The 576,716-nt window shown below is 38.9% G+C and overlaps 14 protein-coding genes and 1 pseudogene across 26 annotated transcripts; 10 read left to right on the top strand and 5 right to left on the bottom strand.

Moving 5' to 3' along the window:
- Nucleotides 1-126,637: 126,637 nt before the first annotated feature.
- slc8a1b (solute carrier family 8 member 1b) lies at nt 126,638-260,965 on the top strand. Of its 2 annotated transcripts, none has more exons than XM_072390638.1 (11): nt 126,638-127,161; nt 138,038-138,957; nt 139,763-139,927; nt 141,953-142,743; nt 214,523-214,629; nt 229,152-229,297; nt 233,763-233,862; nt 247,147-247,332; nt 247,474-247,563; nt 254,039-254,142; nt 254,311-260,965. In XM_072390638.1, exons 2-11 carry the CDS (start codon nt 138,082-138,084, stop codon nt 254,581-254,583), a joined length of 2,838 nt encoding a protein of 945 aa, XP_072246739.1. In that variant the 5' UTR covers nt 126,638-127,161; nt 138,038-138,081; the 3' UTR covers nt 254,584-260,965. The 2 variants fall into 2 exon arrangements, with proteins under 2 accessions (XP_072246739.1, XP_072246738.1); XM_072390637.1 differs by lacking the exon at nt 214,523-214,629 and adding an exon at nt 214,953-215,062 and having other exon boundaries at nt 126,643-127,161.
- Nucleotides 260,966-272,511: 11,546 nt separating this feature from the next.
- Nucleotides 272,512-277,135, bottom strand: LOC140312550 (uncharacterized). Of its 2 annotated transcripts, none has more exons than XM_072390334.1 (7): nt 277,063-277,135; nt 276,598-276,848; nt 274,935-275,129; nt 274,326-274,495; nt 274,002-274,151; nt 273,180-273,352; nt 272,512-273,094 (listed from the first exon to the last, which is right to left on the bottom strand). In XM_072390334.1, exons 2-7 carry the CDS (start codon nt 276,781-276,783, stop codon nt 272,736-272,738), a joined length of 1,233 nt encoding a protein of 410 aa, XP_072246435.1. In that variant the 5' UTR covers nt 276,784-276,848; nt 277,063-277,135; the 3' UTR covers nt 272,512-272,735. The 2 variants fall into 2 exon arrangements, with proteins under 2 accessions (XP_072246435.1, XP_072246436.1); XM_072390335.1 differs by having other exon boundaries at nt 276,598-276,797; nt 277,063-277,083.
- A 5,478-nt stretch (nt 277,136-282,613) lies between these two features.
- thumpd2 (THUMP domain containing 2) lies at nt 282,614-288,065 on the top strand. 2 transcript variants are annotated; one of them, XM_072390635.1, is made up of 11 exons: nt 282,614-282,823; nt 283,810-283,948; nt 284,048-284,614; nt 284,708-284,766; nt 284,930-285,007; nt 285,197-285,249; nt 285,595-285,682; nt 286,060-286,131; nt 286,461-286,575; nt 287,322-287,442; nt 287,584-288,065. In XM_072390635.1, the coding sequence occupies exons 1-11, from the start codon at nt 282,713-282,715 to the stop codon at nt 287,918-287,920; spliced, it is 1,740 nt and encodes a 579-aa protein (XP_072246736.1). In that variant the 5' UTR covers nt 282,614-282,712; the 3' UTR covers nt 287,921-288,065. The 2 variants fall into 2 exon arrangements, with proteins under 2 accessions (XP_072246736.1, XP_072246737.1); XM_072390636.1 differs by having other exon boundaries at nt 287,322-287,429; nt 287,584-287,690.
- A 1,813-nt stretch (nt 288,066-289,878) lies between these two features.
- LOC140312810 (mitogen-activated protein kinase kinase kinase kinase 3-like) lies at nt 289,879-331,360 on the top strand. 8 transcript variants are annotated; one of them, XM_072390632.1, is made up of 35 exons: nt 289,879-290,113; nt 300,164-300,221; nt 300,488-300,578; nt 300,766-300,830; nt 300,964-301,019; nt 301,859-301,906; nt 302,100-302,142; nt 302,272-302,344; nt 302,679-302,810; nt 303,702-303,764; nt 303,941-304,022; nt 304,646-304,762; nt 307,336-307,414; nt 307,515-307,573; nt 309,923-309,985; nt 312,299-312,351; nt 313,719-313,757; nt 315,411-315,485; nt 318,388-318,439; nt 318,531-318,726; nt 320,448-320,554; nt 320,866-320,907; nt 321,154-321,238; nt 321,407-321,486; nt 321,680-321,740; nt 321,835-321,952; nt 322,149-322,207; nt 323,388-323,491; nt 324,181-324,352; nt 324,457-324,525; nt 324,637-324,729; nt 324,927-324,997; nt 325,838-325,893; nt 326,027-326,080; nt 326,724-331,360. In XM_072390632.1, exons 1-35 carry the CDS (start codon nt 290,018-290,020, stop codon nt 326,809-326,811), a joined length of 2,799 nt encoding a protein of 932 aa, XP_072246733.1. In that variant the 5' UTR covers nt 289,879-290,017; the 3' UTR covers nt 326,812-331,360. The 8 variants fall into 8 exon arrangements, with proteins under 8 accessions (XP_072246733.1, XP_072246729.1, XP_072246728.1 ...); XM_072390628.1 differs by having other exon boundaries at nt 318,531-318,891; nt 320,869-320,907; XM_072390627.1 differs by having other exon boundaries at nt 318,531-318,891.
- Nucleotides 331,361-332,402: 1,042 nt separating this feature from the next.
- arhgef33 (Rho guanine nucleotide exchange factor (GEF) 33) lies at nt 332,403-348,121 on the bottom strand. The gene is made up of 17 exons (XM_072390333.1): nt 347,914-348,121; nt 343,787-343,830; nt 342,144-342,308; nt 341,527-341,648; nt 341,230-341,378; nt 341,009-341,125; nt 340,349-340,475; nt 338,326-338,458; nt 336,924-337,031; nt 336,684-336,776; nt 335,711-335,859; nt 335,502-335,594; nt 335,208-335,383; nt 333,738-334,192; nt 333,433-333,636; nt 333,186-333,325; nt 332,403-333,075 (listed from the first exon to the last, which is right to left on the bottom strand). Exons 1-17 carry the CDS (start codon nt 347,963-347,965, stop codon nt 332,946-332,948), a joined length of 2,457 nt encoding a protein of 818 aa, XP_072246434.1. The 5' UTR covers nt 347,966-348,121; the 3' UTR covers nt 332,403-332,945.
- A 3,794-nt stretch (nt 348,122-351,915) lies between these two features.
- slc17a5 (solute carrier family 17 member 5) lies at nt 351,916-360,724 on the top strand. The gene is made up of 11 exons (XM_072390626.1): nt 351,916-352,090; nt 353,006-353,202; nt 354,390-354,623; nt 354,750-354,837; nt 355,544-355,630; nt 355,943-356,061; nt 357,624-357,785; nt 357,900-358,032; nt 358,115-358,262; nt 358,369-358,459; nt 359,403-360,724. The coding sequence occupies exons 1-11, from the start codon at nt 352,009-352,011 to the stop codon at nt 359,538-359,540; spliced, it is 1,479 nt and encodes a 492-aa protein (XP_072246727.1). The 5' UTR covers nt 351,916-352,008; the 3' UTR covers nt 359,541-360,724.
- Nucleotides 360,725-362,145: 1,421 nt separating this feature from the next.
- On the top strand, nt 362,146-367,001 carry LOC140312808 (elongation factor 1-alpha, somatic form). Of its 3 annotated transcripts, none has more exons than XM_072390623.1 (8): nt 362,146-362,251; nt 363,448-363,634; nt 363,761-363,940; nt 364,285-364,581; nt 365,031-365,181; nt 365,327-365,583; nt 365,861-366,095; nt 366,212-367,001. In XM_072390623.1, the coding sequence occupies exons 2-8, from the start codon at nt 363,491-363,493 to the stop codon at nt 366,334-366,336; spliced, it is 1,389 nt and encodes a 462-aa protein (XP_072246724.1). In that variant the 5' UTR covers nt 362,146-362,251; nt 363,448-363,490; the 3' UTR covers nt 366,337-367,001. The 3 variants fall into 3 exon arrangements, with proteins under 3 accessions (XP_072246724.1, XP_072246726.1, XP_072246725.1); XM_072390625.1 differs by having other exon boundaries at nt 362,148-362,251; nt 363,475-363,634; XM_072390624.1 differs by having other exon boundaries at nt 362,180-362,251; nt 363,454-363,634.
- Nucleotides 367,002-367,344: 343 nt separating this feature from the next.
- Nucleotides 367,345-370,438, top strand: cgasa (cyclic GMP-AMP synthase a). The gene is made up of 5 exons (XM_072390332.1): nt 367,345-368,238; nt 368,354-368,567; nt 368,757-369,014; nt 369,205-369,304; nt 370,041-370,438. Exons 1-5 carry the CDS (start codon nt 367,348-367,350, stop codon nt 370,390-370,392), a joined length of 1,815 nt encoding a protein of 604 aa, XP_072246433.1. The 5' UTR covers nt 367,345-367,347; the 3' UTR covers nt 370,393-370,438.
- A 1,597-nt stretch (nt 370,439-372,035) lies between these two features.
- On the bottom strand, nt 372,036-383,187 carry ddx43 (DEAD (Asp-Glu-Ala-Asp) box polypeptide 43). The gene is made up of 16 exons (XM_072391555.1): nt 382,875-383,187; nt 382,573-382,628; nt 382,108-382,225; nt 380,386-380,556; nt 379,963-380,044; nt 378,119-378,278; nt 375,784-375,902; nt 375,558-375,668; nt 375,338-375,479; nt 375,025-375,125; nt 373,939-374,026; nt 373,211-373,338; nt 372,960-373,069; nt 372,666-372,804; nt 372,490-372,577; nt 372,036-372,270 (listed from the first exon to the last, which is right to left on the bottom strand). The coding sequence occupies exons 1-16, from the start codon at nt 383,185-383,187 to the stop codon at nt 372,097-372,099; spliced, it is 2,100 nt and encodes a 699-aa protein (XP_072247656.1). The 3' UTR covers nt 372,036-372,096.
- A 657-nt stretch (nt 383,188-383,844) lies between these two features.
- Nucleotides 383,845-489,308, bottom strand: LOC140312807 (potassium voltage-gated channel subfamily KQT member 5-like; annotated as a pseudogene).
- A 3,779-nt stretch (nt 489,309-493,087) lies between these two features.
- Nucleotides 493,088-500,019, top strand: cnrip1b (cannabinoid receptor interacting protein 1b). The gene is made up of 3 exons (XM_072390331.1): nt 493,088-493,606; nt 494,687-494,831; nt 498,195-500,019. The coding sequence occupies exons 1-3, from the start codon at nt 493,428-493,430 to the stop codon at nt 498,357-498,359; spliced, it is 489 nt and encodes a 162-aa protein (XP_072246432.1). The 5' UTR covers nt 493,088-493,427; the 3' UTR covers nt 498,360-500,019.
- Nucleotides 500,020-501,225: 1,206 nt separating this feature from the next.
- Nucleotides 501,226-530,048, top strand: ppp3r1a (protein phosphatase 3, regulatory subunit B, alpha a). The gene is made up of 6 exons (XM_072390622.1): nt 501,226-501,533; nt 514,981-515,020; nt 525,276-525,452; nt 526,048-526,107; nt 526,416-526,600; nt 528,400-530,048. The coding sequence occupies exons 1-6, from the start codon at nt 501,531-501,533 to the stop codon at nt 528,445-528,447; spliced, it is 513 nt and encodes a 170-aa protein (XP_072246723.1). The 5' UTR covers nt 501,226-501,530; the 3' UTR covers nt 528,448-530,048.
- Nucleotides 530,049-532,292: 2,244 nt separating this feature from the next.
- On the bottom strand, nt 532,293-535,301 carry pno1 (partner of NOB1 homolog). The gene is made up of 7 exons (XM_072390621.1): nt 535,012-535,301; nt 533,589-533,735; nt 533,403-533,486; nt 533,087-533,147; nt 532,880-532,997; nt 532,667-532,737; nt 532,293-532,549 (listed from the first exon to the last, which is right to left on the bottom strand). The coding sequence occupies exons 1-7, from the start codon at nt 535,207-535,209 to the stop codon at nt 532,482-532,484; spliced, it is 747 nt and encodes a 248-aa protein (XP_072246722.1). The 5' UTR covers nt 535,210-535,301; the 3' UTR covers nt 532,293-532,481.
- A 244-nt stretch (nt 535,302-535,545) lies between these two features.
- Nucleotides 535,546-540,895, top strand: dnaaf10 (dynein axonemal assembly factor 10). Its single transcript, XM_072390619.1, has 8 exons — nt 535,546-535,815; nt 536,208-536,304; nt 536,502-536,632; nt 536,748-536,849; nt 537,843-537,958; nt 538,206-538,340; nt 539,216-539,313; nt 539,410-540,895. The coding sequence occupies exons 1-8, from the start codon at nt 535,626-535,628 to the stop codon at nt 539,615-539,617; spliced, it is 1,077 nt and encodes a 358-aa protein (XP_072246720.1). The 5' UTR covers nt 535,546-535,625; the 3' UTR covers nt 539,618-540,895.
- A 12,708-nt stretch (nt 540,896-553,603) lies between these two features.
- c1d (C1D nuclear receptor corepressor) lies at nt 553,604-558,059 on the top strand. The gene is made up of 5 exons (XM_072390618.1): nt 553,604-553,657; nt 553,935-554,076; nt 555,193-555,259; nt 556,738-556,793; nt 556,872-558,059. The coding sequence occupies exons 2-5, from the start codon at nt 553,939-553,941 to the stop codon at nt 557,076-557,078; spliced, it is 468 nt and encodes a 155-aa protein (XP_072246719.1). The 5' UTR covers nt 553,604-553,657; nt 553,935-553,938; the 3' UTR covers nt 557,079-558,059.
- Nucleotides 558,060-576,716: the final 18,657 nt, after the last annotated feature.

Genomic DNA, 576,716 nt, shown 5'->3' with positions numbered 1-576,716 from the left:
CACAAATTTTACCTGTAAATACCTAAACCGAGGGGCAGTGATGGCTCTGGCAAGTTCATTCCCATTATATAGAAGAGGACATTAAAGGGTTAAGTTGTCTTCTTGGAAAAAAAAAAGAGAAAAAGGAGAAAGCATTTGAGGATTCATTTTGACATCGAGTTGAACCATCATCATGATCAAGCATGGCATTAAAGCATTAATTATTTCTTTTTTTTCTTTGTGCCTAATGAAGACTTTATTTTCGCTGTATGTTCAGAGCAAAATGGGTAGGTTTTGGAAGCTATTTGACATTGTAACACAAAAGATCTACATGATATAGACTCTGGATGTTTTATTAATTTAATTTAATTTAATTAATTGAATTTTTTATTCTTAAGGCAAGATGTGCCAAACCAATAGCAAAGGAGCACTAAGCAAGACCTGATCTTCAACTCCTAAAATAGCTAAACATTTTATGTTTAGATCCACATGCACATTCACAATGTGTTACAGCATAATCTTATACGGTTTCTGTGCAGCCCATTTTATGTTGCTGCCATCTCTCTATTTGGAGATGTATGTTGCAATCAGTAGAGGGCAGAAGACAGCTGTAGAATACACACAAATGTACACCCACTTACACTAAGATGCACAAACAAATGGCCGGTTCAACTCACACACATCTCATCCATAGCTTTCCTTGCTCATGCAGAGAATAGGCTGAGGGCTGCTGCCGTCACAGGTTGTGTTTACCATCTGACTTTGCTCATAACACTGTAAATGATAAGAGAGTCAGAGTTCTGAAACTGGATGCTGTCTGCTATGCCTGCTTCAGTCAATGTGGGATCAACTTATTTCACAGCTAAGCACCCTGACTGACTGTGTGCATGATTGGTTAAAAAGTGCACGATCACCACCTCCTGTACAAACAGGGTGCACCAGAAAGTTTGTTGAGATTATTGAGACATGACAACAAACACGATTTGCATCTTTATTTAATCAACCACCTCTAACAAATCTGTAGAGGGACTTTAAAAGCATATATGACATGTTTGTCCAAAGTATTTTCTTTTTCTTTTTACCATTAGCAAATTAAGCAGAAATGTAGTTGTTTGCACATCTTATATAATATCTGTATAAAGGGAAGGATAGTATGTGTAACTAAGGGAAAAAGGAAGAAGATGCCAGATCTATTTGATTAAAGCATGAGAGTATGAAATCTTTTTAGCCAGAGAAAGTTAGCACTACCATCGTAGAACAGAACAGAAATAGAACTGTGAAAAAGACGAGTGATTCTGAAAGACTGAGCAACCAATCATTTAGTTTGCAGTGGAGTATCTGCAGGATATCCTTTAATTTATTTAGACTGTTGCTTGTTTTTAATCATTTTAATTATTTTATTTCTTTCTCTTTATATTCTTTTATGTTTTTTAATGCTTTTTCCGCTCCCCGCTGCAATGCTTTTATTTGATTTAAAGCACTTTGAATTGTTTTGTACATTAAATGTGCTATACAAATTAATTTGACTTGACATGACTTGGAAATGGACATCATAGACAAACAGACTAAGTGAAAGAAGAGAAAGGTAAGAACCCAGGAACGAGTCCTGTGGAGCTCCTATTGGAGTGATCTGGAGTGTTTGCTCACAAAATGTCACCAGACAGAACTAATCCACCTGGTAGGCTCCTAACAGTGTTTTACCTGAATACACACTGAATACACACATTGTGTGTATTCTGTGGAATTTTCGACCACGGTCTTGTTCTGTTGTCTTATAGATTTCTATGTTCTTTATTCTGGTGCAAAGACACTGTCACCGAGCTTTAAGTCACAAACTTAAGATTTTGCGAAGACTCGAGGTCTTGCAGGGTCACTATTTGCAAGAGCAGAGTTAGATCTTTCTGAGATTATTTCCCATTGTGACCCTGGTGGAAATTTTGAATTCGAAGTCCACTGATAAGCAGCTTTTAGCCACAGCTAGAGCTTCCCCTGCAGAATACGTCATTGAACAGCACAGTTTGCATAAAGCAAGACTAAATGCCTACGATAATATTAGACAAATTTGATTTAGTCACCTCAAGATGTAAGAAAGACAATAGCAAAATAGCATGGATGGAGTTTTACGACCACCTGACACCAAATGACAGTGTACCACTCCTCTCGACAGATTCTTCTGTGGGAGAGCAGAGCCTTGACACTGCTCAATCCACATATTATGTCTTGACACTGCCCGAATAACATGTTGTTTAAGGTCAGAATGAACCCTGTCTAGATAATGACGAAGATGCAGTAGCGTCCTCAGACAGTAGGCGCCGAATAGAGATTGGGTTTGGGGCACGTACACACTGAATTATATAGAAAGGTATAAAGAGGATATCACAAACTGAGGTCATTGGGAACTTCCGTGCATACTGAAATGTACATGTCGCTGTGACGGTCTGTTCAATAAATTCCCCATAAGAGGCTGACTACGACAAGTCCGACGACTCTTTTCTCCACAACAGTTCCTAATTTTATTCTGAGACCGGAAAATTAAGAACAAGTTTGAAATAGCTTCAGAAGTGGTCAGCTTTAGTTAACTATGCTTTCTGTTTTGTTTTGTAAAACTTACCCTTCGAAGTGTTCTGTTGAGTTTAACTTCATGTCTGCTTTCACACCAGGTTTTGGTTGCTTTGGTTACGATCTGCCCTCAGTTGATCTACACTGAGTTTTACTTTGTCTTTTTCCAGAGTTTTCTACTTCTTGTACTGTGTGTTTCTCATGTCAATTTTATTTGGCTTTTGCTACACTCAGCTCTTTTACTGGATCATGGTTCTTTGGACTCGCTCCTTACACAGCACCTTCTGTTTCGTTAAATGAAAGTTTATTTACTTTACAGGTGGTGTCAGGATCTGGAGCTTTGCCTGCATTTAAGTCCTCCACTTAACACTTAACCCAACCGCTTGAAATCCTGGACTTTTATATATACATCCTGCTGCAGTAGTGCACAGTTACATAATATAAACTGCCAGACCAGCAGTGACTTTGGTCAAACCAAATGGGATTTGTTTGATGTCATTAAGTTTGCAGGGTAGCAGCAGTAACAAGTCAATTCATGGGAGGTTACTAGATAAATTTACATTAAGGCTGTATTCTAAAAAATGTGTGTTTGTAAAAAAAAACAGATATTTGTATGTGTGTGTGTGGACTAAAAATCAAATTAAGGTTACATAAAAGGTTTAAGCAATGCATTACATGAAATTATTCACAAATGTATAAGTAAAATTGTTTGTGGGTGTAGTAGGACATTACAAGTAAACATTACTTTCATTTAAATGTATGACTATGTTTCAACTGTGTTTACTTGTGCATGAATTTCAATCAATTAGTTTATGCATACGCATGGAAATGTTGAGTTCAAATGTATAAATGGTCATATGAATTTAAAACCATGTAAATGAGCCAAGTGTGTCTGTGCATACACATATTCCTCTCGGTGTACAGTAACGGAGGCCACTGGGGCGGAATCTGTGACCAAAAAAGGAATGCTGATTAATATCTAACACAGAACCTCATTATTATTATAATCTCTTAGACTTCGTCTCAACGGTTTCCAGAGAGGAAAGATTTACATTTGCATTTAAAAGTTTTTGGTAGGTAGCAGAGATTGAATTAATTTTCCAAAAGTGAACTTGCAACGTTTAAGTTCTATACCCAGAGTCAGCACTTGTGTAAATATGTATATATTTCATAAAGTTGTCCTTTGGACTTTTTTAAAGGGCATGAAAAACTAATTTAATTTTCAATATTCTTTATTTGACATTACTTTTTTCCTTCCTGTCTGTTTATTGCAGTTATTAATTTAATTAAGTCCTCATAAAGATGCTTTTTATGAAGAACAAACCATTCATGATTGCAGGTTTAAATAATTTTCGATTGCATTTCTCTACTAGTACAGAATTTGTAGATCTGACAAGGACATCCACTCCAGTCACCAGGGGTTCAACTGGGATTTGTCCAGTTGTTAGCTTTTCACAAGCTGGCTTACAGATATCTGATGTAATCATATATATTACATATGTGTAAAAAAGTTTTTTTTTTTTTTTTTAATCATATTAATTGATTCTTAGATTATTACATCAGTTTCCATTTTATTATGAAGTTACATAAAATCACAAATCTGTGGTGGTGAGTGCAATCTGCTTGGGAGCAATCTGTTTGGGCAGCAGCATCAGAGCCAGTGACTAAGTGAATAAACTGAAAAAGAAGGCTGGCCGTGGGCTGGGGACTGCTTTGGAGACCGTGGAGCTGATTGTGCAAAGAACAATGCTGCACAAGCTGCTAACCATCATGGATAATAATGTGTGTCCTCTGCACAACGCAGTGTTGAATCAAAGAATGGCACAGGAGGTCATTCTTGCAAGCAGCAATAGCCATTTACATAGAATGAGTTGATTACTGCCGAAAAAAAACAAAAACGTATAGCAGATTTATAATTTCCCTTAATGAAATCTACTGGCATTCCCAAAATGCCAGGAGATGTAAGTTCAATGTGACAAGAGCTCTAGTCATATCCATCCACTCAACCAATGAAACCAATTCCTAACTTGTTTTCCTCATTTCTTCGCTAGATTAAGCACAAAAATAAAAATGTTCATTGGATGCAGGCTGGTAATGGAACAGTGATCAGTTTCATTACTCATGTTGGTGGATTTCCTCTGATTGCTACTTGTCATCAACAGATTTTAATCATTTAACAACAAAGGCAAAAGCAGAACACTCAGACACATCAGTGTAGGTAAAAATGAATCCATCAGTTTTCATCTCTGGGAAGATTAGAAAGCATATGGCGGAACAATCATGCTTTTCCTTGAATGCGGAGTGGAATACTGAAACAAATCACCGTAAGATTCAACTGTTTGTGTGGCTGTTTGCCTATAAAATTAGATATTGATTTTCCTGGTTGGATCGCTGTCATTCATTGGCTTTCCTTCTTAAAGCCCTTGCCTTCTCTTCATTGCTATTAATTATTAAAATAATTAAACCATTTATTTGAAGTTTCTTATTTTGTATAACACTAAACATGCAAAAAGTAGGAGACAAAAGCCCTTTATGAATAACACATTCTCGGATTTGCTTGCTTCTCATGACAGCCATGCTTGATTTATATCACATTCCAAGTTGGTTGCCCTACTTTTGGGAAACCAATGCAAACAAAAAAGAAACGCAGACAGAACGTTTTGTATTCTATAAAGTCATTATGCATGATACCTGAGGGCAGATGCTGCATATTTTCTTATTTGCAGGTAATGGGGTAGTTCTTCTCTTTGTGTGCAAATCAGCAGAACATATGAGGTGGCAACTGTTTTGCAGGAAAAGTTGCAAACTTCCCTCCCTTTGTTGGCTTGAGTAAATGGTACCTCTGTATGGTACCGTAGTGTCTCAGTGATACAATTTTGCAAGACAGAACCACAGAACCTCAGTACTTTGTACAAGTGATGACTTCATTGTATTCCTTTCAGACCTTTTTTGTCAGTCACAAATGCTTTCTTCTTCCCTCCATATTTTCTTTCAGCCTTTCTTTTCACTTGACTCATACCTTCTAAATCTACGCTTGAACAGTCTTGGATTCTTTCTGTGATTATACATAGATTCTGCATAATACTCCTTCAGTAGTGCATCATTCGCCTAAGTTCCATTGATAGTGTTTTTTTCAGCTGTCTGTCAGGTGTTGTGCGTGTGACCATTGAGTAAATCAAAGTGTTGTTTTTAAGCATGCTTCCTCACTTCACAGTCACATGACCCATTTGCACAAACACTCATACTATCATTACCTTAACTCTCTGGCAGCTGTGTGTCTTAAAAATACATACATGTATATAAAGACTATCTTAATCTGTCAGGCGAGTCTGACAGGCCTATTCCGACAGGAATAGGAGATGTTAATGGTTTAGGGGATTTCAAAAAGCAGCCTCAAATTGACATATCCATGTTATTCTCCAGCCTACATCCCTAACCATTTCAATACAGGGGCCCAACATTACACCATATCCTCTCCTTTATCTTTGACATTGTATTAAATCCACTTTGACTGCTACCTGTTTTTTAAAAAAGTAATCAAATATGAGCTACTCGGACTAAATACTGCAAGGGAAACAATAGTTCTGTTGGATCAGCAATATGCAACTTTATGAATCGAACTAGGAATTGCATTGGTGGGCTGTCCTGGCCCCCATTGATCAGTCATACCCGAGTATTTGTCAGTCTTTGGAGGGTGACGTAAAGTCTGATGTTTATGTAAACAGCATTTGTAATTTAACAGACTGCTAATAAAGTACATAATAAATACATATGTCAGTTTAAGAATAATGTATATGTTTGGTTGTTTTTATTCACTGTGTCAAAGATCTGCATAATACATGGAAGCAAAACACTACATAGCTTAGTCTCATGTCTATTTCTGGGATAACCCTTATTCAATTGCTTATTCAAGTTTTGATGAAAATTTGCATCATGAACTATTTGTATGCTTAATGTATCACATTGAATAGCTGCAGGTAGAAGGAAAAAAAAACTTTTGGGACATGGGAGAAACCTGAGTTATGCTCCATATCATGACAGATATGGATATAATGAGGGCTTTAGAAAGGTAAAATATTGCAATTGCACAGTGGGATGTGGGATGAAATTATGAATGCAATTTCCGATATGCAGCTCATGTAAACACTATAATTATAATATTGTCTTATTTAGAAAAAAGGCCGATGGTTGGAATATTTCTGTGCATGTACACATAGACATTGTTAATGTACTTTATTACACCTGTGCTATTTATGCTGTTATGCTGAAAATCATTTATTCATTAAATCATTAATTTATTAGCTGTGTGCAGCTGTCTGGAGAAAGACACCAATATCTATTAAATTCTTAGTGCCAAACTCTAAAACAATGATTATAATTTTTTAACCGGAGCTTGTAGTATTTAAATCTGTCTAAGAAAGCCTGTTTGATCATGTTCAACAGTGACAGCCAAATCCAGAAAATTTGTTAACTACAAGGTGTAAAATGGGCACTCAAAAGGTAGAGGTTAATGATGATTGTTTTTTTTTTAGCATTCTATCAACTTGGCTCATCAAAAATATCAATTCATTGAGGGTATGGGTCATGTGTCATGCCCACCAGCTCCTCTTTCCCCTAGATAAACATTTGTCTCTCCCTTCCTTCCTCCTTTCTCTTCTGCTTAATTTTCAGATGGATGCCTGGTGTGCGAGTTTCAAGCTTCACCTGCAAGACATATCCAATCAGCTCTGCTAATTATACAGATCTTTTTCCTTCCAGACGCCTTTATACTCATAGGTTCACTTACACCAGCCAGTCTTGATCAGCTTTGTCCACCAAGTTATTGCTCTTTACCAGAGTTTACAGGTGTTTCTCAGATCTCTGGACTCACCCACTGCCTCTTGCTCCTCAGTCTGCCATCAGTTGAATTTCAATCTCATGAAAACATCTGAATAACAGTGAACTCTGCAGTAAACCAGATTTTACTCTCTGTGTCTACATTTTGGGTTCAATCATTGCTATGGTCTTTAACAGTGTAATTTTGGTGCTATGAGTAGATGCTCTACCCTGCTGCCTCAAAATCCAGCTCCTGCATGAGGATGGCAGCATAGGTAGCTTGCTGGATGACATATACATAGCTTAATGATATGATTACCCAGTTAGATGCTAAAGTGATTTTAACAACTCTTTATGGTGTTGAGAAAATACAACTTAACTGCATCATTATAATTTCTGGCCTGCTCATAAAACCTGAATATAAAACTTCAAGATCAGTCTCTTGATGATTAATTCAAGTCATCTCTGAAACTGTATATGAAATTTGTATATTTGATTATTCAACTAATTCAACTAACAGGGGATACATTTGTTATCTTGGCAGTTTTTAACTGTACTTTATTCATTACTGGATTCCAGAAGATCAAAAAGAAAACAACAGTAAGTGAGATTAAAAAAAACAAACTAAACATTGGATCCTGAATTTTCCATTATGTAGCTAGTAACATTCTTTGTTAAATCCTCCTCAGCCTTTACATTTCCACTTTTAATACAGAAACTTTACATTTTCTTTAAATAAACTGGGCTTGCTGGCAGTTAAAGCTTTGTCTGACCTCTTACAAGATGGTCCCTGAATAGTGGTTATATAACAACTAATGTAGTCAGCTGGTTTAAATATAACTGCTAAATGTGGCTGTGGATTATCATCTTAATGAGCCTTCACGATTTGCTAAAGTTCATCTTGGCTCAACTGGATGCTCTGCCTTTTACCTCTTCATTTGTATGTATATTAATTTGAGATTATAGCCATTACATAAGCTTGCAGTGCTCTAATGAAGCCATCAATGCAAGCCAGCACTTAATTATGGTGACCAGTTTCTCGTTAAATAGGGATTTAGTCATTTGCTTTGTAGCTTTGTTTTATCAAAGTTGCATACAAATACAGTTTCCTCCTCTATCAGTAAATGTAGCAATTAATCAACCAAAATAGAGCCACTACAGATAAAGTCTCTTAGCAACTCTTTTACAATCATAACCTCCTTCTACATGGTAGTGCACAACATCTTTTTGTCTTATTGCTCCCTTTTACAGCTGATTCTCCTCTTTGTCTCAGCATCTGGAAATTATGAAGTTGAAATAAAAGCTGCACTGGCACTGCCTTGAGGACACACATTCCACCGCTGCTGTTTTCAAGGCCAAACATATAAAACACAGTGTCCCCAGAAATTGGATTTCTCTCCCACCTCCCCTCATTTCTATGTCTCAGCTGGCATCACTGGAATCAAAATTTTAGACAACATTACAGGGAACATCTTTATTAGTGAATTTAGTGAAAATGGCTTGAATGGAAGGGTAAATGTGAAGAACAGTGACTTGGTCTCATCGAAACAGCAGGACCGGAAGAGCAATCAGCATTTAAGTCAAATATGTCACTTTGATGAACAAAAAAAAGAATAGTATGAAATCTTTATGGAACTACTTCCTAGATCTCATTAAAACATGATGAGGAATTCTCAAAATTCACTTCTGTTTTTTCAAAACAGTTGTAAAATTGTAAATTTGTAAAATTGCAGCGATTTGTGCGGTGGACCAACATTTCACGTTACATCATGAGATTGGGTAGACCTAGAGAAAATATACACAAACAAATATACACAAAATCAATTAAATTCTGTGATTATTTCACAGCCATGATGTCATATTTGTCACTTTAAAGCCTTGGAAATAAGAGCATCCATCGTGGTACCTCGTCATGTTCCTACACAAGCGAGGGCAGAATGTCTCACAACAAGTTTGAAACATATACGGTTATAAAAGTCCTCACCAGCAGCATTCAGTGTCCAAGCCATATGCTCCTACAAAGAAGCTTCATTTGCTTTGCTGTGACATTTTCTGACACATGACTAGTTTTCTTCTGTTTTCTTGGTTGCCAACATGATGAGTTCCTCCCATATGAGGGATTGACTGAAAAGACAGTAACAACCGGGCCTTATGGAAAAGTCGATAGATGTTAAAGTAGAAGTGCTGGAATTGTCCACACACACACCGCACACAAACATACACAAAAAGCCAAGTGACCTGGAAAAAGATGCAGGGTGCAGCATTTTTTCTCTGGCCAGCTGCACACTCTTTCTCCTGCTTGGAATTAACTAAAGATAGACCTTTGCACCCAGATCATGATGACAGCAATAGAAATTATATTGATAATTTAAAAAAACCTTTGATAATTATTCTACCATTAGAAATATATTCTTTACTGTAAAACCACCAGGTTTCTGAAACATTTACACTTTTCTAAATTCATACATTTCCAGTCCTGTTAAAAGTTCATGTTTGAAAAAGTACAAGAACCTGTTATTTTTATATCCTGCAGCTGCTTTGTGTTTATTCATTCATTTAGTTTCCATACCTGCTTTATCCTGTTCAGGGCTGCAGAAGAATGGAGTTTATCCCAGCTGTCACAGGGGTGGAGAAGTGGGGCAATCCAGTGCAACACAGGGTCAACACTCGCACAGATTAACTCACACATGCACACTCATTTAAAAATAACCAGATACCCTAACATGCATGATTTAGGACAGTGGGATGAAGTCAGAATACCCAGAGGAAAAACCCCTGCTGGCACAAGTCCACACAGAAAGGCCCCAGATGAGGTTCAGTGTTGGAACCGTGTTGCCCTGAGGCAACAGTGGTAGCCACCACTCCACCAGCACAATGTCTTCATGCTGCTGATATTTATTTTGTATCTTGGATTTTGCAGTTTTGTGATTAACTCTAACTAACCCATGTTAAAAAAAAATCTTGTTGTATGCCCTCAAGTTGAATCTCATCTGTCGACTCGCTGCCGTTTTGCCATATTCAAGTGGCAAGTGGCAGCCTGTTGTCATGGCTCTTATCATATGGTCTTTCTCTGCATCTACCTGAGATTTTTTTTCCTTTTTTGTCTGTGAAAACAGATTTTTCTACACTTGTTTGGATCCTGGGTTGCTAAAGAGGTTTCTGCTGGCACTACTCACACTTTTTAATATCTGTTGTGAGTAACAATGCCAATGGACGTGGGAGCAGCTGAATGAGCGTTTAAGAGCCAGCTTGTGTGTGTGTGTCAAACACTTCTTTGGAGAAGGCAGAAGATGTTTTTTTAAATCTTTTTTTTTTTGATAATTTGTCTAAAATTTGTCTAGAGGTCAGATGCACACAGCTGATTTTCATGGTCAAAGAGTTTGAGTCTGTGTCCTGTCATCACTTTACATCCCGTATCCTGTAAATTTTATCCTTCAAAATGTGCCTGCAGATACACTTTACACGTCAGAAAGGCCACCACATGGTTACACGAAGGGCAGGGATGAAATCTCTTCATGTAATTTAACAAATTTCAACCATCAGCAGAGAAGAAAAATTGCTGTAAGGACATTACAAGAATTACAAGAAGCTTAGTTTGTACTAGGGCTGTCAAGATAACATATTTTTTACAGGATTTGACCAAAAATAGTTTGAAATTAATAGAAAACTTATAATATATTACTTTGAACCTAATTCAATTTTGTTCTTAGTGTTTTGTTTCCTTTTTAGGCAGCTGAATTACACAAAAATAGGAGGTTTAGAGAGTATGTCATCTTAATGTGAATACATTAAATACATTTATTGAAAAGTACATGTATCTTCAGTTAATGATACTGTGCCTTTATAAAACTTGTATCAAATCATTGTATTCGTATTACTGATGTGATAATGATTGAATTTTAAGAAATATTACGATTACCTTCAATACCATCCTTCCATTTTCTATACTGAATCTCCTTAAGCTTAATCCAACTCAGGGTGGCGAGGGGCTGGAGCCTATCCCAGCTGCCATTGGGCGAGAGGCAAGGTACACCCTGGACGGGTGTACCAGTCCCCCACAGGACCACACGGACACAGACAACCAGACAACCATTCAAGCTCACACTCACCAGTTAACCTGACATGCATATTTTTGGGCAGTGGGAGGAAGCCAGAGTATCCAGAGAGAACCCGTGCATACACGGGGAGAACATGCAAACTTCACACAGAGTCGAACCAGGAACCCGCTTGCTGTGAGGCAACGGTGCTACCTGTATATCACAATCCTCAAGGTCTGGTTTGTGCAATTTGTATAAACAGTGTGGAAAGAGACATTTTCTGCACATGCAGAATTATTTACCTGTGAAACCAACCCTACTCACACATAAAGCTGTGTGTTTGACCCCTCGGCTTTAAATAATTCCCTGTTGTGCATTGAAAGCAACAGAAGAAAATGGGAAAGTGATCTATAGATTGAGTGTGTGTGTGCAAATCAATAAAGCTCTTAAGGACAGCAGTCTGGTCTTAGATTGAGCGTGTGGGCGTATGTGAGAGAGTCAGAATAATTACAACTCTATAAATATTGTACCACTCAGTGTATACTCTGATGAACGACACTGATGAGCTGTCTCTTAAGCTCCTGTAGGAGCCACAAACACGCTGCTGGCTTTGATTTAATCTTGTGACTCAATAGACAATTAGACTGACAGTGAACTGGAAGGATACATTATTGATCCTTATGTTGGTTGTTTGCTTCAGCAGACCTCAGAACTGACCACTGTACTAGATTATGAAATATAGATACCTGACTGATATGATAATATTGCACAGTCTTGATGAGAAAAGCAACCTCCCACCTCCACACACTCCCACAGACACACATTTGACTTCCTCGGCCAAATACCAATCATGCAAATAAGGCCTGCCAATATCTTATATTAGAAAATATCATAGGGGCAGTGTGGGCGTCTCGGTGTTAGCATCCGGGTGCAACCTGGCTTCAGGTGGGAGGAAGGAGGAAGCTTAGAAGATCAAATGAACCCAGAATATGAGATGATGATGCTTGTGAATTTAGTTTCCTTTGGTTGTTTGATGTTTTTTGATTGGTGTAGAAATTTTTCTGTTTAAGGAAACTCTGATGATGAAGCGGAACTTAAATGTCAGGGAAACTGACATTTCCACACTATTAGACAATATACAGTCAAATCAAGACTTCAGCAGTTTGCATTGGTCAAGACATCTGTTTTGAAAGATCTCGATCTGTGTGTGATGAAGGAGAGTTATTTAAATGACTAAACACTGTAGCAGAAAATATATATTTGCCACACCATCCTGTCTTTATTAGATATATTAATAACACACCAAGTCATGTCGCTTGTCATTACATTTTGCATTATATACACATCGTTTCATGCTGTGAAGGGATTATACCCTGCCGCCTGCTATCCTAAGGTAGCATAATGCACCGGTGTTATTTGATGCTGTGACGGCATGACACCCTGCCCTGTACTCCTACCTCCACCTGATTAATTCGGAAACACTTAAAATGCATACAAATGTCACTCAAAGGTGTGTCCAAAGTGGCTTGCTATTTATCGACACCGCTAATGCGATAACGTTAGCTAGAGCGTTATTTGAAAAAACTGTCATTTTAACAGTGTACACCAAACAGAATTACATTTTTGTAGTATGCTCAAAATGTGTAAATGAAAAAATAAATAAACAAATTTCTGCAACTGCACTTAAATAAAAGTCCAAAAAACATGTTTCATTTATGCCTTTAAGTGAAAATATTTTCTACTTTTATCTCATTTACCATCTCTAAAACCTTTCCAGTCATTGAGTCATCGAAGTAAGCAAATGCAATTTTAAGGTGACTTATATATTTTCTAGAAATGTTATACAGATTTGACATTCATTTTATGTTATTCACTTAACAGTTTTGTAAGAAAGTATTTAATTTGATAACCGACCAATAATTTCTAACTACCGGTACAACCTCATGTCATGGCTCAGTATTGATGCTATGCTAAAAAGAAGCTGAATATATGTTTTATTTGGGGTGGTTCTATTCATACAGCTGCAAGTCCATCTCGATGTTTTTCTGTGCTTTTGGAAAGTTAAAAGCTAGATGGAAAACACAGGAAAAAAAAACTCAGATCACTAAAAAGCTGAGAAATTTAAATTAAAAACAGCTTAAGTCACATGATTTACAAATGCACAGGGTAGTTAACAGAAATGTGCATAAGAGAGGAAAATACAGACATCTGCATCTCATTCTGAAGATGTTTTTTGAAAATCAGGTTAAATCTTGCAATACATTGAAATAGAAATGTCACAGCCTGATGTGAAACACATGCTCATATATGACCTGCTTATGTACAACAGTGAAATGCCCGTCCCCCTACACTTTATCCAGCATAAATCTTGAAAACTTGGATCAGTGATGCCCACATCTGCTTCTCAATGGCCACTGTCCTGCAGGTTTTAGATGTTTCCCTGCTTCAATACACCTAATTAAGATCAAGGCATCATTAGCAGTCTTGAGCAGAACTCAACAATCTTTTGAAGAGATCCATTTCATCTGAATTCATCTAAAACCTGCAGGATAGCGGCCCTTGAGGACTGACTTTGGACATCCCTGACCTAGATCCTTTTTTGGCTGCTGATAATTGATAATTTTCATGAATTGAATATCAAAGTGGTGTGGTGTGGTCTTCTACTCAGTTAATGTGAAATGAATGTGATCTGTGTGCACTCAGACATATTTATAACATCAGTTCAGTATGTCAGCCCCTGTCAGTTCCTCCAGACATGTAGAATTCTGCATCACCTGAATGCTTGAAAAAGTATTAACAGGCAAATTACAATTTTAAAGAGGATGACTAACTCACTTAATCTGAAACACAATAAGTCCACTTTTGCTGCAGGACAGACAGATGGAATTTTATACCAATGCGTAACCAGTAACTCGGTTTTATAGAGCTGCGTTACCAAGTAGTGATGCGCACACACATCTCACATTCGGTAGTGCCTCACATTGGGCAGTGACAAACCTGTCTATCTAATATTGAATATGAAAAAAAAGAGGGGGTGTCAGAGTTTGAATGTTTATACAAAAAAAGGACCACTTCAGATTTAGAACAGAGATTTTAGAAAGAAAGGAATTAAGAAAACAGATGAATTTCATGCAATGAGGAGATTCAGCCCGTGGTGTGAGCCACTGGTTTAGAAACTGATTGAAACTGGCTTTGTGCCTCTCTCTTTTCATCCGTTTTCCATCAGGGAACCAGCATATTTACAGTCAGCAGTGTGGCTTCAGCCAAGGTCAAATGGTAACTCCTCAGTATGTGTAAGTGTATGTATGTGTATGTGTGATTTAAGCCTCCCATGGGTGGAAACTTAAGTGTTGATGGGAGGGGTGGTGCCTCTATGTGATTGTCTGTGTGTGTGTGTGTGTGTGTGTGTGTGTATGTTTGCATAGGTGATAACAAGTGTCACATTAACACACTGAACTGTCACTTTCCATTTAGAAAATCTATGGCACAGATGGATCAGCTCTTTCCATTCCTGCAGATTAGATGTGAACGTGCTGATTACATTTTCTCATCAATCATTTATTTCAGACTTTGATTTACCAAGTATATCATGTTAATGATGCTATAATGACAATATTTTGAGTTAGTATTGGGTGATAAAATCAAAACATTATTGACTGAAAATGTTAGTTTTTGTATAGTTTTACAGTTGCTTATCTTCAAAGAGGCCCAAATAATCTAAATCATATCAATTGGTTGCAATATTTACTTTTCTTGAGTTTTCTTTTGATATTGTAATATCTTTATTGTGACTGCTGTTGGTTGACACAACCATGTGGTGAAATTCTGATATTGTTAAAGCTTCACTTCAGTTTTTCTCGGCCTCTTACTCACCACTGCCAGTACAATAAATGTTTCTATCTCTGTGTGTATTTGTGTGTTTGCCTACAAGGATCTGCACCCAAGTAATCTTTAATGTAGTTTCTAAACCTCCTGTAATATCCATCCAGTCTCACATAAAAATAAAAAGTGATTTTTTTTTTCAATCCAACTTTGAAGGGACATTCTACAGGTGTCATTCATACCTGGTTAAGCCCTCAATGTGTTGCCAGTGAAGATGACAGACTTTGCTATATTTGCCTCAAGATGTCACTTAATACCATTATGCATAAAAAGACAGATTGAGACACTTTGTTTGCATAAATCTGTCCAGCAGTAATGTCTCATCATAAAGTGTATGATGATTCTTCAGAGACCTGAGAGCTCTTAAACCTTGTCTTTGTGTGTGTAGCACAGACTCTGCTGTGCCGAAAAAATTGTAGACAACCATGTGCTGTGCAAAAGATATAAAACTCATGGACATAATCTTCACACGATTAGGGGTAATTTAGTGATGCTGATTTTTTTTCAAGGCGCACAGCCAAAAATTATTTTTTTTACCTGTAATTACAATTTGATTGCTTTGCTTTCTTGCGACTTACACCACCATGATCAAAGGCCCGAAACGAGAAAGACTGGCTGAACGATTATTAAACTTCTCAGGTGCTTTACTTCTACCTGTAGCTGCCTGTATGGTTGAACTGGTCACTCATGATGAGTATCAATTGGTTGTTAGAGATCTTGAGGCAAACAGCAGTCGGTTCGTTTATAACAGATCCATGTTGGTTTTGTGCAGTGATTTCATGATGAAATTCATCATGTTACCCAGAAGTTTTTATGACTTTTTTTTTTTTGTCCTGACAGTTATAGACACAATCACATCTTTAGAGGGTTACTGTCAGTTCACAATTTCACAAAAATTTAATTAAGGACAATTTGATGACTTATAAAAGAAAAGATTTACTACACATATAAACTAGTGGATTTGTGACATTGTAAGGACTATCAAGAGAAGTAGTCATAAGGAAATATTTGAATGCTTTATTCTCATTTCTAAGTTGGTAAGTTCAGTTTTCTGAAGAAATGTAAGACTTTGTGAGTGTCACAATCCATGTGTTTTTTCTGGCTAGTCTCTGCCATTTCTTCGTCTTTCCTTAGTTCCCTCCTGCCAGTCGTCAGCTCCACTCCCTTCACCTGTGCTCATTATCCTCAGCTGTACCTTCTCACCAATCACTCTCCCCACAGTATTTAGTCTCCCAGTTCTCTTCATTCTTTGTCAGATCTTCTGTCAGAATACCCATGGTATTCCCTGTCTAGCTTATTCCTGTTCCTCGTATTGTACAGTCTGGTTTTTGTTATTTCTCTTAGGTGTTTGTTGTTTTGCTACTCCAGCGCTGTGATTTTTATTGTTGTTCACGAATATACAGACTTTAAGTTTCCTCCTGGCTCCTGTCCCGTATCTGCATCTGGGTCCTTCTTCGCTTCCACCTCCAAACTGTGACAGTTATGACACTGATCCATTTGATACTGATGCAGCATAGAGTATTACTTAGATCTGATGTGTGTCTCAAGAACTTTGATATTCATTGTACTAAAGAGTATCTTTGACCGATTCAATCATGCATCCAGATGCCACGCTGTAGTTTTCTGTCTTTGTGTGTCTCCTGTTGTTTTTTTGTCACTGGTATTTTTGATTCGGTTTTGTTCATTTTTGTCATATTTCTGTCCCTCTGATTATTTTGTTGCTCTTTGTTGTTATATTATGACATTTTGTTGTTGTTGCTGAATGTGTCATTCGGTCACTTAGAGGTAATTATGCATATTTGTTGTCATTTTGTGGTTTTGTAACCACATTGTACTGTATATGTATTTACTGTAGAAGAGGCGCATCTTACTTCCCAGTTATTTAGCAGTTCTTTTTTCTTTCATTTTTGTCTCATTTTCCTTTTTTTCTGGCTCAATGTGCCTGTATGTTCCTTAGTGGTTACAGACTGTTAAATCTTTTGTTCTTTGAAAGGAAAGAAATGTGACGCTGAACTAATTAACACATTCAACTTATAGTTGGTGTATTGTGATTCACTGTCTGTATGGATTAATATCATCTCTTTTTTCTTTTTTTTTTTGATTTAACCAAAACTAAAATAAGACAAATTTAACACTAATTATCAATCGTGGGCAGTAAAAAAACATCTTTCACCCCCATTCTCTTCCCCTAAATCACAAGTCTGATGAATAACTTTTCTAACTAAAATAAGAAAAAAAAAACAAAAGTAATCTGATTTTTAGACATAGTATAAGAAATAGATCAACAAAAAAAAATTCCGTCCATAAACTGAAATTATTGTCCGAATAGCAATGTATTAGTGTTATTGATTCTTGAAATTTGACCTGTGTGGATTTAGCCAGAGATTAATTCAGATAACTCATTCATAACAGAACACCTCTATCCTCTCAGAAAGATTTATGAAGCTGCAACAGTTAAACCCTTCAGAAGATATTATTATTTAATAGAATTTAATTATTAATTAATAGATTTATTATGTTTCTTTATCAAAGAAAGGGTTCAGTTTGTAAGACTGTGCAAGATGAATAATGACGAGTAGAAATTAGGTTTGGTTTCCCCCTAAACTATCTGCATTGCATTTTTCTGAAGATGCCTTTATCCAGAGAGATTTGGAAGTGAGAAACAGTGGAGGGCACAGTGGATAAGTCGGGGATCAAACCAGCAACTTTTTTTGATTGAAAGACAACCACATTGTCTCTGAAGCTACAGTCATATACTCGTTTATGTCCAAAAAACACTTAAATGCTCCAGGTGATTGAGATGAAGCATGAGCAAACAAGAACCCCTCATATTCACTAATACAAACTCAATCATATATTCAGTATATGCACACTGTTGTCACCACATTTTGTATCACGTTTTGATGCCACATGACCAATGTTTTATTTCAGGTGCACATAATGGCAAAGGAGATATGTACAAAAGAAATAAGATCTTTAACCTCTCAGATGGTTTTCATTCCATCCATTTTACGTGAGAATTGAAGGTGTTCTTATGAAAGTCTTGTCATATACCTCTGAGCTCATTTCATGCGCCACAGTTGTAAAAAATTAAAGATTTTTGTGACCAGGGCATGTGATTACTTTGAGCTTTGGGATGTAGGTTCATAAAATTAGACCCCCCCCAGGACTCTGGCCTTTGGTCTAGATAGATATGAAATATTATGAAAAAATATTAATTAGGCCGTATTATCTTTGTCCCTTTAAAAACTACTAAAAATAGATACATTAGATATGCTTTATTGTTGACATCACAACAATATTGTCACTCAAGTTCCATAAAAATGCTATCTTGTCGTCAGAAATAAAATTTTCAGGAAGGTATGGTTTTAATGATTCCACTCAATTCATCCATCGTATTGCGCCTTGTGCAATAACTGCATGACTGCATGTTTCCCTGTAGGATCCAGAGTTTTAATAGAGAAAATAGTCATTTAATGAAAAGGTAATTTTGTTAAAGTCCTTGTAACTTGAAAAAAACAGAATCTGTATAAATGAACTGTCAGTCATTGCTGTTTGTTCAGTTCATTATTATTAAATTCTGAAAAAAATTAAGAGAGTTACCACACAATAGACTATCTATACCATGTGTCTAATCATTAAAAGAAGCCTGACAATTTATCAAAAAACAAACAGAGTGGAGAGAGCATCTCCTGCTGAGTGTATCTGTGTGTCTGCTGAAGTATCTTAATGTGTGTGCTGTACATTTTTGTTTATTTGATCTCTGGAATGTGACTGCATCGTATGTCTCTGTCTCTTTTCAGCCATGCTGTGTCGCAGTTAGTGGTCTTTACTGTTGGATATTTGATGAAATTAGACGAGGCAAAGAAAGTAATGCACACATCACAGCATGCAGTGTGTTTTTACACACATCGGGCCAATTATCGGACATCTACCATCTGTCTGCTGTCAGTGTAAGAACATCAGTGTTCTTTATAGACATACCAGTTATACAGCTCTTCAGGTACAGATACCACACACACACACCTAATTCAGAGCACTGTCAAAGTTCAGAAACCTCTCTTTAACCTCCAGTGTCCCTTCTTTCAACTGAGTCTGCCCTATGTGTCCAAATTGGATCTAACAGCTAAAAACAAGGGATCTATCTGATCTATATGCTCAATCAGTCATGAGAAATGCAGTCAGTTCAGCTCATTTACTGTAGATCTTTATAATATTTTCTAAACCGCCAACAAAATGAGTTAAAGCCATGATAAAAAGGCCAGCAAGGCCAGATATGACTAAAAGATATGAATAGGACCATAGAGATATATACAGACACAAACCGAAACAGATAGAAACATAGACAAAGATGGAGACAGAGACAGATGTGCATAGAGAGATAGATATAGATACAGAGACCTACATTTTGATAGTCATAGATTGATACATATATGTACATAAATTAAGAGATATAGAGACAAAGGTAGGGACATAGAGACATAGATACAGATATAAACAGATATTGACACAGAGAGATAGACATCGAAATATAGAGACACAGATAGGGGCATAGAGACAAAGAGAGACACGTATAGATATAAAGATATACATAGACATTATTAGAGACATAGATATAGATACAGAGAGACATAGATAAAGGCAAATATAAAGACAGGGCTATAGAGACAGATATGGACATAGAGACATCGATAGAAACAGATATAGACATATACATAGATGGAGAGATACAGAGACAAAGATATAGCGACAGAGACATAGATGGAGACATGGATACAGATATAGACATAGAGATGTAGAGGCATAGATGAAAAAACCAGAGACAAAGATAGAGGGTGAGAGACAGAAAGATGGCTTAATTTTTTTAAGCAAAAGAATGTCCATCTTTTATGCCTAGTTACTGAAGAATTATACTAAGATTTCTTAAGTAGTATCCTTTGGTTTATACAGGTTTCAAGGCAGTAGACCTTCTGCAGCCATGTAAATTCCATGATTTATACAACAGCTATGAGCTGAGTCTCACAAAATAGGACAAAACTGTGTGACTTGAGACAAAGAGTGGGGAAGCAGGCAACACTCTTCAGATAAAGTTTGATTGAGGACACTTATCAACCCCCACACACAATCTCTCGGTCCTCTGAAATAACACTCACAGCATCATCAAAGCAGCTCAGGTATGCTTTCAGCCACAGACAAGAAGAGCAAAATGTTGGAGAAGTCTCAGATGAGAGCTTTCCATTTAGTGTTCATCAACTGAGGATGCCCAAACCTCAGCCTTTGGTATTGCTGCGTAAATACTGCTGTAAAAACTGAAAAACAATATTCTTGTAATAAGGAGAAGACTGGTTTTGATACAGTTATATATATATGTCTTTTTTTTAGCTTACATCGGCTGGTCCTGATAATGAAGCTGAAGTCCAAGCATCTATTGTCATAATCTCAGACTTCTCTTAACATATCAGAAAGAAATCTGTCAGTGTTAAAAAAGCTGATATTCAATTTAAAAACAGACCAATTTAGAATTAAAATGGGGTGAAATAATGGACCTTTTCATCTTCAACCTTTTAAATGTATGAGCTAACTGTCCACCAGAAATGATTCAGTTGTAAACACTACTCATATATTGTGTTTGCATCAGTCTAAACTAATAAGAAACAAAAATAGCTAACGATCGAATGTGAGCGTACATAATTGAATGAGTGCAATAATGTGACAACACAGTATCAGAAATTGTTAACACTAAAACTAAAGTTGTATATAGAGAAACATTCACTGGAAACTTAATTGCATTATCGGAAATCTATAAGTCAGCATTCCTCAAACAGATTTCATATTTTTGTACACTTGTTTTCATTTTGTCTTCAAGTATTTTATAAGATTACCCTTTCATTCGTTTGGAATGCTTCAAAATGTTGTTATTTCGCTGTCTCTAATGCACTATACTCCACAAGAAGCAGTGTTTGGTGTAAGTATGAGTGTGTGTGTTGCCAAACTGCTGATGTGATGAACAGGAAATCTATTTCCACGCTGTCAGTGGAGGGGCTCAGTGGGACCTGTACCATTACCAGCTCTATTCTGTCTAAATATATTGCCTACAGCCACACGTTTTTAAAAACAGTTTCTTGAGGCTACACAAAAACACACACAGTTACAAATAACTGAATTAATCACACAGACGCACTTTGTGACATCAGCTTAATGGCAAACAAGACCCTGGGTTTACAGATACACAATCACAAATCTTCAAAACATTTGGAAATAAACGTGCTTACAGTATAATTTATAAAACAATATCCAACATTCTAAATGCTCTCTGTTCGTGGAAAGGCTTTGTCTCATTTTTAAATGGCAGCCTTCATTCTTTAAAGCAACACATCCGCTTTACTTCCAAAAATAATCTTTAGGCTTCTGGGTGCATGATGAGCTTTATGTGGATGTAGTCTGACTGGCGCCAGGAGACACCATGATTAAAAGCTCAATCAGTTGAATAATTCATCAAGTCAGTGGCCGTTCTTTGACATCAATGATTGGTTTGTAACATGTCAGCTCTCGTTAAGTTTCTCGCCTATAAGTGAGGTAGTTTCCTTTACCCTTTTTATCACTTTTAAACTTAACAAAACATAACAAAATAATGGAGCTTGCTTTGCTGTGTTGGTTAAAGAAATTCAAACAAGTTTAGAAATGACATAAAGAGGATGCATCTAATTTAAGCTATAGCCTTGTGTCTTGTTTCAAAATCCGAAAATGGAATCATTGATTTACAGACCATTTTTTCATTGCTTTGTCGAGACCCCTTTGGAAATTTTCTCAGGTAAGTATAATATTCTCTTATTTTAATCCTGCGCTGGAAACTTATATATAATTTATAAGATCATGAAAAACCAATCTACATTCTGCTACTCAAAGACAGATGGTTATTTGTCCTCTGATATAGGTGCTATATTATTTCATTTATTTATTTCCACTTTCCCTTCACCTTCCTTGACCACTTCTGCTTTATTCATGGATGAAGTATTGGATGACTGGCCTCTAGGCATAAATACATCTGGAGCCCCCACCATCTGTGACCGCAGAGCTCAGCAGCTCCATGATTTCTTTCAGTATATTTACATAAATTATGTTGCATGTTGTCACTGTCAGTGGTGAAAAACAACTAAGCACATGTATTCAAGTTTGCTTCTTTATTACATTTTTGAATTATGGTACTTTGAATATTTCCATTTATTCCTCTGCGGCTGAAAACAAAGCCTGTACTCTCTGGACCTTACAAAGCAACCGATACGATGTTTTAACACTGCATTACATTGTGGAAGCATTTATCACCAAGGAAATCTTATTTCCATGATCGCGGTTATGAAAAACCTGCACCAGGCAAGGTAGCAACTATAGTCATCAATTAGCAAAAGTGCGGGTGCACCTTATGTCACCCCCTCAGCATGTACCTGCATAAGATGGAAGGGAATTCACTGTCTGTCCTTTTCGCAAAAACCACAAAGTGACACCTCCCACAATTTTCATTTATTTATTTTTTTGCCAAGAGCCGCTCATTTAAGTTAAATAATATCTTTGTAAACCATCGGTTGCTGTATGTCATATGATGACCCTCTTCACCTGATTTCATATGTGACCATTTTATGTGCTCACCTATAAGATGAAATTAATGTCCATCATAAAAATAACTGTTTATTTAACTTCTACTGTTTTTGAGAGTGCCAACATGCAAATTCAACACAGAAACAGAATGTCCGTTTCATCTCACATCTTTTCAAGAAACCTAGGATTTTACTTTCCTTACTTAACCTTAATTCAGAGGAAAAAGTAGAGGCCTACTATTGCATTCTACTACATTTGAATGAACACAATAACAAAGAAAGAAGTTGGGGAGAAAGTCAAAGAATTGTGGAACTAAAGGACAATGGGACAATGTGGTGAGCACAGAAAGGTTGGAATGAATTAATGCTACCTCAGTTGTAATGCTTGCTAGGTGGGAATGACAGATTGAAATAGAGTACAATAGATCGGAGAGGGACCTTTGACCTGAACCATGATGTATGCTGCATTAATGTAGCATAAATTAGATAATAAAAACAGGGTGCTGTGAAATGGTTTTGGGAGTGTTCTTTTCAACGGACCTCTGTGAGCCTTTATTTTGTACACCCACCTCTTGTAATCCATCCAAGGTAAAGTTCAGAGAAAGTCTCAACTTGATTCATTCAGGTGGAAATAGTTTTGTAACCAATGACTTTATGATGTGTTACTTCCAGCCGAGAAAAAGCAAATATCTGAACCCTTCTTCTACCTGATATTAGATCAGCTTCTGCTGCTGTGGGTGTAGAAATAAATGTTTCAGCGTGTATTACTTTATATCTCAAAGAAGCATTTTCTGACTGAACCAGAAAAACTGACTCCAAAAAGTCACTGATATTTGGATAATCAAATCCACCCCTCTGGCTTACCCAGAGTTCATCACTGCTTTGATCCAACTTCTAACACAGGCACACAAATTAGATTCCAGTAAACCCTGGGCGAACATATATAAACACTGATAACCAATCACTTTAATTACCTGTAGTTCTCCAAATAGAAAAATATCATTTTTTTTGTTGTTTTTCACGCATTTATTACCCTTCTGTAAGCAGAATGCAAATAAATAATCAGCAGTGGAAAAAATATATATATACATTTGCAGCTGCTATGTGTACAGTCAAAGTAATTTTGCATATACAAGGTACATTTTTTTGTATAATCAATCATATTCAAAGACTAATGTTTTGACTGCATACTGTAAACTCTACAATTAGTTTACTTTTTTCTTGGTTAAATAATTTTAATTCATAGCAAGAATATCAGAGTTAATGAATTTAGCCGCGCATGACTTCCACAAAATCAAATTATGTGTATATTGCTGATTTTTGATCACCAGGAAAGATCTGTGGATGAATATTCATTGAATTCTAGCCTAAGAATTATGTAGCCAAGAACAAACAAAGAACGACAATTGTTTATGTCATTCACAGATAATTAAATGGAATATGCTGCTGAGTTGCAGTTTGTAACTCGGGAATGAAACAACTCATGGAATTATTTTTCTTTCCTTCATTACTCTTTGTTCTTTAAAAACTCATTATAATCTTTATTTGTTTTCTCCTTCTTTCCTCTTTTCACTCATAGTAATTTCCCCCTCACATTTTTTTCTTTTTCCTCATAATAATCCTTCCATCTGCCCTTTTTTTGATAATCAATCCCTGCTTTCCTCCAGCTCTGTGTTCTTCCTCCTCCCTTCATTCCTCCATTCATTGATATTCTGTACACCACCAACCACAAGAATGTAACCTGAGGCACAAAATGGCTTCTCATAGTGTATGTATGTGTGTGTGTCTCCTGACATGTATGCAAATACTTGCATGTGTGCCTGTGTGTTAAGGTAAAGTGGCTGATTTAAGCTTTGTGTTTTAGCAGTGTGGGGCTGCATCCTGTGTACATTTTGATGTTGCACTGAATGGCTACAACACAGCAATCCTTCTTCTTTAGCTGTAGTCCGTTAAGTGTCCACCTTCTTTGTCTGCAGAGTGCGTTTGTGTGTGCGCACTTTATGACAAATGCACTTTACTGCTGTGAAGGTAGGAGGACAATTGGACCGAAGGGTGCAATTGTTTGTTTGCTGGCGCATGAGCGCAAATGTACTCAGACAGGTGGTGTGTGTTCCTTCTGGTGCACTGAGGTATATTTTATGAACAGACAAGTATTTTTTGCAGCATTTGGACACCCTGTTCCTTTTTTTTAAAGGAATAGGGTGTACAGGAAAAAAACTTCCTGCAAAACCATTAAATATATTTACATCTTTTTGCATTATAAACTGTTTCCTACAGCAGCTGTTACAATAACATGGATAAAGGTCAACACCAAGTTATATGCTTATGGATTAGTAATTAAAAATAATTTGCCTTTGAAAAGTAAATCTGCCTCTGTGGAGTTTTTAAATGTGGGAGAGCTGCGTCCAGGGCAAAGGAACAAGGTAAAAAAGTAACTTTCAGGACATTCTACTGGTCTTTGTTAGCATCATATTTACTCTACAGATACTTTAAATTACTTTTTTTTTTAAAAATCAACAATAATGACACCAAACATAATTGTTGTTTTCAGAATCAATGCCTCAAATTTTTCTTTATACATGGAAATTGTTCCTACAATTATCAAAAATTATGAAGTGTGAGCTGTTTGTGTTACGATGCAAGCCTTTAACACAGTGAATGAAACAACATGAATAAATAGGCAGAGTAATCCGTTACACAAGTTTGTCTGGTGATAGATAATAACTTAAAGCAGCCCCCTGGCCTCTGTTCTGGTATAAAGACATGCATAATGAAGCATAAAGAATTATCAGTATGCATGAGCAATAATGTTTCGAGCAAGTGTTCCTTGTATAACTTTGAAAGGCTTATTGGCATTGACTTAAGTAAAAATGTACTCTTCAATAAGGGTATAGCACTGTTGGCAGTAATTTTGTTTGTCCATTTGTGTTTGGTTCTCCAGCTAAAATGACAGATTTTGGAAATACTGTAACTTTGATAACTGATTTGGGTTTAAGAAAGTTGTTAATTTGAAGTAACATACCATACCTATATGTTTAAGTTTTTTAAAAGGTGATGAGCTGGACTTTTGCTCTGGTAGAAGTTTGTCAGAGTAGTGGTAAAACTAATGAGGTCCCCAAACATACATGAATCAGTGAGAATGATGAAGCTAAGGACCTGACAATCTCTGTGACCCTAAAGCTGTGTCACGCTGACTTTAGGCCTGCATGAAAATACAACTCTCTCATTAATTTAAAAGTGGATCAGTATACAGTAAGGGAGCAATTAGCAAATGTGTTGAAGTTGAGACAAAAAGAGTCCAAAGCTGCTTGTGTGTAGCACTTTGCTTTTGGTTGGACTGTTTCCCACCGTAGCAGCCTGAATCCGCTTTCAGCTTTGGACTCTTAACCATAAAGCAAACTGAGAATTAGTTTAATTCACTTTGACTTCTTTAAGCTCCCGTTGGTGGAGCTCAGAAGCCGAAGGCTTTTAAATCACTGAAACCCTGGACTTAAAGAGTCTCACACTGACTGACTTACTGTAGATTTGCTCTATTTACTGGATAAATTCCCTGCCCTGAAGGTAGTCATTTAAACTTTAAAAGTATCTAACACAAACTGTCTCAAACAGCAACTAGAGAGTGCTTCAGTCAGAGAAATCTGGCAAGATATCTTATCCCTCTCTTCTCTCTGATGTAAAAAGTCTAAATGTTTAAGCATGTAAATATTTAAAGAAAAAAACATGACATTTTTTCTAGCTCACAAAATTTTCACAATTTAATATGTTAATCATTTGAGCTGTAAATGTGTTGGAATGTAATAGAAATATGGAATTCACCCATGACGCTTTGATTCATCTTGATCAGAATCTCCCATGACTTTATCAGCAATCAAGGTATATTAGTGTGTTAAATCTACTCATAAAATACCATCAACAGCAGTAGAGTGGATTTTGTTGACACATTCAGTGTTTCCTCTAAATTATGAGTGCACTGCAATTTTGGTAAGGTGTGTGTCTCTGCTGTCTGTTTGAATGCAATACACACGTAAAAATATGAAAAACTGTCACTTTGTCAGATAAAAGCAAACATGCAAACAAAAAAAAAGCTTCTCCGCCAGTGACAGCACTTAAATCACATTATGGCTTCTCTGCTTTGTGTCTGTTCTGGTTTATCTGATATGAAACAGATGACAGCTGTAAAAGTAATCAGGAGGAAAATAATGTGTGTTGTTTGTGAGTTTTTAAGTTCTGTTTATGCCTTCAGCCACTCAGTTCTACTTGTGCATGAGTGTGCATGTTTCTGTCATGCGTGAATGTTCGACCACATCATGGGAAACGGTAAAGAAATGCAGCATTTGGCTTTATATGCAGCTGGGATTTTCTTTAATGTAGGAAATGTCTCATGACTTTACTTGCTGGTGATAACCTGTGGAACTATTGTTGGGGCATTGCTGTATAACAGTAAGCTAAACCTGACACATTGCAGTTATTAAAACATTAAATGGGGATTAAAATAAATGAACACTTACAGAAAATTGGCTTAAAGAATTGCTTGAAAAAAAACAACTATTTTGTTTAAACAACAAAGGTAGCTGCTCTGGGTAGCCAAACATGAAGTTGGGCCAAAAGCCCTGCTGTCATAGCGAATGATGCAACACAATGAGTCACACAAATGGAAACAACAGCAGGTGACAACAACTGTACTTCAAAACAGCATCTCTCTCTAACCTCCTTCACAGTCGTTTACAGTCACTAATTTTGATCATTCAGGGAAAGTACCAAATGCCCTGTAGATATGCAGTGATAAAGCACATCTTGATGGGAATGGAAGCATGAAAAATGATCAGTTGCAATGGACTATAGGACTCAATAGGAGATGAGGGCTGCTCATGTATTTTGGACAGATCTTGAATAAAGTGGTGCTTTATAATTATATGTCAGATATTCACAGTTAAAACAGGATACATACACCCCAGATCTGATGTAGATAACACAATTTGCTGTTTTCTGGTTGAGAACATGATGTACCCAATATCTCTCTCCACAACACTGATAAAAAAGTTTATGACTTGTTTTCATAATCACTTACACATGCATTGACTGCGGCTGTAACTACATTATAATCTTCAATACACTGATGATAACTTGATATTACCCACAAGTAGCAATAAATATGTAAAAACTAAAAGGTTGGTAAACAAGTGTTTTCGGAGCCATGGCGACCCATTGTTGTAGCTTACAGGCAAATATTTCAAAAGTGAGATACATTACATCTCAACCCGTTGTGTGCCATCCAGGCAGCAAAACTGGTTGGCAGTCATAGAATTGTAATTAACTTCTTTTATAAACATATATTCATGTCATTGTTTATACATTTCTACTGAATTAATAATTGAATAGCTCAATCACAAACTGGTGGAAAATGTAAGCTCACAATATTTTTAATTGATCGTAACTGAGTTGTCAACATTGGTTGTGTCTCTGCTCCTCTTATGTGTAAGATCAAATACTGATGAATGATAAACAATGATAATGATGTCAGTTTCCCTGTACTCAACATAAAATAATGTTCATGACAAAGTTAGACTTCACAACCTGCAGAATGACCTGAATATCACCTCAAACCAGTCATTGTCAGGAATAGCATTGTGCTGGATTTAAATTTCACAGAAAATTTGATCCAAGATTACTTTTTGCCACTATACAAAGTATAGCAAAATTTCAAAGCAGTCCATGATGACAGATTTATTCAAGGAGCAATCCAAGGTAACGGTTTAATCAGTTCCAGCCACTGTCCCAGACTGAGCTAGCTACCATCTATCTGAGCGAGTAATTGTGTAGCCTGATACCCATGGATAAGAATGCCAATTCACTTGACTTTTGATGAATTTGGCGGAGGTTTCATTACGTGAATTCTCAGATGACTTTAGCTAGTGTTGAGTTCTAATACACCAAAGAGACAGCAGCAGCAAGGAAAGGCTCCCTGTTGCATCTTCCTCATGGAAGAAATTGGGCAAAAAAAAAAAATAGCACTTGGTCATGCTGCAAGAGTTATCTGATCATTTTAAATGAAAATTTGAATGAAATAGGTAAGAGAGGAGGGCATAAGACAGTGAACCTTTTTAAAGAAGCTCTGATGAATATATAACTGACTGCTGACTCCATCAGCTGTCATTTACTTGATTAAAAACTAGCTATTTACTTATCGGTCTGTACACTTTCTTCTTTTTATTTCTGTGTGTTGTTAAGTTGATGGACGCTTTTCCAGAAGATGGATTAATGATCTCACCAAGAAGACAGAGAGAACCCAAAAACTCCATCTTGATTCACTCCAAATGCAGACATGGACCAGTGAAACAGCCGAGGTGCAGTCTCGATGAAGTGAGTGGCTTTTTTGTGTTAACCTTCTGAGACTTAGTTATGGCAATTTCTGGAATAACTTCCAGAGGGAAGAGTAAATAGGAGACAATGTCCAGTTGTATTTTAAACAGTAGAAAATTCAGTGCTCCATTCCAATACCCAAACAGCAGTAAACACACAAATCCTTACCGCTATCGATTGTTTGTTTCTTGATTAATCCTTAATAATTGAATAAATACAGAGTTTTATTGTCCTCTCTACTTAATCCGTCTTTCTTAAACTATATTATTACCTCTCCTGTTGGTCTGAGCTTATACCTCATACAATCCTTCTTGCAGAAACAGCAACTCTGCAATTCCATTTAGCCTCTGGCCACTTCTAAACGTCCAATCCTCCCACTCTGCTGCCCTGCATGAATTCATTTTTATATTTCAATCGTTCACTTTTTATTTTTTTTCCACTCAGTCTGCTTTTCCCTCCCATTCATGCTCTCTCACTGTATAAATCTTTCCATACTGAAAACCAATTTCTCCTAAAGCTGTTTCTTCCCAGATAGTCTTTATAGCATCCTATCCTTCTTTTCTGCTTGCTGTCGATGATCATCATTGGGGGGTTTACTTACTTCTTCCTCTCCATCAGTCTATCTGTAATGAAAATAAACCATAAGACAACACACACCGTTTTCACCATAATGTTTCAGTCCTCACTTTTTAAATTTTTTTTAGGGAAACCAACCAAACATGTTTTGGAAAATGTTGTGCATTTTCTGTCAGAGATAGTGAAATAGCCTAAAGACATGGGAAGAGAGCAAGGAAATCGCATGTGATGGTCCAGTTAGTCATAGCTTGAACAAGCTGCTCAGGGTGCATGATTGATGCATGAGTGAAGACCGATTTGTGATGTTTTCAGGAGCCTGGAAAAACAATCTATTTGTAAAATTTTATTTATTTTTACCAACTGTACATCTCTGCAGCACCACTTGTACACTTTTATTCAAAGTGCTCCACTTTAGCTCTCATCTCATGCAATTAAGCTACTCTTAAAAAGAGTAACTAAGCCAAGCATATGATTTTGGATAATTTAGGTCATTTTTATTTTTGTACACAAAGTGATTTTCTTTGCCCCATATCTTGACATTAGACACTACAAGTGTTTCACTGGGAAATTATGACACCACTGCCACAATTATTTACATCAGGCAAACAAAAATACTTGGAACCCACTGTCACAAGCTAGCTCTTCATAGCCACTTTGTACCAAGTTCTATTCTTTGTTTAATACGTTGTATCACATTGTGGGTCTATATAGAATTCCTTGGACTTGATATACACAAAATCTCAATTCAGATAGTTCCATTATTACTTTCTTTAGTGCATTGTGCTAAAGCACTGCACAAGATCTTCTATTTTTCCTAATTCCATTCCCCTCGTTACAGTGCAGCCCTAGAGTGAAACGTGTCACAAAAGTGATGTTATTCACGCCCAAATAATAATTAAAAATGTAATGGTTGGAAACATCCTCCCAACTTTCTTTCTGCTTTTAGTCTGAGTGAATCACCTCGCTTTGCATTTAAACTTTAAAGTCCTGCTTTAATTTTCCCCTCAACTTTGTTTATTCCACCAACATTAAAGCTAGTTAAAACAGGAACTTTTGTAACTGCCGTACCCACAGGTTATTGATAGTTTTCTCCACTTGTAGCAATGTTAAAACCATCCACTCCTGTGACATTTGTGTTGGGACTTGTGGGATTCTGTTGCCAAAAAAGTCTTTTATACCCTTTTTAAATGAAATACATCTCTGACCAGACTGTTGCCCCCGCAGCCCAGTTGGATGGATGGATGACTGCTTGCAGTTGTCACACTAGCTGACAGATCTTACAAACATATATAACTTAATGAGCTTTAATTCTTCTGCAGTGTAGCTGACAAACATACATTAACAGCAGAAAAAACACAACACATGTAACCTCAATGCCTGGTTAATGTTGTGCTACAAGTAGTTTACTTGCCAATTACAACTGGCATCTTGGTGACTACATAATTTCTTTCTGGTGGCTATGCAGTCCCCGTCCTTCAATACACAAAAAGAAGAGTGGGTTGGAAAGTACACAGCCTTCCTCACTAAACACCATTCAGGTATGAGTTCCCTGAACACAGCTGTACTCGTCTTGACACTGTCATGCTCAACATAACAAGTATAAATTCAGAATTGATTTGAGACATGGCATTAGTTTTTGACTTGACTATTGTGTGATCTTCTATGCACAGGTGTGAGTGTGTACTTTTCTAATCTCTGTCCAATCAATTCAATTTGCCACAGGTGGGCTGAGGTTTCAGGCGCCTTCAAGATTCTTAAAGCAAACAAGATGCACCTGACTGCAATCAAGCTTAATGCTTTTGTAATTAAGTTTTCTGTTTTTTAAGTTTTTAGCAAAGATTTAAAGAATCTCCAGTCCAACACAGACTGTGAAGAAGGGAAAAAGAGTGAAGAGCAACACAAAGAAAGGCAACACAACACGGAATCTGTGTGTGTTTTTTTTCCCCCCTCTGAGTTAGCCAGGTGAGGATGAGGGATAGTCCCTTCACTGACCTTAGCTTCACTAACGCAGCTGCCAAACCAAGCAAATGACTGGCCTCATCCTGTAAACACTGGCATCAGTTTCCTCTAAATGTAATCACTTAGCAGGAGCTGCAGATCATGCAATGCTCTTAAACTATTCTGATCAAAACATTTAACCTTTATGATTTCCCTAAAATTAATTCCAACTAAAAGTATTTTGCAGATCCAATAAATAGTTGTTTGTGGCTGTTTTAAGATGATTTTCCTCAAATATTTAGTCCTGATTGGAAAAGGCCCTCATGCAAAATATATGATACAAATACTATGTTAAACTTTTGAAAAGTAGATTTATTTTCTAGAATATAGTTTTAAAAAAGGTCTCTTACAATTGCTAAGATATAGTGGTACCACAAATCAAGAAAGAGCATGCAAGCATTGTTTTAAGTAAGCTTATTTGTAATATAATGGTACTACTTTAAGGATATAAATGAAATGAAACAGTTTTTATTTTTATTTTCATGTTACTACATCCTACATTAAACGTACTCAGCATTGACATGACAGTACAAAAAGGCAATTTGTCAGTCACAATGAAAACCACCATTAGACAAACATTGTTAATAACATTTCTCACCCTTTTAATTATGGGATTGGGAACTCGTTTACCTCTTTGTTAAATCATTTGCTGTATTAAAAAAAAAAAAAAAGTATTCCATTCTCGCTTGATATAGGATTTTTGCTGAACTGTTCAGCCATCTGCATGGATTTAAGTTTTATTGCAGGTTTTAGTATGTAGCTTCATGTGTGTCACAACTTTCCAACAGTTTGGATTATATTGTGTTCTAAGGGACATTAACTCATTGTGGACAGGAGACAGGGAAGCAGGTGGATGGCAGCAAAGGGCTGCATCAGAACTCAAATCAAGGTTGACCCAGTCAGCAGTTGACCAGTCTAACAAGCTGGAGATGCAAAAGTATGTTGTGTCCAGCTTTGTCTATGCAGAGGCCTCCCTTAAAAAAAATTGTAGCTGACAGGTAATTTCATAATCTTCTGCTTGTAAATGCTTTGAGTCTTCCTGTGTGTGCTGTGCCAATGGTCAGAATTTTGTCAGGATATGAATCTGAAATCTGATTTCAGGGTCTAGACTTAAATTATTTAGTACAGGTTCATTTCCAACAGCAATTTCAATCCACCTACCCGTATTGGAATTCAGTCTGACAACATGGCTGTCATGGTTGTACGTTTGAGGCAAAGGTTGTTTTTTTTTTGGTGAAATTTGGTATTTTAATTATATTTGTTTGGCTGAGTGTTCAGTTTTATTTGTACCTTTTTGAAAGGCTGCAATTCAAACTGACATTTCCATGAATCTGGAGGTCATGTGCTTCAATACAGCACTCTGTTCAGGGATGCAAAAAGACTGAGCTGGAAAGGATCAAAAATCAAAATTCAGGGAGAACAAGTTTTAAAAGGTACATTTTCAGTCAAGTTTAAAAAAAACAGTTCACGCCACATATTTGTGATTGTCATTATTCTCACAATCTGAAAGCAGTAATTGTTTTAGTGGTTCAACTTTCAACTAAGCCAGTTTGATACATCCCTTAATTTTTTTCTCTTTACAAATTTATGTAGAAATTAAATTTTTCAGTGTCCAGGGGCCATGTGCACAAACAATGCATCCAAACAAATAAAACCACCTTTTCTGGCACAGAAACGGTTTTCTTAGAGAAAGAATGTGAGGTGCTCACTTCATGCCTTCTGGCCATGTGTGCAAACATTTTTATTGCGATGAAACCCTGATATGATGTGGAAATGAGAAAAGAGGCTACTTAAATTACTATAAAACGATAAGTGTTTTCTTAATTTGTTACTCATCATCAGTTTCATAATGTACTCTTATTTACAGTATTTTAGGTGCTTTAAATGTGGAAGAACTAAACAAAATAGATCATCTTCAAGCAAAACTGAAACTTTAAAGGTGAATATTTAAAATAATACATCTGCTTTTTGTCAGGATAACATGCTATTAACATGTTATTTTTGCGTTTTTTATCTTACAATTTATTTATTCATGTATGACTTTTGCATTATAGCCGCTGAAACATTTACCAGAACAACAATCAACCACAGAGAATTACTAGTCTGTAGCTCCCAAGGTCATTCACAGAACAAACGCATTCAGACTGGAGCGTGTTGGCCAATGACGGCTCCACGGAGAGAGCATGTGGCCTCATGTCTTTCTTTCCTGGCCTCTCTGTTGCTCTTGTTTTACCTCCTTCATTTCCATATTATCCGATACCTCTCTCTCACTTTCATTTTGCAAAGCTGTCTTCAAGGCTGTGAGTGTCAGGCACCACTAAGCGGCCTGCCACCAAGCAGCGCTCCCTTGTCACTGAAGCTTACCATGATGAATGAGAAAGATACAGAGTCAAGTAAGAAAGGGTGGAGGAAGGACAAGGAGGGTTGTCGGTTTGCTGAAAAAATGAGAGGGACATCAGAGCATGACGAATTAGAGTGAGAGAGAGATGTAACTGGAATGGGTGATGGGACGGACGAAAATCACACATTCATAGATATGCGTAAATACGGTTCAGCTGTAAAGTATCCAACAGGGGGAGCAGTAGGCTGCTGGTTGGCTTTTTCCTGCTGTCTTTAACAGACATTATTCATGAGGACATTAAAATGAATCAAAAGCAGAAATGCAGGGTTGAAGTACATCAGATTTTTTAATAGTGTTTTCTGTAACAAGCTAGTTTAGGATTGTGTTTAAAGCACAAACTGATAAGATGTAAGTTGTTCAGACATTTGAGAGTAGATGCTTTTTTTTACTAAAACAAATCACATCTCTTAGCTTGTTAAAGACTGACCTTTAACTTGCTTCTTTCCTTCCATTATTAGACTCGTTTAGTTTACTCTACTGAGTGGCAGTTCTGCAGATGGACTGATTGATGCTGACTGGTCAGGGAAGAATGACCAGACTCACATAAGCTAAACTGAAGGCTATGGTAACCCTTTACAACTGTGCCGAGCAAGAAAACACAGCAAAATACACATCAAGTCAAACTGCAAAATCTGTGGTCTACACAGGCAGAGGAACAGACTCACCAAAAGCAGTAAGAGCAGAAGGTGGGCTCGTAATTTAGTGTCAGCAACATGCATTCGTGGTCGGAACTTGTCTTTCATAAACATCCAGGCTCCTCATGGTGTTAAAGGTGTTTTTATGCCTTTATACCAGTCAGTCATGAATGCCACAGCCTGTCCAAATATTGTCATTTACCTCTCTTTTATAGGAACAGTTTATCATCTTCTAATTGCTATTTCCAAAACAATAATGAGGCCGTGTCATAAAGCAAGCGCCTAAGTTGCCATCTGAATTCAGTACATAATAAAGCATTAATGTGCTACGAAGTATTGTTTCTTACACCGTGTTGAATCTGTGAAACACAGAACTGATGCTGTTTTGAGGAAAGCAGATTCCTATAGAACTACTTTGAGATTGAATGCATCTTTTGATTGCAGAAAAAATTAATTTTAACACACACTTGTATAAGCACTATAAAATAAATGGATAAAACAGTTGACAGTATGCTGTTATTCATTTGTGCCAATACTGTAAATGTCTCATGTTTCTCCTGCCAGTATCACTCAAACAGGGATTCATACTAATAAAAATTCAAATTAGCATCACTGCTGTCTAATCCATCGCAGTAGAAAATTGACTCTCAATAAAAAGAGGCCATTGACAAAATGAATAGCCACGAATTCCAGGTAAAACTGAAAAATCAAATTAAAAGCTGAAATGAAAACTAACAGATAATGGACAAATGAGTGTTAGTGAGCTCCTCCATCTGCCGAACTAATATCCTATTTATAGTCCACACTCTGTTCAGTACTGCACGCAAATACACATGTTGTCATGTTTTAGGTTTTGATTCATGTCTTGTCTCATCATTTCCTGTTTTATTTTGAAATATTAACTTCCCTCTTGTTTCAGGTACCTTGCCTTTCCTCCTGTGTCAAGTATCTGATTGTCTTCCCTGATTCCAAAGTGTTTCCACCTGTTCCCCATGGCTCAGGCCCTTGTGCTCAAATAGTCTGCGTCTCCCTCGTCTTGTGCCAGTGTATTGCAACCTGTTACGTGTCTCACTCTAGCGGCCTTGTCCCACAGTAAACCACAGCCTTGAATCCAAGACCCTGTAGTTGAGTGATCCTCCTACAGTGCTATCTTTTGTTCTAAGTTTTTCCCATAGCCTTAGTTTAGCCACGGTAAGTTCCGTAGCCTGTTTTGATTTTGATTTTCATGAAGGTTTCATAGAACCTCCGATAGTTGAGTGTTACGTTTTTGATTTATTGTTATTGTTTCTTAGAGCCTCAATTAAAATGAGGGAGTTTTTGTTTCTTATAAAGTTTCATAGTGCCTCTGTTTTAGAGAGAGTGTCTTTTGTTTGGTCCGCCTCATTAGGAGAGTGTGTAAAGTTAATTTGTATTCTTTAATAGCCTTTTCTGTTTTCCTCCTAGAGTGGAGAGAGTTTTTGGTTTTTGATAAGTTTCATAGCTGCACCCTTCTAAACATAGTTATTGAGGAGAATGCCTCAGGATTTTCATAGCCCTTTGTTTTGCCCTGTTTTGGAGATCCTCAACTTGTTTATTTCAAATAAACCTTGCCATGAAATCGACCCTGCATCTGTGTCCTGTGGTCCGTGACACATGCAAAACACAAGGACACTCACTCACTCACTTATACAACGACGTAATTTATTTCTTTTCATAAGGAAAAAAAAAATAGACACGACTTAACCAACAGCAACAAATATGATGCACTGAACAAACGCAACCGTTGAGCATATTGTTACAAAAAATGTTCTGCCGACAAAACTTGTTTCCTGTCATTTATGTGGATATTACTTTGAAGCAAAGCACTTGCTCTAAAATTGCTGCAGACCTAATACCGGACACAGATGATTTGAGACACGATTTCCAAAGAGTTTACCTGGAAATCTCCTAAAACTAACAGCGTTTAACAGTTTATTCATTAGTTTGTTTATTCATCGTGGCTGTAAAATTGTGAAACAAAGGCAGTGAGACGTTACAGAGCCACAAAGTCCCCACTGTGCAGAGGTGAATGGATGACTTGAAATAATATTGAACTTCAACATTTCTGCTGAGGATTATGTTCTTATGACCTATATGATTGTTATGTTGGGCAGCTTGCTAATCTGATATGAATAAACTTCAAGTTGGAACAAAACTGCAGGTCAAATGTCGCTGATATTCACACATCCACATATGCACCCACACACACAAGAAAGAGAAGGTACAGGTTAGAAAAAAAACACTGCAAAGTAATGACCTCTGCTCTTCTCTTTTACACCATCTGTTTTCCCGCTGGGCTCTCAGTTTCAAAGAGGAACAGTTTCATTAAAATCTCCCACCATACCATCAAATATAATTGGCCTCCTTGCTTCCTGCTGGCCTCACCTCATCACCAAAGCCCTCAGTAAGAAAGCACCCACAGCCCATAGCACATATCATTCACTTCAGTTCCCCTTTCTGTGCCCAGTAGGGTAAAAAAAAAACAAATTCACCTAACATTTTGAAACAATGAAAAATTTACTTTACCTCGTTCTGGATTGCATTACGGGATCAGTTGCATTATCAGTCAGGTTGGTATCTCCTCACTTACTTTATCACCTATGAACAGATGTGTAATGGCAGTGTTTATCCATGAAATCACTGCTATTTAGTTATTTTTATAGGCAAATTATATTAAAGGGTGTGACAACACCAACAGCTCCCTCACTGTGGTCCAAACCAAACTGGGTGAACTGTGCTGCAGTTGGTAAGGTACATAAAAGCCAAAATGAAATGATAAGCAAACCAGAATTCATTAAATACAATAGTCGCATGACTCAAAGACTTATTTGACTTCAGCAGTCCAACAATGAATAAGACAAAGGACCCACAGCATAGGTAGCATGTAAGCTGATTGAGAACGCCCAATCAGAGGTCACGATAGAACCAGCAACAATTACATGTCTCGCATTTGTTGTAGTATAAAATTCAATAAGGAAAAGGGCGTCTTTCTGTATATCCATCTATTCAAAAACACCTATAATGAGTTTTCATTATAATTTTCAGCCTATAAAACAGATTTCCCACACTGTGATCCATACATAAGTTATTCTCACGAAGCAAACCTTTATTTAATTTCATGTCATCATTTCCCTTCTCTGGAAAAAAATGTTATTTTAGTTATTTTTGCTGATATTGTCTCACTAAACAGATTTGTTTATATTTTTTGTGAGTGCGATCTACAACGTCAGTGTTTGGGTTTTGCGTGCCATAACTGTGAAAAATAATTTTCTCTTGAGGACATCTAACTTTATAGAATAGAAATGAAATATCTGCACGTGCAAAATACACACACACACAAAAGGCTGCTCTACTCTGAAGTAATAAACCTACTTTGTACAGAGCTAATAATAGCAGGTTTTAATTGCTTTCAGGCTTTAAAGTGTATGTATGCTGCCAGTCTCTCTCTGTTTCTGGCCATTACTTCACAGATATAACACTAGCCAAAAGTTGTGTGTGTTTACCCATTTGGGTAAATGGATGAGTGTGCCTGTAGAAAAGGAGAAGGTGACTGTGCTACTAATGAGTTTTAGTTTAATTTGTTAAATGCTGTGAATCAAATTAGACAAAACTGAACCAGTGCAGTGCACTTACCCTGTTTACATCCACAACCTCTCTCCACATTTTCCTTGCTTCTCATCCATTTCTTTTCTGTGAACATGAATTGTGTGGCCTGAATATAAAAATGTGTCATAAAATGTTTAACCTTGTACGTTTTTGTAACTGTGGCAACTGTGGTTCTGAATATGTAGAGCTAAGCATGTACATTGATGCTGCCCCTGAGAAATATGTATTTTTAAAACCTAATCCTGAACATTTGTGGGTGAGAAGCAGGAAATCATTTTTTGAGCCTTTATTGTGAAGCTGTCACATTTTGCGCCTATGAGATTGAGCTGGTAAAGGGCAATATACTTGCAATATGATATTCATCACTATGCCTAAATTATTGTATAACTGTGAGAAAACCAGAATTGTTGTCAATCATTTCCCCTTAGAACAAGTTGCAGCAAGCAATTTACCTATAAAGACATTGGAAGTCATCGTAATAGCTTCTTGGCCATGTTGGTATAGTAAGCTTGGTACAAATCAAGCACTGCTTTATAGCAGGACTTGTACATTTTTTTACAGCTACCATAGTTTTTAAAGATAGATAGGTTGTATTCAGTTGTTTGCAATAAGCAGTTCTGATCACCAATGACTAATTGCTATTACATCCCAGACAATGAAACTTTAAAGTCAGTTTGAAGTACAAACATGACTAGATTAAGGTGAATAAAGTTATGATATGAGAGGATCAAAGTCAGCATTTTTTTTTTGCAGCTGGCCTGAACCCCGTCATGCAGTCTAGAGTGAGAACAGGCTTTCCTTCAGTGGGTTAAATAAACCATTTATTTCAGATATCAAGCGCCCCATAAGGAGAAGGCGAAGAATACCATCAACTGTGGCTGTTTTGCCAGACAGAAAAAAAGATCTAAAAGCTGGTTGAATTCAGGGATGTATGATAAGTTTTCTGCTCGGGTCCACAGCTACAGCTAGCTCTTTAGCCTCAAAGTGTTCTGTGTACAGCACTTTCGTTTTCCTTTGTGCTGTAAAATGAATTTAGAAAAAATTCCTAAAAAGGCAGTGAAGAAATCCTAATGTTTAAAGGGAGAAGAACAAAATAAATATGAATCATCGAGATGTTGGTAAAATTGTTTAACCAAACTGTCTTTTGCCAGAAAAGTAGTGAAAGAGCATTTTTAACCAAGGCAGCAGACTTTTGAAGAGATCAATGGAGAGTGTGTGTGTGTGAGATTCTAAAGTGAAAGACCAACACTGCTGATGAAATACATAAACGACTCACTGCATCTTCTCTTTTCGCTCCTGTAGTATAGTTTGATGAGTGAGAAAAAGAGCAAACAAGCATAAGAGGTGAAAAGGAAAGGAAGAGAAAGCAAGAAGGAATGGAAGGGGCCATGATTGAGACTCAAAGTATGACAGTAACATTGAGAACAGAAAAACACTGGAAAGGACCTACGAATCTGTGTCAACACAGAATCAAATTAGAGTTCAGCTGTATTGTACCGATGCTAAAACCTTGACAATAATTGCATAGCTGATGCGACAAAGTGAGACACATTAGTGACATTTTAAAATGTCAGTGTGGTTTACAGCCTGATTGACAATTATCCGGACATGGCATTTCACTTTGCAATGCTAAAAGTGGAAGAAAGAAAATTGGACTTTTATGAGCATTTCAACATCAGAGAAGACATCAGACAGCTAAGCGATTTCAACCGAGCCTTTGTGTGACGTGAGTTTAGGATTAACATTTACCATCAATAACATGACAGCACTTACACATTTTTGTCAGTTCTTGGTTGGATTTCTAACATTACTTGGTTTGGATTAGAAAAAGGTTATGTTTAGGCTATGTTTAGACTGTCCCTTACAGTCTTTTCACAAAGGGAACCTCACCGCCATAGAGACATCGTTCTGCAGGCTGCCTTGATTTCATGTAAACAAAACACATCACAACAACACATTGTTACTCTCTGGTTGGCTTTACAAGATGACTGGCTGCACTATTACAGCACTATTACCACATGCACCAACAGTAAGATACCTGTCCTCCAGCAGCCTCCCTGAAATTGCTCAGAGACAGTCTTTTATACCATCTACACTTAACAGGTTCAACCCATTTTCCTCATAAGGGAATGTTCGCTTTTCTCAATATCTTTAAAACAAAAAGTATTTTTATAAACTGGTTATCATCTACACATATATAAATAAACCTCCCAAAATACTAATCTAATCTACAATATTAACGAAAATGTAACCCAATGTTACCACACATATAAAAGTTAAGATACTTCAACCCTGCCTTTCTCATCCCATGGTTTCTCCCGGAACCTTTAAATGGTGTTCGGACCCCTGGGGAAATTTTTGCTTGAAACACCCTGGAGAAAACAAGAGAAGAAGTTAACACAGTTAACTTTTACACTTCTTGCACTCATAACTAATCACAGACATTCTCTAATGAATATTAACTTGTCTTTAGAGGTAGCTGTCAGCCATCAGCTGCAAAACCTTGGACAACCACATGCAAACCACCACCCTACATTGCAATAAATACTTGATCCTAAAAGTCTGCCAATGGTTTCCTTCTTCTGTGGAAATCTATGCGTTATTTAAAGTGCAAAGTATTTAAAATGCAACATACCCAATTAAAGTGCCAAAGTGCCTCACCACTACAAACATTCAGTAACGAAGAGCTTGCTATCTTTACCTTATGCTTTATTTGTCTGCTGTTTTGTTGAGGTATACTTGTTTATGCAGCGCTGCAGAGTGCAGTCAGAGAAGCAATCATCTACTTTAGCAGTAGCCTGCATGTTTAATGTGTTTACCCTAGCCTTAAGGATAATACTTAGAACAGCACAAGATCTTGACCTCTTCTTGAATAACATATTTTTGTGTGTTATCTTAAGTCATGGTTTTGAGCTAGTTTAAATTGGGAAGGGGTATATTTTGAGAATATGCTGTATGAAATTTTACTAATTTTCACTTCAGAAATAACATTTAAGTTCTGAGTGTTGATGATGATTTTGAAGAAGCAGCAAAGGTCTGCATAATGAAGCAGAATGGTGGGTTTCCATTGCATCACATCTGTCTGAAAGGTTTCAGTGCTCTTTGATCTCTCATACATATGTTCCTGTCTCCTACGAAAGGGAGATCTTTCTTATCTGTTTGATCATTTTACCTTACTGTTCACAGTTGTGGCATTTTATGTATGCATGTGTGTGCAAATTTGTCAGACACAGAAGGGAGTTGTTTAAAGGCTGCCTTCTACACTATATTTGCTGAATGTTCGTAAAAACGCTTATGCTAAACAAAAGGTAAAAGCTACATTACATGTCGTAAACTGCAAACTAAAGACATGCACTTGTACTAATTCCAAAGACAGATGTGTCATACATCTTTTTCCCCTGAAAAAAATGACATAAGAAAACAAATAAATGTTAAAAAGCAAAAACTACCAAACAAGGATAAGACATATTTATTCATATTTAACAGGCACCTTAATAGTAAGCAGGTTTACTTTTGAATATAGAAGTCTCAGGCTACATATATTCAGGTTCAGGTGGGTGGTCATTTAGTTGATAATCTGTATTCTTCTCCTTCTGGCTCATTATGCTTCAGATGAGAGAGCAGTGTCCAGCTAACAGCACTTAGTCGAATTGGATGTCTTAGATCACACACACTCCAGTGCCCACACACACATACCAACTTCTCCTACTGCCTACGTCTAATCTCTTCATCTATTTATGAAACGTTCCTTCTCCTTTGTCCTGTTTCAGGAGTTTTAGCATTCCTTTCCACATTTTTCATTCACCGTCTCCAGTTTTATAAATTATATGTAATTCAAACCTGACATATTTTCTAAAATAATTAAAGACACTTAGAACTTTATTTTTCAATTTGTATCAGTTTTCCTTTTCAATCCTTAAAACCTTGTCAGAACATGTTATCTTGTAAGGCAGATAGATTCTCGTGAGATTCACAATCACAGTCACAAGAGAATCCATCTACTCAGGCTCAAAAAGCTACATGTCCCATTCAGTGAGTTATACTGGAAACTACAGGGAGGTTTTATGTGTCTCAATAGAAAACAGTATAGCTCCTGAAGAATTTGATGCTAGTATAGCATCAGTTTTATCTGAAGAGATATTTTTGTTTGTCTCCCGACTGTCTTTGGCAAGACTTTGATTTATGACTGACTTCACTGGTGGTGTTGTTTGATTTTGAATTGGTGACATTTGTGGATGATGGAGACTGACAGATGGTTCAAGAATTTCTTGAGTGACTGCTCTTTTTTAAGATGTTTTTCACAGAGGACTTTGCAGATTGTGTGAGAAACTGCTCTGGTTATAAATCAGAAGTAATGTATATGCATACCTTTTCCTCACTCTTGTATAGCCTTTAGATCAGTCTGCATCCATGTCTGTTTGCTGATGGATGTTTGCATCTGATGTCACTCAAAAACAGCTGTCCATTTTTCTGTGTATTTCTAGAAATTTACATTTTAGTATCACTTAAAGACATCTTGGGCAGCGGATCTTTCAAATCATCATCTTTCATGATATTGAATGTAACGAATTAGGGTGAAGAATGTATTTCGCCACAACCTGCTGCAAGCCCAGCTCTTGGCTTGCATTTAAAGCTTCCTCTTATAAAGATACAGATCAGTTTTCTAAGCTTTACTGTCAACTTCACAAAATCTTAAAAACAATAACATTTCAATAAACATTTTTTGATGAAATGGGTCAAAATGAAAGCTTGGTTTTCTATACTGTTTATGAGGTGGCTAATGTTGGAAAAAGGTTGTTTTATTTTGGGCAAAAAAAAAAATATCCCAAGAAGACACAACTATAGATATAATGTCATATTCTTGAGAGTTGAGTTGTATATGGTTATAATGTGAGTTTTGTGGTGTTTTTTGCTTTGTTCTCTTATAGATTCTCCTATCAAAATAACTGAAAACTGCCTACGAGTGGACATCTATTCTCGTCAAAGCTAAACTCAGAAATCACTGCGCAACAAGCTGAATTAATCCTCCGTGAATTCTTTGACTTGCCTTTCACCTAGAACATATTTGCAATGGAAGACCCTAACAATGCCCCTAAACTAATCCTCCTAACAATACACCTACAAGCACCACAGCAAGCAAACCTAGTTTGGCTAGAGTTATTCAAAGTGGCTAACTTAGGATTGTCATATATTTAGTCTATTTTTCCCTTTTCCCTGTCGTTTGGCTCCTGTCATCGATTAGCTCTTCTCACTCGGTATACCTTGAGGCAATAGTGATCGGATGGGGAAGTGTAATGGAGAATGTGACTGAGGCAGGGAGGGAATCATTAAGGCTGCAGTCAACAGATAAAACCATATTGAAAGATTTGCTTTTGAAGTAATTAGAGAAGAAATAAAATATCTGAATACCACAGGCTAAAATGATTATAGACATTCAAAGTAAAAAATGTTGATAGTCGACTTAAGATCTAATGTTCCGCTTTGAGACCTCAAGTCCTTGCACTCATGTGGATGCTACTTTGACACATACAATCCATTTCAACACTGCTGTATACCAAGCACAACTCAAGTCTCCCAGAAGGCACTGACCTGACATCCAAACTTGCGGGACCCCAATGTCATTGAGCATTCATGAGAAGAGCAAGAATAAATCAGATCTAAAGTGGCTGAACACACTTCAGAACTCAAAGGACCCAGTGGTGCAGTGCCAAAGACCACATGACACCTCCCAAAGGCCCAATGTTCACCTGTCTTTAACAGATGGAAACTGTTTTGGCAGCACGAGGGGCACCTACACGATATGAGGTATGTGGTTTCATAGTTACAGTTTATATATACTTGTTGATGGATTGGGCATATAGTCTTAATATTAAGGCAGAGTTGTTTCTTTATTTTATGAAACACAAAATTGTTATTTCCTTTGTGCAAAATTCTTTTTAACAAGGACAAAACTTGCTTTGAAAATATAAATGAGAAAGATATTTCCAAGAATTATGACATGCTTTAAAGTTCCTCTTTGTACCCAGATGGAGGTTATGAATCATGGTAGAGTCATTAAACCATCTGTGCTGTTTCTATGGATAACACCTCTGGTATAATAATAACAGCAGATCTGATGCATCATCAGTGCAGACACCTGCAGAAAAAAAGAGTTCCATTTATCAATTATCTGCAGAATGCTTTCCATATAGTCGGCTGAGGTGTTCTGTTGGACACATGTTCACAATAAAATATCAAATAGCTTCTCCTCATCTATCAACATCGATTCAAAGTGGTTTGATAGCCATGGGAGTACTTTGAAATCAGTGTATGTGATGCGCAATATTCAAAAAGGGTTCCAACAGCTTAGAAATGGTTTACACAAGCTTCAAAAGGTTTACAATTTAGAGTTTATATTTTTACCGACCAAAGACCTAAATAAGTTGAACTAAGAAAGTGTTTGCATCAATTTAAAAACTGTAGACTTGATATATACACACTGTCAACACACTTTTGAGTCTTTTGCAGATGCACAATCCTACTTAAAGTGTGGCTAATTATAAAGCTGCAAGTTAAAATGTTCTGGACATTTACAGCCTGAACAAGACTGAATTTCCTACATGCTCGGCCATCCCAAATCTGATGTCTTTCCGCCCATATACTAAAACCTTGTGTTTTGATTCGAGATTCAAGTCTGTTTGACATTTATGGAGAAGCTTATCATATATTAATACTTTATGTCTGTATATGTGCAGTAATGCAATAATAACCATACCAGAGCTGGATGCAAGTCAGTTTATCACTGAATGTGAATTGAAAAAATAAATTGAAAATCCAACCATGTCTGTGGTTAACTTTCTCAGTTTGGCAGTTTTTTATGACAAAGGAACCTCTGGTTCCTTTAGCTCCACTGTAAGATTATTAGTTATGGGTTTCAGTAAAATTTTTAAACATTTTTTTATCTTTTGAACAAGGATATATGCCAAATTTCACATTTAAACACATCACAAACTTTTGCTGTGTAAGGCTCTCTTGCCATCAACCTGACAAGGTTTTTGGTGCTTTTTTCTCCCCCAGTGTGCAAGTGCTGTGATATGATAAACCAAACTACGATCTTTCCCTATTGCAGTATTCCCATGAGATTAGCCCCTGTTGTGAGTATTGTCATGTTACTAAACTGTGGCTTACTTAACTTGAGTCTTTTTTTTAAACTCCAACTCTTACATATTTCTCATTGCCCATTACAAGTCAGCCGCAGGCAGTTGAAACCTCAGCAGCAGAGCAGACACATGGAAGGGCAAACGGGCAGATAAAAGACAGATAGGAAGCTGGTAAGGGAGACACGGGAGGCATGAGCAGCACAGTTGGTACAACCCTGACCAAGATGCTGTGAGCCATAAAAGTAGATGGATGTCCATATAGTTGGCAAACACTATGAGTCTTTCTTATGTTAGCCAGTAAAAGTTGAAGACTTTGAGGTCTATATACATTTACAGGTTTAGGTTTGGATTAGAGGTAGAGTTAAGAATTATGATCATACAAGTAATGCCTGTTATGGTTGGGCTGAGTCTTCAGGAAATAAAACAACTTTGTCATCCTCTCAAACAATGCAGACTATATATTGTATAGAGTATGTGGGTACTTTCAGCAACAGAGAGACAGTTATTCTCACTTAAGAGAAATATTTTCATTTCATGTGAATTCCCTTGAGGTCATGAAAAAGACTATATTCACTGTTTGGGGGAGGGGGCGGCTTGGGGGATCCTATAAACATTATATAGAATGCTGGTAATGACTTTTTAGGCAATAGCCTGAATGTTATCTTTGCTGTTTTCTTCCCTTTTTCTATCTGCCTACTAGCTAATAGCTTTACCCATCTCACATTATCGAAAAATGCTCCTCACCATCAATGCCTCATCAACAGACAGCTTCAAATGTCAGAATAAACTCATTGGTGCACATATAGCCACAAGACCCATTTGAGGAGTTTATGCAATGTTATTGAATAATTCATTTAACACTCATTTAATATAATCAAGAATAATGAAATGCACTACGTTACTGACGTGACAATTGATGCAATTCTTTTAACTTTCCAGATAAACACAGCATTCGAGTATTTTTTATTGTACGTGATATTTACCAAAAATTAAAGACACAAAAACTAACCAGTGATTACTGACAACAGTAAAACCTGTAATTAATTGCATTGTATTCTTTTATGACAGCATCTGGAAAACTTCAAATGAGGAACCTTTATTTGGCAGACACTACTTCCCCTGTGGAAGTGCACAGTGACTTATAAATGTAGCAATTTATGCTGGTAATCTGATGAAATAATATTATCATGACTGCTATAGGCCAGCAGGGCTATTAGCAACCACAGACACATAAATGTTAGTCTGAGTTTGATGGAAGCTTCTAAATTAAGCTTTAGAGCTTTGGCTCAGGTGTTGGCTGGTAGGTGGGGTTTTATGCTCAGAGAAGTGGCATCAGCTGTGCCAACTCTTAAAAGCCTAGTTTTCCTTGAGCTTCAGGTTCATTTTGTTATTAGTGCTTGGGTACAACACTTAGTCTTGCTTTAAGTGTGTGAATGTGAAAGCTTTTTGCTGGAAGCTCACTTATTTATTTTTTTCAATTCATCTCCTTTTAACTTAAGCTTCTTATGTTTGCTATTATCACTTATATGATTTGTGGCTATTTGTGTTTACAACCACAGTGAGTAAAATGAAATTTGAGTAAAATTTGGGTAAAGTTTCTCTTTGATGAGAATCAAAGTAGATTTTTGGTAACACATTCATTAGGGCATCGAGTTTGATGCATGAAATCTTAACATTTTGAAACTTTATAACGGCTGCAGTCATTTTTTCCGTAAGGTTTTTCCTATGAAAGCATCTCTGTCTTCACCCATTAACTAACTGTAACTGACCTCTTAGCTCATTTCCCAATATGCACACAATCCATTTCTCCACCTTTTTCTGCATCTTAGACTGTCCAAAAAGAGATGCGAGCTGAAGAGACGTGTACAGACTCAAGGAGAGAGAAGGTGAGGTGATAAGCATTTAACAAAATCTCTTCTCCAGTGCTCTAATGCGACCGTTTTACTTCAGAGAGTCATTTGCAACAGACACAGCTGCATCATCTCACCATTATTTAGTGGCATGTCAACATTTTATTTGATTATTTCTGTCAGATGAGCTTTAAATCTGTCTGTGCAAAAGTATAAACTTACTTTTAATTCCATTTAAAGTGCGGTTATAATGTGCCACACTCCCTTCAGACAATGCTGGTGCCAGAACAAATGTCCATAAAGGATACACTGCAGTAGCCTCACTTATAGCTCCTCTGGCAATTTTCCTTTCTCATTGATCCTCACTCCTCTGGGTGCATTTTACCACTTGAGACAGCCTTCAAAATATTTTGCTGTGAACAAATTCCCAGTGACAAGCAGGAAAACAAAGAAGTCATGAGTTGAAGAGGCTCAAATTAGACAAATGAGATGAACTTTGCAGATGCAAAGGTCCCACATGGACATACATTGTGATGCCTCTGTTCTTTTGAGTAGTAGGGCTGTCACTGTAAACTTATGTACAACCATATAAAAAGTCATGTTAGTGCCAGCACTGTTGCCTTGTTAACAAATGACATAATGATGCACATTCTGATGTCAAACCATATTCTGCCTTTAAAGAGGAGGAAAAGGGGTTACGAGACTAACTGTAGGGCTGAAGTCCAGAGAGGGAAAGTTGTTGTACTGTAAACTGAGCTCGGTGTAAAGCTGGAAGTCCACCAGTCAAAGTATTTGCCTTCACCTATGCTCATCTACTTTGTAATTAGGAGGAGACAGTGAGACTTGAGTATCTCTCTTCCTCCTGTAGCAACCATAACTCTGAGATGCACAAATCCTTTAAGATCATGGAAGCATTTCATCATAACCCACAAAAGGCTTACTTGTGGCTCCACATTCTACTTCATAAGAGTGCTAAACCTGCTATGTGTGCTGCAACAACAAACAAGCATTGCTCAAACACAACTCTTAAGTCTTTTAAGTTCAACAAGAGACTATACTATACATACAGCAGTTGTTAAAGACATGTCACACTTGGCATTAATCAAGTGTTTAAGATAAATGCATTCATAATTGTTGAAGTCATCACACCAATATACAGTAACACAACTAGTCCTGTTTAAGATGGACCCCCTAGCACCTCATTAAAGACAAAATATGCCTCTTTCTTCTGAAGAGCCAGACATTATCCACTCTTAAAAATAAGAGTAAATAGTTGTCTGGAGTCTGAAAGAAAAACTTGATTCACCTCTCCTTGGACTTTGATGTTAACACTGTAGAATCTCGTTACTAATCCTGCCATGCCATGGGAAAATCATTTCTTTATGAATGTGTGTGCTCCGCAGGCCTGTGTGTGTCTTTTTTGTTTTTGATATGCCTATGCAGCAACGTCTTGTGTGTTTACAGTCTAAACTGTTTCCTTTTATTGTTACTGTGTCTGCAGATCTTACACCGGTCCTTCTGGCTTAACCCTGCCCTCTTTGTACTCCTCAAAATAATACTTTTATTGGTAATGGTCTATTCATTTAAATCACATACACACCCCCACACACTTTCATACAAATTACAGGATCTAATCATGAGTTAAACAATGTTTCCATCAATATTTCCATTAGTTGTGCAGGCTCTCTGGGGGAGCGGCTGTAATAATGTTTTGTGGCAGAAGGATATCAGTGCAAGTCATGCAGTGGTGTTTATTTTCTGGTCTGGTAAGCCTTGAGCTTAGTCTCTTTATCACAACCACCCAACAACCCCCTACTTCGCAAAGACTGGTTTTTATACACAAATTCAAGAATACTCAAAATGGGAACATATCTGCCATAACTATCATAAAAATACAATTAACATTGTTTTTGCTTTGTTTCTATCTCTTCTTTTATTTTTTTAATTGCCATTCATGACACATTCACTGAAGACACTATCTTTAACAGCTATGCTTAATTTCTATTGCATCATCCTCGGTAGAGTTGAAGTTGATCATTTTCAGAGCACATATTTATGTTTTTAATGCCCTAAATTACAAATTTTCATTGGTGAGCTGATGTGTAAGATTTTCAGGACACACTGAACCCAATTGAAGTCTGTTAACTGTACACAGAAAACTCACTCGTGGCAGCTGTGTCTCAAATCAGAAAATTTGATAGCTTTGTGGGTTTACAGTAGAGAGCTATACAGGCTTGAGATTCCACAGTACTCGATGCAAATCTCTCAAGAGTGGATACATCTGCATAGATTTGTCGGTTGTTACTTGCAAAGGTGGAAAATAATTGGGCTTTTTTTGGCTGATACAATCTAAAACACATAAAAGAGAAGGTTTCACAAAGAACAAAACCAATAAAACTACAGTGTGAATAGTCAGAATGTTTGCAGTGCAGGCTGGGGAAAAAGACACATGTCAGAGGGAATTAAGAAAACAGCCCCACACAGGACACAAGTCTACAGGACAAAAATATCAGTTCTATAACAGAAATGGTAAAATAGTGACATGCCAACACCACCCTGGGAACCAAAAAAAAAATCGAAAATGAAGCTTTCCAATATGTGTTAAATGTTGTCAGTCTCTATTTGAACCAAAGCAACTTAATCCAAAATAAGTTCAGGTACTTAATACCAACTGCAAAAAAAAAAAAAAAACACAGGAAGAAGAAAAAAGAGAAGGAAACTGAAATTCGTGAGACATGGGCACATGTCAATATCTACGGGCAAAAGTTGGTTATCCATGGATACATAGCTGAGTGTGTAATGTTTATTTAACATGTTTAACTGTTCATCTGGAAATTTTATTGTTCGTTCTGATCTTATCTAGCACGGCTACAGTGTAATGTAGTGAACAAGCAAATATCAAGCATAAATCACCAATATCAGAACAGTACCATTAAGAACCATTAATGGTTAACCATTAATCATAAAGACACTTTTGAATGAGTTGTGGCCTGACATTTCATTTCATCTCCATGGACACATGAGGTATTCGAGCACTTCCTCATAATGTATTTTACCCATAGTGGTCCAGCACACTTGCAGTTTTGACACAAAGATGAACATATACAGATGACAAAGACATATTATAGCTCTTTTGGCATTTTTTGGAGGTGGAGCTTACAATTTAGCCTTTTATGACTAAATGTAAGGAATTTGTACTATTTTTGAACTGGTTTTACAATGAAAAGATATCAACAGAAACAGATATCTAAACAGTGATCAGCATGTATCTCAGAACAAGCTTTTTGAAATTTATTCTCATTTATATACATTCTCAGCTCTGATTTATGTTATATATGTATTCCATATTCATCTTGATATAAAACACAAGAGGTTCTGAACTTTTACTGCTTCCCCTTGAGGCTAAATCCTCAGATGATATTTTGTGAGTTCCCAGACTGGACAGGGCCAGACATCTCCTTGTGAATACCTTTTTTTAAAACTAGATGTTCTTAGTAACCATTTGTTTGCATTTCATGTTAAACCCTTCACTCTTAGACATCTGACCTCTTATAGAAGATGCCATCATTTTGAAGGTCTTTCAAAGCACAAATACACAAACTTTCTCAACCTACTAAAGGTGAGGTAATTGTGGTTACCTTGTGGATTGTGACTGCAGGGCATCAATTTTGAGCTTACCTATAATCCTCTTCTCTTCTAAGGAGCTTCCATCATGAGTTCAAGTAATGTCCATTCATTTCAGTCCTCCTTCCCTCCGGTGTTCCGGTATATGTTTCCCAACCGTGATCAAGAAAACACATCTTTTAAGTTCAACTTTCAACTTTTTGAAATCATGGAGGCATCTATTTGCCATAAGATTAAAATACAACTTTAGTGGCATCAACAAGCAAACTATGATGTCCAACTGTTGTACATGGGTTCATCAGTACTGCTTTACTCAGACCTTAAGTATCAAGAACTGTAAAATGTGCATTTGTTTGAGTTTGGAATACATACTAACATTTTGTCTTAAGTGGACAGTTAGTAGAGGTATTTCTCCTCCCCATATATCAGTCTTTTTCTCTGTAACTTAGTAATAAATGGCTTTCTGAACAGTAGTGAGGAGTTGCCAAGGTGGGCCAATGTCATTAAGCTTTTTTGGAAGGTTTGTATAACTCAGCTTCACCAGCTCAAGGATCCTGGTTCTCTACATTTTCCTCTTATGAGATTCACACCATTCTTTCCTGTTTCCACCACAGAGAAGTGTGAGAACAGAAGAACTGCTGTTGCTAATCAAAGCTCTGCTGCTCTGATGTTTGCTCACCAAAGGCTGCACAATGTGCCTGGGCATGATGTCTGGACGTGTTGGTTGTTGCCTGGAAACTGCAAGATTTTGTACACCCTCTGTAAGAGTCTGTAACAGCACTCAAACAGCTGAACTGTGGATCTCATGGAGTAGCTTGGCTTGTATGAACATACAGGGACGTACACTTGTGTTTGTAAATGTCTGCATAATGCCAGAGTCAAAGCAGTCACACAGGAAGCAAAATGGGGACACAGTTGTTTGCTCATCAGAAACAAAAAGTAACAAACTACATGTTTAGTTTGCAATCTACCAGTAGCCACGGTTATAAGTAAATATTTTATGTGCCTGCACATTCATCATGTCCCCTCTAACATACCTCAAACACACAAAATACTCCACACTGTGTGGCCTTGGCCTTGACATGACATGCCACCACTGTGTATGTTCAGCAGAGCAAAAGTGTACATTATGAAAAACAGCTTTTTAGCCTCTACAGCAATTGTGCTTTCAGCTCCATGGTTAATACACTGACTAAACAGTTTCAGCTTCCGATAAAGAAGATACTGTTGTTTTAAAAGCATCACAAGATAGGGGTGCAAAGACAATATCAAAGTCAAAGATAAGAGATAATGTAGATAAGCAGAACACAGCTGAGTCCCAAGTGTTTTGGTGTGTTGCTAAATATACACATGGAAAGAACTGCTGAGACCTTTTATGTACTTGGTTTATGGCAATGTTGGAACCTGCCCCACAAAGGCTGAAAACAAACTGCCAAATTGTAACTACTAAATATTTGTGAAATTACTTTTAAAGTGATAAGATTAGTGAGCTAAGGTTATGAAATGTGCAACAAAGAATACAAAACATTAATCTATGAAACAGATCTTGAGTCAATTGTCAGATAAAATTGGAGCCACCGAAAAGACCAATATAAACATCAAAGAGCAAGTCTTAGCCTTCCTAAGAGAAGGAGAGCTTTGTTAAATTTGATTGCTAATGTTACTTTAGACCTTGGAAGTCCTGCATTTAAAACAAAGAAGGACATAAAATGCCATGAAAAAACATTGAAAATAATCAGCCAATGCAATGGTTCTTAATAATTTCCCTTACAATCAACAGGGTGCCAAATTGACTGATCTGCTTTGGCATAAAACCTTCTTCCAAGCATCAGCTCTCTCTTTAGGGCACACAAAGGACACATTTCATGTGATCACCAATCAGCGGAAAATAATTACCCATGTACACCTGAGAGAAAAGCCTCAGTTAGACGAACAACGAAAACATAGATTAAAAAGATCAATACAAGAGTTTATGGAGTACCTACTTTACAGGATTCAACAGATTTACCTTCAACAAATTCAACCAACTCACCATGACTGAACTTTATCAGTGAGATTATGTCTGTGAGTCTTTGTACATATCGTTCCTATCTTAAGCTCCTTGAATACAGCTTTATTATTACAGCCTTCATGTCCTGATGCTGCTACATCCTCAACAACCTTCTGTTTCTGACAGCTTAAAAATAAGCTTCTCCCTTCACACATCTGAATCTCTAATCTTTCATCAGGATGACGGAGTGGATATAGACATCTAAAATCTACAGCCCATTGTTATAACAGGATCAGCCGTCTGTTTGCTACAGTTTTGCTTGTGCATTTAAATGTTGCTCATTTAAACATATTCCTTCTTATATAGCAGGGCTACACATGTAATTTACAGCTAGCATGTGAACAAAGCCCTAATAATGCTGTAATGATATAATCATTTTCACTACCTGGAGTGTTTAGAAAAATTCTGTGAAAGACATATTCTACATCTTTCTTCATTCTTGCCTGGTGAGTGAATCAAGAGTATCAATTATCTTGGTGTATTATCCTAAAGTCAACAAAAAATGCACTTTGGTATCAACCATTTTTACTGTTTGATCCCTGTCTCTGAATGCACATAGTTACATACTATTCAAAATGTTAAGATGCACTTGGGGAAAGGGCTGTTGTTTTTGATTGAGAAAGAACAGAAGCTAAGAACAGCAGTGCCTGGAAGTATTAAATCTAATGGGATTATCTCAAAATCATATTCTCATTATGTCAAGAAAGCAGCCTTTATTTTATTTAGATGAAATTAGTCTTCCCATTTTCAGGAATCAAAATTATTTTAACCCTGAGATTATGGGATAGCTTTGGAGAATATAGAAATAAGTGCCTGGTTCATTTAATCAAAATTGATTTTCACAACTTTCATAAACAGCGACACTTTGTTTTTTGTTTGTTTGTTTGTTTCCAGTTATTAGACATTATTAACAAATGTGTTATAGTAGGCTAAGAAAAGACTGACCCAGACCTTTGTGCTTCAGACAGTTTTCAGACAGACAATTCACTGCTGAATAATTGCAAAAGCATTTTGGTCGGGTTCATGCTTACTCCAGATCTTTTTACCTCAGTTTTTCTCAACCTGATTGTTGTGAGTGTAGCTAAAAATGCAAGTAAGAAGTTCTTTATAACGCTGAAGGCTCAACCAGCTTCAACATACAGAAAAGGAGTATTTTCCACTAATCTCGTCTATCGGTATATTGCAAAAGCACCTGGGCCGACAACACGCTAACATGGATTTTTATGGTAATATGTCTTGTTGTTGTAGTTTTAACAGTATAAAAGCTTGTTATTATACCTCAGTTAAAGTGTATTTCTGTATAGTAATATTTCCATTGCTCCTACAAGTAACCAATGATCTGAATTGTGCTTTATCTTAAGCATGACTGTTCTAGATTTCTATGATAAAATGACCAGGGATGCTTCTTTTGGATGTCTCTCTGCTTGTCAAGACATCCATCCATTCATCCATTTTTGATACTCACTTTATCCAGTTCACAGCCCATCCAGGGTGTATCCCAGCTCTCGACCATTGGCAGCTGGGCTGAGATGGCTGAGATGGATAGACTTTATCCAGCTGAAGCCTATCCCAGCTGCCATTGGAGGTGAGCCAGGGTACACCCTGGACAGGCCAAACACAGGGCCAACACAAAGACAAAGAAACATCACATTCACTACTATTATCAATTTAGAATCACCAATTAACCTAACAAGTGCATTATTTGACATGGGAGGAAGCTGGAGAGAACCCACAGATGCATAGGGAGAACAAACAACCTTCCTGCTGTGAGGCAACAGCGCTAACCACCACACTACCATACAGACTCACGTCAGGACATGACATTTTGAATAACAGTGAACATATTTAACTGTCAAACTACATGGTCACTAAGAGACTGCCGTCTTTCACCAAGGGCAGTGATTTCTCTCTTTCTTTTCTGATAGTGATATATGCACCAAAATTCAATCAGTTCTTCCTTTGACCTAGTTCCTCCTTGTTACCAAGTTTCATAAAATTCAACATGTTAGCATTTTGCTCAATCTGTCTCACAAAAACACAAAACAAACAATTCGATAAGCATATCTCCATCCTGGGCAGAGGAATCGGACTCCCTACTGTACTCACACACAACACAGTTTCTTTTTACAAATACATCTATCTCTTTAGAGGCATATTAGAGGCAGCTAAAACTGGATTTCTGACCTATACCAAGTCTGTCTAGGTGCCCCAAAGACTACTTTCCTCTAACCTTACTTCAAGGACAGGATTTAGGGAGAAAGATCTGATGAAAGCAAAAAAAAGACAGCTCAATGCTTCCCAACTGGCTCTTTGAGCCTAATACCCCACCAACCCTCATCCAATATTAAACATAGCTAATGTCATCTCAACATAGCTAAATTTAGTAGATGTTGACATGCAAGAGGAGGAACACTTTCTTTTCAGCTGTTTCAATCATAATGAAACTCTTTGATGATAAGCTATGGGTCACATAATCACATTTATCATATGCATTCCCAGTTCTTTATATGGAAATGTATCATTAAAAACAAAATAATGACACGCATGCATTATGACATTTAGTTCACATGAAATTATATTGTGATTAATGTTGACAAATGTTCCAGTCACAGAATGAACATATACATTTAGTTCACAGTAGGCAATTTAGCTGTACACAAATTGTATAATGTGTCCCACAACAAGCAAATTATTCATTACTCACACACTCAAAAACACACAAGCATAGATCATACTGGCCAATTTCGTTTTTCGCCTTATGCATGACAGGAAGACAGAATGAACAAACCTTACATTTGTTTTCGCAGCTGACAGAATCGATCTCCCTCTCATACATCATGCTGTACTAATCTGACAGGCTGTCAGCTTCTTTGATCAACACATACATACCTAAAACACACATCAGAAACACACAATCTCTTTTTCTGAAGATATATCCAGACCATATTACATTATAATACAACATACCTCTGCTCAGCACATATTTGCTTATGGCAGCTATTGTATGCTCTGTGAGCTCTGATGAACGTACCAATAGAATAACATTATAATAACATTGCTTTAGCATTGCGCTTTCCATTACACAAGACAGAAAAAACCTATGTCTGTGTGTTTGTAGCTGACCTCTTTTGGATTTGCAAATGTGAAAGTGTTTATTAGCTTGAGCCACAAAGAGAGTCAATAAAACTTTATTTGTACTGCACCTTTAATATAGATTAGTGCTTCGCAGAAGAATGATATACAAATCTTAAGACAGAACAAGTGTTAACAGAACCTAATGAAATAACAAGCTGAAAATAAATCAAGTAGAATAGAATTTTACAAAATAGAATAAAAAATATCTGAATGAACTAAGGTAATTTCTTTAAATCTTACTTAAAGTGGAAGTTTTTTTTTTTTTTAAACCTGGACCTTTTTTTCTGGCATAAAATACGTTCATCTACTCATCGATAACATTTTGGTGAAAGTCGGCATCCTTTGGACGCTATTTAGATCACTCGGGATCTGCGTATATCCATATAACGGGAGTGAATGGGGCATAGACAATACAGGTCCTAAATAAGGCATTATCTGTCTTCAATTCACCAATACTTTAAGACGAATCAATGAATGAGTCGTCGTCCACGTTGTCAAAATCTGATAAATATTCTGCCATGTTGCACAAAACTAGCCTGTGCTGTCTATTTGGTTGGCAGACATATAGTTTATGGTGATAAAGACAGACAGAAAGTGGAAGCTATGAAATCTAAACCTGAGTATTAGTCCATATTCAGTCTTGTCTTTTAGTCTTGTTTCCCCACTGAAGTTTTTTTCTATGTTTAACAACACCAAGTAATGCACTCCTTGGTTAGGCCCACAGACACATATACTGTGTGTGTATATATATATATATATATATATATATACATATATATAGACTTTATCCATTAATCACAAATGATTAATCTAAATCTAGAGTTAGTCAAAAAAAGATTAATTTAAAATCAGATTTCTTTTTGTCCTCTGCTTTTAACCCATCGTGGGTCGCACCTGTTGACACACACAGGCACAGGGTCACACACTCATAGAGACAGATGCCATACAGTGGAGCGGTGGGCAGCCATTCACACTGGGCACCCAGGGAGCATGGGGGTACTGTGCTCAAGGGCACTTCAGCTGTGACAAGGAGATGGACTGACACCACTCCAGCTGTCAGTTCAATCTTTCTGAGTTGTTGGACGACCCACTCTAACCACAATAATTCATATAGATTTTTTTTCTCTTTGTCTCTTTAGGTATGATGCTACGTTTTTTTCCAACAATAACTTCTGCTTTAATGAATGCCATCTTACCAGACGATGGATGTGTAGATTTGTCAGAATTAACTGTTTGTCTTTTATCAATCTAGCTCTATGTAGATATAGAAATCGACATTTATCATAGAAAGACTAAAAGCTTTAAACTTTTTCCGTGGAGGTCATGTTAACAGTATATTACTCCCGTGCCAGTTGATTTAATGCTACAACTAACAGGCTAAGGTTAAAGTGACCATGGGGCTTGTGTGGGAGGCAATCTGATGGTGCAGTATATGAAACTTCAGTGCAAACCCCTCTGCAACTGAATTAGTCAGATTTCTATTTTCCGAGGTCAGTCTGCCCGTGTTGTCTGAGAAATGTCTGTGACCTTTGCTCCTTCAAAAATATATTTCTTGAAATCAAATTCCTCCTGGGCTAAAATCTCATCAACTGGAAGTCGTTTCCACAATAGAAAGAAGCTGTTGGAGCAGAGTCGTTCTGCTTTCACAGCCGACCTGTATTAAAGCTGAAATGCCTTCAGTTTTATTGTGACATTTTGTTTCCTCTTGCACACTTTTGGGAGAAGAGTTGCCTTATATTATCGATATATTTTTTTTATTTTGGCCCCCTGTGTACTTATAGAACTCTCTCCTTTAGCAAACTTATAAAAATTCTAACAGTGGCTTTATTAGTCCATATAAAATCCATCAGTGTTTGACATTTAATCCAGACATTGTTTATACTAATATGCCTATAAAAACAGTGCCATCAAAAGATGTTAAAATGCCTCTAAAACAGTTCACTTGTCTTGTACAATCCTATTAATGTTGCTTTTCAAAATAGGGTCTATGGGAACAGTTTGTCTTAAAAAGGGACATTTAAAAAAAAAAGGAGCTTAAAGGTGGAGCAAAGGAAATGATTTTAAAGTGGTTCAGACCAAATGATCAGCAGAAACATTTTAGTTCTTACAATGAAGATAACAGGTCCATCACAATGAATATGAGTCATGTTGCATCACCTTCAATGAATGAGGTGACTTGCCATGTGCACAGCTCATGCTATGTTGCCATCAGAGTGAGAAAGAGTTTGTTTAACTATTCTACTAAAGTCAGGTATGTGTGTAAAAGTACTTCAGCCATTTATAATGATGGATGGATATCCAGCCGTAGTGCTGTAAAACTGACTGAAAGGAAGGACAGTACAAAATGAGAGTGATTTATGTGACATGTATGTTTTACAATGTAAGTGAAAAAATGTATTCGTTTATGAAATTTTGTGCTTTATTAGAATATTTTTTCTACCAAAATCTTACCAAAGAATACATTTGTGCACTGTTACACCCTTAATGATGAAGTTCTTGTTCTTTACAACATGTGGTGAGAAAATTGTCTACATGTATGTTTCCATCTGCCTAAAAATGTTCGGATTCTCAACTATCATATCATGTTTATGTTTATGCATTTGGTAGACGGTTTTATCCAAAGCAACCTACACTTATATCCCAAGTAGGCAGGTAGCGTAAGGGGGTCTTGCCTAAGGGCCCCAACTGGAGGTAGTACATTTCATGTGAGGGGCGTCAGGATTAGACCTCCGGCCACCCCACTACACTATCCAGTCACATATGATGTATCAAACATCTCATACCTCATATGAACCGCTGTGCATATGTATTAATGTACATGTGTGAATGTTTTTTATTTACTGTAAGAGAAGGGGAAGTTTCACATATGCAGAGATATGTGAGTGTGTGCAGCTATATACTTTAACATCATCATTGTCTCTCATGGGGGGGGGGGGGGGGGGGGGGGGGGGGGGGTTGCAGTCTATACTGTGGTTAAAAACCTGAAAACTTTGCATCACAAACACATGCATACCCGTTGTTTGACACCACATTAACACAGCTGTTGTACAATCTGTAGCCTGTGTGATTGTGAGAGTGTGTGCTTAGCTCTTGTGCTTAGGCTATCAGCAACGGCAACATGCAGTTAATTCAGCTCGAACATCTTAATGTGCAGCATCAAGATATGATGGTGGGGTGAGGGGACGACCCAGGGCAGCGACTCATGTAACAGTGTACAATTTCCCACAGTAAATCCATGATCTCATCCCTCTGACAGATGCAGATTTTTATCTCTTCCACTCATCCCTGTTCTTTGAACCTGTTTCTCTCACATCAGACTTCCAGTCAATTTGTTTCCTTTAAGATAAGCTGTTGTTTTTTCGGGAAAGTAAAACATAATCAAAATTACCTTGAAATTGACAGTCTGCAGTGTCAATTTCCATAGTGTGAAAGAATTCCTATTATTAACCTGTGTTGATGTATGTTTTCCTTTTCTTCTACAGCCAAGTTGGCTGAGATGGACCTTACTCTTGTCATCTTGTCCATTTCTTGTGTTTTCTTTATATCATTTAAACTGTTCCATGTTTTCTATATAACATCCACCATATGCCACCCTCCCTCTGCTTCACCTTTATCCCTCTTTCTTTGCACTATCATCACTCTCACCGCATCAGGCCAGCAGGTCAAATGAGTGCTGCTGAGCTGTGACACATACAATTCATAACTACATACATACAGTAGGTGTGGAGAGAGATTGGTGTGACTGCCAAAGACTGTAAAATAGAGGTACCACACAGAGCAAAACAATAATATATAGGAACAAGAGGAAACACTTGAGCTAGGGAGGTCAAGCTTGAAATGAAGAAACAAAGAGAAGGCCAGAGGTCAATCTTTGAGAAAGCCTCCCCTTACCTTCACAGCATGGAAGATGACAACAGAAAAGCATTTGATGCAGGATTTATCTAATGAAACCCTATTGGATTGTCCAAAAGTGTTATCAAAGATTTCTGATTAAAATTGAGCATATCAATAAAACAGTAAAATATATAACACATATGCAAACAAAGATCCCTCCTCTAAATCTCCAAACTGTGGATTTTCAAGCTTTTCTGCTTCCATTCTCCCTCTCAAATCATTACCTTTATGGACTCTCACTTGTGCTCAAATACAAGGTTGTAGTTGGAATAATACACATATTTACAGGTTATACATTTTGATACTCACGGGTCATTGTTCATGCATGTGACACTGTCTTGGCAATCTTTTGCCATCTCACAATTTCTTAATCTTGATCATTACACAACTAAATTTTTCACTAATGTCCATATTACATGTTTTTTGTGTGACTTGGTTGCATGAGAAGAGCAGTGCTTACAAGATCGCCCAAGAATGTCAAGGGACTACAAAACAGAAGCCGATGGGTGAAAAAGAGCTGAAAGACTCCTGGCTGGCGACTTGCCAAACTGTAACGTTGTTTCATTTGCCCATAACTAAACTTATTGCAGTTTGACATTAAATATTATATAATAACAACTATTTCAAGCCTTGAAAACGTCCCTATACTTGCTTTTGAAAGTGAATAAAAACAGTCAGTGTTTGTTACGTCTAACGTGCCCAGGCAGTGATGGTTGGCAGTTTGAAGCTGCAACTGTCATGCTTTATGGGAACATGAGTTTGAGCCCCATCTCAGCCAGCATTTTACACTCATCTTTTTCTTCTTCTCTACTTTGCTAACACTTAAAACTTTTTTGTTTTTAAAAATATACAGTTAGGGTTACAGATGTTAAAAGTGAATGGTTTCTGTTTGCCATCATGAAGAGGTAAACTGAAAGTTTGTCATTTTAGAGCCTTTATTGTAACAAAACATTTTTTCACACTGGACATTCATAGTTTAATACATGTTCTCAAGTTAGACTGAGTAGCCATGTTAGTGTTTCCAAACATCTTTTCCCTTTTCTTTCTATTTTGAAGGCATGAATTATGGGATACAAGTAATCTTGCATAAAATAGGAATTTGTCTTTTTTAATCTAATAACCTTTAAATCACCTCTGCAAAAACTTCTCTGATGCCTGTAAACCCTTTCAAGCATCCTCTCCTCTAGCTGGGTCACGGCAGTAATGAGACAATACTGATGAACAGTTTTACCACATCTCATTAAACGGCTGGTGACAGGAAACACAAACAGATGGCCTTTATGAGTTTGGTTATTTCCCAGAGGTCTTGGTCGTACTGAGAGGAGCATGATATGAAATTCCTTTTATCACAACCTTTATGTGTATGTTTGTGTGCAACATCTCTTGTGAAGAATGATAACAACATCTCAGCTCCTATCAGCAGAGCATTCTGTCATTGATGCAATAGACATTAATCTTAAAATGCCAGACATGTTAATTTTGTAAATCCTATTGAAATTGACTTTTTAAAGCAGTTCAAAGCCATTTCTTTTCTCAGAATGATACCTGAGAGGTTGTTCATCACCATAATCATATAGACTTAGACAACGGATGTAAGATGTAGGAGAGTATCATTTTGATCATCCTCAAGGGCATTTGCAACTATCAGCAAAGTTGTTTTGTTCAATAAAAAGCCTGAAGAGATGTCTCTCACTAACTTTCTTTCCTGCAGTGGCAGGGAATAATTCACAGTCGTGTTCCCTATTATATGAACACATATTTGACCATTTCAAATGCTTGAGATTGGATTTTTATGTGCCTGCAGGCATCTATCAGGATGTGTGACAAACTGTGATTTTATTCCTTTCACTGGTGTGCTGTGTCTTGTTTCCACTGCTCGGACTGCTCTCAAAGCTTTGTCCTCTCTTTGGTTTTCCTCCTGGTCCCCGCTCTGATGTCATTCCAGCAGAGAGACTTCCAGGAAGCCCCGACTGTCCCAGAGGCAGCCCCAGGCACAGTGGTGACAGCTGGTCAACTCTGCCAGCTAGCAAGCCCTCCTTGTGAGAGTTGAATGCACTGTACACGTAGATACAGTTATAAATAAAAATAAATATATCTATATAAAACACTCGGCTTGATTTCATAAGATTTCATAAGTATTAAATATGAGGGTTTTATTAGATATGAGCTCTTTAGCATCTGTCCTGTTTGCTCTTGACATTTGGACAATGAAATTAACGATGAAACAATCATGGCAAAATGGTCTCAGTCTGGGTCAAACTACTACAGCTGCATTGGTTTTGCTGTGAAAGTTGAGAACCTGTACATCATGATGCCATCAATGCCTGAGAGAGTTTTAAATCTAATCTGGGTCCATATTTAGTACAATTATCTCAATGACCTGACCCAATGCAGGAGAAACTTTGTTATGAGCTGGCTTGGAAATAGCATCTGTTTACACATTATTACAAATGGCCTGTTTAAGCAGGACAGGCAGAACTGAGATCCTCTATTTCTCTTTTATTACACTTTCCATTTTTCCGACCATCTAAAGTTTGCTGTGAATTCTGCAAGTTACTGAGTTACCCTGACCTCACAAGATTTCCATAACAGTCATCATCCAATGCATGTGAATGATAATAGCGCACCGTGGAGTACTCTCTGAAAGTTCAGTTAAGCTCTACTTTTATAAAACTCTTTAAACTCATTTGTATGCAAATCCCAGTTACATTCTTACTAGCAATGCAATGTATATTAATTATGCATTAATATGACTTAGTTTTTTTTTCTTTTCTTTTAAGGTGACCACTTGGCTGCCTTTGGCAAGACATGGCTCAGAACATGCTTTAGAGGATAAATGTATTCACCTTGAGAACACAACACCTTTGAAGAAGAGTGAGAACTCTTACTGGCTGATCTGTATTTGTGCCATTACTTTACCATTTGTTAAGTGCATTAAGGACTTCTTTGCTAAAGCCCTCAAGAAGCATCCAATCATAGACTCCTCATATTGCACTTTAGTTGTTGGACCAGCACCATTGTGTGCATATACTGTATGTGTACCTGATGGCATATCAGGTCCTACCATAAATGCAAGTTTTCAGCAACAAAATGAGCCTCTGCTCTTACTGTAATGAGCAAAAGTCTTGATCCACCCGTTATTTCTTCATATTTTTAATCCAAGCAGCCAGACTTTGTCATGTTATGTTAAAATGGTCTTGAGTAACATTTCTCCTTTCTGAAGGTTTTTAAAAGGTTTTATTTGGTTTTATTTTTTCCCCCAGTCCTTGTACCTGATCATTTTCAGAGAAATTTGTTAAGCTACCTGACACTGACCTATGACTCATTCAAGTTTAAAAAAGGCAACTTACTCAGGGGAGGAACACATAACAGATTTAGCCTAGAAAATGACAAAGACAGCAGTTTGGTATTTTTGCAGCAACAATATGCAAACATCTTATATCTCAGCATGGTGTACAGGGTGTCCTTAAAAATGAGGAATCTGGAGAAGTGTCAGACAAAAGAAGAGTGTCAGGCCTTAAAAAATACCTGAAAGTGATGTCCTAAAATTTATATGAAAAAGATCCAGCAAAGGCCTCATTACAATACTCATCAGAAATATACCTGAACATGTGGCTGTCAAGAAGCCATTCTTATGGAAGAGAAACAGGGAGAAAAGGCTGAGCTATGCCAAATGACACAAGAAGTGCACTGAAAATCAGTGGCAACAGCTCCAACTTACGGAGGGATGAATCCTCCTCAGAGCCCGGACCTCAACATTATTGAAGCAGTGTGGGATCATCTGACAGAGAACGGAACAGAAGGCAGCCAACATCCGAAGACGAGCTTTGGGATGTCCTTCAAGAAGCCTGGAGAACTATTCCTGAAGACTCCTTAAAGAAATGACAGAAAGCTTGTCTGAGAGGGTTCAGACTGTGTTGAAGAATAAAGGAGCTCAGATAAAGTCTCACATTCCAACTTCCCTCTAATATCACATTTACATTTATATTAGCACATTCTTAAAGAGAAATCATCTATTCTATTCTATCTAATCTATTTTCTGTTTCTGGTAGTATATAAATAAATGAGCGGTGGCTCAATACTATTGCAATGTACTGTAACTCATCAGTTAAAAAAAGAAAAATGAATCATCCTATCTGTGTTCATTCACAGTCAGAACATTTTCTATTTCTCACCTCAATAACCTTAAAGTTTGCTGTTAGCTTTGTTATCAGCTGCAAACAAACTTCAAGTTTAAGTGGCTGATCTTTCAGTGAGAGTCTAACTCAGATCTAACAAATCAAATTACACGGGGATTAATTACTCACCAATATACTCCAAACAATTTTTGTGGCTCCAGTTTGTTGAGCTTCACTGATTTTGTTGAGAGGTGCTGGTGTAGCTCTTGATTGTATATTGTCCAAGTTCATTCAAACCGTATTTTGTCGGAGTTCGAACTTTTTCAAGTTTAATACCAGATTAAACCATTTAAACTGTTTCACAGTCCCAGCGGCAACACTGACATGACACTAAAAATCCCACCACATCCTATTCCACATTAACCTCAGGAGGCTCTGGGCTTTTATCTTTTCCTTTACATGATCTTTGGAGAGTCGCAGGAATATTATCGAGGCGCCGTGTCTTTTGACCTCCTGCTTTTGATGACTTTTAACAGCAGTTTGAGGAGCTCTAACAACTTTAAATTGAAAAATGTAAAATCAAATTTCTTACTTATTTTAAGTTTTATAAGGAAAAGGAAAGTTCCTATTCCTAACCAGAAAATCTTGTAGTTTTAGCTGCCAATCGTATGAGTTATGAAGGGCAATTTTTAACCTCCCTGAGAATTAACACTTGTGTGCTGTGTCACTGCTTGCTCAGCATTAGTTGGTATATTTGTGTCCACATGAAAGTACTGAAATATGCTGATGGCATCTCAGATTCAGTAAGACAAGCATGAGTGGAAAGGCAATATTGGCAGAAAAGAAAGGCACAGAAACTCATTTAAAATTAATTTCACAAGACAGGTTTAACAGTTATCAGGAAATTATTTCCAATTGTTTTGTAGGTCTCTCAAAAGCTGTCTGACTATTTTGAATCTATTCATACTAGCAGCTGACTAAACATATGTCCTGATTTCAACCCGGTGCTAAAACAACGGTATGGAAAGATGGAGATAAAAAATATGAGGGGCTGGGGGCTTTGACAGCTCTAAGATGCTGATGCGAACAGGGACAACGCTAAAGAATGGAAATGAGCATTTATGTACACAAACAAACAAATTGATGTCTCATCTAATAACTTCACCTTTACATTTCAATGTCAAGGGAATGAACCGACTGAAGTAGTTCTAATTGTAATCGTGTTGAAAATTTGCGTAGCTTTGCGTGAGTTTTTTCTCCTACTTACTTTTTTGCTTTTTTTGTGCTTCTCAAAAAAATTTATTATTTTCATACATCACTATTTGTGATGAACTATAAACAATCAGAAAAGAAAGTATGTAACTGACTCTGAATGGATGCAGAATGGCAGGAAAAAGTCTGCATTACAACCCTCATGCACTTCATGCTTTGATTCAAACAGCTGTGAGCAGTGGAATAAACTATTTTCTTATCGCAATCAAGTCATAGTGGCCATTATAAGCAAAAATAATCTGTTTAGAAGGTGATGCATTGCTGTACAACACACAAAAGAATGTATGCATTGGTGTGCTGAGCTGAGCAGATCTGCCTCCACTCCACAGATCGATAGCTTTCTGAGCTGTGCACCTCTCTGTTTAAATCTACTACTGACACCACTGACTGACATCAAACACTTTAAACTAATGTCTATTGATAACACAACACAGAGAGGCAGTGTGAGGGAAAAAGTCCTGGATATGGGGTTAAGGCCCAAAAATAAGACGGATATGCTACAAATCGACTCAGTTGGAAGACCTTGAGTCAGAGAGGGGAGGAAATTGGAGCACAAAAGCAGTAAGAAAATGTGAACCGAATAAAAAAATATCTCATGAACTAAACTCTATTTTCATATGGACAGAAATAACAGAAACTGAATGATATTTCTTATTCGAGTGGCGAGGATGGGAAACATAGAAGTGCAGCAATAATTCAACAGAAAATGGAGGATTAAAGAGAGAAAGAAAAGACAAAAGCAGATTGAAAATACTTATTAATGAAAAACGAAGAACTAGAGAAGCCATTGAGAAACAGCTGGCATGCAAATTCATGTCTAATGTCTCTGTTGTGTTTGAATTTTGTGTCAGCTGTACGTCTCCTCACCCATCAGGGGTGTTTGATCTCATCATTACAGACCGGTGTTCCGAAACAACTCTGAACTCTGAAAGCCCATACTTAGCCTAAAAATTTAATTTCTCCCAAAACTGCTTTCATGTAACTCTGTGCCCCCATTAAATCTGTGTCAGTCCTTCTCCTCTGTGCCTTTTGCATTGTTAATTCTCATTGTGACTGTCTGGCATTTAAATTGTATTAAGTTCTGCATCAAAACATCAAATAAAAATGTAAGCATATTTGTTCATTGAAGATAATTACTGAAGTATGAAGACACATTTAAAAGAGTGTCCTCCCAATAAAAACTGTTAATATGCCTAACAGTTGTCCATACATCCATTTTAAAAACCCACTTTATCCAATTTAGGTTAACCTCAAAGGTTATTAAATAGTGAAAAGTCAACTCTTTTATCAATGGACCCCAAACAGAGGAAATGCATCTCTGTTTTTTATAACTATTTATGGTCAGCTACCTTTAACACTAATAAAGACAGCATGGGAGGGTGACCTGAACATGAAATTAATAAACTGACAATGAGAAACAGCTTTAAATTTCCCATGTGCCAAACTTGAATTAATCTAAGTCCGCCTCAAAATCCACTATGTAAATGCTAAATTAGCCAGACGTTACCCTGCGGTTAGTGATGCTACAGCAGTGAAACAATCTCCTGACAACCATATTCATGTTTTGTTCTTGCCCCAAACCGGTGACATTTTGGAGTGTTTTCAATATGAAGCAAATGTCAGTCATCACTTCCAATCCATTATCAGACATTTTTTACATCCCTCCTGACACAGACAAAACAAAGCAGGGTTTAGACATCACAACCCCCCCAAGGTAAGAGACCAATTCTCCTTGAGTGGAAGCTTACCAACAAATTGTTTTTTGTTGTTAATATTATTTGCTCATTGTTCAAAATACCCAACAAAAGGGGAAAATGTAAATATAGGTCATATCTGACAGTAGGGAGCAAAGCCTGGAAATCAATGTACACTTATACAATATGCTATTTTAAACAGTCAGCTATCAACTTTAATGGTAGGGTTTTCACATACAAATTGGGAGAAGGGTTTATGTTTTTGAGCTAATGTTCTTTTCGTCTCAGAATGTATCAAACAGTTAGCAAGGATCCTCTAATGTTGCTGACACCACTGATTGATTGGTTTTCTGTATTCATCCAGCTTTTTTTACTTGTTTAAGAGTTTCTTTGATTGCATGTTGTTGGTCACAGAAAAAAATTTTCTTAACAACAACAAAAAAAAACTTTTTTCCCACTGAAAGGCTGAAGCTTGAACAAACAGTATTGAAAAATACACATATACATGAAAAAGGATTGTTTGATTTAAGTAGAAATGTTAGAATAGCACTTTTTTTCATTTAAAAAATTGTTCATGTTTTGCCAGGTATTTAATTATTATGAGTGTTATTCCTCTAAAATCTGAAACAGGCTATATATCAAATTGTAAAATACGGATAGTTACAAGTACAAAAGTACAAAAAAGTACAAGCAGTGTCGCTGCTGCAACAGACACAAGATAATGCGATAAAATAACAATTTTAATTCCCCAAATTGTTGTATATTTCTATACAATAAGTATATATTTATATATAATAGGTAATAAGGAATAAACATTCCTATAAGTTGCCTTTGTAATACAAAAACATGGAAAACATACATTGATATTGTTCTTTTAAAACATGTTCAAATCATAAGCTGTACTTGAATGTTTTATTCATTTACTACAGATGCACATAAAACATAAACCATGAATGAATTACCATGGAGCCTGATGTTTCGGATCTATCTGAATATTCCAACAAAATTCCATCCCTCATTAAGCTCACTGATGCGATGAAATGACCTGGAAACCTTTGTGCCTTCCTGTTATCTATCACGTATACAATCTGCACACAATGTGATGTGCCTTAACAATATCAGCAAGATGAAAGTATCACAGGTTCTCAACATTTAAAAAAAAATGGGTTCTCTCTATATGTTTCTGATTCCATTAAATGCTAGCAGGTATTTCAATAACCAACCACTGTACTAATAGCATCATCACCTGTGTGCATCCCATATAGCCTGAGATATCTCCCCTCAAATCATTTAGATCTACAATTTATTACTGGAAACATTGTATCAGTGAATTTTGTAGAAAATCAAGTCTTGGCTTTATAGTAACATCACTTGAGTTTGAACTTCATCCATGTATCAACATTTATTCCATTTATGTGCAACATTTTCAGCGGCTCTCTTGTGATGAAAGCTATAAGCTTGTTATTGATCCAGACACCCTCTCTTTGTGTCTTCTCCTTGATTCTCATCTTTAAATGATTTATCGTCAGTTTAATCAAAATCTAGGCAGAAGATTGGGTGCATTTTGTTTGTGCTGCTGCCAAATACACTTCACATGCCCATTTAATGCTCAGCACTGCTTTTTTGTCTGTGAAATACCTTGCCAATGTGGTTTTCCTGTCACCGGGCCTGACTACATACCCTCTTTTTAGTATATGATACACAAGCTCACTGTGGCTCACATCAAAGAAACAGTTAAAAAAACGTGGATTTCAATGAACAGGGACTTCACTGAGCAAAGACTTTGATGAACAAACATTGTGTAAAAAGTGTTTAACTAATAAATTAAGCAATTTTCTCTGTTGATCTATGAGTAATAATAGCCCATAAGTTAAATGCTGAATTTGCAGATGTCCACACCTCTCATCACAAAGAGGTGTAATGAGCAATAAATGATCAGTTCTTTCAAATGATTAAGAGGGTAATGAAAATAATGAATAGCTGCTAAAATGAAACAATCTTATGTGGGTTGCCTGTGCCCACCCATCAACACACACACATACACACACAACTCTTTTCCTGAAGTGACACTTTAATTGGTCCTGAGTCACAGTGAGGAGGAAGGCCAACATGACACTTTGGCTAATGGCAGTCTGTCCTGTTGAGGAGATGGACACGCACTCTAATGAGGAACATGGATCCTGTCTAAAATCAGACGTGCAATCAAAGCAGTAAAGTTTCACGGAAATGGGACTTTGTCCATTCATATTGTTTAATTTGTAAAACGGTGTGTGAGCGTGTGTGTGCATATGAATACATAGAGAGTCAAAATCCTTTCATATATGCGGCACCAGAACTTAGTTTAATTCAATAAAAAAAAGGAGTTTAATCAAACTCAGTATAATCTGAAAACATTTTTTTTTAATCACAGTGCACGTCTACTACCATGTGTCTTCAACAATATTATGGTTTATTGTTTCTTTTTCACTTGTAGTTAAGAATAAAGGGAAAATGCAGTGTTAGACTCCAGTGATAATCCAGATTCAGGACTCAAATGAAAAGAACAGGAGCAGGTTAAAGTTAAAAAAATAAAATATGTTAATTAAACAAGCAAACAGCAAAAAGGGGGAAAAACATAGAGAAACTAAAGGATAACAAAAATAAGCAAAACAATACATAAATATGATCATATAAATATTCTTGGAAGAGCACAACACACAACTATGACTAAAACCCTACTAATGTGCTTTGACTTAAATTGGTATACCTTCCAGAAAGATCCACAGAACTTTATTGAATCAAATCATGCAGTGTAATTCTGCTCTCTGCGCTTTCATGCAAAATAAAATTATTTACCTATAAAGTGTTTCATAGTGTACAATAAGTTTTCCTTAATGCACAAATGGCTCTACATCTCTGTTTGTGATGTGTTAATGAGGTAAGATTTTATTTTTAGAGCCAAACTTGCTGTCCCACCTTAGCCTAGATTTCCATTTTTTTATGTTGACTCTTCAGATATGTGGAAATTCCATGTCCTTGTATTAGGCTAATTTCACAAGCGAAATGTTATATTTTTTCATGGATTTTAGGTTTAAAATTTCCAAAATAGCACAGCCATTGGAACCAACTCTGAATTTGGTGTCTTGGTCATTAAAGCTGTGGCACACAGAGGAGAGCTAAATCAGTTAATTTGTTATCATTACTCAAGGAGATTGTTATCCTGCTGAAACAATTGGGGCAATTGATGAGCAGTGTAAAATTATTTTGATTTTCAGAAAGTGTAGACTGACTGTAATATTCTACTGTGGAAACAAAAAACTCAGATTGTGTGTGGAGGAGTCCACCTTTTCCTTCACACTAAGCACCCATACGGCCTATGTTATAATATAGGGGCACAGAATAACCACTAAGGTAGCAGCAGTACATTTAACATATCAACATACACTACACTGACGGCACGGATGATACACCTAAAATTTAAATTAGACATTCACTTTGATTTTTTTTGTTCCCCGTTGTTTAACACTGAATAACAAAAACATAGCAAACTATTCATTATGAGACTTGATAAACTTCATAACTTCCTAATTTGTAAACTAAACTAATATAGTGAAAATGGCTCTTTTTCCATGTAATCTCTCCTAAAGCTCTCTCTGTGTCCTCCACACAAAATGACAAATAGGTTGTTTGTTCATACCCTTAATTACGACCCATAGGGGAGTCTTCTAAACTTCTTCTAAACTACTTACACACATCAGGAAGGAAATATGATCCATCTGAATGTTTCCACATCCCAGCAAATGTCATTCTCAACTGTTTCTTTTATTAAGTCACAGAGACATTTTTGTCACCTTCTGGTTGGGTTTAGGCAATAACATTTGCTTGGTTAGACCACTGAACAAAGTAACAACGTCATAGTTAAAGGTTGACGAGCGTAAGAAAGAAGGGAGTGGCACGGGATCAGTGGAAAAGCCTGAGTGGCAAGAAAGAGTGAATAAAATGGATCAGATAACCCTTATTGAACTTTGGCCAAAGCTTTATTTCCTCAGTTTTTGGTTGGGTTTAGGCAATACCTTTGTTTGGTGAGAGTGAGAAATCAAAAATGACTTGTTTAGTGTCTGCATGGTTGGGACCAAAATACATTCTTTTTGCTATGCATCCATCACCATTTTGTTGTCACTGATGCCAATTTGACGGTTCACATACTGCTTCTGTCACAACAACTAAAGGTTAGATATTATTTGAACGTGCAGTAATAATAGGTCGTTCTTGCATGCATGAACAAACGACTCATGTGACTCCTTTTTCCATATGGACGATATTTTTTAAGCCTGTGTTTGCTCTTAGCTGTCTGAAAAGTTATGTACACTCAGTCTCTTCCAGTTCTTTCACAATAAAAGCTATAAAAGACTGTAATCAGCCTTTGAGGACTGACCTTTGAAGTCTGTTATTTCCTTCTCTCTACTGAATATTTGTTTTTTCTCTCTAAAGTACTGACTGTTCATCTTTTTACCTTTCTCCTCTTTCTATCTTCTCTTCTATTCTCTCCTCACCTCTATGGTCTGAATTCATTCACTCTTCTTTGATGACTCACTCGCTGTTGCATTTTGCTGTGTTCAGCAAAAGGGTGGGCATTCATTCACAAATCCTATGCTTCTCCGGTATGTAACTCTATTACTGATTAGCTGCACCTGAGTCTGAAACCAGAGGAATTACAGTACCTGGGCTTTGTGTTTTCCTTGTTTCACATTTTTCTATCAAACACTCTCATGTGATTAATTATAGCCCATATTCCCTTTTTGCTTTCCTAGCCAATGTGTTGGGCCAATATGCTTGTTGTATTGTAATGTTCCTCTAAAAATGTTTTCAACATCAATGTAATCAGTCTTTCACCTTAGCTGATTTAAATCAGTGTTTTACTTGCACCCTTCATTGTCTCATCCCAACAGTGGATATGAAAAACTTTTCAATTCACATGGGAAATAATTGCCTGTAAGTACAGTAACTACATTATTTATTTCAACAGTGAAGGGCGTTATGGCTGTTAAGAGTGCAAATTTCCTCTTTGAAATCCTCTCAGCACAAAGGCATCCAAATTCATTGAGCTAATGTAGGGCTTTGCAGAATATTCTGGTAGATATATTTAAAATTTTGGTGCTATATCAACACTCATGTCAGCAGCTTTAACATGGCAGTGACTAAGCTATCCGCTTCTCCCAGCCACATGTCAGAATGGTAAATGAAAATGCTTTGTGTGTTTGCATTTAATTCTATTGCATCCCCCTACGTCTGCTGGCGCCATACACTTCTCTTTTTACTCACAGATCAAAGACAATGCTGTGTCCTAGAAATTATTTTTACATGCTACTAATCTAACACAGCAAATGCATTGTGGGAGAAATATCCTACTGCCTCCTATGCTATTTACCAACAGTGTGCTGAAACATTGTTTGATAACATATTTTTCTTCTAAACATAACAGTAAAAAAAAAATGTAATTGTTTTCTGGCAACATTGGCTACTTCTATGATTCTGTTCTTAGAAAATGAACAGACAGCTTTAAAAAATCTGCTCCACAAAGATATCTACAACAATGAAAAAAGGAAGGTTGTGTTGAATCACAGCCCAGTCTGACCAGATCTTGTAAAACATTGACTTTTGTCCACATGTCCAATACATTGTAGTCTTACAATCCCAGCATGGAGACTGTGAGAACTGTGCCGACTTATTTTTTCAGGCAACAATTTTGTATTGGAGAGCATTGCCTCACATGAAGGAAATTGCTAATATCTAATAATAAATATAATTTTCCTAATTCTAACTAACTAGTTACCCTAACCATGTACTTTGAATTCCTGCTTTTTGGGGTTGTCAATTTCTTTTAGATGTCTTTTTGTTTCTGAGATGTTCTGTATCTTAGTTTCCTTTCAGTTTTATTTGCTTAACATTCTTTGGGTGATTGTGTTAGTTTAACTTCCTACATTTAAACCCCCCCCCGTGTAGTTGTGTAAATGCTCCAGAGCTCTGTTTCATCAGTTGATTAACTCTCCCTGTGTATACTCTCTTCAGTCATCTTTGTTCTCTGCCAAAACATTGTCATCTTTGCTAGTTGGTTCCTGCTTTGTTTGTTCATTCTCCCTGCTCGATTTATGTTTTAGACTTAATTTTAGACATCTCTTAATGCATTGCCGTGCAGGGGCATTACGATTGATTGGATTTCTTCTATCAAATAGTTTCACATGTCTGTACCTCATAGCCAGTTAACTATAGAACACTTGGGTTTGTCCCATTTCTTTCTCACACCAATTTAGGCTCTTCACTTACCTCTCTGTTCTAATAATAACAATTAAAAAAAATCTAAACAAATTGCCTAATGTCAAATTAGGCTGCCACGTATTGGATGTTGGCTGCAGCTGCAGACTAATCCTGTCATTTTCAGGGAGGAGTCAGTACAATTTAAGATAAAGATCAACTACTGCCATCGATTTCTGTTTTAAAAAGTAGCCCTCTACGTTGTACTCTATATAGTCGCATAATTATATTTAAGTGTGCTGTAACAAATTCCTTAGCCATCTTTTTGTCCCCTTATGGTGTCATTTCACTGGTTGTGCTCACTTCTGTCTGTTAATGGTTGTATATATCAGACTGAAAAAAATAGATCCAGTTTTAAAGACGATTAAACATGTTTATTGTTGGATTTATGAAAAACATGAGGAGATATTGTATTGTTCGAAATTATTATTCCAACAATTGTTTTTGGGAGCAACAAGCACTGTTACAACATAAACTTACCATAGTTCAAAGCCCTTAAACCCACATAGAAGCACAAGCAAACACACACAGATAATCTAAATACATCTTTCGCCAGTTTATTTTATTACAAAACAAAGATCCTTTTATTTCTTATATGTCTTCTTGGTTTTCTCAGCATAAAGCAAACAACAGATGTGTGCATGTGTGTTTCACACAGTAATGCAGGTTTGCCAGTTCCTTGTCCTGACACTTGAGTTTATTCTTAGACATTTGGTGGCAGGAAGTCACAAGAACCTGGAGGGAGCCTGGACACACATTCTCACACACAAAACAAACCCACACAGACTGACAAAGACATGTACACACGAATGTGCATGAAGTCAGCGTTGTCTGTCAAATCATTTTTTTAATTGCAACACAGCTGCCTTAGTCAACCCGAGGTCTCATAACGCAAGGTCAAACATGCACACATTCACATATACAGTATAAACTCACATTCTTTTGAACAGTTTTAATCTACCAGCAGACCTTTGATTCCTTTAGTCACTGTTCACTTACTGTGTTTTTTTTTTAGATTCTTTAAAAAATGTCATTCTGAAATTTGTGTAATTTTCTTTCTTTGGCAGGCATCTGCTTTTTCTGATGTTCTTACAGATTCACAATATTACCATGTCACGAAGCCCAATTTGTGACATGGTAATAGCTGTGGGGCACAACACAGAAAGCGTTTTTGATTTAAATTAATACTGCTGTGTCAGTCAGCCTTGGAGCAGACATAATCAGAATCAACGCTTTTTTCACAAAAAAGTTAGGGTGACACTTTATGGTAAAAGTATGACATTTTGAAAAAGTAATGACATAACACATACTTTCTTTTAGCATTACACACCTAAACCCAATTTTGGAGATAGTCTGTCTTCCACTAATCTTTGATAATAGCACAGTCAGTGTAAAATGTGCTCTGCCAAAGGATAAAGCAGGATGTTAAAGGGTTAAATGTACACCCATTGCATGGAAATAAACAGTTATTACATGTAATTATATATATATTGGTGGCGTTATTCTGTATGTGCACCCCATCACCATTGCTGTCCACTGAAATCTTCTTTCCTTCCTCGTCATTTTCATTCCTTTACTGATGATGTTTTTGTCTTTTGTTTATTCTCCATTTGTAACTCCATTAGTTTTTTTTCTAAATTTTTCTTGATGCAAGGTATTTATCAAGTCTTTAACTCTTTTTCCACCCACCCAAAAACTTCATATGTGTGCAGCCGTGATATAAATGTCCGACAGCAATCCAAACAGCAAATATCCCTGAACAGACACAGCTCATTGTGGTCATATGAGGACACTAATTTGACAACTGCTTAACAAAAACATCACATCTGCAGGGTTTTAGAGTTCGTTCAGACAGGAAGTAATTAAAATCATGCATCATACAGTCCATCTGAACCAACCTCAGGCTCGACTGAAATACTGCAAATTACATTTAGTGACAGGGTTTGTTTTATTGCTACCGACTGAGGAAGAGTCACAGGGTAGATGATGTCATCAGCCAGTCATCAGAGCCTCAGAGCTAACATTGCATAAGATGTTTTTTTTTTTTTAAGAAAGGAACTGTACTTTTTTCTTATGTAACTTTGAGTTTGACAAATATTCTAATCTAAGCAACTGTAGGTCTACGACACTTTGTAATTAACAACGTATTGGCTAGTGGGATGTGTTTTGTCTTGGTAAGTAAAGCTGCTAAAGGATGAAAAATACTATCACAATTAAACAAGACTTTGAGTAGCTATTTGCAAATAATTGCAAAAGTACTTATTTTCATGTATTTCAATTTGTATCAGAATGAAAAATTTATCTGTAATGACATTATATTAAATGTGAGATATACAATCTTAGGAATCTCGCTCAAGATGCGCTGGAGGGAAATTGTCATCACCAGGGAACACTGTCACTCTTATCCTCTTTTATCCTCTCTTATCCATAGTGTCTCTCGTGCCCTACAAAGTGGTTAAAAGGTTTCAAGTTAGATTTCAGTTGCAATTTCTGCAAGAGGTGCTCTGATGCAACGTGCAGTGCTGCATTGCACCTTTATGAAAAAGGGACACAAAGGTTTCCTTTTATTCTTAAATTTAGAAAATATGTCACCACAAAAGTGTGATAGAACAATTTATTGAAAGAAATAGGTTTTAAAATATTGAAGCATGTTGCTGCTACAGTGGCTCTTTTTTCCTTTTAGTAACAATGTTAAAGTAAGTCAGAATGCCTTCTATATCTCAGAAAATGTTACTATAAGCTGAAAAATGTTCATCAGCTAGTAGATATTACTCTTGCAAGAATATTAGCCTGTATAACTGTGACAAATGTAAAAATGACTAAAATATGTTCAATAACTAGTTTGGTGGTACACTAATGTTCAGTTAAAATATTAAAGAGCAGATTGTTTTTGTTTCACTTCATGAACAACAATAAGTAATATTTTTATCCAAAGTGGTTTCATGTTTGTGAGGATAAACAAAATGTCAAATAACACATTTCTTTAGATGAGCGGTTTGATTAAGAAGTCATTAAAACATGCCTTTTTGGTTAAGAGAAGGATAGCTGTAGCAAGAGGTTAAGACTATTAGATTTTATTTTTGTTTCTTTGTTTAATTTATCTTTAATCAAGTGTTGTGGAATTCACTGCAAAGGAAAAATGGTGATGAATAGGAAAAGTAAATGAGACCAGCACTGATGGAACAAACAGCATCCTGCTGACGAGACAAACATTGTGTGTGTGTGGGGTTTCATGATGATTGAAGGGGAAACAAGTGGAAGAACAAAAAGCTTGTTTTAGTTTGGTTTGTCAGCATAATGATGGCTGTGACAGATTATAAAGTGATTATGATTATGGAAAACTTTAGGTTTTGTGTTGTATGTGGGGCATGTGGTCGCTGCATCTGCATAAGATGGATCGGGGTTGGGTGTCAGGGTTTGTGAGACATGATGAACTTTTAATGAAGTTTAGTAGTGGTTATGAGGTGAAACGTTCTGAATAAAAATGTATTTCAGCTAACTAGAACAGATTAATATATAGTGAGTTATTTAACCAGTGTGTAAACAGTCAGAATCAACTTGGTTATTTAGTTATCTACTGATTCATCACGCACCTGCAGTTCCTGATAAAGAATTATTTGCTAAATTCCCCATCTTCTCAGTTAACAGGCCTACTCAAATACAATTTGGATAAAGAAATTGTTGAGCAGCTTAAACCCCTCCTGTCCTTTCAGTTGCTCAGCTGTTTATCTAGCTTGGCGTTTCTCTGCAGGCATCCATGTGGCCAGCTGTCTCTGACAAACCCAGATCCTTCAGCTACAATATCCAGAGGAGTCACAAGATCAAAGGAAGGCTGTTTTTTCACTCTTCTCTTTCTCTCAGGGTACAGTGTGCTATTCTATCCTTCCATTCAAGGTCACTACACAGTCACATCCTGAAGTTCTGCAGTTTTTTTTGAGTCAGAACATATTATACATTTTAAGGAAACATATTCATGTTACTGGCAGACCATGTGAATAGCCTGAATCCTGTATGATCTTCCTCTAAGACTAGAATTAAAGACAAGGATGAGTCACTCAATGCAGAACAAATAAGGCCATGTTACCTTCCAAAGATATTTTTATGGGAAAAATGTTCATACCGTATTTACACCAACACAGATACATCTGATTGATTAAAGCCTTTTCCATTGCATGTAGCAGCACTTCTAAAAGATAAAACTTACCAATCCAGTATGCCTGTATCTCCCAAGGGACATGCCTGTCCTTAGACAACACAAAGAGACGGCATTACACTGTATTCTATAGACTGTGATCATTAATAAGAGATCACTGATAATGTCAAATGTTCATAAAACCTAACTATATACATACATTTTAATGCAATGCATGTTGTCTATCTGAGCAAACTGATCTGTTTAGGAGGAACATTTCATTCAACTGGTCACCCTGCATGTCATGATCCATGGGATTTTGTGTTTACTATATGCTGGTTTTCCTTTGTCATATTTTGACGTTTCCTGTATTATTTTGGTAAGATCCTGTCCTTTGGTTAATTTCTGTTGTCTTTACTGCAGTTTTCTAACCTTGGCTAATTGCCTCACCTGGTCTTCCAGTAGTCCTGTGTTTGGGTCCAACCACAAGGAAACACTTATCCTTACTCCATATGCTATATACTAGGAATTTATTACACAAACGACAACAGAGAAAACGAAGAACTGAACTGTTGGAAGGATTTGACGAAATTAGCAGAATGGACAACAAACACAGCAACATGGAAGTAAATACATGTTCACAAATCTGTTCAGAAATAGAGAACTCAATAGAGAATTCAGAAACACAATTATTCTATTCAAACCTTGAATTTGGAACTTTTGTTCTCGCAGAGTGCAAAATGTTCTGGTACACTCATGCTGTGTCCTTACAGATGAATAATCCACACTCAGAAGTGCAGTTCCTTCTTCTAAATAATAATCTAGCAGGAAAAACTGAATGAATTTTTCCCAGCAACTATATTGCCCACTTTAAACTGCATTGACACAGTAGTTGTGCCAATACACATACCAGAATGGGTTTGCAGTAGATGTAATAAGACACTGAATCTGTTTTGAGTTAAGAGCTGCATGTTGTGTACTTCATACACTGAGTATTTGGACAGAAACACATCTGTATAAGTTATAAAAAAAATTCAAAACAAAATCAAACCTAATTTTAAATGAATGAGAAGAAAGGTAATTGAATATACAAGATATATTGTGCTAAATATCAGTTGTGTTATTAGAGGTGGAAATACTTTATGTAAAATTAGGGATAACGTTAAATAGCAAAGCATTTTCTTTTTCTGGATACTGAATTCAGCACACTTACACATAATTTTCCCATTAACTACAATTCTAAAACAATCCCATCAACATAAATCTGCAGCTTAACTTACATCGTCTAACTGCAAGTGCAGAGCCTGTAGTTCTGATAATTTATTCAAACTTTTCACACAGAAGCTTCCTCCAAGGAGAGTGGAAGGGAAGGGTGTGAGAGAAAGATGTTGAGACACATAAGAAGATGATATGAAGAATATATAGTTTTTACAGCCCATCTATTGTTTGAGGTAGCAGTGCTTTCTCCAAAATCCTGAAGTCGGAATGTGATAATGTGATAAATCTATCAACCAACCATAACTAAAATATTGAGTAAAAATTCAAACACAAAATCAGCTGTATTAGTGAATTTACTAACATCTTCAGCTTTTAAAACAGAACTCGGCATGATATCTTGACTATTTAATTTGGTTGTGAGTGTTTTGAATGCAGTGTGCTAATGAGATGCATTCTCACTCCCAACTTGTAACAAACTTCCACTTGGTCTGGAACCCATTACACTGATTGAGGATGCAAGGACACGTCGTCATGGCAATGTGTAAAATGTCAGCGAAACACAATGAAATATCCATATAGTCCACATAGTCCTTGTATGAGACAGAATTATGGAGTGAACACATCTATGTGCAAACATGGTGTTAGAGATGCAATTAGATAACTAGTGATATGCAGCTGTAGAGGAGTTTCCTGAGAGTGAATGACGGTAAAGGCGCTGAATTGAAAACTGATGCAAAGGTCTCTCGGCCAACTGTCAGTATGTGATGAGTTGGGAACGTGAGATGTTTTAGCTTATGCAGTCAGACTCATCACAGTTCTTTAGGCTCTGAAAAAAACATTTATCTTCTGTTACTTTCTTCTTCTGACACATCTAGGCCTACAATATTTTATAATTTGTCAGCGTTTTGGTCGAAGCCAGAAATGTTGACCTATGTTGACCTTGTGAGTATTTCTCATCTTGTAGTTTTTCATGTCTGGTTTTATTTACAGCCTTTTCCCCTCCATTGTGATTGCTCATTAGTTTCACCTGTTTTCTATTAGACCATGTACTTATGGTTTAGTGCTTCCCCACCCAGCTGTCAGTCTATGATCAATGCCTTTGTTCCTCATGGTTTTTCGACACCCCATGTTGCTGCGGTCAGTGGTTTCTCTTATAGACCTTTTTCTTTTCCTGGATACTCCAGTTGCTATCTTGATTTTCAGAAATTAGTTAGTTTGAGATAAGTAGTTATTCTAAGTGTGGTTCCCTGAGGCCAAAACAAACTGATGCAATAATATTACCTAAGAATTCTTGCTGTCATGGACCAGAAATTGCTTTCTTTGTGCCTTTTTGGACTGACAACACATAAAATACTGTATTTGTTGTTTACACAGGATTGCTTCTTTTTATTCAAAGCTAAATTTCACATTTTAAAAGATACTTCTCTGAGTGATAAGAAGTAGAATATTTGTGCTGTTCCAGATTACAATGAAGAAGACTAAAAGTTATTTATATAAAAATATTACATAATATCCACTCAAGCAAGGCACTGGCAAAGCAGATGAGAAGACCCCCTCCTGTTGGGCCATCTGCCAGGTGAAAGAAACTCAGTTGTGTCATTAAGAAGCGAGAGCAAGAGAGGAAGACACTGGCAGAGAGCTTGTAAGCTTGTAGAAGTGTTTTGGCAAAGAGTAACCTGTATGTGTGATTCAAAGGCTCACACTCTCTTTCACCTTTGCTTCTCCTTTACCAATCAGTCGATGATACCCACGCTCTTCTTCTTGATCTTTCTTAATTAAGTAATTGATATTTTTTTCTTGTTGTCTTTCCAAAGTCTTACTGCAGTACATAGCACTGATCTGCTGTATTTTTCAACTTTTCTCCAATCTGTGTATCTGAAATGATGAGTATAGTGCTACCGCAGCAGGGATTTGGACAGTCATGGAGATTAAGGAGGTTATTGGCAAACTGGACTGTTTTCTTTTCTTTGGGAGAGTGGCTTGATTTTAATTTGTGCTAAGCTTTGTTTGATTTGAACCTTTGTCAGCTGTCATTAGGTATTTCATCTTACTCTATCAACCTACTTTTCAGGCTGTACATGAATGGGTTTATTATTGCTTTGTCCTAATAATCCCTTATAATCATCCATCCATCTATCCAGCTAGCCATTCGTTGTTTCATCTGAATAATTACACATTTAACAACTTAATAAAAAGGCCTTTTTCAATAATTTATTTTCTGCTTTTCCATCAAAATATGTTTTGTAGTACCCAGCGATGGACTTTGGAGTTTTCAAATTTTGCCCCTTTTACATTGAATTTTCTTTGTCACTTTGTCACAAAATACATATTAAACACTGACAATTTTTTTTCTTAGATTATATGACGTCAGTCGCTGCAGTAGTGTTGACATCACAGCTTTGTGAAAAAAGCCTGGGTTTTAATGTACCTCATACATGTCACTACAAACTCAAGTGCACATTATTTCTCTTGTGACCAAACTGATATCTGTACTTAAACTTGAATAATTTTGATGCATAAACTCAACAAGTCCATCGAGAGGGAGTTGGATGACGAGTTGCAGGCAGCGCTTTCAGTCATCAATTTTCTTCATTCAATCTAATAACCATGTGTGTAAGACCAACATATGACAACTCTTAGAACGCAACTGTTACCTTGATGGACACCATTTTGATAAATGTCTTGGTTACCCATAAGAAAATGAGTTGGAATTGAAATTGTTTCACTTCCTGATAGTTTTCAGGCGATTACACCACTTGTTCAGGGTTAGAAATTAAAAATACTTGGTAAGGGGTCAGAAAACGATCATTGTTACGACTAAAATGCATTTCTTTTACAACACGACCATCACACTCATGGACATAATTTTTACATTTCATGCAGTGTCTATCACAATGATGAGAGTTTGCATATTCTTCAAATGTAATTATAGGTCATATCTTTTGCCATAAACTTAACCAAACAGTAACAGTAAAGGAAGGTATCCTAATGATAGACTAAAATCTCTAACAAGGGAACAAAATTTTGAACAATTATTTCTACACAGCACATTAACTGTATTTTATTGGGTGAAAGCTCTACATTGCCTACATTGCCACGTTACAACCAAATCTCAGGCTGCAGAGTTTTGTATGTTTATATGTAACTTAACAAGCATACCAGAGAATTCTAGTGTCTACCATTTTTTTATTTTGTTTGTTTTTAAAAGAGACAATCACTCCAACGGAAATCATTCCATATAATTGCTGTTTTGTTGACATCTGTATACCCAAACTAGCACACGCCTACACTTAAGCACACCAAGACATGTTTACATTATTTTTTTATTCTATTAAAACTCAAGTGGACGAACGCATGACGATGTATTCATCCAATAAAATTAATCTGTATTACTTTGAAGAATTTGTAACAGCAACATGGGCTATGTTGTTGCAAATGTATAGTGATGTGAATGAGTCACACCCACACACTCCTATACATGCTCAGCAGTGGAAAGTGCTTTGTATTGAAGCAGAGGTAGGGTGCCCTGTGTTGCTTTGGTGTTATGAACAGGAACTCACACCTTCAGAAATACTCAGCACAGATCATAATCCTGCTGATTTGGCTCTGATAAAATGGACAGTGTCTAGCTGTGACAGATGTGCAGCATTTTACTGCTAAAAGAACTTGCTTATTTTCTAATGAAAATAGTTGTTGGCACAGTATATTTAGTGTGTACAAATGAGTCCCATGCAGGTTTGAAGTAATATAATTTTCAGTGTAAAAACAATAGCAACAGCACAAAAATAGTGATACAAAGTAAAATTATTTAATTGAACTGGACTACAAGGCTGCAGTGTATTTATGAAAAGCATAACGACAATACATTGGACTGTGTATGCTCCATGATATACTTTATGTATATTTTAGATTAAAATCTATTTTGATCAGAATTGTTCAATGATGTACTGTTCCTATATGTTGCAAAGATGTCAGAAATCCTCTTATATTCTTTGCAAACCAAGATAAGAACTTTGTTCCTCTGCATCTTTTTCTCAGTGTTTGTCTCTGATAAGAGAAGTAACCTTGAAATGCTTTTGATGTCTCCTCAGTAATGTCCTTTTCTCATACCTGAGCATCCTGATGTTAAGCCAACATGAGTGTATGTGTGTGAGCGCATTTCCCAGATAAATGGAAACAAAACATGTTTGTTTGTTTTTAATTTAGAAGCATTTACAGTACAGAAAGAGAAATTAGAGATAGCACAGAGAAAGAACAAACAAGAGGATATCAGGCTATCCTCCCTGCTCAGCACCATGGTAACAGTGTCTGTGACAGCTATAGTGATGTAAATAATTGGAAAGGTGGAACTGGAACTCTCTCCGGGTCGGGAATGAGATCCTTCCCCAAGTGGAGGAGTTCAAGTATCTCGGGGTCTTGTTCACGAGTGAGGGACGAATGGAGCGGGAGATTGACGGGCGGATCGGTGCGGCGTCTGCAGTGTTGCGGGCTCTGCACCGACCCGTCGTTGTGAAGAGGGAGCTGAGCCAGAAGGCGAAGCTCTCTACTTACTGGTCAATCTACGTTCCCATCCTCACCTATGGTCACGAGTTGTGGGTAGTGACCGAAAGAACAAGATCGCGAATACAAGCGGCCGAAATGGGTTTCCTCCGCAGGGTGTCTGGGCTCTCCCTTAGAGATAGGGTGAGAAGCTCAGTCATCCGGGAGGGGCTCGGAGTAGAACCGCTGCTCCTCCGCATTGAGAGGAGTCAGATGAGGTGGCTCGGGCATCTGGTTAGGATGCCCCCTGGGCGCCTCCCTGGGGAGGTGTTCCGGGCACGTCCCACTGGGAGGAGACCCCGGGGAAGACCCAGGACACGCTAGAGAGACTATGTCTCTCGGCTGGCCTGGGAACGCCTCGGGGTCCCCCCGGAAGAGCTGGAAGAAGTGGCCGGGGACAGAGACGTCTGGGTTTCTCTGCTCAAGCTGCTGCCCCCGCGACCCGACCCCCGGATAAGCGGCAGATGATGGAGGTGGAAAGTTCTTGAAATGAATTCCTGAAGGTTTCTTTTTTTTTCAACTATTATCTCTTAAGGTTATTAAACCTTAGAATACTGCTCTCTCCCCATCCTTCCGCCCCCTTGAGAGCTCCTGACGATGAGTGGTTGCCAAGGTCACCAATCCAGAGGATCTTGTATCCTCTTCTTCCCGGTTCTCAGTAATTTGACCTCATATTGTTAAGGGCAGCAGCTCTTGTGTGCTTTGCTGTGACATGGAAGTCAGGTCATGAATTGAAATGGGCTCTTAGTGACACAAAAAGTCATGTAGTTAATCCCAAGGTGGTGCTGGTATCAGTCTGCACAGAACAAACAGGCTATCAGAAAACATACACACTCATCCTTAAAAAGGCAGTGGTATGTAAAGTCACCTGCTGATTTAAGGTTTATTTCCAGTACTCTGTATCTTCACTCGAGGAGCATATCTGGTCAACTACTTTGCATTTTTATTGCTATGTTGACATCAACATGTCAGATAATTAACGTGCATTCAATTAACAAAGGTCATCAACGAGCCTCATAGACACAGGACTCCATTAACACATCCCAAATGTCACTTTAAGCTGATGAATGCAAGAAACTTTGACCAATACAAACAGATGTCATCACAGTGTGATGCTCAGGTAAAGCAGACAGTAAGGACAGTGGGGGGGGGAGGAGGCAGCATGTAAAATTAATTTACTTCCTCGATGCTGCATGTTCCCTTGCTTGCAATCATTTGGTCGTTATATATGTAGCTGCCAACTTTATTGGAACAGTGTGAAGCAATTTGAAAGTCACTTTCATGTTCTGCCCCATGTTAATGAACTAGATAAGCACTCAAAATAAAACAGCTTCATATTGCTAACAGAGTTCGAAAAAACTTCACAGAAATCTTCACAACAGAAGGTTTCACAGGTCTGCAACTTATTTCCAAACCTGAAGAGACAAAAAATAATAAAAAAAAGGAGTGGTGACAAGAAATTAGGGTGAGGAGGACCTGGGATTTAAGTTCATAAGGCTCTAGATTAAGAATATTAGATACACTTAAAAAGAAATGAGTAGCTCCCAAGCATTTACATGGTCATTGCTGTTGTGAAACAGCAATTCACAGAAACTGGACATATTATTATATATTTACAGGACTGTCACATGAGATCAATAAGAACATGATCATCTTCATTTAGCTATGACCTCAGCATCTCTACCTCTGGGATCTGGCAGTTCAACCCTGTGATTCACTATATCTTAATTGGATGAGAACGAGTATTGAAATTGCTTTTCCCACTGGATTCCTTTAGTCGAGAACAGCGTGAAGACCTGTCCTCTTCAATATGTTGAGTCAATACCACCCAGTTCCTAAAGGCCATGGAGACCAATAGCAATTTAATATGAATCAGGTATCAAGGGAACGTCTAAGTTTTAGAAATAACTGAAGAGTCTCAGAACTATTTAAAAAGTTGTTCCAACATTAGAATTAGGATATTAAAGGGAAGAAGGGCTCTATAGATATTTTTTTAAAAAAAACATAGGCTTGAGGATTTCACCTATAGCATGGCATATCCACTCTCAGCATTGGGTGTTTATTTCTACATACCAATTAGCATGTATGTTTTTGTGTCACTATTTATAACAAATGGCAGAAAAAGCATTATGTAAGGCTCAAAATAAAAACAATCACATAACAATCATCAGCAAAGTTATGAATTAAGTGAACAGTACAGAAACCAGAGAGAGTACAGAGACTAAAATGTCTCTTGTAATGTCTCTGTTGATTACATTAAAGTTTCTGCTTCAACAAAGGCAAGTGGATAATCTTTTTACACATGAATGCTTTAATTTAATTGCATTATTTTACCACCTACCTATTAAGCTGTTGTGTTGGGAGTATTTGATGATTATGTTTACTTATTTTCTTTGCCTTTCTCCCAAGTGGGAAAACAGAAGAATGACCTTGTGAGGCCCATTGATTCAGACCAGTATCTTTGTCTGGAGGTATTCCTTTTATCATTCCTACTGTAGCGTCTGATATGACACAAGTTCATCACAAACAGATAGTAAACAAGCTGGGAGTCACTTTCCTTATCTTGTTGTGTTATTGATGGTTTTTTTAGATAGTAATCAGTCTAACTATTCATCAAATTTGCATTTGAGGATTAAATCCAGTATCTTCTGCCTACTTTTGTAAGACAATCTGTGTTACAACAACTGCTGCAGAGACATTGTTAAAGGGGCCGTGCTGTGTGTTGCAACATGGACATCCTCTGGGGAAGAAAAAGTGACAAAGTATATAACTTTCTGACACAAAACTGACAGTTAAAAATCCACAACATAGTATTTGCTCAAACTGCGTAGAAATTTTGAAGTTTGGGTTGTTTCACACAGTGAGAGATTCTCCTCTCCCTTGCCTTTTCTAACAAGTCGTTATATTCCCCTGTCAAAATTCCTCACAGCTTCTCCAAACTGAGAGTGCTCTGACTGCTGTGTACTGTAGGTAAGACACTGAATGCTGATAGGTACTTCACATAAAGCCTCTTAATTTATGAAATGAAGCAAAGAGGATATCTCTCTAATCAAGGAAAACACAACCATGCATGTTGTTTAATGTTGTGGATACACCAATAAGACTGACTTAAAATTAAAAAGCTGATTTGTTTCTAAAAGAATGTTAACATTCATGAGATTAAGATAAGGATGAGTAAATAAATGTTTTGAGTGGTGCTTTTGCATTCCAAGAAACACAAAAAGTGATCTGTTCAGCATCTGTCTGCATTAAAAGATAAAGTTTTTTGTATGAGACCAGAGCATCCTAATTGGCTGGAAAAAAATTGTTTCTGAAAGAACTATTATTCTTTTGGCATTGAGAGGAGGTTGTGAGAAGGAATGTTTCAGCAGCAACAGAAATAAGGCTTGAAGTGAATTCCAATTGTACTTCTGTCTCTGAACAAGCTGCTACTTGCAGGAACTTTACCTACAGCTCAATATCCATTTGAAGAACACAGGCAATACGAAATAATTGATTTTACAAGTCGTTTTTTTTTTCTTAGTTTCATATTTGTCTCCCTCCAGCAAGACGTCCTCTTGTGCAGCTACAACACTGAGATGATATAACTGCAAACGTGAAAAGATTAAATACCTCAAAGACAACTTGATTGATCTATTTTTTTGCCTGAAGCAGCTGAAAGTTCAGATAGATGAGACACAAGCCTAACTAAGACACCCATAATCTCTGATTTCTCAGATGGGAACAGCAGTCATTCATCAATAGCTGATTAACTACATGGGTAAGGGATTACTATGGGGAACCTTTGTGAAGTACCATAATATGTTGTTACTTTAACAGATTCCACTTAAAACTTCACTGTGCAAAGACAGACAAAAAAAGAAAGAAAGAAGTAACGATCATCACAGAGTGGAACTGTGTATTGTGGTCAGATCAGTCAGCGTTTTTTCTTTAATGTGAATCATTAACTCTACAAAATCTACATTTTGCACACATCATAAAGTCATGGATATGAAAAAAGAAGTAATTTGCACTGGCCTGATGAAGAATATGTGGAAAATTTCTAAACAAACATTGGACCCTGTACTGTTACAGAGGTGTTTTTGAAGAAATGTCCAAATAACACCTGAAATGCTTCATATGGTACACTCATTGCCAAAACATCCTTTAAGTGTTGTTAGAAGGAATTGCATCATTGCAAAATAATCCAATTTTTACCACTGCAGCTTTATTTATTCATTTTGTTTGGAATATGTTGCAGACCTGAAAAGCAAAAATCAATTCATATTACTGAATGAAGGGAAGTTGACAAAGCGTAACATGAAATAACTGGGGTTAGAATGAAATAAAAGCCAAAATGAATGTAATAATCCTCCTTTTTAGTGAACATTTCCACACAGTCCTAACTTTCTCTGATTTTGGGTAGTTTCATGGACGTTATCTATCTATCTATCTATCTATCTATCTATCTATCTATCTATCTATCTATCTATCTATCCATCTATCCATCTATCCATCTATCCATCTATCCATCTATCCATCTATCCATCCATCCATCCATCCATCCATCCATCCATCCATCCATCCATCCATCCATCCATCCATCCATCATTCATATACAGATGTCTATTTATGCTGATTAGGGATCTAGTAGTTTAATTAAATAATGTTAAAGAAACTTTATGATCGATGAGCTGTTTTAGAAGATGTAGTGCCATTATGTAAGTGCCCTCACATATACCTTACAGTTGAGGCTAATGTTGGCTTCAACAATGATACCCTAATCCTTTCTAGCTTTCACACTTTGAATCGTCAACCTCAGATTTAATTACATTAAAGTCTGGAGGGTAGACAGGAAAAATAGGTTTGATATATAGCTAAAGTTTATATTTCAGTAACTGCATTAATAATGTATTGCTGGAGCAGGTACAGCTTAAATTGCGAACTGTCTTTGCCTGCAAAGATGAGTCACATAGTCCCTTTTTAGGGTTCACTTACATCTCTAGTCCCCACACCAGACACACTCTGCAACTTGTGCTGTGTGTTACTTTTTCCCTTTGGAAGAAAACTTGGAATAGTGTTTAAACTGATTTAAAGAATAGAAAAGCAAATAATATTTGTAGAAACTAACACCCAGCAGATCTCGATATACAGTGTCTAATTTTGACTCGAGCTTTGAGTGTGTATGCTCCATCATGAGTGTGAGCGTGCACACATCCAAACCACCGACTGGCAACCTGTGCACAGTGTAACCTGCCTCTTCTCTGATGGTTGCTGGATTAAGAAGGTGTGTAAAATGAATGAATGAATTTAATTTATTTACAATATCCAGTTTCAATCAGACTACATTTGTCTGAATGTGCACAATGTTATAATCCACTTATTGTGGTAACTGACCACTGCTGACAACTCTTAAATTACTAGAGATTTACTTGGCCTTTATCAAGCACTCCGATTTACCAGGTCAATAAAATGAGCTACCTTAGCAACTGATAGCTCTTCCTCTGGAAAAATTAGTTTGTATTTCTCTTCACCTGACTGGCTCATATACTTAAGCTGACATCACATCAAACTTTCTCCAGCTTCGTTCTCTGCCATAGTTTCTCCAATTTGCACACAGGGACTGCTATAAGCAATAATATGGCAGTAATCCCAAGAAAAATGTATTGTTTTTACCGGAAGGCAAATTCTTATGAAACAATTTCTCATTAGAATTTTTCTAAAATTTTCTCAAGCCATTTTTCAGCTCACTCAGGAATATGCAAAACTCATCAATATTTGATTTAATTTTACTGTTAAATATATAATTACCACGCATTGGTATCAAAACCATGCATTACTTTTTTCTACCAACATCACCACACCAAATTTACGTTGATAAATTTGGCTCATGACCAAATTTGTCCCACTTATCCTGCTGTATGATGTTTGATGTCACAAATTGCCCCATGACTAAGTGAGAGAACCTAGTGGCAGATGGTGAGCAGTATGCTTTGGAGACAATTTCTGTCTCACAATCTATCCATGTTTAAATGCTTTTCCATTGCCATCTGTATTTGTATAGTCTTTTCTTTTTACTGGTGGAATATGTTCTTTGTAAAGTGCCATTTTCTCTTTTTGCAGCTGTCAGGCTAGCTGATACAACGCTGACAGGCAGCGCTTCTCATTGGCTGTAAATTCCTGGAATTGTGGCTACTAAATCAAAATGAGCTTTGCCATCTGAAAACATTCTGAAATTCTTTCTAAAGTCATAAACCCACACATTTTATTTATCAAACAAATCAAAGTTGGACCATAGTGATTTAAAGTAGGCAGTCTTACTAATTTAATGATTAGCCAGAATTTGTAAAACATTTGGCTGTTAAATATCAAATTAAGGCCTCAACTATACGTCTCCAGACATTTTTTAAAATCAATATTATCTCTTCAGTCTGAAAAATTATCACCGTCTAGACTAGAAAGCAGAAATTCCTACAGATGGTGGGCAGGGCCAATAGGCGGCAATGATATCAACGTTAACATCATGTCATAATACAAGAGAAGAACATTCTGAGCATACCTAGTGAGCTGATGCCCCTTTAAAAGATTTCAGAACTGAAACAGTGGTTTGTGCAGTAGCAAAACCAAAAGACAAATGTTATTCAAGAGTGTGGACAGATGATGAAGTCAAGTAGCAGGAAAACATTAACTAGGGTTTTGGTATGCAAAATATTGAGATCTTGGTTTAATTTAAGTAACAGCTTTCTGATATAAAGCGTGGAAACAGTCTCATCATTCAAAAGCCACCAATATCGACCAAGCTCAAAGCCATCCTGACAAAGTACCATGACACAATACAATACAAGACACCAAAGTGGACACGGTCAAGTGGTGCTGTTTTCTTTGAGCTTTGTCAGCAAATCTGGGGTGGCTCACCTGCAACCAGCTTCATTTCTGCAGGCATTGAATTGGGGAATATTAAAGAGACCTCATATGGCAGCCATTGACAGTTGGACGCTGCGACCCAAGTAATATTTTGAAAGGCAGACATCTGTGAGTTTAGTAATATGAATGCAGAAAAATGAGAAAAGGGACTGAAGTAATAATGTGGGGTCAACAGTTTCCTAAATGTTTTTACTGGCTAACAGTCGAGTTGAATGTTATTCTAACACTTTGAAGGATATTGGGAACCTATAGTCTATTCTTTGAACTTATAAACACCTTCTTTAATGCCAGACATCAATGAAAACAGCTGAACAATCGCACACACTTCGCACAGGAACTGGTCAGTTGAACTGAGGTGAGAAAACTGAACTTCTCTCTCTGTCTGCAGAAACAAATGATTTTCCTTTTTGTATGACTGGACTGAAGATTGTTACACTTTCTATCTGTGAGAATGCCTGGCTGTTTGCTTCTCTGGCTAGGGATTGGTCAGGCTTGTTTGTATTCTATCTGCCAACTTCTTCTCCTTGCTTGTCTGCCTACCTGCCATCTGTCTTCTTCACTGCTGTGTACTGAAAAAAAAAAGAAATAATGTCAGTAAATGTCATTATCATTCTTGACAAATACTGTAATCCTGTAACGCAGCTTTTTTTGTCTCTGCCATCCTTTAATATCTTCATTTAGATTAACATGTGGCTCCTCATCCTTAGGTCTTACTTTTTTCTCTCCCTCTAATTGGTTGTTAAAGTTGCTGAGTGGCAAAGTTTTGAGTCAAAATTTAGAGATTTACATGACAATACGTCACATCTGTTAGACAATATTTGCTTTTATATTTGTTTTTGTCTTTATGTTAAAAGACTGAGAACTATGTTGTGCTAAATTGTGGAGTTAAGCAGATGAAATATAGAGGTACCTGGTTCCACAACATTGCTACATGTAGTATTCAAGGTGAACAAATTTAATCACTGCATTATAATCTTATAACCTGGTTTGTATTTGACTCGCCAACAATGCCTTCACCTTTACCAGTGTCAATGAAAACTAGCTACAGCTCAGATAATCAGATTTTTACTCTTGGGATCGAAGGGCTAAGTTAACAGTTTCCCACTGCAGTTATTAGGGGACTTGGTGTGCACATTTTTAATGAAGTTACACACCGTGGATTAATTTTGTCAAGAGCCAGCTCTGCACTATGGAAGTTATAGAGACATGCACCAGCTACTCAGAGAGTCATAGTTACATGAGTAAATATTGTAAACGGACACTCTGTGGATTGATTTTTGTGCAGAGCCATAGTTGGTAGAAGATCACCACCAATACCAGCAAAATTCTTCACCAGGCAGTTTTACAATTTTTTTTTTTTACCTGATAGCTGGGATTAAATGATGGACCACTACCACAATTTATCAAAGCTGGAATTACTCTCCCTCCCCATCAGCATGTTCACAGTGTGCCAGCAGGAAATGTTCATCTGTGAGTGTAAATTCAACAGTTTAAGGGCGTTGGTTACTTAGTCCACAGCTGGTAAGTGACCAAAACATTAATCCTATATATCTGCAGTATGGGTATGGGATTTCCCAACTAAGGAGTTTGGCTTGGTCTTAAAAAACTCGACTCAATTTTGCCCACAGAGGACAAATTATTGAACATCTGGGTCACGTGGTTTTATCACTTACTTTTATTCCACACTCTTATTGTGTCAACCAGTCATCTGTCTGTGTCTTTGTCCATTTCTCTTTCAGTGGATGACAGCTAAATCATAAAGAGTAATTGCAGTTCTAAATATTCATAATGTAATAACATTGAAGATGTTGTTATAAAACAGGTCTGCTTCACAAATAGACATACTGACATCTTCCTGGAAAGGTAAAATGGGTCAGTAAAGCAAGAGAATAATAATTATTCTGTAAAAGCCAGAAGGTCAGTGTTGGTCTATAAAATCTTTGTAGAAAGAAAAATCTTCCTGTATAATGTGAAATGCTTACAAATGGTCTGAAATTGTGTCTATGAGTGAATGTGAATGAAAATTAAATTGCTTATATTAACAAGTCTGCTCATGTGCAGTGACGCTGCTCAGAACTGTAGTCAATGTTTGTTCTTGTTTTGAAGCAGCAGCGGTAGCACTGTCACAAAATGTCAGCTTCATTATGAATGGATGCATGCTCTACTACAAATCACATGCAATACATACATGCACATACTCCCCTGGATATGAACATGAAAGGAGCGTGCAATAAGCAAACCAGTGATTGCTGGATACGTGTGCACGACACATAAACACTAAGCATATACAATCTCCTGAAGCCTATCACATTGCAAATGGGTTTCTGTTAAGAAGTGGGTTGAACAGGTTCGGCATGCCTATGCACTTGTGTCGGCTGCGCCTTTGCAACTTGTGAATTCATCACATTATTAGTGTGGTTTGGATCATACAGCAGTTATGAGTTAATATTTTATGGCATTCCCACTATCACAGACTTTAGTGAGGTATCAAGTCTGCCACAAGCTGACAAGTAACATCCAGCTATTTTCATACAGGGATGATAGAAGTTTGTCAGTCACTAACTCTCCCTGTCATTACTGTAGGCCATTAGCATCGAGGGGTGGAAATGAATGGCATTAATGATGAAGTGAGCAATGTATGATGATTACATTTAGCAGTTTCACCATCATGGTTGAAGTAATTTTACACGTTTTCTTACTGTTGGAGTCCTGAATGGAAAAATGCTGGGAAAAAAAAAGTTGGTTTGTTCTGTGACAGCCATTCCCAGTGATTCCTGCCATCAGTCATCACTTGATTCCAGCATGTTAACCAACTATAAGCATCCAACACATAGGTCAGTGACAGTTCCATGTCAGGGTCTCCATTGCACATTCTTATGCAATGTTTTGCAAAGTTGACCTGCTTCTGATAAACTTCTTAGTCAGCAAGGGAGGTGGTAACACAGGTGAAATAGGTTAGTAAGGGCAAGCCCGTATTGAGGAACACACCACCCTAACTTCACACGGTGCAGTCACTATGCTGATACTGCAATGTGAGGGCACACTGATTCGGGGCTGAGCCACTTCTGTTTGGTTTGTGTGGCTTAATGAGGTAATTTATTTGCACTAATGAGCCACAATCGATATGTGAAAAAGGCTGCAGTTTTCCCATCTGGACTGACTATTCTTGAACAAAAATTGAAGTGAAACATCAACACAATAAGCTTTTGCTTTCACTGGTCGAGGTTTGACTCCTTATCTATTGACTCATGTCCAAATACATGAATTTATCTTTCACTGTCATTATTTCATTCAATTTTTTCTGTTGTTGGATGACACAAAAATACCTTCTTGATAAAAGTAAGCTAGCACAAACAACTTGGTTAAGGTTAGGTTAACATCATAGCTTGCACTAAAACAGACAATTATGATTACAAATCACATCAAAATATCTTTTTCTTGAACTTTTCTGTCCTCTGACTCCCAACCACAGTGAAGGATTACAATTGTCCAACCGGGACATAATGGGCAAATGGATTACTTTCTCCAAATCTTTTCTGGGCAGATAGAGCAGCTTTGAAAGTAAAACACACTGAGTAGCAGCAAGATGATTGTCTGCAACAACCAAAAAAATTGAAGCACAAATGTGAAACTTAGTATCATCTGGCATTGGCAGCCTGATAAACCCACTTACTTCTTAAAAACAAACCTGTCACCTGCCCAAGGTAAATATTGTAAGAAAATGCAATCTCCTGCACCATCTATCTCTGCTGATTTGAAAGCATGGCAGCCCCCACCGATTTTATCTCATTGACTGAAATTTTCCCATTGCAGCTGCTGTTTCTCATCTCTCTATAATATTTTCATTTTTCTTGTCTGTGATAGATTTGGGCTGTTGTCAACAACAGCATGGCTCGGACAGAAAAGTAGTCAGGAGAATCAAGGATAGAACATAAGCTGAACACACCCACAGCAGATCAATGTGTTCACAACAACAAAATAATCTTAGAAGTCTTATTTGTAAGAAAAGGGTGAAAATTGCTTTAATTAAATACCTAACTGATAGGTGAAGACCATCAGGGTCAGAAAATGGTGCAGACATGACCAGAAATGTGCAGTGAAAGGGGAACACAACACAAGTCCCTGGAAGAACCATGCATGTGACATTTTGCTGCACCTGTCCTTAGACAGAGCTGGATAGATGAGTGGCGTACATATTTAGTTTTCAGTCTGGAACATGTACTTCTGTGAAATGAAATGAAAGCCAATGAAATTAAATTGAGATATGTAAACAATTCTGAAGTGGAAGCTATTGCTGCAAATTTGAGGGTGACATTTACATCTGGCACTGAGACATTGAGAGGGACAAGAAAGTCTAGATGGCCTGCTTTTGCGGTTTTAGCAATTATTGCTAGCAGTGCTGTAGTTGTGCTACAATCATGTTGCATAGTATCAGATTTATATCAGACCAAGGACCACTTACAGAACTGACACAAGTTGGATTTGAAAAAAATCAAATTGTACCACTGTGTCCACAGAGCCCTAGAAATAATTTAAATGAGTCACATCAACAAACAGCAACAGTTCACGTAGCCCTCGTCATTTAACAGATAATCAAGGAACATCATTCAAGTTTCTGTACAGTTGAAAAAAAAAGAAAAATTTGTTCTGTTAACTGCATTGTGTATAAAGTGGCAAAAATGATGTAATCACATATAGCCCCAGGAAAATATATAGTTTGGGTTCATTTTAAAACACTTTGATGTAGGATAAATGTGAGCATAAGCATTGATAAATGTAATTGTTTAAAGCTAAAGTTTACATGTGAGCCATCCAGCTCCAGGTCTGTCTTTCCTTTCGTTTCATAGTGTTTGTGTGTCTGATTGTCTAGCCCTGTTTGTCTCAGTATGTGTGCAGGTGTGAGCATGGCTCTCGCTCTGTCCAGCAGGGTTCCTGACACAGCTGCTTCTCATCATCTTGTCAGTCTGGTGGTATACACTCTTCAGTTGAACCAACACTTCATGCTATGTTGTTCTCACCAGTGGGGAATCCTGCCTGGCTGTAAACTGCTTGGCACACTCACCCATCAACTTGTCTGTTAGCCTGTCTGCTTCACCGACAACTTAATTAGACATTCATTGGGAAACTCTTCTGCTCACCTGCCCTCATCAACTTACGTCTCCAGCTTGTATTGCCATCTGTTTCAAGAAGGACTCCCTCTCTGGCCAGGATATCCTGATTTTCTGAGCGAAGAAATAAATAAAAAATATTGGTTGATAAATCATATTTAGATTTTACATGTTTTCAGTCTGCTTGTGGGTCCTGGTGTCTCTATCAAGACTAAAATTGGCGGGGAAGATATCTGGGTGTGATTTAAATGCCTGAAAAAGGATCTCTGTCCATCAATGCAAAAATCCCCTCTTCCCCTCTTCCACTTACCTGGATGTCTCCCTACTCTGTCTCTGTTGCGAGGACGGTCTGCTGAATCAGTGAGCAACACTGCAGATGCTTGTCCTTTTTTATGTGGGAAAGAGAAGCCCACCGCTTGATTTGTCAATCAAGTATAGAGAGGACTGTGATTTCGTAGGTAAACACAGTGTTGGTTTCTCATGGTAGTAGTAGTAGGGTGTCTTCACTGAAGCCAGAGGCTTAGCTTATTTGCTAATCGTAAATGTATATGCATATGCATGAACCTGATTTCCACTCCAGTTTTTAACCATGAATGGATGCGGATACTCTCCTACTTTGTCATGCACATATCAAGACAGCCTTTGCACCACTACTAAACAGATATAACAGTAAAAGCAAAGAGAAAATAAAGAAAGAAACATATTAAAGGCAAAAAAGTGGATCCGTTCATGAAAGGACAACATATCAGGGCTACATGCAGGGAACATGCAGCAAAGGATGAACACACAGATAAGATCAGAAGTAAGGCACACATTTACTTGTGGATCCTGGTATTTTGGTTGTTGTATTAAACAGCTTTTAGAAGCCTAAATGAAGTTATGAGCCAATATTATGCCAGAAAATCACAAAAATGGCCAAAGTTATTGAAAGTGTCGGTCTAGTTTTATGTTCAATTCTTTTGCACTTTTTCCAGTTTCCCACTCTTTGTTCATTAATGCTCTGAAAATCTGAAATGTGTGTATGCTTGATCTGAGAAATGCATGAGGTGTATATTGCACATTATTTCTTTACGTACGTAAAAAGGTGTACGTATTGTTTTTGCATTTTGCCTCTGTTCTATTATTACATTTCTGAGACACTAAATAGGGAGAACAACATCAGGATTCTTTTTTTTTTTTGGAGTATGGCCCAATCTATACACTTTATGAGTGATTATGACTAATCTGTCTACATGTATTCCTCACCTGCAGAATGTGTTCTGCTCTATCCTTCCACCAATTATTCACTGAGTCCCCTAAACAACTAGGCTTTGTCCCATTTAGGTTACTAACAATGGAGTCTTCTTAACAGTAAAGACTTGGCTGGTTATAGTACATTTGCATGGAGCACATACATTAAAAATCGTAATTCTATGATTTTTAAAGATTCGTGACATACCTATTTACAAAATGTCCATCTCTGTTTTTCTCTCAGTTCTCTGATTTTGCCTAATATTAAAAAGATTTACATGTTAGATTATGTGGTGATTCTAAATTGCGAACATAGAGCATTAGCCAACACGCTTGTCTGTCTCCATGTCGTAACTCTGCAGTTAACTAACAACTCCATGGTCTCCCTTCCTCTTGCCCAATGTGCACAAATGATTCAAGCTATAAAATAGTTTCCTGGATATTAATATGCACACACATAGCTCTAAAAGGAATGTTTTCATGACTCCTAGAACTAAGTACCTAAAGAACGTCCTCAGTTCTGAAGCTAAATTTCCTTCCCTCACATTTAGCAGACAGTGTTCAATTTGGTGTATAGTCATTTATTTGGATGATGATGTCACCCATCAGTGCTATAAATTGTATTCACGCAAATTTCATATGCGCATAGATGACGTTAAAATAGCCCTTTTCAGAGCTCATGAACATGAATAGCTCATCTATGGTGTAGTTGTATTTTAGCAGAACTGAAAAGGCTTCATTTCATGGTGCATTCAGAGTCTTGCTGAGATTCATGAAATAATATCCCTACTTTGCATATTGTATTGAGGAAATTTAGAGACAAATTTATGTTGATTGCTTAGTTTAAAAAAATTAATCATAACTGCTGAAATTGAGCTGAAGTGAAACAAGCACAAGGGATCCTTGCTTTTGGATGCACTGGAACAAGTGCTTGTATGAACTAAAGTCACTTTAGATTAATGAAACATGAAGCTGTCGGTCTTCTTGTTGTTGATTTAATTTGTTGATGCGTTATTCTAATCTAATTTAGATATATTCTAATCTTTTTTTTGGACGACAGTAGGTCATAATATACAGGAATTCCAGCTAGATTTGGAATAGCCGAAGTAACATACCCACACATGCACATCCAGAGGAACACATTAATGCTGGGAGACGCTCAGCTTGACCTAACAAATTATCAGCTTGATGTGACAAATCATACTTTCCCAAGAATTGGAATGACATTCTGGAGTTATGAAGCTTTACTAATTACTGTATCTAAAGAGAGATTGTCACAATGTATCCTTCTGTCGTTGTGCAACTCATCTTACTCATTTGTTCTTCTCATCTCTCTAGGAAAAGTCTTTGCATTTGACAGATGCAGCTGGAAATTAAGTTCAACACACACACAGAGTTACGAACACGCTTTCTTTGTCTTTTTCTCTCATTTCAAACATCATGGGAATTATACCAGCGGTTCTCTTAAGTTGCACATACCATGTCCCATCGAAATGAGCCATAAGGGAGCACAGCAACAGTCACGTTGCTGAACATGCAGTTCTGCCAACAGTCATCCTGTGAAGAATACACATTAACACATCTTTATCCACACTTCTAAAAGCTGTGTGTGTTTAAAGCATAAGTATGAATCTTTATGTATCTGAATGCCTCTGTCTGCATGTATGATCCTCTGTCCTGTCCCTGTACTGTATGTTCCTCCACCACTTCTCATGTTATCTTAAAATGTTTTTTGTTGGAGCTGCATGTGTATGTATGATAATTCATGTTTATCTGTGTGCAATGTTGAACGCTAGTTATTATGAGAGCCCAGGCTGCCAAGCAATGTTTGGCAATTAATATTGGATTATCTGACTCCAGAGGAGGAGCCAACACCCTGTAACCTGATGAGTGCAAAATCAAGGGAACAGCATGCTTCCCAGAATCTTTCATGTAGGTCTAGCAATGATTAGTTTGCTTTTTTCAATAGCTCTTCAGATTATGTACACTTCTGGTACATGATGGTTTTGTCTTTGTTTTTTTGTTTTCTTTTTTTGTGAAATTTGCATTTTTAGAACTAATGTTATGCAAATCTCTTCAAGCAGCAGTGCGCCAGAAGCTCTGAACAGAGGCCTGAATATAACAGGTAGTGTAGTTCTTATAAAAGTACAAGAACACATGCATACACCAATGTCTTTGACAGTGACTACAGGCAAAGTCCTTAGCGCTGAGAGTTAGTGACAGTTTTGCCCAATGCAAGCTAAGACTCCTTCACATCTGCTCTCATGCTCAGACACACAAACACACACACACACACGCACACACACTCACACACTGAGGGGTGATTACAGTCAGTGACAGAATGCAAGCAAAGCCTTTTCTCTTTCATCTCTCTCTCTCTCTCCCATTGCTAGCTACTCCGTCACCCAGAAGTGCTCAGGGTCAGTGACAGGGGCCCCTAAGGGCCAGAAGTCTGTTGGACACTGACAACTGACAGTTGACAATCTGTCCCAAAGGTACAATCACACAACTCTGTCCCTTCCCTGTCAAGGATCCTGCTTTTCTTTGCCTCTTTTGCCTTCCTTCCCTTTGTTTTCTCACTTTGCCTTCATCTTTCTAGACTTCTTCTCTTTTAAACTGCTGACCCAGGAAGGTCCTTTAGTTCTAGTTAGTTAGAACTAGTTAGAACTTGAGTTCTAAAGGACCTTCCAGTCAGCCCCGAGTTCCCCTCATAGGCCCATGGCTGGCAGTTTACTCTGGGGAGCTCAACAGTACTGATTGCTCCAGAGGCCCTGCAGGTTTAAGAGGATGCAGGTTGCTGCATTAGGGGAGTGTTGTCCTAAAGTTCCATTTGAAGAATAGAAAAGCTTGATCATTGAAATACTAGAGTTCATGTAATGTTATGAAAGTCTAGAAAGCTCTTCACATCATAATCAGGAAATAGCACTTTTTTCAGCCTAATCCTAACCAGGAACCATATTAGGTCATTTCCATGCCTACATCTAACCAAACAGCAAGTAAAAGTAAACAGCAAACTGTTCCAAACCTGTATCAAACTTAGGTCTCACTATTCAAAGCTCTGTGACGTACCGCCTCCTTCAAAGGCACTTTTGCCATTTGTTCATAACTAAACACTTCTGAATACTGGAACTTTTGTCGTAGGCATCTTATATGTTTGCAACCTTTGCATCAGACCACTCTCGCCAAAGGACACATTGAGCATATCTCATATACCAAAAGTTTTGACAGAGCTACAGTACTTTAAGCCCAGAGATGACCATGTTTTGCTAAAATATAAATAAACCTAAGCTACCAAATAATCTGTTAAGTTTGCTACATTGATGCTTGTTTATTTAAAAAAGCTCATCCATGTTCAAAATGCCCCTCACATTCCCAAACCATGCTCCACAAATAAGAAGAAAGCAGACCAAAAATAGCCATTTCCAGTTACTGTCAGACAAGGATGTCTATGCCATTGAGATTATTAGATATTCAAAATTAGTAATAAATCTAATGGAAGCCTATTCAATACGTAAAACATTGCAAGAATAAATGCATATGTAAAATATCATGGTGGGAAAAATGCTTTACCATCCTTTTTTATGAAAAAGCTGTTAAAAAAGAGATTAAACAAACAACCTTTTTGCTGGGGCTGGACTTACATAACCTCCAAAATGGACTGCACAGCATAGCGAAACCTTTCTGCATTAAACAGCTTATGCATCTAATAAAAGTCAGAACGGTATTGAACAGATCAGAAGAGATAAAAACTTCAGCAGAATGTTTTCGATCCTTGTTATTTGATAGGACGTAAATATAAAAGAGATAAGAGTAAGCGACATTCTGATCTCTCCTTTACTGTAACTCCCTAAATGGATCATGAATCATTAATAATTTGCAAGATTTAGACAATCAGTTGATCCAGTGTAATATTTAATGTACGTAAACAAAGATTTACATCAATAAATGTTGAATAGCAGTTTCAAGCAGCGCTGTGTATAAGAAATGCTCATAAATTATACAATAATTTCTACTAACTACTTTTGTGGGAATTCTGCAAAATGGGCACAGAGAGATACTTTAAAGTTCATACTCCTGTATTTAACCATGGTAGAAAAAAAAAGCACATGAAAAGGTTTGTTACTGCAGAAGCAAATTAACACATTTCATCAATACAGTTATTAGCATAGTAATCTTTATCATTTGCGAACGGCACACACTGATAGCTCTGCTTTTTAAATGCCTAGCTGAAGCCAGCATTAATAAGAGTATCTGATCTGATGTGAAGACAAAGGGTGCACCCGCAGTGCAGGTCTTCATTCTGAATGATGGCTCATATCAGATTTTTCTGCATGACTGTTCTTATCTATTCTTGGATGTGACTCAGTTCTGATACCAATACGAACTGACAGCAACATGGAAAAGACATGTGCACAACACAGCAATAACAAAAAATATCGCCGACCCTATTGTCACGCTCCCAAAACCTCACACCAGCTGTGCACTTCAAGTCAAGTGTTTTTCTTTTTTTCTCTTAATTGTCATCTTGTCCTGCCTGAAAACTTTTGTTCAAACTTTTTCTGGCTTCTGTCATCCTTTACTTTCAGTTTCATTCATTTGCTTAGGTTTAGACATTCATTGTCATCACTGATGCGATTTGTCATGTTTGCTGTTTCATGATCTGCATGTTTTTGTTAATTACTTTCTTGACTTGTTGTGACCATGTCTCTTGGTTTTGGGGTTTTCAGTTGTAGTCAGTATAATCTGTCCCTCTGCTCCTACTTTAGATTTACTTCCTGATTTATTTAGTAAGATTTTGATCCTTTGTGCCTTTTGTTTAGTTTTGCTTCATGCCCTGGTCTTACATCTGGAGTCTATACTATGAAGGAGGTCTAACGTATCCAGGATATCTTTAAAAGATCTGGCTAATTAACTCTAACAATGGCAATCTTGCAAAGCTGTACTGTGGTTATCAACTGGAAAAGTCAACCCAGGATTTCTGACTCCGGATATGCGCTTTCTGATGTAAAATACTTGGCATCAGATGACAATGGCTTGATTGCATATTTCCAGCAAGTTTAAAAGTAATGCTGCAGCCAAAGCAGGAAGGAGAGCTGACAAAAGAAAAAGAATGCCAGCTACGTGAATGTGTCACTGTTTAATATCCCTTCCACGTCACTGAAGCACATGTAGATCTGAAGATTTACACTTGTATATTACATCAAATGAATGTGCGACAATTGTATTCTTGAGGCATGTGAGAAAGTTTGTAATAATCAATGCAACTAATGCTATATAGAATTCTCGTTGTGTTATATGAAGATCAAAGAGAAAAGTGGTTCAGACCAGTCATTGGACTTGATATGAAAGTTGAAGTTAATTTTCTATTATCCAGGCTCTAACATACTAAAAAATCACCAGTTGTCCACTGATTTTAGTTTGGCAAACTTGATACGCTGCACACTCAGACACTGAATGAGAAAACAGCATGAAATCTATCATTGTTATTAATGTTACTTCCAAATCTTTGAAAGTCAGTGAAAACAGGTTTTGGAGTAATCTGTCTTTGGTTGAGAATACGTAGATTTTCCCATCTGGTGACTTATCTCTCTTGAAGATGCTTCTCAGTGAAAGTCAAACCCTGTCACTGTCCATGCACCAAAATCTTTATTTTTTCATTTTCTAAGAGAGCTGATTGGTCAGGAGGCAGTACATGTATTAATCTCTTAGCTTGAAACCTAACCGGCTCTGGAGCCAGTTCCTGCTCTAGTTGACTGCTTTGATGACTCATTGTATTACTGAATTCTGTTTTTGTTGGACTTGTTGGAATAACTGCTCCCACAGCACCTTGAGTTCTTTCCAGTAGTATTTTCAGTTTATTTTTGGTTTTCACTCAAAGAAAAGCAAAAAGTAACAAGTTAAAACCAGTAATAGGCACAAGTTAAGGTTCCCAGAGGTGTTGACTTAGTTCAAGACTCTTGTCCAAATTGTGTTTTGCTTCAGTGGGAATGCAAAATCATTCATCTTTTTTATTTTACTTGGCGAAAAGTAGGTTTTACTCAGGCCAAAGTGCTACCCTTCTGATTTTATTTTTAAAAAAGCACTGTTTTCTTCACATGCTCAGTACTGCTGAAGCCTTAAAATATCAGAAACACAATATCCCGAAGCTGGCAAGGTACCATGCACCTTGCACCGAGGTTTATTTTTCTACTTTTTCTTGAGATTTCCTGCTGGCATTTCTGACCACGGGTTGAAAACCGCGGGCAATTTAAGTCCAAAGCGTGTGGGTGATGAGCCCCATAAGTGCCTTCAGTCTGCCAGCACAGTGTATTATTGCTGAGGTCTGAGCCAACAGTAGCAGTTAGCTGAGCCTTTATTTATAAAAGGGGGATTTGCTTTCCTCAAATTAAGTATCTGGCAGAACAGCAGCCAAAGCAAATCACTAATACTTCTCTCCTCTTTCCCCTCCTCCTCCCTCCTACTGTCAGCTGTAGGAACTTCAGGACACTCATACCACCTTCGTATGGTTTTATGTTGCTGTCCTAATATAGTTATATTATAAAACACATCCATATTCTTCCCAGTACTCGAGGTTTGGAAACTTTCCTGTTGGACGGCTTCACAGTATTTTTCTCTCTGAAACAAAATAGGCTGATTAAGCTCAACTATTATCCTTTTAGTTAATTTGCAATAAAAATGTGCATTTCTGTTTCCACACCTGTGACACTGTACCTCCAAATGGCAATAGATCAGATTAATGCTACCACCTTAGAGAATTTTTCTCTTTCATTCACTCAGGACTCTTATTATTGGTCAGTGAACTATCAAGCTTCATATTGTCAACCTGTTGCCAAGAAAAATGTTGAATCACACAAATTTGCTCAAATTTCATTTTAAGAAAAAGATTTTTAAAAATACCTTCAAAGATGTTGACAACAGATTACCTTATATGGAATTAAATGACCCCTTAACTCTTTTGGTGCTCCTGAGCAGCTTTTTATCCTGAGATAGCTTTTTACCCCAAATTTGCCACAAAGGGGCAACAACTACTGAGGTGACCGGATAATATCATGAGCAATATATATACAATCCCAAATTAGAAAAAAATGGAAAATCATGGGGAAAAAATGTGTAATTTTTACACTTTGATTTCTATCTAATTGCAGACAGTAAGAACCCGAGATATTGTGCTTTGAGATGACATTTGTTGTACTTTGGCGCTATATAAATACAACTGAATTGAACTGATATTTCATATTGTTGTCTCATCCACTTAATGTGATTCATTACTACACATCAAATTTGGCTTTTCAGGCCGTCAACACATTCCAGATTCTTGTGGTTATCACTCCAGGTGATGTCCTCAACAGGTCAGCAGGTTATTCAAATTAAGATTTGGCACAAAAGAGCAAAGATGGACAGAGTTTAGAAGGATGGACCAATTTAGAAAATAACCAAAATGTTTAAAAACTATTGTCATGAAAGAAAGAATGGAAGGGGTTTGTATATTTCTTTAATTATATCCTTAAATTATTCAATGACTGTGGAGGAATTTCAATGTATAAAAGGCTAAGTTAGACACTTGTGAACTTTCATCCCTCAGATGGTAATATTTATTTTATTTTAATTCAATTTTAATTTAAAGCTTACCTTCAAAAAGGAAGCTTTGTGTTAAACTAGTCCCGAGGAGGCATCAACCTCTCTGGGCTCCGAGGCATCTGGGATGCATCAGTGTCCGACCTGTATTCTGGTGTGTTGTCTCTCAGTTGCAGACACGGCAGTCAGAGATACAAAGTGCATCTCCCTTTTTATTCGTGAAATGATGCAGTATTCCTGTGAGTCAGGCAAGCGTACACAGAGGTGGGAAGAGACAAATAAGGGCACACATCACAGAAGATTGCTCAATAGGAGCTAAGAAACGCTCTCACCAAAGTCTTTGGATGTTTTGGTAATCCCCAGGATGCCTTGCTTTTTGACCTACTGCTGAACCAAGCCCGATTCGGAGGGAGACTGTAGTATGAAGCCTACAGTTCGGGCTGAAGCAAAGGGATTTATTTAAGCCCTTCAGAAGAATGATTCTATCTTCACTGCTTAAACATTCCTCTCAATTTTTGAGCATACATGAGCATGGCATGGCATTGCTGGCATGCTCAGCATTACAAGCTATCAAAGGAGCAGGTGAAACATGGACTGCAGTGATCTATTGGTGCAGACTACACTTTCAAAAAAACATCTCGTGGAAAAAAAAAACACCCAGAAGAGTTTTTTAGAAACCTACGAAAGGGCTTCAAAGAATTATACCACTTTCCACCAACATGAATTTCCTCCCAGGTATTACGTTGGTGCTAGGTTGGAATTGATTAAACTTGTGAACCCTTTAGGAATCAGTTTGATAGGTAGTGAGACATCATGGATCAATGTTTTTTTCTCTTAGCTTAGTTTATGCTTTATTTATTTCACGGACCACAGTGCAAGGTGGCAGTTTCTCTCCTCTACCATTATCATCATGTTTTTCTTTTTTTTTTGCTATTTGATGTTTTATTACACATTTTATTATATGTTTTATATACGACTATACATTTATAGTCATCAAAAATGCTTGAGCAAACAGTACCTGCCTTTATTAACAGGGCTTATTGGCTCCATTGCAACTCCAACTGGCACAAGTAAACCCATTGAGTTTAGCAACTGAGTCAATAAAAACTAAAAAAATAAATAAAATAAAAATAACTAAATAATAAAACTAAATAAAAAACTGAAATTGTCTGTATATGCCGTAGCAAATGATGCTTGTGTCTGATATTGACAAGCTAAAACACTGACATGATTAAAAAATTACCCAATTGTTTTTACACTGCTCACTTAATTTTACATCCAAATTTACTAAAACTCTGCCTTAATTTCCTACTTGGTTGTATTTGTTTGCTTTATCCTGCGCTGTCAATGAAAGAGGCCCAATCTCATGATTTTTGCTCATATGTGAAATATACGTGCACATGTATTTGACATTTTTAAGGGTAGCAGTAAAACTGATCAGACACAGGTTGTATTTTTTCAGATGGGACTTCGCTTTGGACATCATTGTCTGTGAGACACTTATCGTTAGACTGTAGGGGCCGCTTTCAGCAGGCAAACACAAATGACAGCTTTGATGGAGCCAGTCAGTAGAGTAATGGCGAGGTCCAACACCTCAAAAGTACTTGGACTGACACTTCTCTGCAAGCCAAGCTTTGGGGCTCATATTGTTACACTCTGGGCTTTAGGGTGTAGCAAACAAAATGGCAGTCAGGGGCCACAAACAGACCTGGCTGCAGTTAATGAAAAGTGAAAAGTTAAATAAGCAAGAGACTTTAACCAACCCTTTGACCTACACCTCGCGGGAACAGAGCAGCTGTGATTTGGATGGCAATTTGGGTAAATTACCCTGCTTTTTCTTTTACACTTTGGGTAACCTTATCCTCTTTGTACTGCCTGCTGAGACACACTTCCTCCATTCCTAAGTATGTACTACAGCCCCCCCTCATTTGCCAGCAAGTTGGATGTCACATAGTTGTTATGTTGTATTATGACACGTGGTCATACATGCAGTGATCTCTCTTCCTGATGTACGGTGGTGCTGGCATGTTTTGAGTATGTGCCCCTGTGGATCTTCTCCATAGTCTTGACTAGTGATTGGACTGGGCACTGATGGCCAGTATACAGTATGCACTGGCTTTTGGCCCCGCCTCCTTACTGGCTCCCAACCTGACCATGCTGAGCTAAATAGTGTCATATTTTGCTCTGTTATGCTAAAGGCTCTACTGTGTGATGTACAAGTAGAATCTCTTGTTATATGAACATTTAACGTTTTGTAAGAGTAAGCTGACTGTAGAAGTGAGAGGCCTGTTTATTTCAGTGAATAATTTTTTTCTTGTTTATGTTTGGGAAGTAGATAATGTAGTTTTTATTGAACATTATATTGTTTTGTTTCCTGTTTCTGCCATGCTTATCCTGACATTTAATTTGCTTATTTATTTTTTTCAAACATCCCACAATGGACTGCAGAACCTGATGTGACACTGGCCGTACATGTGAGTGAAGGATGAAGGGTTGATTCAGACTAGTGTTTCATCAAGTGAACAAGTGAACTCGTCTTGGAGTTGAAACCACTTAGTTGACGATTGGCTCCATTCTGGCCCTTAACAGTACAAGAGAAAAAAACAGCAGGTAAGTGCAGTGACAAGCTCCAGCTCAAAGCTTTAATGTGACTTATTCCCATTGTTTCTCTTCCTCACACTACTATTTTAGGTGTTGTCAAAATTATAATGAACTGGTATTCATCCACACCTGAAAACACCTCTGCACTTTTCAGAGCTGGAATTCTGATCTCGCTCATATCCATTTTGAGCTGTTTCTGGAAGCTAAATCTTATTTCAATAAGCAATTGGTCAAAGTCTTATCGGCACATTGACTGAGAATGTCTTCTTATTAGAATTGTCATCCCGGTGGAATATTTGTAGGATGCCATGTCTGCACACATCCAATCTTTTTTTGTTGGAGCTGCTGTGATTTCAACTTTGCACTGTCTTGCTCGACCGATCACTTAGCTGTTGGGATGTATGCGCGTGGCTGAAGGGCAGGTCAATAGTAGTTATTGACTGCAGTTGCTGTACATTCAGTCCACCCACTCAGATTTTCTTCTCATGAAATCCAGTAGACAAGACAACCACAAGCCTAAAAAAAAGGAACAAGTTTGTGTACGATATATTTGTATAGGTGAAAATGTTGGATACTTGGCCTTATAGTAAGCAATATTCAGTCAAAAATCAATCTATCATAAAAAAACTGAGGAGATCAATTTCTGCAGCAGCATTGACTTAAAGACAAGAGCGCAATGCAGCTAAAAGTTAAAGCAAATTTTATAAATGACTAAGAAAGGTCTATTGCAGTAGACTGATATTATGTTAATAATGAATCAATATTTCTTTTCTTGACCCTTACAGTATGAACTTCCAGAGGTTTTACTCTCAGATGGTCATTGACAGACGCTTCAGATCACCATCAGCATACAGAAAAGCAAGAAACCATCAATGAAACTCATTCATTCCACAAATAGCTTAATAATAACCAGAATGTCTATGTCTTCCACATGGTAATTAGGTCAACTCCAAGTTAATTCTGAGATATGTACCCTGTCACCCCACTAAAATGATGACACCACAGTTGTTTTCTGTTGCAGAGAAAGGCCTTCAGCATCTTTATCTGCTGAAATTACTTTGGCATCTAAACTGGTGAAAACAAAAGGTTTTGTCTTTCTCTCTCAAGGCCGATAAAAGCTTTAGAGGCGATTCTTAGAAAAGGCCATCATCTTTTTTATGTTTCTTTGTCTGGCTGACATTTAAGCAGAACTGAAAGCAGGCATTCAAACGTACAGGATGTGAATGTGCTTAACATTCATGTGCAGACATACACAATCATGCACAAAACCACGACAGTCAAGCTCAGTGGAACGACATTTGATTTCATGGCGCGTTTAAAACCTAATGTAAAGCAGTGTTTTTCACATCCCAGGTGTATGAAAAATCTAATTTTTTCATGTACAGCTCATTGACTAATGTGATGCTCTTTTGATAACTGAAATCAGTCTTTGTATGTAAGCATAACAGCGTGCCTGCATGATTTCTATTAACTTTTGTGTTTATTCAGTGTGTGGGAGCTGCTTATAGCAGAAAATCATATTCACATGAATTTATTGTAATGTAATGAGCCTCTTGTACCTAAGAGTTCACTCTCTGTAGGAGAGTTCCTGGTTCGAATCCTAGCTGGGGCCTTTCTGTGTGCATGCGTGTTAGGTTAATTGGTGACTCTAAATTGTCCCTAGGAGGGAATGTGAGTGTGTCTTGTTTGTCTCTATGTGGCCCTGTGATGGACTAGCAACCTGTCCAGGGTGTACCCCTCCTCTCGCCCAACTGGGATAGGATCCAGCCTCCCTGCAACCCTGTGTGTGATTAAGAGGATATAGAAAATGGATGGATGGTTTCTAATGTTATGTTATGTGAGTTTTGGGGTTGTCATTGCTTTGTTTTACTCCTGTTTGGTAGTGAGTTTTGTCCTGTTTTCATGTTCTGTGTCACACCTTGTTTCTTTTTCTTATTTCTCTCATCTGTTGTTTATTTCTGATTGAGTTGTGTTACTTGTTAGTTTTCTGTTTGGGATTTTGCTATTCCTGTTTATTCAGAATGTCATCACATTTTTCTTCAACTTTTTTCAGCCTCTTCCTCATGTAAGTCCTGCATTTGGATCCTTCCTTTCCTCACTTAAATCAATTTTGAAAACAAAAGAGATGTAACAGAACAGTCTCCATTTTGCAACAAAAAATACAGTTCAACACGTTGAATGACATTATGCAATCAAGTTGTGGTTTGTCATGCCTCTACATTTAGCAAGCAAGTCTATTTGCAAAAAATATGGTAAACATAACAGTAGCATTAGCTGCAATATCTCCTAGAATATATCTCCGAGACTATGCGCACATGCTACTATATGTTGTCCAGGCATATCTGGTCTCCTTTCACCTTCCTTATTATATCTGCCTCTTGTTTCCTGTCCTCCTTCTTCCTCATTGTTCCTCATTTACTGGCAGAAAAGAAGTGTGAAAGGCAACACTATCTCGCCTTTCTGTTTTGCCTTTGTTTTCATTTGGCTGGCTTTTTTGCACAGTAATATTCTGTTGCCTGTTAATGTAGCAACATAGAATTGATGGAGCAGTTGACTGTGTTCTGCCATCTCAGCAACATCAAAGATGCTCCATAAAGGAGATGAGCATCGGTCTACACTGAAGATTATGTGTCTGTGAAAACTGAGAATGAAGGGACAGATGAAAGAAAAATGTCTTAAATCTTTATCAAATCATAAGTTTAATAGGAATTGCATTTAAGATTTGACTGATGAAGGAACAGAGGAGTGTACTGTGGTGAGAATGGGGCAGTAGTCTACTGGGCTTTGATAAAATGCTAAAATGAAAATGTGAGTGGAAATAAGTGCTGCATGTTCAAGTCAGTTTGTTTTCACCTGCTATCTGAGAACATCCATTGCTGCTTCTTTATGTACTCTACCCACACACTTTACTGGCTAGTCTTTATCTAGCAGGCACACCTTTGCCTGCTGATTTTCAGCAGCAGCAAGTGAGTGAGCAAGTGTGAAAGTTGTTGAAATTACAACAAACATGGAGTCAAAGGTTAGGACTAAGAAACATGAATAGGTGTTCTGTAATTCATGGTATATTGCTTGCTGTTTCTCTCCTACTGGGTACGGTTAAGGTCTAAAAAGCAGCCAACTTATTTTTTACGATGCAGTTTGTCTTTTGTTCTCAGGCTTTGAAAAGTAGGACAGCTCTACATGAGCACTGCAGAAGGGAGACAGTTTGCTGGCCAAGTCTACTTCAACATTTCATTTCCAGATAGCATGCCTGCTTATACATGTTGTTAATAAGAATTTTCTACAAAGTGAGATGTTGTTTCACAAAAAATATGTGAGGCTGTAAAGAGCACATGCACATCTTCTCAGCTTTCAATTGCAGCCTGCAGAGGTGGACATTTTGTTAGATTTCTTGTGGCTTAAAATGCACATTAGATTATGAACACCATAGATCTTAAATGTATTTTTAAATCTATGTTGCCATTCTGGCAAGTGCTGGAACTTGCATGAAGACACACTTTCATTTACCTGATGCATCAACATGTCATGTATGAGTGAACGTCGGATGCTTTTCCAAAGCAGTCGCCACAGCAGTCTGACTTGTTCAGACCAAATAACTTTGCTTATCACTTTAAACATGGCACATCATTTCACATCATGACTTTCTCTACCCAATCCTAAGCCTGCTAAATCAGCAGGAAAGCCTATACTTAATGTTGTCTGGCATTTTTGCTCTTTTTGCTCTCCTCTCTGCCACCCAACATTTTTTGATATTATAAAGTTTTTTATTCAACTTTAAGTATTGTGCCAAGTCTAACATCATTATAAGATTCATATTACAGTTCAGTATTCAATTCCTGTTGCCAAAATGTTTAACTAAGTGTGAACTGTGATCAGTCTAACCGTCATAGAACTGTAAACTTATTGCCTGGATACTGTAGTGGTATGATTGCCACCTTCCATGTGGGAGACCTGAGTTCAAAGACCCCTGTATGAAAGGTACTACCTCCAGTCAGGGTCCTTAGGCAAGACCCCCTTACCCTACATGCCTACCCGTAAGTCGCTTTGGATAAATGCGTCTGCTAAATACATAAACATAACTTATTAGGGTGCAGAACTTAATTCAGGCTCTTTCAGTGAAATCAGGATGAGTATCTGAGTTTTTAATAGAGGCCCATAGACCCTGAAGAAAGTTTTGTTGTAATGGAAATGGAGAAAAAAGGTTTTTAATATCATTCTTAAGGGCTCATGTGGTGTAATGGATATCCCTAGCTAATGTTCTTGTACACTCTCGTGAGTTGGAATAAAAACATAAAATATAAGAAAAATGCTTCAGTCAACTTGTAACAGAGAGTCTCTATAACTATATAAAACAGATGATTCCTTTTGTTGAAATTATGCACTTTGAAATAAGAAATATAAGGAATCTATTAAAACTGCAAATATATAAAGCTGAATAACTGTTATCGGGACTGTCTAAATCACAGCTGATAAACAAGATATATTTTTGACAGCTATTCTAATTATTTTTGTCTTCGGGATCCCTACTAGATGTTTGATGCTGACAAGGCTTGGTGCAGAGGGGTTTAGCAGGTTTGTCAGTGAATAAGACAACTTACTGTGGGTAAAGTTCATGCTATCACAACAGCAAGAATATAGACATATGCAATGAAATTAACTGAAACCATGACATCTTTTTAATTGATAACACATTGACTGCATGTTATTAAGTTAATTAGCATACTGAGAAATAATTCAGTACTGTGTGTATGCTAAACCATAAAAAACACAAATTATGGGCAACTCCTACTAACATGTCCAAAGAAAGAACAAACTGCCTGAAAATGCCACACAGGGAGGACTGCAGCTGTCAAACAATAAGAAAATTCCATTGTTCCTTATTTAACCTTTTCCTTACAAGTGGCCTCATCTTCTGTCCTTGAGATGCATATGACAAGATGAGGGCTTCTCATCCAATCGCCTGTAAATAAATTCATTTGGAGAAATATATAAGTACATCCTTGAAAGTAAAGGACCCGTATATGGAGCATTATGTAATGGTGCTCAGCAAAAGCTTGGCCAAGTGCTACTCATGTAACACGAAATTTAGCGCTGCATTTGTCATTTGTCATAAGAATGATGTAAGAAATAATTCGTATTGCTGTAAATGTGACTTACTTCAGTGAAAAACCTCTTAATCTCAGCCAATAATCATTTTATGCCATTTACTCCAGCTACTCTGGGCTCTTTTTCACTCACTTTTCAGATTCATTTATGCACAGTGTTTTGAATTACTTTAATGTTCCCTTCAGATCCAAACAAAACCTTTAATTTAAGACCACAAAATGTTTCATGGAAGATTAGTCACTTATAGGTCCCTGACTGACTATAAAAGCAAGAAAGGGGACTGTGTGGACTCTCTTAGGAGCTAAATCCTGGTACTCAAATAAAGCAGCTTATTCTCGTCTCTTTTAACAGACTTCCTCAGTAAACAGCTTGAAAAGGCTGTGGTTGTTTTAAGGGCCTGGTAGGTATGAATGAGTAGAACTGGATGAAAGCTATTAAGAAAGAAAAGAAGTTTTGGTGATCTCAACTGCTAGTCTTTGGATGAATTTTAATTAATATTTTTCTTTGAAGACATAAGTGGAAAACATGTCATTTTGCATTGTAATTTGCTAAATGAGTTCAAACTGTAATTTGATTACTTTCTCTTCAAGCAAAACTAATCTTAAATTACTTCTTCTGCTTTAGGACAATACATAAATGCCAAGTTGGGGCCCAGCCTCCCTGACCATATTAGTACTGTTAGAATTACTTCCATTCAGAGCACAAATGGATTGAACACTGAAAGCAGTTTCTTGAACTAACAATGGACAGCTTTTACTGTCATACCAGTGAACAAAAATATAAGACAGAAAAACTGATAAAAAACGTCAATTTTTACGTAATGAAAGTTAGGGGGGTTGCGTTGGGGCTTTTTCAGCAGTGTTTTGTGATAGAAATGTCTTTGAAAATCGCAAACTTAAGGCCAATAATTATTGATTTTGGCAGGAACAGTTCTTGTTGTTACAAAAGAGTTAGTTGTTGTATGAGTTTATGATTAATTTAGTAGTAAATACAAACTAAACTAAATACAAACTTAATTAAATCAATCTAACCTACAAGGCATCATTTGCATTACCATTACAATTTGTTTTTTGCATGTTTCCAAAATGCACATTAAAATAGCTGGATGATGTTTATGTGCTGAGAGGTGGAAGAAATTGGTGTATTGATAAAAATAATATGATAAAAAATGTGTATCCTTTGCAAAGTGCTGCTAAATCGTGAAGAAATCCTTTAACTGCATCCACCGTGATGGATAGGGGGATTTACTGGGAACAATGCTGTATATTCATAGCTATGTTTCCATTATTATAGACTTGTATAAAATAAGAATTGTTGTACTTTTGTTTCATCATCTTTTTACAATTATTTAATGGCCTGTCATGTTTTCTGGGACAGTTTGTATAGTTTCTCTTACTGGAGACAGAGTGGGGGGCTGTTTATTCAGTCGGTAACTATCTGCACATTTCTTCATAGATATCACTTAATACTACACGCTGCTTTGTTAAATTTAATCATTTAGTTCCAAAGCTTCATTGAACACATCTATATGAACTTACTATGCAGTTCAGGGAAAGCTGCTTGATTTTAATCCCACATGCCAGTCACTGACCTTGCTGTGTGTGTGTGTGTGTTTAAGTTTTAAAGTATCCGTCTGAGGACATTTTGGATAAGTGAGGACATCTTAGGCTCTTACATTTTAAAAGTCTTTCTGAGGGTTGAGACCAGGTTCTAGGTTGAGGTTAGAATAAGGTTTAGGTTAACTGATAAAGTAAAGGTAGGCTTTGGGCACACAGTTGTGATTAGTAAGGTTCTGGGAAGGGGTGAAGGCATACATTGCAGTATGCCCTCACAACGATAGCTATTTAAACTTGTTAGTGAGTGCGCATGTGTGTGGTTTTTTCAAATTTATCGGAAACACTACAGAGACGTGTCCAGTGTGATTAGCACTTGTGTAAATGTCAACCTTGTTTGTCGTGCAGATAATGAACAAAGGGAGAGAAATACAGAATGAGAGGGAGACAGGAGATAAAAGATATGGAAATGCAGAGATACAGCAAGAAGAGAAAAATATTTAGAGCAAAGAATTACCAAATGGTGAGACAAGAGCAGAAATGTAGGAGTGAAGAGAGAAGTGAAGAAAGGGAGGATGAGGATGGAACAGATGCAGACAAGAAGGATAAAGAAGTTGATGAGGACAAGATGACGAGAAAGCTTCAAACTGCAACCAGAAACAAGGGATGAAGAGAGAGTACATAGTAATATAAAAAAAAGATAAAAATAAAATAAGATAAAAAATATATAAATGAAGATGTAAATGTTAGTCAAAATGAAGAATAGAAGAAAGTGAAGAAGTGAAGAACAGGAGAATGATAATCTTAAAAAAACCTAACCCAAAGCAAATTATTCCAAACTACTTTTGGGAAATATCTGTCATCTGTTGGAACCTATCTATTAGATTCTATTATATTTGGTGGTTGGACAGTTAAAACAGTTTTTATTTTACTTTTTCTATTCCACACATATCTGTACTGTCTTTGAAACGTATTATGTACTTCCTGTAAAACTTTATCTATTGTCATTTTCTCAGTAACAAAGCACACGGTTCAGAAGACTGCACAAAGTGTAGAAGCTCTGTGTTAACATCGCAATTTGCTTGCACAGTGAGCAACATAATGTGACCCTCACAATCCATAGTGCCAGCTATTAAATCAGTGAATCCCATCTCAGAGGCTTGCTACTATTTTATGCCCCCCACAATGCCTGTTGATGTTCTTAGGCTGGAAAGAACATCAGTTAATGTGCAACAATATGATTTATTAAAGGTCATCTATTTTTTAGTTGATTCATTTCTCAGTTAATGTGACTCTTGCAGATAAGCCAAAAAAACTTTCTTTGGACTCCAATTAATTAAATCAGTCTAGCATAAAAGCATTATATGAATGGCTAAAATGTTCTGTTTCACTCTGATACAGGATGCTGCTAATTTTGAAAATACTACATAGGCAAAAGAATAATTCATTAAGGTGTATGAAGGAGTTAAATGTGTTTGCAAATGTAAAAGCCATTGATGACTTGGACACCATATATGAGATTTTTAGGGGACAAAAGAAGAAAGAAACGGTTTGAGTACGGGTGGATCCGAATGTCTTGCTTACTTCTTTGCTCCGTTTGTGTTTAGTTTAATTCTGGTCTTTTATTGCATGATTCTAGTTTACTATACAAATATCTAATGTTTTATTAATATGTGTATTAGTGTGGACATCTTCTCTGTTTTGCCATTGCTTATTTTAATGATATGAATGTGATGCAGTACTCTGCATTACATTTACAATATTAGTACTATTTCATTTTGCACTGCTCTGTTTTTACTGGAGCCCAGGGCTATTGGAAAGGAGATGAGAGGAGAAAGGAAGGAGGAGGAGAAGAGAAAGAGGAGCCCAAGGCTATTTTTTTCTAGTGCAACCCCCTACCACTCCCCAAAAATAGTTTCTTATTTTAGGCTGTCCCCAATAACAGAATAATGGCTGCAGGTGTGAGAGAAAAAAATGTGGACTTGACTGTTCTTTCCTGGGCATCAACACACTACAACATCGGCCTGGATAAGTGCATCATCATAGAAAACACATATAAATGTATATGTGTGTGTGTATGTGCGTGTGTGTGTGTGGATATACTGTATATCTATATAAAAAATATATATATATATATATATATATATTTATTTTATCTTTTTTACAAAGTTTAGATACAGTATCTTGTCTCCAGCATGTCAGATGTAAAAATGGGATTGTGAATGAGTTGTGGTGCATCTAAACTCAGGGACCTTGACACACATGCTTGTACCTGTGTGCAGCAATAACCTCTGTGTCGCTTTATAAAGACTAAACCTTGACCGTTCTGTGGGTCAATTAGCTTTTGTAGACATAATGCGGATGGGAGAATAGGTGAGTTTGTCTTTGTCTTTACTGTTGTCGTCTGTCTGAGGTCTACTGCACCCATTAAAAGTTAAATCATTAAAACTTAAGTTTTTCTCACACTGTGGTGGGATGACCCAGGTGACTGTGACTGTCTGATGTCTCAGCCTGCTGAGTCACAAAGCTGATATGCTTTTATGTCTAGCCTTCAATGTATGGTTGGATGTCTGCTGACCAGCAGCTTGTCTTGGCAGCTTTTCTCTTAGGCAATGAGAAAACGATGAGTATACATTGTATGCAGAAGGTTGTGTGTGTGTGTGTGTTTATGTGTGTTCTCTGTCAGTAGACCGCAGGCTGGTCTCTCCTCACAGCTGATGTCTAATTCTCTCCCCTCTTTTATTTCACCTCTGTTACAGTGTTTCCCATGCTGACATTTCAGACTAATCCAGTTTGGCCGACTGATCATCGCCACCCTGCAGAAACCTTCTCACTCTCCAAGGGCAACCTTTCAATAAATCTGCTGATTTCTCTCATGAATTCCAGTTATTTTTGGTTATACTTCTGTTTTCAGTGTTGTGCATTTGATGATTCTCAGACATTTATGATTTTATGTTAGACAAAAACCATAAAACTCTCTTGGTGTGATCATTTATCAAAATGTATTCAAAAACAAATCCTTTATGACCCTCAGATGGATGGATGGAGAACATCAGAATTCTAGGCCACTACGTCAGGGACAGTTTTTTGTCTTTGTTCTACAGCTAAGATTAGACACCGTGGTAGAAATGCCACAGTGTTTGTAAGCGTATGTTTTGTGCCCTTCCTGAGCCAATTATCCTACCTCTGATTATTCAACACCACTCATGGCACACACGCACACACACAACACAATTCACACACACAATAAATGTCCTATTAACCAGAGGATGCCACTTTGAAACTTACACTCTGAAAATAACTTCTGGGTTACATTCAGTCAATAAAATGTCTAGACTTTCCTAAGACACTTTTAACATTTTCTAGTTGGGTTTAGGCAGCTACGTGCTTGCTTAGGGCCAGAAACCACTTGGTTAATGTTTTAAAATACATCATGGTTAGAACTAAAAAATCTTCTTTGTACAACTCAACCATCATTTACATGAACTTCATTTTGACACTTAGTGGGTTTTTTTATCTTTTTTGGAGGACAGTCTTCAGAAAACAGAGGGTAGGAGAAACATTGAGAAAGAGACTGAGGGGCAGAAAAATTTGAATAATGGTTGTTGGATTTGATAACCACAAAGATCAGGTAAAACAAGTTTGCAGCAAAGAAACTTTTATCATAAGATGTTTCTCGTGGCATTGGGAAACAAACAACAATGAAGAAAAATATGGACTACATCTTGCAGGGTTTTAAGAGATGAACATTTATTGGTAACTTAATATAACTGTCAAATACTTGTAAAGTTGAAGGGAAAGAAAATCTTCCAGTTTACTTTATTACTTACTTGATCCTGTGCAGTATGGTGATGCAGTACTTAGCACTGTTGCATCACAGCGAGAGCGTCCCTGATTCAAACCTCAGCTGGGCCTGTCTGTGTGGGATTTGCATGTTCTACCTGTGTCAAAAGACAGGCATGTTAAGTTAAGCGAGGCATGGTTGTTTATCGAGCTTTGAGCCCTGTGATGGACTGGCAGCCTGTCCCGGCTCCTTCCCGCCTCTTGCCTAATGCCTGATGTCAGCTTGGATTGCCTCCAGCCCTCTGTGACCCTGAACAGAGTGAATTGTGTGTACAAAAAGGATATATGACACAGTTATCGTTTACATTAGATTTAGAAATTTAACAGATGTTTTTATCCAACGTGATTTACAAGTGATTCGTAAACTGATGGGTGCGTCGGAGGAAATTCTTAATTAAGTAGGCATCTACCCCTTAAATATATTACCACATGCTGAAGGACAGTTCGGACTAAAACTAATGCAAGTTTCAAACAAATAGAAACCAGTGTTCAAACAGACGTAGACGCTGATGTAATGACAAGGCTCTGAGATGGCACTCTGGCTAATTGAAGTGCATACTGATTCCTGGAAGGTTTGCAAACAGCTCCGAACTGTTTTTAGCTTAGATCTGGCACCTGTTTCATGTTGTTCAAAAAGGGGTCTCAGAGTTGCCAATGTTCAGGCCTGTTAGAGTCACAGGGGCAAAATCATTTAAAGTGGAGCTTTTATCTAGTTTGTAGATGGATAATTAAGGCTATACTTAATTAAGTTAATGGTGTAGAGGCAAAACATCAACTATCAGATCCACAGAGAGCATCATTATTTGATTACTTACGTCCTGCCATTTGTTGACTGCATTTTCACCTGTTTAAAGCTTCTGAGAAGGGTTTATTCCATCACTTTTTACCGTTGTACTTATATTATATTATGTGGGGAATTGGTTCAATTAAAACAGTGCATCACAACAACCAAACAAAATAATAAACACATCACATTTAATGTAGATAAAATATGCCTTTTAACTAGTTGAAATATTACAGCGTAGCATGCCATTTTAACAACAACATTTCACGACTTACTCTGATTGTTGTTGCATCTCATTCCCACCACATCCCATTCTCTCTCTGCCCACTTCCCTGTCTAGCAGCTTTCATACAAAGGCCACGTTTGCCCTGAACATCCTTTAAAAAAAGAAAGGTGATAGTTGACTCATGTGTTCCCACAGGCCGCTTTTCTTGAGCTGTATGAGAAATTAGGTCCCCTGTAGCTCTGATGCTGTCTGAGTTTGGGGTGATGCACTTTTTGCCTCTTGTGTACAATCTGACTATATATTTTGTACATCTGCATGGTCCTTTGCACTGAACTTCGAGAGTTGATAGTTTCTGTTATGTTTCTTTTCATTCAGCAGTTTTTATTCTGTTTGTGATCCCAGAACTGAGACCACCCAATAAAATAGATGAAACTGATAAGCGTTTCTATGTCAGATTCTATAACATTTAGCTTCTTATTTCCTGTTACCTTTTCGTCATGTATATTATCTGTAGTGGAAGTTATATTTCTATATACAAATGTTAGATTAAGGGAGTGTCTGCAACCGTTCATGGCCAAAGATTCAAGGCTTGTGTATGTGGGTACAATCCACAGTGTCCGAGATATGTAGCCACAGTGCAATAAATCTGTCGAAAAGTATGCTTATGCCCATTTATGCTTTTCTGTGTCTTTTATATTGTCAGCTTGGGTAAAGAACAGCACCAGCTGTTTCTACATTTAGCAGAGTTGGAGGTGGGATGTTTTCAGGTAGGGATGTGAACAAATGGAATGATCAGTCCCTTAACAGTTCTCCATTTAATGATGCATGCAGAAAAACTGTCTAATGATTGCATATATCACCAAGTGAAAATCCTTTTTTTTTTGCTCTCCGGCTGTAAGAAACTGTTTTATGAGAAACATTATGTTTCTCTTTTACTAAATGAAGTGCCCTGGGAGGTCTTAATTTGTAATTCAGCACAAAATAAATTGAAACCATCACTTAAGATTTTGACCTCTCTTTACTGATAATTTAATGAAGCACTCTGCTTTTGTTTTGGTGGTAATCTAACTTTAACTCTCCATAAATAAACACTAATATGTTATATAGCAGTTTGACAAACAAGCCATTTGTGGCTATTTAGTTTGACTGCAGGTGACCAGAAGAATTAAAGCTTTAAGGTTTGTTCTGAGCTGTACGCTGTACTTGGAGCACTGCATCCTATCAAGGCAGAATATTTCTTCCACAGGCTTTTGGTTCATACACGCAGGTGTGAGTGTGTGCTTGTTAGTCTGTGACATGCATAGGTTTGGGCACTTTGGCTCATCCTTCCCAACAAAAGGCATCTAGTTCTGTGAGATTCATGGGCTACTCTTTTTAGGTCAATTCACAGATTTCTGGTTATCTTTATAAATTAAGGGGACTGCGAAACCTCAAAACCCTTATTTAGTTTAGGGTTAGGGTTTAGTTTCCAGTGTCATTAGATGTACCTTTCCCTCTAAACATGACTTAAAGTTCTCTTTTAACTTTGATCACAGATATTGTTTCCAAAACAGACTCTTCCATATGTTCATTTGCGTAGTTCTGAATATTAAAAGGTTGAAGCAGGAAAGGTTTTTTTGCAGCCCCTGAGGCTGGTGAACAGTCTGTACCGGCAGGTAGAATTGGCAGGATCTTGGCTTGTCATCTTTTGGGGACATAAACTATTGGTCCCTTTAGATCCAGTAGAAGGTTCCTTGTGACTTTTAATGTACTTATCAGCCTCCCTGTCTATCATTTAGTCTGACAACTCTTTGTTTGGTGGATCAGGCTCTTTAATATCCACAACATAATATTCAGTTCCTCTGACTTTTTTCAGTTTTTTTTTATTTTCTAATGCCTCTGACATGTACTTTGCCCTTTGATCCTCAGTTGTGTAACCTTCATTCTGTCCTAGTCGTTTTACATCTGTCACTGTTTGAATTAGCTCAGAGCCTCCGGCTGCTATTCTGTTTTGCTCTTATGTCTTAATGTGACCCTGTCTGCAAATTCAAACGCTCTCCAGTTTCTCATTTGTACATTTGTACAGTGTCTGGAGAATTTTCTTAAGAACCAAGTGACAAAGTTCTCCTGAGGTGTCGGCAGCTGGTGGTGGAAAGTCATAAGAATCACAAACATGGTACAGCTTTTCTTATTCACATTATTGACTCTCTGTTAGGTTTAGGAACAAAAACAACTTGGTTAGGTTTAGGAATAGATTGTTGTTAAGTTTGTTGTGAAGCTGTTTGGTTAAAAAGTGTATACACAACATGCTGTGGAGTTTGAAAAAGTTATGAATCAATTTAATCTAACTCATGAGACCTAAATGCAAAAATTTAAAAGAATTAGAAATAACTTTGAACAGTTTTTCCAAAACCCAGTTATTTCCCACCTTTACGTCATTTTTTGTAACATGGGGTAGTGTTTTTTTCTTTAACACTGTGAACAGTAGAATTAACAGTGAGGTTTTTTTGTAGCTATAATAAAGTTATTTGTGATTTGACTGTAACAATAAACACAACTGTGTTCTCTACTCATTGAGGGGATTGTGTAATCACATCATTTATGGAGTTCTAGATAGTATTTAGGAGCCAGAATTGCATGTAACAGATAGCAGATAGAGGTTCACTCTGTGCAGCCTCTTCTACTGTGTCTCATTCACTGGTGAATGAGACCGTGGGACCCAAAGTGATGGCACACTGAAATAGAGCCTGACAGAGACAGGAACTGTTCACTCTTAATATCATTTTTTAATTAAATATTCTGTCTCTTATTTCTCTCTTGATTTACCGTTCTGCTCCCATGTCACTGGCATTGTGAAACATGTTTTTGCTTGGTTAAACAGTGTGTGATATGGCAATGACTAATAGCCTTTCAGCTGATCTCTGTGTATAAGATTCTATTTTTGGTCCTGTTTAAAATCCCACTAGTAAACAGCTACACTTTTTTTTTATTACTTTTTGACATGTGATGGCAAACTTTCCTGTGCTGTAACACAACATTAGCGATCATTGACTAATGTTGGTAACCCAGCAGCACACCAGCTAAGTTCTTGGCTGGTTCTCCTCACACAACAAATTGAATCACACTGGATGGTATTTTGTCCTTTCTTGGTCTTTTAATGCCTATGAGGTTCATATATACATAAAAGGTTTGTCATGTGCATGTTAGTTTCCAGTTTTTAATCTCTTCATAATCAATACTCTTGTCTGAATTGATATTTCCTGTCATTAAACTCATCCTAGCTGTTCTCCCTAATACTATGTCACTGCCAAACTGTGTTTTTTTTTTTTTTTAAGGTGCATAAAACTTTTAAAGTAAACCAGCTCTTAATGTCATTGTCAGGCACTTATAGACATATTTCTTTCAGAAACCTAGTTTTTATTACATGTTCCTGCACTGAGGTTGTGTAATATCCAAAGTGTGTCTATTTGTTTGTTCAGGTCTCTGTTTGAAGGCCCATAGGATTTAAATCCCTTAAACCAATGCCAAATTGTTTCTTTGTAGTGAAGCCTCTGGTTCAATGATTGTCTAAACACAATCATGTTGGACCGCCAAATTAGCTGCTCTTCCAGTAAACAGGACTTTCTTCGGCACTATAGTCATAGCTCATGTTCACTAGAGAAAACTCAGTCATTGTGATAGTCTGACCACAACCCAAATTTTTAAATATTGTGGTGAGCTTGCATTGGATTAGATAATGATATGAAGAATTTCATTTCACTTCACACATGCTCCAAAACGTAATTTTTCCCTTAATTGTTTTTGTAAAACAGTAAAGTGTAAGTATACCATTACAGCCAAATTCCCACTAAATCTGGGATTCACATTTTTTCTGTTTCTTTCTCAGACAGCGAAATGTGTCAGATATACAATATGGGTTTGACTACAAAACAGACCATTAAAAACCACATGTCAACTCAAAGGATTTCAGGATTGTTTCTCTGCTCCAATAAAATCCAGATTTTTATAACCACAGTGTCACCTGACAAAATTCCCCATTCAAGTAACTAATAAGCAGTGGAATTGGTGTTCTACATGTACCGTATGATAAGTGTCAGACTTCAGTGAATAACTCAATTGCCTTGCTGTGCATTTACACTGGGACAAGGATGGGAATCCATTTAAATGGCCCTTTTGAGCCGTAAACATAGCTCAACTTAAATGTGCATGTAACCTTACTGGTTGGGTGTGTGTTTGTGCCCCCCGTTCAACATGCTGACACCCCTTCTCTTTTAAGCCAGGAATTGTCAGTTTCATAAAACTCCCCAAGAATGAACTGAAGCAGTTCTTTGATGCCTGGCTTGTCTGTGTAATTCCAGTTGTCAACACTATTTGGCATTCTTGCTTTATACTTCAGTAGTTTTGCCATCATTGCCTATTTCTTATTTATTCAGTCTCAGTGTGGATTTTAAAAGGCTAGCGTGCCTCCTCACTTTCCCCTCTTTTCAGTCTTCCTCAGGTATTACCACCCTCAGGGTCTCTCTCCTTATCTGTGCGTGTGTTCAGGAACTTCCCATTTTCATGATGTGTTTCATAATGCAAATATATGCTGCCCCACATCCTCTCTCCTTCCACAGCCTGAAATCATTCTTCTGTCTTGCAGCGTGAAGAAGTGGGGCCTCTGAACAGCTTAAAGTGAGTAAATGAAGGTGTCGCCTTCCACTCATTACACCATCACATTCTCCCCAGGAGGAGCTGAGATGCCAGAGAGTGAACCAACGAGACACATTAGCATAAAGAAACTACCACATGTAATGCTGCAAACGTATTTGCCTGTACTGAGACTGTGTTCAGATAATCCAATCGTTTACAACATCAACATGAATCAGTCATTGTGTAATGTTCAAAGTCTTAACTGTAATTTTCATCAATACCATAGTGAATGCAACATTATTCAACATGGAATCACATGTGTGATGGCATGTTTCTCTGCTGTGTATTAGGCACTAATGATGGCTACTAAATAATGTCATTTGTTTTACTCACTGAAATCTGTGCTGTGATTTGTGTCCTCATGTTCACTAAAACACCATCACAATATTTCTAGATGTTTGTAAGTCAATTCTTTGCATTTTATTTTGTTTTGTTATCATATTAATATACATTTAATATATGGACCTACAGTGTATCATACATTTACTCTTTCATCTCCATCATGGTTGTGTTAGTGGATGAATTAAATCAAAGTGTGTATAATGTAGAAAAACTTGTGTCAGAAGTTTTGTGTCCTTGTTGTGTTGTGGAAGATGTAAAAAACAGTATGTATTACATGTCTAAAAATGGCAACACTTGTGTCAATGTAAACAAATAACTGAGAGACTGAGATAATTACAAGCATCTGGTACATAATTATGAAGAAATGTAATATCCAAATGGTGTCCAGGATATGTTAACAGCTGTTTTCCTTCATCTTTTAGTGAGTCTGCTATGTAGCAAACACCATGTAGTGGGTGAGGGAGTGAAGAAGTTGACAGTCTGAAAACATTTAGAGTTTCCCTCCTTTCTACCTAGGTCACATGACCCTGTCACCTGCAACCCCAGCTGTTCTTCATTTACAATGAATTAGTTTTCAGGCAGGTTTTACTAGACTGTCTACGCCACTGGGAGGTAGCTGAACCAGTTCTGCTTGCATGTTTCTGCCTTCTAGTGTTACAGATTTTGGTTTTCCATTGCAAAATTGAGCTTTTGGGAAATTCTCTGACTGTTTTTGTTTCTCCATTTGTATTTCAGAAGCTGTCCTTTAGTGGGTGAGTCTCACTGTTTGTTTTTGAGGTGTTATGCCCGAAAACAGCAAGATGAATTCTAAAAGTAGAAAATAATTTAAAACACACTTTTTGTGTACAAATGACATTTTAAAAAGGAAATGTTTAAAATATGCAATAACTCTTTATACATAAAACACAAAGGTTATGTTTTTAGATTTAAAACTTTCCTTTACTTTCTATGAGTTTGAAGGAAGATGCACAGAATAATTCCTAAGGACTTAAGAAAAGGCAACTGCAGTTCTAAGAGCATCTCATTTCAACATCAACACTTGATTTTATTCTGTTTTGGCTATATACAGTGGAAACCCTGTCATATTACTTCATAGTTACAGTGGAAAATAAATTAACAGAACTGTTTTCATTTCATACTGAAAAAGGGGGTAAAATATGGACTCCAAGAGCACAGTTGTACTGAAAGTGGAGTGTATTAGATGGTCGCAGATGTGTGTTACATGAATTGACTTTTAGTCTCGGCGAGTTTGTTCCCAAAAGCTGAATCTCATGAATGAATTGAGGTACATAGTGATTTTTTTTTCTTTTGTGAACGTTGTTCCAGCATACAGCTGCTACAGGAGACAACCTAGGCAGAATTCAAGCACCTATTCTTTAATCAGATGCACCAGATGGTTTGTTGAACAGAACCATCTGGGGAAACAGTTTGAGAAAGGGCAGACAATTTAATTAAATATCTGGTAAGTTATTGAATTAGCCATTTATAAGGGGCAAAGTTGAGTTAGATTAAAGGATTGGAAACTCCGTTGGTAAGATCACATTTTCAAGAAGTAAGTCCCAAGCTTTTTCCCAAGCTTTCCTTTGGTCAGCTGTAGCTCAGGGTGGTCATCTTCCAACTAGAAGTCCAACTAGTTTAATCCCATGGGTGTCTTTGGACAAAATTCTTCACCCTGTTTTTAATCACTGAGAGGAAACGCACTGAATACCATGTCTGGGTGAATGATAAACACATAACAAAATGTTTTGTAGTATCCAGACCAGGTTTAAAAAAATCTATATAAAAAAAAAAAAAGTGCTAAATGATTGCAGAGCGTTTACTATCGAACTGATGCTGGATCCAGGCCCACCTTCTTCAGAGCCTCCTGTTGTCACACATAAGCCCTGCCTGTAACTGCAAACATGCCTTGCCTGCATACTCATAGCTTGGAGCCTCTATAATAGGATACTGCCCTCAAAGGTAACCTTAGCATTTAGGGAATTTGATGAGCTCTTATCGTGGTAACCACTTTCATACTTCCAGACCATTTCACTCAGTTAGAAACCTTGGTTTACAAAAATTCTGACTGCAACAAAACAAAAATTGGGGGAAGCTAATTAGCAACACGCTCAGATAGGTTTCAGAATCGTTTTATTTTTGGCCAGTCAGCACACTAATGTTTGTAAAATTTGCCAAGGTTTTATATTTCTGATTTTTGTGCCAGCTCAGGTCAAATATTGGCACATTTAGCCACATCTGGACATACAGTAGATCGTGTCTGGAGACCTGAATTTTGGCAACTCACAGACCAGGCACCTGATTCATAAAATAGATATGTAATGTGATTTTTCTTAGTGTTACTTAAACAGAACATCGTGTAGATGTAGTTAATTCTAAAACTATACTTTGAGTCCATTCTAATAGTCTCTTTGCTTTGCAATTGTAACCTTAAAAGCAAAGCATCTATTCATGTAATTAGTTATTAGGACAGGTGGAGAGCAGACAGTGGCAATATCTTTCACTTTTATGAACCTTTAACATAAAACTGCATTAAACAAAGTACAACATGTAAACCACCTTTTGCAAAAAATGTTTTGAGCATCTTTAGTGTCATTACTACAGACCAACATTACAGTTCAGTGAAGGTGTAGTACTGCTGCTTTTCCTAAGTTCCTATGAATTTCTTTCACATCTTTCCTGAATCCCAAGATGATTTAAGTCAAGGAAAATAGCAACGAAAACAGATAATTGACTTTGAATTTTTATCTATGGTTTTTAAGCTATAATGTCTTATGAATTGGACTCGAGTACATTGTTGGAATGGATTTAAGTTTAACTGAAATTAATGTCGCTGTAGTTCTTGGTTGTCTGGAATAATCTGGAGACCTGTCTTTGCATGGTCATCTGACTACTGGAGCTAAACTTTTGGAGTGTTTAAATTAGGAGTGACACGCCCTTTAATTATCTTTATTTTTAGCCTTGGGTTGCTTTGTCAATGTGACCCCAGTTTTACAAGAGCTAACCTTTCTCGCAATCAGGGTTTTGATATCACAACTTAAGAAATGAATAGCCACCTGCCAACCAATCAGGAGAGTAACGTCGGTGCTAATAATAATGCATTTGGCTGTGAGACACTCTTCGGGACAGAGGAGCAGACATGAAGCCAAGAAAGTGTGTTGGGACGTGTTTAGGGAGGAGGGGGGGCACACAACCGAGCCGAGAAGTGAGGGAGACGCGCGCTCACCCAGCAGGGGGAGGAGGAGGGCGGAGGGCGAGCTGATCCTCAGTCGGTGTGTGAGGGAACAGACGAAGGAGCGACCTGCTCACGCGCGGACACTCGCTCACTCACTCACTACACTCTTGCTCTCTTTCTCTCTTGCGCTTTCACGGAGCGAGGGGGGGAAACAGGGAAGGGAAGAATGAGGAAGAGGTCCGCTGTGCTGCGCGCTTCGTCTCAGCAAATGCGGGTTTGCTGATGAAGCACCGCTCCGGTCATCCGATCATACGGGTCACACAGGTCGCGCTGCATGGAAACGAGAAGTAGGCAACCGTAGAAGACAATAGCAACAAATAATAATAATAAAAAAAAGTGTCTGTGCATGGGAATCCGGACTACTCTTCCCTCCTTTTGTGCGTCTCGGTCAGTGGGTACGCCGTCTTGGCTGGCGTATAAGAGCTCTCTGCGTCTCCATTGCTATTCTCCACTACTGGCTTACCTCTTCTAACACTCCTCCTCTTACTACTCCTTCTACTTGCTAGTATTACAAAAAGAGCTGTAGTGCTGACGGGCATCTCAGGATTGAGGATAGTCGTACGATTGAAAAAGGTAGGACATTCTACAGTTTCCTTGGTGCTTTTAATTATGTTAATAGTGATCAATGCGGGGATCTTTGCCTTATTTTCGCTGCATTGTCTGGTGCAAGCAAGTTTATTTTTTTGGATAGAGGGAGGTGGTGTGAATGGGATGCAAGTGGGGGTAGTATCTTCTCTCGGAGCCCCAAATTGAGACTTGGAAGCACCATGCGTCGGATAGGTTTGGATGAGATGTGGAGACGTTTCCTCATCCCATCCTCGCCCACCACGCTTTCCACACTGCGCTTTTCATCCTCCGTGATTTGGAGATATACAAAGAGTGGACCATTGGTTTAGAAATCAATGGGCAGCCTGCGATGGGAGGCGTTTTTCCTTTTAAAATGAGCAGCCGGAGAGGACGGTAGATGCTGTTTCCTTTTGCTTGGGGGGGTTCGCCCTTCATTACCATCCTCCTTCCCCGCTCATTTCTTCCTTCTTTGCATGTTTAAGTCAAACCGCCTGTCTTTCCTATTTATATGGGAGCGATGGTTAGGGATTCAGAGCACGTTCAGATAACCAATCTCCCCTTTTTATAGGCGTTCAGTGTGGAAGTTGGGTGGCCAACGTGCGCGGTACTGGTTTAATGATCCCTTATGTAAATCTTTGTAAAGGATGAGTACGCATTGAAAGGCAAATTTGCGCAGTTCTGCAGCTCCCACATCCTTTGCGCCAAATAGTGCAGTACGGGTTTTGATGGAGTGCCTCTGCGCGCCAGTGCAGAGCGCATTTGGATGAAAATCTGGACTGGGTTTGAAAACTAGAAACTGGTCAGTCTGAAATCTCAGGATACAACCTCACTTATTTGCCAAATGTAGTTTTTTTTTTGTTGTTGTTTTATTTTTTGGAATAAATAAATGCAAATGTAGCAGTAGCAGAGCTTCACATCAGTTGCCTGTGAATCTGTCAAACATACTATTGGAGGTGGCAGACGGCAGCTTTTCCTTTCTCTGATATGACATTACAGATCTTCCTCTTGTGATGAGTGCTGGGCACATCAGGAAGGTACCATTGCAGCTTTTCAAGCAGTTCTTTTCCAGTTGATTTCAGTTGGGATTTTATGGGCATGACACAGAACTGTAGCACATCCACTGTGGATTGTGAAATATTTATTTATGACAATGGAAAAAAAAAATGTTGCCATGGTCCTTTACAGCAGCAAAGCTGTTGAAATTTAAGATATTTTGATGCAGTGATGCTTAATTGTAGGCATCACCATGACCTAGGTTCAGATTTACTCTAAATGATGTATTTTATAATAAAAACTTGACTTATTCCACCTAAGGTCACATTCAGATGTAGTGAGACTGCAGCAAGCCGGCCTGTCCTTAACTTAGTTGAGTGCATTGCACACACAATGGTACACAACTTTGTTGAAGCTTGTAGCCACTGCAGTGTAACAACTGCTGGGACAGTTTTGAATAAATCGGTGGCAAATGGGTGAGAGGAGTTTGAGCTTCATCCTGGTGAGTAGGTGCAGCGCTGTATGTGATATATAGGATTATCAGTGCAATTAGTAACAATTTTTTTTTTTTTCCAAATTGTCAAAGGTCAGAATGCTGTATGAGCATTTCTCTCGCCATCATTAAAACACATCCGTGTCTGCCAGACACATGGCTCAGAAGTTCTTATATGCTTATGCCTTTTGTGTTTTAGGTCTTTGATTATTAGGCCTCCCACCCCCTCAAAATTATGATGCTGTTGTAAACTTATTTCCATCCTGATTTTATTCCCACACACCAGATTTGTTCTGCTTCTTCATACAAAAAAAAGACCCTGTTCATTATTGTTTACAGTAAACATAATCCTCTGATAAGAATACTGCTGTCAAGTAATGTTCCTGCTGATGCAAAGTAAACTGAAAAGGGATAAGAAACTAACTTTTTTTTTATCCTGCTACATATCAACCAGCTGATCTAAGCTTTTCTTTTTATACCTGTACATTAGATAAAGAATATTGAAATGCTGGGATTATTTGCTTCACAGGGCAACAGGCTAACAGATCGATACTTGTTTCAAATGATTTGTTGCATATAACACATTCGCACAAACCAAACCGAATTTCCTGCACTTCACTTTTTTTTCTTCCTCCTGTGACATGGTAGAAAACTTCTCAAGTGCATACTGTCTATATAGTTCATTGTAAACCGGTAGCCCCAGTAGGCTACAATACTAATGCAAAGGAACCAGTCATGTTAATCTTAGTAAAAGCATTGTAAACAAATAATGAAATAATCTTGAAGACTAACAGCCTTAGTTCACCAGTGCACTATATTACATTATATTACTACAAGCCCTTTTCAGTTTCAGAAGCAGAAATGACTGAAGTCTAAACCAGGCTAAACCAAGCAATGCTTAAACCTGTCATGTGTTTTACATTCATGTTAAATATGGTCAGTGGTAACCTTACCCTCATGAAAGACTGAATTTTTTTTTTTTTTAAACTGGAAAGAATTCCTTTACTGATTTCACAGCCTTATGTCACGAGGACCATGAAAGGTTGTGGTGTAAACTAAATGGTCTTCTCCTGTATTAATTACATTGATTAACAAATACAATAGTCATTCAAAGTTTATATTGAACCATAAACCTGGATTTAACAAAAAAATGAATTTAGGATTATCTCATATCTTCCTTCCTCTGACCCCAAAATCATGCACAGCCAGATATATTTACGAGAAAACTCTGTTCCTAAAATGCACCTAGAAGAGTGAGGATCGAGGGGAGATGAGGCTTGCTAATGGAGCTATAAGTAAGGATATACTAGTTTATCCTTTGCACAAACCATTTTGGCATCTGTGACATCCAAAAGGGGGCGTGTCATTTTAATCCCACATTATAAATGGCATTAAAAGTATATGTATACTGTCAGGCAGAGATTTAATAGTTGTCTGTCAGAAATGAGTAATTACAGCAATAGGCTGCTACAAAACTATGTTTTGATGATACAGCTGTGTCACGCATTATATGTAATTGATTTTTCTTTTTTTTTTCCCTACTCTGAAATTTCCTCGTTTAATGTCCTTGAGTCTTCTGCTCACATACAGTAACTGTTGAGAGAGACAAAGAAACAATGGGACGAACTAAGTGTGTGCGATCTCAGAAATGTGATGTGGTGTCTTTGTCAATGGTAAATGTGGACAATTATTTAGAGCTGTGCGGACTGATTTGGCTGATAAATTAGAGAAAAACATCCCCGTATACTTTTTAACAAGATCAAGTGTAACTATTCAACATCTTTTTTTTTTTTTTTTTTTTTTTTTTTTTTTTTTAATAAATATTCTGTGACCAATAAAGGCACTCTTCTTCTCCAGCTCAGTTGCTGCTTTGCATGCTGTCATTGTAGATAGGTGGATGGATAAATACTTCATTGATCCCGAAAGAAAATTTGGACTCAGCAGCCCTTGAATCATTAAAAGAAAACATCAGTTAAAAGCAAAAGTAGTATCAGGATAACATGAGTACACGTCCTACATATTGAATACAGGTCCTACAATATGAAGGTCCTCCATTCACACACCCACATATTGTCCATAGCGCTACCTGTAGTGCAGTAATGCCTCCGTCCCTCTGCAGAGTGCTGTCATACAGTCGGTGTCATACCAACATTATCGGCCACACATAGGTATACTTTGCGAAAAACGGCATGTTGAATCTTTGGGCAAAAGATTCCTGGTAGCAGTGCTTTAGTACCACCACAAGTGGCAGTAACATACAGAGCTGTATGCCAAAAACTTTCAAACAACTTTAAAAAAATATATACTTTACTGTTACCAGGCTCAACTACAGTGTGCTTGGCACTGTGAACTGATAAAGTCCAAAAAACAAACATGTAAAGCCAAAAAACAACAGTTGAGTGTGAAACTCCTTCAAAAAACTAACAAATTAGGTTCAGTGCAAAATCTGCCTGGGAATGCTATCACGTGTACTACAGCTATGCACTATCTACTTTAAATGCACATCCCCTATTTCGAAGGGGCCTAGTGGTTATCTAAAGGATTTGAATTAGAGGACATCAGAGATGGAACATTGTCTTTCACAAAGATCATGACCTTATTTAATGTTGTGAACTTTTTTTCCAAGCCATTACTCAATGCTGTCCTCCATGAAATTCAAGTTACAGAGTTTATTTCAAGTCAGACTAACTTGTAGGTAAAGATGAGACCCCAACCCCAACCCCCGCCACCTCCACCCCTCACCTTCTGAGGTGTCTGTCAATCGGTGAGCCAGTTAGAAACTCATCCGATCCATCATTTCGTCTGTCAAACCTCTCTTCAGGTGATTTGTGACCCAGTCATACTGCTTCCACCTCTGAATCGCTAAATGTAATAACTCAATCATTTTAGGTAGGAATCCTAAAAAGTGTTTTCACTCGAAGGATAACAAGGGTCCTGCATATAGCGGCTCGATTATAAACCATTTTGTGCATGCAGACAGTAAAAATTCAAATCAAATGAAAATGGTTGAATACTTGAAGCAATCAAGTTTGTATGGTTGGGTTTTGGATACTGTGCAGCTGATGTCAAAATCAACTTCTTCCTAATAATGTGCATTTAGTGAGCAGCTGAAACACACTTGTCTGTTAGTTCTCACTTGAATGACTTGAGACCTAGATAAGGGAAGTGATTTGACTTTTCTGCTCTTGCTAATTTTTGTTTCCTATTGTTCACTCACGATTGCCCTCCCACATCAACATGTCTTATCAGATTCCATTAGATGTGCAAACAGATAATGTCAATGCATTGACCAAAATGAAGACGAGCAGTAGGGAATCATTATGTGTACGAGTGTGCTCGTTTGACAATTTACTCTTCTCCAAGTGTAAGACTATGAGAAGACATCTTGACTTGAGGAATGGCTGCTGGGCAGATCCAGACAAAAAGAGCTTCACATCACTCTAATGACAGCAAATGTGGATCGTTAATCTTCAGTTATTTGGGGGCTGTTGTGTATGTGTTTCTATTGCGGCAGCCTTCTCTTTAACAGTGTTGAATTTTCTTGAGGTTTCTATTAATTACAATAGACACAGGTTGATTATGTTTGCCCTTTTCTTAGTCTTAGTTTTCAATCTTAATGTTTTCTACATTTGCATCCATCTCCTTCAGCTTTAATAACCTGTTGTTTTTTTTAGTTTTCCCATATTTGTCTGTCACACACATATTTTAAATATTTTATAATCACCTGTTGTGCCTTTGCAAGGGAAAATACATTTCACACCGCTGAAGCATTTAAGTGTTCTTCAGCATGTCGTTAATTTTCATTGGCATACTCATGGTTGGCATCCTCTTTTCTTAAGGTTCTTTAACGACTACATCACTTGCAGTGATGGCAGTTTTTATGCAGGACTTATTTTCGAAACATTCGTGGTTAATGCAGGAAGTCTTCATCTCTTATGCAAATCTCTTGTTTTCTCTTTCTGTGTGTATCTTATGGTCTAATCAACTGTTTCTCACACTTTTGTGTGCTGTCTTCAGGGGTGTATAAGAATTGACAGAGAAGGAACAGCTTGCCTCATTACGCAACACATGGTTTTAGTTCCTCTTTTTTGTCTTCTGTTGTCTTCCTCTTGAATTGGAGGTTCTAAGGTCATGATACCTGGGAAAACCATTGTGGGATATTCTGAAAACTGATATTCCAATTACCAAATCCAAATGGCAGCCAGTGTTCAGTTTCAAAGTGCCTCCTGTGTCAACAGTGGTAATATGAACACCCTTGAGTTTGTTGCTGATAATATTGAGAGCATTTTTCTGCCATTGTTCATTCCAGCAGGTTATATTTTGCAGTCTTACAGCAAACCTGGAACTGTAAACAAAAGGTTTACTAAAGTATAATCTGCTCGTGTACAGCTGAGAAACTAATGCTAAAGGTTAATAATTGAGCTGTATTAGTTATGGTATGTCAGGTTGTTATAATGCCTTATGTTAAAACCTGTGCATGTTTTAACATTTATCATTTTGTAGTAAAAGGCTGATGGTGGAGCTTACAGGCAGGAAAAAAAGGGAACACTTGTAAATGCAGAATGACTAAACCAGCTGCAAAACAAAATATTCAACTAATGCAGCAGATTGTACTTTTTAAGATTGGTTAATCTTCATTTTGAATTTTGGCAGTTGCAGTGGTATTGCCATATCTTCTCCTGTTTATCCAAGCCAACAACACAGGCCCATAAAATTAGTCACCCTTTGATCATCATTTAGATAGTTACAGAACAAACGATGGGGTAATGAGCGGAAATGTTGGGGTAATGTTTTTCATGACCTGGTTTTAACATTACTGTACCCCTTCAGAAGTAGAATTTATACATGCACATTATGACAGATTGTGAACCACCACCCATACCGTTTCAATTTGTATTGTTCTCATTCTCAAGAAAACTGTAGTTTATTACGAAGTAATGACTTTTTCATTTTCACATACTTTGATTAATTTCAACCAATTTACCAATTTCCACTTTACTTTAAGTAACATCAAGGTCACCTCCATTATTATTCTTATTATAGCTTTAAATGGTATCTAGTTATGATGTACTCAGTACTTGAGTTAATGCGATTGTCTTTGACAGTTTACATTTGCTACAAAATTCGTCATATTAAATCATGTCCTGTTAGACTTGGTGCACTCCCTCAGCAGAGGTCGGCATTCTTCTGGGGAAAAAAAACTTTTGACAGACTTCTGAAGACCACAATGACTATAAGCTTGACTTCCTCAAGTTTAAACTGACCACATGTGACCAGTGCTACTTGCATGATTGTAATTTGCATTAGCATAGAGTAAATGTTTCTTGCACAAACGGATGCTTGCTTTTTCAAACATGATGAAATGAAATTTTTTGCTGTTATGAAATACATCACACTTCTTGGACATGTATGTCAGGGCAGGGCTCCGTGCGTATCTGTGATCTATGATGCGCATAAACCTTTAGTGTTTTAATTTCTACAAACAAATTAGAGTGCGTATCTTCTTAAAGCATCGGTATTAATATAATGGATTAATAAAATTATTAATGGCAATGTATTGTGATACCGTAACACTAATGGATCTATATTTATGCTGTCCTGTTTTTGTTCTTATAGCCAGATAAAGTTCTTCTTTTCATTCACATTTTCTGTTGCCTGTGCATATTAAGATGTTGTATGTGCAAACGGTTAACAAATCAAAAATACTTGGACTGAGCTTCAGTAGACTGCCTGGTTTCAGCGTTGGTGCTAAGCTAAGATGGTCAGTGAATGGTTGCAGCTTCATATCCGTCTTTCTATTACCATAGCAGGAAAAATGCTGCTGTCCTCGTGTAAAACTTCTCCAGTCACAAAACGTATAGCTTCAGTGATGCATAAATTCCCTCATTTGAAGGCAGGGTAAGGATTTTTTTTCTTTTTCTTTTCATGTTTGTTTCAACATCATGAAGGGCACAGAGAACAGCAAGAGCTTAAGCTAACTGTTCAAAAATCAATGACAGCCTGTGTGTTCATTCTCTTTAAGCTGCTGCGTGGATGATATGACTCAAAAGAAAAAATAGGACCCCGTCTGGTACCACATTTCATTGTAATGTGTTTTTTTTCTTTGGTATGAAAACTGTGGCATTCCAGTTGTTGAGGGCACGTCGGATGACCTGTCAAAGGTTGGAGGAGTTGTCACTGACAACTAATTCAGAAGTCTGGCATAATTTATCTTTCATGTTACCTTGTTAAAAATGGAGCTTGAATTTTTTTTTTTCATGACTCTAATGCCACATTTGTTTTCTACCTAGAGTATTTGACTGTTAACTATTGCAGCTATTTCAGTTTCATTGATCTCACAACAAAATGATTATCATTGGGATTCCAACTATTTCAATATTAAATGTAACACTGCTTATCAAAGCAACTCTCCATAAGTCAGCGCTTCTCTAATCTTTGTCGTCTTCCCAAATCTGCAAAGCATAGAGGTAAATGAATAATTTAAACATAAAAATCTTCGCATATGCACTTATGTTTTGACTCAAAAGTCCCAGTTGGTCACACTGGAAAAACCTGCATAAACTTTGCAACCTAAATGGATCTGGAAGGCCAAGTTCATAGCTACTCTGTGCCTCTACTGGAATAGTGAAGCTGCATAAAACACCCTTGATTACGTAGAGATCTGCTGGTATAGGGAATTTTTATTTATTCATTTTTGGTACTATTTTTTTTGGTACTAGTAAGTCTGTTAGGAAAACACCCAAATCCTAGTGCATTATATATCACTTGGAACTGCCACGTAAAGCTTTGAGCGACCACACAACGTGGCATAAAGCACTTAGGTTCTTATTAAGAACCTGCAAACTTCTAATAATCACAAGGAAAATGTTTGGTTGTGATTTTGGTAAATTCTAGGTGAATTACATCGATGCGATTGTTTTGAATTTCCTAACATCTGAGCAGAATGCTCTCACATCACAGCTGAGCCCACATCAGGACAGCAACATTTTCACACCTGGTTTATTCAACCCAAATATTTAAAATCATGAAGCAAAGCAGTTGTGAAGCAAATACTTGTCAATGCCATTTGGCTGAGAACTTGACTTCACTTAAATTAACATTTTATGCACTGATTATGTTCCTGGTGGATTCTGCCATCAGGAACATAATCAGATTCTCATTTGGCTTTAAATAGTATAACTCATGTAATATGTGGATTTTCAGCCTCATGAGTGTTGCAGTAGGAAAGCACTGATGTAACTATTGATGGCTGGTAAATTGTGCTGTGTCTGCATGTAAGGGTGAGAACAGTTAATTATAGGGAAATGGATGCTGGCACGCAGGAAGGTGGAGGAAGGCAGCTGATTTGAGGAGATCTTTGGTTCCTGCTCGATCTTTGAAAGGATTACTGCTTGTGAACGCACAGCAGAGCTTTCGTCTTGCGATCTACAAAGTGGTAAAGTTTGTTCCTGTAAAACTATTGACATAGATGCGAGTGACTTGAGAACCATTTTGCCAGTTGCTGAATGTAAGCTGGAAGACTGCTGTCTGTGGAAAAGGTTCTTATGTTTTTTGCTGCTGCACAGCTAGAATATTGACGGATGTGTAAAAATACTTTGTTTAAAGTCAATGCCCATATCCACTGTAGTGATTTAAGTTTGATAAATCGATTACAATTGAATGAAATATTGACATTTTCTGAACTAAAGTAAACAAATGTAATGTAATAAAACTAATAAACATGGGTAATATTACACCATAGAAGCTCTTCTTTATACATTTTAAGGATCAGTTTACAAAATTAGGCTCAATATAAATGTGCAGAGCCATACGCTGTATATTGTACTACATAGTTTAGTCCGACTAGATCTTTGGGGAATTACTTTTAATTTAAAATTTCAATTAAAGCACTTGAATTGCCATGTGAAGGAAATGTGCTATACAAATAAACTTGCCTCTACATGCTTTAGACAAATGTGAAAATTATGTGTAGTCATCCCTTTCTTGTTATTTATTTACTTTTAACCTAACATGGGTGCGTGTCTGTCTCTTCAGAATTTTACACACATTTAGAATAAACAACCATCTACATTTCCTGTGACTTCAGATTCCTGCTCCATTTATACTCATCAAGCTCAAGCAGTGACGCACGGGTCCTTTGGCAAGTGCTCACATAATCATTACCCAACCTTGGTGCCACGTTGCCACTAAATTGCATCAGCAAATATCTTTTATAAGAGATATAATGCTATCTGGGACAATATAATTGATGAAATAATGGTGTTTTTCTTTTCTTTTTCTGTCAAGCACTTTGGAATTGTGAATAGAATAAAGCTACAAAAAGTTTGATAAGTCTGCCTGTTTGAATACATAGTTTGTATTTATTAAGCAATTAGCTTGTTATATGGTGACTGTGTTGAATATGAGGTGGGTCGGGCTATAGGGACATGTTTGCTTCACTTAAATTGATTCCTGGCAATTTTTTATAATTCTTACTTTCAATTTTACCTCGGTTCATGTGAGAGCCGTTTAGCTAAAATCTAATTACTGGTTTGAATTCTCAGTGTTGAACTGTGCAATAAAAATCTCTTGATTGTACATAAAATCCTGTTAACTCAATAATATGTATGCTCATACATTTTGTAAATGTAACTTTTAGGAAGTTAAGAGGAAATCCATTATATCGCCAAAATGATTGAAGTATATTGAAATTGGAAAATATCTTAAATCACTAGATGAACACAGGAAAACTGTTCTAAAATGAATAATCATTTTAGTCAACAGCTTTGGCTGTTTAATGGCCTATTGAAAGAAAATTCCTATTTTACAGCTGAGTATTTAACTGAAGTTAAGCAGACTGTTCTTAGAAAAGGCATTTCTGATTATGTTACATTAGGGCAATACAGAGTATTAGTGCTGCAGGATTGAAGTGGGGAGATTTTGGAAGCTGCTTGGAAATCGTTGGTGCAGAGTTCAGGAGTTGAGATTGAGATTTATCTTCTGTGTGATTATTTGAATAGACAGCTTTCCAAACATTTCACTTGAAACATGTTTTTATGGATATTAATGTCTCCATGTGAACCGTGCTGCTGTTTTAACTTTGTTTCATGTAGTGAACAAGCTCAGTGCTCATAAGTCTGTACAGTTGGCATGAGTGTCAGTTGGATTTTTTTTTTACAGATGCAGGTCTGATCTTTTGCTCTTTCGATGTTTACCTGAAGTTGAACAAATCTAGAAACCAAAGCTGTTCCCATCAAAGTTTTTCCACTGCAGTAACATGTTGAAGTGAGAATTTCTTATTGAAGGGAACAGTGACAATGGAATAACCTTCTACCAAATGTCACTATGCTGCACAACATTTCTCTGATTTATGACGTATAACAATAATCTGAATTCCCTTTTATTCTCTTTTTAAAGGTTGAACGTCTTCATTGTCAACCGACAATCGTGATCTTGTCATCATGGGTTGCTGGGTTCACTCCTCCCTCCTGTCACCTGCCATGAGGTTAACGGTTGTTATGGTGATTGTGTTCCTGAAACTCAATCCATCATTGGCTGGCGCCCCCCCTGAGCAGAACTTGGGAGGCTCAGTTTCAGCAGTGTCCACTAATAAGACTGAATGCAGCAAGCCTGAACAGTGTTCAAAGGGGGTGCTCTTACCTATTTGGGAGCCCCGAAACCCATCATTTGGTGACAAGGTCGCCCGGGCAACAGTTTATTTTGTTGCTCTGGTCTACATGTTCCTGGGTGTGTCAATCATCGCAGACCGTTTCATGGCATCTATAGAGGTTATCACATCACAGGAAAAGGAGATCACTATTAAGAAGCCCAATGGGGAGACTACAACAACTACAGTCCGGATCTGGAATGAGACCGTATCCAATCTTACCCTCATGGCTCTAGGCTCATCTGCTCCTGAAATCCTCCTGTCCGTCATTGAAGTTATAGGTCATGGGTTTAATGCTGGCACACTGGGACCATCCACTATTGTGGGTTCTGCAGCATTCAACATGTTCGTCATCATCGGGATCTGTGTGTATGTTGTGCCAGATGGTGAGACGAGGAAAGTGAAGCACCTCCGCGTCTTTTTCGTGACGGCCACCTGGAGTATCTTTGCCTATATTTGGCTCTACCTGATCTTGTCAGTGATCTCTCCTGGCGTTGTGCAGGTGTGGGAGGGTCTGCTTACTTTCTTCTTCTTTCCCATCTGTGTTTTGTTTGCCTGGGTGGCTGACCGGCGCCTGCTGTTTTACAAGTATGTGTACAAGCGCTACCGCACTGGCAAGCAGCGTGGCATGATCATTGAAACAGAGGGCGACCGACCACTTCCTTCCAAGGTAAGCTCATACGAAATGACAGGCCTTCTGTCTCCACTACCGTTACTACAGTCAACACTTGCGCTAATTTTCTCAGTTGTTAATGCTTCGTACTATAAACCATTTCTGATATTATTAATTTATACTTTGGTGTTAACGTTTTGAACTTTTGGGTACGCTGCTAGGATCGAGGGAATAGAATAGGCTGATGTTAACCAAAATGTTGTATGAATTAAATATTTGGTGACGGAGGGGATGTAATGGCGAGATGAAGAAAGTAATCTTCCCTCATTCCTGTTATAGTCATCGGCAGTGGATGAAGGGATAATCTGTTTGTCCAACCTTAGCACATGTATTCAAAAAGATTGTCACATAATGCAAGCAGGCAGTCAAAGGATTTAAACATTTTTATTTTTTTTTTTACCCGCATATTTTTTTGTCCTAGTCATCTAACACAGAACCAATGAAAAAGCTGGAGAAAATTTAAAACTATAAAATATTATTTTCTTATTCATGGTCCAAACACAACTCAAAATGCCTTTTATTTTTAAGGACATCTCACATTTTATAAAGTGATGGTTCCATTATCACAGTACAGCAATTATCCACAACAAACCATGCTGAGATTGAAGGGCACCAGGGGACAGCTCAATGAAATCAAGGAATGCTTTTGTACTGAATTCAGGCAACGCAAAGAAAAGTACAAAAATTTAGTGAATTTTGAAAGCTAATGATGTAATATGTATGCACTTTGTAGTTGAATCTATATGTTGTTCCGAAATCTTCTGTTGGATGCGCTGACTTGTTTCTGTTTCTCATTTTAAAGGTGGACATTGAGATGGACGGGAAGATGCTGAACTCCCATGGTGTTGACTTCCTGGATGGTCCACTCGGCTTAGATATTGACGAGAAGGATCTGGATGAGGAGGAGACCCGCAAAGACATGGCTAAGATACTGAAGGAGCTCAAACAGAAGCATCCGGACAAGGAGGTTGGTAACAAAGTGAAAATGATGTATTGTCACTGCTTGGGGTTGCTTTTCCTCAGCCTTATTTCCTCTGCAGGAAATGAGATGATAAAATAATCAGCAACAGATGATGCACCTAATACTCTCCTCTGTTATGACAGTGCTTATAGTGTACAGCTATCGTCTCATCACAGCTTCTTAGATGCATGTGATAAAAGTACATCGAGAAGGAAGTTACAAAGAAACTGAACACTCATAGCAACCATAACTTTGTATAACAATAAGTCTGGAAAATCAGTTATAATATTAATCAACCCTTGGACATTAAGCAGTTGGAAGCTGTCTTTCTATCTCACTAACAATTGAGCCCCATTACTGAAGTATTTTTAAATGTCCCTATAGTGTAGTTATAGGTTCTTGCATCTGTGCACATCTGTGGATTAAGAATGAGGCTGTGGAACAAAGTGATCATAAAGGCTTTCTTTGTATTTGACAAAATTTGATATGGCGTGCTTTGACAATACACGTCTTACTGTATTTTTAATGTGGGGCCCGTATTGGTTGCAGTATACATGGTCAGTCATAAATTTATACCTAATTTTAGTTAATTACCAACCTTAATCCTCATTTATTTTTTCTACAAACCACTGGTCTGAAATTACTACTTCTTTTCCACTGTTTGTGGAAAGATAAGCTTATTGGAATGTTGGACAGAAAGAAAATACATTTTAACCATGTTAAAGTCTTTAATGTCATAAACTAAGCTGAATAATGAATGAATAATTAGCCCACCTGATCATCCTTTGTAATAATTTTTTTATCTACAGTACACCACCTTGGTTATGGATGCTGATTTACAAAGAAGCCCATTTCAATTTATAGCCAAAATAACAATTCCGATTATTTTGATCAGTTTTGAGATCACAATTATGCACTTTTTCTTTTTGTGTGTGGGGAAAAAAAAAGTTATGGGAACCCAACTACATTCCTGCTAATGTACAAATCTTGTTTTCTTATTAGAATAAAACTGGTGATCCTCATTCAACTAAATTCAGTGCATCTCTTGGAGGAAAATTTTGAATAAAAAGAATGGCACTAAAACTTTGAGCAAAATGAATCAACAGGGCACTGCTTTCACTTTGACATTGTGTTTAAATAATTGAAATACCTTGAAAACAAATAAGGAGCTGATTGATGTTGAACCATTCACAACAGTTGGTTTTTCTTTGCCTTCATACATTCATCATACTGTAGTTTTTTGTTTTTCAGATAGTTAGATTAGTTATTAGTTAGTTACTTGATTGGTAATGATGTTTGATGAATTGCTGAGAAACTTCATGGTATGCTTCACTTTAATTTAGGGAAGACAAAAAGAATAACAAATTTTTCACGGTACGTGGTGCGAGAAGGGAGAACCCAGATGTGGACTTAAAAAAAAAACCCTGATTTATTTACAAACAAAAAAGGCACAAGGCAAGAACCAAGGACTTGGTTGAGCCGGATATCAAAATTTAACTGTAAAATTATGACTATGTCTTAATTAAACAAACAAGACAAGACTATGGGGCAAAAACTTGACCTGACAAGACAGAACAAATGTGGCGTGAACATGAAGATAAGGTGAGGATTTCGCAATAACTTTGAGTAAACCTGGAAACTAAATACTGTGGGGAGGTGATTGGTGACGAGGTGCAGCTGTGGAACAGAAACGGGTGACTTGAGTGAAACTAAGTGACAGGGGAAAAAACATGCCCAGAAAATAAACCAAAAACCTGAACACAAAACAAAACTCAAAACGTGACATAATGTTGATGTAATTGATCATGGGAATGTAGTTACCGTTTTGTTCTGCCCCAGCAGAACTGTGGAAAAACAGTTTTTGAAAAGTGTCTTTTACATGGAGGATATTAATTTAGCAGCCTGAGGATCAATATTTTAGATGGATTTTTCATGGGGTCAACAATTTAAAACCACAGCCATGCCCATTAACCCTGCAGGAGAGCATGTTTTAACACCACCTGTGTCTTTTTTGATATTTTCTCTTATCAGATGGAACAACTCATTGAGCTTGCCAACTACCAAGTCCTGAGCCAGCAGCAGAAGAGCCGAGCTTTCTATCGATGCCAGGCCACCAGGCTGATGACAGGTGCTGGCAACATCCTGAAAAAACATGCCGCTGATCAGGCACGAAAGGCCGTCAGCATGCACGAGGTTCGCTCTGATGCTGGTGATAATGATCCAATCTCCAAGATCTTCTTTGAGCCTGGTTCTTACCAGTGTCTTGAGAACTGCGGCACAGTGGCTGTGAACGTGGTGCGGCGAGGCGGCGATCTGGGCAAAACGGTTTCTGTGGACTACCGGACAGAAGATGGCACAGCCAACGCTGGCTCCGACTACGAGTTTACAGAGGGCGTGGTGGTGTTCAAGCCTTGTGAGACGTTGAAGGAGATCCGTGTGGGCATCATTGATGATGACATCTTTGAGGAGGATGAAAACTTCCTAATTCACCTTTCCAATGTCAAGGTGTTGACATCAGAAGGTGAAGAGCCAGAGGAAGGCGAATCAGCGAATCACGTGGACTCTGTGGCTTGCCTTGGCTTGCCATCCACAGCAACCGTTACCATATTTGATGATGACCATGCCGGTATCTTTACGTTTGAGGAGCCCGTTTGCCACGTCAGCGAGAGTGTTGGTACCATGGAGGTGAAGGTGCTGAGAACGTCTGGGGCTCGCGGCGTGGTTATGCTGCCATACAAGACGGTGGAGGGAACAGCTCGAGGTGGTGGTGAGGACTTTGAAGACATTCATGGCGTCCTCGAGTTTCAAAACGACGAAATCTTGTAAGTAGCCATGACTCTTTCTTCTTTTTTTAAAGTCTGAATCATTAGAACGGTGTAGTCTTAATGAGTATACAGACATCAGCTTAACTGTCATCATCTTTATATTTTTCATGATTAATTTTTATGGTCTGTCAGTGTAATTTTATTGCTGATAATTGTGAGAAAGCCAGGATGTTGGAGTGATGTGGTGGTCACAGTGAGCTGAGTGGCGGACTGCTCACAACCAAAGATCCCCAATCTCTGTTCTTTATCTCTCTCTTCATTTTCTATTTTGACTCATTCACCTCAATTTCTGTTCATCAGCCTGTTCACTTTTTCATTAGCGATTCTGTCATGCTGCTGTTGTAGTCCCCTGTGGGTTTTATTGACTTCTTAACGCTGTATTCCTGTACACTCAGCACAGCAGGTTAAAGGAGCCCTTACGCTAGAAATCTGGATTATTGGTTTGATGGTCAGTAGTTTCAATTTTAAGCAGACAGAATATCAGATTATCGAAATTGAATGACAAGAGTTGAATTTCTTTGAAGACTGTGTAATGGAAAATGGAGCGTAGGTGTTTGCTGGAAATGGTTCAAGAATTTAAACGGCAGGATATCAGAAAATGTTAAACAGAACATCCATTTGGTCAACTTAATTTGGATGCACAAAAGAAAAATCTAGTTACCCTTTCTCTTGGCATTATACTGCATGAGAGCATCCCAGAGAAACCATTTGCAGCCAGCTGGAGGCTTTTTGCTGAATTTCTTTGGTTAGGAGGGCTTGAAACTTAATTTAAGAATCCCAGCTGTGCAGTGATGTAGGCTCAGTACAATGCTTTTCTTAAGCAACCAACACTTATTTGATGGTGACTCATGAGGGTTGTGATTGCTATTTGACCACATTTCAGGAGACCTTTTGACTCGCTGGTTGTTTTGCCCACATTCATCAGCTGTGTCCTTTATCTTGACCTGAGTGTGGGAAGTTAGCTCCAGCTATCGGCGAGATGTTTGTACAGCGGTTCCCCTGTGGGGAAATAAACTGCATTTCGATTTTAATTATTATTATTTATTTATTTTTTTAAATGTATTTATCCCTTTTGGCTACACTCATTTATATGGCACAATAACTCAGGTGTTGACCTTTGGCAGTAATCTAGAATTGATTGGGTAAAGATAAATGTTGGTATTTTAGTGGTTTATAGTGGTTCATAGACATGTCCTATTAAAAGCTTTGGCATATTTGAGTTTCATATGAATCTGATCTGTTTTGAGTCTTGCTTCATTAACTGCCAAATGGAATTGAAGTGACTGTGATGGACTGGCGACCTGTCCAGGGTGTACCCTGCCTTTCGCCCAATGACTGCTGGGATAGGCTCCAGCCCACCCGCTACCCGACTGTCGGATTGACGGTATAGGAAATGGATGGATGGATGGAATTGAAGTGAAGGGTTTTTTTTGTTTGTTTTTTGTTTGTTTGTTTTTGAATGGCTGAAATGCTTTTAACGTGGAGACGCGCATATGTGCACTCACACATGCGTAACACCGAATACTGTCTTTATGTGGTGATGCTTTCCTAATGGAAGAAGTTACTTTTCCTCCCAGAACCCCCAATAAAGGGGAGCACTTTTATTCAAATGATTGTTTTGGTGGGAATACTCTTTTCTTCTCACACACACACACGCACGCTGTGGGTGTGTCCAAGGTTTCACCACAAATTACTGTTTGCAGCCAAGTCTTCTTGTGGTGGCCTGTAAGGTAGCTGGGCTTGCAGTTTTAGTAAGAATACAGTAAACTTTACTCTAAATATTAAAGCCTTGTGCTGGTAAGGTTTGAGCAACTTTGAATGACTCAAAATATTTTATTTATGAAGTTTAATAGACTTTCATTGCAGTCATTTAAATATGATCTTGTACTATACTAAAACAGGTTTTAAGACAGACCATGGAAAACTTGTACTGTTTTGGACTTGCAAAGATCATAAAGATGTACCATTTTAGATGAGAATATAAAGGTTTAATGATAAGCTCACAATGGGAAGGTGATGTAGACTGGTTGTTTTCAGCTGATGGGCTACAGTTGATTTCAAAGACTTGCAAGACTCTTGTATACATCTGTTTGAGATGGAAGAAATATTGCAGTGGTATAAAATAAAGTGTGCTTTTATGAATGAGTGGAAGAGATGCTGTATTAGTAACCGTGGTCTGAAACTCTCGTTCTTAGCTTCATCTGCGTTTGTTCAGATTTGAAGCAGATGTCTGCATGGCTAACTTTTTCAGCCTGTGGCAGACTGCATACTTTCCATGACTTATAGCTTAGCAGCCAAGACTAAGTGGATTTTAATAACACTTTGTCCAAATGAAATGATGGACTGTCCTTCCGGTTGTCTTGGTTGCAGTGTGCATGGTTGTGTGAATGTGTGTGTTTATACAGGAGAAGAACCTGTAGTGGCTATTACTCTTTCTGAAGGGAAATGTATCTCAGCAACATAAATGAAAAGAGTCCATTTTGTAACCAGAAAAAGTTTGATTTTTACAGGATCTTTGATGATCATATGCATCAAAATAATGGCCATCAGCAATACCCTAATGGATGATATAAAACAACAGCAATCTGGTAAAACATCAGCTGTTGTATGGCTTATCCTCTGGGGGCAATGGTCAATGTTTTGTGGTATCCGGTGTAGCTAGCAGGTAAGTATATTATGGATATCTGTACCATATTGATACAGATACAATTCTATAAATTATGTAAATATTTTGTATTATTTACATGCAGCCAAAGCCCACTCAAATCTAATGTATCATTGCCACTAGAACTACAAATGGGAACAGAAATCAGAAAGCTCCTGGTTGTAAAACCTGTATCTCTTCATTCAGGTATGGATTCATTATATCATGTCAGTATCAGTGTCTGCTCTACTGTCATCCTCGTTTGTTTCAAATATCTAATTTTCAACACATTCACAGACCTGCTCCTTTGATAAGACATGACCTGAGAATATCTATGCCTTGTGGGACATGGCAAATGTTAAATCTACCAAAAAGGTTGTTTAGATAATGCTAATGTCATAAAAGCCTTGTAAAAACTATTTGGTTTTACAGTTGCCTATTAAACATATCAGCCAGTCAAGACAACATGGCTAACAAAATTGGGGACATTTGGTAAATGTATCGGGGTTTAGGATAGCTTGCTTTTATAGTCCTGGTTCTGCCTTACAGTTTGACCTGGAATAAACTTGCTTTTGATTAAATGTTTGCATGTGTATGATGGCTATATCTGCATATGCATTGGTTTTGAGCGTTAATTGCAGCCCTGAAAATGAATGCAATGCCTTTTACAAGATGACAGATGCCTCAAAAACCATGTACAATGCTATATTCATTTAAATTTTCTTGCTGTGGTGGGTATATTCTGTTTGAGATAGAAATTACTCTCCTTAAAGGATCTTCTAGTTTTCAGAGCCTTACAATCAGTAAGGCAAGGCAAGTTTATTTGTAGAGCACAATTTGTACACAAGGCAATTCGAAGTGCACAGTAAGCATAAAGGAGAAGAAAAGTAAAAGTAGTCTGGATAAAATTTCACACAAATAGCTGCTGTTAATGAAAACCAGAGACTTTGTTGTAGATACAAAAACTGATAGTGTAAGTACCACAAAGTATTTTCCAATATCATTGCCCCAAAGTGCAAATGACTGGAGCATGGGCATTGCACTTTGATAAAAAGTGTTCCTGTTGCAGAAAAGAGGAATGAATGTTTGAATGATTTGGTTTGCCAGTTATTTGGGTAATTTATTTGCTACTATAGATACTAATTGACATAGGCCGATTATTGCTGGTGCCATTGCTTGGGCCACCAGTTGCCTCGGGCCATGCTTTTGGTTTTGGTTTTAAAATTTGCGCATGGCAGGTAAAGTGCAGAATAGATCAACTTAAGTGACAAAAGTATTGAATAAATACTTGAGTTCAGTAAAGTCTTATAGATTCTATTAAATTGTTCTTTATTAGATTAAAAAATCAGCCAAACAGGCGTTATTTTTATTTAATTTCTGCCACGACTACCCTATTCTCAAAAGGATCTGCACTCATTTGGGTTGGAAAAACCCATATTTGTCGTCCCCTAAAAGGAATTACTAAAGCTGATATAAATAAGATTGCCTGCAGGCTGACTCTACCCGTATTATTTTTCTTTAATAGAGAAGGAGAGATGGAATTAAATGTGTACAGGAAAGAATGATGGACTGAATGGAAGGGGATGAAAAAGAAATGTTTTTGCCCTTCAAAAGTTTTGAAAATTTTCCTTCCCTTCTATCACGACTTCTTCTCTATCCCCTTACGTCTTCATCTATCTGTAAAGGGCCCTGTGTGCAGTTTGTCTTCAGAATAGTTTTTAAAGGCTTGTCTGGCTTTCTGGGAATAATGGAAGGGTGCATGTGTGTGGCACCAATAAAAGTGACAGAATCTGACAGGTTTAACTGTTTAAGTAAATCCAAGTACTGCTGCTGTTATGGTTATTGCATAAATCTTTAACTCCCATTTTTATTCCTTTAACTAGTACTGCTATTGTCACAACATTTGCCATTGACTCCAGCTACTCTAAACCTGCTTTAATTGCATATTTGCCTGATTGCAGTTATTTGAGCAGACTGTCATTTTTATGCAATCACTAAAATTGTTTCTTTTAAACTTCTTTTTGCACCAATTTGAATGAATCATATTTGCAATATAAAACTGAAATTTATTGAGCACATTTATTTGACTTTAACAAATTTCCACTGGTTGCAAAATCCAATACTAAAATGTTGTTTTAGGAACAGTTTAGTTTTAAGCCAGATAAAAGTGGAGCGACCAGTAACTGAGGAAGCAGATTATTGGATTTGCTGCAAGAAGGTAGCAGCAAAGATAATTGAATCATCAGTTGTTTTATGACATTTTATCGTTCGTTAAAATTATGTCATCATGACAGCCCCAACTGTTGGCACGACACTAACTGCAGCCATTACATGTTATTGCAGCCTTGGTGCTGCCTTCCTCTTACACTTTTAAAACTTAGTCCTAATTAGTCATTCAACAAGGAGATGTTGCATTTTTAATTAACTGTTTTGTGGATTTTAAGACTGTAATCCAGATCCATGCCTAAATTTCTTGGTCGAAGTTTTTTTTTAAATTATTTTTTTTTAATTTATTTAATCCGACTAACAGAGATATAAAGAGCAAGTTTTTTTTGTTTTGTTTCATCGTTGCTCATTGATAATTTAGATCCACTTCTATGAACTGGTGTCATCATCTGTCATATGTTGACCTGCTCTAACCAGAGCACCTCCTGTCACCCTAAGTGGCTCCATTTTTGTTATGGGTGGTCCGGATGGAATTAGCAGACCACTTAATTCAAAATGGGCCAGCAATTCAGTTTTTCCCCCTCAAGCTGTTGTGTTGGCACAGTGGAGAGGACAGACAGGTGGGATATTTTCATTGGATGAAATCATCTGATAAACTTGACACATTAGGTATAGACGACACAACATTTTAGAAAGGACGAAGACCTATTAATGGCAAAAAAAAATCAACAAAACAGCAAAGATGATGCACACGAAAACACTTGTGTTCTGACACTACTTTTCAGACAGCCACACAGTGGATGCTGACACATTCAGAAACCAGCATTATCCACGTCACAAAAGCATCCATTTTGACAAGCACTTTCCGACCCTCTGAGGTAGCAAATCCAAACAACCGCACTAATTATACAACTTCTATAAACAGGCAGCCAGTGGAGAAACATGGTACAGTTGAATCAAATTGGGCTCCCTCCTACACACGCAGCACACACACAGCGAGCAGACTGGGACTTCACACTCCAATAACCAGCACAGATTGGCCATTTGAGATGCATGCTTAGAAAAGCTATAGGAATGTGGGATGTTTGTGTGTGGTGTGAGCAATCATGAATCTGAGTTTCTCTTTCAGTATCTCAGATTGTTTAGTGACAACTGGCGGCGATGTTTAGCAGAAGAAAACAATCAAAACACATCTATCTAGAACCTTTGTCACTTTTCTGTAGAGTCAGGCATGGGTTCGTTTACTAACCAGCTGTTACTGAAAGCCAGATCATGCTCAAAATGGCTCAGTATGTAGCCTTTAGGATGTTTCCAATCTTGGAATGCATGGCTGTTTCAGATGACCACACTCAAAGGCGTGGTGAAAAGCTGGTCTTCATTGGAAGGTCTTGATATGATAATTGTTTCAGTATGGAATGATGGCTTACAGTTTCACTCCATCTTTCCTGGAAGGTATTCAAGCTGTTGTACACCAAAAGTGACAAAAGTGGAAAAAAAAAGAAAACTTGGTAGAGATATTTAAACCAAGCTCACTTTCACACCTCCACTCAGCTGGCTACTCGCTGCATGAAGCAGCTGTGCATGTCAGATTGTTAGTTTCAAGTTACAAAAACCTGTCAGATGTAGCCTTTCCAATTCTTAAGTCATGGCTGAGTGGAAGGAGGGGGTTTTTGGACGGTTCAGGCATTCAAGAGGAACGTCAGACAGTGGAAGTGTTGTTTTTAAAAAAAAAAAAAAAAAAAAAGGGACTAAAAATACACACAATTGAGGGAAAATTTTCTCATCTTTCCTTTATGGTTTGTACAGACTATGTCTAGAATCTAAAATATTTGTTATCGCTTTGATTTAAACATGCAGATGCCTTAAAACACTCGTACAGAAGCAAAAGAGACCAACGCAAACACATCGCGTGCACACCTCCTTGAACACTGTGCATGCTCAATTCAGTCCAGCATTAGTGACTTAATGAGGCTTGATGAGGTTTGTAGGTCACACACACACACACACACACACACACTATCTCTGCAATGGCAGTATCATTACTAAAAAAATGCTGAATTAATTAGCAGAAGAGGATAACAAGTGTTGTGGCAGAGCCACATTTTTCTTTTACAAAAGAGAGATAATTAAAGCTGTGCACTGTGTTGGCCCTGGTTGTGTAGTGTCTTTGATTTGCATTTGTTTTAATACGTTCTTTTGTGTCACTGAGGAATAAAGCAAAGCGTAAAACAATATCAGCTTGAAGCACAGACACACAAACCCGCACAGTCCGTAATATGAGAACACAACCTTCACACCTCATAAAGCACAGAGAACATTGTAATAACACTTCTTTTGGACAGAGACTCACACCTGTTACTGTGCATGTACGTCTGTGCTTTTCAGATGGCATATCAGCAACTGCATTTTACTGCTTAAACGACTTTCATAGTCAACTGACTAACGCAAACCAGCTCTTACTCTAAAGATTGAATAATTCCTGTAGGAATCTTGTACAATTTCCTGGTATAGGCTTTGCCCTGACTGTACTTCAGAAAATCAAATTGTTTAACTGATGAAAAAAGATCAGACACTAATGAATAAAGGCTGTGACAGTCATGTGAAGAAGCAAGAGGTAAGAAAGTTTATCATGTGGTACTTTGTGAGAAAGGATTATCTTAACTGGCACCATATAATGTAATTTCTCACTCCACCTTCCACAAAAGTCAGCTTTCATCTCAGGCAGTCCTCATTTTTTTTTCTTCTCCTGAAGAAGAGGGCAATCAGCTTCAAAATCCCTCATCGGGATCATAATGCAAATCCAGATGCAGCTGTTTTGTTTACTGCATACAGCATATTACTCAAAAAGAAAAATAAATTCAGCCTGTATTTAATGGATGACTAGACAGTGTTGAAATGTCTTTTTTTTGTTGTTTGGATACAAATGTGTGAAAATTAGCCTCTTCAGTCCTTTTTGATATGCTAAATAAATAAAAAGGAGGAAGAGAAAGCAGAGTAGGGAGGGCAGGTCAGCAGCCTGACAAATGAGCCCTAACCAGCTGCCTCCACAAAACACTATCGCCTTGGCAACTGCTGTGATAGACGGAGAAGGAGTCCCTCAGAAAATGACACACAGGGACACAGAAAGCGAGAGGGGGGGTTAAAGAGTTTGAGAGGAGAGGAAAACCTACCGGGATGGGAAGCTATATTATACCTTTTTTTTTTTTTTCTTACTGTTGCCAGATGTGCTTCCTAATTGTGGTGTTTGCTGATTTCAATCTATCAGTATGAACTAGGGGGCTTTGCAATAATGAAATGAGGATTCTTATTGATGCTTGACAAGCACTTAATATACTTGCAAACACACAGTTTATGAATCTGACTCTTTGTTTTAGTGTACAGGATGTGATTATGTTTCTCTTCATTTTCAAAGAAAATTCATGAGTAGAATTCAGCATCACATTACTGCTATTATTTATCTGCTGGCACAAAATTGTTTTTCTGCCTCTCTTCTAACTTTCATTTCCCTTCTGGCAAAGACGATGCTGATAAATTCCTGTTACTAATTGTATAACATTACCAGGGGATGAATTAGGACCGAGCTCTCACACATGCTTTGTCATCTGGGACACACAACTTTGCATACTCTCAGTAATGTATATATTATAACATTTTTCGCAAGTCAACAGCGATATTTGATCACAGTTTTCCATTACAGTTGGTAAACAACACTGCCAGCAGCTGTCCGAAGTATCGCGGATCAAAGCACTAAGTCAGAGAAATAACACCTTCTTTCCAATTGATTCACAGCAACGCTGTAAAGCACCCAGGAACATCCCGACAATCTATTTTTCAGTCTGTGGGTTTACCGAGCAGCCCGGCGTCCTCAGTCACTTGTCATTCAGAGTTGTGGTATTCCAATGTCCCTCAGCAGTGACGCTTCACAGATCCACATGTACCTGTAACATTTTGCTGGTACAATAAAAAGGTGGAGAGAAAATATTAAATGTTTAAGCTCAGGTCTTGCTATATAAGGCCATTTGGAAACTGATGAGTTTGTTCTATCTCTTCCCTCCATTTATGGTAGCTATAGGTTATAGTTGATGCAGATACACGAGAGCATGCTAACAGAAAGATCAGCTTTGCAGTCTGCCAACCAGATGAATGTCCTATTGTTTTATTTTGTTTGTCAAACAATTTCAGGTTATGTGCACACACCTTAAAACCTCAGAGCTCCCACAAAAAAAAAAAAAATCCCAGTTCAACCCCTGAGCTTCTCCCAGTCAGAAGTTTATCATTTAGTCCATTCAACTATGCCATCAAAGAGCCGCACCCATTCCCGGTACTGACTCAGTTTGCTATTCCTTAGATGGGGAACTCGGGCACTGAATCATGTATGAGCAGTTGAACAAGCTAAAGGTTGTTGATTTTTTTTTTTTTCTTTGACCTTATGCGTTTTGTTGTTAGCTTGTCTGTTTAATCTCAGGGACACCTTCAGCACACTTATGTTTAACCAATAGTGCAGAGAGTTAGTGTCATGGTTGTAGACAAGGCTTCAAACATGAATGATGCTGAAAACAAGCCACACGCTTCTAAATAACGGATTATCGTTTTTCGATCGGTGGCACCAAATCAGTATTCATGAAACCGCAATCTTCTCTTCTGTTCCCATCTTGTTGTGTTAAGGAACAGGCAGAAACTGAGCTGTATCTTCTCCAGTTCAAATCAGTCTTTCTGTGATCCAATATTGATTGAAGGGGGGGGGGATCTTTTAATAATATTAATAATTAATAATATTCCACGTAGCATTTCCCACAAACGCTTTATCCCACAATGCTTCCTCCCATGCATGATTATGTTTTTATTCAGTGTGCCTCTTTGTGAATGATCCAATATTCAGTTCATGCATGGACAGGACTGGATGTGTGCAAGAGCAGAAACATTAATCAATGAGCAGCACACAGCTCTACAATGAAGTAAAACGAGACTGCGAGGGAGAGAACACTGAGTGGGTCACTAAATACACAAGGACTGCTCTTTATAAGCATTGGTTGGCCATTTACTGTAGATAAAGTCCATCTTGGTCTTCACTTTGTATGATTTCTGTCTTAACGGACATGGATATCAACTGTAATCTAACTAGTCGGTGGAGGCGGACCTTCAGCAGGTGATAATCTGCTTGGTTCCTTGGAGCTGTAGGTCTTTCTCACTAAGACTTGTAGAGAGGATGGTGGGAATGCTAAAAACAAGGCGATGGGTATAAATCTCTGACAAGTTTTCAAACCAAGCATAAAAGGCTGATGGGGTCGTGTTTCTCATACAAAGACGCTGCAAGTCAGTGGCAGTTTTACAAAGATTTTTAGGAGGATGTGAGCCTTGATGAATTATGCAACAATTGGGCCCTCACTTTTTTTGAGGCAAACTTCAGTGAACGACTCTGCTTTTATTCATGTACCAAGAACACACTGATTGTCTGTCTCAAACCTTTCTTTTGCACTTTTTTGCACACAGTGTCTTGCAGCTCCACATTTTTTACATGGTTGAAGGCAGAAATAAGTCAGATTTAAACATGTAGCATCAACATATCACTTGCATATCTGTGTGGTTGTTGCCATCAAAATATCAGCATGCTGGTGTGTTTTCTGGTCTAACTCTGCCCCATGTAGTTTTAATGGATGACTCTGAATGTCACCAGGTTATTATCCCCCACGTTGGTAACAGAGAAGCCACAGAGGCAGGAAGACTGCCAAATGTTTGACTGAGTATTCATGTGAAATTGGCAGGTTAAGTGAAACGGATTATTGTTTATACTCATTTCACCTATGCGTTAAGCTTTGTGTCTGCGTTCTGCTACCTGAACTGTAATACTTTGTCAGGTCCCACCACACTCTGTTCTGGTTTATTTAAAGGCTGACGCAGAAGTCATAGTCACATTTGTGATATTTGTATTATATTCTCTCTTCATGTCAGGTATTTTTGAACATAAAACAGGTCATGACAAGTAGGAAAGGCCTCGGTAATAACTTGGAAAGCTAATGGTCCTAACAAGTACTCTATTAGGAACCAAAATGTTGCCAAATTCTCTAATTATACAAGTATAACGGTATAACACTCATGACCATGTATCATACTTGAGTTTGTTCTGGGTTATGACTATTTGAAAAAGTTTAACTGTGGAAAGCAGTTTGCCACCGCTGTTTATTGGAATTGGAGAAGTTTCTGCTCAGTAAAGAATGATAGCGTGCTGAAATGCAATACTTGTAATAGTTATGTTCTATGGATGTACATTATGAGAAATGCTTTGTATATCCAAAGCAATTGTACCTTTTATAACTGAATCAGTTCAGATTAAAGTCTCAATTTTAGCAGTATGATTTTGGGTGCTTATATCTGGATTAAGGCTGGTTTTAGGTCTTAGATTGACGTCTGTGCCATTGGGTGTACAGTTAAGTATGTAATGGGGTTAAGAGGGCAAGGCAGATCATATTTGTCATACAAAGTCAGGACTGCATTTCCTGCAGACGAACTCTAGTATGTGTCTGTGTTAATTCACGTATGTCTCTGGTTTATTTAATAACACATGCTCCGCATGCAGAACACTCTGGTTTGACTGTTCTTTTTCCCTCAAAATGCCATTCCATTAGCGCACTGTTGCTGCGGGTAACCGCGGCAATGGCTGGTGCAGTATGCGGTCAAATACTGGCAGTTGTAGTAAAAGCACAGACTATTTCATGCTCTGATGGACCTCTCTATTGCGCTCATTTTGGCTGCTGCTTATTGTGCTGCAGAGTGAGGGAGTGAAGTGTGAAGAGGAAAGGAAAGAGGGAGCTAGAAATCAATAGATATAAAAGAAAAAAAAGTTGAATAATAAGGCTGAAGAAATGAATGGCAGAGAGTGAGGGGAAAGTGGAAGTAGAGCTGAGAGACAAATAAGAAATGAGACCACACAGAGACGGACAAACAGAAAAAACAAATACACTTCAACCAAATCAGAGAAACAGCTGGCTACTCTGTTTTTCCAAGATCTATGTACAGAGTTCTTTCATCCTTTTCATCCTCATCCCTCTATTTGCTGTACTCCATAATCCACAACCATTGTCATTCCTTTCTACACTTACTATATCAGTAATCTTTTGCACCTATATACTGTAAGTATCCATATATCATTCATGCCAAATTAACGAAAACCTAAACAAATAGGACATTTACGAGAAGCTAATAAGTCTCTAAGGTTCTATTTCCCTCACAGTGGTAAAATGATGGGGATTCTGTGATGTTGAGTAGTTTTAGAAACATGAACTTATGATCACATGGTCTGTCTCAAACTTTGGTGCAGAATGAAACACTTGATTTATGATTTTGATGATTTTTTTGTGCAGGCATTACTGCATCCCGAGAGGATGGATTGTAATGGCTGTTGTTGTTATCCTTAATTTTAAGTAAAGATTAGATTCATGACAATCATTGGAGGCACCGACATTATGTAAAGGCATGTGAAGTTCCCAGGGGATTAATCATGATCAATCCCTGTTTTCAGCTCTCTCTATTCATTTCTTTCATTTTGATTAATGGAGCTTGCAGGCAGATCCAGCAGCGCTAATGTCCACTGCAATGTAATCACACATGATAAATGATGGATTGGACCACTTAGCTGGAATTCTGCTTTGGCTGACTTTGTACATTTTACCTTTCTTTTTCTGTAGAGATTCTCAAGCCATCCCTGTGACTGAGTGTCAAGCAGTACTTCTAATCTGTCTAAAAGCCTGAAAGCATTTCTCTTGCCTTTCACCTCCCCCTCATGCACATTGTGTGACCATTTTGTGTTTACAACATGTAAACATAGCCTGCATAGTTTTGGTCAGATGGAAACAAGGGAAACGTTTCCAAAAAAGGATTTGACCAAGTTTGGCCACATTGGACCATTACTGATGCAGATGAGGTAGATCTGTAAGGAGCTCAGAGTGAGGCAGCAGACTCCCTGAGGGGAGGATTGCTTTTTCCACTTGATCACGCTTTCAAAACATAGCAAGGTGCAATTTGTTTAAGATTCAAGGTATACATTTGCTGTTTCAACTTGTATAAAGTGTGACTGCATCTTCACCGACCATTTAACATCTAGTTTGAATAAATAATTTCAGGACTGAATGAGACAATTCCAAAGCTAGAAGACTCATGGTCCATGACTAAAGGTTTCTTCATTTTTAGGGTTTGCAGGTCAAACCATTGTATGAGCTGGGGAAATGTTTAATTCATGAAAGTGTACCTCACAAACAGCTGTTGACAAAATGGTCAAGGGGGGGTGCTTTCCCAACATGTCTTTAATACACAAAGTTATAAAACTCCATTGAGAGTATTATACATCACAATTAATTTATTTTGTTTATCAAAGATTAGTTTCATAATGAACTATCTCATTGCTGCAATGGAACTTAACATTCATCTCATTTTTCACTCTAGCTCATCATGTAGTATTATGTTAATGAGTGCAGCAGAGTAAAACTCAGCAATGCTAATGAACAACAAGCAGAAAATGGAAAGTGGGATAAAATACTGCATATTTGTACTTAATGAACATTACTCAGTATATTAAGACATTGGTATAGCAAACAGCAACTTTCATTAGTTTTTTTTTTCTTTTTGAGCAATCTAAGCTCATCCAGTTAAATTGCCAGTAATCTCATATTCCCTGCAATAATCAGGGAGGAAATATATTAGACTTCTTTTTCCTCACTCTGTTTTTCTCCTTCATTGTATCCTTGACATCTCCTCTTCAACCTATCTGGATTTAGGGTCTTATTCTGGGCATTACTTGGACTTTTGAAGGCTCACTTAGCGACTCCCACATGTAAACAACTTTTTTCTGTTGGCATGGTAACTAATCATCAGAGATGTTTAAAAGTACCAGCATAAATCACTGCAAGAGCACAAGATTTTTCTTTTCAATTTTTGTTGTAAAAATGTATAAAAGGATTTGTATGATACTGCCAATTCTAAAGAATAGTTTGATAGGATACAGTTCCATTAAGGCAAAGCCTCTTACTGCATTATTTGTTTGCGGATCTCATTAAGCCTGCATGAGCATACTCAAATACTAGCAGTGTACACCAAGAGCATCCTGTACTCTTGGTCATCATCATATAGTTAGAAATTATTTACATGTTTCTCTTCACATGTTAGGAAGACAGAATTAAAATATTGTGACCCTCTGTGTGATTCAGGTGAACAAAAAATGTCTGTGGATAAACTGTAGGGTGAGCCAAGAGCTGTGATTACCAAGTGGAAGTTAAACTGATTTGCAGCGCTTAGTGGCCCATATCACGGCAATGGATTTGATGCAAAAGAATGAGGTTTGTTTGGAGCTTATAGCAGTGATATATATCTGAAAGTAGTCACACAGGACCTGATTTTGCACACACACACATACAACCTCAGCCCATGCTTTTCTCTGATAGCAGCACTGCTTGCTGCATGGAGAGGAAAGACGCACACCATGCCCCCTGGATAAGTGCAGCACAGGACAGAAGACACACAAACACACACATATATATACACACACACTTGCTGCAGCGACTGCAGTGAAAGCTAATCTGTACAAGCTCCACTGTGTAGAATCTTGGTCTTACAGAGCTCTGACACCATTTCATCAGTCTCCCTTTTTCATCTCTTCCCTCTATTATTTACATTATATTACATCTGGATTCTCTCTGATAGAAAGGGACTGATCAGGGGAATCTATGCTCTGATCTGTTAAAGATTTCATCAATAAAATCCACTTTAAGGCATGAAGAGGATCTGGATAAAGGGAAGGACAAAGCTTGGAGATTTTTAAAGCTACAGGGATGCAAAATCTGATTCTTCAGAGGTCATGTTACCTTTTCAGACTCAAATCCTGGATTGCAACTGAAGCACAGCACCATTTCCACCCTCTGCAGGATGCCCCTGTGGTCTGCATTTAAATTTTTAAAAAAAACACCCACACCCACACCCTTATGGTTTGGCAGAAGCATTGTTGTACGCCAGTCCTGGATTGCAGGTTTAAGAAGTAATATTCTGCAGTGCTGTAAAAGCCTTGTCATACCATGAGATGAATTTTCCATTTAATCTATGATGACTAGATGTCCCAGTTTGCCAAGGATTCTGTTTCTATTTCAATCCAAGCCAGGGACTGTACTAAATCTAATGTCCTTTTTATCTCTTCTGTCCTTTTCCAAAAGTTTTGAAACTTCACTTCTGAATTAACTAAATTAAGTTTCTGAAAGAGATGAGAGCTTGGGAAGTTAAAATCATATTACAAAGACTTGTATATGTCCTGGATTTTAAATAAAAACAACATGCAAAAACAAGCTATTCAAATGACTGTTCACTGGTAATAGCACGCACATTTTCACAAACTCCTTGAATGATGATTTATATTTCTTGTATTCACACAACATGCCTTTGAGTACCTTGAAAAAAGAAACTGAAATGCATAAAACATATCTTCATGGGAGAAGAAATATCGTAACCCCTTTAAACCTAAATTTAGAGCTTAAATAGACCTAAGATGACGACTGAATGACTAAGTATAATGTATATATGTATAATACATGTGTGTGTCTGTGTACTAATGCAGCAGATAAATTATACATAGCTCTTCATGTCAGTTTGGATCCTGTGGGATCTGACCCCACTAGTTCTCCCGCGATCCCAGGAATAAGAGTGTAATTTGGGAATTCCAGCTGGGATTTCCCTTGCAGCCTTGATAGTAGAGATTCAGTCGCGGGTTGTACACATGCGTGTGTGAGCTCTACCTTCGTGTTCTCTCGTCGAGGAGGTGCCATCTGTTATCATTATGGGGTTGCCATAGGAATTAAACCCAGGTTTAAGTCGCATAGTTTATAATTTAGACAGTTCATTGTGTGTGGTCTTAAATCTGGATCTTCAGCCCTCGCAGTGCTACAGTAGAAGTTGTTTTGGTTCAGGTGTTGTCGTGGAAGAATTAGGTGTTGTCTGAGGCAGAAAATTAGAGGGAAAATGGTGACAGAAAGAAACTGTATCTGTCACTTTAAGAAATTGTAATCACTACTTCCAGAACAGATCACCTTATTTAGCTTTAGGAGTTTATGACAGAAAATTCAGAAATAAATATATCAACTAACTTTTCAGTGGAAAACATTTTGCCTCAGGGGTACAACTACAAAACTCATCTCCTGAGAATTAAATTTTCCCTCCACTTCCAGAAAAATTTGGAGTAGCAAACTCATGCACCTTACATGGACCTATATGACATACTATGGGCCATCACTACTCACAAAGCTATAAATATGTACATGTTTGGAATCATGTGACCAGATTTAAAGACTTCAGCACTTGGACGAAACTGAAGATGCTTCTCTATACCGATAAGACTGATTTTCTTTGACATTTGATTAAATCTAAAATCATTTACAAGTTATTACTAGATTCTGATCTTCGAGAGTCCAAAAAGGAGAAACTTTCCCCCTTCACTCAGCTTGTTTAAGGATAGATTTTTTTCATCTCTTCACTGTTTTATTTTTTTTGTCCCATCTTAAAAAATACAGAGTTGGGGCAATAGTTGCAGCATCTCAAAGAAGCCAATCATACAGCTGAATTGATGTGTGTGAAAGTGAAAATCAGCTTCCTCTAAACTTTTAGTTGGACATTAGCTCTGTCAAGATATCATTTACTAGCTTTGGATTTTTATCAGCAGTTACTTATCATAATTCTTGTTCTATGTATGTAGCCCCTTTAGCTAAGTCTGTAAAAGAGGAATGCCATCTGTAAAAGCAGGACCTTGAGCAAATCTTGTAGGCTGAGAAGGGCCTTCATTGACAAATTGGCTGAAAGCACAAATTGGAGCTTCTACTCTTGTTTGGCTCCGTGTGAATGAGTAAAGATGAGCAAAGGCAGCGCAATAAGTGAGTTTTTGTTACATTATTATAGTAATTTCCTGACAACTTAACCTCTGCTAACTTATCTCTGCTCGCAAGTGATGCAAAATAAGATGTTTTTGGTTTAAACTGAAATGAGTTCAACTGTAACAGGAAAGGTTTCAGCTTACTGTTTTCAGTGTTCATCCAATTGTTATATCTATTCCTAATATTTTCTTTCACACCTTGTTTCACTTGCTCTGTGCTGGCTCTACTGTAGAGAAGGTGGGTCTGTCTGTAAGTTTAAGATTAATTGCAGGTCTTTAATAAGATAAATGGTAACTGTAAGTTCAGTGGTTGGCTGAGGGCAGCTCAGCTAATTAAGAGTAATGAGGTTATAGTGAGTTTACTGATTATAAATGATCTTTGAGAAGAGAAATGGAGAAGCTGCTGACACTTTTTCTTTTCTCTTGTCAGGATTGAATAGCCCTATAAGGGTAATAAAAATTCTTACCAAACCTCTCCATGGAAATGCAGGCTTCTGAAATTCTTTTAGCATTAGGAGCTCTTAAGGCCGAAGGATCCACCAGACACATTATATAATCATAGGAAACTGACAATTTACGTATAATTTAAGTATAATGTAACAAATTGGACCTATTAATATTGAGGCTTTAAAGCAAGTAAATATCAATGCTCATAGTTTTTATACAGAATTGAACCCCAAAATGAGCGGGGAAACAGCTAGAGGAGCAATGGAAAAGATTCAGGAGGGAGCTTGAAAACATGTTGAATAAAATGAAAAGAGATTCAGATTGGGAGAGGAAAATAAATTCTCTCTCACATCTATCAGCAATGGCAGGTTGTCTATATGTTAGAGGACTGAGCTATCTCACTTTGCCCTGGTGGCCATGCTGCCCGTCTCCGTGGTGACAGGCATCTCCCCAGTGAGCCATGATTGGATGAACGGACTGTCAGTGGGGAAAGGCCCTGAATGTCTGAGCGCAGAAGGATTTATGACTTCACATACTGACAGTGAGAAACACTCTTGTGTGTGCTTCGCACTTTAGTCCAGCCCTCTCTCTCTCACACACACACACTGAAACAAATGGTGGTAGCTTAACACATGCAGGTTAATCACCAGGGCTTGACAGAAGAGCCCAGTCAAGTCTTTGAAAAATTCTGAGTCTTAAATGTGACAGTAGAGAGAGTATTGATGGATATCACGTGGCAATGAGATGTAGCACACAGTTGTGGTGATGCATTTTATCCAGTGCTGGATAAAAACATTTATTTTTGTTCAATACATTGTTGTTTAGCCCTTAGAAATGAATCATTTAGCACTTTAAAAGTTCTGTTGTAATAGATACTTTTTAATATTAGATTGTAGCCAAATTATTGCAGGTGGTCTTCCAGCAAAGCCTAGTCTTACAGAACAAATGGATAATGAGTCTGTTTGTCCACATGTGAACACAAAATTGGTGTCAAGTACTCTGAACTAGTGTCTCAAAGGTTCAGAAATGTTACTTTACCTGTTGTAAAGTGCTGCATCCACTCCACGTAATGCTAGCCTTTGGTTATGTATTTAATAATATTCAAGCCAAATTGTATGCTTTTTGTCTTTGTTCTAGTTAGTTATCATGTATTTCATTTCTAACCCTAACCTTTTTCTATTTTTAAGATGGCTAACTACAACCAACCTTGACAGCCATTTTTAAACAAATAATAATCGGATAGATCTCGATCTTGTAACAATCCTTCCGACCTCCTTACATGTTTTTTAGCATGTCGTAAATGTGCAACATTAGTTTTGCGATAGTTTCACGTCATGCAGATTGTGAGCATGTTTGTATTTGCAAATTAAATTGTAGCCATTGATATTTTTGGAGACTTAGAAATGTAATTTTAGAATATTTTATCATGGATGGCATTTTGATGAATAGCATAGGCTTATTCCTTCTTTCTGAGCTCAAAAAGCATCAGAATCTTTTATTTTTTTTGTGTACAACTGCAACATAGTATAGTGGAGCAAAGTAGCCATTATAAATTCAGAAGTGAGACATTGTCTAACAGTGAAACATGCAAACACACAAAGATATTTGAAACATTTCCAAAGCCGGATGTTGTTGACATGATATTGTGTTTGGAATTACAGTAACAGTCAAACTTTTGTGCATACCTGCCTGTTAGGTGTGTCTTAATGTTTGACTGGTACTGCTGTACATTTGGAACTGAAAATAAAAATGTTGGAGGATACTTTTACTTGAAGGAAGAAAAAGTATAGTTTTTCCCTAAACTAATGTAAAAGCCTTTAAAATGTCTTAGGGATGAATTTAGTTTATGTTTTAGCTTTGGTAATGAAGAAAAACTCAATTTTTCTTGTTAGAATATTGTTTTAAAAAACAAGGCTGAGCTGTCGCATGTGGGATATCAGCTGACTGTTTCTAATGTAGCACACTGACTCCCATGATGCTGTGGAAAACTAAAGGGGGGGGGGTGGACAAAGGCCTCCGGCTCTCCTTCCTTTTTCTTCTCTCATAGTGCTCTCCTCTATCACACTTTTACCCTAATTCTAACTTTCTCTCAAGGATAGTTAGTCTTTCATCACTTAACTTGCATGCAGTATGGACTTGAATTTTCTCCAGAACCAGGAGATTGTTCTCTGACTTGTTAATGCATTTAACTGATTGATCCTACATTAACATTTCTAACAGGCTTTGCATTGGTGCTCCATAACAATCAAAGGTATCGTCTGCAGTCTTTTTAACGCATTCATTATACACTACATGGATTCCTGTTTGATCTGCATTTGAGAGTAATGTGCCAACAAATGTAACATTGCACCTCGTTAAGCAGTGAAGAAGGCTGCTAGTAAGAAATCATGAATATACTGTATGATTTCATGTATTATATGAAGGCAGAATAAGCTAAATATACAAAAGAGAAACCTCATTACTGTGGCCAACTCCTACTTGCAGTTTGTAAAAGTGTATCTACTTGCAGTGCTTCATCTATTAGTTCTTTGTTTTTCTTTTTTAACCTATATGCAGTTAAAGCTGTTATAGTGAGAACTACAAAAGAAGGATGGGGCTATGGGGAGGAATTAGGATTTGGCCTTAGTGTTGCACTTTATTTTGATCGTTCCCTTATTCCTTTTGAAGCTGAGTTTAGAGGTAGTGGTTGAAATATTCCTGAAATGGGACATTTAAAGTTGATATTTAACTTAAAAAGACAACAAGATTTGTTAGAATCCTGGCATGCAGTCGTCAGCTGTTGTAGATCAGTTTGTGGTGTGTTTGAGAAACTATTAGTTATATTACAGTGTGCATGCATTATGTTACTGACTTCTGTTTTGCTTAAACTGAATTGTTGTACACAGATGATGTGTCCAGTTAATTGAACTGTGTGTTGATGACAGTCCTTGTGCAGGGAGCCATATCACGTCACCCTCCACTGCACATATTTTTGATCTATAGCTGCAATACATTTTCACATGAACCCCAATAAGCATTCTGGTTTGGTTATGGCAGTGTACTTTTGTGGATTTAGTCAACTTGGAAATTACAGTTTTTCTTTTTGGATAACCCTCAGTTCATTTGCTTGTTATTAAATGAAGCATTTATTTTAAGTTGCTTCTGTTTTTTCCAGTATCAAAAATAATTAGTCCCCCCTTGCCTAGGGTAAGGTGATACGAGCAAGGGCTGAAAGGGGTTTAAGCCTTGTCTGAGTGGGATACGGTTGTGTGATTGACTCAAAGCCTGGTCTCACTCATTGAAGTGTATGCTTACACTAACGGCTGTCTAACTGTAGCACATGGGTAGGGATACATATTAAAGGGGCTCATAGTGAAAATTAAACAAATCCAGGAAATGCTTCTCAAGTTGAAACTGAGTGGGCAAAAAAACTATTGAATTCAAGATCACACTGTTTTGTATTTCACCCTTGAACAATTTATTTTCATCAGATATTCGTGTGTCAGCCGGACTACTGTCCCCCATGGATGAGTGTAGGTGGTTTGTGGGAGTGTTAATATTTTCATGTTCTGCCTCAGAATTTTGCTGAAATTTGATTCCAAAACAACCAGCCTGAAGCACTTTGAATAGTTGGCACCACTCAGTGAGCTAGTGGGAGTAAATGACAATCAATACTATCCACTGCATCAACAAAGGATTAAACAACCAACATGGTATTAAAAGAACTGAATGAAGGGGAGGTAGAATAAGTGGTTGACGATGGAGTCTTCTGGGAAGGTCTGACAGTATCCAGCAATGGAAAATAAGTTAATATTAATTTTAATGCTAAATAAGGTCTCTTTGAACAATGATGTTTTAACTGTCCATTATTTTAACAAATTATACTTGATCAATCAGGTGATAGACTGCAACCCATTTTAAAATCATAGCTTAATCCATCTCTTTTATTCTGTTTATAAATGCTTAGATATGCTGACAAGCTGATTAGCATGTGAGAGCCAGACAGCAGGTAGTGTAGGGCAGTAAATGGTTTAGATGCAAACATTAAAATACAGACTTCACACACACACTGCCCTTCTGTCTGTATGTCACACAGAGAACAAACAGGGACACACAGACACTAGCCATGCCCTGCTGTTTAGAAACGGATCAGTGTGTGTGTTATGTCCCCTGCTGTTTGGCAGTCTGATCAACAGTATCCGTAAGTGTTTCTCTGCTATCTGGGTTTTTCCTCTGGCACATTTGGAGTAAAGACATTAACTTTCCAAGTCTGTGTATGCATGTGTCACTTTGTGTCACCTCTGAGCCTTTAAAAATCCTCCATTACATACTCTTCCTACCCCCTCTGCTTACTGTAAAACCAAACTTTTTATGACCAGCCCACACACACACAGTGTACTGCCAGCCTTATGTCCTCTTTTCCAAAGATTTCAGGCTGCGGTACTTCAGATTAGTCACATACTGCTGGAAAAGTGCTTGCTGATCAGCTTGTTCCTATAGAGAAACATTTATTAGCTGACACAAGGTTTTAAACGTGTGTACTACATTTATTCGTTAACTGCTAGTTCACCTGAAATGTTCTGTGAAAGCATATAACTCCAAGATGACACATAATCATCGTGGTGTGATTGTGTCCAATAGAAATTAACTTAACAGTTAAAGAATAAATCTTTTTGTTGAGTATGCAAATTAGGCTATGCCTAGCTTAAAAAAAGGGGAAGTAAAGCTAATTTGCATACATTTGTTGAACAAGAATCTGAATATGGGATGAAGCCAGGTTTGAAACTGTTTTCATTATTATGAATCAAGCATTGTGGAGTCCAAGTCAAAGTGTCTGCGTCTTTCTTGTATGTATTTAATTAACTATGCACAAGAAATTCTAACTGTTGTGGATGGTAGTGCATGAGTGCTGTTTCCAGCTTATGTCATTATTGGAGTCCCCTCACACAGCATCACTGTGCGTGGCAAGGCTGCAATCGAGCTCTGCACCATGTAAATTATTGAGTTCTATCCTAAGAGGCTTTTCACATTCATACACTTGCATGTCATGCAGTTATACTTAAATAATAAAGGACACAAGCAAAGAGTACCATACAACGTACAATTTTGCCATTTCGTGCTACATTTTGCATATGGCTGTACGTGTGCACAAACACACAAGCATACGGTACTGCGTACAAACATACTTTGTAGAAATGCTTGAATTAATGTGAACTGAGAAGGCGAACAAGAGTTAGAGGTGCTGTGGGCAAATGAAAAAGAAGTGGAAAGAAAGACCGAACAGAAAAATCCTGTTTCCATTGCTTCACACTGAGGAGGAGAGAGGAAGCCATAAGGAGGATGGCAAAGTGACAAACGTCTGGCCATAAACTGAAGCCAAGAGGAGACCGGTCTAAAGAGGGAGGGATAAAGGAAGGGAGAGCAGAAGATGTAATTAAAGCTGTGATTACTGGGGTCTGAAATCATTTCTCCCAGTCAGTTCTGTTGGACTTGGCTCCAAATGACCTCAGTCATTTTATTGAATGGGTGTGTATGCATATGCATCAAAATACAGTATTTTCCCAAGGTTACTGTTTAGCTTGAGTTGAGTCAAACATGCATGGCTTTAGACAGTACATTGTATGGATTGTGTATTTGGTGTTATTCAGTTAAGTTTCCCTCAGTGAAAATTTACAGTGGATCAATAGAAACCTCTGACCCTCTTGGTGAGGAAAAGAAAGCGACGCAGAGATAGGGGTCAGCGATAGCTGCTGATGTGAGACGAGATATTGTTGAACCCCTCACAGTTTGATGCACTGATCCAAGACCAGCTACTTCATGGCTTCATCCCACATGTGGGACTTAGTGTCCTCTTCAGTGTCTGTCAGTTTAGTTGTGACAGGTGACATTGGCATGGCTGTCAGTGGAGACAGTGAATCATCACATTTGTACCACTTTATGGACAAATAACAAGTCGTACTGTATCAGAAGGGCTTAAGACTAAATCATATGATTTTAACAATCGGTTGAAGAAACAAGCTTATTTCAAAATGTATAGAGAGTATATAGATCTTTACATACTCTTTGATTATTTTATTTTAAATTATTTCTACAGGAGTAGAAATTTACTTTACTTTAAAATATAAAATTATTTAAGTTATTTTCAATCCAAAAGAATACTATAGAACATTTAGACTTTAATGAAAGAAGAGACTGCCAGTCTGTTTTTATGGTCTTGATAGCTTTAGTTTTAGCAATTGTCCTCAGTAGCTTCTTGAACATGCTCAGCAGTGGGCATAACGGTGTCAGGTTGGATATACTGAACTGATTTTTGCGGTTCCCCTTCAGCCTATTTTGGCCTACACAGGTAGTGAATATTTTTGTTGAATCTCTTGTGAGTGCTGTGCTTCAAGTGCCCTGTGCACTTGTCTTACATCTGGCTGCACACAGATGGGTTTTATCCACCCAGCACAGAGAAGGCTTGGTTTCATTAAAAGCAGTCATTGTCCCTCTTGATACTGCTTGAAAAATGTGCATCTTAAGAATGATTTGTTGATGTAGTTTCTTTGATTTATTTATTTATTTTTTGGAAAGCAGGTGCAGTGCACCTCATGCTTTGGGATAACAGGCTGCTGATCTTGTCTCTGTGTGTACAGATTTTCTTTGTCCCCGTGGATTACTTAGAAAAACAGAGCAAACTTCAAGCGTTGTGTCTCAGAGGGAAGAATGTCAGAATCCCAAATATGAGAGACTGTTCAGCTGGTGACTAGTCTTGTATGAAAACTGTCTGATTCTGTTCATTGGCTGATCCGTGTATCTCTTAACATGATCTAACATCTGATAGAACCTGAATTTTGTCTCCACTTTTTAATCATGTGAATTTTACCATGACGAATACTGAAATATCACTATTCTTCTGTCTTTCATTGCCCTTTCCCTCTGCTTTCATGCTTCGTCTTTCTCTTCCTCCCACCATCCTCCCCTTACTTTGCCATGCATTCAATCAACCCCCTTTGTGTTTCACTAGCATCTGGTGTGGATTGATGTGTCCCTTAACAGAAAAAAGGCCCTTCACCTTTCTCTCCTTTCAAAACATTTTTCTGACAAAAGATGCTCATAAAACGTAGCCGTACACACAGACTGCTTCATACCACAAACTCATGCAGATGTTCGATTAGTAATACAGAATGTAATTATCGCTTTAACTTTCCATAGATGACAAAAAAGACCTCACTGATTTCCACTGGTTCTTTGAGTGTGTGCATGTGTTTTGCATGCAAGTACTTTCCACCATGCCAACTCTATTTTAAGACTAGTGCTGACATGAAAAGGAATATAAGACCCAAAAAAACCCCAGAAAAACAATCATATTGAACGACGAGAGAACAAGAAGGTGGTGGAATTTAAATGAGGTCATTCTTAATCTGCATCAGTAAGAAAATGGACAGGGTAGACCTACACATACTGTAAGACTGCTATAGATTCCTGTCCCACTCCCCTTTTCCGTCTACTTTCCATCCCACTTTCCCTCTCTCTCTGGGGACTCTCTAACAGGAATGTTTCCATTCCCAAGCATTCAAAAAAAGATGAAGTTGCAGGGGTCAGTGTGTTCTTGTATAAATGTGTGTGTGTGTGTTAGCCTTTGTGGAGATTCCAGTGTGTGGAGTGCAACAGTGAAAAAGAGCTTTTGTGTCCTTGCATGTGTGTGTGTCTGTTGTTATTGATCAGGTCTCTCCTCCATCATTGGTTATCGGAGACGGCAGCAGGCCCAGCACGTTGCTTCACATTACTCAGTGTCCACATGCACACACTGGTTCTCCCTCTAATAGCATTTAACATATTCAAAAAAGCCAAATCAAAGTATGCTTTGTGAATCCACTTCATTGAAAGTATTCAAATTTCATGTTGAAACATGGAGCTAGTTTTAGGCCAACCTCATTCATCATGCTTTATAAGACAAATAACATGCTTTTATCCAACAAGTCCTCAAACTATTTGTTTGGTTTGTTCTCCAGGAAATATCTGTCAAGTGATCTGGTGTGCAAATCCCCCCCCCACACACACACACACACACACACAGTGCTACCAGACTGTTGCATCCACTGTAGAGACTTTTGTGGCTCCCTATTTGAAGAATTAATGCTAAAATTTATTATTTTTGCTATGCCACATGAAGGTGATGGTGACACTTCACCTGCAAATCTGTCACAACTGAAAGGTTGCTTATTATTTGAATGTATAAGCCTTTGAGAGCAAATGACGCATGGGGTTGTTTCTGGGATGATAATCTCTTCCTTCCTACTTTGCCCCCCCCCCCCCCCCCCCACACACACACACACACACACACACACACCCCATGCCTTAACTAAGCTGTCGGTAACGGAATTCTTAAACCGTATTTATATTGATGGATATGCACCTTATTTACCAGAATAACATCAAGGCCATATGATAACATCACACTGTAGTGAAATGTATCTTTTATACCCTTAAGCAGCTCATCCTATAGCTCACATGATCCTGCCAAATATATCCCGTCTCCCCACTTGTCCCTGGTGTCAGTCAGACCCCTTGTTATGCTCTTCAATTTTCCTGGAGATATGAAGTGGATTTAAAGTGGAAATCAATGACAGGCTGCAGCATTCTTCTGCACTCACCTCTCGTGATTGTCAGATGGAGAGCAACACGTACGTGCTGTTGATCACACACCAGAGAATTAAACGGAACCAAACACTTCACTCATCAGAACCAAGTTTAGCTCTCTCAAGTGAAGCTTTATCAATGCAATGATATTAAAGAAACAGGCAGAAATTTGGGTAACCGTCACAAAGGATGCCTATTGTTCAGGAATATATTCATGGATGTTAAAAATCTGTTAAAGCTCTAAGAGTATGGTGAGGACCCTGTTTATCATTCAGTCTGTGATGTGTGATTGAATTCTGTATGTTATAGACAAGCTGCTACCGTTTGGTTGAGTTTATGGAGTTTAGTGAACAGTTTTGGAAAATGATGCAGATAGCAGCAGCTTCTGTCAGTATGTACTCCAAAAGCAGCTCAAGGTTCTGTTTTTCACTAGTGTTATATGATAAAGCAGTATGTTCAGTTGCTTTGGAGAAGCTATGAAGACCAGGAGCTCTATACTTTGTAGATACAGAAGAGCCAGAAGTTTTAACTTTAAGTTGATGCAGTCTTCAGAGACAGACACATGTTCTGAAGATCTATATTCTCTCTGGAAACTGTAGATGATTGTAACTTTTTATGGTCCCCATGCAGAGAGCTGAAGCCTCTTCTTTTAGGAGACTCTTTGCAGACAGCTGTCCTTTACTAAACTCAATGAAGACCAGAACAGAACATTCAATTTTTTTATTGGTACAGCAGGAGGTTGTCTACATTTGTGATAGCAGGTGGTTTTACTTTCTAGTAGACTCTGTGGAGACAGTAGTCCAAATGATTTAGTATACGCTGTAGAGACAACCGAAGGTTGTTATTGAGACAGCACAAGCTAAATTTCTTAACATTTGAGAATATAGCTAATTCAAATAGACTGGAAAAGCAATCTCAACTTCTTTGTAAGCTGTTCTAAAAACAGGATGTTCTAATGTTTTGTAGACTCTTTAGTTACAGCTGTGAGCACGCTAATAGTGCACTTCCTTCAGACAACAGATTGTCTAACAGTCGATAAAACAGAATGTACTTTTCAGTGAAACTGTGATTCTCATGTTTAGCAGACTGTATGCGAGGGGAGTTAGAAGTCTAGTATGATGATGACGGTTGAGTTGTGATGGTTGTCTATATATTTTTTCTGTGAATAATTAATCACTGTACCACAGGAAGACTGGGCCAGAAAACAAGATATTTGTCTTGGTTTTGAAGACTCTATGGAGACCATTCGAGGTTTCAGTGGTCCAATAAAGTTAATTTGTCTCTGAGAATGCATGAACATCTGATATAGAATCTCCGGAGTCGGCTGACTTCTCTTTTAATGAGTTCATGTCCTGGGACATGAGGCCAAACTGTTCATGTCTGTACTGACTTGGGAGTGAATGCACTTTGAGTTTGGCCTCATTATAATGCATAGTCAGAAGGTCCTGTTTGGTCTCTCAAGTGGTTTCAGAATGAATTAGACTCAGACTTCCATTAAATACAATAGAGTTCATAGGTTAACATTAAATACACACACACTAGCTCTGTGTCTCTGACTGTCTCTCTTTGTCCCCCAGATCAGTTTAACTTATATCAAGACAACTTTGTGAACAAAGACTTGCTCATTCTCTGGACTTGAACTTTTAGCTTAAGGTGACAGCACACTGCTGAACATTTAAGTGCCTAAAATTAAAAGTTGTTCGAGTGCTTCCAGGCTCCAGTAATACAGTATCAAGAGCTGTGATTTCCTCCTTTTTCTAATATGCTGTGACTGGCATTTTAACATGAAAATAGGTACAAGATGTGTCCTCATTGTTTCTTTCAAGGTGGCTTTTCACAGGCCTAAACGGGTCATGTGCACAAGCAATGGGTTTGTATTTATTATTCCACCAGCAGTCCCCAGTGTTTTAAAAGTGTCTTTTATCAGAGGCTGAATGTCAAGAGGCCTTCCTAATGAACTTTAAGCTTTTCCTCTGCTGTGAAACAGCATGGTACAACATCTGTCATAACACACATCCAGTATACACACACAGGCACACAGGGAGACAGAAAGAGCAGGGCAACAGGTGTGTTTTCTATTGAAGTTTATGAACTCCATCCTTTCCTTACTATATTCCTCTCTCTCAAAATCCCATCTTGTCTCCTTCTTGATATACAGTTTTACCTCCTTTTACCATGCAATCCTTTCTTCTACATGTCATCTTTTCCATCTCTGTCATTATGCTAGTTTTCTCTTTTCCCATTTTTAAACTATGTTTAGACAGTTTTTTAGCTTGTGTGGATTGTTGGTGTTTACATAACCCAAATGACAACTTCTTGGCCTAAAAATTAAGCTGATGCTGTAATATCATCTTAAAGTGGCTGCTTTGGACTCAGTCTTTTTATGTAAGCTACTGCAGCAGAAATTTACATATTTACAGCCTGGTTCAAAGTTTTTAGGAGGCTATGAAAGCTATAATATGGTTTACGGTAACTTAAAAAAAAAGCTTAAAAAAAATTAAAATAAAAGAAGAATTTGTCAATGTAGAGAGTAATTGCATCAGGTGGGAATGATGTAGGTGGGAATGATGTTATGTACCTGTCATTATTGCACTGAACGGAAGAAACCAATAGCTGAAGAAACCTCTGACTGAAGACACTCGATTAGTATGCTGAGTAAATGATGTGCAGTGTAAGTAAGTAAATTGCATTAAGACTCGATGTACTCCAATATTACATGTCGGGTGCTGCTTTGTGAAACGGATGAATGCCATAGTCATTCAAAGCAGCAGTCAAACACATGGCTGTCATCAAAGTGGCAATACACCTCTTTGAAATGTGTCTTTTATTGTATTATCAACAGTAAGGCTGCTAACACAACCTACACTGTGTTCACAACTGTTGCTCAATTTCAACTGTTGGCCATTTTTGTCTTGTGAGTGAAGCCCCAAACAATTGGGTTGTTTTTTCATTATCTGAAGACAAAAATTGTTGAACTGAAAAGTTATTCGGCCGAATTGTCAGATCAGAGACTAGATTATTGATGTAACTTATCTGATATGTGTATGTCATAGAATTTCTCAAAGAGTGAGCGTTCTTCCCATTTGTTATTCCCATAGGTCATTCCCGCTGACGTTCCCAGCAGTATACTAGTTAAAACAGGGGCAGCGATCTGTTTCCCTGTGGATACCGGCCTGCTTCCATTCCCCACTTCCATTGTCCTGGTTCAGCCACTTATTAATAGCATCTACCTACAGTGATGTCTGCATGCGTGTGTGTTGCATCCTTTTAAGCCAGTTAGTGGTTGTAAATTGGAATGAATTTGAAAAGAATTGCTATAGCAAATGCAGCTTTGCAATCACAACATTCAAATATGAATGTTTTGTAACAAAATAAACTGTCTTCTCTGCTTCTATTAGTGAATTTGCATTATATTATTCAGTGTGATTGAACATCCTTTAAGAAAAAGTTAATCATTTTAGCCACAAGCTAGCCACTTAATAACTGTCTGTGGTTTACAGAGCATGTGTGTTGGGAATGGATTTCATATTTGTGTGTGCTATGCGTGTATGTCTGATGCAATAGGGGCATCATCAACAAGGGACAGCATCACAGTTGCACAGAGACACACTCGGTTTTCTCTCGACATGAAACTGAAGATCAGTTTGTGTAACAGGGATTTGACCTCTAACGTGCTATGTGTTCACCAGATGCATACATGTTTTTATAAGCAAAACTGAAAAACCACTAATGGCAAATCTTTATCAAGAAAAGTGATGCTCAGCACATTTCAAGCACCCACATGATCACATCGTTACATGCGTCTCATTCCCTGTAAATAAGAGAGCTGTTGAAAAGTAAAAATAAACACTGCCATGTCTGACATACTTCACAGATCCTTGTGTAAATGCATGTAATGCACATGCCACCATTAACTGAAAAGGAATATAGTTTTTTCCACAGAAAGAAGCACAAGGATGAAGGTGATCTGTGGATCTGACATTTTTATCTATGCCATCTCTTTGTTTCTTTTGGTTTGTAAATTTTTTTTTTCTCTATCAGCTGTTCACGTAAATGCCACTGAATTCAGAGATCCAAAACGGCAAACCAAGTTTAAAACTAAACCATACACGAGTCATGTGTAATTTGATTTAATAATCACTACAGTGGAACAAGCACAGTGTAATTGCAAAGCTAGCCTCTGGGTAGATTATTTCTCATTACAGCCCAGTTGAAGATGTTGTCAAACTGTTTTGACTGGTTTCTGCCCCATTTATTGAGGTTCACTGCAGAAAACTGGCTTTTTAGCAGCCGACATGGATCCTTCTGTCAGATGCATAGAATATCTACTAAATCTGATGTCTTCTCGTGTGTAGATTCTTGTTTATTTCACTCTCCCTCCTGCGTCTGCTTTAACATATTCATAGGTAATAATCTTCAACCACTGGCTTGCATAATGCACTACATGTTGCAGCTTGGAACTTAAAGCTAAATGAGAGAAAAGGTACCTCTGGATGGATGACAAACATAAAAAGAGTAAAAAATCTTAATGCTTACTCACTCAATCTGCAGTGAGTAGGAACGTCTGATTTATTTTATGAGGCTTAGCTCTATCTGAGCTTTGTGTTACCCATGAATGATATTAAACCAAGCTAAAATTTACAAATGCGTCTCATTAATGGCTTCACATTATCCAACCCTTTACACATTGTATGGCCTGTGCAATGATCACTGATCTGATAAGATATATCCAGTTTGAACAATGTACCAGAAACTGCAGAGAAACAGATTGTTTTATTTATTTTTTACTGATAACAGCATCGGGCAGATTTAATGGGAATTCAGAACGAGGAAAGAAAATGTCCCGAGAATTAGGATTTCCCAGCTGGGAACTGGGGTGAAGTTTCTCAAGCTGAAATAAGAATTTACGTCTCTTAACTTCACAATTCATATCAGTCATTAGCAATGACATGAGAAGTGACTAGTAATGGATCCTACTCTTGTTTTAGTGTAATAAGTCAGCACAATAACATCGGCAAAGTCTTTATTTTCCCTACAAAAATCTAATTCATTTAACTTGACCTCAGTATATTTCCTCGCTTATCATCCATTTCTCACCACTGCATTAGTGATAACTGCTCCTGACAGCAGTACTGTTAGCCATATTGAGTGACTTCCAGCCTTTCTTTACCCTTCCCTTTAATCACGCTACTGAAATATCAGCAGTCAACTGTTGAATGTTAATTTTTCTCAACCTGTAGTATGCATAAAGGCTCAGCTGCAGGTTACAGGTGCAAAGAATCATGGGAAGGTAATTACACAGAGCACTTTGATGTCAGTTTGACTGCTTTGCATTGACATGAGGCAAGATTATATAGTTTTTCCCACATATTGTGTGCACAGTTGCTAAACAAATTGTCCATATCAAGTATAGTAGATCACATGTAAACATGGTGTGGCACTGATTTCAGCCCACGCAGAATGAATATATTTGCTTACTGAAAAACAGAAGGAAGGAATATCTGAAAGTAGGGATGGCAAATCGTAGGCTCTCATGACTGTGACCTCTTCAGTGTCTCTTCCTCAGTCATTTATCTGACTCTTGCCCAAATAAAATCTTTACTCTGATTCTGGTGTGAATGGACACCGATGCAACATGGGATCTGTTATTAGAGGGAATTCTTTTTTTTTAACATCTTGTAGAAAGTTTGGAGTAACTATTAGACATTTTGTATACATTTGCTAACAGCTGCCTGGTTATGCATATGATTGTTTAAATGAAAACAATGAAGCATTCCTTATGTATGTGTATTTTGACTTTTATATACTCTCTAAGTGAGATTGTTTGACATAATTGTGTTTCTGTAAATATGATTCATTAAAATTTATTCAAATTCAGACTTGAAAAAAAACAATATTACTACCCTCCAAAGTGGTTAAGAATTGTAATTCCTCTTTTTTTCTTTGCCTTTAGTCTTTCACCTCGTCTTCCTGCAGCCTGCTGTGCTCCCTGAAACTCACAAACGTTATTGCTTTTTGCTGACTCAGCATTGGAAGGCCTCGCTGCATGATTCTCCCCCGTGACATTTCTGAACGTCTCATTTCCTCTTTCTCTCTCTCTCATTGTAAAACTTCTGGCAGCTATCAAAGCAGCATTTGAACAGAGATGTTGCAGCAGCTCTGCAGCGCCACCTGTCACATACATACATAAACAAAATATAAACTGGAAATGCGCTCAATCATGGATGCAAACATCCTGTCGCACACATGCTAATGTCTGCAGGATACCAGGTTACCATTGAACTATGACAGGTGTAGACGAGCAGGGGGCTGTGTTTTTGTATGTTTCACTCACTTTAAATCCTCAGTGTCACAGTGATAAGTGTGCTGTCCTCCAATAAGGAGGCTTAAAGTCACAAAAGCTGGAGATTAAATGTAAGTAAGTAAATATTGGCTAATTGTGTTGGGGAAACTTACCATGTCTAAGCTCTCAACAAGCTCTTCTCAGTGATGCTACACTTAAATTTAGGCCATTAATTTATATTTTACCCTGTATGATTGGTGCTCTTTGTACCTACACAGGACCAAACCTTAACACAGCTTAATGAGGACGGATCCGCTGTATATTTTAATCCAAGATAAAGCCACCATAAGTATTGGAAAACCCCATTTGGCTCTGTTTAAGAACACTGAAGTAAAGCATAATTAGTTCTCTGTGGCCTTGTTGCAGAAACAAGGCTAAAATATGCCTCCTTGCTAACTTTGCTGTTGGTCAAATATTTTCACCCAAGCTGTTAAGTAAGGGTTGCTTGTTTTGTTCTTCAGTGGAACAATTTTCCAATAAGTGACCAGTAAGGAAGCACAAAAAAAAAAACTCGGACCAGATGTAATCAAAATGTCAGAGCAAATCCATACAGGCATGAAACCAAGATAAAGTAGGCGTGGGTGTGAGCTTGTTATGTGAGGTCATTCCTTAGACATAGATCAGCTGTCTCCTGTGTCTTTCTGCCTACTTGTGTGTAATGGTGTGTGCGCTGCTTGGCATGTTTGCAAACATATGTAATTTCCCTGTAGGAAAAGGACCATAGTCGAAGCAAAGTCATTTGTCTAATTGAATAACTTGACAGACTTCAGACCTGTGTGTAAGTGTGTGTGTTAGTGGTATGTGCATGTTGGAAATAACTTTGTCTGGACAGAGTTGTGTAAGTTGCAGCACAATCCAAACACACACACAGTGACATAAGAGGCCCACAGTTTCCACTCGCTGATTCTTCACACACAATTTCTATGAAACATAAAACTTTATGAACCCTCTGGTTAAAAAAAAAAAAATGCTCTTATTGTTCCTGGTCAGGTGGAAGATGAACTGATCTCCAAAAAAATAACAAGTTGAACGTGAATACTTTTTAAAATTTAAAGCAACTTCAGTGTCTTCCCAAGAAGTTTATACATCCCACTTATGGCTTTGGGTTATTCACAATTCTCATTAGAAAAGGCAATGTATCAATGCAAATATCAAAGATGCTCAGACTTCAGAAGCCATGGGCTCCAGTAAGCAGTGCAAACCACATTGAATATACAGTATAGCCGACAATACAAGTTGAGAAATTGGTTAATGGGAGCAGTGGAAATCAAGAGGTCTGCATGATTTATAGAAATGTGGGAATCTACCTCCACTGCCTGCAGAATCACATACACATATGCAAAGATTACATTATGTAAACATTTTGATTATTTATAGTCAAATTATTATTTATTGATTATACATATATACAAAAAAAAAAATCTCTGGAGCTCTGACAAAGAATGAAACTTCTGATAATCCCTAGTGATTTATTTATTTATTTTTTAAATAATGGTCATAACAAACATGTTCAACTTTTCTGAACACAGAAAAACTCTCCAGACATGAAAACTCAAACAAGGTATGATTCAGAACTTTCAATTCTTACAAAGTAGGAAGAAAAGCTTCACATAATCTAGTTTTGATTTTTTGGCTCATTATTTTTTCCGTTTTGGTAAATGATCAAACCCTAAACCATTGTGCCAGACTGCAAAAAAAAAATGCACACATTCTAATGCGAAGCACTCAGTTATTTTTAATGCAAATCTTAATAAATGTGTGTTTAGCTGGATTCACAACTTTAGCTGCAAAGAGTCGGTGTCTTACAGTGTGATGTGACACACCACAGTAAATCAGGATTATAACTTTATTACTTTCTCAGTTTTAATGAAAGACATTATTTCTCCACTTGTGTTTATCATTTACAACTGTGTGTTGTTGTTGTTTACAACTGTGTGTTGTAAACAAAAATAAAGAAGTGTACAAAATAAGAATTTATTTTGTACACTTCTTTATTCATTTTTGCTTTTGATATTTACCCCTCATGGCAGCCCAAAAATGTCCCCACATGGATTTAACTAAGCTAATGGGTAAGATCTTCCTGATGGCTTGGGCATATTCCAATCCAGGATCACACGAGTCCAGAACTTAATCCCACTGAGAATCTCTGGGATAAGCTGGGATAAGACGTAAGACACAGCAGGCTGACTCTATCATCACTGATACAATATCTATAAGAAACTGATACCACTTTGGATAGAAATCTGCTTATGACGTTGTGTATCGAAATTATGCCACAGTGAAAGCAAAAGGTGGTTCAACAGAATGAGTGTGGGGGTTTTCTGATTTCTATTGGCCTGGCAGTGTATTACTTCCTTCTGTACCAGCTTCATCTGCCACACAAAATCGTAAATTAATTAATTCACTTATCTGTAAACGTCAAATTGCCTCTGCATAATAAATGTTCAATAGTGCAGACACACACATAGAGCCATTAGTGATATTTAACAGTAGAGTTCTCTACAGTTAAGCAGGTGCATCACTTTCGCTCTCCGAAGGGTTTATATTTTTATTTGACCCATACTGTAGGCAGAGAAATGGATTCTTTTAGGATCAGGGTGCCCTGCCGTTGATCATTTTTACATAGAGCAGCCCCAAGCTTCTTCTACTGTGTACCAGATGGGTCCATCTGCCTCATTGAGGTTTACATGGAGTTGTGCAGGATTACTCTGATATGACAGCAATGAGAGCAAAAATACTTAAGCTTAAAATCAGCTGTTATTATCGACTCTGGTGAAATGTGATATTGACAGTGACAGTCTGAAAAACCTCAGAGGCTGTTCAACAATATTCACCACAGTTGGTAAGGTAGTTAGTTACTCTGGCTGATTCTAATCAATGCTAAAAATCAGTGCTTAATGTAATCGCGTAAAGATGCAAACAAAAATGCTCCCTGACAAGAAACTGCAGTTTTTTTAACTAGGTTTTCCACATTGGTGGAGTGGACAGTAGACTTGAAGGCACACACAAACTTGCAATTGAAGAGGAAAATGTACAGCTTGGCCTCTGGCATTCACAGATTCTTCTGATCAGCTGCGCATGAAGCTTTGCTACCCGTCTGCCAGGCAGGCTGGAGCAGAGGGTTAGAGGCATAATGTAGATGGGCTGCGTTCTGACATTTCCCCATAAACATGGAGAGAAAGAGGAAATCCCGGCTAAGATCTGATTTTACTTGTGTGTGACAGTGCAGGTCCCTCCGCACTGCCTACGCTGTCATATTTTATTCATCTGCCACTCTCAGAATTCATATTTCATATCCACAGTGGTGTGAAGATTTGTGTGTGGAGAGAGCACTGCTGTGGAGAGAGTTTTAGAGGCTAGAAGGTTTCTACCTTCGTGTGTTGAAGCTGAAGATGTTTGTTGGGGGGATTTTGTGCGTCTGTCTATGACATCAGCGTCCCACTTCCACACATTCCACAACTATACGCTGCTCATGCGGTGTTTGGGTACAGCTGGTTTTCCACACTTTGTAGTCATTTTGTGCACAGACTCGTTGCTTTCAGAATTTTTAGAGGGACAGATGTTTGTGTGACAGACGGGTAAAGTGCCATTCATTACTGCTTGAGTAATTTAATGTTTCAACACTTGTTAGGTGAAACACGAAAACACGTGTTTGTGCACGTGTGTTTGGAGTAAGATAAATGACCGTGGTGCAGTGCTAATCGCTTAAAACTGGATGGTTTAATTTAGTGACCACTGAGAACGATCGATAGAGAACCAATTAGCTACAAACCAGCTCAACTGTCAAGTGTGTGTGCTTGCATGTGAACCATAGAGAGATTGTGTGTGTGTGTGTGTGTTTAATGAGGTTAAATGCTACTTTTGGAAAGCGGAGCACTTGGATAAATGACTACAACTTCTTGATTGCTTGATAAAATTTTTAATAGATAAAGTGTGTGTGAGTGTGTGCACATCCAGAATCACACTATGTCCAATTAGCTTCATGATTAGTGTTTGACAGCTTCTGTATTAAACCAGTCTGACAGAGGCAGGCATTTGATTAACCTTCCATCACATAAGCGCCCAAATAAGTAGACTTTTTTTTTGTTTGTTTGTTTTTTAATGTAATTTGTTTGAGGGCACAAAGATTATCTGAAACATCTTGACCCACCTTTTCTTCCTGCCTTACATGTACATTATATTTGACCTCACCTGTTTTAGGAAAAAGTGGCACATGCTAATGTTGTGGCCTGAGCTCTCAGATTTGCTGAAATTGACACATCCATCTTCAAAATATGCCCCCGTTCACAGCTTTTAAATGATGGACGGCTTGGGGAGAGATGCGGTGGGTGTAATGAATGTTTCAAAGGTTTTTTTTTTCCAAACTGGTGTTTACAGAATAGTACTATATTTGAGAGGAAGAACGAGATCACCTGACATAAAGTAATTTACTATGTCCTTAATGTGTCTGTCATCCACTCTCATTTTCTCAGTCTGTAGAGTGTAATGAAGATTTTAGTCCAAGTTCCTCCTCGTGAATATTACGTTTGGTGTCTGCCCTCAGTCTCAGATGCCATCAGATGTAGAAAATGGGAAGAATTCTGAGTGCTTAACGCTTTGATGGTAATAAAACATCCAGGGGGAAATTAGGCAGTAAAACAGCTGCAGTTCTGTCTATTTGGATGATTTGTAGGGCTTTGATTAGTTGAACTGCTCACAATGCTGAAAGTATAGCTTTGTTCTCATTATGTCCACTGACGGAAGCTGTTTGAGGTGGATTTATAGCTAAGTTATTAAACTTTTCTTACCCAGAGGTCTGTGCTTGTTGGAGATCAGCAACATTACAAGTTACATGACGAATTAAATTGTAGCAGACCATTTCAAGATTTTGTGGGTTCCAAGAGGCTTTTATTTATAGTGGAGTGAAGATGGTAATGTGGGTACAGAGAGGGGGCTGAAATGCAGCAGAGGTCCTAGGATGAGTCCATTCACATAGAGTAAGCAGTCTACTCATTCTCAAATCCGACTGGCTTAGAGCGCAGGGACCTGAGGAGTGAGTTCCGCAGATGAACTCTTCTCAAATTATCCGAAACCCAAAGGAAAAGAGGAACAAAGCAGTAAGCGGGATGCGGGAAATTAAAGGGAGAAAAAGATGCTGAGAAAGGGATAAAACTTGAGATATCCCAGATGTGGAATATAGAAAATGAGGGAATGGAGAAGAGAAATTTATAGGATCAATAATGATGAAGTTGGGGAAGAGAATAGAGGATACAACAGAAGCTGAGGTGTAAGTGGAAGAAACCATCTGAAGCATTGCTGCGCTGGGATTGTTCATTACTCCCAGCTCATTTCAGCCTCCGTTTTACTTCTTTTTTATAAATCATTAGAATTTGTCTAACCATGGTTTTGTGATGTGTATTACAAACATTCATGGTTGTAATAGAATATTTGAATGTACAGTCCCTTTAATCTAGTTCAGTCTTGTGGCTTTAAAAAGAGCCATTTTACAATAACCAGACACGCAGTTGAGCACCTGTCTTGTGAAAGTTGAACCAAAATTTCAAATTATGGTCTAATATGATAAAAAAAAAAAAAAAGTAACTACATAGCTTACTTCCCCCTTGATTTTTGTTTACCTTTTATCTTTATTTTTTGTTTTTTAGAAACTGTTGGGAGATGTTAATGTGAAATAAGCTAAAGTTGAGTTTGTTTGTAAAGCCGAGACCATTTTAACTTGTGTTGAAATCCAATTGGCTCAAAGTACTGAAGCCTAAGAAGGGATTTTCTGCACTTTGAATAACTGAATCTCTTTTCCTTCTGTTTTCATTTTTCTCGCTTTGAATAAATCTTGATTTTGTTGTTGATGCCTGCAAACTTTTTTTCTTCTCTGCCCCTTGGCCTGTCAGCTTGGCTTCGTCTTGTTGCTCTTCGTCTCTCCTGCTTCTGTCATTTCTTGTTTTGCTCTCCTCTGTCCTTCAGACAGCACCGCCTGGTTCCTTTATTTAATCAGACTCTAATCTCTGTTTTGCCAAAAGCTTTCGCCCTTTCCTTTTCCCTTCAATGCTATCGTGTAATCTGTAACAACTAATTTTTCTTTCGGTCTGTCGTTACTCATTAATTCCATCCATCCAGTCCTTCAGTTTTTGTTCCTTTCTTAGCTGTAATTTTCATCCTTCTCCTTTCATCCTCTTTTCCTCTCCACTTCTCAACTTCCCTCTGATCACTTAGCTGATCCCACTGTCTCACTCCTTTCCATTCCCTCAGATAATTCTATCTTGTGTTCTCATCTGTCCCTTCACCCTTTTTGGTCTTAGGTTTTGAGGCTTGCCTCACTCCCTTCCCTCGTTTCTTTCCTCCTGTCCGAACATTTTATCTTAAGAACAGTGAGTAATGCCTTCCACCTCTCTCCAGTTCCCTTCTTCTTCTTTTTTTTTTTTCAAGGCATCAAGTTAATGTTGATTTTTCTCCCTCCACTACCCTTCTTTTGGTTCCTTTTACATCAACACCTTGCTCCTTGCTTCATCTTATCTAGCTCCTTTTCATTATCTTGCCCAACACCCCTCCACCATGCCGATCAAAGATTGGATGAGGAGTGGGAACAACTGTCAGTCGAGGTCTCTATCTTTGTCTCACTCTCCGAAAAGCTAAGGAATTTAAGAAGCATCATATTGATAGGCCCTTCAAGGCAGTGTTTGAGGAATGGTGGGTGTGTCTGTGTGGACCATTGGAATCAAATACTGCTACTGCAGGATTATGTTCATACCCTGTAATGCTTTATGGTCAGTGTGTTTTTGTACCGCTGTGCCCTCGCCATGAAGTGCACTGTGCATGTTTGTGTCAATATGATATGCAGAAGCTCTTCCATTATTCTGAATGAGGCCGTAGTCATCCATCAAGCGCTGAAATAAAATACAGAACAGTAGTTGCTTTTCGATATTTTATTTACATTACAGTAGAAACAAAGTTACATTTCTGAAGATGCAAAGATGCTTTTTATGTCTGGTTTTACAGGGACTCTAATATCCCACCAATGATCAAAACAATACAGAATCCCACATGTCCTCACCTTAACCGAGGAAGGATTGAAAAGGGGTGCTTTGAACTCTGACTCTTTTTTGACTGAATGCTTAATCGGATTGTTCCTCTTTGGTAGGAATACATTACCCCCAAACAGGAGTATGACTGGACAACAGAAATGGTCATCCTCTCCATTTGTATGCTTAATTTCATAAACAGCTGCCATTTCATTTGTAAATTTTGAAAACTCAGTGGGAATAATCTCCCACATCAATATTTTTCTTTTTACTTTGCTTTAGTATGTAAACTTGAATAGTCAAATTAATTACTTTCTGTGCTTCTTCCCTAAACACTTTTCCTTTACCTCAGTGGAAAATGTTATGAAGTCTAGAAAATTGTGCGTTAATTGAGCATTAAGAATTAGTGGAAACTGTTCCTGTTGCTAGTAACAAGAAAAAAACTGAGGTCTATATCGGCTTTAAAATCAGATTTAGTATTGTAATATGTACCACTGGGCTGTCTCCTAGCCTTTCTGTGTTGGCTCATGTGTTATCAGTGTAGCAAAGGGACCGTTTTCCAGCCTGTGCTGCCTACTGTGTGCTTTTAACAATTTTTTACTGTAGGAAACGAATAATCTTCTGCTGTCGTCTGTTAGCTTGTTCAACGTGTTTAATGTCTTCTTCCCCCTCTCTATCACACTCTCATCTATCGTCTTCCATCTATAGCTTTCTCCATGCCATGAGTAGGCGGACACTGTCGGAGGTGAGAAGTTTTAGAGCCAGTGTGTCCCGTAACTATAGCAACCCTGTCCTAATTGGCCAATGGCCTAGCAGGATGGTTGGCAGTTGTTGTGAGTGAAGGCTGTTCATGCAGACAGACAGCCGGGTTGGACGGCCCCAGATGGGCTCTTCAGATGCGAGGAGAAGAGCAAAAAGAATTTATTTTCTCCATTTGCAGCTTGGAAAAAATCATTTCTTGGGAAATTGAAGCACTTGTTAGAGTGTCTGAGCAGTTAGTGTGTGTGTTTTGCATCTCAGGTGTGAGCTTCTGTATTTCGGCCATTTACTCTGTGTTTGAAGGAAACAAAAACAGTATCTGTAACTCTACAAAAAAACATTTTTATTTTCTATATACTCGTAGGAGCTGCTGGAAGTATGACTGGTCACAATCTGCAAACTTTGGTGTTAGATGTTGCTAAATCATATATATATAATATACTGTTCCTTAAAAGAAAAACATTAGAGCCCTGTATTTCTCACATTGAGTTTTATTAATCGACTCGTGACAGCTGTTTAGAACTTCTCCAATTCATAGCTACCTACTGTACCTACATTACTAATGTATATTCTTGAGGTTTTTAGAGGTTTGATCCTATTTTATCCAGGTATGTTGCAATATACTGATAATGGTGATAATTGTGATATTAGAAATAATGTCATCCAAACCACATCAAGGGTACTCAAACCTTAAACAACTATCGCACACCTACCAGGGCTGTTATGATAACCAAACCCAGTTTTTGCAACAAAAAAAAAACAGTTTTGGAGCGCTCAAACAAGCTATCCTTTAATCTTAGAGGGCATTGACAAATTACATGTTATTTTTAAGACTTGTAAAGAAAAAACAATATGCATGCAAGACAAAGGACAAATGAAAATTTTTGTTCTCAAACGTGTTGATAAGAGTTATTTTTGTATCTTGATGGATTTCTCTGCCTCTTACTGAGCTTACATGTGACAGATGTTATGCAGCTGAGATAAGACAGTCCCGCTCACACAAAGTGCTGAAAATGACCTTTACAGTTGTGAAGCACGTACGTTTGTTTTACAGAGTCTTACACGGGCTGTTGAAGGTGTGGAAATGTTAAAACACGACTGGCGCTCTTTTCCTGGTCTTTTTGCTGACTAACACTGGCCCCCTGAAACACACATACAAACGGAAATATGATTTTCCAGCCAAGGAAGGGCAGACTGAGCCGATAAAATGTTATTCTCTTCATCACTTTCCTTTCTCCTTCTCTTCCTCTGACTCACCATTTTTTCCCTTCACCACTTCACACACACACACTTTTCTAACTCTTTCTCTCTCTCCCACACTCACTCTCTGTAGGTCTCACTGTTTAGAGAACCAGGGTAAACTAGCTGCATATTTTCCATGACTTCAAGCTCTTACTGCAGAACAACCTGCCAGAGTAGTCTGCACAAATAATGTACACACGTGTAAGTGTATGTTCACACACTCAAGCACAGAGTCGCAGTACATGAAGCAAATCAGCTTTATAGAATTAAAGACTAAGGTTCTAATGCCTACAGTTCACTTACATGTTGCCGTTGCAAGTCGACCATAACATTCTTGTCATGTGATATCACAGGCTGGGATTTTACTTGTTCACAGCTATTGGGAGAAACTCCATGTTTTGTTGAACAGCTGCTGGATAATGCCGGGGAGAATGAGAGGAGGTGGTCTGATAGTTTTGTATCTTAGACGTAATGTAAATGCACTATCTTGGCATCAACTCAACTACTTTTAATGTATTTTGAGGCTTAAGCTATATTCACACCTGAGCAAACACATTCAAATCAAATTATGCTCATACCTTCTGTTAAAAATCTATTGGTGCCTTTGGGGGGAAATAAAAACAGAGTATGTAGACCTGCTACACCCATGTTTAACCCCTGGATTACATTGGAGATGGCTGCATTTCACCTGTGGCACATTTGCTAAGAATGATTTCACCCACTGCTTGCGATTTCAGTCACATATTTATCATAAGAGTTCCACAGCAGCCTCTCAGCTCCACTCCACTCAAAATATGTGCCCGACTTAGTGTCGAGTAGATCAGTCAGGGAGGAAGCTAGACATAAACGGAGGGAGAATATGGTCAATTTGCTGCCTTTCCATGCTCCCAATTGTACTTAACATCATTATTTTAGCAGGTGACAACAGGTCAGAAATCAACAACTTTTCACCAGACAGATTACAGATTACAAGAGGTTTGGTTGTTGAGAAATAAAAGGCACTTTTTTTACAGGGCATGGAAATGGAGACGTTCTGGGAGTAGAAGGCAAATTTTGTAGACTTTAAGACACCACAAAAGTGCATGGTAGTCTGAGTGCAGCTCGTGCAGTCAAGCAGCAGAAAAGGTCCTAGTGTGATGTGTGGATGACAAAACAAAAATTCATCAGTGGTGAGACTTTGCAGAGCCACACCTGGTGGAATCCTGAGGTCACTTTTATTTATAGATGAGAGACTGCATGTAAACCACGTTGTTTTTAAACTGCAGCAATTGGGAAACCAGATCTCATGACAAAATCTAAAATGGCTACCTCTTCCCATGGTGCAAAACATTGTCTTACAATAAAGGCTCAACAATTGTACAATCACTAGATTTCCCTTATTCTGTTCCCAACACAGATGAAACTCAATGTCAGTTTGTCAGTACGTCAAGGTCCTATGTCTCCATACGTGTTTCAGTGTTAGGACATACCCACATCTTTCTAGTGTTTGCTTGGCCACAAATGCTTATAAGAAGGGTTTAAAGGGATTGCAGGAGGTGTTTATCCGCAGCCTTTTGTGACAGTTTGAATAGTATTGTGTAAGACATCACTGGTTCAAGGCTCGTCCTGCACTACGTTTTCACTCATAATTCCTTTCTTTTCTAATGCACTTTCACCTGGAAAAGTGTGCATTTACATCATATAATAAGAACATGGTTGAGGGTTAGAATTTATATCCACGACTAGGTTTATGTGTCACACGATAGGTAGTTAGACTGTTACAAAATCTATATGGCTATGGCTTACATGTTTTTATATTCATGCATTGTTATCCGATGTCTTGTGAAAGCTACCCAGAAGAAACCAGCCTGGGGATGTGTTGCCATCTCATTATTCATATCCATAGGTTGTGACATTTTTGTCATACGGACAAGAAAACAAATGTACATATTCCACTTTCCTGATGAGGCTGTGATGTATAAGTATAACTATAAGTTGAATCACTGTGTAATCACTGATTGACAGTGAGGTGTGCTGATGTAAGAAAACAGCAGAGAAGGTTGAGGTACAGAAGAGTGCTTTCTTCTGCAGAGGACGCGTTTCATATCAGAATATCACAGCTGTTATACTGTATAGTATCTAAAGATGTAGAGTGGTAGGTTGTGGGTTAAACTAAAAGGTTAAAGGGAATTTACCTATTCAGGTGTGTGAAGCACAACTAAAGGTGACACAGTATCCAAACTATGAAAGTAAGATGAAAGATGTAAACTCCATGTTTGCATTAAAAACCTGTGTATTGACTAAATGGATAGTAGAATGGACAGTTATTTAAAACAAAATGTCTGTATTTTTATCCACTAAAACATTCAATTTATCATGCAAAGTTTAAAAACTCTGTGCATTGCCACAGTAACAAGTACAGTCATTTCTGGCATAAATGGCACACGTGTCTGCGCTGAGACACGCAACTCATCCCTGCAGTGTTTTGTTGTGCTGTTAAAAAGCTTGTATCTGGCTCTTTCTCCGCTCTGCTTCGCTTTGATGTGGAACTGGTGCAACACCACATCAGGGAGCATTAATATTATATCACCACACATGCCTTTGAGGAGACTCAGTGGCATGCAGACACGAGCTCATTTCCCTATCACACGTGCTGCATGCTGAGACTGCTGCATCACTTCACTGCAGCAAAATCTCTGCTGCGCATGTCTTTGTCCATCTGACTGACATAAGAAATTAAGATGATTTGAGCAGTCGTACAGTAACGGAATGAGAGCAGCTCCTAGAAGTTGTTTTTTTGCTGTTTCCATATTTTATGTGTGTGTATTGTACTAGCTTATTGTGTTATTTGGCTGCATTTTGCAGTTTTTAAGTCACAGCCTACTCCCATTTCCACCGCAAAGTTGAGATCTGTGCATGTGCTTTCATATTACCCGTTACCCATGCACACACACACATTTACAGGCAAAGATAACTTTGGTGTAAATAATGGCACAGATTTCCCTTTGTCCTCTTTTCTGTATGTCATCATTCAGCTCCTTGTCATAACTCCCTCTTTTTGTTTTTACCTTTTCCTTCTCTGTTTTCATTTGTTCTGCTTTCCATCCATATGAATAAATAAAGAGGCTGGTTTGTGGTGATTAAAGCTACCAGGTTAAGTGCATAGATGGGCCCACTTATATTTAACCCTTGTTTACTCTTTGAGTTAGATTGTTTTCCACTGTAGTCCTCAACGTAAATTGAATTAAACGTGGACAAAGAGAGCAGCAGGAAGACAATCAAAGGGAGTTTAGTGTGTGTGTGCACAAAAAATAGAGGAAAGGTTGAAAAGGGAATCCCTCACTAAGTCAAATGAAAATAAACCACTAGCTTATCTCATCTTCCCCTCAGTCTTTTGCGCATGTGTGTGTGTATGTGCAGTAATAACATGTAAAGTGCTTCCATATGGGACTTTCACTTGTATTCACAGACACACAGGGGAGTGAAAAAGTTTCCATGTTTAGCTTTAGCATGACAGATGTTGATTGTTTCTGTAGTAATGTAACTTACTGCGTTCCTGTGCACATGCACATGCTATTTTTACCATTTTTATGACTTTGTGAACAAAAAGCGCTAAAAGACACTCGCAGCTATTTAAAGATGGAAAAAAGGACACATTTACACACATATAAACAAAGGATTTTCTCTCTGGTAGTAAATTTTACAGTGTTTTTCATCGAGCTTGCGCCCCCTTCTTTGATCATTTGCAGCAGCTGCACAACAGTTATTTCAGTGTTTCATGTTTAAACTTTAGGCGACAAAAGATTATTTTGGTTTCTTAGAAAAATCTTTTAAAACAAAATCTGTTATACTCCGTAAATGCAACAGAAATACTGGAGTGGACTGATCAGATTTATTGCATATTGAGCTGAGTAGATTGTTAATTCAGCTTATTGAAATTCTGATCCAGTCAGGAGCTTTCCTGACTACAAGCTTCAGTGTTGATTTTATTGCCAATTTGTAACTACGTTTTTATAGTAGAAGCTATATCTTGTACAATAAACACACTGACAGACCAAAATTGTAAAACTGTCTTCCTCTTTCCCCATCATGTATATTTCTTGAGATATTGACAAATACACCAAACGGCTTGTGTTAATGTTGAAGCTCTGCAGCAGGTGCGTGCTGTGGAAAGCTTTACTGATGCTGCCTCAAAAGCTGTTCTTCATGGGAAACCTGCGCTAGATCTGCTAAGACAGATTGGGGTTAATGTTTTCCTTTAGGATTTTGTAACGAAAGCTGCTGCAACACAGTAAAAGAAATGCAACCAGAGTTTGACGTGAGCGTGGAATTCAGCATGGATGCAGGAGTGAGGAGTGCAAATATTTAACCGCACTCACAGGCAGAGACCCTGTTGACACATTCACAGGGACACTGAGACAATACTGTGACTTAATGTGTAGAAAAACATCCACCTTAACGGATAGATGTATTCAGGCAAAACATATATACTCCACAAGAACTCTGACCTGTTCAGCCCCAAGAGTCTTTCTGGGGTTTCAGCTTGAAACTGTCTGTGCCCAAAATGAATTGAGTATTTCTCTGCAATTACAAACTCTGTGTAAACAATCTTGGTATCACAATTAAGCTAACACATGTGTGACTTAATCGGAGCTGGATCAAACCAGATGTTCCCCTCCCGTGGGTTGAAGAGGTTAAATCCAAGAGCAAAACTGTCTCCACTGCCATAACAGCCAGAGGTTTTCTTTTTCGAATGTTGTTTTTGTTTTCTTGTTGCATCACTCTGTGTGGCTTGTGAATTACAAAAAAAGCTGTGGCTGAATTATTACAATTTTAATTACATATTATTATACCCAGCAGCGTATACACGGAGCATCGGCAAGCATGTCCTTGTGATGAAGAGCATAATAATAACCACTATGCTGCTGGCCAGTCTACAATTTGAGGACAAATCTAACAGCCGTTAGTTAATTGCAGATTTCTTTGTAATAGTTTGTTTGCATGCTTTAAAGCAACACAGTTGTAACCTGCAATGCTAAAAAACAGGAGGAAAAATAAACTTTTGCTGGTTGCTTGAACTGCAGTTCAGGTCAGATGGTGGTATCCTCAAGTGACTTCACCTCTGAAGTTCTTGTTCCAATCTTTTACAAGATTTTTCCTCTTTCTTTGCTCTTTCTCTAACCATTTCTTTTGTTTCAAGTGTCTCAAAGCATGCATGCATCCTTTCTTTTACTTGATTATCTCCCTCTCCTTCCATCTCTCTTACTGTGTCTCATTTTATCGGTCAGATTGCGTCACAGACCTTCACCATCTGTGCCAAATAGCAGGCTCCTTAAGACTTCTTTCAAGGCTTGGATTTTAATCTGCATCCATCCACCCTAAAACAAATCCTCCTCAATACCCCTCTGTGGCTGCATTAGTTTTTGTTTTTGTGTTTTCATTTTTTTTCAAATATCTAACAATATAAAAGGTACATCATGAACACAAATCCCTTTACTGATCAGGCAAATGAAGAACTCTAACTCTCAACCGGAGTATTAATCTTGAGGCAAGATGACAACAGAAAGAAGGAAAAAGATCAAGGAAGTGTGAAAAATGGCCCTGAGCAGAAACAGTTAGTAGTATTGTTGTTTAGAATAAAGAGTTAATGCCTTTTTTTCTTTTTTGTGTTTTTGGTAACAAATGTGAACCAACTTCAATGCTGAATGGTCTATTTTTGTTTCTGAAGTACAATGGTAGTAGTATGATAGTATTCTGTATTTCAACAAATCTTATCGTATATTGTATAGGACAACAAATCCCATGTGAATACCAAGACCCGAAACAAAACCTGTAATGTACAATCATTTTCATCATTTGGGCTATAAAACTTTAATATGGTTTAGAAAATATTAAAAACACATCAGTGAGCCACACCCCCACACAGGATAACATTTATTTTGTCAGAAAGACGTGTGTCTGTAAATATGCACACAAAGTTTATATTAATTTGGGGATGAAAAAAAGTAGCATGAAGTTAGCTTCCAATATTTCCATTGTAAAAGTCTAATGAATGGCCACAGAGAGACAAAAATATGACTGAGTAGACACAAGATTGCTACAGCGACTTAAATTACTGCAGTTGGATATTCAATTACAACAAATATTTGTTACAAAATAACAGACGAACAGCGATACAGGCAGAATTATCTCAAAGATGCACTGAATTATTACAAAGACCCACAAAACCACCACAAAGAACAGAAGTGACAGTTGCAAAAAATACAGCTAGAAACCACAAAAAAAATTTCAAAAAGCAGTAGCAGGACTGAAAGTATATTCAAATTAAAAGTCGTCACAAAACAATTTAAGTCAAAGAAAGTAAACCCACAGGGAGACTCAAAACTGTGTTTGTGGTTGTTTGGAATGGTTGAAGCCTTTCATAAAGTCTGTCTGCTGTCTCACAGTCAATCTGTGGATCGAAGGAAGGTATGCGTTACTGGACATGCTGTAATAAAAATATCTCTACCGGATAAAACACAATAGATCGTATTTCATCTTGTTAACTCACAGCCCCACATCAAAGTACCTCAACAGACACATTAGCCCACAAGCTCCCATTTCATCAGATGCTTTTTGTTGCTGATTCACAGTTTGAATTATACATGGAGGCCCAGGAGGTAATCATACTGTGTCTACTTTTCTAAAAATGCACTCACTGGTTTAGTTTTCTAAATAAGCAATTTGTTGTGAAATTAAAGTAGAGTTAATGCTGCTGTGGATCTCCCTCTATGCTCACTGTGAGGACTTAAACACCTAAAATACCCAATTCATGCTTCGAAGAGTCAATTTGAATCTATTAATGAGCTTTTGGACAGATGAGAAGTCCTGACTGATATGGAATGGTACAGCCTTTTAGAGCCCTGCAAAACACAAGATGAATAAAACATTCAAATTCATAAAGTATAATAGCTGCAGTAAAGCCTGTCATATGTGCTCATAATACAACATGCTATAGACAAAGTGACAGCATTACATAATATGTTATAACTGTGGAGAGAAGTTTAGCAGCTCAGATAATGTTTGCTTTTCAGTAATGTCAAACTAGTATCTGATGTCTGTTTTAAAACAAAAAAATGTGGTGTGCTCCTGGGAAATTCAGTCTCAAAACAGCAAAGTTCAATGCGTATGCAGGACTTTGTTTGGGGGAAATGTCCACTGGTGTTATGCCCTCTTTCTCTCTCTCTCTTTCTCTGTCCATCTGTATTGTGCCTCCTGTGCCTGAGGCAACCTGAAACCCAACTCTGTAAATGTCAGAGAAAGCAGAGGCTATCTGTCTCACTGTGGTGTAAATACTGGCTGCTGTTTATCAAAGGTCACACCCGGCTGGGGTCACAGTAGAAAATAGTAGATCTTTCTGTTAGTGCAACCCTTGTAGTTCTTCCAGAAGTCAACATTCAAACCAGAGCAGCTACTTCAAACTGGAGCAGCTTCTTGGAGATATGTTGTCATTATAACGCCACACGCTTTGATTGTGTTTGCCTTTCACTCTCTCATGGTTTAGTGTAGTAATTGTAATGCAAAGCATAACTTGGTTATTTGTAAGATTATGATGAATGTTATATAGTGGCTCCTAAGATTATATATAATAGAACAAAGTTATTATGAATATATCGGCAGCAGTGTTTGAATGAAACTCTTCAAGGAGCTCTGTGATCTCTCTAAAACGTTCATGAATTACACTAAATTTACTGTCTCTGAGTGGGTGGGTGTCAGCCTATAATGGGTTGTAATTTCCAAGATTCCGAGGGAGAAGCAGGAGGCCATTTTGGCTCTGAATGACAGTCACTTGGAGAACCTAAAGCAATCCAGTAGGCCCTTAGAAGTAGAGAGGTGTGTGTGTGTGTAAATCCCTTAGGTCTTGCATGATCCAGTAGGCCCAGACTGGAGGTCATTGATCCCTCACCAGTAAGCTCAGCACACATAATACAGCATCGATTGTCAGAGAATCTGGTTTTTATCCCACAGTCGGCCAGACCTGAACACCAGTGTTCTATCCTTTTTTTTCCTACATTTTCTTGAATAATGGGAACATTTAAGGTATGGTACCCCGCTGCATTAGTACGACCAGAAATAGACCTGTCACTGGCCCTGTGTTTTCGAAACCAGAGAAGAAGTGCCACACAACATGGAACTTAAGTTGAGCTCTATGATTAATTATGAATCTATTTATTAGAAACTAAATGCTTTTAAAAAATTTAATGTATAGATGTATTGAAACTGAACTGTAAAAATAGCTCCTGTGTAACTATTGTTAAAAAAGTGCACGGGCTAAAAGTGTTTTCATTGCTTTTAAACCGTTCCACTGAACGAGGGGGTTCATTACGAAACATTACATTTTTGTTTAGTCAGATGTTTGTCACTGTGAGACACTTACACACTCCCAGAGATGCCACATTGTGTTTTTTTGACAAAAAATTTTTTGTCCACACTGATGAAAATAGTTTGCTGTCTTGCAGGAAATAACATGCAGTGTGACGACTGCTATTGTTCACATGGGAAAACTCGGATTACTTTCTTTTCTTTGCTCTGCTGGTGTCTCGTGACTTCTTTTGTGCCACATTAAGAGGAGAGGTGGGGTCGACGGTGTGGCAGTGCTTCACCTGCACATTTTCTACACAACTTATTCAGATTCCAAAAGCTTATGTTTTGTGTGCTATTTGTTCAACCAGCTGACCTGTGATCTCAGACAAAAGTTATATTTCAGCTTTGACATCAATGCTAGGGATACAGAATAAAGATTAAGTGGTTCTATGTGGCTCTATAATTCATGAAGGTTATTAACATATACTGAAGGCCTTTCCATTGCTCCTGTGAATCCTTTTTTTTTTTACATCCATTTGAAAACAACAGGTATCTGTAAATCTTAAGTGGAGTGATGATATGTGCAACACCTGGTAGGGTTGTCCAATAAGTGGTAGATTATTATAGGATAGCAGTAAACTTAGACATATGTGCAGGTTTGATCAATTATTCCCAGGCATGTCGGATGTTGTCCCACTCAAAATGTCTTATGAGAAACCATAAATCAGTGGAAACTTGCTGATAATTCCTCCAGGACTGTCGGCTCATGTCAAAACTCTGGGTAACCTAAGCAACGGCTGCACCTCATTTTCTGCTTAGCATGATCGTGAAAGTGCCACCTGGAGCTTTGCATTTTAATTTACAGCACAGGGAGGTGTGACTGTGATGAGCATCATGATGTGATGTAAAAATTCTTCCACACAGCTGTAAACGTTATGATGGTGGTAAACATGAAACTAACTGTGCCTCCTAATTTATTTGTAAGTCATTACCTTGAACATTTTGATACAATATGAGGGTTCATCAGAAACGGCGGCTTTTTCAGGTTCCTGGAAATCATTTTTGCATGTAGATTGTCAAAAAGAAATTAACTTTGTATAAAAACTTTCTTAAAGGCCGGTGATCATTTTGTAAATCTTTTTGATGAGGCTTATGAATGTTAAGAAGCTAAAAAATTATTTTGTTTTTTATGGCGAAAGGAGCTCAGTTGACCCTGCCTGGATAACAAAATGCCAAAAGTGTTGGCCATGCTTCTGATGCTGGTGTGTTTAGTCTTGTTTCCTTTTTATGGTGTTTAAGGTTTGACAATGACAGATTGATGCTAGACCTTTAAGTCAACACCCTTTCACACATGTGGAGTCACTGTCAGGGGATTTATAGTTGAAAACTCACAATCTCTAACCTAACCTACATGGTTGAATTTCTTGCCAGAATGGTAGCATGGCTTCAGTTAGACTGGCATCCACATGAGATTTGGATTAAAAGCCCTCATCTGTTGATATAGAGCCACACAGGTCCATCACTCTGCTGCAACACTCAGGATAAAACTGTTGAGGTTTGACGAGTGAAACCTGAGATATTTGATGCTTCATTGGTGACTTGGGCAGTTTCAGCATTGTGTGTGCTAAATGTAATGCTGTTTTGCAGTTGTAAGGAGCCATTTCCAGCTTCTTGCCAATGTGTCTGCACGTTTATTCTCAACATGTGCAGTATAATGGTAAAGGGTTGATGTATGTATACATAACTGTATAAAGAACGAGAATGTGTCTGTAATCACACTAGTACCTGTTTCATATACTGTCTTTATATACATGCAAACATGCACCTACAGACCTGATACACACTTTTTCACACATGCACAGCAGGGTTGACACTGTGTTCCAAATGTAATTTTCGAACCAATTAGCAGCATCATTGCATTGTTGGTTTTAGAGCACATTTAGTATCTAACCAGTCTGGGAATGGAGACGGATGCTGAGCTTTGCTCCCACCGGGCATTCACCTGTTCTTTTCATCCTACACACTTTACAAAAGCAGTTGTCTCATGTTTCTCCATCTCTCTCTGAGTGTTTTAAGCTTAGTTTTTATTTTATTTGATCAAGAGAAATAGCAAATGTACATCAATTGTACACATTCTAGCATACAAAGATGCAAATACACTCAGAGAAATGCTTGGATTTCAAATTATGTACATTTCTCCTTCTTTACATGTTGTACAGTATAACTCAATGTCATTTATTTAATTGCTATGATCATGTGATTTCAATATTTGAAACATCCAGCTCTTCTACTATTAAATGATTCATGACTAATTAGCTTTTTTTGTATGCCAGGTGCTGTATCTGTCTGGAATGAGTTTAGCATTTTTGTGCTGAAAGAGTTTTTGTGCTGAAAACAAAGTTAAAAGACATAGCACGGGAGAACTACAGTTTCATTTTGGATATGTTCCTACAACTCTTAGAATATCAAAATGAGGGGCGAGAAGGGAGGGCTACAACGTTCAGTGTTTAACACCATCAGCCTCACTACTTTAATTTATCCGGCTGTTGGTTTGATGATAAATACCAATTTACCTGCTTCCCATACGTCAGCAAGTTAACCGCAGGCTAAGGAGGATAGAGTGACTTTACTGAAACATCAGACAACTAAAGAGTATTACCAGCTTATATTAACATGGTGACAGTTTGAGCAGTGGCTTTATATGAATTGCTGCATCACTAAAGATTGCTCCTGGCTATGTTTTAGGAATCTTTGTATCTAGCGAAGTGAAACAGGAACTCATTGAGCAGATGGGTTGATAATGATGGCATTGCTAATGAAACAGAACAAAGGGGAAACAATTTCTCAGTTGGTTGCCCATTTAAACTCCTCCACAGCCACAAACATGCTAAATAAACCACACATATACGCACGCGCACCTTGGTTTGGTTTGTGGTTAGTCACACACACCTTCAATTAGAAAGTTAAGATGCTTGTGAGATTTTCAACATGCAGCACTTATTATTTTTAAATGTTACTTGATTTGCATAAACCGTCTGCATTCTCCAAGCAAGTGCGTTAGACAAAGCTTGGCATGGCAGACAAATGGATTCAGTGAGTGTAACTGAATACTACTTTTAGGGAATCCTACATCAAATTCAGCCAGACCAAACCATATAGGGAAAGATATGAAAGAACCCGCATGGAGAGGAAATTAGTCTGGATGCTAGGAGTCATCTTGTTGTGTTTTTCAGGTTTATCTGCTTAAGTGGGACATGATTTGAGTCCTGTCATCTAACAGCATGGGTGTTTCTAGGCTAAACAAGCAAAAACTAGACAGTGGGAGGTGTGTGCGTGCGCGTGTGTGTGTGTGTGTGTGTGTGTGTGTGTGTGTGTGTGTGTGCGCACACGTTTGTCTGTGTGTAAATACACTGGGAAAGAGAAGTTGCCAAGTCACGAGTTGTTTACCTTCTAGGCAAGGTCAAAGACTCTCTGGATGTCGGTCTCTGTGTTTCTCAGTCTTTCACAATACCACACAGGCATATTACATAATTACAATCTACACACATCTAACAAGCAATCACAGTGGTGTGATCTGTTCCTTCTTGCTGGTCTTAGCAGCATCATTGCATTCTTATTTTACTTGTGATACTATTTAAACTTATATTAAATTAAATAAAAGCTAAACACTGGCTAGATTGATCTGTCAAATCAGTCCTAAGTCTGATGTATTGTTTTACTGAATGAACTTTATGAGCCTGAATGTAAACTGCAAATGTTCAGCGCTTTTGTAGAAAAAGTGAGAAATATTAACTCCATGCAAAACCTTAGAAGTTCAATAATACTACTATGCATAAAAGTTTTGAAAGACTCAAAGTTAAATGGTGTGGTTTAAATAATTTTTTTTTTGTTTCACTTGTAGCTTCAGATTTTAATCACCTGCATCATACATATTTCAACACTCAGATTTTGAGCATATATGAAATCTAATGAGGTCCATGTGTCACCTCAGATGTCATCATTTGGGCTATATGAGTTGGATGAGTTGACATGGTATGTTTCAGGGTATGTCACTTTTACCTTTAGCAAAGTGTAATAATAGGAGACATTCGACCCCGGTAACCGGTAATGTGTTGGGGAGACTGCAGCCCCTCTGCCAGGTTAGTGTTGTGCTGTGACAGACAGGTGTCCAGAGACATCAGGGATAAAACTATTCCTTTGTCACAACAGGCTCTCCTCACTGTCACAAAAAGATAGTTTCTCATATCATACATTATATGCTGCGTCAATGTTTGCAAATTACCGTTAGCTGGTTATCAATGGGTTTAGTCATTTGCGACCCCTTTTTGGTAGTTTGCACAGAACTGGTGTGCGGTCAGGTCTGAAAAGAGCAGTGCTAAGAATATTAAAATGGCACCTCAACCTAATTTGTCTGATGTTGTAAATCTGGTCCTTGGGAATCCAAACTAAACTGTTATAATGGGCTATTTGTGACAAGTACAAATATAGAGTTAAACTTGAAATAATTTTGGTTTACATCCAATTTACAATGGCACACCTGAGCGGACTTTGAATTTAACCTAACAATCAATGGAGATGTCTTTTTTTCTTTTAATTCATTAAAATGGTTCATCTGAATATGAAAGCCTAGTGAGTCTAATCAATGCATTTTTTCTTGATCAATACAAGAGTCTAATCTCTTAGCAGGGGCAGCTGAGGGATTTACTGCCTGTCAGGACTGACATTTAATGACAAGAAGAAAGCCGGAGCCTCCAGCTGGAATTTACTTTTATTGACAATCTCTGTTGATGGTCATGTGCTGAGCCAGCAGTCTTAACAGACAGTGATCCATGAGCGGGCCAACACACACATGCACACATTTAACAACCACACACAGATCTATGAGTCAGACTTCATGTATATGAAACATACTCGTTCAAAGGCATAACTGTATGTGGCCTGTTCTTACCCACATGCACATCGCCTACCACAACACTTGCCCTTTGACTAATGAGCCTGTCAGAGAAGTCAGATGGCAAAAGTCAATCAATCTTTAATCTCAAGGCCTAATGAAACTTGAAATTAAACTCACACCCTGGATGAGTGTTCAATGCTTACAGGGTCAGCAAAGAGGCAATCCACTGTAAATGTAAATTCAAACCATGCTAACCTCAGTTCACTTGTTTGAACCAGTGGGCACTGAGTATTTGTCTTTAAACAAAGATGCCACACTTACTGTTAAGCTGTGTGTGTGTGTGTGTTTGTATTTGGTTTGTTTTAGCCACTTGCTTTCTATTCATTTTTATTGATTATAGGGATACAAATTCATTACTTTCTGCACAAAAAATTTAGAAAGGTAGTGTATTTCCAAAAGATTTTGCCCCACATCCATTTCCTTTTTGCTGTAGTATTTCTGTTTACCTGTATTAAATCCTTATTTTCTGCTACATTTGTTGCGTATAATATACACAGGTGCTTGCATTTAGAAATGTTATTTCTCATCCATGACTGATGAAGTCATTGGGCTCACTCGCGTATAATAGAATAGAATTTGCTATGGATTGGACTTTTAAGTTGCATTACTTTTGTGTACAGAAATTATTTGTCAGGGATACTAGTCTCATTTTTTTATTTTTTTTTTTTAGAAAAAAAATTACTTCTAAGTGACATTAAAGGCTACTATGACAATCCTTTTTGATCGCTATCTGGCGTACTGATTATGTCCCATTTGTATGTTTTTTTTTCTACCCCTTTCACTGTATATCGACAAAACATTCCATTCAGTGGGGTTCTTTCCTTGATGTGATTTATGTCCACCATCTGTGACACACTAACTGTACAGTCTGTGTGCTGTCTCAGGCAGTGCTACAATCAATCCTTTCTCGAGGGAAACAACAGTTGCCGACTGAGGTCAACTGTGAGTGTGTGTGTGTGTGTGTGTGTGTGTGTGTGTGTGTGTGTGTGTGTGTGTGTGTGTGTATGTGTGTGTGGAGAAAGAGGTAAGTTCTGTCTATCAAATGGGCTTAAGCCAAAAGGCAGAAAATGTTGAGCAGAATGCAAAACATTTGGTTTGGATACTGAGTGTCTCTTGGTACTTTTTCTCAAAATTTCTAGCTTCTAGCTAAAAAATTAAACGCAGCTGAATTCCTTGGATCAAGCAAAAATCAAAGCATCACGTAACATTAGTTTGTGCTGTAAAGTGTTTTTTCTAAGTTTTTCCTTTTCAAAATCTTCAAGTTGAAGTAACCTCTAATCAAATCCTGTGCCAAAGCAACCCTAAAGAAAGTGATGTTATCTCAGCATTTTGATCCTTGGTGCACTGACTCAAGGCCCATCTTTAATTAAGTTTTCAAAACTGACTTTTAAATAGGCATTGATGCATGTGTTTTGTCATGGATCATTCAAGACTTGAGATATGTCCACTTGTCAATTCAACCTGATCTTTTTATTTCCCCCATTTCATCCAGACTATGCATGGAAGAGTGGGCTTTCAGAGATTTGCTCTGAGTGTCAAACTACTTTTTTGTTGCCATGGTGATATATTTAATTGTTTTATACAGGCAGTGATTTTCCCTGCTGGAGATCTGGCCAACACTAAAATGCTGCATTGCCAGGCTTTCAGTGTGACTCTGAAATATGCAACACAGAAAATGTGTGATGAAAGTTTTTTTTTTTTCTTTTCTTGTATTTTGTCAGTTCGTATGAAAATAATTAAACCAAGTGGCAAGACGAGGATAGTAGAGAGAAAAAAAGTTGGTTGTGGAGTTTTCCTATATAATATTGATCCATTGAAAGATGATAGGTCCAGTCATCTTTCAGCCTTTAGCTCATTCAGCCATCAGGAAAAGCACAGAATTAGATATAAGGATTGTTTTATTAAGATATCCGTCATTACTGCTACCAATTTAATTAAATTTCTTAGTTCCAATTTCATTAAATTTCTTAGTATTCAGAGTTGACAGCTGGTGGGTCCAGTTTTAGTTCAGTTTTTTTTTCTGTTTGCTTGATAGAATAGAATACAATAGCGACAATCATGGATTACCTCACACAACTGTCCACAAGGTCTCCATGATTCACTGGGGCAAGGTTTTTCCTGCCTCCTATGTCTTTCTGTTGGTCTTAGTGTGGGGAAATGTATCTGCATGCCCCAACAAATGGGAAGATGAGCAGCAACTGATTTGTATTCTGCTCAGCTTCAAAAGGTATTTGAAGCTATCATATCAGCAAAGCTGTTCACTGCTGTGGCTGACTGATAACAGACTTTGATTTCTTAAATGTGTAGCCAGCTGAGAGTAGTTTCTGAGATGTGAATCTGAAAAAGTTTGTGCCTTGGATATAATGGAGCCAAAATACCTGTGATGGACACAGCCTTTGCACACAGCGTCTCATCTGTCAAGAGATGTTTCCCGCTTTAGATTGACATACCTGTCAGCTCTACTAGTTTCTCTTATAACATCTGAACCAAAACGGTAGATAGGGGGATTACTTCAGATCCATTAAATTACTAAATGTCTCTTATCTTCCTTCATCCTCTGCTCTGATTTCTCCCTCTAGATCAGCAATAGATACAGTACGGCTTTAGGTATTTTGTATGCCAGCTTTGACAGCGTGTTAATCACATTCCAACATATTGAATCAGTCATGCAGGTCCCAAGAAGTGACTTACCATGAATTCTCAATTAAGTTTTACCCCAACCATTTAACAAGATTACTATGGCATCTTGTGATAACAGAACATTTGACAGGCTTCTTCTTATTCAACTAATAATAATTTTTCACACATTGGCAAGGATTCACTTCATATTTTGGATATGCCCTAGAAAGCTCTGTGCTATGTCTCCCTGCAGAGTACAATTAAAAACAGACACAAACACCAGCTGTTTATGTTGGTGTTTAAATGCAAGTCTGTGATTGGTTGACTTTTCCCCAAAGCCCAGCCACATACATGCTCCTTCAGGGGCAATTTCAGCAAGCTAACCTTTGTTTACCTTTGTCAATCCTTTCCTGTCTTTAGATTAGTCAACTAAAGATGTATCTCCAGGAGTCTTGTCGGTTGAATCTCTTCTTTTTCCACTTTATAAAAATATTTGACACATTAGCTGTGACAGAGCAAATACTTCTTTCTATTGCTCATTAGGTTAGAAAATATATTATTGTGATGAAGAAGAGCTTTATGCTCTCATCTTTCTGTACCGTTTGATCTTTCTCAGTCTTTTCTATTATTTACTATTTACAATTCTGACCTGCAAAAGTGGCTGTTAGAAATAGAGTGTGTGTGTGTGTGTGTGTGTGTAGGTCAGTTTTCCTTTTATTAGGTCGACAGTAAAGTAATGTTGAGCGTTTCACTGCCTGTTGCCTGGCTTGTCTTTTTGTATCGAATGTCTTTTCTGTTTTATTGTAGATTCAAATGGTGTGTGCATTCAAACTTTGTTACCTCATTAGGATATTTTCTTGTTTAATCACTGACCAAAGTTCAGTCTTGATGAAGGCAAAGAGAAATTTTTGAGGCTTTGCTTAGAGTGAGCACTAGAATAGACATGTGCTGGTAATAATGAAGGTCAGGGTTTGAATAAAGCTGGCCACAATGAAAGTGCAATGACCTGATGTAAAGGCTTGTGTGTGAATGGAAAATAAGAGGGACATGGCGAGAAGGCAAAAAAGTAAAATATGTACATAAACAGAAGTTTAAATCATACAGGGTGCACTTAACACTGTGATAAGATACACATGGTAACACTTAAGGTCAAATGTGTGGCTGCTTTGTGTGTGAGAGACTCAGCAGTGGCCGGTTAACTATGCCTCCTCAGTGGAAGAGATATGTTTCACCTGGTCTGACAGCATCAAAGAGAATACCTTCAACAACGTGTCATTCTAGGAAGAAATTCCTGACCGCTGAACTATCTAATGCCCAGACTAAGATTAGACTGGTGTCACTGCAACAAGAGAGATAAACTGATGGATAATCAGAAGGACAGATGCACTTAAAACCCAAAAGATGAATTTGAAAAGCATTTCCTTATTCACATTGATACATATTGGTACATATCTTATCTCTGATGCACTAAGATTTTGTTTTCTTTCCAAGGGTAGCATGAATTTGTCCATAACATTTTGGTTTAAATGGTTCTCAAAAGTAGTTTCCATCCAAAAATACTGTGCAAGAATATATTTGTCTGTATGAATAGGAACTCAATCAGTTTTCCATTGCGGAATGTTATTTGTTGATTTTTACACTCTGCGTGTCTCAACCATGTTTGGCTAAAAAGATGACAAGGAGGGGAGGATGTAGAAAAATCCAAGTATGACGGTGCCTGGGACATCGGGTTGTGAGTTTGAGAGTTGTGTACATTTGTTCATGTATACACAACCTTATAAGGAGAGGTCAAAAGTTCACTTGTGTGAATGTACTAGTCATATATGGGCATAGCAGAAAGTTATTTTACTGTACAGTATGTTGAAGAGCTGGATTTATGCAGTATACAGTGTCTTTCATTCATATTTAGTTATGTTGTAAGAGCACAAGCATGTTCTTAAGTATTTTTCATACTTAAAAATGATTGACGCCATAAAATTTGCAACATATTGTTTCCTTGTTTCCTATATTTGATGCTCCAGCCTATGAAAAAACTTTCTCAGCTGGTTGTTGGATCATATCTCACATATACAAGTCCACCGGGATGGACACCTGACCAGGAACCGTGGTCAGATGCTGTCCAAATTATTCTTGATCTAATCAAGAAGCGGAAATGGGGTGGGGGAAAAGTTGTTGCTCTCTCATTCTGTTATCATTTTCCTCTCTGTGTATCTTACACTTTCCTCTTTTTAAATATCCTGTCCTGCCCCGAGGCATCCGTAAGCTAAGCCATTTAGGAGAAACTGGCAGGAGAGCAATTACACTGCCTTGGAAACGGTGTCACACTGGCCATGTGTAACTATAGCAACAATCCAGCCCATCTTCTTGTTCCCACCACAGTGCAAAGGAGAACAGTAAACTGGCTATAAGTAACTGAACTTATGGTTTCTAATTAAATTGTGGGCTCTAAGCCCAGATGGATTCACGTTTGTGCTAATGATGAATAGTAAAGGGAAAACAAGGGATGAGATGGGAGGAAGGAAAGAAAAGGCTTCAGAGAAAAGGGGCAAAGGTTACTGAAGACATATAAAGACAAATGAGGAAATAAATTAATGACATTCATATTTAATTCTCGCCATTTAAGGTTTATACAGTTGGGCTGGTCAATTTAAAATTTATTGTTAGCTTTTTGTTGAGCTTGGCCAAAAAAGCCATTTCATTGATGAATAGAGGGACACAACAAAAATGTATAAGAGGGGAAGGGAAGAGAAAGTGAGTTATTGTCAATGAATCCGGCCAATAAAGCTGTCTGAAGTGAACTCAAAAACAAAAACACAGAGCTGGTGGGGGGCAGAGGTGAATGGGCCTCCTCACTTCATGCCAGGAAAATCCATTTGAAAATTGGAGGAGAAATTGAGGAGAGTTGGAGTCTGTGTTGAAGTGGCAGCGAGAGAGGCTGGCACTGCCAACTGGACTAGTGTGCCACTGTTAAACCTAATGTGACAACAACAGGAAGAGGAGGAGTACAAGGAGGAAGAAGGACAGTTGTATTAGACAGAGTGAAGAGAGACCACAGAATTTCTATACTGACAGGAAATGTCAGCAAAGGAAAGACGACAGAAAGGAGTTTTTTTTCCACCCGTTGAAAGTTTGTAAAGTGAAATGGCAAAGACCAAGTAGTTGAAAGAAAGACAGTGAGGTTTATTGTGTGGTTTCCATCCGGTTGAATAGCCTTGCCATTTGCTTTCCCATGCTCCCTTTTGTGTGGTCAGATTCAGCACTGGCAAACGGTTCAAACTGCTGTTTCCTGGTAACAAATTAGAGCTCAATACCGCACGTGTTCACAGTAGTGTTTTTATAAAGCTGCTTCCTCAAAGGGGAAATGTCCAAAAGTGCCATAGTTGTCTAAATATTAGTTTTTTTCATATTGCTGATTCGTTTTAACAAGTTAGTCTGAAAATAGTTAATCATCTGGTCATCAAAGACTATGGTTATTTTTCTTTACTTTCACTGAGTGCTGATTTGCTGATTTACACTTGATTTGCTGTTCAAGGTTATTGTGCTGTGTCACAGCAAAGGGGGACCAAGGGGCCAACTCCATGGCATGTCCCCTTCTTATATTGTCCATTGTATCTTTTTCAGTCACTCTAATCTATTCTGCAATAAAACAGGTAATCATAAAATGAATTAAATCGCCCAGCAACAAGAGCTTCAGAAGTACAGCAATAATTGAAAAGAAAAAGAAGGAACTTTAAATTCACCTCCTTAATGCCTGAGTATCAAACGAATATATGAATTTAAACTGCTCGCTTAATGCAGTTTTGTGCGTGTCCTGATCAATCTCAAAGTATTCTGTTTTTTTTCTAATCCTGGTTTTATCAGTTGCTTGCTTTTATGGTCTGCAATATATTTACCTGCATTTCCTTCCATACACTCTTTTGCACACACATCCACCTTCTTGCTGACTTGCACAGTGTTTGATTGAGCATGTAATCAAAGGAAAGAAGAGGAGGAAATAAGAGGGAAAATGGGAAGACTGGCAAACGCACCACAGGAGCATACATCAAACATGAACACAGAGGTGAAATGGGAGTAAAACAGGTCAAATGAAGATTGAGGAGTGAAATGGTGTCTTGGTTTTTCAATGTTCAATGAAGTAAATCATGAAAGCAATAAGGAAGTAAGTGGAGAGAGCTGTAGTCTCTTCTACCTATTCTTTACAGTTGGTACTAAGTTTACTTTTTCATCACTGACAACCTTAACCAGGTTTTATGACCATGGAACAGCTCAAATGATAAAGTATAGCATCTATATATTGTGACCTTTTCTTTTTTCCACTTATTGTACAATACATGTACAGAATATATTTAGGTTGGATTTGATTAACATCTGAGATTTACAGTGAGATGGAAACAGAAACAAAAGTGTGTTTGAGTAAAGACATTCCTGATTTCTAGATCTAAAAAAAAAAACTAAAGTAAAATCTCTTTCAGAAAAATTTGTATGAGAGCTTGTTAATGCTACATTAACAAGCTCTCATACTTAATAAAGTGGTGGCAAATTTTTCCCTGTAGCAGCTATGGGTCTTTTTGTTTTGGATCAATTCAGCCTTTCCTTCTACAGTGTGAGTGACAATGCACAACTTTCAGCTTGTTTCTTTAGGTAATCACTTTGGATTCAGAATCATGTTTTGGATCATTAACTTTTTAGTCAAAACCAACCTTTTATCTTGAGCTTTTTTCATATGCATTGTGAGATGTCCCTCTTGCCACTGGCTGAAACTCAAGCTCACAGCATGTCTGTTAAAGGACCACTGTGCTTCATTCACTGCAGCCAAAGAGTTCTTGTTTAACCTCACTAGTCCACAGGATTTGTTTCTGAAGGACATCATGTTTGTTTGGACAATAATGTGAAAAGATCTGATGAAAAAGTTTTTTTGAGGAGGAGTTGAGTTGCTTAGCAACTGATTAAAGGAACCTAAACCTGCTGACCTTGGTTAAATTTTGATGAAACTTTAAAGTTTGGTCTTCAACAAACTAAAGAAGCCATAATACTAACAAGCAAATGAAAATCTAATAACTCGATAAAACCTTAAATTCCATGGTAGAATCCACATTTTTGCACAGCATTCTTCACTTTTAAAAGATACTACACAAACATAACACGCTTACTGTGCTTAAAATCAAAAGAATGCTCCATCTTTAGCTTTGTGTCTTTGTACGTCAGTGTGTCTGTCTTTATCCGCTGTGTGGGTCTGCTTCGTACTCTTTATACTATCTTATTATTCAAAGAGGAGGAAAAGGCTGTTCCGAGAGGCAAAATGCTAAAGATAACCATGATGGAGGCGGTCAACGTAGGAAGAGGGATAGGGTTTAACATGAGAAGGAAAAAAATCATGGTGGGAGATCCATTTTGGATTCAAGTGAATGAAATATAGATTTTGAAGGCAGCTGTAGAAAAATGCAGTGCTGCTGGTGGCTTTTGAAGCTAAAAGTAAAAAGCAAGTTTAATTTAAATGCTGTATAGAATTAGATTTAAGCTGCATAAATAATACAGATTTTAGAAGACAGAACATTGCTGTTGCAAGTCCTTGTTTGAACTCCCGTTCTGCAAGGTGGTTGTGTGTGTTTAGGAAGTCAGGATGCTCATCTTACGTGACACTCTAGTAGAACTCTCTAGTACTCTAATATGCCATCCAAACTGAAGCAAAGGCCTGATGTATGTCAAATTGTGCATCTAAACCCAACTTGTGCTTTTTGTGCTTTGCAGTTTTTCATTTTTCAAACCTGTACCTCCAGTTGAAAAGTGATGATGGCTGAGTATCTGAAAGCAATTAAAAAGGAATAATAAATGAAAGGCATATACACGCATACTGTCCTGAGATCTTCAAACAGACATTAAACAATTATAAAAGACAAAATACTCTTATGGACAAAACTAAAGTATAGAGTCGAATAAGAGAGTCGTAAAGAGAGATGGAACCAAAGAAAATGCAAATGTTGTCTGTTTCACTGAGGACAACCATCAAGTAAATGGTTTTATCAAAAGATTGGAACCAGACACAGTCTGTCAAACATTTTGACACTGGTGTCGTTGTTTACTAAGATAAGGAATCAGAGCCCACACACTAGAGGGGGGCTGTTATTTCAGTCCAGTCTGGGGTGAAAGTGTTCTCATCTCACATGCATAAACAAGTATAAAACCTTCACTCAAATGTTGGGAATCTTTTCATTGCCACAAAGTTTGTTTCAAAATCCTCCACGACGAAGACAGTTTATGTATTTACTTCTGATATCTGGTTTCCATCTACTTCAGCATTCATAAGACAGTAGCTAAGTAGGAAAACAAAAGATGGAAGCTTACATATTTAGAAAACTCTTGGATATGGATCATGACACAATGTAAGACTCATTGGGAATGTAGTCTGGGATGATGTTAGATCAACGCAACATTGGCGCAGTTTTGTAAAATCTAAAATGAACCTGAACATTGAAGCCAAACTTGATCACCACAAAAACTTTCTAACAGCAAACATACGAACATACACTGTAGTAAAAAGTGCAGTCATTTTTTATTTAATTGCAAGAAATGTTGAAAAAAAGAATGACAGGAAAAGATAACGTACAACATATGTTGTTTTAAAACGTTCTGGCAGTAGAATTAAAAGGATTTTTACATTGTAGTCTATCTGAGACTAAAAAAAATAAATGCTGAACTATACTTTGTTGAATTCGAGCTTGTCTGTGTGAAGGCACAGTTGGTAGAAACAATGTGTTTTCTGTGCCTCAATTGTGGCTCACGGCTCCAGAGGCTACTTAGTCCACTTGACACTGCGTCACTCTCAATGAACGCTGCTCCCATCATGCAGCTTAGATCTCATAACTGGCCTGGAAATCATGGAACACTGCAGCTGGTTTGGCAGCATTGGCTGATTAGCATTCATATCCTCTCTTGCCTGTTGTGCTGCACACACACACACTGTCCCCATCTCATTATGTTGGGGTTCCTGTTGATATAGAACTTGATACATGTGCTATATTTACACACCTTTTTGTTCCGTGGCCTCGCCATCTGTCACTCCTTGGCCTTTAATAAGCTCTTACTACTTGCTTTCTGTAATTGCAATTATAAGCTATAGTTTGTGTGCATGTGTACGTGCGTGTGTGCGTGCGTGTGTGCACAGAAGTGTGCATGAGTTTGGATGTGAGCTTTCGGTATTTGCAAGATGCTGAGCTCAGCACTCTGTTAATCCTGACTGGAATAACTAAACAAAAATACTTAACTGAAAGAGAGGAAATAGCCTGAGGGCAGTGAAACTTACACACACACACACTTTTCCATCACCTCAGACGACAACTTTTACAGCAAACCAGATTTTAACACAAAGATTTATGTTATGGGTACTTGCTTTTTGTCTCCAAGAAGGGAGGCAAGTCCCCACAATGTAACTTTGCAAACAGATTTATGTCATCACAACATAAGTACACACACTCGCACACACTCATTTATGTTTTTTCAGTCAGATTTACAAGCTCCTCTGAGACATTTCCTGTGTAAAGCTGTGTGTGTGTGTCTGTTAGGGCGTCCAATGGATTTTCCGAACTCCTTATTTGGTTAACAAGATACAGTATACTGCAGATAGGAATGAAGGGGAGCGAGATAGCCAGACATAATGTGGAGAGATTCGGTGAGAAGATGGGGAAACTCCCTGTGATGATAGAAAATAGTTTAAATGACGCAGAGGAGGATTTGATGTTAGCACACACGGAATCTGTTAGACAGTCCAACACGCTCTCACTAGTTGGACAAAACTGGAGAGTTGCTGCCGTTTATGGCTTTGTCAACTGTTTTGTATAGTGCTGTCCAATAAAAATGACCATGACTATAAACGTTATTTTAACTTCCCTGTTCTGTATCAGACTGCTGATATGGCTCTGAACAGAGAAAACAAGTCACTGTGGTTTCTTGGCAAAGTTTTTCAAAGGAAGCAGAAAACAGATTATGAGGGTTAATGTTTTTTTTCTTTTTTTATAATGCATGTATTCAGAGGCACTCGGCTTATGTAAGGTTTGTTTTTCTCTTGTCGGAAATTAAACCTGCAAAGGCTTGGAAATTGTTGTCATCAGTTAGCATTTTATCAATCTATTTCCGCTGTTTTCCAGTGTCATATTAGTGATGCAGTCATGAGCAAAAGGCTTTGGCATCTCGGGTCTGAGAGATGGTTGTGAAAGAGACTCTGAAAATATAACATTTATATATTACATTGACTTAACAATAATCAGAGAGGTGTTTAAAATCCACAAATTTAGTTGTTAAATGTGGGGAAACAAAGGTGGTTCTTTAAATATTCCAAGTTGTTAAGCATTTTAGATTATTGAAACCTATTCTTACTCACAACTCGGTACCAATTTAGTGTAATTTTTCCAGTATACAGGAGCCATATGTCTGAAACGTCTGAAATTAATGACACAAGTCTGTTGTCAGATATGCTGTTTTGGTGGCACCACTATTTCTGGATTTGCAACTATGGTAACTTTGGGTAAATAAAGAATAGGCTTCTTTCAGAAAGAAAGAGAACCATGTGTTTGATTTCCAATGGGTGTATTATACTAAGTACTAAGATGTTTTTTCTGAATATAACCAAACAGTACCCAAAACAAATTGTGTAAAATTAAAGGCTTGTGATGGAACTCTAGCCTCCTGGGTGAAAGTTGAGGTTTAATTGTCCACCAGTATTTCAACATCTAAATATTAACTTTGTTGGTTTTGAATGTCCTCACCCATCAGGCTTCAGTTGCAGAACACTACCCTGCACATTGAAATGTGATGGTAAATACTTATTCTGCATTCAGATGTGATTCCAGGAGCTCCTGACAGATGTCAATACAATATGAGTTGAGTTGTGTGGTTTTGGTCTTTATTAGCTCTGGATCATTTGAACATTCATCTACCAAAGATTTAAATCCAAGTAGTATTCATATTGCAATGGTTGAAGTTAATATATTTAAAACCCATTTGATTTGATAGCTTTTCCTGAAGCACTTGGCCTACAAATTCCTAAAAAAGGCAATGTAGCAATAATTGAATAATATATATTTTAATGGAAGATGTGACACCTGGCACCGAATGAACTAACAGATTCCACTGTCTGCGTTTTCCATAGGAAACAGCTACTACACTGACTTAGAAACGAAACATTTTCCTCGTAAAATATCAGACATTCATAACCAAAGGGACACTTACAGAAAAAAAACTGATCCATGAAGGATCAACTGCAATCCTGTCACAGGTGTGTGTCTGCGTTTTGTGTTTCCATTTGCCTCTATAAATCAAGATTATGTGTATTAGTGAGCAGACTGTATCTTATTAGTGGAGGCCTGCCTGAGTGCTGCCGGCCTATTGTTGTGGTTTCCCGCAGTGGGCAGAATCATTATCAGCTTTGTCGTATAAAACATTGCATAATGGTACACGCACGCACCCGCTCATTGCTCTAATTTGTAAAGCTGTGCTGCACATACATTCTTGCTAATTAAATCACACTCTGCTGTCACTGTCACAATCACATTTATGACTACACTAGCTGTATGTTTGAGGCCCTTTGTGTAGAAGCTGAATTCACACAACTTTACACACACAATCAGGAACCCGTGCTTACTCTTTTCATGTCCACCCACACAGAGAAGTATTGCGTACATACAGTATGAACACACGCGCATCTTTTTAATCTGTGACTGAAATCCACCCACCAGAAATCTTTTCCACACAAACAAGTTTAGTCTGAAAGGTCAGTTCTTTACAAAAACACAACCCAGTTTCCAAAAGGTTTGGACAGTTTACACACAAAAAGAGATCGTGCTCATAATTTTTAAGACACTTGACATGTTTTTAATCACAGCTATACCCACTGAAAGAGACAACCATGCAGGTTTGATGTATCAGTGCAGTGTATCCACAACTCATCTTCCTCAAGCCATCCTCACATATATAAACACACACTCCAACCAGCACAGCAGCAGCATTTTCCACTTGAAACTTAAAATAAGGTGGTGATTCCCAATCCCAAATTTTCTAATCCAAAACCGTCGCTATGACAGTTTTCCTTGGCAACGCACAATTACACACTAACAAGTTTTAGTGCACAACAGGCAGTGGTACGGGTCACTCCCCTCTCCTCAGCAACCCGTTTTGTTAGTGTCGGACATGTATCGTGCATCAGGAGGGATCGATGGATAACTACAACTTGGTTCTTTTTGCAGCTTTTGATGGTGCAAACAGACCAAAGTTTCAATGCTGCCATTACTCCCGTAAGACACAATAGTGTCAAAGTTTGCTGTCCTTAATCTGTGAGGGATCAGACTCAGCTGCATGCTGCTGGGAGATGTGTGGAGATTCCTGTTTTTATTCACTATTGTTTCGAGTTTGTGCTCTTGAAATGGCATATGAAAGGGCTTTTACTTATCATACTTTAAACTGGAGTACGTTACAGAAAACAACTCAGCAGATTGAATAACATTTTAGTGATGAAAACACAACGGTTGCAGAAATGTCCTTTTTTAAAAATAATTTTTTTTTTTATTAAAAGCGCATCAAGTTGTCATATGTGAATCAACCAAAGAAAGATAGAAACTACACACACACTCTGGTCACCCACTGACAAAAGTGTATTTGTAGTTTGAGTCGGGTAATCTGTAGGCTGTTTACTTCACTATGTCCCTTTTATCTGGCCAGTCCTCGGGAGCTTTCTCTATTTAAGTTTTTCAGTGAAATGTTTTATAGATCCTGACTGAAATCTTGTATGTGAAAGATCAATGTGTGGAACCATAGTTAAAACATAGGTAACAAGCTGGATGCATGGGATGGAGAAGCACTTCAATGGTGATTTGTCACAGCTGCTCAGACGCTCACTTGTTTTTATGCTTTTTAGCAAAGTCAGAGGGAGAACATCTGTGGAAGGACAGATGTACACACATCGTGGTCCTTGGAATAAAGTGTGTGTGTGTGTTGTTGCGCGTGCATATTTCAATTCCTGCAGCCCAAATTCCTTTAGTGTGCTCGTGTGTGGATGTGAAAGCACGCTTCTGTGAAAAATTTTTCATGTAAGTGCGATTACCCCCTCTGTCTGAGAGTGTGCCATCGTATTTTTATCCTTGTCGGCCCTTAGAGAATGATGACGTGTTTTTAAAATTGAGGATGTTTTTCTCTCAGATGATTGTTCAGTCACTGAGGGTCCTCCCAATGATGCACATTTTACCCAACAAATGTAAAAAGCTTGTTTATTTTCAGCACAGGTCATTCTTTTATAGACAGTTGTCACATGACAAGCTCACCAACATAGAGAAGTATTTGCTCCCACTACTCTTACTTTGAACATAATTAGTAGATTATTACATGATCAAATACAAATGCACAACAAAGCATGTACAGTGTAAACGGTGAAATATCAATATGTCACACACATTTTTACACACACATCCACCCACACCGATGGATACAAATTGGTAAAGTGAGCATGCAGCATGTGTCCTCTTTCTCAAACACACTCATCAGTACACACACACACACACACATACACACACCACTGCTCTGGAAACAATCTTCTCCACCCCTGTTAGTTACCCAAACAAAGTGTCGCCATGGCAATGGGACAGCGCGCTGTACAGCCAGCTGCTTGTCATGCAGCAGGATGCGTGTGCGTATGTATGTGTTTGTGTGAGCGGACCTAGATCAGGGCGCCGATCAAGATGATAAATCCAGTCCATTACAGATGAATTATGTCTGCGCTGATGCACTGTCTGGATATTCTGCTTTGACTGTGCAATCATACAGGAATCACTGTCGAAGTTTGTGCGTTTCCCAGCAAATTCATCTGTGAGTCTCTGCAAAAATATGTTATTGTCATTTTAGACATATATGGCCACTTGGATATAACTTTTTATTCTCCGTTCTCACGTTCACTGCAGTTGATCTGATTAAAATGGTCTTGTGATTTTTTTGAGAGAAAAGTGGCCAAAAGGTTTTGTGCTTACCTGCCCTGTCTGTAATTTGAAAATACAGGCGTCAAAAATCAGCAATTTGCTGTTGTCTTGAGAATGATGTAGAGAATCCGCAATGAATTGTCTGAAAGCGATATGGAAGACCCATTTTCTGAAATTTTAACAATCTGATGGCACCATGGAATCTGTACTAGACACAAATATGAGGTATTAAAATCATATAAATGTACATCTTCCCAATGCTTTTTATTCATTCAAGTAGATGCAGCAGAAGTTATATGCCCAGAGAGAATGTAAACATAACCCAAACATCTCCATCACATCGGCTGAGAGGTTAAGAAACACACTCGAGCGCTCCACCTTGAGGCAGAGGAGGGTTTAACTCCATCACCTCTTTGGCTGCTGTGCGAGTGTCAGCCTGGTAGATGTGAACTTCTCTGCAGCTGAAGGTGAAATCTGCTCTCCATCTGCTGTTTTGGAACACGGTTAAGTGGACTAATCCCTCTAGTGTAATGAGCTAAATTCTCAGATTTGCATTTGTATGTTAATGGTCACATGTCATATTTTAATGGGTTAACCTTTACACTCTTTGTATGATGCAGCTGAGATATTAACCCGCGATGTTACGGTGCATAATTGAAAGATCAGTCGGAAGAACTAATTTGATTTAACAGCTACTATTTTTGAACACTCTTTAATTACATAAACAAAACTTATAAACCTTTAGCTCACTGAGCTGATAGTATTCACTGTGGGTATGATTTTTTTTAACTTTTTTTTTTTCTTATGCAATTCAGAGTCTTTGTTAGAGACAGATGTTTGTGTGCATTTCTGCAAGAATAAGTTGATTGTGTATAAACAGCCGTTTTGAATGCATGGATTCAAATGTAATTGAGCTGACACGATGCTGGAGGACGATTAAACACAGGTTGCAGGCTTATGATCAGAGATAACACTTATATAAGGTGTGTTTATGTGTGAGTGTTCCCATTTGCTGCCCTCTAGGCCAGATTATGAGAATTCTCTCAGCTGTCTTTGTTATTGCCTGTAGTGGATTTGGATCAGAATAAGGGGTTTGTTCCAGACTGGAAACACAAGATAAACACACATCCACAGGCGCTCATTCACACACACAAACACACACTGCACGCACCGTGCCCCGTGTCATAGCCCTGTGACTTGGAATATGAACTGGCGTGCCAAATATGACCGAGGCCAACTGCCACAATAAATACTCAGTCACACATGCTCTCTATACTCTGAGGCATTTGGTTGGTCAATACTTGCTGTTACACTTATTGGTTTATCGGTTGAAAATTCTTGCTCGGACAAAGAAATGATTGTCTCGTCTTTTTGAATTGGCAGAATGCTGTAACAGTTGGGTTCATTGCTGTCGTGTCACAATATATCAGACACTGAAAGGTTTAGATGTAGGGCAACTTGGTAATATGTGTGTCACAGATGTAGATGTTATCTAACATTTTTTTTGTGTGAGGGAAGAGACTAAGTGGAAGAATTGATTTGTATAATCCAAGTAGGTTGCAGAACAAATTGGTGCCAGTCTTTACTTCTCTTTGAGATGTTCACTTAAGGGGCTGATAGCAGCAGCAGCAGCAGACTCTATTTTGTAGAGGAAAAAAAAAATCTTACTTTCATGCTCTATCTGTCCTTCCACTAAAACTGAACTGCTTCTTATTGCTCTGTCTGACTTGCCTATATACTCATCTGTTGAACTTTTAACTGTTTTGTTTCACTTTGAATTCAGTCAAGAAATGTGAAGAGAACCACTAGCACACATACATATCTTCCATACTGTTTTACTGAAAACTGATATCTTGAATTGGCTACAATGATAATTAATTGTTCTAATTCTCCACAGGCGTCAGTGCAAAAAACAACTGAATGCAAAAACAAAAAAAAAACACCTTCATCTTTTGCTTAGATGCTTTTATGTAGGTCTTGCTGAGACAGCTCTGATAAGATTTGGGTGGGGGTGGGCTTTAATGCCTTCTGGCACAGATTTGTAGCATGTTTGGGTCCGTGGATTGCAGGCTTCCATAGATCAGGATTTTTCTGAGGAATCCCACAGATGCTCAATTGCATTGGGATCTGGGGAGTTTGGAGGCCTGAGAAACATCCCAGGCTCTTTGTTGCATTTCTCAAGCCAATCCTGAGCAGTTTTAGTGATGGTTGCAGAGGGAGGCCACTTCATGGGGGGAAAATGTTTGTGGGCAGTCAGTAACAATGTAGGTAGCACGCTTCCACCTGAACTGGGTCACTTTTGTCTTAGGTCTTAGAATGCGTTCTAAAATATTGAATTTATATTGAGAATCTGCTGGAGATTCCAATTTGATTAACTATGCAACACATTTAGGATTTTGATTGCTTACTTACATATGACTAAGGGAGGATGCAGCCACTGCCACACTTCATTGTGTCTTTAACATTCAAATTTTCTCTTAATAATGGGCCTGATTTCAAACTTAAGCAGATGATTGAATTGAGCTTTGATGAGGCTGCAGGGTGGCTGTGAAAAATCTTTGAGATCAGTCTTGTCACCTTGATGTGAGCTGCTCTGATAACATAAAAGATTAATCTGACGTCAGAGATGGAAATATCAAAACTTACAAGTCTTAAGGGCAAAACGACCTCAAACAGTCTCCTGACATTTGCTTTTGGAAAAATGCATCTTTTTTTCTGCTTCCTCTTTGTTTCCCAGTTTCCAGCCTGTCCTGTCCTCACTGTTCTTTCTTCTCTTTTTCCCTTTTCCTGTTGTCCTTTTTCCTACCCTCCTTCAGTAAAATCATCAAGGTGAAAATAATTGACGACGAGGAGTACGAGAAGAACAAAACCTTCTACATAGAGATTGCGGAGCCTCGCCTGGTGGAGAGCAATGATACCAAAGGTCAGGAAGAGTGTGAGCCTGTGAATGTTGACTCTTGATCCCAGAGCGTCCGCCACACTGCAAAAGCTGCATGTTCTCAACACAAGGAGGCACACGGGAGGAGATTTAACTTTAAATCTTCTGCCTTTTTTACTCCTGTTGCTCTCCTGCTGATGTGTCCTGACAGTGAACATGCAGCAGGCTGTGGGTCACCTCATCTCACCACATCCGCAGCTCCACTTTGTGTTGTTTTTGTTGTGTATATACTTTGCCATGCCGTTTGTTTGCCATGCATGCATTCACCTCCTCCCTGTGTGTGTGTGTACGTGTGTTGTCCCATACAGGAAGAGCATAACCATTAGGATCTTAGACCGGGAGGAGTACAATAAGCAATCCTCCTTCTACATTCTGCTTGAAACCCCTCAATGGAGACGCAGCAGCAAGGAACGGACAGGTGTGACAGCCAATCGGCACTGAGAATGTACTTTGAGGTTTCAGTGAATCGGGCCATTCCCAGAATAAAATCTCAGTATTTTTTAGCACTCATTTATTAAAACACAACATCAAGGAATATTTTATGAAAGGAATATAAATCATATACTTAGATAATCCTAAACTAATGCATGATTCATGATTATGTAATGCCTGAATTAATGCAGAATGTTTCACAAAGGGTTGTTGCTCTTATCAATTTGTTGCCAAATGAAAAGATCATCAGATTTTTAATGATGATTTAATTACTTCATACTTGAATCGGTCTATAGCTAATTAAATGGATTTCAGTCATTGAACTTTGTTGCAGACCAGTATATTTGCTTATCTTCTCTGAAAGCAGAACACTACCTATTCACATGAGCATGAATAAAGGTGCATGATTACACTTTTAAGAAAGAAACTCAGTTTACATTAAATTCATTGGCATCTGTTTCAACTGATAAAACTTGAATTAAGTAACTGTAAATTAACGTCTTTTAACTGATTAATCTGTCTGTTAACTAATTAAATCAGTAAGTTAATAATTGATGGTCAGCAGAAGAACTTAATGATGCATCCTGCATTTATTCATGCACTGAATCTCCACAAGTCGTGAATTAGTGAAGCATTATTTAAATACATGATATGTAGTTAACTGCTGCAAATTTTCCTTTTCAAGATAAGTTGTTCTGTGTTTAAATCCAACTTCACAATCATAACCAATGTGGTTGCACAGAGAACGAGTGTCATGATCTTGTACTTTACTGTCATGATTACTGCTGTGTTCATACTGGGGAAAAAGATTCTAAATGAAAACTTGATTACTGAGTCTTACAGTCTTACTGCTACAGGAAAAAACACAAGAAACTGTTGGAGCAGCTTCCAGCTGGAAATGATGATATATTGTGGGTGGTGGTGAAACGGCTCCAAACAGCAGACTCGGAAAAAAATCAATTTAAAAGGCATTTTTGGAGAGAATATTCTCTTACTTCTCTCAGTTTTTAGTGGGTTGGGTTCTAATGATGATCTAACAACTATTTGATCTCTGAATCAAAAATATTTGTTTGTGTTGCTGGATTCAAGTAATTATCAAATTTTTGTTAACAATAAGAGCAGCAAATCCTCAATTTTTGACTCAAAATAATAGCAGCTGAAACAGCTGATCTAACTGGGATTAATTTCTGCCAACTGACTCCTCATTTGTTTGCTCTGTATTTTACCAGGAATGCCCCATTTAGATGTGAGATTGTTCTTACTGAAAGTCCTGGTCAAGATGGCAGCTAAGGATAAATAAGCAATTTCATTCAAGTATTCATTCAAACGCTAGTAAACTGTGAAATGATAGGAACGGAAAGGGAAAAAAGGCAGGGCCATACCAGCTAAATCCAATCTATTTATCAGCAACAGCTTTCCTTCAGGGCAGTCCTTAGAGGACCCTTAAAAGTCAAGTAACAAACTGATGCAGGATTACAACCGTGTAATAAATGCAGATGAAATATAGTATAAATGTATGCATTATAAATTGTGCAGAGTTATGTAGTGTGGCATTTTGAAATGATCATTTTTCCAACTCCTTCAACTGGCTTACCCGAGTTACAGGAAATGAAGAGACCCCAGATAAAAGCACTGTCTTGTTTTTTAAAATTATAGCCCAGACAATAACACTTTACAACTGGAAAGGGAAAAAACCTCTTGGCTACAAACTACAAGAAATAAGTGAAAGCAGCAGTTGCACTTGTACCGTATGTCTGTCTTAAGTGACAAAACACAGAGCTGCTTTCTCATGTTCAGTCATGTTCTAACAGGCTTGTTGATCTGGGAGTCGTTCCAAACTCACACTGGAGAGATGCTGCTGCTCCCTTCCTTATATTTCAGTTTTTTTCTTTTCTTTTTTTCCTTTTAGTTTTTCTCCTCTGCTTCACAGATACAAGTGGAAGTCACACCTGTCCCTTCCTTTACTTTCCTCTTCTTTCCTTTTTCTGTTCTTTGCCATTTCCCTCCTCATTTAGGCAGGCATTCTTCATTAATTAAGGTCTGTCCTGTTCTGTGCTGATGTTTGAAAATGTTACAGCTCCCTTCAATTACTCTAACACAGCTGGATATAGATTGTTGGGGACAAAAATATATACAGAGGTAATGTTCCGAGGATGTTTATTGCAGGTTTGACACTCATGTGGATGACATTCATAGACAGCTTACCTTCCCTCTCTCTATCCATCATCCATTTTCTATACCCGTTTAATACGACATACACATACACAAAGAGCCTATCCAAGCTGTCATTGGGCAAGAGGCAGGGTACATCCTGGACAAGTCCACATTGACTCAAAGGAGACAAACAACCTTCCACATTCACACTCGCTCCTAGGAACAATTTTAGAGTCACCAATTAACCTGACATGCATGTTATTGGGCGGTGGGAGGAAGCCGACGTACGTGAGAGGCGACGGTGCTAACCACCACACCATCGTGCAGCCCCCACTCTCTAGTAAAGGCTAAAATTTTAAGTTTGTTTCACCCTACAGAGACAAAAGAACACATCATATAACAGACATATCATAGCAAGAAATGAGTCTCTGTCTGTAGCCAAATATTAAAAAGAAAATTTGAGTTGTAGTTTACAACAAAGGAAATCTTGACTGATCATCATTGGAGATCACATAAATGTTTCGTGAAATGAAATAACAAGAAAATCTACAGCAGATCTCACAACAATGTTTAATAGTGAAAGTGAAAGCATTTCCACTCACACAATGTGAAAGGGAACTGAAGGTATTTGAACTAAACAGCTATGTAGCCTCAAAACAACACAGTGAGAATAAATGGGAAAAGGCTTCAATTAGCTAAGTAGCTTGAACTCTAGAGCAGAGAAAAAAGATGATGTGGTCTGAGTCCAGTTTTATCCTGTTTCAGAGTAATGGGCACATCAAGGTAAAGAGAGTGGTGGATGCAGTGCTGCACCCATCATGCCTACTGCCAAACTGTACAAACCTGTGGGGAAAGTGCTATGATCAGGAAGTTTATCAGTTTGTCAGGCCCAAGTTCAGCAGCATTATATGCCAAAAATTAGGTTTGCTGACTGTCTGAATATACTGAATGACTGATGTTTTAGATCAATAGATCTTTTCTTCCCTGATGGCATGAATATATACCGGTGTGACAACCTCAGGACTCATTGGGCTGAAATTGCTAAGTGGTTCAGGGAGCATGAGACATCATTTTCACACATTGATTTTCCACCACAGAGTCCAGACCTTAACCCACTGAGTATTTTGGGAATCTGCAGTCAAACTGCCCCATCATCAGTCCAAGATTAGATTAAATAAATACAATTATGGACATAAATGAATAGTTTGACATTGCATAACCCTGATGAAACTATGCGATGGGGGATTATTGCCATAATCAAAGCTAAAGGTTTTTGGGGTTTTTTTTGGCCAGGCAGTGTATTTTTATTTACACACCCTGTCCTCATTTCTGACCAAAGTTTTTGCCCATGATTGTGGCTGTCCACAAAGAAGGCAACAAATTCAGGCTGCAGGCAGTTCCAAAACATTTGGAACACCTCAGGAAAAATAATTGTTGCACTGCTACAGTCCAATAAGCTGCTGTGTGGCTGTAGTTAATGCTTCATGTGAGCCCAGATTTGATGTGATGGACAGTGACTCTCACAATAATACAATAATTAAGCCATCCAAATGGCAAGCTGACATACTCCCTGCTCACATCATGCTCACAAGTCTGAAGCAGTCAACACATACAGACATAAAAATCTTGAATTCATTATTCATGTTTGTGTGTTTTCACATTAAAATAATTTTCTTTCTTTTCTAATGCCATGTATTATAAATGTTACACTAAAAACAAGATAATTTTTTACTTATTTGTTAACTTTACACAAAAAAAACAATATTTTCTTTATAAATTTTAGCTCAATTGGCCGAACCCCAAGGAAAGAATGAGATTTTTATCAAGAGTGATCCACAAATCAAAAGCATGTTGATTAGTTAAATTAGGTAAATCAGCTCATCAGTGTGTTCAGGTTGCCGTCCAAAAGGAGATTTATGCCATTCAACGTACTTCAGCTCTTCTGGGTACACTCATTAAAATCAGCTCTCTCTGTCCCACACACGTGCACACTTACACACAGCAGTGCTATCAGTGTGTTAATGGCACTGTGTGTTTATCAGTGTGTTTACCAGCCGTCAGCAGTGGTTATAGTGATCAAAGACAAAGGCTGGATATCACATTATCCCAGTAAGGAGATCAAACACACCTCCGGGACACATAGACACACGCGGTTTAGGGGCTGCAGTTGGTTTGTGTGTTTAATGAGTGTTTTATGAACCAATGGGGGGGTTCTCTGTGCTAAATGAGCCCTACTCAGATCTTTATGGCTTTGGCCTATTTCTTTGTGTGCATTTTTGTCTGAATTTTTTATTTTATGTCCATTTCTAATTGAAATCATTTTGTATTTGATCAATTTTGAGATATTAATTAACTACTTTTCATATAGATTAGTGGAAATGTTATGTTGAAATACACGAGAGCATTAAAGAGTATTCCAATTTTTTTGTTTATCCAAAACAGCATGTGATGTATTTAAATTATTTATATATTTAAACATTAGTTTTCAGAATGCTTTTAATCTATAAACAACTATTATAAGTGCTCAAGTGGTTAAGCTTCACAATTGTATATTAATGTTTTATCATTCAAAATAAATATTGTTCATGCTCTTAGGGCCAGATTTACTAAGCAAATTAGCATGAGGTTCCAATTCAGAAACGACATAGGTGGCAGCATATTTCTGCATGTGACATTGTAACATTGTGCTGATGAATCAACTCCTACTTACACATGGGTGTTGTAAGACTCTTCTGTTTACCTACGTTAAGATTAGTTTTCTTTAGGATTCAAAATCAAACAGCACACATGCGTTAGGAAGAGTCATCGATGCCTAAGATATGAAAAGAATAAAGAAACCTTTTTGATCAAAAGACAGCTATCATCATAGACTTAATTTTATCCTTGAGACAGCTGTATGCATTTTTCAAGAAAACATAGATATTAATATAAACTTGCCAGTGTATTGCTGCCATTTGGTAACATTACACCAATAGTTTTTCAAAGTCTCATATGTGAGTCCTTGCCTCAGATAAATTTAAACTTAAAGTATTTTAGTCTCGTGCACTTATTAGTTTCTGACTTTGTGGAAGTTATTATTTTTATAACTCCCTTCACAGCCTCACCTGAAACTGTTAGGAGCCCACCAGAGAAGGCCCACCACACACATTTTTAAAATCTGTGTTTGGCTATATTCCTCTACACTCAGGGACAATGTAAGTCAGAATGTGTGCGTTGACTTTTCAGCGATTAAAGTTATGGTGCGTTTTAACATGCAAAACAATCTGTACAGTACTAACTTGGCATGGCATCTTTTTTAATGCCAAAGGAAGGTTTGAACCAGACATATACCATTAATAAATCTTCCCCTTAATGTTTAAAAAGTCAAGTATAGATGGATCCATAGTGCTTACAAGTACTTTACATGAATAGAATGTACATGTGATCCAGTATGCATGTCACAAACCAACCTTTGTAACTAGTTGTAACCGTCTGCAAAGAGAACATTATTGAATCAGCTGTGGCTAAGATCATAATATTATCCAAGTTTAGTGCTTTTCCAATGCCTTGTATTTAGAATTAAAGTAAAATTTTGAATTACTTCAGTATTTGTACACTCCAGGTTTAATTCGGCAAAATTACCAACAGAAGCTCATGACCTTTTTGCCCTCCGTCTTACATTTGAGTTTTATCAAATTTAGTTAATAGTCTGTCCCATTGGACAAATTTATATATTCCATGCTATAAATTTGCATTTTTTAATAAAAGCAGATTATGTTGTGAAAATATACTCGGGTCCAGGCTTCTCTGTCCCTAGTTCCCAGTTAGTAATTACACGGGCTGTTCTTTTAGTAAATTAACTCAGAGAGTACTAAAGAGACTCTTGAATGTCAAATAGATTTTACTCGAACACTCGAACATAGTTTTTTAAATAAGCTTTTAAGTATCCTTCCCCAGAGACGGCATCTAAAAACAGACCAAAACAGCCACGTTTACTCCACAGTGTAGATTAGTGTGTGATTCTTGCCTTCAGATTGTCTTATCACAACAGCAGTGTAAGATTGAGGGAACGGCTCTTCATATTGGAATCCAGTCAAGTTTGATCTTTCAGCAAACCAGAGTTTATATATTAGTAAAGCACCTTTGAGCCAAAGATAAAAGCCTGGCTCTCTTCCTTTGTTTTACTCCTATTTAGCTCTTTCGCTGTAAACTTGACAGGATTAATGCGCTGACTGAACAAGCACTCCGTCTCACATTTTCTAAACCGACGCAAAGAGCTATACATCATGCAGAGTTATAAAAATGAAAAGGGAGACAGGCTGTTCAAATGAACATACATCATGTGAAAAACCATTTGGACACTCCTGACCAATAATAGAAGTAAAAGCATTGTAATATGCTTTAATTCATTGCACCGGTCTTTCAGTCCCAGTCCGCTTCCAGTTTATGCTGCTGTTGCTCATTTTTTGAAAAAAATGAAAAGCGGTTTGTTTTTCCATAAATTATTTAATCCTCTTCTATTTCTGGCCCAATTTTCCCTCAAGCCTCTTTCAGCAACCTTTAGAGAGCAGGCGTAAACTTGTATCCACCACTGGTTTGTTTGTGCAGGTGAAGCTAGGTAATCTGACACCTTCTGATTGAGCTTAAGGGTGATCATTGCTTTAGAAGTTTAGGTATGAATATTGCAGGCCCTTCATTTGGTCCGGGGGAGCCTTAGGACAGAGGGAGGCAGAGGAGAGTTCCCAGCAGTCTGTGAACCTCAGTTGGTCATATGGGTGGGAGAAAGTGAAGCATGAGGGAGAAGTAATGCTGAGAAGGAAAACAGCTGAAAACACATGCACCCTGTAGAGGGTGTTGACCCCATGTCCTAATACACTTACACACACACAGTGCCAAACATGCACGGGCACACACGATATACACTGCCACGTGTCTCTGGACAAATCTAATATGGCATCATTGTTGTCCTCTCCTCATCTTCCTCTTACCTTCTCCTTCTCTCTGTACCCTGTGTACGCAGTCACATTATGGGGACAAAATGCAAGTTTCAGTCACATAAAACCTTAAATTTGAAGTTAAAGGCTACAGGTTCAATGAGCAATAGTTATGATTACGGTTAGAAAAAGCCTCCAGAAAATTAATTTAAATGTTAATTCCTTCTGAAATCAGGGAAATGTTACTGTGTTGGTATGTTTATCAGTATCTGCCCATGTTTTTAATTATGCAGTTGTACAGAACACCATTATTAACTCAGCATTAAATAAGATGGTGTCAAAACTACATAAAATAATTGAGATACGATGCTGTTTTATGATGTCAGTGTATGTGTTCACCAGCATCTCTCTATATTTAGTTTGATCATTAGTATCCACAAACTGTGATTTGTCTTACTATAGTAAACAACATTAGACAGACATTTTAATGGGGTACTGCGAAATAGTGTCATTTACTCTGCCATTGTTAGGACAAGGCACCAGGCTATGTAAATGAATTTGTCTTCATTGTAGTAATCTGCAGTTGATAGTGAGAAACCTTCACATTATCAATGATTAATGATCTTTGGATACTAATACAGCTGATGTATTTTACTAATAGAATATGCAATTATAATTTTTGTATATGCAGTAATAAATACTTTAGGAAACTCGATATGAATTTAGATAAACTTATAGATGAGTTGGATCAAATGCATTGTAGGCCTATCTAATAAAGCCTGAAGATGGTGGATTGCTTTTGAGATTGTTTAAACTGGAAAAATCTATTAATCGATTACAAATTCATTCACACGAGTCAGACTAAAAGTACTTTACAAGCAGGTCTCCAGTAACTTTAGACACTATATGTATAGAGTCATTATTAGCTCATAAACTGATTAGATGCATTGTATGTGCGAGAATGAGGAGAGATGCACATGTCACAGAAGGCTTAACCTCTCAAATGGATTTTATTTCATCTTTCTATCTGCCTCAGAGGCTGGACATAAACAAAATTTACTTTTCCACTAAACCCTCAGGTTTTAGAAGGCTTTTTTAAAACCAAGTCATAGCGAGTAATCTTGGTTTTTGGTATCTAACATTGGTAACTAACACCTCATTTAAGCATGTTTTAATGCCACAAGACAGCTCAAAAACCTTTCTGTACGGAACAAATAGTGCTTTTATTAAGTGCTTAAGCTTCGTACATAAAAAAAAATAACAGCATTGACATCACAATGTACAAAGCTACAGGGCCCCTTAAGGGAAGGGTCACAGCAAATCTTTGCAAAAAGGTCATTACTCAGTTATGAATGACATACACTGGCCTTCACAGGAGTATAGAAGCAAAGAGGACAGGTATACATAACTATGGAGCTGCAGTCCACTCTATTGAGGCTAACCACCTGAATCTGTTTACCTGAAAGCAAAGACGGGGGGAAAAATCAACTGAGTATCAAACTCCCATTAAGACAGAAAAGCAAACCAACCTCAAATGTCAAGTGCATGGAATTATCTACCATAATGTAACGGCTGAATGTCAAACTGTAATTACTCATCAAAGAAAAGAGTAATCGCAATAACATTCACAAAACAGCTATAATAAGAAAACCCATCAAGAGGCAGTTTCTCAATAAGGGTTTTTGAGTTGTAGATAGATTTTGCCTCACACGGCTGAGAAACGATGGGTGTAACAGTCCTTTGAGCAGTTAGTCTACTGTATTGTATTATTGTCAGTTTTGGTTGTTGGCAAACGAATGATCTGCTGAAGAGCACAGCACATCACCATGTTTACTTGTTCCCTTGTAGTCGGTAGTGAAAGCTAATTATCACCGTCATCTCTTCAGTCATGTGCTGGCTATTTGGTATATGTAAAATCCCACTCATTGCATTGTGGATGGGCACTGTAAAGGAATTCCCACGCTTAGGACTCAGATGCTCCTTCTCCTCATCCTCTCAACCTGCTCTTTATGATTTTCCTGTTTCTTTACAACTTTCTTCTATTCTTCTTTCCCTCCTCCCCCTAAACAGTGCTGCATGTCAAAGTCATGCATTTGTGGTCATTTGTTTGAGTAGATTTGATTAAGGGAGATAATTTGCTTCCCGAATACACTGATCGTGTTTTTTCCGATTTAAGGAAGCTATACAATATATGTGACTGTTTTTCCTCTTCCCCGTTTTCTTATTCAAGATTCCCTTCCACTGTTTTACTACTTTTTTTACCCTAATGTTCATCTTCTTCTTCCTACTTAATGTTCTTTTCAACCTTGCACTTGACACTTTGTGTTATATTTCTATTGGTTCATGTTTCTTTTCATCTGATGGACTGCATTTCCTCATACCCTCCTCTGCTCCCTTCATCTTTCTCTCACTCTCTTCTTTTCCTTCTCCGTGGACAAACTTGTCAGGCTTGTGCAAGTCTGTCAAGTCTACTTATCCTGCTACTTGTCAACTTCTTTCTGAGACTCCCAAAAAGTGACAGTGCAACAACATATTCTTTAGCCTTCTCCTTCTTGTCGCCTTGTCTATGCCCCCGTTTGTACTGTTTAATCCTGTCAAAGACCTTGTCCTGTCTCATATCCTACACGTCTTCTTCCTTCTACCATCTACCAATCCCCTCGTTGAGACAGCACAGAAATGTCTCTTCTCTACTTATCCTCTTGTTTTTTTATAAGTTGACAGTCTGCAATGATACACCCCCAACTCTTCCTTCATCTTCCTCTGATGAAACCTGAATGCATCACACATGAAAATCCCTCAATTTTCCTCCACCTGTAGAGCCTCTCCCTTAGTCTATCTTCCTCCTCTTCCTGTTGTCTTCCATCACTTCTGTTGAACTACAGACTCCATCAAAATATGGCAAGGTGTGAAGTTTAACATAAATAATTAACACAGGCCACCTCCTGTCATCACATATTGGCCTAAGTTGAATCCAGACAGAGAAAAACATATCCTACACTAAGTTATTTTGAAAAATTGGTTTTGTAATGTCTATATTCTATACCTCAGTTGTCTCATCTGTTTTAAACTCAGTAATTAATACAGGCTTTAACCAGGCACATGAAATAATCAGCTGGTACAATGTTTCTACTGACCATGTTGGAGGGAGAAGTTCCTTTAACTGCAAATAAGAAATTTCAAATAGCCACTTTCAAAGGCTGGGTCAGAACCCAAATGTGCTGATTTGGATAATGGCTCATTTTAATGGCTCTCCTGAGAGGCTTTCATAGGTTTGTGCAGGGTTCCACACACTCATAGAGCTAGAAATAGTTTATTAAAAAACCTTGCCTTCGAACTCAGTCTCTTCATAAAGACTTGCAGTCCACGAACAATGAACAGAATAGGTCTGATCAGGTAAAATGGAAACACAATCATTGTTACATTGTGGCTGTCACAGCCCTCAACAAAAGCACTTTAAACCTATAGAAGCAAAGCCTTGTGGCTAATAGAAATCTAATGGGCGACCGAGGAGTCAAAAAACACATGCAATTCTATAAAACAGCAAAGAAAAAATAATGTAAGAAACAAAACAGCAGACACTATAGAAACAAAAAGGACAAAGAGTAAAAAGTAGAGACATGACTGTTACGGAAGAAAACACAAGAAAAGCAAATGGGAATATCAAAAATGACAGAAATCCAAAAAAAAAGTAAGTAAAACTTGACATAAGAAGGAAAGAATGCTATAAAAAGACGCATAAAAGCAGACACAAACAACCAGAGGAGGAAGAAGAAGAAAAAAATGTAAACACAAAGAAGATTATTGTCCATTCAGGAGTACTTGACAAGAAAAAGTAAAATGCATCATAATCCTCTTTTTATGGAGGAGAAGTAGATTATGAAAAATATGCTGTGCTGTATTTTTAAAAGAACTAGCACTAATGACAGTGCTAATGCAGGGCAAGAGATGTTACCAATTTTTCCTACGTGGTCTTATCTGTTCAAAAAGCAGTATTGATATGACAGCTGTACTGTCAATGGCTTTAAGTGCATAAGTAATAGAGAGAGGCAAAGAAGGAGAATAATGAAATGGGAGGCTTTAATTGTGAGAAGAGGATACATAAAAAGGAAAATAAAGATTAAGACTAGAAATGGTTATGTAACAAAATGCAGATATTTAAGGATACCACAGAGATTATAACCTCATCTTCTATGTAAGCTTATTTAAAGACACAGTACACACAGAATAATGAATACCGAGAAGCAAAATTATACCCAATTTGAAAGCGATTTTAAAGCTCTTCAATGCAGAATCCCCAGTGTATTTCAACACTTCAGCAATATCTGTGGTTCCGCTTTGGCTCAAAAGCAGATTAACTTGTATTTATTCCAGAGAGGTGTGTGTGGGGTCAGGGGGGTGGGTGCCCAAATGATAAACGGTACAGACGGCAACTTCGACACCAAGCATCTTGCCCTGGAACATTCAACGTCTGTCAGGGCCATTTACACTTACAGACACACAGAGGGAGAGTTGCTAACGAGGACACTGCCGGGTCATCTTCGTCTCACACAAGGTTTAGTGCTGGCTGTTAATTGAGTTCATTAAATCACCATTACTCAGTGCGTAAGAGTGTGTCTTTGAGCATGTGTGTACTTATCATTGTAAATTCTGGCTTACCTAAAAGAAAACCTTGAAGGGCATGTAGGACATAATTGTCATCAAGTGGATTCAATGAAAAGGTCACTTTGGAATTGACTTTCAAAGAAAACTATTAACCTCTGATAAAAACTTTCATAATTAGGTATTTTTTAGGCAGGCTGTCCTCCCATTTCAAAAAAGTCTCCACAGCTAATTTGTGGGAGCAACTTATTACATCCAGTAGTTGCATATCAAATTGAACATGCTTTTCCATCCATCTGTTTTCTCTACCCACTTAATCCAATTGAGGGTGGCAGGGAGCTGGAACCTGAATGGGCCGCCAGTTCATCACAGGTGAACGTGGTTTTTCATAATTAAAGTATCATAGGCAGGAGCAAAACGGGTGGCAGAAGCTCTTCATCCACTGATGGAATATTTTCTGTTGTAGCAGGCTGCAGGGTAGCCCCTGCAAGATGTAATTGAAATGTCGTCAGCGCAGGGAGTGTAATCCTAGTGCTCCTGAAGGTGTAAAGGGGTCTGTAGCCTTAGTGGGTGAACCAGTGTTTCATTAAGCTGCCTATAGTGCATTTTGAGTGAAAATGGTTAGTTAAAGCCACAAAATGCATCTAACTTAAAGGTCTGAGTTAACACATTGGACAACAAAATGATCATCTTTAAAACAGTAGGCCGCTGGGTCATTATTGTAGCTGTGTGAGGATGATTAGCCATGTGTCACATTGTTTTTAAATATGTATTATTAAATGGTGTAGTAGTAAAAAAAAAAGGCACTTAAAAAAAATAAAACTGGATAAAGGAAGATGGAAAGACTTTTTGCGAACATTGTAGCTATGACTCACATGAGCTACCAAATGTTTTTGCTTCGATAAACATGGCCATCAGAGTCATCCATCAGTCATGGCATCTCGCTTTAATTCCAACTTAAAGAGAAAAACAATGTTTGCCAGTGTTGCCAATTTAGCAGATTTGCTAAACTTTTCAGACCCCCTCAACAAGTTTTTCTCAAAAAAATCACCTAACGACAAATCTGTTGACCTTTGGACAAACTTTAACGACATAGTAAAGAGCATGGTAAACATTGCTTTGCAAGGACAAGGATCCAGTTGTCTGCTGTATGAGCCAGGCATTCTCGTGAGTGAGTAGCAGAAGGCAGGCTTGATCACACTCGTTCAGCCACCGGCATGACACAGCAGAGGAAATGGAACAGCAGCTGACAGCTGTCCGTAATATAGAGAGAGCATTAAAGTCATTCTGTCATTTATAACTTTATATCTGAGTCATCAAAGTCCATGCAATTAACACCAAAATCACTGCACAGATATTGTTCCATGTAAACTGTGAAATGGAACACAACTTTGGTCACTTCATCTTCTATGCTGCACCTTTAACAACTGGATGGAAACAACTGTTATCTGCATTTTATCTACCAGATTGTAAAATGGAGACAAAGTAAACAAATCTGGACTCCAGCTAAAGGAAGACAGCAGAGTTGGCAGTGGTTCCAAAATGCAAGGAGCATAAAAGCATCTAAACTGACTAAACAGATGGGTCATTATGTGCTAGTAGAATAATAAGCTTTTTCTATGTGCTACAACTAGCTAATTGGCCTGTTATTGCAGGGCAACTACCTTGAATTGTAAGCTGCATCAAGAAAATAACCAATTACTGGTGCTGCAGGTTCTGTTTTGGTTTCTCTACCTTCAGCATACAGGGAGACACATAGTGCCTGTTATGTTAGAGGACAAGTTTAACAAAAGTCCTCCTTGCATAAATTTGCATGACTGTTTGTGAGAGTGAGCTTATACGCTCCATGCACTAACCCAACTGAGGGGAACAAATGACCAAGGAGTTCATGTAGACCCACAATGCTCTGCAGTATAATGGAAGGCAATTGCATGCGTAACCGTTCCCCCATGGAAAATTAGATCATAGCCATTCTCTGTGCTCCCTCAACCTTTTGATCCTCGCAGTGAGTTCTGTCTCTACTGTGAATCTCAATTACTGACACAGACCACAAAGACGGAGAAAAGACAAGAGAGGGGCTGGTGTGTTAGAGACCGAGTGTCAAGGTTAATGAGACAAAAGATGAGTTTTCCATATAGTGAAGCTATTAAAATGACTGAAAAAGTCTAAACCAGACACATCTAGATATTAATTTAGCCCAAAAGTAAAAATTAGTAATCACTTTGTTAATTTTCACGCTTTGCTTTTTTTTTTTTTACCAGTAAGTACATTGGACAGATGGTATCTGTCCATAAAATATCTCAAAACAGCTGCTTTCTATTTTATTTTTACTACATCATCAAAACTAGGCTGACCTGATGCTGCTCTTTTCTAACTTTGGCATTGGTTGTTGTCTTGTGATATTCTTAGAGGAAAAGCAGAAGGAAGAGGTGGAGGAAGAAGAGGCACTGACAGGAAAAGATGAAGAGGAACGACGCATCGCAGAAATGGGCCGTCCCATGCTGGGAGATCATGTCAAACTGGAGATCATTATCGAGGAATCATATGAGTTCAAGGTAAGACTGGTTGTGTGTCCTTGTGTGGTTGGAGAAGGAGTTGCAGGTCTAATATGAGGAAAATAAATCAGATGTATGACTTAGCTCAGTCATGTCAGCCCGCATTACTGTAAAAGCTTTAGGTAATTCTCTTGACACATGCATTTCTTAACCTGTCTGTATTTTAGTGCCACTTTTTTGATAAATTCACCATAATCCTACAAAACACTCAAGCACACAAAAACTCCTGCTGGATTAAAGCAGTTCTGTGGTTCCGGTTTCTTTTTTAATTTAGAAAATCCCACATGAAAGCATATAGTCCAAACTGTGATGCTGTCCTTGTTTTTATATTAACTGTCACAAATAAATTTACCTTCCATATTATTAGATATGTGACCTGTGTTTGTGGTGATGTACGCTCCACCCTGTCTGCTTCTGTGCAAAAGCTAATTAATGAAATAAGTGCCAGGCTCGCACATGACCATGAACAAATAAGATGATTTCATTACACATAGTTAGTGTTGAGTTGGTCTTATAAAATCGGACACCATTATTGATCATTACTGGGAGTTGGCACTGAAACACCATTAAGTTACAGAACACATCAAGAACAGTGCTGACTTTAGCTGCAGTTGTCAGTATCATAAATTGTGTTCTTAAAATTAAGTATTGAATTGCTTTGAAGCATTTGTCCACCGTTCGATATGACAACAGTTGCTGATCAAACTCTGCATTGTATGCTTGAGTTAAATATGAAGGAATGTTTTATACCAGAGCAAGAGTGATCCTGCCGCTTTTATTGTTGTTTGCAGCATCAATAATGAATGGCTACTTTCAGTCAGAACACTGTCAGAACTGATCAGGTGTGTCTGGCAGTGAAACAGCACAAGTGATACCTGGAAATCTTATTCTAAAGTTTGAAAAATGAGTTCACTTTCACTCTGAGAACAGGAGGCCTTACACTATACTGTTTTCACAGAAACCACTAATCGGTGCAGAGGAAAGCAGATTCTTTTCTTTTCACAAAAGTTTAATGTCATGAAATGGTGTCTTTCCATTACATTAAACCTGACAGATTAATATGTATCTATGTATGTATGTTCTTACCCTGACAAAATTGTTTAGGTACCTAACCCTAACAAACTAGTTTTTTAGTGCATGGATCTTAATATTATTTGACTGGGCCTAACAAAGTAGCTTTAATGCCTAAATCTAAACAGATGGCAAGTGAAAGAGATGGTAAATGCAGAATGAAAAGGAAACATAGTCTCCATCTAGCCCTAAATTCATGTCTCTTAAAGTCACCTTTCAATCAGCCTTTAAAGTAAGACTTTGTTTGTTCATAGTTGACACCAATGCCAAATGAGACCTCTGAAGTATTTCAAAGCCTTTTCAAATAAAGCTTGCACAATTGGTGCAAGAGTACATCCCCTTTAAGCTGTTGCTCATCTCCTTTGGTCATTTATACTGACCTCTTGCGAAGAGGAGCTGTAGTAGTCAGGATCAGTGTGTGCTTTCAAATAGCTGGTGTCACAAAATCAGTTGAGTGACAAAAGCATGTCTGTTAGAGTGGTGTTTTCTGGCGTACCTTACACACACACACACACACACACACACACACACACACACACACACACACACACACATATACCAGTTCAGCTCGATGACTACCACTGCGGCTGCCTCATAGGCACATCAACTTCTTCCTTGTCCAAAGTAACGACAGAGTCCATTAAGTTTTTGAAAAAGGAAGACAATGAAAATCACATCCTATATCCACAACCAACACAGCACCTTTGTAATACTAGTGTTTGGGCTGTTTTGCATTGAAATCTAAAATGTATTGCACAAATACACATATGCTCACAAAAACTGCACAAAACCACCTCCCACATATGTTGTATACTCACCAGCCCTTCTGATGCACACAGGAAATGACTGTAATGTGTGTGTGTATTGTTTCCTTGCTTTCCTTCTCCTACGCAGACTTTTAAGACGAGCTTAAATGTAATTACAATCCATGTTACATATTCTATGTCTGCGTGTACTAATGCAAGTTCTTTACTGCCCCTCCACCTACACGCTCACTGCAGACGGACGATTAATAACTCCCAGTAATAGCTTGCCACTTGACAGAATACCATACTTTGTCAAGTGCTTCAGTGCATGAAATTATGCTTTTGTGTGCCTCTGTTTGGAAGTGGATCCTATAGTTTTCTGAAGTGGTGGAGTGCAATATTGTTTGATATTAGACTAAAAGAGAAAAGAAGAGGTATAAAGTTATAGCAGTGGAAAGTTTACTTGGAGATTGGAGAAAACATCCGATTTGAGTCTTAGATAAGATCGTGTTTAATTGATAGATAAAGGCTCATAATGAAAGAAAGGGCATCCGAACATATCTGTTTCGCCAGCTCATACAAAAACGTGTTGATATTATTTATAGGGAGAGAAGCTGTTTTTTATTTGACTGTAAAGAACCATTTTTGACTTAAGATGTTCTTCCTCGTTTCAATTTCTATCTTTTTTAATACAGCTATATTGTGCATTAAATTTTTCAAATTACATTTCTGTTATCAATACACTATAAACATATTTACTCATCACAATATGGTTAAAAATCTGAGTACGAAGATTAGAATGGTGGATTCAAGGTAGATTTGACAGCTTTGGCCTTCAAAAAATATGACCACAAGGAAGCAGAGTTTTACCAGACATTTCCATTTCCTATTCAAAATTCATAGCATAGTACATTGGTGTTTTTATAAAATGTCATCCGTATTCAAATTCTGTTGAACCATAGTTGATTTTTTTTTTTAAATATTTCTTCTACAAATGGAGCATTTCAAAGTGCAGTGAATTATATAAAAGTGTCAGGTTGACATTCTGTTTACTCTTAACTGTATTATCACAGGTTTGTAGCACCACATAATGGTAATGGGAAGCTACAGACATGCATATTCATTTTACAGCAGTGAAGCTGAGTTTTCAGTAATAATCCAAGGGAAGCACTGAGAACCAACGCAAGCAAGATGAAAAAACAGCTGTACAAAAACCTAGCTGGGCATGGTTAAGTAAACACTCCACATACAAAGATAGAAGAATAAAGCTGGGTATGTATGTGTGGGTCGACAGCAGCAGCAAGGATTTTGCTCCATTCAAGACATTCCAATTTCTCTCTGAAGTGCAGAAAAAGAGAGCGATCACCGACTGCGCCGCTTGTTGATGTGTGATGGGTTTATGTGCATGCTGAAGTGTTTTCATTTTTTTTAATCTGTCATAGTTTCTTCCTTTTGAAGAAAACAACAAAGAAAATATGGATACTAGGAAGAGTGACAAAGAAGGTAGCAAAGGAAGGAGAAAGAAAGGAAGAGCAATGTTGTAAAAGTAATATTTTTATTTTTATGGAAAGCTGCTGAAACAAATTCAAACAATTTCAAAGATTATTAACACCAAAGATTATTATTTCAACCGGACTAATCAATGTTACGATGTATGGAAAGTTTGATAATTGATCAGTTCAACCCATATTCAGTATATCTTATATTTTGGCTGCCAGCCAGAATAACCTAACGATATACATATGACCAAACATTAGTCAAGTCTAGAAGATTGTTTTGAATCCCACCTGAGGTTAAGACCTTGGCTGACTTTTGAGTTTCATTTCTTTTCTTCTGGCACCAGAGATTTTAAGAACTGGTACGTTTTCTACGAAAAAATAGTGAGTCACTCCTATTCTACACCATAAGGTAATTAGCAGATTTCTCATCCCACATGATTAGCAAATGACTAATTCTCACAGAAAAAAATATGATTTATCATTGCAAAGCGCATTGCTCAACGTAAGGACAGTAGAGTAATGATACCATCTGTATTTAAATTGGTTCCCTAAGCCTCGCTTCACCTTGCATCTAAATCTGCCAACAGGTACAGGAAATTAAATGAAACCTTGTTATACTGTCAAAAGAAGTAGATTGTTTTTTCATGCAAGCTATTGGTAGCTTTGCCATGGTAACTGCAATGGTGGATGTTGGAGCAACTGGAGAATTGTAAAGGGGAAAAATATGGTAAAGGAGAATCATTTAGACTGAGGTTGAACCAAGAGAGAAATGACTTGATGGACTTGAGAGGGTTCAGAACCCATCACTCATTTGGCATAATTTCTACTGGATCAGTAACAACCCATTTCTTTTTTTTTTTATCATCGCACTGGGAAACCGTCTCTTGATTTAGACTGTAGCCAATTTTAGTTGACCGCTTTAGTGTTCATTCTGCTTTTTTTTTCTCCTCCCATTTTCAAATAAATTTTGATTGTTTATTTTCTGCCTAGCTGATAGATAAAAAGCCTCTGAGGGAAATGATTGTTCTCTGTTACAGCAGCACAAACTGTAATTCTGTCTTGAAGAGTTGACTGGGGAGGGAATTGAAATGTCTGTTTTTATTTTAGATACTCAGTGAAGACACTAATTGTCTGTATGTCTTTTGGCAGAACACAGTGGACAAGCTCATAAAGAAAACCAACCTGGCTCTGCTGGTGGGAACCAACAGCTGGAGAGACCAGTTCATAGAAGCCATCACTGTAAGCGCAGGTAAGGCCAATGGAGGGATGTGCCATCAGTGTTCGTGTGTGTTAATTCAGAGCGTCTGTATCCAGCTCTGAATTTAACTGGAGACAGTCAAGGTACTTTATGAAGCGAATGTGTCTGCGGCTTATTAATTTATTTTAATATAAACGGGTGCAGTTTTATAGTTTGCTGAGGTGTCATCAGCTCATGTTAACCATCATTCTAACCTAAAACATCAGAAATCTCATGCATGATTAAATGAAGTGGTGTGATTTCATGGCTCCATGGAGTCATTTAGATGTCTGTTACTGGATCATGCACTGGCTTTCGATTGTCTGGACAGACAAACACTGGCCAGATGGGAGATAATGTTGAGCACAATTTGTGGGAGTAACTGTGCTTCAGCTCTCACAAAGTGGTTGTTGTGGGATTTAAAGACAGAAGTTTTGTTGTGATGAAAAGAATACAATGATAGTTTACCTCCCAACATCTTTATAGAGCATCCCAAACTGTCCAGATGATTAAATCCGCCCTGAAAATCATCCCACTTGCACTTATTTATGACCCTTTAGCTTCTCTATCAGAGCTTGCAGATGCAGGTTGAATCTAAACAAATACTTACTCATTCCTATTTATTTCAGGATTTTTAGGTCCATGTAAAGACAGATACTATTCCTTTTTTTCTTTTCTTTTTTGGAGGTTGCTGGTTTGTTTCTTTTTTGGCCAGGTACGAACTGTGGCCTTCTATGGTATGTTTTTCTTCTTCTTTTTGTTTTTCCAATTGTTAAGATGCACAGTTCATAACTAAATTCCACATGGAGACAAAGCTTGTCTTGATCTTGATCTGAGAAGACAGGAATATTTCGAATTAATGTCACATCACTGTCTAAATCAGCTCCAAGCCAAGATGATGCAAATGTCACATGAAGAGAGAGAAAGAGCAGTAGGGAATATTGTGCGCAAACAGACACTGATGGAGAAAGAGAGCATTCATTCAGTATGAAAAAGCCAGAGAATAATACAGTGTGGAAAAGAAAATATAATAAAGCATAATAAAATTAAACCATGTGGAAAGATACAGTATAAGTACACAATGAAGGGTGGAACAAATCAGCAGGTTCGTCAGCAACAGAGGAGAAAAGAAAAAAGGAGAAGAAAACGGGTGAGAGAAGTGTGAAAAGAGAAAGCCGAAACTTCTAATTAGATCCACTGCACAATCTTCTCGGCTACAGGCTGACGGGGAGTTGGGGCTTTTGGCTGAACAAGCCGGAAGCTGTCAAGCTGTCACATCATGTGAGAGCTCGCAGCTCTAGACCAAGAGCCGTGAGTCAGAAGTTGTACATTTCTTTCAATGTTGAAAGTAAAATTAAAGTGAATACATTACCATTCTGGTGCTTGCACTTGCATGTGACCTTGTACGATTTAACTTGACCTTTTTGAGAACCACTCACTGGTTCAAACATGTACAGCTGAATTACCCTAATATCATTCCTGGCCAGTGCTTAGCATAGTGGACAGAGTAGACAGGGTGGCCCTGTGTCAGCTGCTGGCAGGTTGAAATGTGGGCAGGGTCCAATTTGACATATTCAAAAACCTATTCTCTGGGAAAAGGTGTCGTCATACCCTAGCCATTTGAAGGCAATTAAAGTATTTTGTTTTGTGTAGCAAAAACTTCAAAGTGTCAAACTTTAAGGTCATGAAGGTGGATTTTAGGTGCTCGATGCTAAAAATAAATAAATAAATAAATAAATAATCAACCGTTTCACGGTTACCTTGGTGTTTTTCATGTCTGACAAAAGGATGAGGAGGGAGGATGTTGTCCTCTTGTTCCTACAGGGACAAGCAAGACCTGTTCTGTTTTGTGATTGAATATCCCAAAGATGTTAAACTACAGTAGAAGTGGATTCATTTCATTATGAGATATTGCAGTTTAGCATCTAAAATAAACAGCTGTGTTTTGCCACAAAACTAATTCTAAAGTTTGACTTTGTTTCAAACATATATGAGAGACACCACGAGTACGAACAGGCATGTAAGTCTACATCTTTCCATGTCTTTCCTCTCAAGACACTGGAGCAGATACACTCCACAGACCAAAGTTTTTTTGTTTTGTTTTTTCCTCTCTGTCCCACTCATTTTCAATTCATGCAGCTGAAAAAGAAATCTACAGGCTACCAGCAGTCTAATCACAAGCAGACTGTATTTTTAGGCTGTTTGCACCATTTCTCTGGGAAAACACACCATATCTGTGGCACATGCTTAAAAAAACCCACAGAGAAGCAGGTTTTTCTTGGGTAGGTGGCTTTGTACCGTGTCAGACTTCCCTTACATCTGCCTCTCGAGTGATGGACCCTGGGCAGACAGGCTCATGCAGCTGAACTGGTGTGTCAATAAAAATTAAGTACAAGTTGTTGCTGCCTCTGTTGTGAAAAACCCATGATTCTGGTGCTCTGTATGTAGGAGTTAACAGCCCTGATCAGTATAGCTGTTGTTTGTTCTTTACAATATGAGCGAAGTCAGAGGAGACATTAAGGGAGTGCTGAGAGGCAGAGATGTGGGTGGAGCTTATTGGCATATGCATAAATATCCACTCACTGAATGAGGAGGGAGTTTTGCCCCATCCAATACTAAGGTCATGAGAGCTTTCTTTTTCTGGCAAAAGCTTCAAATTGTACCGTTTTCAGGAAAACAAATGACTTGTTATAAGATTAGGAACTGCTGGAGCTGGAGGATTTTAATGCCAGTTGTTAAGCTATGAGTTTGTATTACAGCACATGTCACTGCTCTCCTCAGACTGTTTGTTCCCATCTGATGCTCCTGCTCATGAAGTAATTCTAAGTGTAAGGATGTTCGTTGTGAACTGAATGTGAGCAAAGCGCTAGTGTTTATATCAAGAAAATGTGTGACGATCTAATGACTCTGATAAAGACTATTCTATTTCCCACACAGAAGTTGGTCTGAATTTAAGGTTGTATTGTACAAGCTGTACACAAGTAGAATAACAATCAGAAAGAAGCCAGTTAACACGATTAACATTGTTTGGTGCTTGAAAAGGGTGAAAATAATCCCTGGCCTCATCAAAATGCATAGTTGAATAAAAATTTTAAAAAATCTATTTGCAGCTGTATTCTAAAATATGTTTCTTCAGGAACATTACTTGGTCCTGTGTATGTGCATTTGTGTTTGTGCTCTAGCAAGTCCTTGTTGGTGAGCAGATCCCATTTAATGAAAAAGCTTGTCTTTGCTCTCTTATCTGGGATTAGCTCATCTTGGCTGACAGAGTTCTGTGTTTGGTAGTGTTAGAGAGAACTGTATAAAAGTAGTGAATGCAGTTTCCCCCCAAATAAAAGGCTTTTATTATGAGGCACACTCCTGCTTTCTCTTGTACTCATACTGTATAGCTTAATGATATTGTATCCACACACTGATTGAATGTAGCAGGGTTTGTACTTGATGATTCAATCACTTCTATGCCTTTGGGGCAACCCTAACACACATACACACACAAATACGCAGAGTTGGCAGGAAAATGAGATTCACAACCAAACTGGAGGTTTTTTTCTGCACATCTAAACCTTACGATGGTTGAATTGTGAGAATCCAAAGTGTCTGAGATAGAAAACTGATTGAATGCTTGCAGTTCTAAGCAGCTGTTTGCATCCAGCTGTGAAAAAATGCATAAGAGCTGTGAAGGAGGCAAGGGAACAAAACTAAGCTAAAAGAGCTGATGAGACAAATCAACTTCATGCTGATTGGATTAAAGTAGAAAAATGCAGATGTATCTTTTCATCTGTGCTATGATGGTTGGTATACATTACACAGTGTACAGTATTAAAGTGTCATGAATATCTAGCTGGAGCTGCAGGAACAGAACTGCATATTTAGTTATTGTCACCATCTTCCACTACAGTACCAAGGTTTTATTTCATTACACAAAGACCCATCAGGGCTTTAACTGTTTTGAATCAGGGGTATTTCCTCTTTTAGCTCAGTTAATAAGGTAACGTTAGAATGTTGCAAATGTGTGTGGCATCAAACCTCACAAGACTCTCCTCTTTCCTGGAGGAAACAGATTTAAAAGCAACATTACCTACCTGAATGTCTGATACTAATTTTCCTATTAATGAGTTTCTTAATAGTTGGGTCACCATAAAACTAAAATCTCAGATGTGTTTGCCTCTTAGATAGAGGTGCAGTGGACTTTTGGCATTTTTAGATGTTTCTAAAAATTATTAAACCTTCAATGACTTCCGCACATGAGCATCATACATGGGAGAAAGGTCAAAGGTTAATTACTTTAACCCGTGGTATTGAAAACATGAATTCATGATGCAGGTATAGGGAGGAAATGAGGGGAACCTGGCTGTGGCATAAGGCAGTCCAGGTCACATATCCAGGCTTTAGATCTCGATGGATGGGTAGATGAATTAATGAGTGGGTGGGCAAGTATAATTTTTAGAAAAGAGAAGTGGAAGCTTGAAGGTGGAGGGGAAGGGGGGTGGATGAAGGGTGAGATGAAACTAAAAAAAACAAAGGCTCAGTTAACACTGCATTGATGATTGAACCTTGTGGATCATTAGCAATTAATTTGTTTGCCTTTTAACTTACCAAAACTGGTCTTGTGACACCCCTAATTCTAAGTGTGGACCCATTAAAATTCTAGTAGCATAGCATACGATTTACGGTAAAATTTGTGAGCCATCAGAGGGTGCTCAGCTTCACCTATTTCATGTCTTATTGACCTACACATATCGGTGGTTTAATGGTATGCTGCCTACACTAGCAAACAATCACCAAGGATCTGAGAAGCATTTCACTGATATTATAGGCTCTATACCACGGATGGTGTTGAACAACAAAAAGGCTCTAAGTCATCTCTGTGGAAACCATCTGTTTTTCACTACAATAAATCTGCCTACTTGCCTTCTAGCACCAAAGTTAGATAACTTTGTCACCACAAATAAATTGACGTTCTCAGCCTTGTCTGACAGCCTACTGTTTGACTCATTCAGCTTCACCAGGGGCTTGTAATGTCATTGCCTACACCAGAAACTTCTGTGCACTGTGACTAAATGTTCTTTTGGGCTGGAATGTTACAGATAAAAAGAGAGCTTGATCCCATTAGATGGGTGCTGCTAACAACATTAATTCTTTGGAATTGCTCTTGTTTTTTGGAAAAAGCTACATCCCTGGCACACATACCATACACACTCTATGCAACATACCCAAATGGAGACGTGCTTTAACTTGGCGGATCATCCGTTTAGACACACACCACAGGTCAAAGGGTTTATAGAAGTTGAGAGCTGCTTTCGCTGATACTGTGGTGGAGTTGACACATCAATAAACCTCGTCTAATCTCATCTCTCTATTTCTGCGCCTTATTTTCTCTCTTCTCTGATACAACCTCACATTATCTTATCCCCTCTCAAAGAGTTTAGACTGAAATAAAGATGAATCACTTTAAACAAGTATCAAATATGCCTTTAAATCTTATTGTCTCTCATCCTCAGGTCTAAAGATCTGGTGATCTTATTTTTGCCAAAAGTCTGCGTAAGATTGTAGATTTGAAACAGCCTTTCTGTTAAAATTGCAGGCTTTAAACAACACTTAGGATCTGCTAACATTGGATCTTGAGGTCACCACTTCATAACATGAGTTAGGCACGCGTGCACAGTTGTGCACAAGCACAAAATGTTTTTAAGATCATGACATTCATCTCAAAGCAAGGAACCTGCATTTAGCAGGCCTTTAAAGTGCCCTGAAATGTCACCCTGCTGCTGTTGTGGGTCTGCATGAGTGTACGCAGACCTGTTTTCCCTTTTTGTAAGAATTTTTGTGTGTGTTGAGTGGCTAATGGAGACTGTTCCTAAGATAAGCTAGAAAGGAGAGACAGACAGAAATTGAGTGCATTCATCATTGTGCACATGCTGGATGTGACAAATGCACAAGTCAGAGCGGCCTGATAGTTGAATCCTGGATGTATTTGTTGTCATTTACAAATCCGTGTTTGTTTGTGTCATATACAGCTTTCCTTCCATTTGATAAATAAGCTCTGACTCTTCTCATTTGCATCTTAAAGAAAAAGGCTGTGTGTTGAAATAGTTGTTAGTTACTGTCATTCATCTGACCTCGTCCATATTGTTTGTAAACCAAATACAATTGGAGACAAAAAGGGAAAATATACCTTGTTTTTTACTAAATTAACCAATCATTTTGGGCACCAGCATTGGCCAAATCATGGATTTTATTATGAGAAAATAATGTGTGTGTTAAGCAGAAGTAACGTGGAATTATTTGTTCACCCTGGAACAATTAGATATTCTAGCTATTCAAAATCGTCACTGTCCAAACATACCCTGTTCTGATATATCCTGACCTGTCAAGAAATAAGGAGAAAAAACGTGAACAAAAATCATTCATTAAAGGGGAACTCCGGTATTTTTAAACCTAGACCTTATTTCTGGCATGAAATAGTTCATCTACTCACCGAGAACAGTTTGGTGAAAGTTGTCATCCTTCGGAAGATATTTAGAGTCCTCGAGATCCACATAACGAAGTGAACGGGGGCATTGACAATACAGCCTATAAATAAGACATTATCTGTCTTTATTTCACCAATTCTTTAAGACGAATGAATGAATGAATGTGTACTATTGCACTGTTAGCTTATAGCTGCAATGTTGTTGTTATTGGCAGCTATCGGGGGGCTTATACAGGGCTTTCTACACACTCGTCTACTGGGATGACGTCATCGCCGCCTGCTGCTGCAGCACCAAAAATCCCCAAAAAATCCCCTGCTTCCACGAAATGGCTCTGTTCCACCTGGAAACATTGACGGGACACAGTGATGTAAATTGAGGTCACCCACGAGGGGGCAGTAATGGCGGTTATTTCATTGCCAAGTCAAATGCAAAGTAGCTGCGAAGTAGCTGCGAAGTAGCTGCGAAGTAGCTGCGAAGTAGCTGCAAAGTAGCGCAAGTACATCGTCCATATTGGAAAAGAAGGAATACCGCTCTTAAATCACAAATTAACACTGTCCCATATAAGTTACTTCACATTATCAAACACAATTCTATCCTGTTTTTAGCCAAATCACAAAAAATCCATTTGGTTATTAGAATTTTCAGGGTTTGTTTTTTAAAGACCATGAACAAGGCAACAACAAAGGGACAACAGGAAGGGGGAGAAGAATCAATGAAAAGGGAATCAAGGTGAAAAGGGGGATTGTTAGGAAAGAGAATGAAAGAAAGTAAGGGATGGATGTCTGACCACTCCACACTCCACTGCCCTCTAATTACTAAGTCCACACCAGGTTGTTCAATCACTACTCCCCTGTGTAGGTGTGTTATTTATGGAGGCATGTCTGTGTGTCCACGCTCAAGGGAAATGCAGGTAATGTGCCATTCTTGGAAAAACAAAAAAGAAAAATAAAGAGAAAGGGCCTTTGTCATCCCAACAAAGAGAATGACTATACCGACAGAGAATTTATTGTATTGCATTCATCCATCTGATATTTCTTACTGTCTGGTATTTTCATCAGCATTCAGAAATTAAAACAAAGACTTTTTGTATGTCAGCACTTGACTGCTCTATGCACAAACTGTTATTTGCTATTTGTAAATGACGAATAATGATGGCCGGGTGACTCACTCAATGACTGATTATTTAATTGATTTGTTATTTGTTGACTGTCTCTCGAAGAAAGGCTTAGTGGCTCATTCACTGACAAAGCATGTGACAACAGCTCAAAACGTTTGACAGAACACACATAAAACAAATTCAAATGGATTTTCATGGATGGAAGGAGTCACTTCTGAGCAATATGAAAAACTGGATCATCAAATGTTTCGAACTGTAAAGTTAAGTTAGTCGTTTCATGCACCGAGGAAAGATTCAGCCTCGTTAAATTGTCAACTGTCTGCTTGTGGCCCTCTGGTGACTCTGTGTGTGCTGTAGACAGACAGACAGGATGACGGGACCAGTGGAACATGAATATAAACATGAGCATATCAGCAGGAATTCTGACAGACACACATACACGTAATTAGTCACAGCTGTCACACTGCACTACAGTAAAAGACAGTGCTTGTTAGATTAAAGTAAGGTGGTTTTTGTTTGCTCAAAATTAAATAGTTCAAATGGACAAGACAGAAGAGGCTTTGAAGTTTGTGGTCAAGTCTTCAGAAATACATTGAGGTTTAGCCCCAGAGGATCTTTCAAAATGTGACTTCTACTTATTTTTGACAACGGACTTATTTCTGTCTCGTCTACAATACTCATCACTAAATAAACATTAAGGAGGACAAATCCGGGGGGGCTATATTTGAAAAATGCATGCACAAATGACAGGCCATGTGTAAGTGCGATATTTCCTGCAGTGCACGGCATGTGTGACCTGCTTACCTCAGTTTGGGATTCTGAACTTTCACTGCTTATGCAGGAATGTCTTCTGTATTCCTCTGTGTATTGATATCCTGCTTTCTAGATGTGTCCTTTTTCTTTTGATCGTACAACCATGCAGGCAGATGTATGAAGCCTGACATGAATTATTCCACATCTCCTCTTCTCTTGTAGTGGGATGTGATTGAAGAGTATTTTTTTTATTTGCAGTTCCAAGGTTTTCTGCACACAAGCTTGTTTGGCCACAGCAGTTTCAAACCCTGGAGTACATGTGTGCACGTTTGGATGGGTGAATTTGTGTAAACAGACTGTGCCATAAGATTCCCATAAATCTCAGACCATAGAGCTCAGACCATATCATTTAAACATACTCATGAACACACACACACTTCGCTTGGCTAGCAGCCTGTGGAGAGGAGCTACAGTCCATCATCTGTCAGACCTGTGAGAATGCAGTTTCTGGGCACGCTCAGTGAGCTGCAACAGATAAGAGCAATATACTACTTCTGTAGGGCAATAGAAAATGTGATATGTGTGGCAGATGAGATATTTCTATGTCAGATGTGATGAGATACTAATCACTGTGCACCCAAATTATTTGGTTTTGTTGCTGCTTGGGACACATCTTTGACTATTTTGCTGTTCTCATTTTACAGTGTTTGGTCGTCTTTTATAGTTTTCTTGTTCTGCCTTTTGTTTGTGCACTACTGTGATTTTAGAATAGCATTTCATCTTGTTTAATAACATTTATGTCAAAGAACAGCAACACGTTTGTGGAAGCTAATTAGGTTCCAAGTACATAAGAGAGAATTTCGCTTGAATATTGCACACATCCAGAAATGTGTGGATAGATTGGCTGTGGCATTTAGAGAGTGACAGAAGGTTGCAAAGGGATAAAGGATGAAGTGGCAAAGTCACAGGAATTCAATTAAATAAAAGATTTATAAGCAAAATGTGACCGAGATTGAGTAGAGTGAGGAAGATTGATGAGAAGTTAAAAAAAAAATAGGTCTAGCTGAGAATAGACATGAAGAGATGAGGAGAAAAGATGGTTTGTAATTTAGCTATGGAAAAAAACAAGGTAGATGGAGGGATGGAGCAAATGAAAGAACCAAATAGGTCAATAGAGGCATTGGGGTGTAGGGACCATGAAGTTCAACAAATGTATGAGAAGGTACATCATCATCCAGATTCCAGATGAATAGTTGAACTCGTTGAAAATCCCTGTTTCAGAAACACCTTTGCTGTGGACACAAGTGCAACACGCAGTAAGAAAACTGAGATTGTTTTGATAAGATTGATCCAAAACGTGTCACAATATGTTGAACACAGTAGGAGAAAACTATGCAAACAGCAACCAAAACTTATGGCAGCTCACCCACAAAGCCTTCCAATAATAGGCTGATTGATATATTTCCAACAAAAGGTGGTATTTTTTTCATTGATTAGGGTCCCAACAATGTTAAGCCCAGAAAAAAAAAGCTTTCTCACTATATTCTCTCACTATTCTGGTTTGATTTGATGTCCGTGTTGATGTTTGTGTAGCTCTCAATGACAAAAGCCCTGCGTAAAGGAGTGTTGTGTGCGTTCATACCGGAGGAGTATTATGGACAGCTTTTTAGAGCTTTAAGGTTTGAAATATGGCAGAATGGACATCAAACTGATTCTACACGTCAGGAAATAGTGGCCACATGGGGTCGTTAGGACCGTGAACCTGGCTGTGAACCATGTAGAGCCGTCTTTGGAGAGCACCTGATCATACCTTTTGAAATATTTGTGCTTTTACTATCAAATTTGGACTAGGACTTCTTATGGCATAATAATTCATAAGATGTAGTCATCTATAGGCAAAAAACCTGAGGGGGGGGCAACCTTTCACTCGGTAGTTAACATATAATCATCAACTACTCTTGCTCTTTAATAAGTATGCAGTAAATGGGCATTTTAGTTTTTTTTTACACAGCTCTAATAAGAGCGATGGCTTTAACTGTCACCTGTGATACTGTTAGCATGATTAACAAGACATGCAGGATGCTCATATTGATTGTTCAGACTTGGTGTCACATCAGCAGTTCTCTACGTCTGGTTGAGGTGCTCCATTCACTTCAGCAGCCTCTGTCTTATTTCATTAACATCTCTAATTCCAAAACACTTTTTCCACAGTCACAAATTAGATATTATACAGATTACTTACAAGGAATTAGTTTGTTTGTTGCTATTTACTGCCATATTCTTGTTCTGGGATGCAACACCCAGTACAAGACAGAATCAGGAGCTGAACATCAAAACCTTGTAGTGAGTTAATAATAACGGCTGTTGATTTAGCTGGCATTTAAAGCTCATGGCCTTTACAATATATCAACCACTCTAAATGCAAACTGGATCTTCATAGGGCAATGTTTGCTCAGTGTGGTGACAAATGACGCATACAGGGACAGAAAATGAAAAGAAAGAAGAAAAGAGAGGTAAAGGCAGTGATAACAGAAATGGGTGCGAAATGGCTTCATTCAGCCATGACAGACTGTGTGGGAGGGAGGGAGAGCTGCTGACAGTAAAAAGTGACATAACTCAGGTAAAAGGACTTTTATAATTCATTAAGTGTGTCTGTGCCTGTTGTGAACCTTTATAGTGGCTGAGCTATTGCTCTCTGCACTGACCTCCTGCTATTCGTTCATAGTTGATGACTTGAAACATTTATTTTTAATTATCTTAAACAAGCTTTCTGGCCCCTGTTGAAGCTCTTGGCTCAACTTTAAATTAAGATGCATCAATATTTGTGTTTAAAATCTTTGATCGTTTAAAATCTAATTTCACTATACACCGCCTGAGTCTGACTCAGTTTGTCTATTGACTCGGATCTTAAGTAATCTTGTAACCTAAATTAGAAGATTACTGCTCAAGTTTCAAGGTTTAGGACAAAGACAATATCTTTGTTTGCAAAAGCCCCGAAATATATTGAGTCATAGCAGTCATTGCTGTAAATGGAACAAAGAAAACTCCACTTCCAGAACCCCCTAAGCAACTTAAACATTGGGCTGCAATAGCCCGAAAAATAGTTAACAAATCATAAAAATGGGCCTTTTTTTAACATAAGCTGTTTATAAAACATGGTGGTTCATTAAATAGCATTGTGCTTTGCAGTCAGTCATATTGAACCGATGTCTCAACGTCTGCTGAAGATAAATGTTTTTATTAGGCTATGAGTCCTGTAGCCGTGCAGACTCACTTTGATTTCACTTATGTTGGCATAAATTCTTTAAATGAAAGGAACAGGTTGTCTCAGGCTTTTTATAAAGCACGGTGTACATTCAGTTATTCAGAGTTGATGTGAATGTCTGTGTGACTCTAAAGTCAGAATGCCTTCATCTGTTACTCCAAACGTTTGTGACTGTGGATAAAAAAATTTAAAATAAATTTTATTGGGCATAAACAGAAATGCTGTGCATTACTGAGTACTGGTTTCAAATTTTCTCCAAAATTCCTTAAAGCTCAGCATTTACTTTGTTATAAAGATGCATTTTTATGCAACCCCAACTCTGGCGCACTATCAGTGTCCCACTCGGAGGGAAACCAGCTGCATTTATCTGACACTTTTAGTTTTGTGTAACTGTATGAGATTAAGATTTTGGAACCCCAAAAGAATAAATCAGACGGTGTATGAATCAACGACCTGAAACAGCCAGTTGATTAATCATTTATTTTATCAGAAAATTGGCAGCTGTTTTGGTAATCATTCTGGGCAACCTCATTTCAGTATTTCTGTAATTTTATTAAATTAATCAGTTAATGAAAGTAGGAGGCAGATTAATCCATAAAGGAAATAGTTCTGACTTGCAGCTGGATTAAAAATGATCAAAATTAGCTCCACCCTGTGCAACTACAGCAATGAAAATCTCAATTTCCCCTCATACATGATGATGATCTGGAATAAGTGTGTAAGGATCTGCTTACTTCATCCACCTTTTGTTTAACTGGTTGGTTTTTTTATGCAACGGCACCTTTTTTTAAAGAAAAGTATGAAGTGAGTGAATGACACGGCTGAAATCAATGGGAGGCTCCTCTCTTAATGTTGTTTCACTGAGTCACCAGGTAGTTTACTCTGCTGTTTATTAATTTATTCCGATTATCTAAAAATGAAGCAGAACAACTTTGTTTAGTGTCATTATTTAAGCAGGGAAAGTCATTTCAATTTTGTCTGCCAGCTGCTCCCTCATTTCATTAGTCATCATCACTTAAACAGGACCTGACACAGCAATGAGCTCATGTCCCAAGGCAATGATTTGTCTCTAACACTGACATCACACTCTCACACACACACACCTGTCAAGTAAGAGTGTCAAAAGTTCTGTCTGTCAGATCGAGTCCTTTTTTTTACTATTATTATTATCCAGTAATAACAAAGGATTGCACTTCAGTGATTCTTTTTGATACAGTGAAAGAAAGATTTTAATTTTTCACATGCAGTTGAGCAACATTTTTATAAACTTTGGGTGTTTAATGTGCTGCATGGTTACATTCAGAATAATTTATTAAGGTGTCCTCTTTTTTAGCCACTGTGACAACATTCATCTGATCTGTACACCGAACACCTCTCCGAGGTTTAGGTGCAATCTGTTGGTTTCTTTAATGAGGAAATAGTTTTTTGAATTGGCTTTGTATGTATGAATTAGACCATTTTTTCAATTTAATGAACTGGACTTTAATTGGACGATATCATTTAAGTGCCTTGAGATGACATTTGTTGTGATTTGGCTCTATATAAATAAACTGAATTGAACTTGTTTTTCATGCATGTGGCCATATCAGTACTTCACTCAAGAACTCTGCAAGTGAGAAGTTCAAGGGATCAAACCTAGTCACTGAGCTCAGCATGCCTCCTATATAATCTCCCCTCTCTCCTTCCAGGCGAAGATGACGATGATGAAGAGTGCGGGGAGGAAAAACTGCCGTCGTGTTTTGACTACGTCATGCACTTTCTCACCGTGTTCTGGAAGGTTCTGTTCGCCTTCGTCCCACCCACTGATTACTGGAGCGGCTGGGCCTGCTTTGTTGTCTCCATCTGCATGATCGGACTGCTCACTGCAGTCATTGGTGAGAATTTAAACTACAACATAAATGATTTACTATACAGATTAATGAAAGTAAGCATGTTCAATGTTTAAGATTTGATGATCAGATTTGAGCTAATTTTCTTAAGATATTAAGTACTGTGATGCTTTGACATTATTACAGGGGACCTTGCCTGTCATTTTGGCTGCACAGTGGGCCTGAAAGACTCCGTCACAGCAGTTGTATTTGTTGCGTTGGGAACCTCTGTGCCAGGTGAGCATGCTTTTGATATATGAGATATATGACATCTGTGCTCAAAGATTAATTCAACACCCTTGTTTTAAGTATGTTAAAGGTTTGATAAACCATGCTGGATAAAGACTTGTTGCACCTGACTAGCTGCTCTGGAGTCCTGGGTTTTCTTTGTCATATTTTGTGTTTCATGATGCAGGTCTGGACTGCAGGCAGGTCAGTCCAGCACCCAGACCCTTTTACCATGACGCCTTGCTGTTGTAACAGATGCAGTATGTGGTTTAGAATTGTCTAGCTGAAATATTCAAGGTTTTCCCATATAAAAATGCTGTCTGTTGATCTCAAACCCATCTATACCTTTCAGCACAGATGGTGCCAGTTGTGCGAGCTGCCAGTTCCGTGAGCACAAATGCATCATCATACCGTCAGGGATGCACACTTTTAAACTGAGCTCAGATAACAGGCTGGCTGTTCTCTCTTCTCTTCTGTCCTTAGGACATAGTATCCACATTTTCCTAAAATAATTTCAAATATTGATTTCCTGGCCACAGAACAGTTTTCAACTTTGCTTCACTCCACTTTAAAAGAGCGTTGGCTCCGAGAAGAGGGTTGCATTTCTTGATAGTGTTTCACAAATGGCTTCATCTTTTGATGACTTTATGTATTGTAGATAATGGAATATCCAAAGATTCCACAGAATCAAATGGAGGACCATTATTCTAATACATTTTATTTTAGGTTTTAAACACTGTTCCAACTTTTTTGGAACTGGGGTGATATTTAGTATTTCATCCTCTGAGTTCATTCAATTATGTAAAATTATTCACCGCCTGGTTGAATGATGATATGTTAATAAGTTAATTCAACTTTGATAAAGAGGACGACACTCAGTCAATTCATCCAAACATAATGATCCCACTTACTCTGGCTATACAGATGTCATTATACAAACATGATCACAAACATTAAAACCTGTTGTTGCTGTTAAGGATACGTTTTAATACCATTGTCAAGGTTTTATACATTAGACCGGAGTGCTTACACATGCACTTCTCTCATCAGGCAGCGGCTCAAATCTGATTGTGACAGCAGGGACTTGGCAACAACATGAATAACTGAGTGACGTGCCCAAAGTACATTCTGGAGAGCTGTAAGAAAACTTGTGTGTTGTGCTGTCTACAACATCCATTTCAGTTTGTTGTTGAGCAGAATACCAAGGTGTCTGTTGCTATCCAACAGTGACACTCTGAGCTGTCATTCTCTTTCGGTTTGTACTTGGTTCTGTACTTGTTAGTAGTTGCACAAGATTATAGTCCAGCATACATACAGCTTAAATTGGGCAGAAGCCTACAATGGTTGATGAAAATCCCAACAATTTAGCTGGTTATTTTTAGACATAGCAGAACTGTTGAACAGACCAACCTCTGCATAGTTTGCATCATTCAGGTCTTTCAACTCTTCCCTCTGAAATTCTCACTGTGATTGTGGCTCTTTGCCTTCGTCTGCTCGCAATTTTCAAATCTTGTTCTTTCCATCTTCTGCTCTGGCTTTTTCTCTGCCATTTCTCCTTCCAAATTAGATTATTTTTTTGTGGAGTTTAACACTTCAGCAAATACATTCACTGTCCCGTCTAAGGCCTTTGCAGACAAAGTACATATTTTTTGTCTGATATTCTTGTAAGTACAAAATTCTTATGTAGGAACATTATGTTTATAGACACCCAAACCTATTTTTTCCTTCGACAATTCAGTTGCCTTTTGAGTTATTTGACCAGTGAGTGTGTGTGTGTGTGTGTGTATGTGTGTGTGTGTGTGTGTGTGTATATATATATACATGCATATATATATATATATATATATATAGCTATAGCAGGAAATTTAAGCTTTGAAGGTTTGGTGCAAACAAAGAGAAACACAGCAACATGACTTGAAGTGTTAGTACTCCAATGGAAAATTTGGTCGTGTTAGACCACAGACAGAAATTATTATGTTTTAGGACAAACTCCATGTTATCGATTTGTCAACCAATTTTACCACTACTTGAAAATGATAGTTGCAATTCTGGTATATATTTCAAATCTGCTTTTGTCTTTATTAAACGGATACATTTCCCTGATGAAACTGAGAAACTGGTCAGTGAAATATCCAAAGAAAAGCACATAATTAAAATGAATAGAAATAAGAAGAACGCCACTTGCATTTTTTTTACATGATGTAGTAGTTTCCAGTCTTTACATCAGTTTACAGTTTGGTGCCTATTTAACAAGGAAGTGCAGACTGTAGCATGGAGCATCTTCACATCTCCATTTGCACACACACAAACACATGTTAGAGTGATAGATATTCAAGCTAAAACGTATACATAAACAGCTTTGCAGCAGATGGGAGGGAGATGCACTTATAACATGAGAAACATTTTGCAAATGTGCATACTTTTACTGTGAGCTCCAAGAATAGGTCCATTTATCATGTCATGCCCAGTTGGTCCCTGTCCTCCTATTTAGGGTGCTGGGGATAAACATAATGCATTAGATGCTATTTTACACTCACAAATACACACATGTACACAAGAAAAATGTCCACACACTTGAAGAAAAATGTACACTTGCCATCAGCTGCAATTATGGACAAATACAGCTGCTTGGAAAAAAATCATTAAAAAACAGACGTTCACAAAATGTTTAGAACTGTCGAATGGAAACAAAGTGCTTCAGCCTCTCTGAGCCTCTCAGCCTTATTAGCAGAACCTACATGGGCTCTTGCACACAAACAAACAGAAACACTCACACAAAGAAACCGAGCTCCAGTACAATGGCTATTACAGTTAATAAAACCCCATCCTGTGCTGCGGTTCCATGATGATTAACCTCGTTTATCATAGTTAGCCCAGTACAAACACACACACACTCACACCCTCAGTGAGAGGGAGATGTGCAGAAAGCAATGGAAGAGAAGCTGTTAACAGAGAATTACAAACTCAAACCTAGATTTGTGGTTTTGACGATTCGGCTAAAACCTCAGTTTATGACTATACGTAGTATTTTAAGTATGCCTTCTATCGTCTCGTATTCGCCCCAGGAATTTTTGTCAATGCATTTAAAAGCAGATAAATGCGCATAGTTTCTTGTGGGACAATAAAAAGTTGCTTAAGGAAGACAGTACTGAAATGCTGTGTAAAAAATGTTTGGACAGGACAGCAAAGCATCAGCTTTACATGGCAGCTTAACAAGCTCAAAGAAAACGGCATGACACATCGTTGCCATTGAACAATAGGGAGGGAAATGTAACACCTATTTTTAATTATTGAAATGAATGAATTAAAAAGAATGCCAAACAATCAGGACAGAAAAAGTTAAATTAATCAACCTATTTTGGGGGAAATGTTTTATTTTCTTTAATCAGTTGTGGTCCCAAATGCAGTCATCATTGGAGTATTGTCCAACTCCCTGACAAGTACAGATTAATGGATATATACACCAAACTAATATCAAATACCAGCAGCTAGGAAAAAACATCTTCTATGCCTTCTCATGTCATCAGTGCCTGGGCAAACAAAATTGTACTTGAACTCACCGCCAGGTCATACAGACTGGGAGCTGTTGTGCACACATCATATAATAAGAGAAACTGGAAGATCTTGATTTTTAAAAATAACATGAACATAGCAATGTGTGCTTTGTGTTTTTCGGAACTGTCGTACAGTTCTGCTCTCTATAAGTCTGTATAGTCAGTTGGACTAAAGTTCTGAAGATGAAAAATGAGAGATTGTATTTGACATGCTAAGTTAAACTACTATATATATTACATGTATAAATATAGTAGAGTAGTAGAGCAGTGGAAGTCAAAATAAAGAGAGAATCAAAGGTGGTGAGAAATGGTCGTCTCAATTCTCAAGGTCATGCTTGGAGTTGGGGTGTTTATCTCTCTCTTTCGACTTCTTTATGCAGTCAGTGTTACTTGTTGATAAGCGAGCACTATTGAATGTTTTATTGTTGCTTTTTTATTGTTTTTACAGCTGGTACATCACTTACTGCCGCAGATGCGTTCATGGCATTATTCATTATTTCCCTCAAATTTTCCACGTATATACAGTTTTTGTTTGTTTTCTTTTTCTTCTTCATGCCAGCTTAACAAAAAAAATTGCACATGATGGAGAATTTAACTGATTAAGCACATTAGTAACTCCCAACATGCCCCCAAATTTCAAGAGACAGTGGAGAACAGAGGAGGAGAAGAGGAGGATGAGGACGTGATAGCGAGGGAAACAGGCACTGGTTGATTGACAAAGAGATCGAGGAAAAGGGCAGAAAGCTCTCTGGGGAGACATACTGTCACAGAAGGAGCTGCTGAGTGGAACCTGTTTCATACAAACGGGCAGGCATCTACTGAACATACAGGCACCCACGCACTCTCCCACTCAATCAGGCACTCAGAGAGCAACTGAAGCACAGACATGCACTCCTTTGCCAGCTGGTGGAGACACGGCCTCTGATTGGGCCCAGGTGGCATTGTTCACAATCACACACACAGTGTACACCCGGGAACTTTGTAGAGAAACTCCTACACATTCAGCCTTAAGGGCTAACAGAATTTGAGCCTTTACAAAAACATACACACTTTAACACAGCGTGACAGCCTTCAGAGCTTTAAGGTATATATGGTTTGTACTCTTTTATTGGTCCATTCTCTCAACCACCCTCCTCTCTTTCCTTTCTTCTTACTGTCTTCCTTTTCAGTCATCCTTTACATCCTTTGTGTCAGTTTGGCAGACATTTCTTTCAAGCTTGCTCTAATTTTTTTCATCTCCTCTCGCAGTGTGTGGCACATAAAAACAAGTTGACTTCACTTGCAAAGAGAGAATGGCCAGCAAATTAGCCAGAGAAGAGAGTGCTGACCATTTGGCTATTTGTTCACTGAAACGCCTATTGTTGAGATCTGGCAGCATGTTCAATGCTTCTGTCAGTACAGTGAGGAGGAGTGTCCCTTTGGAGCTGCTGTAGTTTGGCAAGCATGAAACCAGGGGGAAATCTTTGGGACAAAGCAGAACAATGCAGTTTAGTGGCCAGGCCAAAACTCATTTGTCCCTGCATATGGAGATTCAGTCTTGTGAATTATTGATCTTGGACCATATCCTACATGTGCTGAATGCCAAGGAATGAACACTGTAGCAGGATTAAAGTGTGATTTCTAATTAATGGTCTGTCTAAATGAGGACAAATGTAACTGTTCTGTTTTAATAAGGGTTGTGCATTTATCAAGTGTGTCTTTAAATCTAGAAAATCACACATTGAGGTTAAAAGTGTAACTACAAACTCTGAGTCTTTTCTAACTCCACCTAGCTAAACATTTAGGAGGATGCTAAAAAGGTTGGATATACAAGGAAAGATTTACTCACTGAAACAATTCCCAAGTGGCAGAAAGATGAGCAGTGACAAGTCACAAGACACCTAAGCCATAAAGCTCTTTTGATATTGAAGACTTTGTGTCTGGACATTAAATTCATGTCACAATGCTCTGATCAGACAAACAGGTTTAAACAGGTGTTTATAAAACAATTACTTTTATATTACTACATGTATTATTAAAAAAAATGCATGTATGTACACGTATATAATGCATAACACTTGATCCATAGAAATATTTACAGCTCCATTCAGACATTTCCTACTAGGAAATATACCTCTGTAATGACAGGATCATGGGTTTCAATAAAATTTGGCCAGATAGTTGCAGTAGAGAGAGAGTAGGTCACTTTCACACAATGCAATATGCATGAGTTTCTTTTGAGGTGGTTTCTTCTGTAAAAGTCCGTTTTACATCACATTATCTAACTGGAGGGGCACTGACACACCCCCTTTCCAATCAGATTAGCTCTGGTTCTTGAAATGGTTCTGTTCAGTATCTTAAGTGCTATCTCACAAGTCAGCCAGTGATCTCACCAGTGTTGAGCAAAATCAAGTAGGAATGTCTCACATATGAATGTGTTTCAAATCCAAGCAGCAGAATGTGACGTGTTTGTGCATACTTAAAATCCTCCAAAGAATTCTGAATTAAATGCACATAATGGAACGGAACCTTTTCCACATTGGTGGAAATGGCTTACAGAGCTCATTCTCTGACGAGGCCAATTCCTTAGTTTGCTAAATCATCTTGATTTACGCCGTTCCTCCTAGTTCTATGAAATTCAGCTCAATGGCTTTTGCATATACTTGCTGACTACGGGGCAAATGGTTGGCAATGCTCAAATACAGAGCAGACTTGTTTCATCTTCTATCTTCACACTCTTGTCAATGGACATTTCCACCAAATAGATGTTTTTTATTTTCTAAACATGTTTGGCACATCAGCCTGTTGACGTGTTGTGGCGAAGATGAATAAAAACCTGACAAGTGCCGTGAAACCGAAACTAATTAGTGGAGATGGACATGAAGATAGTCAGGCGGGCTGATGTCTTGCTCAAATCTGATTTCTCTCCCTCTTTTTATCTCTCCATCCAGATACATTTGCCAGTAAGGTAGCTGCTATCCAAGATCAGTATGCAGATGCATCCATTGGTAATGTGACGGGCTCCAATGCTGTCAATGTTTTCCTGGGCATTGGGGTGAGTCCAGTTGAATTAATTAATGTATAAATGATTGACAGTACACTTTGGTAGTTATTGTACTAATTATCATAGTGTCATAACTTTAATTCTGCATCAACAACTGTGTGATTGTTACTACCGTCTGTGGCCAAAGTTACTCAGTTCTGTTGTGCTGATGCTTGACAGGTGGCGTGGTCCATTGCTGCCATCTATCATAAGAGCAGAGGGCAAGAGTTCAAAGTGGATCCTGGCACACTGGCTTTCTCCGTCACACTCTTCACCATCTTTGCCTTTATCTGTGTCGCCACTCTGATGTACCGACGGCGGCCAGAGATCGGTGGAGAGCTTGGCGGCCCCCGGACTGCGAAGGTCTTGACCACCATGCTATTCATCAGCCTGTGGCTCCTCTACATTCTTTTCTCCTCACTGGAGGCCTACTGCCACATCCAAGGCTTTTAAGATGATGGGAGATGAAGAAAGGTGGAACAGAAGCAGGACAAGGAGAAAGAAACCAGGGGGAGATGGATGAATGGGTGGATTTTGAAATGAAGGCTGTCCCATTGATCTTTCACTCCCTCCCTTTTTTGCAATATGTAGAACAACAAATGAAGGGATGGATGTACAGATGAAGGACTTAAAGATGCATTAAGACAGAGAGGAAGGAGGGACAGGTGCATGGTAGAACGACAATAAACACGAGAATCATAGCAGCTTGAGAAATCACTTGATGGGAAAAGGAATAAACAAAGGAATTCATTTTTTGCCTCCCTCCTCAAATCCAGACCCATCAAGTTGTCTTAAACCAATCTTAAATTGATAAAACAGATCCCTTAAGTTGCAAACACACAGTATTAAACACACAAAGTGTTCCAGCTGGTTCAACTATACAGAAATCCAAATCAGTCTTGACATAAGGAGAGGAAGATTAAAACAGACCATCAGAGCTCCATGCCTGGGAGTTGGCTTCAAAAATATCACCTGAAGCCTCCTGTAGTTGGAGTTATACATCTCTGTGTTATGAAAATATCAATATGTACATGCATGACCAGACAATACTGAAAACACAATCAGAAGAAACGGGATTCATTGCCACCGCCGTTTAATGACAACAAACTGTATGCGTGCTGGTGTGTGACGGTGTGTGTTTTTGTGCTTGTGTGTTGTAGGAAGATGGTTGAGTACTGTGAAAAAACAAAAAAAACGCTCTCATTTTTGCTGTTGCTGCGTGAGACTAAACGCTTTCATCGTCGAGGTTCTCTCGACTCGCGCTCTCCCAGCTTGTAGAAATGCTGAGTCGGACTCTTCTGTGGGAGGGCACATTCAGTGAGGCAAAAGCTTTTGAACATCGTTGAAGTCAGACATGTATATACAAGAGCTGAACATACAATACAGCTCCACTGATTTTCTTCTGAATGTCTTGGTTTTGCCATGCGCTCCTGAACGGACCTTCGTTCTGTTGCTTTATACTGTAGATGTAAATGATTTTAAGGTCTTAATTGAATCAATAAAAAGGGATAGTGTGCTTTTACCTTTAATAAGGCCATGTCTGTGAAGGCAGACTGGCCACATTACCGTTAAAAACTGTTATAGAAACTATAGTCATTACATTAATATCAAAGTTAATCTTATGTGTGTTTGGGTTTTAACTTTGGAATCTAGTTTTCCACAAATGAAATTACCATCAACATTTTTTAATCATACCATTGTCCTACGCTATAAAAAATGCAGGCACAGCCCTCTGTGCTACCCGATACACGTTTTGTTAATCATGTCTGCTGTTATCTCACTTTGACACAGCCCAGTTCATTCAACGGCTTCAGTCAATATCCCTGTGTGTCTTAAGCACCTCTCTCCCTGGCTGGTCAGTGGACCAATCAAAATCCTCAAGGGCTTTGTTACAACCACTAATCCCCAATCCTGACCCTTGATTTATAATTCTTAGCATAGATTGGTCATCAGGGAGCTATTTACAGGGGGCTCGTATTTCTAAACCTCATCATTGGTCTTACTTGATAGCACTTTTCATCATTATGGCATCAAAAGATAGACTACATAAAATGACTACATATCCTCTCTAAACGCCATCAGATTAAGTTTCCAGAATTGTGTAAATATTGGTCAAATAAATTTGCAGGTCCAAAGTATAAAACCAGATGAGGCATGAGCAATTTTTGGTGGGAGCAATTCCCAGCTGCCTATAAATTCCATTCAGCTTTATTCCAAAATAGGACTTTTGATGCTATGTTTATTCTCAGGCCGCCTCCACTCATAATAGTGTCTAAATATGCTTCTCTTCAAGCTGGACTGTGCAGGCCTTGATTCAAAGGAAACACTTAACATCTGACTTTTTCTTTTTGGCTAAATATCTGCTCTTGAATAAAGAGCCATAATGTAATCTGTGTGATTCACTCCATCATGACATACATGCGAAACAAGCGCCATCAATTCACATCAGCATCCAGTATTCAGTCTTAATATAAAAGCCAGATAAAGCAAAAGCTGATGCACAGTATTTGCTGTTGATGCAGATGTCAGTTTACACACAGATAGGAAAAAATACCATAGAACGAGATACTTGTAATCTCAACCAGCCTCGGTTTGAAAAAGGGGTTTGAAGAAAATGACGCAGGATAAGGATATTAAGATTCCATTTGATCCAATTTAATATCATGTTTGTAAGATTATACCCATCCCCAGAAACCTGTGGACACCTGTCACAGGTCCTGTTTCTGGATTAAAAATGGTACAAAATAATCAATTAAAAAAATTAAAATGCAAGGTGGGACAGGGATTCAACTGCAGTTTTATTTGACTTGGCAGACACTCAAAAGAACACTGGAGATTGTGAAAACACTACATGTGCAGTTTCTGCGCACTAGCTACCATGGTCTCAAGTGACAGCCGAGCCTTTTTAAATAGACACTAGAACAATAAACAATCAATGAGATGTAAAATTAACATTTAGCTGCTAAAGCATAAGACTGACAACCTGACATCAACTGAAAAAGGATCCGCAAGGCAAATAAATCTTCAAACCCACTTTGAGTGTGACAGAAGTGTAGACTTCAGACTGTTAAGAACTTAGATAATTAAGATTAAACTACAGAGATGTCAGTGTACACAAACTTACTATATCGACACTGAATGGCACTACTGTATGTAATTGAATTGGCCAGAATTCCCCAGCTGATGTTTTTATTTACTTAATGTGTAATATAGCTTGTATTTTGAATTTCATCTGTGAAGTCAGTAGTCTTGAACTAGATGTAATTAATTGCATTGTAAACTTAGCAGTAATCTTATCACAGACAGGTCTCAAACCCAATAAGAACAGAACTGAGCAGAGCCCTGCATTGGATAGATGTGATAAATACAGAGTGTCTTGAAGATTTTTATAAAACGGATTGACCAGAAGACTCGGATACACCAAGATGAAATTTATTAGGTGATGCATCATGGAGGTCCCGCAGCTTGGCTCACAACCCTTAAATATATTTGATCGCTGCATACATTTGTTGAATTACTATAGTTGCACAATTTAGAAACAACTGAAAAAATTTAAAATTTATGAAAGCTCTTACTGAATAATCATTTGAGATCCAAATGACAGAAAATATAAATCAGATGCTGCATTGCATTCGCCTAACTCTGCAAAATGTATGGTTCTACATTAGAGTTCTCGTACGAAGGCCTTGGAGTGGCAGTTTACCCCTGTTTTGCCAAAGGGAAATCTTTCTATTATCAACTTCATACTTGCAGTCCAAACTGTAAAGGGTTTTCTTACCAATGGCTCTTTCTTAAAACACCAAATATTATTCATGTTTCATCAACAATCTGATAAATAACAACAACAAAAAAAGCCTTGAAACCATTTTAACCTGACCCGGATCTTTGTATTTAAATTTGTATGTGTTTGTCTCTTCACTGGCATGGAGCTGAGGGTTTATACACTGTAAAAAAGTTATGCTAGCTTGTGCAAAAAAAAAATCATTATGGAAACTGTTTGCATCACTTTTTGAGTAACTTCAACAGGGTATAACTTATCATTGATGTTTCTAAATCAAGTTGGACTTACTTAAAATGTGCTTGCTACCTAAGATGTTAGAGTAAACCTTAGTGTGCAGGAATAAAATGCTTGTGGTAATATAGTTGTTTGCATCAAATTCATTTGTTGCATAATTTTACCTGGAGCAAACATTTTTCTTTTATGGAGAATTGGCTCTTTTGCTACACCAGCTTTGTACCACCTCTCTGTGTATGAACCTTTACTGAGCTAGTCTGACATGAAGCTAACGGCAGATTAACGACAGCTGTTCGGGGTTTGAATCGAGATGGGAAGCTAAACAACAGATAGCAAATTGTTAGCTGGAACCAGCATGTTTGCTTGCTTTATGCACCACTATGTAAATGCCAACCAGGCTCCTCTTGTGAAGCAAATTCTACCCCCAGCAGAAAAAAAGTCCCATCATTTAGCTTGCTGCCTTGGCTTGGACTTCGGAGGTTTGTGAAGTCAAAGGTTAACCAGGTCATCACTGTACATGTAAACACTTAAGAGCAAGCACGGAGTAGAGCTACAGACTGCAGTTGTTTGGGTATCTTTTATTATTCACAGGTGGGTTTTAAGAAGTGGGCAGGGTTTTTCATGAAGGAAAGACATTGCACAGGTTCCTGTTGCTTGTGTAAAACGGCTACAGTGTGTCATTGACTAAACTGCTTCTGATGTAAACAATTTTTTTTGACTGATTTACACAGTAGTAACAATGTACCTGTAAAGAAAAAAGGTACAGTAGTGTCTAATCAGCTGTGAATCATTACTGATGTTGCTTCTAATGTAAAAGTCGATGTCTTTGTTGCCTCGTTCATTCCTTAACCAACTGTCTGTTTGACAGGCTGAGGAATAAATAAATGCAACACCAGACGGTCAAATAGACGAGGGAAAGAAAGGACAAACAGCCCTGCTGGTACAAGCTAAGCGAAAATGTTTTGCTGGAGGAAAAAAAAAAAAAAAAAAAAAAAGCTTACTAGAGCTATTCCCTACCCTTAAAGTAACAAGTACAATGTGAAATGATGTTAACAAAGAGAAGATGCAGGCAAAGGAATATGTGGACAACGATGAAAATAAAAAATGTTAAAAAAATATACATATTTAAAAAAGAAAAAAAAAAATGAAGTTACAGCCATACATTGATTTCTGGGTCAGAGAGATAAAATGGACTCCTCCTGCCCAGCATGTGTATTGTTATGGTGTCTTATCTGTCCCTCTGTCTCTTTTCACCCTCTTTCTCTGCATTGTTTTCTTAGTCTCTGCTGCTGCGAAAGTAACCAAAACAGGCAGTAATCTTTTTGTTCTGTATTTTCTCCTAAAACCTCCTTTTACTCTCTGTCTCCCTTTGCCATGTTTTCCATATTTTGGAATGTCGATGTGCTACTTGTTGACACTGTGCATGAATGATAACATGTCTGTATATAGTTATAGAGAACCGTATCCCATTCTCATGGCGTTGACAGAAAAAGGTTTGAATGTTGTACAGATTAGGGTTTTCACTTTCTTTTTTTCATTTCAGTTACATTTTGTGTGTAGAGCTTAACAATTTAATTTAAACAAAGCTGCAAAGCCTTGTGTTTTGAAGTAATTGCACATTACTGATACATTAATTGTTTTGTTTTTTTGGTAAAAAGGCAATATGTGCTGTTATTGAATGAGACATGAGATCCTAAAGGAGTTATGTATCTTAAATAATCTATATGGGAGTTGCATGGGTTATTTGTACAAAAAAAGACACTGCTTGCTACTTCTAATACCGTGGCTGTATTCTCTGACAGAGGATGAGGAATACTGTATGTACATCTAAAAGTTATTTTGTCATTAAAGAAATAATATTATTGTGTATATACTGTACAGTGTTATCAGTGAGGTGGACTATATGGCCATCACACTAACCATAGAGAATTAATTCTACATATTTATTTAAAGGACACAACACTCATTACACTCAAGAATGACATATATTGCCTTTTTTGGAGAAGTTGAAAACTTGTCTCTCTATTTCTGCCTTGCCTCTCTTCTCCTTCATTCACTTTTTTCTTCTCTGGCTGGTTTACCTTCTCTCTGTCCTGTATTTTTCCCAGTGCTCATTTTATTTCCTGGAGGGGTTGTTTTGATGAGGTTTTGTCAGTGTTTTCAGTTGGTTTCAGACATCGTGTTTTCGGTTTGTCTTTTTGACTGATGTATGCGTGGCTGCTTTCGCACTAATGAAACAGTATCTCCATGCCTACTTGTTTCCACCTGTATTCTGTCTTGTGTGTCCATCTTTAGTTACGCACAATACATCTGCGTGTGTTGTCATCCGTCTTACTGTCTCAAAGGATCATTTGTCTGTATTTAAGTCACCATCTGTCTGAACAGTTTGTCCGTGTTCTGGGTTACTAAATCCCTCTTCTTATCATCTTTTTCTTAATCTCTCCTCTCCTCCAGCACATCTTTTTTCACTTTCCTTTCATCCTCCCGTTCTGTTCCTCTTTTCTCTTTGGTTTCACGGGATGTAGTCGGGGATTTCATGTTCGTTAATGAGATGGTACTTTTTTTTTTTAAGATGGAACAATAACCACATCAGTTATGTTTGTAATAATGAAGATTTCTCTTTCTTTATGCTTTGATTTTTTTTCGCTTTTCCTTTGCCAGCGTGTATGTGTATAATATTCTTTCTTTTTAAATTTTTTGTTGAACACCAACTGATAGGCAGAAAGTTGTTGTATGTGTGTCGCCACTAACTGTGACTGCTCTCCATGGTACTTCTGATAAAACCAGTAAAATAAAGTTTGGGATACCCTGTTTCAGAGACCCTGTGTGTCCACTGCCTTTCTCCAATGTGTGTTTGTGGATGGTTTAGGTATTCTCATTGTCTGTCCCTACCTTTATTTACACATTTACATTATCTGGATATATACATAAGGGCAAAAAAGGAGAAAAAGTTGACTGATTTAGTACATCTCAGTTTTGAGAATCAAAGTGAATTCTGATGGGGTAGCTTAACTGAGAGATGCTCAAAAAGGGGCCACAGAAGAGCAAATTTCATCCATCCATTTTCTATACCCACTTAATCCAGTTTAGGGTGGCGGGGGGGACACTGGAGCATATCCCAGCTGTCATTGGGTGAGAGGCAGGGTACCAGAAGAGCAAATGTTCACCATCTAAAACTACTCTAAACCTAAAAAATTTCATAGCTGTTGGATCAGACACTATATATGTAGAATCTAACTAAAACTGCACTTTCAAAATCACTGTATACATATTAGTCCAGCCAAACCTGAATGAAACTGAAACTCAAAACAGACAAATGTGACCAGATAGGGTTGGGGATTGAATCACAATGGCACATACGCTCAACTCGAATCAAATGGGCTTAGGTGCATACATGCTCCAATGTTGAGGTTTTTTTTCCAATTTTTGTGAAAACATACACACATTTTAAAAATTTTTTTGTCGCATTGTGACTGAAAATCAACCAACAAGGACTGTGTGTCATCTCACAGTCACTTAAAGCATTTTCAGACTGCTGCTTTGCTCTGATAAAATCTCGATTTTTATAACTGCAATCAAAAAAAATCTCCACTAAAATAACGTAAGGACATTTATGCAGTAATTGCAGCTGCACTATCATCTATGATTATCTCCCACACTTTCCACAGAGTTGAAGTATGGACATGTTCCACTCAATAATTCTATTCCCCTCCCATGCGTGATTGTTGGGACAAGGATGATGGTCCAATAAAATGTTGAGGTCAGACTCTAACTGCACTGACTGTAATGTCCTTATCAGTTAGGAGAGAAATGACTGCATGTCCTTCCTTGTCCAGGTATCCTATTGGGAACCAGTATCACTTTAAGGTCATTGGTGTGAGCACCTTCTGGAAAAGTGAAGACCTTTGGGTCAGTTTCCCTTTTTTCCCAACCCCTCAATGGGCTTTTCGAGTGGTAAAACTTGGTTTTAGAATTAGGTTCCAGTTGGGGTTAAGCACTTAGTTTTGATGGTGAATGTCACAAAGATGGCCACTCATACGTATGTGTGTTATATCTTCTCTATATTGAAAACCTTCAAGATGAAAGCTTGATTATCATGCAAATGTCCATTAGAGTTTAAATTCTCATTTCGTAGAAGTAAAGTGGAATTGTAGCCAGCTATTTTGTGAGTGTATCTCATTCTATCTTAGACTCAACCTCCTGTCCACAAAAACATCAATTTTCAATTATATTTTGAGAATGTGGATGACGAAAGTAACATTTGTCTGAAAGGCTTGCATGTCATTAACCGTCATCTGACTTGTTCTGTCATTGTGTCAGAGATGGAAGCAACAGCTGCATCAGTGCTGATTAATGCCATCTGTTTTTATGTATTGTCTATGTTTACTTTGCTCATGCTTTTCGCCAATTTCTTTCTGTTAGAGAAAATTCAGAGCAAGTAAATTGTGCTTTCAAAGAAAAGTTCCTTTTAGACTAATGGACTAATTAAATTTGCTGTATGTACTCTAGTGGATTTCAATAAGTTTAACAGAGTACAACCGAATTCTCCATTTTAACTAATGAGCTGCTTTTGTTTTAAGCAGCCCCTCATGGTTTTACTGGGAGAAGAATTGGTAACAAACGTTGGTTGAACTTGTTTGTTTTTTCATGTTAAAAAGATTCCGGGAAGTTTGCTAATAACTGTGGGGACTCAAATAAGTGTTTCACATAGAAAAAAATTAACATGTTACAGTACGAAAAGCAGAATTGCAAACACCATATGTAAAAGATGGATGTGGCCGATGGGCCTGAGACAATAAGCCAGTGGTGAAGTACCTTAAAGTGCAATACCCCAGACAGCCAGGAGAGACTACCTCCAAAACACCTATGGCTTTAATAGATGTCTCTAAATGGCTTCTCTCATGACAGTGCAAGTCAGTAAAGTTTTTCCTCAGGTAAATGAAGTCTGATTAGCTAGATTAATTCTCTTGATTAGCATACTGGTGTTCGTTTTGAAAATCATTTTGGAATTATACAGATATTAGGTCATATATATATATATAATTATAACCTCTAATCCAAATATAAGCATCTCTGCCTTCAAAAAGATCACAATGGTATCCCCCCCAGTTGTCAAAAAATAGTCTCTAAAATAAAAATTTAAAAAACTAATCTACAGTGGGCATCACTGCGACTACGTCTACTTCTTAAATACAGGATATGGTGTCAACAATGAAATTGAGGGGCTTCAATCAGGGGCTTCACTCTGTGGCTTCCAACAACTAACAACCAGTGTTACTAATATAGTTATGCAGCCCACCAGTTAACTGTACTGATGTACTCATGCTAATTCATATGTTCTGCAGTAGTTCATATGTATCATATGTATCATATGCATTGTACCTCTATATATTCTGTGGAGTAGGGATGGTCACGGTGACTTGTTCTGTGACTGGTTTCATCTGGATTTTTGGCTCCAACCATATTTTCTTGTTTTGATTCCTATGCTGCCTACCTTGATAACACCTGGGACTGTGTCACAGGCCACATAAATAATACATTACTTATCATTTCTCTGGCACCTCCTATTGTCAAGCTTTGACAGTGTCAGAACGCTCTCTTGTGAGCTTTAGGCTCACATATACTCGCAAGCGTTTGATTTCCAGTCTGACTTTATTTGTCTTCTCTTGGGAGAGTTGTTCCTTTCCACAACACTGCCTTATGTACAAATCTCTGACATTATGGAATATAATGTTGACAGATGTTTTTGGTTAAGAGGAATTGGTTCTTCCAATATTATTTTGGTATTTTTAAGAACACCCTCGAACTGAAGTCTCTTCTTTGCTACAAAGACTTCATTTTCTTTACAGAAATATAGATGACTGATGTTTGGATTGATGTAAACTGATCAGATAGAGGCAAAAAGGCAGACAATGCTGTTCGCTGATGAAGCGTTTGCTGTAAATTAACGCAGTTGAGCTTCAGAGTTAAAATTTAGTGAAAAGAAATATTACAACATACAGAGCTTTTGAAGAAATAAAGATAAGTAAAAAGTGCTTAATGTCTCGTAACAGCTGACTCATGAAAATGTTGTAGTCTGAACTTAGTTTAATGGATGAGTGTTGTTCAGTACTTTCTCCATCTGGGCTGTGATGGATCATGGGCAGTCTGTGTGTAGATGATGGCTTTTTCTCAATACAGTTAAATCTTCTGCCTGTTTGGAAAAGTTCTTAATCTGTTTGATCAGAAACAAATGTCTGGTATTTGACCATTTGAAGTAAGAAGCTCTGCTGTTTGCAGAATGTGTTCGTAAGAGTAACGCAGCAAAAAAAAAAAAGACTGTTGCAGCTTGTTTTATGCTCCAGGTGCCGGCCTTGCCTCTTTTCATTACTCACCTGCTGCCGTGTCCGTTTAAAATTTTATTACAGTGTCACAATTGATTTCCAGATGAGTTCTCGTCTCGTCTGTCCTTTACTTGAAGGTTACCATGCTGGGAAATTGTTGTGAATTTATGTCTGAATATGTGTGCGCAGACACTCCTGAATGCTGAATAGAGCGTAAAACTGTCATAGAGTCTGTGTCTACTGTGAAACTATACAGAAGCGAGTGAGGACCAGCCTTATTTTTTCCCTAGGCTGCTCAATCCTCTTTGTCCCAGCTGTCAGTAATCAACCAAAGTATATACATTTAAACATTCATTTATAAGACGAGATGCCCCACTCAAATCAAGCATATATACACCAACCTCAACCACGCTGCTCATACAAGCGAGATTTCAATCAAAGATACAAACAGAGTTCAATCTTAAATTGTTAAATCCTGCCAGGTGACTGCTGGTCACATTTGTTCTGAGGGATCTCATCAACTGATAAAAATGCATTCAAACTTGATCACCCTGTCAGATCTATGCTTTGATGAAGGTGATACCTTCTCCATTAAGCAGATAAGAAGCCTCACACACCACTCGTCATTACTTTTAGGCCATTTGTACCCTAGCTTAAGCACCATACAGTCCTTAAAAATCGCATCTGATTATTAATCTCACGTTCTCTCTGCACCTCTGCCTCAATCCCCATGCCTCCATTTAGAACCAATCTTTGGCTATTTTCTCACAGTGGTGTCTCTGTAGCCAAGAAATCAATCTGAACTCACCTAATTAAAAAGCTATTTGATGTGTGAATATATCCTGTGCCTGTTTTTGCTTTAACTGACTTTCTTTGTGTGAGAGATTTTGTAGTATTTTGAAACCAAATGTAGGCTTTCTGTTAGTATTAAGCCTTTATTGTTCTTATTGGTTCATTGGCTATGGTGTATATGGTTATTTGGCAGCATTGCTCCATCTAGTTTCACTGAGCTGAGGTTTAATTAACCAGAAAACTTAAAACACTTGTGAGAGTGTCCATTTAAACAGATGAAGTGGTGTTTATTGTAGAAGAAAAATTCCTTCATAAGAGTTTGAATAAGGGCAATTGGACAACTTTTTGAATCTTGAAGACGTTTCACCTCTCATCCAAAAGGCTTCTTCATTTCTGAACTAGACGATGGGGAGTATCAGCTCATAAGCAGAGACGGTCGTTACAGTCACGTGTATTACTGAAACTCCTGACCAATGTGCATGTTGTTTCAGTTATTATCACCTATGAATTGTCTAGCTGCCTGAAAGGGCGAGTTTTGGTCACAGGATCCAAGGTATGAACGATTATGAAACGGCCTGAGGAGGCGAGACAATGCTGCATTGGAAGTGCTGGCAAGGTGCTGGGAAATGACATGCACATTGGTCAGGGGGGTTTTCAGTGACCCATGTGACTGTAACGACCCTCATAAACTGATACTCCCCACCATCTAGCGTAGAACTGAACAGAAGAAACCTTTCGGATGAGAGGTGAAACGTCTTCAAGATCCGACAAGTCCAGTTGCCCTTTTTTAAGTTCTTATGATTACCATCACCTGGGTGGCAGAGAATCTTCATCAACAAAAAACTTCCTACAAAGTCCAAAACCATAAATGAATGGTTCTAAACAGACCTAAAGTATGAATGAGCATGTCTCTTTTCTTATTTCTTGTCTACACTAAATGATTACTTAGTCCCATCATGTTATGCAGATTTAAGTGTTTTGAATGATTTTGATCTATTATTGTTATGCTGATAATCGGCATCTCAGATTTATGTGTGAATAAAAACATGGGGGGAGACTCATAATCAGGAGACAAAATAATGAATGAAAACATTCTGAACTTCCACAGCACTGAAATTGGATTTAGGGGGGCCATGATCCATCTATCAAAAATGGGGAAAAACATTTAAATAAGCACCAGAATGTGTACTATTTTCCTTAAGAACTCCAGTGATACAGAACCAAACACAAACACAGTTTTGGACCAGATCCAGTTGAACCTCGAGGTGGTGAGACAACATTGGAGTGTTTTTTTTCAGAAGAATGGCAAAAGACTTTTCAAATGTGCAGGACATGTTGTTTTATTTGACTGAGATTAAGACAATGTCCTCTAAAGTAACAGAAAAACAACTGTGCATGTGTGTTTGTAACAATATTCAGCAAGTGCTTCACACACATGGAATGGGCTGTAATTAAATGTCAAGCAAATACCAGAGCATGAACTGTTGCCATAGATCTGGAGTGTTTGTGTATGTGAGTGTGTATAATTCCACATGTATAATAATGGGACTGTCCGTGTTCCTTAGATGACATAATCTAAGATCTATTTTCAGATTATTTCAAGGCAGCTGATATTTTCCAGTGGAGTATTCAGTTTGTTTCACACAAGTTGGTCTCTTTAATACTATGTTACAGCCAGTTGTGAGAAGAAGGTAGAAAATCATTTTTAGAATATGGATATTGTAAAGAGGATGAAATTGTTTGGCAGCTTCAGTAACTGACTGTCAAATTAAAAATTGAGGCATTAATGACCACACAATGGGTCCCTGCCCATAGTTAGTAATAACAAATCTGATAAATGAATTGTTCACTGTGATTAATTATGTATCTGAAGTAAGTTCCAAGCAAGTAGAAGTTCATTTTCCCTCACTGAAATTAGTTGAATCCAATAGTTACCTTGAAGGTAGGAAATCAATCTAAGAGCCTCGTTGACTACAATAATGTAAAGTAGTTTGGGATTAATGGGCTAAATTATGCACAACCACTGGTGCAGTGGTTTAACAAATCCTATTCAGCAAACTGTGCAGTATGAAAGATGGTGCATACAGTGATGCACACAGAGATTCACCAAAATCTGAGGCTGTATGGAATTATTGTAGATAAGGATTTTGGTTTATCCATGAATTTATCACTTTTATGTCACAGTAGTTGGTTTAAGCAGAGTTACCTAGGCCTCTCTCCCCTCTGCAACCTCTCCCAGCGCTTCCATATGGGTTTACATCAAGCAAAATCAATGGAGCCTATACGAATATCAGACTCACCTAATTAAAAGGCATTTGTGAAATTTTCTCAAATTCTTTGCAGGGGCAATGCTTGTTTGCATAGTACCCATATATAATTCTAACATGTTATTTTGTGTCTCTTGACCACATAATGTGGTGTTGGGTAACAAAGGAGCAGTGAACATGCATGATACCACAGGAAGTCTTCAGACATCTTGTAGAGTCCATGACTAGACAGGTCACAGATACTTGAGTTGCACGATGGGGCTCTATGTATTATTTGGCAGATGTATAAATGTCATTGCTAATGTGTATATCAAATACTAAAGAAAAAAATGGTAATTTCAGAGAAATCTCCTTTTATGACACAGAGTACTCTACAAGAAGAGTAACTACAGCAGGAAATTGCAACAGTGCACTGCTGCATTAACTAATAACAAGATACTGAGCACCTAGAGTAGACCTGTAGGAGACAGGTGAGTTTAGTCCTTAGCAATTCCAGCTGAGGCAGACTAGATCATTTCAGTAGAGGTGATGGAAGAGCCCTGGGTGAACTTTTATAAACCACCTCGACTTCCCAATACACCAGAGGCCGAGGTTATTGTAGACTTTCTTTAGGATGGCCAAAATAAACACCATCCCAAAGTGTAAAACGGCAAATAGTCGTATGTTTTAGATATTTCCATAAAGAAGTATGGAGATCCTAAACAAACACTAACTTGGACCAGTTAAAAAGGCTGTTTTTGTTGACAATTGTGAAAAAAATTAATTAATTCTCTAGCCCTATCATTTAAAGTCCCTTCTACAAAAAATCTGCAATTTCTGATGGCTTTTATGTGCTACAAGATATATCTGTATAACCAAAATTAGCCAATAATGTTGTGGCTGAGGATTTCTAAATGGGAGCCACCTACAGTCTCAGACCGGTGAGATCAAATAGCTGGATAGATATGTTCTACATAGAACATTAGGAACCAGTCCTGACTTTTGCTGGGTGGGGCTGTACAGCTAATTTGCTTGTGTTGTGAGGAACAGATGAGATGAGAAGCTACAAGCTACAGGAGATGTAAACATAAACCAGGAAGAGAAGCTACTTTTACTTGTGTTTTGCTCATGTTGCAAAAATGGCAGAGCTGACATGTTCTGTAAGTCTTCATGCCTTCCCCAAAGATGTCAAACTACACCAGAAGTGAAGGGTTCAATAAAAAAATAACAATGAGGACAACCGTCTCTGGTCTTCATTTTCCAGATCACTTCTCTGCAAATCTGACCCCAAGACAGCTGGGGTTTTACCACCAAACTAATTATCTGTCTCAATCTGTCACCCCCTTCTTTGCTCGTCTCTTTCATCCTTTCACTTTTCTCAGATCTCTCTTCCTCCCTTCATTTCTCCAATAACTTTCTCCCTGTTTTTTTGGCTCACTTGCTTATCTTCCTCCCTTTTGCTTGGCAGAAGTTGATCCCCAAGTCCTACTCTCATTGACTTGCAGACACCCACACACACTTGAGAGCAGGTTACTCTGTGTCAGTGACTGTTCTCTGTTGAGTGGCTGTGGGCGATGTGATGATGTCGAATTACTGTGGCAATTCTCTGTTGCCGCGGCGACGCTCTCTCAACAACCAAATGCAGCACAGACACGCATGCTGACTAACACCCCTACCCAGGGCTGGATAAGGGAGGCAGCAGAAGAGCACTCACACTTACACAGCCCCATACATGCATAGCCCCATAAAGGCTCTTGACTTCACCTGTATGCACTCCCACATTAACATCAACCACCAGGTAGGGTTACCCGGCTGGAACAGTCATAGAATCACAATTTAGTAATAACTATGTTTTAATTTGTGAGAAATACAGTGACAGTAATAACTGTAATAAGTTTTTGTCAGCCATTTGTATCTACAGATGGCGTAAACCCTGTTCCATAGAGTTCACAATGACATAGAAAATATGCTGTTCATGTAATATCAGTTTGTTCATACAACTCACTGTATTCTTGCTTGCACTGGGGGTGTCTTTTGTGATCACAGGCCCTTAATTCTAACTAAAGGGTAGTGTTTTTATTCTCTGACTGTAGTATCAGCCTTTAAAATATACATCTCAGACTAGATCTACTCATTACCAGTGCACATAAGTTTGACTATGTAACAACCCACTGCCAATTACTGCAAAAATTAAAAGCAAGGCAGAATGTATGAATGGACATGTCATATGCTTTAATGATTTGGGCAAAAAACAGGGTTGGATTTGGCAGGTGATCCCATTTCAGCAAAACATGGGCTTGTTAATAAGCAGATCTTGCAGTAAGCAGTGTGATTCAGCTTCTCCTGGTAAGGTCAATCTGTCTCCTTTTCTTTTCTCCATCTTTTTCAGCCAAATTTTATTTTTAGCCAAACAAACCAAAAACAGTAGCAGGCAGTTCCTTAACAAAAACGGTGCTACTGTCTCAGCATGCAACATAGTGTAAGGTACCTTCACATTCTGTATTTGTCAGCATCCCCTCCTATGGAAATACTTATGAAAGCTTAGACAACTTTTGTCCAAAATATAAGGACATCCAATCTGAACGACTTCATACCTGACAATGCCATTTTTTGAGTCAAATGTACCCAAATGTACAGACATACAGATTATAAAGCTTGTTTTTAAGTTACATAGCTTCTGTTTTGATGGTTTTCTTTTATACATTACCTTCCTTCCTATACAGTAAATGCCTAGCAATAACAGGAGCAGTTTATATTGCAATATCTTGAAGGAATACTAGAAAAAAGCCTACGAGATTCAAGGTAAGATTGACTTCAAAAGAATGGACGACTTTCTGTGGAAAGAGTGATTTGTGAAGAGAAAAAATAGGGAGTGATTCAAATATACAAACAGTACAAGCAAAAAAAGCATAAAAGGCATGAAAACAGAGTGGGGAAAAAAATTGAATATGATCGGAGAGAATGGCTGCTATTGAATATAAAAGTCACACGACTCTGATAGTGAGAGAAAGGAAAACAGAAAAAAGAATAAAAGAGACAGCATTAGTAGAGCAGAGACCAGTAACTAGAACTGTGAAAAATGAGTCATCAACAGTTACCACCCCCCCCTCTCTCTCACACATACACACAGAAGAGCCATCATCTACTTGTACCACTTTACCAATTTGTCAGTCATCCCCATTTTTCCTTATTCTGAAAGTAACTCACACACCTTCCTTTTTCTGCACATACACATAATCAACTTCACATTTAATTCCACAAAGATCCACAATTTTTCCCTCATGCCAGGATTTGTCACTTATCCACATCTTTCTCCAGTATAGACATGCAGACACTCATGCATGCTCACACATTTGCACCAACACACCCACACAAGAATACACACACTCTCCCTCCCTCCCGCCTTGACATTCACACAGTCCTACAGCAACGCCACACAAGAGCTCCTTCCTGTGCTTCTCGCCCACCTGCCGCATTGCACAACACAACTCTGAGAAAGAAAGCATCTTTTCAACCTTTCTAAGTGAAAAGCACTTAAGGAAAAGTGCCATCTCTCTTGTGAACGTCACTCAAAATGTCCTTCTTTTAGAGCCCGCACCTGCTTTCACTTCCACATATTGTGCAGTTGCCAGGTTGTTGTGCTTTTGACCTTTTTTGCAGAAAAGAAGCAATTTAAATGCCAAAAAACTTTTGAAATGGCACGTAAGTTTTGTTTATAATTGAAAAGGGTCATGAGTATCCTCTGAAGGACTTCACAGTTGGTTGTACGGCTGGCCAGGTTTAAATAGGTAGTGGCTAACCCTGACCACCCCTTGGCAACTCCCCAGTATCATCCCTTTAAGTAATATGCAAGGGTATTTTTTTTAATACCCTTTTAGTGTTATTTGCGCAAAGGAGCATGTTACGATGTTCACAAAACAAAAAGTGTCACTAGCTCCAAACATAATGCTACCATTTACTTCAGCATTAGCCTCGGACGTAGGGAAACTACTAGCTTTGATAAATTAGCCACATCCCATGGCTGAATATTAAATCGATTTGACTATTCTGATGGAGTATTTCAACTGAACGACTTGGCATCATTTAAGGACAGAGAGAACAGCAACATCCAGAGGATGGCTAACATCAGCTAATTAAATCACCTCCACATACTCTGTAATACATCATCTCTCTGTTCTTGGAACATCTTTCTTCTTCAGAAGGTACCTTGGTATTTGATTTCTTCACCTATTTTTTACCAAAAGTGGTCGTCCAAATTGAAATGTTCACTGCAAACGTGATGGTCTGTCAGACACTGGAATGTTTACCCACTGAACCCACTTCTCACAATATTTAGCGAGACTTCTCCTTCAGTGAGAGATTTTCTCCATAATGTTGTCAGACATTATGACAGACTGAAATTATCTGAGCCTGTCAGCTACAAATACTAGCACTTATATTCTGCTTCACACGTTTGTCCTGTTATTTCAGCGTTCTTGCTCAGCATCTGTCAGATGGCTAAAAATCCCCCCAAAGAAACCATTTTATTATAAACATTACAGCCACAGAAATGGGCTTTGTCGTGACTACACTTTTGCAAAGATGTCTCAATTCTCAGCATGAAACGTCTGATATCAAAGTTCCTTTGAAATTAGACGTTTCAACATGTAAAAAGGTGCTGCTTAGTTACTGTTTCAAAAAGCTTACCCAGTTTTTCTAAATGAAGTTACTGCCTGTTTACTGCATTTGATTCAGTCACATTAATTACAAATGTGCTTTACATTTTATTATTTTATAATTCAATTCAGTTAAATTGTTTTCTATTGTACTTTTATATTTTGAACAGCTTAAGTGTGTTTACTATGTAGCTTAATGGGCAATTTGTTGCCTTTCTTACACTTTGTAAACATTTAATCACATTAAGAGTCTAGTTCAAAATCCCAAAAGTTAAACTGAATTCACATTTGGCTCAATCATTATTGGTATATTATGTATACTTAGACTGTGACATAGCGTAGCCTTGTTTGAAATACTGTTTTAATGCCTTGGAAGTATGTCATCTAGCCGTGGCCATCTTGGGATTTGAGTTTGAGCTGAGCATCAACTTTTAACAAATTACAAACAACAAAAGTGAAACGCTTCATTTTATTTTAGTTTAGCTTTTTATTTCTCTTCATTAGAGGACTGGTATTCTCTCCATTCATTCACTTATTGAACTGTGACTTTGTCACTGTGTCTTTAACTGAGGCTTTACTCCGGCTGCGTCTCTACAATACTGAGTTTTAAATTGTCATCATTTCTTTCCTCCGTCTCTTGTCCTTTTATTCTCATTTCCAACTTGACCGTTCTTTCTTCTTCATTTATTCGCTCAGCCTTGTCTATAAGATCCACTCCGGTCTTGTTTTTACATCTTAGTTCAGTTCGATGCGTTCCCAGTCTCTTGCTAGCCTTGGTAAAGTAGTTCTCCAATTCTGCCACAGGTCCCTTATTAGAGAACAGGTGATCCAGGTATGCCTGAGCATACTGATCTGAGGTGATGAGGTCCAGGTTAACTTTGAAGGACAAGGCAGTGGAGGTGGCGTCAGGATCAGTTACTTGCCTTCTTCTCCCTGATAAGAGCAGCTTAGTTCAGTTAAATGCAACTTGACTGAGACTGGCAAAAGCAGTTTTGTAGGTTACATCAACAAAGTCTACCTGTCTCTGCCTCCATGTGGGAGATTGGGATGGTCACACTTTTCCCTGTCTCTCTGTCTGTCACGGTGAGTCCTGTCATGGCTCCCTCCTCTGGCACCTCACTGGATGGGTCAGATTGAGCCAGAAGACCCCCTCGACATTTCACGACAGAGATTGCATGAGACTTATAACGCCTGTATCGTGGAGGTTGGACGGTAAGAAGATTTTGGAATGGAAAAAGAAAAAAAAAATTATGATTAAATAATTTCATCACTTCTTCTGCAAAAACTAAATCATTTGTAGATACATCCACTTATAAGGTACTTTAGCACATAAGTTCTTACATAAGACATGAATCTTAAATACTTATCCTTGAATGTAGACAGAAACTCTGTTCAATGCTTGAACTTGTAACTGATTAATGGATTCAGTTTTAGCTTTCAGGTGTTTCCAACCCCCCCCCCCCCATTTTTCTCATATGAAGTTTATGTACCGACTGCAGCCAGTGACTGAATATTTTTAGGGTGAGCAGCAAGTTTAAATGTAAGCTGAAAGGTTAGGGCTAAACTTAAAATTGCAAGGCTTTATCAGCAGAGTGCTTTCACTCAATTCCATTGTCTTTGCCGTCTAATATGGTCTCAAAATATCATCAGCAAGCCAAATTTACCAATTGTTTAATTTTTAACACCCAATTACGCAGTTTTTTTTTTTTTTACAGACATTCTGACATTCGCAAAAGTCACTAAGAGAATGTTGCATATCTGCGTGCTGATCCATCTATTACTTGTTAGACTAAGGCTCTCTGCCTCCTCCTCAGTGACTGGTAGATCACTGCAGTCTTACCTGTAGGCAGGTATAATCTGTGTGAGGTCTTCTTTGTATTGCTCCAGTGCTGCCCTTGCAGAAAGGGGCTCAGCTTTGCCCTCCAGACAAGCCAGATGAACCAACATCTGGGTGTGAAATGCGGCTCCACTGGCCCAGTGTCTCAGAGATCTGAAGCAGCACACAGTGAAAGAACTAAAAAAAATGCCCCATAACAAAAAAGGAAGTCTCATAACAACTGCATTAATCTTTGTCTACCACCTGTCATTTCACAATAGCTAACAATTCCCCTCCACCACTCTGTTGTACAAATAAACTATGCTCACTTCTATTGCCCGCTCTTACCTGGAGTCACAGTCTCCCCCCAGCAGACAGGTCTTCAGCTGGGTGAGAATAAGGCTGAACTGGGCCTCGAGTCTGACTGAGTCCTGGATCAGTCTGCTTTTATCACTCAGGCTGATTCTGCAGCGCTTCAAGTACTCCTCCATCACCTCCTGAAGCTCCCACACTCTCTGCTAAAGGTGGAAATTCAAACATGTACAGTATATTGCAGTGGTTTAGCAGCAATCTTTTTTTTATCTGTTGATTCAGAAGAACTGCTCATTTCCTGTCTCTCTTCATGACACACTACAACTCTTTTATTTATCAATTTTTGGTTACACTCAAAGGAAGGTGGAAGGTGCTGTGGTGGAAGTGAGGATGTAGGGATCATGAGGGGTAAGCAAGTCTAAACGGGTGGGTTTTTAGACGAATCTTGAATGTGTTCAGAGATGAAGGTCCAGAGGGAGGGCATTCTTTAATACTATAAGTAAGCTTAACACAAAATATGAGCTAAATGCATTTTGATTGACAGTTCATCACTAAATATATACAATACCAGAGCATAGTCAGTGATTATTGCTGCAGGCGCTCTGTTTCAGCACATTTTCCTCATTACTTCCTGTCAGGCTTTACCTGGCATGAAGATGAGCCCACTGACTTCCCCTTCACACCAGATGATTGTTTCGATGAATTGCAGGCCATATCCATCACCATAGTGACCACTAATCCCACCAGGCCAGCCAGGCGTGGTTCATCCGAGAAGGCCGACAGTCTGCTAATTAGATCCTTCAGGTAGGTGGGTGCCCGTTTCCCAATGTCAGTCTGCAGCTGAGTGAAAACAATAAGAAAGTTTCATGTCACACTGAATGGAAACACAGTTCCAGTGTACTGCCTCTTATCATCCGTCTCAATAAAATAAAACTGTTAGTTGAGTAGGATGCTCTCTGTTCTTTTTCAGGAACGACTGTTAACATCTCTTAGTCATCATCATATTGGTCCCTCTTGCCCCACTGCATTGATTTCTCACCTCTTAACAATCCCCAGCAGGACTCCATTTTTAATACAGAGTGGTGCTTCATCTTGCACAATCACTCTTGCTAAACTGATTCAAGGAAACAACATCCTCTCACTCCTTCTGTTAATCTCTGCACTTCAGATCAGTGGATTTAAAGGTGATCAATGAGCATTTCTCACACTCAGTCTATTTCAGAGGGAGCACACCACCCTCTGTAATGTTTTGTAGTCACTTTGTGTGTCCATGGCATTTTTACTCCTTTGCATATGATACAATAAGACTTCATTGTTGGCTTATACTAAATTTAATTTTGCATCCTAAGGCAAGCTAAACAAAATAGACTTGCACAAAAACTTCCTGTCAAAAATAATCTCATACCCCCGCCGACTATAAAAAAACCCCACAGATGACAAAAATCAAACATGCATGCAAAACACGTTTCACTAGGCCTCACTGATCCTGCTTAAGCAGCAAAACAAACTCATGCCGTAAGAAGTTTCTCAGTCTGATATGTCTTATATTGAGGAACTCTAAAATGTTTATTTGACGGGAGGAGTTGGTTCACTCAATTTAAGATGTGAAACATTGGAATAGATACTGCATCCCAGCCTGAGCATGCTCTTATAATACACAGTCAGGGAACGGGTGTTCCAGAGATTGAAAACAATATAATTCAAATATAAGTTTACACCATTCAAATAGCCACTCAATATTCACCTGATGCAGACAAGAATCATCAGAATCGGTTGACTATTACATTGATTTATCAGAAAATTCTGATAGAAAGTGGTTTGGCATGCGACTAAAGCAAGTGTCAGCAGTGTATACAACAGGACATTCAGTTCACTTCTGTACCACGATCACTGCATTTTTTCTGTACTTTTATATAGTCTAATTGCACTACTGTACACGATAAATATCCAATTACTATACATTCTGTACATATTGTAAATCATTCCCCACTGCCTGCTGTATATACTGCATAATTCCCTGTAATAATCTGCGCCACTGTACATACTATATGATTGTGCTTACCATATAGTTCATATATGTCCTAATATACTACAAACTGAATGTTGTTGCCTGTATCTGTGGCGTGTGCCATGGCATTAAAGTTTAATCTAATCTAATCTAAACACGCATAAAATTACTTTTATTGTACTGTGCCAGAAAATAAAATATGGATTCAACCATAACTTAATCAGATTTACTCAAAAGTAAATTACGGTGGATTGTGTTAAATGCTGATGAAAAATCTGAAGAGATCCGAATCTTTTCAACCTGTTTCAGCTGCTCCTGGAGGCGGGCCTGGGAGACAAAACTCTCATCATGATTGGCTAAGAGGAGAGGATGGACTACACCGAGATCAGGTACCGCTCCACCTTCCGACATGGCATCATAGAGGACAGAACCAACTGCATCCTTCAATTGAGAAATCTCCTCCTCTGTCGAGAACAGCTGCCCCATGATAATATTTATATCTATATGAGTGGTGGCAAAGTTAGGAGAACACTGCTAATCTATGGCATCATCTGAGGAAAAACACAGAAAAACATAGGCTTATTTATTTTAACTCAGTTAAAGACATCATATTAGGACATTTAGAGGACGTATTGGGGGTTTTTCAACATTAAATATGACAATTCAAGAAACGTGCAGTCTTTGTATTTAAATAATCATCATCTGCAGGGGATAACATTTAGCCTCTAACATGTCATACTAATTCTCCAGCAACATTTCAGTCACCTCTTGTCTCTCTAACAGCTTCTGTTTTTAATGGCCAGTCTCTTCGTTCTTCTCACTTCCTCCTTTTCTCCAGCCTCCTGCACAAACGACATTAACCAAGACAACACACCAGCAAAATGTAGCTCGGCGGCAAATCTACACCGCCTTCTAGTGGTTGTGGCCTGGAAGTGCAACTACCCGGAACTGATTACCCCTGAGTGATCTCAGTCTGAGAGGGCTTTTGTTGCCTGTCTTCTGTTGGTGTTGGGAGAATTAAGGCCACTGAGAGTAAATAATAGGCACATTTTTCTCATAAGAGAGTTGTCTCAAAGAGAATGCATCATAATGAAATTTGGGTCCTTGGGATTGAAACAATAGCTGCAAACTCTTTAAGGCACACATTGAAAAAATAGGCCAAGGGCTTTCAGCTTTTTTATTTAGCTAAATGGAACAACGACCCTGATGTTGAATTTCTTTTTTTTTTAACTTGATAAAATATGGGGCGAGGGGATTTGGGATTTTGTGTAGTGAGAGAGATGTTCTTTGTTAACTGGGACAAGGGCTTGTGCTATGCCAGGTCAAAGTTTTGCGCATATAGCTGCTGTAGCGAAATGAATTACCCCACACTATATATCATGTTCGTTTGAACATCTTAGTTTTTTTTTCTTTTAGGTAATTTATGGTCTGTCTCCTCAGTTCTGTGATGTCATTTCACAGTAGCTTAATTTGCCATTTTGTGTGAGCAGCAGATGGTGGAATGACTTAAAGGTCAAATCTGAACAAGCCAAAAAGAAAGCAAACGTTGAGGTGTTTGTGCAAAAGGGAACTTAAATTCAGATTCATGCTATTCGTACCTCTTTTGAGTTTAGACAGAAAAAAAGAAAGTTACAAGCAGCTGTTCACCATGCACGTTGTCCCATGTCCATTTCTGTCTGAAAGCTGATGCTACTTTATGTTTATTGCTTAAGTAGAGGGTGCTTGTGGTATACTGAACTTCATTATTTTGAAAAGTTTTGAAAAATTAACAGACTTAAGGGGTCAAACAATGTTCCAAGTAAAAGGTGTGATCCTGCAGCTTGGCATTCCCAGAGATGGGAATTAACTGCACCAACAGAACAGTTGCAACACACCTTGCCATACAAAACAGGTATTTTTGTTCATATAACAGACTGAGTGTGACGACTATGTATTTGGCGAGATCGATCTCCATTAAGAAAAACAAACCAGAAAAACAAATACCAGACAAAGAAGCCTCAGAGCAGAAGAAGAACATGGTTGCTTGTCTTGAGGAGAGACTTTTCAGATAATCACTGTCATCCACCCCTCTACAGTGAGAGGGGTCGAGAGTATACTTGTTTGCACATAAGTGTGATTATCAACATTTGAAAAGGAATGGCAGTGACTGGATTAAGTACATCACACCCTCACCATCTCTCAGACCATCTCTCAGGTGTCTCCCAACCAGCTAGGCAGAGCAACAGGACCAAGTTGTGACAGCTGTAAGAGGTGTGATTGACCCAGAAAAACAAAGAAGATCAGTATGACAAGTGAGGTTGAACCTGTGGTTATTCTCTACTTCAGCCTACTTTAGATTATGGCCTGGCTTCAGGAGAAGATCAGATCATATCTCTCAGCTGATCCAACCAATTTAATCTTGACTGATGTAAAAAGGAAAGCATACTTATTTAAAATGTTTTGTCTATATGATTTCTCTAATTGTCAGTGTGAGAGAGACTTTTTTCTTTTTGTAGGTGGTGAATGTGTTACACAATCTTTTGCTGCCCGATGCCAAACACATCGAATCTTGATCTTGAAATCTTGCTCTTATAAAAAAAAAACTGTGCTGTATGTATATTTTCAAAACAACACAAAATCTAGTCACAGCTCATTTGTTTCCAGCAATGTTACCAAGCAGTCACAGTGAATTTGACAAAATTAAAAGATTTTAAAGAAGCAAACACAGCAGGCGCTAAACAAACCATACATGGAGCGACTCACACACACACATCTTTCTGCTTTTCCTTCTCCTCTTTTCTTGTTCTATACCTCTTTCTCTCCCCCAAGCCTGCCTTCCATCTTTGTGCTGTTCCCCATTTCCCCTGCTATTGTTGATTCTGATAGCTTCTGTCAGTTTGTTGCAGTGTTTACGGGTTCAGCCCTGTTGCTGGGGGAGTGTGTGTCTCCTTTTCTCCATGGATGCTTGGCCCTGATGACAGACTTCGCACTCCTCTGAGAGCAATAAATATTTAAATATGCTTACGTCACAAACCTGCACATCAGCACTTAGAAACATGCATGAATGCACACACGTACATGACCAAGTGGAGAACATCCAGAGCGCCCTCTGGCTCCTCACCTCGTTTTTTTTTTTCAGTCGGTCTGTTTGTGTTGATGAGAGTAAAGGAACTAGAGAGGAGGGCAGAAACAAGAGCGTGAGAGAAGAGGGAGAAAGGAGTGAGGAGCCAAGGCAAAAGAAGAGGGACAGAAGATAAAGCAAAGTTGACAATGTTGGAGGAGAATGACAAATGGACTCCTTTTTTAAATAGACACACAAACATGTATTAATTAACTGGCCTTTAAATGACAGCCCTCTTAAAACATCATTGAATATTAATCACCACATGCTCAATGTGTCATTTTATCATAATGCCACTTGAAGCCAAAATGTAATTTTCAATTAGAAAACAGACCGCTGACATTTACTCTGCATCTGAGCAAGTTTGGGTAAAAGTCTAAGCACACGTTGTGTGGTTGAATGACCAGATCAGAAACTGAGCACGACTGTGATCAAAGGAAGTTATTTATGTTTTACTACAATGATGAACCCCAAGACAAAAACCTCCTGCCTAATACTGTTTAAACATCCATCTCATTTGCCCACATGTTCATAATGCAGTAATTGCAGTAAATCGTGTAAGTGTAAGCTGTTGTTTTGTGTGGAGGAGCATCCACGGGACATTTTCATATCTATGATGCATATATTAAAACACTGTGTGTGATGCAGTGTGGACCAACATTGCTATCATACATTCTGCCATGATGCCAGATCTTCTGTTTCGGAGACACTCGGTTGATACGGTTGTCTGATCAAAGTAATATGACCGCTGTCAAAGTCAGTCAAAACTTTGCTCATTCTTCCTGCTTCAAATGCATCATATTATAGTAATGGCTATTGACTTGCTGCCAGCTCTGTCCGAGGCCTTTGGATATATCATTTTAACAAGATAATCAGAGTTGTTGACTTGTGCAAGTGGATCTCTCAGAAATATATGAAATGTTCTTGACCTTTTTAACACTGCTGTACATGGTGCCAAGACGTCATCTCATGGAAAAGTTCATGGACTGATTATTATGGAAAATGTATGAAATAAAGGAAATTTGTCAGAAAAGACCCTATATTTTTTTAAACGTAATTTAAAATTTTCTGTTCTGATTAGTTAGGTTTAGACATGTAGCTTTTACTTTTGCTTCATTATATTTAAGTACCAAGTCAATTTGGCTAGAAAAAGCAGAAGGTACAGATAATATCTGTGCAGATCAACATTCACTTAAAAACAGCTCTTTTATAATTGTATAGATTAGGTCTGGTTATGAATCAATCAGGGAGGTAATTGCATGGCACAAGTTGCACTCTGAATTTATAGTTTGTGTGATACATTATTTTTAATTATGTCAGCCAAGTTGTATCCTTTTTTTCTTTAGCCCTCAGAAGTTAAATAAGATTATCATGAAAACTTGATAACCATGTAATCAACCTACTTTGCGTTTCCAATCCTTCAGCCTCGTCTCTTGACCTTCTCCAAGAGATGTGGATGGTGGTACTCATTTGCACACATTTCTCAAGGGTTTAATTTTCGTGTTTGATTTTACATGACCTTTTCATCTCATGCAATCAGATGATGATTGCAGAGGGAACAAAATGTATCTTTGTATACCCTTTTTCCGCACTTATACTAAAAACAACTTACAATCCAAAACAGTGCAGGGGGAAACTGTCAAAAATAAATGAGCAAATATGAGCCAGTCCAGACCACAGCAAGCTACGGTCCTACTTGCAAAAGGTCGTACAAGGCTTGTTTTCTTTTCCTTATCATTGCTTTTTATTAATCTATGTATCCTTTTCTTCATTTCCACTCCTCCTTTCTCCACTTTTCTGCCTTACATTTTACATATCCTTTATCTGCCCCCTTTCAGAATTGATTCCTCCCTCCCTCCAGCCATCCACAGCATGTGGAGGAGAATAAAAATGAGCTTAATGTAAAGTCATATATCAAGCTATGACTGGTGTGCTGGGCAGCATCCATTTTGTGGAGCTGCTGTGTTCACTCATAAGCAGTGGAGCTAATTATTGCAGATGACAGCTGCTGAAAAAGTATTAATGTCTCCATTCTGCATGGATGCATTCAGTAGTATGGCCTGATTAACATACCACAGGCTAAAAGCATAAGCATTGAACTGTGTCTTTGTTTGATAAAATCCTGTGACTGTTACTAAAACCTTTGTTAAAGCTGTCATTGACTAAAGTTACTGTAATCTAATCCTCAATCAGCCTAATAAAGTAAATTTCCGTAGCACTTTGATGTAGTTGGATATCTGACTGTGAGACACTGGGCTGTAAATATGTGACCCACAATTTGTCAAAAAACCACTCAAAAACGTAATGTCAGACAAAACAAAGTTGAATGAAATATTATGTCTCCACTGTCAAAATGTAGAATTTCCCCACTGTCAAAATTCTCAGAGATTCAGTGGAAATCAAAACAATCTCCTGATGCAAAGTTGAATCTATCTAACACCTGTGTTGGCAAATACAATCCTTCACATTTTTATGCACCACACAGTGGTAGGTCACAGCAGCATGTCAAGGTTTGAGGGGTTTATAGCACGAGGCACCAAGCAGAACACTGCTCATCAAATAAAGTAAAGGGATTAAATATGTTTGGGGTCACAGAAATGGCAGAAAGAAAAAGATGGAGATTAAAAAGAAAGTGTGTGACAAAGCGGGAGGAGAGAAAGAGATAAGAAAGCAATTTAGGGTAAGTGTCGAAACGTATTAGGATGAAGGATGTCTCCAAATGATACCGGATAAAAGAGCAGTACTGCATGGATGCACTTACTCCTGCTGCAGGATATATTAGTTTTCCTTCCAGTTTCAGGAAACAGAGCTGCCTCCAGGTATTCCTACTGCAGCAGAGGAGCTGTTCAAACCGAAGCTGCAAGAAATGTCTTTGCAAGAACATGCACTCACGTATTTGAAGTTGAAAGTGACCGTATGTATGAAAACATCTGTGCCAAATATTTTCAATGAAGCATTTGGACATGAAATACTCCCGAATCACAAAATAAATTCCTGCTGTCTTGGTTCTTTGTCACATCAAAATGCCATTATTACAAAGAAAATAAATATAAACAAGCCTCAGCACAGGTGACACATTATTTCATGCACATTATGATAAATGTGACAATTACTATGAGGGGGGGTATTTTTTGCCTTTGTACAAGAGCGACCCCTGCTGGTCAAGGTGACATCATCGTCTTAGGACGTAGTTCCGCTTCCGGTGTAAACATGTAAGCCAACATGGCGGCTTTCACAGTTTGGTTTAACAGATAGCAAACTTCTGGCTGCAGTGATGAGTCATTGAAAATACAAAACAGCATATAGAAGTGCATCATGGATGAACCGAGTGGTGATGGGAGGGTTGTTCGCTACTACTGCACCGCCGGGAACGGGATGGAGCCTTTTTTAATTGACGAAGTGAAAGGGAAGTTGGCAGCTGAGGACGTGAGTGCTAACCTATGTTAGCCACTGTGTTGGCAACATGTCAGTGCGACTGAAGTACCAACAGGCATGGAGTAATATCCCGTTTCTTCACAAAAAAAAAAAAAAATGGATCAATAGTCTCGTGGCCAGTTTAAAGAGCATTAAATGTACTTACTACTCTTTCTGAATATTTTTTTTTTCTGAGAGTTTATTTGTACTTATTGGGAATCATCCATACTAACTCTCCTAATCCTTCCAGTCCCTGTCATGGATTTTGTTGTTTTTTCCTTAACAGCGCAGTAATTTTGTCCATTATTAGAACTAAATCTAATAATTTTTACAAGTAATTCTAAGCTTCGTTATCTTGATCTGGTTAAAATGTGCACATCAACATGTTCAAAGCCCCGATCATTTACAGCCAAACTGTTATAGCTGAATGTTTTGCAAATCTGGAACTGAATATTTACAGTTTTCAAAAAGTAAAAAATACAGTGTAATTTTTGTTTGCTGGATTTTTCCAACTCATTCAAAATAAGCTGGCTCTAGCTTTGTAAAGGTTGCCAACTTCAAATTTCAGTTTTGTGACAGCTGGGCTCTCAGTGATAACATGAATTTGGACAAAATATTAACAGGTTTTTCTGTCCTGAGACCTGGTCTTACCTGGGCAATTCTGGGGCACCATTCAAAGTGTGCTTTGGCCAAATTATTTATTTTAGCCTATCAGATAGTGACCGCAAAAGTCAACAAAGCTTATGCGTCTGTGTGACACCAACACTCACCAGGCATCTGTGACATCTAATGCAATACAATACAACAGCTGGCATAAATGGGGTCAGTGGAGTTGGCTTACATTGACCCTATCGGTTTCATATACTCATATCCAAATCCCTACTAACAGTCACATGTTTGTCAACACAAAGTGAAAATTTAATTCATTATATGTGCAGCCAAGACAGTTGTCAAGGCGTTCCTAAATATGAGACTTTTTTTTTTTTTTCTGTATCCAGGTGTGTCAGATTCCTGGTAAAGTGTTGTTCAGCTCCTCTGCAACAATTAACAGAGTCAGTGAGCTGAAGGCTGCAGAGAGGCTCTTCATTCTGTTGAAGCAAGACTCACCTATTAGGCTGTCAGCCCACACCAGCCCAGGTAGAACCCTGACACAAGAGAAGCAAAGCAAAATCACTTCGGCATTCAGTGAATAATTACTACTTTTTGACTGACTTCTGTTCTCTGTCATATTTAAAGCAAAAACAGCTTCTGTGCTGCTATCCAGACTTCTGGGTGACAGGGATCAATGGACCAAAGCTGCAATGACATGGAGCCGCCTACAGAGGGAGCTGGCAGCCTGCAGAAACGCTGTCAAAACACCAAGCACTGTACTGGGAGTTACAGGGAAGAGAGAGGAGGGGAGAGGCAGTGAAGAGGGGCTGAAGTGCCCTGAGGTGTCTAGAAAACGTACGTGTGAGCTTAGGGAGGACGAGAGTGGGAACGAGAGGCTGAGACGTGTCGAGCAAAATGGAATACAGATATCAGAAAAGAAAAGAAAAAAGGATACTGAGGAGGAAGCGGAGAGGGAGGACTTATCTGTTGAGATAAATGTAGAGAAAAGGGAATCATCTGAGATAGACAAGAAGAGAGAGGAAGATACAGCTGCGTCTGCTATGGAGTTTAGCAACTTGAGAAAATACAGAGCAAACTTCGATGGCTGCAGATCGGTTTCTGATAACGAATCCCCAGAGCTGGAGCACCATGTGAAATCTATCAGCAGGAGGGTGGATGAAATGGGAAAAACTGTAGAAGATGTAGAAAATGGTAAGGAAATGGATGGTTGTTATCAAACTTAGTTCAATGTTAACTGTAAAGTTATGACTTCTGGGAAAAAAAGCTGCCTTTTTTTTATCCCAGTCTCTTTTAGGATTAGCTGCAAATGCAGCGGATCACTGTCCCGATGCCTCGGAGCTCAGGTAAAGTGTGAAGCTTTTTATTTATGTGCATCTTGATTGAGAATTTCATTGATATCATTTAGTTGCTCAATTTATATCATGCAAAGACTTAAAGTTCACAGAACACTTGTATAGCTGCGTAATTGCTCAGATTATAGATGCGTTTGCATATTGTCTAATACAGGAAGTGAGCAGAGTGTTGGGAGCAGGTGTGAGCAGAGTGCTGGGCTGGAAAGCTGACCTGAAGAATCCACGGCTGGAGGTAAACCTTGTACTTAAAAAAGTTATTTTAACATGTTGATTTTTGGGTCATTTTTTGTGTGTTTTTGACTGGTAATAATGCCGAAATCAGCACTTCTCTATTGATTATGCTGTTGGCAGAAAATCACTGCTCTCTTTCCCATCATTTTAGAATCTGACACAGTCATCGGTTGTTGATTCTTTTCTGCAGATAAATGTCTATTTGAGTGACGACTACTGCCTGCTGGGGATTCCAGTGACCAGGTTGTTGCTTATAAACTTATGCCATTTGTTTTGGTTCATTCAAAGAACCATTCTGCAATAACACATGCTGTTTCTTATTCTTAAAGCTGCTTTATCTATTCTATCTGCTGCTCGTTTAGCTTTTAACTATTTGTATTTCTTACTGCTTTATGCTATTATAATATGAAGAGTTTCTCACCAACTGTAAGTGCTGTTGTATGTTCCTCAAATAATGCCAAATATTGTTAATGATGATGATGTCAGGAACTTTTACATCTAACATTTGGTTATAAAAATGTTTCATATTGCTGCTTAAATCGGTTTGATAAGCGCTTCTAGAGTAAAGGTCCTTTCATGTCTCTTCAGGTTACCTTTAGCTAACAGGAGCTATATTAAAACCACAGGACTGAGGTCTACAGTAGCCTGGGCCATGGCTTCACTTGCTGAGATACAGGTAGGAACACACGGCTACTGGATGTCTCCTGCTGCGTTCTTCAGGATTATTTAAAACTATGAGGGAGTTACATTGTTTGCTCCATGGTGTTGCTTGTGTATGTAACTGAGAATGTGTTACCAAATTTTACATGCAAAAATGTTCTTGTTTCGTTTGTTGCACAATAGTTGAGTTTAATCCCTTTAAAAAGCAGGTTACACTCATTTTAATGTGACCACATCTCTGCCACTCTAAAGCTTTTAGCTGAGAGTTAGTTGTGTGTTACATTTACACGCACAGTGGCCGTCAGTCTGTAATGAAATATTGCCCTGCAGTCACATTAACACTACAAAGGATTGACCCGCTGAGTGCACTCTGTGCTGCCTCCTGTTTTCCAGCCAGGCTTCTGTGTGGTTGATCCGATGTGCGGAGTGGGAACCATCCTAGTAGAAGCTGCACAGGAACATAAGGTCAGAGCACAAATCTATGCATTGTTCACATGTATTTCTCAACTAAAGAAATATAAAATAAAATATCTGATCGGTAGGCCAGTCTGTTTGTGCCCTTATTGATTTGTGGTCTGTGTCATGTGTATCTGTTAATGCAAAGAAGGTTCAGCTTTGCTGCAAGCACTCCACCTATGAAATATCCTTTAGTCAATTCTATGGTTTTATTGATCTAAACCTTTTGGTCTAGGTAATGAAGTCAAAGCTGCTATTTAAAAAGTGTACTTGTTTGTGCTTTGAGCGATTGTAACACTTCCATTGTTGTTATCGACCACTGTCATTGGGATCCTCAGGCTTCCTGTTTTCTGGGTGTGGACATTGATGATGGACAGCTGCAGAAGGCCAATGAGAACATAGCATTTGCAGAGCTGGGAAATCGAATACACCTGCTGAGAGCCTCGTCTTTGGGTAGGAAACCTGTGATCACAACAGTAATCCAGATAATGCCATAAACTTTATATGTTCCTTCTTTGATCTGCAGAGACTAGCTAAAGCTTTACATGCTCTTTTTAACCTTGTTCAAAAGGTTAGAGGCTCCTTTGCCTCTGAATTAAGGATCAATCAGTCCAATACATGTCGAGGCAGATATAATCATACAAAAACATTATTCTACAACACACACATATTTGTGTGTGCTTCATATGCATGGTATGCTGTTTTTATCCCCCATTTCTGTTTGAAGGATGGTGATGCTTTTAAATCTTCCTCTGCAACTTAAAAGTATAACATCTTAGAAATGTAGTCAGTAATTTCTCTGAGAAATGTAATCATGTTTCATGAATAATGGTACCTATTACACAAAGCTTGCTCTAAACACCCTAAGAGCTTAAATAAGAGGTTTCACCTCTCATCCTAAATGTTTCTTCAGTTCGATCCATTTCAGAACTGAAGAAGCCTTTCAGATGAGAGGTAAAACGTTTTCAGGATCCAAGAAGAAGTCCAGTTGCCCTTATTTACGCTCTTAGGATTACTGTGACCTGGATGACATATTGACTTACTTGTAGTTGTAGTTTGTAGAAAGTGATTTCCTAACTGTCACTGTATATCCAAGGCAGCGTGTCATTGATGGGAAATATTGTATAGGAGGGGTAATGGAGTCCTCTGTGATGTATTAAATGGCCTCTTTGCTTGTTTGTGCTCCTCTGTGCGAGCAGTGCTGCCCCTGCCCAGCACCAGCGTAGATGCTGTGGTTTGTGACCTGCCGTTTGGCAGAAAGTTTGGCACCAGAATAAACATGGCGGCAGAGTTACCACTCATCCTCAGTGAGTGTGAGAGGTTTGTTCCCGGTTGTTTGTTTCAGATGTTTATTTTAGAATTGTACAGCGATTTAAGAAAATGCGATCAAATTTTTCCAAATGTACACAGTAACAAAGGTTTGGATTATAAATAATTTAAAATTGTGTTTGTGTTTTCTAGAGTCCTTCGTATAGGTGGTGTCCTGGTTGTCCTCCTTAGTCCTCAGTTGTCCTGTCTCCTGAAAAAACTCCTGTTACAAAAACACACCGGAGAAACGTCTAACCAGGAGGAAGAGCCAGCTCAAACTGGGAGAAAGAACTGCCTTCCTCCTGAGTCATCCTCAGAGCAGCAGACTTTCCAGAGTAAGCCAGGGGTTAAATCCTCAGCAGCCCATGGAACAGAGCTTCAGCACAGTGTTCAGCCTCCTTTGTCCTCTCTGAAGCACCAAACGACTCTCAGAGTCAGCTTAGGAGCAATCGATGGACTTATCCTTAAATATGTCAAAACAGACACTTGATCAGTGTTTGTCAAAGTTACATTTCATAATAAACAGATTGCTTTGCCGATTGCTTTATCATGAAAACCAGGTGGTTCAGTTGAAATGCGACAGTTTACTGTGACTCCTCTGTAACAGAGATGTTTTATCTAATAAAGAATGGGAACAAATGGAGAATTTTAAAGTTGTATGAACTTTCAAAGTGTAATAAAAATGTTCTGTTTTTGTCCATTAGTTCCCATGACAACATGAATAATTTATAGACTTCTCAGACTCAGGTTAACTGTATATTTATTGGAGACCTTCTAATTTCAACCATTTCAAAAGTTGGGATGCTTTTATGTAATTATTTATTGACAGTAGTGCAAAGATAGCATAGTAAATGCTGAATCAGATCAAATTCTTTGTATAAAAAAAGATTTGAACAAAGAATTGGGCACAGGGACGAGTTTCTCTGCTATGCTGCATCACCTTTCCTTTGGAAACGGGGTGGTGCTGGTTGGAATTCAAATTTTATAAAATAAGAAGGATACCTCTGAGAAAAGGATGTCATCTGGTGGCATTTGTTGCTCCAAAACCTGTATACATGGGTCAGTATTTTTTTTAATCAAAAGTCCCTGAAAATGTGTTATAGTCTCTCTTAACAGTCTGGAATTAAAACAACTTTCGTTACAGCAGACATAACAGAAATCATTATCAGACACCATTAGAGTCGCAAACACAGATGTAAAAGCAAATGCCCGTCGTGTCCATTTTGAGGTTAAATACACTGACATACTGCGGCATCCTCTAAAGAAAATGAACTCCTAAAACCCGGACAAATGAGTTCTAGTGTTGATAGAACCGATTACTATGTAACCATCTCTTTAGATTAGTTTTAAGTGAATAGTATGTGTCCAATTCTCTAATAGTTGTTGGAATGGAGTTCCTCTCTGCTGCGTCTTTTACAGAGAAAACTGACTAACTTTTCCTTTGTGGGATAACACAGTCTGCCCTCGCTGCACCTGCTGTAAGCTGATATGCAGCGTTGTTATACTGACAAACTGAGCAGAAGAGAAGTCTGCCCGTATCCAGCTTTGTATGTGTCACAAACACTTAACATATTTGATTATGTGTTCCTGACTAAGCAAGAGTTCAATTGTTACTATTTCTTATCAAGAATGTTAAGTGTTTGTTTCTATAAAGTGGTGCAGGCCTGTAAGCAGGTTGGTAAACAGCACAACTGGTGGCAGATGACCAATAAATGCCTTTCCATCTTAGCTCCCCCTGTAGAAATGTAATCTGTTATGAAATTCTAATTTGAGAGATCAAATCTGACCCTGTTACAGACCTTGTTTACCTGAGATTTAAAAGAAAGTTTGGAATCAGTCTAATCTCCAACGTGCTTGTCTTCAGATACTTTGAGCTCCCCCGAAGCAAAGGGCATCTGACTCTGCACCTGGTTTGTTTGACATGGTGAAAAATGTACATACTGAGTTTATCAGCAGGTGGATGGATGCTCATACATAATCTAAATGATAATGGGCCACATCAATAATAAAGTCACCACATGACAACGGTAAAAGTTTGGGACTTTTGTTCTCCCTGTAACAGACCACATCAGTGTTGCCATCTGCCTCTGTTTAGCCCTGCTTAGCCCAGTTTTACTGAGTGGCCACACAAGGCTTTGGCTTTTCATTCATTTCACTTTCTTTTTTGCCCCCCCCCTCCAGAAGATTAGAAAACATAGCTTTCTTTTTGTCACAATATGTTGATTGATGATATTTGATTATTAACCGTTGTGTGTTGTTTTTCTCTGGCATACTTCACTTTTAGATGCATAAAGTTACAAAACATCTGTTTATTAAAGTTAAATCAACAAAATATTCCACTGGATTGGTTCTATTCACATATATTAAATTCAACAACCTCGTCTTTTTTTGACAAAACACCATGGAGAGGGTACGCCATGATATCCGTTGCGCATGCTCAATGCGCAGTGGAAGCCATGTTTTAGCTTTAGTGGATTCGGGCTGGATTTCTTTTGACGCTGTATGTTTTTCATAAAATATCAGTTATCCTACATTGTCGGGGTTCGTCAACCGTGCGCGATCGGTGCCGTAATCGGCAGTGGAAATAATGAACTCCAGTGTCGACCTGTCCCGGCGGAATCCGCAGGAGGATTTCGAGCTGATCCAGCGGATAGGAAGCGGCACATACGGAGATGTATATAAGGTAAAACAGCAGCGACGATAGCTTTGATGGAGTTCCATTTTCGGACTAATAGTGGTGTGACGTTTAAGAGTGATTTATAATGTTCCCCTTTGTTGGTAATATTAATGCTATTGAAAACAGATCGTTAAGACACCGTTAGGTGTTTGCTGATGAAACGTTGCGCTGTTGTTTTCATCAAGCTACATACTGGTGCAGTGTTAGTAGCTATTCATGCACTTGATTCCATTGTCGGACAAACCGCCAAGGCTCCACTATTTTTAGTGTTTTTGTTTTGGGCCCTTACACATAACTTTTTGTTGATTGTATTGATACCCAGGTTAACGTTAGTGATATAGTTTTCAACAATGGCAAATTCCCTGCCTTTAAAAAGTAATAAATGACAATAGCCAACGATAACTATGAGTACAGAGCTTGTCGGACGCATAGCCGACACATAGTTGCTAGCTGTCCGAAAACGGGCGCAGTTGTCTTGTTAGCCTAAAGAGGCTAACCAGGCGCTTTGCTGTTTCGTGAGAACATTGTGAACAAATGTCAACAAACAACAATTTGGTACGTTTACAGAAACGTAGACAGAGGCAGAAGTTACATAATTTTGCATCGCAAAACCACAGTATTACACTTGTTTTGATAAATATGTTGTAAGTGTCTCTGCTTAACCCTGACGGAGTCTGACAGCTGCCTGTCTGGAGAAACACTTTGGCTAAAGCGCTCAGGAGGCTACAACAACATTTATATCGTTCCACAAAACGTTGTTATACACGTTTTTACATCACCAGGAATTAGTCACGATTATCAAGAAACTCCTGCGCTCATTTGTGATTAGACTTCGACATGAGGCGCGTTGTAGCTGTTAAGTTTGGTCCCACAGTTTATCAAGGCCCCGCGCGAGGAGCAGACAGGCTGGGGTCCAAACTGGAAGGCAGCTCCTGAGCAGCAGCCCAGCTCCATCACAGCCACATCACCATGTTTATCACATGCCACACACTTTAAATTGCAGTCTCATATAACACTATTTAGTGAAATATACAGTGGAGAAACGCAGTAAGACTGCCACCTGTTAGTCAAAATTGATGTTGTAAAGTAATGCTGCAAGACATAAAAACAAATGCCATCATGCAGGATGTTGTTGCTTTGAATCTACAACTGAGCAGTTTGGACACAAGTAAAGACCATCTAACATACTGTATCCACAGCGTATAGGATAAAGCATACGAGAAAATTCTGATAGCTTCAAATCAACTAATATAAAGTAATTTCAACCTTTGGTCATTTCAGAGACTGTGCATGTCAGTTTATGCAAGATAAACATCCACATACATGTGGAGTTGTCTGTTTTCCATTCGCTTGCTTGTGGAATTTAGTCTGCTGCTGCTGTTTAAGTGAAAAGTCTTTGACAGACTGGAGATTCATTAGAGGCCTTAATATGACTAGATGATGTTTAGTTAACCTCGAGGCTCATTGTGGTTGATGACAGAAAGCCTTATAAATATGGATTATTTCCATTCCTTTTGAGCACATAATTGCCATCAGTTTCAAATGTGCAACCTTGTTTGTGCGGTCAGTGTGTCATTCTTTCGAGTTTGCTCTCAGTATTGTATTGCTCTGCGGCTAATCTTGTTTCTAATTTAGGTTCAGTATCTTGACTTGTTGAAGGTTGATAGGTTCAGCAGAATATCTTCAGGGGGCCGGCAGCTGAGAGCTGAGTGGCCTTCATGGCCTCTCGCAAACACTGCACAGTTAATAAATATGCGCTGATATACCTTGAAATATTTTATACAGGGTGAATTTTGTTAATCTAGTCCATATAAACAGTCCTATCAAAACAAATAGGAATTTTCTTGCTCAGACTATATGTATCAGTAGATGAGGCCATGTGCCTATAGAGACTATAAAACTGTTATATGGCATGTGTTGTTGTTAATGTTAATGACAGCAGTTTTCAGAAGATGAGCGCTCCAACCTGAAGCCGCTGGATTAAAGGATGTGCTATTAAGTACCAGAGCGTTTGGTAAACCTCATGGATGCCTATATTTGGTTCTACCACTGTGTGAAAAAGTGTGGCTTGGATAGGAATGTTTGAGCAGGAAACAAAGCATGAACTCTGCTGGCTTGCTATCGTCTCAGTTTTGTAGCCATGCTTCTCCGTCTGTATTAGAAACTGTAGAGGGGGATTGGCTAATGTTGGGAACAAGGCCCTATCATCACCAGATCACAGGCTTGATTTTTCTCCTCTCACTTTTGAAGCCAGAAACATCTTTAGAAGGTAAAAGTTTAATTCAGAATTTCTCTCACGGTTCCTTTTACATGATGTCATTAAACTGCACACTGTTCCTTTGTGTTGTTAAAGCTACTGCATGTATTGTTTTGTCACGTTTTGTGGGTGTAGCACTTAATGCTCTTCTTTTGCGTTCCCACATTATTATATAGACCGCCCAAAAACTTCATCAATAAAGGCAAGTATCGGCTTGATGTTTTGCTCTGAAGTCATGATAAGCTGCTCAGGAGGTATTGCTGTAATAGCTGCCTTCACTTGCGATGGCCAAGTATTCCCCAACACGTGGGATGATTTGTGCAGTTTAAGACTTGTCCATTTTCTTAAAGTGTCAGTGGTGCGGCTTTAGAAAAAAGAAGCAGAAGCAGATGATAGTGATCAGTTAATGACATGATTAAGCTAAACCATCTGAATATTTAACTTTATGTGAGGCGTAAAGACTCCTACTATGCTTTTATGAGTCTGCTTACCACTATAACATGCTTCAGCAAATATCCTTGAGACGACATGTTTTTTTGTGGTGTGTAACATGCATTTGGCTATATTGTATGCAGAATTTCCCCTTAAATCACATAAACATTCCATAATTGTGGATAAGGCTGGCTTTGCAAGTGTGAAGGCATTCTTTGGCTGTTGAAGCCATATTTATTGGCTTTCTCGCTACATTTACTCCTAAAATATGAAAACACTGATGTCCTTAACAGTTACAAATGTGGCAGTAACGATTTCCTCTGGCCAGACCTCGCTGTGTGTGTGGCACAGCTGGGCAGCCGTGGTCCAGGAATGCAGGATTCCTCACTTCCTCCTTGTGTGTGTGTGTGTTCTAGTCCCATTGTTCCACACTAGTCCAGCAGAGGAAGACGGTTGAGCCGATAGCTGTTGTCTAACATGTTTAGCGACACACGCAGATGGCTGCAGAGTTGGTTAAAGCTGCTGGTGCACAATCATCCTGTTTTCGTGTCTGTTTCTCTGCTTATTTGCTGTCTGAGGGGGATATGCAGAAATCGGCTGGCGTATAGAAAAGCTCTCAAGCAAATCCTGTTCAGCCTCAGGTGTGTGCCTGATGTCGTGTACAGTGCTGCACAAGAATTCGTCTGTGTGTGACTGGCGCAGTTCCCATTAATAACTTGCATGTTTACATAGTAGTTAGTTAATGACAGAAATGTGGCAAGAGACAGAACCAGATCTTCTAGTTATGGCATTGTTTATGCTAAAGAATACGAAGTCTAATGGTTCAGAATGAATGTGTAGCGTCTAAACATGGTTTATTATTCTGTCTGACAGACCAGTTGTCCGATGTGAGCTATTTGATAACCTTTACTCCAGAGAAGTCATCATGTCAGTTAAAGCTTTTCAACTATTTAAGTATACGCCCAGTCCAGTTTTTCTCCCAGTAGCTGGAGGAAGGACGCTACCACCTATTTAAAGTGCAGTTAAACCATGTTAATCGGGCTTTGTACACATAGCATGTGCTCCTTTATTAAATACAGAATGATTTAGGAAATGAGAGCAGTGGTAAGCTGCTGGTATGCAGACAGCAGCTGGGATTATACCTCCCTTCAGGGTGGTTCAACCCAAAAGAAGTAATAGTGGGGCAGGTGAAAAAGTCAGTGAACCTTCCCCCGCAAACAGACATATTATTTACAGCCTTGCTTTGCTGCATTTGAGCTGGAAAACCACTACTCAGCAAATTAGCACGTCTGAAGTAAAGGGACTGTCCACCACGCCTGATTCATTAGATCTAAGAAATTTGCACTTATTTTGACCAGGTTACATTTAAAGGTTACATATTAAAACGCGAACAGTCCGTTATTAATGTGGATGTCTCCTTCTAAAAAAAGCAAGGTGTTTTCATTAATTTTGGAGCAGATTTCAGTCTAATAAACGAGCTGCAACTCTCTGGCAAAATGATAGCTGGTATTACAAACATGCAAACGCTTGTTTTCAAAGCGTTTCTTCACATTTAGTTCACATTTGTCCCGAAAAATCTTACACCCGAGCAAATCTTTCACTTTAATTGTGGATCATTTTAATCCCTCCGTACAGTAGTATGTAATTTAAACTCAAAGCTGCCTCATCACTAAGTAAATAGGAAGGCATGATGGTTTTGCACTTACTCTTCTAAAACTGCAACTACGTGCATATAATGTATATTTACGCATGCTCTTCAGGTGGGTCAGTGTGGCAGCAGTACGTGAAGTGTGCACTATGTGACTTCACAGGCCGACACTAAATGTTCAGGGGCCGTGATGAATCAGAAGTACAGTCGCGTAGCGCTACAGTCCCAGCTTGACTTGGCCTGTTAATTGGACCACTGTCCCCGTCTCAGTTAGGGCGATCACGATTATGAAATGTCAGTAGATTCGTATTTGTCATGCAACTGTTATAATAGATTATTTAATTGTCCATCCCGTACAGCATCATCTGGGTGTGATTGTCTGGTTTGGAGAAGCTCAATTCCATACAATAACATGTTAGCATGTTAGCTTGCATGCTAACATGCTAACATGCATCCTGCTTTGGTCGGACTAACACAAAAAGTCTTTTTTTTTTTTTTTTTTTTTTACCTCTTGAGTCATTTAAACATGCACACTAGTCTTCTTCTCATCAGATATCATGTGGGATAATTATTTGGCTTGGTTTGAGAATAGTTTGATGGTTTAGTGAGTTAAGCTCAGTGATTCCACTGTTGATTCTGTTGTTTTTTTTTAAAGAAAAGTCGCCATCTTATTAGCCGATCATTAACCTTAAGTTTGAATGGTTTTGATTTCTGATGCTGGATGAAATGAGTCATTTGTTTGCTTAGAGAAAAAGTGCCGGTTTTCATCTGGGGTGGACCTGAGAGGTTTCATTATGTGTTTGCACGTTTCGATGTGTTGTTGAAAGACAGGTGTGCTAATTTAACACACTTTACTGCTTTTATTCCACCTCACTCCTCGCCTGTTCCTCCCCTGAGGCCGTGCAGTACTAATGGCTGAGCTCGGCAGTTGATAAGCTTTCTAAGAGAAAATGCAGACCTACACCTTCACAATTTTGACAGAGAAAAACAAGATGTGTTATTTAAATTGTGCTCTTTTTGAACTTTCTGAATGAAGCTGCATTCTTGTGGAGAAATCCTCATTTCGAACTATAAACTAAGCTGTTTTCTGAACTAAGCTTTGCTTGGTTTTCATATTTTTAGGATGTAACTTAAAGAGTAAATGCATCTTTTGTTGTCCGTGGAAAAAGTTTTGGGTCGATGTCATTTGACGAGCTGAATCAAAGCATGTCACAGAAGCAAGGTAGCGATTGGAATGACACCTCCGATATCTAGGAGAAATCTTCTGAGGGGAAGAAAAATAACTAACTGCTGTTGTAGTTGATGCCCCAGGCCAAGGCTTTAATTGCCCCAATGTTCCAGTGGAACTGCTCAGTGGTTTTCAGCAGTAGACTTAGGTTGTCATCGTCTGCTGCTACATTCAATTCCTTGGAAAAATGTGGCTACTTATGAGCTTTTGTGTTCAAATAGAATATTGATGAATTGTTAAGAGAGTAAGTGATTTTTAAAAACTGTAGAACAGTGTGCATTGTTAAAGTTCTACAGTAAAAGTACATTTTAGTTATATTTGTTGTTTTACTAACAAACAAATAAATAAATGACTGAAGAAGAGTTTTACTTGCATTAATAATAGGCCAACATCACTCTCACTCTTGACACAGCAAAAAAAAAGGACTTAAGACTTTATTTAATTTCTTACTTCTCCTTTAATAGAATGGGGATGCAAAACTCAATTTTAAACAGAAGTTGATAATAAAATACATGGCACCGGGTATAGGGAAAGCTTGAAAAAAGCTTGAATCCTCCTTATTAGTTCCTGCGTGCAACCATAGACGGATCCTCAAGGAGAGCCTCCGACAGGATGCTGTGGAGTCCCCTGCTGGATGAGCTGCCATTTTACAAATAATGGGTACCTGTAGCTAACCTGTAGATAACTTGTAGCTTTTGTGGCAACAAATTCTCTTCACCAACTCTCAGTGATGATGACTGTTTCTATGTTGATATTCGTGTCACATGTATTTGGACATGTAGCAGCATCATATGTAGCAGCATCATATGTAGCAGCATCATATGTAGCAGCATCATATGTAGCAGCATCATATGTAGCAGCATCATATGTAGCAGCATCATATGTAGCAGCATCGTATGTAGCAGCATCATATGTAGCAGCATCATATGTAGCAGCATCATATGTAGCAGCATCGTATGTAGCAGCATCATATGTACCAGCATCATATGTAGCAGCATCATATGTAGCGAGGGACAATATTCAGGCAAGCAGAAAAGTGTAAAAAGCCACAAAAGCCATCAGCACACAGACTCAGTTACCTGCTCACCTGATTTCTGAGCCACAGCTCCTCTGGATGATGTGTAGAAAATTTAGTGGCTCCAGTGTAAGGGACAAAAAACAGCTTGTATGAGGACTTGTGGGTGTGATGTGACTCGCCACAGCTAACACATCAAGCCATGACTAGTTATGAACAGGGAATGAGTTTTTTGCAAGAAATCTACAAAAAAATATGCCAAAATATCCATTTAGATATAAGTTAGTAATCATGTTGCTGTGCTGCTCTGAAATGTGACACCCTTCTGTTTACTGTGGAACGTAAGCGTGGCATGAGTCTTTTTTTTTTTTTTTTAAACAGCTAAACAAGTCATTTAAGATCAAGCTGAGAGAGTCAAAAATTTCAACTCAAATAGTATAAACCGCAGACCGCCTGTGCCGTTCGACTAAGGTCCACTGCATCGAAATGCAGCCATGACAACACAGCGGTTTACTAGAAAAATTCAATATGAACAGTTTTAGAAAGCAAAAAGAAGAAGTGGGTGTGTTGCTGCTAACACTGACTGATATGCGTCATCTCTGCTCGTCTGCTGACTGAACACACTGTCTCTCCTATCTTTTCTCTTTGCGTCTCATTGTCTTCCATCTCCTCCCACCACTTTGTTGTTGCTCTATCCTGTCGTTCCTCCGGCTCCTCTGCTCTTCTCCCGCACTTGATTTTGCTCTTTAACTGAGCAGTGTTTGTGCTGCAGCTGTACACATCTGTAAATCTGCCTCTTTTCTTGTAAAATTACTGATAAATGAATCGACAGCGCTGTTGTTTTCTGCCATTGTTTTTTTTCTTCGGTTAACCCTCTATGGTCCCACTGAGATACAAGATCTTATCTTTCAGCAACTCCTTGCCAAGAAGATGGTGTAAAACACATTTTCCAAGACAATACAATAAATATGAGAAAAGTCCATAACAACTAAATTTCTCATATTTCTCTTCCAGTTATAAAACTATATAAATAGACAACAGGTTTCCTTCAAGGCAGTTCTTAAAACACCTTTAAAAGTTTCTTAGGAGGTGCGTGTTGTTAAGCTGATGGTATTTTGGAGCTCTTTCAATACATAAGGAGCCTAGAGGGAGAAAACAGGTTTACTCAGCGCTGTTTGGAGCATTTAGATTCAGTCTAGTTGTAGATTCAGCATCACATTGTGTAATATGCAGAAGGCTAGAATGTAACTAGGTCATTTACCTAATAAAGTTCTTGTAATGTGTGTGTTTTTCTTCTCTGGGTTAAGAGCAGGCCTTTCTAAAGAGTCAGATAAAGTTCAAGGATGAGTGCGTGAGCCTGCATTTGTTATGAAGCGTAATGCAGCATGACATGCCGTGTCCAGTTTTTTAAGTAAATATTAAGGTGTGTGCATATAGATAACATCACTGAAGTCCAGCATGGGTAGAAAGGAGCATTGTCTTATTGTGGGAAAAAAATGAAAGCCCAACCATCAACATGGGCATTAAAAGTTAGCTTATCATCAAGCCTGTGCCTTAATGTTAATAAGAATGGACCCTTTCTGTACATACATCAAGTCAAAGTGGAAGAATCGGGGAGATATATTTGATACAAAAAATAAATTTTTATGGAGGGGGGGTTGTTTCCATCTTTCTCCTTACCAAGAGTAGAAATAAAGCAATAGCTGTTCAAACATGACGCATTACTCCCAGGCTGTTGTTGGAAGTCTTTATTTCATCAGTACGTCTCTTTCTCATTCTCTCACACATACTTCTGCGATGTCACACACAGTCAGACTCGCATACTCGGCCTGAAAGAAGCAAGCAGTTCATGTCTGCTCTGAAAGACCATCTTTTATTCATGTGTTTCATATATAATTCCTCTCCAGCTCTGCCAGAACTCCTGCTAATATAAGTACAGCTCACTATTTATAGAAAAATCAGCCTCTGTGTTCTGCAGTTCTTCAGCTTTCTGAATAATTCCAGTTTTTCAAGGAAGAAGCTGTCTCTGATTTCTACCTTTGCATCACAGAAAAACACAAAGCTCGCTCAGGTGTGACTATTTATCCAATCTTCCAGTTTTTTTAGCTTATAATGTACATACTACCGCCCCCTTCTGCACCGGTGGGTAATGTGTTCTGGTGCAGGTGTCGCTTGTGTGTCCTGCCCGGCAGTTTGAAGTCATGTTTCCAGTGTTTTCAGTTGTTTGGGCCTTGGAGACTCGATGCGACAAAGCTGGTGTCGATCGTGAGAAGAAATATTTACATCACATTACAAAGTAATCTAACAGCAATTGATGAGTCAGCTTCCCCCTTCTGATGATTCTTTATAAAATTAAAAAAAAATTTTATAGGTCTGAACACGGTCTTGGCTGGCTGCTTGGGAAAGACAAGCAAATGTAGTTATCCACTTATTGATTCTGCTGGGCTGCAGATAGACTCTATTTTAGAAGGGGTGTTAATAATCTGTGTATCATTCGTTCATTTGTTTTTCCAAATAAAACCAAGAATAAGAAAACGAAAAAACTCTTTTTCTCAGTATTCGTTTCTAAAACTAAAATGAAAAAACGGATAACGAGCGTTTCCTGTTTCATCCAATTGACCCTTCGCTAAGCCCCTCCCACAAAAGGCTTCTGTCCAATCCTACGTTAGCAACCATAACTATGCACAAGAGGCCAGTCAAACTTTTGGCAGAAAGCAATATGCCGAAGCGGTGTGCATACAGGACTTGCAAGTCTGACAGTCGATATCCAAGAAGTTTGGAGGGTGGTGTTGAATTCTTTGCCTTCCCCAAGCCGAAGAAGAAAGATGCTGAGTGTGGATAAAGCAGTGTGGGAGACCACACGAACAGCTGAATCCCTCCAAAATCAATAAGAGCACCTACGTTTGTTCTAAGGTTAAGTGCTAGCTAACGTTTGCTAACAATAGCTTTGTGTGATAATGTTAACAAAGACGTCTCTGTTAAAGGGGAACTCTGGTATTTTTAAACCTAGACCTTATTTCTGGCATGAAATATGTTTATCTACTCACTGAGAACAGTTTGGCGAAAGTCGGCGTCCTTCGGAAGATATTTAGATAACTCGCGATCCATATAATGGAGTGAATGGGACTTAGACGATGCAGCCTCTAAATAAGGCATTATCTGTCTTTATTTCACCAATACTTTAAGACGAATGAATGAATGAACGAACGTGTACTATAGCTCTGTTAGCTCATAGCTGCTGTTATGTGGCTACTTGCGGCTATAGAAGAGCTAATGGAGGGATATCTACACGGGCACTCTACTGGGACCACTTTCTTATTTTTTGGTTTTATTTGGAAAAACGAATGAACGAATGATACACGGATTGTTAATGAAAATGAGCTTCCACTTTACATGTTGTGCCTTAGAGTTCAGTCCCGTTCACCCTTAACATTGCAGAAACAGTAATGCTAAGTGTTTTTCTTTTCGTTCTTTAGGCTCGTAATGTCAACACGGGAGAGCTGGCTGCAATCAAAGTCATCAAACTGGAACCGGGTGAGTTACCTCTGGTTTATTTCTATTACTTTATCTACTCTTTTATTGCCATGTCTTACAGTCCCCTTCTGGCATCCTTCATTCTTCTCTTTTTCTGTCCCTTCCAAAGATTAATTTTTGTCTTTATTGGTATACTTCCTTTACTGAACATATGATTAACAAACCCACTTCTCCTCTTTTTTGTATCCTTCTCTAAGTTGTAAATAACAACAAGGCAGATAGAAAGTAATCTCTATGATGTGTGTGTGTGTGTGTGTCGGCTGCAGGTGAGGACTTTGCTGTCGTCCAGCAGGAGATCATAATGATGAAGGACTGTAAACACTCCAACATTGTGGCCTACTTTGGCAGTTATCTCCGGTGAGAAAGTGAATGTGCAGTATTCATTTATAGCTGTTATCAAAGCGATCAAGGTGACATGTTTTACTGTGTGAAGAAAGAAGAGACGATCAGAAAATAAAAGACAGTTTTAGAGAAAATGAGGGGATATAATTTGTTTGATTATTTGTGAAGCTGTACTCACACAGAGTTCTCTTCATGTGCACAGGAGAGATAAGTTATGGATTAGTATGGAGTACTGTGGAGGAGGTTCTCTGCAAGATATCTATCATGGTAAGAGCAACATGCAATAAACACATCATTCAGCCACAATGTGATCTTAACTGAGCTACATTGTTTTCTTGTTGTTTTTCTTTCTCTCTTTGAAATTATAATTTTTCCCTCTTTTTTGCATGAATTTCTGCAGTAACTGGGCCTTTGTCAGAGTCACAGATTGCCTACATGTCACGGGAGACCCTGCAGGTAGTGTATACATTGTTGTTGCAGAGTGTACAGTGAAGGCATATCCTTGACAGAGAAGAAGAATATTTGGGGGGTTGGTTCTATACGTAGTTGGAGCACATTCACTTATTTTGGCTGTCTGATACGACTGAAACATATTGGAAGAAGTGGCATTATTTTCTTTATTATATCGCAACAGTAAAGAAAAGTTTGAGGTTTATCCATTAAGATAAAGGTGATTCTGAATAGAAAAACATCCAACACAGCAAACATAGAAGAAGAATCTCCTTTGTACCTCTGAGTGAGAGTCTTATTGCTCCCCTCCTCAGAAGCGGCACGGGGCCGACTGGGCACCAGTTAAATGTCGACGCAGCCAGCGGCGCATCGAGTGTCAACAAATGATCCTGGTTCTTTTTTTTCTCTGTCACTTTAACCTGTCAGCCATTAATGACACAATAAACCTTGATCACGCTGACAGATTGTGGCTGTACCATTTAAAAAATAACAGTTTAGTGAGCTCATGAGCTGTCAATGGGACAAGAGGCAGCCGGCTCATCAGCATTGTAACGGCACACTCTGACCAGATGAGAGAGCTGCTTCAGTGCGACACTTCACCTTCGCTCATATTAGATTAAGAGTTAGACTATAACTAGATTAGAAGAACAGAGAAATATTGACACAAATCACATTTAAGAGGAAACTGGAAGAGGAAAATGTTGCCAGTTTCCAAACATTTGGTTTTCATTGAAGCAGCAAAGATTTTGGTAAAATAAATTTAGTCGAATTTTAGTTGTATTTCTTTGTTCTGGAAATGGCAAAAACAACCAATAACATGAGCTGCTGTGCAATTCTGTTTTCAGGGTTTATACTACCTGCACAATAAAGGCAAAATGCACAGAGACATTAAGGTGAGTTTTAAAGCATTCATGCAATACAAAACAAAATGCAATTTGTATTTGCATTCTGTGGATAAAGCACCAGTTAAGTTAATCAGCTCCATATTTAGTGTGATGTGAATTAGAATGATCATAATGGAGAAACATCTGTTGGGGAATTGTTTTGTGTTGGAAGCTAATGTTGGACCTGTTATGTCTCTGACAGGGAGCCAACATTCTCCTGACCGACAGTGGATATGTGAAACTAGGTGAGAGGAACACACAAAGCCTCCGCTGTTACCTTCTGCTTCAAAAGACTGAATCTGAGTGGCCCCATTTGCTGACTTAGAACCTTTTTTTCTTGGTTTTCTCCCTTGATTTTCTTTTTCTCTCCTTAGCTGACTTTGGTGTTTCAGCTCAGATCACAGCAACTCTTGCCAAAAGGAAGTCATTCATTGGAACGCCTTACTGGTGAGTTGTTTTCCAGTATCAGCTCCCCTGATGTCTCATATCGATGCAGGTACAGTGAATGAATAAACATAACACGCTAATGCATTCAGGACTATTTTGATTAATTGACTTAAGTTTGCTGAAAAATAACAGAATTTATCATTTAGTACGTTTTCACTAAGCTGTTAAATATGTTAAAACAAAGCTGTTTGTTCCTCGTGGAAATACTGAAGACAATTCTAATTCCGGTCCTGTGTACGGCTGATTTTACCTCACTTAGTATGTTTTTGTTTAATTCTTGCCATAAGTATCCTTTCCTCCTTTCTCACACCATCTGTTTCTCTCTCTCTGGTAGGATGGCTCCAGAGGTAGCAGCAGTTGAGAGGAAAGGAGGCTACAACCAGCTATGTGATATCTGGGCAGTTGGCATCACTGCAATAGAGCTGGCAGAGCTACAGCCACCCATGTTTGAGCTGCACCCAATGAGGTACTTAGTTTGTGTGTGTGCGCAGGGTTTTATCAGATGTCAGAGTTTATGGGCTGTAATAGTGTGATGACACCAGAGAGTAGCTGCAGAAATGTTTTTTTTTTTCTTTATGGGATTATTATCGATGAAAGATTATAGATTTTGCCTGCTGGGATAGGCTCAAGCCCACCCGCTACCCGATTAACGGATTGACGGTATAGAAAATGGATGGATGGATTATAGATTTCAGTTTTATTGACTGCATTTCTGCTTTTGACTGCAGCAGTACTTTGGTGTGCAGGAATTGGTGAATGTATTACACAAAATAAAATGCATTTCTTAAAGATTATGTGGAAAAGATCGTACACCCTCTTATAATTCTAAGCTCTTAAGTCATCTGGTCCTTACTAGGTCTGAATCGCATATTAGATGCAGAAGCAATGTGTGAAAAACAAAGTACCCCCGCACACACGCTGCCAATCAAATGCGCTTGATTAAATAATTATCATCAAGTGTTAGCATCTCTGTAAAAGCAGAAGCTGTCAACACAGCGCCAAGGAAGAAAGAAATCCTCAGTGATCTTAGAGAAGCAACTGTTGTGGCCATCTGGGAAGGCTTTTAAGGCCACGTCCTAGAATTGAATATCCCAAAAAGTTCACTGCAAAGTCAGACCGTGCTCAGAGAAATGGCAAAAAACCCAAGACTTTAAAGGCCTCGGTTAGCACGTTTAACGTTGAACTTAGTTCTTCACACACTTGCTATTCATTCATGCCTGGTTTCTGATAACAATGAATAATGACATGACGGTAAAACATGTTGACATTGTTATATTATGATGCAAGAGGTTCTTTCACAACATTCTTGCATGAAAAACTTGAGCTGTAATCCTGTTCTGTTTTTTTTAATCATCAGGGCTCTGTTCTTAATGACCAAGAGTAACTTCCAGCCTCCTAAGTTGAAAGATAAACTCAAGTGGTAAGATGACGCATTTTCTATTACTGTGTATTACTCACATCTGCCATGAATGTAACACCCAACTGCTGAGATTACCCAACTTTATCAAGGCTGCATCTCATGTATGACACAGTCCAATGACACACATTAACTTTTACTCCCTTTTCTGTGTCTTCCTTTCTCGTCTGTCAAAACAGGACAAATAATTTCCATCATTTTGTCAAACTAGCTCTGACCAAGAACCCAAAGAAGAGGCCCACGGCTGAAAAACTGTTGCAGGTGAGCATGAAAACAAGATATTTTAAATAATTTAAGATAAACCAACGGTTATTGTATGACATGTTTACCCTGCTAAGATAGTACATGTCTTGGACTTCAACATTTGATTGTACTTTGAAATAATAATGTGATTTTTGTCAGGTTAAGCAGATGTATGGAAATCATTCTGGTATATCGCATTAGCCTGAGCAACTGCAACATGAAAGTGATGGAAGGCAGGAATAAACTTGACAGGTTGCTCTGTGAATCACTATATATCACTGCGGTTAGTCATCAGTTAAAGGGTTAGTCAACAGAAAGATAACCAACCCATGAGAGTCCTGCTCTTTACCTCAGAACACATCAAACCTGTAGCTTCACAAACTTAAAGATAAGAAGAAGAAAAGAAGAAACCGAAAGAAGGGTATTACTTTGAGAAAAACCCAGAGATTGATCGAAAGATGGGAATTATTGTGAAAAAATTTACCATTTTCTGAGATTATGAAGATAGAAATGCCTTCTGATAAACATCCTATCGTTCACATCAGTATGTTGGTGTCATCCGAAGCAGCCCAGTTCACTGTAATGTTTCAAAGTTTGTAAGGTAATGCGGGAAGTTTCTTCCCTTTTCGTCTGTCTTCCAGCATCCGTTTGTGTCCCAGCCTCTCAGCAGGACGCTGGCGATCGAGCTTCTGGACAAAGCCAGCAACCCCGACCACAGCACATACAACGACTTCGATGACGACGACCCTGAACCTGAGGTAACCTTTGACCTTCTCAGGATTAACTCTTGAAAAACAAAAGTGTGATCAAGTTTACAAGCAGGCGGCAGAGAAGTGACCGAGTTCTGGATTTTGCTTCTTTTCTCCCCCATTAAATTGTATCTTCCTGTCTCCTCAGTTGGTCTTTCATTAAATTCCTTTTCCATCAACATTCATACCCTCTCCCCCTCACCCTCAGTCCTTCCTTTCTCTGGCAAATGTGACTCATTTTCTTCTATTTATCCCCCTTCCCTCTGTCCTGCCCTGCCATTTTTTTCTTTCACCTATTTCTTGCTTGACTCGTCTTGAGTTTGGCTTTCCTCTTCTTTTCCTCCTTGTAGCACTTCTCTTTTTTCCCCTATCTTTCTCCTCCTTCTTCCTCCCTTCCCTATTTTCCTCCTGTCCCCTCATCTCCACCCCCTATTCCCTGCCTCCTCTTCAGTTTAAGTACAGAGGTCATTTCCTCCCCATAAGCCCCGGTGCTAGACGTGCTCCCCGTTTTGCAGCCCGTAGGAAGGTACTTGTGTCGGCTGCAGTGATGTCATTCTAACACAAACAATTCTTTCTTTTTTTTTCTTTGTTCACCTTGAGGTGGACTACAGAACTGAATGAACAGAGAGTGGATTTCTTTTCTATTCAGTGTCCGCTGGTGTTGTCATGGAAGTTGGCATTGGTATGCGACCTACAGGCAGATGATAGATCACCACAGCAGTTGCATAATTAGTTCAACATTCTAGAAAGTACTTGTATTTTAAAGCTCATGTCTTTGAACTGACATGCAAATCAGCTGATTTGATGTATTTTTATGATTAGGAAAATTCCAAACACTGTGTTTGTTCCCTTTTCAGAACACTTGAGCAGCAAATATTTAAGCCTTTTATATTATAGCCATTTATTTGCATAGTGCCATTCATTTCGGTCTCACTATAGAGAATTCAAATGGTTTTACAGTTGTTTTTTAAAATGATTTATTTGACCTCAATGCGATTGAAATGAGTAGTACAACTTTATAGTTGGCACTTACTGTCCATGACAACATCAGCAAGAACATCTCAATTCATCCCAGTTTTGTGGCAGCAGCAGAGATGACAGAGAAATGGGTTCATGAAGGCGGCTTCCAAACTCTCACATTTCTTTCAGTGATCCATCAGAACCACATCCAGGTCAAATCAACTTGTGATCCAAGAGCATTGCTGTTTGGTTTTGCCAACATGCATTTCTAAATTAAGAACTAAAACCGCAACACCAATGTTGAAGTTCTGGAAATGTTGAAAATGAAAAAATACCTTCTCGCTGTCCAGTGTGCTTTACATCGCTCTGAGTGACGGATCGAAACGTTGCGTCTCCATTTGGTGGTTTGATGCATGTAGAGAAGTGTAATTTTATGTATTTATTTTATTCTATTTGTCCTTCATTTAGCTTAGAAGTTTCTATGGACATACACCGTCCTGTTCAAGATGGCAGCTTAAAACAACAAACAGTTTCATGTTTAAAAAATCTACTTTGATAGATTAGACATTAGATATACAGACCATACCAGCTAAATTTAACACTCATTCCACCCCCAGTTAAAAACAGCAACAGGTTTCCTACAGGGCAGTTTGTAAAAGACCCCTAAAGGTGTGCAAACAGGGTGTTTGTCTTTAAGATGATGGCATGTTGAAGCTCATTCCATGACGTGTTTGGGCATAAAAGGAGAAAGCTGTGTTTTTTTTCTGGTTGTATATCAGTTACCAGAATCATTCGATGGCTGAAAATGTTAAAGCGATAAACGGTAACGTGTATTTTTATCATGCATCTTTAGAGAGAGCCTAAAGATTTAGTTGTGGAAGCCATCTTCATCTACCTTTTTATTTTCAGTTACTAACTATGGTTTGAATGTTATGAGAATTGACTTTTTATCTACAAATCTAGTCGAGGAAATGAGCCACAAGTGTGGTTTTGATGCATTTAAATTGTATTGGTTTGTCAGTTGCAGTGCAGTTGCAGTGCATGCTGTAAGGTTGCTGTGTTCCTTCGATTTTCTCTGAGAAATTAGAGTAAGATCTTGACACTGGATATTACATTATTACATCAAGATTTTTTGGAACTGCTGTGATTTGATTTGTGATTGACTAACTGTACAAACATGAAACAATGCATAGGCTCCATTCCTGTCAAAGTAACAGGCATCCTGGCAGCAGTTGAGTTATTTAATGGAGCTTGTGTTAGGGTGCAGGCCAGTGGATAGTGTGTGAGGGTTAGATTTAACCATGTGGGTCATGGATGTTGTATGTGGCTGTCTAAAAAGATATTTTTTTAGCTTACAGGGAGTCAGTGTTTTAACACACTGCAGATGTTGATATTGTTGCCAGGGAATGGATGTTTTCCTTTGAGTGTGTTGCTATGTTTTGGCCATCTTGTTGCAGTGTTTGTCTGGCTGTTTTGCTGTGTCATCAAATCCCACCGCACAGGAAATAGCAGAAAGATTAAGTTTTAAAAAAAGATTTTTAGAAGTCAAGATCCGTGTACATGAATGCATTGTGCGTAGTGTTTAAACATCTTTTTGACTTTGTGCGTCTCTTTCTTCATAGTCTCCGGTCTCTGTTCCTCATCGAATCCGCTCCACCAGCAGGAGCACCAGGGAAGGAAAGACCCTGTCCGAGATTAACTGTAAATCCCCACTCAAAGTTTACATGTTCGACGTAAGTCATCTCATTCTTTGTATATCTGTTTACTTCATGGCCTAATCTTCCTCTCCGTCTCTTCACAGTTGGTCAGGTGAAGTTTGATCCTCCTTTGAGAAAAGAGACAGAACCTCATCATGAACCGGTAGGTTACTGGTTGTATCTTTACGTTTGTGTGTGTGTGTGTGTGTACGAATGAGGGTACTTGCGTGGTTGTAACTTCACCAGAACTAGCATGGCTGGTCCTCACCTTTTCACAACAAAACACTCTGACCAAAGCATGCTGTTGTCAGTCTGCGGTGAACTGCCCATCCACGTTTACACTTTGGTGGCTGAAATCTTCAAATAAAGCATGAATTTGAGATATTTTGTGAGGTGTTATATATAAGAACACAAATGCTAGTCAAAAAGAAAACTTCAGAGAGCTTTTTTTATCATGAATTTGCTCAGACTTGTGTAAAAACATTATAACTTACAGTAGTTGACTGTTTTAGGGCGATTACAGAGTTTTGAAACAACACCCATAGAATGCAATGTATCTGTTCTTATGAGAAGTTTAACTTGTCTCAACATTTTACCAGCAGCAAAGTCAGGCAACAGATCCTCACTTCAGCACTGCACGATATGAGTCCAGTGAAGCCCTAAATTTACAAGACTCCTTCATAATTGCACACGTCTTGTTATTGGTTTGATAGGGAACTGAGAGCCAGATAGTAGCCTGCAACAGACACTTAACTTCAAATACTAGCTTTCTTTTCACAATGCATTATTACTTAAAGGCATCTTAGTTGACGCTTTATAAAGGCTGGATTTTAGCAGAAAAGAAACACAAATGAGGTCAATTTTCTCTAAAAAGTCAGCATTAGCCTTAAAGGCAAACTGAGCAAACACAGTTTGTGTTGACTATTGGCAAATTCTCCAGTTGTGAAACGATAAGGTAGGCTGCATGCGTGGGAGAACAAAAAAGTATATCAAGTAAATTAAAAACATATAACCAAATATTGAGGATGTGCCGCATGGCTGGATTTCATATGATTGATACAAGTCTGCCAATTGAGTAGAGTCTGAATGAAGCTTCATCAAATAGACCCACAGCTCCTTAACACAGTTAACACAAGTGGGGAGAGGAGACGGTCATTTAAACAGTTCAAGCCCAAAAACATCTTAAAAGTTGCCAAGCAAGAGGAAATGAGGAAAAGAATGCAGGTTCTCTGTAGATAAATACAAGGCTATGCACATCTGCTGGGTCTCTCTAAGTAACCTGCTTTTTTAGGAATAATCTGTTGATTCTGCATTTGAAAAACTTCCCCACAAAAAAAAGAAAAACACCACGCAAACAACCACAGAAAGAACCAAACAAGGTTTTCTTTATTGCGTACACTCCCAGCCCAAAGTGGACATTTTCAGGCTGTTAGTTTGGAGTTTGTTGTTGCTGCCCTCTGCGTGAGAAGGCCGCACACCCACAGTCTATTCCAGGTGAATACGTCTAGTCAATGCATAGCTGCTTTCCATGTTGATGTTTTTATATTTCATTTTAGGGGTGAACTTAAGATACTAAGAGAGCACTTTTTCTAATTCCATCCAAAGCTGCAGAAAGATGTAGTTTCAGCTGGACAAATGGGATGGTGCAGGGTTCATGCAAAGTCACAGCGTGTTGGTCCTCTGCTCCCTCCCACTTTTTTTTTTATTTTTATCCTTCCTCTGCACTTTCTCCACTGTCCACTTTCCCTCTGATTGACTGAAAAAAAAAATACACCTTAAGTCATACCCTTACCTTCCTCTTTCCTTCTCCCGTTTCTTCCATAAACTTCATATTATCAAAACACGGTTACTAATGCAGCATTCATCAGCAGTCATCCGTCTGTACTTTAGTTTCCATCCGATACTGAAGGTAATAACACAGATCTGTTCTCTTTGTTTTGCTGCTCGGTGCAGCTGTCATCCGTTTGAGATCCATCTACTCTGTGAAAGTGTTTTGAAATCAATAAACCACACTTATATTGCAACGGATTTTTAATAACACAATTTCTAACAAGACAACAGTATTTATATATATGTGTGTGTGTATATGATCTTTGCTGAAAACCACCTGGTAAATGGGTGTTGCAGGGATTGGAAAAAAATATCCATATATTGAGCTTGTTTGCTAGAGGCTGAAAATCAAACACATCCATATTTGCACAAAGTAACCTTGATTAGGGTAATATGAGGTCTTTATTTAAGGAAATACAGCTGGTTTAAAAGTACCTCTCTTTGATTTTTCTGAATTTTAACCTCCATCTTCACAAGTATACCCCCATCCCTTCCTGTCTTGATATATTAATATTCATGTATCCTCTTCTTCTGTCTTGCTGATGCATTTACTTCTGGTCCTATTTTTGGCCTTAATCCATTTTTCACCCATCACCCTCTCTCTCTCCTTCATCTCTGTTTCCTCCATCAGTCCAGGTTAATGTATTAACTGAGGTCTCTCTCGCTCTGTCTTGCTGACCAGTGTGATTCTGAGCCCTATCTGGATTGTGTTGAGGAGCTCTACTATACCGCGAGATCTAATCTGGTAGTACTCCCGTTCCCCCTCTCTACCTCTTCCGCCCTCTCCGTCTGTATATATTAACCCTTTTCGTTTTTTTGTTGTTTTTTTTTCTTGGTAACTTTTTCATGTCTTTCATTTGTTTTAATCTCCATAATGCTCATTCTTCGTCTGTGCCAAAAGGAATAGTCCTTGTGTCTCTTGGGGCTCTTTTGCTTTCTAGGCCTTTGCTGCCTCTGTCGTTGGCTTCGTCTTTTAGAGGGCTGATTCTTTTAGTTGCACCATGTCCAGCGTCTATCTTTGTTCACTTTCACGGTGTTGGTCCACCTTTCGCTGTTCATCTCATTCTTCTTTTCCAACTTTTGCTTCACTAAATGGTGTTGTAGCTGTCATTGTGCAAAGAGTCCTTAGTGTTGTTGTCTTCGTGTTCACGTGTCATGCACACTTTAATACACAGACAGGCAGAGGAAGGTAGGAGGTCAGATTCAGCTATTGAGCTGCCAGCCCAAAGTCTGGAAGTGGCTTTGCAGACAGTCCTGCTCTTTAGGGTACTCGCATAAATGCATCTAACCCTTGAGTGTTTGCTGTGTTGTATGTGATATTTGTTGACATGAATCTGATTTGTCTGTATCTGTATTCTAACCTCTCACACGCCTGAGTTGACCAGAGCAGTTCGACTCTTTTCATTTCAGTATGTGTGTTTTCCTGCTGCATGCTTGCTACTTTGTCATTACCTTGTAAAATGTTGCTGCGGCAGAAATCTGCTCTTGCATTGAGGATTTGTGTAACAGATGCCAAACTAAGTTTTCATCCATATCAATCAGAACAGGAGTAAATGTACAGCACCTGGTCAAGGTGATTTGCTGCAGGACTAGAGTCACAGTTACCAAACACCCACTGTGATCACTCATTGCAATCAAGGCTGAAATCTGGCTGAACTAGTGTGTGTTTAAAGTGATAGTACTCATAAATAGCCTCGTTGGCAACTACCACGTTATAGAATGTCCCCGTTTAGATATTATAGAAGCTTAATTATATGGCATGTGACTTGCTCTGGCTTTCCATTCATTTTTACTGTTTCCTTGTAAAATCCTGCTCACTTTCATCTCTTTTTCACCTAAAAGTAAACTGTTTCATCAAGAAAAATACCTGACTCATGTCTACAAAGAGGCCATAACTTGAGATGACAATCAAATTTACACCAGCTAAGCAGATATGGTTGCAGTCACTCTGCTCAGTTTGTTAAAAACTGAGCACAGCATCATGCAAACATCTGCATTTTGCCACCTTGGAATAATGAAAATAATCATTTATATGTAGCTCTTTTCAAAACAGAGTTTCAAAGTGCTTTACAGAGGTAAACTTATAGGAAATAAATGTATGTAAACGCATACACATGAATATGTTTTCTGATGTACTCAGGGGCCCTAGAAAAGATTATTAAAACCGTAGTCAACTATAAAAGGCACAAGGAATATTTGTGTTCTGCAGCAGTGATTATTCTAATGCCTAGATAGGTTATATTTACACAAGCACGTGTAGAGTGATTTACAGTTGTCTCAACATCAAGTTCTGTCTGGAGTTATTGTTAAAAAAAGGTTTTCAGTGGATTTTTATTTGTGGACCAATCAGGACTGTGAAAACAGAGAAACGACCAATCAGTGATTGCCTGATATGTAGTTTGCAAGGGACTGCTTACATCAGGTGTCAGCGTCACTTTATATGCAAATAATAAAATAAAGACCCAAGTCAAATACCATCAGCTGCAGAAAACAATCAGGGTATCATCGGTAAGTTGTGTTTAGTTCCTGTAAAAGTCTGAGTCGGCATCGCAATAGACGTAGAAGGTGAGGTGACTGCGCCATGTGATAGTGTCAGTATCGTAACGGTGTCGGCGCACCTCTGGTGACTTAAGACGCTCGAACTGAGGCTTTGAAATCTGCAGGCTTTGAAAGCAAGCTGCGTGCCTCGTTGAATAAGATAAAGTGGTGATGCACCCTCTTACAGGAACTAGATGCTCAAAAAAGATCAGATTGAAAGCATAAGATTTATGTTTTACATTCCATCTATAATCTATAACCTCTCAGTGCTTGGACTTAAAACCTTATAACTCCAAGGTGGCAATTTCCCTGCTCTTAAATTTTTCAGCAGGCTGCTACATTTGCAGCTTTAGTTGTAATTTGACTATTGAAAAGGGCTTTGATAGTTGCCATTCATCTCAAATGTGGTTAACAGGCCTCCAGCCCTGTTTAGTGATTATCTAAATACATAGCACCTTTGTAAAAGAGCCACATAAGAGGTACTGCAACACAGTGCTAATGTGATTTGTGTGTGTTTTAGGACTTGCAGCTGGAGTATGACCACGACTCACCAAGTCTGCTGGGAGGAAACAAGTGAGTCTTGCCTCCTTTTGCAGTTTTTCAGCTACAGCTGCTGATGTCCAGATGTTTTTTTTTATTAACCTTTGAGATTAAGGATTGTTTTAAGCAAACAGGAAGGGCAACAATATGACACTTGGGGACATCTGATGTTTAAAACTACATTGACTGGTTTATTCATAATCGTAAGTTATTTTGTAAGCTCTGCGCTTGTGTTCTGCTTGTGCTTTGTCAGCAAAAAAAAAAAAAAAAAACGGTTTAGAAAGGCAGAATATTTTCTGTATCCCACAGGGCTCCTATGCTGTGTTGAAAAGCACAGTACTTGTTTTTAGTATTTCCGAGGTCTGGATAAGTAATAAGTAAAATGACAAAGAAATGCATGGAAAAAACATTTGGTTTCCAGAGCATTTTCTCTATTTTTTTTATTACTGCACGATAAAAATGGAGGTTTAACTGCGGTTTTGTATGAATACACATATTTATATATTTACAGTACAATAAATGATGGTTGTAGCAACCGTGATCTCATCTTTTTGTTTTTAACTACTATTTCAAAGCCTCAAGATTTGCATTTCAGCCCCGTCACCATCTTAGTCTTTAAGACGGCATGCTTCGTGTTACTGAAACCCCCCCGAAACTTTACAGGCCCATGCGACTGACTCCAAAATTTGAAATCTGATTATCCATGCACAAACTGAGATATTAATTGTATGATATTTGTGTCCAGCAATAATGTAGTCTGTGGTTTTAGAGCCCAAACATCGTGAAGCACCATCGTGAGGATGAGTAGGATTGATGATGTAGGAAGCTGTATGGTTGCATTCGTTATGGATGTCCATGTGTAAACGAGGCTGAAAAGACACCATCAAAAAGTTGATGTGTAACTTTTTTTATTAGATTTACAGTTATTTGATAGAGAGAGTAAAAATCTACATAAAAGGCTGAACCAAAAGATTATATAATTTACTCATTTTGTTGAGCGGGGGTAATGGAAATAACGGGTTAGGCTACTTCTTCATTGGGCAAAGTTTTAGCTTTTCTGTATTCATTGTGTTAGCATCGCAGCTTGAATTAAGTGCCATGCATTAGTTGATGGAAATTTATTTGCATGAACTTTTAATGTGCATGCAAATATTTGGCGCCATAACAACACACGCAGTCAGGAAATAACATACATGTTAACTGAAAACCATTTTAAAAATTCATCGACAGTAAATATTTGTACTCTGATGTTTGGAAAAGTATGGAATATTGAAATGTGATCCTGATTCTGGCCAAGACTGCTAAGATTTCCTCCATAGTGACTAAGTTCTGTTGTTAGATTATTTTTCTGTTTATATATATCTATCATGCTGTCTAATTCGAATCTTTTTAATAAACAGGAGCCTTCTCCAGTCTGTGGAGGAGGAGCTTCAGCAGAGGTAAGTCAGACCTCTTTAACATCTGGATTGATCTGCTGGTGTTCTAACCACGCTCACCCATCAGCCAATCATCACGTAACAGCAGGACTAATCGAGCCAATCACATGCAACTAATGCTACTGTAATGACTTCAGGCTGTCGCAGTTTTCAGCATTTTGGGTCCTGCTGGGTTTTATTTTCCTTCTGCGGCTTGCTTCACGCTTTGATGTCACCAGGAGAAGGCTGTGCTTCATAGGAGCTTCCTGCTGAGAGCATGACACGCACGCACGCACACACACACACACACACACACACTCACACACACTCACAGATTCCCTGTGCGTTCGCATATTTGCCTGCACAGTCGTGTAGACAAAGATGCTATGGGTTTCATTATAGCAATTTCTCTATGGAGAAAATTCTGACTTGCTTAAGAGATAATTGCTATCTATGTGCTTTGCGATTTTCGTAATGTTTTTCTCTGAAATATAGTCGGAGGGTACGGAGTTGAACAAGCATTCCTTGCAAAAGCTCATTGCGTAAAAGCCTTGTCTGTTGGATCAGTGTGGTACCTACAAGAGCTACATAAAGTTACATTTTAGGGTTCCTCGTTATAGTCTTTCAATCTCCTCTGGATAGCAGTACGGTTTCACCTGTGGTGCTATGGGAGTCTTTGGGATTTTCAGTTGTTCATTCATGTCACAGAATGTAGTGTACTAGTATTCTATGCACTAGTTTGTAGTCTTGCAGGTAAAATACTAATTTAATGATTTATCCATATAGAAATACCTGTGTGGTTTCTACACAGACATCTTCAGTACTGCGTTTTGACATAAGGTCTAAAAAATTTTAGGCCAATTTTCACGTAAATGTTGGAGGTTGCAGAGAAATTGCAAATCGGTGGTTGTCAGCTGTGAACAACTGCTATTAGTTAATGCTCCAAATATGTGATTTTTGGGTCCTGCGAAGATGTCCCAGAATTTGACTAATTTTCCAGGGCATTTGACATTTTCAATGTGTCAGGAAGGGAAGATTTGGATGAGCCATCGCATAAGAGCAGTGGTCAGAGGATGCGACAGGGCAAAACCAGGAAAAGAAGATGGCAGGCAAACTTGATGTTGATCCCAGTGAATTAACCAAATTCAGTTCAGGAAACTCAACAGAATTTGGTTAAGTGTTACTTGAGTGATCACTATTCTTTTAACTTTCCCTGCTGTTTAAGGTATAGATAAAGCCAGGTTTAGGCGCTTTTAAATTCTCCCCCATGCGCCACATAAAATGGCAACTCTAAGATGTTGTAACGTAGAACACGCTGAACGATGTCAGGAGTTGTTTGTTGTTGTTCTAGATTTTTTATAAGTTCGAACAGCTCCATGTGGAAGTGTTAGCTGTGGAAATAGTTTCCCTGGTTCTTTCAAAATGTCGGACACGGACTCATCTGTTAATTTTCTTGGAAGTGGAACCTGCCCTGGGTTTAGAGGTTCGAGGTAGTTTGTGAACTGAGCTTCACTCAGCTCTCCCTCCCCCTTTCCCCTCTACCTCTATCCTCTTTCTTCTCCTTTGCTTGCTCCTCTCCCCTTAATCGCTCCCTCTTTTTTTCTCCCTACCACAACAATCTCTACTCCTTTTCTCCTTTCTTCCCAACTCCCCTCCTGTTTTCACCTCCTCTCCCAGGGGCCATGTGGCACACTTAGGGGATGATGAGGATGAGGATGATGATGGTGCAGATGATGATGAAACTCACACTCAGTAAGTTCCCTCTCAGTCTTAGAATCTGGAAGTCTCTGCTTCCTTGTCTCTCTTTCTTTTCTGGTGCATCCCTCCCTCATTTCAAAGAGGAAAGGATGACAAAGAAGACAAGAATGGCTTCCTGTCTTTGCCATGGTTTCATCCACGCATCTCTATGCGACACACCCCACCCGCCACATATGCCACTCGTGTTTGTGTGCGTGTTCACCACCCGTGTGTTTTCCATGCTGTTGCTGCTGTTTGGTGTGAAGTTTTAAAGCTACTAACAGTGACCCTGAAAGTAGAAACTGCTGAACACAGTTTCTATTTGTGAATATCCCCTTATGTTCCATGTACAGTCATCTGTTAAAGAAAGCATACCCTCTGTCAGTTAGGTTTTCCGTATCAGGACTGTCATTCTGTTTTTTTTTTTTTTTTGATCATTGTCCTGTCAGAGGACCCATTTTGTACGGTCTATATACTTCGGCCTAGCTTTATCTGTCAGGCAGACGGTTTCACGTTTGACTCTAGAATATTTTGGTATACAGAGGAGTTCATGGTGGACTCAGTGACTGCAAGGTGTCCAGGTCCTGTGGCTGCAGAACAAGCCCACATCATCAGCCCTCCACCACCGTGCTTGACAGTTGGTATGAGGTGTTGACCAAACATCTCCACTTTAGACATTGGACTTTGTACCAGACATCTTGTGGTTTGTTCAGATGCAACTTTGAAAATCTAAGCTTTGCTGCCATGCTCTTTATGACATGTATTTAAACTTTAACGTTTAACATGCTAACTGAGGTTGATTGCATTCATTGCATGGTCTGACCTTGTGGTGAACTTGTGCGGACGTCCGCTATTAGGACGATTGGTAATTGTCTTGAATCTTTTCCTGAAAACTCCTTTTCACTCTAGATTGTTGGACTCCAAATTGTTTGGAAGTGCTTTTTTTAACCCTTCCTAGATTGATTCCCAGCAACATTTGCTTCTCTAAGATCATTGCAGATGACCTTTGTCCTTCACATTGTGTTAACAACACCTGAATGAATCCCTTCGGTACTGGAAGCAGGTTTTATTTAGGTTCGACAAACTGCTTCCGAATTTTTCCTTAGACTTTGTTCAATAAATAATGACCAGGTGCAATGTGTCAAATGTATCTGAGATTGTATTAATGATGATTTCTTTATTATGTCCTGATAAAACCTAAGAATTGAAAGAGGATGTACTTTCTATTTCATATGACCATATTCACATAGTAGAAGACATGAAATAGATGATGGAGTTAGATATTTGGAATGACTGTAACCTGGGAAAAGGCACACCATTAAAGAGTACTTTGTAGAAACCTGTAAACCCACCTACAGTACACATTCTGTTGCATAGTAGCATTAAAGTTTCACGCTAACCAAGATTTCTGTTCAGTTTTCTTCCCTCATGTATCTGGTCCTTGTGACTTTGTCTTCTTTGCTTTTGTTTTGTTGTCCTCTTGCAGCGCCATCTGTGCACCTCCGTGCTGAGTGTATGTGTGTGTGTGTGTACTCATGGTACCGTCTGTCTTCTCCTGCTTCTCCCGTATAAGACTGTAGATCTGGCAACCAGCCTCTTTCCTTTTTGTGTAAAAGCCAAATGTCTGTGGTAGGCCAAAGTGTTCCTGCCAGACAGATATTTTCCACCGCAGTCTGAGAGGCCTTTTAGGCCTGTACATTGTTGGATTTTAGCTTGTTGTCACAGACTACACTGTGCAGTGATTGCAAAAATAGCAAAGAAGTCCTTTTTCATACATTGACTGCAGCCAATTGGACGTAACAGCTCCTGGCTATTAACATCTTGAAAAAGCTAATGTGTAAGAACTAACACTGTGTTACTCCAGTGTTTTATGGAGCAGAAAACATAACTTTCAGACTAGCTAACAGTGCTGGGCAGATATTTGTTAAGTAGCCGTTGATCATCATACAGTTTTAGTGCTGTGATAAATAAATAAGTATTCATCTGGCTCCTGAAAATGGTCACTAACAGGTTATTTTCTATTTTTCAACTCTAATTTCATAGCTGTTGGATAACTCCTGCTTTAGAAATCATATTAGAATGCCTTTCTAGTTGCTTAATCCAACATTTTCTGTTCTCTTGGGTGTCTTCTTGCCACCCTTATATGAACCTTTACCTTAATGTGTGACCTGAGTCATTTACTGATGAACTTTCTACTGATTTACTGAAATGTTAAGCTTGTGTGAGGGGGAGTGTGAGCTGCGTGTCTGTCGCCTGCCATTAAGCTGCATCACTGTGACTTATTTTCATTGGATTTCCTGTATTTGTTTTCACCGTGTTTGCCTCCAAATCCCTGTCCATTTTATTTAGTCTTTTATCTGTCATTAATTATCATCTAGCGAGATACATTTGAGATTTAAAAGGTGTGTTGGATTAAGTTTTTCCGCATAAAGTGCTGTTCTGCAGTGAAAATAAAAATGATTGGCTTTGTCATAAAAAAAGAGGAGCTTAATGTCTCAAAATGGGTACTCCTTTATTTAGATAAACAGCAAAAATATAAATATTTTACTCTTCTGCTTTAGAAAATATGGAGCTAATGCTCCATCTGTCATTTTGCTTGGGATTACTAGTATCCCAGCCACATTTTGTATTTATTGGTTGAACTTTTGGGAGAGTTATCTTAGTGTGAAATATGGTGTTACCTCAGTTCTGCATTTTCTTGTTCTGCTTTTTTTCACACATTTGTGAAATGTTATGATTTTTTTTTTATGTCAAATCTTAAAATCTCATAACTATTGACACTAAAATGAACTTTGTCATCCATACAAACAGTTGCTTAGAAATGGCATATTAAACCATAGCCTTAACACAAACATGCTGACATATGTAGCTGTTGTTAATCTTTTAATGTCACATTGTCCATCTTCTCATTCTTCAGTAAATCGAGCACGATCATGAGGCCGAAGGTCCCACCCCCACTCCCTCCTAAGGTAGGAACAACTGAACTTGTCTCAGTTTGATAAGTGACCATTTTGAGAAGATTTTCCTCCCTGAAAATTCCTCCTTTTTTTCCCCTTCCAGCCCAAGTCCATCTGCTCGTCCCAACAGCAGCCCCACAAACAAGATGACAGCCAGTCACGCAGTGAGGATGACGGCGGAGGAGGGACCATCAAACGCTGTCCAGTCCCAGAGACGGCGAGCCCTGCCAAACCGGCCTCCAACGTCCCCCCGCGGCCTCCGCCCCCCAAGCTGCCACCCCACCGCCGCAGTAGCCTAGGTAACGACAGCCCCAAGCGCAATGACGTGGAAAACTCTGCCCCAGAGGATGATGGGAGCTTTAGACATTTCTGGGAGTGGCTCCACACGCCTCACACAGAGGAGGAGCTGGAGGAGGCATGGGAGGTGCTGAAGGAAGTGAAAGAGGAGCAGGAAAAGGAAGAGAGTAAGAGCAGCTGATTGGTAGCTGGGTAGTGTCCGCAGACCCTGTTGTCCCCTTCAGTTCTGTGGTCTCCCTTTAGTCAGTCCTTGTAGTCTAATTGATTCATTTGTTCCATGAGTCCATTAACAATAATGCTTTTTAATTTTTTTTCTGTTCATCAGCTCCTGCTCAGTATGATTGTTTGTCTCTTGTGAAGTTTGATTGGTTGTTTAATTCAATCAATCAGAAGGTGCTATCAGTCCCCCTTGCTTCCTAAAAGGAAGAGGAGAATAATGTTTTCCCGGCCTATCAGAACTCATACAGCAACTTCATACATTGTATGATACTGCTTATAGCAGCAAAATGACACAGTCAATTTGATCATTTAGGAAGATACAGATTCAGTTCTGCTTCTTTAAGAAACCATCTGTGCTTCTCCAACACTCACATTCTTTTAAGTTTCTGATTTCTTTTTCTCTTGCTGCATTTTCCTAATTCAAAATCAAACGTAACAGTTTAATGATAAACAGGAACTGATGTTCAGGGCTGTGTTTCAGCAGGATGGGTGTGTGGCAAGACCAGCAAGAGTTTTCCTCTTGCTGGTTTTCCTCTTTTCGTTGCTGGTGATAGCAGTGGTGCTGCCTTCTTTATGCTGTTGCAGCTTCGAATTTTACCCACTTCGCCTTGTTGGCTTTATCAAGTTTTCAATGGGCTGATGTTGTTTTAAGTGTTGGATCAAGTTTGTTGTTCTTAAGGTTTTGACAGTTGTTCTTCCAAGACTTTTTTCCATCTTACTTAGCTTTGGATCTCCTGGCCTCACATTGGCCCATATCTTACCTCATCCATAAAAAAAGACGCCCTTGTTAACCCGCTGCTGTTCCTTTTTGGTAATTCCCACCTGCCAAACAGAGGTGAAATCAGGGGTATTATTACCTATTGTCACTACCTCCCCTCTTAGACCTGCCTTACAGTCACTTGCGTGTCTGGTTACCTTCCTCCTTCAAAGCATCTGGGGTTTTTTTTCTCAACTAGAGGGGTTCTCCATCAGCCTTCACTAACAGCTGAACGACAGCTCGTACTACACAGCACTTTCTGTCTTTGATGCATATAAACAGCTTATTTGGCTGGAAAACTTTCTGGAAATATTTGAAGGTTTTTAAAAGCGGGGTTGCACCTTGTAACTGGAAACCAGCCCATGCCTAATCCACACAGTGCTGACTGCAGTTGTACTGCCCCTCAGTTGAACAGACGTTCACACCATCAGCATAGTTGTATGTATAGAGGTTGTTCCCATGTGTAGCAGATGGAACAGCCTCTATTGCTCATGATTATGTTTGATCCTCTGATTCTTCCAGCTTCCTGCTCCCTCCGTCCTCCCCCCTCCCCCTTCTCTGCTCCCAGCAGTTTCTTTCTACTGTTTAACTCTATCCCTTTTGTCGTCAGATTGTTCTCATTATAACCAGCAGTGTTTCTAAGAATGTTTCTCTCTGCTCTTTGCATACTGACTTTCTCGGTTTCTGGAGCACCCAAACACGCTGAGTTGTTTTTTGTTGTTGTTGTTGTTGTTGTTGTTGTTGAAGGTAATGGGCTAAACGCGCACCACAATGGCGAGAGGGAAACTCCAGCAGAGAGGCAGTCCACCATGCCACCTAGTGTCCCCGTACGGAAAGACAAGAAGGATGTTCCGGTAAGCAGGCAGCAGGGGCTCACAGACCCCTCAAGAGGTCTGAGAGCAATCCATAGTCATTAGGTTCTCGATTAGATGTTTTCACAGAATAGTTTCCATTGAAGTCATTACTATAATTCTTCATAACAGACATAAGACGGCAGGCCAGACACTGTTTACTTGATGCATTTAGCAGACGCTTTTATCCATAGCCACTTACAAATGAAGATATAAGAAGCTATATAAAAAGCTTTTTTTCAACCCTTTTTTATTATCTGGGTCTTATATTGGCAGATTGAAATGTCTAATGTTGTGCATCGTCTTTTCCTTAGAAGCCTATCAGTAATGGTCTCCCCCCAACACCCAAAGTCCATGTAAGCATTGATTTCTTTGTATCTCCATTTTAATTGTCAATTGTTTAGTGATTGCAATCACTGTTGTTCATGACAAATAAGGGTTCTGGCACTTGTTTCAAACCTTTGTGGTATTTAAGTGTAGTTTCCAGGTGGTTTTCGCCAAACTTTTTAATGATTTTATTTTATTTTTTGTGTGTGTTAAATGGAGTGCTGTGGTTTCCAAACACAAACACAAATAGCATTGAATTTTTCTCCCATTTGCAGATGGGTGCTTGTTTCTCCAAGGTGTTCAACGGCTGTCCTCTGAAGGTCCACTGCGCCACTTCGTGGATCAATCCCGACACCAGAGGTACCCCGCAGGAAAACAGATAAAGTCTCTAATAAACTTACAAGGTTATGAATATGTCAGTAGTTACGCCCAGAATCAACCCAACGCGTCTCTTCTGGTAACTTTTCAGGTTTGTTGAATGTGAACTGCTGCTTTGTGGTGAGAGCTCGTAAAATGTTTGTGTTTCAGATCAATATTTGATATTCGGAGCTGAAGAGGGAATCTACACGTTAAACCTCAACGAGCTACATGAGACAACAATGGAACAGGTGCGACCCAAGATGAGGCATTTTAAGATGAAAATATGATTACTTGTGTTCATACATGTGACAGATTTCGAGATTCTGATGTTTTCTGGTAATATTCCCCCCGATGTAGGCTGGAATAACTTATAGAAAACCATTTAAACTAGTTTAAGCAGTTGTGACATGATGTTCAAGTTGACTTTTGCTGTGTCCTCAGCTCTTCCCTCGGCGGTGTACGTGGCTATATGTCATGAACAACTGTCTTCTTTCCATATCTGGTGAGTTCTAACACACCTGCCTATTGAATCTGTTTCATGGATCGCTCACTACTGGATGACTTCGTTTTGACATCCGGCCTCTGTTCCAATGCAGGAAAAGCCTCCCAGCTGTACTCCCATAATCTGAGTGGTCTCTTTGAGCAGGCCCGACAGTTACAGAAGTTACCAGTAGCCATTCCCACACACAAGCTGCCTGATAAGATTATTCCAAGGTAACAACCAGGAAGTCAAAGCGGTCAATGATTTACAAACTCTGTGTTCTTTCATTTAAATTATTGGATCAGTTTGATTTGAATACTCCTCTTTTGTTTTCTTGTCTATCTTCTGTCTTTGAAATGTGTTACTCTATATCAATTTCAACACCACAAGTCTTCTGAATGATGTATTTCTTATCTTATCTGGCTATAGGAAGTTTTCTGTGTCCAATAAAATTCCAGACACTAAAGGGTGCCAAAAGTGCTGCGTAGGTGAGTTGTTTTTCGTTACTCGTGTCGCTCTTTACTTTATGGCTCTGTAGTACTGTGCAAAAGTCTTGATCCAGCCCATTTCTTTACATTTTGCTTCCTATCAGCCACATTTTGTTGAAATCTTTTAACGTCCTCTTGGTTTCCATTTCTTTAGTTGCATCTATTAAAAATGCTCAAGTTTAGATATGAAATGGTATTTTTGCACCAACAAAGTGATTCTCAGAGTCATTTGCTGAAAACTTGGCATATCTCAGAATTATTTGCAGTGTGTTCATAGAAAAGGACTAAAGAAGAAGTGGCAGCCCTAAAATACCTATCTTGAGGTATCAGAAAGTGATCAGAAGAAATCCAGCAAAGACCTGACACAGGACCTGAGAGATGCATCTGGACCTTCAGCTGATCCATCTACTGTTGGCCCAAGCCTCATCAGAAATGGTCTCCATGGAAGGGTGGCTGTCAAGAAGCCATTCTTAAGGAAGGGAAACAGGGAGAAAAGGCTGAGCTATGCCAAATGACACAAGAAGTGGACTGAAAATCAGTGGCAGCAGGTCTTATGGAGGGATGAATCCTCCCCAGAGCCCGGACCTCAGCATTATTGAAGCAGTGTGGGATCATCTGACAGAGAACGGAACAAAAGGCAGCCAACATCCAAAGAAGAGCTTTGGGATGTCCTTCAAGAAGCCTGGAGAACTATTCCTGAAGACCACTTAAAGAAATGACAGAAAGCTTGTCTATAAGGGTTCAGTTGAAGAATAAAGGAGGTCAAACCAAATATTGACTTTCAAGCTTGTTGGAATGGTACAAACTCTGTTTTCCCATATATATTGTATTTAGATTTGTTTCTTAATAAATCACTGCCAATCACTGCCCCTATTTCCTCTTTTCCTGGTAATTTATAGTGAAGTGACAGGTGGCTTAAGACATTTGCACAGTACTGTGGTTCAGAGCTTACTTTGTTTAAGGGTGAGGAAATCTTACCCATTATAATCAGCTTGATAAAAAGCTTAGAAAAATAGCATGATGCTATTTTATCTGGTCATCCTATCAAAGCATAAGATAACAAGTCTTACATTATAGATGGAAGCGTTTTACATGAAACATTGAGTCAAACACAAACTAATGGGCCTTTCTCAGAAGACATGATTCAAAGTTTCTGATAAAGCGAGTTGTTTCCTTGCAGTTCGTAACCCGTACACAGGCCATAAATACCTGTGTGGAGCCTTCCAGTCTAGTGTCATGCTGTTGGAGTGGGTGGAGTCTATGCAGAAGTTCATGCTCATTAAAGTAAGTGTTTCCCTCCTCAAAACTCCAAATTTCTCTTTTTTTTCTTTTTTTTTTGCTCATTTCATTACAAAATAAAAGATTTGCTAGCTTGAAAACTAAAGCTTGAAACACCCAAACATGTTATGAGACTGACCTCTGCTAAAACTATCTGAATCTAAGCTGTCAGACTGAAGAAAGAAGGGCTGTTTACTCCAGTCTAGTTTTGAGTAGATACAAGATTTTACACATAAGCTGCAGGCCAGAAATTTATTTTTGCTCTATGGGAGAACTGGAACGTCTGTAAGAGGACTCCTTAATCTAAAGTTTTGGTAATGTCCAATTTAGCCTGTGTGAATAAAGCAAATAAATCGTCAGGAGAGTTCATGGCCATCGAGTGTGATGCTGTTGTTTGCTGCTTAATTCTTATTACTTCCTGCTTCCCTGCATTTTGTTTTCCACTTTTTCTTGGATATTACATATGTGTAGTATTCACATCAGCATAAAAATCCTTGATTTGCTGTATAAAAGACGGCTCATGCGGATAATTTAGTTTGACTGTGTTGTTCATTCCGTGCATGTTTCAACAGGAAGCTCAGGACAATGGCTTTAATACTTCTGTGTAAATGATTTTTGGAGCTTTTTATGTTACACGACTGAAGATATAAATCTGCTGCGTTACAATCATCCTTTACTGTCTCCGTTATCTCCAGAGCATTGATTTCCCGTTGCCATGTCCGTTGGAGGTCTTTGAGATGTTGGTGGTCCCGGAGCAGACCTACCCTCTTATCTGTGTTGCGGTCAGCAAAGGAACCGAACTTAACCAGGTGGTTCGGTTCGGCACCGTCAACCCCAACACTACCTCCTCCTGGTTCACAGAAGCAGGTTAGAGCAGTGGGACTGGTTCTGTCATGACAGCCCAACAGCACTTGATGTTGCAGATATATGTGGTTGTTGTGGATGCTCAGCCCTCACCTTCCTCTTTATAGACACACCGCAGACGTGTGTGATCCATGTCACACAGCTGGAGAGAGACACGATCCTCGTCTGCCTCGACAGTGAGTTACTCGTGCAGCCTGAATGTTTCAGGTGAAAATGAAAAAGATTTTGCAGCACCTTTACCAAACTTCTGCTCAGCTGCCACCTCTCTTCTTCATCTCTTTTCACAGGATGTATAAAGATAGTCAACCTCCAGGGGCGGCTGAAATCCAGCAGGAAGTTATCAGCCGAGCTCACCTTTAACTTCCAGATCGAGTCCACAGGTAAAAGACTAGAATGATGTCGTACAGAAACATTACTTGGAATGTAATGAGTCCTGCCTTCTTATAAGAGGTTGCCTCTTATAATGGAAGGAAACTTGTTTTAAATTGATCTCCTGTGGTGGATTCTCACAATAAAAGCTGATGTATAATAAATGAACAAGAAAAAAATCATTGTTGTGTCTGTTTTCTTTTTACAGTTTGCCTCCAAGACAGTGTACTGGCCTTTTGGAGACATGGCATGCAAGGACGGAGTTTCAAGACCAATGAGGTTAGATTGTGCCCTCCTTATGTGTGTTTTTTGGCTTCTTAAAGGAGAACAATTATTTCTACAAGTTCACATAGGTCCCAGGCACCTTAATGACATGTCTGTGAAATTATTTGGTCAGATTCCTCACGGATCAAAATGGGCAGCCCTCTCTGTACACTCTCTGTAGCACTCTGCTCTGAGGCGGTTGGATTTTGGTGCCGCGGCTGCTGCTGCTCACTCCGCCCCTCGGTTCAGCGTCAGGCTGCTATCAAAACAGTTGAGCACGAGCACTGGTCATGGCTTTGGACTGTGAAAGAAGGTTCACGTCAAGCTATCCAGGCAGAAAGCTTTTAAATCTCAGTCTATAATAACATTCCGGTTATCGCTCTTGTAGAAAGGGAATCCATATAGTGTAAGTGATTCAATGGAGCATGAACTTTATTGGAGCTAGTGTCCACATAGCATTTTTTTTTAGGGCCAGCAGCTTTTTTAATTTTTTTATTGTTCCCAATAAAGATGGAGTGCACCTGCCAAAAGAGAAGTGCTACATAAATATATGATAAACATATATAATATGGGGGGGGGGGGATCATGACCCTGGTAATCACGAAAAAGGTATCAAAACTCCTTCTCACCATGTCTGTCAATCTCAAGCTGTACAACATGGCAGAAAGAAAAGGTCAGATGAAGGTGACCCCAGTTTGTTCCATTTGTAATTACCCTTACATTTGCATGCAGCCAGGCTTGGATTGTGTTATGCACCAGCAGCCTCCGTGCTCTATGTCAGAATTGTGACGAGCTCATCCGGAATGATGACAAAGCCATGTCTCAATTACATCAGTTTGTTCTGTTCTTCTCCAGATCACTCAGGAGATCTCCGACAGCACACGCATCTTCAGATTACTGGGATCAGACAGGTGAGAAACACAGGCCAACATACTCACATTTCCTCCTCAGTTTATACCCATCACTCATTCATACCCTTCTTCCAAACGTGCACTCACACACAAAAACACTGTTAACTTCCTCTCTGATGTCTCATCACTAAAGACGAGCTGACTGTAGGGATCCAGATGCTGCGGACAGAGGTCACTCTCTGCCCAGGTACAATCACTGGCCACAGACGGCCTCAAACTCTCCCTCTTTCTGTCGGGACTCTTGAGGTCTGCTTCATTCCAGATGTTATTGATCAGAAACAGTTGAACTGAAATTAAGTGTGTGGGGAATGCTATGGAGCTTCGTCATTCAAACAATGAGAGCAAAGGTGCCGAAATCGTCATCAAAATCATTTGGTCACATCCTTGCTAATGCAGTTTTGATTTTAAATCGCCAACAGAATTAAGAAATGGGACCAAATGATTTTGGTGTCTATTATTAAGTGATGATGTGGGAATGTGTTGGTCTTTGGGTTCTAGTTTTCATTTGTCTCCCAGATTTCCTCAGGGTAAACGGAGTATACTTGGTGTCAGGGCAGGTCATCTCTCTGTGCTGCTTTTTCCCAAATATCAGGGTTTTTACAGGCTTGGACCAAATCCTCTGTGGGTTGCTGGTTGGCTGCACATATCACTGCAATAAATCCTGTCTATTATTCCTTGATCCTTTATTTTTGTCAAAGAACTAATAATATTCCTGAAATCAGGCTGGGTTGATCTTTTTCTTAGTTTTAAAGTCTGATTCCTGTTTTGAACTAAACTGGATCTTTGTGTGTGTGTGTATTTGTGTTTTTGCCTGTGTGTGTGTGCTGCAGGGTGGTGGTGCTGGAGAGCCGGCCTACAGACAACCCTACAGCCAACAGCAACCTCTACATCCTGGCGGGCCATGAAAACAGCTACTGAGACACACACGTATGAACATAACCGCAGTCTCCAAACACCTCATCACTATTACAGACAAGGGAGCTAGCAGCTGGTAGACGCATTCATCCAAAACCCCACAGCTTAACCCACCCAGCCTTCACCTCCTCACCTGGCCCGCTGGCAGTGTGACCGGGAGGTGAGCCGCCCTCCGGAGTGTTATGTGTGTATCGGTAAAGTGTGTTGTGATAGAGCAGGGGGTTGTGGACCGGTTTCTGACACGGCGAGGGTCTGAACTCCAACTCTGAGACACAAAATCTTTCTTGACACCCTCCCTTTGTAGAGTGCACACTGGGAAAATATAATCCAGCAAAGCAAGTTCAATCAACACTACTTCTACTACTTGTTCTACACATACTACTACTACTACAGCTACTGTTACCGCTACTGCTACTTGTGCTAAAGCTTCCCAGAAGGGCCATCATGCACAGAAAACTCCCCCTTCTCTTCCTCTGCCTCCCCCTCCCATTTTTTAAACTGTCCCTTTTATTTATTGTGGCATGATGTAAATCTAACAACCAGGAGGCTTTCCTGACTTATTTGTTGTTTATTTAAAAAGAAAAAAGAGAGAGAGAGAAACCAGATTTAAAAGCTTCGCCACTTTCGCTAGCATTGAATTCCAGTACTCGTCACTACACCACACAAGTGCTTAATCGACCTCTATTTAATTGTTGTAAATATAAATGTAGTATTTTTTTGACAGAGACGAACACTAAAAAGTCTGGTCGTGTAGATAGGCGTGTGAATACTCGCTCTGTAAAACCATGGAGACAAAAAAGAGACAAACGGCGCGTGACGAGGCTCGGGTCTCCTCGGGGGGACAGCTTTAGTCGGCTGACACCACCCTCAGAACGGTGTAGAGCTCAGGATCCCACTGAGCGAGCGCAGGGCGTGACACTGGCGGCTCATTTTCACTCTGCATGCGTCGCCATCATCACTTCATGCTCGTTTGTACCATAGCGACTGTCGTCAGGGCAGCGGAGATCTGTTGATTTAAGTAAGTTTCTCATGTTTTGACATCATCCTTTTCATTTTTTTTTTTAAATGCTGTTTTAATCAGAAATATCTGTTCCTTTAATGTTTTTTTTTTTAATTTGTTTTGAACCACTGGTGTTAAAAAATTTGCACAAAGAAAAATGTATTTCATAAACAAATGTGATGTCGCTATAATATATGACCTTGTATGTACGCACAGTGTGTGAGTGTTGTGTGTGTGTGCGTGTAGACGTAGAGTACGCACACACAAGTGCATCGTGTACAGATCTGGTCTTTAACAAGTTAACCCTCGTGTTTCTGGCTCCGGTCGCTTCACACGAGCATCGGTAGTAATCAAAAGACAAGAAAAAAAGGCTGGATTTACACAGAAATAATTCAGCTGTCGTGGCTGTTCTATTAGTCCCTAGTTGTAATTTTGTGCAATAAATATAGGCTTTAAATAAGAAAAGTATGAGGAGTAACACTTTGAATTAAGTAGAGCAAACAAAATCTGTAATCTGGTACTCAAGAGAATAAAACAAATGCTGTGAACTGTTTTTAACTTGCTGCTTGAAAATGAAACTCATGTTAAGATTTTAGCAGCTATAGAGTGACGGAAACGAACACTAAAATGGAGTGACGTTTTTCTAGCATATCTCCTATTGTTAATAAACTGTTTAATTGCTCTTGTTTAGAAGCCGACCCAGAAGAGGAGTCGCACTGTAGCTTCTCCAGATGTTATTTCTGTGTAAGTTCCAGCATTCTTTGGGTATCTGGTGGGTTTTTTTGGTTTGTTTTAGTAATTGGGGTAATTGGTTTTCCACTTCAGCCTTCATTGCTGTGACTTTTTTAAAGGCCGACATCTGTAAGAGAGATCAAAGCGCATGCATGTATATTCGCACTGTGTGCTGTGCTGGAGCGTCTGTGTGGCAGTACACTACCGGTCTTTACAAGCTGTGATACGACCCGCTGCTTCTGGGGACGTTAACACTAGTTTATCTGAGAAAACATCTCCGACAGTGGAAAAACCTTCTGGATTATGACATGTTTGCCTTCGAGTGTCTCGCTTTATTTCTCATTCATGTTTATATTTTCAGAGTACATGACGCGGCCATCTATTAGATGAATTGTTATAGAAATACAGTACATTTAGACACAAATATGATCAAAAATGCCTCTTTTCCATTAGGAATGGCACAGGAGTGCAGTCAACTCAGCCTTGGTGACTTTTGGGTGTTGGCAGTGTTTTAGCAGCGTTTGGAGTTCAGCTCAGAGGTCCAAAGCAACCAGCTTTTGGAGGGTTTCTGAGGCATGTACGTCTTTTTTGTAGGAACCCCTCTCATAGCTGCTAAAAACTTTTTTTTCTGTGGAACTGGTTTTGGAGAGGACAGAAGAAACACTAAATTCTTTAACTGAACTAAAGTGGTTACTGATTAACATTGTTTGGAGCTCTAGCAACAGGTTTAGTCATTTTCTTTAAGAACTGGGGAACAAAACCGGATTTTAATGATGACAGACAGGCCAAAAAGTCTGTGGCTGCTGCCACCTTGTGGTTCATCTTACATCTGCGTCCCTATCCTCAACAATTTAAAAGACTGTCATCTTTATCTGTAACATCCAGCCAAAAACCCATCTGGCACAACAGGGACAGGAGGGATTACAGCATTGTCTTTCACTCTTAATGTTGAAGCCCCAGTAGCTGAGCAGTGAATGGGAGATATGGTCATGGGTCACATTTCCATCTCTGTGTAAGATCTGAATGCTAAGAAGAAGAAGACTCTTCATGTTGGTAGACTGACGAATAAGAAAATAATGTAACAACTTTTTTTGTACAGTGAAATTTGGTTTACTTTCACTCTTTAAAAAAACTGATAATGTCATACCCTCAGTCTTTTGTTTACACCTCACTAACAGGCCAACATGTCCCTCCTCCAAACATTCACTGGCAGGAATTGCACTACTTCCCCTACATGCTATGTTCTTTTTGGAAATAATTTGTTCCTCTCATTCGATTCTTGTGAGGAACCACAGCCCACTTAAGTGCACTATCCGGACATAAACTTTTCTATTTATTGCCTGTGCCCATTTAAATTGAGCTTTGGAGCTGAAAATAAAGATCAAAACTGACAAAACACATACTTTAACAGTCCAATCTGTTGAACTCTGCCTTTAACAGCAGGTCAAAGAACTAAATCAAACAAGCGCAGCATAATTTAATTTTATTCCTTCTAACCTTGAGTGTTTCTCTAAAAATGCACATACATCTTTATTATACAACTATATCGAGACAAATAAATCAATAGCAAACAACAAAATTCCTCAGTAATGCTTCAAATTACTACTAAAGTGTGTCGGTGTCCCACATGAGCGATAATATTAGGGCTGCTGTCAAGTTTCATTGACACAATTGTATTTGTAAAATGTTTAGTTATTGTCAGAAATATATAGTTAATATATGAATTTATACCATCCAGTTCTCCCATTTAGGCCCAGTTTCTGTCTCTCAAATAGCAGAAAAACCAGTGAATGTCACACAAAAGCATTGTTAGCGGCTCATCGTATATTTGGGTGAGAAAATGAATCCAACATTCCTTTACATTAGGGCTCGGTTTAATGTCAAAGAGCACGTTTTTGGTCTTTCTATGTTGAAATATGTTGTTAAAAGTTCTTCTGGCCATATTCAGGCGTCACCATGTTCTCTAAATGTGTGTGAGCGCACCACAGTTATTCATTTAGATCACGTGAACACAAAGTCGTGAGAGTTTCCACTTTAAAAATAACTTCTTCCAGTGAATTGTTTTTCTGAATTTCTTTTGATTTATCCATTTCTAATGATCTCAGATTCTGGAACTTCTTGTTGCTGCACATCTTACTTTGTGGATAATGTGTTTTTACACGGCTGGAACAAACTGTTTAAGCAGTCTTAGCCTCTTCTCCTTGTTTTAACAATGCGGTTCATGGCTTAAAACATGGAATTATGGGAAAATTGTCTGTTTAGCATAATAATAACTTTTATTCAGCATTAAATGATGCTGTTTCCATGGATACAACCTTAATGCTCCTGATAGGAGGCGCCAACGAGGCACTTTGGGTCTGTTTTAGGTTTTGCTGAAATCTTAAAAATTCACACGAACCTGGGTCAAATATCATCTAGAAAAACTCACTTGTAAAACACTTTGGGTACCCACACTGAATCGATTATGTAATTGGCTTTGAGATATGTCACTATGCAGGGTATTTCCTGTTGGAAACGTCACTGGTCAGATGCTCTTATCACATCAGTGTTAAGTTCACTTCACAGTTCTTTCCAGAAGCCGTTTGATCCAGGTTTCCTCCCGATTTTGAGCAAAAAAAGCAGCAGGTCACCTCTGCTCTGTCGCTATTACATCACCTTTGTCTTTTGTTTTCATAATGCCATGCATACGTTATGAAATGTAAATAATGTAAAATAAAAATGGGTTTGTTTTACATACTGTATAATTGCCTATATTTTGTTTCAGAAGTGTAACAGATTTATGAGATGACAGGTTAACACATTAAAAAAGAAGGAACTGAAGTATTTGCTGTCTTTTCTTTGGAATCTGAGTGGATTCTGTTTTTTAGCATTATTCACGCTCACTTATTCTCACGTTGTCACGGTGCTCTTGGAGCCATGGTTAATGTTATTAGCGACATCTGTGCCTTTTGTACTGTAAAAAGTCCGAATGTTTGCTGTCGGGTGCATCAGCCGAAGCAACTTGGGGTTGATCACTGCACCCTCTCCAAAATGAGAGAAGTGAGATGCTACGTGAGAAGACCAGAAAACAGTTTCCGCTCTTCAATCTCCAATATAACTTCAACAGACACGGACAGACTTTTCTGTGTCTTCAGGACTTGTCAGTGTACACTTTAAGCAGATCCCATCAGTTTTAGCATGTGATCAATTTATATGAAGTCATTTTAATGTGGTCTTGGTTCCAAAAAGAAGATTTAGCTGATTAGCTCATGATTACATCAGCACTTAATTGCATTAGCAGTGACTTTAGGTCTGTCAGAGATTTGACTCCTTAGAGTCCATCCTTCACTACCCTGGACCTGAAAATGTATTTAAAATGTCATGATAAAGCTGGTAAGTTTCAGAGACTGGATTCAGTTAAAGTGCTTTTTTTTTTTTTTACTTGTTAAATTTTCTACATACCTTGCAACTGTGGTACACTAATAATGGAATCATTGGTTTTAAAATTGCATATTCCAACATTCAGAATTGTGTCCACAACAAACCAATCGCATCAACTTTTCTTGGCAGGCAGTAAGAACAAGGTTTATGCGATGTTTGCCTTTTTAATAAGCACCTGAGAAAGTTTTGAGCATTGTTGTTTGTTCCCTTAATAAGCAGAAAAGGACCAAATGGCTTTAACGGCTGACTGTGAGTACAAATCTCTACAACTTTACACTCTTTACACTCTTATTTATAGAATTTAGCATTTCATAGAATTAGTTTTTATATGTTATAAGTTGGAAATTCATCTGAGCCACAAAAAAAGTGGGAACCTTTTATTGAGCAAATTCTGCTCGAAACACAAGTTCAGTGCATAAAAATAGTTACAAACTTTTGTGTTTTGCCTTGAATTAGGATGCTTAAACGCATACAAACATATACACATTATAGTTGCTTAATATTGTTTTCCTGAGGACATGCTACACTATAATTTTGGTTATTCTGTAGCTTACTAGTAGACTAATATTAAGCTGCATAAAGAGGCTCCATATGAGTTAGGGTGCAAACAAAACCCTTAATGAAGGTCAAAAATGCACAGAAACAAGTTAGTAGTCTGGAGAAGTTAAAGAAAATGAATCATAGAACATGGTTATTTACAGTGAGGGCCAATGGACAGTCAGCCCACAACATGTTTACTTCCTGTGTCATATGGTTGTGGGGGAATCAAAAGGAGAATAATAACAAATATGAGCAAATACGAGCAAAGTTCAAGCATCAGTGTGGTTTTGTTTGTATTGGTAAAATAAGAGAGAACTATATCAAGTGCTTTACCTCTGTGTGAAGGCCAGGCGCAGGACTTTAAACATGATGAGAGCAAAAGTTGCTTAGCTTAATGGCTTATAACACATTTATACAGCAGTGTAAAGGTATACAGTGTAATAACTCATACTGCGGTGCCACGGTTTATCTCCAGGTGGACGAGTTTGGGATTTTTCCCAGGTGTCTCATTTTCCCCGTTGTTTTGGATTTCTGGTGTTTTGTCACCTCCTTTGTCCTTCTTCTCATCACCGCTCCTGTTCGAAAGACAGAGAAAGGTGTCAGAGTAGCTTTACAATATCTATTCTTTGAGTTTCCTGACATGAGATTTTTCTTCAGTATCTCCATGTTACACTATCATACATACTTCTTCTTGAAGAGTTTCTTGAACGAGTTCCTGAAGCCTCCCTTGTCCTTGCGGCTCCTCTCGCTGAACTGAGTGTGGTTATTCTCCTCCGTCCCAGTCCTCCACTTTGACTCATCTCCCCATGACTGGAGGCCAGAGTCCTGGTGGGGTTAAATAATGTTTAATGTGTCTTAGATGCTTGGAGCTGAGAAGAAGATCAAGACTATTTAGCTTCTTAATGAATATGTTCACATCCTTTGAAACTCACAATGTTGAGTAGCCCGTGAAGATCTGGGCTCTGTTTACCGGTGTTTCCCAGAGGGCTGTGGACCTTGTGAGACGGGGTGGAACATCCTTTGCTGCCCTTACTACCCTGACGCTCCAGCTTTGCATGGCTGCCCAGTCCCACCCTGTGGAGGTGGTCGCCATCTATGCCACCCACTGTGTTCTCCATCTGCAGGCCGTTCAATGACTGAACAGCAGCGAAGACACAAAAACATGTTGATTTGTAAAGATGTAAAAATGACTTGACAGTGCTTATACCTGCAAGCATCTGCTTACAAGCACCCTCACCTTACTCTTGCGCTGGCTGGCCTGAAGTGGCCGATGCAGATTGCGACGCATCATTACAGCTTCATCTGGTGACGCACAGCCCCTGTTGGGTAGTTTGCTATAACCATTCCCTTGGCCTCCACCGTTGCCAAAGACATCCCGAGTTGTCGGCACATTCGTGGCTATGGCGTGATGCGATGCCGAGGGGGGTTTGGGACACTTCACAAAGGCAATGTCAATGGAAGAATCTGAGGAGGCGGATGAGCAGCGGCTGAACAGAGATGCATCATGAAGGGAGCCTTCGTCCTCGTCATAGAGGCTCTCCATCCCTGGGGGGTCCGGAGGAAGGAGGAACTCTCCAAGAGCGTCAGCCAAAGCTGATCCCGGCTGAACCTGGCGGAATTCTGCAGGTCTGGAGGGCAGATGGTGCTGGTATGACCTATCCGACATCTCGCTCTCTGGGATACTGCCCAGACCTGAAAGCCAAAGGTTGATTAATTGGCGGATCTATGTGGGAAGAGAATTGGGTTGCCTGTTCTGTCTCTGCTGATTCCCACATGGGACACACAGGGCAATGACATGAAAAGACATGGTTACAAACCCCATAGATACAAACTCTACCCCCTTCTGTTCAGCTTTGATCATTTGAGTCAGGTCCTCTATTTTTTCTTCATGATCTAATAATTCAGCTGACCTCCTTTTTACCAGGCTGGAGATTGGTCAAAACCCTTTGTTGGCAAGGTCTTGCACAAAATACTTGCCAGCAGCATACTTGTTCACATTAACCCTTTTGCACACTTACTTATTTTCAAAGTACCGGCTGGAGGCACAGGTGTGTGAGGTCTGTCTAAAAAGAGTTTGCTGCAGTCAAACAATGATCTTGCTGATGGCTGCAGCATTTATATGTCAGCATACTTCCATTTAAAATGTCCACAAGTCATCACGGGTTCATTAGCTAAATTTCTGTTTTGTCAGTTTGCTGTTAAAATGGTTTGAAACCATTTCCATTTTAGATCTGCATTAGGCTTAAAGAGGTTTGTTTGTCCCATCAGATTTTAAATGTGACTCTCACGCTTCACCCTCTTGTCCAAATATGGTCACTCCTGGCTAAGAAAAAGATACATTAAAAAGCTCCTTCAGCACCAAAACTCCATCCCACAATTCCTTGTACCACAAAACAAACATTTAGAAAAGTGGTTAAGAAGACATGGGGTGTATCTTAAACTGGATACCTAACCTTCAGAACAACTGTAAAAATAATGGCTATGTCCACCTCGTTTACATTTGATCTTGAAAGAAAATTGATTGTTTTGCCACTTGCACCTCACACATTGCCTTGTTGTCAGCATGCTGGTTAGGTTTGTGAGTTTCGGAAATGCACAGAAGTTGGTTTTATGTGACTAACTGTCACTTTTTCCTGTTGATGCTGTATGTATGATGAAACACAGAGATGATCTGTTACAGTGATTCAAAGCCTCTGCGACTCCAGACCTGCTTGTTTTTGATTCCTTGAGTCCAGATCGGAGCTGAAGAACTGCTGGGGCTGCCATTCTGAGTCATAACAGTGATTTTCAGGATTTTGGTCATGATCCCAGTCCTGGAAACGATGAGACTGGATCTGCTCCAAGAGACACTGCTTTCTGCGCTTCACCATGTTGGCATGCTCCCTGTGGTGAATAAATGATTCATAAACCTTAATTACAGTGGCAACATGTTTTTTTTATTCCAAAAAGACAAATGGATTGATGCAGTTGAAGGTTGTTGGACAGCAGAGTAAATACTCACAGCACAGCACTGCCGGCAGGATACGGTGAGCCAATGTTGTTGGCTTGAATCCCACTCTCCACAGTCTTTAACAGCTGTTTCATGGTAGACCTGCTGATGGTGCACAGCACAATGAACTCACGTCCTCTCAATACAGGTTCAGAGTTTTAAGGGAGACGTTTATTTCAACCTTTTATTGTTGACATTTTAAGTCGTGTGATGAGCCTAACCTCTTTGCCTCCTTGCGGTTGAGCAGCAGGAGCTCCTGGTTGTGCTGGAGGAGATGGTGGTACTGCGTAGTGAAGGACCTGAACTGCTGGATGCACACCAGCAGCAGGTAGTAGTCTGGGTGATCTGCATCTGTCTGCCTCAGCAGTCCCTTCACACAGATATACATTTTGTATATAGTCACAGAGGGAAGACCAGATTCCATCTTGAAGCTTAAATGTTATTGTGCCACTTATTGTGCCATTCTCATATCTGCCTGTTGAACATTTTAAATGCTTGAAAAAGCTTCACTAATTGCTGCATTGGTCATGTTCTCTTTTTGCTTTAGATCTTGTGCTATAATCTGTTTTAAATTAATGAATCGGTTAAGAAAAAAAAAGAAGATTTTTCCACATCAGTTTGAATGCTGTGCTGCTTAACAGTTTAAGTATTTGTCATGATGCCTTGGACAGTTGTTTACTCATGGAAGCAGATGACTGAGCACTTTAAAGTTCAGATAATGCCTGGACGAAGATCCTAAGACCAGATGAGCTGAAGGGATGTCGAGGATGTAGGGCAAAAGCAAAATGGAGAGCGAAGAAACCATTTTTTTTTTCCCAGTGCTCATGGAGAATGTGAGATCGCTGGCAAATAAAATAATTTAGCGCAGTTGTTGCCAAACTACAGACATGAAACTCCAATGGATTCATGGCGAATTCCAGAGATTTCAACTACGCCTTTCTGCCACACTTCAAAACTGATTTATATTTTAGTTTTACTTTTATTCCTCAATCATTTATACTGCGGCAATATAATTGAGATCTGAAGATCAAGTGTTATAGTACTGCTTGAAGCTGCAGCTAGTAGATGTTATCTTAGCATGGAAAATAGAAGCAGGAAAAAGTCGATTTTTGAAGGAAACAAACTACCAGCAAATTTCTAGATCTTATAGCACATGTTAGCTCAATGCATAAATAGTAAGGTTTTGTACTCTACCTGCAGCAGTAGCAGGTACTCTGGGATCCTCTGAACTGGCTGAAGGAGCAGGGTGTGAAGGGAGAGTTTGGAGTCATCCCCCAGTATTTCACTCTGATGGCAGCAAAACAGAGCAGAAGCCGGTGCAGGTGGAAAGGGAAAATAAGTTAGGACAACAGGTGTATGCAATATTGACTAGATTCTGTCATGTTACAGCATTATATCTTGTCATTTTATCGAACATTTTTCACTCAGTCTTACCTCCACAAAGGCAGAAGATTTCATGGAGCTGGAAGCAAGCATGGTGACAACTGACAGACAATCTGGAAGCTCCTTCAGATATGACACATAAAAGTCCAGGAAATCACTCTGAAAGGTGAGAGAGACATGTTGTCTTTATTTGTGTGTTTTATGTATTTATGTCCCATCCACGCTTCCTCTCCCGTTCAAGTCAGAGTTTAGACTAGTCTGGTCTATGCTGGTTTGGATGATGTGCTGCTTAAGGGTTACTCTGGTAATATTCAACATTGGTAATGTTGAGTAATTGTACCAATGGGAGATTTATTTTCTAAATGCGAGAGCAGCTGACTGAACATCCGGGGTGTGTTTTACTGAGACATGTCTCCATGAACATATTCCAGAGTCCAGACTATACAGGCAGAATTCTGAACACCTTACTGTGAATGAGCATCTCTGCTCCCCGGATATTAAACTGTTGGCTATGAGTTTCCATCTGTGTTGTCTTCCAAAAGAGAGCCAGTGACGCATGTGACATCAGCTCAGTTGTTGCCAGGATACAAACACAACACTCAAATGCATTCATAGCAATCTCTAGAGAAGTCAACCATGCCCGTCTCTTTGCTGCACTTCCTTTCTTTCCACAACTGTTTTTCAAATGATTTTATATTTGATTTGTTTATTCTTAATTGTTTATACTGCAACAATATTACTTCTCTCTGGGGTTTAATACAATCTTATTTAATTCTGTCTGTGGCAGGTCATGTCTTGGTGAGTGTAATTTAATCAGCCAGAGCTCAGCATCCTTCTTTGCCATCAGTTTTCTTTTATAAATCTAATGACAATCACTCTTTTCTTTGTACAACATCTGTATTCCAGCGCTCAGCATGACTCCGCTGGAATTGTATTTAAAGTCTGTCATTGCTGCCAAACTAATTCAGATCCATTAAAGGTCTGACTATTTTGACCTCTCCACCCTAACATGTCCTGAAAAGACAGGATGTTGAACCGCTGAGCTTCTGATTTACCAGGGAGAAAACCAGAATTATTTTGTGAATAGTGCCAAAAAAAACTCTTTTAGTATTTAATTCACAGGAAGTATGAAAAACACAAGAGGCAGAACTAAGAGGGCTGTGATCACTGATCAGCTGGATTTTTGATACAACTGTGATCGTGTTTGTCAGCAAAATTAATATTTCTGTAAAAAAAAAAAAAAAGAGGGAATACAGCTTAAAGAAGAGCACACTTTTTTAAGTCCTTATCTTTAACACTGCAGAAAGCCAAGTAAAAGGTAATTTCATAGCTCAGATTTCACAGAGGGGGTGCAGGTTTCCCAACAGCAACTGAACTTCACATACACAAAAACCCAAGTCGGCACAAACAACCTAAACAGGACAGTCGAGACTGACGTGTAAAATCTGCTTACTTCTTTGCTGGTGAGCCTCATGAATACATCTCCCATGATGCCTTGCCACTGGCACTTAAGAACACGTTCCTGGAGAGTATGAAGGAGCTCAAGGTGCTGCTGGATTAGAAACCTTAAAGAACTGGGAAATGGGCTAAAGATGACAAGAAAAAGAAAATGTACACATATGAAATTATGAAATCTGTTGCATTGACCTTGTTAAAATGTGGTTATTTACAATCGCTTGTGGATTAAGGCATTTATTTAATGTGTGAAATTGAGCCTTGCTGCGGCAAAGAAACAAATCTTTAATCTTCCAGATGTAACGGCAGTCGGCTTTTTCACCCGCTTATGTGAGACATCTGGTAGCAGGTTAACCTAAATGCTGTTATTTTCAAATGCCATTTCAACCAGTTTAGCTGTGGGACCATTTCATTGGAGCCTTTGCTCATTGGTAACACGTGCGCTGAAGCTAAGGAGTGATTACATTAACAAGCAGTGTAGAGTCCTTTTTAAAAGAGCTCTTGTCTCGCTGGTGTTTATAACCTGCTTTTATCTAATTTATCTATTTCCTGTTGTCCCCTCACCGTAAACTCTCAAATTAGATCAGAAAGCACTTGGGGAATATATTCTGTTGAGTACTGGTCTCCGTGTCAGATAGGATTAAAGTGGTCAGGGTCATTCTTTCAACTGGTGAGAGTCTGTCTTCATAAATGTACAGTCATTTAAAAAAGAAAGTACACCCTCTTTAAAGGTTTGAAGAATCAGGATATGGTATCGGTCTGGTCCGTACCAGGTCTTAGAATTCGATGAACACAGCTTCTGATGAACAACAGCACATGACATATTACACAATGTCAACATTTATTTAACAAATATTCCAAACAAGTGTGGAAGAAGTTACACCCCGTGACTCACAAGCTTGTAGAACTTGTAGTAGTTTATCAGCACTAACTTGATGTAATCATTTTCTGTGTGATGTTTTTCGTGTCATCATTGTAGAGGAACTTTGGCCACTCTTCTTTCCAATGTTGCTTCAGTTCATTGAGGTTTGCAGCACTGGTTTATGCACAGCTCTCTTAAGGTCCCACCACAGTATTTCCATCAGGTTGAGGTCTGGACTTTGACTGGACCATTGCAACACCTTGATTCTTTTCTTTTTCAGACATTCTGTTGTAGATTTGCTGCTGTGTTTGGGATCAATTTTCCTGTTGATGAGCCAGTTTCAGCCAAGCTTTAGCTGTCGGACTCAGATGGCATCATATCTGACTCTAGAATACTTTGGTAGACAGAGGAATTCATGGTGGACTCAATGACTGCAAGGTGCCCAGGTCCTGTGGCTGCAGAACAAGCCCAGATCATCATCCCTCCACCACCGTGCTTGGCAGTTGGTATGAGGTGTTTGTGCTGATATGCTGTGTTTGGTTTACTCCAAACGTGCTGCTGTGCATTATGACCTAACATCTCCACTCTGGCCTCATCTGTTCCAGAAGTCTTGTGGTTTGTTCAGACATTTTTGCAAACCTAAGCTGTGCTGCCATGTTCTAACATGCTAACTGAGGCCTGAAGCTGACATGTAGCTCTTGGGTTTTCTGCAGTTTCCCTGAGCATTGCACGGTCTGACCTTGGGGTAAACTTGCTGGGACGTCCACTCCTGGGAAGATTGTCAACTGTCTTGAATGGTTTTTACCTGCGAATAATCTTTCTCCCTGTAGAATGATGGACTCAAAATAGTTTGAAAATGACCTTGTAACCCTTTCCAGGTTGATGGGCAGCAACAATCCCTTCTCTGAAATCATTGCTTTCCTTCTTGGCATTGTGTTAACACACAGGTGAATGCTGCAGACCAGCAAACTGACAAAACTTTAAATGTATCCTTTTATATAAGACCTTAGAATTTGAAAGAGGGTGTGCTTTCTTTTACAGAAATATGATGAGGAAAGAAATCTATAATCCTCTTTGGTTGATAACTAATAATTGTATTATTTCAGTTTTTTATGTCTGTGAGAGTTTGAAAGATGCAACCCTTTCGTTTGTGTGTTACCGTTTGTCCTTGGAAGTGAAAGTTTCTGATCCGTTGAAGGAGATGTTTGCCTTCAGTAACAGAGACAAGTGGGACACGTAGACTCTCTCTGACTCCAGCAGCTCCAGGGCTGCTCTTTGTCTCTTATCTGCACATAGAAAGTACAGTTTTCTTAAATATATTCTGTAGCCTGCATTATTCCCACTTTGCATCTACTTGATGCAAACCAGGCAATTATCTGTGATGAGCTATAGATCAGCCAATAGCAGGTGATAAATTAAGGTTATACCCTAGATGTTCATTTTCAAACAGATGCATTTCTTTTTTATGGGCTTTAAATTGTCTTATCTGTATTTTGACCAATTCACATGTTGAATATAGCATTCAAATAAAAATAAATAAAATACCTGCAAACAGGAGGAGATTTATGTTCTGACAAAGGCAATCCGCTTAGCAACACCACACAATCTATGTGTGCATAAAAAAAAGCCTAATACCAAGAATCATCTACCTAAAAACTTCAAAGAACAAGATACTTTATGTTGGTGAATTTTGGGCAGAGCGAGGCCTAACCCGTTTCCCGCTGCTTCCCGGCTGTTTTTCAGAACTTTACAGTCATGTCCAGCTTCTCCAATAATTATTAGCTGTGGCAGTATCAATATTTACAAGTGTCCCTCTTACTGTTTTCAGCCTGACTGTCGGGGATGTTCGTCTCATCTCTGCTCCTCTCTCCCCACACTGGAGATTTGGATGAACAACTTCTCTGCTGCTGCTGAGTCTCCTGCTCGGAGGTGGAGGCTGCCACACACGGACATCAATGTGAGTAAAAACTCTACCTGCAGATCAGTTGTGTTCATCCTGACTAATGGCTGTGGCTCAATGTGATCATGGCGCAGACTCACTTTGTGTAGACGTGTTGCTCCTCTGTGGAGACTCGCTCTGTGGCAGGCTGGAAAAAAAGTGCTGAAAAACACTGAGCTCTAACTGGCTGTGTGCACAGACGTGTTCGTCCCCCGGTGGCGTTAGAACATCGGCCCTGGAGCTCTTTCTGCTGTTGGATACATCGGCACAGTTTAATGAGATGAAGTTACATGACACAGTTTATGTGTTTGCCTCCATGCCAGTGATTATTTGTTTTGGGAGATCAAAGACATCGGGCCTTAAAGACGCTGTCCTGACTCAGTTTGCTGCAGTTGTACCTGTGTGGAACTGAGATGATTTCTTTGTTGTTTTCTGCCTGCAGCAGCTCTATCCTCTTCTCCATCCCCCTCTGTCTGCTGGACACATCCTTAATGTGGAACAATGCCACATTCAGCTCCTCCTGCAAGCAGATTTTCATCAGCCTAATTACTGCAGAGGCACAAGGTCAGATTTAGAAGTGAAATCTGGTTTGTCCTCAGTGTGTTTCACTGCTATAACAACCAGATATGAGTTTTTTTTTCCAGTTTCCTATGATATTAGATGGTGAAAGAAATTACTGGAGCAGCAGTGAAAATTATCCAAGACATGTTCAACCTAAAGTTTAAGTAAAAAAACAAGCAAACTTGATGGTGGTTCAAACTGAAAAAGGAAAATTAAGTGAAGAAGTCGCATTTAAGAGAAAATTAAGCTACACTGAAGACGCACATGCACGTCAGTATTTAATCTACTGTGGGAATTTCTGAAATAGTTGCCTTCCGGTCTGATAAATTAAATTAGTTTACAGTCTCCACAGAGTTTGAGTCAGATGTTCTAAATTATGTTATAGAGTCGGCTCCGCTTCACCAAGAATAGACTTTGCTTTTTTTTGTGCTTTTTTTTTTTGTGACTCCTGCACCTTGAATGTGTTGAGCGAGTTCTTGAGACCCATTATCTTATCATCTACGTCAGTCTGATGGGCCTGGAGCTTCTCCTCCAAATCCTGGTCCCTCTGGCGCAGCACACTCAGCTCTGTCAGAGCTGCTTGGATCCCCTCACGCAGCTCAACCAGGAGGCCCTGCAGCTGCATCACAAGGGACAGGTTAATACGTGTTTCTACAAGTGGTTTAAGTTAAAATGACAAAATCCATCTCCCTTTTTCCTCTGTGGTTCCATTCTTAGTTTTGTCATGTATTGCTGATTAAATTCATCTAGTAGGAATAACTTAATCAGCTCATGGGAACATTACATGGGTTGAGCAGCTCCCTCTTGTCCTATCTTTCCATCTTTGTGTTGCTCTTCCTCTCTGTCATGTGAAAGGCATCAGGCAGGAGACTCAATGGAGCATCTGTCCTGTTTGCCTTTGGTTGTTCCTCTTTGCTGATAGCTGACAGAGCTCTGGCACATCTGAACACCTGGAGGCTGCAGATCTGAAAAGTCTGAGTCATAAGTCTCCATATTTGTTTAAATCTGAGCTAATTTTAACTCGCATGTCAGGCCCATTTTAAAAAAGGTAGCATTTGAATGCAAAAATGGATCTAAATTCATGAGAACAGATGATAAGTGAACTCTTGCAGTCTTTCTGAGACTAAAAAGCTTGATTTCTGATGAAGTGTGATTTGATGTGACATTTGTCACAAATGTTTAAATATCTCGATTCTGTGTTTCAGCAAGCATATGTTTGAAGTTGTTTTGATTTACTTTACTAGTCTACAAAAAGAGAGTATCACTTTCTGATGAATAAGGAACTGCTCTACAGCTGCATATTATCAGCTATCAGTAAGTTGTGCATCAGCTGCACCAACAGTAAGCACTGGTAGGAAAACGTCTTTACATAGTGCTGCATACTTCACAACTAACACAGCTCATGTAAGTAGGTAGGAGGGCAGGAGAGGGATTGATACATGACTCCCAACTTGTGTTAGTCAAGACTTGGAGACGCATGTTTTTCACTTTTTTCACCTTTTTTCCTGTCTATATTTTGACTTTCAGTCTTTGTTTTGACTTGCTTTGCTCTGCTGCACTGCTTCATGAAGTTTTAAAACTACTTAATTAATGTTGGCTAATGAATGTACTTGGTTAAGTTTGGGAAAACATCATGCTTATATTTCAAATTACAGAATAACATTTGCATGTGGAAGGCTGTGCCGACATTTTCTGCCTTGCTATGACAATGTGGCCTACGACTGGTATGTTACTAAAGAGCTCAAAATCAGCTGTTCAAATCCAAAAATATCTACAGGATTTCTGACTAGACTGCCACATCGCAATTAACCATTGATTTTTCTGTGACTTCCTCAAAAGATCACGTCCTCTGTCATTGAAATCCAGAAATGTTTTAAAGCTGTCTGGATTTGGATCTGCCATAAAACAAAAATGGTTCCTTGTAGATATGTTTACACATGAGCTCTGACAAATGAGAGACTGAGTGATTTTATTTCATTGACTTTGCTGATTTGGTCTGCTATGTCGTGTCCATAAAACAGTAATTACTGTCTTTTTTCTTTTTTTTTACAAGGTGTAAATCAAATGAACCATAAAGTGAATTAAGTTCTTGATTACCTGAGCAGTCTCCAGGGTTGGTTCTTCTATGTTTTCTTTGGTATCTGGAGAATGAAATGAAAATTAAATTAAATTTAAAATGGGTACATTAGTTACTTATAAACCATGTGAATATGTCAACCAGTTTATCCACGGCTTTGCATATATGGCATGTTTTCACATTTTAGTAATACCAACAGGATCTGCTGTTTCAGCTCTTTTTATCCACTCACTTACTTTCTTTCAGAAAGCATTTACAACATTTTGTGGATCACTGATGTCTTTATTTGGAGTTGTTCCTTGTAACCAAAAGATGGATGCAGTCAGCAGGAATGCACCTGAAACATGCTATTCCACCGATGGCCGCTAGGGTCTGCTGTGAAACGACTTCAGCTACAATAGATGTTTTTCACAGCAGCCGTTTTGACATTAGATGATGGGTAGAAATGTGGAGGACTCTCTCCAACCCCAACCTCTAAACCAACATGGCTTCCCCTCCACATAAACAGGGGTTATAGTTGTAGAAATAAACTCTTTATTAGCACTTTTGCTAGTTTGTGTCTCATTAAATCAGTCTTGCACACAGTGTTTTCCAGTGACCATAAGCTGCAGCGTTTGTATGTAGAAAATGCCTCATAATGTGCTACTATCAGCTTGTAATGGTAGTTAAAGCCATTATTGGTCACACATATACAAATAGGAGAAATCTGAGTGCTGCAGACATTCCTTCAACCGACCTCAGTACCTCTCCGAGGCTCTGTATGTAAATAAAACAGATCCCTTGTTAATCTCATAAGTAACAACTTTGTTTACTTTGTTACATGTCAAAATGGCTGCTGTGAAAAAAGTCTCCCATTCATAAAGTATCATCCTCTCTCATGTAATACTAACTCAATAAATCCTTCCCTTAAGTTATCATAGTATCATTAACTAAATGTAATCCTTCTGATCAGAGCACTGGCAATCATTTAGAAAATTATTCTATAATTAAATAAATGTTAGGTTGCAAAGATGTATTGTTCTTCAGTCTGGTTTCAATTATCAGTCCAACTTCTTGTCTAGATGTGGTCGCTTCTGGGACCAAAAAGACAAAGATAGCAATGACCAAATGCTGAACTCGTGGCTTCAAATCAGCTGTCCCCAAACCAGTGGGTGCTTCTTCAGTTGCTATGTCCATCGTCTGTATACAGTCTGTGCATGAGATCATAGTAGAAATGTTTCAGTCATGTGAAACTCATGTTTTCTGCCTCCTTCAAACCTGGTATTTACCACTAAATGCAGTCTGTTTGCTCTTATAAAACAAAGTATGGTCGCTCACTTGAGCCACAAACGCTTCAAATTCAAGGAATGTAGAAACATTTCAACATTTTCTACACCAAGTGACTGACATTTAAGTAACACAGAGCTGTCTGCGCAACCACAACATCACAAAAGACCTAAGATGTCACCGTACATTTAGTCTTAATCTGAGTGCACGTGTTCGAGACTTTCATGGTTGAGACTTTTATCAGAGTAAGCAGAACAATACGTGATGTACGGTGTGTGTCTCTGTGTGATAAAATCATTTGCAGCAGAGCTCATGACAAATATTTTATGCCTCAAAAGTCAAGGTTAGGACAGTGTAAGATTGCTCCAGCAGTCATGTGAAAACGATACAAATGCCCGCAAAGCGAAGAGAGGTTTTTCAAACTAAACGTGATGTTCATTTCATTTTCATGTCTAGTGGCCTTTTAGGCCAATTTTGTTTAATTTACGGCAATTCTAATGGCTGTTAGTGAGGTTCCTGAGATTTCATCCAGCTCATGTTTGCAATGTGAAGATGAATATTTTGTTTAACTGCAGTGAATTTGGAGACAGTCGACTGGTTGTACGGAAGCACAATGCCTCAATTTGTGGTGGAAATGTTACAGCGCAGGTCGAGGCGGCAGTCAGAAGAGGGTCAGATCTGCAGAGGGCCTGCTCAAATGTCCATTTAGCATATATTATCATGCATAAGTGACTAGGTCCACTGTCACAATATGCCGCATGACGCTGAAAGAGCAAAAGGCGGAATATACAGTATCCAACAATGAAGTCTTTCTGCCTGCAGGAACAGACAGTGTGTCAAATTTCTCCAGTCAGAAGAAGTTGGCGTCAAGTTGTCACATCATGCTAATGTCCCGGACTGACCTCGAACTTCACTTCCAAAAAGTGTTTAATCGTTGCCTCAGAGAGAACTAAAAGGAAACGCATGACGTTTCCTGCAGCGTCTGCTGTTCATTTTCTACACAGTCGGCCATGTTTTGCTTGTATAATGGATATAGGGTTTAACCTATTTAACCTAACCGATCTGTGGCCAAGTCAACACCACAGAAGTGAGTGTAAGGAACAAAAACCTTGTGCTTAATTAATACACCTAGAAGTCCTGGAACACAGAGGGTGGTATATTCCAGTGGATTAACAGTTGTCATTTGTTGTCAGCTCCCCTAATCATCTCTCTAAATTTTCAAGGCTACAAAATCGTTACATACCTGCCTTTTCAAACTGTGACACGCACACCTTTTGCATTATGTGAAGCTGTCACAAAGTTTGTGTTTGCCACTTTTTGCATCTGCAGAAACCGTATGTGATTTGGAGGGATGATCGGCGATGTAATCCACATGCTGTCGTGCAACAGTGAGTTTGAGCCCTGGCCTACTCAACATTTTCCCAAAAACTTTCACTTTTCTACGTTTCTGTCACCAGCAGTTGTTTAGAATGAGTGATTAAAAAAAAAAAAAATATGTGGTTATGGTGAGGCATAAACTCAATCCATGAATGTGTGTTTTTATATCCAAACTTAACCATGTATTTCTGACATTACAGCATCTGAATGCCGTCACATTAAAGGAGGATTGTGGAGTGAGGCTGAGCTGTAAACTCCTGTGCTGTGCTGTGTGTTACAAATGCACAGTAGCAGCTGATAAGTTCATACATATGTACAGTGGAGCCTCATGGGATTGCTGACTCAGGAGTTAAAGGACTCTCATCACAGATATAGGAAGCATATCACACAATGAGACATACACACATAAAAAAGGAGCGATACAGAAAAGACTTGGATAAGGAAAAGTTAAATTACCACAAAGAAGGAAAAAACAAAATGACAGAAAATGGTTACTCAGAGGTTGAAAATGACCAAAAATAACACACCAAATGTCTCAAATGTAACGTAAAATAACCATAAAGAAGCTAAGACTTTGTATTAGAGACACAAAGCGGTAAAAACTGAAAGCAAACAACCAAAAAGAGATGTAAGAATGACCTCAAACTGACAAGAAATTATGTTAAACATCTGTAGGAGCCAACTACAAATCGTATCTGCATGGTTCTTTAAGCTTCATATTTATGTGCCCTCAGGGGGCCTTTTCATTTCATACTGAGTCTATGATTACTCTACATTCAGTGTACCTCTGAAAGGCAAAGTCAGGCCCTGAAATTACATTAATTTTGACCTTGGTCAGATTGATGCACAAAGTGAGGGGGGGGAAAAATCTGTCAGCAGATGCTCAGTTCACTTTAACGGCACAAAAGATTGTCTCAAATCCTCTTTGATCTAAAATAAGTTGCCTTTGGGGGAATGATGTAAAAAGCATCAAATAAGGGTTGAGAAACCGTACCCAAGTGACTGAAAAGGGAATATGAGTTATGGTGAGTGCTGGTAAGTTTACGTCTCAACAATAAAATGCCACACTTAATATTTTTCTTTAAAACTATATGCGAGAGATCCTGAACAAAAACGTGTTTTTCATCAAACAAACCATATATCAGCTGATTTATTTGAAAATGTTTGCAGTCCTCTGCATCAGTCCTCAGATGTAATATTGGTCAGGTTCGTTTTCCTCTGGACTGTTTTATAACCCGATTGAAGCTCTTTTGCTCGATCCCTTAGAGTGAAAAGATTTGGTTTCATGCTGTTTTGCAGGCGAAGCTGTTATTGTGAACATCTGAGAAATGATACATTTCTGGTAAGGTAAACCTTCAGTATTACAAGGTACATTTTTATACTTTTGTATAATTCATGGCCTAAAGAATCACTTAATTGCAGTAATAATCAACTCCGTACTAACTAACAACCATTGAGTATCTTACAGAAAAAGTTGCAGTTGTTTTACGAACACCTGTTTTACCTTTCGGTAGGCCCTCTGTCTTCTCCTCTGTTTCTATTTTGCTATTCTCCATGTTTAGGTAGTCCTGTTCAGTTCAGTCCAGTGTGCTTCACACAGTTCAGAAGTCCTTGTCCAGCCCAAACCAACTTCAGTCCACTCCTCAGTGGTGTTCTTCCCCCTCTGAACAAGCGTATCTTTTGCTGTGATCACTCAGTTTCTCCCGTCCAAAGCATGTGAGTCCTGTGATTTCCCTTCTGTACAAAAAGCTCCTTGTCTTCAGAGGAGTGGAAGGACAGGGTGTAAAGATCAGGAGTGGAGAGGGAGACATTTGTTCATCATACAGTCACATACTGTAGCTAAGTCATTAGATTTAAGGAGGCGTGACTGGTTGCTAATGAGGGTGATTTACACAGCTGCGCAGACATGGAAAAGTCAGTTATTACGGAGAACTCCGGAGTAACTACGGAGTAAAGTGTCAGATAAAGGCCACGTGTAGCTGCAGTGTCAGAAAACATGTGTTGATGCATGTGTTTGTATTGTGTTTCTTTCCTGTCTTCTCCTCCTTTGCCAGATTAGTTAAAGAGCTAATATGCTGTCTGAACAAATCTAGGAATACATTTAAACCCCAGAACGGTCATTTTTCCAGCCATGTAGGGGCAGTGCAACAAGTTCAAAACACAACACACACTGCATCCTCTAATAATAATGTTTAGAGTTGTGTTTAAAGTTCTCTCTTCTGGATCTACCGACTTCCTGAAGGGAGCATGCAGCTTTCAAAAAGAAGGCAGTCAGCAAAGCAATGGAATATGAACTGAAAGTTTGTAGAGAAACTTTTATTAACATGCATAGGCATGCAGGCTCAGGTGAAGTCGTCTGGGTCTGTGGAGAGTCAGGCGGAGTGCGTGAAGGTGAAGGCCCCAGCTAAGAATGTGGACAGAAAAATGGTTATAATCCTGTTGCAGCCTCTGTTTCACCCACATTCACTGCAGCTGATCCCACAATAATTTCACATAACCAAGCAGCATTGTAAAAAAACTTTTTAGCTAATTGTATTAAGAAGGGTAGAATGGAGGAGGAGGAGAAAAAAGAGACTTTGATGAAGTGTCAGAGCAAAGCAAGAGAGAAGATGAAGGAGAGGAGATGAATCTCAGAGATGAAACTGAGTGAGCAGCTCCCACAGTAACACAGGAGATCAACTGTTATTGTTTCCATGTGCAAAGACATTTAAATATTAAACATGTATGCCTAAAGTATTAACAAATGTTCTTAATGTATGTGGAAATATTTTTTCAAAAGGATTCAAACACATACATTTTTATCTTTATCTGCTGTTTCAGTTTCAGTAGCAGCTGTGTGGCAGTAGCGTGAATAGCGGGTTTAGCATGGGAAGTTCATATTAGTTGTGTGTTGTATTGCATATTTCATACATATTGGAGCCTTAACAATAAAAAGATTCTTACAGAAGTTACAGAAGGCCTGTGCCCCGTTAGAGTTTTATGTTCTGCAATGACCCTTTTAACTGATTTAATGTAATAAAATATGTGTGTAGGGCAGCGACTTTCAGTTGATATGTCATCAAAAATCCTCATAAACCTTTTATGCGACTCGTGCAGCTTAATCTTTTTCCTCACTCTTCATCTATGTGTGCATCATTTTTCAAATTTCCCAAAACTAAATTTAAAAGAAGTATCCAAAGAAAGAGATCATAGTTTGAAGTGTGGAGTGAGTAATCATTGCAGCATTTCTTGCTGACAGTTTGTGCCTCTCTGTCCAAGTCTTTCGGTCACTGCACTTAACGTCTTTCTGTGTGTGTCTGCTCGTCTTCCTCTCGTCATATTGCAAGAATTGCAATAATATTTTCTCTGTCCCTCTCTCTGCGGTTGAGACAAATAAGCCCGGAGGCAAACAGCTCAGCTGCTTCTCATCACAACAACAAACCTGTGTTTAAATGTTACATAATTCCCACACATCATCTGATTCTGTGGTTACATGTGAGTGTCTGAGTTCATTTCTTTCTGTACAAAAACAAAACAAAACTAGCTTTATTTACCAATAAATAAGTTCAGAGAAAAGTGCCATCTTGACGTTGTGCCTTCTGGAGCTGCAAAATCAATTTAATTTCAGACTCGTATTTAAAGTTCAACTGCTATTAATCCTCTGTTTTAATATATCTGAATGTGTTTTCTGTGTTACACGAACTAATGTCATATAATGTTATATTAAGTGCGCACACAGTCAGAAGATGCAACCATTTGTGATACATGCTTTTTTTTTTTCAGGTATTTATTATTTAAATATTCTTTATATTCTGTGATGACACTCAAGTGTACTATGCTTATTTTTACTGTGGAGATGCACACGCGACGAAAATGTTATACAGAGAAATTATCCCTATAAATTTCATGTGTAGATTGTTTTTCTTGCACAAGGATTACTGCAGAGCATCTGAAAACTTTTGTCAGACAGTTATAATAAGCAATCTGTCTCTGTGCAGACTCTAATACAATTAGAGACCAGGAACAATGAGGATCACGATGGAAGGAAAGTCACATCTCTTTCCTTAAGTCATGATGGCAGACAGACAACGCTGGATTTTCCTATGAAGAAAGAGGACAACTGCTTACAGACCTCCAAGCAGTTAGTAATACAGAGATACAATTTCATTTACGACAGATTTATTTTCTAATATGTACCACTGAAGCACAAAGCAAACTAACACGGTAAGGAAGGTCCTGCATCTTTGCTTAATCTACTGGTTTCCTGTAATGGTATAATAATGACATGCCAGGTCATGTATGTTATCAGTGTGCATTTTTTGGATTTCATGCGTCAGTTCTCGCCAAGTAGTCCTGCTCTGACCGTAACCACTTCCCGTGTCTGTAAGTCCCGTAAAAATGTAACAGGACAAGCTTAAATCCATGAACGTGAATGTGCCTGAGGTAACACGCATTTCACAGTTGTGCTTGAAAGTTTGAAAACCCTAGAGAAGTTTTAAGATTTCTGCACATGAACAAAGGCATCATTCACGCAAGTACCAATATAACATACACATAAAAATGATCATTTATCAATCATAAATGATAAATAAAAGTGAGCCATTGTAACGAGTTTGGAAATGGTGAAGTATCTGAACCCCTGCTTTCAGTATCTTGTGTGACCAGCTCAATAAATCACTTCAATTCAGCCAACTCGCAACAAAAAGCCAATTCATGGCACTTTAGATAAGTAAACAAAGCAATTCAATGTGTCCTCACATTTTCCGTAAGGATTTACTGGCATAATCCAGAATTCATTGTTCCACCAATAAACATGTTTACATGACACCATTTTGTGTAATCTGACCAAGACCATATTAAAACAAACTTCTCTAAACTGGAAAAACGCACCCAAAAAATGCCATTGGTGGTAAAATCCCAGGCTCAAATGGGCCTAGGCGCTACATACATGCTCTAAACGGAGGAATGTAAGCATATATCAATACAATCAAACTCTCAAAATAGCTGCTCTCATTCACAAACTATTTGGGTTTCTTTTGTCAGAAATTGTGACTGAAAATCAGCCCATTGAGACTACGGGTCAACTAAAACACAACATATGTGCTTGTTATTCAGCTATTTTCAGATGTGAGATGATCTAACACAGAGAAAGTTTGAAGTTTCATGTTTTTAATGTTTTCTCACACAGTTGTTGGTGCTGCAGAGTCTGACATACTCCTGTCAAGTATTTGAAACTGCTCCCGTGCGTGTAAATATAAAAAAAAATTATTAGTATTAGTACTTTTGTTTGACTTAGCTGAATAATTCTGGCACTGGTTATCAGTCACCTAGTTTATAAATTTTTCTGTACAGTTTTAGATTATTTTATTTGTACTTTTACTGAAGTGTATATAAATACTTTATGCTGTACTGATTATTACAAAAATAACATAACTTCTTGTTTTCTCTCAGTTTTCCTTATCGGGGAAATAGAAGGGAGAATTTTGCTTCCGGTCAGGTGATACAGATCACGTGACGCCGGATAGCCGTGACCAGCCTTCGGTCTACAGCTAGCCGCCTGCTGCTGTTGCTTGTGTGTTTGCCATGCAGTAGCCCGTCGGCGTTAACTTTCGGCTGTCAAATGGAGCGATACGGGTCTGACACGGAGGGAGAGGGACAGGAAACACCGCTACTTCGGGGACACGAAGCCAAAGTCCCGAGAGGTGAAACGCATATTAGTGGCTAACAGTAACGTTGCAGGTGGCACACAATGCTCCGTGTAACATATGTTACCTTAGAAAAAAGCTTTAAAAAGCATATGATTCCGAAATTTGTTTTATTTACTCGTTATCAACACAGATGGTGTTGTGCCGCTGTTTTTGGATGAGTCGTTTACACACCTGTCTTCTAACGTACACGCGCAAAACCCCGTCTCTTTACCTCAGTCACGGGTTTTAGGACTTCTGTCCTGCTCTCGTGACATAGAGAGGTCTACCTGAGGCGATGAGGTAATCGTTTATATTCTTTTTACACTGCAGGTTTAGAAGGCACAGAAGAGCCGGATACACTGTCTGTCGCTATGAGAGATTTTGATGTTCATTAAGTCCAATTGTACAAACACCAGGTTCAGATTATGGCTGCAGTGTAAACACGGTATCCTGATACTGTAGATGAAGACAGAAAAAGAGGTGCTTTCAGATAGTACAAACAGTAATGCAGCAGAAGTGCATAATCTTATCCACAGGTATGCAAAATACTTACTACTATAACACCAATTAATGAAAAATTTTTGAACTGACATAAAAATGTGTGCAGATGGGGCACTGACATGACCTCTTGTTAAGAAGAAATCTTTGTCAGTATCATCAGAAAGCAGAAATGGCTCTGAGGCAAAAATAGACATTTTGAGAATTATTAATAAAACTGTGTGAATGTGTTTTTTCTGTTTCTGCAGGAAATATAAGTACAGAGTGTGACTATGCTCATGCTGCACAGCTGGATTTCAAATGTTGCCTTAAGCTGCAACATCCAGTCACCTTTGAAATCATCAATAGAGTGCAACGCACTGTGTAAATACAGCACACAGCTTCAGCGACCAACCACCTCCCACTGTTGTCTTTCTCCCCGCTGTCCTGCAGCTCCAGTATGCTGTTCCTCACGCTACGCCCTGGCGCTGCTCTCCTGTTACGGCTTCTTTGTGGTCTACTCCCTGAGGGTAAACCTTAGTGTAGCGATGGTGGACATGCTCAACAGCACGCACCAGTCCAGTGCCAACCACAGCAGCTCAGTGTGCCCCGCTCATGCCAACCCTGCACGACCCAAGAACAACCACACGGTGAGCAAGAGTGCGACCGCAACTGAGGAGGTTTATCTCACATCTGTCCACTTTGTAGAAGAGATGGTGTTCAGTTTTAGTGGCGCTCCAACAGCTCTCAATCCCCTTAAAATGCATGTTTTCCTAAAAGGGACATATGATTAGTTTTTGCTGTGACAAAACATCCCACGAACATTGTTTGTGGCATGACTCTTCAATGTCTTCCTCATTGGGTGAATTGGTGACCTATGAATATGCTCATGTATGTCCAAACGCGCCTCAGTCACTCAGCGCTTCCTCCGTCTCCTCCAGCTCTGCAGAACCCACTCAGCTCCGCTCACAGTGAAGCACAGGTGGCAGTAAAATATTTATCAGGGCTGCTAAACTGACTCACTCAGCACTACAACAATGAGCTTTTCACATGAGATGCAGCAGACACTTGTACTTACTTAATTGTCAGTGACAGACTACTACAACTGCATGGGTTTTAGTGAGTTTATTTTCCTGGAAAAAGCTTCTGGCGGCATGAATCATGGATTTTTCATGGAGTAGGACAGTGAGAAAACACATATAAAAAGGTAAACTTCCAGTTATGCTGCCACGTACTTGTGGTGTCTCCTGGATGAATGGCAGGGAAAGTATCAGTCTTTATTAGTTTAGTTACAAATTACAGATTTGTGAAACGGCTGCTGAAAAATGAAAAACCGCAGACCTGTGACCTCTCTGGTGTTTTAATGGGACACGGTGCTGTCTCTGAATAAAATGAATTTTAGCATCTTTAGACCAAACGTGGAGGCTTAAAGGATCTGATTTCATTTTGTTAGTTTCTCCTGCAAGTGGTCAGTGTCACTTCCTACAGTGTTGTCTGTAGAACATTTAAAATATAAGAACATTACAGATATTGCATTTATTATGTAACATTCTTGCAGAAACAGACCGACAGTAAGGAGCCAACAGCTGGGAGTTGAAACGCTATCATTGTTATGTGACAGCAGTAAAGAACTGAGCATATCTTTAAAATGTTCACTTCCCATTTCAGAGTGAAAAACCTCTACTGGTGAGCTTTTTGGAAAGCAACGATAAGCTATGACTTACTTTTTTATGCATACATCGGAAAACTCTAAATAGGTTTGGATTAAAAAGACTTGAATTGATATCGTACAGTCAGCAGTTTGCCTCTTTAACCCTTCCAAACCTTTATCTCTCAGGCCAGCGTGTACAACTGGGACTCTGAGACCCAGGGCTGGATCCTGGGCTCTTTTTTCTATGGATACATCCTGACACAGATCCCTGGGGGCTACCTTGCCAGCCGCTTCGGACCCAAGTGGCTGATGGGGTTTGGAATCCTGGGTACTGTAGTTTTTACGCTCCTTACCCCTGTGGCTGCTGCTCTGGGTGCAAGCTACCTGATTGCTGTGAGAGTGCTGGAGGGCATCGGAGAGGTACGTTGGTGCCATAAATACCATCTAACAATCACAAGAGGCAGACAAATGGCTGCAGACTGATAGAAGGATATCTGTCAGTCTGTGCCCCTAATAAGCATTTTTCTCTTCTCATTATAAATTCAGGGTGTCACGTTTCCTGCAATGTACACCATGTGGGCAGCGTGGGCCCCTCCACTGGAGAGAAGCCGGCTGCTCACCATTTCATACATCGGTAAGAGCCGCAGTGTGAACACACAGTTCAGAATGCTGCATCAATTGCTGTCTCATCTCATCTCTCATAGGTCAATTTCATTGTATATCCCGATTTTAAAAATAAGCCATGACTCATCCAAATCAGCTGTCGTTTTCTTCTTAATGGGTCCAGTTCACTGCGGTGTCTCGTCAAAAGTCCGGATGAATTTGATAATGTACTAACTCTGGACTAAAATCACGAGTATTTCCTTACTGCTAAATCTGATTTTAAAGTATAATTGTATTAGATTACTCACTGCAGGCATAATAAACTGCAAGCGGCTGCATTTGTGATGATGGTGAAGTAGCTTCCAATTTCTAAATTTTATTTTTGCAAACTCCTAACTTTATTATGTTTGATTTTTTAACGTTGATTTCCTAAGAATTTAATCACTTCAGTCTTGGAAATCTTTGTTTTTTTTCCCCACTCTCTCAGCTCTGAGATAATTTTCCTGAAACTACAAATGACCCTTAAATCTCATCTTCATCTGACACTAAACGACAAACTGACTGACTAAAACTGAGAGTAACAGATCATTTAGGGATTGTGTTAAACTTGATCAGTCATCCATTTCATGAACACGAAAGCTGCTGCACCATCACCGCTCCTTTAACTTTCAGTGTTTCCTGGATGCGCTCAGCCAGCTGTGGAGCTCAGATGTTTGTGTTTTCTCTTCCAAATCCAGGAGCCCAGTTGGGGACAGTCATAGCTCTTCCTTTGTCTGGGGAAATCTGCTTCTACCTGGACTGGACCTACGTCTTCTACGTATTTGGTAAAACATGTGGGGGGGGGGAGTGGGTGTGAGTGATGGTAGCTGCTGGTTCTCTGACCTCCAGTGTCCCCATCATTGATTAGCCAACACTATTTGAGATGAGCAGTTCCTTCCGTCTGTTCCTTTGTTGCTCTTTGCACTGTGGAAAAGATGATTTAGCAGTTTGAAGAGAAACTGAGCTCAGAAATCCAACTGCTTTACAAGCTCCACTTTATTTACAGTTTAAACGTTGCTGTGGTCCATGTAGCCACATGTCTGTTTATTACATGCAGTGTTAGTTTGTGGTAAAACAGGGCTTGTTTGTGTGTCCAGGTGCTGTTGGCTTGGTGTGGTTCATCTTGTGGTCTCTTCTTGTGTTTGACACTCCAAACACTCATCCACGGATATCAGAGCAGGAGAGACTCTATATCACCGCATCCCTAAAAAATGAGGTACCGACAAACATATTTCTTCTAATGTTCCAGTAGTTCCATGTTGACATAAAAACATTAATGTAAATTGACACTACAGCCTGAGTGCACTGTAGGATTCAGCTTGCAGGCCTCTCCGGTCCACTACAGTTATTTGACACCAACGTTGCACAATATCAGTGTATAACAGAAGTTTATTTTCTTATCAGTCTTGTTCAGTTTTGTGGTCACCATAACCACAGTGAATTTGCACTTTCTGACACACCTGCTATGTGTAGAAAGGCCTCTTTTCTTTTTTTCTTTTTTAAAAGTTGAAGTTGAAACATCGGCTGAATTTCAGGGAACCTGCATCACAACTGTGACAAATCAGGAAAAACAAGCACACCGCTTCAGGTTGGAAAAGCATACCATTTTATGCTAGCAGAGGGGGACGAAGCTAATATGTAAAAAATGATTTCCCTTTACATTACATAATTCAACTAAAAATGTCCTGCTCACTCATAAAGACTAATCTTTTACTTTTCTCTACTATGTGTCACATTTCCTGTCTGTCATCTTAAAAATCAACATCAGAACATGTTGAGGGACGTCCCACTTCCTAAAATGCATCTGTAGGTGAGAGGAGGTCTGTCAGAGGAGCTTCGTATGAAAGTGAACAGGTGTATCCTTCCTGAAGTCTTTGTGATACTTTTGACATTCAAAAAGGGAAACATTATATTAAAAGTAGTTCTAATTGCACAGGAAATGATTCTCAGTCACAATGTGTGCCCATTCTTGCTGAATGTAAGATTTAAGCTGCTCAACAGTCTGTGGTTGTCTGAGTCTCCACATATTTTCAATAGTCGACAGGACAGTCAAGCACATACTCACTCTGTTTATGAGGACATGCTGTTCCAAGTCATGCAGCGTTAACCTCCCAGGAAAAGATTTTACCTTGGTGCTAGCATTAAAAATCAATCAATGGTACCATCACACATATGAATGCTTCCATGCCATACATGACACGTAGAACCACAGGCAGACTTTAGCAGCTTTCACTAATAACAGCCAGACGGCAGTTTCTCCCCAGAAGCAGCTGAAACGTGGACTGATCTGACCACAGAACACATGTTCTCTGTCTTTCTTTGTCCAGAAAGCACTGGCATTTCTGTGTATAGCTGATAATGGCTCGTTCGTTGCGTAATACATTTTCAGGCCATGTTTCTGGATGTAGCAGCGTGAAAATGGTTTTCCAAGTCCATATGGCTTTATTGCTCATGGTAACATGTTTTGTCATGTAGTGCTGCATGAGGGCTTGAAGGTTATGACTACCTTACAGTGGTTTGTGGCTCTGTAGGTGTTGGGAGACCAAAATTCTTTGCTGTCTTGTTTTTTTTGTTTTAACTTATCAGGGATTTTTACACCCTACAAACCCCATGGACGGATGCTCCTTTTGTATCCAATCCTGGCACCCTCACCTGCTACTAATCAATCTGCTACTTGGAACATCTTCCAGCACGGTGCTGAGGGACAAGAGAAGAAGATCTACAAACTGAAAACAGGGTCATAATTAACTTCTGTATTATTTGTCTTCTTTGTCTCAGCTGTCCACCTCATCAGGCCACATCCCCTGGCGAGCCATCGTCACGTCGAGGCCACTGCTGGCCATCGTTGTGGCTCACTTCTCTTACAACTGGACCTTCTACACGCTCCTCACTCTGCTGCCAACCTACATGAAAGACGTACTGGGATTTAGCATAAAGCAGGTGGGAACGAAAGGTGTTACTCAGAAGCAAATTGCTGATAAAACCAAGCAGGAAATCACAATACTCATTGCCAAAAAAGGCCATTCTGTAATGATGATCTCTTGTCCACCACAGAACGGCATGCTGTCAGCTCTGCCGTACATGGGTTGTGCCGTGCTGGCTGTGCTGAGCGGTCAATTTGCCGATTACCTGCGAGAAACCTGCCTCTACCCAACCATCGCTGTCAGGAAGTCCTTTTCTCTCATTGGTAAGGAATGCCGAAGCCGACCTACATCCAGAACACCACATCTTCTGTGTCTGAGGAGGTTTTCTTTGTGTTGTTTCTGCAGGTATGATTGGGCCTGCGGTGTTCTTGGTAGCAGTGGGTTATACAGGCTGTAATTATACCTTAGCTGTGACCTTCCTCACCATATCGTCTTCTCTGGGTGGAGTGTCGGCCTCTGGCTTCAACATCAACCATCTCGACATCGCTCCTTCGTAAGAATGACTCTTTTCAATCGTTAACCCTCTGTATCTGGACATTTAAACCTTCCTTTTTACTGTTGGGGGAAAAGGAATGACTTTAACACCTTATCTTTGGTAGGTATGCTGGTCTTCTGCTCGGAATCACCAACACGTTTGCTACCATTCCTGGCATGGTGGGACCAGTCATAGCAAGAGCTCTCACCCAGAATGTAAGAAACGCACGCACACTGCAATCGTTGTCTTAAAGTTCATGACTTTTTATACTTGCTGGAGTCTCTGGGTGCCGTGACCTCAAGTCACCCTGCCTGACACAGATAGTATCTTTACTTTCCTGTCTACTAGGTTTAGGCTGTACAGGATTAACATGTTTTGGCCACCAGGGGGCGTCTGCTGTTTACATTCAAACAGTGTGTCTGAATGTCATTCACAGCACCTGAAATATTTTACCTTTCATTTGGATACAGTGTAGAATACATTTTTTCCTCCTCCAGGGCATACCTCATTGGTAAGGATAATCAGTTAATTACACAAACAGTGAAGCAGTACCACAATTCATACCTTGAATGATGAACATAAACCGTCATCTTCACTTAATTCCAGTTAAATATCCAGGTCTAACCATAGCTCGCCTCCACTGTGTACGTATCTGTACTAACTGAGGCTTTACGACATTTATTTTAGGAGCACAGTTGCTTGTTACTGACTTTTCATGGGTGGGGTTGCTTGCTTCTGTTAAAAGGTCGATACGGGCAAAAGAAAGGACCCTCGGGATGAGGCAAATATCAGAGAAATGCTCCACGTTTTGAATGATAAGCATATAATGACCGGGCAAATAAGGCAGTGGCGTAGGGGGACATGTTACCGGTGTGACTTATTAATCAGACTGTGCTCTGTATCATGTAAATTAGACTATAAATGGAACATGCAACTCATGTAAACACCATATTCAGAATAGGGTGAAAAGTCAGAATATTGCTATGCATGTACATAAAGACACTCTCCAGCAATTTTTGAACATCTTGTGGGTTTTGTTAATCCATAAGTGGTATATTAGAGTATGTTTTTATGCTCTTCATTAAGTAGAGGGTGTGCAGTATTGTCCATTGTTTAATATTTCCAGTGCCAATTAATTTTGCATTCACTGTCATCTAGAACACTATAGAAGAATGGCAGATTGTCTTCTACATCGCTGCTGGAATCAACCTGTTTGGAGCGATATTCTACAGTGTGTTTGGCCAAGGGACGGTGCAGCCCTGGGCTGTCCACACATCGTACTCTCACGGTGACTGAAGCAAGAGACCGGTGACAATACTCCTCCAGTTCAAGTCTCGACCTCAGGCTCATTCAATGGGTAATCTCAGAAAGAGGCACATTCCAGCCGAGTTGATTATTCTCTTACAACGACTTGATAACAGTAACAGCCACGGTACCGGCAGAGATTTTCTTTACTGTGTCTGTGTGTTCTGGCTGAAGGACGACGCAGACACACTGATAAAGTAACAAATTGTCGCCTTAGATGCAAAAAATTATCCACGATAATTGATCTGTGGAAGAAATATTTCCAATTTACTTTTTATTTTAATCAAGAATCTCAGTGATCCTCCTGAAGTCTACATTAATCAGAAGAATGTTTTCTTGGATGAGTAAAGTTTGGGATTACACAATGTGTTCCACTTTACAGCCAATAAAGAAGTGCCAGGAAGACGACAAACATGCCATCCCAAACTAGACACCAGACTTTTTTTGAGTCGGCATTGTGGCTACGCGCCACTTCCAAACTCCTAAGAAAATGCCTTACAGGGATATTAAAATACTGTTTTATGACATTTAGTTAAGGGATAATGTTAATTGAACTCGTACATACGGGACACGATTATGTTCTTTATCAGTAACATTAAGCTTTTTGTACCTAAAACTCCTTTAGAGATTCATGACAGAAACGACTTCAGATCATTATGAACAGGATTTCTCAGGTATTTTATGGATTAAAAGGGAAGTTTACTTTTTAACAAATGTGTCAACAGAAGTAGATCCAGTTTTAAAAGGACTTTAGCTTTTTGGTTACCCTTATAAAAGTAGAATTCATATTCAGTGTGCGTTACCCCTTCCTACACGATACTGTAAAGTGATGACGCAAAACTCTCGACTTAAACATTTAACCTTGGTTGAAACTTTTGTCAACAAGTAGCACCTTCATCCCAGCTGAAGATGTAATGCACTTGTGCCTTATAACATGAATTTAAATGGTATCAGACAATCCAGTAGTGTTAACTCATCTGTTTACGAGGTACTCCTTACGTTACCGTTTTTTTTCTTATTTCAGTGTATATAAAGAAATTAATCATATTAAAAGGGACTTTTTGTATTATATACTGTACTGTGAGGGAAATTATTATAAATTTTCATCCTGGAAACATTCCAGAAACAAGCCCCTAATCATTGTAAATACATTAAATATAGCCATGAGCAAATCTAATACTGTGTTGAGTTATTTCTTTCTATAGCTTCTAACACCTTCACTTCTCTTCGTACTGATTGGGGAAATGCTTTTACTTTCACTATCAGCCCTTATTGTGAAAGCTGCGGTTTTGTTTACATGATCTCCAATTGTTTAAGATGTTATTTCAACCACATTCTTACCATGAAAGACGACAGTTCACCACTATCCTTCCAGGTTTTAATAAGGCGACTGCATCCAGTAAAAAAACAAAAAAAACAAGCTGCAGCCATTAACATCTTTTCAACAGTCACAGGATGTCTTACAACACGACTGTTAAAGGAACAAGAAGGTACATGCTCACTGAAACCGACTGCTTAAACCTAGAAATCACTGCAGTACTTTCTTACCCGTTTGCTCATTTAAATCCAGGCGGTGACACTGATATTCCACCAGGCAGAGCGGAATCTCAAACTGGGGTATGGAAAAGTGGGAAATCTGAATTATCATGAAATGATGAAGTACAAACTGTCAGTGAAAGCAGTTTTCATGAGTTGCATATACTTCCAGGGATGTTGCTTTAATTCAAATTAAATTAGTCAGGTCCCTGCTTGAAGTGATAAAAACAGTTGACTATTTTATATGGTATTGGTATCATTATTCTTCCCTACTTCCCTACCCCCTCTATCTCTGCACTTTATCTTTCTGCACTTCCTTCTATGCCTGCACCCTATCTCTACTCTGTCACCTCTGACAGAGTCAGACTAGTGGGTTCCTTCTATGTAGTTTGTTAGCTTTATATAGCTTGTTAAATCTTCATTTGTAAGTCGCTTTGGATAAAAGCGTCTGCTAAATGCATAAACATAATTTTTCTATTATTATTTCTCATCTGCTGCACTTTCAGGAAGCAAATTACCCACAGTTATACCCACAAACAACAGGAGCCTTTAGACTACAGAGTAAGACTGGACAGCGTTAGAAACGGTCTATAACTACAGTAGGTGTAACTGTTTTCTCTGTGCTAACTGGCAGACAGACACACTAGAAAAGCTTTAAGTAATGGCCGCTGCTCACTTCAGACCTGTTCCCATAATACTCTGTATTTAACAGAAAACTGAACTTAAAACTTGAAATTCTAGATCCTAAACATTAGTTATGCTGTTCGTGGTGCGACTATGTTTGTCTCAGGTACGATGAAACATAAACTGATGCAAGTGGATCAGTTTACAGCGCCAGTCCCACTATCGGGCCTCAACAATGCAAAAGTATTCTTAAATGTCAGTCTTTCGTATTTTAACGGACACTAATTCCCGATTTTGTTTGGGCGCCAAATGACGCCCGGTCACACGCGGCTGCGTATAACGATAGATGCTTCTGTCGGTTGCTGTGCGCTGCGTTAAACTCGTTTACGGCAACTTCTTTCGGTCCTTCGTTGTGATGCTGTGCAGCAACGGGCGCGCGCAATTACGCAACACCCCCGCCTGTCCTGAGCGCTATAAACGGATCAGCGTCTCTCCTCAGCTTCTCCGGTCCTGCAGCCAACCTGACACCGGCCAGCTTTCAGGTACGACGCACTACATTAAAATACGCATGAAGGGGCGTTTAAGTTTTGAATGCAGTGATTAACGTGTCTTTAATGGCGCCAGTTTAAAAAAAAAAAAAAAAAAAAAGTATCGGTGTCCTGGCGGTGTTTTGGGAATGTTGTGATGCAGAATAGAGCACAGGCGGTTGGTAGTTAATGCGCATCCAGGCGTCAGTAAGCAGGCAGATGATAGAACATGGCGGAGGGTTGACGTTTCCCCTTAAATCCCTCGGACATTAGTTATTACCGCAGTAACTGTGCTATTTTTCTTTTCTATCCCGCAGTTTGGGCAGGTTTTGTACATCGAGGCGCACTGCGGCAGCCGTTGTGACGTTATTTGTAAGGGATGAGTTAAACATGGAAATGGCTCTCCGTCCTGGCAACTGAGTTTACCTGAACAAGTCTGTCCAAGATCATGTGGGGATATATGTTACAGGGCTGGCTGTTGCACCGTGTTCAAACAGCATTCACACAAATGATAAGAAATCACATTAATGATTTAAAACCAAACTTTGCAATGAATCCTAATGTTCATGGTCACCTCTGCAGAGTTAACTGTGCCTACTCTCCTTTGGATTAACTTGTTAGTCGAGCACTGCAGTGTCTGAGAAATGGCTGCTGCACTGTCAGAGGATTGGACCTGACAAAATGGTGGATTCTGACTTGCAGTGGAGCTGTACTGAGTCTGTGGCTGTGAAACATCAGCCTTGTTGCCTGGGTGCACGGGGAGCCGAGGGGGGTGAAAGAGGAGAGCAGGGGTGTGGATGGATGGAGGATTACAGAGTAGGAGGGGTGGATTGTTTTTGTGCTTGGTGCAGGATCGGTGGCAAATTGATACCATCCCTTTTCATCTGAGTTACAGCGCTTCTGAAAACATTGCTTATCGAGAGCCCTTGTAACATCGTTGAAAGATATCCTGGCAAGACACTCAGATTTTTCAAGTCTCCTTCATCGTGGAGCATTTGAGCTGTAACGTGTTTCCTGAATTTCTGCCTGCGTGATGATAACACAACTCTGTCACAGCCGAAACACTGACCACCATGACTTGTTTTGACCATCAAATATTTAGCTGCTCGCACAAAACATTTCAATATATGTAAATTCAAAGTGCACATAAGCTTTCCTTTTGCTGCTCTATGAACCAGCCATTAAATGTTCCGACTGTAACTTAACCTCAGCTTTAGCAGACCATCTTGAGACTGCAGCCCCACTCTACTCATCATGGGAAAGGAGAAACTCCATATCAATATTGTGGTAATCGGCCACGTGGACTCTGGCAAGTCCACCACCACAGGCCACCTCATCTACAAGTGCGGTGGCATCGACAAGAGAACAATCGAGAAGTTTGAGAAGGAAGCTGCTGAGGTGAGGCAACAGAGAAAAGAAGAGGATGAATCGGCTATTATCTTTCCTTAAGATGATCTGAACTTATAGGAATAAATGAGGAGTGCCTTTCATTTCACAAAAGGATCTCAATTACTTGTTTCCCAGATGGGAAAGGGGTCGTTCAAGTATGCCTGGGTGCTGGACAAGCTGAAGGCAGAGAGGGAGCGAGGCATTACCATTGACATCTCACTGTGGAAGTTTGAGACCAGCAAGTATTATGTGACCATCATAGACGCCCCGGGCCACAGGGACTTCATCAAGAACATGATCACTGGGACCTCACAGGTCTGTAACATGGCCATGTTTAGTTTCTGTATTTAGTTTTTCAGCCTCTTTGCCTAGTTTTGTTGTACCTGCACTTTATCTTGGGTCATCACATTTTAGTCAGCCAGTAGAGAGCCTTTCCAAAATGTAAGACTGGTTCACGCTTTTATCTCTTTCCACAACTGATGCCAAACTGACAGTTAGCATCCACTTCAGAGCAGACATTCAAGACAGGAGATATTCAACTTGTTCGTGAAGGACATGACTTATCTCGGCCAACTTACTCCACTACAATCCTAAATGAATGATGCTTTGGTTAAAGTTGCATTGCAGATGTACTAATGCTCGTGCTTCAATATCTTTAGGCCGACTGTGCTGTGCTCATTGTGGCGGCAGGTGTGGGAGAATTCGAGGCAGGCATCTCCAAGAACGGCCAGACCCGAGAGCATGCCCTACTGGCATACACCCTCGGTGTCAAGCAGCTTATTGTGGGCATCAACAAGATGGACTCTACCGAGCCAAACTACAGCCAGAAGCGGTATGAAGAGATTGTGAAGGAAGTGAGCACCTACATCAAGAAGATTGGCTACAATCCAGACACGGTCGCTTTTGTGCCCATTTCAGGTTGGAATGGAGACAACATGCTCGAGCCCAGCCCCAATGTAAGTCACACACATAAAACAGCAATGCAACAGCTATAAGAGTCAGTCAGACGGAAGCAGCCATGAATTTGAATACTGATTTGTTTGGATGGTGACAGGGTTGAGAGGCTGTAGCTCAGAGTTTAACCGACTGCTCGTCCAACTCAATCACTTCAGCTGAAGACTGAGTTAAAACAGCAACAACGTCACATATAGAGGAGCTATGAAATCAGACAACTCACTGAGTAATAATGGTGAATACAGAATGTTTTAACTAAGCACCACTGCCTTTTTTAGTGCTCAAGAAATCTGCTTTTCAGACAAGTAACTACATCTAATCCAGTTGAGTGTTTGTCAGCAATGATCTGACAGTTTACAGCAGGTCAAAAATAACTTGTCTGAGCTTACAACATGCAACTACTATTACTGCATCAACTGTCTCATACGGCATGCTACCCTCTCCTTTGTAGATGACTTGGTTTAAAGGGTGGAAGATCAATAGGAAGGAAGGCAACGCTTCAGGCACCACACTCCTGGAGGCGCTAGACGCCATCCAGCCCCCCAGTCGTCCAACAGACAAACCTCTGCGTCTTCCCCTGCAGGATGTCTACAAGATAGGAGGCATGTACTGCAACAGTTACGATTTATCAGAATATGGGATAGTGGAATTGTGACTTTTCATCTTGAACCTCTCGTATCTTATGAAATATTCAGATTTTGCCTTTATTTTAAGTTAAGTCCTGTGTGCCGACGCTGTCTTCCTCAGGTATTGGAACTGTGCCCGTGGGTCGTGTGGAAACAGGCGTACTAAAGCCTGGCATGGTGGTGACCTTCGCCCCTGTTAATGTGACCACTGAAGTGAAATCTGTGGAAATGCACCACGAGGCCCTGACTGAGGCCCTTCCAGGTGACAATGTGGGCTTCAATGTCAAGAATGTGTCCGTGAAGGACATTCGTCGTGGCAATGTGGCCGGAGACAGCAAGAACGACCCTCCACAGGAAGCTGCCAACTTCACTGCTCAGGTAACTACAAATGACCTATTTATGGAAATGAAATATGCACATAAAGTTAAAAAAAAGCTTTCCATCAAAACTATTTAAAGACTTAAAATGTTTTATAATGTATCAAATATTCAAAGAACAGCTTTTTTTGGATCCAGCTCTGGTAACTTAAAAAACTGGGTCATTATTCTCATCAGGGAGGGGTTATCAAAACTGTTATCATTACCTGCTATATAAATGAGCAGTAAAAGGAAATTATTTTTCTCCTAACCTACTCTTTATCTGCTTTGTTTTGTAGGTGATCATCCTCAACCACCCAGGCCAGATCAGTGCTGGTTATGCTCCGGTGCTGGACTGCCACACTGCTCACATTGCCTGCAAGTTTGCAGAGCTCAAGGAAAAGATTGATCGCCGCTCTGGCAAAAAGCTGGAAGACAACCCCAAAGCTCTAAAGTCTGGAGATGCTGCCATCGTGGATATGGTTCCTGGCAAGCCGATGTGTGTGGAGAGCTTCTCTGAGTACCCTCCACTGGGTGAGTTCAAGTGTGGAGAATATTTCTAATTTCCTCAACTCGCTTTTCCCCTCAGCTAAAGGAGGTGTGACGCCACTGTTCAATCATGCCATGCAATGTCTGTCTTCTCTCTGCAGGTCGCTTTGCGGTGCGCGACATGCGTCAAACTGTGGCCGTTGGTGTGATAAAGGGTGTGGAGAAGAAGGTCCCCACCACTAGTAAAATCACCAAGTCTGCTCAGAAGGCCCAGAGGAACAAATGAATGTTGTGCTGCTCTGCCGACCGGAAGGTCTCCCAAGGCAGGACATCACTCATCCAACTCCATCCCACGATTGGCCACTTCAACGTAATAATTAAAGACTGGTTAATCATCACAATGCATCGCAAAAGCATTCGAAGGAAAGAAAAACATGTAGATCTTTATTCCTAGAGATGGCACTCCTGACTCCATTTCAGTGGTTAGATTTCCATCGTGTACAATGTGATCTTGAAGATAGTTTTAAATGTGGACTGTTGATTTGGTTCATGGCAATACTTTTCTGTGATCTTGAGACACCGAACAAACCATCTCTCAAGCTCTCCGGAGTGCTAGTCCTGATCTCTTTACATGTTGTCCTGCTTTTAGTGATTGTTTGCAACCTAATGGTGCTCTATAGGAGCCGATGACAAAATCTTAAACTGTGTTCTTCTCAGTAGTCGATTAATGGAACTTTGGTTGTGTTTAAGCTTTAAATACCACTTCAAACAAAAGGTCTATATTTGTCCTTCTTGAAGGACTCAGACAACCTGCTGATTCTTAAAGCACTTTGATTGGCATTTTGCTAACTTTGCACTTGTACTGGAGAAGATTTAATTGGCACAAGCTACTGCACCTTATTGTGAGATGGCATGAGCCTCTTTGCAACATTAAACATATTTCAACCAAAATGTCTTGCTGTTGTTTTCCAAATGTTTTAGCAAGTGATCCTTTCAACTTTCCAGTATTTTGAAATGTGATAATCCTTACAATACATACCTTTGTCCACAAGATGTAGCTATTGGCAAAGGAAAAAAAAACGGCATTTTTAAACAAATTCTATCTAGCTGTACTAAAACAATCAACGTCTATCAGATCATTTAGTCTATGATGGTAAACAAATGACTCAACAGAAATTCCCCAGGAACAGCTCAAGGGGGCGTCTTCCAAAATGTGTGGGGGCGTGTTAAGAGGCGTGTAAGAGGAAGCACGTTTGAGTTTAATTTGAGCGAGCGGTTTCTTTCCTCTCATTTCATCATGAGTGGCAGAGGGAGACCACGCAAGGCAAAGAGTCCTGACTCAAAGCTTACCAAGGGCAGAACTAGGCCTGAAGAAGTTAAACAAGCATCTCCAATGAGATGTCCAGCCTTTAAAGAAGAAAAGCAGAATGAAACTATGCAGGAAAACCACCTTGAAGAGAAGCCATCTGTACAGAGAACCAGAAAAGGAAAGGCCACAAACCATTTCACCGAGGAGACCAACAAGCAGCAGGAGTTGCCCGCAGGCAGCAGCGCAGCCAAAACCTGTTCTACAAACCCTACATCTGCAGGCGAGACTTTGAACACACAGCCAGACCCGGCGAGGAGTTCCCCGAAGATCCCAAAACCAAATAAATGCCCTCGCAGGGCCAAACTGCCAGAAGAATCTACAAAGAATACGATGACTCTGCCTGAAACCCGCAAGGACAACACACAAACATCTGGCAGCAGAGCCGTTACAAAACTTTCAGATGAGAAAAAGACGCAGCCAGAGACACCGAAGGACATTAAAAAGGCTTCTGTAAAAATCGCAAAAGCACCCGACAGTAAGGCAAAATCCCATCTCACCGAGGACACTAAGACACAGAAAGAACTATTTTCTGACGACATAAAGAAACCCATGACTGTTGAAGCGAAAAAAAAAGCTGCCAAAGCTAAACAGCCATCGACATCCGAGGACTCCACAGAGGACAGAAAGAAGCAGAAAGTGAACGCTCTCCTTAAGAAGACTCTGGCCAACTTGAGGATTAAGACAGAAGAGCGATCCAATGCAGCTAAAGCTGTAAATGCGATCAAAATGCATATAATCAAGCATCTAAGAGAAAATACCGAATGTTTTAAAGACGTTCAGGAAGCGCTTAACACTGGAAGCTATTATGAAAATTTAAAGGTAAGTCATTCTAGAGTTTTCTCGCCACGTGTTTCATTGTGCAGGAGGCACCCCCATCTGGTACAAGTATGCAACTAAGACTTGTGGTGTGTTACTCTGATATGTGTGCACGCAGATTTCTCACCCTAATGAGTTTGACGTCATGCTGCCCATGCTGGTTAATCGAGTTCAGATTGAACCATTCGGAAAGGATGGCGCCTTTTACAGTGTGTCAATGAAACGTGAGACGAATCCTCTGAGGAAATTCCAGAGGGACGGCATTTTATCTGCCAGCGAAATGCTCAAAGACTTCAGGGAGGAAGTGAAGAAATGCGTCAAGAAATTTACAGGTCGGTGCCAAAGTAAGAATCTGACTGAGTTTATTTGTAGGGACTGTTTCTAATAAAATCTTTAAATGAAAAATTGAGCGAACACCCTCACATTTGACACTACTTTTGCACTGCATGCACTATGGGCAACGTGGGCTGTCAATATACATTCATGATTCATTAAGATAGTTTTTTTGTTTGTCATTTCAGAATGGAAGATGGATAAAAAGAAAAGCGGCTGCCCTGCAGTGACCTTAATCACTACGATACAATCAGTCACCATTTCCCTGGATGTTGTCCTCTGTCTTAAGGTGAAATCAATCTGGCCATCTTTTACTCAAGATGGTCTTAAAATACAGGAGTGGCTTGGAGCTAAAGTTAGGAGGGACCACAGACTAGAGCCATATTATCTTGTCCCAAAATATGAAGGCTGTGGAGAAGTGCAAAAGGATGGGGTCCTTGCTAAAGGTAAGTCTGTCTTCTCTCAACAGCTGAACCCAAATAAGACAATCACTTGAAACTGAATTCATTATGGTACATAGAAACTCTAAGACATAAAGGATGGAGCATTAAGAGCAAACTGAATTCTAAAGGCTATTGAAAGGTGGTTTCAAATGACTTTTCCCCATCATAAACTGTTCTGTCTTCTCTAACACAGACGCTTGGCGGGTTTCATTTTCTCATATCGAGAAGGCCATTCTGAAGAATCACGGATCCGATAAGACATGCTGTGAAAAAGGCGGCGCCAGTTGCTGCAGGTTAGATTTAAACAACCTTACAGAGAAGAAAATACAGCTTATGGATCCTCATACTGCATCATAATATCATACAGTTGCTTAACTGCATACAGTGCTGCCACTTAGTTATTCTATTATATATACTGTAGTTTATTGTTGATGTCTTTATTACATTTCAACACCAAGACTTTAGTCTGTTACAGTAAGACGTTTTTTTATCAGCTAAATACGACTTGTGTTAACTTGGCATTATGATATATATATATATACATATAAATAAATAAAAAGAATATTTGTAACACTATGTCCACTGCTTGAAATTGCTTTATAAACCTAGTTAAAGACTGCATATATACATGATAAATTATAACACTACGTCCTGTGTGTGTGTGTGTGTGTGTGTGGATAATGATTATAGACATGACCTTATAGAAAATGCTGCCAGATTTTCTGAGTTCCTGAACATGCACTTGGTTGCAGTTTAGATTTTTGTTACTTAAAGTAATTAAATTCAACACACTTCTGTATTGTTCACTTGTGTGAACTTTTTTTTTTTTTTTTTTTTTTTTTTAATTCAGTTATGCATCTGTAACAATCTTTAATAATTTATTCTGAAGCAGTAGAATTACCCTTTGGGGATTAATATAATATTATTTAATTGAGCCAAATCATTTCCAGTTACCACAATTTGGTCCTTAGGTAAGTGGTTTATCTGTGGAACCTCCATAACGGTCCATTTCTCACTCTCTTCATACAGGAAGGAGTGTCTGAAGCTCCTAAAGTATCTTCTGCATCTGTTAAAAGAAGAGGACACCTCACTCAACAAGATCTGCTCCTACCATGCCAAAACCACGCTCCTACACGCCTGCTGCTCCAGAACTAAAGACCACGATTGGAGGGCCCCAGATCTGAGCCACTGCTTCCAGCTGCTCCTGCAGGACTTTGAGAACCACCTGAAAAAACGTGAGCTCCATAACTTCTTCATCCCCAGTCAGAACCTGCTCTCTGGTCCTAGCATGAAAACGTGCCAAAAACTGGCCGAGCGCATCAAGAAGGAAAGCGAAAATGGCTTTCCCATTTTTGAGCCGGGACAGCACAACGCACATTAAGTGTTTGCTCGAAGGCGTTTAAAGTGTCCTTCAGGACCAAGGCTTCCATAGCACAATTAATATTTCAATTTCATCTTTTCTTTTTTTTTTTCTTACTGACATGACCTGAGAAGATAATGGTTGGATGAACGAAGCGCATAAATATAAACATTAGGAATGTCTTGGATTTTCATTGCTCAAAACTGGCTTTTACATTTGTATCATTGATGTGATCAAAGTTTCATCTAATTATTTAAATTCAATCAAAAACATACTTTATCTATCCCTAAGGGAAATTATTTATATTTAAATAAATTCTACATTTAAATTGGGTTTAGATATAAACCCAACACGATTCATTCAAACTTACCATCTGATATGATCACACTGTCTCGTCTTAAAATCTTGATTTTCCATTTTGGTAATTCCATTTTTTCAAATGTACATGTAATCCAAAGAAAAATGCTCGAATTTGTTTTGTTTTTTTACTAAAAGGAAATATTGCTACCAGGTCTCGCCGTGTTAAATTCAAGCATCACAAATGGCCCAGATTCCAACTCTGAAGACGTGCACCTCACCTGGTACTGAGGCCAGGGGGCAGTCATGCACACGGGGAGTGCAGATTCAGCACATGCAATCCGATCTGTAAAAGAACATAAAAGGCAACAATCATTAAGAAACACATTTGTTTCAGCTCATAGACAACTTTTTCTTTTTAATTGTCATCGTCTGAATTGAACTAATTTAGATTTGAATGATTTGATTGGATTATGACTGACTTGAATTGGACTGCATCTTTAAATTACCTTGAGATGATATGTGTTGTGATTTGGTGCCTTATAAATAAAAGTGATTTGAACTGAACAAGCGGCTCATTGTATTTCCAACTAGATGCCCGTCATAAGAAATTAAACAACAGCCGTTTCACCCAATGTTTTATAAGAATGTGAATAATTCATACATGATAAAAGGGTCTAAAACAGCAGTATGTATCTACAGTCAAATATGAGACGTGTGCCTACATAGTTCAACTTCCCTACATTTAATGTCCTTAATAACATCCATACACATCCACTACATATAGATTTTTACAGAAACTTACAGCTGTATTATGGAGTGCTTTTAGTTTCTTCTTCAGAACTCTTGTTGAAACAGATGATCTGGATAAGGAAAAAAAAATGTTTTTCATTGAACTGACAAAAGTTGAACCATAAAAATGTCAATCAATTTAAAACACTTACCTCTTTCATTGTCCAGGCAATTTCTTCTGCAGGTAAGGAAGAGGTGCGAAGAAGGTTTAAAGAAATCTTACAGCTCAGAAAGAAGGAAGGCAAGTCTCTTTAAAATGAGAATTTATTTGGCAGATTTTCTGCCTCAAATTAAGAAAATACAAAACAAAATGTTCAATCTTACATAAATGAGGTTGATGAGTTACAGAGAGAAAACAAGCTGTGATGGTGCATTATAAACACGTGAACTTTGTGGGGAAAAAAACAAAACAGTAACTGCCAACCAAACGATAATAATGACTGACAATCCAGGAAATAAACTCAACTCAAGTATACTTTCAAATCAGATCTCAATCCACCCTGTTGGAAAAAAGAAACAGATTTCCAAATGATAAATCATCAAAATACCAGACAAAAGTGACTTAATTATTGTCTATTCATGTTAACTGACCGTCTTTCTGTAGGTTACCTTGTGGTATGTGCAGACGGTGATGTACTAGAAGCCCCAGTTTTGGCCTCCATCCCTGCTGCCTCTTCCTCCACCGTCTCTCCTTCCCCACCCTCCTCCTCCTCCTCCTCGTCCCTGTGCCCCCCTTGGATTGCACATCTCTTTCTCTCTCTTGTGCTTTGCGAATCTTTCTGCCATGAGTACGAGCTCATCGGGGACTTCCTGTAACAAAATGCACTTTAACATGGGATGCTACTTTGTTCCAATTCGTTCCTGATGGTCAATGATGAAGAGTATCACCTATGACCAAGCAACCCATTTTGTGACTGTGCTCCATGTGGTAACAAGTCTGCTGTGTAACGAGAACAGACTCTGAATTCCAGATATTCTTCTTTATAATAAATGACATTTTATGACAACACATGCTGTGTGTTTGCTAACTTGTCCTGCTCGCTCCAAGATGGAAATGAGCTCTGGGGCCATCCTCCAGTTTTCTCTTGTTACCAGGGTCACAGCAGCACCTGATCGTCTGGGATAAATAGGCATCAGTATCAGAAACTAACCCAAGAACAGCCACCTTTTAAGCATGCAAGGAAACCCTACACAGAAACTCTCACCCTGCTCGGCCTGTGCGGCCCACACGATGGACGTACTCCTCTATGTTCCGTGGGAAGTCGTAATTAAAGACATGCGTTATGTCGTGGACATCCAGCCCTCGAGATGCCAAGTCTGTGGCAACCAGGATGCGAACTCGACCTGGAAAACACAGAGTACTCCTTCTAAGATCACTTTGACCTTAGAGCCTATGACTGTATTGGTATGTAGGCTATGATACTGTAAGAGCATCTAAAAAAAACAGCATTTCCTCTTTAAGAAGTGTGCACATCTTATTCTAAAGACTTGCTACATACTCTCTTTAAAGTCCTTGAGAGCTTCTTCACGGTCACATTGTTCATGGTCACCATGGAGACTTTGCACAGCCAGACCTTCCAAACACATGTCACTCGACAGGTCATCGGCCCTGATTTTTGCATTGTAAATGGAGACATAAGCAGACACAGCCTAAGGTGGTGCTTCTGATGTATGCCGGTTTAATTAGTATTTTCCAGTAACTGTAGGTCAGAGCTAAAATACATCCTCTTGTTTACAACTCCCCACTCACATAAGCTTCTTGCCAACAAATATGAGGACTTTATCCTGGGGCAGCATGCTTCTGATGAAGTCAAACACATAGGCCTTTTTCTCCTCTTCACGAACAATCAGCACAGTCTGCTGCACGGTGTTAACTGTCTGAAACAAATAGAAACACAGAAAGGATGTCAACCCACTGCCTTTTTGTGCAGATTGTGGTGGAAAAAATAAGAATGATTATCCAAGCACTGTTAAGGTTTATTGAACAGTTCTTGTACAAGAGCAAAACTTCAACACAGAGCACCTGTGTCAGAGTGTAGCTCTGACTTACAGTTTCAGTGCATGTCGTATTATACCCGAACACAGAAGAAAAAAATGTCTACGTATCAGACTATGCAAGTTAACTCCTGATGAGCTGGACGGCCTTGTGAACAATTAAATACAGAAATGTTTGATTGGAAACATCTTATCTCTCTGGTGCCTGGGAAAGGGAGACCAACTTTCACAAGTAATACTGTACTGTAACATCTGGTGCATCTGATGCCTGGGAATGAATATCAAGTCAAGTGATTTAAGCATGATGAGACAAGTATAAGGCTAAATAAAATTTTCCATTACAGGCACTTTTTTGTTTTGTAGCAGAATGGAGGGAATATCTCAGTTGGTGGTCATTTAAACGTAAAAAAAAAAATCTCTCCAAGAGAAATAACTAATACCATGGTTAACACCCCCACACACAAAAAAAGAACTTCTCCTTACTGCTAAGTCGAGGGTGCCCACATAAACCATCATGGGATTCTTTAGGTAGGATTTGGACAATCGTCTCACACCTGTGGGCCAGGTAGCACTGAAACATGAGTTAATGGAAACACAAGTTCATTTTTACTTCTACACAGTACGCTAGTAACATCCTGAAGAAAATCTGAAAAGCATGGAGGAGTAATGGCATTCACCATCAATGAGGTCAGGTTTGAATTTAACGTTTCATTATCAGATGATACCTCTTTCACCCCATGGAAATGTGTAGAAATGTGGCTCAAATAAGCTAAATTTTAGCACAGATTATATACGTTTGCTTTTCATACCTGAAGTACATGAATCTCTTAATCTGTTAATGCAAGAGCATTTGCTCACTGAGAAACTGGTCTCTTAGGATTAGTTAGACATAGTTAGCCAAAATGCCTTTGTGATACCTGCCATTTAAAGTCCTTACAGAAACTGAATTTCATTACATGTCATATTGCTATAACAATTCACATTAGCAAGGCAACCCTGCCGTGGTTGTGTAAAACACACAGTTGAAAGATGGACACCACTGAAAATGTAACGCAGTCAGTGTTGCATTCATTCCTTTCTTACTCAATAGGATTCCGTGCACTTAACTTAAACAGTTACTGTTAAATTGGCACAGATTTGAAATGTGAAAAAAAACACTTGGCTGCAGCACAAAATAATGTTGAGGAAATCTTCAGAGTAGAGGAATCTGCACAGTAATTTTATTTATTAAGGCCTGGATTCCTCTGAAAAGCAGATGTGTCCAATTAGCACCCACCTCAGCAGCTCATCTGCTAACACTCAGACATGTCTGTACTGAGCGACACCAGGAAGTTCATTCAAACATGAATCACACACACTCTGAATAATGTCAGAGTGCATGTTCGAAAGGGCCTTATGACCTCTTTTTCCCCACAGAAATCCGTTTTTCTATTGCGATTACACTGAACACTGACTAATAACACTGGATGGTTTTAATGCTCAAAGTTTACCTCTTACATTTCTCTCGGGGGTGGATGTGTACTGGTGTCTCGTAGCTTTCACTTTAATCACGTGTTGTGACGTTTGTACCTGGTCATGACAGTCTGTCGGTCTGGGCGGATGTCCAGAAGAATTTTCAGAATCTGGGGTTCGAAGCCCATATCGAGCATACGGTCGGCCTCGTCCAGCACCTTTTCCCGACAATCAGAGCAGTTATTGAAAAAGTACAAGAAAACATCTGTTCTCTAACACAACAAAAAAGACTTTTCTGTGTCACCTAAAATAAATAGATATTCCAAATATAAGCACAGAGGATATTTAACAGCTTTTTAAAATACAAGTTTCAGAAAAAAAAATTAGACAATGAAATGGAAACCACAGCTTTGAGACACAAAAACGTCACCAAGTAGGTGATGGAGCGCAGATTGATAAACTCATTCATCTGCAGATCATTCAGTCGGCCTGGTGTAGCAATCACTATATCGACACCGCTCTTCACCACGTTGATCTGCCTTCTCCTGTCACCTCCGCCATAGATACAGACACTGAGAGAAGAAACAGAGAGAGAAGTCACATCATGTCAATCAATTGCTGAATACACGCTTATTCGTATCACTTATTACCTCTTGTATCCTTTATATTGGTACTTGTTGCACTCCGTTTCAATCTGTAGGGCCAACTCTCTGGTAGGAGTCAGCACCAACATGCCTGGACCACCCCTCTCGGCTCGAGGTCTAATGATGAAGCAAGGACAATATTCGGAGAAAGTACCCACACAACCACTCAAGGTGCCCACTTTTAAAAGGAATGGGGAAAAGTTGAAAAGTAAAAAGAAAGTCCTGTACTCACACAAGCTGTCCATCCATATGGATGAACCCTGGCAGCAGGTAGGCTAATGTTTTCCCTGTTCCCGTCTGAGCGATCGCTATCAGGTCTTCTCCACTCAGTAACACTGGCCACGCCTGAGACTGATGGAGGAACAATTAAAAAAGGACATCACACACTTACACTAACAACAATATCTATATCAAGCCACAACCAGCAGAGTAACAAAACAAGAAAATACTGCTGGAATGTTTATAAAATAGTGGAACAAATTGAAGTAATGGACTAGATTAGTTGAAATGTGAGCTTTTGCTTTTAAAACTGTATTTGTGACAGTAGTCTTACATTCAAAATCTTGAAAAAAAGATGCAGGTACAGATATCAGTCAAAGTGCCTGTTTGGTGCCATTTGGACGAAAGCAGAGATGCAGAACTGGCAGTGCAGCTATTTGAAAGCACATGCCAGTAATGTTCCATTCAATTAGACCAAGCCTGTTTTAGGGAACTGAAAGTTAAGAATAAGAGTGTGAGAAAGCACTTTTATTTCTCTTTGGAGCACAATAGTTAGATTTTTTTACTGACATGGGCCGAGCAACACCTCTACCTTAGGAAGAGCAAAGGAAAACATCCAAAACTTGCCAGGTAATCATCATTTAAGTTAAAACACGTACATATCGTCATTTAGCAGATGCTTTTATCCAAAGTGACTTACGAGAGAGGGCTGCATTCAAGCGTCAGTACAGAAAGATATCCTGAAGCTCCCAATCCATTAAAATGACAATATGAGTAGCAACTGAGGAGCAAACCAAGTGTGAGTTAAGCATGTTAGATATTGGTAACTCTTACCAAAACTGACACCTGGGATGCAAATCGAGGTCTGTATTTTTGTTTTTAACATTTTAGCTTCTATTATGTAAGATTGAAAAGTATTCATTGCTGCCACTGACACCATCTAAAGCCATCATCCCGCGATGGGATGAGGCCCACGTTTACGGTAAGAAAAATGTGATGGGATGTTTTTCCTTGCACTACATGGTAAGTGCTTTACTGCTAATATGGAAGCGCTCATCCAGTAGCCACAGAGCCATTTGATTGATACATGAATAAAAAGCGAACAGAGTCATGAATCAGAAGTTAGAATGTGTAAGATTCCACTGAGGGAGAAGTGACAGCAGCCCTTTTATGGGGATTCACCACCACTCATCCACAATAAATGATACGCAAGCCGAGTTCTAGAATTTCTCAATGAATAAAGAAAAACATTTCAGAGTTCAACATATTTCATGCACTTTCATTTCTGCATTTTGGGAAAACTGCAGATTGAAAGAAAAAAGGAAAAAAAAACAAAAAAACAATGGGTATTTCCAAATCTTTGTAAGTCACGGGGAATGCCCACGGCCACACATACAATTAATATAACAGCTACGCGATGGTGTATTTCAAACTTATGGTAATAAAAGATGGTATAGACTTCTGGTCTCCTCATGGGTCATAGTTTTAAAAGGTTGTGAAAACTTGGATAAAAGGTCCAGTTTAATATACACTGAATACTTTTATCAGTAGAGTTACAGTAAGTTGGTTCATGAGTTGATAGTAGAGGCTAATGTTTTAGTGTCAAACTGTAGAATTCTCTTTTATTTTGTTAAAACATAGGAGGTATGGCCAAATCTCAGGAGAAAAAGCTGCCAAGACACAGACAGGTCTAAAAAAACATACCAATTCAGTCTCAGAGTATTCATTAGTTAGGTGGCCTGTGAGAAATGGGGTTGAGTATTTCCCTCTGAGACTGTGAGTCGAACAAAATCTGTCAGAATCTGTGATCATATCCTGCTGCTGGTCTCCTTAAGGATGGAAACCATGCATCACACAGGATAAAGACCTTCACTTTTTGCCATTTTCTGTAGTAGAGCCACTGTGTAAGTATACTGGCACAATTCACTTTATTTGGGGGATTTGTCTTTTATAGCAACAGGAGGCACATACATCAAGTAGTCAGACGTGGCAGCTGTGTTGCAACCAGGAAGTGATTCAAAAGTTCCCAGCAGAATCCATTGATTAATCTATGACTCCAGGAAAAGAAACCTGAGAGCACATCTTGAAAGTATGCACCAAAATAGTCAAGGTCTGATTTCTGAATATATTATCTTATGAGTGTTATGTCTCCCACTACACACAAAGATATAACTGCACCAATGTGCCACTCTGGTGAGAAAATTAAAATAAAATTATATTTAAATGGTATGAACCTGATTTTTAAAAGGGAATATTTAAGGTAAATATTGAGCAATTCTATCAGGCCTTTAATTAAGTGAACAATTATTTTTACCCCCTTAGTTTTTGTCCATGTGCTGAGTTCATACCTGGATGGGGGTTGGTTTGGAAAAGCCAACACGGTCAATATTTTCCATAATCTCTGGATAAAGCTCAAAGGCCTCCAGAAATGTGCGACAGGGACTGGGAATGGTCCTCTTCTTCCCCTCCTCCTTCAGGTCATCCACAAAGATGTTGTTATTCTCTTTCCTGTGGAAAAATACAACATAAACAAGAACATGGCTATGCATTTGAAAGGGTAGCGTGGTCAATTCCAAACAGCAGTTCACTGTAAGACAAAGACAGAGATGACTACAGATGCACCATTTAATCCAGACTGTGACGTATTACAAACATGACATTTAAATATACAGCACTATCTACTGTTTCCATTTTTGTTTGCAAACTTAATGAGGTTTTGGTGGGCCATGAGGAGGAGAAACCAAAGCTCAAACATAAAAGAGAGGTGTGTAAAAACAGTCATGTTCTAACTTGTGGGAGATACCAGTTTGAGTCAAACTTGCAACAATGTTATTCAACTCGAGTCAATTTGTCCCCCTCAGCCTCCTGAGACACTTCTTAAGTTGGATGCCTCTCCTGATTCATAGAAATATTTGTGTATGCTGAATGAAATGTTTGTGGTTCATTTCTAACACTTCATTTCTAACTGTGCAGCATGCAAACAATTTTCTAAAGCTCTTTTCAGACATGAGATCAGAGTGAGTCATAGGATCTGCTCTGACAAGTCCACATTAACATTAGCTATGCAAAGAGTTTGCTAAATGTTTTACCACTTCCTGCTCTTTTAACTGTCCAGGAGGATGGGAGTAAACAAGCGGGTGAGTCAGTGGAATCTAATTACTGTTTAAGGAAAATGAGATGTTCGTGTTTCTTCTGGTGCAAGAAAGGTTTTCAGGAAATCAGAGACAATGAGAAAAGGCATTTCAGTGAAACAGGATTTTCCAAGAATCTTATTAAGCAATGCCTGACATGGGGACAGATCTTAATAAGATGACTGTGTCTATGATGTCAACACTCAGTAGTATTCCAGTTCAGATTAGAAAAAAGTCAAGATAAACCAAGTTCTGGGGAAACTGTGGAAATGTGACATCTCCATTAGTTTTACCCAGCTGCTGACACAGGCAAGTCAAGATTATTATGACAATCACGCAGACATGACCACTTTTATCTTAAACAACCGCTGTTGTACAAATAATTGTTGCAACAAACCCAGTGAGAGTAAAAGAATGTGCGAGTTGTTTGCATCTGTCTTAAGTCTGGGCACCTCCCATTCTGCTCTTGCCAGTTTTATGCTGTGTGACAGTGCCCGGGAGGCCTTTATCTGAAGTGTTACAGGTGTTTCACTGAATCAGTTATTACACAACAAGCTTAACCCACTGAATAAGATAAAATAGTTCTCCTGGAATTAGAATCTACAGTAGACAGATGAAAACGTTATTTAACCTGGTTATTTATCCCTCACTTCCCACCTTTATCACTTAGTGTGTTATTTCATTGAATGTTTTTGTTTCAAACTATTTTACTGTGTGAATGAATGCTCTATGCTGCTTTGAGCTAAAGTATACTGGTGTTTGTCATTAATCTGGCTGGGTATTTTGTGAGTTACTGGTGCTTCCTGCACAAACAGAGCTACATGTGAACAAATAAAGTTATTTTAAGTGTGGGTTGAAGCTGAAAATGACCAGTAAAACAGGTTCTTGCACCTGTAAAAATAAAGGAGATGATGATGGTGTTCATTCAAACACCACGATACTTGTTATTATCCCATTTGACTTGAAAAGTCAGGCCATTCACATAAATAATAAGAGAAAACAAACCTTTGAATCTAAAACCCTGCTATAATATTCTAGGAGTCTAACGCAGTCACTATTACCTCCATTCACTGACTTCCTCGGGTGTGAGCATGGACACACTCTCTGCCTCAGTGTAAAACTTCTTCTTCATGGGTGGGAGATCTGAAGAAACATGCAAGTATCAGAGGTAGTTTAAGGTCACGGATACAACCCACACACAAATCAAATACTGTCATATCAGAAGAAACTTTGAGGGGCTCTACCTTTGCATTCAATGAACCTGTTAAACTGGAGCCATTTATAAAACATAAACCATACAGGTAAAACAGGTCAAACTGATAAAGCAGCATTTGTTCAATTCCCCAAACACCATAACAGATAAAGGTGATCACTTTTTTTAAACTCTTGTTTAAATTCAGTTAAAACCATAGTCATTCAACAATAAATCACGTCACTGTCTAAAGATCTGTCACCTGACAATTCAAGTACATCAGAGCCCCCACCTTTCCACTTGAGCTCCTGATATTTTTCCCTGTTCTCCCGGATGGTGGTCCAGTCTATGGCTGGAAGGGCTGGGACATCTGTCGAAGCCTGTATTTCTGCAGCAGACCAGACAGAGCCATTCTGCTTTGCCATTCCAGTGCTCCCATCACGGTATCGTCCTCTGCCAGAACCTGAGAAGATCAGATCCACGACGTTTTATTTCATTTACATACCACAGCACAACAGCACTCAAGTACCTTCTTAAGCTTGAAATTAGTTTGCCATAAACACCCTGCTTCAACCATCTACTTTTCAATCTATATTATATCAGCATTTTTAGTTAAAGTTCAAGTAAAGCATACTCAGATTTGCATGGAAACAAGGTGTATGTGTTAGATAATGGTTGCTTAAAACATGTAGGAGAGTTGGACTGAAACATTTACACTGCTTTTCAGGATTTCAGGAGATTTAGGGCAGGTCTAAAGTCTGTGTAGTGCCACCGAGAGACTCGAGCATCATTCCCAATACCCAGCGCATTGTTCACCTGGTAGTTTCACAAACTTTTACCAGAGACAGCTAAGATTAAACAGATTTCAGCCGCAATAGAGTATAACAGCACAATCCACATGATACACCAGAAACGGCTTATCTGTCTCAGCTGCAGAACTATTAGCTATCAGTTACCAGAAATGGAAGCCTTAAGTCATTTTGGGTAATTAGAGAGTGTGTAAGTGTGTATTATGCAAGTTTCTAAATGACCACAGAGCACACCTCAAACTTTCTGTTCTTTCCACTTAGTCACATCAGCACTGTTTTTGTGCTGTATGTAGGTGTGCCAACTGCAACTCACATGCCATTCAACATAGATATGATGCAATATACGCGTGGGTCTCCCTTTCAGAACTGAAGTAAAATGGGCAGGTTTTTAACTTCTCAAGCATGAGGCAACATGAGAAATGCATCATCATTTAAGACACACCAGATAAAAAGACGGAAAGTCATTAATTTACAATAAATGCTCACATTTTAGCTTCTTGATAAGTTAACCCACTGATCCCAAAAACAAGCTGGCAGGCTCGAAAGGCATGTTTGTAAAAATAAAAGGAGCTGAAATCACATACATTAAGCCAAATATTCTTACATATTCCAACAAAAAAATAAAAATAAGAAAAATTCACAGACTTTCATCTGATTTCTTGTTTGTAAAACTCTAAATGTATTTGGCAGAGTCCTGATTAATGACAGTTTCCATTGATACATGAGCCATAAAGTCTGTTCCAGTAGTTTACTGAGCTTTGTGGCAGCATGAAAAGTTTACATAACTGCACCTGTGCGTGTGTCTGGAATGTAAACAGGAATAATGACTTGTGATCAGATCAACCCTGATGGATGTCAATGCAAAGTATGATAAGCATCAGAGAAAACCAAACTGTCCCCACGTCTCTTTCTTTGTCTCTGATCCATCTTTCCTCCAAAACTCAAAGGGGGAAAAAAAGCAATCAAAAAATGGCCATCTTCATCTTACTTCTTCAAGTGGAATTGGTGCTTAAATCAAGCTCCCATCTGGGTGACATTGTTAATATTTGCATATATGGGAAAATGTTTAAGAGACTACAATGTTGGCACAAGACCTGTGTTTGGATCAGACACCAATTCAGAATCAAAGGCCATTGTCCCTAAGACCGCCCAACTGTCTGAAAATCATTTACAGAAGATGCTTTTAACAAAAACAGATGCCATACCATCGCTAAACCGTGCGCTGCCACCTGCCACCAGGTCTTCAATCAACTCTTTGGCCTTTTGCTGAGCAGCAGAGGATCCAAAGATAACCACCTCTCCTTCATAGTCGCCCTTGTTAATCTTTAAAAAAAAAAAAAAAAAAAAACACAATAACCAAAAATAACTTAATATGTCCTGACATTCAATAATAATAATAAATAATAATAAAGTACTCATTGCACAGCTCCCACACAGCTCCCAAATACAGTTCCTAAATCACTTCAATCTTAACTTGTCTTGTTCATAATTACCCAACATGTTGTGCTTATCTTATAGAAGGGCCAAGTTCCATTAGCTAACTAGAACAATTGCATGGGAATACCTCCTCAGAGCTCAATGATCTGTCAATACTGTCAGTCAGTCCACATAGAACAAAAACTGTTGGTGTAAAAAAAAAAAAAGTTTGTGACAAACATGAGGAAACTTGCCTTGATTCTTGCACCACTGCTTTCCTCAAGTTCACGAATTTTGGCTCCCCCGCGACCTTTAAACAGGATAAAACGCAAAAAGTTTCAACACATTGGACATTTGGATATGGAAGGGCCGGTTTCAAAGACGAACCACTTAACAGAACTCTGTAGAGGCCAGAGTCCACATGGAGGCAGCAAACTGTTACAAGCAAAGCTCCGCTAATTTAGCATCATTAGCAAGAAGGCTTATTTTTAGTTAACACACCATGTGTGTGTGGACGTCGCTTTTGCAAAATAATACTTTAAAGTTAAAAACACACCAATTACTCTCCCAACTGACGCATTTTCTACTGTGATAATCACAGGCGTGGAAGAGTCCGACTTTGCATCCACAAAAGTCCGTCGTTCACCCGGAGGACCTCCGCTCGTGTATCTTTCTTCTCTCCGACTCCTGAACTCGAGTACCTCCCGGCTGTGGTTGGTTCTATCCTCCCTTCTGGCTCCAAACGATGCTCCTTTTCTTACGCCGAAATACGCGTTTCCTTTCTGACAATCATCAACTGTCAATTTCCATTCAGTCGGAGCAGACTTCTTAGTAGCAGCGCCGTCCTCATATTCCTCCCAGTCAGACATTTTAAACTTGGCTCGTGACCTGTGGGTTAGCCGCTAACTAACCACAATTATCTGTCAAGCTGTCAATCAAGACGACGTTGCCTTCACTTCCCGTCTGTACAGTGAAACTTCCGAATGTTGGTTGAGTTGAGTCGGATTTGAATATTCAGTTGTAATCAACTAGTGAATAAGTATTTACATTTATTTACATTTAACCTTTAATTTTTATAAATAAAAAAAAACCACACAATTATTAAAGTGACACTACAAAATGTGGGCTTTTTTTCTCTTTGGCTCCCACTATAGATGTAAGATTTAGCACCACTGAGCCTTGCACATGTACAGCCATACACGCGTATTTTTTGTTATGTTGAAGACACCATCAAAAGCACACAAAAAATGTCAAGTAAACCTGTGTGGTGCAGGGCTGGGAACCAAAGTCGTGAAGTGTAGCTTCTCAGGTGCCGGGTAGCTAAGGGCAGTGTAGGGCCTAGAAATGTGCATTACCAAAGTCCTGTACTTCAAAATGAGCCAGAAGCACATAATTTAAAGTTTCACAAACTTCAGTAGTGTTGCTTTCAGTAAAAGCTACATTCAAATTTAAATTTTGATAATAAAAAAAAATAAAGACCCAAGAATCCAATTTGCTTAATTAATCCATACTTTATTAATGAATAATAAAATTATTTTTGCATTTCTCATCCAGAGAACATGATGTGCACTTTAATAAATTAATTTCAAAGAAATAACAATGTTAACATTATCAAGCTTTAAGGCCTGCTGTGTAATAAATTATTGTTCAAGCAGTAGAGAAACGGTGTCATTAGTCGCCCAGGCCATAAAGTCTGTGAATATACATGACTTTATGAAACTGGATGGCCCATCCAAAATGAGCAGTTTGACTCTAGTACAGTATGATATAAGCTGTAGGCAAACTAGGCCTTCATAGCTCTGTGAGGACAAAATAACATGATTTTCTTATGCAAGAAAGGCACCCTTAAGCAATTTACAGATTGCAAAAATAAACATGTTTTATGGTGGAACGGGGATAACCCCTCAAATTCTCCAACTGTTTGGGAGTCCATGGGCTTTTAAAGTTACTCATATGTAGCAAAAATCAGTCAATTAACGACAACAAATCTATTCCAACATTACACAAACATTAACCTATCATGTCACATTTTCAGGCTCCCACCACTCGCCAGAAACAACTGTGCTTTTGTGATGAAATTACATTTCATCATACCACAACAACCCCTCATTGGACTACAGAATATTTCAAAATCATACAAGTGTTAACAGTTGTCATTTGTTAGAGAATAATACTTGTTCTACTACAGTGTGTTAATTTGCTAACCAATGCACTTACTTAGCGGGGGAATACAGCTTGAAAAAATGATGGGGGGTATCAATAATACAGTAGAATATATTTTTAAGACTGCTGTGACTGTGTAGGAAACAAATCAAAATGAAAATCAAAAATGTATGATAACTGACATATTTTTGTGCATACTTTTCTTTTAAGACCAATTAACTCATCTAAAATATGGGCAGGAATAAAAACTGTCTTAATTAAGATAAATGCAACTTGAATTTGAGTAAAAATAAGCCCAAATGATTAAATATTGTATTGTAATTAGAATCGAGGTGAGTAATAAAACAGTGTGCGTCAAAATCTTGGTTAATTTTAAAGGATCTTTTCAGGGGTAGCACGAGGGGCAAAAGAGGCCATATGTAAGCCACATTCAATCTCTCCTGCAGCTGAGAATCTTTTTCCTCTTGCAAAAGCGACCTCACGGAAGCTGCTTTGAGTAAGAGAGTCAGGTAAATGCTGCACAAGCCACAGAAAATATCAAGCATATTTTGCATTGAGATTTCTCTGTCATATTGTATCATGTGGATATCTTATATTGCTGACCTTTTCAGCACATTTTAATAAAGTAACACCACGCATGCTGAATCAGCGATAGCACATTCTGCCCTGTGGCACCACATCTCACTTCTTATTATTCATACTGGGTCTCAGGTCTCTACCGCAGCCTTTAATCATAGCTGATGCACAAGGTGCAGCTAAATGTTATACATTTAGCATAGTAAGTGGGTCCATATAACTGGCATTACATGTCTTAACTGCCAAATTAGTTCAGATAAGAATAACACATTGTTCATTAGGCAGACTTTGTTTTCAGCTTTTTGTTAAAGGCTTGGAGAAGGCATTGTAACATGCAGAAAAACATCCGGCCCATCAGCCTCTGCTTATGACTTCAAGATTTGCAACTGCTTAGACATGCAGCATCTCATGCTTGGTTGAGAAGGCCCACTTGAATATTCTGCTGCAATTCAGCATTTAAATCATTATAAATGAACTCACTAGGCTACTGTCCAAACCCAGTGGGAAGCTGTCCAACACTTTAATGCCGATAGGTAATTGTTACAATTAGGTTTCTGGATCCAAATTAACCAACATTCTGCTGACAGATAAAACCAAGCAACTTTTTTAGAGATAGAAAACCAATCTAATGAGAGGTTGGTGGTCTGAATACATGCTATGGGTTTGTTGATGTATCTCTTTTTATAACTCAACTGTTACCCTCCCTGTAGGCTAATTCTTTTCTTATTTGTCTTTAGAAACCATTCATGCGGTCAAATGAATGACAACAGAAGTAAAAGACTTCATTTCACCTAAGACAAACACTGACTCATCAAAGTGAATGGACCTCCTCTTCCTCAAAGAAAGCCTGAATATAAGTGTTTGTATGAGATCTGTCATTCATCAGTCTCAGCTTTTTTTTCTTTGACTGTTGTTGTGGCGAATTGTTATCTGTGCGGCCATATTCTTGTGTTTGTGTGTGTATGTGTGCATGGACCTATGTTAACTAGTTTCACCACATGATCTGGCTGAATTAGACCTTTGATTTCCACAGGCTTTTAACACTCGTAACTTTCAACTTGCCACAATAGAATCGTACAGTATTTGTTTCTGCTTTTACTTAATTTCTACAATGAAAAGTTGGATTGCTTATTCTACTAATGAGCCCAAATTAGGTTCTTTCATTGGAGTTTCATTTCAGACTATAAATGTAACGTTTGTAATATTTACTATTATAGGAAAGTGAAGTCAAACCAAACTGATTTGCATGTATACTCTGATGTCTAATCAGAGTATACATAATGAATAGAAAACCTTCCTTTAATTTTCTTCTCTTAAAATAAATCAATCAACAACCTTTTTTGCAATTTATGGTGCTGACCATTAAAGATAATAAATTAGCCTTTTCTCCAGTGGAGCTACTTCTCATTTTTGTGTATCATTTTCATATTTTGTGGAACATGAACACTGCCACTTGCATTCAAAATTATACATTCTTTTCCTGTATGGGCTGTGGTAATTTAGGTGCAACATAAAAAAGTGTGTGATATAATACTTTCTGTATGCAACTGGGCATAATCATGTAAGACAAAATAGAAAAACTATTTTTGTTCACATACAAAGTATGTTATTGTAAAATTTGGAATATAATCTGTGCAGTGGCCCGTATAAATACTTTAAAAAGAGGTTTCAGCCACAAAGGTGTGAACATACATTTTGCAGCTTGTGTTTAGTTTGTTGTTGTGTGTGCTTATACCAGTTGTATGTGTGAGGACTGACTGAGAAACTCTGAGTTTTCCTTTGGGTGAGGTACGGCCTCTTCCACAGTCTGTAAAATGTCTGTGGGGCTGCTGTCAGGTTCCTGGGAGAGGAAGTTGAAATGTTCGTTTGCTGGCTCCATCTTGCACTCACTAATTAGGAGGTCCGTTCCTTCCCAGTTGCTAAGGTCACCGTGGCCATTGCCACCTTCGCTATCGTTGCTGCTAGTGCTGTTGTTGAGTGCAGAGGAGAGACCAGGCTGGCTGAGATTATGCACGGAAAGAGATTTCCCAAGACTGCCTCCCCAGTCTGAAGGCCTACTCTGTGGGCTAGATGAGAGAAGCAGCAGGGGGTTAACTTCAAGGCTCAAATGCCTCCTCCAAACCCCCTCAGATTTCAAAGCAGGCTTTTCCCGCAGTAGCACACTTCCCTGTACAGTGCCTGCCTCACTGTCCCCCTCTTGGTCATCATCAATACTGCCTCCCACAACAACAGAAGGGCCCAAACTCCCTTCATCCACTGCTAACCCATCTGCCATATCATCTGAGACCAGGTCAGTTGGGCATCGGAGGTGAGAAGGATGCACCATGGGGGGTAGCTGAAGGGTAAAACTTCCTGTTGAGGGAGGTGGGGGTGGCAAATCAGGGAAGAGTGCTTTTTTGGAAGAGGTGACCAAGGTCGGGTAAGGGCTATCTGGGGGCAACAAAGGTGAAGGGGAGAGGGATGCTGTGGATGGGGGGTAAGATGGAGGTGCTGAGTCTGGAGGAGCATCATCATCAGCAGGTGCCAGAATGAGCCGCAGACCTCTCGGATTGGCACTGTGGGAACGGTGCATGCCGCTGCTATTATCTCCTCGGCTTCTGTTAGGATCACCTTCCCGGGAGGAGGCTGAGTAGTCAGAGTTGTGGTGCTGGTGGCTTTCCAGCTCAAACAGGGGCAGGGAGGAGAGGGTGAGCGCTGAAGGACCTTTCTGTAGGACTTGGCGATAAATATCCAACAAAGAATCCAACTTTGACTCGATGGAAGTTACCTGAGTGTATGACAAAAATGGAAATGAGTTCACTGAGGGAACAACACAGCAAGAGGAGGCTGTTGATGACTTTTGACAACCTTCATTTTTAACCAAGACTGAGCTTTAAAAGCCAGATATCTTGCTTGATGGCAAAGTAATACCTCACTCACAGGAACTGGTTAACTTATATCACCCTCTTATAGATATGTCATCAAATAGATTTTGTAAATTAACCTAATAGAATCGTGCTCCTAAAAGTCCTTTTGATTTTTTTTTCTCTCTTTCAAAACACACCTGTCTTTCCACTTTACACACACGTCCCAGCATGCTCACGCCCTCCAGAGACTCTCCATCCGGGTTGAGTTTGTCCCTCGGTTTCTTATCCATAGGAATCTGGCCTTTTCCCAGAATCTGATCCACCCTGATGTACACACATATTCCATTGTTATTACATTAGAAAATAATGATGTAATACAAGTAGGTATCCCACTCTCACTTTAGGTTATCCATGGTCAGAAAACAAACCTAAAGCAACATTAAGATGTTAGGGTTAGAGTTAGTAAAACATACAAAACACATGACACATGGGTGTTGCATAGTGTAACTTCAGTTTTGCTGTACTATAGTGTGTTGCTTCGAGCACAAGATTCTACTGGTACACACTTAAAAAAACACTAATACTTATGTTAAAAACGGTGTCCATTTCTGCTTATCTATTTCAGTTATTCCATTTCATTTCAACATAGCAAAAAACAGGAAAACATATTTTATCAAGGCAGTTTTCCAGTGCCACATCCAAATTAACACAGAATTAAGGCTTTTGAATGCCAGAGCTTGAATCAAATTAGTTTAGGTTTTTTTGTTCTTTGACATTAAAACAATGTGGAATTAGTGAAGTTATTTTGCATAACCCGACTTGCAAAACAGGACCAATCTTTTTTTTGGGTTCACTCAACACAAATGGACTGCAAAAACAATTCCACACACGTTAGGATCATTCACACACCTCTCTGATAAAAGGTGCATAAAGTAGTAAAGAAAAATGAGACAAACTGTTGCACCAAGCAAATGTGTTTGGGTATGTGTGCATATGGGAACACGTTAACATCCACCTGTCAGAGGTGGTTCATTAAAGCCTTGCCATGTGGATGGAGCTTAACACTTTAAAACAACCAAGTTAGGGGTAAAAAAGTAGGAATAGAATTGCAGTGATGTTTAATATACAAGAGATTCTACACCAAGGTCAGTACTATATTTCACACATTTCACATTCATCATTTGGCCAGGTCTTCTCAAGGTTCCATGAAATTCATTTCAGTAGTTTCAGCATAATCTTGCAATCTAACAGACAAACTAACTCATACCTTCCCCTCAGCTTTTGCAGTATTTTCTTCAGTTCTCTAAAACTTCTAGTGCTCACTGCATGTTTTAGTGTGAACTCCAACCATATGGTTCTGTAGGAAAGTTATTTTCTTTTTTGTTTTCAGTCAGACATGCTTAAGGACTGTATGGAAACCAAATGTCACCATAATAGTAATGAATTAGTTTTGATTCTATCCTAAAGTTACAATAAGTTAAATCATTGTAACCCGGTGTCAGAGAGCTTCCTCCTGTTCTTGCTGTAACTATAGTGCAGAGCAGGAGAGGACATGTTCCTAGGTCGGCTACTTAGGTTGGGACCAGAGCCCGATGCACTGGCCAGTCTGGAGAAAGGAGAAAGTTTGGGTCAATTAAATTTCTGTCACTCTCGCTCTTATACACACACACACAAAAAAACACACTAATGCACGAATGGATAAATCAGTTGTTGGCTGTACTTAACACCAGCTTATAGATACACACAGAAATGGAGGATGACATTTTTGAAGGCCAATATTGATGGTAATATTTTAAGAATTGCCAGTCATGTATGCTATTAAAAATGTTCCATTTAATAATATAATTTGGAGGTTCAGTGTAGGACTGCTTTTCCTTGTCACGATCTTCACATTCTGTTGTTTCTAGCATCCACTGTAGGCAAAATCTGTAAAGATGATGGATACAGCATAAATCTAGTAGTAACACCACAAACAAAGTCAATATACAGACGGGTGACAAATCACTCTTGAAAAAACTTGATGTTAAATCTGCATATGATTTATTTTTCAGTAATATACAGGCATCTTGCAGCCTATTGTACTGGAACAGAATAGTTTATTTGTAGGTATTCTTAATGGTGTTTCAGAGTTTATAGTTTAAATAACACTGAACACTCATCCTGCACTTGGGGGTTCATACTAAATTTGCATCTAATAAATGCTTTTTTCTCTCTTTAAACTGGACTTGTGCTTTTATAGGAGAGATATTAACATTGATTTTGCATATGGTAATAACACACAGCCAGTCATACAGGAATAACAGGAACTTGAAATAAAACCGAAATTATACACAGACATCCCCAGCAACAAAAGGGCAGGTGCTGCACGGAAAACTAGAAAAGCCATAAAAGGGAAAACAAGTAAACGGCACACTACAGGGCTCCAGTAGTTTCTTCTTTATTGTGCAATAAAGTAACACACCCTGTGGTGTGTTAGTTGTTTGCTTGTTGTCTTGTTAAACTTGTGTCTGGCCAACATGTGCTACCAGAGCAGCTTGGGAGCGCCTTGGCTTTGATTCAACAGGACTTCAGATCTCAACTTGAGGGCCGGAACATCATTCTTTCCAATGACATTACTGCATTTTCTGTTTATAGTGTGTGAGTCCCATAATTCCCATACACATCAAACCATTTAGTGAATCTTCACACTCATATCAAAGGGGACACTGACATCTTGAAATAGACCACTCCCATCTGGTCTAAATATCTCTGAGTTGCTATGTTTGCTTATCTGGGGGATTCTAAATTGATTGTGGATGTTAGTATCAATGTATCAATATACATTCATGACTAGTACATCGCTTATCACCCTCTCACAGCTGGGACAGTCCCCTGTGACCTTAAACTCTGAATAGGGCACGGAAAGTTCTAAATTTTCTGAAGGGACAAAACATGCCTCCAAGGTCTAATAGAGCTACTAATTCACCTCAATGTAGGGGTAAAGGAATCCGTTTTTTTCCATTATTCTGTCACCCGTCTGTACATCAAAGCACTCAGTGTTTTCAAGTTGAGAACTTGAAAGGAGTGTGTGCTATGTGTAACTACAGCTTTTACTGATGAGCACACTTCACACCAAGAGTCAGGTTTTACAGAAAATATGCATTACGTTAATTACCAGGAGTATAAGTGACAACAGTAATGTTCCCTGCAGCACTGCTGCTCATTCAGCATTCCAACACATCAGACTGCAGTCAATACCAAGAGCTTGAAATTACTTAAAAATAAATTACAGGTACGGTATGTGTAAAAAACTCAAATGAGAACTGCATTACAGTGCCCCCTAGTGAAGATGAATCAGCTTTTATATGCATAAATGATGAGGCAACTGGGTAAAAGCATATCAAACAGAACAGATTTTCTTTAAAACACAGTGTAGCTCTTGTTATCTCTGCAGACATCGACAACTCCACAAGATGAGATCCTTAGAGAAATTTCTTATTAATCAAAACCCTTTAGTTTCTGTAATGTGTTTATGATAACTGTCAATAATAATGAATTAAAACATAAAAAGGCGCTCATGGTTTTCAAAACTGGTTTCATAGTTACAATGCTTGAGCTTCTCAAGGACTTCTGTGGTGATGTTGATGCACATTTTAATGAATATGCACTTCAATAAAATGGGAACAATTTCCTGGTCTGAACCTGGGCCAACTTGCATTTGTGTTGAAGCAGTTTGGGTACACTCCCACAACATATTATCTCAGTTTCAGAAAATCCCACTTTCTGAGATAAAATCTTGGTTAAACTGATTTATTAGCATTAAAGGAGACATATTATGTCCTTTTTTTCCCAAGCTAATTCAACTTACATTATTAAGGTCTCAATAAAATGTCTGTGACATGTTTTGGTTAAAGTAACACTGAGAAATCGGTTCTTTTTCCTTCCAATAATTCCCACCTCCATTCAAGCAGATGATTTTAGGAGCGTGGACTGACCCATTAAACTCCTCTCCAGTCCTCTTTTTACCTACTAACATTAAGAGCTATCGCTTATGGGCAACATTTCGTCAGTCTTTGTTACAGCCAGTGTTACAACCAATGTCTGTATATAACAGCAGATGCTATACTGATGATGCATTCAGTGATAAATCTGAATTTCCAAACCTCAAACTGGTAAACAAAATAAAGAACATCAATTAGGAGTCAGACAAAAGTATTTGTAGAACATTATTATTTCACTTATTTATTATGTTAAGTGAACTAACTAATGATGAGATTTTACGTTAATATCAAAGAAAAAAGGAAGAGCAACAGAGTTTCAACTTCCTGCTTCAGAGGTACAGGGAATGCAGCAACATCTCAAGCTGATGATAGCCAGAGACTAAGAGGGAGAAGGCTGGATAATGCTGTAGAGTGACGTGAGTATCCACTGAAAATCTGAATGGCTTGCTAGTGACATATTTTAGTAACTTTTCTACAATATGTCCCCTTTGAATGCTCAGAATATAGAAATTCAAAGCAACTTGATATCTTTAGATTTGAACAAAGGTACTTTTCTGTGAATGCATGCTTTTTGACCCAGGTGTGATAGTTTGGTAATGTTAAAAGGGGAGCAGCTGACAAATAACAATGGACGGGGCAGGTCTAACCCCGATGCAGACTGTTTCCTCTGGGCCTGGCTGTAATATAATTGCAAGGAGGGAGAGGAAAATGTCTTGACACGCTTGCTGAGCGGCCTTGGAAGGGGACCCACAACTGTGTCTAGTCTGGGGAAAAGAGGGAACACACAGGTATACATACATATACACACAATCAGGCGAGGAAAACAAAATTCTATCAAGAAGGTTTTTGTGTCTGAAGTGCTCAATAATCTATAGAACTAACAGAAACTACAGTGACCTCTGCAACAACATCCACCTGCACTAATATTTGGTATAAAAACTTCAGAAGAGATTCACACATCAATGAAAATGGTTCCAATGACGATAAAAGGACTCGAAATTTGGGAACAGAATCCTTAAATATGTAGAAAGTATTGTATTTTGTAATGCAAATAGAACTTTTTGTAAATGTGTATGTGAATGTGTGTGTATGTGCACACCCAATGTTTCCTAACCTGGTCTGAAGGCTCTTAATGCGACAGAGCATGTCCAGGTGACCTGCAGAGTACTGCTCAATGACATCCTTCACATCATACGGACGCAACGTCTCCTTAAACTTCTTCTTAGCTACATGGAATTTCATGATCCTACAGACGCAAAACAAAATTCACACACACGTATACAAATGAAAAATAGAAAAGCACAAAAGCGAACAGGATTGAGACAAAAGGGAAGAGATGCAGTTGAGAGAAAAATGTGTAATTGCTGCTACCAACCACTAGATGGAAGCAGAACCTATGAGAACACCCACAACACATCTTTGCTGCGTTTCACTTCTCTTGGTTTAAGACAGATAACATAAGATCCCGAGTACTTTCAAAAGAATCAGTCTGAAACCAACACCTCCTTGTTCTCTTGTAAAATTCACAATAACCTAAATAAAAAACTCTGAAACCGGAGTGTAACTTTCCCTGTATTTAGTGAAGCAAGCCACTGCTGGCTGAATAATATTGATACAGGTAAAAGGATCTGTGGTCTTGGTTGATTTAGTCTCCCTGGTGTCTTCTGCTTGTTTCCATCTGCCTGTTTTTTTCATTGCCTAAATGGAAACAAAAGTGACAGATGAACCTCTATAAAAACAGTCTTGACAGGGGAGGGGTGTCCAGTCCTCAACCTGACACCCTGGGAAAGCCCTGGGCTCTGGCTGCCCATGGAGGCGGCCTGCTGTGTGGGCAGGCCAGCCAAGATTAGGTGGTAGTGGTACAGAATGTGCATGTGTGTATCTAGGTCTTAAGGAGAAGGAGATGGGAATGGAGGGGTTTTGATAGAATTCACTTGAAAACGAAAATAGGGAAAAGTCGTTTAATGCCAAAGCTTTGTTGAGCTGCAACTTTGACAAAAGTCTGAGACAAGACTGACTGCATATTGTTACTCAACAATCTACTAAACCTTCTAAAAGGAGAGAGGCTTGAATTTAGGCTTGGATTTTCATAAAAAAAATTCAGATATTTACAGATGATCAGCATTGTTCTGATGAAAGAGGCCACCACAAATGTGTTGAAAAATGAGGGGAAATCGTTTTGATCAGGGACTGATGCACACTAGATATTGTGGTTTTCTTGCTCCAAACAGAGCACTGACTGTAGGGTAGGTGTGGGAGATTGGCACCTCTTCCCAGCACTTTAATTGGATCATGATAATGCCAGAAGGAACATCAACAAAGCAGATAACATTTACAAAACAGCCTACCAATGGATAAATGACCCAAAGAGAAAATATAAAGTGCAAAAAGTGAGAGGGCTGCAAAATGTTTTTTCATGCATTCCAAACCATTACACATTACTATGAACTGCGAGAGAAAACATTAAATGCAATAAAAACTTAAACAGTGCACAAGTCCCATATAAAGAGGTGGAGTAAACCACCTGGAGGGATGCTGATTATAGTAGAAGCAAAGTGGCTGATACTGAGGACAAACAACATGACAGCTTTGGAGGTGATAGCCCACTGCACAGCTCTCTGTGACTCTGTCCACCCCCTTTGCTTGGGATAGAAGGCGATGGTTCAACTCAGCACTTTGGTAAGCTTCGATGGCATCCTCAGACCACTACTTCATAAAAAAACATTTCCATTGGCAGAAATAAAGTGTATATAAAGATAAAGAAATCATGTGTATGCTGTAGAAGAATTCTTCTAGTAGGACGTGAGTCTCACATTAAACTGTGCTGTCTATGCTTTTGAAATGACAGTGATGCTGTCCGCCATAAAATACAGTATATTTCCCTGCTTATTTCTTTTTAATTGCTGTTCGTAGTAGTGCACAAGTTTGGAAAAAATGGGCCAATTCTGACAAAAATTGCCATTTACTGAGCCCAGTCATGTATTTTATGTGATCTTTAGGTGGCTGACATTTGTCAAAAGTTAGGACCCAAGGTTGCTTTTGCTTTTTCTGTCAAAAAAGGGAACAGATTCACGCAATTTTTTAAAATAAAATGTATTCTTCCACTGATTCATAGTCCAGTTCTGATGCCTATGTGCTGACTATAGGCACATTCAGGGGTGGACAGCACAAGCATGGACATCCTGATTGTTTTCAAAGAAAGCTGTGTTTTTATACTTTCTACCATAGCACACAGCAAGATTTTAGCTATTTGCACAACAGTACCTCCTCAGTTGGATCAAACCACATGAGTCTGCCTGGAAAGCCTTTGACACTGTTATGTAGGTATACTGGTTATCCTGTCTTGGACCATTTGGAGTGTAAAATTAGGATAGCAATATCTGCATTCTCGTTGACCAGCAGAAATTTATAGAGAACAGAAGACTCCAACCAATTTGTATTCAAAGAAAAAAAACTCTGGACCAAATGTGGCTTTGAAATAGACATTTTTCCAATGAAAAATATGGAGAGGCTGAGACGAAGCAGTGGAGTGACAGAATCATTTGGCGCTGGTTGGCTAAACACTTGCCCACAGGGTGCCGGTGCCTGTGTAAGAGACTGTTGATACAAGGTCTGTTAAGGTCTGTTGAAATGCATGCACACACAATACAAAAATACTCTACTTGGGAATCCTTGAAATCCATCTCTGGCAAACATTTAAACCCCGCAGTGGTACAACATATAAAAAGCAAGACTGAAAAAACTTCTTTACATTACCCACGTGAGCACTCATAAATACATGTATGTGGTTCAAATCTAGAAATATGTAGAAGCAATGAGGCAAGAAAGGGATTTACATTATATGTATTAAGTAATATATTCAATTAAATTTATTGAGGATGATAAAAACAAAATGTAGGGCTTTTTAAAAAACCTGACTCAATTCAATTTTAGAGACTCTGTGAAATGAATGATTTTATACAACAATTTAATAGTCAGTCATAAAGACGGACCAGTTTAGTCACTGTCACCCCAAAAATCAAAAGACAGTTGAGAGCTATTTAAAAAAAAAAAAGAATCAAAGCATCAATACGATGCCCTTTCTCAGTTTTAAAAAGCATAAGTTTACACTGTAAGATTCATCAGAGTCGTCGGAGGGTTGTACTGTTTACACTACTCGATATGCTTCTTTTGTGATCACTCATAGTGGGTTCCCACAGCACGCTTGATCTGCAGCAATCGTGGGACTAAATCGTGGGACTAAATTGAAGAGACGACTCAACTAAGTTTTGGTGGTAGGTGCAGTGGGGAGAACTGACTGACGGCTAAAAGCTTTACTTTGGAGCAGAAACTGTAGAATTGACTTTCTATTCTGTGTAATCTTAGTGACAGTATTACCAAACATGCGCTCAGTGACTAATACAGCCAAACTTCACACAGTACTTAAATGCAGATTTGTGAGGTGACGGTTAATTCTTCACAAGTGAACTATATCTCCTCAAAGGTTTAAAGTCTTCTGTTGGTTTGAACATGTTTTGGATACATGCATCATGTAATAAAACAGCAGCAGGAGCTCACCTGACAGCTCTGATGACAGCCTTGAGGGGAGCTGAAAGATCCTCCACCGTAACATCGCAATGGCAGCCTCTCTCATCAAAGGAATCCTCTGTGGTCATGCCTGTGTCCACTGAGCGAGACAGAGCATTTTCATCAATAAACATAGACCCATGGAAAATCATTTCCAGTCTTAAAACTCATAAAACATTTTCTTCAGAGCGACTCTTTACAGGAGTCTCAAAGAATGTTTTAAACTGATACAATTTTGGCTTTTAGGAGGTGAAAATTTATGCTCTGCTTGGATGGGATCTTTAGGAATGGGAAGCTTTTTGCCAGTTCTGCTCACGAGGTCAGAGCAGAGGGTATGTATATGCTTAATACTGCCAATAATTATGAAAGTGGGAGATAAGGACAGAGACACAGACAGAAAAAAGAAAGAGCAAGGAAGAAGCTGATAGAAAAGATGGAACCAGAGTTGATATAGAGCATGAAAAAGCTAATAAAAGTTCAGTTCAAACTACTGAAACATGGGGATAACAGGAGAACCAGAAGTGCTTTCAAAACTGCTGTTTAATAGGAGTACGTGTAGGAGTTACTGGGAGATGTGAAGAAAAGCACTTGGGTACTACATAATATCTACATATACAGTACGTCTTCATGTTATATTCAGACTTCCTTCAAAGAGCACAGATTAAGAATGCTGTAAGTGAGATTTCAAGTAATCTCGTTATAGAAATCCATGACTGAAGATTTCCCAACATTCATCATTCCATCAGATTAAAAAATCTGATTGATGTATAACATTCATTATTCTGAGTACAGTATCTACAGTGTAGAGAGAATATATAATACTGAGAAAGCTCAGAGAATATCTTATCAAAAGAACCAAATAAGAACTTTTTTTAATAGAACAAAACAATCTCAGAAACACAAATGCTTTCCATGACAATACCAATAGCATCACTGATGCTTCCTCAAGGAAGTTTCACCATCTTCGTAAGATCTTTTGGCATCACAGTGGCCTCAAACAAACACTTACTAAGATTTGAGCTCAAGCCATCTGAAAGCCTAGAATATGCTTTGCCAAATCTTATCAAACAAGAACAAAAGAACTTTCAAAGGCTGTCAAAATTAATATCTATCAGCTTCTTAGGTGAACAAATTTAATCAAAGTTACAGGTATATACGGGTATATTCCTCTGTGTCTCTTCACAATGGTCACATTACTTTAACTAAACAACCAGATTGACAATGGGGCAAAGAGCAATTCTAAAAACTAAGAATTGTTTGAAAACATCCGCTTGCAACCTGAAGTTTTTCTGAAAAAGGTGACAGAATTGTTACTGTTCACTAAAGCGTGTATTTTTCAGACACCAAGCCATTAGAAAAGTTTATTGTTAACTTTTTATATAGCTTGTTATATCTTCATTTGTAAGTCGCTTTGGATAAAGGTGTCTGCTAAATACATAAACATAACATAAACATAAGCTACACTATCTTAATTGTGCTTTTTTAATCATTTATTGGTATAAATGGGCAAACAAAAATTAAATTAGGCAAAAACAAACCCTGCAGCAAACAAAAATTATACTGAACCTTTGTTTAAATGTTAATGTAGGGTTATACTTACTTATCAAATTAAAAACATTTGGTGTAATCCTAATGGCTTTAATGCCATCTGAAAATACTCACAAAGTGTGGGAGGACTGGAGGAAAAGCTACAGCTTTTAATCTCCACCGTCTCAATAAATAGCAGTTAAGGTGAAGGTAAGAAACTGTGGAAGTCACTGAAAGAAAACTTTAAGATAATAGTGCACGTCTTCATAAAAGTGTTAAAAAAGAGTTAGCCAGAAAGTTTAACAAAGACAAAGAAGTGGTGGTGAACGGTTTCACTGCTCACAGGGCCCACCTGGAAGAGTCCTCAAACGAATACCTGCATGCTTATCACAGAAATCAACATCTTAAGTGTGCAAAGTATGCGCTGAAGTATGCAAGACATTTTGGAAACGTGTGATGTGGACTGTTAAAACTGAGCACTTTGGCCGCAATCACCACAGTTACGGTTTGAGAAAAGAAAGAGCAGCATTTGATGAAAAAAAAAACGCTGCACAAGAGACACAGCACTGATGGGAGGGGAGGATGGATTCTTCTAAAGTTATTCCAATCAACAAATTGTGTATGTAAAGGCATTGTGATCAATCAAGAGGGAGGACGGTGATCAAAAGCATACTGCAAAATCTACCGTGAATTTAGGGATGGAATGATGGAGCTCACACAAATGCCCCTGTTATTGTTTGAATATCCAAGACACAACCTTAAAAAAAAGACACACGGTGTCACACTAGAGCAGCAGCATCTGAAACCATATTAAACAGCGCCACAATCGAAAGTAAAGCTTATTTTGGAGACATATCCTTCTCTTTTTCAAAGACTTATTGAATGTAGAAAACTGGAAGTTTGCTCACTCTGAACTGTACATGCATTAACATGCATGTGGGGTTAGATGTGTTTCCATAATACAGATAGGAACAGAAAGAATGAAACTGTAGGAAAGAAACTGCCCACTGGTAGGATCATAATTACAAAGCTTTATCTTCATATAACAAATAGTTAGTCACAGTTCTTCAAATATGGTACCATACTGACCTATCTATATAAAATGCAATATAACTACATCAATATCTGTGCGTTATCTTTCTAGAATTGAGTTTGATAGTGTTTATTGACAAATACAATCTACGAAAACTTCAGGATTTCCTTAAAACTTTGAGTAATTTCTGTGGTTTGAGTAAAGACTGATGGTTAGCTTAGATGAAATCATCCTGGTGTACATATACTACATAAAATGACATATTTTGTGTTGTGTTGGTTCACCATCGGGGGCAGCGGTGCGAGTCTGGCTCTTCAGTCTCAACGATGGCCTAAACCTGGTCCGATCGTTGAAGCTCCAGCTCTTCTGCACTTTGGCAGGGCTCCCGCCCATCAGCTCACTGCTGCCCACCACTTCGTTGCCGGGGGAACAGCGCTGGCGTTCATTGATGGACGTCTGCCGACTCTTCATGCTCTGACCTCGAGGACTCGCCATCCGGACCCGCTCTTTAAAGCTCAACTTCTGACTGAGGAGAGGGATGGAAAGAAAAGAGAAGAGGAAGGAAGATGACAGGCAGATGGGGGAGAGAAGTATGGGAGACAGAGAAGGATTCGCAATCAGGGAGAAGGAAGGAGCAAGAGTGATGGAAAAATGAGTGAAAGAGGTGACAAAGAAAGAGTGTTCGTGGCAGAGGTTGGGGTTCAGAGAGACACAAGGAAAGAGAGAAAAAAAGGGATGCTGTCAACACCTATTTCCCTTCAGGTAGGGAGAAGAGTTCAGAGCACAGACAAAGGGCAATGTTCTGTCTTTTCCTTTAGACCAAACACCATCCATCCAAATGACATGCCCAAAACACTAGAACAGAGCCAGACTGCCCGCCAAAACCCCCAGTGCTGGGACCTGAAGTGCTGCAATGCAATCCCCACGCGATCAGCTGATAATCTATTCCTGTATTCCCTTTTCAAAACAGACTTAATGAGATTTTTAAAGGTGATATGTGACGCATGCTAACATTAATACATCATCACCACATTAATTTTGAGCCCACATTAAACAAATGACAACATTATTGAAAGAAGCTTGTTACAACCTCAGCACAGTGTTTTCCAGTGCATATGATTCAATCTTTTTCTTTTTTTAGAAAACTCTTGGAGCTTTTGCCATTTCTGTGCAAAAGGAGCTAAATCCTTTAGACCGAGATGACAGCCTACGTACTTAGCTAACATCAAGTATATATACACTCTTTTACCTCATTACTAATTCATACTCTGTTAATATTAAACCCATGCTATTAATCTTCAATTTTCGTCATCAGTATCTATCTCCTTCCTTCAATTAATATCTTGTCAATTTAAATGAATAGCTCATAACGTCAGAATCTCTATAAAAAAGAAAAATGGGTTTTTCCACATTAGGTTCATATTCGGGAAGGAGCTGGTGGGAATACAAAACGTCTAAGTCGATGAGACTCACTGCAGTAAATAAATAGACACCAGAAAATAGACCAGCATGCAATGCAGCAGACCACTGATACAGAGATGCAGGGTTCCAACACATTTTCCATGCCCCAAATGAATTTTTTCCAGACCTTAATGTCTCACCTGAATTTTAGGATAGAGAGGAAGATATCTTTCATTGTTGCTTATCTACATATTTCCCAAAACTTACAATCCAGTGGAATACTTTCCTCACTTGTGTGGAAACCACATATAATACTGAACAATACTATACAACACTTTTTTTTTTTACCAATATACAGAGCAGAACTATACTATTAATGAGGAATACACGGGTAGCCATTTCTGATTTCAATCTGCTGTATTACACACACTGTCAACTAAAACTAAAACAAGAAAAAATCTTTAAATACACCAGTTGAATCCAAGTAGATACATGGTTTAATACCCTAATTTCCCTCTCTAATGGGTAAAAAAGGAAAGAAATATGAAAGAAGTGCTGCAGTAATGCAAGGAACATGCAGTAAAATAAGTAAAAGACACATTTGTTTACTAAAATGCAAATGACTATCGCACAAATTAGTTAATTTACCCATGTAGTTGATTTAAGGTTAGGAGTCCAGCTCCATGAATTGCTGTGTTTATTTCCATTTCCTTTAACTGAGCAGTCATGACAATATTCTATTTATTGCACATGAATGAAATTGAATAAATTCATGTTGCTGGACGCTGGGAAGATACCTTGTAAGGGAAGCATATTTACATAAGGAAAGAGGCACATATGAACTAAAGAAAAAGTCAAATAAAGGGGAATTTTAACCTTGTATCCTAAAATTTTGCCCATAGTGAAGAAGCTGTAGCCCTGAAAAAAATCGAATCCTTAGCTTTACCTTACAAATTATGATAGATCATGATAAACAGCCTTCCAGAATGTCAGCCTATATGAAGTTACTAGAATTATAGGGTTAGACATGATATTTGTTGACTTCTTATTAAAGAAGTCTACTTTTAGACAGTTTTAGAGGAATTCCCCTTTAATTTCAAACAAGGAAATAAAGTCTTATTTGCGTATGACAGGCAGCAGGCAGCAGTAGCCAAAGTCCTTCACAGGATGAAATAAAATTGAAGAGGGAGGTAAGAAAGATGTTGCGTTTCTGCGCTCTCCTCCATGCTATTAGTTAGTCATTCCCACGGGATGCTGGGCTGAGGGCAGGGCAGAGAGGATGTTACTGTAGGTACCTCCTATATTTCCGAGAATACCTTCTGAAGAATCTCCCATTAGTTAGACCCTTACTGGAGCAAAGGATGGAGAGATGGACAGAGGAGGGAATGGAGAAAAAAGAAATAAAGGAGGAAGAGGGTTACAAGAAGGTAAGAGGAGTTGAGCAGAGGATGGGTAAATGCACTGCTGTCAGTACTGATGCACAGTCAACACTCACAGAAGGGCAGGGGACACGTTTCAGAGAGGAATGAGTAAACAGGGTGAAAGACATACCCACCTGAGCCTAGATTTTTCTTATTTTGGGAGGACAAATATATATATATATATATATATATATATATATATATATATATATATATATATTATGGCATGCCGTTCAGGAAATTAATCTTTGAATATATTGAATGAAACTTTGAATATATTGAATGAACCTTGAATATATTGAATGAAACTCTGAATATATTGAATGAACCTTGAATATATTGAATGAAACTTTGAATATATTGAATGAACCTTGAATATATGGAATGAACCTTTCATTCCATATATTCAAAGTTTCATTCCATATATTCAAAGGTTAATTTCCTGAACGGCATGCCATAATATATATATATATATATATATATATATATATATATATATATGTACATATATATTATTTTAGGTGAATTGTATTCAACCCAAAAATTCTAACTAATCTCACTGTGTAGCTTCTCATTTTTGCTTGCTAAGGTCTAGCTCTTAAATCGTGTAGGAGAGATTTAAATGTCTTAAAAAAGCACGCCAAGCGTGTATTTTACACACTGTCAACAAGCAGCAATCCGGTCATACTCACATTCAGTTTGTTTGATTTTCAAAAGAAAGTGACACGTTTGCCAGTTTCTCTCACTTAGTTTGGTATGATTTCTGTAATTTGAGGGACTTTGTGAAACAAACAGCCGTAAACCTTGTCTGATTTTCACATAATGAACCAGGAAGTCAGCTACAGCTTTGATCACATTACATGTGATTACATCCAGGTTGAAAGTAACCAAAGAGAGAAGGAATTTTATGAATGAATCGCTTTCTGCTCATGCAGCACATTAATCAGTTGATTTCCTTTTCCCTCGGTTACCCACATCACAGTGTTGAAGAAAACTTCTCCATACCACAGAGCGCAAACACGCACAGCATACTGCACCTGTCTACACCCATAAAATAAAGATTAAACCCCTTTAATCCTTCATTTCATGTTGCCTTGCACTACCAATATCCAGCTCACTTAAACTCAGCATGATGTCCACTGCAGCACTTTGCGGTGGTGTTTACTACTGCTGGTGTTTACAAGTCTGCTTAAACGAAAATCACCAGCCGTTTACCACTGCACCTACCGCTGTTGAGCAGCCGAGAGTCGACAGTCTGTAAAACCCCTAATAACACCGAGCCTTACGTGTTCCCTTGTTAGAGGGCAACACAGAGAGAAGAAACGGTGTTATAAAAGTGTGCATAATTATGATTTAACAAGTGCAAATTGGACTTGGCTGCAACAAAAAGTTCCAAGAAAGGAAAACATAATTAAACTAAGCCCTTTAAACGGGAGGATTCCTGGGGAATAAATGTTGTTGTGGAAGCAACAAAGCCTAATTAAACGCTTTTTTGCTTAAGGATGAGAAGCACATTTGTTTGTGTGTATGGCTGAGAGTATAAACTTATTGTTTACTTGTATGTGTGTGGCTGTCTTAAGTTTAAGTGCCAGTGAAGCTGCTGGCTCAACATAAGGGCCACAAATGTTGACAATGAAGCACTGCACTGTAAAAACTATATAGGATAATTAAACTCGCAAATCTCTCTCTGTCTTCTTCCCCTCTCTCTGAAATCCTCCATCTGCCCTCCCCTCCCTCTTTTTCAACTTCGGTCTGTCCTAGACTTGTGTTTGATGAGTTACATAAATACCATCCCAATGGAAAAAGTGCGTCATGGTACAGACATGGTACAGACTCCTGTCTTTGAAGGCATGTGAGTAAGCATATGCACACACACACACACACACACACACACACACACACACACACACACACACACACACACCCACACACACTGAGCGAAGACAAAGAAGCCCATCGACTCTTCCCTGACTACAAGTCAAGTGCAGAGAGACGCAGCAGTGAGAGGAAGAGAAACAATCAAAGACAAATATGTAAAAAAGTTGGAATTGAGATGTAGAAATATCAAGAAAAAGGACAAAAAATAACATAAAGGCAGCAGAGCTCTTTCAGCAACTGTTTTTCAGTCTGACACCGCTGGCTTCTCTTTATTAGAACACATCAACCTTATAATAGCTCTACTCTTCGATCTTACACTGATGCACATGCTAATAAACGTTTAAACTTTGTGCAGTGCGACTTCTCTTGGTTTTCCAACTTTATTTAGCATCCTTCTGTTCTGGGAAACAACCACCACAACTTTTTAACATAAAAATCTCCAAAACACCACAGCTGTCAACATTTTCTAAGAAATATGACTATTTAAAAAAACAAAAACAACTAACAGTGTGCCCCAGCCTGTGAATAATGAATAAATAAACCTGCAATAATATGATTAATAAACCAAGAAATTGACTCAATCAAGCTAAACAGGTGAGACCAGATACAGAGTGATGGCATAGCATGAGGCTAAGAATTGTATCAAATGTTAAGTGTGTGTTTGTGTCTTTGGAGGTTTGAGCTGAGAGTCATACAAACCTGTAAGTAGTCTCGCCCTGCTCTTTCCTTCAGTGGTTAGTGGGATAAAGAGGAGGAGACAAAGGGAGAGAAATCAGTATTCAAGCAGATTAAAATAGCATTATACAGATGTTCCACCAATGGATATTATGGGAGGCATCAAGCCAAAAGACAGCAAGAACTTCAGTTCAGCATCATAACTTGTTTCAAAGCACATGCAAGCTATGGCCATGCACAGGAAGGCGAAGCATTAGCTCAGAGACAGACAGTCTGAATGATATGCTCTAAATATGGTATTTGTTAGGGGTGTATATCTCCCCCCAGGAACAGAAGAAAAAATAAATATATATTTACTGTATATATATTTATATATGTATGTATATATACACGTTAATACACATTTTTGGGTGAAATATTTTAGCTGGAGTCTTTAACCACAGCTGTAATGTTTGTACTGTACAATATCATGTCACCAAAGTGTCAGATCATTGTTCTTTGGGTATAAATCGGGCAATAGATGCCACAATCACTCTTTATCTCACCGACTTGTGGCTTAGTTGTGGATGTGAAAAGTCTTCCACATAAGTGTCTTTGTCTTGTGTGTTGTAGTTCTCTTTTTTTTACATCTTCCCAGGTACTTTATCAATGCTCTGTAGACCATTTGTAATTTCCTTCTTATTAAATCCAGTTGGTTTCAGACATTAGAGTTCGTGGAACATTGTAAACCATGTCAGCACTGGCCATAAGACATGCGTTTGTTTTTAACTGAAAGCAACAACAGCAGGGACTTAGGCTGATTTTGGCTATTGGGCGGGTTTGTAGGCTGTTCAGATGGTGTGCAGACCACACTTTCCTAACATACAGATGGAGTGCACTGCTGTTCTATCGGTATGGACGCACTCTTATGTTTGTTTTTATGATGTTGGTGCTGGAATCTCACACTGACTCTGAGCAGGATCTGCAGGCTGTGGCAAGACTTCGTCGACCATAGCCAGAGCCTTTTTTTAACGACTCCCAGTTTGGGTAGAGGATGCAGAAATGGCTTACATTCCACTTTTACTTGTTTAATACGCTCTTTTGTTTTTAGTACATTTTAAGCTTTCAACTTTCATTTTCATTGCTTTTACTCTGTTTTAGTGCTTTTTGTATATTGCTTCTATGTATGTTTTAATGTCACCTTTATTCTGTTCTATTTTTAATGTTGGTCCTTGATTTGTAATTGTGGGTTACACTTATAAATGAATAAAGTTAAAGTTAATTATTAGTATTTAAAGTAAAACCATTTGTTTAATGTAGGATCAGGCCATAAGTCGGTTTATAGTGCATTTAATTCAATTCAGGGGCCCACATATTGATGTAATCACATCTTTAACACAAAAGCCAGGTTCCAATTCTTATTAGTCAATCTTTACACCCCTGGATTTTATGTATATATTATCTACACACACAAAGAAATGTTTATGAACTGAACTCAGAAATGCCAAGACTGAACTTTTGAAGCCAGAAATCAATAGCTTTCGTCTCTGCCTTGAGTGATCCTAAACAGGCCTGCAAGTATTTGTGGGAACCTCAATAGCACGTCAGCATTTTCAATAATAAATATTTAAAATAAACGCCCACCATCTCTAGGTCAAGTATAACTAAGAGAATACCTCAAGAACTACCAATATGCCATTTATCATGACATTTACACCCTGACTACAAACAGCGGGCAAATTGTGTGTGAAAGTGTGAAACAGTCTGAATGTGAAAGGGATGTTAAAGGTTATGCATGCTGAGCAAGACCATCCTGACAAAGGAAAATGGTTAATACAGGTATAGAAAAAACTTACAATGCGTCATAACAATGACTCATCCAGTGGAACAAGAGTAGAAACAACATCAATGAGAACGAACAGACACCAACCAAGGAAGCGGTGAGGAGAAGGGCTGAGCAGCATCGGCCATGTTTGTAAGTCTGTAAGTTGTTACCTACTTGGCAGGGCTGCAGGTATGCAACGCCTTCAAATGAGGCTTCCAGGTAGCAATGGAAACCGAGTTCTCATCAGCAGCATAACTACGCCAGACACACTACGTGCAGAGTCGACAGGATAAATAAAGTAATGATAAATGGAACAATTAATGGAGTTCGTGAGGAAAACAAAAAGGAGTGAGGGAGGATTGTAAAAGTTGTGAGAGGATGTGAGAGAAGATGGTGAGGAGGGAAAAAAAAAACCTGGTTAGTTTTTTTGGGTAGTGTTGATGCGTTGTGTTTGGGCGTGGTCGGAGGGGGGTGGGGGCGGTGCTGGTGGTGCTGGTGGAGGGGATACATGCCTGAGGGGGGGGAGGGCGCTTTGGTAGTGGTGCCAGGTGGCTCTGAGGTAGGGACGAGCACCGTCGGTGGAGTACAGACGCCAAGCCGCCTGGGTGGAGGAGGGAGCAGAGATGGACGGGACACGCACACATTCACGTGTACACACAAACACAAACAGGCACACACAGACAGACGACACAGAAGGGCAATTGTACAAACACTGTGAGGAAAAGTGATTGAAAGATGTGAACATGTAGCATCCACAGAACATTTAAGGAGAATTGTAACCAGCTGGCAGCCAGAACAGAGGGCCTCAATACTGATTTGAGGAGTGGATTGTGTTTCTAAGTAAATAGCTTTGATGATTTGACATAATCCAAAAGGAACCGACAATTTATGGCTATATTCCGACAGTTTGTTTTTGTATGTAAAACACAATGCATTTATGAGGAATGCATAGTGCTAACCACGATGGGGGGGGGGGTAGGTACAGCCCTACTTCCACAACCCCCCTCTCTGTTGCATGTTCCCATATGCACACACTCCATATGCTACATAAATATCATACTGAATTAGTCACTGTTGTGAGTCTTTGGCCATGGTTAGCAAAAGGATAAACCACTAGCAACACTAAGCTCAGCCAAATAATCTGCCTTTATGGTACCTACATAACCTGACCAATCATTATTTAGTGAATGTAACTCCTATTGACATTTACATGTGATGTCTTTCTGACTATCCTATTCTTTTGTTGGTTGCTCTGCAGTGTAGACAGAGGCAGGTGCTGGTATAACAGCTTCTCCCTTAAGATATTTCACCACTGAGTCGGGCTTTCCTTCAAGCCGTAGGAATGACCTATGTTTAGCTAAAGTCACACTAGATTTTCTTTAGATTGAAAATATCAAAGGTATTTCCTCACAGACTACTTGTTCATAACATAGAGAAAAGCTGTTGCAAAAAAGTTTGAAGCACCATAGAAAACTTTGGCAACCCAAAGTTTCCCATGATATGGTTGATCAGTGGATTAGATTTAGCAAGTAGTTGGCTTTTGCCATTGAATCTTGCTTAATATAACAGAAAGGCTGGAAATAACACAAACAGCACAGTTCATTTTATTGGTTGTTTGCATGAACTAAAGCGCTTTTGTGTTTTTTGGTGTGTGGGTTCCATGTGTGCATTGTGGCTATAAAATGTGGGCCTGATATTACATAAACTTTCAAGTAATTTAAGAAGCAACATGCATAATTTGGGTTCAACACCAAATTTGGAAGAAAATATGGTCCTTTTCTGCAGAAATTACTTATATCCACCCCAATTCTAAAGGAAACCTCTGTTTCCATTAGAGTCTTGACAATCATTTTACTTGAACTTAAATGAACCTCTACAATGGTGCCAGATCTGGTTACAATATCTGTGATACTAGTGGATGGTCCAAATGCTTTAGACAAACAGGTTGAAAATTAACACCAGCCACCTGCCAAAGACTAGTCAGTGTTGGCTGTTGGTTTTGAAGCTGCTCAAAAAGCACATTGAAAGTTCTTGGAGATTTGTTTTTGCTCTGAAAGCACAGTCATTTGGAAAAATAGTCTGAATGGAGAAGGGGGGGTTTAAAGAATTGACCAGTTGCAGAGGCTTGAGGACAGTGGTAATTTCCTGCCCTTCATACAGATGCACAACACGAACTGTGATTTAAAGCAGGGAGAGATGTGTGAAATGAGGGAGTGCACTGACAGACAAAATGATAATGTTATCCACATTTTAACACATCATAGCTGCTTCCAAGTTTCCAATTACCTGTAGAGGAAAATATTATGAGTTTGGCAGACAACAGACAGTGTCAAATTTAGATAAAGAGCCATTACCACAGAAAAAGGACCAAAACATGCATGATTAAATGCACACATAATGGGTTATTTAGGACTCCATCTGGACTCCAAATCTATAGATAAGGGGGGCCGACAATACACAGCTTATATCTAATCAATCATTTAATTAGATATCTATGACTTTATCTAATAAATGTTATATTGAGATCTGAGAATGTAGTGATATATGGCAAGACAACTATAGTTTCAAGGAAATCAAACTGTTCCCACAACAACTAAAACACATATTTGGAAGGGATACAAAAGTGAATGCACAGTATGTGTGAAGTAACGAATACATAAATGTCCATCATTAAGTTTATTAAGTATTAGGGGAAATTAAACCTTACTCCTACCATATATTATGATGCTTTACTTCAACAAATGATGTAAAAGTTGAAAATCCTGTTAGGCCTGTTGTTAAAATTCTACATATATCCATATATTTTCAATGTACCGTAACATCAGGTGACTTAAGACATACATAAGATTGTGATTTTGATGGTTAATATACTGCAATGTTTTACATGTATTAGTACAACTGATATACTGTTTTTGCATGAGTGTGTGATAATTTATTTGCTTTAAAAATGAATCAAAATTGCTTGATTGTTTCATTAAGCAAGTAATTCAGCAGATCATAGGCTATAATGAGAAGCGAATGTGGCATTTCTTGGCTGCATTTGTAGGTGTGCTTGGAAGGAGGCAGGCCTAGTAAACCTCATGTGAGATATTCCTTCCAGAAAACCCTTCATTATGACACAGACATAATCTCTAACAGACAGTTTGGGTAACCATTTAGATTTTCAGGGTTATTTCCACTTCCAAATATGTAATTTTGTCAAAACTGAGTCAACTGTGGTCTTTGGATCTAAATTTTGATTGAATGCTCAAATCAAGAACTTTTTGTCTTGCTGTGTCACTAAGATGTTTCACCATATAATATAAATACCTATATTTTGACAAATATTTTACACATTTCTGTAGCTAAAGGAAATTGATACAAAAAATGGCCCAGACATAGAATTTGGGTTACATTTTGAGACGGAACATTTCAAAAAGTAAGACTAAGGGAGTTAGTGAGGAAAAGAAAAGCAGACAGAACACACACACACACACACACACACGTGCAAACATATTGAAACATACACAGTTGCACTCTTGTGGTTATATGCACACTCCACAGCAGATATTTATTGTTCATTAGAAAGCAATGCAGCTGGTCTTGTCTATTACAATGAGTGACGGTCTGGAGGAGCGTCTGCCCAGGGAATGATCGCCATGGAAACGGCTCATAAATCCCAGCAGTGTGTGTTGCTGTTGGACCTGAGACACGTCAGCGTGTCTCACACGCCATAAGTCTTTGTCAGCAACACAACCAGACGGCCCAGAGAAGGGCAAAAAACACACACAAACTCATATTAGGAGAAGTCGTAATCAAACACATTCACTTTTCCTCACAGTGGACGCACTCATGCTTCTATTTACAGACACCGACAGGCTTAGAGTAAAAACAGACAAACTTTACAGAGGTGCTATGTTTTGCACATAAAGGGAAAGAAAGTTGTCTGAATTCATATGGCTCCTCAGCACCTGCTCCAGCAGAAAAGAAGGAATTCAGCAGATGAGAAGTGTGTTTTTTTTCTCTATGGTATGTTCCTACCTGGATGAGGCTGGCAGCTGGGTTCCTTCTTTTTTCAAAGTGCTTCTGCCGATGCTGCTCCTGGACCTTCAGTGCAAAACCTGACCCTAGGATGCCCTACGTTCACAAAATACACAAAGGCCCATTGGAAATTTTGCAGAATAATGAAAAAAAAAGTGGTTCTTACTCTTGTAAGCTTTATCATTATGAATTATTTTGAGGAGACAAATGGAATAAGTTATTACACCATAATATGTGCATGTGTTTCACTCACAGCTGGCAGGGCGAAGAAGGAGATCCCCAGAAGAGCAAATCCAGCTGACAATAACCGTCCTGTCCACGTCTGTGGGGTCTTGTCACCATATCCTATTGTTGTGAGGGTGATCTGAGGGATCAGAGGTCTACAGTCAGGTAACCGTGCTATTTCAAGATGTGAAATAAAGGTAACTCAGTTTATGTTCATCACAGCTTCATGAAGACCCTCTGACAACAGTGACAAATGGAGCGACATGCGAGCACAATGTATGTCATTCGCACAAGATTGGACAGTAAATCAACTGAGGTAGGCTAAAACATCCTTACAAAGTCAGAGTTTCTGTCCAAGTCATATATCTGCATCAGTCATTACTGGATCAGCCTCTGATACAAACATAAACAGTGTTTAACAGTGATATGAAGAACTCATTTTAAAAGCACTGACAGTAATGATCCTGGCTGTTATCATCTTGACAAAAACTTTACCTTTCACTTTAACTGAGGGCACTGTCAAACCATAATTCGATAGCAAATATTCAGCAGTTTTCAGCTCGAGCGCTTTGAAATGAATGCAGAGGTGTTGCGCCAAATGACTGCAAGGCCAACCACAAAAAGTTTTTACAGCAATACAGTACAGATCGTATGCTAAATCATGCGCCTATCCATTAATGTTGTTTAGATTAGGCGCTATGTTTAAAGTACAGAAATGATACTGGTTTGACCAGTAAAACTGAATTCACTAATTATCATAGAAAATGATCACGGTTAGGAGGTCATTCAGGTAAGACTCTAACACACTGAATTTCTGTCAGATTACCGGAGAGAAGCACGTCTAAAAAATACATTAGTTCTTCTAGTAGTTTTGGTAAAGAGAGAAATTGAAAACACTGGAGTCAAGAGAAGCTACTATCGATATAAAGCATAACATATAAGACTCAGTACAACAGCACATTCAGGTGCTGTTTTTTCTCATTAATTTTTAATGATGTTGTCAATCGTATCTCTTCAAAACTCAACTTCAGTTCATACAGAGCCTCACATGGTTGAGTTGCAGCTATCCATGAACTTAAACTACATCTTCTAAATAATTTATTTAAGTTTTCAGTCCGCAAATTACTTGAACTTAGCAGTCAGATGGTAGAACCCCACTGGAAAAAACATGAAATTGTTGGTCAACTTTAATTACTTCTAAACAAAAACTTCACAGTGAAGAAACAAAAGGTTTGTTTGTGACCTCATGGCCTTATCAAATGAGTCAGTTTTCACTACATTTACATTGCTTTCTTGCTAGATTTAATTACTTTCTTAACCTGTAGGAGGCATTTAGAGACTACCATTTGTTGAGTGGTGCACTTTGTATCATTCCAGATATGTCTCAAACCTTTTGAATATATTTTTCCAAAGAAAAAATACGAAAAATCAGTCTCTGTGAAGGACAAACACACACTGTAGTTTTACACAAATAATCGAATGACACTTCTAAATTTACATCCCTAGTGGCGGTGGCTCAGTTTTCTCCTTGACAGCTTTTGTGTTGACTCTTTAAAGTTTCATGTGGCTAAATTTCCATTTTTCACATTTCATATAACAGCTTTTAGTTACAACCAAAAACAATGATGCTCCAAGGTCTCAGAGCATAGGAAAACACTGTTTGAGTGTCATTCCCACAAGCCTCAGAGGCCAGTTTCACTTGGCAGCAGGAGAAAATTGAATTTATTGATTGGGCCATTTCTTGTTTGTGTCGTGTCTGTTTCCACATTTTCAGAGGAGGATGTAAGAGGAAACAGTGCAGTGTAGCCAGCCGAGTGCGACTTTAAAAACTATTCAATTTGGCTTCTGTGATCCCCGTGTCATTAGTGTCAAACTGAAACTATAAATCGAAATATATCACTGGGATAAGATATAGACAGCGTGACTCCAGTCGCGCTACTTCGTTTAATTTTGCCTGGGATTAAATTTTGTAATGTTAGGTTTGGGTACTGACAAGTAAAATCGTAGTTTTGTATTTTTGTGTGTATCTGTGTTGGGTATTCTCACCGTGCCCCACCACAGAGCATCAGCATACGTGTCAAACTCCTTGTTGAATTCCTTCTCCACCAGATAGACCAGGAAGGAGGAGAAGATAAGCACCAGGAACCCAATATACCAAGCAGTCACCAGTTCCTACACACAAACACACACACACCACTTATCATGATACTTCATACTCTAAAATCATTGTAAAAATAAGTTAAGTTTTACAATTATTATGTAAAACTAAATTATAATTACTCCCTTTGGGATTTTTTAAAATCTTTTCATACAGCACTAGTCATTTAGAATTTGAGATAATCTTTTACAAACACCTGGTGAACATATTTATTATGTGCTGCGATGGAAATCTGACCAATTGAGCGTGACAGATATTTTTCACTTGCTGATTTGCCAAATATTTTAAAGATTTTGTTTCATACAAAACCACACATGTTAACACAGCAACTATATCACATAGTATACTACTCCAGGACACACAGCATGTTAACCACATTTAATATTTGAATATTTAAAATGTACCTAAATGTAATCAGTAAATGGACAAAAACAGGCATAGCTTTGGTAAACGGAAGCAAAGCCAAACACTGCATGGTGGTGATCATTCCAAGTTAAACTATACTAACATCCCATCACTGACTAGTGATTACCACTCCAAATACATCAACTGCAAGGTAAATGTAACTTCAAAAACAGACACACAAACACATAAATATCCTACCTTACTATGAGCATAAACTACAGATCCAAGCAGTTTCCATGTCCCTCCCCTGCGGTCCATGCGCACCATACGCAGGATCTGAAGGAAACGAAGGCTACGCAGCGCAGAGGTGGCAAAGACGTTACCTTGGCTACCGGCTGAAACCACAGCAACCGAGGTGATAAGTACGATGATATCTGGGGAGTACAGAAGTGAAAATTAAAGGTCATTGTGTCCATGGTATAAGTAACTGGAACTGTGGTTGACTCATCTACTTCCTACATCCGCCACTCATTCATCTTCTATAAAAAACAAATGTTGTTCATCCCAGGGTCTTTGTTCCTTTTTTCCCCCTCTGTTTGTTGTCTCCTATCATTGTGTCTAGAACTTAAAATCCCGCACTTCTTTTATGCTTTTCACAGCAGACTGTTCTTTCTCTCCTAATAATGCAATAAAGGAAGTAATGAGAACTACACTTCTTTAAATGGCTGTTGGAAACACTTCAAATATTGGTCAAACACTGAAAGATGTAATACAAATAATTTAGAATATAATTGTTCAGTGTGAAAACCAATAGTCAATCTAACTAGTTACTTTAATAAGGTGTATGGGTATAAAATGAGGACCGTATAGAGGCAAAGTCTCTCAGAGGTAAATATAGCAGGTACAGGAATTAGCCTAAAACTGCCTGCAAATTGAGGAGGAATTTAAAATTATATTCCTAAATGTTAAAAATAGCAAAGACTATACATATTCCATCATCTTAAGTATATAATATCCTCTAACAATTCAGAGAACATGGAAACACATGTCTGTGTGCAAGGCCAAATATAGCCAAAAATATTAGATGCCTTTGATAGATGATCTTTGGACATGAAGGAAGTACTAAAAAACAGGCATGATTGTGTCATGGAAATCACTGCATGGGCTCAGGAACACTTTCAGAAGTCATTAACGGTGCCACCCACAAATGCATGTTAAAGTTCTATTATGCAAAGAAGAAGCCACATGTGGACATGATCCAGAAACAAAATGTAAAGCAACAAATGCTCGTATTCAGACATCTTTTTTTCAGAGAAGGCCTTAACAGAAAAGAAAACCTAGATAGTGATACACATGGTGCTGACTCAACTTGTTTGAGACCTGTTGCTGCCATCAAATTCAACATGAGCCATTATTTTTCACAAATTAGTAAAATGTCTCACTTTTAACATTTGATATATTTTCTATGATCTATTGTGAATACAATGTATGCTTATAAGATGTTTTTTGTACACATTTTTTACTGCATCTCAACTTTTTTGGAATTGGGGCTGTAATATTACAAACTTAAAACCGATAAGAGTTGCAAATGGCCTTACTGATAATCTGCACCATTGAAAAGACAAATGAGTCAGTTTATCTTTGACAGCTTTATTTGATAAATTTTTATCTCCCTACATAGCCAACCAAAAAGAGTAAAGTTGTAAAGCGTAGCTTGGTCATGAGAAAAGTCTTTGAATGATTTTTGAAAATACGGTTTATTTTTTTCTCCATGTTAGAATTCAAACACTTCTACCTATGACACAGAAGGGTTTCCTGGCAAAGCGGAGGCGTCCCTGCCAGCCTCGGTAGCGGCAGCAGCAGCCCGCACTCCATATCCTGATGATGTATTCCAGGCCAAACACTACAATCATCACAAACTCCTACAGGACACAGACACAAACATATCATTTAAATGCTTCAAGAGCACAGCATCATTAACACAAGAGTCAACAACTGAACTTAAGAAGTCAAAATGAGATAAAAAAAAAAATACTTTACTTTACAATTTACTATAATTGAATGCAAATTTATGAGAGAGCTTTATAGTCACTAAACTAAACATTTTGATGGGTCCTGGCAGGAAAAGCAAAGATATAATTATTAACCTACAAAATGACTTAAAAATGGCTTCAGTGAAGCCACTATGATATGATACTATTATTAAGTAAATGTATGCTTCTGCTATGACAGATCTGTTGTGAGGAAGGTCTTCACAGCAGAAAGCTTAAGTGGTCACAGCAGGAAGAGTACAGCTTAAATAAATTCAATTAATGATGACACAGATTCACCCAGTTATAACTTACGTAAATTGGGAGTACCTTCCAAATTCCTGATTTGACATACCCAAATATCTGCTATGCGAAATAACTGGTGGGTCAAATGGTTCAGTCTGTTCTAGTTTTTAAATTTAGCAATCTCTGTCAATAGAGTATAGAGCACATGTTAGATTAGCTAAATAAGAATATTTTTCACTCAACGTTAAGGTCAATCCTAAACTCATTACCTTATGTTGAGCACACACTATCTACTAACACTATCAAAGCATCATAGCTTTACAACCAGAAACCAGTTGTAAGAAGAGCCTTTAAGCTTCTCAATATGTCACCCCATTTAAAGAGAATGAGAAGCATAACCATAAAACCTGACAAAGATTTTGGCAGTTCTGCCTGAGTATCTTTCCACTACCAATGTCCAGATAATCTTCGTCATCGATCAACGGTGAACATTTTGCTCTTTTGGAAGAAGAGCTAAAAGAACACAATCTGAGCTTCTTATGAACAGGTGAAAATATCTGGACAAATTAATGTAAACTGTCTGATTTGAATAGTTTCTACTGTTTGAAAACAATGTGCTGTAGGTTTCACAGCTTCCCGTTAACATCTGCTTCACGTCTTCCCTTAGTTTGTATGGTGAATTTCTGATTTAATCACATCTGAGCACGACTTAATGTTGATTTTGATAAGCAGGGGGCCATTCGTCACAGTTCATTATAACGCTGAGAAAGCACAATCAGCGTTTCTAATCCATCACTCAATCGCACACAAACACATCCACTTGTTCTTCTGTTTTTGTGTGTATCCACAATCACAGAATGAATCCTCCCACAAATCATTTAGAACTCCTTACTTAAACATGAACTTGAACATAACTGTGGTCTGAACCTTGAAATCCTGTCTGAACTCCCAAAAAGCCTTTTGAAAGTCTGTCAAAACGTAAGGACCAAAGTGTCCTCACATGTCATGAATGTATCTAAAACTCAAATTGGTCCATAAAGCAAAAGATAAACTGCAAGTATTAAGACATTAGATACTCATGGGCTGGCAGAAGCTGCATTTCATTCAGAGAGGAATGACTCATAAATTAATCTTTAACCTTGAATCTTGAACATACAGATTTATTATGATTAATATCACTCTAGAACTCACTATATTATGAACAAACTAAGCACTCTTTGGTAGCTACAATCTTCAGGCAAATATATTTGTTTGTGTGCTTGTGTATTTGTGAATGTATCCCACCAAGATGAGCAGGCAGTGTGAAGAGAATTCCTGGTGAGCAGGGATGGTGGAAAATACGGAGAGAACCAGACACCCAAACACCAGGATGAACCTGTGGAAACAAAACCCACACATACACACAAATGAAGCATGAGTAATAAATAACATTTAGCCACCAAGGTTGACTTGACAGGTTTAGGCTCATTAGTTCATGTAATGCACAAACTTGAAGGGATAAACAGAACATTTCTCCTCTGGCAGGCTACCTTACGCAGGACTTCAACTTTTGCAAGCATCACTATAATCAAGCTAAACTAAGCTTTCTTTTATTACAGTTATGTGGCAATGCTGCTTGTTTGCATACTATTTAAATGCACCGAAGGGAGAGTAAATCTAATAGTATTAACTGATACACTAGTTGAACAAGTAGCTGATAGCTGATACTGTTCGACTATCAGACCGTTGTTCTGAAACGGTACCGCTGGATCTGCAGTGGCAGGTCGCTGAGAAATTGCTAGGCCTGTATCAGTGTGCATGTCACTGAAAGAAACTTAATTTGCCTTGTTTATAATCACAAACAATGCGGATAATTTACTATTTGTGAATGAGACCCTTAAATTTGTTTATTTTCTTCGCTGTTCGCTGTTCTTCGCTGGAACCTATGAAGAGGATAACTTTGGTAGTTGCCAACACATGGACAAAAAACCCCCAGCTTTATTTAACCAAACTGTTAACCAAACAGTGTCCAAACAATAACCAATTTTGGTCTGGCATGGTGAATCAAATACTAGGAAGTGTTGGAAATGTGATGTGAAAATAAAAGCCAGAGAACAGCGGCTGACCACGGCAGGACTGGCTTAAACCACTAGAGGAAGAGCAGCCTACCACTGGTCAGTTTTGGATTTCTGCGTCTCTCTCTTCAGAGTAGTAATCTGTACATTTTTATTTAGGCCTTGGGATCTCCTCTTTATTGTTTCTTTGCCAAAAGATCTCAGCTCAAGGAACTTTTCTGTCTCCACAATTATCATAAGGACTACAAACAATTATCTTTTCAGAAATCAATAGAGATGATCAACAGATTTTCAGTGGTAGATGGCAAACTTTGTCTGTGAGGCTAAGAAATAACTTGTTAATTTCAGTGGAGTTACTATCTGATGAGGAAATAGTCCCATTTAACTCAACTGTATCCGGGTGAAGACATGTGAGATCTGATGTGGGAATGCAGCTGTATGCATTCTTGTAAATTACTCTAAATGTATCAGAAAAAAAGCAAAAAAAAGAAGAGGTGAGGTGCGATACTTCTGGATTTTACAGTTGTAAATTAAAATGTAAGTATGAAGGCATGAGATCACTGATAAACCCTGGATAAACCTAGATATAATTAGTCCAAATGAATCTAAATTAAGATTCAACTAAAATTTCTCTTTTTGCAATGTAAAATAAGAGCCTGCTGCCCGTAAGGAAACTCATTCCTTTGAAAGTCATATGTTAACTTGGTTAATGAGCAAATACAAATTAAAATTCATAAAGAAGCTTCCAGGCAACATATGCACTAGCAGTCTCAGCATGGCATTTTTCAGAGTATCTCTGAGCATTTTTTTAACATGCCATCTGTCTTTCTGATATTTATGCTCTCATTTCTACAGAACTCAGTTTCTTCCGAATGTGCTCAAGTCTTCCTCCCCTTTCATCTTCATAATTCTCTCTTTCTCGCTCATCTTTTTAGTCTTTAATGTTCTTTATGTACTTCTCCTGCCCTCTTCTCTTCCTTATATCCATTCCAAGTCTCCCATCTCTGATTCATTTTTACCTTTTTCTCTCTCTGGAACCTCAAACGATAATTTTGTATTTTTCTCTCTTCTGGCTCTACTGTATGATTGATGCCGCCATTTATTTTCCACGGGCTCCACAAGAAATATGAACAGTGTGTATTAACAGTGTGCGTACCTGTGGCTGAGTTACAGCAGAATAGGACTGATAGGTCCTAACTTCCAGCACACATCTGCATCTGATATTGGCTTCTTCTCTAATAACTCTTTACTGTCATGCTGAGAGTCAGTATGATGAGCACATTTACAAACAACAGCCAGTTGAAGCAGCAAAGTCTGTGTTAAGTGTTTTTGGTGTGTATGTGCAGGCAATGATCCTCAGGACTAGTAACCGATATAAAATGCATCCTGTCGATTTACATTTTTGTAACTGCCCTGGAGGAAGCGAGTAAACAGGCCTCGAGTTGAAGTTGTTTTCTCCCCTAGGGTTTACATGGCGAGGAGTGAATGGAGTGAATCAAGCTCAGCTTCTCATCAGTGTTTTTTCCTCCTCATGTAAAAAAACAGCAAAAGAAACAAGTGTTCAAAAATTTGTATGTGCTTTTCAGGGTCCATGTTTTTTGCTGTCTACCTAAGTCTGTTGGATGGATGCATGTCAGCAGAAAGTGCCTTGTCAGAATTAAGAGTAACCAAGAGTACTGCTTTTTCAGACACCGCTTCTGTCTTTTTGCTTAGGTTTGGTTGCATATTCACATGGTGTGATAAGCTATGTATTGTTGTTCATCTGTTATATCGGTTAAGATCGGTTATATTTACCAAATTTCCACCTTGAAAGCATCAAGTCATTTTTCATGACATCCAGATACACAAAAACCTTAGAAATGAATAACCATTTAAAAAATTTTCACAATTTTCACAATTGTAAATTCTATGCACAGCTGTCGGTTTTCCTAATGTGAGCTTACTTTGTGTCATAGCAGTGGATCGTATTCATTTCGTCAGTCATGCAAAGAGAAAAGTTCATTGTAGATAGTTTAACCATTTGCAAAAAAGACTAAATTCTATCATGATAACTTGGCTTCTATCTCCTCTGTAGTCAAACTAAATTATTTTGGCCAAGCTGTTTGCCTGACGGTAAATTGCAAATTCTACAAGACAGAAAATGAAGATGTAATGTTATAGTGAAAATGTATGACTTTAGGATATGATGACTTTAGTAGCATGCTGTTTTGCAAACTGGATTGCACCCTGCATTCATTTTTTGAATGAGAGAAAAATTAAATAATACTTGTGCAACAGTTGGAGGCAGGTTGCACATAAGTGGCCCAAGGATTGATAACACTACTCAGGTGAAATGACTCAAGCGCACATTCCCGCTCTGTCTTCTCATGATAGGCTACATGCAAATGACTTTATTACAGCTGCAAGGCAGGTTGTGCTTGAACAATGTTTTCTTTTAAAAGGTATCTAAATCTAGCTTGTGCACGTAATGTGTAAGTCTGATTCTGTCCATTTGTAAAGAAGCAAGTATCATAACAACCACTTCACTCTAAAATGTTTCTTTGTAGTGCTGTTTTTTAAAAAACATATGAGACATACTGATGAAATGAGATTATCTTTTAACGAAAAGGAATTGTGGCGTAAATTGAACAAATGAGGCAGTTTTGTGTTTGTATCAGATACCAGCTGAGTCCCTTCTTCTGAGAGCAGAAAATGCCATTTTAGGGAAATTACCAGTTGTTTAGCTGAGTGTGATGAAATACAGACGGTAAAAATTGCCTTGGGAATCAATGAGGGAATGGGCAAAAACAAAAAGATGTGGCTCAGTTGAGGGTCAAATAAAGGTGTTCCAATAAATTCTCAGACTATTTACAACTTTTACAATATTTTCAAAAGGTATTTAATTGGTCTCAGCTTTGAATGATCCTCATGTCTCTGTTCAGATTTCAGAGCCAGGCTTTGAGTGAATATAATGAGCAACAGAATCAAAACCAATTGAATACTACTAACCTGAAAAAAATAAAACAAAATGGAGCATTATTTCTGTGTTTAGAGCTCTTCATTATGATGTTGGACAAAATCAGCCCATCAACTGAAATTGAATAGCTTTTGAAAATTCCATTCAGAGGCTCCATTTCTAACTTCAAAAACATTTTTCTATGATGATGGTAGCAACAAAGGTAGAAATCATTGTGAATCATGCTCTAAACTACATTTATTAAGGGGGCATTTTTCCTCTTTGAAGGAGTGAGACACAAAGATCACCTGCCTGGTGAGATTAAATGGCCCCGGACCTTTTTTGATGGATGGGAACAGGGTCTGTTATATCTGTCATCGGGTGTTCTGACATGTTAAATGGAAGGTAGGTGTGACATCTAGGGTGCCCGAGTAGAGTCAAAATGAGTAGTGAGAAATGTTCCTGTTTGTTCATAGATCTTTTGGCAAACATTTGTCATATAAGTTGTGAAAACTACACAATTTTACATCATTCTTAGATGCAGGCAGCGTACCATCAACATCACTTTATTGCTTTTAGGATTACTGCTTTTAGGAGTGTCCTCCTTCATCTCCTTTATCACTTATTGTAAATGAGTCAATGATGAAATTATTCAGCGTTTTCAGACAGAAGTGATAAATGTGAAGCTGCTATTTAATTATGCCAGCCAGGTGACATTCAGTCAATAGTGCTGTTACACTGATTGGCCCTGAGGGGATTTAGCCACTTCATAAGTCACATACAGAAATGAATGGCCTTGTTTCACAATGATCAGTGTGTGTTGACAAATGTGTGCTCAGTGTATGCATCTGGAAAAAGGAAGCTTAGATTAGCCAAAACACCAATCTTCTCACAAACCACCCCTGTGGTTTCACACTCTGTACCAGCCACAAACCTTCTAAACATCCATTTGACCCTCTCATCAAAGGACAATATAAAAACCATCTTAATTAAAGTGGAGATATGAGTCAGTTACAGAGAATAAACACAACAGGCATGGATCAGCCCCAACATTAAAAAACTACTGACAGCAGAAGTGAAAAATTCCATCATCCCAACACTGTCAGACCTCAGAGGTTTTGTATCAGGGACGTGTCACAGAAATGCAAGAACTGAGAGCTACTTCCTAACTTCACATTGTATGATGGATGTATCCATCTATCCAGTTTCTTCTGCCTATCTGAGATCGGGTTGCAGAGGAAACGGGTGCAGAAGGAAAACCCAGATATCACTCGCCCAGCAACACTCTCCAGCTCCTCCTGAGGGATCTCCGAGACGTTCCCTGGCCAGAGGGAATATATAACCTGTCCAGCATGTTTTGAGTCAGCCCTGAGGCTTCCTCCCTGTTGGACATGCCTGAAAATCCTCCGAAGGTGACCAAGAGGCATCCTAACCAGATGCCCAAACCATCACAGCGGACTCCTTTCGAGGTGGAGGGGCAGTGCTGAGGTCAAGCATTGGAAAAAAGCAATGATCGAGCTCCTCACTTCATCTCTAAGGCTAAACCCAGCCACCTTCCAATGGAAATCCATTTAAGCTGCTTGTATCCGTGATCTCATTCTTTTAGTCACAACCCAAATCTAATGACCACGGGTGAGAGTTGGAGCAAAGATTGTAAATGGAAAGCTTCACCTTTTGGCACAGCACAGCTGGATGTATGCACTTTGTTTAATTCATTCATCCGGAGCATAAATCAATATACTGCAGAAATTTTAAGGAATCTGTATGAGATGATTGCTTGCCCAATGAGGGTCTCACTTACGTAGCTTCCTGTGAGACATGCAAGATCACAAGCACAAGAAAACCCATCTTACAAGGCTTCAGGTTATCCATTTGTGGCCAAAAAAGGACATTTTGGACTGATCTCTATCATAATTGGCAGATATGTGCTATATTTTGGTGTAAAAACTGACAGAAATTGCTGCTTTTAGTCCCTGAGGTGCTTTGCTTGAAGCAGGTCACTGACATTTTGTGGTAGATCAACTTACTCACTTAATGTTGCATGGAAATTTGTTTCATTTAGGCACCAAAACTGCTTGGTTATTTTTTTAAATAAATAATAATGTAAACCTAATGTAAACCAAATGAGCAAAGGATAGCTTATGCATTTGAGTCCAATACTGAGGGGTTCCTACATGGAGGTATGTGAAGGGACTAGACCAGGCTTATTTGTTAGAAATGCAATATATTTTAGATTTTTGGTGGTCTAACATACAAAATGAGCTTCTACAGTAAGTAACAAGTTCTGAAAATAGAAAAGAGGCTAAAGACATTGAAGTATGGCAGCTGTTTACTGATGTTTAGTATATGTAAACAGCTGTCAAATAATAACATTGTGGCATTGAGGCTGTGAATTAAATCCACTCAGAAATTTGCTTTCAATGTGCCAGTTTATTAAATTCCAGCTGACTAAGTTTAATTAATATGTCTAATCGATGCTGTCAAACCAACTTGCGGTTAAGTTAGTGTCTGACAGGTAACAATGAGAAGTTGCAGGAGGGAGAGAATGCCTGCTTCAGTGCATACTGTGGAGACAAACTACTGCTGTCTTAATGTTGATGAATTACCCGAGGACTAACAGAGAAACCCATATACAGCGAAAAACTGCAGTACTCCTCCACAAGCTGACAAAGATGCCTGAAAAGCCTGAGGAGTGAGAGGTGAGTGCGTGAGTAATCACATCCCAGGAGATTTGCAGCCTGGGCTCACAAGGCGTCATTATGAGTGTCTTAAAATGGAAACAAAACATGTATAACTAAAGTAGCTGCATGGCACATTGAAACATGAATTTCCAATTAAAATGATTTTGAACGTAGCTTGTTATTAAGTCTTCTGTCCATCTTGATCTTAATATCCTGACAACCTGCATATTTTAAGATATCTTGATTTTTCCCAAAGAAATATACCTCTTAAGTATCTGTCAACAGGTGAAAATAGCCTTTACTTCCAGGAGCAGGGTCACCTCCCACCTACTGTCATACTACATTGGATTGTATAACAAAGATAAAAGACAGAAAATAGATGATCCAGTAAGAACAATAAAGAATCAGGTGTCTCATGTAATCTGTTAGCGGCAATGTCACATGTAAGGAGTCTCATTTGCAATGTTAGAAACAACAAATACACACACTGGTTTCCACACATACGACTGCAGCGCAACATCAGAGAGATAAATATTTTGACTTTGCTGTTTCTTGTGGATAATAAATCGCCTCTCTGAGGACATGTTTGAGTCTTTGTTCTGACTGCAAATCCACACTGGAAAAAAACACGTTAGATTGGCTGAATAGAAATATATCTGCTCAACATAAATGTATTGAGAGTTTGTTGACATAAATCTATCGAGTTTAACAATCCTAACCTCAACACATTTATGTTGAGCTAAGATACTTCTATTTAGTTAGTCTAACACGTGCCCTAGTTATGTTTTGATTCCATTTCTTTTGAAGGAATCATGAAGATCATATGTGTATGTGGATGTAGCATACACATTCACAGAAGTGTGCCGATACATAAGAGGATGCTCATAACTTTCTTATTTTTTAATAAGCATTTGGGAAAGATTGGGTACATGAGAGGACGGGTCTTTTTCCACATATTGCAGTTCGTATCATTATCTATTTCCTTCTTTCTGTGCCAGCATACCCTTTCAATCATGACAGAGGGATGGAACGGAAACAGAGAAAGCCTGGAAAAAAGAGAACAAGGAAAATCATGAGAGTCGGTGAGGCTCACCACTTTGTCTAAGCAGAAGTGCCTTACAATGTCAAAGTAAAAAAATAGCTGAAAATACAAAGGAATATGCACATAGAGGCGCAGAGAAGAACTCCACAGTGGCATGAGGAGAAATGCTGAATCCTGTGAATCAAAATGACAGCACATTACAGAAGTAAGATCAGCAGGCTCTCCTGGAGCTGTTTCTGATCAGTGGCCTTGATAGGCAGATAAAGCTTGAGCTTTGCTATAAATAACATATCTCTTAAGGAAAGGCTTGTTAGATCAGTACATCTGAGATAAGAGAAGAGGGAGAAAGATACAGAATGAGATTAAAAAAGAGAAGACTAGATGAGAGCACAGCCATTCTTATCTTTCTTCAGTCTGATCTTTTTTTTCTTCTTTGGATCCACATCAGCTGCCAGAACATAGATTTATTTTGTTAATGCTTATGTTGTCTTGTGTGACTGCAACTAATTCTGCCACACATTTTATTGTGAAACTTGTACAAGGTCAAAAGAAGGGTTGGATAAAAGCACACATTTGGAGGAAGAGTCAGAGGAGAAAAAGCAAGAGAAAAAGAGGAAGGAGGCTGATTCCTTGACAGCAGTCTATTAGTTAATCCCCGAGTTTATCAAGATGAGTGCCGTTTTTTACCTGTTGATGTCAGCAATAAAACATACGGCTTTATTTCTAAGCAACTACTTGACCAAACAGAGCCGAGCCAAGGACATGGAGCTACACAGGCCAGATCTGTGTGCAGGCAACAGGTGAAGTCTTCAGAATGGCGATTTCATTTTGGAAATTAAATAGCGTCTTGTTTAAGAAAGTAAAATAAATTTTATCTGTACATGGCTCTATTTATTGTATGCCAACCTGTGGCCCTGAAAGCAAGTATGTAACTTTTTATAATCCTCATTTACAGACTTACAAATGAAAGAACAGAAACATGTGGGCATCCTTTCAGTCTATGCATACAAAAGCTGGCTCTGTAATTTGTTCTATCTTCTTCAATGGATGTCTATGTTTTTCTTGTAAGTAGTGTTGTTTAAGGCAGGTATTGTTTCACCTAGAATAGATTGTATTTGACACTTCTTTAGTTTGGAGATGCAAAGTACCATCACAGAGGCTAAACAATGTTTTGCTTTGAATGAGGTCAGCAGCAAAAGGCAAGCGATTAACTCAAATAATGCCAGTCTAATAAAAAAAGCTTTATCAGTTTAAGCTTACATTATATGTGAAATATTTTCATAGCACTACAAAAAAAGACATTTTTCCTTATAGATCATGGATGTTGCTTTTTATCCACCTCCCTGACCGTTCACTAAAACATGAAACAGATTTAGTGATCAAGCTGAATAACTGTTTCTTTCCTCAACCCTTTCATGTATTCTTACCTGGCTCAGAGCACAAAATTAGCTGTCTGTAGCAAATCGTAGTAACATATGTTCTAAAGGATCGTTGCAGTTTTATTAAGTTCAGTGTGTGTTATGAAAGTAACCTTTATTAGCAATTTGAGGAGCACAGATCCATCTGTGTAGTCCTCTGTAGAAGCTGTTTGGGAAAGGGCAGGCACTTTGAAAAACAGATGATAGGATGAGGCATCTACCTGTCAACATGAGTGCGCTTCAGCAATAAGAATAAAGTGGTGCTACAGTTGGAGCCAGGGTATGAAAAGCAGCTCCGTTCTGTGACCGTCATACCTGAAACTTGCCTGTGCTTACCAGCACAGCACACTTACTGGTAGGAACTTAGCTAGCATAGAGACTTATCTCACAAATCTCATAAGCATCAAACTGCCTTCGGTTGGCCAGAATGCAACAGTGCCAAATGGAGTGCGTCAAAAACAGCTGCATCCATAATTTTTAACAATACACAGCAACTGGCTGAATGCTGATGCTTTAAAGCACACTGCACCACTACCACTACCCTCCTTGACACAATCCAATGTTCAGTGTCATCGCTCTTGAAAAAAAACATGTTTCTCTATCTGCTCCCTTCTTGTACATCCTGGCTCAGTTATTCTGTGGCACTTCAGCAGCTCTTATATAGCGGCACTTTTGTCAAAAAGTATTTGAGGAATGGATGAGAAAGTAGTAACTGATGGGGTTGAGAAATATTCCAAATCATTTTACCCACAATACAGCCATCAAAGAAAGATATTGACTTGTATTACATTGCTCAAGAGATTCATTCTTCATGTGAAAAATCTATTTTAAGTTGTGGGTATTCTTCTTGAATTCTAAATCAATGTTTAAATGTTTTTACGTTAAGTATTGTATCATATGATAGAGATAATTTTAGCAAGGTAAAATGAATCATGTGTCTGATAGTTGAAGATAAGGTTAAATCTGCCTTGTCAATTTGCTAATAAGGTATAAAAAGTAGGACTAATTTAGCAACTTTAGGCTCTTTGTAATCAGAAAACTACTGGTACTTGATCCACTACCAACTATATAGGTTGTTCTGCAGTTTTCGAGACATAACAATAACAGAGCAAAATATTGATTTTTCATGTTAATTAAAAATACAAAACTACAATGGGCAACCTATCGTTAAAGTCACCACAGCCCAAGATCTGTGTGTTCAGGTCTGTGCTGCAGCTCAGCAATTTCTGTTGGTGCTAGGGGCAGTGCTTGATACGCATCAAATGATCAATGTGGTGAATGAATTGGCAAGTTATGGAAAATGTTATAGGAGGCTAGAGCACAACACAATCCATAAGCGTCTTCTTTCATCTTCCGCTTCAAGGGTTAACAGAGAAATTTGTCCAGATGTGAGACTTGCCTTGCTTCGCTTTTGCTTTGCAAAGCCCTGCTTTAACATTCCTCTTTGTATAAAGACAACACACCCCAGCTGCATATCTGTGAATCATTTAATGCTAATCACATTAGTGGTTTAATGATAGAAGTGGACCTAAACAATTCTCAGGATGAGCCACTTCAGAGGGAAAGTGTGACAGGTCCATTTTTATTTTTCATTTTGAGAGCAGTGAGTGCAGCAGATGTTTTGACACCTGTTTTTTTTTAACCAAAACTTTATTGCATACACATTACAAAATGGAAAAAAAAGCCCCTACATAGGAAAGCAAAGACAGACTCAGACTGTTAACAACTGGCATAACAGAGAACAACCAATGTTCATATAGTGACTCATCAGTAGTTTACCAGCTGAAGAAGCAGCTGTATATTTTCTTATCCAACATCTACAGGCCATGTGATTGCAGTGAGAAGAGACAGAAAGACACAGCAAGGTTTGGAAGAGGGGCACAGAGAGGAAGAAAGAGCCGGAGAGAAGCCAATTTTCCATGATGTGGGTTTGACTGAATATGGGTGACGGGTGGGAGAAGAGTCGGAAAGCTTTCAGTTTGTATGTGTGTGCTGGCATATGTGCATCCTCACTAACTAGACACAGACTGACATATCACTGAAGAAAAGCCAACAGCTAATAGGGTTCATGAAAATACTGGCTTACACATTCACAGTCACACACACACACACACCATAGATCAGATTCCTATCAGCACCCATCTCAGCACTAATACCAGTCCAAGACTCCTGTTCAAGGTGCTGTGCAGCAGATGTCAGGGAGGCAGACAGAGAATTAAAGAAGGTCATAAGATAAAACTGTAGTTTCTAATTTCTATATCTCTTCAAGTCAGTTAACCTTTGACATAATGAGTCAAAACATCACATACATAAAAAGTAAATGACTTGTAAGTGTACAGTACCCTAAGGAGGTGAAAAACAGGGGAGTGAAGGGGTTCAGCTTAGTGTCTATTTGGGACTGTCCTTTAACTCAAGCACATCTAATTAATGGAACATCACATAAACACAGTTCTATTGAAGTCAACCCTCTGAGCCAAGATAATTAAAGGCACGGCTGTGCACTTTCTGCTCATTTAAAGATCTGGGGTTATCTATTTTACAGAAAAACTCCTCTGGATGTATACATGCGGCAGGTACACCTTCTTCTTCTTCATGCTGTTGTGTAAACAAGCCATTTTCCACTTAGTTTTGCCAGCAATATTGTGCGAATGATGAGAGAAAATATAACACCTTTGGTGTGTAAGGAAATCCTCTGGGCTTAGAGGGCATCCTTGATTAATACCACTTAACTGTGAGCTAGCAGCATGGGCATGAAGTCTCATTACTCAGACTTAGCTGGTGGAGTCCAAAGAGAGCTATGATTGAACAAGTGCAATGCCTGTGCAGCTTGTTAAGCCAAGACCAAAATATGGCTTGTCAGGAATTTATTCTTGCTTGTTGGCTGTATTTTAGCATGCCTAGCATTTTCTAAAGATAATTTAGGGAGCACTTGCTTTGTTCTTTTTAGTAACATTCACACAATATTTGATATTTGGAGTGCATTCTGTTTCTTTGAGTGTAATGTCCTCTGATAAAAAGTAGCTAAATACATTTGAATTAGACTTTGTTATTTTTTTCCCTTTAGCATTTAAAAGAAAAACTTTTGTACAAGCATTGCAAATCAAACTGTATTTAATACAACTCAAAGCTATCAATAGCACGTGCTACAAACCCTGATGAACCTGATGGTGAACCAGAGTTCACAAGTGCGAATTGTACCCAGAAGTTTTTGACTGTGCCTATGAGTCATCATTAGTTAAGCCCCTTCCACCCAGATTTGTGGATCAAATTAAACTTTGTTTAATTTCCCTGCTAAAGTCTACTACGTATATGCCAGGTAATTTATGACAGCATCACCAGAATGTATTGAAACAGGATGGGGTGTAAGCTCTTCCCTTAAAGCATTCAAGCCAATTCTCCCTGCAGATTTACCACATGCCAAAGAAATAAATAATACTGTAAGGATGTGTACTGCCTCCAAGGTAACAGAATAACAAGTGTGATATACATTCAGTATGCTAAAGCTCCGCTGACTGTCACACCTGCCCTGTACAAGTGGACACAAGCAGCAACTGAGAAATTATCCACGAGCTCTGATGCTCACTTGTAGGCAAAGCCAATACGCTGCAACCTGTGATGCTCTGTGTACTCACACTTTTTTTTTAGCCAGCAGTGTGCTTTTCGGCAGTTTGTGTCACAGTTGCTGATCTGGGGGATCAGACCACACAGGCCAGCCTTACACTTCCCATGCTCATAAAGCCTTAGACATTGATGGTCCCGTTCATAATATCCCATTTATCTTTTTTTGACCATGTTTGATGGGTATTAACCACTGCACACAACAAACACACCACAAGACCTGTGATCTTGGAAATGCTCTGATTCAATCATTTGTCTTTACGTTTGGGCTCCCATCAAAGTTGCTTGTCCTCAGGTTTTTCTTTCTGTTTCCCCAAGATAACTATTTACATGCAGTCTTACTCCATTTACACGTGCCAGACTGGTCTGTTACCCCTCCACTTGTAAGTGGTTTTAAGAAGGCAAGTAGTGTTCTTGTAGTCGTCTGCTGCTTTTGAAAATGTCAAAACAAACAATGCACTACAAGTGCAATTAAGAAGAAACCCATCAGTTTTATACAGAGATAGAGCCAGTTTGTTTAGGATATGTTGAAGAGCACTTCTGCACATCCAAGGGCTTCATCAGAAGGCATCTAAACCTCTTTCTGGTAACCTAAGAAATTCCATCTCTCATTCAAGAGGTTTCCTAAGTTCTGAGCCAACTAGGACACAGACACACCAAAGGCAAGTACAAGGTGGCTACGTAAACCAACTGGTAGTGTGCAGATTGGCACACGTGTGTAAATCATTTCCCAAGAAAGCTGCTCTCATTCACGTCTTTCTGTTTCTTTTGTAAGACAGATAAACATGTCAGAAAATCTGCCCATTTGGACTGCTCTGATAAATGAAAATAAAAATCCAGATTTTATAATCACAGCGTTATTTCACAAAATCCACTTACATACATGAACGATCTCACACCGAAAGTTAGAAGCAGCAGAATGTCTTGGACATCTTCTTACACGGCCCACAGCATTGTGGCGTTGAACAAAAATGCGTCAATAACTCGATTGCTGGTACACTGGGACAAGGACAGGGTCAAATTAAATGGCCCCCTTGAGCTGCAACTGTAGCTTGAATCATCTGTCCATGCAACTGCAATGACTGTCAAATTTTCATTATTTTTTTTTTGCATTTCAAATCACCACTCCTATTTTGTTCATTAGTTAGATGATAACAGCTGGGTGGGGTACCAAATGCCAGCATGAAACAAGCCCTGCAGCAGTCCTTTTAAAAATGGGTTTCAAGAGGTCTGGAGCTGTTTGTTTCTGATCTACAGTTACTGCCCGTCCAACCACCCAAGACCAAAAGTCTGTTGTTGTCTCTAAGTTATCTTTTCTTGTTTGCAATATGGAGGTTTTCTTCCCATTTTTTCCACCTGCTTGCTCAAAGGGAAATGCTGGGTTTCTCTCTAAAGTCTTCCAAAAAGACTTCTTGTTGTTCGATGGCACCGTATTCCTAAAACTGAATTGCTAAACTGACAATATCCATTTCCAATTTTTGTATCGTAAATTTTACAACACAACCAGCTGATTTCTCTCTCTGAATAATCTGAATCTCTCGGCTTCTTAGAGCAAACATGCCAGGAAAAATGTTAAAAAACACTTTATTTGACAAAGACAGTAGGAGAAAGCAAAACAAACATCTTACAAGTAAATAAGAAACTGCTGCTCTGAAACTGTAGAGCTGTAAATAAGGGAATTAGAGGAGTGAAGCTGGCCTACTGAATTGCCCTGGTGGAGTTGGCTCATTAGACCAACAGATGGCTGAGTGCTTCCCTGAGCACAAAAAACAGAGAAACTGAACTGCAGTGTGACTCAGCACCGATTATGTTAGTGTAAGTATGTCAATGTACAACAAATATATGTGGTGCTGTAGCTTTTTGACTGTTGAGTGCATGTACAAAAATAGTATACAAGTGCTGTTATTATACAGTCTAAGCACTTATCAAGTACATAAACGCATGCTCCTAGCCCACGCAGCTCCATCTGTTCTGCTGCCTCTTACCCTCTGACTATTAAAGCTGGATGTTTTGAGCATGATAAACTCTTAACAGCTACAACTATGATCTGCGTCATTGATTTTATGTCTTTTCATATTTTATTTCCCCTCTGACATCCAGCATCTGTTAAGGTTGAGGGGGTGTGAAGTTTTCAGGATGATGACGTGTCAATATGAAAAGGTGTTAATAAAGATTTATTAGTATTAGTTACCACAAACACACATATAGAAATTATTGCCATATGCAGAATATGTATATCAGACAGTAGACCAATAGGAAATATTATTTTCTTTTAAATGTCTCATGTAAACTTTACTGCAGTTTTTGCAGTATGTGTGTCACTCATTAGCAGCAGAGCGTGACCTGTACACTGACGTTGTTTCCTTCTAATTTCCCTCTAATTAAGTTTGAGTATAATATATTAAGTCCTGTTACTGCTGCTGGCGCTCCAGAAGATTTTAAACCACAAAATTGCACCAATAGGTTTTTCATTTCATTTGGTTTTAATTAGAAACCAAATGTGTAATGACTCTTTGGGGCATTACACAGAGCTAAAACAATATGTAGATAATAGACCATTAAATGCTTTATGTATAATGTTATCATTATTAATATGCTTATAAATTCCCAGCTTTGACCATTCCCATGCTGTTTTAGACTTCTTAAAACTGAGTTTAGTTAATAAAATCACGCACAAATGATAAAAGTGAACGTGAATAACATCAACTAAAATGTGTAATTGAAGAATGTCACAATAAGTGAACTGAGGTACAAAGAAAAGGAGAAGAAGAAGAAAAGAGCACTTAATAAGGAGAAGGGAAAAAGCAAAGGGAACTTGAAAGTCTTTTTGAGGGGAATAAGGCTGCATATAAAAAAAAAGAGGAAGAATTGATATTTCCGCCATTTCCAGTCTGGTGGAAATAGGACACAGTCAGCCTGCAGGCAAGAAAGAAACCAGCTACACCTCCTATTGTCTCCTCTCCCTTTTCTCCTATTCCTGAATAAATGAGGAGATACCAGGTGAACTGAAAGTGTTAGAGAGACACAGTAATTAATTTGGCCCCCTTTGGAAAGAAAGGAGACCTTATGTGACATGTAGCATCAGATTTTTTAATAGAATTTTTAATACTTTGACCTACTGAGACTGTTTTAATATTCATCTTTTCATAGCTTGAATTTATAGTTTTATAGTTTATTTATAGTTGTGATCCAATTTATGTGAGAAAAGCAGCTGCAGGTGGGCATGTACCGACAATTGTGTGCATTACTCAAAAAAGACAATATACACCTGCTTTGAATAGGTAGAAAGCCAACAAAAATTTACACATTAACTGCTTTATTCACGCATCTCTAAAAAGATTAAAAGTTCTTCATCAAATTCTTACTTATTAATTTTTCAGGACTCGAAAACTTTGTATCATTCAAATAATGGTGATATCAAAATAATTTAATATTGATATGGTTTTGAGAACACTTGTATGATGATATCATAATGATTTTAGAGTTCAGATGATAAAATAAAAAACATTACTGAATGCAGTCTTTTTCACCTTTTAAAAAAGCTCTTTATCTGTTTGAGTGTAAGTCAATTGCCAAAAATGAGACGTAAAAAGAAAAAGATGTATTGGTCTGATAGGAAACTTGAAAAAAATATTTGTATTTATTTTACAATAGTATCATTATCATGAATGGTTTTGGCCATGGTAATTTTGTAGTGAAAATCAGATATGCTAGCCCCACACAGAGGAAAGTGAAGTGAAAGACCTCTCGGGGAGCTGATGTGGAGGACGTCAGGCTTTGCCGAGTGGTACGTTAGTGGTACGTGTTGCAGACAAAAGAAGCAAAATCACAGTCACATTTTCCTGACTGTGCATGCTGGACTCTCTTTGGGCTCAATATATTTATGCTGTTATTAGCTGAGCATTGAAATGCAGGCTAGCAGGTTGTGCTGACTGCATGAATCTGGTCTGGACACAGTCACTGCTGTTTGCACTTCGAGATAAAATACAGCTGCTTTTACCTCTTATCTGGAAACTCGCTGCCACGTCGCAAAAATAATGTAAAGTGCGTCTACACATACAGATACAATGATGTTATTGATGATATTGATTTTATCATTTTTTTTACACGTTAGATGGAATCTTATTGAAGACGTAAGCAACTCCCTCCTATACGAATGACTGTGTGAAGTTATGTAGAACAAGATAAAGCAGATAATATATGACAGATGAAATAGAAAACAAAGGGATTATGTGGAAATGTGAGCAGTCAGAGCCAGTTTTTTAACAAGCAGCAGAAATGCAGACATTCCAACAGTGGAGAGAAGATGGAATTCTGGAAATGTCCTAATCAGCCAAGCTGATGGCCTCCAGATAAGATTCATAATCAGTGATGGGGACAAATGGCTGTTTGCTGATGGAGGGAGATGGGAGAAACGTGTGCCCGAATGACACCCATTTAAACAGATCAAAAGCTTTGGCAGGGAACCTTCAGACTGCTGTTTGATGTCTGATTGGTGGGGAAATTGTGGGCAATCTAATGTGTGTGACCATTTGTGTATAACGTGTGTAACATATCTGTTTATGATTGAAGGCGGGTATCAGTGTGATGTGCAAAGTGTGTCTGTGTTTTTATCGTGTGCATGTGTAGCACATGTGCATGCACTGCCTGACACACTACCATCTGTTCCCATCCCGTCTCCCTGTGTGGTTCGCTGTAAGGCCTGCTGTCTCATCTGCACACTTCACATCTTCTCTGATACTGAGTTGATGTACCCTTCATTACCATTACAATGTGAATACCCTATGTGATCTGTTTAATTTGGACTTAATTTGGACTTCTGACATCACTTGGATTCTCATATCATCAGTCGTAAACAACTTGCTCTACAGATGTTGGACGCTGTCGTCATCTGGATCATGGAGAACTGAGGTTTATCAAACCTCTCACTCATCATTGCACTTTGTACTCTCTGGTTAACTAGTTAACTAATCATCATTATCTATACTCAAACTTTTGCATTGGTATATCTTCATTTCCAAGTCTGTCCTTGGTTTGTAAAATAGTAAATGCATCCTAAAGATGCTTAATGTTAGTTGCCTGTTGTGCAAAACCATAAAAAACTGCTACCTGCAGTTGTAAAACTGTATCTGCGTCATGAAATCGCCTGCCAGATTTGATTGTCATGATGCAATGTGGCCACAACACTGCCGTCTGTTAATCAAAGGGTTAGAGCGTTGCTCTGCTTTCTCCCACAATATAACAAACAAGTTCACACACACTTCCAAGAGTGGAAGGACAAGTTGCAGTAAATATCATTACCACAATAATGGTAATTAATTATAGTAATTATTTTTCTCTTTCATGCATTAAAGGAGAGAAATAATTACAGCAATTTACCGACACAAAATAAGTACTTTAAAGCAATTACACACGTAAAATGTACTTAGACTTACTGTATAACACACTGAACATAACACTATAATTCAATCATATTGATCCATGTAAGACTCACAACATGCAGTAATTCTATAGCAAAAGGGCAAAAAATGCCAGTCACCACCTTATTTATTTATTTTTAAAGGTCCCATGGATCCTACTCATGCACTTTGTCTCAGACCTTGTGCTCATCATTTCTTTGTTGCTTTTGATGTCATTGATCAAGGACCTAAATTCTGAAGGCCAAGTGGAAAAGTGGGACAACAGACCATGAAAGAAATAGTGAGGCCTTGATGAAGGTTTTTGAGGATGCTTAGTGTGCCGTCTTGTTCTGGCTGATGTCTAAACCTCCCCTGCCTATCAACACACACACACTTACACAGAATTCATGCATGTACCTCCCACCCAGTCCTTCAGACCTCTGTCACAGCGCAAACATTATTCCTGCTGATTACACACCAAAGCTTATCAAAAGCAGCCTACAAGATTCTTCTTTACCCTGATTAACACTAACCACCATGCACTGCAATGTCTTCAGTATGCGTCCATCAGTTCCTATCCCTGCTGTTGTCGGCTGTTTTCACTCGATCACTATAACTTGTAATCTCAAGTTTTTCTTTTTCTCAAGCTTCTTCTGTCGTCCTCTTCCCTTTGTTCCTTTGCTGCACTCTTTTGTTTATCTCTATTTCCCATCTTTGTAATGATAACCACATTGACTGTTTTGTCTGGTTTGCGACCACCAACACTTTAAAGAAACTTTAAAGGAAGCAGAGACTGAACAGAAAAAGCTGAAGGAGTCGCATAGCCTTTCGTATGACCTTCTTGCACTATTTTATGTAAATTAGTAGCGACAAAAGTAAAATAAAAAGGAGCTGATTGATGGTCTGATTAACAGGAAACAGTATCAGTTATAATCATTTGCACCACCCTGATATGACTGCCCTCTTTTCAAATTCAAATTTAAGAAAAACTGAATTTTTTGTCAACATATCAATCCCATAGTGGCATCAATAATACCATGTCCTGCAGCTGATTTGAGTCAACAAGAATTACATCTATTACCTGATCAAATCCACTGCCACTGGGAAGCCATAATGTAAAGTGATCATTTCAACTTTTACATTGTTTTTGTCCTTAAATAAGAGTAAACAAATCACTATGCCATGTGTTGTGAGTATTTGCAGCATTTGTGCCTTTTAACGTCTATTGCTGGAGGTCGGCACAAAACAATAACATCCCACAGAAGGAGTTTGTCTTTACACCAGCTTCTCTGACATAAGCTGTAGCCAGCTGTTGCACATTGACAAGATTACAGCCAACAGTGTGCCTCAGAGTGTGTGTTGGTGCGTGTGTCAAAGATTTCTAGCTATTTCCTGAGCACTCTGTTGTGATAGCAAGCACAGCTGCTTTTCTCTATGTTTCCATATAAAAGAAGCGAATGACATTTATACACTGACTCCTGTGTGGCACAAAGACTAACCCTTTTACTGTGCACGTGTGTGTGTTCGTAAGGGACAATAAAGGATATTGTGTTGCACTAATGTGCATTTGGGTTAGCTACAATTACACTGGTCCGATATGATCGTCTGTGTGTGCATTTATCATAGCTGAAAACCAGTTTTCTTTCTGTCATTACCTCATTTATATTATCTTACAAGTAAACAAACACAATTTAAATTGAACTTTGAACACAATACATTAAAAATCACTGAGTCAGAAAAGCTTTTAGAGTGATGCTGGTCTTGAAAGTTTTGTGATTTTATTTTCCATCCTTCAGTGTACACATCTGTTGGGTTTCTGGGAAGTTTGCTTGTAAGTTATAGTTGGGTTTCCATCCAGTGGAAAAGTGAATCCGAAGCAAACTTTTGAACGGTCTCTTGGTAGGAAATACACATCAGGCTCGTTTTCCAGTAATTGGCTTAGGTTTTAAGCAAAACTGTGTGGTGTAGTCAGCAGGTGGCGGTGCTGGCCACATTGCGCATGGCTTTAATAAACAGAGGAAAAGTCACTAACCGAAAGTCTCGGCCGTATACGAGAAAGATATGGAATGGGGCCCAGAAATTATCTTCTGCTCGTTATGGTCAGTACTTTGTTGTTGTCTGGAGGAAGAAACAGCTGATCAATCACATGATCAGTCATGAGAAACATGTTCGGTGCATCAAGATTAATTTGCTTTCGGCATTTCCATCTGCCCTTATGTGCCATAACTCTTAAAATATATACATTTCTACAATATAACATCATCTGTAAAGGTTTTCCAAAAGTGTAAATGATCCTTGTGGAGAAGTGCAATGCAGAATGCTTCACTTGAAGCTCATAGGAGATGTACAGATGCACTGCAACCTGACAGATTTGTGGCAGTAAAACACGAAATAAGACTCACTTGGGCTTAATTATTAGCGTTAACATGACATGAATCATCCAGTGAATGATGATTTTATTGCAGTTAAAGGGGCTGCTTGTTTCCAGCTTCCTTTTCACAGTTGTTTCAATTTATTTATAGAGTGAAATTCATGACACAAGTCATCTCAGAGCACAACAGAGAGAAAGCAAACTATGGCAAAGATGGCGGTCTAAGAGCATGAAAATTGCATTAAAGCAAAAACATCTACTGCGCACAGACAGAGCTCTTTGAGAAAGCAGTGCATTAGTTTGTTTTAAGGTCACAGAATGACACCCATAAGATAAAGAACGCCCCAAATGCATTAAATCACAGTAAAGATACGCCTACATGTGAAGGTCTTAGATCCTCCAGCAGAAAAACAACCCTGCTTACGTGTCCAATCAAGAGCACAAAAGAATGGTTGCGAAAAGGAAAAGAAAGGAAAAAATATTCTGGCAAAATCAGTTCATTTGCATGCAATTCTGAGGATACTCTTATTTATGTTATTGAGAGTCATAGGCGCTAATAATTCTGACCATGCTTGATTTTTTTACGTCTTTTTCAGAGTCTTTTTTCAGTCACTTGAAGCTTAATCCTTCACCAGCTCCCTGCCAGAATCTATAACTGTGAGAAAACCATCATTAAAATTTTGATATGAGCAACTTTTGGCTTGAATAACTTTATTAATAGCAGAACTTGGACCATAGCATTCTTTGAGATTGCCAAAAGAAGCAAGAGACAGAGAAGAAAAGAGCATGTATGTGTGTGTTAAGCTAATTAAAGTTAAAGTCTAAGAAAAGTGAGAGCAGCTCTTTGTATATTTTTTTATGTTGGATATAAATTTCTACATGCTTGCAGATTTACTGTTTGTGTGTGTTTGTGTATGCAAGTGTGAGTAACAGTGGGTTGATCTTCTGCTGGATTGTGTAAAGAGATTTTCCATCCATTAGGGTGGCTACACTCCCACCCGACACACTCTTGAAGGCGCAAGGAAAGTTGGTTTGACATCCAACAGCTTAGAACTCAACTTAGAAAATACATTACTGTATCATCCTTTAAAAGATGGACATTTTTGTTCCATGTGTATGTGAAATGTCAACACAAAAACAACAAAAGTTACCTACTCATCAACTCAGAGGAAACCCACATGAAGCACAACGGTAACGGAGAAAGAGAAAAAGGAAGTAGCACAACAATACAGTTGCCATTTTCTTTAATAGAATACAGTCAATAGTAAGTAAATGTGGAGATCTTATCTTATATAGATAATACATTTGATGTTTTTCTCATTAACTTCAATCAATCTGATTTATTAACATTTATTCCTTTTTGCATCCCAGGCCTTCGATAAGATTACAAAAAAAGTTGTAAAAGGGATCAATTAGGGCTTATAATGAATAAAAAAAAAACTAGAAAATGAGAGTATTTTCAACAGGTGACTGTAATCTTGATTTGGTACAAAAGCAGCATCTGTGAAAGGCTGGGTAGAAGATTTCCAGTTCGTCAACAAATATGTGGGAAAAATCATTTAATTGTTTTAAAAAAGAAAACCTCTAGGAAAGGAAGGTAAGGATTTTGATATTTCCTCCTTCCACAGTGAATAATATGAGTAAATGTTTAAAGGAATCTGGAGGAGTTTCAGTGTGTCAGAGGTGACCCTAAGCAGGACACCTGTGATCTATGATCCCTCAGATGGTACTGCTTCAAAAATTCATCATTCATCGATGGACCATACAACCACATGGGCAGGGGATTACTGTGGAAAACATTCTTCAAGTGCTACAATATGGAGTTGACATTTCACTGAGTAAAAAAGAAGCCTTATGATAAAGTTGTAGGAGTCGAAGTAGAGCACGCAAGACCACCCAGAGTGTTATCAGCAACAAGTCCAAAGGCCAGACTCTGTTATGGTATGGGGTTGCTACTTTAACAGATAATTTACACTTCTGTGACGACAGCATTAATGGAGGAAAAAGGCAACTTGTGCAGCCTTCAAGACCACAACTTTTTCAACAAGATAGTGAAAAACTATATTATTCTCACGTTAAAAAAAGGCATGGCTGAGGAAGACGAGGGCACGGGTGCTGGACTGACCCACCTGCAGTTCTGACCTGTCCCAAACAGTGGATGTTGGAGAACTTTGAAACAAAAAAATTAAACAGCAGTGGCCCCGAACTGTTGTTTTTAGAGGGAAAAGCAACCTTACAAAGTGGTAAAGCCTTTACTGTCCTAACCTTTTTGGAATACATTGCAGATGTAAAATGCAAAGAATGGATATACCTTAACAGAAGAAATTAAGTTGATGACAGAAACATGAAATATTCGGGTTCATGTTGTTTGCAATAAAGAAAAAGGCTAAGTAAGTGGAAAAATTGTAAAATTGTTAGATTCTCCATCTACTCGCTAATCTTACAATGCACAATTACAGTGCGTTGTTGTAGTTTTTTTTTTTTTAATGATTACTGATGCTGCTCGAGTCAAACGTTTCAAACAAAATGGATAAACACACAATGTAAAACTTCTCTTCTTCGTGTGAACTTATCTGGATTTGGAATCGAGCTCCATGTCTGTAGTGTATAAATGTAAGAATAAGAGCTTATTTTATGGTTAGTCATTTTAAGCCTCTCTGGAAAAAGAATCCCCTCAGAATTATGAAATGTAAAGTAAATGTAATCTCAGTCTCCCTGGAGGGCAACTAATCTACAAAGTGAATGTTTAATCATGGCTGTATGATGTGACTGTGAGCAGCCTTGTTGCGGAACACTACGTAATGGAATATCAGGGGTCTCGTGTCTGGCACACTACTGTAGCTGTGTTTCATCTCTTGCTGAAACACACACAAACACAGTAGTGGTGTCTGCAAGCTGCTTGTGGTCTGGACAGAATCACAGGCTGCGGTCAACACTACAGTGTCTGGGTTATACACAATTTACACTTATCCTCAAACACATACGCGGTGACACCAAGTGGAGACTGCAGCTGTGTTACGGAGTGTGTTTAACAATTTTACAGCCGTGTATAAAACATCAGATCTTTTTTTTCTTTTTTATTGAAGCCAAAATCCCAAATTTACCTTTAAATTTAAGGTTTTATAACAAACAGTGTGCAAATAAGGTTAAACTTTTAAAAGTAAGTATTTGTTGTAACTCCAGTTTTCCATGACCTCAGAAAACAAAACAAAACGTTTCCAATCTTCTTAAATGATAAGTTTCTGCAGTTTACAAGAATATTACATTGACAGAACACAACACAACAGCTGCTATAAAACTTGGACGTTTTGCAGAAATGTTGGAAGTAGTAATATCTGCCAGAGGTGGGAACGAGTCACTGTTTTGCAAGTCACAAGTTTAGTCAAGTCTTTCCAATCAAGTCTTGAGGCAAGTCCCAAATAAAGACATGTGAGTCCCAAGTCGAATCCAAAGTCAAGATGTGGAAGTCCAGAGAGCAGCAAGTCCAGCTGAACTTGGTCCAAAATAAAAAGTGCTGGGGCTGCACTTAACAACAAGTAATAACAACTCCCCCCTCCCCTCCCCCACCCCCCCTGAAGTGAATATTGGTGTTGCTTTTCTTCACTGGAGAAAGATGTTGGCCAGTAAGGGACTGAAATCTGAAGCAGAATGTACAACTTCACATCTGGACTGGTAAGTAAAAATGCTCGTGATATGAACGTTATGTATTCAGCTTATGATGTGACTTTTCTCAATTGATTCTGTGGTGCTGGCTTGCTCTGAGCACACAATGTGGCGCTTAGCCACCTCTAAGTATGCTTGTTTTATTGTTAGCTGAGTGAATGAAATGAATGAAGTAATTCCTCTTCAACAAATTCAACTTACATCACAGCCATTCTCTTTTCAAGTCTAAGGCTACTTTGTCTTGATAGGAAAGTTGTCTACATAAAAAATCTGAATAGTTTCAAGTTTCATCAATGTAAAAAACTTGGCAGCGTGACTTCATTAATTCAGTGGAGGCACATTTGGGGTAAAATCCATACTCAGTCAACTCCAGACTACAAACCACTGATTGGAACGGGATCTGTTGTGAATCCAGCTTAGCTCTGGATTCTTTAATGATAACTGCAAGTTATTAAGAGGAAGAAAAAGATATTGAGAGACTGTATGAAATAGTTGAGTGGCTCCGCTTATCTGCCCGTCCATCCAGACAAGAAGATTGCAAAGACTCTTTGGTTTCAAAAGTCTCTTCATGAGTTCTAACAAATGTCAAACTATATTGAAAACACTCCTGACAGCCTTGTGTGTGGCTTTCTGCACTCCTATATGAGCTTCCTGTTTTGAAAATGTCATAACCACTTGCTTGTATAACTGTCTCAAGCTATTTTGCCTCTTGAGCAGCATCTCAACAGCTGCTTAGGAGGTATCAGTTGTCCCATATGTCTGTATATAACAGACAGGGTGTGGTTGTGTAAAGAATACACCTTCCTTTTTTAACTGCCCTACATTCCCTTTCTTCATCTAATAACACACACACACACACACACACACAGACAGACATGCTCACAATGCTGTCTTCATAGGAGTAATGACCGGACTATCTCGTGTGGTCTTCGACCTTTGAACTTTCATCTCCCGTCGGCCTAGACCTCCTCTTCCCTGGGGCCCACACTGATGGCGACTTCAACATGTGTAAGTACTAGCTTCCCCCTTAGCATCTGGAACGTATTCCAACTTCACCGTTTATGGTAGAGCCATCCCCAGCAGAATGCATGGACATCTATGGAGCTCTATGGGCCCCCAGTTCTCTGCATTTAAGAGCACCCCAAAGAGAGGCCCTACTCCAGGGAGTAGACGGCCAAGCTGTACCCCTCACAGATGCACCTATTAAAGGACTTGCTTGCTGGGGTCATGTCCCCATTTACCAGCCTTGATGGCTGGAAAAGGTGAAGAGGGGGCCAACCCACCTGGGACAAATGAAACATGCAAGAGCTTTGGGTACTTTCATCGCAGGTGTTCAGAGTCTGATTTGGCCTACTTGCAACTGAGATGACAAACTCTTGTGCTGGATTAAAAGCTGGAATGCCACCACTGTGTAAGCTGTACTGCGTAAATGCTTTAAGCAAATGGATCCAAACTGAAACTACGAGTGTATTAGAAAGACCACATTGGTTGTTTGTGGCATTGTCAAATTACTTGTTAGACCACTGTGAAGCATTTTTAAGGCACTTGTGAGGTCATGTAAAAATCATAAGTCGTTGGTAATTGTTGTCATAGGGAAATAAAAAAGTGCAGGATACTGAATAGTTTCAGTGTCTTCAGATGTGCATCCATAAAATCACTCACTGTAATGATAGTTTAAGTAGATGTGTATTTACTATGGGATAGGACGACTTATGTTGATCGTTTGTATAGAGCTAGAGGCTTCATCTTTAACTTTCTAATTTTGAATGTCCCACAAAGAACACCCCCATAATGAAAAGGGAACCCTACACAACATATGGCAGACACCCTGGAAACTAACCTTTTTTTTTCCTTGCTGGGCATGTTACCATGGTTACTTGTTACCTGTATTTATGAGAGCCTCTACTGCAGGGTGAGGCTTTAAAGATTGAACTGAAGTAGAGGGGGAGTAGCCTGCTTGTTGTATTCTTTCAAATTCTCAAGCTAAATCAAATTTTCAAACATGATGATCGTCAGCATGTTTTATGTTTAAGGCTCAGTACCAAGGTTTAGCTTTACATCCAATATTATAAAAGTGGCTCAGTGGTTGGACAGACTGTAGTATCATGACAAAGATTGATCAAATTAAGCTCAGTCCACATAATTGAGTATCCCTCGCAGCCTCTTCCTGAAGTCATTGGGAGTCGCTTTAGACTACAGCAGTAATGGATTGCCAACTGAAACAACCACTTGAGAAACAAATCTTCACAGTAATTACATTAAATCATGTTCTCTTAAATTCTAAAGCCAACATTTGACAGATGCTTGTATCCAGTACATGCATTCGTTCATTTTCTCCAGTGAGATGTAATAGAGGCTCAAAAGTTTGCGATGGTTAGAGATTACATTTTTCTATGTTTCATGCTTCAAATGTTTGTGTTATTGTCCACTTACAGCTCCACACAGGATAAATGGTTTTGAGAGGACAGACAGATGAAGATGTTAATCATGAAAATAGATTTGGTAAACAACTTAAAATATATATAGTTTGTTTAACTGTGACTGTGGCTTTGTGGAAAGCAAAATACCTTGTTGTAAACAACTCTCCTGCAGTTGAACTGCAGCAGGTCTGTTTCCAAACAACCTGGATTGAGGGCAAAGTTCTGAGGTTTGAGGTGTTGTGCTGGCATCTATTTTCAGTCTTTTACGGACTCCATTTCTGACTGTGGTCTCCACTGAACTTGAAATAACCCCCTGGCAAGTGAGCACTAAATGCAAAGCTTTGTCTTGTCAACAAGGCTGTTTGTTTAGACAGTTTTTGCAGATTGGTCTCATTAAACTGCAGCACTGGCAATAAGGAGAATAAGAGAGTCTGCCAGGGAAAGGCAAAGGGAGGACACTGTGTTGTGCTAACAATCCGTTATTTACATGGGACTGAAGTGACTAAGGTGTCTTCCTCACACCCTGTCACATACTGTTCCGACCTTTGCTTTTTTACATAAGAGAAAGTTTTTGATTTTGTCTTTGGATGATTGAGAACTCACGCAATATGCTGTTTGATATTGTAGCCTTTTTGGAGAAAAAGTGGTTCTCAGACAGTTAAATAAGCTTCTTCTCTGTGAATGACAATTTTTTTTTACAAGCAATGCAATATCCTAGTAAATGCAACAATACATGAGGAGATTTTGAATCATTGTGTAAACTTAAAGCTCATATCAAGCAAAGATTTGACTTGAAGATGAAAAGAGTCTTCATCCAGCATGTGTATACTCATGAACAATGTTTTGAGCTTGTGGAAAATTTTCACACCACAAACATGTTGGTAGTGCTAGATGAGGAGGAACATCAATGTTTGAAAGATCCCGTCCTCGAATGACGAATGTAAATGTCTCTGTGCAATTTAGTGTCAGGGTAAAAAACTGTTAAAAAGACAGCTTCCATCTGATTTATCTGTAGGCCACAGCATATCTGGATGTGCAACAGCTCTTTGCTGACAGACTGGTATTTTCTGAGAAATCATCTGCAGATTAAATGTGTGACCATTCCCCTGTGGCATTTGAACACCTTGGCACAGTCGGATACACACATTCGCAACGACAAAGAAATCCCCATTTAAGCTCATTCTCCCCTCACGCTCCTGCACAATGGGGCTAGAATATTAGGCCCAGTAATAAATTATTAATTATTACAGCTGCAGAGGGGCTCAGATCCTGACTTTTTGAACAAGTCAGGGGATATGAGTCACAGACCAAAATTAAAATGTGACTCATTTTATGGGATTGCAAATATCATGTCCTTTATCCAGACAAATAGAGGAGCTGGTTTGCAATCACAGGAAACTCGTCTGTTCTTTCTGCTCCGCAGTGCCACAACTCATTGGCACCAGAGGAGAAAATTCCACAAGAGAGGAAATTGATAAAGATTACTCTCAGTTTGATGGCATTCCAAAAATTGTATTATAACTGAAGAGTACAAATACAGAGCAGTGCTTTGAAATAAATAATTTTTCTTCAGAGAAATCTGTCCCTGGTGATATGTTACTAAATATGGAGAGAAATATGGAATATTTGCTTGTATATTTCCCTAATCTTTAAACCTCATGTGGTTTAAAGCATTTTCTGACCAAGTGACATCTTCAGTCTGATATTTCGTAAGATAAATTTTGTGGCTAATTAGCCAACCAATAGTGTGAAATGTCGCAGGTGCACGTGTAGTTTCATACTGCAGTATCACACACTCCAATTCTTTAAACCTGATCCAATTCCGGAAAGAGCAAACTGCAGCTCAGCTCACTGCAAACTCAAAACTGCACAATAGTAGTCATTAAAGTCATGCTGCAGAACTATTTTCCACCTTAAAAATAAAGCACTCCATGATCTCAGCTGACTTCCTCACAATCTATAACACGATCAGACCTCTCGTGTCATCAGGTGAGGGTCTTCTAGCTGAACCCAGAATTAGATCAAAGTCTGCTGAGGGCGCTTTCTCCAACACGCCTCTCCAACTAACAAATGTGTACTTGTTGTTAAAGAACCACACCGAGAGATTCTGCTGATAGACTGCCCCAAAGAAAACTCCCCTCAGTGAGCTTAAAGTCTATCCTTCCTGGACCTGAGCATTTCTTTTATTTTTAGCTTTTTATATTAATTTTCTGTGTAGTTAAAACAGACCGGAGGCATTCTCTTAGTGTGAGAATATATGCATGTATGTTATATCATGGATAAATAAAAGAAACAGAAACCATTTGGTTTAAAGCGCATTCATTCAAAAGGAGTCGTATGACAAAAGCTATTTATACTCTCTCTCTCTTCAAGAGAAAGTCCCAGAAGCAGCGACTTGGTGTCATATTCCTTTCTAATGTTCAAATGTATGTATAAGTTAATGGCCAAAAATCAACAGAAATCCATTGCAGAGTCAATATGATGTAGTTACATCATCACTAATGCATAATTTTCCCCTTGTTGCAGCTGTATCTCTGGAGGTGTAGCCGTTTGTACTGCGTGTACAAACTTACTGGACATGCAGGTATACAAACATTATCATGTGACAAACTAATACAGTTTGTTCCGTCCAGCACTGTTGGAGGGTGATAATTATTTCCTCTTTGATGTAGAAACTATGTCCTCTATGAACAACTCTTCAGTAGCTGACACACAGCGACAGATTCATGGCTGCAGCTGCCCTGAGGCTTCAGTCACCGACTCACACAGACAACACACCAAATCTAAACACATACCGTGAATGCACAATCTTAAGGGCTGCGCATAGGAAAAGTTGCATGTACACAAACATACATCTTGTAATGGATGGGCCTTTTTTTCTTTACTAGCAATTGCTTTCAATATGTCAACAATCATTAAATATTCAAGAAAAAGCACCTCAGGGTAAATACATAACATATTTACATTACCAAATGTAAACACATATGCATGCATGAACAATAACACGCTGAAATGAGAGTATATAACAAAATTAATCACTGTTAATGCCCATCTTTGTCAAGTTTTTCCTGAATGTGCTGAGCAAAAACAGCTGTGAAAAACAAAAAAGACTGAATGAGAAAATCATTAAGCAGCTCTTTTCTCCGCGTCCAGCTGGCCTCCCTGTGTCTCACGCTCATTCATCACCATGTTAACTGAATGTTAACATATTAACCAACAACCTAAATGACAGGGAACCTCCTGCCAACCCATCAACAAAAAACTATACCATCTTCCATGTTGTGATAAAGAATTTACCGTTCTTTACTTCCACACACACTCAAATCTCTTTTGAACAGGTTGACAGCAAATTGACCAAAACAGAAATTGATAAGGATTTGTTAATTTATAATCAGAATTTATATTGTATGTGAAACTATTCTGATCCTATCAGGGTGATATTTTCAAGGATGATGCACCAAGCTGCTCTGATATTTCTAAATCAGTGGATTAGTTCACCTCAGCATCAGTTACTCTACAATATTTGCTCAACGGTCTATTTTGTTAGAAATTTAATAAAACCAAAATACAAAATGTTTTCTGTTATCTTCCTTGTGTCACAGTTTGTCCTCCTACTTTCTTGTTTTTTTCCTCTCCATCCACAAGGGAATTTTCTCTCCTGGATCTATTTAAAGTCTATTCTGTTATCCAATCAATTCTGAATGTGACAGTCAGTGTATCTGATGAAGTTACACATACATACAGCACATACATATGTGAACTGGAATGCTTTTGGAAGCAGCTTTCAAACTAAGCAAGTCCGCAAACCGAGACAGGTTTAAGACAAACTGTAAAAGTTATCCTGATGTCAGCAGCACAGTTCAGATAGATGGGATAGGGCATGTTTATTGCTCAAAAAAATGTATTATGGCGTTTGACTAAAACTGGGCTTATTCGCGTCTGACTAGTGTGTGGCTTAGGGGCTCTGAACATGCGCCATAGTTCCCACACTGGACTTCGACCTGGAAATAACAGAAGATGACTGTATACAGTAGAAGAAGCCGGTAACAATGGAGAGTAACGACAAAGGACGACATGGATCTTCCTGTAGAAACAGTAGACTGTACAGTACTTACAAAACGTGCAGAGCTGTAAATACAGCTAACTCACTGCTAAACATAGTAACGCTATTCCACAAGTCAGTTGTTTTAAAATGTGTCACATACTTCTCCAACCATAAGAAGTCCAATACTTACAAGTAAAGAAGGGGTATACATCACTACATAGTGTTGAGGCATTGGACACAGTTCTGTTATTAACCTGATCCCTATCATGCATGTATACTGGAACAAGGACCGAGGTCAAATGGATCAGGATGAGCTCCAGCTGTAGTTTAACTGTACATGAAAACGTCCTCACTGAGTAACATCTTTCCTTTTTAAAAGCACTCCACAAGTTTGGAAACTTTTACTTTCTCCTTTATTTGTTCTCCCTCTGTCTATTGTCTATTTCCTAATGTGCCAATAATCAACAAGTGACAGGTCTGGATTGTAGTCAGGTCAGATTGGTACGCAAACTCTTTAACAATAGATCTGTGGTGTTATAATACATGCAGAATGTGGTTTGGCATTGTTTTTCTAAAATAACCAGCCCTTCCCTGAAAAAAGACTTTGTCTGGATGGCAGCACAAGTTCCAAAACCTGTACATGCCATAGATGTGCAAGTTACCCATGTGTAACTCATGTGTACTAACCACTTCATCTCAGTCCATCTCAGAGGGATGCAGTGTTTCTGGATCTTTTAACTTTCAACTGTGGGTGTTAAAGGCTCACGCAGATATTCAACAATGACTTTGACACTTATCTCTTGGTTTATATGATGACACCCCCAAATTCTTTGAAAATTTATGTTAGGAACATTACTCTAAAACTGGTTAAACTTTGTCCAGGCAATCTTTGTCATGCTGCCAATTAACCTAATTAAGCCCCCTTCCAGAAACGCACTGCTTTCTATTAATTGGATGGCAACTAAATGTGTCGGGGTGAAGTCTGAGTTCTTCGTCTTTTCCTAACGCACAAGACAGCAATCTGACTGGGTCAGACCTCGTGACATGCACGTATAATTTTCAATGTGGCACAAGTCTGCCTCTGGTTCTACCTTAATGACTGAATACCTTCTCTAACGAGGTGATGAACCCACATATTTTATGTCTGGAAAGCTCTTTAGTTGAAGGTGATATTTTTCCCCTTTTTTTTTGGTTTTATCATATAGCTTTCCAGATCTTTTTTTTTTCAAAATTTGTCATGCGTAACTACTGGAATCATCTATTTATTTGCACTGGATTTATACCGTAGTGACCATGAAATTAATTGTTGGGGTGAACATGTTTTGTTTATATGTTATAAATATAGCCATGCTGTATGTAGGTACACTGAGGTGTTGACAGTTTCTTTGGTGTGACCATGTGTATATTCAGCAGGGGGGGGTTACAGCAAGGATGCAGTGACACGCACTAATTTGGTCACCCACAAACTACAGGAAAAACACATATACACTAACACCAAGAACAAGTCAATAAAGCTGGACATTTAAATAGAAATAAAACCGACACACTCACACACTTTATGCACAATGAATAGAGACAAATCTGTTTTACTGTTGAATCTTTAAACAAACTAACAAAGAACTGACCAGCATCAGATTGAGGTCATGGATGAGTATTGCCTTCCTTTGTTCATGTTTGACACATCTATAATCCTACCAGGATTACAACAGAAGTGACTCAGTAAAGCAGGACAGAAGCATCAAACTCCACCATGCAGGACTGTATCCTCAAACTCTTTACACACAGCCCATTCATTTCTCACAGTCACTCTGTTGCCATGTTCAGCACTGAGTTCAGAAATTCAGGAACCAAGATGCAAATGCATCAGATGTCTGAGTAATAACTTTGTCTTTTCATTTTTGTAATTATTTTTTCATTTGACACCTGATTTGCTCCACAACAATATTTTCAGACTCAATGAGCTATGCAATCACATCTCCAGAGCTGTTAATGTTACAAATATGGAAAACAGTTAAATAATTTATCACTGTTGATATACTTTATGTTTATCTTTTTAACAGCTTCTTCCAGTCTGGTTTCAGTTCACACAGAACAAGAACATCACTTGTTAAAGGGAATAATGACCCACTGATGAGTGCAGACAGAGGCAAAAGCTCAACTTTAGTTCTTTTAGATTTAATGCCACCCTTTAAACTGTCAATCACATTCTCCTTCCACATCATTTATTGGTTTTAATTTAAGCCTTCGTCCCAATAAAACCTCTGCTGTCACTCCTCTGAATAATTTTACCTCCTCAACAGCTCAGCTGAGTTTTGTGCCCTAGGGGTCAGATCTGTTATCAATTTAAATTGTACCTTTTTGGCCAGTTTATATACCGGTAAGTAAACTAAGCTACCAGGTCGATAAAACTCTCAAATCTTAGCAGCCTCACTAATCTCACACACATCTTGTCTTTCAAACATTAAATCCTGGATGACCCAAAACTTCAGTTCAGTTCAGTTTATTTATATCGTACTAATTCGCACCTCAAGTCATCTCGGGACACTTTACTGGGAAGTTGAACAAGCACAATTTTAGGTCAAGCTAAATGCATCAAAATTCAGTGCAGTTTATTTCAGTTCAGTTTAATACAGACCAGTTCAGAATGATAGTAGTTGTAAAATACCAGTAACCAATAACCAATAGAGCACTATTTTATTCTAAAGTTGATTTCAAAGCTCAAGTCAAACACATTGTTCAGTTATATTGAAAATCAGTTATTTCATTCAGCTGCTATCTTATGAAAAGTTGTGACACTTTTACCTACTCTCACCAACTGTAATGCACTAAGGTCGTGTACCACCATCTCCAGCTGATCTGAAACACTGCAGCAAAAGCTGAAAAAGCTTCAAAGCCATAAATGGCCTTGCCCCGAAATACACCTCTGACTTATTGACCTGTTACAGTACGTGCTCTCTCAATCATTGAGATCTCCAGATAGTGCAGTGCTAACTATTCCTAGGTTACAGTCTGTGAGAAAGGTAAATGAGGCCTTTTCCATTAGAGACCTCATTGTATGACCCCAAACACATAAGTCCCTTGTGACCTTCAAATCCTTCCTTAGAACATTGCTCTTTGTAAAAGCCTTAGGCAATGTCTGATACATTTATTAAACGTTTTCTTATTGTATTCTTATGAACAATAATCTGACACAACGTGCACAAAGCACTGTGTAACAATGTTAACAAAGGTGTTACACAAATAATCAAAAAGCAAAAATCAATGTGAGCTGTCAGTGGCAGAGAAAACATTGCTCATGTGATATTGACTGAGAGAGTTCCTAAGAAAAATAGGTTTTGCTCAGATTTGTTGTTAAAATTAAATTAAATTGAAGTGTCATATGTTGGTTTATCTGTCGAGATGCTTTACTGTTTACCAGTGGCACAAATTTGTGTGGCAAACCGTTACTTAAGTTGAAACTGCAGCCAAAATATTTGTGCTAAATTACAGTTTTGCTGCAAACCTACTAGAAAATCTCTCACAGCACGAATATAAGCAAGTGCTTACCAGTGTTTTATATAAGATCCCTTTGGAGTCAGATCTGCTTTCAAATATAAGCCGAAAAATGTACTTGTCAGAAAAAATGCTCAATCTCGGATGCTTCATCCACAAGTGGAGTGGTGACAAGTGGATTTTCCCATGAATGGAACATTTAGCAGTTAACTTGATTCTTTTAGTTTCTCAGCACAGTGAACCTTATGACATGACAGATAAACTGCTTCATAACGTTCATGATGAACTGGCTATTTAATGTGCACATAGTCTGAATTTTCATGATTTCAAGTCCAGTATTTTCCCAACCCTACTTGTACAATGAAAAAATATATAAAATGATAACCCATAAGCTCCATAGCTGCTTCATGTAAAACTGGTCAGTAAATAGGAGCCAGAATTGTTGATTGTCTCATCGGATAGTCTGTAACCTGGCAAGAGAGATTGTCTTGGTATTCTGATCTTGTGGGACTTCAGGTGTTAGTTTCTGTAAATACCCCTAGCCAGGTCTCATTGCCCTTGAAGTATGCATTAAGCCTCATACAACTGAAACAGAACTCCAACATTAGACAGTGCTTAGTACCTTCCACAATCTTATTTACACAAATGCATGGGAGAAAACTGACATTTTCCCCCCTTTCAGCTTTAAAAGAAGAGGAGAAGGTTTGCATTCTGCTAATTATGTATTGTGAAGATGAAGCAGCTGCTGTTATCACTGCAACAAAAGATACTTATCACACTATCCAACCAGAGTTTTACACCTTGCTAACTGCCAACGGTGCAAAACTCAGGTTGGATATAAGAGTAAAATGTTGTGGTATGCCAATGTGGGCCACGGAAAATAGTATATTGCATTATAATCATGCGATACAGTAGTATAATCCATCAAAATGATTAACCTGATTAGGGTTTATGAAACATTGCAGTGATATCATCAGGTTTATTCAGAATAACTTTTAATTCAAGAGGCATTTTTGAGCTTTAAAAAAAGTTCAGCTATGATAAAGTTAAATGATTTGCAGTAAAAAAAGAGACTAATTTTGGTTTGAATTTAGCCTGATTCTGAGCATCACTGACATGTTGACTGCTGCCTCTGTTGATATACAAACCATAACTGCACTTCTCCTCTGTCCTGAGCTCAGTGCTCTTACAGCCTTGTCACTGCTATGCCGTGCCCATTGGCACGTATTGATCCTGTCTGTGAAGTGTACTCTGAGTGTTCAAGTCAGTGCCTGTGGAAGACGAAGGAGACGAAGAGAAATAATCCACATTCATGAAGAAAAGACCTTCTCTGCCAAGTCCATTTTCAGCACCTTCTATAATCTGTTTCCCATCACCCTCATAAACAACACTACACTACCCACAATTCTAAGCTACTGTAAAACTCTGCAAGAATCTAAGCAACAGTTTGGCTGGTTTGAAGAGCTGTAAAACTCTAGTAAAAGAGATTTACAAGCCTCTGAGAATTTTTACACACTTTAGCCCAGTTTTGTTTCCACTGTTAAAAGGCGAGGAAAGGAAAAGTGAGGAAAGGAGACAAAAAGGAAAATGACAAAAGTAAGGAATGAGAAAAGCATCAAACTGAAAATGTAAAGGGTAAAAAATGCACAGGCAAAAAGATGATGCAAAAGCACACATGTACCAGTGGGCTGGTATTTTGCAGAGACACACACACACTGCTCTAAACATGTGTCATGCTCAAACAAAAGCGATGGATGAAAAAAGTTGGAAAACGTGATCTGAAAGAGAAAATAAAAATGCATGAAAAGCCTTGAGGTAGATGAAAGCAGCAGCACGTTAATGTGAGCTCACTGGCTGTCGCCTCTGGCATCTGCTGGGGAACAACAGAGGAACCAAATTACTCTGTTCTCACACTGTTACCGTCCCAGATATAATGATGTTTACAGGTAGACCACTGTCAAATGAATTATTTCTTGTGTATACACGCACAAATTCAGCTGGTTTGTATTGATCGATAGCCAGTGGATTCATACAGTGCAGATGAAAAGGGATGGTAGAGAAATCCCATGGAGACAGGATGACTATTTCTGGACTCCATATCAGTCAACTCCCTCTCTCTGGTGACTGCAATATTAAAAGGGAGGCAGACAACTGGTGGCATGAAATACATGCAGCATCATTAGGAGTGAACAGAGTCTACAGAGAGGGACTGGAGGATAAAATGGAATGTTTACACACTTGTTCAGTCATCCTGCAGCACTATCAGGTGTTTTTGTCACACTGTATTGATTAAACTTTAAAACAAATTTCTATTACCACAGATTCCACATAATTTAAAAGTTTCTATTGCAGCCAAAACTCATGAGTCACATCCATAAAAATTGGGGTTTTGCCATCTGCAAAACCCATCTTCGACTGGAGTGCAGCCAGAGGTGCAATATGCACACTGGAAATGCTTTTTTGTCCATTGGACATTAAAAACCAGGAAAAAGTAACCTCAAATTAGAGTCACGATAGTTCAAACTGTTTGTGCCCCTCACTCTGTTGTGCTTTGATCTATGAAAACATATATATCTATAATCATTCATCTTTATTGTGTCAAAAAGTGAGTAATAAACTTCAATTGTGGTGGCTGCTTCAAAATAACAGCTTCATTATGGTTCACAGGTAGACAGGTTTTCAAATGAGGCAGCAGCAGAAAATGTTCCATTAGTAATAACTTCAAACAAATATAGAAAATATAGCTCCACTATACTAGTCTGACACGGAGCCTTCAGGAATATGAACTGTTGTCATCATCCAGCCAAGTATCCAAGAAATACTTTCTATTGCACCTCAAGATTTGCACAAGACAGCAGTCAGCACCAACACAGAAGATTCTGTAACATATCAACTCCTGCAGGAGCAACCCAAACTTACTGTGAACGCAAATAAAGTTGAAACTATAATATGGATGCTTGGTCAGTGTTTTTTTTTTGTTTACATTTCATCGTACGTTTTTAGCCTTTATTGCGATGTTTTCCTAATACTCACCCAGTAGTTTTGGTGGTTGATATAACAATACAGCAACTGAGACGGAAAGCAAAACGATAATGTAACTACAGTCTCAAAATGGCAAAAATATCAATGTAAAGACAACTGACTTATTTGGTGTGGGGTGATGAGACAGCAGTGTTGTAAGACTTTAAAACATATTTCACACATGCACTGTTGTCCTGAAATGTTCTTGAGATGTTTTTGAACAGGCATGTGCAAATGCAAATACCCACATCATTTGCTCCAGACTTTCTGCAGAAATAATCCTCACCGTCCCCTTATAAAATCTCTAGAATATCAGTGGGTGGAATAATATACAAACAGCAGCTTAATATACAACCAGCAAACACTCCAGAGCATGTACTGTGTGTGTGGGTGAATACTGAAGAGTTACTCCTTCGTTCTCCTTTCTGTCGACCGTTGCTTTCCACTCGCTTCTCACTATTGTGGATTTATACGAATATATTCTGCATTGATATCAGCATGACAAGGAGCCTAAAGAGCTATTCGCAGCAGTAAAACAATGATTTCCAGTGCTTAATTTCTGCATAATATTCTGCCTCTCTCACATTTCTAGCTGTAAGACTGCGTCTCCAGTGGAAAGCCTCCTGCTGTGAAACATGTGAACATCAACTGCAGGAAACGTTCAGACCAAATTGCCTGTGGAAGTCAAGCTTACTTGCTCCGCAATCTATTGACTCATACACTATTATAACTTTATTTTTGAGTTGCTGTTTGGTTAAATTTACATCCCTGCCCAGTCGAAGCTAACAGCTTGGTAACACAAGGAGAATCAACTCAATGTTATGCGGGTGGGTCGTAATGTAATGACTTATTTGTGTACGGTGCCAGCTCCTCTTTATTCCACATAATTCTGGATCAATCTGTCTCCTTGATTAAGACGATAGTGTAAGTCAACAGGCTGCAAATGAAAAATGTTCTGACCAGCATTGCAAGTTGAATGTGACCATATTTGCAAATCTAATCTGTGTCCTGTCACAGTAATACAAGTAAAGTAAGCATTATATTATCTAAAGTTAACCATACTATCAAATAAATGATTGGCCTAAGATTATGTGAGGACAACTCATCCAACAAACCTTGATAACAACAAAGCACCTCATCAGCACTTGCTTCTTTTTCTTAGTTCTTAGTGTACAGCGTTGCAACGCTGAACTTTACAGGCGACTGCTGTGACAAAATCTTATGCAGAGAAATCTTTCAATCATTTAGTTTCATTCTGTTTGATACAATTCAAATACAATCATTTGGGATTTTCATTTAAAAATTGGTCATTTCCGCATTTCTCGCCACAAGCCAATCGGTCTCTAACAGTGATAACCAGTCGTGAGTTAGAACACAACCTGTCACAGTGACAGAGCACAGGCTGCATTGACATTTATTAGCACAGCCAGTACTGGTCATCTGTAATGTCAGGCAGATAAATTGCATATGAGCACACTAAATTCACTGAAACAAACACCCAGGGATGACAGTAAGGAGGCAGACTTTATAAATTTGCTGCTTCAGTGCTGTGAGGAGATTGAGCTGTACTTTCAATACTTAATCACTGGACAATGAATAGACTAATCGTTTGCACGGTAAGGCTGTTTACTTATTTTTGAGTCATGGCGGAAGTTGTGAAGAGTGTGGCAAATGAAACTTGGGGCTGGAGATTCCATTCATCTGCGATTCAAAATGAAGCTCAGTAAGACGTACGTAACTTCGCAATCTGACTGAGAACATTTGAAAATGTGAGAGCTGCTTTTGGGTTTCAAATTTGTGATTTCAGCATGAATTTGAAAGCTAAACTGCTTTTACCTGCTGGTGTCAAGAAAACAATCCACTCATACTACTGTATGAACTGGTCAGGTTGTCTTTATAAAGCTATTATATACAACAAGCCACATTCACACAGACACTTTCAAAAGGTACCTCTTAGTCTATTCTAGGCAATATTTTTTTCTGTCACACTCATACATATACTTTAACGTGTTGTCTGTCACGTGTGTAGCGGCAGGAATTGAACCACTAACCTTCCAACTGGCCGACGACCCCTCTTCCTTCGAAGCTGCACCCGCCCGGTGAACAATGTGGCTTATGTTTGTTACAGATCACTTGTTACCTACGGCAGCTCCTCATTTCCCATCCCAGTCTCACAGTAAAAGATGAAACAGTCACAGAAAACTTTGTATTAGTGCTGATGAAGACTAAATCTGTATTACTTTCATTCCACACAGCACGATCTTCAGAGTAATGTGGTATGAGACTCTAACTTGGTGCTTAGTCATGTATACAGAACCATCCTCCACCCCAACAGCCTCTAAATGCAGTCGTGTTAAATCTAATGCAACCATCAGTATGTACTGTGATGAAATGCTGTGAAGTTGTGTTATTCTTTATATTTTTGTTATGCACAAACACAAAAAAAACTTTGAAAATCATGTCTATTTAACTGGGTTACACACATAGCCCATTACTCGTCTGTTACTACCTCCCTTGCCAGCTCAGAGGAGTATCAGCGGCTAATCTTTGACCCTTCATGCCACTTTTGTACGTTGACACATGACCCCAATGTGTCTTCATTCCACATCGATCCCATCTTGAAAGGAATATGTGAAAAGGCCTTTTGTAAGTACACTTTCTTTCACCGCAGAATGTCTGTGTAGCAACACAGTTTCTTCCAAACCGATCTGATTATTTCATTGCTGTGTGATGGACCGTGTTATGCCGACCCCACTGTGCGCAACTATCTAATGCAGAAGCAATGAGGTGTAATAATCTAACATATACGATTCTCTCAATGAGGAACTATGAAACTATGAAACTTTTTTAAGTTTAAGTTGATTCACATGGCAAAAAAAGTGCTTTTTCTGGTGGCCCTGTAGCTTTTAGCCTAATCCTATCCATCTGATTTTCCAGACTAAGAACACTCTGCTGACATTAAGCCATCAACCCAACTTAAAAATCACCTAAAGTGTATTTAGGAGTTACTTAATAGTTGAAGGAGCCTCACATTGATCACATGTTGTTTTAACACAATGTTATGAAGAGGATGGGCAGTGTTCTTTATGTTCACAAACTTTTTTGCAGAATTTTTCTTCTATAATCAGGTCGAAGGGCTCCAGAGCAGCCCACACAGAGCCAGCCTTATTAACCAGTTTGTTGAGTCTCTTGGAGTCTCTGGCTCAGATGCTGCTGCCCCAACAGATGGCTGCAAAGCAGATTGCACTCTCCTCCACAGACTTGTAAAAAATATGCAACATTTTGGTGCAGACATTAACGGATCTTAGCTTCCTCAAGAAACACAGTCTGATTTTTATTCTATTATTGTTGCCATATGAAGGAGTATTATCCTCCTTTAAAACTATGGCAAATCAGTCCCATCAACAGAAAGATATGTGGATCCATGTTATTCATGATCAGTTACTCTTTCCTTTGATGCTTTGTGAATTATAAACAACTAAACACAAAATAGAGTGCTGCTTGATTTTCTCTTCGTCACTAACCAACAATTAGAAGCAAAAACACACAAGGATCCATGTAGTTTTCTTTTTCACAGCTCAGATTGGGTCAAACAGCAAACTGAGAAAAGAAAATTGTCTCTGCATGTGTTTGTGACCGACTAAAACCTAACTGAGTCTGTATCGCATGATTACAAATACCACTAGCGAAAGTATGTGGTGAATTCTGTGCTGGCTACTAAGCAGAACAGCAGACGTGAAATATGTAATTAACATTTAAACACGCAAAGGTCAGAGGGAAACTCTGAAGAAGATGATGAGTGTTGTTCGTTTTAATGACAGACAGGAAAGTTACCAAACTCCTATGATCACACAAACACGACTGTGGATGTAAAAACTCTTTGACATTAGACTCCTTCTTTGCCTCCAAAACAGTTTGTAAATTAACTGTTGCTGAAATCACTTCCTCCATTAATTACAGTGGCCCTGATGTCCAAGATACAACGCAATCTCAGAATCTTAGAAAAGCAGCAACAAAACCAGGTTAAACCAGGTTAAAAAAAAGCTTTGAAACACCAAACTATATTCAACAAATTCCTTTCGTTATTTCAAAGGCAATTTCTCACCATAGCTCTGCTCAGCTGTGTGTGTAACAGGCCTGAGTGTTGGCCGTGATAATGCACTACCTAAGCTTCAATCTGATTCACTGTCAAAGCAACAATCCCAAGAGAATTCTTGCTAAATGTTTTGGCTTATCAAAGGACCCGTACCGACAAATAGACAGTTCCAGATTGTTCTTCCATTCAGGACGACCTTCCTGTTAAATTAAACAAATAAAAACATGTGACGGGCTTTCAGAAACATCACATCGGACACATCCCCTCAGGCCAGATATATGCAAGCTAAGTTAGCTGTTAATTTTTTCTTTCAGTGACTTGTTCTGGAGTAAGGTAATGAGAAAGAAAGTTCTTAGGGAACTACTGTTCTAACTACTGTTCTTAAAGGTTTTATTTATTGTGTTTTCTATATAGTTAGTTAGGATAGTTTTTGGTGTATTTTGGTTTTTCTTTGGATACATTTAGCTGTTTCTTGATGCTTCATAACTTTAAAGATAGTCTTTTAGCTTGTATGTGCATCTATCTATTGTATTTCTTTTTAAGGTTGGATTGCATTTTGGTAAATGTGTTTTTGTTGTCTGTATTGTGTTTTGTGAATTTTTTCATTTTGAGGTAATGTGCTTATGTTTTGGGGTTATTGGCTTTGTGAGATTTGTTGGGTTTGTTGTTGTGTCCCCTACTTTAAGGTATCCATATTTAAAAAACACTGACATTTCACAAATTTGATAATAGTTTAACTGACAATCATCAAGCAAAGTAATAACTCATCTGTGGAAACACAAGTAAAAATTTCAAGTATCTGTACTTTACTTGAGTACTTTTTTTCCCTCACAGCTTGTTTTGTTTACATAATTTACAACAATATATCTGTAATGTCTACTCCCTAGATTTTCAAAAGATACCAGAGTTTTAATGTGTGTTTTTATTTTGCATCATTGTCCTCTTACTGGTCACAGCAACTGCAGAAACTTGAGTCCCTTTGTACATTCGTTTTTACACATGTAAAAAGATGCAATGAAGTAACGCAACTGAATGGACGGGAGGAAATCTAACGTCTGCGATAAGAAGAGTCCATATCTGCTAGCATGGATGAAAGTGAGACACAGCATTAGACAGATTAGAGTAAAACCAACAAGTGATTTCTCATCTGTGGCCTTATTTAAGTGAACTATTTTAAGTAGTTAGGTCTAAGAGCTATTCTTAGTGAATGCACTGTGTTCACTATATTTAGTCTACTGCAATCTATTATTATGTGTTGAATCTACTAAAAATATATCATAAAGTGAGGAAGAGCTGGCTGTACACTGAAACAGCTGGTGGAATTGCCCTTTAAAAGGTTACTTGTTTTACTTTTACACTTAAGTGTATTTTAGAGCCAGAAGTTTTTCACTTTTACTGAAGTAAGTAAGTTGAATCAGTACTTGAGTAAAGATTGAGCGTACCTTTTCACCCTCTGCTCAAGATGAACTCCTTGAACTCTTACCCTTTCTCAGTTATAAAAATGCTGGTGTGAACCATTTAATAAAAGCTGGACAGAAAGCAGCTGTGCTCTGTTGATATCACTGAGGTTAGGACAGGGCTTCCTTGTCCTTCCTTGCTTTCTCTTGAAACTTTTTGTCTCCATCTTAAGATAAAACTAGGTGATACAGTCCAGCAAACATCAGTCAAACAAAAAAGGTTAATGTACCATATATCACCCCTTTTTCTTCCTGCTGTGAACTTAACAACTACCATCCACAGGAAATGACATTCAGAGTTTTGAATTCTCATTTACATACTACACATTACACGTCATTTGTGCCTCAATTGCTTTCTAACAGTCTGCTTCTCTTGAGTTTTCATAGAGTCTGCACTTATTTCAAACTTAAAAGAACACGAGACATGTAAAGACAGGTAACATATGTAACTGTGCAAACAAGACCAGGACATCACACAGTATTGCAAAAAAAGTGTTATAAGACCTGTAGGACAGGAAGTGTAACCCAATAAGCAGAGCATTAAGGAGGAACAAATCAAAAACAAAAAAACACAGCCCTGGTGTTATGCACACATCCTTCAGCTCTGTTGCTGAGTTTATTCTGGTGACCTGACCTATTATTTATTCTAAATATAAAATTAGAATAAATATAAAATATTTATTCTAATTATTTAAGCTGGGGGCTTAAATAAGGAAATTCGGTATTAGTGGTTCACACTACCTTTGTGTCATTGTATTTATATATACTGTACATATATGTGATTTCAAACTAAATCTGACTATTTCATTGTTTTCTTTTCTATGATTCTTTAAAACTAAACGTTGTACCATCTGTCATTTTTTGTGACTTGTGATTATGACTTAAAATACAAAATTTGTTTTCTATAATGTCACATTTATTATTTGCAGTTTTATGCCAGAAAGAGTCGTGTAAAGCAAAACGATAGTGACTCCACACAATGGGGCCTGAAGTTGGGTGTCAATGTCAGTGAGGATTTTTGCAAAGAACTGAGGGAACCTGGAAACTAAAATACTATGGGGAGGTGATTGGGGATGGAGTGCAGCTGTGAAAACAAAGACAGGTGACTTGAATGAACCTAACGTGGCAAGAGTGACTGGGGAAAACATAGCAAAAACTAATGACTAAACAGAAACCTAAAACCTGAAAACAAAACTATAATCATGACAGAAAAACCAAAACCCAAGACATGACAAAGCAATCAAAAACACAAAACATGACACGACACTTCATAATAAAGTGCTGCCAGTCACTTTGTTTGTTGCTCTTGTCCAAAAATGGGGACAGAACTTGGTTTAGAAAAACTCCCCGTTTGCAAACGATCACAGCGATGTGTACTGAAGTACATGTAGGATAGACAGAAAAATAGGGATCTTGAAGGACAAAAGGTGGCTATCAGCTTACGCAACATATACAAAACCAGTTAACTGGAAAATGTAACAAGAAAAATAAGGGGGAAAAAGATAAAAGATCAGCTATTGTTTAACTGAGTTACAACTACTAATGTTTACATTACAAATCTATAACAGGCTTTCTCATGATATTGGGTTGATACACCCTTGTATAGATTTTCTGAAAATCAAATTTAGTGATTTTGAGGTTTAGAAACTTTAGACATAAATCTGAAACAAACAGTTTATCTTTATATAATTTCCCCCTCCAGAGTTAACACGACTGCTGCCTCCTGAAGGCTGGCACAGAATTGCTCTCGTCTTACCGCCATTTCCTCCCATCAATCAAGCAGTTCAGAGCCTGCGGTTGTATTTGGCCAGACGGCTCAGCTGGGGCACAGATCAGCAGATTTCCAGTAAGAAATCATATTCTCTCAGAAGTGATTTCATATCTAATTGCTTTTATTGACCTGACAGCTCTGCACTGGGGGCCACCCTTATTGGCTTACTGAGCAAAAGCATCAAGCACAAAAGTTAAGATGGAAGAAAAAAAAAAGATGGATTCGTTGGCAGCATCGCTGGCTAATCTTACTTTTTGATTAAATTGTTTTGGGATGTAATACATTTTCAAATGCTGACAGAATTTTCTGAGTGCCTTTTCATGGACTCAATGACTTTCTTGATAAGCTTGAAGAGGTACAAACAGTGTACATGTGCACTGGTTTGTGCATTGATTTGTTGTTTGTGTGCTGCATTCTGAAGCACAAAAACACAAATCTCCCCCATCAGACTCAGCGGTAATTACTCTGGAGGGGGGTTCAAGTTGGGAATGAAAGGGATATAAGAGGAAGTGCTCATTTTTTATGTCAGTAAGACAAACAACAGCCACCTGGGTGAGCCATTAATGGTAAATCTGTTCCGTCGAAGAGAATCTTGGGGGGCACTAATGAACTCTGCAGTGTAATTACCCAAGGGAGGAAATACAACATTATGATTAATAGAGTATGAAAATATAAAAATCAGGGGACAGGGAGACTATATAACTGCCGATTAATGTTTTTTTTTCAATATTAACCTTATTTGGGATTAATTTATAAAATTTGACTCAAAACTATTTTTTAGTGAGAAATTATGGCATCAAAATCATTTTTATCAGTGCACATGGAAACTAAAACCATGTCCACTCTGTGAGAACAGATCATACCCTTAAACTGATCAACAAGGTCAGAGGAAAAATAACAAAGTTGCAGTTAGCTGTTGTACAGAAGTAACCGCTGAGGCAGCAGCAGGCAGCATTAACAGTTTCATTCATAAATTCATATAGAAGTGCAGGGCAGTGACTTTGTGTGCAGACAATAACATATTATTTTATTCTTGATCTTTCTTGCCTTGGCTTTTCCTCTGTCAAACAGTTTGGGTAACACTTGTGTTTAAAATGTGCTATTAAAGTAGGGTTGAGGATAAATTTGTTATTACTTTTTGTGGAGCTGTGGCAACTGCTTTGCTGCAGAAGCGCGTAAGAATCCGAAGTCAGAGCCAAGAGTGCTGCTATCAAAACAAATATGACATCACCAAAAACACATTTTGTCCAAAGTTTTAGGATGTCAAGGGTCATTTTAATTATTTAAGCCAGCTTCTCTCTCCAAGATTCTCACAGCAAAACTCTTCAAGAGCAATATAATGAAAGTAGCCTTACCTAGGGCATAACCAGAAAGACAATTAAGGGACATCAAGGTATCAATCTTGCTATCAAAATAAAAGCTCAAAAGACAATTCTCTGAAGTTCCCGGTATTCTCTTCATTTGCTTAAACTCTATGTTAAACAGGCAGATCATCAGGCCGCCATTGCTGTGTTGATTAAAGTCCTTACCTCCTTTATGGCTCTTACACAACAAGCCTACGTCAACAGCCAGCATTAACTAAAGAGCCCCCTGCTGGGTCCTCCTACACTGCCAGTACCTGGGCAAAGAAATTACATTCAAACACATCACTAAGACCACATTCAACTTATAGCTCGAACATATCATCTAAACCGGTGCAAGAGAACATACTCCACACTCCAGTGCAGAAAGAGAAAGTAGGTCTATTTATAGTAATCAAAAAGGGAAACTGCATGAATAAAAAATAGTAGTCAAGTCAGTGTTCGTCTGTTCTAAGGAGTGAGAACTTGTTACAGGATTGGCATTAGCAACGCCAGACCTGTTTGTTGTGGAAGAATCAGATTGAAAGATAAAGACAAACTCGACTAAGTGGGTTAAATCATGTTATCTCGAGTTACACTGAACAGCCAGTCAGAATTATCACTGAAAGACATGATGCCAATTCATCATGCTGAATTGGCTAAAGAATTGAAACATCGAAAGGCTTAACAGGGTCAAGCAGTGAAGAAGGTGAATTACAAACCTAAAATACGTGAGAGACTGATGTTCACTGATGCTCCTGACAATCCCTGAGGCCGATTAGAGTATTAGAGGATTAAAATCTAGATTTTTGTCTCTTCACTTTCCACTGATATGCGGTCTGCATGTGGCATGATCCCTCATTTTGTTCTTTATACTTTTAAACTCAGAATCACAAAATGAAGACTTAAGTATTTTGAGAGTGTGCGTCCCGTCACCACTGCTGGACCCTGCAAAGGTCTTTTTAAAGTCGATTCACCTGGTAGAATCAAGAGAAATTCAAGAGAAACCAACTCTGCCCGATATTACCAAAGAACCTCAAACCCACTGTGTTACGTTTTCTTCTTTTTCTCTACACAGTCTTAAGCTCTGCATTATTGTGTATTGTACAACCTCTTAACTTTAGGTGCTTTATATTCCATTAGCATAACAGTAAAAATGGTAATCAAGCTACAGCTGCTGGTACGAGAAGACAACTAAAATCATATGAAATGAGAATTGATGGTTTGTAGATATGTACATTCTAAATGTTATCTGGACGCATTATATTTCATACAAAAAGTATTTGCTAATGCAAAATGTTGAATCTTGAACAAAAAACAACCTAACTCCCCCCCTTTCAATCCTCAACTCCATCAGTATAGATGTTTTGATCTCCTCCCCTCACATACTTCCAATTAGGGAACAGGGTTATGGGCCAGCTGTATTCCTGAACGGGGGTGTTTTAGTTTTGCTTTGTAGTATTGGGCCCACTGCTTTTCTTAATTATGAATAATAAAAGTGATTCATAATGGAAAAAGCACTATAACTTCAAAAGCTAATAGAAACTGACTCATTCACACGCACACGGGGGCTGCCAGACACGTCGAGTTAAAAGAAAATTTCTTGGCCGGCAAGCATTGTTTTTTAGCAATTATTTCATGATGAATGGAATAAAAATGTTTTTCTTATTTCTGTAGATGCTTCCCGACACTTCTGTCATTTTTCTGCTTTAAGTCTCTGTGGCATGACGGCACTGACATACATAACCCTTCGCTGTGTCACAAACACGCCCAGTTTGTCTAAAGGCTGCACTGAGCCTTGTCATTGCATGGGAGAACATCTGTGTCACTGTTGTGGTAACGCTTATGGTGAAAGCTCTTCCATATCTTTCCAACAACCTCTCATAAATAAAATGAGTATGAACTCTAAAATGCAGATTGCGTGTTGTCAGTTTGGCTGTTGTGAACACTGTGTTCCTCCACCACAGACCGTATATGTGACAGTCACATGAAGAAGTACTCCTCAGACTGGAATATACTGACCATATGGAGAAAAAAAAACCAAGTAACTCTCCACGTTACAGCTATTATTGAAGATATTTCATGTTTGTACAACAGATAGAGACATCTCATATTTGGAGTTAAAACCTGTTTTCATACTGATGGCTTAATAGAGGAATCCCTCAGCCACCTTGAAATGCAGCTGGTGAATTTAATGAAAAGGTGTAGCTCTCCCTCACCATCTAATATGCTGGATTACCTTTATTGAACAGTGTATTATAAACCCAACCATGAACCCATAAACCCAGCCAAACATCAAGTTCAATCCAAGGTAAACAGAAAACAAGTATAAAGTTGTTCAAAGTCAGTGTCAATCTGTGGGCTAATGTTTGCAGGTTCTCTGACTTTTTTCCATCTCTCTTCCAGCAGCCTTATGACGATATCCTCAAGGGCTTCTAAGTAAACACTCCAGACTGATATCTGTTGTATTTTCTGGGTCTGATATTGCTGCCGCTGTTGCATCACAACACAGATGCTAAAGTACACCTTGTGAACATTTCAGATATGCGAGGGGTTTTAGGGTGAATGTGTGCAAGGGGGTCACATTCACTGTGAAAACCAGTGAGTTCTTGAACAGCACCCTGTTTTTCAAACTCTTCTTTCATTTCAAATTCAACTACACACATTGTTTCATTGTATTATCCCTGACAGCTGCAATGATACCTTGTTGACAAAATCTGTCCACAGGCAGCCAGCCATGTAAACCTGTCACAGTACTCAAAGCTGCCTCTTTGGTAGTTTCTGCTACATATTGCAATAATCCGGCAAACAAGGTGAAAACAACACCTGTCATACTGTCAACTGGAAGTGGATTATGCAGTGGGGGTTTTAAGAGATTTCAAGGGATGTTTTGATACATTATAAAACCTCTTTTTTCAACTTTTTGTCTGTGTGACCTTTTGAATCCAATGGAACTTCTGCAGTATGCAAAAACGTTATAAATCTGTGTCATCGGTGTCTTATCATAATTATGACTATAAACAGAACAAGACCGGTGGTCGACTGATGGTCTGAGTTTGTTCAAACCAAAACTGCAGAAGGGAGTTTCAGACTTCCTCATAACATCCCTCAGGCAATAGTAGTTCCATTATGGATAAAAGTATGACAGACCACACATCATGTCAGACTTCTAAATCATAAAGAGAGGAATTAAATCAGAAAAGCTTTGATTACAAAGTCATCTCTTAAGGTCTTAATGATCATAAGATGAAGAAAAAGAGACACAAGTTGAGCATAGCATGTAAACAGAAACAGAAGAGAAATAAGTGATGCCATCTAGTGAACAGGGAAAAAAGATGGATGGCAGCAAATTCACTGCAAAATCTGTAGTGCTCTCTGCTGACTGTATAATACAGTAAACCCATGAGGCCTGAAGTGATGACTTGGACAGTCCACATCTCTGCTGGCTGGAGCAAAGCCAGGTCCAGCGTGTTTAATGTCTGCTCTAATATCTTTAATGTGGCTGAGTCTGCTCTCAATGCACCATTTACCTCAGAAACCTCTGGTCATAATTCATCCACTGGTCTCTCTGAAACATGTCTTCTCCTCCTCTACTCCTCCTTTCTTTACTTAACAAGGCCAGGAGACAGAAAGGGGAGAAGACATTTGTCATTTGGCTTGTCACATTGGAGAAACTGCACACTCTTTCATGGTCTGCATGTCTTTGTGTTGATGTGTATGTGTGTGCTCTTGGTTCTGCAAGTATGGAAAATCTATTGTGGCTGCAAGCTACAGATGAGCTCATTTTGGGCTTGAGCTCTCTCTGCGTCTGCTGGTGTGTGAGTGCACAGTTTAGTATTGTAAGTATTGATATGTAGGATGGTCTCTTTGTAGCATTGTGTCCACGTGTGGGTGTCCAAGTTGTGTGTATATGCACTTCATATTTAATGTATTCATACACAGTAGAGCTCCAAAGTGAAAGAGATCTGAGCATCCCAAAGATAAATACCATTTGTTTTCTCCAATATTTCTGCTGGTCAGGGTCAGTGGTGGCCTTAGTCCATTAGATATGAAAGCCTTTTAGCCGTTCAGGTTAGCTGAATAAACTTTCACCGCAAGAAAAGCCTTTATTTTTCCAAAGGGGGACTAACAATGGAGGGTTTTGCATCCCCAGTTGAGTGCCACGAACAGCAACTCCTCTTCAAAAACCAGAAGTGAGTCCAAACAAACATAAATTATCAGAGAATATTAGCTCTGTTTCCACAGCTCTGTCCTTCTGTTACTGCTCAAGCTGTTATGCAGCCATGGTAGTGTTGGTTGAATGCTCCTAACTATTGTGGTTCTGTGTTTAGTCTTTTTAAATGTCAGGGTTTGTTTTCCTCTCCTTGGACTGAGTTCTCTTTTAAGAAATCTTAACTACAAAGGATTTCTTATTACAAGACTGTACCTAATGTTCTAACACTTGAACAGTAAATAAACTTAAAACATCATCAACAAAGTTTTTGTTACTTTTGTGAAATAACGCAATGTTTTTTTTTAACCATTTGGAGGTTTTTTCTTTGTGCATGCAGCACCATTGGGTCATTTAGATATGGGTGAAATATTCACCCTGGTTAGCATAAAAAAGGATATTTTTAACACGAGGTAGAAATTACAAGGGGGTTCATTTTTAAGACAAATAATAATAAATAGTGAAGAATATTAACGCCAAGCCAGGTTGGGTTGCCTCAACTAAACAGCAAACGAAAACAAAAGGGAATTTTGGAACAAAAACGAAGTCTAAAAGGCACCGATGTGGACAGGAGACAAATATGAATCTGTTGGATAATTGTGCATAATTCAACCACAACATCCAGCCTCAAATTCCAAATTCCTACAGTGACTGTGTAGCAATGCTGTCAAAATGCCCTTCATCAATTAAGTTGCTTTCCCCCATGAGGATACTTTTCAGGCAAAATCCCTACACCTTCAGCTGACTTTTACCAAACCAAAATAAAATAAAAATTGTCTTCAAAATTGTCCTCCTCGGGACCTGTAGTTCCCTTTAACAGATGTGATGCTTTGCAGTGCATGCATGCAGAAACTCATCTGCCTACTTCATCCAGGATGTGCTTAAGCTCTTTCCTGAATACCTTGTACACATGCATGACATCTGAATCCAGAATAGCAACAACTGTCAATAGAAACTGACTAGAGAGGCAACTAATAACTGTCAAAACACCAAGTGGTTAAAACAGGATAACTGTAAAAACGTAAACACAAAGACTGGGTTTAACATCATTAAACCGTCTGTTAATCCAAGTTGATGCAGAAGATTTCTGCATTCACCATAAATGAACCAAGGTGAATGCTTCTTTCCAGAGATGATATCTCCAAATCCTGACCCCGTATTTTGTTCTCAGGTTTGTACGTCATTTCTCTTCATGAGGTGAGACACTCACTGTCAGGTTTTGTCTCATACTCTCACTTCCCAAACAGTTCTCATGCCAAATAAAAGGAAGCCTCAGAGGTTCTCCGTTCTGAAAAAAAGAATAATAATAATAATCATAGATTAAACTGAGCAAAGAATATCAGGCCTCATCTCACATCTCAGCACTAATATTTGTCCATTACATCAGAAAATACCATACATCTGTAGTTACTGAGTTTAATAGCCGAAGCTTTTTGTGATTGCAGCTGTTTTTAGGAGACTCTCGTCTTCAGTGGTCAAATACCTGCCCACAGCACAACAGTATTAACTTGGTTAAATTTTTCTAATTATCCCCCCATGGATGCAAGATCTGAAACTTTGTAAAGATGAATCACAGTCTGCTCTTTTCCTCACCTCGGTACAAAAAAGTGTGTGTAATAAACAGAGTATGTTTTTTTTTATTGTTGCCTGGCTTCACTAACAACCACAAGGGATCTATCATGCCTGTGAGGTGTGTTTTTACTCTAGCAATGAGTGTGTTCCAAGTAAAAGTGATGCTACAAGCACAAGACGACCAATTACAACTACTGACGAGAACAGAATATTTCTCAAGAAGAACCACCTATAATCCCAAAGTGATCTGAGGATTTTTAAACTAAAATACATGGTAAAAAGCCACAAACTGACACTGAAAACCTGGAATTACACCTGAAGTTTCCAAGAAGTAAGGAGACAAAATATGACAACAAGTAAACTGGCAAATTAGAATTAGAATTATAGATGATTTAAACAAAATCTAAAAAAAGAATCCTCTAGAAATGATTCTTCAGTAAAACCACAGTTGATAAGCATCAGCAGCCCTTAAGGTAAAAAAACTGAGAAAAGACAAATCCACCTTAATGACTATTTCTGCCGTCTAACCCTCACAGACTGACATAAAGGTCCACCTCTAATGCAATAAAAGCAGGAGGGCGGTGGGTTACAAATCCACCTTGTATAGTGGTGTTATGCAACATTCTGGTGTGTAGGAAGCAGAGTTCTGCTCTCAGTTGTGTGAGAGGCAGATTTACGCTGATTCGAACAGGGAAGTGAAGGGTGTCATCTTTAGCCTTTAGTCTCCTTATAAACAGCCTCACGCTGCATTAGATGGATTTGACATTTAGCAAGTGTACAAAATAGGCTCACAAATACCCCCCAACCCCACCTCTCTGCTCTCACGCTCTCCCTCCCTCCCTCACACTCTTGTTCTCCCTCTGTCGTTCCAACAGGACATGTGCTTGCATGAGCATTTGTGCACTTTGTTGGAAATGCACTGCCTTGAAGGAAAGGACACCCCCTCTGGTTTCTGCCCCCCCACCATGAAAACAATTTCTCCATCAGTTAAAATGACTTATGGCTCTTTTACATCAAACTGACAACTGGCTGTCGGGGACGTTGGGAGCGTTAGTGAACGTCTGCCTATCTTGTCTTTTCAGTGTGTAACGCGCCATTGACTCTGTTGGATGCTGTCGACATTTTATTCACTACGCTGAATCTGTTCAGGTCTGTCAGAGAGAAAGGTCACTCTGATTGGCTGTTCACTTTAGGGCATTAACTCTTGATAGTAGTTTTCCACATATGAACACAGGAGACATTCAGGAAAAAGTGTGTACAATTTGGTTCACACCAGCACATCACAGCGATATATTTTCTTCTGTATTCCCCACAACTTACGGTACGAACATCCAAACCAACATAAAATCCAAACCTTTGAAAATAACACAACTTGAACATGAACAGGACAGCAAACACAGGCATTTAAACCACATAACTCACTGGTACAAGTCCATAAAAAGATCCTTTTTAGTTACCTTGTGGAATTCAGCACTTTGTGCATGTTGCACATAAGACATAATTCTAACCTCAAACAATTAAAGGAGTCGAATTATTCACAAAATCAACACGATCACATTATGTTTTTTACAGAAGTTTTAATGTCTGCGACATTAATCTTCCATTAATTTATCTCTATTCAAGCAGATCATTTTAGGGGCATTGAGTGAGCCACCTCTTTTGAGAACTGTAGAACTCAATAACTCTTGGTGTGTGTTATTACAGTATGAGACTCAGACCACACACAAAAACGGATAGAAAATACTTGAATGCTAACTGCACTTGGACCATGGACAGCTGGTTGGCGACTCAAGACTTATTCAGGCACAAGCTTGTTGCGAGTCATGTGCTGAACAGCCCAAGTTGTTAAAACATGCATTGCAGCTTAGCTGCTGACTAGTTAATAACACCACTGAGACCTCAGGACATAATTCCTTCATCACATATCGGCTCCATAAACCCGGGACTTTACTGTCGCTCTGTTCCACCGTTTCATTTGAGTTTTTAGTGGCCAGCATTAAGAATTGTTGCAACATCTCATCTATGTGTGTTTCTGTAACAGAAGTTACCGATGCTGTACTAGTGGGGCATTAGTTTTTTCAAAATTTAAGAACGTCTATCAGAAATCAGATTTCAAACATTTTACAAAGTACTGGCAGATAATTATTAGCTTATGAAGCAAAGCAAAACCGTTTCAACCTCCCAATCCTGGGGCACAGGGAATGCAGCATCATCTGAAGTTGAAGTCAGGCGGAGATAAAAAGGTACAAGGCTGGATAACCTTGTGGAGTCTGCAAATTTGAACGACTCACCGAATGTAATATTTTCAGATATAGGGAGCACAAATAAAAATGCTGGGGTTGGATTTTTGACTCGGTAGTGACTTCAGACACCAAATATATGCTTTCAAGAACAGAAAAAAAGGGGATTTTTATTCCATAAAATTTCAAATAAGAAACCTTACTTCACTCTGTGTCTAACATGTGATTTGCACAAGGTCACATATTTTCACGTAGATCCACTCACCCTATTCCCACACATCTAAACATACTGTGCTGGCCAGTCACTGGGTCTACTTTAGTGTAGTCAAATGTTCTGTCTTTGTGTCATTCTCTTTCTCTCAGATACACTCACACATAGTGAATAGGTGTGATGTTATCCAAACAGCCAGCTGTCTTGTTGTGTCGGGCTGGTTGCTCTGTTGGCTGCAGGCCTGGCAGAAGGCTTACTTAAAGAAAACAGAGACTCACTCTACATTAGACTCCCGTCAATGGACTGGAACCAACGCCTGCACTCTCTCTCACACACACACACACACACTGTTATTCTTTCTATAATTACGACTACACTCATTAACACAATTGATCTTCGGGTTAATACCCTAACGTGAACAATCAGAACAAAATGATTAACCCCAACCCTGATCTAAACATAATTACAATTTAGCCCTTTAAAAAAATTCTCAATCCACATTCAGCCCTTTGGAGTTACACAGATGACCTCACTACAAAGGTTTGAAACTAACTCAGCCACACACACACATACTTAGCAGGACATGGAAAGTTTCACACACATGAATTCACAGAGACATTTTTCCTCCTCTTTGCAGCTCATCCCCTCTCACACCTCATACACACACGTTTATGGAGACACAAATAAAACACACAAACATCGAGGACTTTTCATGCTGTGCAACATGAGGCACTCAATCGTTGTAAAAGCTCCAGTTGCCACGGGTAACATACAGTATACTGTGAGGTGTATTTTTTGTGGAGTCATGAAGTAGAGCCTGAACGTAGTTTGAGAGCCTCCGGCGGGTTTCCATCTGCCCAGAGGCCCTGCTGAAGACTAAAGGGGATGGATTGTTTGCATTGAAGGGTCACAAAGCTCCAGAACAACTTACCAGTAGAAATCAGGTTGGTTTAAAAAGTCAGATCTTAAAGAATACTTTTACTAGAACATGTACTTATTTTGAGTTTGTACTTTCTTTTTATCCTATTCTAATTTAATGCAGTACTCTTGTCTGTAACCAACCAGATTATTGGTATGCAGGATAAGTTTCTATACCTCTTGCTGTAGTGAGTGGCTCCTTCTTTCATTAAGCAGGCTTGTGTTTCATATTTCATATAAAGTGTTTTTTATTTTTGTGTAGATCTGTTGAACTGTCTGGATGCTTTTCTGCTAGACTCATCCCGTAGATTAGATTTTTGTTACAGCTGTCAAAGGACAGCTTTCAGTCAAAGGATAGCCTTTTAGTCATGTCTCACATGTCAGAGCCAGAGCATTTACTATTAAAATATACCAACAAATAGGTCTAAAATATAAATAGTAGTTATTGAATTAATAATACCTCTTCTTCTTATTGCAACTTTGCCGTCATAACTGAACTATTTGTTCACATAAATTGTGAATGGCGGCATGCAAAGTGTTAGCAGGTTTGGAATAATTTAGCTTACCATTGACTAACTCAATCACAAATACAGAAGAAAATTATTATAAATTATTATTATTATAAATTAAGCAAAGTGTGTGAGTACAAGTTAATGAGCTATACTCCTGTCCTCTGCCTCATGTTATATTCTGTTTACCTCAACATATATAGTGGCATTTGTGATTCAAACTACTTGGTTAGAAAAAATTATAATTTGGGCAGCCAAGTTAAATGTTAATCTAATATCATGCTCTTTAACAGAAACAGATCTGTTGTCAGTACTGTGTAAGGCGGGACTTGTCACCCGAGTAACAAAGCAGACTGGTCTGACAAATATACGTAAAATAAGCACCACATCTTAGGGTCATGCCAAGTGCTTCAAAGTAGAATCCTTAATGGCTCCTTAAGACTGTTCTGATGTCAAGGATCCTCCGACACAAGTTTACTTGTTAAGACTTTTCAATTGTCTGCTTTGCAAGTGCAACAAAGGAGTCTTTCCTATCCTAAAAAGGATGTCACTTGGAAGGTCCCATCCAACCAGGGAAGCATCCTTAACTTTGAATAGCACCTATAATCAGTGGAGGACAATTTGTCACTTTCAATGGTACCGACATGTACTCATGCATCCAATACTTTTGGTGTTAAGAAGCTGTGCTCAATATACATTTTTCTATGAGATCAGCCTTTGTTGCTGAGTAGTGCCTGCTGCTGCACACCTCTGCTCAAACTTGCAACCATTTATGGCTGCTTTATTGGCGGTCAGCCCTCCATAGTTTGTCGGGTTACACAGAATTATCAGACTACATTGAACAGAAGTGTTTCTATATCTTATAAACAGTCACACTTGAAGGGGAGATAAAAAAGCTGTGGCAATGGTGAGGCATTCAACGAAGATAAAGTGGCCATAATGGCCCACAGTGCATGAAAAAGCGATGGCAAGACTTTAAGACTATGCACACTCACTCAGCTGCACAGATTAGATTTTTAGGAAATGAGCAGAGCTGTGTTTCTGAATGTCTTAATAAATCTTCAAAGACTTCTATTAGCTTGTCAAGATGACAACCTCAAAGATCAGCTCTCAATGAATATTCTTCATTCCTCAAGTTCATAGGTAAGCTGAGAGAAAGTGATTAATTAACTGCTTGGTGAACAAAGTAATGGAGGTATAACAGCGTAAACTTGTGCATATGGACCATATAATAGTCCACTGCAAAAGCATATGTTCACATAAATCTGTATCAGGTACTTATTAACTGTAAATAGAAAGATGCATACACATTACCTCAGGATAAATGAGCTTTGGCACTTGATAACTATATTATGTCAGCTTCACACGAGCTGTATGGCATATGCTTTATAATCGCATTGAACGACTGTGTTGGCTGCATGTGTGTATTCACACCACTGGTGTTTCTCAGATAGTGCTGCTGCTGCCTGCAAAATCTTTAGCTCTTTAGCCTTAAATACTTGGAGTTTTGTCTTTTACATGATTCATACGATCTAAAAAAATGCAGACCTGACAGTTGTCTGTTTGTAACCAGATAGGCCCCTCTTTTGTGGAACCAGCTGCCATTTAGGTTCAGGAAGCAGTCACCATCTCCACCTTTAAGATTAGGCTTAACACTTTCCTTTTTGATAAAGTTTATAGTTAGGGATGGCTCAGGTGACCCTGAAACATCCCATAGTTATGCTGCTATAAGCCTAGACTTCTGGGAGACCTCCCATGATGCACCTCTCCTCACTCCCTCACTGTCCTCATGCTCTCTTATTCTCTCTATGTACATATGACATTATTTATGTCATTAACTTGCGTTTCTTTTTCTCAGCAGGTATCCCTGTCTTGGTGTTATGGTGCTTCATGTTCCCACTTTCCTGTCCTCTCAACCTCCAGCCAGTCGAGGCAGATGGCCGTCCTTCCTGAATCTGGTTTTGATAGAGTTTCCTGTTAAAAGGGATTTTTTTTCTTTCCATCAGCGCCTCTTGCATGCTCAAGATGGGAGATTGGATCGAAGAGATGTTTCGGTGTCTTTGAAGTGCCTTGAAATTAAATTTGTTGTGATTTGGCACTATATAAATAAAACTGAATTGAACTGAATAAAATAGCAGTCATATATTCTAATACTGTTTAAAGAGGAGAAACAACAAAAAATAGACATTTAATTTTTCTATCACACTGCCTTAGTTATTAACTATCACTGGGTTTCTGCTAGGGCTGAGCGATTTAATCGATACCGCAATATATATCGATATTTTGTTTCCCGATAAAGTATTGATTTTTCAGCCGCGAGTGTCAATTTATTTATTTTTTTTAGCAAACTTTATTGAAAAGTCAGATGTTACAATTAGTGAAAACACAGAACATTAACATAATACAAAACAATGCCAGGGGGGTCACATTATACAAAACAGTGATAAATTAGTTCATAAAAATGTTATATAAAGTGCATAGCTCAGTGGTTTTGATGGCTTTTCGGTTTACAGAATGTAGGATTGTTGTAATGTATTGTTTGAGCTCCCTCAAAAATGAAAAAAGATGGTTTGTGATTAGAAAAATTGGATTTGTGTATATGGTGTTTAGCAAGTAAAACAAGCAGGTTGATGATGTAATATTCACAATATAAATATGAGTCTGCGTACGCATGTTTATGCGTATTTGACAACGCTGAAGACATGGTTGTGACATGTTTGTTTGTTTCCGTTTGTCTGGCGGTGTTGTCCTTCTGGTTCAAAGGATGAACCACCAGTCCAATCAGCGACGAATCATATCAAATCATACTGTCCCTTTAAAATCTTTTAAAATTATGTGTATTAAATTGTATTGAATCGAATTGTATAAAATTGTATTGTATCGCTTAATGCCGTGTATCATATCGTATCGTGAGATTAGTGTATCGCTACAGCCCAAGTTTCTGCTTTAACTTAAGTTCTCATTTCGCTACAAATGAACCATTTAATCAAAATACAAAGGGCCAAATTAAATTCAAAACACATTTTTAATATATGCAGCATAATGCTAACACACAGAAACTACTGTGAAATGTGCATTGTTGCTGATATGAGATGAACATGATGGTCGAGAAATGGCTGTGAAAAATAGTCACCACGCAGAGAATCTTTGTGGCATGCTGTTTCAATGCAGTTTGAGGCTCACCAAAGATGAGCGTCATGCAGCTGGTGTGCATGCTTTAAATCTGTTAACATGAGAGCTTAAATGAAAATCATCAAACTTTTCCCATGCACAGACACCACACAGCTGGTGTGAAGCATTTTATCATGTATTCATCTTTTAAACTATGCAAAATTATAGACATGCACTGCTGCTATGTTGACCATCACAACAGTAGCCTTTTAGGACAATTTGGTTCCTCTTCAAGGATGCTGTAGTGCAAGTTTAACCAAGAGCCATGAGTCCAACAAAGAAATGAGAGATCTCTTGAACTCAATGCAGTCGATAGTAAAGACTCCACAGCTTGGTAAACAAATAGAAACAGATGATGGACAGTACTCAAGCTCCTCAGGGGAACTCTATTCAAAAAGGACATCTTCTGTCTGCCAATAGCTTTTAATAAAAATGCCTTAGTCAGTTGTACATAAGCCAAAGTTTCCTCACTGAGAGCACTTCAAAGGGACAGGCATGGACTAACGCCTCCATAACTGAAGAACTATCTTTAAAGGCCAATAAAGGAACATTGATTCACAACAGATTCAGAAACATAGGGTACAGAGAGAGGGGGTTGGTTCCATTTTGAGGGAGCAGAGTCAGCTGAGTGTGTTCTGACTATCGGCTGCTTTAAAACATCTAGTCTATGTCAATGTCTGATGCAACAGTGAAGCAAATGTGTAGTACAAACGAACAAATTGATAAGATGGCTGAGCTGACTGTATGAGTCTGACTTCTGTCTTCAGAGGGAAGCTCTCACTATTCCCATCTCCATCAGAGGAATTGTAATGAGTTCACACCACAAGCGAGGCCAGCTCACACGCCTACCCTCATTCACTCAGTGTCCTCAAGGAAACCCAAAGACAGGAAATAAAACGGAGAATACATCTCATTTTACTGCTATTCATGTCTCTTTCTTCTCAACCTGGTTTCTCCTCCTTCTATCTCTTTTTCTCCGCCATATCTTTTAGGTGGGATAAGATTGGTTGGTGTTCATATTTTTGTTATTAGTTTAAGTAAAAGGAACAAGCTTCAAATACGGTATCAAAGTGGGAAATTAAATTCTGTAACAGTCACAAAAGCAAGTAAACAGCAGCCAGTCATGATGTCAGGGGCATTTATAAATTCAGACAAGATCCCAATTGGACTAGTTTTTATGCAAAAACAAAAAAGAAATATCCTGATCATCAATGTTTTCTTTTAATTGACAAAGTGATAAGATGTAGTTTAAATTATTAGTCTTTTGAGTCTAGAGATTTAGCCAAATTGTCACAAAGAAAACTTTCTGTTTATTTGAGATCACCACCTCCACACAGTCAGTCACACTGTTTGTAAGAAGAGAAACTGAGCTGCAAACTTTTTAAGTCCTTCCCAGAGTTTGCTTTCTTTTCGCCATGAGAATCCATATGAGCAAACAAACATGGAGCTTTGTGTTCAACAAAAGAAGGGCAGTGGGTGGAAGTGGATTTAATACTGATGCATGATGAGACAAAGAGAAAAACAGCTGCCTTTCCTTTGCCTTGATTTTAACAGATATGATATTTGTATATTTCATAATGCAGTCTGGTGGATTTTTGTGAACAATGTGTCAAATCAACTCCTCTGGCTGTTGGTGTGACTGCAGCAGTTCACAGTTGTGGTGTGTTGAAAGTGATATGTATTTGTTGCTTGATCCGACCTGGTCAGATTTCTGTCTAAAAATATTACAGAGACGGATGGTCAAGAGGGTCATTCACATGTGGCACAGATACATTCACTTGGTGTAAAAGTGGCTTTGTGTACATCCTACTTCTGTTTTACTCTTGAAACACAAACTGTCCTTCAGTTTCATTCTAACTGTTACTATTAGCACACATTATATTTAGTATCCTAGAACTTTGTGTGGCCCGAGGTGGCATTTTACGTACAGCATATAGTTTCTTACCGTATGTCCTGTATTTTCCACACTACAGAACCACACAAGCAGACTTCTTCCTGTTTGAGAACATTAATGGTGTACGTTTTGCAGCAAACGTATCCACCTGAAGAACATTTTACTGACGCCCAACAGCGATTCTCCCAACAACAACCAAGTTAGTTGCAGTGAAGTATACATCACCAGTCTGACATGGTGGTAACCCTGATCTTGAGTCTGATTTTAAGACAGATCACGCCTTTAGAAAACCATTTGAATGTATTTTTTTTGTAACACATTTTAAAAAAGGACTGAAAGAACAAGTAAAAAAAAAGTTAATATGACCACATTAGTTATCACAGCAGCCTCCAGTTCTTCATACAATATCTTAATCCAATGAGAAACCACAGATTAAAACCTAAAACATGATGAAGTGGTAAAGCGAAAGCTCCATTCCACTTTATCAAAGGTCATGTCAGCATCAAAAGAGATGGCAGCTAACGGCACATTTTTTAGTTGGATAAACCAAATCAACGTAATAGTTTTCTATTGTTGTCAGGGAGGATCTCGTCCTCATAACGCTAATTTGATTAAAAAAAATAATAAAGTAGGATGTGATGTTGGTGTAGAGACTAAAGCATTAGATGGATCCTCTATATCTCCATCTTTCTTTGCAATTAAAAAGATTAAAGCGTCATTAAATGTTGGTGGCACATAATCTCTTTCAATAACCTCCCGGTAAAACTTTCACAGAACTGGAGTGAGAATGTGAAGCAGGTGGGATGTCGACACAGAGGAATTACTTTGATTCCATTTGTAATTTAAAAGCAGATATATTAAGATGCCTCTCATATTACTGAGATTTATTGTCATGGATATTATAATCAGTGTTGTCTAAGCTAACATGTTACACATTACAGTACTAAAACATTACAATCAACAAGGCAGTACAATGACTTAAGTACCTTAAGTGCCGCTAACTTCATCGTGCCTGTTACGATCCTGTGTGTGAGCCAGTTAAATTTTCTTCCTAGAAGTGCAAACTAACATCCCTGCTCAGATTTTATATTACCTTCCTGTCTTTAATATTTTTCTCCACTTCTACCTTCTGTCATCCAATGCTTCTTTCCATTTCTCCTCGTCCTCATAGTTCTATTTCCTGCTTTCCTAACTAGTCTCAGCATTTTCAATTATTTGACTGACAACTGACAAATGATGTTCCCCAAGAATCCTTCAACCAAAAGAAAAACATGTCAAGCGAAGCAAGCACCTGCTCGTACGGTTCGATCTCTCAGACTTGCAGGCGTGGGTGAGCTGTCACTGTTCAGGTGCTGTTCTGCCTACATTAGTGTTTCCCACAGTTATCCAGTTAAATTATTCAGTTTGTCTTGAGTAAAGCTGGGTAGTAGGTTTTACTTACTGTGTGTGAGTATGTGTTCATAAAGACTGCAGTAAGAACTTCCAGCCAAACCTACTGAAATATTAACACTCTGGACCCAGGTGGTGTTACACCACCATATAGAGCTCATAATTCTTCAATATTATGTGCACCCCAGGAATTCACGGAGGCTTGGAAAAAAGGATGACTCACAGGAGAGAATGGAGTGCTTGTGGTGGGAGAGCAGTAAAATATTATATCGTATGTGAAGAGAAAGATTTATTTTTATTGTCAAACCTTATTTTAAAGAGGAATTTATAAAAAAAATAATTGCTTTCTTGAAAAGAGCACCATAAGAATATAAATACAATTTACATGTCTATGGATGCAAAGAATCTGTTGTTTTTTGTAGATGGGGGAAAGAAAAAGGACTGTTTAGTTTTAAGACTTAAAAAAGCAACAGAATTCATAGAGGAGTGAGAGCAATCCAACACCTGAATCTTTCATCCAGTTGACCCAAGTTCTTCTCCTGTCCTAACACCTCATCTCCTGTGTTGTGTTACATTTAATAAGCCACAAAGTCAACTTCTGATGTTGCAGGAATGGAGGGTGGTGCTTTACTTTGACTGCTTCCTTGCATGTTCACTTGCTTTTTTATGCATACATGGAGAGAACATGCAAACTCCAGACATAAAGGCCCCAGGTGGGATTTGAACCAGGAACCCTTTTGCTGTGAGGTGACGGTGCTAAACACCACACCACCATGCAGCCTGCATCTAAATATCCTCTTCATAAATTACTGCCGGCGTTGCTCTGCTCCCCCAAACGCATGTTGGACACATGAACCATATATCCTTTTCAACTTCATTAGTGAGTAAGTTGAGCTGGATGTCACAAAAACACCAAGCTTTAAATTCTGTCAGTACAACAATGTTGTAGTTTTCTAAAATATGACTTTACCAAGAATTCCAAAGAGACTGGGCTGCTTGTCCGGACCAGTACTTTTACGCTAAAACACTTTGATTTACACTTGCTGTTCATTTCTACTTTGACTTGCTCTTTGATTAGGTTAAGACACCTGGACTAAACTAGATTAGAGTTAAGAAAAAATAAATAAATCACGACTTGCCTTCTTACAACATTGGTGAAGACACAAACCTCTTCCACTAGTTCTGCTGGATGCCGCGAGGAAAAATAAAAAAAAAAGTAACTTTGTGTTAAACTATCTTTATTTAATGCCTATGTTATGACTTATGATGTTTAAGGAGTTACAAGTTACAAAAGAGATTTCTGACTTTTGGTTTCATGGATTTTCAGCAACCCACTGGCTCATTTAAAGGTTGCCATTTTCCATTTCTGTAAACCATGGCTACATGTAATAAGTATAAACTCAGAAGTTTCCCAGCAAATACTCTGGCAACATGCCTTGTTTTGTATGTGCCTCATCAAATAGCAAACAAACACAGACTCTGATGCTGGAAGAGTGGAGGATAATCGCTTCAGCAGATTTTTATGTTGAAGATCTTAGACCAAGTACACTTTAAAACTGTTACTTTTTCATTTTGTTTCACCCTCAACACTGCTCCTCTTGTGTGAGGCTTCTTGTAAGTGGCACTCAGGTGGTAGAGTGGTTGTTCTCCAACTGGGAGGCTGGCATTTCAATCCTCAGTGTGTCCACGAGTGGAAGTGGCCTTGGGTGTGTGATTGTAGAGAATAAGAAAAAGCCCCCCTTCCAATTCTATTGTAACTCTCTGTATGGACACTTTCAGGCAACAAAACTGGTTAGATTTTGGCATCAAAACAACTTGGTGAGTTTCAGAAAAAGATATGGTTAAAACTTTTAAAGGACTGTGGTGGTTAGCGCCATCGTCTCACAGCAAGAGGTTTCCTGATTCAAATCTTGCTGGGTCTTTCTGTATAGAGCATGCATGGTTTCTCTCAAGGTACTCCGGCTTTCTCCCACCGTACAAAAACATACAAGAGGTATTAAGGTGTAAGAAATAGGTAATAGGTGTAAGAAAAATTCAAATACTTTTGCTCAACCTTTTATTCAGTGCAATTTCTAAATGTGCATTAAAGTAAAAGTTGATGGACACATGTTAAACCTGTAGTACATGAAAGAAATGCGGTTCAATGTGATAATCATCTTTATGGTTGTCCATAAACTAACTTTAAATTGGTATACTACTGTATGTCTGAGAGGGTTTCTGCTCACTAAACTTCTGTACGTAAAGGCAACCAACATGTGTATGAGAAAAATAAGAGCAAATGGGTATATGCCTTCTGTGCAAGAGCACTTTTGAGGCATTTTCTTGCTCATAGAGCTGACTGGGTAAGATCCAGCAGGGCAGGGAGGGGCCCAGCCTGTCTCAGTTCATCAGCGCTGCAGACTGCTCAGAAAGCGACATCTCCACTGATGTACGAGAGGGCTGCCGGATGACTAATGAGGAATTACACACAAATATGAACATACACACACTAAGGTATATACACACAGAGATAAAAAAAAAAGACAGAACAAGACCTATACTGTGTAATACTACTGTATAATACCCATTTATTTGGAGGAAAACCTGAGCAACAGTATCACTCCTACTCTCTCTTTCAAGCACCAAAACACACCTATACACACACTACTACAATGTACACACTTACTGTGTCACCTGCTCGAACGTCACAGCATATTTGCCACTACAGTCCTCTCAAATCTCGCACCCTCTCATCAGGGTGGATGAAGGATGTAGGCTCTAATGGATGAAGAAGACTTGCTCCCTAATGAAAGCAATGTTAAATCCTGAACTCTCACAGAATCTCTTTCGCAAACTAATTAGCTCCTTTCTTAACACAGGAAGACTGAGGTCATTACATGAATATCCAAGAAGCATGCTGTGTGGGATTTAACTGAGTCCTCATGGGATCACTATATAAGAATCCAAGTGAAAAGAAAAGAAGAGGGATGCTAAGGGTTAAAACTGCAGTAGAAATTTGCATGTGTAGTTTAATTTTAATTGTGCTTTTGGGATGATGGTTCATCCATTAATCATCGGTTTGACTGAGAATTACACTACAGTCTCTCTTCTTGTAGCTTATTTATAGCTCAATTATCAGTCGTTCACTGGAAGTAAATCAGGGTATGCAGGAACAGTAGAACTGGGCAGTAGGGAAATGTCAGAGAGTGTGCCGCTAACCTTTTTAATGTTAACTACATTGTTGAGAAATTGATCTTTAAAAGCAACTGACCCTAAAAAAAAAGACTTTGAAAGCAGTCTTTGCTCTCAACAAAACATAATCATCCTCTTTGACTGATTAAGTATCACAAGTTAAAAACTAATTCTTCTAAAATACAATAATTGCCATGCCAATCCAAACTTGTCCTCCATGTTATATCCCACAGAAAATGATCCCGACCAGGCAGTGCATTTCATCATTATAAAGTAATAAAAGTGAAAACAAATAAAAGTATTACAAAATCCTATAATATACCTGACTGCAAAACTGACATGTCTCTTTCCAATACATCACTGAATATTTGCCTCATATTGATTCTTTCTTTGTAAAGCACTGGCTTTCAGGAGAAGTGTGGCGGCGCAAAGGTCAGAGCAGACGTGTGGTGATGGACAGACAACTTGTCCAGGATATCAGCTGGTGGTCAGTAAGGTCATGTGGTTTTGGGCCTCTTTATAATTCAAATTTATTTGATTTCATTCTTAGGACCCAGTTGCTTGTTTTTTGCTTGTTTTCATCCATGAAGTTGCATGTTTCGGTCATATGATAGGCAACAATGCTGCTGAGATGCAGATTTAATGGTACCAACTCCAGCAAGTGACAACTTTACACATCAGTAAACTTCTGTACTGGACTTTAATTTTTTTTTTAAAAAGCTTGGGATGTTTTAAACAATAGATATGTTGTAGAATCAACTTTAAAACTGTTGGAGATTAATAAGACTGACGTCACTAAACCTGATCGTTTCAAAGCAACTGTATGTGACTTGGAGGGAGGTTCTTTGGATTTGCAGCTTTTCTACCTGCTTTCATCTTCCTCTACAGTCATCCTTCCACTGAACCCGGCGTGACGGTGTGCCAATTGGTGACATCAACTCACAAATCCTCCATATCTGTTCTGTGTTATATCGTCCAGTAAAGACATCACACACACACAAACTCATGCCACCTTTAATAGTGCCAAATCTGTGCCCATTCATACAAACACCGGAAAACATTATGACAGTATTTATACACACACACACATATCCTGCTTTCTATTCATCCTATCTGATGAGTCCCTAGCATCTTCCAGCATTTTCCATTGGGTGCTGGCCAATAATTTCATCTCTACCTGAAAGAAGCTGTGAGCGTAAACACAGAATCTTTTCTGCACTCAGGTGTCTCAAATGTCTCCATGTTCTCAGGAAACAAAGTGCAGTCTCTTCACAATGCGTTTGATGCTGAGCGTATTTCATATTTTTCCTTTTTGGATCAGTGCACCAGCAGTTTAGGGAGTGACAGAATAAACTCTGGTTTCAAGAGAGCTTTTTTGTTTTGTTTGAAGTTTAATAAAGAGACTCAGAGGAGTCTTATAACTGATAGAACAATAGGAGTGCTGCTACAGATACAAACAACATATTACTGAAAATAAAAAAGCCTCCGGAATAATTGATTTAAGTGGACCATATACTCTGTCACTCATATAGTAAAAAAGAGCTAAATCTACTTTTTCAAGCTACTGTTAAAAACATTAAAACACATAAAACGTTACTTTGTCATTTGGTATACAAGTGCCGTAAAATGCAGTGACTTGCATATCATTTAAACTCTTAATTTGATGCAAATAATGCCCTTTAAAAAAGCTGGGATGGGAACAACTTGCTAGAAAAATTGTGTAATCTAACCAAAAGAAAAAGGAGGACCTCACGCTGAGCAGGTTAATTGACAGCAGGTCAGTAACATAATTAGGCATAAAAAAAAGCATCCGGGAGTGGCTTCAGGAGTAAACACTTCTTAAAAAAGAAAAAACACCAGCAGGGCAAACAATTTGTCACTGCATCCACAAATCTAAGTTAATGATGTTGTTGACTTCAGGGAGGTTTCTCTTAGACTCAAGTGCACATAGATCCCTTCACAGTTACAGCAGAAGATGATCACTCTGCCATTCCTCTGCCAAGAGAAAAAATATAAATAGAGACACATTCGGAAATATTGTCACCTTCTCTGGGCCTGAGCTCATCTGAAAACCCCATCCTCAAAACTTGAAATTCCATCCATCCATCCATCCATCCATTTCCTATACCGTCAATCCGTCAGTCGGGTAGCGGGTGGGCTGGAGCCTATCCCAGCAGTCATTGGGCGAAAGGCGGGGTACACCCTGGACAGGTCGCCAGGTCGCCAATTTGAAATTCCCGTAAGAAAATGGACACCGTGTCCCCAACCTGATTCATGACAGAATCTAAAATATCTTCATTGGCCCACAGAGCAAAACTATGTAGTTTGACTAAAATTGATTAAGTTTTGATTCTTAAGCACACCAACGCCTCCATACTACGTGATGTACCATTTACTTGTGGCCACAAATGCTTACAAGTAGGATGGAGAGGTGCTAATCCATAGAACTTTGTAACACTTTGAGCACATTCATCCATGTGATCGCTGATTCAAGACTTGTCCTGCACAATGTTTTTACTAGTCATTGTACATCTCTCCTACTTCTGATGCCTTACTTTTCTACTGCATTCTCACTCTGCCAATAGTTCAGGTTAGTTATTAAAAAAAATTATTAGGGTATACATGTTACAATACATACATTTAGACATTTACAAAAATCCAGCTACTTTGTTACCGTATACACATTTTTATTCCCATGATGCCATATGAAAGCTGCCCAAAAGCAAGCTACAGTCTCACAATCCATCTCACAATTTATATTAATGGATCATAACAACTATCCATTAACTACTACAAAAAACAACAACAAAAAAACATATTACACGTTTTGTGGTGACACTGGGCTCCAGGCTATAGATGACAGGGGACAATTCATCTCGTCATCGGTTCACACTTTAAAAGCCAGCATCCATGATGCTACGGGGGTGCATCAGCGCACATGAGAAGCTTGCACGTCTATGAGGTCACCTGTAATATTGACTAATACTATATATACAAGTTTTGGAGCAATATGTTCTGCTATCCAGGGCATGTCTTTTTCAGGGAAGATAAAAAAACAGTCGGTCTCCTCTACTCCCAAACACTTACAGTACAGACTAGTGTTATTAGAGGAAGAAACTTTTAAAATAATCTGTTACGAATCCAATTCAAAATCCATCCATCCATTGACACTTAATAGCAATTCAGGTTTACGAGGGGCTGGAGCCTATTCCTTAGACAGGTCACCAGCCCATCACAGGGCACAGAGGGTGCCCAAAATTTCAAAATAGCACACAAAATAATGATCAAATAACAGCAAAATTTCTCCATTTAAACTTTTGATGTTGTCTTTTAACTAAATATAAGGCTTAACTGATCTTTGAGTCATTCAAGTGAGTTATACTTTAAAACTTTTTCCAGAAAATGGGTTTTAGAGATAGAAAACAACACATGCTTTGTCACAAGCAGCCACTGTAATGAAGATAAAATCTAATTAAATAAAAATTACTTTACAAAATCAGTAGTTCCGGTGGCCTCACAAACCACTGCTAAAGTTGTGTCATCATAGAAAAGAAAGCTATATGCATTCTTTGAGTTGATTATGAACATAGGTTTTTTTTAATATTACCATGCTAAATAAGAGCACCCAGCATGAATGAGACTATTCTGAATATTCTGGCTGAAGCTACTTCCACGCCCACCTTCATTCCCTGCCTCAGGGTACCATGAAACCTATTAGAGTGCTATGGACAGCGCAAGATCAACACAAACAGAATACATAAATTATATAGAACATACAAGCATGTTGTAAAGAGAGCCTGTCCATCATTCTGAATGCTACACACAACAATAGAAGAGTCAGTCCCTTCCACACAAATCTGAGTGGATAAAAATAGACCGAGGTTGATCATTAAAGCAAGGTGTGTATCCACCATGTGGCAATTCATCAGGCGAAGTAGACCAGAACGACAATGGGATCAATGGCTGAAGCACTCATACCACACGTGACTCAATCACAAATGCACAAACACACACAAATGCATTTCAGTAAGTCATTCTGAGACACAAAATCAAATGTACATGTACATGCAAAAATTTGTGCAGATACCAGTGAATGTGGTGAAAAAGGCTCCCATGACGCAGAGATGTTACACACACTTCTTTGTCTTTGTGGACAAAGACTGTTGCACACACACAAAAACGCACATTCACAGAAAAGGATCATCTGAGTATAACACAAAATGCAGACTGTGGCTGGAACCCATTTCAGCAAATGTGATTAGCCCAACACACGCCATCTCATTAAGAGATTGAGTCTTAATGCCAGCAGTGTTTCAGTGTAGGAGCATTATCTGGCAAAAAGCGAACCCAGATGCTTATCAGTGTCTCAATTCATCCTGCAGCCCGTCAACAGATATCAGCTGCACGTCAGGGATTCCTCCTACAGAAATGTCATAAAGACAGGCACTCTCAGGCTGGTTTCTGATATTCAGTGTGGATCCACACACAGTAACAAACACACACACAGCTGCATCTGTTTCAATATAACTGCTCACTTATCAAACGATCAAAGGAAACTTTTCTTTTATAAATCAAGCGCTTTGTATTGTTTGTTTGCTCCTCGCTTACCATGTTTGAATGTATTCATGGGTAACATATGTTTGTAGCCATGTGATCGTGAGTTGTACAGCTACAAAAAGTGAGAGCAACTGTCAGTATATGAAAAATGTGTTTTGGGTTCAGAAGACAATCTGTGCATCTGCATAGACAGAAAAATATACTGTACATCAATTTATATCATAAATGGATTATGTTTTATTCATCATCTGTTCTTTTCAGGGATTTTTCCATGTTTGTGTTCTTAAAAGAGTCATAATGCTACATTATACACTACGTTCGTAGCAGAGAAGATGCCATTAGTTGCTGCATCTGCCACTTTAGCTTTCATGCTCAATCTGGACGGATCAAAACAATCCAAGCGACTCACTCAGTCTAATTAAATCCAAGCTTCAAGCTTACTTCAGCCTTACATGGAAATTATTTCAGCTGAATGTGTTAAGACAAGCGACTGTTGTTTAGATGTGTGTTGCCAAAAAGTTTTTAAAGTTCCTTGAAGTGACAGCAAACAGCAACAAGTGAAAGACTTCAGACAACCATAAAAAATGAGGACATCTAAAAGTTCACTGGCACCAAACGGGTAATCCTTTTTGAGAAGTTACAGGTCTCTCACACTCACTGACCATCAATACCTCAGACTTCTGACTGTCGAAAATATTTTACACTTTCATCAATTACCTTTTCCTTTTCTTTAAACCAAAAATAATCAAGGATATGCCCTCTTCTCTTTCATTTGTGGACCGTATTGAGTTGCTTTGGTTCTTTTGAAGTTTACCTGGACGTTTAGAGGATGAATCCTCTCTTGTTGTGAAAAATGTAATGAAAAAAATCAATGACATGTTTCGGGACTGAGGAATCTTTGCAAATTTCCTCTTCACCAACTTGTTTTCGACTGAAGTAAAATAGTTTTCCACACACTGAAATGCCACTGATATGATGTACCTGCACACCATCACAACAGTCCCTTCGGCTGTTTCTAATTGTTATACCTTGTTGTCTATTTTCATTGCTTGTTCAATGCTAAATTAAATTAGATGTCAAGAGCTTAGTTTGCACACACACCTTACACACCTTTCTTTTTTTCTAAATACAAAATAACCTAGTATGCAAACACAGCTGTAACTTATAAACTATGCATATTTGCATTCATAAAGAAGAGTTTTCAGTATCTGCATATAACAAGATCTAAGCGTGGCTCGATATTGCTGCATCAAAACGAGGAACCCAGTTGCTTCTAATACATTCAGTGTGACTGTCTCTATCTCGACCGTTTCATTAACATAATGTAAAACCTGTAGACCATGAAGTCATTTTGCTTTGTCAGACCTCCTTCCTTAAGATTTCTTTCTCTCAATTAAAGCTTTTATGCTTTCTGGTAATTTCCCCACAGCATGAGAAATTCTCCCAAATCTCTCTTCATCCTACTTAAATAAACTGTTTGACTGTTTAATATGCGCAGCTGATCCAAACTACTAAGTGTGGGAGGCTGCTGTCGTGAGCAGATGTAATGACTTAACCCCTGCGACCTCAGCTGTCCTGCAGGAGCAAATAAAACGTCAGCATCCGGCTTTGTAGCCCCTCCTCTGACAGCACCACTTCCTTCTCACAGCGCTCCTCTTCCAACAAGACCAGGTCAGAAGGGGGAAAGGACGAGGTGTTTCAGTCCAATTACACGGCCACTGCATATAACAACAGTTGTTGGTGCGATAATGTGTGGCAACTTCACATAAATAAGCATTGTAATGAAAACACAAATGGAAAACTGTGATTCCTCTGTAACATTCTCAGCGACACTGATTTGTTTTACAGAGGATTTGAAAATCAGCTGGGATGGGCTCACTCAACCTAACGCACAAGCATTGCTGTGTTTGACTGACAGCTGATCTCTTGAATGTGCACTGCATGGAGGAAAAGAGCAAAGGAGAGAAGAAGACAACAATACTGATATGGATGGGTGGTGTTTACAGTGTGTGAAGCTTGCAAACATCCTCCAAACACAAAAAGCATAAAACTAAAAATCCTTTATGTTTGACAGACACAGACCAGGACAGCTCAGACTGATCTGTTAGTATCATTCTGCTAAGTTAAAAGGTGAAAAGGGAAGCTGTATGTTTTACCCTTTTCTTGAAAGAAGAAGTGACAACTGATATTTTCACATCAGAAAAAAAACTTGTGGTCATCGGTCGGCTGGTTTGCATTTAACAACTTTAAAGCTGCTCCTTCCCAGAGCCACTCCGTCTAAAACTGTGATGAAACGCTTCAAATCATGCAAAGTAGCAGCAGATGGGTGACATTAGGCAACATTCACTCTTTCCACTTGACAAAGTTGATCAAATCACGAGGAGAATCCCAGGGGTACAAAGATGGGAGGAAGTTAGACTCCTTTTACATGGTTTTATAATTATGTGTTCATTGTAAAATGTGATATACCTTCACCTGCACACACACACCTGTCTTTAACTCCTGGCATATTCCTTTACAGTGTCTGGTTTTATTTTCCTACACATAGTGACACAGGCAACAGCTGATCCCATTCAGATATCTTACACTGCATACATTAGTGAAGATCCAATTATGACATCAGGCCCGTTAGAACTATATCTTAGCATCCACACCAGTGTGTCCTGTGCAGGAAATGCAGGAAAGGGAGCCAGAGAGGGTTTCCATGTTAATTTCTCTTTCTTTGAATGATGGCGTGTGTGTTCATGTGACATTCATGTGGGTGGAGGGTGATTAAATTAGGCTGCATTTAAGAGAGGATAGGAAAACACATCACAAATCAGTTCCATGATGTGTACATGCACCACGACCGCAGCTAGTCGTTATCATCAGGAGAGCAATAACAAAGATATCTGGTAAGCAGTTATCAAATTATTTTACTACGTGTTGTTTAGCTTCAGCTTTCAAAAGTGGGAAAGCTGTTAGTCAGCTGAAGAGTGGACATAAGAAGTTATTCTAAGTGGCTTGTGTTGTGTGCATCTCTCTTGCGCAAGTCTGTACTCACACAAAAGCGTGGTAGACGAAAGCCCACTCCCTCGGTCTCTCCAAGACGTTATAGAGGTAATTCTGGAGCCTCCGGTACCGCGCGTTCCTGCGACCGCTCTGTGCGCTGTAGGTCAGCGGCTTCCCCAACAAGCTGAGCCGAGCGCCCTGCTTCCTCTCCGCTCCCGTGGCACCTGCCGCGGTGGGTGACAGGAGACCGTCCCCGATCCGAACCGCGTTATTCATTGTCCTCCGTCCAGACTCCACATCTTTCAAAGGGTAGTCCTGCGACCGACTTCCAGTGGGGGTCTTCAGCCAGAGCCCGGTGCCGCCGCTTTCGTCGCCGGTGTGACTTCGCGGCATGGCATCACCAGCGCAAGCGTGGAGTGCGCCGGGAGACCGGCAAACATTCACATGTAGTGTTCTTTCTCCAGAGAATGTTCGGCTAGTTTGACTTTGACTATGTAGGTTACAAAATAAAATAAAGAAGGCTTAAATTCCAAATCAACTTTTATCTTCTCATTCTACAGACATTTGAGGAGACTCAGAGTCCGATTTGGACACTTTGGCCATCTGCGCAAAGCTGAAGAAGAGCTGGGTTATGAAGGAGTGGATCCATCGAGACTTTTGTCGAGGGGAGGGCTCTCCCACCCTCCCACATTCAGTTTCTTCCCCAACTCACAATCACACGCCGTCTGGGCTCTCTGTCAAAGTGTGTGGAGCCTCTCTTTTACGCATGGGGTAGAGAAGAGCGCAGCGATGCCAAGACAGCTCGACAATTAGGCTAAATTATCTCTACATGGACAACTGCAGTTGTGGCTTTATTAATTTTGTTTTTTTATTTGACTGAAATGTTAACCGAAAACACCCAAATAAACACCAATGCGCACGATGACGCACGTTTTACGCAGTCGAATATATTGCCCAGTGCCGCATTTAACAACAGCGATTGTTGTTCTCGCTTAATTTCACTAAACTAATTAAACGGGCAAAACTAATTCATGCGTTTTACTGCAACCATATCAATGCAGCTTTAAAAACGCTTCTGGAAAGAGAGAAAGCTGCTTTTGACGCATAACGTCAGACTTTATTATAAAGTTCGGCGTGAAGTTGAAGTGAAAAACACTCTTATCAAACACTATGAAGTCTAAATTATAGATGCATAAGCATCTGCCTATCTGAAACCTCGTTATTTCTTCAAGAGTGACTCATACTGGGAGCACCGGATCTTTCAGTGAGCTGCAGTGGTCTCGGTGGTAACGAACACGGCATCGGTTATCAGCTCGGTCTACAACTATTTTCGCTAGGAACCGAACACGCGCTCTGATTTTGTTGGCAACAGCTGCGTCACTCCCTACCCTATTGACCAACCACGTGATCCGCTGAGCTGACTCTTTTTCTTCATGCTTTTTTATATTAACTGAGTAAATTGTAAATTGGGGGGGGGGCTGGAGTTTATCCCAGAAGTCATTGGGTGAGAGGCGGGGTGCACCCTGGACAGGTCGCCAGTCCATCACAGGGCCACACAGAGACAAAAGAGACAAACAACCACACACTCTCACATTCACAGTCACTCCTAAGGACAATTTTAGAGTAACCAATTAACCTAACATGCATGTTTTTGGACGGTGGGAGGAAGCCGGAGAGAACCCACGCATACACGGGTAGAACATTCAAACTAGTTTAATTATCATTACCATTATTATCATTCGTATAATGGGCTGGTAGTGGCAGTGGCATCACATCAATTACAATAGCGAAAGTTTTTCTCAGTACTATATTTTAGGGTGTCTTATTTCAACTACTTATTGCTGTTGTGATCCGAGCCTGACCTCTCTTGGTGAACTCTCGGCATTACAGGGATTGCTTAAAAGAATGTACATCCTTCAAAATTTCTTGTCTCGAATATTCTTTTTTATATTGATATAGCATTTAGGCCCATCTTTTACTAACCACATGGGGATGCTTTGTGTAGACTGTGAGACTGTATGGCCAACAGTCCATTGCCAACATTGTAGAGCTTTTTCTTTGGTGGGTTGTGCTGTTAAACCTCATACTGAGTTTTGGAGTGACCTAAAGTCAAAACTAAGACTTTATTCTTACATTTGTACATGTGATAATAAACACCAGGGACAACTGTAACACATTCACTGTCTCCACTTATAATCAAGCTAGAGTGAAGCTACTCTGCACACATGGAAAAGCGGCAGAACATACCTGCCACAGTAGACATTTCCTTTTTGGAAAAGGATTGTTTTCCCTCTTAAACTCACCTATAATTCATTTGTAGGTTATTTATGATTTAATTATTGCTGTACAGTTGGAGGCAGTTGTATCACAGCTATTATGACATGAAACTGGTGTAAAAACAGGTGCTTACTCGTGACATCATTGCACCATTTGACGCACTGAACCTTGTACTATAATCAGGGATGCAGAGTTATACTGGCCAAACACTATCACCAGATATTCAGCTTATTGACTGTAATCAACCTATCTGCAATTGGGATAACAGAAGCTGATGGTGAGGGCTGATACTTTAATTGGTGATTCTTGGTTGAGCTGCATTGTCTTACTTTGCCATGACACTGAAAATTTATTTACAATGAATTTTATTGTGCACAAAAAAAATAGATGAAATAAAAAATTACAATAGAGATAATATAATGATCAAGGCTGCTAACTCTTACTGAGCGGCAGGATCATAAGTTTTTCACATAAGATGCAACAACCACTTGCACTTAGTTTATTTTTAGTGAAAACCTGTGCAGCTGTATGGGTATGTCTGCTTGAGGAAGAGAGACAGTCTGCCAGGGACTCATCACTCCAGATGAAAAAAAAAAACAGCTTAAACCTTCAGCTTTTTTAACCAGTGGACACAGCCTGGAAATACTGCTGGTGTGTGGTCAGGCACCTGGTGGCGTTGCTTGTGGCTTTCTCCCCCAACAGCATGAGCTGAAAACGAAAGTGGGAGAAAGAGAAAACCTATTACAAAGAATTAAACTCATCAACATGCTCACTCATACTCTTAGTGTTTTCTAGATAAATGGTTGGAAGAACATCAGTCTTCATAGGTTTAGTGTCAAACCTGGCTGTTTTTTTAGGGTCAGATTTGAGTGTGGAGGACAGAAGAGTCTTTGTCTGAGAGAGAACGGTCACTCCCAGAGGAAGAAACCACTCTGTGTTGCCTCTCCTGGACAGCCAGAACAGGAAATGAACTCATAGGACATATCTGCTCATTCTCTCAGATAAATGGATGGTTTAGTGTCACACTTTATAATTAGTTTAATAGCAAAACCAAACTGTTTATGGTTCAAATTTGTGAAATAACTTTCTGACCTCTGATATCTCTGGAATTATTGATGTGACACCACAATGTCACATGCAATAATACGTGGAATATATGGACCTCACTTTTCTGAGGCTGAGGGTGGTGCTTTTTAGTTTGAAAGTAGAAAACCTCAGCCATCGTGTTGGTGAATGATTTTCCAAGTGACATATAACAGGAAAGAAAAAATATCTTATTCACAGGTTAATAGGTGAAAAAGTTTATTTTTTGCTTTTTATTATGCAGTCATTGTTTCCCCGGTATTAAAGGGAAGATTAACTGAAAATGGAACTGGTATCTGTCAATGCATGACGGATGTCCCTGAGCCTTTTGGCCCAGTGTAAGCAGATGTGTAAGCAGTAGGTGAAACCTGGTATTGCCGTTGTCAGTTTGTCTCTATGGTGGACCTATAAACTGATGTTTTTTATATTATTCACAGACAAATGGTGGAACAGAACAGATGCATAACTTGAATAAATATACATATATTAAAGTGTTAACAATTTACAGAAAATCTTAGGCACTGTTATTGGAAGCGATTGCAGTAATAGATTACTCTGTGGTGTGCTTTTATTTGCATTAAACTCATTACATTCTTAACTGTTAATGGAAATACAACTGCATTATAAAGTAGTATACATATATATGTGATCTATATCAAAATATGACAATCTTACTTAAAGTTTGCTGTGAGTCGTGAATTGAACATGTTAAAGAAGTAATGTTAGGTATTGGTTATTTATTCATCAATTTTTAAGATTTTTCGATCAATTTTTCTGTTCGGTTACTCTTATAATGCTAAGCAGTCACTGAGAGCTTTGACTGGCCGTTTGACGATCTGGTAACGTGATAAAATGGACAACTTCAGCACCAAGGACAGCGAGAAGCACATTTTACAGTGCGGGGAGCAGAGATGGAGAGCGTCAGGAGATGAAATGGGAGGGGAGAGTTGGTGAATGAGTGTGTTGTGAGTGACGGAGAGATTTTCAGAGATGAGTTAGAAAGAGCATTGGTTTAGGATTAGGCCTGTGCTGCAGGTTGGACGGGATTACGGCGCACAGGGGAGCAACGGAAATGTGCTGTGCGCTATTGTCCGGGCTTCTCCGCACGGCATTTCTCCATCTGCCTGAACTGATCCACACTTGAGACGTATCTCCCAATTCCCACGTCGACCCTGGAGGTACACTAGCCGCATGGAAACATGGCCGATGTTCCTCAGATTGTCAAAATTGGGATTTCCTTGAAGATGCTTCCCAACAACACCGCGGTGTACTTCAAGTCGGACGGCGCCCGGTTCGGACAGACGCGAACCATCAAGCTACTGACCGGGTCCAAGTACAAAATCGAGGTGGTCGTAAAGCCAGGAGCAATCCAGGCCACGTAGGTAGTCACGAGCCAAACAAAGTGCCATGATAAACCTCTGGGGTAGCAAATATCACTAATGGCTCATTGTATTCCTCCAGAAAAGATGCTAAACTTAATTAATTAATGAAGAACACTGACCTTTTCAGCCACTGAAAGGGAGTGATTGCGTTTCTGGTGAAGGGAACAGTCAAAATGTCAGGAGCTCTCCAAATAATGAAGGTTTAGTGGTAAAAATGTGCCATCCCCGATGGACGATCAACGCTACCTGTGTCCCTTTAATGTTAATTTTAGTTGCCTGCAGCTTGTGGGAATATAGTAACGTCTGTGGGGTTGTGTTTTACATTTTAAATATCCTTGTAAAGGCATTTATTAGGCTACATTTATTGACTGTTCATTTCCGGACCAAAGATGAGGTTAAGTCTTTGGCTGCATCTAGGGTACTGACCTTAGCAAATCCGCTGCAGGGAGGTTCAAGAACAGATTTTCAGGGTACATTAGTGTATAGTGGGAAGCGAACGTTTCCGTGACGATCAGGTATACAAAACCCTAAAATGGACCTCTTACTTATATTCTAAAGTTAGAATTCAGACAGAAATGTTACCGATTTTAGTGGGGTTTTCCTGGTAAGTCTTTTCCTGGAGCGCTCAACAGGTCTTTAAGTCTATTTCTAAGTGTAAAGCTGACTTTACGAGCGGCACGTGAAGGCAACATAAACCCCAATCGGCTGCGCGTCAAATCCACAACAGATTAGACACCAGCCTTTGTGTGCTGGGTCACAGCCCACTTGTGATTTGCTTACAATTCGTGATTATGTAATGAATGCAGTTGTGCTGCCATATCCAAACAAGGATTAATGTCGGATATCAGTCTGTCAGTGACAGACTGCCACGCTGTAAAAAAAAAGGCCTGAACGAGTACACAATCTAAATGTAGGTCACACATGGGATGATGCACGCGAGCTGTTGAACTGTTATGAGGTGCATGAAACACAACGGAAGCCCTATTTTAACATGTGATATGGTCAGTGTGGAAAAGCACATGTTAATCCATCTATTTAATTTAGATGGGTGTGTTTTGTTGTCTTCCTGACTGCAGGTCAATGAGTGTGGGTGGGGTGACCTTCCCACTGGAGCAGCAGTCTAAAGACCCACAATCTGTGGTCTACACCGGCCTTTATGACACAGAGGGGGTGGCACACACTAAGAGTGGAGAGAGGCAACCAGTTCAAATTAACATACAGGTAAGGACACACTGTACAGTATGGCCGGAAACTAAATTTAGTTTGGAACCAGAGTCTGGAGAAGTAAAACATTTATGACTTCAGCGTCAGGGAGCAGTTTTGACAAGGTAGCTAAACTAAGAGTTAAGGGGCGCAAACGATCATTATTTAAATGTTGCAGCTCAGTTAGATATAGATTTTCTTAATTTAATTTCATTTGCAAAAGAAAGAGGAGCCAAACATCAGAGATTAATGTGTTATGGTGTAATATAACTTGGTCTATATTTTCTTAAATACTCGACTATTTAAGTATGAATTTGAGGTACTTATTAATTATTATTTTTGTTCAACACTGTAGAGAATTTCGTTGTAGAATAACACCAATAATGTGGCAGCAGGGTTGCCACTATATTCAAGTCTTTAGCATTACTGTTTATGATAACATCTAACAATGTTAGATGCTGTTTTTCTTTTCTTTTTCATTAATGCTCTTTTTGTAGTGCATTTTATTTTCAAATAAATCCCCACAAATACATCTAAAAGATGTAGAGGACCAAGAACGGTTTCTGAAGGACACAGTATAGACAACCAATTTTAAGATTTGTATGACAGTAGCGATTTTATTCAATCCAGAGTCTACTTATCTGCTGTAATCTATTAACTCCTGCATTAAAGGGATTTTTTTAAAGTGGTATTTATTGTGTGAAGTATCTATGAGCAGTCAGTGTCTTACCTGCAGAGGACAGCAGTCACAGTAAAAATAAGAGCAACAATAAACTTGTTTCAGTTTTCTATACAATTGTTACAAAGTGCTTCATTTATCTCAACAAGTCAATACAACAATATAAAATGTGATGTGTAACATTACATTTAACATAGAGTCAGGGAGCAATTTTGACAAGGTAGCCAAGCTAAGAGTTACTCACAAGGTGCACAAATTCTCATAATTTAAAAGCAGTTTGAGCGAATGTTAAATATGATGAATTTTATACAGCACTCTTTTTGAATCTGTCAGTCTATATACTGAAGAACGACCATATTGCTCTGTGTCATGCACAGTGACTCAAAAGTTAAAATACCAACTGTGAGACATTGAAAATGAAAAGCACGAATACTTACTGTCTTTTAAATCTTGGCAAAAGTAATGTCCAGCTGTTAGGTACCCAACAAACCTGACATAACTCCAGACGAACTCAGCTGATCAGTGGCAGGAAAAGTTGGACCGCAGTGACGAGGAACATCACGTACGTTATTCAGGTGCAAAATGGATGCAGTGTAAAATTCATGTTCTGTAAATTTTGGTCACACAGCTATGACATTTTTACCGTTTCTGCTGTTTTAGATGATAAAAATGTGATCTTCTGTGAGTAGCTGTGAGATTCTGCCATGATTCTTCAACTACTGCAGTAACTTTTAGCAGCTTGTAACGTTTTAGATTACAATTTATCACACTCTTCCTGCCCAGTAATCTAAAAAGTATCCCAAATCTTGGTCAACCTTTTGGATAACCTAGACTATTACAGAGCTCATTTATAGGTTGAGAAGATTTTCCTTAATCTTAGAAATATTATATGAAAATAATCATGTATAGCAGAAGAATACACCGTTGCAAAGCTGAAAAAACTGTTTGTCTGTCTGAAGATAGATGTGGTTTTGACCATCTTGCTAAATATGAGGCATGGAAACAGATCCCCAGGACTATGTAGAATTAATTCAAGCAGATACACCAACAGCATTAAAATGCAACATACACACCAATGGAGCAGTAATAATAATTAAAAAACAAAAACATCTTATTAGACAGTTAAACATAGACTGGGAACATTTTTCTGCTGAAAATGTGCTTTTTTTGATGCTTTGACTAAATTTAGCTGATATTGTTACGTACGTCCTGAGAAAAGCTTTGAATGCTGCTTGTGCTTGTGCTTCGATGTGTATTCATATCATTTACTGAAGTTAAGGGTCTAAATACTTCTTTAATCCCTAAATTAAATCAATGATATGTAAAGACATTTAAAAAAACAATTATTCAACAACTAAACATATATTTGAATTCAGCTTTTCTGGAAACCCCCAATTTCCACAAAGTAACATAATAAAAGCAACGATTGGCTGTCGTAGTATGATCACTGTCTACTCAATCTCTCATTCTTTCACGAAAAGCATTCTTAAAGGCTTAAATGAAAAATATAAAAGGCAATAAATACCATGAAATATCCAAAACCTACAATAAACTGGTCATAGTCTGTGCCCAAGAGCTTAGTTGCTGCCCTAAAATCAATCATCACCATTGTTGCAGTGGGGCATGTGTCTGAGGATAGAGTCTCTATAGTACAACATTTACATCCATCCAGAAATCTATTCAGCCATTAAAAATCCAAGTGTTTGATCTATTTTCATTGTTTAAGAGTAATCACAGAGGGTGAGGAATTCGGAAAGGTTGCTGACAGATTGTCGGGTTCTGGTCCTGGCATGGGATTTGTTGACAATTACCAATCTATAGAATCAACCCTCAGTTCAATCCTTTAATCACCTCATGATCAGGGTTATCTCTTAAAGCTTCCCTTCTGCTGTGCCTCACCGGGTCTAAGGGTAAATGTCGGCTTCAGCAGATGTGTTCATGTTACTATGGTTACAGTTCGTCCAGCGTTTCCATGGTAACTTTGTGTTTCTGGTAGATACGCACGTTTCCAAGGTTACAGTTTCACTAGAGTTGGTAGCTGAAGGATGGCTGTTAAAGTGTGCAAATTAGCATGACCAAATCCGGTTTATGACATTATCCGTCCTACGTCCGCGCCCTCTGTTTATCAGCAAAGGGGACAAATATCTATCACATTTTCTTTGAGCTCATGGTACTCTCCTCAGACAATGAAATATGAAAAAATATCAACAGACCGAAGCTAATTACATGATGAACAGATTAGTCTATAAGCTACCTCATAAGCAGAGCAAACTAATCACTGTTGAAAAGCAGTTCTGTCATTTTACATCCCTCTTAACACCAGCTTATGAATGTTAGAATTCATCCAGTATAACACATGAAATGTCTCTTGGATCAAATATCAGTCTCCAAATTAGTTTCCACTGTTCACTGAACAAATATTTGCGGTGTGCAGCATCGCACAGATGCTTGAAGGAGGAAGGAGAAAAGCTGAAATACATGCTTTAACACTAAGTTGCAGATATGAAGTGTGATATTTTTGTGTAGTGTGTAGTGTAGCCCATCTGTGCGGGCACACCCTGGAGCCTGTGGTGTGATTTGTGTGTGCATGCATCTGTCTGTCCTGTCTGTATGCTTCCTCCTTACTTCATCCTCATATGTTCCCACACATAACATAGTTAGAGTCTGTGCGTCTGCTTCAGCTCCATGTGTTTCTGCTTCAGTTCACAGAGGCGGGGATGTTCGAAACGGTGTGGCAGGTGAAGTACTACAACTACAACAAGAGGGACCACTGCCAGTGGGGAAACAGCTTCAACAGCATCGAGTATGAATGCAAACCCAACGACACGCGCACGCTCATGTGGGTCAACAAGGAGATGTTTGTCTGACGGCCTCAGACACAGATTTGGCGTGTACGTTAATATCTCCTGTCTCTCCATCCTCCGGTTAAAAGAAATGAACCCTTCCCCACGTCTATGGTGTGAAAGACTGGCTCTGTTCCCATAGCAGAACATAAGATGCAGCCATGTTGCCAGTCTTTCCACGAGGGTTTTGTTTATTTATAGTGATAATACAAATGTGTGACAATAAACGTGTCACCTCTACTGAAGTTCGAATAGAATGCAAAACACTTCATATGTTTTGATTATGTCTTTGATAGAATAGGAATCATTTACATTCTGGGATAAATATTTTTTCACCTACAGTCTTGTATCCCTCAAGTGTTATAAGATTTATGTGTATGTACTGTACTGTAAGTGTGTAAGTGGGCCTGTGTTCACATATTATACATCTATTCATACAGATGGTGCTTGTACAAATATGTTTTTCGGCATATTTGGAAACTATAAACTTGCAGAGAGTTTCATTTCAAAATCAAAAAAAGGAAGAAAACACGTCAAGTTGCGTCTTAGATAACTATTTATGGAATGAAAGTAAAGCAGGCCACCCTAACATTTATCTTTTAATGTCTTTATATTCTCTATTAAGCTGCTTCCAAGCAGAGTATTTCCCATCAGTTTCTATTTGTTGGCTTGCGCTGCCGTCTAAAGCTTGGAATGTTAAAAATGTGAGGTTTGTTTTCGAAGTATGTGACAGAGCACTTCTGAGTGGCTAAATCAGCAACTTCACACACTGAAAAGATAATGATTACAGCTATTTGATCAGTTACATTAACTTCATAACCCAACAACAGCACCACTGACAGTCCTCGTAAATGTAACATTCAGCTTTATCTATGCTGTGCCATGTCATAACATACCTTAACTCATGTATAATGAAAAAGAGAAAAGCCCATCAATACCCCCACACGGTCCTTTTCTTTTCATTTGAAAAGCCCTCTCGGCATTGTTACCACAACTAAAACCATGTTTAGTCACTCTTGACTGCTGCTGCTCTGCGGACCAATTTTAGTTACCCAAAAAAAATAAATACCTCCATCTTCTCTAGAGCATGACTCAGCTCGTATCATTTTGCAGTAAGATGGGAGCACATCTCTTCCGAAACAGCACCATGAAATGATCTAAAATGTTGTTGTCACGCTTTGTGCCATCAAGACTGATGTAAAAAGGATGATTTTTTCAGTGAAACTCTCTGTGTAGATGTGTGGATGCTTATTCTTACTATTTTGTGAAGAGCAAAATGCAGTCATGGAAGTAGACGCTTTGGATTTGGATGGAGATGGGCCCATCTACAGTGTATGTGTCCTCTACCTCTTCTGCAACATTAAGCCATTTATGTCTGTGTTTAATGAGAAGAAATCATGTATTTGGAGTTTTCTGAGCCTAAACTGGCGTATCTAACAACTGTTTGTTTTCTATTTCTTGTGATAAACTATAAAGTATTTTTGTATAGTTAACAATTTTAAAATATTTGTGCATGTGTGTATTTTGGTAGAAGAAGCTAAATTAACCTATGCAAGACATTGGAGCAGTAAAATGACAAAATGTGCAATACAGTGGTGAAATCTAAACTTAATATTAGTCTGACCTTTTTATAAAATTCATATTTGAGTATTATGTTATTGTTATTGAAATGAAAAATACTTTTTGTGGCAGTTTTTGTCTAATGTATTCTAATACTACAGTAAAGGGTTGACCACATTTTATGCTATTTTTATTACAATTTTCATTTATTTTCTTCTTAAAAGTCCTTACTGTACAAGTTTAGCCTGCTGGGATGATTCAAATGCTTCCTTTTCTGGATACAGATCTTTTTCATGCAGTTCAGCTATCCAGAATTTGGCAGATATAAATGCAAAAATGTAAGATAATGCAAAGGGTTGATGTGACCCTATTATTGCACTACATTCTGGCTCAAAACAATAAATGAATGAATAAATAACACGGGGAAAAAAGGACACTTCAGCATTTTGGGGAAAAGAGCATTCAAGTTTGCCTGCAATGTGAAGCTTTTCAGTTCTGACATGCTGTTTTAACAGCATTTCAGTTAGTACATGTCAGCACATATTTGGGATCATACACGATCAGCTATGACTTTATGATCATCAGCCTAATATAAGTCACACCACCAAAGGGGCTTTGACCAGTCAAGGGGTGGACAAAGAACATCTGAGGATGTCCTGCAGTGTGGGATGTCAGGAACTGATCCTTAGGGCCCTGTGGGTTGTGGGGTGGGACTTTTGTGGATTGTGTTTGCCTCTCCACAGTTGCCATTAGACCTAATCAGATTGGTATCTGGGAGTTTGGAGGCTGGACGGCTTTTCTTCGAGCCCTTCCCGAGCAGTTTTTTCATGGCCCCACAGCTGTCCTGTTGTGGGAGGCTGCGACTGGAGGAACACCATACAGGGGGTGTTGTGACTGGTCTAAAAATATTTAAGTAGGTTGCAAGTGCCAAAGCAACATCAACACGGGTACCAGGGTGATAAGTTTTCCTTGCTGAACATTTTCTGATGTTGATACCACGTCTTCTTATTCTGTTTATCCGTATGACTGCACATGCTTGCCACTTCTTACTTCTAGTATCATATAATTGCTACAGAGTTACGGGTCCTTTTCTATTCAGAAACTGTGTGTTTAGTTTAGTTCTAATCTAAATGATAAGAAATGATCTATATTACGGTTGTATATGTTGAGGTTCAGGGTGTGATAAGACCTGTTTGACCACTTCATGCAGTACCACCATTACGCCACCGGGGGGAGCACACACACAAACCTGATCTGAGTGTAAGATATAAATAAATAAAGAACAAAACGGCCTGTGGTTCCCGGATGTACAGTACTGCTGCACCTCCCCCCTTCGCCTCTTCCCTCCTCCCGTCCACCACCGCCTGCTTGTCAAACCTAACCTCCTCCTCCGCTTACTGTCCCCTCCCAGCGGGTCTCACTCCCTTTGCCACTGCAGTGAAAGCCTCCGTAGCGGAGAGAGACACGGCGAAGACCGTCTTGAAGCTGGGTGTAAAGCCAGGACCAGACCTCAGAGAGCACCACCACCGTCTTTTTTTTTTAGTATTTCTCCCCTCAGCTCGGCGGCCTGCTGACTCCCGCTGTTGTACCTCTTTTCCGTTTACATCGCCTGGATTTCATCATCCGACCTGCAAGATGGTAAGTAGCAACAGCTCCTATTTTCAGCCTCCGCCGACTGGTAAACACACCAGTGGGCAGGCCTGTGCTTCAATGTGTCGAATAATGTGTCGTTTTGACAGGTAGTTTTTCGTAGCGAGTGTTTGGCGTTGAATAAACGGTCGACAGCGTCGAGATCTGGCGGGGAGGAAACGCTTTTCTTACCCACTTTTGGCTCTGTGTCGCGCTCTCTGTGCAATACCCCCGGGCTCTGACAGTAGCCTACAGCCTGTGGCCCAGATATTTCGTATCCCTTCTTGGCATAGCCCACACTCTATTAGCAGCGAGGCCTGTGCAAATTAGTTTTCGTGACAAAAATACATGCTTATTAGGCCTCGGTTGGCGGTTAATTGTGGCACATTTTACACGACAGACAGGAATATGTAACGACTACTCATGTTACGTTTTTGCTTCCACAAACGCTCCGCATTGAACGTGTAACGACATATATCTCCATAAAGGCTACAGGAGGCTCAGTTTATAGTTGCAACACTATTTCATATGAGCCACAACGTTTAATGAATACATTTAGACTATATTTTGTGGTAATCTACAGCTCTTCTGTAGGAGGCTGCCATAGCAGGCCATAGGATTGCTACACTGCCACACACACACATGTGTACTTTCCAAGTAACCATTAGATATCCTTTTGGTAGTTAATGGGTAAGTCAGTTCGAAATTTAACACATTTTGTATGACCACCAAGCAGAATATGCACACAAAAAATAATTAGACATTTATGGTTGGGTATAAAGAAGCAATAAAAGCGTCAACATGTATAGCAATAGCACGAGTAACAAGTAAAATCCACACAATTAAAAGCCAGAATATGGTCAGGTGTGTCTTAAAAGAGGCTAAAGAAAGAAATGGGTTTAGATAAAAATCATTTAGGGCCCCGGAGAATGCTCAATTACCTTTGGGTTTTTTTTTTAAGTGGATGTGTGGGATGGAGAGCAGTGGTTTGTCAGCAGATCTGACCAATCACCTCAACTGAACGGGACCTGACCAGAGAACAGCATCCAGACCTGGATCCATATTCATGTTCCAGTTTATCGAAGAGCAAAGCTGACATGACTCGTCAGCATGCACATGCAAACGCTTTGCTTGGCACAGAAAAGTCACTTCCATACATAGTGCCCCCTTTACTGCCCACCAGTATCCACAAATGCACTACACTTCACACCTCTGTGTATGCTTCCATCCATTTTCTGATCAGGTATTGATTGACTTCCTGATTGCACACAGTTGGCAGTAGCCGCCATGTATGCAGCAGTAGCAGTTCCTTCCAGCTAGGATGGGGTTTTCTTGTTTTCCTCTTGTCCGGACAGAAAACCACCTCACGTTGGGCTTGTTACTCGTCTGACGTAAAACTACATGTGTTGTGTAAGAGTTACTGTTTTCAGTTTTGCCCAGTGTGGGTGTTCAGTTCTGCTACCAGCAAATAAAAGTTTTGGTGCATATTGGCACGGGCTGCTTAACAAAAATTAGCACATGCATGCAGGTTTTTTATTACGGCGAGCCCTGCGGATAAGTTTTCCGGGAGGAGATGAATCAGCTGTTCTACAGGCTGTGGTTGGCCATGGTTTCTAGAAAGAAAAGGGTCAACTATTTTTGAGTGTGGAGGAAAGCCTTACTGCGGACTGGGCGTAAACCATTAATAGCTACATATACTGGTAGCATAGATCTATTGCGTTGTAATTTGAATTTCTGTATTTTGAGCCTCGTATTGATGTGTTTCAGTCAGTATACGTGCAATTTTAAAACTTATTTTGAGGGCTGAGCTCACTTGTGCAGCTGTGAATGCTGCACACTCACTAAGAATTAGCACGTCCGCATGGGTGTCATTTTTCCATCACTGCCAATTGGTGTCAGTGCTAATAAGCACCCGCCACTGCGTCAGCGTCAATTGACCCAGAATAAAATGCAGATTGTGCATTTTTCTTTGACAGAAGTCAGGTTTTATGGGGTGTTTTTATTTTGTTTGAAAATTGAAAAAAGAAAACTACTGCATATCACCGGCTGGGTAAAACTAATCTGTTTCATTGAGATCTAAGCCAACTCTCCTACCAGACTATCCAACGCTTGGTGATTTGTGCTTCACAATGATTGGAATAAGAATACATCAAAAGTTCAAAAAAGCAACGCCTCTGCAAATGTGGGACAGTTTTAATCTGTGAAATAAAATGTGTAGTTTAAAGACAATTTGTGCTTTAATGTCCAGTTGGTGCAGAGCTGTGTCCTATGTCATAGCTCACACTTTAATTATTATCAGATAGTAAATGTCTGTGAGTGCCACAAGAATATAAACTATGATTGGAAGTGCTTCGTTATGTATGAGCGTGCACCCTGTTTTGAATGTCTGACCATCACAACACAACACTTTGTGGAGGCGTTTAACGACACAGACAAAGGAGATTTCAAAGGACACCAAAGGACATCTCCAAAGTGTCTGGACTTGACCAATCCTCATTCAGACAGATTGTATTGCTAGTTGTGTGATGATTGTGAGACCACAGAGGAACAGAGAGTAACTTCAAGGCCACCACATGCCTCCCTCACATTGTCTAATGGTAATTTACTTTAGTCCACCACCAGGAGAACACTGAACTGGCACGGCTGTAACAAGGAAGCATGCACTCCAAAACAAACGTTGCCCTCTATATGCAGCTTGGATAATTTGGATGAGCCAAAAGGTAACTAATTAGGTCATTTAGATTAAAATGTTTTATGGACAAGGAAGGCTCAAATCTGTGAAACTTGGTGGAGGTTGTATCATGGAATGGACCTGTTTTGCAGCAGTTGGGCCCAGATGGATTGTGATCGTTAATAGAACAAGTCAAAGTTTTGGAATTACAGAGTCAGAGTTTTAGTCTTAATCCAAATGAAACGTTGTAGAAAGACCTGGAGTGAGATGGCCATATGAGAAAACCCACCAACATCTGCCAGTCACCAAGGTTCGCATAGTTTAGTCACTCGCAAATATGACAGATTTTCCTCAGTAAATAAACTATTTAAAATGTGTGAAAATCACATTTCTGCAGAAAATAGAAAGTTTAATTTACTCTTAATCTTAGGTGTGTATATAAATCAATATTGAACATTAACCATCACACACACCAAGTACAAACATCAGCTATGATGTTTAGACAAGCTCATAAGAGTTATTTTCATTCTCAGGATTGAGTCCAGTACACAGAGTAATCTCTTGTACCTCCTGAATTAACTAGAATCTCAAGTGTGTCCATATAACCTGCCTTACGGCACAATTTCTAGTTGTTTGGCAGGTAGCTGTATGACTAACAGGAGCGGATGCATATTATTCAAGTAAATTATCTTTGGAGCCATACATAAAATGTGTGTCTCCAAATACAAAAGAACACAGATAAGTTAAAGAAGAGAGTAAAAGCATCATCTTCTCTGTGTGACAAAGCAACTAAACGGCTAATGTATCAACTTTTCTCCTGACCTCCTTTGTCACTATCATCCGTCTGCAAGAGGGTAAAAGTTGAGGGTATGCACATCCTACAGAAAACATGCCAACTTATATGTTTTCTTCTTGGCTGCAAGGGGAGGTTGGGGGCAGGGAGACACGCAGTTGTTTAAGCATGTAGTGGAATGATCTGATGCTAAGGGGACCATATGCTGCCTAGCAATCAGGCGCCACCCACATAAGGATCTAGCTGTAGCTAATGTAAAAGAGATAAAAGCCACAGCGAACCACCAGCACAAGTGATGATCAACACTACGTGATCCACACTGCACTTCCAAACAGCCCACTCAATCAGGATTTATTCTCCTCACTGGTTGTAGTGTCTCTGCAGTCTTCTGCTTGTATTAGAGCCAGTAGTCGCTGGCGCAAGTCAGACAGTCGTTTGGTTTCATCAGTAAACATCTATTTTTCTGCTGCGTCTGCGCACAGTTAATAGCTCAAGTGTTATTCAAATGGCATGTTGAGGTTAGCTCGTCTTTGTAATGTCTGGCTGTGGCAGAATGTTTAGTGGATATATGGAAGAGACAGTGCTGAAAGGTCAAAGTTTGTATACTTTGTATGCTCAGCAGGGTTGGGCAGACTGATAAATGTGTTAACTTGTGGCAAGAAGCGGAATATGTGGCCGATTAAGGCTTGATGTAAATCACATTAGTATCATCAGCATTCAGGGCATCAAGCACACTGTACATTTAACTTCTTGAAGTGTGTTTTTTTTGTACAATATTGCTGGTAGTAATGGAGCTAACAGTATTAGACTTTGTTAAAGAATGTTTTGTTTCTTGTTGAATTATTGATTTTAGTCAGTAGAGACACAATGTGCCCAAAGTATTTTTAGGCACTAAGCTAGTGCTACTTTTTGCCCCATCTTCTAGAAAATGTCATTAAAAAAATGCTGAGTAAACATTGTTTTTTAAATTGCTAACATTCTAGTGCAGTAATTTGAAAATGTAGAGCCTGACTAAAAGCTGGCTATTTGGAGGTGATACCAGTTAATACTTGGAAATAAAGGAGGAAAATCATTAATTTTCTGACGCAGGTTCCTTGTTGCAATGCTGTTATATTTTTTTTGTTTTATTCCCGGTCACTCCTGTTTTAATTAGCAAAATCACAAATTGTGCACTTTATTTTAAGTTGAAGGTTTGTGGGGAAAGTAAAGTTGACTCTAATATCTGCTGTGAAATAAAAAGAAAAAAGTTAATCTGCTGCGTAAAAAGGGATATACGGCACGTTAATTCCTTTCAGTTGAATCTGATTTGTACAGATATTCTCTGTCTGATAACCGGTGGCTGTTTAATATTAGATGTTTAGAGACAGAGAGAGAGGCTCCAGTATCATGAGGAAGAAACTATAAAAGTTATTAATAGTTGATGCTTCATTTGATGTCATGGTTGAATTGTTATTTAAAACATAAATCCTGCGCGAACCGTCCTTACAGCAGTGATGTTTTTGGTCTATGTTATAAAATTCATCCAGTTACATTTTTTAGCTCTAAATCACAGAGCTGGTCCCTGTCAATTTCAATTCTTTGTACTTGTTTTTAAAAGGATGCGTTGCACATTGAGTCGCACAAGGTTTTTTGCTAAGTTAAACCCCTCGGCGCATGAACTCTGGCCCTATGGAGGCAGTGCAATTTTCCACACATGCACGAGTGTACACGTTTTTTTCTCCTGTGAGGGAATAAAATCACGTCCACAGAGCGCTGTTTAGGAGAATCTTTTTGTTCATCCAGAAACATAAAACACGCCCAGAAAAGCTCTACACTGGCAGAGTGTGTATGCAGGGCACAAGTTGTACTACTTCATCTATTATTTTGCAAACCACTTACGTTGACAACCCAAAGACATTTGCTGCCATGCGTGATGTCCCCCCCCTTTACCTGCCAGACAGTTCAGTTGGTACCTTCTCTGACAGCACCGACGGATCTCATTACAGTTGTTTTCCCCTTAATGTGCAGGCGAAGCTCAAAGTCGACAGAGAAAATTCTCCGCTCTGCAGCAACAACCTCCCAAATGACAACGTTGGCAGCTGATTCTGTGTTGTGTTATGGAGCATTTAGTATAGTAACGACCGAATTCCTCATTCTGACACCTTGACTCTGCAGTAGAGTCTGTGACTAACATATTTGTTAAAATATATTCCTCCCCCCCCCCTTTTTGATAGATACTGTGGTATATTGACAATAAGTGTCCTGTTTGTGTGAAGCATGGACTTAATTTCCTAATTGGCTTCATTGGCTGCACCTGTGAAGGTGTGGCTATGAGAGATCATCGCTCTTACTTCCTTTGGTCACAGTGCCCCAGTTTGTGCTGCTTTGCTTACATATTTGTTTAAAACATTTTTTCAAAGCTCCATTTTATGTAGTGGCCCAACAAGCCGGTTTGTGATGACTATATTTAAGAAAACAAGCCTTTCCAAGGCATTACCTTACATGCTGTGTAATATAAAACTCCTATTTGACGTTTACTTCAATTTTCTTACAAAAATTGAGCAGCAATAATGACACTGAACACTTTGGTCTGGTGCTGTGTCTCCTGGTGACACCATATTCCCTCTGTTGAACGGTCTTGAGTCGAGTTCTTTATAAATGAATCCTCTCGTGCTCTCAGTACTTTGTAAATACACTATAGCTTTATCTCCATTAGGTTAACTCATCAAACAACTGAGGCATTGTTAGTTTACATATCTTTATGAGGCCATTAAACCCTTTGTAGACAAGCCCAAGCCAGGGATAGAGAAGGTTGAGAGGATTAGCCTCCTTCAGGCAGCTAAGATTTTGGTAATTTTTTTCATATTTGCCTTTGACTCCTAAATCTGCTGCAGATTCTCGACACATGCACAGAGACACACAGGCAATATTGCAAAACAAGATTAAAAAGTGAAGTTTGAGGGATGACTGCTAACTCGTTGGACTTGTGTTAAACCTGCAATGTGGAGCCAGTTATTTCTCTGGGCTCTGCCTGCTGCACGGAGTTTGGCAAAAACAAACGTAGGGCTGAAATCTGTTTAAAGACCAGTCTGCAGTATGCTGTGGCTCCGGTGGGGTTTGATACGTTTAACATACAGCCCAGTCATATGGCGTGCTCGATATTCAGGCGCAATCGTGTGGAGGAGGGGAGCGGCCTTGTGATTCTTGAACAAAGCAAGAGAAGCACTGAGTAAAAACATAGAAGGAAATTAAGTTGAACGCTTGCAAACGCAAAAATAATGTGGCACTGACATGCATTGTGTTGAAGACTTGCTCCAGCTTGCCTGATGTTGGAATGGAATATTATTTTAATTGATTCCTGGTGTGCGTACACACACACTAAAGCTCTTTATCTTCAGACGGCCTTCTAGTTTCTTTAGAACACCTATTTTGCACCGTCCTTCACTGAAATATTCATAGTATTACGCATGAACTTTGTAAGATGATTTTATATCTTGTGCAGCCGTTCAGTTATGATGCTGAACATTTAAAAAGTATTTAACTTGCGCGCTTGTGATTTAAAATGTAAATCAATTCATGGCACCAGTTCTTAGAAGACAGTTGTGGCTTTTAAGAAATGTAGAGGTTCTTAAAGTCTCCACTGATGTGGCAGCTTTTCAGACTGTGATTGATTTCCAGACATTTTTGGGTAAGAGGGGTGGAGGCTGGAGGCACAAGGACATCTACCCACTTTAATGTAAACGCCTCATTAATTCTGTAGCTTTAATGTGCAGGAGAACATGCACAGTTATTGGGATGTAATGCTTGTACAGGCTTGGCAGTAACGAGATAAAACGTGGGGCTATTTTTATCTTAAACGGTCATGCAGAAAAGTACATTTTTTGTTTTTGTTGTCTGATAAGAACCAACACAACTACATATTTCACATTTTGCACAATTTACAGAATGTTACATCCTGTTTTTAATAAAAGAATGAATAAAAAAAACGTACATCTGGTGGTTTAATTCATCACGCCTGTAATTATACACGTGCATCTACAGCTCATATTGCTGTAGCTTTACATCTAGTCTGCATTTTACTTTGAGATAAGACCACTTTCATGACAGAAGTAACGTTTTCAAGTAATGCTTAGTGGTAATGTAGCACCTATGTGAGAGAAGCCTGAAAATGTAGTGTTCCAAATGGATTTATTTATATTTATTACTTTGTTATAGATTATTTTGGCTGGTAATATGTTTTCTGTCTTGCCAGGCAATCACAGTTTTCTTCATGTTTAAGAACTGTAATTCATAGCAAATTCATGTTTTATTTATTTTTTCAAGCTTTTATAACTGTAAGAAGAACAGAAAAAACAATTATTTAAACTCAGGATACTCTCTATAAATAAATAAAAAATTGAAGATTATTAAATCGATATCAGTATATTAGAGTTTATGCAACACGAAAGATGAGCCGAGGCTGCTGCTGTTTATGCGTTGCACTTTGTAGACGGTTCTGGCTGCACGTGGAAACCCAAGTTACTTTTCCTGCTCGTGTCGATGGAAATGACGCCTCAAGTCGATGTGTAACTCACTACGGTTTGGGACAGTTAGAACCTGTAAATGTAGTGAAACAGGTGCAGTGCACTTCATGTTTTGGGGAGGGTTAGGTTTGTTTTTCTCACACAAACAATGCAGGAAATATAGACATTTGGTGCTGTGCACAATATCTGTGGCACCACGGATAGAATTAAGGGAGTGATGGATGCCTCTGCCCTGTTCTTGCAGTTTCTACCCAATGCTAATTTGCCTTTGCTGCAGAGACTGCAGTGTTTATTCATTTTCAGGATTTATGCAAGTCACTTCTGCTCCAGACGCCTCTCGTCTGAGAGCGCCGCAGCGTAAATGTCTACATTATGTGCCGTGTTTTGACCAAAAGTCAGAAGTGCAAGTGGAAAATTTTCCTAGATTATTTAAATTTGTTAGATTTTCCTACATTTGAAGCGTGTTTGGGTGACAGGTTAAAGGAAGAAGCAACATATGGTGTCTTAGCAAGGCAACGGCTGAGTTAGGGGGACAGCCCCGCCCACAGGATATGATTCACATCATTTCCATCCTCATGGAATCAATAAGTGACCCCCTTTTGCCCTTTAAATGGGGGCATTACCATTCTGGAGATGGAAAGGTTTTGTCATAGGATAAAAGTGATCACTCGGTATAACTTTGTATTGGTTTACTGTAACCCTTCACCCAAAGGATGCAAGTGCATCCAATCCAGACCAGCAGAAGTCTGCCAGAACACATTAGAGCTACCACATCTCCTCATTGTTGAGGGGTTCAGGGCGCACACCTGTTTTTAGAAGAGTAAAAGGTTGTAGTTCTATTTGGAGATGTCCAGACTGATTGGCTAGAGAAGGAATCGGTCTCTGATATATCTGATTCTGTGTTGGTCTAATCAACATGTGATCTACACCTGCTCCAAATCCAGCGTTCTTGAGTAAAAATGGTGTTCTAACGTAAAAGACGCAAAAAAACAATAAGCTGCAACTCAAGTTTCATCAAATCAATATGTTTCGAGCAGAACAAATAACGTTTGTCTGCACATGCAACTTGCTGTATGATGAGTGTGTAGGAAGCAATAAAATGAAAGAACAAAAACCACAAAAAGGAAACAGCATCACAATGCTTAAACCACTGCTATGAATCACATGTCAAATAACGTTTTTAAATGTACAGTAAATCAAACACTAAAGTTATTTACTGCTAACTAAATATTTATTTGCTCTAATTAGTTTTTTTATTATTATTATTATTCTGGAGCTAAAAGAAAATTGAAAGATTTCTGAAAGCTCTCCCAGTCCGCTGCAGCATGTACTGTACATCTTTTGAAGTTGTGCAGGTCTATTATTATCCAGGTTTTTGGGTCGGACGCAGTGTTGCTACTGAACCAGCCACTTTGCCAGACTCTTCATTATGCAAAACGTGTTTTGTGTGCTATGGTCTAATTGATTCTGAATGAAGCATGCATTATTGATGTCTCTGTTTCTCTCTCTGTGTATGCAAGACGCTGCTTTTATTTCATCCATCTCCTTTTCTTTTGGAAGCGTCCCATCTGTTTTTGCACCATTGGTGTCTGAAGAGGCAGCTCAACAAGAGCAGCAGGATGTGATTTGCCACAGAAAGACATGGCAAGAGTTACTCTTGACCCCATGATGGCCACAGAAGGGACCTAAGGCCTTAGTTGATTAACCTGTAATCCCTGAAACCAAATCTGCTTTGCCTTAAGTCTATTTACCTTCCGAGACCCTGCAACTAGCACTTAACCAAGAGTGAATGTCAGGGATGAAGTCAAGAATATGCACAGCCATGACTTATTTAACCTTCTTTGTGTTATTGATCAGTCTTTCTATTACTGTTGGTGCCTTGTACTTTAAAATGAAGCGGTTAACTTGAAGGTGTTCCTTCATGGGTGTTATTTTTTTTTTTTGATTAGTTTGTTTGAGTTTTTCATGGATGAATTGTTAATTTTTTACTAAAATGTGAGCTCATGAGTCAACTAAAGTTTGATATCTAGCTTCTCTAGATGGTTGTTGTGGTGAGAGCTTGCATGTAATAGAACAATACAAATGTAAAATCAAATTACCCATAAGTGTGTAAGAACTCAGGGCAGTAATAGTTTTTATTTAGTGTCCGATAAGAAGTCTGAGGTTGCAGGGTGGACGTCATAAGACGTGTGTATTTCCACGTAGCCATGCTGCTTTGTAGCTCACTGAGCCACACATAGAAGATTAAATGAAAGGACGTCTCTCTGTTGGGATCAATAAAGTATCACATTGTCAGCATTACCGAGCAACACAGGCGATGAGACACCCAATCCCAATAATGGTTGAGCTGTACGCCATGCATTGAGCTACACTGGAATTCAATCCCTTAAAGCAGCAGCGGCCAGTCACTGTCAACTTGTTTCAGAAAGGAAAACCGTGTACTCGTCAACCACTGATCGCTGCACCAGCGGCTGTCTCTGCTCTCCTGATATGGTGTCAAATGCTAAGGCGCTCTCCTGGCTAATCCTGTGTCACCTCTTTCTCTTCGCTGCTCTTAAAATACCACGACTTCTGTGTGGCAGGTTTGCTGCTCAACGGCTGCACAATGAGCCAGTTGATGATATAACTCGCACTAACTTTGTGAAAGCTGTGGGCAAAAAGATTGTTGATTTAACAATTTTATTTGACTGTTCCACACTTTCTTCTTCTTATAGGTTTGGCAACCAGTTAAGTCGTTGGGCTCAGAGTTTTTATGCCATTTAGTATTATGGATTACCGCTTTAAACACCGGGTTTTTCTTTTGTTTGTTTAGTTTTTTTTTTTTAAGAAATCCCTACATTTTGATGACAAAAATTCAAAGACTGAAGCTTTAAAGTGCTTAGAGATGAAGGCGGTGCTGTAAATGTGAAAAATATTGATGACGGTTGTGAATTTCTACACCTAATTTGCATGTGATGACATCACTGTGTAGCGACGTCTTGGATTAAAGTTACAGTGAAAAACCCAGTCATCATTACTTGTTTCCAGCAGCATTCAGACCACCCCTGCAGCCCCTTCCATATCCATTTGCCCCCCCACCGTTACGATCTTGTTGAACCCACCGCCCTCGCCCTCCACTGATCTGTCTCTCTCCTCTTTGTCTGACAGCGAACTGTCGCTCTAATCTTTGTAAACATATTTTCTTGTTGAATATTTTCTCAAAGAATATTTTGTCACTTGATCGTGAATGGAACAGGCTTAGCTGGAATAAGTCTGCCACTGTTAGCTTTATTTGAAAGATACCCTGACTCAGTAGCTTTTGATGTAAGAATTCTACACGAAGAGGTTTGCTGTCCGGCTTTCTTAAAGTGTCTTTGAAGTCTATAGCTGATGTTGTGAAGACCGTTTTCCACCCATCCCTGGAAGCTCAAACTGAGCAAACCGCCTGTTTGCTCGTCAGGTTTGCCAACCGTAGTCTCAGTTTGGCATTCCTTGACAAAGCTGCAGGACAAATCTGGTCGATGGCCCAGGGCATCTCTCCCTCTGCTGGAGGATCCCCATCCCATCATCCCCACCTCTCTCTCCCACGTGACTGTTCAGCCTCACTCTGCCAGCGATCAGACTGAGGCTCAGTGGACGCTGCAGTATTGGATGAGACGGGATGCGGATAGGACTGCTGAACATTATTCGGCAGTAACGCACACACCGCTGTGCAGCGTCTCAGGAGGCATCGTTAATCTAAAGAGCTTTTGTGTTATTCTTGAAGGCAGATTTAGTTTGAAACGTTTAACTAAATAATTATTAACAACATGTAACTGTAAACAACTGTAAACAACTGTAAATTACAAAGAGAGGACAGCCTGTATTTATTCAATTAAACTTTAAAACTTCTTAAATAAGTAAATCCTGCACCAAATATTAGTGTAAATAGCTTTTGACTAATTAAATCTGATTCATGCATTCATGAGAATGTATATAAAGCTGATTTATTCCATATTTATATTGGCAGTTTTGTCTACTTTCACATCTTTTGTCACATCTGTAATACTTCAACAGTAGTGTAGAGTATGCTTTAAATGAAGGAAAATAATTAACAGCATAAAATGAATGCAGTGCAAGTAGCAGCAACGTAATTCACGTCCAAAGTTTCTTAACGGTGTTTGTTTTTCTTTCTAAAAGTAGAAAGCCTCCTGTTGAAAGATGCTGGTTTGTGAGTTTTTAATCAGAAATCAATCTCAGAAGAAGCTGATTTATTCAACAAAACCAGTTGACCAGTATTTACAAAGATAGTCAGAAGACTGTGCATGAACACACAGCCCAACATTTACACTTTAATTTACAATTTAGGATCCAATCCATCACTCTGATTAAACAGGGTTATTGTTACAGTTGTACTTGCGGCTTGGAAAGATTGGTACAATCTGTTCTGTTTTCACTTCTCTACTCCTTTGAAACTGGACACTTTGCATCAACAGCCTGTTTCTGTAATCCTTGTAACCCAGATGTGTTTAAATGCAAATACGTGGTACGAAGATAAGTCCCACGTTCACCACAACTTTTAATTAAGAGTCTCTGATGCAAGAGGAAGCACCTTGTTCAAGTGAAACTAGCGTTAGTAACACTTACGAAAATGACCTTGATGAATTTTCTGAAACTGTTCCAAAACCCACGAATGCCTGCTAACATCTGGCTTTTGAGAGCAAAAAGGGAGTGTTTTTTTTTTTTTTTTTTTTTTAGCATTTAGTCCTACACCACCCAGATTTATTGGCTTCTGGTCTGATCAGCATCGATCAAAGTAAAATTCAGGGATGCACTTGCTAATTGTCACTGAGGATGTTGCATATGGGGCTACAAGAGTGGGCACAGCTCACGTTTTCTTCGAAGAAACATATTTACCGTCTGCAGCATCTCACATGGAGGCTCTGGAATTTTTTTTTTTTTACCTGACTACATGGCAGCTGGCTTAGACCAGCTGTGTGGGGCTGACGTCTGTTGTCAAGTCAAAAGTAAACAAATTAAACTGTGTAATGGTATCTCCCCTTGTTGTCATAGTTACAAGCTTATCCCCTGTGAGATGGTGGCAGTTCCTGGACCGGTTCTGACACTGTAGCATACAGAGAGTGAGTCTGATGCTACTGGCAGTGGGAATGGATTTAATTGGCTTGTTTTATTAGGTGTGCCCATGATTTAAAATAAAAATATATGTTTCAACCTGGTACTTGGTGTAAAAGAGGCAAAGTCTCTGCGTCAGTCACCGCAGCCTCCCTCCCACTATCTGTCCTCCATTTCTAAAAGTTCAAATGTCCAGTCTGCAGCCTCAGAAATAAAACTGCCTGCCCGGCAGTTTTAACACGATGAGTTTCACTCGGATGCAACAGCGGCACTATTTCATAAAGCGATTTCATTAGAAAATGACTTGGGGTCTTTGGTGAAATGCATCGTATATAATTTCTGAGGTTGCTGTAGTTATATGTAACTTCTACTAAAACATCTACCTCTTCTCTTTCTCAGGGAAATGAAGCCAGTTACCCCCTGGAGATGTGCTCACATTGTAAGTATCAGAGCTTGATTTTATTCTTGTCATTGTTAGTATTAAATAGTATTTTCTAATTTACACTTTATCTGGGGTTGACCTGAACATTTTTAGCATGATTTGTATGCCACCTGGATCCCGATGAGTTTTCCAGTTTTGATAATGACTTTATTTAGTAATAATAACATCATTTTAATATTATTGGATGCTGTCATATGTTGTATTTATGATGCTGGACATTCAGCATTCTGTTTACATATTTTTATATCAATGTGATTGATCGTATTAGCATCTATGATAATTTTTTTTTTTTTTATATGTATGAGTGTTGGGAAGATGTCCTCTTTGAATCAGACGTATTTCCTTGGTCGTGTTTACAAGATGTCTGCCAAGTAGACGTCTTTGAGCTGCTGAGTTCAAGAGGGGGAGGAGGAGGAGAGCTGAGGATGTGACTCACATTTCTTTGTTGACCTCCTTCACTTTGCCTACCTGATCATACGTGAATGCAATGTCTCGGCCCCACGTTACTGACAAAGTCCTCAGGGATGCAGATTTCTCACTAGCTCGCTCTGGTGCAAATAGCTAATTTGGCACTTGGAGGTTGTTAAGAACTAGACTAAAAAGGGTCCACTGCTGCATGTGTTTAATGAGCGCTGAGACCACGCCTGGTCCCTCTGATGTGTAGGTGGTCTTTAGGGACCACGTCACTGTTTAAATTGGCGTCATCATCCATTCACACAATTAGTGAATTTTACATCAAGCCTTTGAAGATGGTCGCTGAGATTGTAGGTGCCTCGGTTTTGAAAGGTACGTAGGAGGCAGAGGTAATGCATCGCCTCTCTGTTTCGTTTAATTTTTATTGGCAGATAAAATCATTTTAGCTCGGTTGATGTGAAGCACACCCTTGCAAATTTGTAATTTCTGTCTGTTGTAGGTTTGAGTTGGTGCAACTCCACACGTAACTGCAGTATAGCTGTAATAATTCAGATAGTGGATGCTAATTAACCCGACAAAGACGCACGTACACAACAGCACATTCAAAGTGACACATCTTGTTGGAGCGAGCAGAGTTGTGTGCACACTGTGGCTTGTCCTTTCTTGGACTGTACTACTGTAACGTCATGTGGGACAGGACCTTGGCCTGCCTGGCCTTCCAGGCATCCCTCCTCTTTCAGGACTGAGCACACCACAGTGGGGGGAGGTTGTGTTTTTCTTTGTCCAGCTTGTTCTTCCTGTTCACCGCTGTGTGCTTTGTCTTAATTCCTCCTCCCGAAATGTCCTCTGTTTCTTTTTATTATAAAGGTACAACATATGAAACCATAAAAAAGGTTTAGTTCAACTAATAGTACTGCCAATTTCTGGTTTTAATCACACAAATAAGTTGGTGTTACGTGTTCATGCTGGATGTTTGCATATTAGAATAAAATAAAAATGAAAAGTCTGACTTTAGTTCCTTGTGGTTTGCAGAGGGTTTTTTATCATTTAAGATCATAAGTACTACCCTACCAGTCTATGAAGGGCCTACGTGTTACTTCTTGTTTCTTTTGGATTTTTTTCTCCTGATCTTTCTTTGGCCGTCTTCCTCTGTGTCTCTTACCCTCGACCGACAGAGCAGCTGTTCAGCTCATCAAGTGTTTGGACAGACAGGCACTGGCTGTGAAGAAATTAGCTCTAGCCTGCTGGTCGGAGAAATTCATTCTGCTGCACCTTACTGCCCTCGAAAGAGACAAAAAACAGCATTGTCTGATTCCCACTCCCCCGAACTTGACATTACAGTTCTTATCTGTTTGTTGATGTATCGGTATGAGGATTTCTTTCTCTGCGTATTGCCTTGGTGTGATTGATTATGAAATAAGGTCAGTTTGAGTCTTTGAAAGGCATGTAACCACATGTTAGTGCAGTGTCTCATCGCTTCTGGCTTTATCAGGCAAAATCTATTGGCCGCCTCGTAACAGCCTGCATATTTAGACACGCGAACCACACAGAGATGCACCTCCACACACACACATGCCCTTTTGCAGTACACACTTTGCTAAAGAGCATGCACGTGCCCACTCTGTTCTGCAACGCTCACTTCACAACCCCCCCCCCCCACACACACACACACACACACACTCACACTCACAACCCCCTTAACACATGATGCTGTCAGAGAAATGCATCAGCGAGCCTGAAGCCATTGCAGCTCTGTCTGCGGCTGCCCAAAATAAACAGCGGGCGGCTTGCTGGAGTTCCTTGTTGCTAGGGGTTTCCCTGAGGGCGGGAGCCAGAGCCTCTGTTGGTGGGGGTGGTGGGGTGAGTTGGGGGTTTTCTGATGACGGCACAGCTATAAATATACACTATCAATGCTCTGCCCTGCTTTTGTCCTCAGTTTGGTTCACGCTGTACATTATCAGAGCAGTCAGAGTAATCAGTCTAAAGCCCAGTGCTGGAGCTCTCCTCAGTGGTAGATGCTCTCTCTCAGCTGTACAGCCTCGTCTTACCAGTGGCCTAAATGAGATAAGACTCAGGGAGTGTGAGTGAGAAGGCGTGCGTTTGTGTGTACTCTTTATTTAGTCACAGATTTTTTTAAATCGAGGGTCAAGGCTTTCACCACAGAGCACGATTAATTTAAACTGTGACCAAATTTAAAGAATCATGCTTTCACCGTTGTCCAAACTGTGGTGAAAATCATATATTTAAGTTTTCCACTGCCAGGAGACTGTTTCTTTTGTGCGTATTGTGAAACCATTTAGGGGCAGTTTTACAGGAAGAACAGCCCATGAGTAGCTACCCTGGAGACGGTGTTGCCCCAATAACCTGCTGGGTGTGGCTCAGTGCTGATTGGTTCAACCATTTTGACCTTTAGGGAACATATGCAACCTTAAAGTTTGATGCAGCCAATGTCTCGAGTATCAGACAGAAATGTATATACATTTTTTGAATATTGTTAAAATGAAAGAATTGATATTCTCAGATGTTTTTAGTTTCCTTAGAGGCTAAGAGATAACATGTTTTTTTGGACAGCTTTAAGTTTTTCACCCTTAATGTTTAGACTTCTAGGTGAATGGGTCTGAATGGATCTTCCCTATAAGCTGATACAACTTAGAACAACTGTGTTCCACATTAATGACTGAAGCTGTTGCAAAATTATTATGTAACCTTGAGGAGTCTTGTAGATCTGAAACTGCTATGGAAACAAAGTCTGACGGGAGCTCCTGCAATGCAAAGGATGCATTTTAAGTATTGCACTGCTTCAACATTGGCTGATGAGAGACAGAGAGACAAAGAATTACTCAAATGACAGTTATTCTCTGAAAAATAGAAGAACCTTTAAAGGTTGTTAATCTAGCAGCGTTTTTTAATCTTTATTTTTGGCTGCTTCTTAGAGGAAATGTGCAGGTTGTGTTAAATAACACTGCCTTCCAAACTTTCCAACATCACATCAATGCACATTATGTAAGCAATTGGTTTTGCAAATGTATAACAGAGGTCCCCGGATGCAATATACATCTCTTATCCATGATTTCTGTCGTTATCTTGTATCTGTAGCTGGTCTTCCTGTATTGATACTACACCCACATTTACTCTCTACAACCCTATTATGCTAATTGGCACAGTATCATGTGTCAAACTAGTGTAATTACTGAACTGTGCATGTAACCTTCTCGTGTTTACCCACCCTCGTGCCTTATCTTGTCTGCTTGGAGAGCTATATACAGCAGGGTTTAGGCTGTAGATTTCAGCCAACTGAATTTTAGCTCACTCCCTCCCTTGCTTGTCTCAGTTCAGGTTGGCTGTGTTAATGGAGTCACATGTCTCCATTAATGTGCAGGGTGAACTGTCTGAGGACTAAGCATGCTTAGGAGGACATATTCATTAATGACATCTTTGGGAACATTGCGTTTTTATAATTAAACAAAAATGGGGAGGGGGAGGCCAGCTGCACTTCCGTTTACAGGTTAGCCTGAGCTAGCTGCCTGCCGCTGCAGCTTTAAGCAGAACAAAAGGTTGCTGCCTCGCACCAGTTAAGAAACACTGGTATTGAACTGGATAAATCTTCATGTGAAACAAGCCGTTCTTGTTTTGGTTCAATTTGAATTTAGATTTTCCAGATTCTTGCCATATGTAATGTAAGAATTCAAGCTCACTGACTGATAAATGCATGCACTAACACAGAAAATACAGAAACGGACCAGGAGGCCATGCAAGAAAAGCTCCTGCATGTCCCCCGTGTGCACACAGGCAGATGCCATCTACATATGTATGTTTTCATGCATTCACCTCATGAGCAGTTGTTTAAACGTTCCTCTTCCTCTTTGTGTGTGCGTGTGTGTGTTACTTTGGGGGGGGGGGGTAATAAGTTCCAGTTGCCTAGTAACACTGTTGAGGGTGCGTACAGTGTTTATGAAAGTGTGTGTGTGTGTGTGTGCGCTCTGTAGTGGAGTATATGAGATTATCATAATCATCTCACAGTTACATCGGGTGTCCCTCAGAGCTGCTCATTAGCATAGCAGCGTGAGTTGCTCCTGTGACTATGCAGACCTCTCAGAATAACATTTCTTTCACATTGGATTTTTTCCCTCTCATCAAATCCTATGTTAAATTTTCAACTTTATTATTGTCATGTAGCAAATCTATGCAATGAAAAGCATTATTTTTTTATTCCCCAATAATGCTAATCCTTTTGTCTTTCTGTATATAAACAATGAAATGCTATAGAATGGGATTATGGAGCTCGAAATGATCACGCTAACTTCACAGCATATAAAACCATGCGTTTGATCGATAAAACTATGCATTTGAGTGTGAGTTTGCAACATCTCCCACGTCTTTGCAGTTGTGTTCGCTGCCAAAGGCTCAAACATTCAGGTGGTGGCCCTGTGACACTGAGGTTCGAACATACCCATCTTCTCCTCCTCTTCTTGAAGCCAGAGGTTACGGAGCTGTGCAAAAACAGACAGGAAATGCACAATATTAAATCCATTATGTTATCTCAGTCACTTCCCTTTTCTCTGTGATTGTTCACAGAACGAAAGACAAAAAAAAAAAAACATGTCATTCCTTTCCTCCAGCACAGGGATTTGAATGTATTGCCAGTCTGTTTGTGTTTTCTCTTTTCTTCTTTTGTTTTGGGTTCACTTGTTGTAAGCAAGCCAGGGCTCATTTGTAGCTTATTTGTTGCGCAGTTTTTGGGACACGTCATTGCACCACAGTTTCAGATTTTGGCTGCAATAAGGAAGGAGGGCAGCCTGCACTTGTAAAGCTAATGGTTGAAGAATTGGGGCTTAATGTACTACACGCAGTGGTAAGAGTTTGCATGAGCACAGGAGATATGAAAAGTTAACTCGGACCGTATGAATTTTTTGGCCACTAAAGCTGCAGCTATGATGCATTTCTGCAATCTGGGCAAAAAGAGCCAAATGTTGTATCGGTCAGTGAAACTAGCTGTAGTAAATAACCAGACACACTGCCTTAATTGTGAGTTTTATTTGGCTCAGCTGGACGCCATGTGTCTCTGTGATTCTGGCATGGGACTTGTTGGTTTGAGACTGAAGGGGACTCAGACTGTGAAAAGGCTGTCATGAACTAGCATGAATTATACATACCTACTCTCTTGACAGCTCCTGACAGCAATACGGGATCTGGGGACAGTGTTCAGATGTTTCCCGCTCAGTGGCCGTAGCAAAGTTTGTTATGTGTGTAAATCTGCACTTCAGCTTATCCCACTGACCTGAAAGTGTAGCACAAAAAGAAAACTTCAACCACGACTGGGAGCTGCCCTTAAAGATAAAGATCTGGTACATATTCTAGCATTTTTATGCATTTGTAAGGCTGCGGTAAATTATTATTTTAGTGATTAGTTTGACAGTTATTTAGGAGATGTCACTCCTCTTACACTTAAACTATTCAAATTGTATTTTGTTTAAAAAAAAAAAAGGCTAATTAATTGATTGTTACAATTGTTATCCATCCAAATGTGCCAGAGTTCAGGCAGTAATGCAGCATAATGCACGCTTGATGCTTCAGACGCATATGGAGCTTCTTGAATACCTTCCTACATAAATCAGGTGACACGGACTCTTCTAAAGTTGCTCCTACTCACAAGTTTAGATCGATACCTGACAGGTAACATAAAAAGACAAACATGTTATATATTAAAAATAATCTATCCTAAATGAGATAATCGTCTTGATTAGGAGTGTTGGAATAAGAATTTCCCAGTGTTTTACGCTTCAGGTAGCTCAAATGTGGTGTGGTGAGGTGGGAGTTAAGGTGTGTCTTGTTTTTGTCTGACGTGAGGAATCTGATCGGAAGTGTGACGGTGTTGGTCTTATTCAGTCTTTTAATCTATACAGAGTTTCAAAGTGGTTCAAGTCAAGCTCCCCACATGTAGGTACATGATTTATTGCTCAGAAGCTGGCTGCCTGCTATTTAGTGACTGTTAAGTGATTTTTGATTATAAAGTTGCATGCGAGCAGAAAGTGAACGCTACCTTGGGTTGTACTGGGTTGTTGGTTTTTGCACCCTCTTACAGAATGTGGGCTGGGTGGCAACTACAGGAAGAGGCCGAATTGTAGATGACATGTGAATTGAGACGATAGGCTCCAGCCCACCCGCTACCCGACCGATGGATTGACGGTATAGAAAATGGATGGATGGATAGATGTGAATTGAGACTTGTACTTAAACCCTGAAAGCTAGAACATGGCTTCGATTTACTCTACTATACCCAACATCTGCTGCCTCATGTGCAGACTCGGCTGTTATGAGCCACGTTGGTGTCATCTGTTGTGAAACAGGAAACAGGAGGCTGCTGATAAGAAAGTGTTTTGTGTCACAGGACAGCCAGTGTGCCCAGCTCTGATAACTCAAGGCCAGCGGACACAGACACCCTGTGGTATATATATATCTGATTGTGAATGTGTGTGATGTAGATCTTGTCAGGTACGCATGAATAAACTAATCTGGTAACCTCTCATTAGAAATAAATGTGCAAATGTCATGGAAATTAAATGCAGAATGACAAATAGGGATTCTTTAGCTACAGATACACAGGCCAAAAACTGTTATTTTAGATTTCAATTGACCAGGTGCTCGTACAGCGCAGAGCAGTCATTTACCAGCTGTACAAATTATGGAGGAGCCACGATGCAGAGAGCTGGGATAGTCCTTATTTTTGTCTTACCGAGGACCGACATATTGAACTGTTATATTTATCGTTTTTCTCACTGTGAAATGTGACGCGTGACTTTGCTGTAGGGCAGCTTTTTTAATAGTTGCCACTATTTCAGGTCTGGCTTTAGAGGACGTGCACTGTTGTTAGGGAGGGTCTGCAGCTTGGACAGACATTATCTCTCTCCTCTGTTTTCCACCTCCAACCTGTAGTTACATTTATTTTTACTGTCTGTTTCGAGCACCACAGGGTGTTATCGTACCTTTGAGCCAATAAACTCTGTTTGCTATCAAGTGAGTTTCTGCCTGCGTGATGTTAGACATGGAAAGAACAAAGAAACATGATGTCATGCTCCTCTGCTGGACATTGTCCCGAGTTTTCTTGCCATAAATGTAAGAGAATGTTTGCTCTAAATGCATTTCTATTTCAAATAATGATACGTGCTGCAAGGAGAGAACTGGTTCTGGTCAGAATTATCGGCTCCCCTGAATTGTAATTACAGAAATAGAAATATCTTAATGTACTTGTGTACATGAACAATTTTGTGTAGTAAAATTATTTTGATAAGATATCCAGAAAGATTTAACAACAACAAAAACTCTTTTTTACACAGTGGAGTAACAAAAACAGACATAAAAAATGGATACCGTACATTTAAATTGGTTTTGTTCAACAAAATTAAAGCAAAAAGTTGGCTTACCTTTGCTTACATTTTAGTGTTCACCTGACTTGAGAATCAACCACAAAAAGATGAATTAACTCCATAAAAGGAGGTTTCTAAGAGCATCAAAAATACTGTTATCAGGACAGTGTCATTTCAAAGCCTCAAAGGCAAGAGGATATGAAATCCCTGCTTCAACCGTTTGTGACCTTTCCCAGTTATAAATGTTTCTTTTGCTGCTTGGAAGTGGCAGAGAGAGCTGATGTGAAGACTGATGCCGATGGTGGAAAAGACGGCATGCAAGACATCAGAGGAGCTTCAGGCAGACCTGGAGCCATGCAGAGTGGTGGCTTTACTCTATTCTGTCCATGACACACTCATTTAAATGAGCTTTATTTTCCCAGGGTGATGCTCTGTAAACAGACGAAAACCAAAAAAGATCCTTTTTTTTTTTATAGCTGACTAAATAAAGGCCGTAGGGAATAGATCACCATAGATACAGTGAATCTATCACACCAGCGGCTCGCTTTGCTGCTTCTGCTACTGGAGCCACCGAGTGCCTCAAGTTAATGACAGAATCATTCTACGAGGCCTTTGGGAGTGAAATGTGTGTCAGAGTCGACGCACACGTCCCACGTCATTAAAAGACCGGCTAAAATGGAAAAGATGGATTATGCCCCCCCAAAAGGTACTCGCATGGCGGTGGATGAGCTTCCACATGGTGACAGCCAACATTAAAAGGTTGCTATATAAAGGTGTATCCAGCCTAAGGTTTCGTTCAGGGTTTTTGTTTCTTTTAGGTTTGTTTCTTATACAAAAGTTTTATTTTGCATTTACAAAGCTTAGCTGTGACTGGTGGACAGGTTACTTCCTTATTTCAACTTTAAGATTCATTGTTTTGTAACCACAATGAGTCTGCCGCTGAGGTTGTGTCTATCAAACTTTCTCCTTCTCAATCTGTCTTTCTCACCCTCTCATTCCTCCGCTCCTCCTCCTCCACCACACTCGCACTCAGATTAGTCATCGAGCTGATGGACCATAGCGTGTTTGAGTGTTGAAACCCAGAACACCACCCACAGCCGTCTCTCTCCCTGTCCGTCTTTGCATGTAATAAGAAGAGAAATGATTGGATAACAGCCTGTTGCTTGCACTTTAAATCTTTAACTGGTTTGATGTGTGTTAAAGTCTCTGACTTGGATACAGTTGTTTAAATGGGGGTGATTGCTGTCTAATGTGCGTGTAGAAAACAGAACATGGAAGCATATTCATTATGCTTTAGGAAGTCGGCTTGCAAAAATCCCAGCATGACCTGCTAAAACTTGCCATCAAGAGGCTGAAGTTCCTCTTATTTTCTCAGATTTTAAATGTGATGTTTACAGCTTCTTTATCTAGCTTGACTTTCAGGTTCTTGCTCCACTCATTGCTGTTTTAATCAGTTTTTCAGTCTTATCTGTGCCTGTTATGTCGCTGAACTGGGTGATCTCGCAGAGGTCAGCAGACCTGATCAGATCCAGAGTGAAGTGCATTCCAAGCTTCAGCAATTTATCAGCCTGTTATTAATGTGCGAAGATTAATAGCTCATGTCATTTAGGACCTCAGATTAAAGCAGGTAAAGTAATAGTTTGTGGTTGGCCAGTGTGGTCATGTGACTGTGTGTGAATGAGCTTATATAGTAATTAACAACTGGCTTTGTTATTGCTTCTGGATTACTCCTTGCCATTGCTCAGTATAGCAGCCAGAGAGGTGAGGCTTTCCCTGATGGCAGGGGAACAAAGGACCCAAACGCCCTCTGATAGAGGCGTCCCATTAGACAACAAAGTCTGTAAGTTTGCAATAGTTACTCTGAGGTCCTTGTACTAGCCCTTCCCTGTAATTCCTCCTCTGTGACTCCTTTCCCTCCAACTATCCCCACAGCTCTCATTTCTCTCCTGTTTTGTTTTTTTTTCTTTTTTTTTTTCCTTTTCATTTTTTCCTCTTTGATTGGGTTCATAGCAGAACTATGAGAGTTTATCAGGTTCGGTTTCCTGTTATGCTTGCAGTCTATCAAGCTGAGCTTTCTTATATAATTGATAGTTGCTCCTGTTTCAGCTCTTACGGGGAAAGAGCAGAACAAGATGTTCTGTGGTTAGTGTGGGTCTGTGGCTTGGAGCTGTTGGCTCGGGCCTGTGTAGGCCGGATGTGCTGTCCTTGACCTAGTTGCAAGTGGTGGCTTCTAAAAATTTATGACTAGTTCACTCAGGTGTTTGCAAAGATATTTGCGTCTTTTTTTAATCCATCTTTACCTGATGTTGCTGCAGATGAACAGTGCATTTGAATTTTCTGACTTCTCTATTCTTCATGTCCTCGTGTTGCGTTAAAGACGCAGTGTTGAGCTGACCCTGCACACCTCACAAACAGAACAGGTAAATGTCTCATCCAGATCTTCTCCCTCCGTTTCTTTTTTTCTCTTTGTCCAGTCGATGCTGATGAGATTAAGAGGCTAGGGAAGAGGTTTAAGAAACTCGACCTAGATAACTCTGGCTCACTCAGCGTGGAGGAGTTCATGTCTCTGCCGGAGCTGCAACAGAACCCGCTGGTGCAGAGGGTCATCGACATATTCGACACAGATGGGAATGGAGAAGTGGACTTTAAAGGTATGCAGTAAACCCTGCTGATATGATATGAACTGCCAGTACTTGACTGTCTCTTAATACACCGCAGCTATGCTGGCTCACAGTATATCAGCAGTAGTACAACAACTTTAACAATTACCTTCTGCAACAGACCTGATTTACAATGAGCCAATAAAAAGTCTTGCACCGCCACAGAAATGCAACAAGAAGGAGGAAGTGTGCTGCAGATCTAGTTTTTCTAACATCATATTTTTATAGTCCTTCTAAATGATCTGTGCATATTATTAGATTTTTTTGCAGAGGGCTGTGTGTGTCTGTTGTTCCAGCTAATGCTGACCCGAGCTGTCTGTTTTGGCCTGAGCGCACTTTTAAAACCGATTTTAAATCTCAGGAGTCTTGTTACCTGGTTAGATTACACAAAGTGGTGTCGAGTAGCAAACAGTTCAGAAATAGGTTTAGTAAGGACAAAATCTGTTCATCTTACCACTACATTACTGTCCATATGTTCTCATATTTGCTGCCGTCATTCCACATTAATAAGCAAAGTCCTAACAAAGCTTATGAGTGTTTTAGTGACATGGAGACTGGTTTTGCTGAACTTTTCCTCTCTTTTCAGAGTTTATCGAGGGAGTCTCACAGTTCAGTGTCAAGGGGGACAAAGAGCAGAAGCTGCGATGTAAGTAAAGCCGCTTGTTCATTAAAACCAGAGGGAGTGCTTCCAGTTTGATTCCCAAAACGTGTCCATAAACGCAACTAACAGCAGGCAGAGCTTTGTGTGCTCCTCCTCCTCTGGGGACACTGATGCAGGGCACAAAAATAGATTTTGGTTCGCCTGTTAAGGGCAGGTAAAGAAAAATGTTGAATTTGATTGAATAAGGTGATGATCTGTGCTGGATCATCAGAGATTGATCTGTCACAGACGTGTCATGTTGTTGGGCTTTCTGTATAAGTGACTTACACCTCACATCTTCCCTTGCTCCACAGTCGCTTTCAGGATCTACGACATGGACAAGGACGGCTACATCTCCAACGGCGAGCTCTTCCAGGTGCTGAAGATGATGGTAGGCAACAACCTGAAGGACACGCAGCTCCAGCAGATCGTGGACAAGACCATTATAAACGCAGACAAGGACGGAGACGGCAGGATATCCTTTGAAGAGTTCTGTGCAGTAAGTCAAGGCCCTCCTGGGGTATTTTGGGGCGGTGACATTTCTGCTGATGCAGCCTGTTGTGGTGGAGGCAAAGGTCAGAGAGGAAAGAAAGCTCTGGAAACGCCACTGTTGAGTTGAGTTGCAAACATTAGCCTGGTGAGCGTTCACTGCGTCCTCCAGCAAGTAGCTGCTGTGTGAAGGCACTGATCAGAACCGTGATTCAGAGCTGTCATACTGATTTATTAACTGGCCTTGTTATGTAAATAGAAAGTAGATGGTGTTCATGATCTAATTTAGGATCAAAGTACTTTCAACACAACGAGTGTTCTCCTTTTGGAAAGTCACTTCCACCAACTTGCCTCTTGATGGACCCTTGAGACGTTTTCTGAAATGAAGGGCTCCGTTTCTGACTCTGACTCTAGATCTCCAGAGCTTTGGACTAAAATGGCTCTTCGTCCTTGTGCGAGCTTGTTTTCAGGACGGTGCAGGAGAAGCTGTGCAACTCAAACACTTCAAACTTCAACCAATCGTCTCTTTGTTCTTTGCTGTTCTTTTTTTTTCTGGTTTGAGAGCAGTTCTGACAAAGATAAAAGAGTACGATGATTGAAAATAGATTTTGTTTGAAGGCTGGAAGGAGTAAGAAAGAAAAGAGTATTCACACCTTTTTCCTGGTCCTGTCGGAGAACATGCTGGTTCTCTCTCATCTCTTATTGGGACACATAATGGGACAGAGCCATCACTAATGTCATTAGTGCTTTTTCTACCATACCGGGTCAAGATGTCCTGATGACTCAGCCTGCTCTCACCGGCCCTCAGCAACACAATTAGTAATTATAATTACCAAAATAATTTCACATTTCAGTGACGTAATGACCAATGACTGAAGTGCAACTTCAGGCTGATCACAACCAAATGTGAGGAAGTTACAGCTTAAACCCTCTGTTTTTTATCCAGGATTTCAAATGTAAGTGACAAATGGATATAACAGTTATATAAAATGTCATTTATCATGTTTCAGCTGTGACTGGGGTTTCTTTGTAATGCTCTGCCTCCTCAGCTGCTTGTTTTGTTGGACTCTGTGTTGATTTGAGGAGTATTCCTGTGTAGTTGAGAATGAATCTCAGCTTGATCTTAGTTTCATCCTTCCAAAGAATGATGTTACACAATGTGGTTTGATCAGTCTGAATTTGCTCTGACGTAGTTTTCTCTTTACTGAAGTCGCCCATGATGTCTGAAGGGGGCGTGGCACGTTAAGCCTACACTTCAGAATTAAATGGGGAATAAATAAAAGCAGATTTAAAGCTCATCTGAGAGAAATAATTAAATGAGGTGATAAGCTGCAACTAAACAATGGCTGGATGATGCAGTTGTGTCTCATCATGTTTAGTTGACATCCCATTGAGTTAAAAGTCCATCACCTCATCGTCTCCTCTGGTCACATCTCTGTTGAGATTCAAATGGAGGAATCAGTTGTGTGCGCGGGTTTTTTTTTTCTAAATGGTTTTGCTCCCCGTGGACTTCCTGGTTACTTCAGGCTGTCGAGCCCACCGGTATGTTTATCTCAGAATGTCCCGGTCTCTGATTGGGCCTGTGCTTCCCCGGGATGGCCCGTTTAACCTTCATTTGGTTTTCAGACACAGCTTCAGACCTGTGATAACCCACAGCTTCTGATTCGGCTTGTACATGTTGTTCTTCTACATGTTAAGAGTTTCCTCAAACCTAAGCGTGTGCAGCTTAAGCCTGCAGTCATCGTTCAGCTGTAACTGTGGTGGATGCTGGACTAACGAGTGTTTTCTTCCCCCTCACGTTTCCTCCAGGTGGTTGGCGGTCTCGATATACACAAAAAGATGGTGGTGGATGTGTGAGCGTTCTCCGCTCGCTGAATCCCCCTCCTTGCCCTCAACACTCGCTTTCTCCACCATCTCTGAAGATCTGCTCAAGACGTCCGGCAAAACGCTCTCTGTGTAACTCAATGGAAGTATTCTCTCTTTATCTCTTATCTCTCTGTGACGCCACTTTTTCTTTCAAAAACCACAGGCCTCGCGAAGCCAACTTTGAAGTGTTATTGAACTGTAAATCCTCAATAACCCGGTCGTAGCACTTTAAGAGACTGAAGGACATCCTTTTGTCATTTGCAAGAGCATCTCCTGTTTTTGGATGAGAGGAGAGGAAGGGGGGGGGGGCGTTGTGAAGAGGCTGGTTGGCTTGTTCATATTTCATCTTTACTTTCTTTTCTTTCTTTTTTTTTTTTCCTTTTTTTGTTAATTGTTTTTTTTATATTTATTTTATTTTAGTTTTTTTTTGTTCGTGTCTTTTATAAAGAAGAAAAAAAACAAGTATATCTGTGGTTGTCTCGTGAGGGGAAGTGTGTCGTGTATTAACACTTGACTTACAGCGCAACTAGAAAGTAGGGTATGAAGTGCCAACCAGAACATATCCAGAAACCAGTCCAAGTTACTACCCGTCATCATTCAAGCCGGACAACCTGGCGTGCGACGCTTCCACCTGCACGACTGCGAGTCGCCTTAGACTTAAAACCCCAATTTTACTTTCTCAAATTCTCTCTTTTGTCCGTTTTGGCTCCCGCGCAGTTTGAACAGACCAGTAAAGCTTCCAGTCACTCTTAGCAAAGCGACTCGTGTCTTTTCTTTTCTTTTTTCTTTTTTTTGTAATAAGATTGCTAGTTTTATTTATACATAAAAATGTGTTTATATTGTTGGAGATTATCCTTGTTTCCAGTCATGAAATTCTAGGTAGATAAATCAATGCCAAGAAAATGTCTTTCCAAATAAAAAAAAACATAAAAAAAGCAACAAAAAAAAAATGTGGCTGAAAAATAGATATGTAGTTTTACTCTTGAGGGGCGCATTTTACATCCGGCGGCGTGCATCCATAAGACAATCTCTGATGCTGAGAATAGCTCCGCGTTCACTAACGAACCGTAGTGGAGTCATTAGTGTTTCGAGGCTTTTATTTAACAGAGGGGCAGAGACTCGAGTGAATAATTGTGAGATAACACGCTGTTTTTGCAAGGATAAAGCAGTTTAAGAGACTTATCTGCAGGCAGCATTTTTTAACCCGTATGTGTATATTAGGTAATCGGTGTGCGCTCATGTTATCTTACAGCAGGAGGAGAAAGCTTCGCCTCCGCTTAACACAAACCCTTCTGAATATGTGTCGCTGCAGTACAGGACGGGTCCGTTATCTTCAACGCAACACTTAAGAATCTTAACACGTTAGCATGAACGGCGTGCAGTGGGGTAGGCTGAATATTGTCGTTTTTAAGGGACGTTTTTTTTGGGTTTTTTTTCTGTTTTATTTGGAAACGTGTACATTTCAAAAGTTGGCTTCCTCTCCCTCTTCTTTTACTCAGTCACAATCACCTCATTTTCTGCCCTCGAAAAAAACCCGATTCAACCAAAATTTCATTTTCAAGGGAAAAAATGCTTCCTGCTATGAAAAGAAACCACAACAAAGCATTGGGGTACATTTTTGTTCAGCTTTGGAGGCCGACTGCTGGTTTGAACAGGAGTTTTCAGTCAGATCTGGAGTGCTATATTGTCCCCCCCATCCCAAAGCTCTGCACGGCTTGGGCCTCCCTGTGCTTGCATGACATGGAAGTATATTTTTTTTGTTGTGCATGTAGATCAATTTTTTGAAATAATCCTCTTGTTTACACATGGATGGTGATGTTAATATATTTAAGAATTTAACGGTATACAATATGGATGTTGCCAAACTTTGGTAAATGTACACATATTATGAGAGGTAATCCAAATGAACTGAACTACATGTAACTTTTTGTATTTTACCCGGGTCAGCGAGATGCTTCGATTCCAGTAAAAGTTGCATATCTGATCCTGTCTCAAACTGCCACACACTGTACTCGGCTTAAAGGGGAAATGTTTTTTTGTTTAGTTTTTTTCTTCTCTCTTTTGTATATAAGTATTTGTTAAATGCAGTTCTGGCTCTCTGTTCTCTGTATAGTTCAGACCGCGCTTTAGTTTGTAAGTGCTACTTTTCTCTGAGGGACTTGGGTTCTTTTTAGTTTGTGTGGGGATATCTGAAAAGATTTAAGTTTGAGAACTGTTTTTTTTTCGTTTCTTTTTTTCCTTTTTCTGCATGCTGCATCTTATGCTGTGGGACTGTTGGAAACTTGATACTGTATGAAAATGAAATAAAATTTAAATAAACTTTGAAATGTTGAAAGTACAAAGGTTCTATCATTTCTATTTGGAGACTAATCTCATCTCAAGATGTCGCTAACCAGCATGGACGTCATTTTAGGCTGATTAAGTGATTTTGGGAAATTAATCAAATTAAGATCTGCGAAGATAAATCCCAGAGAAAATAAATGCACAACTGCCCATTTAAAAAGGACACGGACCATATTCTAATCACCTTAAAGTGTACGTGGACAGAGCAAGTTACACTGCCATGTCCTGTAAAAGAGTCTGGATCCAGCCCTCATTTCTTTACCTTTTTCTGTCAGGCAGCCAGACTTTCTTGTAATCTTTTGATGAGGTCTTGAGTCATCTAAAGGTCTTTTCAAAGCTTTTTCAGACCAGTCTTTGTACCTGACCATTGTCAAGAGGAATGTGTTTTCTGTTTGAGCTGATTAACACCGACATATGAATTGTTAAAAGAAAAATCAACTTAAGGGATGAACCAGTGTTGTGTCCAAACATTAGACATGTTGGAGCAAATTTTACATTGTATTTTTACGTATAAATTTGTCATTTGTTCCCATTTCTTTAGTTGGTTGCAGCTCTGAAAAACACCAAAGATAACACCATTTGACAGAAAATAGTATTTTTACTCCAACAAGCTGATTCCCAAAGTGCTGTTAGCTGAAAACTTGGCATGTCTCTGCATGGTGTGCAGTGAGTCCTTAAAACATTTGATGAAACTGGTCAAGCGGAGGACAAAAAAAGAAGTGTTACACGCCAAAAAAATTCCAACAGCAGATGACCAGTATCTGAAAGTGATGTCCTTAAGAAAGAGGAAAAAATCCAGCAAAGACCTGACAGGACCTGAGAGATGCATCTGGACCTTCAGCTGATCCATCTACTGTTGGCCCAAGCCTCATCAGAAATGGTCTCCATGGAAGGGTGGCTGTCAAGAAGCCGTTCTTAAGGAAGGAAAACAGGGAGAAAAGGCTGAGCTATGCCAAATGACACAAGAAGTGGACCGAAAATCAGTGGCAACAGGTCTTATGGAGGGATGAATCCTCCCCAGAGCCCGGACCTCAGCATTATTGAAGCAGTGTGGGATCATCTGACAGAGAACGGAACAAAAGGCAGCCAACATCCAAAGAAGAGCTTTGGGATGTCCTTCAAGAAGCCTGGAGAACTATTCCTGAAGACTACTTAAAGAAATGACAGAAAGCTTGTCTAAGAGGGTTCAGGCTGTGTTGGAGAATGAAGATGCTCAGACCAAATGATGATGTTGGAGCTGGTTAGAATTGTACAAACTCTTTTACTTCCGTGTTTCAATTTATCTCTAAACATATTTTCCTAGCAATATGTGGCTGAAAAGTTTTCCACAGCACTGTAACGTGTCCTCAGAGTAAATGATGCTGACCAGAAATGTCAAACATACATTTTGCATTGCAGTTAGTGTTTAGAATAAATCACACCCTGATCCAAAATGTGGTGCATTATACATGAAACTGACAAATAAGCAAATTCAGTTCAGTTTTTTTATTTATTTACATAAACTACCATCATTTTTTTATGTTTTCATCATAGCTTTATTCCTCATTTCACTGCAGCTGATCAAAACAACCATGTGGCCACTGTAGAGGAGACGAGTTGTCAGTCCGAAGCACAGTCAACAGTCTTAGGTCATCACCAGCCCGGGGAAGAAGAGATAAATAGACGGAGCAACCGATCAGACTTCAGAATCTCTCTGCAGTCCTGGTCGCCACCACTCTGATGTTACCATAGACCTTTGAAGGTGGACTTCCTGTGGGGGTAAAAGGGGTTTAAAGGTCACTTCTCAGCACTACTGCACATTGAAAAAGTTCTGCTTCAAACATGACATCAAGCAGATGAGCTGCTATTCAAAGACAGTCCTTCTTACCTAAGATTAAGTTACATATCGCCGTCCGGGCCATCTTAATATTCTGGAAAGAACCCAATATGTGGACTTTTCTGTTGAGAGACAGGAAGGAGGGTTAATGTGGGCTGTAACAGGACAAAAAGGCAAAACCAGAAAACTTTAAAGCTTCTTTTAATTTTAGAAAACAGTGAAACATCAGGCATTAAACTCCACAGTGGGTGCAACGCTACTCACGTCTCTGCGAGCACAATGCGAGTCTTTGTCACATTTTCAATCGTGAATTTAGTTTTTCCTCCCTTCCCTGCTATTCTTCCAATAGCCCTGGACAAGTGGTCTCCCTTAAGAGGCTTCACTGCAAAAACACGAGAGGTTCAGTTAGCAGCAGGCGGAAAAAAAGTAATAATATGTGAGTAGTTTCAGAGCAGACAGCTGCAATCTTACCGTCTGTGACATCAAAGCTTTCAAGGAAAAGCTCGTCTAATCTGATGAGAGCCAGGGCATCCTGGGCACAGGAGAGTGATTAGACTCAACATCGAGATGTGCATCTTCTTCTAAAACTACTCAGAGAATTTCAACAGTACAACAAAACAACTCATTGGTTTCACCTTCTGCTGTGGGTGTTGACAAGGAGAAACCATTATTTTATTGCCAGTAGATTCCAGTAAGTCTATATTATCATTTTGTGTTAAAAAGCCGTCTCCCGTTGCCTACAATGCCTGAGCAAAAGCTCACAGAAACCTTCCATTTGTGTACTCACTTCAACCTGGAATCCAAGAACAAACGCTTTAACGAAATCTGCTGCTTTTGTGAGGGAGCCGATGTCCTGCGTTTCTTTGCATGTCTGAAAGAAAGGAGGAGTAAGAAAGACACGACTGTCGGCATTAGCAAAGAAACCCTGCATATGGGACAGTCGATACTGCTAAAAGGTGTCAGGGATGCTTACTTTGATTTCAACAGTTCTGGTTTTTAGGTTGAATCGGACTTGAAGGTGTAAATTCTCTACGATGGGAGTGAAAATCTTTAGCCAGTTATCCTTCAGTGGGGTGTATCTGTGAGCCGGAACAGCAATTTTGCGCATCTCATCTGGTCCCTGAAACATTCACGAAACAATTTATTTTACTAAAGTGAAAGGAGTAAGTGGATATTTAACCTTTACTTTACTGATAAATCATAAAATGCATGTGATTTGCTTCACGACAGATACAAAATGTCAGGAAATGTGAAAAAATGACAATACAAAGAAGTAAAAAACTTAAAGAAAAGGACAAATAATCACAGGGATACTATAACCACAGAGAAATAAAAGAGTATCAAGAAGTGGCTCAAAACAAATCAAGAGAAGAATAATAAATGACTAAAAGAGTGGCAAGATTACAAGAAAGATGTTTAAACTATGTGGAAATATATATTTTACATAAAGTGATGGTGTAATTTCTAATGCAGGCTAATTCATTTTAGCTTTACTAATAATGAGAATAATAACTAATCTTTTTGGATGTACTACTGATTGTGCCTGTTGGTGCTTTAAAGCTTCTAATTACGATGCATCAAACTGAGATGTTGACTGCACAGTTATGGTTGGCGACACCACCTCTTCTACAGGTGTAATCTGCAAAGAGGCTGGTGGTGATTGTTGTGAAAAGCAAAGCTGGAGTGCCATGGGAAATCTGAATTATGTGCAAAAATTGAAAATACCCTGTGCATCATGTAGAAGCTGATATGCATGATGTCAGACTGTAAAAAAAAAACAAAAAAAAACAAAGCTGACCATATCTGTTAGAGTAATAAAGCATGATCTGATGCGTTTGCAAAACAAAACACCTCGTGTGAAAATAGACTGGGACATGAGAGGATATGACAGTGTGTATGTAACTTCTTGGCACCTTAAAAGCGCTATAAATGCAAAGCATTAGATCATTATCATCACAATATTCATTATTTTCCCTTTAAGGAGCTGGAGCTTTGCAACTTCTATTACAGAAACTGAAAGTATGTCGTTGTTTGTATTGGAAACGTGGATTAAAGGTATAAAATATTGTGTGCATTTCATATTCAATATAGTAGCTGAGCCGACCAAACTGTCATTATTTTAACACGACAGACATTATAGGTCTAAAATAAATCACTGTAAAATCAGTATGGGTAACTTGGCAGGACACCGGGGAAACCACAATGAGTGTTTCTGAAGGTCTTCTCCTTGTGTCACAACTGCAACTCTCAGCAGCTCAATTAAGTGCCGTCACAAGATTGTAATACGCATGCGCAAAGCATTATCTTTCTTAAAGGGGTAAAGCAACATGAAAAGACACATTAATAGTATAACACTGAGATAATACGCAAAAGGATGTGTACACAGGCTGAATTACCCGCAATTGATCGCTTGAAATTGGTGGAAACTGTGGTCTCTTGCTCGCCACGGGCCCCTCTGTGTCCATGTCCACTCCGACCTGTTCACGTTTCCGCTTCTGGCTCTTTTTAGACTTCACCTTCGTGAAGGAATCTTTGTCATCTTTACTCTCGATGGCCGCGCCAGTGTCAGGGGTCGGATTTGTATCGTTGTCCATCGCGAAAGAAGTTTTTAAAATCAGATTATACAGTCAAAACTGAAGCAGACAGTGGCCACACAGACACTAGGGTGTCCTCGTGCTATGAAAAGGACCCAAACAGCAACGTCGTCAACGCCTCAAAAGTGAAAAATCTTAATTATTATGTTATGGTTACCAGACTTATCTAAATATGGCAAAATAATTCGGATTAAGATACTTATATTCAAATACTTAATTATACACAACACCCAAATATGTTATATTTACTTCATATGTGAACATTTAGTCAGGCATGTTATCAAGCAGCTATGGCCTCAGATTTGAAGGAGGGCCTCTACGTCATATGTTTTGGCTCCGAGCAACACTGACCAATTTTCTCCTCACCTTTCTGGTGGATTTCTACCGTTCAACGGAATAACATAGTTTTAGCAAACATGTCATCACCGCTGTCAAAGCCTCAGATTATTGCGCATATCCAGAAGAGTTTGAACTACACGGTGTTCGACAGTAAATGGATACCATGCAGTGCGAAGTTCATCTGCTTGGGGAACTTTCCCAGAGGAACCGGAGTGATTCAAATTTATGAGGTGCAGCACGGAGAAGCTCAGCTAATCAAAGAAGTAGGTTTATATCCAACCGTTGTGGTCTATTTTCCCTTCTTTTGCCCAAAATTATCATGTAAAAGGCGTGTTTTGGAGCTGCCTTGCTTCTTCGAAACTTCTAGAAAGGTCTTGCTCGTTTGTATCCATGGCAACAAGCGACAAACGGGCAGTCTGAGAAATGTCACAGTAGTAAGTTAATTAAAACTGAAAGGCACTTACGAGCAATTGTGACATATTCAGGCGACCGTTCACTTTTGGAGTTTGGCATTTAGCGGGTGTGTGAAGTGTGTTTTATGAAGACACTGTTGAGTCATAAATGAGAATAATGTCCTCTTACGTTGCTGTTCCACTGCTTGACGCTTTGACCCACTCCCGGAGCTAAACTGAACCTCATATCACTCATATTTCAGGTAGAGAAACCTAAACCCATAAAGTGTGGGACGTTTGGGGCCACCTCACTTCAGCAAAGACACATGGCAACTGGAGATTTTGACGGAAATCTCAATATATGGTATTTTATCCACATCCATGCATACCACACCATCTGTGTCTTACCAGTAATGCTATGTAATGAACTGGTGAAAGGAAGGTTTCAGTTTTATTTGCACTGCTATTCAAAACAGGTTTTATCCCAAAGGCTCACTGAGGCTACGAATGGAAAATACATTTATTTATAAGGTGAATTTCTGACTTAATTGTCATCCACAGGAATCTCGAGACACCTGATGTGCCAGTCTACACTGTAAAGGCCCACAAAGAGATAGTCAATAGTATTGATGGTGTTGGCGGCCTGGGAATTGGCGATGGCGCTCCTGAGATAGTCACTGGAAGCAGAGATGGTAAGAGCATTCAAAATTTGAATCATTTATAATCGAAACATTTTCAGTGCATGAACGTTGTGAAAATGCAGTACATAAAGTCCCAAGTAAATCTCATTTGATACGGTTTTTACAGGGACAGTGAAAGTGTGGGATCCCAGACAGAAGGATTCACCCGTGGCCAACATGGAGCCAGTGGAAGGAGAAACCAAGAGGGACTGCTGGACTGTTGCATTTGGTAAGTAAAGTATTCCTAAAGTATGTACATCCACAACCATAAGGCTGCGGTTTTAAAAATCAGGATTTTATTAGAGCAGAGCGACAGGGTTAGGCTTATTAGGTTTAGTAGTTTTATTGGGAATTTGGCTGTATTAATATGCACTTATGTTTTACTGTTTGTAGATGCAAAAAGAAGGAACTTTGAAGCATATGCGGATTACTAAGGCCCCTTTCAATCTAGTTAAGCATGTACATGCAGGAATGATTCGGTTCATCTGCAAAAGCTGGGTGGGATTTGCCTGGTTTTGGGGGCTTTGATTTTTGCATGATTTAGGTCAGACTAACATGTTTGCCAACATTTTAAAAGTCCAGTTCTGGTTGGACTAACACAATCATTTTACAATGAGTCCTACTTCACTTGAACTTTTTCTCCGTTGCATCGAGAAACTGTTCAGGAACAGTAGATGCAGTAGATGAATGTATAGCCTGTATAGTGGGTCATACAGTCAGATGTGGAGATAATCAGGAGGCAGACACGGATGTACAGACAGAGAATTGTATGTTTAATGATTGATGGAGTGAAAAATGCATGAGCTATGCACATTCTTTCTTTATAAATAACTGTAAGTGTTTTTTTTTTTTGTTTTTTTGTATGTACACATCTTACACGTTTATGAATCTGGCCCCTGGTCTCCACAGCATTCACATACACAGGAACAGGACTGTTAAATGTGAAATTATCTTTAACTTTACTTGTGTGCAATCATCTTTAACTAAGAAGCACCACTACATAAATTAAATTCACAATCTAAAAAGAAAAAAAGACACCTCAAAAGTGTATAAGTAAACCTGCTATCATATTAAACGTGTTTCCAGGTTATTTGGAGGAAAACAGCAACATGAAGACCTGAAAAGTTCTTATGCACCAGTGAAAATATGGGCATGAAACCACGTTTGGACCCGTTTTCAGTGATCTTTTCTTGATTTCAGACATATTTGATGTACATTTCAGGTCATGCCTTCAATGACCAGGACCGATGTGTGTGTGCTGGCTATGACAATGGTGACATCAAACTCTTTGACCTGCGAAACATGTCTCTACGGTGGGAAACCAACATTAAAAATGGGGTGAGATGTATTCTGACATTTCAGACGGAGATTCCAGCCAGTTCACTTCTGCACAACAAAGAGTATTTGCACTGTTTAGAGAGAAGTCTGAGATGAATGCTCGTTAAACATGCCATTTATGAAGCTGCCTTTAATACCCAACTGTCCAACTCTTATTAATTTGTTTGTGGTGGAGCCACGCCGTGCAGCAAATATCCAGGAAGTGACTTTTTTTTTTTTTTTTTTCTTTTTCTTACATCATGACTAGGTGTGCTGCGTGGAGTTTGACAGGAAAGACATCAACATGAACAAGCTGGTGGCCACCTCACTGGAGGGAAAATTCCATGTGTTCGACATGAGGACCCTGCACCCCACCAAGGGCTTCGCCTCCGTTTCCGAAAAGGTAATTGACATGGGTGGAGGGAGTCAGACGGGTGTTTGGCTTCTATGTATGGGAATAATGTCCAAATGTTATTCGCAATATTGTTCTTATTACATTTGTGTGGTACAGAGGGAATTGGGGCCACACATCGATTTGAGCGTTTTCACAGCTGAAAGCGTTTGGGGTCGTGTTTGTCTAACAATTTCTGTGGCTTTTTGTTGCCAGCCAAAAATGACACTGAGCCAGTGAGGAAAGAGAAGTGTGGCTTTTTGTGGGGAAATGCTGGAAAAACACACTTAAACGAGCGTTTGTGCACAGACCAGCTCACCAAGTGTTTGCAAAGCCTGAGAAATCAGGGGCCTTGGCTTTCTAAATATTTATCCGGTTCTTCGGTGCGATCAAGAGTTGGTACATCAGAGTCTCCAACCATGAGTCACGAGGTTACTCTGGAAGTTTTTGTCTACAAGATAGACTTTACAAAACACACGAAAGACAAGTAATATATAAATTCTGGTTATTAAAACTAAATGCGTTCACTTTCACAGCATCTTGGCTGGCTTTTCCCGTGAATTCTTAAAGTACTTACTGTTGTGTTCCTGCTAGATTTTAAGTAGATCATATTAAGTTTTTATTGTATTTCCCATGTCAGCATATTGCATGTCATTACCAAGTTATTTATCGAAACTACACTTTGAGGTTTCAGTGACCTCATCTGTTTGATTATGTCTTTCTGGAGGTGTTCTGCATGTGAAATTGTTAAGAAAATGGTTTTCGTCCAGCTCACCCAACAAAGTTAAAGCAATTGGGAAAATGGCAAAACCCAGTTGATTCAAGTGTTTTCCTAAAAACTTGAAGGAGTGTTTTAAGACATTAACAATCCCTCCTCTTTATTTTAGGCACATAAGTCAACCATCTGGCAGGTGAGACATTTGCCTCAAAACAGAGACATCTTTATGACTGCGGGGGGAGCGGGCAACCTACATCTATGGAAATAGTAAGTCTGTGCTCATCATGGAGGTTGCTTTAAACTAATTGCATTTCCTGCTTTACTATAAACTAATCTAAATTATATTTGTGATGGTCTTCCCAGTGAGTATCCTGCTCAGAGAAGCAAAAAGGACTCTGATGGTGGGGATGAGGGTGTAGCCGGATCAGTCAACCTCTTACAGAACGTCACTCTGTCCACTCAGCCAATCGCCAGCCTGGACTGGAGCCCTGACAAGCAGGGCCTGTGTGTGTGTTCGGGTTTCGACCAGTCTGTCCGTGTCCTCATCGTCACAAAGCTCAACGTGGTGTGAAAAAGTCCAAATCTGACGATCAAGATCTATGAAGGCAGATGTGAAATCCGACACAGCTGCAGAGATGCACCAGTAGGACGTAAATCACTGTCTTTCATGCCACCGAACTGTCTGTTTTCAGGCAATTCCAGCTTCCATCTGTGAGTGTTGGCAGATGTCTTGATTTTGTTCAGCTGAGATTCATCTTGCCAGAAAAAGGCTCAATTGACTGAAATGGGGAAAATTGTCTGAGTTTAGTCATTTTGCCTGTTAAATGATAACCCTGCAAATGTTTCACTTCGTGGCTGAGTCATGCAGAGAAACAGCCCAGTGACACAACGGTTCATTTCCCATATTACCATAAAGGCTGCACCGGGGTGAAGGAATGAGTCATACAGCTGTTGTCCTTCAGCAGAAGCTCACTGGAACACCTGTCTGGTTGCGTTGTTATCAGTTTTGTGCTTTGTTAAAATTGTGATTGATACGATATTTTTTATTGAGAACTGTGATTTCTGATTAAAATGTTGCTTTTGGAGAAAAAGAGATTACTCTGAGCCTTCTGCCTAAAATCGGGAGTAAATAATCCTTTTCTTATGAACACAGCACAAGGATACGACACACCTCTTTTTGATATAGAATAAGCAACTTGTGACTCAATTAAAACCCATTGTCAGTGGGGTTTCAAACATTGTCATATCCAGCATTTGAACCTGAAGAAGTCCTGCAGATCCGGATCATCCTCCTGTCTGTCATGGATTCTGGCGTAGACACTCCTCACCAGCGCCATCCTTGACTTTCCATCCAAAATATCTATATATTTCTCTATGCAACCTGTGAACACACACATGAATTAATACATAAAAGATACTGCACTCACATAGAAGCAGAGTTTTTTAAAGCGTAAGGAGGGCTTCCCCAGGAGGGCTCCAAGCAATTTCAGTTGAAACTCAGTGAATGGAAGTGAGGATGTGTAACATTTTATCTTGAGGCGCTCAAATACATAACTTGCAGAGGAATGTGATTGTTTCAGCAACTAATAAATGGGATTTAGTAACGTAATTGTGGTCCTTTAGATGTCCAGGAATTTGGCACAGGCTAACAAAAAAGGTGGCCTGAGTGTGGCTTCATGTTTCATTCCACTACTTCTGCTGCTGAGGAGGGATTTTTTTTCTCCAAATGTATACATTTATGATAATCATTATAAGTTGTAATTACTTAGGCCCATGACTTTGCCGTGTGCTACCAGGTTGGGGCCCAGCTGTGGGTGGTCGTACTGCTCCAGCGACATCAGCATGCGGACAATCTCTCCGGTGATGAAGGCGTCATCAAAACTTTGCTCGGCCACGGGCTTCAGAGGGAATCTGCAGTACACGTCTACGGCGGCCGGAGGGTCGCACGGCTCCAGGAGCTGCACAAGCTCAATGTAGGCATCATGGATCTAAACGGCAAGCCAATACATTTATCACAACTGATCTGGACTACATCAGTAGAAGGACATTAACAATATAGAGCAGCGACTTCCCTGTCCAAAACAGAAGGCTTTGACAATATTTCATGAAACTATTTGTCGTGTGATTTTCTAAAGCGACAGCAACATCCGACTGGAACTAATGACTAAGCCTGGAGTTGCTCACAGGCACAGTTGGGTGGGTGTAAAATGGAGAAGTCATCTTATCTCAAAGCCAATGTGAGCTGCACTGCTAAAGCATTGAGGAAACGCCTAAGATCTACAGTAAATGTGACAGATAACAGCTGACCCCCGGGGCCATGGCGATGGCCTCTCGGTAAAGCTGCTTTGCCTGGTTCTGGGTGTGTGCTGAGCGTGAGAGGGCCCGAGCCAGGCCCAGGCGTGATACATGAGACCTGCGGTTCAGTGGACTGGACCCGTCGACTCTGTGCGCTGCAGCAGGCTCTGAAACTAAAAGACGTACGTACATAATTACACTGTTTTATCATAGATGAGGTCTCACAAGGACAAAAGGAAAAAATGCAAACATTTCTATTTTATCTCATACTTGACCTGTTTAATGTTAACATGTTCCTGACAGTTATTGCAACTGAAACAGTTTGTTTCAAGCCAAATGGTCTGCATTTGAAGTTATCACCTCTGGAAATTCAGTGTAACGCCCAGACAGAATCTCGTACTGGAGCATGCAACATATGGAGGTATTGTTTCAGCTATCATTAAAGTACAGCAGCATTCTTTATTACCTTTGCAACATTTTTTCACACCCCATCAACTCCTTTTAGACAACATACAGTACATAGGCCTCAAATATCTTCTTTAGGTTTTAAAAGATTCCAGAGAAGAAGAGTTAACTTGACGGTTCATGCCACTCTCAGTGTCCCTGTCACGTCTTACCTTCAGCACTCTCAACAGTCTCAGGACAACCATCCTGTTTGGACTTGTTGGCAGGGAGCTTGGGTTTAGGACTATTGTTGGAAGGTTTAGCTGATTTATCTGGCTTGGCAGCTGCTCCAGCTCTCCCTCTACAGGAGAGAAAATGTAACACAAATGCTCAAAAACTGAATACAAAAGTACTTAGGCAAGTTTGTTTATGTTGATTAACAATGTGTTTAGTTCCAGTTCATGTAAAACATGACAAAACCACCACATTTCTGTCAGTTTGGTTTGAATAGGTGCATACACACAACATGCCAGTTATCTGGACAGGCTTTTTGTGAATTCAAAATAAACTTTTCCTTCATTCAAACTACTCACTTTTCATTCAGAAGAACTAGAATAATAAAAAGTAAAAGATTGATTTACAGGTTTGCACTGCCTCATGAATAAGAAGAAGGATAGACCTCCTATAAAAAGTAGGAATCCAGAGGAAAGCTTCCATGAATAAATAAGCATCCACAAACCGCTACCTAACAGATCAGCCAAACACTCGACTCTGCAGGCTGACAGCATGACTCACCTGACTGCAGGGCTTTTGGCTGGAGGCTGAGCTGCCTTCCCTCCTCTGATGGGGGCTGCGGCGGCAAGAGTCTGAGCTTTGGTCACAGCTGCTCGCCCGTGACTAGGCCCTCCCCTGCCCTGCTTAGCTCCTCTTTTTGCCACACTGTTGTCATAGGGCGCCTTTGCTTGGGCTGATTGAGTGGTGGACTGTGTGGTAGCTTTCTTGTTTTCAGCCCCCAGTCGGTCCTGCCACCACTTTTGCTCTGAGCAATCCAGGTATTTAATGATAAATGTTTAATGCAAAGTAAACATTAATTAGTAGTTTGGTATAAAAGTGTAGACTCACTTCTCAGCTCTTCAGGTGGTTCTCCACTCTGTGGCTTGATTTCCAGCTCAATGCTGGCCTGTAAGCTGAGGCAGGCATCATTCAGGGCTTCACTGGACCTGTCTGAAGTCGGGTTGTTGTCATATTGAGCCAGCTGGGCCAGGCCAAGGAGGCACAGGGAATGACTGTCCCGTGGAGTGGTTACCACTGCCAGTTGGCATGTCTGTGCAGCAGTGGTAAGGTAGGAAAAAAGTTCAAGTCTGACTTCTGTGTCACACCAAGCACTTTATTCCATTTATAGTCAATACATGGACTAGCTTCTATGGACAACAGCTCAAACCACTGAGATATTTCTATGTTATTGCAAACTTTTGAAAGCATAAGCACGAATGAGTGTGGAATACTCCTACTCTTTCCTGCATGTCCAGCAGCTCCTGACAGGGAGCGATGGTGGTGAGACGTATAAGCGCTGTAAGGCCCTGGCACCTCTTTGCCACCACGGACTGCTTCTCAATACCGGCTTTAGCCTGGAATTCACCCTGCTGGATCAGTCTCTGTAGCAGGGTGAAGTGAGCTTCAAGCAGTACCCACTCCAGCTGTCGGGTCACCTCACCGCGACACACACACTGACTCACACTCTGGGCAGTCAGCACTGCTACACTGAAGCATTCCAGCACAGGGACGAAAAGAGACCATGATTTTAGACTGTGTTCATTCACTAAGCGAGGTTCATACTGTTCAGTGGTTCAATTATACTTGTCTGTGTGTCGCTGAGGGATCCGAATTTAACTGAAACAAAACTGTGTAACTTACAAGTGATACACCTGTTCAGCACTCATGGCTTTCACAGATAATGTTTTCCTCTGCTGCAGCTGACCAAGAGTGAGAAGGCCTCGCAGGAACTGGGTATTGATGTTGGACAGAAGGTCTGAAGGATCCTGTTCCACCCAGCTTTTAGAAATCATGATAAAGAATGATGCACTTATATTCAAGATCCCACGTTTTGGATTTCCATGTTCCACTGGTGCTTAGTGGAACTAACTTAACAAGAATCCTGATAATGTAAGACATCTCAACATCCTATCCTCCATCTCACCTTCACTTCCACCACACACTCACACACACACACACACCTCGCGCTGAAGCGCTGGCTGACAAAGTGCTCCAGTCCCTGATGTAAGAACAGTGCAGCCTCCCTCTCTGTGCTCTCAGAAGCTTTCTGCTCCTGCTGCAGCAGAGCCAGCCCTGTGAAGAATCTGAGAAAAGCAAAGCAACACAGGACAAGCGTTAATAGGGAGGCACGTATTTAAGGAGCAGGTGGAGAAGCTGGTGAAAGCTCCTCTGAAATTAGAGATACAAAACTGCATGTTTTAACCCTCTTTACTCTGTTCTTGTTTAACTAAAGAAATGTGAATAAATATGTGATCATCGTCTTGTATTTGGTTTTGTTTTACTAGCTTAATGTGAGCTTTAACCAACACAATATAAGTTCTGCTACTTTTCTGAACACTTCCTCTGTTATCTGACCTGAGTGCAGGGTGTAGGGGGCGTAGTGCCAGGCCGCTCTGAAGGTGCTGCAGAGCCTCCCTACTCTTTCCCTGAAGCAACAGAAGCCTTCCCACATGGAAGCTGAACTCCCAGCTGTCTGGATTCAGAGACCAGGCGTCCAGGTACTTCAACAGGGCTTGGTGGATGCAGCTCTCCTCATCTCGCATCATTGCATTGCTATCCTGCAACAACATCAGCATGACTGGAAGGTGCTGGGTCCTCAGTTATTTAGAGGACGATTAAATGTACTTCAGCTAGTAATGGAACGTGGTAAATAATCCATTTTGGTAAATTCCTGTTAAACTGTTAAAATGTCCAGTCAGATTTGTTTGGATATTCTGAAGTGAGGGTGCAGTTTGTCCGTTATTACTGTGGTTATATAATAATGTGAAGGCTTAGATGTCTTTGTAAAAGATGACCTCAGAGGTTAAACTTGAAAAGTGGTTGTATGTCTTTAAATTCTGTTAAATCTGTCATAAGTAAAACAGCAGCTCTGCTAATGAAAAATCATAGCAATCAAATTGGACAAAGTCCATGAAACATTACTGTTCACAATGACAATGAAGTAGTCACCTTGCCGGTTTTCTTGGAGAGCCAGATGTAGAGTGTCTGAACGTAGTCTGCTTTGCTGGACTGTCCTTGGTCTTTGAGCTGCTGATACTCCTTATCCAAGGCCTGCAGCTGGTTCTCCACCGTGGGAGTGCCGAGGAAACCATGCAATTTGCACACAGCCAGTATGTCATCCTGATATGCTGTTGATTTGGCATCGCTTAATTCCTCTCTTCCCTTGTCAGCCTGCAGATGATGGCGTTATAACACTGTCAGCTGCACATAGCCTTTCTCATATTCAAAGGTTGTATTCACAAATATGACTCAATCATATAATTCAAACATATGTAAAATGTTAAACTCTTCACAAGAATAAGGTTATTCACACTACCCAGTAACAGTAAAACACCAACACTTCACATTTCTGTTAAGCTTTCTCAATCTAAAGAAACTGTGCATCATGAGAAAAATTTTAACATGTAGCAACATTAAAACAGATTTTTCTTTTCATAGCATTTCAATTGAGTTGTGTGGGTGGGGAAGTCCTTGAGAATGTGAATCAAAACCAGGTTTTTCAAAACCTTTAAGACGAAACATCCAGGGGACATTTTTGAACAGGCAGGAATGTGCCGAATGTCTACAGTAAAAACAGCTTCAACAAAGATCGTCCTCCATTTTCAGCTAAACTTTGTTATTTCCACACAGCATTTTACTGTAAGGTCCTGTCCTTCCAGACAGTACCTTTCTCCGGAGGCCATACATCTCTGTAGCGTAGTGCTGCTCCTCCAGAACGAGACCAAGCAGAAAGTGGAGTCTGGCCTCTTTGGAACTGAGTCTGATAGCTGATGCATAGTAAACAGCAGCCTGCTCGAGGCTATGCAGAGGAGACTCACCCTCCTCATACTGCAACCGGTCCCCTACAGAAAGGTGAAAAACGAACACTGAGCTATATATGGTACTGTACGCAGACATCAGACAACTAAACCGGGTGATTTGCATTTATCTGAGAGGAAATTTCAACTGATAAAGAGTCAGAGAAACATTTCACTGTGTGCTTATTACTTTGCTTTAACCAATGACTCGAAGTGGATTTGCTTCTCTTGATAGTCCCAAGTGACATGTTGCAGCTGAACAAAAACCCATAATAGCAATCGTGTTTTATGATCTCCGAATATCTACTGTGATGATAGATTTTACTTTTCTTTCAGACTACTGTGAGATTCTGAGTCATCAAACCCCAAATACTTCACAGTACACTGCATAATAAGAAATAATCAGATCTGCCGTTAATACAAATTATCTTTTACATGAAATATTCAGAGAGTAACTCTGTGTCAGACCACATCGCCGCAGCTTGGGAACTCATTTAGCAGCTACTGACACACAGTGATAAGCACACATCTGATATAATATCCCTTTGATAACCCTTTTCATTATTCTGTGACTTTACTGTAGCTTATTAAACATTTTTGGAAGTAAACCTGCCCGAGCCATCTAGCACTCAGTTTAGTGAGGAGAAGTTATCCCATTAAGGGATTTCTCCTCTTATTACTCTGCCCAATGGAAATTTTTAAAAATGCAGAGAAGCTTATTTCCATTAAACGGCTATGCTGTAAACATAAAAAAAACATGTTTCAACATTTAAACTGAAGCATGTTCAAGCAGCATAACATGATCTATGCGTTTAGCAGCAATATGAGCTGCTTGATGAGCTCAAACTGAGCAGCACTTTTTTGTTTCGCAGCTTGATCTAGAACGACACAAAAAAAAGCTTGTTTATATTTTAAGAGGTCTGCGTCTCCCACTCTGGTGTTACTTCTCGGTTCAGTTCCAGCGACTCTCATTCAGTCGTCTGGGATCAGTCTCAAATGTCACTTCTATGAGTCATCAAACAATTAGTGAGGCACAAGTAGCTGAGAAAACACGAGCAGTAACTTGAGTGCCTGGCACATTAGACAGAAGAGGACCTTTCAGAGGCAACCACAAACTCTCCCATTTACATGTATTTTTTAATAGCTGCAGCTGAGCTGCCGTGCCAAGGCAGTGCAGGGAAAATATCCCCTGATCAAGGGCACACGTGTAAACCCAACAGACAGTTTATTTAACCAGCTGTGCAATATGAAAGAAATGCCCCAATTTTAGATACACTGGATGACCTTTTAGACAGGCAAGTAAGCTTTCTATTATATAGGAAGCACCAAGTGTAAAAGAGGATCGTTTTAGTGAAGAAATCTTAATATATTTACAATTATTCTGACTCTCATTTACACTCACAAATATAGCATGAACAAAATTAGATGAGAAGTCAGGGGTGTATTGCAAGTTTTGGTGGTGGAATCCAGTTGTATCACTGTTTAAACTGGTTGCCACCAAACTTTTACAGGTGACTTTTGTGTGATTTCTGAGCGTGTACTCTTGGTTTGGAAAATGTGCCTGGTTTTGGAAGTTGTTTCCTGTAGTGTTTCAGATACTCCTCGGCCACTGCACACAGTTTATCCGCATTCTCTTCTTCTGCCGTCATTTGCAGTCTTTTCTCCCAGTTACGCATCTGTAGTAAACAAATACAACAAGCCAAGCAGCAAAGCTTAAACAGAGACAAGAAGAGTTACATTGGTAGAGGTGTGCTAACTGTGTGATAGATCATTCTTATTTACAATGTGGCAATAAAGAATATGATGAAGGTAAATCTTCTGAAACATAATTCATAAAGCTTTACATGAACAGAAAAAAAGAGCATAGTCACATACATATCCCTGATATAATGATTTGTAAAGAAAATACAGTATTATTCATGCCATAAAGAGTTCATTAAGTTAAAAAAGAATGGGTATTTAAAGTGAAAAAAAGAGTTTTAAAAATATTTTAGATTTTGCTTCAATAACTGAAAGGGCAATAGTTCTCCAGGCTTTCTGAAGGTCTTCCAAAGTTTTTCCTTAGACATTTTCAGTCCTACAAAGTACTCAGGCATAAAAAAAGACACCTAACTCAACCGCTGAACCAGTGTTGTGTCTACAAATAACAGACAGCTTAGAAAAGAACCTTAAATTGTATAAAATGCCAATGGTAACACAGTTTGACAGACATAAAATAGTGTTTTTGCTCCAACAAGCTGATTCCCAGACAGCTATTAGCTGAAAACTTGGCATGTCTCTGCATGGTGTGCAGTGAGTCCTTAAAACATTTGATGAAACTGGACAAGTGGAGGACAAAAGAAGAAGTGTTACACGCCAAAAAAATTCCAACAGTAGATGACCAGTATCTGAAAGTAATGTCCTTAAGAAAGAGGAAAAAATCCAGCAAAGACCTGACAGGACCTGAGAGATGCATCTGGACCTTCAGCTGATCCATCTACTGTTGGCCCAAGCCTCATCAGAAATGGGCTCCATGGAAGGGTGGCTGTCAAGAAGCCGTTCTTAAGGACGGGAAACAGGGAGAAAAGGCTGAGCTATGCCAAATGACACAAGAAGTGGACTGAAAATCAGTGGCAACAGGTCTTATGGAGGGATGAATCCTCCCCAGAGCCCGGACCTCAGCATTATTGAAGCAGTGTGGGATCATCTGACAGAGAACGGAACAAAAGGCAGCCGACATCCAAAGAAGAGCTTTGGGATGTCCTTCAAGAAGCCTGGAGAACAATTCCTGAAGACTCCTTAAAGAAATGACAGAAAGCTTGCCTTAGAGGGTTCAGGCTGTGTTGGAGAATAAAGGAGCTCAGACCAAATAATGACGCTGGAGCTGGTCAGAGTTGTACAAACTCTGTATTTGCATGTTTCGGTGTATTGATACACCTTATTTTCCTTTTTTTTTAGATTTAGCTGTATATACCCTGTATGCGATAGAGAAATGGGTTCAAAATTTACACTTACCAAATATTGATAAATTTGGGGTTTGGCAGTCAAGATATTGACAAAGTGACCAATAAATTATTGAAATTGCAAATCTTTTTTCAGTGTTCTAGCTTAAACAAAGGAGACTCTTACTGTGTCATCGGTTAATCAAATTAGTGCAGCTTCTTATTCCCTGAGGGTTTTATCCTGAATGAAAGCTGTATGTCTGATGTTTATCTGTTAGTAATTGTCTCTTTTTAGAGAAGCTATAAACATTATTTGATGAGGTCAAATAATAGATAATGCAGTTTTTTACAGGTTAAAAAAGCCTGGTAAAATTAGCTTGTAAATTTATCTGAGTTTACCTGCCACTGGCAGAGGAACCAACCAGAAAATCTGTTCACTGAAAATACAAAGTAACAGTTAATTACCTCACAAACATGGTTTGTCTCGATCTCCAAATAGCTCGATGAAGCAAACTGCTCCTTATACCAATCCGTCTCTGTTACGTCCTGCAAGAAATGTCAGGTTGCTTTTACTCAACAACATTCTTTTTATTTTATTTTCCAGACACAAAAATGAAGAAGAGAAATGAATGTAGCAGATTATGTCAATACTGATTAAAGCTGTCAGGCGGTTGGATCACCACATTACTCATGTATGGCAACTATTCATAACATGCACTCTCTCTGCACACAGCCACAAACACACACAAGCTACTTTTACTGCAGAGGTTAAACCGGCACTTAGTGATTGTGAAAGGAGCTCTGACTTGTAAATAAAGGATGAGCAGAATCAAGGTCAATAGCGTCGATTCTGCCAAAGCTGAATGCTGCTTAATCTTTCATCCTAACCTTTGTATCGAGGTCCCCCGTGGGTTTGTGGGGACAATTCAGAGAGTGTGACCCCAGCTCTGATAGTTCCATCACTCTGTCGCATCCTTTGTTAAAAAGAAGCATCACAGGCACAAAAAAAATCTGCATAAAAAGTGAATACTACACAAATGGAGTCCTTATCTACGGAGAAGTGCAAAATGAAAGGACCTCACACACTTCATAGAAACACAGTCAGTTATCCAAACCAGCAACTTAATTAAACATTGAAAGAAGTCTTCATGATGCATAAATGCAGATATGACTGAGCAGCAAAACCTTTGTTGGACAAAAAGGCCTGAAAAAAAATCCCACAGCCTGCAGTCACATGACGTTTTAGTTAAGTAATAACATCCCTTTCAGTACAGCAACATAATCTTTGTCTACAGTACCATCATGTTACATGATAGTATAGGTTGAGTAATCAGGACAGTTGAGAGGTTAGGTAGAGTGCATCTAGCATATCAACACGTTTTTGTACAAGCATTTGTAGTAGTTAAAGCTACTCTGGGGGGAGAAATCATTTAATATTTCTAAAAAGGCTCCAAGTAAGGTGAATGACTTCTTTATTATTTATTACTTGATGTCAGAATCACGGTCTTGGAACCACTTGCGTTTTGCTTGGCTTTAGGCAGAACATTACTTTACGAACCTCCACCTTAACAATCAAAGCAGCTCTGCTTCAGATAAATCTTTTTTTAAGAAGCCGATACTCCAAACTTTACCTCTGTAACTAAAGGAACACATAACCGGAGCGGTCGACATCTTCTTATCAAGGTCCAGTTCAGGGACCTTCCAGCCGTCTCCCAGAGGACAATCGCTAAGCGGGTCGACATTTGATCTTCGTGCCAGCATCTCAATATAAGGCCTTGAGAAGATGCTCTTTGGGTTACTGCAAATCAACAAGAGAACCACAATGATCTGGTTGGTATTTGCTGTGCTATGTTACAGAAGGCAGAGCGTGGGCTGCATATGTAAGTGAGCTGCTTCACCACTTTGTAGTTTTTAAAGAGCCCATATTCTCCTCTAATTTGGAATTTCATTTTATGGTTTCCATGTTTTATTTTTAATGTACTAAATCAACCAATCAAATCTAATCAACCTCAGCCTGAAACGCTCTGTTTTGGCTCCTGTCCCTTTAAGTCTTTAGTCCAAGAGACACAACTAACCCGCCAATGTCACCATAAACAGTACCACATTATGAAATTTACTGATGATTCTGTTTTAAATTCCACCTCAGCAGTGATGACTCTGACCGTGGTCCTTATTTTATCGACCGGTGCTATTTATCCTTCTTTCACATTAATGTGGCAAAAACCAAAGAAATATGCATTTATTGTTGGATTGGATATTCAAGTTCATGCTGTAATTGACAGGAAATTGGGCTTTGAGTTTTGTGAATAAAAAAGAACAATGCTGTATGCATTTTTATCATAAGTTTTAGTGTTGAAACCACCTTTATGACAGGTCTTTTACTCTTGTTTTATTAAATCTACACTCATTTTTATTTATTTTTTAAATCTGCAAGCTCCGGTCACTTTCTGTTAAATAAAACAATTGTTTCCAGGGTATCATAAAGGTGTGCAAGAAAACCGCTGGAACATCCCAAAAAGACCTTGATGACCTGTATATGGTCAGGTCTTTGGAAAAAGCCCTATTTGACTTGGCTTACCGCAGAACAAAATGGTTCAAAAAGTTATTTATTCGTGCCGTCATCAGTCTTATAAAGTACCGTGTTCACCTATAATCTCTGCTGGTATTAGTTGTTGTGTTTTACTGCTGGCTGTGGAGCAAAGTGCCCCTTTTGGATGATAGAGATAACTTGAACCTTGAGAGAGTAATTCCTAATTGTTATGGATTTCAGGTTTTGTAATTTTACTAACGTTCGACATGCACAAAAGCTGCCACACTTGAAGAAAGAGCAAGCACAATATGCATAATATGGTAAATAAAATCAAATCATTTTTAAAGGCTTTGATTGATTAGAATGACTCAAAATCTCTAAACTGAGGGATAAAAAAATCACAAATGATTTCACAGGTGAATGAACTGTGTATTTTACCAGTTATATGATAGCAATAATGACTAATAATAAACACTAAATCTGCTCATTTGGTCTCACCTGTGGTTGACAGACACAGGCCTGTAAAATGCATTCAGAGACACTGGACATTCGTAGTCCAGCTGCTGCTTCCCATCAGTGAAGGTCACAGCCATGGGAATCAGCTCTCGAGTCACCAACACGGTGTACACCTGACAGAGTTAGACGGGCATTAGTCAATAATAAATACGTCGGTGCAGCAGCAGCACAGTGGAGCCCTATCAAACTTGAATGACCCAAACGTGTTACACTCCTAAAATTCCCCTTATATTCTGTTATTTATTGATGTGGAGCAACTAAGAGTATGAAACTTTAAAGTGTAGAATTAGTATGTTTCCTTCGGGGTTAATGAGGCAAACTGAAAGGCAATGAAGACACATGTTCTCATGTATAATTATAACATTTTACATTGATAAACATGTAAAAATACAGCCACAAATTGCCTTGAAGACTGCTTATCTGATGATGAGAAGTAATCTAACCATGTTTTCATCATACCTGTGAAATAGTGCCATCTGCTGAACAGACTGAGACCTCCACCATAGTATCTCCAAAATTCAATGGGACCGGTTCTGACTTGCTCTTACCATTTACGGTAACTTTTATGAGTCTGTCTGGGACCTTGGAAAGTAGTATCACAGCGTTCAAATAAAAGGGAACAATACCTGTGGGAGGAATGTTTACAGTTATGTGCAACAGAAACTAAAAGTGAATGAAACGCAAACTGCAAAATACCGGAAAATGCTTATACTTTGGTGAAATCATCACCGTGGGGCATGTATTTACATTGATTATTTTGCTAATTTGTAAATATATTTTTATATATCAGGGTACTTACCTTTTGATTAAACATTTCCATTATGTTTTCTACTCAGACAGGCAGTAATACAAATGATAATGTACTTACAATTGTATTCGCAGACTTTGGTAGTAAATTGTGGATAAAGTGGAATATCTCCATCCAAAGACAGATTACTGAGCTCTGCAATCTTTGCTGATAATTTGGTGATTTCCACGCTGTATTTCTTTATGGTGCCATCCTCAGCTACCACCTCAATGTCCACTCTGTTCAACCCATCTTTCAGTTTAATGGTGCTGGAATGGTCACCAGAGAGCTGAAACATAAAACCTAAGATTTAAACTGAGCTGAGAGAAAATGATAAAAGGAGAAAGTCACCTTACTACTTAAAGTACCCACAATAGCGTATGATGCTCCACAGTCACTGGTAAGCACGTCCAGAGTCACTTTGTTGACACTGCTCTCCACTGTCACTTTGTAGTCTGTAACTTCTGGTGAGAAGGCTGGATGGAGTTCCCCAGCAGAAACAGTGAGCTTCTCCAAATCACAGTTGTCCATGACTCAAACCTCCACTGGTTCAGAGTGTGTGCAGTCCAAATCCTGAACGCACTAAACGGCTCTCCTCATTTATCAAGCTGACGCTCCAAGTTACCATGGTTACGAAAGCACTTAGACCGCCCAAGTTACCTCAACAGATATTGTTTTTTTCCGTTTGTTTTAACGCATTTTTATGATGAACACAAACGACTCAGACTAAAAAAGAAAGACGATTTTTATTTTTCCATTATTAGTATTTTGGTTATGTATTTAGTTATCTTGAACTGGTTGTCAAAAAATACAAAAGAAGAAAAAAATCTCTCTGATTGCGTCAACAGGGCTGGGAAAACGGTTAATATAGGGCTGTGTGGTTGTTAAACAATATGCAGGACGCATATTTAGCAGTTTATTGCTACAAATATAACTAATCCTCACGATTTCAACTAAAAATATTCAAAGTAACCAACGGTTACTAGTAAACGTTAACTAGGAACTCCGCTCTTCCAAACGGCAGAGGGCAGTAAATGGCGAGAAAGCAAATTTCCTTGTTTTCCAACGTCATTTCCTGTCGGCTAAAAGCGTGCAGCGTGCTAAAAGGGTAAATATGAAATATTGGGCGTCGTAAGGTTTATTTTACATCATATATTTTTTGCTTTTAAGTAATGGAAACGTTACGCAAACATATTATTTTCATTATTAGTTTGTTTAAGTTTTCTCTTAACGGTTGTTTCTTGTTAGCTGCGCGTGGAAGCTAACAAGTAGTCACCCAGCTAGCTAACGTTGTAGCTGTGATTGGTAGAGTTATTGGTGTTTTCTGCTAAAATTATCGCGCTACAATGAACGTTTTTGACACTTGGTGACCAATTATTGTACAGGGAAATGGCAGCAGAAGGCAGCATGGACGACTACCCGCATGAGATCGACGAGCAGCTCACATCCTTCAACTCCTCGGTTACTGCTGTCAAAACCATGCTGGATAAGTTGATGTCAATGTCCAGAAATGACCTATTGCAAAGGGTACAGTGAACATTGTGACTTAATATAACTTATATTGTGACTTACTTGAACAAATTGTATTAAGATACAATAGATAGTATGCACTTACGACCCTGTGCTTTAATTGGTGACCCCCCGAATGGCAAAAACATTCAACATAGTTGTTGGGTCGGGAGTATAACAAGTGACTCTCGTCCTAAGTTAAAGGCTTTTGCTCTCAACGAGGATCTTAGTGACCTGCCAAAAACTCTGGATCACTCACGTTAACATCTGGCCTGAAATTGGCTTTCTTGATGAGTATATTTACCTAATTTCTACATCAGGAAAATTCACAAAGCAAAGCCTTAAAGCATGCAAAAGTCTGGGTGCCTGTTCACAAGTCAAAGAGGGATTTATCAGTTAAATTAAGTTTGTGAAGACATCAGTTGACATTCTGGTTATATGTGGACTGGTTTATACTAAGGTGTTGTTTATTTAAAATTTTGTAATGTAAAATTTAAGCATGAATTTCATGATGATGTAATCACAGTATAATCCACTGTGCAGCCCACGTTACATCATAAATAAAACTCTTCAAAATACAAAAGAAAACATGGGAATTAATGCTAAGAACCAAAGTACAGGATGTGTAATGGAAGGGCTATTGACCCACTGATCAAATTAGCAAGTTTCCTGAGAGCAGTAACTTTTGAAAATTAAGGGAGGTTAGTAGTTTTTACCCATAACCTTCATAGCTGTTTTGACCATATTTGCAATTTTTTTTGTGCCAGTTATATTTTGCTTTCAGCCACAGCAGTGTAAACATATTGATGTAATGTCAGCCTACTCTAAGTCAAAATTGAACATGTAAGACAGGCATACAATCCTTATTGAGAATCAGACTGATATAGTATACTAGACTCAAATATACTAGGTGATTTGATAAGGTGAACACACTTTTAGACCTATTCTGTAGCTCCTTCTTACAGCTACTTTGAAAAGGAACATTTTAGATGCAAAAGTCTTCTTAGGACCTAACAGATTACTATAATCTTATGCATATTTTGTTATACTGTAAAAATGGCATTATTGTGAAGAGTATGTGACAATGATGTGTTCTTTTTAAATGGTATTAAATTAAACTTTGTTTGTTGACAGCTGGATCCTTTGGATCAAGCCAAGCTGGATCTGATGTCTGCTTACACCCTTAATTCATTATTCTGGAGTAAGTTATGCCTTCAGTTTTTTAAATTTATTGATCAGTATTTTATTATGTTAGATATTAATTTAAAACTGGAGCACTTAAACAGTTTTGGTCATTGAATGCATCTTAAAAGACCTTTTCACACATGAGATACTTAACATTAATGACTTCATTAATATGTTAAAGTGATGCCTTCAGTTTTGGAGATATTGGTCACTTTTCCATTGATGTTCATTCAGACACTGATGGAAGGAGTCACAGAAATGTTAAGATAAAACATAGCAGTGGTAGCAGCTGGAAATATCACTTTTCTACATATGTAAGCTTTTTGAATAGACAGTGTTATGCACGTGTGGGGTTAATTTCTTTCCAGCTGCAGTGTAGTTGTTATCAACTCAAGGAAAAACATGTTTGCTTTACCCGTGGAACATTTCCCCTTCGTCACTGCTGTTTGCGAGATAAAAACCTGTTCACGCCATTTCACAAAATTCTGTACGTCCTGTGAAAGTTTCAGATTTATCTTAAAATTAAAATTTTCAGTAAAAACTTTTAGCAAACCAACCAACACAGAATGTTGTGGAAAACCATGGAAGAGGAAAGTTTACACAGCACTGTTCTTTATTTGATAACGCTGCCTGTCGGATACTTCTGAAGAGCTGATCGTACGTTAAATTAAGCCACCACTGCTCTGCAGCAGTTCATACTTGTGTTGGAAGTGATAAACATGTTATTATTAGTGGGTTACATTTCAATTCTGAGGTTGAAATTTGGGATTTTACATTCAACTGGCATGCCGGCCAAAGTTTGTTTTCCTTCTTGGAAAGTCGAAGGACCCTTACCAGCCCCCACCTCAAAGTCCAACGTGAGTGATGATGGCTGCAGCTTATTAGCACACTCAGTAGTGTCCAGCCTATCATAACTACCCTCGTCATGGGGCATACCGTAATAATGAGCAAGTCTTCCTGTTTTCTGGCTGGCAGCTAAAACATGATGAGCTCAGTGTGGCTCCATTTCCAGCTAAGAGTTCTGACGTCCAGTCAAAAATGGAAAGCCAGACTGTCATGTCAAAATGTTACAGAAAAGCAGCAGGAGGGTCATTCACAGAAGACACTGACACGTTAGGTTGCCACAAGATTAATCTAAAGCACTGAAAAGCCAGATACACTCCTCAGTTTGGTCACTTTCATTTGAACGATCAGCATAAATTACTTAATGTGTTAGACTCAATAAGAAAGCTACATGCCATTAAGAGCTTCTTTATGAGCCATCCACATGCAGTATACATTCAGACATAAGTGGAAGGTGTGGGTAGGTTTTAGTGACTATATGTATTTTTATTTTATTTTTTTAATAACAAATCTTTGAGAAAGTTGCTCTGATTGTGGGAAACAGTCAGAGCAGCAAAGTTTAGAGATGTATTTTAAAGAGCCCCAAAAAGTACTGGATCACTATTCTTGATGACATTATGTGAAGATGTAGTCTTCTGTTTATCTTTGCAGTGTACTTGGTAACAAAAGGAGTTAACCCCAGAGAACATGGAATCAAACAGGAGCTGGTATGCACTTTTGTACACTAATTCACCTTTCTGTTTCTTCACGGTCTAATTACTCTTTAACCTTTCTCTGCTCATTAGGAGCGAATACGGACTTACATGAACAGAGTGAAGGAGATTACAGACAAGAAGAAAGCTGCCCGTCTGGATAAGGGAGCCGCCTCACGCTTCGTCAGGAATGCTCTGTATGATCCAGAAGATAAAGAGTCTAGAAAAAAAGTGGTGCCCAAGCAAGCCACAGATGCAGCCTCTGACTCCCCACATCCGAAGCGTCAGAAACAGAGCTGAACTGAAGGAGGATGTGCACAGTCGGCTCCTATTACAGTAGGTTTCTCATTTAGAGGCGATAAACACTGACGTACCCGTTTGGGTTTCGAGGATAGTTTGAGTCTGTTTGATGGACCATCACAAAAGACAAGAGGCCAGAAAAATCTAAACTAAAGTCAAATGTTTACACTCTACGAAAAACTGAAAATAAATAGCATCATCCCAGTATGTGCAGAACATACTGGGATGATGCATACTGGACATCTGAAAGAGGTCATGCTCCTAATTTCACTTTTTTATAAAATCTCGTTAATTTTCAGGTGAATCACAAATAGTTTTTTGTTCTTGCTTGTTTTTTCAAACACTGCATCACATGTCAGTTGTCAGTGGTTTTTTAGGATTGTCCATTGCATAAAACTATTCGCTCAATATTGTTTTTGTTTTTTTTTTATTTATTTTATGCATAATGATGTAACTGCTCAAAACAAGCTTCCAACTGTCCCCAGTAGATCTTATATGTATAAAGAGCGAGCAAACGTGTAAGTAATGGGTTTAAAGTTGGCTGAACTTAATGTAATTGGTCCAGGTTCAAGTTCTGGTTTTGTTCCTGAATACACCAGAAGTGTTGTTTGTGTTATCAGTTTTATTTTATAGTGTTAGAATGCTATTTTCTTTTAAATATCTGCTCTGAAAAGGCCTTGAAACAAAAAAACTCTTCTGTAACCAATTTGTTTGTTTTTTTTAAATCTAAAAAGTAAGCCTGGACTTAATTCAAATGAGGTGTTGCCTTTTTTTAAAAATTTCATGGCTTTGTCATTGGAGCTAACTCGGTAAACAAAGGTTACCAGTAGCAACAGTGCAAGTTTGGGCTTGTTTTAAGTGTTACAAATAATAATTAGACAACATGATACATGTGATTTTGGCATATCAGCCGTTACTGTTGCATGAACGTATTTTCCAAACACTGATCAGACGTATCATTAAAACCACTGATGGATAAAATGTTCTGTTGGGAAAACCTGCATCCTTGCATTCATGTCAATGTTCCTTTGACACTTTCCATCTACTGTAACATTTTTTGGTTAAGGTAGATGGCGACTAGTTGTCCCCTGACCCCCTCATCAGCAGTAGGCTTAGCTTTGGAAGTGCTCCTGAGGCATCACAGTCTGATGTATTCACCTGGCCTCCAAACCATCCATCCATCCATTTTCTATACCGTCAATCCGTGGTCGGGTAGCGGGTGGGCCGGAGCCTATCCCAGCAGTCATCGGGCGAAAGGCGGGGTACACCCTGGACAGGTTGCCAGTCCATCACAGGCCTCCAAACCCCCACAGATATTAATTTGATGAGTTTTGTGCAAAGCAAGTCCTATCCACAAAGACCACACCCCACCACTCACAGGACCTAATGGATGTATTGCTACCAGACAGCGCAGGGCACCCTTAGAGGTTTTTGGTCACCCACACAGGCTGGATGAGAAGGACCAACTCAATATGAGGCCAGTGGTCATAGTAAATGTTGTCATAATGCTTCATTTTGAATGGAAAAGAGGGAGTTCCTTGAAGTTTAGAGGCGACAGCATCCCCAGTCAATCTGTATGTCGTACTCAATACAAATCAAGAAGGACATTATTTTAGTTTCGAGCAGTCAAACCTGTGACCTCTGGATTACAAGGTGGCTTATGTAACCATCACAAACAGCACTTAAGCTGTGGCTTCACTGAATAAGCACAGGCTGTAATGAGACTTCCTCTCATAAAAACAGATGTCACATTTGATAAAGCCACTCGTATAGCTTCCTTTCTGTAATTCCCTCTGGACCAGCGATCTTAATCTTAATGTACCGCAAGTCACTGCATCCCTCTAATCAAGCCCAGGAAACGGTGAGGCAGGGAGTTAGATTTGTAGGAATGTATCTTTTCATTCTTTTCATCATCTTTCCTATTCTCATCCTCCCTGCAGCAGCATCCAAGAACGACATTTGTTTAGCCAAACCTCCCGTCTCAATTCTGAGAAGGTTTTTCCACCAAGTTGTTGTTGCTAACTCTGTTCAAAGACGTGTGTCAAACGTTGCCTGATGAACGGCTCCGTCTGCATATTGGAAAAATATGGATTTTTCCATCCCCCCCTCTCCCCTCTGTGATGTTCGCCTTCTCCTGCCCTCTTCCACACATGTGCTCACTATAAAGGAGTTAGGTCACTGCGCGAGCAAATTTGAACAAACAAAGCTCATGTTGAAATTGTGTGGCCTAATAAGCTCCAAGCTCTGATTTGTCCCGCGGTTGTTTATTTATGCTGTTTGTGAGCTAGCTTGCAGTGAGGAAGTTTACGTTATTTGGAGCGAAAGGCAACAGACCAAATGACCTTTCGAGGCGGGATGAGGGCAGACGCAGCCTCCGTGCAGATTTGTGTCTCTTAAAAGGATAAAGTGTGCTGACAGCAGGCTGCTTTGTGAACCCAACTGATTCAACACATCACAAATCACATCATTTGAAGCTGGTTGTCAGGTAGAGGATGTTAAAACTAAACTGCAGTCACAGAATGTTAAAAATCCAAAAACCTCAAAGAATGTGAATTTATGCAATATGCTTTCATTGTTTCAAAACGTGTGCTTCATCAGACAAAGTAAGTGAACCTGATGGATTCTTTAGAAAAGCCACCGCATATCAGTGAGTTTTACTGAATCACATGAATAAAGCAGAGCTTAGTTTTCCTTTGGCTTCTCTCTTTCTTAGCGCTTGGTGGTTTTCAACCCAAAGTACTGATGTCGTCACAAAAGACCTGTTTAAATAAATGGGAAGGAAGATGGTGTATTTGGGTTATGATTCAGTTCCAGTGTAGAAATGAAAACATGAGGTTTAGTGTTTGTTGATGTTGGAAGCAGCAGCTGACAAAGTTATCTCAAAATAATTTAGTTGCTGTTTTTAATCAAATCACTTCGTCTTGATCAGCAAAAGGGCCAATTCTTAAAGTTCAACATATGTGTCAAGCGTTTGTTTCTTCTTCTTAGTTTTTATAGGTGGTTCAAAGACTGGAGTCATTGTAAGAAATTAGCAGGAAGCATATGAATGAGGGAGAGTGTGCCTTTTTCTTTGTGTTGCTGTTTATGATGCTTATGGCTGAAAATGAAAAAGTGTTTTATGTTTTAGAAGCCAGAGTCGGCTCCACAGGCTTAAAATGCTTGATTGTTGGCCACATTGTGGGGAAAACTTGAGCCTATTGGAACAAGTTATCCTTGGAATAACTGGATAAAACACAGAAAAAGTGGGGGACAGAGACGGCATCTTCACTCTGTCTGACACAGGAATCCCATACATCATTTGTGCCACTTTCAACTTGCTGATTACTCGTGAACACAATGTTTTTTGTGTTTGTTAGCTCACGCCTGCCAGCTCTGGGACAAATTACCTCTTTTGAAGAATCACCAAGTGAGAGTGAAGTTCGGTCCACCCATCTGCTTTTTTTGCAGCTTCTCTCAAATGTAACATTGATGTTCAGTTTGAGTTAAACTTAGCTAGCAGGTCAGAAGACTTTCTTGTTTACTGAATGTGCGATTGCCTTAGTGATATTAAACAGAAGCACAAAGACAACAAGCAGACTGTTAAGCATGAATATGACACATTATGTCTAAATTGGGTTTCCCCTTTTTCTCTTTCTCCAACCCTTCTTTGTTGGGTTTCAGGCCAATTAGGATTTCTGGACTTTTTTTCAGAAGTGTTGAATAATAGGTGCAGCAGTACCTGGACAAGCTCATTACAAAAGAAAGCAACGCTCTGATTCTCTCTTCCACACTTCAGTACTTAACATTCCAGCGGGGTTTAGTCATACACGGTAAGAAAGTGACGCCATGCTGAAAACATGTACCAAGAGAGGCCTTGAACCCTCCTCACTTAAAACACATCACCGTCATACTTCATTGAGTTTCTATACTTTACCTTTCCGCTGCTCGTAGGTTTAATCTACAGGAAAAAATCTACAGTCATCAGGGTCGGACATCAATCTGTCACCTTTAAATGAAGTATTATGTTTTCTTTGTACATAAATGTTGTCCTTTTTCCTCGAATCTCAAGCTGCTCCTCTGGCTGTGATTGCAAATCAAACATTTGAACGTGTATAAATGTGAAGATCTGCTTTCAATGACCTTTTCTTGGATAAATGAAGCTTTGAAAATGGGTTATTTAACTGAGATTATTCAGTTTACCCAGGTGCGGACCAGCTTTATGATGATGTCACTGTGTTTCTGACTCTGTGTCTGTGTGAAGACCTCGTCTCTCGCTGTGGCCCAGTGTTTACCTCTGGTGTAGACCCCCTTTTTTTTCTTCTTCCATGTGGCTGCAATGTGAAATCAGGGCTTTTCCCCTTTAAACCATGGCCTTCCGATGTATAAAGCCCGAGGATAACCGTTCAGCCATCAAAGCACTGAACGCAAAACCATCTCTGAATCCTTTACACACACGTGCATGTGCATAGTCTCACATAGACACTCACACACGCTGTAGGAGTTAAGCAGCTGCAAATACACTGTGAAAGCAGGAAAACGCTCACTGCTGCACATGCTGAGAGACGTACAAAGGCGCACAGAAAATGGCTTACATGTGCATATATGTGCACTTGGAGTTGATTGGAGGTGTGTAATGGATTGGATCCCCTTCATAATTTCATGGACAGCGTTTTCTTCTAGGTCCACGCAGAGGCGGATGGGACCACAGCTGTTTGGACATAAATTTTCAGAGGAATGCCTTAAGTCTGGGCCCTCAGCATAAGGAGCATGACTGAAGATTCCTCTCCACATGACAAATGATCACCCTCAGGACTTTTGTGTGTTTGTGTGAAAAAAGGCTTCTAGTGCAGACATGCACAAGGTCACTGAATGTCTGTTTGTTTTACTCATGCACAGTGGATAACATATAAAATGTTACTGTGTAGGGATACATTTGCAGGAGGAGCTGAGTCGCAGGTTGAGCAGAGGCATGATATCATTGTGGGTGCCCTCTGTTTGGTGTATATAGGAGACTCAACAGCTGGGGAAGAAGACGAAAGCAGCTGGCCAGCCTCATATAAAAGTCAGACTCTCGTTTTCCTCTGCATACAGTAGCTAATGCTTGGGTCATGTTAGCATGTAAGCGTGCAGGTTTATAGGAATATCTTGGGTAGATTGGGTTGCATGCAGCTTGCTGCATGAGATGTTGTTTTATCAACTAGGAAACGCTGGATTTATGTCTTCATTACTAAATAATGCCTGGTCATGTGAGTTTTATTGCTGCTGCTTTCACTCTGCGTTCATTCTGAGATTCTGAATGCTTTTTAGTTAAAAACTAAATAAAATACAAATACACAGGCCCCTCAGAGCTTCAAACAATAACAGGGTTTATTTACCAGGTAGTTTCATCGTGAATTTACGTCAATGTTTAATGTGCTGAGCAAACGAAACGCTTGGAATCTAGCTTGAAATCGATACACTGAATGTAAGGATAATTCCCAAATTGTAATACTATAGTGAAGCTTTCTGGGATACATTCATTGTCTGTAAAAATATTGTAGTGGTAGATCTGAATCAAATAACACTTTCCAAGCACTGGAGAGCCATTCACATGCTTGACCAAATTGCAAAGGGAGTTCTGTGCTTGTTGCATTTCACGATGCCTCTGTGCAAGCAAACATAAAACAGGCTTGCAGACAAAATTGCTTGTTTCTCCTCAGTTTACCTCATGCTACAAGTTGCCTGCTCTTCTCTGTTCACCACACACCTACTGTAGTTTCCTCTCCACCGTGATAAAATAATGGGGTTTACGGCACATCAATAACCCCTCTCATCCCTTTTGCCTTCCACATTCAGAGCCGAGGTTTACAGCTTGCGTGGGGCGGTAGGCTGTGGGCCTTGATGTGAGTGCCTGGGGCTAACGGTAGCGTTGGGTACTGTAAAGTGATGAAGGGCCTCTGCTTTTACGATGATGTGAATGATGTAGCCTGAGAGAGTAAAAGCTTGTGAGAGCAGCGGTGTGTTCATATACTGTACATGACTGGACTGCTCAGGAACTGTATAGATTATACAATGTGTTGTGCAATATCTACATTAAAGCTAAGACTTTCTGTGTTATATTTGATATTATTACAGCTGATACACAGTAAATAATTTCTTGTCCAACTTAACATTAACCCCACAACTCATAAGATATACAGTAACAGAGTAAAGTGAGATGTTCTAACTTAAGAATTAATTTAACAGAAGACTTTCCAAGATTTTTAAAAACAAGTCAAATTTCCCAGGAGACCAACAAATATTGTAAAACTAAAGTTACCAGATTAAGTATAAGTAAATAAATTGTTCTTGTTTTGTACTTGTCAGTGTTCATCAAACACTTATAATTGTCTAGTTGGACTGGACTATCTGGTCTAAAATAATTAGGGACTGCTGTGTAGGATGTTGTCAGCTTATCCTTTAGAATAGATATAAGAGAAGGACAGTGTGGTTAGTAGGCGTTAGGTTAAGATATCAGTATTTAAGCAAGGCAAATCTTTATTTTCTCTTCATCTATGTAGTTCATACTGTAAAGAAAATTCTGTTTTTAGACAAAGCAAGTTTTCCAGTCTCTAAAAAGCTGGAGAAACTGGCTTTTAAAACGTGTTTAGTCCCAGAAAGAGCTCTCAGCTCAACCTGTGCTCAAGTAGGATTCAACTTTCCTCCCAGCAGCCACAGGGAGGCAGTCCAACACAGCTCTACAGCCCAGTTTTCCACTCAGCCTTGAGTGGCAAGCTGAGGTTTGCTTTTCTTCTTACCGCAGAGCAGATCAGAGAAGATTAGCCCTCGCTTGGCCAGTAATCGCCCTTATCACACAAGAAAACGACAACAATGCTGGGAGTTTAATGACAGAAGTAATTGTTGTGGAAGTCCAGCGTTATGCTGCGGTGGCGTGATGAATGACAACCCCAATGCGCCGTGCTGTGAGGAGATTGCTGCTGCATGTCGTTATCTAAGCCCATTTGTTACGGTTGCAACTTCGCCCTGGGGTTGTTAGCTGAGGGAAAGAGCTTGATTTGAAAGAGGAGCTTTTTTTGATACAATAAAACAAAAAGGTTTTATTACTGATGAATTAGTGTGGTGTTTTGTAAAGTTTATGGAGGTAGACTACTTGTATTCTTGTGCTTTTTCCATGTCTACTTTTTTTTTTTTTTTTTTTTACATAGAACAGTCAAACTTACATACATATACACAGTTTAGAGAGTTTAAAAAAAATTCAAGTTGGATTTTAATAAGCAAACTTTCCATTCATAAAGCATAAAGTCTGTTTAAAGTTCTGGGGTATTTGCTTTTGTCTTAATTGACTACCTCCACCCATAACCGCCTGTTCATAACTGTAAATCTGCATGGAACTTATAATCAAAATCAATTGAGTGGAGGCTGACTGTTGATATAAGACTTTCAATACAAGTCTCTGTGTTATTACTCGCAGAAATCCCCTTGCAAAAAATGTAAAAGAAATCTGGATGTCTTACGTTCCACATGCTGCAGGCTGAACAGGCTAATCATGATCTAATGCACAGCCACATCATGCTTGGCTTGACATCAGTGGGCTGAATTTTCTGTATTTGTGGCTCTATGGATAACCATGAAACTGTGTGTGTGTTTGTACAGTATACGTAACTTACCTTGAATGTGGGGTTTCTGTGGAGGCTATTTTTACATATGAACCTGTGTTAGTGCTAATCTGCTTTTGAGTGTGAGTGTGCATGTGTGTACGAGTCAGATATTACAGTGTTTTTTTTTTTTTTCGGGTAAAGGTTTGGAATGTTTCAAACCCAAGACAGCTGCAGTCTAGACTGTCATTCTCGCGTCACTTTATTGGTTCAGGCCTAAAAGACAAATAAGGAGGAGCACTCAGATATGCAACCTCATCTGATAAGAGAGGTGGTAAGAGGAGCCACTCATGACTTCTCCAAAGTAGCATGAAAAGATAGCTCTGGAGTCTGATGTGATGTCAAAGGGCTTACGAGTGATGACTGAAGTGCATGAGCCGGCCTGCTTCTACTGTACGAATGAGATCTGTGCGTGTTTGTGTGGCAGCATGGAAGGTCACCGGGTTTGTTTCTTGAACATTTAGATGACATCCAAACATCAAATTATGTATGTATTTCTTTGTCTTGATTTGCATCAGAAAACTGGATAGGAGTGTAAACTAGAATGAACTGATTTATATGATTTGACCATGTCAAAAAAAAAAAAAAAAACTGTGAGAAACTTTGCAGAGCAGCCAGAGTCGGAAATGCCAGACTAAATGTCAGAGGGCTGCTCTGTCCTATTATGGCAAATCGAAGCCGAATGTGTCATTAGCTAATCGAGGGCTGGTTTCTCCTCCTCTCAAAACAGCAGACAGAGGGCAGCCTCTGTCCCTAACGTTCAAACCTTCAAAGGCCCCCATTATACTTCAATGGAGGGTAAACAGTGGCTCCCAAAAATGACGGTCTGCAGAGTTTAAAGCAACATCATTTATCACCACTGCCAGCCGGTGCAGGTGTGACCCCATTCCCACAGCCTCAACTACAGCACGAGCCAGTGGGAAAGTATACCAGAGGGTATGTACTAGTGCGATCATGCGGTGTGTATGTCATTCACTGATAGATACGTACTCCCACAGAAACTCTTTCTCTGTTCTTTTATAAGTGAAAATGATTTGTTATGAGTTTTTTCCAACCAAAATCCAGCCACAAATTTCCATTGTTTGCGTGCACATGGATGCGTGCACGTGCCTGCAGACTGAAAACAGTTTCAAAGAGCCAGGCCCACTTTAAGAAGTTTGAGGAGTAGTGATTAAATAGGACAGAGGACTTTCACCCAGTGGTATGTGGGCTTTATCCTCACACTTTGATTTATTTTGTTCCTCACTTAAGTTCACAGTCTACTTTGATATTAGCTTGGTGTTTATTTTTCAATATTACTTGCTGTTTGTTTAGGTTTAGGCACCAAAACTACTTGGTTAGGTTTAGGAAAAGATCCTTAAACAGAAATGGACCCTTTAACAACATCTACCGCATGGTAGAATTCTATCTAATTTCTTGGTTACTGAGTTGCAGAAGAAACAAACAAATGGAAATGATTGAAATGCTTTTATTTGAGTCGTGTGATAAAAGTCATTCTGTTTTGTGATTATTTTCTTGGCATTCTTTTTATCAGCTTGGGTCTATATATCCAAACCATTTCTTTTTTTTCTTGTAAAAGTTTGGTTTTGCATTAAGAGGGTTTTTGCATCAAGCAACTAAATCTGCTTTGATTGAGTTCAGAGAAGATTTTGGGCATCGTACAAATTAGTTCTGAATCTGTATGCTGTGAAGGTTAGAATATAACTATAACCTCTACACTTTCATTTGAGTGGCTGCCACTACTCTTCTTCCTTTACTCTCTTAATTATCACCAAATCTCAGATTTATCATTAGAAAAAAATGAAAAATCTTATGGAAATCACCTGTTGAAGTTGGTTGAAGGTGTTTAATTTTGATAGGCCATCGCTTTTTGTGAGAATATGTTTTCAGAGTTTGTCAGCCTGCTTTCACTTGATAAAACAGAGGCATTTAGTCCACTAATTAACTCTAATTCACGCTAAAGATGGCCCATGAACTTTATTACTAATGTTATATAGGTTTTGGGTGCTCAGCAACTATTAAACATCAATATTATTTGACATCAGTTTGCAGGGATGGTTTGGTAGATATCCATGCCAAGTTGAGGATAGAAGTGAGGATCAAGTCATATTTCATCCAGATTCTTTGCAAGTGACTTCAGTTTCCACTGACTCTTTCTCCATTTGGAAGTCAATTTAATTTAGTGTCTCACAGCACTATGGGGGAATGAATTAGTGACTTTCAGCCTGGCAGGGTGTGCATGACTCTATGCATCGTCAACAGTTTGTACATTTGGCACTTTTTCAGTTGTACTTTCTACAAATCTAGAGGAGGGCTAATGAGTGCACGCTTAATGGCAATTTTTATGCTTGTTTGATAGAACTGCCCGTCTTCCTTTTTAGGAAGAAGGCTTCATCAAAAAGATGAATGTCTGAAAAATGAAGCAAATTAAGATGTGGCCTATGCCTGCATTCCATCCGATGACCAGCCGGGGGCAACTCCTGTGGTTTCTATCAAAGAAAGTTGGTTTGTCTGTGAGAAAATGTTCTCACATCTGACTTGTGAATATGATCACATTTAGAGTGAAACAGAAAATGCTGCAGGGGATACTTTATAGCAGTGATGCGCAAGGTTTTCAAACAACTTATTTGGCTAATTTTTAAACATCCTGTTTACATAACTGGGTGATGCAATGGTAGCTATGTACACTTTTTTAATACTGTCTGTGGTCTAAGCCCTACAAGGTTGTTTTTGATAGAACTAGTTGTGCATAATTTTTTTGATAAACACTAAATTTGCATAGTTTTACACAGTTCCTCCTATGACTCTGAGCTCTGTACAGTCAAGCAAGGCTTTAAAGAAGGAGCTGGCATTGAGATGTGTGAAATTTGCATAGATAGTTTTATTGGATGTAACCAATGCCTTCATGATCACCATAATTTAGCTATAAAAACAATGTTTGTGGGTCTTTGTAGTCAAAATTTATTTAACTTTTTTAATAACTGTAATGACGTTGGTTTTTTTTCTTTTCCAAAAATCAATAATTGTTAACATTTAATTATTTGCTTAAGCATCGGCATTGTTATTCATTCACCTTCCTGAGCCACATTTTCCCAGATGGTTAAAGGATTGTACTGGTGACCCTCAGTCACAGTGCTCCTTCTGTAGCGTGTAAAATGTGTGTGTACGAGCCAGCTGACAACAGCTGTGCTCCCAAATGTGTGACTGTGTCTTTATCTGTGCATGTGTGCTTTATCAAATGCTTGTCCTCAGTTCAGTTTAATTAACGCAGGCCATGTGAACAGATCCCATCGGGGTCAAGGTGATTGAGTCGACTGAGCAGGTGGAAAATCAATGAGATTGGCTCCCACAGAGCATATCGACCACTGGTCAAACACGGGCAGTATTGATTGACATGTTTACAGTGGGAGTGAGTTTAACAGTGGAGCTCATGTGTTGGGCACACATTACAAAAGCTCTGCTAAGATCTTTGCACATATTCTATTCAGTTTAACTGAGATTAAAGTGGAATAAGTTGTTGATAAAATCTAAAATGATTTCATTCAGCTTCGTTGAAATAGACTAATGTAAAAACCCTTATGAATGACAGAGGGTTAATTTGTTCATGATAGTGATGAATCCTGTTAGTGACTGATTATGTGATTGCTTCAGTTTGAAACAGCATAAGTGGCATTATTCCCAGCCCCTATTAAATCACCCAACACTCACCATGACTGCTGGCCTGATCCCCTAGAATTCATAAACCCTCCAGGAAAAAAGAGCCCAATGACATCAAAATGGTTTCACTTTTCAACATTTTACTGCTCTCACATCAAACAAGAGCTTCGGTTAAAACACCTGAACTCATCAGGCAGGCCTTCGGGATTGTTGGGAGACACGGAGGATAAGGTAGGGTGGCAGAGGGAGAGGCAATTGGTTGAGATCAAGCAAGGGTTAGACACAGAGAGACAGACTTGGGAGTAGATTAAGTAGCCTTGAAAGGCTACCTTCCCCACACACATATAAACCCCCTGTGAAAACACAAGCTAATTATTAAGAAAACAAAGGGAGAACTGCAGCAGCCTGCCAACGCACACAGATCCCCGGCAGAGTAATTGTGCGTAAGCTATTTGGGCTGAAAACAGCACGATTTGGTGCTCTTCCCCAGCAGAATGAACAACAGCTGTTCTCTGGGATGGGCTTTGAAAACAAGCTCAAGGAATGATTCGCTTTCTTCCTCTGCTTTTTTCTTTTCACTGTGATTCAATGAAGTCTGATGACGGACAAAAGTTAAAGGATTTTGTTTCTTAATGCTGTTGCTGTGAAGCAGAATGTGTGTTGTGCGATATCTAGTCTAGTTTTTAGCACGCTAATGCTAAAGCAACCAGGGGTCTTTAACAAAAAAGCAGTAATTTTGCCATAAAGGGATCCCATCTTCAAAACGAACAGCCAAAGCTCATAAAAGCCTGGCGTCATAACAATGCTACCGCTGCCAGTGAGGCTCATGACTTGGACAGGGTGAGCAGGAGGTGAAAAATTCTCAGTGTTTTTCAATAGGCCCTGAATATTTCTGTATTGCCTTCTTTCATGCATGATTAAGTTATACAATCTGAGAAGCTTTTTGTGCGTCCCCTGTGCTTTTGCAATCTTTGCACAGTATCAAAATGATCTCTGTCCTACACAGCTGAGCATATTACTTCCAATCTCACTTTGCATTTTAAGCGTTGAGGGAAGTGTCGCTGGGAATTTGATAATACTCAGCAGAGCAGTGGATGCCTTGGTGGAGAGCCATGTTTTGAATTGGTTCTGAAGCTGCAGCGCTAACCTTAGCGAGACGCCAAGAGTATGGTTCCATTCGATTTCTGATGGAGTCAAAACAATTGATGTCAGCTCATGAGAAATGGTGGTGATAGTGAGTCCAAGAGTCATTGTTTTCATTATGTGATCGGGCACACTTGAGTTAGCATGCAGTGTGCTGGTGAAACTAATTTAGGCTGTTTGTGAAGTTTTTTTTTTCTTTCTTTTAATCTTACTGCACATTTCTTGTCTTTATCCGTCTTTCTCTGTGAATCTCTTTCTGGTAAAACCATTTGTTATAATCACTTGATTTGAAAAGAGGACATGGCTTAATGATTATTTTAATACTGTATTACCGGGTCATCAGTGTACAGCCGGAGATTGTGTGCCTCCCTCTCTGTCCTAAACTCTTCTCTGTTTGTCTTGATGGAAACACCAGACTGCTGAGTTGTTTGTATATGCTGCTTGTGGGCTGGGAAGAGCGGTTCCTATCACACTCCCGATTAACAACTTTGTTAAGAGCACTAGCACTGTGTGAAATCTCCAGATAGACCACATTCCTCCCAAGCATGCTCTGCTGGTTCAAGTCAAATGCAAGTGCAAACACACACAGACACACAAAAACCTATGCACACAGGCCCAGAAAAACGTGCGCTCATCTCACAAACATTTAATATATGCGCACATACGCACACAGTCATGAGCACCTTTAAACGTGCACGTTTTCCGCCTCTATGTGACTCTGATTATATGTGCTATGGCAACAATTAGATATAATAGCCAAAGATAATAACTGCAATTTCTATGCTTATGGGAATGATTAAACGCCAACAAAATATGCAGTGAATTTTGTTTTAAGTAGCATGTGGCTGTTTGTTTGTGTTTAATTCAAGCATGTGTTGTCCTTATCTCAAGAGTCGGTCAAACACAATCTGCCAATTACTCCCAGCTTTAGGGACAAATAGAATAGTTCTGTATAAAGGTTTTTGCTAATCATGTGCAAATCAAGATGCAAAAAGCAGCTGTGGCCTTAGTATTAAAAATAAGTACATGTTAAAGTTGATTTAGTTCCCAGTTTATTCAAGTACTTTCTATTATTCAAATAAATTTGCAACAAAATGCAACTGACAGAAAAGCTGATAAAGTAAACCAAAACAAAACAAAATCACATCATTCTCATTTTAAGATAACACGCCTGGCAACGTTTGGGTTTGTCTGGAAATGGAAAAGCACTTTATTGCTTTCCAAACAAATACAGAGGCCCGGTTTGATGGTGATTAAACTGGCCTGGAGAACTAAAAAGAAATTAACAATAAAGTGAGCACATTATATACAAATAGGCCAAAGGTTATACATTTTGGTGGCTGAAAGCCTGTTTTGTAGCCATAGATCTATTCATATTTTCTGTATATGAATATGTATACAATTCTTTTGGATTGGGCCTATTTATGAAAGTTAATTCCTACTTTATCAACCACAGAGTAGCCTACATTTGTATAAGGGAGATATTTGTTTTCAAATCTGAAATCATGCAAGAGTCATGCAATCTAAAATCTCAACAGCATTTATTTATGCCCATCATATGATCCATACTTTTAGGTCCATGGTAGTTTGGTGTGACATGATACTTACAGGAGGTCGATGCTCCAGAAAAATGTGTCAAGCCAACACGCTTCAAGGCCGGGAAGAGGAGAGTGGCCTAATGATTTATGGATGAGGGTGTCGGACCACCCAAAGACTGGGGCCTCTCACAGCTGCTAAACATGATCGTGCAAGGGAACACACACACACACACATACATACCTGTACAGATACAAAAGTGTATTTTGAGACATGCCCACACACAAGGACAGATCCATGTTGGAGTAACAGTAGCAGCATGAAGTAAGTAGCTAAAAGATCAGCCTCTTACAGTGATGAAGTGAGGCAATATGAAGTACAACATGGCTGTTTACCCTTGGCAGGTAACAGTCAAACGAAGTGACACGATAACGTAAAAGCAGGCTACAAGAAAAAAAAATTTAAATCATAACATTTCTATGAAAGAGTGTAAGGGTCAATAAGAATAAAAAGAGGAAGAAGTTCTGTTTTTCCCATTTTGAGATTAAAGTGGAAATTTCGAGAATTAGGTTGAAATTCTTAAAGAAATAAAGTTGAAATAGTTTAAGAATAAAGTAAAAGTTTCAAGAATTAAGTTGAATAATTAAGATTAAATCGAACAAGCACCAGCACATAGACATAGTCAGAATAGGTTCTAGAAACACAACACAATAACTTTAAGACTTTAAAGAGATTGTACCCAAAACTGCACAACTTTATTCTCAACATTTCCTCCTTATTCTCTAAACAGGATACTAAAAAAGTTTGTTTTCTTTGTGTGACCCCAGTTCTCCTTCGTGCATTGTGTCCTGATATAACAGAAAAAAAAACAAAGGTGCAAAGGTTTACGTATCGCTTTTTTATGTCACATTAATCTCAGTGTCTAAAAAAGGCATGCCACTGAGCAGCAGCATGTCTATGGAGCTTGAATAAAAAGTTGTTATCAATTACACCTGTTCTTCTCCTGCCATGCCATTTCAGATTATCTGGAGTGGAAAAGGTCTATGGATGATCTTTGGAAATTGCAAAAAAGGAAGACCCTCTTGGTTCCAACAGCAAGGACAGTACTGTCAGGAACGTTAAGTCTTCTATGAACAGCGTGTCTAGCACGGCCTATCTGAGCATTTGGTACTCCAGAGTTCAGACATCTTTCAAGCAGGAGTTGGAAGTGGATAAGCCGACTTATGTGTGGAAAAAACTATTATCTATTATGAACTGTAAAGTAGCACCAAGCTCACTTCTGCAGTCCACTTGACAAAGTAAAGATTCAAAAAGCATGTTTGAATAGACTCGTAATCTGTAAGCACACACACAGATATGCTCATACTCACATTTCACCCTGGCATACACATTAGAGGTACAACAAGAGGTAAGTTTCTGATCACTGGACCTGCTTTGGAAAAGATAGCTCTGCTGGACCATGAAAAAAAAAAAAAAGAAAGCTCATCTCTGTATTGTGGAATCCAATCGCTCTTCCAGTGATAGAATCCCCAGACGGTTCACCTGCTTCTTTTCATGCTGGTAGTTTCCTGTAGATGAGGGATCATATCTGCAGGGAGAAGGATGGGGATTAACTTTTCCAAATGAAAAGACAGGGACCGTCAGTTTAGATGACTCTTTTCTTGAAACCATCTCATTTTGGCTCCAGGCTTCTTTTCTCATCCTCTTATCCTCTTCTTTTCTATATCGCTTCCATCTTCTGGACTGGACACTGAGACAGAGTGGTTAAGAGGGGGAAAAAAACATGTAATTGGAGTGATTTTTATGCCTGTGCAGGTGTGCGAGGGAGCATATGTTTCCCTGGTGTGGTGTTTGTGGGAATTTTTTTACTTTACAGTTTAGTTATGTTTTGTATTAAGGTTTGATTAACTGCTAACTGTTTGATTAACACTATAAATATCCTTTTAACTAGTATGCGTACATGTACATGCATGAAGGTGTGCAACCTCTTGTGTGCCTGTGCCGTTCAGGTTAGGACTCTTTGATCCTTTAAGAGTGAGAAAGGGGCTATAATATCTGCCAGTGCTGTGTTCTGTGAAAGGTCACTGGGGAGGTGGAGGTGCAGGGAAGGGCCAGGTCTGTTGTTTACTCTGGGCCAGACTTCACTCTATATAGCATGTCTGCTTCTCTTTTACAACCCCACCAAGACTGCAGTGACGCTACGCCTCAGGTGCCATACTCTGGGAAGCATTTCATGTTTCACAGTTTAACTATCAAATTCCACTATCAGTGACTTCTGTAATTGTTTTATATTGACAGGGATAGGTTTCTTTGTTCATCTGCAGATATTGTTTTACTTCTGCACCTGTTGGAAATTTCCTTTTTTTAAATTTTATTTGTGCTGTCCATTTTCTTACGAGGGCTTTCTCTGTGAATACTGGTTGTAAAAGTCCTGTATGCCTTAAATGGAAGCTCTGCAACATATTTGTGACAACATATGGGTGTGTGCACAAATAAGTTCATCACAATGAAACCCCTCCATAAACAGGAGATTGCTCTCAAAAATTCATCGACCAGTTTTATTAGAGAAATCTAATTAATAATCACCAAATTGGATTCTGAAAGATAGCTATTAATTTCAGTTCAACTGCATTCATATCACACAAATTCACAATAAAAAGCAAACTTTACGTAAAGAAACCCAACAATTCTCAGAGCAAGCCCATGACGACTAGCTGTTAGATAAATCCAATGGTAAATATGTTTTTACTGCTTCACAGAACACAGCCTCACAAAAATGGGGTACAAGTCAGAAAGCAACATTTGCCGATATTGTGAACATTTCCCACTTTTTTTCCAACACAGTAGAATAAAAACCGATAAAACTAATACAGAGTCTTTCAATGGAAATCCTCCATACCTCCTGCTTCCTTCTTTCAGACTCTTAACCCGTGCTGTTTCAGGATTGTCTTGCTGGCTCAGCTCCAGGAGACCAACTCAGGGTCCTTTCTGTTATTGAATTTCATCCAGCAGCGATATCATAACCACAAAAGACTGACTGCTACCTGCAAGGCTCAAATGAACTCGCTCATCTGTGATTGTACAGTTCCCATCTCTCCTCTCTTTGTGACTCACTTTAACTTTATCTATCTTTCCGGCTGTGTTTGAGGCTGACAGATATTCTATTTGTATTTGTTTTTGTCCAATTTTTCATTGCAGCAAACTTTCCACTTGAATTTACTTTTTGAGCCCTCAGAGTTTTTAATGTCACACCCCTGGTACATCTCTCTGTTCACTTATGCTGCTCACAGACCTGGGTCTAGAGCTTTTATGAAGAGTTTAAGAATTAAATTGTCTGTGAAAGCGGGGGCACCCTTTCACTAACTCATTTAGTGAAGATGTCCCAGATAGCAAAATCAGACTGAAACAACATTTAAATATCAGTTTAAAGTATTGAATCTATGCCTGACATGACTATTACTGATTAAATGCTGGATTTTCAACCATGACTGACAGTACATCAGTGTTAATTCAGGTAAAAAAAATAGCCTGTATTAACTCACTAAGATAGGGTAACCTATTAGCATTAGCTTTCTATCGCAGATATTTTCACATTCTTTTTATTTACCGGAGTCAGAGCCAAGCAAGTGCTACAGCTGTGCTGAAGACCTACACTCCCCTGATAATCAGAGCCTTGACACCTGATGAGGGAAAGAGTTGATAATATCTGCTATTTTTGCCTGTAGCTTAATTTTTGTAGAGCAATCAAATGCAAAGAGAGCCTGGAATGTTGAACTAATTTCACAGCCTTTGTTGTACGTGTATGTATGAATGAGGAAATGTGGTAAAATGGTGCACAGTATGTGGTTAAACCCATCTGTGTGTGTACACAACTTTGTATGAGCTATGAGCACGCAAACCTTGTATTTCCCACATACTAAAAACTATTAATCTAAATACAGTTTCACAGTTTAAAGCAAGTTTCTGTTCAATCTCTGTTACTCATCACATATAGGAGGGAGTTTATTTACTCTTCTCTATACTGTGATTATGGCTAAATTATCTGAGTTGAAGAGTAACTCTTTTTGTGTGATATTTCTTCCTCATTGACCTACACTGGTGGACCATGTGTCCCAGTGCTCAAAATTGTAGGCAGAAAGTGTATGTCGTTGGCATAAAAACATGGCTCACGCATGCCATGTGCTTGTTATGAATGTGGTCATGTAGGTATGCCTTGAAATATGAGTGCGTGGGCAGAGTGCATGGGTTTAGAAGTTGGCACATTGTCAACGTCCTGCAATGTAATTTCCACGCTGACAGATTTTCCTCATCAAAGTTGTGTTCAACGTGTTTTAGATTTTGCGATTTTCATTTGGTTTATTTTTGCATTTTTGAACGTCAGTGATAAATTAAGACAAGCTGGATGACAACAATGTTTCTAAAATGAAAAAAATTGAATTAAGGAGTTAAAAGATTAACTAAAATCTTGACACAATAAGTCACTTTCTGGTTGGGGTAAGAATGTTGGCCTCAGTCATTTTTTGCTTTACAACTAAATAAAAGCTGAATTACTGAATGGATATGAAAAGTTTATGTTGTCATAAAACAGAAGCTGTTTGTGTCAAAGGGATTTCCAAGGAAACTTAAAATGGACAGTGTCAGCCCTCAATCAGCTGCGTTCTTGCAAATTTACAGTTATCATACAAAACTTGTGCTGGGTATTAATAGCTTAATGATATACGTTTATGCAAGAAAGCATCTGAGCATGTGTGCAGGCACAGGAGTAAATCATGGGAGTCTTTACCCACACCATGTCTCACTGAAATCTATCTTCTCTCCACTCATGCCTCTTCACAGGAAGCTGTCATCTGCCTCTTTGATGCTAACTAATGATGGACTGAGCAGCTTTCTGAATCCCCTTTAAATATCATTCCCTGTGACTTGAGTTTCACCCTCGATCGGGTATCCTCATTCACCATGTTACACCTATTTTTGCTGGGTAGGCACACAACCCCAACATGCTGCCCATTACTCCCTGTGTATCATTCAAACTTGCATGCATAAATATTAATGATCCATAATAACCATAAGTAGAGAAACCAGACACAAGACTAAAACATGTCTATTACAACTGAAAACATTAGTTTTATCTGTTTTTAAATGGCTTAATGCTACAATTTTAGTTGGCACTGTTAAGCCGCTTTTTTAAACAAGTTTTCCATGTATTTCAAACACGAGCCTGACTTGATTTGTTACTGCTGTCTATTTACTTTTATGGTGTTGATTCACAGAAATAGTAACTACTTATACCCCAACCCATATTACCCAACTTCCAATAGAAGTTGGGAAGTTTACTAAAATGCAACAAAAAGCTAAATCTGTAATTCTTTAATATGTTTGGACCTTTATTTAACTGACACAATCATTGTATTTGGAAAAATATAAACAAATCCATAATTTGATCATCCTTTCTTTAAATGACACTTTTCCGTTGTTGGGAAGTGAGGATACGTTACTCAGCAGTATGTGGGTCACTGTCATATGATTCTCTTCCTCATGATCGACTGTACCAACAGATTCAGAACAAAGTCTGGTTTTCTTTTTACAAAATTCTTAAAAAGTAAAGAGAAAAGAAGAAAATGGATTTCTGCCATTTACAGAGACAACTGGAATCCAGACGAGGACACATTGATTTACCGTGTCGAGTACT

Source organism: Leuresthes tenuis, unplaced genomic scaffold, assembly GCF_036924035.1.
Source record: "Leuresthes tenuis unplaced genomic scaffold, fLeuTen1.0.hap1 SCAF_8, whole genome shotgun sequence".
Classification (NCBI taxonomy): Eukaryota; Metazoa; Chordata; class Actinopteri; order Atheriniformes; family Atherinopsidae; genus Leuresthes; species Leuresthes tenuis.
The sequence above is the reverse complement of the archived record's forward strand: the minus strand, read 5'-3'. Positions and strand labels throughout refer to the sequence as shown.

Excerpts from the sequence above, each read along its gene's own strand:
- dnaaf10 (XM_072390619.1), top strand. The coding sequence starts at position 535,626 with ATGTCATCACCGCTGTCAAAGCCTCAGATTATTGCGCATATCCAGAAG. Across the intron at positions 536,305-536,501 it reads GACGGAAATCTCAATATATG|GAATCTCGAGACACCTGATG; the intron begins GTATTTTATCCA and ends TGTCATCCACAG. Across the intron at positions 539,314-539,409 it reads AACCTACATCTATGGAAATA|TGAGTATCCTGCTCAGAGAA; the intron begins GTAAGTCTGTGC and ends TGGTCTTCCCAG.
- LOC140312550 (XM_072390334.1), bottom strand. The coding sequence starts at position 276,783 with ATGGGGCAGCTGTTCTCGACAGAGGAGGAGATTTCTCAATTGAAGGAT. Across the intron at positions 275,130-276,597 it reads TCCAGGAGCAGCTGAAACAG|CTGCAGACTGACATTGGGAA; the intron begins GTTGAAAAGATT and ends GTTTTCACTCAG. Across the intron at positions 274,496-274,934 it reads TGGGCTCATCTTCATGCCAG|CAGAGAGTGTGGGAGCTTCA; the intron begins GTAAAGCCTGAC and ends TTCCACCTTTAG.
- slc17a5 (XM_072390626.1), top strand. The coding sequence starts at position 352,009 with ATGGAGCGATACGGGTCTGACACGGAGGGAGAGGGACAGGAAACACCG. Across the intron at positions 353,203-354,389 it reads GACCCAAGAACAACCACACG|GCCAGCGTGTACAACTGGGA; the intron begins GTGAGCAAGAGT and ends TTTATCTCTCAG. Across the intron at positions 358,460-359,402 it reads CAAGAGCTCTCACCCAGAAT|AACACTATAGAAGAATGGCA; the intron begins GTAAGAAACGCA and ends ACTGTCATCTAG.
- ppp3r1a (XM_072390622.1), top strand. Across the intron at positions 515,021-525,275 it reads CCTGGAGATGTGCTCACATT|TCGATGCTGATGAGATTAAG; the intron begins GTAAGTATCAGA and ends CTCTTTGTCCAG. Across the intron at positions 526,601-528,399 it reads CCTTTGAAGAGTTCTGTGCA|GTGGTTGGCGGTCTCGATAT; the intron begins GTAAGTCAAGGC and ends CGTTTCCTCCAG.
- LOC140312808 (XM_072390623.1), top strand. The coding sequence starts at position 363,491 with ATGGGAAAGGAGAAACTCCATATCAATATTGTGGTAATCGGCCACGTG. Across the intron at positions 364,582-365,030 it reads TGCTCGAGCCCAGCCCCAAT|ATGACTTGGTTTAAAGGGTG; the intron begins GTAAGTCACACA and ends TCTCCTTTGTAG. Across the intron at positions 365,584-365,860 it reads CTGCCAACTTCACTGCTCAG|GTGATCATCCTCAACCACCC; the intron begins GTAACTACAAAT and ends TTTGTTTTGTAG.
- LOC140312810 (XM_072390627.1), top strand. The coding sequence starts at position 290,018 with ATGAACTCCAGTGTCGACCTGTCCCGGCGGAATCCGCAGGAGGATTTC. Across the intron at positions 309,986-312,298 it reads ATACCGCGAGATCTAATCTG|GACTTGCAGCTGGAGTATGA; the intron begins GTAGTACTCCCG and ends TGTGTGTTTTAG. Across the intron at positions 313,758-315,410 it reads GAGGAGGAGCTTCAGCAGAG|GGGCCATGTGGCACACTTAG; the intron begins GTAAGTCAGACC and ends CTCCTCTCCCAG.
- pno1 (XM_072390621.1), bottom strand. The coding sequence starts at position 535,209 with ATGGACAACGATACAAATCCGACCCCTGACACTGGCGCGGCCATCGAG. Across the intron at positions 533,736-535,011 it reads TTTCAAGCGATCAATTGCGG|GGACCAGATGAGATGCGCAA; the intron begins GTAATTCAGCCT and ends TGAATGTTTCAG. Across the intron at positions 532,998-533,086 it reads AAGCTTTGATGTCACAGACG|TGAAGCCTCTTAAGGGAGAC; the intron begins GTAAGATTGCAG and ends GTGTTTTTGCAG.
- cnrip1b (XM_072390331.1), top strand. The coding sequence starts at position 493,428 with ATGGCCGATGTTCCTCAGATTGTCAAAATTGGGATTTCCTTGAAGATG. Across the intron at positions 493,607-494,686 it reads CCAGGAGCAATCCAGGCCAC|GTCAATGAGTGTGGGTGGGG; the intron begins GTAGGTAGTCAC and ends TCCTGACTGCAG. Across the intron at positions 494,832-498,194 it reads CAGTTCAAATTAACATACAG|TTCACAGAGGCGGGGATGTT; the intron begins GTAAGGACACAC and ends TTTCTGCTTCAG.
- ddx43 (XM_072391555.1), bottom strand. The coding sequence starts at position 383,187 with ATGTCTGACTGGGAGGAATATGAGGACGGCGCTGCTACTAAGAAGTCT. Across the intron at positions 375,126-375,337 it reads TGCGCTCCATCACCTACTTG|GTGCTGGACGAGGCCGACCG; the intron begins GTGACGTTTTTG and ends TGTCGGGAAAAG. Across the intron at positions 374,027-375,024 it reads CGACAGACTGTCATGACCAG|TGCTACCTGGCCCACAGGTG; the intron begins GTACAAACGTCA and ends CTCATGTTTCAG.
- arhgef33 (XM_072390333.1), bottom strand. The coding sequence starts at position 347,965 with ATGGAGAATAGCAAAATAGAAACAGAGGAGAAGACAGAGGGCCTACCG. Across the intron at positions 341,379-341,526 it reads ATCATCTCAGTTCCACACAG|CAGAAAGAGCTCCAGGGCCG; the intron begins GTACAACTGCAG and ends TGTATCCAACAG. Across the intron at positions 335,595-335,710 it reads AACCGCAAGGAGGCAAAGAG|CAGGTCTACCATGAAACAGC; the intron begins GTTAGGCTCATC and ends GTGCACCATCAG.
- thumpd2 (XM_072390635.1), top strand. The coding sequence starts at position 282,713 with ATGGATGAACCGAGTGGTGATGGGAGGGTTGTTCGCTACTACTGCACC. Across the intron at positions 284,615-284,707 it reads TGTAGAAGATGTAGAAAATG|TCTCTTTTAGGATTAGCTGC; the intron begins GTAAGGAAATGG and ends TTTTTATCCCAG. Across the intron at positions 287,443-287,583 it reads ATCCTCAGTGAGTGTGAGAG|AGTCCTTCGTATAGGTGGTG; the intron begins GTTTGTTCCCGG and ends TGTGTTTTCTAG.
- slc8a1b (XM_072390637.1), top strand. The coding sequence starts at position 138,082 with ATGGGTTGCTGGGTTCACTCCTCCCTCCTGTCACCTGCCATGAGGTTA. Across the intron at positions 138,958-139,762 it reads ACCGACCACTTCCTTCCAAG|GTGGACATTGAGATGGACGG; the intron begins GTAAGCTCATAC and ends CTCATTTTAAAG. Across the intron at positions 233,863-247,146 it reads AGCCATCACTGTAAGCGCAG|GCGAAGATGACGATGATGAA; the intron begins GTAAGGCCAATG and ends CTCTCCTTCCAG.
- c1d (XM_072390618.1), top strand. The coding sequence starts at position 553,939 with ATGGCAGCAGAAGGCAGCATGGACGACTACCCGCATGAGATCGACGAG. Across the intron at positions 554,077-555,192 it reads GAAATGACCTATTGCAAAGG|CTGGATCCTTTGGATCAAGC; the intron begins GTACAGTGAACA and ends GTTTGTTGACAG. Across the intron at positions 556,794-556,871 it reads ATGGAATCAAACAGGAGCTG|GAGCGAATACGGACTTACAT; the intron begins GTATGCACTTTT and ends TCTGCTCATTAG.
- cgasa (XM_072390332.1), top strand. The coding sequence starts at position 367,348 with ATGAGTGGCAGAGGGAGACCACGCAAGGCAAAGAGTCCTGACTCAAAG. Across the intron at positions 368,239-368,353 it reads GCTATTATGAAAATTTAAAG|ATTTCTCACCCTAATGAGTT; the intron begins GTAAGTCATTCT and ends GTGTGCACGCAG. Across the intron at positions 369,015-369,204 it reads GGATGGGGTCCTTGCTAAAG|ACGCTTGGCGGGTTTCATTT; the intron begins GTAAGTCTGTCT and ends TCTCTAACACAG.